This window comes from Carcharodon carcharias, chromosome 4, assembly GCF_017639515.1.
Source record: "Carcharodon carcharias isolate sCarCar2 chromosome 4, sCarCar2.pri, whole genome shotgun sequence".
Taxonomy (NCBI): domain Eukaryota; kingdom Metazoa; phylum Chordata; class Chondrichthyes; order Lamniformes; family Lamnidae; genus Carcharodon; species Carcharodon carcharias.
The window spans coordinates 15901537-16478252 of record NC_054470.1 but is presented as its reverse complement, the minus strand read 5'-3'; the positions used below and the strand labels follow the sequence as shown (position 1 = coordinate 16478252).

The 576716-nt window shown below is 44.0% G+C and overlaps 1 protein-coding gene and 2 pseudogenes across 10 annotated transcripts; all 3 read right to left on the bottom strand.

Moving 5' to 3' along the window:
- Positions 1–94106: 94106 nt before the first annotated feature.
- LOC121277261 lies at positions 94107–94360 on the bottom strand (annotated as a pseudogene).
- Positions 94361–259830: 165470 nt separating this feature from the next.
- LOC121276954 (casein kinase I) lies at positions 259831–543992 on the bottom strand. 10 transcript variants are annotated; one of them, XM_041185689.1, is made up of 15 exons: positions 543793–543992; positions 540833–540886; positions 538187–538598; positions 471384–471424; positions 460071–460140; positions 393943–394091; positions 371917–372151; positions 341866–341951; positions 341674–341758; positions 322172–322320; positions 319385–319483; positions 303784–303879; positions 291432–291538; positions 288893–288916; positions 259831–262061 (listed from the first exon to the last, which is right to left on the bottom strand). In XM_041185689.1, exons 3-15 carry the CDS (start codon positions 538341–538343, stop codon positions 262007–262009), a joined length of 1353 nt encoding a protein of 450 aa, XP_041041623.1. In that variant the 5' UTR covers positions 538344–538598; positions 540833–540886; positions 543793–543992; the 3' UTR covers positions 259831–262006. The 10 variants fall into 10 exon arrangements, with proteins under 10 accessions (XP_041041623.1, XP_041041624.1, XP_041041620.1 ...); XM_041185690.1 differs by lacking the exon at positions 543793–543992 and adding an exon at positions 542941–543181; XM_041185686.1 differs by lacking the exon at positions 540833–540886.
- LOC121276955 lies at positions 344129–344763 on the bottom strand (annotated as a pseudogene).
- Positions 543993–576716: the final 32724 nt, after the last annotated feature.

Here is a 576716-nt window from a genome sequence, read left to right as displayed (position 1 = left end):
TTACATCTCATGTTCTGGGTCCCGAAATTGAAATGCTTGCATTGTAAAGGGAAGTAAAATGCATTCATGCTATGTTAATATTACTTTCAATAATAATAAATGTTATAAGTTCCAGTAGTTCTGCTAATAATCTGCTGCATAAATACATAATCATTCAGAAGGTGAAGAGGGAACAAAGAATTGAGGACGAGGGGTAACCAATTACTTCTGTCACTCAGAGAATGAGAAGCGAAGTTAGGAGAAATTTCTTTAGATGGAAAACTGTTAGAACATGGATTGCTTTGACACTGGGAGTGATTGAGATACAACCATTGTATCTTTTAAGGGAAAAGCTAATAAATTTGAAACAGAGAAAAATCAATTGTCATGGGAAGAGAACAAGACAATGTAATTCATTTTGGATTGTTTTAGCAAAGAGCCAGCACAGACATGATAGGCTAAATGGCCTTCTTTGGTGTTCTAAACTTCTATGTTTTATTTGCAATACAAAGCTAAAATTTACCTTTAAGTGACTACATCCCTTTAATTTTCCCAGTAATTCTTAAGGTCAAGCTTAATATGGGTGGTGAACTAACTGCATATTTCAGTCCAGCTGACCATGAAAACTCCTGTGAGACTGGATGAAGTGCCAAGCAACAAGCACAAAGCTCCACTACTTTGAAGCTTTTTAGAATCACATGGAAAATTTATGTTTTAGGGAGAACCTCTTAAAACACCCTTAAAAGCACAATTTCTGTACTGATGTACAATTTAAAGAGCTAGTCAAAAGTTAGTGACCATTCCTTTACTCATAAATATTACCATACCATAACACATACTAAATACATGTACTTAGTCTAACTTGCAGAGCAATGTCATTACCTTGGTGGCTATAAGCATGAATAGCAATGTTAAGAGAATGTCAACCAAGCTGGAGTTGGTAATAAGAGAGGTAATACCATCAGCTCAAAAATAAATGGAGATATGAGAGAAAATGAATACATATAGGCAGGAAGTGAGAGTCCAATTTCACTAGATGAGTTCTATGCCTCCCCAGAGGGGTCATTCACGCTTTCTCTTGAAGTTCTTTCATTTTTACTGTGATTACATCACATGCATTTGTGCAATATTTTGTTTTTTGGTGAATTTTTTATGTGACAGTCAGTACTGGGGAACAGAACATCATTCAGATTTACACACACTGTTAGCTCCGATCACTGTTAGCATCGATCTCATTCATTTTACACAAGCAGATGCCGACTCTCTTTACTGTGACTGAATAGTATGTTTTATCTCCAACTTCAGAAAAGATCTCTCTCTGCATTAGTGTGAACATTTCCATTCAATATATCAACAGCTTTTGTTGTCTGATTGAGATGCTAATTAAATTAACTTATGGGCAGTTTATCCCCACACCATGAGGAACTGGATTGAGTTTGCTTCAATTTGGTCATTTCTAGCTATCAGCGAGAAGGGACTGTTATCACTTTAGTCTGGATTTTAGTTGGATTTCAACCGAGGTCCCAGAAGTCAAAAGTCAGTACTCTAATCTAACACTCAGAAATTGCAGTAGAAAACTAGAAACATTCTAGCGAGTACTCACTACTACACCGCAGGAATGCTTTTCAGTTCAGTTTGAGTCCTTTCATGATAATCCCCCAGAGAAGTTCAATGACTCAGTCAAGCATTATTTTCCAGTCCTAAAACCATATTGACCATTTTGGATTAGCACATGCTCCTCAAGATGCTCCCTTACATTATCCCTCATAATACTTCAAAACATTTTCCCACAAGTGGCAAAAAGGTCTATAATTAGATGGTTCATCTTGTGCCTTTTTTTTGAAGATGAGAGTTGCATTTGTCATTTTCCAATCCTCTGGGATATAGCCTGAGTCCAGTGATGTCTGAAAAAGGCTCACAATCAATTCCTTCAGAATCCAGGGATGAAAGTTATCAGAGCTTGGAGCCTTATCTATTAGAAATACAGCAACTTCCCCAATATGCCCTCTTGTTATTTAGAAAAAATATATTCTATGTTCAATTTAAACTGACTCCAATTATGGCTTTCTCCCTCATTTTTTCATTGAAAAGTAATGATCAAGTACGTCAGCACTTTCTCTACTTTCCCCTTCCATATTTTTATTTTTCGTGTGGGCCAACCCCTCTATGCATTCTTTGTTTACTTCTGTCATAGTTAAAGAATGCTTTACAATTCCTTTTCAAGTGTCCAGCTATATTTCCTTTGTGAACCGTCTTTGCTGGTCTTATCTGTTCCTTGGCATTCCTCAGCCTATCTTTATACGGTTATGAGGAATGCAGTAATATTATGGATGGGTGGGCTGGATGGACCAATGGCCTTTTCCTGCTTGAAACTATTACTATGTTCTGTGAAAATGCAAGAGGGAATTGGATTATTATCTGAAAAGGAAGAATGTGCAGGGTTACGGAGAGAAGGGAGTGGGATGGCATTAGATGCATTGCTCATTCAGAGAGCCAGCATAGATATGACTATCCAAATGGTCTCTTTCTGTGCTGTAACCATTCTTTGATTCTATGAAAATTAGCCTTCTTAATGGAACCATATCTTTCTGACACAGTTAGAATGAATGAGGATATTGTAGATCTTCCAACAAAGCTGGTTTTAAGGATTCTTCTCTATTTGAACATAGGATTGCCATTCAAGCTTGTTTAAATTAAATATCACAGTAGGAATATTATTCTCATCCTCTGCCCAACAATGCAGACTCTCTTTTTCTTTCCTCAAGATTAAAAGTCACCATTGACAAATAACCCTAACACTCAGTTATCTACACAAAATGATGATGATGATTTTACAATTTGAAAAACTTGACTGAAACAATTCCAACATATATTTAACACAGATTCTTTCTAATTAATAATTGTGTTACTTTGCAACCAGCAATGTTCATTAGCAAGTCACAAACTAGCCTCACTGCAGTTTAAATTTTTAAAGATGTCCCAGAGGTACAGCTGCTGAATGTCATTTTAAACAGACCACCAATCGTTTTCTAAGCTTAGTTATTATAGCCTCCTACAAATATCAAGTTTACCAGGGCAAAAATTTCTATTCCTGCCTCATCAAAGCAGCAGAAGTGAAAGTATAACACTCTGACTGCCTTCACACTCTTGAGTTGGGTGGAGGGACGACTGTTCAGAATTAGTGAAAGATAAAGTTAACATACTTTTAAATCTTCACCATGGTACATGGAATCATGTTCATAAGCAAATAATCTAGAATGAGATCTCTGCTGCCATTAAATTGTACTGGGAACATAATTTTGCGGACACTAAGCTGATTATTACACACAGTATAAGGGTGGATGGAATATCAAAATTATTCTTACAAAATGTGACAAATACTCTGTTCCAGACACAAAAGTGTCTATGTGGTTAGTCAGGACAGTGAACTGATTCTTCTTCTTGGTTCTGTATGTTCCACCTACTGTCTTTGTGTCAGATTATGACGAGAAGCTTCCAGATATCATGATCTTGCTCCCGTCTTCTCTAATTGATCGCCAAAGGGCTGGAGGAAGTTTGCCATCTGTACAAGAGCATTTGTCTGGTGACCTTTAGAGTGTTGCATGTTCATCAGGCCCCACACTGTCTTGGCTGGGCATTGCCTGGTTTCAATGATCAAGCCTGTATAATTGAGGACAAGGCCCTACTGCAGACTTTCGTCCACCTCCACAGCCACCAGCACCTCCACCATGGAAATATTTTGTTATGGTGGGACTTATTGAATGGCAACCCTTGTGCACTATGTCACAGACTGCTGTAAAGTAGGCGAATGGGGTTTTGAATGATGTAGAGGCACCACCCTCTATCTCACCCTACCCTAAACATCCTACTACTTACAGTCTGTGGGAAGGTAAGCAGTGGGGAGTATACAGAGAGGCTGCAATGAGATATAGTGAGGTTAAGTGAGTGCAAAACTAGATCTGCATATGGCAGATGAAGGATAATGTAGGGAAGTGTGAAGTTATTCAATTTGATCATACAAATAGAAAAACAGAATATTTTTTCAAAAGTATGGAACTAATAAGTATTGATGTTCAAAGGGTCTTTGGTGTGGAGCATAGGACGTTAAAATACAGGTGCAGCAAGCAATGAGGAAGACAAATGGCATGTTGGCCTTTATTGCAAGGAGATTGGAGCACAAGAATAAAGATGTCCTGCTACAGTTGTACAGGGTTTTGGTGAGACTATATCTGGAACAGTGTGTGCAATTTCGGTCTCCACATTTAAGAAAGGATATACTTGCATTCGAGGCGGTACAGTGAAGGTTCACTAAATTGGTCCCGAAGATGAGGGGATTGTTTTATAATGAGAAGCTGAATTAATTGGGCTTAAATTCTCTGGAGTTTAGAAGAATGGGACGTGATCTCAATGAAACCTGAAGGGGCTTGATAGGGTGGACACTGAGAGACTGTTTTTGCTGGTCAGGGAATCTAAAAAATGGGGCATAGTCTCAGGATAAGGAGCCTTTAGGGCCTGAGACGAGGAGAAATTGCTTCACTTAAAGGGTTGTGAGTCTTTGGAATGTCAGCAGGTAGTGGATAGCCAGATCAACCTCCAAATATGAAGGCTAACTGCAAAATAAGCAAAGAACACAAGAATGCAAAAAATAGGAGCAAGAGTAGACCATATGGCCCAACAAGTCTGCTCTGCCATTCAGTTTAATCATTGCTGAACAAGAGCTTCAACTCCATTTTCCCGCCTGGTCCGCATATCCCTTAATTGAGAGACCAAAATCTGTCTAGCCCAACCTTAAATTTATTCAACTTTGGAATATCCACAACCCTCTCTGGCAGCTGTACCATCACAGTCAAAGATCATGCTTCTCAGTGATGTTAATGCCGTGGTGGGGATCAACCATAAACTCTTTGGCCAAACACATTGGAAAGCATGGAGTTGGAACATCCAATTCCTTATCCTGTATGCTGAATGTGATCCTGTGGTCATGAATTGTTTTTTCTGCCAAATAAACCATTTCAAGACATCCTGGCAAAATCCAAGATTGAAACACTGGCACTTAATAAAAAATGTGATCATCAGGACCAGGAATTAAAATGATGTGCACATTGTACATGCCATGGTTACGGCTGATGAATGTTGGACATAGTAACTCATTTGCCTGTATTGGCGCTTGAGGTGGCCCCCAAAATGGACCAACAGCCATGACATATACAGAGAGAGTTCAAGGTTTCTAGTCTGTTAAACAATATCAAGCTCAAGGAATTTCAAGGACAAATCAATTGGAAACTACAGGAACAGGCGGTCACACCAGCAAGCAACATCCAAGATGATCAACAATCAATAAAATCCACCATCACTCATACATACCAAGAAATCCTCAGAAACACCAGTAAAAGACAGCAGAAAAAGACTTACTTGATGAGAGCAAAAAAGAAAGATGCAAACCCATCGATTGTAAATGGGCAGCATTCCAAACCTGACAACAGGATTCATATCCTACAGAAAAGAAGCTCACCCATCAGGCAGCCAAAGTTAAAGTTTAAAGAAGGACCCGCAATTTGAAGAACAAATGGACAGAGAAGGCTGAAGAAATTCAATTCCTTGCTGACATGCATGACACACATGCCTTTTTTGAGGCAACCAATGATACTTATATATATATAAAAACAAAAAAACTGCAGATGCTGGAAATCCAAAACAAAAACAAAAACAGAATTACCTGGAAAAACTCAGCAGGTCTGGCAGCATCGGCGGAGAAGAAAAGAGTTGACGTTTCAAGTCCTCATGACCCTTCGACAGAACTTGAGTTCGAGTCCAAGAAAGAGTTGAAATATAAGCTGGTTTAAGGTGTGTGTGTGGGGGGCGGAGAGAGAGCGAGAGAGAGAGAGAGAAGTGGAGGGGGTGGTGTGGTTGTAGGGACAAACAAGCAGTGATAGAAGCAGATCATCAAAAGATGTCACAGACAATAGAACAAAAGAACACATAGATGTTAAAATTAAAGTTGGTGATATTATCTAAACGAATGTGCTAATTAATAATGGATGGTAGGGCACTCAAGGTATAGCTCTAGTGGGGGTGGGGAGAGCATAAAAGATTTTTAAAAATTAAAAAAAAAATAATGGAAATAGGTGGGAAAAGGAAAATCTATATAATTTATTGGAAAACAAAAGGTACCTGTTGTGTATTGCGCTGAGTAAGATTAACAGATGCTCTACTGCAGGCAGCCATTATTGAACTAACATTATTGACACCTCCTCAACAGAGAGGGAAGCAGGCAGGACCATATAACAAAATGCACAGATCTTGCAATCTTTTTTAATTCTTTTATGGAATGTGGGTGTTGCTGGCTAGGCCAGCATTTATTGCGCATCCCTAATTGCCCTTAAGAAGATAGTGGTGAGCTACCTTCTTGAACCGCTGCATTCCCAATGGTGTAGGTACACCCACAGTGCTGTTAGGGAGGGAGTTCCAGGATTTTGACCCAGTGACAGTGAAGGAACAGCGATATATTTCCAGGTCAGGATGGTGAGTGCCTTGGAGGGGAACGTTCAGGTGGTGATGTTCCCATGTGCCTGCTGCCCTTGTCCTTCTAGATGGTAGTGGTTGTGGGTTTGGAAGCTGCTGCCTTAGAAGCCTTGGTGAATTCCTGCAGAACATTTTGTAGATGGTACACAATGCTGCTACTGTGGGTCAGTGGTGGAGGGAGTGAATGTTTGTGGAAGGGGTGCCAATCAAGCGGGCTGCTTTGTCCTGGATGGTGTTAAGCTTCTTGAATGTTCAAGGAGCTGCATTCATTCAGGCAAGTGGAGAGTATTCCATCACAATGTTGGCTTGTGCCCTGTTGATTTTATTTTATAGAGATAACTATTTATTAATCTGACACTGGAGTTTCAATGTCTTCTCTTAAAATACGGTTTCTGTGCACAACACATGTACTCAGCCCAGCAGTGTATGCTCCGCATGCATTTCTGATCACACTGCTGTACCTTCATTCACTTCCTTATTGATGGATTGGGCTTTCTCTGCAGCTGCTGCTTTCTGCAGCTGCTGCTTTCTGCTTCTGCCATTCGGCAGCATATAGTCAGAGATAGTTCAACAACTTCTTCCGCCTGTTGATTGCCATTAGCAGCGATGTTTGTTGGTTTTGCTGTTAAGATGGCGATTTGCAGTTCTGTGGAGCCAATGTCACTGGGAGTCCTCTGCACCTTCTCCATCAGCTGGCTAATTTTCAGCTTCAGTTTCGCTTTGTGCATCGCCATTGTGGACAGGCTTGGGGAGTCAGGAGGTGAGTTACTCACTACAAGATTTCTAGCCTCTGACTTGCTCTTGTAGCCACAGTATTTATATGGCTATTCCAGTTCAGTTTCTGGTTAATGGTAACGCCCAGGATGTTGATAGTGGGGGATTCAGTGATGGTAATGCAATTGATGGTCAAGGGGCAATGGTTAGATTCTCTCTTGTTGGAGATGATCATTACCTGACACTTGTGTGGCACGAATGTCACTTGCCACTTGTCAGCCCAAGCCTGGATATTGTCCAGTTCTTGTTGCATTTGGACATGTACCGCTTCAGTATCTGAGGAGTCGCGAATGGTGCTGAACATTGTGCAATCATCAGGGAGCATTCCCACTTCTGACCTTATGATGGAAGAAAGTTCATTAATGATGCGGCTGAAGATGGTTGGGCCAAGGACACTGCCCGCAGGAACTCCAGCAGTGAAGTCCTGGAACTGAGATGATTGACCTCCAACAACCACAACCATCTTCCTTTGTGTTAGGTATGACTCCAACCAGCAGAGAGTTTTCCCCCTGATTCCCATTGACTCCAGTTTACCTATGATCCTTGATGCTACACTTGTTCAAATACGGTCTTGATGTCAAGGGCAGTCACTCTCATCTCACCTCAGGAGTTCAGCTCTTTTATTCATCTTTGAACTGATGCTGTAATGAGGTCAGAAGCTGAGTGACCCTGGCGGAACCCAAGCTGAGTGTCAGTGAGCAGGTTATTGCTAAGAAAGTGCCGCTTGATAGCACTATTGATGACCCCTTCCATCACTTTAATGATGATCGAGAGTAGACTGATGGGGCGGTAATTGGCTGGGTTAGATTTGTCCTGCTTTTTGTGTGTAGGACATACATGGGAAATTTTCCGCATTGGCAGTAGGTGCCAGTATTGTAGCTGTACTGAAACAGCTTGGCTAGGGGCGTGGCAAGTTCTGGAGTATAAGTTTTCAGTACTATTGCCAGAATATTGTCAGGGCCCATAGCCTTTTCTTGATATCACATGCAGTTAATCGCATTGGCTGAAGACTGGCATCTGTGATGCTGGGGACCTCCGGAGGAGGCCAAGATGGACCATCCACTAGGTACTTCTGGCTGAAGATTGTAGCAAACGCTTCAGCCTTTTTTGCACTGTTGTGCTGGGCTGTATTAAGGCCATAGAGCAACAACATCAATGCTGTCCTGGAAGGACCTTGCACACCAAGTAGGAGGGCAAAAGAACAAACATGAGTATCCTCCAAGACACAGACATATCAAATGTAAAGTTGAGATGGGCAGGACATGTCGTCAGTCTGGGCTCTATACCAGGGAGCCCGTTCACACATTTCAAAGACAATCTCAAAACCTCCGTGAAGGTCTGCTCTATTTATATCAACACATAGGAAGCAGATGCCCAATCACAACCAAAATAGTGATTCAACATCAGAAATGGTGTCAAGAGCTCCCAATGAACAAAAGCAGCCACTGAGGGAAAAGAGCAAGAGAGATGAAAAGAGAGGGCAGATGCTCGAGCCAACTCTCCACCACTACATCTACAGCAGACAACTGATGTCCTCGCTGTGGGAAAGCCTACAAGGCTAAGCCTGGGCTCATCTACAAACTCACAGCCAACGCTGACATCTCACCAGCCATCCGCAAAAAACAATTATCACCAACATGAGGAATTGTCAATAGATATCAACATGCAAAATTCTCTTTAAAAGCTGATCATAATGCTTTCATTTATAAGATGTCTGTTGAAAGACTGAAGGCTCAAAGGGATTTATTTTAGCACTCTTCACAAAATAGAATAGAAACCAGTACTTAGCTAATCACAGACAGATGTTTTGGCTAGACTTAAGTATGAATTAAATTAATGAGCAATATTCCTACATTTATTGCAGGAAATTGGGGTGTGCTTGAACTCATTAATGTGATGGGTGCCAGTCCTAGAGAATGCCAATTAATGTCTTAGCAGTTTGTGCTGTGACCCATGTGGCTGATTCAAATTGAAGCGAGACTGTCACAAGTTGTTTCACCTATAAACTAGGGTGAGCATTGTTTGATCTCATCAGTCTGGATTGGATTTGAACCCAGGTCCCAGAGGTGAAAAAAAAGTTCTATCACACTACGTTATGCAATACTTTTAACTTATTCTGGATAGTAATTCTGCTTATTCAGCTTTGTTAACTTGCTGACAAGTTTTGGACCGATGGTTCAAATCTGTAGACTTGTTAGATCATGTTTTAGACATAAATTGCATGGTGCTTAGTTCCACTGAAAGAATAATTTGCAAGGATTGGCAGACATGCTAACACTCTCAAGCCCAAGATATCACAAAGAAATTCCCTCTCCACAATGCAATGACATTCCACCAGTTAAATAGGACTAGATTTTCCCCTTATTGGGGACAGTCCCTGAAAGGCTTCCAGGCTGGCTCCCATTCTGAAAATGCACTCGAGTGCAGCAGTAAACACCAGGCGGGAGGGCAGATTGGGTCGGCACTCGGCCCCCCCGCTTCTCTGATGAGCGTCTTGATGTAGTTGGCCAATGGGGTGAGCCTTGGCTGCTTGGACTGAGCGCCTTGCGGGTTGAGGGCCACAACTCGGATGTGCCCTGTGAGGTGCTCCTCAGCTGGGGTTGGCCAGGCTGCAATGGCGCTGCAGATAAAGAGTGGACTAATCAATGCTCCTCTGATCTTTCAGGAAAAGACAAGCCATACCCAAGCCAAGATGGCACATACAGGCAGAGGCCCGCCCAACCTGCTGATGTTCTCCGGGTTCGAGCAAGGTGCCCTGGAGCTGGAGAGCCAGCACGCTCCCCATGCAACTGGCATGGAGAGGTGGGTATGCCAGACGAAGGTAAGATTGCAGTGCACGGAGGTGAGACTTTCAGATTGTGCAACCATTCTAGTGCAGTCTCCTAATGGATGTGAGCCTCAAACCTGGAGTCCCCATTGATCATTGAAAGACAATGGCATCATGATGCTGATCTCCATTGTTTCACCAGGGTATCTGGCATGCGCAGTGACAGTGTGATGACCTTAACTAATGACATGTCCTTCTTCTCCCTTTTAGGTTCGCCCATGTCCTTCTACTATCTTTTAGATTCACCAGCAGGCAACCCATCTGCAGACCCCAAAGGACCACCCCTGACTCCGGAGCACCACCAGGTGTCACTGTCACCTCTGACACAACCACTCTTTGAAGCAAGCACCAGCGCAGGTACCAGCTCCTCAATGGGCATTAGATCAGTGGATAGTATCTCAGTGCACATTGGTGAGGGCACTTTTTTAGAAGGCCCAGGGCGTCGGCAGTCAGAGGACTGCTGGAGACCAGAACAATGCTCAGTCGAAGGCTGAAGATGAGCCTCCGGAGTCATCCATTAGGCAGCAGATGCTGGATGTCCAGCGGGATGTGCAGGAGGACCTGGCAGAAATCCATGAGTGTCAGCGTGCCAGGGTCTCCATGATGGATGAATCCATGCGGAGCATGAGCATACTGTTGAACCTCATGGTCGAGTGCACTGCCTCCTCCATTGAGATAGTGGTGACTCTCATGGAGAGGCAGCTCCAGGAACTGAATCAGGGGTTCCTGGGGTTGCGCTCGGACCTGCAAACCCTCACACAGGCCCTGACCTCAGGTAGTCAGTGCCAGTGTGGGAGATGGTTGAGGCACCCGGTATCCCAGCTAGGTGCCCGTCCATCAGTGGTGAGCAGGGAGGTCCACAACGACCTCACATCGGCGCATGAGCTGCTTGTTGTCTCTGCAGGCTCCTCTCAGGGCGCTCCAGATGATGTCAGCAGCTCCTCCGCCCCTCCGGCAGTGACTGTGGCTGCGGTGACTAGGGAGATGCCAGCCATGGCATTGGCCGCTCCCTCCCAGGTGGAGCCAATAAAGGCTCCACTGCCCAAAGGACAAAGGCCAAGGTCATCAAGGCCAACAAGACACCAGAGGGAGCAGGCTAGCTGTAAAACCGGTGTCAGCGAGGGGGAAGAATCTAGACATAGCGCTCACAAACATAAGTTAAAGGCAACATGAGCACAAGAAGGACAGCTCACGGGTGATTTTATGTTCATTTATGTTTACTTTATCTATACTGGTCTGGGAATGAAGACCAGAGAAGTTTATGTAAATAGTTTGGAATTGTTAAAGTGAGATCAGTTTTGTTCTTGTTGTCATGGCCTGAGTATGCTTCACCTTTTTATTTTATTGGTGCGGGGAAAACCTGTATGTAAGGCTGGATGTACGTGACTTTGAACTTTATCGCACAGGCACTGAGTGTTCTTTCTGTTCAAATGAAAGGGTCCTTTCAGACACCCGGGATGGAGGCAGCAGCCCTGGCATGTGGTTGAAGCTGACCTTTAGTAGCCTAGCTGAAGGAGCGTTGGATCAAGGCGTTCCTGGTGTCCCAACCTCCTTGGAGGTTACCGAGGTCTGCCTCCATGCCCTCAGCATTCTTCTCACCCTGCTCCTCTTCAGGCTCACTACTGGACTCATCCTGTGCAGCTGTGTCAAGATCCTCTTCCTCCAGTGGGTTCCCCCTTGCCAGTGCCAGAATGTGGAGAGTGCAGCATGCAACCACTATCAGTGACACCCGCTCCGGGGGGTATTGTAGTGCTTCCGCTGAACAGCCCAGGCATCAGAAGCACCTCTTGAGAAGACCTATGGTCCCTTCTACCACTGCCCCTGTTCTTGGGTGGCAGAGGGGCATCATGAGCCACCTTTTGAGGGGATAGCCCTTGTCACCCAGCAGCCATCCATCCAGCCGGGCTGGAGCACCGAACAGCCTCGGCACGTGGGAGTGTCTCAGGGTAAGTGTCATGGGAGCTGTCAGAGTACCTTGTATAACTTGCAGAATCTGCATCCTGTGGTTGCACACTATCTACATGTTCATGGAGTGGAAACCCTTCCTGTTGACAAAGGTACTTGGCTGATGCATTGGTGGCCACATGTGTGTAGGCAACGGCACCCTGGATGGGGGGGATCCCAGCAATCGCTGCAAAACCTCTGGCTCACTCAGCCTGGCTGGCCTCATCCATAGGGTAATGAATAAAGATCAGGACCTACCTGAACAGAACTTCTGTCACCAGTCTGACCCAACTGTGGACAGCTGATTGGGACACTCCACATAGATCCTCCACTGAGCCCTGGAAAGAGCCAGAGACATAGAAGTTGAGGGCCATTGTGACCTTCAGAGCCACTGACATGGGGTGTCCACCCACACAGTCGGAGCTGATCTCTGGCCCAATCATCTGGCAAATGGTGGTGAGTCTCCCTTGAGAGGCAGAGCCTCCTTTGGCATTGCACCTCAGACATTCTGAGGTAGCTGTATCATCACCTGTAAATGCTGGCAGCAGGATAATGGTGTTTTCTGCAGCCCCTTCAACCTCGGACTACCTGCTGGCCCAGCACTCCTGGTGTCTGCGGCTTTCCACCCACAGGTCCCTCCCCTGGAAGCTGCATAGGGACATCTGGCCTCCTCCCCCTTCTGGCCCTCTCTTCCTGTTCAGAGGAGGAGGTGCCACCAACGGAGACCACAATCACCATTACCAGGGTAAGGGAAGGCTGCCTGATACCTGGAAGGGCCCACATGGTCTGAATCCTCCAGGAGCCTGGCAGACAGCAACGAGTCCTGAAATGAGGCCTGGAAATGAAGCTCTGAACGGAGATGAAGCTGATAAATACCAATAAGCAACCAGCCGCTAACTGTCTCCAAAACAGCTCACTACTCACACTGGCAATGCTGCTGACCCTTTTTATCCCGCCCTTGGATGAGGTTTGTGAAAATGACGGGTGGCTGCCTGCCCGTTTTACCTGTGCGACGAGCAAAATATCGCGCTCGCCTGATGTCATCGCGCACTATTTTATTCCTGTTCGGTCGGGCGCATGCCCACCCACTGGACAAAAAGTTCTTCCCGTGATTCCTTGCACTGTTCTGCTTTCTGTTACCTTAATAATACTTTCACCTACATGTACATAAGATTATAGGCCTCAAAATTCACTTGAGTAGCATCCTCATTTTTGAAGCCACGGGTTCCTTTCCAGTACAGGTATTGGACCCCGTATCAGGCAAGCTCGGGAGCGGACGTATGCTGGATTTGGGGATTTTACGGCTTTTGCGTCCTAGGCCTAACATGTGCTAGCATAATACATAAAATAAAATATGAAAAATAAAAAAATAAAAGGATTTTATTTAAATTGCTACCCAGGCACCAGATTCGAATGTAGCTAGCTTTCGGGTCCTTCCAAACTTTGGGACACCGGATAAGGGATCCAGTACCTGCAGCAAAATAATATCCACGTTGTATGCATGTATTTCTGGGATGGGGCTCATCAGGCAATTTGGGCAGGCTGTGAGTGTGGCTTCCACAGAGGAGGTCAAACTGGTCAAGGAGGGAGAAATATATGGGGTAGAAGGGGTCTTAACCAGTCCCACACCTACCTTCCCTCCGTTATTGACCATCACCGTGTCTTCTTGGCCACAATGCAAAAATAAAAGCCATCACCCAAAACAAACAGTACAAACCAAATTTCCATGCAAACTATCAAATGTCCATGCAAAAGTCAACTAATCACGCTTCTGCCTGTCCTGTGTGTGCCTTGCTGGCTGGCTGCCAGGCAACAGCAAGGCCACTGGCCGGAGTGACAGTGCTGGGAGGATGAATTAAGACCATAAGACATAAGAGCAGAAATTAGGCCATTCGGCCCATTGAGTCTGCTCTGCCATTCAATCATGGCTGATAAGTTTCTCAACCCCATTCTCCCGCCTTCTCCCCATAACCTTTGATCCCCTTACCAATCAAGAACCTATCTATCTCGGTCTTAAATACACTCAATGACCTGGCCTCCACAGCCTTCTGTGACAACGAATTCCATAGATTCACCACGCTCTGGCTGAAGAAGTTTCTCCTCATCTCTGTTCTAAAAGGTCTTCCCTTTACTCTGAGGCTGTGCCCTTGGGTCCTAGTCTCTCCTACTAATGGAAACATCTTCCCCACGTCCACTCTATCCAGGCCTTTCAGTATTCTGTAAGTTTCAATCAGATCCCCCCTCATCCTTCTAAACTCCATCGAGTATAGACCCAGAGTCCTCAAACGTTCCTCATATGTTAAGTTTTCATTCCTGGCATCGTTCTCGTTAACCTCCTCTGGACCCTCTCCAGGGCCAGAACATCCTTCCTGAGATACGGGGCCCAGAATTGCTCACAATATTCTAAATGTGGTCTGACCAGAGCCTGATAAAGCCTCAGCAGCACATCCCTGCTTTTATATTCTCGTCCTCTCAAAATAAATGCCAACATTGCATTTGCCTTCCTAACTACCGACTCAACCTGCAAGTTAACCTTAAGAGAATCCTGGACTAGGACTCCCAAGTCCCTTTGCACTCCAGATTTCTGAATTCTCTCCCCATTTAGAAAATAGTCTATGCCTCTATTCTTCCTACCAAATTGCATGACCTCACACTTCCCCATGTTGTATTCCATCTGCCACTTCTTTGCTCATTCTCCTAACCTGTCCAAATCCTTCTGCAGCCTCCCTGCCTCCTCAATACAACCTGACCCTCCACCTATCTTTGTATCACCTGCAAACTTAGCCAGGATGCCCTCAGTTCCTTCATCTAGATCATTAATGTATAAAGTGAAGTTTGTGGTCCCAACACTGATTCCTGCAGAAGTCCAGTAGTCACCGGCCGCCATCCTGAGAAGGACGCCCTTATCCCCACTCTCTGCCTCCTGCCAGACAGCCAATCTTCTATCCATGCTAGTACCTTGCCTCTAACACCACGGGCTCTTATCTTACTGAGCAGCCTCCTGTGCGGCACCTTGTCAAAGGCCTTCTGGAAGTCCAAGTAGATAACATCCATTGGCTCTCCTTTGTCTAACCTACTCGTTACCTCCTCAAAGAATTCTAACAGATTTGTCAGGCATGACCTCCCCTTGATGAAACCATGCTGCCTTTGCCCTATTTTACCATGCACTTCCAAGTATTCTGAAATCTCATCCTTAATAATGGACTCTAAAATCTTTCCAATGACTGAGGTCAGGCTAATCGGACTGTAATTTCCTGTCTTTTGCCTCACTCCCTTCTTAAACAGGGGGGTTACATTAACCATTTTCCAGTCCTCTGGGACCCTCCCCAACTCCAGTGATTCCTGAAAGATCACCACTAACACCTCCACTCCGTCAGAACTCTGGGGTGTAATCCATCTGGTCCAGGTGATTTATCCACCTTCAGATCTTTCAGTTTTCCTAGCACCTTCTCCTTGGTAATGGCCACCATACTCACCTCTGCCCCCCTGACTCTCTTGAACTTTGGGGGTGTCACTCGTGTCTTCCAACGTGTAGACTGACACAAAGTACCTATTCAGTTCCTCCGCCATTTCTTTGTTCCCCACTACTACTTCTCCAGTGTCATTTTCCAGCGGCCCAATGTCCACTTTTGCCTCTCTCTTACCCTTTATATATCTCAAAAAACTCTTGCAATCTTCTTTTATATTACTGGCTAGTTTACCTTCATATTTAATCTTCTCCCTCCTTATTTCTTTTTTAGTTGTCCTCTGTGGTCTTCATAGGCTTCCCAATCCCCTGGTTTCCCACTGCTCTTCGCTGCATCGTATGCTTTCTCTTTAGCTTTTATGCTGTCCCTGACTTCCCTTGTCAGCCATGGTGCCTCGTCTTCCCTTTAGTATGCTTCTTCTTCCTAGGGATGAATTTTTGCTGTGTCTCCCAAATTACTCCCAGAAACTCCTGCCATTGCTGTCATCCTGAGGGAGGACAGCAGGTACATTCTCCTCAGACCCACTGCCACATCTGAGGGGTGGTGCCACAGTGACCTTGTTGGAGGACAGATTACTGGACAGCTTGACATCCTGCAAGTTCCTTTGAATGCTGGCAACAAGCTGAGCTTGCATGGCTTCAGTTGAAGATTCCACTGAAGCACTTAGGCATTGGCTAGCTTCTGCTTGAGCTGAAATGATATGTGAGACATCAGCCATCAGGTGCTGCTTCATAGTTGGGTTGTCAAGTGTGGTAATGTAGTTGGCCACCACTTCCACACTGAAAAGGGTGTGCTCCAAGCTCTGCACAAAGCCCTGTGTCATGTCAGTGCCAGACCCCTCCAAGCTCCTTGACATTGATCACAGGCTTTCTGGCAGATTTCCCAAAGCAGCAAGCATTTCATTTTGTATACACATCAGCATTTCTCTGTACGTCACCCCATTAAAGTCTATATCCGAGTTCTCTGCTGCAGATCATTGTGTGTGACCTTACCCTCTGGTGGGGCCACACCTGCGCTACACTTTCCCCTGTCCTGGTAGCAGGTCGCTCCTGCCTGGTGATCCATTACACGCAGATTCATCCTCTAAACTACCCTCTAAAGTACATGCAGCATCAATATCTGAGTTGGTGGCTGTGAGTGTGAAATTGAGTGATGATGTTTCATCATCAGTATCTTTTTCTCCCACATCTTCCTCCTGCACCACTGCCAGACTATGTTGTAGTTCTTGGGTATCTGAAAGGAGAAAGGCACTGTTGTATTTTATGTTACAGAGATATGCAGAGATGATACACCAGATTCTATGTGTAAGGTGCTTTTATTTACAATGCTTTAAAATGGCTGCTCTTGTGTTTACAGCAGCTAACCTTAGTTCAGTCTCTCTCTTTTTAAGTGACCACATTCAGGCTTGACTAACCTTACCCAGTGAGCAGTCAATAGACACAGAATCAAGCACTGAACAATTGAACGCCACAGGCACTCCAATAGGGTAGTGCTGAGGGAGGAGGGAAAGCCGGATGAGCATGTTTACACCATCTGCAGGTTTTGTAGAATGAGGGAGAAGTGAGATGTCAGGAAAACAATCAGGTGTGAGCAAAATGTTATCTTCAATGGTTTCAGTTTAGTTGCTGGCCATGGTCACGGCCACACCATCCTTTAATTGGCATCATTTTTGTTTACATATCACTGGCCCCATCATCATTTTATATTGTCAAGTTTAATATGCACATCATTTATAGAAAAAGTTACATCATATTGATTTCAGCGGACTAAACATTTCCAGGTTCTACAGTGGGCAGGTAGTTTACTCCACCAGGTAACTGCCCAAGTGGTGAAGCTTTAAATCAACCCCACCGTCTCTTCACCTAATTCTTCAAATTCATCCTGGTACTCTTCTCCCTCTCCCCTCAATTCAACCTGGCACCCTTCTTCCCTTCAACTCAGTTTATAGTGGTACTCATTGCTTTACGTTCAAGTTGACCATCTTTCTCCCTCAAATATCTTCAGATCAGGCTGCTGCCACCCCCCATCCCTGGGTTCTATTGTCACTCTCCATTCCTACTCCCTTCACTTCCTCCCCAGACAAAGCACTATTCCTAGCTTCTTCCCTCTTCCCCTCTCATTTTCATTGCTCTTTCATGGTTATCCAGTGATCCTTTTCCTTCTTTTCATTCTCCCCACCATTGGTACCAATTCCATTCCTGCATTCCTGTTCATTCCCCTCCTCCTACCTGAGTCCTGCTGCTAATGGACTGAACTGGAAATCCATTCTTCCCTGCAGTGCTTCTGCTGCTAATGGCAGTGATTTGGCCACTGTAGATGGGAGCTTCTGTTCTCATAATAATTCCCATCTATGGTATAAAGTGGCCAGAATCCCTTCCATTCATGGTATTAGAAAGAGAGGAAACTGGCTCTAGTTCATTAATGGCTGGATTTGCAAAGAAAAGGAGCAGTGGGGGTGATAGGAGACAAAGGGGAGCGATCAGCTGTTGCCGCCATTTTACGTGGGTGGGCCAATTAAGGCCTGCCCAGCATGCCGCAGGGCTGGAAGTGCTCTGCGCTGTCTGTGTAGGTGGGGAGAGGAGGGAGAGGAGGGGCATGCGCGCAAAAGAGCGCAGAAATCTCCCTGAGGCACGGAGCTTGAAACTTGGAAAAAAAAGTAAGATTATTCAGACACGTGCCCTCATGTGACAGTGTCACATGAGCTGGGACATGTTTATGAATTTTCATAAAAAATTTTATTCAATTAATGAAACCTTCATGAAACCTCAAGCCGCCTGCTGATGAGGTTTCATGATAAATGCAAAGGCCGCCTGGGCTCTTCACCTGCCTGCCGACCTTAAGGTTGGATGGGCAGCTTTCCCAATATGGTAAATTAATTTATTAATGGCCTTAACAGGCCTTTGACAGGTCGGCAGGTGTGCAGCCGACTCCGGTGCATGCCCACCGAATGGAAGATCAGAATGACTCGCGGTGATGTTGGGACACATGCCCAACATCACCGCACTTCATTCTATGCACCGGCGTGCAGGGCTCACCCCCACACACCGAACAGAAGATTCTGGCCATAAGTATTGCCCTGGACTAAAACAGATTATGTAGTCAATATCATATTGATCTTTGTGGGACTTTACTATGTGTGAATTGGCTGCCATGCCTCCTACATTACAACAGTAACTACATTTCAAACACACTTCATTCGCTGTAAAGCACTTTTAGGTGTCTTTAGCTCATGAAAGGCACTGTATAAATGTACTTAAGGCTTTCTTTCTTTCCACTGAGGTGAGAAGGGATCGGTTTTCACTGTCTGAGCCCCAAAACCCAAACCTCAATGTGAAATGCCGATGATTGGAATGTATGTAACCTTTGGCCATTATTGCGTGTAGTCCTGACAGTTGAAAATTCTCATTTTGTTTGCTGTGTTAGGTGAGGAAGGGAATCCCTAACAACAGAGAGAAATTAGTTACGGGGGAGGATCCACAAACTTTAGACCTCTAACCCTGAATAAGAAGGAGATTCCCAAAATCCTGGGAAAGTAAGTTACGGTGGGTGCAGGAGATGGGGAATTTGATGACTTGTCATCATCTCAGCATTCAATATAAACTTCTGCTGCTTTTCCTTTTCATTCCGATTCTCTAATTCATTTACTGCCGGCAAAGAATAAACTGAAGTCCATTAATGTGTCACTCAGTCACTCATTCCGCTGAAAGCTATAAGCGAAGGTTGTTCATGAAGGCACCATTGTAACCTATCTTTCTTAAGTGCCGGTCTTGGGAACCTATACTTCAGCTCATAAGAATGCCATCTTATATAACCTGTCTTTTTAAAGTGTTAGCTTTGGCCTAATGGTAGCACTCTCATATCTAAGTCAGTAGCTTGTGGGATTAAGCCCCATTCCTGAGACTTGAGCTCATTATCTCGTACTGAGGAGTGTTGTCTCAGAGGTGCTTCCTTTTTGGAATATACATTAAACCAAGGCCTACCTACCTAGTCAGGTGGATATAAAAGTTCAGATGCCACTACTAGAAGAACAGGAAAGTTCTTCCAGCATTTTGACCGATATGCATTCCCCCAACCAACATGACTGAAATTGAGGCCCAGAATTATCAACAATATAAATTCTATTGTTGTTGCCCATTCAAAAAGGTAAGATTAAAAATGTGAAAGTGGCAAACTAATCCTATTTTAATGCTTCCAGTCTATGAGGAAATGGCCGAAGTTATAGCACCGTTACTCTCATTATAACACATGTAGCTGATTCAGTACTTTCAGTATTGCTACAGTCCAAGGTTACACTGGCTGTAGTGAGAGATGTTGGTACTGTGGTGAGATTTAATAAGTGTCCATAGAAAGGAGCCTGTCACTCACCATACAGAAAGCTCGCTCAGGCTCAGAGAGTGCGCATCAGTGCTTGTGGACACATGGGGCAGAATTTTACGTTCCCGCACCTGTGGATTTTTAGGCGGTACAATTCTTCGGATGGCCTTCCCACCAGGCAATTTTACGATAGGGCAGGCGAGGCCAAGGCCAGCCCACCCACCCTTGCCCCAGTTGAGTACCTCTTGAGGGCTTGTTTCCCATCCAACCTCAATTTTCAGGCTGGCAGAGAAGTTCAGGGGCAGGGGGGAAGCCTGCAAAGTGACCCTGCTCAGGCCTCAGGTGGGAAGGGGGAGCACATTCATCAACAGCCTCCTTTCAACTTTGCCCCCAACCCCTGCCCCCATGGTCCGACCCTTGCGGACCCTCCCCCCTCCTCCCCCCCCAACCGGCCTCTCTACCAACATCGCTCTACTCACCCCCACCCCTGACCCCAAGTCTTACCTCACCTCCCTGCCCTGAGAGCCCCATGCTTACCTGGTCCAAGTCTCCTGGGACTTCACCTCAGGGGACTGCGAGTAGCCCCAGTCCAGCCCACTACAGCTTCTGGCACTGCTGGGACTAGAGAGCTGCTGGCCAATCAAATTGGCCGGCAACTGTCTGAGGTAGGACTTCCTCACGAGTGAGGGGCAGAAGTCATGCTGCAGCAAAGTTTAAGGTTGATAATTATTTACAATTAGTTTGCAGTTTGGTTACATGTAGTAATCAAATGATCGAAGTATGGCAACCCAATATGATTTGAGGCTGAATTCAGGGACATCAGCACATCACATGCGGGCGCGATCAGCATGACAGGGGTGGCTGGTGAATGAACCGCTGCCTGCGATCAGCCCCTGACCACGATTTCACACGGGCTGTGCCAATTAACGGACAGCCAACATAAAACGCGGGCTGAAATGCTCAGCGCTGCCAGGGTGGGGGGGCGGACGCTGATGTAAGCGCGGGCACGGGGGTGGGGGCACGGAATGAAAGCTCCCTGAAGGCAGAGAGCTGCCTCTGGGAGCTGAAGAATTTAAAAGCAATCAATAAAGATTTTAATATCCAGAAAAAAATGTCCATGCGCCAGAATCAGTCACCTGAAAATATACATGATGAAAATTTTATCCGTACATGTTTTAAAAATTTAATAACGGAAACCTCATCCCACCCTTGGATGAGGCTTCATCAAAAATGCCAAGTCCGCCTAGCAGATTCGCCTGTCTGCCAACCGTAAGGTTGGATGGACCATGGAAAATCAGGGACAGTTGGAACTTTCCTGGGCTTAGTTGCCCTCTTAATTGTCGGTGGGCGCACCTCCGACTTCCGTGTGCACCTGACTACTGAAAGATCACTCAAGCACAGGATGATGTCGCAATCCTTGCCTGATGTCATCACGCACTATATTACGCTCGAGCGGGTCAGGCGTGCCCTTGCATTCCGAGCTAAAAATTCTGCCCTTGGTCTTTGTTAGCATCTCACTCAGACTTGACAAGAGAGAAAAACCATATGGCGCAAGATATAAGATATCAAGGTTGAACAGTTCTTGTCTGGGACCATCAACATCCCTAGCAATTAAAAGTTATCAGTTATATTTCCCCTAGGATTAAAAAACCTATTGTGCAAAGAAAAACAGGTGTTAAAACATTCAGCTGTGTACATTAAATTAGTGTAGTTTAACTTGTGATGTTTTATCAGAAGAAGCAGTCACTTTCCTTCACAGTATGTAACCATCTTTGATTCTGTAAGTTTAGAATTAAGATCTGTAATTAGCTCTTTTAGCAATGTAGTTCTCTTGACTTTTATCGCTTAGGAATGTGGTATGCTAAATTTTTAAGTGAATCTTGCTGCCTTAACTTTAGCAAACCAATCACTTTAAAGCACTGATTTTAGATGTATTTTACATAGACTTTATGCAATTTCAGTAATGTTGTAATTTTTGTAAGGCAATGCACCATTCTGTATTTTTGATTGACTTATACCAAGCATTGGCAGAAACAACAATAACATACAATGGCAAAACAGTTCTTTCAACCAAAACACACTGATAAGCGCCTGTCATAATGAGACTTCTACAGTACATATAATATTAACACCTATAGATTAATTTGACATCAGGACCGATAAGTCCAGTATTAATAGACATTACATGCTCTCTTAATTCAAGTAAGCAGACATCAAAACCATCATAAGGCCCTTATTATCTTGGAAGAAAGTTGTAAAATTTAATGAAATGACAAGAAAGGCTATAATGAAAGGGATGGTCCCACGAGTAATTGACACCTTAGAGGGCCTATCAGGGTACAGTCGGAAATGACATAAATAGATGACAATCGCCCTCAAGAAACCAATCAAAACTTGATCATGCACCCCTTAAACCAATCAGGGCCTGATCACACACTGCACAAGACAATCAGGAATCAGTAACATCACTGATCATGCACGTGGGGTGTGGTTTGGAAAGAGTTAAAAAGGACCAGAAGACTCCAGAGAGAGAGTCGCATTGAGCCAGTGGCTTTGTTAAGTATAACTTTTGTTGATAATAGTCTTTCCTGAGTTACATCACTAAATTGTTTCCTATTACCTGAATGGTTAAAGTCTCAGAAAAACAAATTAATATTGAGTAAATGGATTTGGAGGTTAAATACCAGCCCCCCCAAAAAAAATCTAACAACGCCTCCGGCCAGTTAATGCTCCTTGGAGGATACATAAGCTGTGGGGCAGCCAATACTGGCAGTGATGCATTGGCCACCAATTCTTTAGGTGGCAGGGAGGGAAACCTCACCATCCTAAAAATCCTGGCCACAAGGTTTATAGCCCATGTATTTGAGCACAGTTAAAGCAGAAACCACATGCCAAACAATCACAAGTATGGTGTATAATTTAAGTGCTGGTAAAGTAAGCTGTCAGCTTTGACAGCAATTGCATTTGCATCTGCTTCTTGTTTTCTGGATTAGTATTGTGCATTTTCTGATTATCTCCCAATATTATTAAAGTCCACGCTTTCTGTTGCTTGGCAACAGCAGATTCAGTATTTTCTTGTCACACTTGTGGTCATTCAGATCAAACCACTGGCAAGCTTCCTTGCAATTATCTTCAGATGCCAAACCCATATGAAATACAACTATTACAACGCCTTTTCTTGCACATTTTGGGAAATGGCTGTGCTTAGTTCTAACTACGGTCATTCAATTTCCTACTGCATGTGTCAGAGACTACAATTAGTTCCAATGTTTAATGCAGAAGATAAAAGCAAAATCCTGCGGATGCTAGAAATCTGAAACAAAAACAAAAACAGCTGGAAGAACTCAGCAGGTCTGACAGCATCTGTGGAGAGGAACACAGTTAACGTTTCGAGTCTGAATGACTCTTCATCAGAGTCAATGCAGAAGTTTTATTTTACATATCAAAGTTCATATCATTTAGTTTTATATAACCCAGTCATTGCATATCCTTTCAATATTATGGTTAATGATGTCACAGCTGTAGGAAATCTAACTAAACCACAGCAGGATCCAGGGATCATAATATACAATCCTTGCTTTGTGTACTGACTACTAAAACCTTGCATGCCTGTCCATGTGAATTCTTCTCTCATTACAGAAGGCAGACCGAAAAGCACTCATTGTGATGAGGCACAACTATTAACTTGAACTGAGGGCCAAAGGCCTATAAATTAGCGGAGTTCTCTTTTCAAGCAAAACAGGAATTATTATTATTATTATTATTGGCATCCAACTATCTTGGGAGACAATGGACTGCACCCATGGTGTGTGTCACTTCGGTATTGAACATCATCTATTGTGGCTGTAGGGGCCAATTTTTGAGTGACAGTCCCTTTTGCAGCTGGCGCAGATGAATAGCATTGGCCTAGGTCTACTGACTTTTTTTCCTTCTGGTGAGCTCTCTTTACTGCCACCTTGTCATTGCTTTTCCTACCTGGGAGTGGAGCAAAGACAGGTCAGGAGCTGCGAGCATTTCAGCTTCTGAGGAGAAGAACAAATGTGACATCTCAGGAAAGCAGTAAGTTGATTGGCTGATCAGTGTTTGGTGTAAGGGACAGTGTGTCAAAGCCAGCTTAGGACACAGAAGTTAAGATAGTTCTATAAGTAACAAGAAGTAAAACTTTAAAATAAAAAAAATAAAATAATTAAACTAAAATAATTAAAATAAAAACCTAATGCACATATCTGTGTAATTAAGAAACATAACTTTTAGTTGTAATCGTGGGTGATACTAACATTTAATAAACACAGTAATTTTTAGTATACATAGGAATTATTCTAAAGATAATAATTAATACAAATTAGCAAATTAAAATAAGTTAGTAAATAAATACTGTATTAAACGCTTTATATAAAGTTTAAGGTATGTCAGTGCAGTTTGGCTATGTGCAATGTGCATCTTGTGGAATGTGGGAAGTTGTGCAGGCACAAGGTGCCCTCGATGACTACATCTGCAGGAGGTGTTGTCAGTTGCAGAAACTTGAGCTCCAAGTTGTGGAGCTTGAGTGGTGGCTGGAGTCACTGGTACATCCACAAGGCTGAGGATTACGTAAATCACACGTTTAGAGAGGTGGTCACACCACAGCTAAGAATTACACAGGCAGAGAGGGAATGGGTGACCACCAGACATATAGTGCAGGGATCCCCTGAGGCTATCTCGCTGTCTAACCACTTTTGCTTTTTTGGATACTGGTGAGCGAGATGGTTCATCAGAAGATTGTAGCAACAGCCAAGCTCATGGCACCATGGGTGACTCAACTGTACAGCAGGGGAGGTAGAAGAGTGGAAGTGCTATAGTAGTAGGGGATTCCATAGTTAGGGGACCAGACAGGTGTTTCTGTGGCCGTAGATGTGAATCAAGGATGGTATGTTGCCTCCCTGGTGCTAGGGTCAAGGATGTCACATAGCTGCTGCAGGACATTCTTTTGGGGGAGGGTGAACAGCCAAAGGTCGTGGTCCATATTGGGACCAATGACATAGGTAAGAAAAAGGATGAAGTCCTGAAACAGGTTTTAGGGAGTACAGAGGAAAGTCACAAGAACGATTCCAGGGATAAAAAACTGTAGCTATGAGGATGTATTGGAGATTTAGCATGGAGAACAAAAGGCTGAAAGGAGACTTGATAGAGGTATTCAAGATCCTGAGGGGTATGTATTGAGTAAATAGTGAGAAACTGTTCCCACTCAACAGAACATCAAGAACTAGGGGGCACAGATTCAACCAATTGGCAAAAGGAGATGTGAGGAAAAACGTTTTCACTCAAAGGGTGGTTGGAGTCTGGAACAAACTTCCTGAAAGGGTGGTGGAGGCAGGTTCAGTTGGAGTATTCAAAAGGAATTGGATTGCTACATGAAAAGAAAGAAGGTGCAAGATTATGGGGATAAGGCAGAGGAGTGGGACTAGGTGGAATGATCTTTCAGAGAGCCAGTGCAGACTCAATGGGCTGAATGGACTTGAATCCACAACATTCTGATTCATAGAGGTGAAAATCCCACCAACTGAGCCATGTCTAACACTTTTTATAAAATCAATTTGAGATAAGCATGTCAGGAGTCCCTGATCCCAGTAAACCCTCTCTTATTCCTTAAGACTAGGGAACCCTAATTTCTTTGGGTTCATGGGTATGAAAATTGGACAAACTAATGTTTGTAACAAATAATAGCTAATGCTTTTTCTTTAAATCTGATACTTTGCTGTAAGAAAGAAGGTACTTATATTTACATAGTGCAAATCTGGGCCAATTCCGCACTAAGTGTGGGAAAAACATCTTTCTACCCATTAGTCGCAATGGTTGGTATTTACTCTGTATCATCCCAATCCCGCCTCATTAATCATGCATTCCTGGGTAACACGCCATTTTGTTGGTGGGCAGCCTCCGATTCACCCGCCATGCTGTCACTTTGCCACTTCCTCACACCGGGTGCCATATTTAAAGTGCAGCCGTGTGCACACCTCTCGGTGCTTCCAGCTCAGGACAGCTGCACAGAAGACATGGCCCTGAAAGACAAGAAGACTGCAGCCCCCTGATTCAGTGATCCATTCCTGGGATTCCCTCTGGACACCGTTGGACCCCGTCGCAATGTCCTCTAGCCCCACTCTGGCCGCAGGAGGCCCATCAGTGTCACCACTCCAGTTTGGGAGGCAGTGGCAGTGCTGGTCAGTACCAACGCTGCACAGAAGAGGTTCGCCATCTAGTGCAGAAAGAGGATGAATGATCTAATCATTGCAGCCAGGGTAAGGCAACCATCTCATCACTCTAAACTCACACACTCACGAGCCCATCACACATTCACTGGCATCTCATTCACTGCCAGCTCAAGGGACATTACCACTCATTCTCTCACACACACACCCAAATCTCCATTTGGCCTCATCTCCTCTGGAGACTGCCTCCTCAGCCCTCACCACCTTGAGGCCACTTATACAGATCAACATGTGTCCACACAACGCATTCGGGGCACACCAACCCCCTTCCCCAATAATGCACTGGCCCTCCAGCTTCTTCCATTGCCTGAGACCACTTCTCCTCCTTCCCCAATCAAGCCATAGCCCTACATCCATTGAAAAGCCTTAAAAGTCTTATGGCCGGTCTCATAAGTAGAGACTACTCATGAGGCCCTCTAAAAGTGATGTGGTGCTGCCTGTGAAGCCTGGCACTGATGACTGCAAGTGCTGCCCAAAGTAAGGTAGGCAAACTTTCCTCGAAGTCCCGAGTGAAGTGCAGCTTCGAGTCCAGCTGTGCAGTCACGCCAACATGCTCAGACAATCTACTGTGTGAGGATATGAGAGTGGATGTTATTTTTTCAATATTTTGGGAGAATATTGTGTTATTCTGTAAAGAAGGCTGTGTGTGTGTGTGTGTGTGTGTGTGGGGCGAGGGGGTGGGGGGAGTGGGGGTTTGGAACCATGAAAAAGATAAAGGTGTTAAGTTTGAGATATAAGTAACTAGGTTTGATCTAACATTTGCATTTTTTGATAAGTTGAGAGTTTGGTTGAATATCAAAGGGGACTCGGGTAACAAGGAAAATGTTTGCATCTTGCAGGGGTTCCATAGGTAAACTAATAGCGGGGATATGATATTTTATTGACCCAAAAGCAAAGACAAGATGGAAACATGAAAGATCTTATATTTGGAAGGGTTTGAGTTTCAAAGAGATGTGTGAGAACAATGGATCAAAGATGAAAAGGAAAAAAGCTATATTAGAGTTAGTGTGGATGGCAGTTAAACAGGAGAGAGAACTAGAAATGGCTGGAGATAGCTGGAGCTGTTTGAGCTGTTGAGATAGCTGGAGGTCTGGGCTGGTGGAGGATGCAGTTTGAATCACCTGGTCAATCCAGTAAAGTCTTTGTCTGCAGCAAGCAGTTTTATTCTGAAGTGAATTCCACTGTAAGAGTAAAGCTCATGTGGTGCACCTTTATTGAAGCTACAGCAGTTTGTCTTGTGTAATATCACTGGGTTTCTTTTACAGTTGACATCTATAAGGGAATGTTACCTGTAAAAAAAAACAAAAACAGAATTACCTGAAAAAACTCAGCAGGTCTGGCAGCATCGGCGGAGAAGAAAAGAGTTGACGTTTCGAGTCCTCATGACCCTTCAACAGAACTTGAGTTCGAGTCCAAGAAAGAGTTGAAATAATATAATAATAATATAAAAATATTTCAACTCTTTCTTGGACTCGAACTCAAGTTCTGTCGAAGGGTCATGAGGACTCGAAACGTCAACTCTTTTCTTCTCCGCCGATGCTGCCAGACCTGCTGAGTTTTTCCAGGTAATTCTGTTTTTGTTTTTCTTTTTGGATTTCCAGCATCTGCAGTTTTTTTGTTTTTATCTAATGTTACCTGTAAAGTGTTTCCTTGTGGGTTTGACCAGTTGGAGAGTTTTTGGGGGAATGTTTTGTAAAACTAACCTTAATGGTGTAATTATAATCATGTGTGCTAAAGTTTTCTTCTAGTTTAAATAAAACTTTTACTTTTAATTTTTAAAAAACAAAAGTATTACTGGACCTCTTATTGCTGAGATCAGTACATCATCTTCTTGGTTTCAGAACACAAAACAAAGGTTACAGCCCGTAAGCCAACTTTCCCTCTGGGATTTGGTTTGCGCAGCAATTAACATTGGCTGTGGTCATAACAGAGGATGATTCCGGTGAGCAGGGCTTATAATGACATACAGATATATTAAAATTAAGTTCCCAACATCTGATGGCAGGGAACAGAGCAGCCATTGATGGGCCAAGCGGATGATCGCAAGCTGGTTTCATAATATCGTGAAAACGAATTTTGTCCTTCCCGTCATATTGCCTGCTCATGCCCACCATGACACCCGATGCCAACGGGCACAGAAAATTCAATCCTTAGTGTCTTATCATGCCCTCGGGATGTCACGAATATAATTAATAATTTTGAAGCGTTGTCACTGTTGTGATGTAGGCAAATGTGGTAGCCAACTTGTAAAATGAGTGCATCTTGGATTGCTAAGGGAGAATGATCACACCCGCCAAAACAGAAAGGAAGCCACTTTTCCTTGTGTGAACACAGACCTTCACTGAAATGGAGAACTGGATCTTGCAGTCCCAGTAGTGATGAACACTGAGACTTTCACCACTGCTGAGAGCTGCAAGGGCACTACAAATTGTGGGGAGCGAACTGTGCTCAAATCCAAAACTTGCAATGGGGATCTCTTGGACTCATGCTGATGGTCCTACTGGGACCTGTCAGCGCGGAAACTTGGGCTGATTGCACTGTACTGACTCAGTCTTTACACTGATTTATTTAGGACTGCTCCAGCAGACATAAAGCCTGCTCCAAGAGCGAAGCTCTTGAAATCAGTAGGGTTGTCAAATCACTCCTGTATCCCCAGCACCCATTGCACTGCTCAGCCCTGGCTCTGCCCACGCCCACGTCCTCAACTCCAGCTCTGCTCAAACACCTACCGCACCCCCAGTTCTGCTCCACACCCCCAAATCCCTTGCTCTGTGCATTGCATCTTCCTCACCTCCAGCTCCTCACACCCCTGCAACCCCCCAGCACACCCAGGTCCACTCAGCAGCGACCCCTACCCTCCCCGCCCCTCTCCAGAGCCCCAGCTCCACTCAATCCCTTGCCTGGCAGCCCTCCACTCCCACACTCCGTACTACATTCACCTCCTCCCCTCCCATGCTTTATGAACATATGAAATGGGAACAGAAGTAGACTATTCGGCCCCTCGAGCCGGCTCCACCGTTCGATAAGATCATGGCTGATGTGTTTATGTTTGGAGTTCCACATTCCCATCTACCCCCAATAACCTTAGATTCTTGTTAGGCAAGGGAATCAATCTGCCTCTGCCTTAAAACTATACAGGGTCCCCGCTTCCACTGTCTTCTGCGGCAGAGAGTTCCAAAGTCACACAACCCTCTGAGAGAAAAATAATCTCCTCATCTCTGTCCTATAAGGGTGGACTTTGCGGGGTCAACAGGGCTGAGTTTGCCATTATTGTATCCAGTGCCTAGGTCAATGCAGGTGGTCTATCGTTTTTATTGTTTTTTGAGTTTGTAATTGTTTGATACAAGTGAGTGGCTTGCTAGAGCTTTTCAGAGTACATTTCTGAGTCAACTACATTGTTGTGGGTTCAGGGTCGCATGTGGGCCAAACCAGGTAAGGATGACATATTCCATTCCCTAAAGGACATTAGTGAGCCAGGTGGGTTTTTAAGACAACCTACAATGGTTTCATGGTCATCATTACTGTGAGTAGCTTTCACTTCCAAATTTATTCATTGAATTTAAATTCCACCAGCTGCCATGGTGGAATTCGAACCCATGTGCCCCGGAGCAGTAGCCTAGGCCTCTGGACTATTCATCTAATAACATTACCACCATGCCACCACAAGGGAGGGGTGTCCACAGCACAATCTGTGCTTGAACCCTGACCACAACTTCAGTACTTCCGCGTTAACCTGCAGATGCCCAACATCCTGAAGTTGCAGTTGGTTTACGAGTGCTATTGACAGTGAACACTGACCAAAGTTTCTTGTAAGCTGCGGAGCCACATAGCTAGCCAGAAATCCCGACACATGCCACACACCAGTAAGCCTCTTTAAGTTACCATGCTTGCACAGTTGTGCAAACAAATTTTAAAGGAGCCATGAATTGAAAATAAATCACCTTCCCACTTCAAAATAGAGGGAAGGTGATTTATTGCTGACAGTTCTCCATTAATCTCCGCCTCCTCGCCCCCATCCTGCAAAACCCGGCCCAATGGTTTTAATAGCAAGACTAACAACATAGAATTGGAAGTCTTTGCCAAATCATGACTTCAAGGAAGGTTTGCAGTCTGTAGGAATCCCTACAGCAACATAACCAATGGCCGAGCATACACTTATTGACAGTTATTTCTGAACTTCTGCATTATTCTGCACATATTTGAAGTTGCTGTTAGTTTCAGTGGAGCAACAACAGTGAATGTTTGGCTGGCGTTACCACACCAAAATCCCAGTCATGTGGAAATGCTGCAAAAGCATTGACATTTGAGATGTTAATATATATTTTCCAATATTCAATATTTTTAAGTTGCCTCCTTTTGAACAGAAGGAAGTGAGAGCAGAATTATAAAGCATAGTGAAGTATGCATCTCACAACTGTTCCATAAATAAGTTATATTGGTTTTCCTTGGGGCTCAGTTGGTAAAAGCATCATGTAATTCAACCACAGAGATCAGAACTGTTTCCCAGTTAGTATTGAGTTAGCTGATTGCAGTAAGATGACAATAGGGGCATAGGCCTCAATCATCCTGACCTGAGGCCAGGGTCGGGAGGGTCTGGGGGTGCGGGGAAGTCAGCCAGTCAGTGCTCCTACATTTCACTGGAGGGTTGCCAGTGTACATGGACCTGTGGAGGTTAATACATTCCAGAGTTGATGGAAAGGAAAGAACTGGCAAATAAAAGGGCATCGTGATTCTTTAGATGCCACATCGTGATTCTTTAGATGCCACAACCATTTTACCCACTAGAGTGGAACAGCTGTGTATTGAAATGAAAAACAATTTTTAATCTGTATGCAATCCTGCTACACATAAAGACCAGGACAAATCTTCCCCTACCATATTAGCACTGTCCACTCATCCAGTCTGCTATTTTTCAATGATAGAGTTGTTACCTTTTTTTTTTGCTGCCAAGTGCCATTAACCATAATACTGAATCAATTCTGGTGGCAGTCTAATACTCTGCCACATTTTATCCACACAATTGAGATATTACAGCTGTCATCAGTCTCAATTACAGGCAGAATGAATACACCCGCAGAGAAACAAGACCATGTCGTACAAGAAGTGTTCATTAAAACACAGTGCTGGCTGCAAACAACCAAAGAGACGTGCCAATGCAATGCAATTGGCGATTATATCGAACAGCATGTCCCTTTGACAGTGCATAATAGGCAGAGTACTGACCATACTCAACCAGCCCTTGCTTGCAAAACTCAGAACAATGATGTCTAATGTTAGATGGAATTCCACAATTGGACAGCACTTGCTGAACAATCCCAAGTGTGCTAGGAATTACACTAACAACCAATTTAAGATTATCGGTCGGGCTCACAATGTGGCAAACTTACAATTCTAGAAGTTATTTATATTCATCTGCAGGCAAAAGAAACACATCCTGGCATTGGGCCCTTTCGAATTAAAAGCATAAAGGTCAATAGTTCCCTGATGCATCCTCCTTGGCAATGACTCAACCAATCATAGCCATCTAGCCAACCAATCAGCACCCTTTCCTCATGTAGCATAAATTGTTGCTCCCTTTGAAATTTGGCATTCTTGCATCTGTCCTGATGAACGCAAGATAAATAGCATCAATATCATGTCTCTTTTTTTAGTAATACTCAAGTGCCGTACTCCCCAGTAACTATTTATATAAATAAATTTACACTTTATTCCATCATGATGGGAAGAACTCAACAAAATAATTTTCTAAAACTAAATTGGAAAGATCTAAAAAAAATAAACTGATGTACTGTTTAATAAAAATAAATCAGGAATAAAACTGCTGGACAAAATATTGTTCTGGATAAATAGGATGATTGCAACTTAATTTAGAGTTTTGAGTGCTTCTTAAACAAGCTACAATCAAAGAAGAATCCAATCAATGGGAACAACAGAATATAGAAAGGCAGTAAATATCCTGGAGCCTACAGTCCAGTATTCAACAAATTCGACCTGATTTTATATCTGTGGTCACAGCAGTGGTCAACACTCACATTGACTTCACCACATGTAATAAGCCAGTTCCGCTTTGGATTGGAAAGGACAGTGCTTCATTTCTTTTAAAAACCTACACTTCATCCCTCGGATCTGTGCATTCTGCCAACAGATCCATAAAAGCAACAAAGAGTCTGAAGAGCAGTGAGATCTTAATCCTTGCTTTGCTTACCAGAGGAATATCTGTGAGAAATGGAAACTGAAGAGGAAAGCGTGGACATACTAAAACAGTCAGTTCTGTGTGTGTGAATATGAAACTATTGAAACCCAACACTGCCATTTATAATGTGCAAATTTTAGCATCACTGTTGTTTCAGAGACCTCAATGCAAACAAGTTAATCTAATTCACAAGGACTTATAGTGAAGATATCATCTCAGTTTAATTTAATGAGGTAATGTAAACTTGCTACGTGATGTCACCCCAAATATCTTTGAAATTATGGTATATTATCGCAACAAATTGAGTTTATATAATACAATTCCCTTTTGACTCAAATGAATCTAAATGGATTCATTTTGGATCAGGGCAATTCAAATTCAGGGAGGCAGTATTCAGTTCAAGTCAAGACGACTCAAGCTGAAAGCAATTCACTCAGGATTTGTGAAAGGGCTATCCCCAGGTCTATTCGTGTGCTGAGGCGTATTAAATTACCTTCTTGATGTATGTGCTGTTTGACTAATAGCTGAAATCCACAGGAGATTCATGTCAGTTGTTTACTGTAGCCTTGTGAGATTCTCTTGAATCTCAGTTCCAGTCAGAATTGCTCTTGTTTATAGATGTAATTCTGTTCTGTGGTGGTTGGAAATATATAAATTTATAACCAGAGTGTGAGTGAAGTATCCAAATCCAATTTATTGCTCAGACCACATGTTGTAGCTATCAGATGATAAAAAGTGAAATGTTATGTGCTCAGGCCCAGAGTAATATTTTAACATTTGAACGAGACCTTTATTTAATACAATTTAATTACTTAATCATTACAATGTAGAAAAACATTAGCTCCTAGGAGGAAGAGGTGCTTTTCTCTAACCTTATACAATTTATGAAATAATCACTTTTAATGGTTATCATAGAATGGAATGCACCAGCAGCATATCTAACAATTCATTGACAGATATGGACTGTTAACTGCATCTGTTACATTTCCTTCAAACCCCACAGTTGACCCAACAAGCTAAACTTTTTACATATCTCACAATCAGGTACAACACCGCTGCTCCTCAATCTTCATTCTCCAAACTGCCCCCCACCGCCACCCCCCTCCCCGCCCACCTCCCCAATCCTACAGTCTTGGGGCCCACCCACCACCTGCCCGTGATCTTCGACACACGCCCGTGCTCTCCGACACCCCGCCCTGCAATCTTCGACTCCCCCACCCCCTTGATCTCCAACTCCCACACCCCGCATTCTCCATCCCCCATCACATAATCTCTGATTCCACTACCCCCTGCTTTCTCCACTTCCCACCCTGCGATCTCCGACTCCCCCACCCCTCCGATTTCCGACTCTCCCATCCCACAACCTCTGACTCTCCACCCCGGCAATTTCAGCCTCCCCACCCCCTGCATTCTCCACCTCCCACACCATGATCTCCAACTCCCCCACCCCCACGATCTGTGACTCACCCCTGCAATCTCCGACTCTCGCACTTCAGTGATCCCCAACTGCCCCATCCCCGTGATCTCAGATTCCCCCACCCCCACGATTTTCAACTCCCTATCCCCATGATCATCGACTGCCCCACCTCAAGAGATCTCAGACTCCCCCACGCCCCCGCAATCGCTGACTATGCAACGCCACGATCTCTGACTCTTCCACCCGCCATATCTGGCCCCCACATCTACACAATCTTTGACTCCCCCACCCCTTGAATCTCTGATTTCCTCTAACCCACAATCTCCTTTTCCCTCACCCCTGAATCTTCGACTCTCTCACCTCTGCGATCTCCAACTCCCTCACCCCCTCATGATCTCTGACTCCCCAACACCGCAATCTCTGAGTTCCCCAGCTCTGCAATCTCAGATTCCCTCATCCTGCGATTTCTAACTCCTCCAATCCATACAAACTCCGATTCCCCATCCTGCGATCTCAGATCACCAAGCTCTCTGATCTCAGACTATACCAGCCTCCCCACAATCCCTGATTTACCCCCCCACCCATCTCCCATGATCTCCAACTTCCATCATTGCAATCTTCAACTACCCCTCCTACAATCTCAGACTCAAGCACCCAATATTTACTCAGCCCTTCTCCAGCATCACACCTTGCACATCCACAACCTCGCTCTGAATACCACAATTTCCAACTTTATGAACGCCCCCACCCCCCACGATCACCTCACCCTCCACAATCACCCCAACCTTCACAACCAACCCTTGGTCTGCAACTGAAGAGCCCAACCTCAGTTTCACTCACTCCCACCCACACCCCCCACCACCCCCACCAACCATCTGATGCCTCTCTCTCTCTCTCCCTTCCTCCTGTCTACTCTCCAGCTGTGCTCTTGTGCTGCAGGCTTTTGTTTCTGCTGACTGCCAGGCAGGAAAGCAGACAAAAATATATGATAGACTTTCAGCAGGACACGCCCTGGAAAGCCATACCTCTGGGTCTCCTGTACAAAAATCTTAACTCACCCCACCGAAACCTACCTACCCCCACCCCAACCCTACCACCAATGATTTCCACAGTTTTGAGTAAATGCCCTAGAAGCTAGTCCACGTAATGAAACTGTTCATAATTCATCATAAATTGCCACTAAAAGTGCAACCTCACTTCTGCAAGTCGTATGTTAACTAATACAGGAAACCAAAAGAGCAGAGGGTTATAGTTAGGGGAGAGACAGCTCTTCCGAGATGGATTCAGTGTATAGAGTTCAGCTAAAGGATAAATAGTTTTATGTCTATTCAGTGCTATACCTGAGCTTTTGACAACAGCTTGTCCAGAATAGAGACATTTATGTTGCAGCTTTAAAAAGCACAAAAACATTCAAATATATTTAAAACTTAAATACACACTGTGCAAATACACAACTGTGAAATTCTCCTCACTCTTGGTCACTGGCCGAGAGTTAATACATAGATTTGGGATATGCTTGTGCTGTGAAAAGATGTCCCATTTGAGAAAGTTGAGACAATAAGATTTTTCCATTCGTCATCAGCTGCTATAAGCTTTGACTGTCTCATCCTCCTGACAAAGAGAACCATTCCACCGTATAAAAACATTACCAACATAAAGGACAAGCTTGGCAATTTTTGACTCCGACACAGAACACAAATTCCAATCTTATTCAGTCCTCTTACCTCAGAAAATGTGGTTTGCTTGCTGCCTATCCCAGGTACCACCTTGTCCTGAAGGAGCTACACGATTGAAATCAAAACAGAAGATGTTGGAAATACTCAGCAGGCCAGGCAACATCTGTGGAGAGAGAAACAAAGTTATTGGGCGGAACTTTATGCTGGCGGGATTTTAGGGTCCCACCAAAGTCAATGGTCTTTTGGATGGCACGCCTCATTTTACAGCCCACCCACCCCCCCCCCCCCCCCCCCGGCCACTGCCACCCTCCGCCACGACGGGGCCATGAAATTCCACTCAACTTTTCATGTTGACAGCCTTTCATCAGTATTGCTAGATGGGCTGAGTACTTCCAACATTTTCTATTTTGATTTCAGGTTGCCATCATTCGCTGTGTTTTGTTTTTGTAGGTATGCTAATGATGAGATCTAGATAGGGAGAATGAATTGTTATTTGTTATTGCTCAAATTCATTCAAAAACTAATATTTTCACTGCCTTTGGGATTTCCTATATAACATTGTGATTCTCCGGTAAAATAGCATGACTCTTGACCCCTTCATCCTTCCAAACTACTAATTCATCTCCAACCTCTCTCTCATCTCCAAAGTCCTTGAATGTGGGATCAGCTTCCAAACCTATGTGTCTTTCCTGGAATTCTTTCTGATCAGGTTTCTGCCTTTATCATAGGACTGAAACAGCTCTTATCAAAGTCACAGATTGCATCCTCTGTGACTGTGACAAAGGCAAACTACTCCTCCTTCGTAACCTGCCTACATTGATTACATCACTGTCCTTCAATGTGGCTCCACTGTCATCCAGCTGGGTAGAACTGCACTCACCTGGTTCCATTCTTATCTATCTAATCATAGCCAGAGAATCATTTGCAATGGCTTCACTTCCTGCTCCCGCGCCATGACCTCTCATGTCCCTTTGGAATCTATCCTTGGACACCGCCCCACCGCCCCCCCACCATATTTCTCATACAGGATGCCCCTTGATGATGTCACATGAAAACATCAGTTTTCACATGGATGCTGATGATGTCCATCTCTACCTCAGCAGCCCCTTTCTTGACCCCTCCAGTGTTTCAGGCTGCTTTTCCCACATTCAGCATTGGATGAGCAGAAATTTCCTCCCATTAAACTTTGGCAAGAGTGAAGACAATGGCCCAGATCTCCCAGTCTCTGGATCATCGGAGACTGGATGTACGATCTAAAATGAACGTCGGGACCCCATCGAAGAGCTGATGCTCTGAACTCCGTGGGAATTACCTGGGAAGTTTAAACTTCCAACAAGCAATTCCCCTGCTCCCCAGGACGCTCTGCAAAGTCTCTAACTCTGAGTTAGAGCCGGAGACTTTGGACAGTTCTGGTGTACTTACCTGGAGAATTAATCAGGAAATGTTAGGCAAAAGAATAGCTAGTCTAATTCCAAACAGAACTGACCCTTCCAATCACTGACACTGACCCACTGCCCCCACCGAAACCCTTCAAACCACCCCACCCCTGATTCTCTGACTACCTCAGATTCCCTGACTACCCCCTGATGCCTCGATCCCACCCAACTACCCCCATCACCCAACTACCCTACCACCACCCAACTACACCTTGACCCGACCTGACCACCCCATGACCCAACCACCCCCAACCCACCTACCCATTTACCCACCTGCTGCTCTACTCACCTGCCATCCTACCCATTTACCTCATCCAGCCACCCATCCTACCCATTCACTCATTCATCCACTCACCCGTTCATCTATTCACCCATTTACTAACATACAGCTAGTGCCATAACAAAGGGGAGTGCCCAGTCTCGCCTCCTACATTAATCCACTGTGATGTCGTTCTCTGGTGGGTTGTATGCTCTGATTTCTGGAGAAGGCTGGCTTGGAAGACCTGGCCAGAAATGTGGGGCTGCATCAGGATGCAAAAAATTACGGTCAGAGTGGCAATTCAATGGTGATTGCAGTCAATGTCTTCAATCTTCGCAACAAACTCCAGCTCTCTCCCTGGCAACCGTCTGAGGCTGACTGTTCGCAATCTTTATATCCCACCAATCCGATGCTGATAGGGTGGTAAAATGGCTGTCAGTTGGCCAACTAATCTCCAGTTGTTGGGTGGCTGAAAACTCTGCCTTTCACTCCAGTTGGAATACCCTGGCATTGGGACCTTCCCTCCTGATGCCTTCCCTGCCACTTAATCACCCCTCCCGCCACCCAGCCTGTCTTCAAAGGTCAGGTAAAATTTCGGCTATCTGGTCCTGTGGCCTTTATAGACCAGTTCCCTGCGGGACTATAAGCTAAACTTATCAATCAGGGGAACTGATCGGTGATGTCACACGTATGCAGGTGTTATGACCAGTTTCCAGGTGAGGTTCCCCCAAATTGTTATGCTCCCAGGTGAGGAGGGATGAGTTGACTGCCCTTGGTTATTCAACCCCCTCGGTTGGTCGCAACAAGATTAATTTAAAAAGGATCGCCAACCTTGTGGATACCTTTCCCAGTCCAAATGTATTTATGTTTTAAAAGGAGCCAATTTAACTAGGCTGTCTTGTGTCAAAGAAAGGGTGAGTTTATTAGCTACTAAAATGCGAGAAAAAAATCATAAAAATGCAATACACATAAACACAGATTAGAAATAAGAAGTGAATCCAAAACTAAAAGTTAAAAGGGATATACGAATCAGTCTTTGGCTTGTCCATGAGGAATAGATGGTGAAATGCTATGGCCGTTAAGTTGGGTGATTCCAGTAGAACTGACTTTGGCAGTTGAGCAGTTGGTTTGGAGATTCTTGGTTCTACAGGTTAGCTGAAAGGAGTTGTCCTGTTTCCTTCTCGACTATGGCTTTGCTGATCTGTGTCTTGCTTCCAGCAATCAGAGAGACTTTTTTTACGTGCAAGTGCAGGGATGCCAAGTTTATGTCCTTCAGCTCTGACATTCACAGCACACACTAGCACTGTAGAATTAGAACACAAGGCCAGCACACCGGACTAAGGTTGCAGTTGGCTTTTTAACCCCTTTTCTTGTGTATTCCTGGAAGGGAAAAACAAACATGTCTTTCAGCCAGAAACTACTTTCTTTCAACTCAGATCATGTCCACAGTCTGGGATATAACTCAACAGGAAATAGTTTCTGCTGAGATGGTAATCAGCTTTTTGCATTGCATCTCTTCTTTTGAAGTTCCTCTGTCTGAAGTTGGCCTTGACACCATTTTAGGTATGACGTTCCATTCTCTCTGGACTAGTTAGTCGAATGTAATCCACATAGGAATTTTCCAGCAAGTGGTTACTTTACAGTCTCAGCCAGCTTTTGCTTGCAGGTCCTTTTTTTTTTAAAAAAAGCACACGTCTTACTTAAAAGTCCAAATGTCCAAAAGTAATCTGGGGCTATGATCCGCAATGATGACACAGTGTGTGGGGGAATCCTTACTCCCACACCTGGTCCCAGTGGGTCAGGAAAGGAAAACTTCAGCTCAATATGTCACAGGCTACAAGAATGATAAATAAAAATTCAGGTTCATTGTCGTCCTGATGGAAGAACACTGCACTCTAGGGTATAATGAAGGTTGTTGAGGAACTCTTGCATGTCTGATTGGTACTGACAATCTAGGTTTCAAAGAAATTATAGCAACTGCATGATTGATTGCATGTTTCCTAACTCTGGTACATGTAAACAGATTGCTTACATTTTAGTGTGATGCTTTCAAAGGTCACTGATCAACAGTATCACTTTTACCATCTTTCAGTTACCTGCATTCCTTCCTTATGATAACTCAAGGAAGATATATATATACGACAAAATATGTCAGGTATATATGTCAGGTATATATGACAATACATGTCAGGTCCCATTAGATGTGATCCATTAAATTTTAGGTCAGATCTCTTTGCTAAATAACTATCATATCCAATGGGCCCCAGATCTATTTTCTGTTTCTGTCATGGATATAAACAACAATTACAAATTTTAAAGAAAGGAGAATGAGCAAATTTTAGAAAGAATGCAGGCAAAGTTACCATGGATACAGTGATGCGATGAGTAAGTTATGTCAATAATATAGAAGATGTCAAAAATGTAATGGTTATGAATTTAGGATGTACTTAATACCTTCATTCGTGTCAATGCAATTGCTAAGCGAACAGATTTTTTTTAACCATTTACATGATTTTTTTTGTGTATGATGAGTAGACATCATTCCCTCACCTCTCTCTGTCACTTCCTTATACACAAGGGCTCCATACATATCCACAATTTGGTATGGAGTCCAGATGCTGGAGTTTTCCACAGCAATGTATTAAAAAAAGAGATACACATTACCTTTACAGCATGTACAGCTTCTGATTTTTTATAAAATCAAATGATAGACATTATTCCCTTGAAATGGATATACCTATTGGCTGAAATAAAAATACAAATACAACCTCCTTAAGAAACAGCTTATTACAATATGGATAACATGGACTGCAAAAGTAAAAATTTCCAAACTCCGAGCATGCGGAGAAGCTGGTCAGAAATATCGCTTCCCTGCAGACAATAAATGCTTTAGTGGTTCTCCAGTGAGTTCCTTAGTGTTTGTGTTTCTCAGGACTCATTTCCTTACAACTGTAAACACCACACAAGTAAATCACTTAACAGCATTTTTAAAAATAGCTTTGGATTATAGTCACATATTTATGATGCACAATATTACATTTGAGTTAAAAATAATTCAATAATTTTGTTAGGTTTATAATCCTCTGAGGTACTGGAAACATTTTTCCATTATGATCAAACCTGTGACTGAGATGTCATGTAAATCTATCTGGAAAATAGAAGTTTAACCTTTTCCCCTATTAATCATTTTTTACAACATCCGACATTTCTCTACAAATCAACTTTTCCAAGATACAAAGGATATTGCAATGCAAATGAAGTGACCAATGGATAGATTAATGACATTGGCATTCTGCGTTTCCTATAAGCATCACAACACATGGGTTATATTTTCCATTATTTCCAGTAACATCAGACTATAAACTATTCTGCAAACTACGGTTAAAGGTTTTGAACAGCACAAGGGTAATGGAACTTACTGGCAAGTTGTGGGTGAGAATTAACATCAGCCACATTCAGTCTGTATTCATGCATATTTAGTGGTTTCAGAACTTTTACAAAAAAAAATTATACCGCAGAAAATTTGTGAAACAATGATAAATCATTATCTATTATATTTTTGCTGTAAACATTTTTGGCAGTGGAAGTCACATAACAAAGTTTGAAATCATCAACAATTCAAAATTATACAGCAGTTTAAAGCCAGACAATATGTTGGATCAGGTCTTGGTTCAGTGGTAGCATTCACATCTGGGTCAGAAGGTGATGAATTTGATAAAAACAAAAAAACTGCGGATGCTGGAAATCCAAAACAAAAACAGAATTACCTGGAAAAACTCAGCAGGTCTGGCAGCATCGGCGGAGAAGAAAAGAGTTGACATTTCGAGTCCTCATGACCCTTCGACAGAACTTGAGTTCGAGTCCAAGAAAGAGTTGAAATATAAGCTGGTTTAAAGTCTGTTCCTCTCTGCGACAAGATTTCTGTATCTCTACATCTTTTGATGATCTGCTTCTATCACTGCTTGTTTGTCCCTACAACCACACCCCCCACCCACCTCTCTCTCTCTCTCTCTATCTCTCCGCCCCCCACACACACACCTTAAACCAGCTTATATTTCAACTCTTTCTTGGACTCGAACTCAAGTTCTGTCGAAGGGTCATGAGGACTCGAAACGTCAACTCTTTTCTTCTCCGCCGATGCTGCCAGACCTGCTGAGTTTTTCCAGGTAATTCTGTTTTTGTTTTGGATTTCCAGCATCCGCAGTTTTTTTGTTTTTATCTCTGTGTTTAATTGACTGCCACTGCTCTTCAAGAAATGCCTACCTCCTTGAAGAAGTTCTGTTCCTCTCTGCGACAAGATTTCCGTATCTCTACATCTTTTGATGATCTGCTTCTATCACTGCTTGTTTGTCCCTACAACTACACCCCCCGCCCACCTCTCTCTCTCTCTCTCTATCTCTCCGCCCCCCACACACCCACCTTAAACCAGCTTATATTTCAACTCTTTCTTGGACTCGAACTCAAGTTCTGTCGAAGGGTCATGAGGACTCGAAACGTCAACTCTTTTCTTCTCCGCCGATGCTGCCAGACCTGCTGAGTTTTTCCAGGTAATTCTGGTGATGAATTTGAGTCCTATTCCATGTAGCTCCACCCAATGGAGACTACAGCACGGGCCATGGAGGTGATGCCACCCCTGGCTGTAAGATCAAGGGCAATTCTGCCTCTGTAGGCCAGGGAGCCAAAACCTGATTTTACGGTTGCTGGTCTGTTAAGATGCTAAGGTCGTGGCTTCCGCCCCCATCTGGGAGGCAGGTCTCCAGTTTGAGCAACATTACTAAGAGTACTGACCACTGCTGGAACTGCGGCCAGCCCACCACGATGAACAGTGATGGAGGCCGAATCCCAAAGTAAATCAGGTTGGCATCACTGGGGTCAATCAGGCAGGCCCCAGCGAAGGATGTGGGTGGTGGAGCAGAGGGAGGGAGGTGCAATCATGAGGTTGGGTGTGGTGGAGGGGGGAAAGACAAACAGATGTTCGATCACTATTGTGAGGGGGGGGGGGTGCGGTCCAAGTGAGGAAACCCACCCATGTGAGCCCGCAGGTTTACCTAGCCATTGGTACATTGGACACCCATGCCATTGGGAAAACACCAAAGGTGATGGGTTGCCTTTAATTGGCCACTTATTGGCCTAAGGGCAGGGGAACCATCCAACTACCAATCCGCTGGAAAAATATCCAATTTTGTGTCACCCCCAACTGCCTGCCCACTCCTGGGTGTTGGTGTAAAATTTTGACCATGATCTTTTGGTGTTGAATTCACATCCAGTGAGGCATTTGCATTTGGATGCAGTGATCACATGTTCAATGGTAGTATTTCCACCTTTGAATGAGAAGGGCAAGGTTTGAGCCCCCCCCTCCAAACAGCACTGCAAGTAGAGACCAAGATTACCAACTTTGAAGAGCGCATTGACATCTAGCAGGGTGCTGTGAGTTTAGAGTGATGAGATGGTTGCCATACCCTAGCTGCACGGGTGAGATAATTCATCCTCTATTTGCACTGGCTGGCCAACCTGTTCTGTGCTGTATTGGCACTGATCACCACTGCCACCGCCTGCCATGCTGGATTGGTGACGCTGCTGCCTGCCCCCCAACCAAGGCGGGGGTAGAGAACATCATATAAGGCTTCCACGGCATTCAAATGGCTTTCCACTGATGTGTCATTAAACCTGGGGGGTGGCTGCAGTCTTTTTGCCTTTCATGGACATCTTCCTTTCAGCAGCCGTAGGCTGGAAGTATTGAGATGTGTGCACACGACTGGACTATAAATGTGGCGCCCAGCGTGGTGAAGCGTTGAGGTGATGGTGGGCAGGTAATTGAGAGCCTGCCTTTCATGGAAACGGTGTGTTTCCTGGGAATGCATGAGTAATGCGGTGGGTTTGGGATGATACAGACTGAAAACCCAACATCACAGCCAGTGGGTAAAATGTCGTTTTACCCCTTCGCTAACACACTTAGTGCAAATTTTGCCCCTAAACTCCTCCAACTGGTCAGGAAGGGCAGACAGAATGATACATCCATTCTGCTGAAGGAAGGATTTCTAATTATAGGGACCACAAAATGGGTAACAAGGGCTCACCAGCACTTGGATCTTTGAGGCTGCAGCAGCCGCAGGAGTGAAGAGGAGACCTGAAAAGGCTGCCTTCTCTTACTTGGAGGTCCTGCTGTGAGATCTGAGCGGCTGCAGTGAGGTGAGCTCTCCTTAGAATGGGAGGAAGTGGACAACATCTCCCTGTAGGTAGTAGTGGGTAGAAGAGCCTGAGGAGTAAGAGTGTGGTCCCCCCAACCTGGAGACAGTGTACCAGCAGGATCTAGGACTTCAGGAGGGCATGAAGGAATATCTCCTTCAGGTGCCAAGCCCCACATTCTGACTTGCCCAGCATTCTCTTGCACAGCACACCTCAGGTCAACACTCCTTGCAGTTCCATTCATACCTCCCATGTCCCTCAAACATCTCACGTCCCCATTGCACTGTCAACACTCACATGCATCCTCATCCTATTGCCCTCTGGTACCCATGCTTCACAATCACCTCCACAAATGTCGTCCTTCCCTCCTCTCTTCATAATCCCTAATGAACACTCATACATCTCTGCTTTCAGAGAGATGGAGACTGCTGGGAGAACAGCACTCCATTGACAAGTACCTTATCGGGCACTGGCAGTGTGTACCCATATCCCATTGCTCCTGTTCCAGGAGGCTACCTGGCAAGAGGCCCACAGTCTCCTGAGGAACTGCTGCTCTGACATGGCAAGAGAGCTGATCCTATGCCTGTAGACCCTGTTTTAGGGGTTGTGGTTTCCTCCCAGTTGGATCTCAGTGTTCATTCCCTCTGCCCTGTGGAGGGCCAGGTGACTGAGTAGAAGACACCTGGTGCATCTGCTGGTGTTTCTCCTTATGCTGCTGGAGCTGATGGCATGTCCTCTGCTCTTGCCCCTCATCAGAGATGAAAGGTGCTCACATGCCACATTGAAGATCGGCAGCAGGGGTGTGCATTTAAAGGTGAGTGCAGCGCGAGATAGGTGAAGCATCTTCCAAGCAGTTGACACCTGTCTAGCAGAGATAGCACTCTCTGAAAGGAGAAATGCTTTAAACATTTCTCAGTGGTCATGGCTGGAACTCTTCAGATTCACTGATCAAAACCTTCTGAGCTCATCAGTTTCACTGAAGAAATAATTCCCAATGTGCATTGGCCTGGGTGACCCTAGTGAGTTACTGACAGAGCAGGAAATAAGTCCCCTGGCTGGGAAATCCAGGATTCGGGGTTAAAATAGGTCTTAAGTGCCTCCTGAATGGCCACAATTACTTCCTAATTACTTACCTGGCAGATCCAAGGGGGTTCCTCACCCATCTTCAATCCCCATCCTCCCTACCCCATGGGCAAAGGCCACAGGAGAGAGGGTGGGATGATGTTGGAATCCCAACCCAATGTCAATTTCCTGGACTTACCCAAACCACGTGCACTTGAACCGGCCCCCACCGAGCTGGGAAAATTCTATCCAATGTGCCAGATATCTTTACTTCATTAAGGAGGTTCTCACTGAAATCTGCCACTGGCTGCAACAACATCAGAACAGGCTAGAAAGGTATTGCCAGTGTCTATGAAGGTGACCATGGCCATGAACTTTTATGCAACTGGTTCCTTGCTGGCTGGAATTGGCAAAATTTGCAACATCTCCCAGTGCAATATCCACTGATGCATATGGAAGGCATTGGGTTTCTGTATTCCATGAGAGCTGAATACATTTCATTCTGTCTTAACAGACAGCAGCATGAGGAGTGAGCATCCAGCTTTGCAAGGATTGCAGGATTCCCAGTGGTCCAGGGTGACATTGACTGCGCGCATGTCGCTTTGTGGGTGCTGAATGTCAACTCTGAGATGTACCTCAACCAAGAGAGATTCCACTCCATGGCACCATGGTACAGGAAACCATTCAAGTTTGGGGTAGTTAATAGGGATATAATGGTAGTAGGGGACGGTATAGTCAGGATGATTGACAGAGTTCTCTGCAGCTGAGAGGGTGAGCCCAGACGACTGCGTTGCCTGCCCAGTGCCAGAGTTCAGAACATCTGCTCAGGAGGAACTTGCAGTGGGAGTGGGATGATTCAGCTGTTGTGATCCACGTTGGTACCAATGACATAGGTAGGACTAGGAAAGGGGTTCTGCTTAGGAATTAAGAGCAGCTAGGGGCTAAATTAAGGAGCAGAACCTCAAAGGTAATAAGCTCTGTATTATTACCTGAGCCATGAACAAATTGTTGCAGGGTAAATAACATTAAAGAGATGAATGCATGGCTCAAAGACTGGTGTGGGGGAAATGGGTTTCAATTCATGGGGCACGGACCCCAGTACTGGTTCGCCTGAACCACATTGGGAATAGTGGTCTGGCAGATCATATAACTAAGGTGGTGGAGAGGGCTTTAAACTAAATAATGGGAGGGAGGTATCATGTGAAAGGAGATATAGTAAATCAAAGGGTAACAACAAGGTATTACAGCAGGGTAGCAATTTGGGTAAAAATAGCCAGAGTGTGGCAGGAAGAAACAGAGAGTAAAAACTTAGGAGTGCACCAGCAAATAAGGCCAGAGATTGCAAAAATGGTAAAAAGAGAGAATTAAAGGCTTTGTATCTGAACGTGCGCAACATTCGTAATGAATTAATGAACAGCACAGATTGAAAGTAAGATGTATGACCTAATAGCCATCATGGAGACATGGTTGCAGGGTGACCAAAGCCTGGACCTGAATATTGAAGGGTATTTGACATTTTGAAAAGATAGGAAGCTAGGAGAAGGTGGTGGGGTAGCTCTGTTAATTAAGGATGTCATTAGTACAATAGTGAGAGATGACCTTAGCTTAAAAAAGCAAGATGTAGAATCAGTTTGGGTACAGATAAGAAATAGGAAAGGTAAGAGGTCACTTGTGGGAGTAGTTTATAAACTCCATAACAGTCATTACACTGTAGGGCACAGATTACAGGAAGAAATAAATGGCCCATGTAAGAAAGGTAACACAATAGTCATGGATGACTTTAATCTACATATAGATTGGATGAATCAGATTGGCAAAGGTAACCTAGAAAACGAGTTCAGAGTGTATGTGGGACCATTTCTTAAAGCATTATGCTCCAGAGTCAACCAGGGAGAAAGCTATTCTCAACATGGCAATGAGCAATAAGATAGTGTTAATCAAAAATCTCATGGTAAAGGAGCTTTTAGGTGACAGCAACCATAACATGACAGAATTTCACGTTCAGTTTGGAGGGGTAAAGTGTGGGTCTAAGATTTTTTAAAGCTGAACAAAGGTAATTATAAGGGTATGAAATCAAACTAGCTAAATTGAACTGGGAAACTAGGTTATAAGGTAAGACAGTGGAGACGGAGTGGCAGACTTTTAAGCAGATTTTAATAACTCTCAGCAAAGATTTATCCTAGTAAGAAGGAAAGGCTTTTTGAGAAGGATACATCATCTATGGCTGAATAAAGAAGTTAAGGATTGTATCAAGTTGAAAGAAACACAGTACAAATCTGAAAACATTAGTGGTAGGTCAGAAGATTGGTCAGGTTTTAAGAGCTAGCAAAGAATGACTACAGCAATAATAAAGAGGGAGAAAGTTAAGTATGAAAGAAAGCTAGCTAGAAAACAGATGGTAAGAGTTTCAACAAGTATTTAAATAGGAGAAGAGTAATGAAAGCTAGTGTTGGTCTTTTAAAGAGTGAGTCTGGGGAACTGATAATGGAAACAAGGAAATGGTGAAGGCATTGAATGGGTATTTCGTATCTGCCTTCGCTGTAGATGACTTAGAAGACTTTCCAAAGATACTTGAAAATCAAAACGTGAAGGGGAGAGAGGAACTTAAGACAATCACTGTCACTAAAGAAAAGGTGCTGGGGAAAACTATTAGACCTAAAGGCTGACAGGTCCCCAGAACCCGGTGGCCTGCAACCTAGGATCTTAAAATAGTGGCTGCAGAGATATTATTTTCTTCCAAAATTGCTTTGATTCTGGGAGGGGGGAGGGTCTCAGTGGATTGGAAAATAGCTAATGTAACACCTTTATTCAAGAAAGGAGAGAGATAGAAAGCAGGAAACTACAGGTCAGTTAACCTAACATCTGTCATCGGGAAATTGCTAGAATCCACTATTAAGAAGGTTAAAGCAGGATGCCAAGAAAATCATAATGTGCTCAAGCAGAGTCAACATGGCTTTGTGAAAGGGAAATTGCATTTAACTAATCTATTAAAGTTTTGAGGAAGTTACAAGCAAAGTGTGTAAACGGGAACCTGTGGATGTGGTGTATGTGGATTTGGTAAGGTGTCACATCAAAGGTCACTACACAAGATATAGTATATAAGAGAACATGGTGGAGAGGGTAACATATTAGCATGGATAAAGGGTTAGTTAGTTAATAGGAAGCAGAAAGTAGGGATAAATGGGAATTTTTCAGGTTGGCAACCTGTAACTGATGGAGTGCCATAGGGACCAGCGCTGGGCAAAAACTTGGCAGATTGAGGATAATGTGTTAAAACATGAACTTGTCCATCTTGGCAGGAAGAATGAAAAGCAGTATATTATTTCAATGCAGAGAGATTGCAGAACTCAGTGGTACAGAGGGATCTGGGTGTCCTGGTGCATGAATCTTTAAAAGTCAGCATGCAGGTACAGAAAGTGATCAGGAAGGCAAATGGAATGTTGGGATTTATTGTCATGGGAACAGAATATAAAAGAAGGGAAGTTTTACTGCACATGTATAGGGTATTGGTAAGACCATATCTGGAATACTGGGAGGATGTTTTCACTGGTGGGGAGACTAGAATGAGGGGACACAGATTAAGGATAAGAGGTCTCTCCTTTAAGACAGAGATGAGGAGACATTTTTCTCTCAGGGGGTCATTACTATGTGGAATGCTCTTCCCAGGGAGTAGTGGAGGCTGGGTCATTAAATGTATTCAAGGCAGACTTACTTAGACAGATTTTTGATAGCCAATGGAGTCAAGGTTTATGGGGATAGGCAGGGAAGTGGGATTGAGAGCACAACGAGATCAGCCATTATCCTATTGAATGATGGAGCAAGCTTGAGGGGCTGAATGGCCTACTCGGGCTCCTAAGTGCTATGTTTCTATGTTCCGGTCAAACTCTCTCAAAATTTTATATGTTTCGATAAGATCACCTCTCATTCTTCTAAACTCCAATGGATACAGGCCCAACCTGCTCAACCTTTCCTCATAAGACAATCCCTTCATCTCAGGAATCAACCTAGCGAATCTTCTCTGAAATGCTTGCAATATAAGGTCATCCCTTCTTAGGTGAGGAAACCAAAACTGGACACAGCATTTCAGGTGCTGTCTCACCAAAACTGGACACAGCATTTCAGGTGCTGTCTCACCAAAACTGGACACAGCATTTCAGGTGCTGTCTCACTAATGCTCTGTACAGCTGGAGCAAGACTTCCCCACTTCTATATTCCATCCCTTTTTCAATAAAGGCCAGTATTTCATTTGCCTTCTCAATCATTTGCTGTATCTGCATGCTAACTTTTAACGATTCATGCACAAGGACATCCAGATCCCTCTGTGCTGCAGCTTTCTGTAGTTTGTCTGTATTTAAATAATATTCTGCTTTTTTTATTCTCCTGCCAAACTGGACAACCTCAAACGTTCCTGCATTATACTCTATTTGACAATTTTTTGCCCATTCATTTTACCTATCCATACCCCTTTGCATACTCTTTGTATCCTCACAACTTGCTTTCTTACCTGTCCTTCCATTTAGTTAAAGAGGAGCCAGTGGCATAGTGGTTGTGTCACTGGGCTAGTATTCCAGAGACCCAGGGTAATGCTCTAAGGACCCCGGTTCGAATCCCATCCATGGCAGATGGTGAAATTTGAATTCAATAAGAACCTGGAATGAAAAGTGTGATGATGACCACAAAACCATTGCTGATTATAAAAACCCATCTGGTTCACTAATGCCCTTTAGGGAATGATGTGATGCCCATATCCAATGAATGAATAAGCAAATTTGCCTGCAATACAGGCTCTCCCTTGATCAAAGTCATTAATGTAGATCACAATTGGCTGAGGTCCCAGCACTGATCCATGCAGCACTCCACTAGTTACAGCTTGCCAACCTGAAAATGACCCATTTGCCTCAAATTTCTGTTGGCTGTTTGTTAGTCCATGCTAATATATCACCATGAGTTCTTTTCTCATGCAGTAACCTTCTACATGGCGCCTTATTGAATACCTTTTGGAAATCCAAATACGCTACATCTACTGGTTCCTTTTTATCCACCCTGCTTGTTAGACACTCAAAGAACTCCAATAAACTTGTCATACACGATTTCCCTTTCACAAAACTACATTGACTCTGCCTGATTATATTATGATTTTCTAAATTCCTGCTATTACCTCCTTAATAATGGATTCGAGCATTTTCCCAATGACTATTGGGAAATTTGCCTATTGTTTTTTTGCTTACTATCTCTTTCCTTCCTTGAATAGGGGTGTTACATTTACAGTTTTCCAATCAGCTGGGATCTTACCAGATTCTAGGGGCAGGATAATATGTCCCACAGGCGGGCGTGTGCCTGACCCAACCTGGCGTAAAATCACGGGCAATGACGTCGGGCGAGCAACCTGACATCATCACACACTCTGGCGATCTTTCGGTCAGCAGGCGAGCGCGAGAGTCAGCCAATTAAGAGGGCTAGTAAGACCATTAAAGTTTCAATTAACCACCATTTTTAACTGCCCGCTCAACTATTCCATTGGCGGGCAGGCAAATCGGCCAGGTGCCCTTTGCATTTTGTACGAAACCTCATCCACGGGTGGGATGAGCCTTCCAATGGCGAATAAAAAAAGCAAGAAAAAATATTTCAACTTCATTTCAAACATGCCCCTCTTCCCGTGACTGAGTCACATATGGAGACATGTTTATATCACCTTTTAAATCTTTGTTTTGTTTTTCCGATTCTTCAGCTCCCTGAGGCAGCTCTGTACTCTCAGGGAGCTTTCAACAGACGCTTCCACTTGCTGAAGGACAGCACTCGCTCTCCTCCCACCCCCCAACCCAGCAGCGCTGAGCTATGCAGTGCGCACTTCACGCTGGCTGTCTGTAATTGGTCAGCCAGTGTGAATTTGTGGTCGGGGGGGTGCCAATCACGGGCAGCGGAGCTTTTCCCGGCTGCTCCCGGATCTGCCACAAACGGAAAATCCTGCCCAAGGGAATTTGGGAGGATTAAAACCAATACACCACAGACTTTGCAGTCATTTCTTTTCAGACCTGAGGATGTAGACCATCAGGTCCAGGGGACTTGTCAGCCTTTAGTCTCATTAGTTTTCTTAGTACTTGTTTTCTAATGAGAAGTGATTGTTTTAAGTTCCCCACCCACCCCGCTTTTTGCCCCTTGATTTTCTAATATTCTTCAAATGCTTCTTCCACCATCTACAATGAATACAGATATAAAATACTATCCAAAGTCTCTGCCATTCCCTTGTTTTCCTTTACTAATTCCCAGTCTCATCCTCGAAGGAACAAATATTTACTTTAACGTTTAGACACTCAAAGATCTCTAACAAACTTGTCATACACGATTTTCCTTTCACAAAACTACATTGACTCTGCCTGATTAAATTATGATTTTCTAAATTCCTGCTATTACCTTCTTAATAATGGATTCGAGCATTTTCCCAAAGACAGACTAATTTGCCGATTGTTTTTTTGCTTACTATCTCTTTCCTTCCTTGAATAGGGGTGTTACATTTACAGTTTTCCAATCAGCTGGGATCTTACCAGATTCTAAGGGAAGGATATCATGTCCCACGGGCGGGCGTGTGCCTGACCTAATCTGGCATTAGAACGTCTTCCTTTGTAAATACTTATCACAGCTCTTACTGTCTGTTTTTATATTCCTTGCTAGTTTGCTATCATATTTCAATTTCTGCCTCTTTTTCTTTTAGTCCTCCTTTGAGCATTTCTAAACTTTCCCCAATTGTCTGTCCTATGACTAATCTTCACATTTACACCTTTTCTTTTCATTTGATACCATCCTAAACTTCCTTAGCCACAGATGGTGCAATCTTCTTGGAGTATTTCATTCTGAATGGAATATACCTTTGTTGAGAATCATAAAATATCTCCCTAAATGTCTTCCGCTGCTTATTTTTTACCATCTTACCTTTAGGTCTATGTCCCCAGTTCATTGTAGCCAAGTCTGTCTTTATACCTTTGTAATTGTCTTTATTACATTAAGTTTGAGACTTTAATTTCAAATCCAAGTTTCTTACCCTCAACCGGAATGTGAAATTCGACCATGTAATGATCATGCTTACGGAATTCATTCTTTACCATGGGATCATTAATCAGTCCCGTCTTATTACACATTTCCAGGTCTAAAATAGCCTGTTTCCTGGTTGGTGCTAGAATATATATTACTCCAAGAAAGTATCCCTAATTCACTCTATGAGCTCATCCTCATGGCTACCTTTGCTAATTTGATTCACCCAACCTACAGGAAAATTAAAATTGCCCATGATTATTTGCAACATCTTTCCTACGAGCTACCACAGCTGCAACCCCCCTACACCTGCAACCCACCCCTTGGGTGGAATTTCCCGAGCCCGCTAGCGGCGGGTGTGATAGGTGGAGTGCGCAGAAAATATGGCGTGACCTGCTCCAGGACAGCTTGAAGGCAGGTCGCGATCATCTGCTCAGCCCGCCAATGGCAGGCCACATTTCCTACCATTGGTCAATGGGGAGCTAATTTTAATACATTAGTATATAATTAGAAGGCCATCCCGCCAGGCTCTAGTATTGTCTGTCCACATCAACGAGAGAGCACGGTGACGTGTTTCACAACAACACACAGGCAACATGCACTTGGTGGCCTTCACTTTGGGGGAACTGAGGTGAGTGAGCAGCAGCGTTCTCCACAGCTCGCCCATTGTTTACAGGGCTCAGGGGCACCGGGGGTTGAAGGGGGGAGGGAGGGCAACTGATGCCTGGCCCCGGACACAACTGCTGAGGTTGGGGGGGGTGGGGTGGGTTGTCCAGAGGCAAGTGCTGGCCAGCCTCGGAGGCGACTATTGTCGGTGATGGGGGACGGGGTCGAGTGCTGCCCTGGCGTTGCATCCCGCGCACAGCAAATCGAGGTGAGGGTAAGTGAGGGAAGTGGCCACACATTAGGGACACCTGTATAAACTGACCAGGCCTCTGCAACCGAGACAGGTCAGGAGCAGCCACAGTGATATGATTGGGGTCAGGCTCCTAGCCTGCCCACCCATGCAAAAAACACAAAGGCACCAAAGGCCCACCAAGCGCTCCATAATTTACCTCCCCCACACAGACTTCCAGTCTGCCACCACTTTATTGAACTGCGGAGCAGTTGGGCTGCACAGGTTGTACAATCTCCTCGCCAACACTGGCCATGTAGCAGTCACTAATAGATGTGCTCACAGCCCCTTACAAAGCTCAACATCCCGGTTTGGACCAGTGTCCCCCATGATGCAGGTTGACAGAGCAGCCATGCAGTGTCCTCATCTATGGCCATCCGAGGGGTGACCAGCAATATCCAGGAAGCATTAAGGGGCAGTCACACAGGGCCAGGAAAGGTGCTAAGTGCAGCCACGATAACCACGTCTCTCTCTCTCTCTCATGCTGCAGGAGGCCCACATCAGGATCATGGATCCTGGTGACCTAGCTGTGTGCCTGATGGCCTAAAGAAACCATTAAAGACTGAGGAGAATGACTGAGGCTCCTGGCTGTGCAAGGTAGGAGCAGCAACCTCATGAAGAAGGGGCAGCAGGCGCACCCACACACTCTGCCCAGGAGCGAGAGCGATCCGTGTCTGGTCAGCGCCTAGCGATATCCAGGATCTATAGACACTGCCTGCCACTCCTGCAGATGTGAGAGCCAGCATCACCGACAACTGCGCATGTCTAGAGACCTGGTGGCTCACATCTGTCATTTACTGCCCAGGGACATGGAGGGCATCCACTGCCAGTGGCTGTGAAAGTAACTGTGGTGCTCAATTTCTACACCAGTGGCTCCTTTTACGGCTCCACAGGTGATCCCTGTGGGACCTCACAAGCCGCCACCCACAAATGTATCCATGAGGTCACAGATGCCATCTTCTCCATGGCACACAACTTTGTGCATTTCACCCGGGACCGGGACAGCCAGGATGCAAGGGTCATTGGATTTGCCCTGATCTCAGGATTCCCATAGGTGCAGGGTGTGATTGACTGCGCTCATGTGCTGCTCAGGTCTCCATCGCTACACTCAGTGGACTTCATCAACTGCAGTCGCTTCCAATCACTGAACGTGCAGCTGGTATACGACCACCAGAAACACATTCTGCAGGAGTGCGCAGTTTCCAGGGAGTGTGCACGACGTCTACACCCTGAGTCATTTCCAGATCCCTGCAGTCTTTCAGAGTCCACAGTTGTTATTCCCAGGGCTAAACCCATAATCTAGACTAACACTTTAATGTAGTATTGAGAGGATATATGAGTTATGTCTATAAAGCAACAGTGAGTACACTTCCAAAGTAATTAACTGTGAAGAGCACGACGGGGAGGCGGTGGCATAGTGGTATTGTCACTGGGCTGGTATTCCCAGGGTAATGCTCTGGGGACCTGGGTATGAATCCCACCACAGCCGATGGTGAAATTTGAATTTAATAAAAGTCTGGAATTAATATGATGACCATGAAACCCATCACAATGTCCTGGCCTACATGTGACTCCAGACCCACAGCAATGTGGTTGACTCCTAAATGCCCTCTGAACAAGGGCAATTAGGCAAGGGCAATAAATGCTGGCCGTGCCAGCGACGTCCACATCCCATGAAAGAATTTTAAAAATGTAAATGTGTTATTTTTTTTCCTTCAAAAGCACTTCAATGGCTGTAAAGCACTTTGGAATATCCGGACAACCTGAATGGTCCTGAATAAATGAGACCTCTTCTTTTCTTCCTAATAAACAAAAGGAAAACCATGAGAATTACTTTTAGTACAGACTTGGCAAACTTTCACTAAATTGATTTTGCTAATTGTAACTTATAGAGTTCACATAAAATATATACTGCATAATAACACTTGAGAAGGAACAAGAAAAGTCATTTATCCCACCCGTCTCAGCAATTATTGAGAAGCGTTTTGAGTTCTTTCCTGTCTTGGTACACCTGTTACCATTATCGGTTGTAAATACAATTTCTCTAAGAAGTAGAGGTCAGTCTCTCATGTTATCGTTCACAAGTCATCCAGTTCACTCTCACATGGCCAGTGATACAATCAGTCCTAATAAGTTCTTCCTATACAGCGCCAGTGAGATTTGAATTATCAGGTTCCATGTCTTTTATTGAATAAGTACATTCTTAATGATAGAAAGAGGCAATAAGTTTAGCACGAAGCATAATAGAAAACTTAAATCATTAAGTAGGAATTAGAATCTAGACCCTGAACACTGGATTAAAGACAAATTGGATTGCTTTTGAGGATTAGTGCAATGTAAAGCCGCACAAGACAGAGATGAGAAGTTTTTTTTCTCTCAGAGGGTCGTGAGTCTTTGAATCTCTCTTCCTCAAAAGGCAGTGGAAACAGGGTATTGAATAGTTTTAAGGCAAAGCTAGAAAGAACCTTGATTGACGGAGGGGTGAAAGTTTATCGGGGATGGACGGAAGGTTCAATCAGATTAGCCATGATCTTATTGAATAGTGGAGCAGGCTGGAATGGCCAAGTGTCCTACTCCAACCCTTGGTTTGTATGTCCATAAAGAATTAAAAAGACTGGAAGTTCTGGCTTGGTGTTTGACTAACTAATTTACCAATACCTGGAATATCATTAACAACACTTATCAGAGGGGAAAATGCAATCAGCTATGTGGGTGTCAGACAGATCGGAATTGATAACATGGCTGGTAATTTGTGCATAAAGAACTGATTGGGGCTAACAGAACAACTGGCTGAGAGTAATTTAGCTAAAAGATGATAATGCTGGTAAGTATCTGAATAAACATCTAGCTAGGATGGATAGTGTGGTAGTGCAACTTCGAGGCTTTGTGCTTAGATCTAGTTAAAAATCAGCCAATAAATCAAGGTTAGGTTGCTCATGGATTAGCACAATAATATCCCATAACTACAGGATCACAAAACTAAAAGATAACACTTGTGGGAAACTACCATTACCATACTATGGTTATTTAGCAACAAGACTGCATTGTTTATTTACACAGACATGGATGTGATGGCTGTCACTTTAAGATCAGTTTGACTGAATAGGGGGTCACGCGTAGCTAGCACGGGGAAAATAAATTCTAGAGCAGGAGTTCCCTAGAAAATGGTTGTAAGAGGGGCTGGCTGGATACAGGCAGCCACAGAAGCTCTCAGGTAAATAAAGTTTGTTTTGTTTGACTAAGAAACCTTCCAGAGCGTGTTCCTACATTTGGCAACCAGGAAAAATTATCCTGGCACTGTCTCCCGCCTGCATCTGTGAATATCGTGTTTAATCGACGACTGTGAATAGGAAATTATATTACTCACTGAGATGCCTCTTTTTGGCTGGATAGATCCATTCGAATTCTCTGCAGAGGAATGGGGTCAATATGTCCAGCGCCTTGGATTCTACTGTCAGGCAAATGAAATAAGGGATGAGGGAAAGCGTAAGGTGATCCTCCTGAGCCTTTGTGGAAGTCAGACTTACAAGCGCAATGATTCCAAATCATTCAGTGAGTTAGTGGATGTACTTAAGGGTCATTTCCAACCGAAAGCTTCAGCCATAATGCAACGTTTTCAGTTTAATTTGCGAGTGAGAGCCCCGGGGGAATTGACCACAATGTACATTGTGAAACTTAATTATCAGAGCATTGCAATTTTGGTACAACCCTAAGTGATATGCTGCATGATAAATTAGCCTGTGGTGCATGTAACGATGCCATACAACGTTGGTTGTTAGCGGAAGTTGATTTCAAATGCGCGATGGAGATTGCACTCGTTATGGAAAGCACTGAGGCAGATGTATTAGAACTGCAGGGCGCACAAAGTGGCAGCATGCACCAGTTAGGGCAGGAACTGGCAGCCAGCCACAGCGCCAAATCGGCCACTGGAGAAAGGGAAGCAGTTCTAGTAAGCTACAGAGTTAAAATATACAGTGGAGGCAGTCAGGCAGTGATTCCTAAGGTCCAATGTTATCAACGTGGGAGTAACTACGCTCCTGAATCTTGTCAATTTAAGGACGTTGAGCACCATTATTGTGGAAAAAAGGATACCTGAGGAGGAAATGCAGGGCTAGGTCCAGGTATCTGAATAGCCAATCCAACAAGATGTTACAAGCCCAGTGTAGAAGACCCTGGTACCAGTAAGTCTGATATTTACTCTCTTTTCAACTTCAAGGATGTTAAGCCAGACCCAATCACCATAACAGTCTGTGTAAATAGGAAGCCTCTAAATATGGAAGTAGATGCAGGTGCATCAGTCACTGTGGTGGGCAAGCACACATTCCAGTATTTGGGAGGGGGTGCCAAACTTCAAATTTAGAGAGCACGTTGCCGAGCTGAAAACATACACTGGAGAAGAAGTAAAGGTGAGGGGTACCACCACTGTACCTGGAAGCAATGGACAGCAGTCTGCCCAGCTACCTATCAGAGTCGTAATGGGTGAAGGACCAAGCCTTCTGGGCCGTGACTGGCTCAAGGAAATAAAGCCAAATTGGGCTGACATTTTCCAGGCAAGGACAGGGGGGGATTGTGAGAATCGTTAAGAAAATATGACAGTGTCTCCGGGACCAGTTAGGCAAAATTAGGAGCTTACAAGCCAAAGTCGACGTGGGTCTGGAAGCCACTCCTCGATTTTTCAGAGCTAGACTAGTACCATATGCCCTGATTGAGAAAGTGGATGCTGAACTAAAGAGGTTAGGAGAACCAGCTATAATCCAGCCAGTTCAGTTTTAGGAACAGGCTGCATCCATCGTCCCCATCTTGAAGCCCAACAAGACTATCTGCATTTGCAGTGATTACAAACAAACCGGCAATCAGACTGCAAAGCTGGACAAGTATCCTCTTCCACAAATCGGAGATCTTTACGCAAAACCGGTCAGGAACCAATCACATACCAAGCTGGACCTGAATCAAGCCGACCAACAGCTTGAGTTGAATAAAAGTAAAATACTGCGGATGCTGGAAATTTGAAACAAAAACAAAAATAGCTGGAAAAACTCAGCAGCTCTGACAGCATCGGCGGAGAGGAACACAGTTAACATTTTGAGTCTGTATCACTCTTCATCAGAACGGACTTGAAACGTTAACTGTGTTCCTCTCTGCAGATGCTGTCAGACCTGCTGAGTTTTTCCAGCTATTTTAGCTTGAGTTGGATGACGGTTCCCGAGGATATGTCACGATAAACACCCACAAGGGGCTTTTTCAGTACATGCATCTTCATTTTGGTGTCTTGTCAGCATGTGCAATATTCCAATACACAATGGAGAGCCTACTACAGGGCTAGCCGCATTTTGTGGTATGCCTCAGTGATGTACTGCTCAATGGGGACCATGGAGGCTGAACATCTGGCAAATTTAGAAGAGGTGCTGAAAAGATTTCTGGAGGCTGGAGACCGCCTCGAGAAAGAAAGGTGCACTTTTCAAGCCAAGGAAGTGATTTACCTGGGACAGAGGACCAATGCTTAAGATTTACACTTTGTTGAGGAGAAAGTCAGGGCCATTAAAGAAGCGCCTTCTCCACAAATGTGTCTGAACTTAAATCGTTTCTCGGAATAGTCAATTATTATGGGTGTTTTTTTTTGCCAAGTCTATCCACTGTGCTGACCCCCTTACACACCCTACTAAAGCAGCACCCCCACTGGTCTTGGAGAGCTCTTCAGGAAACGACTTTCAACAAGGTGAAGCAATTGCTGCAAGCCTACTTGTACACTTCGACCCATTGAAGGAACTGATGCGTGACACTTTTCCATATGGTCTTGGGCAGTGTTGTCCCATGAGATGGCTGACAACTCAGAAAGACCAATAGGATATGTGTCAAGAACAATATCAGTAGCTGAAAGAGCCTATTCACAAATAGAAAAAGGTCTATCAATAATATTTGGCGTCAAAAAGTTCCACCAATATCTACATGGGAGACATTTCACTTTTGTTTCAGACCACAAGCCACTGATGGGCCTTTTTAAGGAGGACAAGGTTATTCCACCAGTAGCCTTTGTGAGGATTCAGAGACGGACATTGATCCTGGCCACTTATGAATACACCTTCAAACATCGACCCGGGGTACATATTGCAAATGCAGATGCTCTGAATCACCTGCCCTTAAGGGAAAGTATTATATGTCCACCTATTCCTCAAGAAATTGCCTTGGCCTTAAACCTTTTGGATACGCTACCAGTGTGAAACAAATCAAAACCTGGACCAGTCGGGATCCACTGTTATCCGGAGTGTGGGATAAAATCTTTATGGGATGAGGAAATGGGCAGTTTCAGAGGACATCCTAATCCATCCGTAAACATGAACTTAATTGTCAAGATGGTATTGTGCTATGGGGAGTTATTCCTGTGCCAGGCAAGGAGCGACTCCTGATGGAACTACACGGTGGTCACCCTGGTATCTTGAAAATGAAAATGCTAGCCAGGTGTTATGTATGGTGGCCTGGAATTGACACTGATATCGAAAACCTGCTAAGGCACTGCCAACAGTGCCAGTTGCAGCAAAACCTGCCAGCCACAGCTCACTACACACTTGGGACTGGCCTAGCTGGCCATGGGTCCGCACCCATGTCGATTATGTAGGATCATTTATGGGTACGATGTTTCTCCTTGTGAGTGATGTGCACTCTTGAGTGGATAGAAATTTTTGAGGTAAAGACACCGACATCGATGGTGACCATCAAAAAGCTGCGGCACTCTTTTGCAACTCATGGTTTGCCTGAAGTAATCGTGTCCGATAATGGGACAGTGTTCATGAGTACGGAGTTTCAAACCTTCACCGCTCTCCAATGGTGTAAAATACATAGCGCCCTACCACACAGCATCTCGGCCTAACTGAGAGATCCGCCCAAACTTTTAAATCTGGCATGAAAAAATCTATCGGGTGGACCTTTAGCAACAAGAGTCTCTCGTTTTCTGCTGAGTTACCATACCACCCCACATGCAACGACAGGTGTTCCTCCTGCTGAACTGTTAGTGAAACATCGCCTCAGGACAAAGTTATGTTTTGTGTTTCCAAATTTGCAGAGGAGGGTAGAGCCAAGTCAGTGCAACCAGAAGACAAGTCATGATTTTCACAGGAGAGCTAGGAAGCTCTCGGCTAATGAAAATATGTACGTGAAAAGCTTCGGTAGTGGTCCTAGGTGGATTCCTGGAAGGGTAGTCTTTGAGACCAGACCTCTTGTCATATCAAGTAAGGATAGAGGGATGGATCATTCAGATGTACATTGACCACTTGAGGGGTAGAGGGGCACTCCCATAGTCAGTGTTACCACCGGGCGCTGGCAAACCTGTGCGCACCGAAGATTCTGGTCAACCTATAATAAACATCAAGGACATCCCTGTGGAAGTTAATGGTAATGAATTGTCTGTACCAAAGGGATATCCATTAGCACAGTTCAGGAAAATGTCGATCCAGTAGAAAGCTCACAACCTACGCTGCTCGACACGAATTCGAAAACCACCCCAAAGACTTAATTTATAACTATTGTATGTATTGCGTAATTGAAGTCCAGGCTAACGACATGCTTAACTATTTCTAGAATTCAGAAAATTGTTGGTTCAATTGTATAAAACAATTGTCAACTGAAAAGATGTACAAAAGAGTTAAGGGGGGCAGGGATGTGATGATTGCCACTTTAAGATCAGTTCAACTGAGTAGGCATCACATGATTTCTTTAACCAATATATAGAAAGTATGGGGGAAATAAATTCTAGGGGAGGAATTCCCATGAAAAAGGTTGTATGAGGGGCTGGCTAGATACAAGCAGCTACAGAAGATCTTGTGTAATTAAAGTTTATTTTGTTTGATGAAGAAGCCTCACAGAGCGTGTTTCTACAATGGAGAACAGCTAAAAAGAGGCTGCCAAAACTATGACATTGTGTGCAAATGATGAACCTTGCATGCATGCATTACTGTGCCTGAGTGTTTGGCAAACATATTTTTCCACAGAATGCTACTTTCAATATGATTTTAGTTTGCTATACAGTATGACATAGCGTTCTATTTCAAATACCGCAGAATCCACCCTACTAACCTGCAGTTTATTTTATTTTCTAGCCCCGCACCATCGCAGTATCAGGGAGAATTCCACATTGATGGGCAGCACAAAGCCACCTGTGCGGACAGGCTGAACACTGAGTCTGCTAGCAAGCTGAACAAAAATGGTAGAATGCAGCATCTAGCTGTGCTGTCCCATTTCTAATGCAGAGAAATCCCATCTCTTGCAGTGGTATTAAATGCTATCTGAGGCATTACTTGCAGCTTATTTACATTACCATAGTGCAACTATAGCCAAGGATGTTGCCAGAAATAGAACCGTAAGGAGAGTACAACATAAAGTTACAGTATCCCTTTCCCAAACCTTTCAGTGCCTTCATTAAAAGTTAAAGAAAACTTTGTCTCTAAACTTCATTCCTTTCTTTAAGTTCAGATACAACCTACAGTCTATGTTATTGCGAACAACATGTCCAAAATTTGTACAGCATATGCTGATAAAGTTCAGATTTTCTGACAGCTAATGATTTGCAAAGTATGAATTTGAGTAGTGCTGAGAAAAGAAGTATACTATCGAAGCTTTTGGTCAACCACTCATCAGGACAGATCCGCAAGAATACAAATTTCAAAAGGAACAACAATTTATACTGCAAGAGAAGAGAGTGCTGATTGATTGGCAGATGGACTCGGATTGGTGAAGGCATTGCCATTGGGAATGCACCAAGGAACAGTTAACTGCCAAGTTTTTGTTTATATTCAAACCAGGCAGGTTGACTTTAATTGGTCAAGGCATTGACAAGGGGAATGAACCAGGGGAATTGCTGTCCCCCAAGCTTTTGTTTAGTTGAAAAAAGAGCAAAGTGTGGGTGTGTTCTTTCTGTTGGCAAAGCACAGGGCCCTGTAGCTTCCAGCATGTACAAATTAGCCACACTGACAGCCTGACTAATAATATTAAATTGGTCCTCAGTGTAATTTTTAGCACAATCAGGATTCTTCAGCAAGTGTTGTCCAATCGCAGAATCACAACTAATGTTGGACACTATGTTCTGAATTTTGCAGCATGGCCTTGTTGAGTACGGTCAGCAATTTGCCTGTTGCAAACATCTGAAGGGTGTCCTGTTTAATACAATCCAAACATAAATTGCAAAAAAGCTGAGCTTCTTAAAATATCTAATCCATCGGAGAGGAAATAGAAACATGACTACTCAAACACTAGATTAAACAAGGGAATTATATCATTTTCAGGAAAATGCTGAAGTTTCTGAACAAAGCCTCAGTTTGACCAATAAGAGGAGAAAAAAAACAGCTCGTTCATGAATTAAACAATTGCCTGGCTCACAAACAGATGATTCACATGAAAGCCACCTCAAAGAGAATAAAGCCACTTAAGAGCTGCATGATTTCCATAGCAACAAAGGAACCTAGTAAGGAAAACTCAAAGCCAGCTCATATGTTGCATGAGACCATTTGCTTTTAATGACCCAGCTGGGGAGAGAGATGGAAATTCATAAAATAATATACATTTGTAAATAAGCTTGAAAAATTAAAACAATTATGTTACTATGGTTTGCCAAATGCTGACAGGTGTGTTATTCCTCCCAGTTGTTTTGACAGAAAGCCAAAAAACTACAGTTGAATAACCAGAGCCCTGTTCAGAAAGGAAAGAGAAACAGCTGCTGTTGTTGGATAAAGATATGAAGAACCTTTAACAACACAACTTATTCTTTCATATGTTACATTTGCATGACTTTTCCCAATTTACCACATGCATATGTGGATTAAGAAAACATGCCAAAGGCTGTATCATTTGGACGCATTTTCACATAATAGCTCTCAAAGTTGTTGGATACATAAAGCAAACAACAAATTGAAACTAGACGTTTTCAAAGTGAGTAAAAAGTTGTCATAAAAGCACAAGAAATATGTTACATAACGCAGAACATGTGGTAACTATTTTCAGATTGCCAGAGCAGAATGAGGATCATTAATACTTCACTCCTTATAATGGACAGAGATGTTTGTGATTAATAAAAATTGGTTGAATACAAATTGCTTCCTCATTCAGAATGATGAAGTGGGCTTTCCTTATACATGGCAAGTTGATCTTTCTCAAGTCATAGTCCCATATAGTGACTAAACACTCCTTTCTAAAGTGTACCAGATGTAACAGCCACACATGCTGTATTCCAAAGCTTCAATCATACAGCGAATAGCATACCACGGTCACGTAACTTGTTTGTCAAGAATATTTCTCTTCAGTCAGGCATTTTATAAAGTGCTGAAAAAATATCAGAGTTTGCACAACTTTGTACCACAGCCCACTTAGTAATTCATTCAATAATTCAAATTGAGACCAAAGTTAACAGAAAACACTAAACAGGAACATATTTTTTACAGCAGTGCTTCAGGGTTTAAAATCTGCTGCTATTCTCTAAATTGGACCAGTTTCAAAATGGCCAACATTAAAAACGGTACTATTGTAGAAAATGATACATTAACATCAAGATTCTCTATTTTTGACTTAAGTTTTGAGTTTCATTTTAATACAAGAAGAATGATTAGCAAATAATTTGGTACAACTGATTCTAACCGTAGACCAGGTGAAGCATTACCTGAATTTACCAAATCCTGTGATTACAAAGTAGGCTTCCCATTCCCCTCCCCCAAAAATGCTCTTAAATGAAAACAAGATGTTGCAAGCGCTCAATATGATTTACAATAACATGCATTTTAGTGGTGTGAAAATGCCTGAAAATGCAACATTGGGCAAGGCTCGTGCTTGTGTCCAAATGAAAAATGTCTAATAACAAAAGAAAATCAAAGCCAGAATTGGTTTGTAAATGGTAAATTATTAACAGAAAATAGACTTAAATCTATTCTGTAACCCTTCGCTCCGATCTCTAAATTCAATGGGCTGGAAAAAAGACTGGAGAAAAGAGAAGAGGGCAGTTGAGGGAAAATAATTGTGAATTCCATGTGTATAGTTCTTTTCTACATTACAGCTTTTAAAAGTTTTACCATATAGAGAAATGAATGGTGTTAAAAATACGTATTTTTAAACTGCAAAAATATCCACTGAGACGCAGAACGCAAATTGTACAAATGAGCTCTGGGAATCCCAAATGTATTCACAAGAGAGTCAAAGATCAGGTTTTTGTCAGGACAGCAGTGGCCCAGATGATGGTCCTGGGGGAACAGTTCAGGAGGTGAGGGTGGCGGAGGGGAAAACAGCAGAGAGGGTGGAGACTGTAATGCCCATCGCATTCCCACTGCCACGGCAATTTGCCAGTGGCATGGAAGGTTGCAGATGGCCCTCCCCTCCAAAGGCCAACTGAACCACTTAAATGGCCAATGAATGCTCACATCCTGTCATCACTAGCATTTTACCAGTGGTTACTAGACCCTTGGCCCTGTGGGGAGACTGCCTGTTGAATCCTGGTGGCCTCTCTGTGGGCAAAGGGGCCATCCTGATCAGGCACCTTGTGGCCCACTGTGAGCCCCAGTAATGGCTGTTCCCAATGGCAACACCTTCGTCCTCAGCAACCACTTGCCCTCGCTGAGGCCTGCCTGCCTGACCCCAGTGACCCCTGACCCCAATTATCTTGTTCTAAGAGTAGCGCCCTTGCTGCCTTGGGGAGCCCAACCAGCATTCATGTCTATCAGGCAGCTGGTGAGCTGCCATCAAGGCTCTTGTCCTTTAAGGGATGAAATCATGCCTCCAAGAGCAGTCAGCCAATCAACTGGCCGGCAACCCTTCGTAATCAATAACTCTATCACGATGCACTTGCTTAGCAATAACCTGCTCACTCATGCTCAGTTTGGGTTCCGCCAGGGTCACTCAGCTTCTGACCTCGTTACAGCCTTGGTTCAAACATGGACAAAAAAGCTGAACTCCAGAGGTGAGGTGTGAATAACTGCCCTTGACATCAAGGCAGCATTTGACCGGGTGTGGCATCAAGGAGTCCTGGCAAAACTGGAGTCAATGGGAATCAGAGGAAAAACTCTTCGCTAGTTGAAATGATACCTAGCACAAAGGAACTTGGTTGTGGTTGTTGGAGATCAATCATCTCAGTTCCAGGACATGACTGCAGGAGTTCCTCAGGGTAGTGTCCTAGGTCCAATCATCTTAGTGCTTCATCAATGACCTTCCTTCCATCTAAAGGTCAGAAGTGGGAATTTTTGCGGATGATTGCACAATGTTCAGCACCATTCACAAATCCTCAGATGCTGAAGCAGTCTATGTCCAAATGCAGCAAGGCCTGGATAATAGCTAGGCTTGGGCTGACAAGTGGAAAGTAACATTTGTGCCACATAAGTGCCAGGCAATGACCATCTCCAACAAGAGAGAATTTAACCATTGCCTCTCGACAATCAAAGGCATTATCATCGCTGAATCCCCCACTATCAACATCCTTGGAGGTTACCATTGACCGGAGACTGAACCAGACTAGTCATATAAATACTATGGCTACAAGAGCAGGTTAGAGGCGAGGACTCCTGTGGCAAGTCACTCACCTCCTGACTCTCCAAAGACTGTCCACCTTTTACGAGGCACAAGTCAGGAGTGTGATGGAATACTCTCCACTTGCCTGAATGAGTGCAGCTACAATAACATTCAAGAAACTTGACACTGTCCAGGACAAAGCAGCCCATTGGATTTGCACCCCTTCCACAAACATTGATGCCCTCCACCACCGATGAACGATGACAGCACTATGTGCCATCTACAAAATGCTCAGCAGAAATTCACAAAGGCTCCTTAGGCAGCACCTTCCAAACCCACAACCACTACGATCTAGAAGGACAAGGTCAGCAGATGGATGGGAACACCGCCACCTGTAAGTTCCCCTCCAAGCCATCCACCATCCTGACTTGGAAATATATCGCCGTTCCTTCACTGTCGCTGGGTCAAAATCCTGGAACTCCCTCTCTAACAGCACTGTGGGTGTACCTACACCACATGGATTGCAGCGGTTCAAGAAGGCAGTTCACCACCACCTTCTCAAAGGCAATTAGGGTGAGCAATAAATGCTGGCCCAGCCAGCGATACCCACATTCGGTAAATAATTTTTTTTAAAAGTGCCAGCAGCACCAGGGGTGATGGCCAGTACAGGAACCAAGAAAAGTAGCCTGGACGATGCACCTGGAACAAGGTACGTGGGATCGGGCATTGCTGGTGCCTGCCTGGCCCCAGCAAGAGGAGGGTATAGATGAGCACCATTGCCAATGGGCAGAGTGCTTGGTGTTGCCCAGAATGCCTGATCAGGATGGCCTCCCGTGCCCACAGGGAAGACATCGGGGTCACCAGATGGTCTCTCCCATCTGGCTGAGGGCCCAGCCACTACTGGTAAAGGGCCATTGGTGCCGGTCAGAGGCTCATATTGGTCACCTAAGTGACTCAAATGGCCTTTGAGCGGAGGGCACCTGTCACCTTCCTCACTGCTGCCAAATTGGCATGTCAGCAGGATGGCATTGGACACACTACCCCCCTTTCTCCCCCCACAATTTCTTCTGCAATTCAAGGGGAACTCGGAGATGACTGGACAGTATCATTGCGCAGTGCTCCTGAGGGTCGTCTGTTGGACTTCAAGGTTGAGCTGCATTGGGGGTGGGGGGTGGGGGGCAAGGGCTGTCCTGTGGTTGAGGCGACTTGGAACCGGGGCAAGGGCTACACTGCAGTTGATGGTAGTGCACAAGCACGTGCGGGGTGGAGGACAGGGAAGCAGCCACGCATTAGGGAAGCCTTGTATAAAGTGACCATTCCACTGCAACTGAGACAGTTCAAGTGCAGCCACATTGACATGCTTGCAGTCGGGCCTCTAGCTAATCTGCCCACTCAAGTAATGCAGGGGCATGGAAGATCCACCAAGTGCTCCAGAGCATTGCACCCCTCAGGCACAGACTGCAAACTGCTGAGTGTTTTAGCGAACTACAGATCTGGACTGCTCAGATCTCCATAACAACAAGCGTTCAACTATGTCAAACACAGTGGGTTCCATTCGCTTAATGTTCAGCCAATGTGCAGCTGCCACAAATGCATCCTGTAGGTCTGGGCAGGGTTTCCAGGGAGCGTCCATAACTCCTACATTCTCAGTCAGTCACAGATCCCTGACATCTTCCAGGGTCCACAGAGGCTGCAGGGATGGCTCCTCGGGGACAAGAGCTACCCGCAGAGGCTGTGGCTGATGACACCCATGCAGCGGCCTCAGACTGCACCAGAGCAAAGGTATAACGAGACTCATGCTGCAACTCGCAATTTGGTGGAGCAGACCATCGGGATTCTGAAAATGAGGTTTCAGTGCCTGGACCAGCCTGGTGGAGCCCTGCAATACAGTCCGCAGAGGGTGTCACACATCGTCGTCGCCTGCTGCACCCGTTACAACCTAGCGCCGCAATGGGGTGAGGAGCTGGCTAATAAGGAGATGGAGGAGTTGGAGGTCTCCTCCGATGAGGAGGATGCCGACAGTGATGAGGGTGAGGAGGTTCTGGAAGGTGATGATGATGGGGTTGAGGCCATCGTACTGGTCAGATGAGACAGGTGCACTCAGGAGGCCCCCCTAGCTGCCAGATTTGTGGAGGATGATGATGACATGCAGTGAGGAGACACCATAGATCCTCACATTGCGCCTGTGCACACTTGACTCCGTCTGGCTGACAGCAGTGCACATACCCTCTGTGATAATGCTGCTGTCAAGGAGACTCAGCCGGGGCTCTAATAGTCGCTCAATTCCAGGAGAATGATGATGACATGCAGTGAGGACACTACATAAATCGTCACATAGCCTCTGTGCCTGAATCCTGTCTGTTGGAGGGCAGCTTGCTTGTGCTCTGTAATCAGGGTCATATCATGGAGACGCAGCCATGAAACTTTAAATGCACCTGAACCTTTGTCAGCCTTCATCACCTGACCCCTTCAGGAGCTGGAGCACAGCATCACTGGTCACAGATGCTGAAGAGATAGGGACCAGACCCCCTTAAAGGTGCTGAGAGCACACAGAGAGAATGACGGAACTCTGTGACACCTGCCCAAGACATTCTGGCAGCAATGACAAGCACCATCAAGCTGCAGGCATCAGTAATGTGTCCAATGAGTGTGAAGTCACACCATCACTTTGGTCTGAAGGCTGCATAAAGCACAGGGAAGAGGCCCTGGACTGAGACACCTGTGTTTATCTTGTGCAGGAACCAAGGTTTCACATTTGAATGATAAGAACACTGCTCATCAGAACAAGGAGCCACGGGCAGGGAGACATTCTTGGGAGTTTATTTACAATAGTGAACATTATGTACAAGTGATTAACACCCGTGCCCAGGCTGTGCAACGACATCTTCTTAACCTTCTTAACCCTGCCGCTACGTCTTGGTGCTCCTCTGACATCCACAGCAGAGGTGGAAGCTGCCTACTGACTGCTACACCTTGTCTGTGATGATCTGGGTGGGTGTTCTCTGGAGGGCCGAGACCTGGAGGGCCCCGGTCTGCTTTGGGTGGCCTGCTGTGTGCCAGCTGCACTTGCCTCGGCCTCTTGAGCTGGAGCTGCAGGGATCACAAGAAGAGGGGATTTGGATCGGCCGGACATTCCCGGAGTCACCTGGGTGGATGGTCCTGTGGTGTGGACCTGTTGATCCTCCTCCCTATAGGTGCCTGAGAGCCGCTGGCAGACTCCTTGAGGAGAAGGAGCAGCTGGTGTGAGATTGAGATGCCCAGCGCCTCTCTTGTGTTGACACTATTGGAAGCCAACTATGGCCTCAGCAATAGCAGCCGCCATCCTACCAGTGTTAGCCTCGGTGCATTGCAGTGCCAGCACTATTATCTCAGCCTGAAGGCGGATGGAGTCCTCCATCGTGCCTTCCAATCTGAGGAGTGCAGCAGACATCCTTTCCTGATGTTCCCGAACTTGCTGAGTTCAGAGGTTCATCATCTGACGCGGACTCAGCAAATTTCTGATCTCCAGCAGTCCTCAGAGTGCCAGAAGCCTGAGAAGTCCCTGTCACCGCCTGCTGTGCATCAGACAGTGTGATATGCTCACCAGAGCGTGATCCCGAGGCTACTCTAGAACTAGGTCCCACCGAGATGTGTGTCTCTGAGCTGGTGTGGGTGAGCGCTGTGATGGATCTACAATGAGGGTACCATCAGATTCCTCTTCTGAAGTTTCTTTGGGGCTTGATTGAGGTCTTGGGTCGGTTGTTTGGCAGATGTGCCTGCAGATGCAAGGAGAGATAATTAGTGCATGGCAGTGGCCTGTAAGACAGGACACATCACTCATGGCATGGTTATCTGATGAATGTTGCACTGCGGGACCCTCACTTGGCAGAGCAGTGCTGACCTCACCATCAGCACAGGACTGGTCCAGGTCATTGCTGGCCAGCTGGATAGCACTGTTTTCAAAGTCATTCCTCCACCAGTCTGTGACCTCTCCCTCTTGTTGTGTTCCAGCTTGTCCTGCATGAATAGAGATGGAGAGAGCATAAGCTGGATGCCTGCCAGGCCAGATGATAAGTATGCCTGACATGTGTTGGTTGTGAGTGGTCCCATGGATGGGGTGAGGGCAATGAATGTGTGTGTGAGAGAGTGAATGGTGATGTCCCTTGAACTGGCAGTGAGTGAGGGCCCTGTGGATGTGTGATGAGTTTGAGAGTTTATGAGTTCAGTGTGATAAGAAGAGTGACTTACCCTGGCAGAACGGAGATCAGTCAGCCTATTTTGGCACTGGGTGGCTGACCTTATAGGACGTTGGCGCTGACCACTGCTGCCACTGCCTCCCATGCTGGATTAATGATCTTGCTGCCCCTCCTGCGGCCAGAGTGGGGTAGAGGACATCACGGTGAGCCTCGATACTCAAGGAACATGTCATTTAACCAAAGTGCAGTCTTCTTGCCTTTTGGGGCCATGTCTTCTGTGCAGCAGTCCTGGGATGGAAGCACTGAGAGGTGTGCGTGTGGCTGCACTTTAAATATGGCGCCCAGCGTGATAAAACGGCATGGTGATGGAGTGGAGGGCAAATGAGAGCTCACCCGCTCTCGAAACGGCGTGTCTCCTGGGAATGCATGATTAATGAGGCAGGATTGGGACGATACGATGTGAAAAGCCACTGTTGCAGCTGGCTGGTAGAGTATCCTTTCTCCCGCCCTCTACTGCACTTAATGCGAATCTGGGACGATTCTGACCTCAGACTATAATTTTTTTAAATTTATTCATGAGATGTGGGCATCACTGTCTAAGCCAACATTTATTGCCCACCCTAATTGCCCTTGAGAAGGTGGTGGTGAGCTGCCTTCTTGAACCGCTGCAGTGCATGAGGTGTAGGTACACCCACAGTGCTGTTAGGAAGTTCCAATAGCAGTGCAGGAATGGCAATATATCTCCAAGTCAGGCTGGTGAGTGGCTTGAAGGGGAACTTGCAGGCGGTGGTGTTCCCATGTGTCTGCTATCCTTGTCCCTCTACACAGTTGTGGTCATGGGTTTGGAAGGTGCTGTCTATGAAGCCTTGATGAGTTCTTGTACTGAATCTTGCAGATAGTACACACTGCTGTCACTGTGCGCAGTGGTGTAGGGAGTGAATGTTTGTGGAAGGGGGTGCCAATTAAGTGGGCTGCTTTGTCCTGGATCATGTTGAGCATCTTCAGTGTTGCTGGAGCTGCACTCATCCAAGCAACTGAGAGTATTCCATCACACTCCTGACATGTGCCTTGTAAATGGTGGACAGGCTTTGGGGAGTCAGGAGGTGAGTTATTCACCACAGAATTCCAAGCCTCTGACCTTCTCATAAGGCAACAATATTTATATGGCTAGTCCAGTTCAGTTTTTGGTCAGTGGCAACCCCCCAGGATGTTGAATGTGAGGAGTTCAGTGATGGTAATGCCATTGAATGTTGAGGCATGATGGTTGGATTCTCTCTTGTTGGAGATGGTAATTGCCTGGCTCTTGTGTGGCGCGAATGTTACTTGCCACTTGCCAGCCCAAGCCTGGATATTATCCAGGTCTTGCTGCATTTGAATATTGACTGCTTCAGTATCTGAGGAGTCGCAAATGATGCTGAACACTGTGCAATCATCAGCGAACACCCCACCCCTGCCCTTATGATGGAAGGAAGGTCATTGATGAAGCAGCTAAAGATGGTTGGGCCTAGGACACTACCCTGAGGAACTCCTACAGTGATGTCCTGCAACTAAGATGATTGACCTCCAACAACGACAACCATCTTTTTTAGTGCTAGGTATGACTCTAACCAGTGGAGAGTTTTCCCACTAATTCACATTGACTCCATTTTTGCCAGGGCTCCTTGATGCCACACTTGGTCAAATATTGCCTTGATGTCAAGTGTAGTCACTCACGCCTCACCTCGGGAGTTCAGCTCTTTTGTTTGAACCAAGGCTGTAATGGGGTCAGGAGCTGAGTTACCCTGACGGAGAGCAAACACAGTGTCAGTGAGCAGGCTGTTGCTAAGAAGTGCCGCTTGATAGCACTGTTGATGACCCCTTCCATCACTTTACTAATGATCGAGAGTGGTAGTAATTGGCCAGGTTGGATTTGTCCTGCTTTTTGTGTACAGGACATACCTGGGCAATTTTCCACATTGCCGGGTAGTTATCTGTGTTGTAGCTGTACTGGGACAGCTTTGCTAGAGCCCTGGCAAGTTCTGGAACACATGTCTTCAGTACTATTCCTAGAATATTGTCAGAGCCCTTAGTCTTTGCAGTATCCAGTGCCTTCAACCGTTTCTTGAAATCACGTGGAATGAATCAAATTGGCTGAAGACTGGTATTTGAGTTATGGCACAATAGATGGTAAATGCTGAACTGCTCAAATCCCAGAGAGAAACTTGAACCAGCTGCCACAACTGATTTTGCAATTTGTATTTTTATTTCAATATGTGTGCCTTGAATTCAGTAGTAATAAGTCCACTGAGTCTTAGAGGATTTTTACAAAACTAAATTAAACATTTATTAATAAAAGAAATGATTGTAAGCACATACATAGGTCTACAAATTACTAATATGATAATTCCTAAATCCCCTAATTAATTGAACTCCCAGTTATACCTCCATTAAGCCAATGGTAAAACAACATAGATTTCAACAGACCCAGGCAAAGCGCACAATACCCTGGACAGTGATATTTAAAATTAATTATCTTAGCTTTAGTTCCTGGAGACAGCAGCTTGGTACATACAGGCCAGAAGCTTTTCACACTTGTTGGATCTTAGAATGCCTTCTTACACATAACCTCATCTCCTTTATACTGGTTTCTCCATTTTTAATGTAAATCCCATTGTCCCAATATGTCTTTGCAACTTTACTTTTTCCATAATATAAATCTTTCATAGCGCTCATATTATCAGTAATCTTTGGGAAAAATAAACACACTATTTGGCTTAGCCTCTGTTGGCTGGGTGTAACACCTCACGATCTCTGAAATTCACTACTCGGGTTTATCTAAAAATGCAAATGTTCCCCACACCTCACATTCTAAAACTTCAAGCATGTTTATGTATTTAGCATTTCAAACCTAGTTTCCCTTCTGATACACCAAAGCACCCAGACCAGCTGTCTGCAATTCAATTAAAACCTACACACAGGGAAGCTAATCCAAACCCCACTATTAACCTACCTTTACAATAAATTACAATAGTATTATTAAACTTATTATATTTTCATGACAATCTGTGATGCTAGGGACCTCCAGATGAGGCTGAGATGGATCATCCACCTGGTACCTCTGGCTGAAGGTTGTGGCAAATGCTTCAGCCTTATCTTTTTCATTGATGAGGATGGAGATACATGATGACCATGAAACCATTGTTGTAAAAACCCATCCGGTGAGTTGTTTAATTGTCCACCACCATTCATGACTTTGAGGGGTCCAGAGTCAATGTTGAGGACTCCCAGGGCAACTCCCTCCCCACTGTATACCACTATGCCATCACCTCTGTCCAGTTGGTGGGACAGGGCATACCCAGGGATGGTGATGGTGGTGTCTGGGACATTATCTCTAAGCCATGTTTCTGTGAGGATGACTATGTCAGGCTGTTGCTTGGCTAGTCTGTGGGACTGCTATCCCAATTTTATCATAAGCTCCCAGATGTTAGTAAGGAGGCCTTTGCAGGGTCAATATATCTGACATTTCTGGTGCCTAGATCAATACCAGTTTCCTTCCTTATTGACTTTCTAGTGTCTAGTATTTCTAGTATCTTTTTTTGATACAGCTGAGTGGTTTGCTAGGCCATTTCAGAGGGCAATTAAGCATTGCTGTGTAGCTGCAGTCACATGTAGGCCACACCAAGTAAGGATAGCGGATATCCTTCCCTAAAGGGCATTAGTGAACTGGATGAGTTTTTACAACAATGGTTTCATGATCATCATTAGACTTTTAATTCCAGATTTTTATTGATTGAATTGGAATTCCACAATTTGCTATGGTGGGAATTGAACCCGAGCCCCCTAGGTCTTCTAACCCAGTAACAATATTCCACCACCACATCCTCCCCCAGGAGACTTACTAATACAAACCAGGCTGTCTATGAGAATATTCTTCTGCTTACAACAAGTAGCCAGAGGATAATGGAATGAAATTTGTTTCACAGAGATAAGTAAAGCTGAGTAACGCCATTTGGCCCATCTAGCCCATATAACTATAGTAATCCACTAAACCCTTTCTTAACACTTAATCTCATCCAGCTGAGCACACAGTCAGCTGCAGGAAAGGTCCCGTAGGCACTATTTAAAGGTTAGTTGCTATTTGATTTCTTCTGGCTGAAGCTTAGATTCTCCACTTACTTGGTGCTTTCTATAGTTGCTTAAAGGTATTAAAGTCTGGAGGCTGTGTTGCGGAAGATCCTGTAGGGATTGTTGCTGATTTCAAGGTTTCTTCACAAACCAGGTGCTCCCAGGCATGCACACTTGTAAGCTTTTACCTTGGAATACATGGAGAATGAGCAGAGGTCACACAGAGAAGGACACACAGGTGAAAGAGGGAGGAGGAGGAGAGGGGAGAAGAGCTTTCAACAGGACACTGTACCTATCTAGGGTGTTCAGTGAGCAATTCTCCTACCTGAACCTTAGCAAGGAACTGTGTGTGCAATGTCTGCCCTTTAGTAAGGAGGTACTCACTGAAATTGCTCTCCTGTTGCAGTCACAGAGGAAGGCATGGACAGCATTGTCAGCAGTTGAGAAGGTGAACATAGCAATGAGTTTTTATGCGCCTGGCTATTTTCATGCTGGAGTTGGATATATTTGTAACATCTCGCTGTTTCTGGTCCACAGTTGTATGAGGGAAGTTACCAACGCTCTCTGTTCATTGATAGCTAAAAATATTTCACTCCCTCTTGTCAGAGAGAAGCAAGTGGAGTGAGCATGCAAGCTCCCCTCTCAACCTCCCCCCAGGCACTGGGTGTCATTTACTGTACACACATTATATTGCGGGTCCTGGATGTCAACTCTGTCTTGTACTCCAACTAATTCCATTTCAGAGCTGGAGTGTGACCAAAGGCAGAGAATCCTGCAGGTCAATGCACAGTATCCTGGCAGGAGCCATGATGCCTTCATTCTGCAGCAGTGCACTGTGCCAGCTGCTTTTGAGCCAACACAGAAAAGCAAAGGGTGGCTATTGGCTCACAAGGACTATCCGCTGATCACATGCCTGATGACACCAGTGCAAAACAACACACACACACACACACACACACACACACACACACACACACACACACACACGCAAGAGCAAGGGGAGGAGGAGGAAAAGGAAACAAGGACGCAACCTAGTCAGCCTTTTTCTGGTCAGGCTGTCAGTGAAGACCTCATCTCAGTGCAGTCCAAGTAATTGCAATGCCAATTCCTGATCACCAACAGTCCCACACCTTACCTTCCCTCTGTTATTGAGCATCACAGCATCCCCTCAGTCATGATGCAAAAATAAAAGTCACCACAAAATAAACATTCAAAAACCAAATTTCTAAATCAAATCATGAACTAATCACCTTTATGAATTCCCTTAGTGCCTGTCTTCTATATGCCTTTGCCATTCCAGTGCTCCAATACAGGGCTACTCCAGTGGCTGCAGCTTGGCTGGTGGAAGGCTGTTCATTTTAAGGGCTACATAAGGGCCCTTGGTCTGGGCAGAGGTAGGAAGGCAACAGGCTCCCCAGCTGGCACCCTCCCTCCTGCTTAAATGCCCCACACCTCCAAACTCATCCAGCATATGCAGATCCTGCCCCTTTGTTATCCTCTAAATTACGCACAGTCTCAGGATCTGATCTGGTGGCTGCAAGTATAAAATGGAATGACAGCGCTGTGTCTTCACATTCTCTGTCGCCCTGCTATTCCTGCACTGCCTGATCAGGTTGCACTCCTTTGATATCTGAAAGGAGAATGGCACAAGGGTAAGGTTGTGGTATTGGGTGTGGGAGAAAGTAAGAAGTGCATGTTTACACCATCTGCAGCTTGGAAATCAAAAGAGAGTATCAAATGACGAGGAGGTGAGATGTGAGGGGGAGGATCAGGCCTGAGGGTACTATCATCTTTGATGACTTCAGGACAAATTAGTCAAGGCCTCAGCAATACGTGCCGCAATAATGGTCTGTACCATCTCCTTCATTAGGGTAAGGATATGTAGGTGTGCGGGTCCCATTCCAGTTTACTCCTGTTGCCTCCAGTTTTGTGCCAGCTTGTCCTGCAAGAGATAGGCAAGTGTGCCAGTTAGTGCTGTGCACTCTGTTTGGCTGATATGGCTGTCATGTTTGAATGGCTGTGAGCAAACTGTGAGGTGTTGGTGTGAGGGTTGTAGCAGTGCTAAGTGGGTGAGGGTAAGATGCAGCTTATGAATGTCAGGTAGGAGTCCTGAGTGATAGATTGTGTTGGTAGGTCAGTGATGAGGCTGCAGTTAATTGAGCAGTGTTTGAGATTCATGGTGCACTTGGTAGGATAAGGCATTTGAAGGTGCAGCACTGACCTTCTTGTGACACTGCAATCATGTTCTTGGGCTTGATTCTTGACATTGATCTGTATGGCTATCTTTTCCCACCGCCTTCTCAGCTTTGTGTCTTTCAGGCCTCCTGGCTCTCTGCAGATACAGGACATCTGTCTTACATTGTACTTCATCTGCCAAGGTCTTCCATGCAGCATTCAAAAACCTTAGAGACAACGCTCTCCAATGTTTTGACTTCTTCTGTCTTTCCCAGATTACATCCAGCTCCCACAAGACCACAATACTTGCCCCTTTAAAAAGTACAGGCTAGTTTTAAGCAGTGCAAGCTAGCCACTGATAATATTGACCCACTGCTCAGTTGTCTAGCCTATCATCAACATGGTTAATGTTGGCTGGATACTGAATCATTTAAAACAGTAGACAGCATGAATTTGGTGTGCTACAGTCAATTGACATGGGTTAATCACACATCACAATCCCTACTCCCGGTTTTGAGGTATACCAAATTTAACCCCATTCATTACTCCCACGAATATTCCCAGCGTTTTTGCTTTTAACAATTTCATTTGTATGTGAAGGGATGTGCCATTCTGAACTGTGAATATTTCCTTCTTTGTGTCACTTAACTGCATCTCCTATCCTGGATTCTTAAGGCCAGATCAAATTGAGTTCTGTATCAGACAATTTTTGTTAAAACCGTACTGTTTCTGCATCACTGCACCCTAAAGAATCCACTTCACATTCACAATACCAATTCTGTTCAAATTCCAGCAGGAGCAAGCCAAAATAACAATTTCGGGAATGTTAAAATATTGAGTCGAGTAAAACTGCCCTGATTATTTATGCAGACAATATTGTTCTTACTAAATGGTATACTGTGTTGACTATGTAGAAGATGAGAATGAAAAAAATCTTACTGAGACTCAGAGCCCAATAGACAGATATTATTTTAGTCTAGAAAACATAGCTCATCCATTAGAAATGTTTCTTTTGGATTGGAATAACTAAAATAGACATAAGGCATGCAAAGGATGATTTCTGTAAAAATTCATTTCCATATCCCCGCGAGGGCTCCTTTCATCTGGTAAATGTGCAGATATGTGACATAATTGTTAACATAGCTGGCTACCAGATGAAGTGAATTTTACTAAACTGCTTAGGCCTCTTATTTTCCAATCTAGCTAAATATTCATTTAACACGGAAGCTGCTGGTGACCTGTGATTCACAGTCCAGAGACCTCATGTAATAATGTTCAGATGGACAAGAGGGAGGCTAAGTGAAAACAAAAGTGCAAGTTCCTTTAATTAAATCAAACAAGCCTCAGGACCCCCAGGCACTGTAGAGTGGGATCTATAAACAAAACTAGACACGTTCTAACAAACTGGGATATCTTGTAACTGGAAAGTAATACCTCACAAAAGAAATTTCAAGGGAACAAGACACAGCAAAACAGGCAAAAATTCTAATCTTTGCATTTTTTCCTAAACTTTAAGTCCATACACATCAAAAAGTAAAACATAATTTTCTGTACAATAATTGCCATATCTGAGCCACAAATGTCAACTTTGTTCAGAAGAGGAACAAAAAGGTAATACAGAATTGAAAGGCAACTCAGGAGTTGCCCAATTGATATAGCACACTGTCCAGATTACTACTGAGCACTACAGACCTTGCAGGTCCTGGCTTCCAACCTTGGTGTTTGAGTTAACTCACCTTAGCCAGGGTAGCAGTGGAGGTGTTAGATTTAGCCCCAGTACCCTGGAACTAGGGTTACTGTGTGAATATTGGGCCATAGCGTCCCATGGGAGAATAGCTTATGCAATGCCATGGAAATAATCTCTGCATTCTTCAAATCTTTCAAGAAAGGATGGGAAAAACACAAAAGAAAATACAAATAAACTGTAACTCCACCAAGTTAATAGAGGAAAACCTGCTGAGCAAGTAGGAAAAGAAATCTGTACTTTCTTGGCCAAGAGTTTTTAAACTTTCGTCCTGTAATGAAAATACCATAGTTATGATTATCTTTCAAGCCATCTGTTGATGTTGGCCTTGGTAAGCTAACATCTGCTTTCAGCTGGAAAATGAATGAACAGTGTTGACACACTCAGTGCTATAGACTGGAGGGTCCTACGGGCTGCTAGAGGTAGAAAAAGTTCATTTGCAGAGTGGTGGCAAGGACAGAATCTTAACTCAAGGTATTTGTTCCCAGTGGATATGTTGTTCCGAATATTATAACAGCAATTGCACTTTCAAAAAAACTTAATTGGCCATATTGAGATATCCTGAGGTTGTGAAAGGCACCATTTAAGTATAAGTCTTTCCTTCTTAACACTTGGTTCTATTTCAGTTAAAGTGAGTAAGGCACAAAAGGGCATAAAAGGAAAGAGGGGAATAACATTGTTTTCTGAAAACATTCTACACTGACGATGAAAACTTGCATTTATATAGCACCTATAGCAAAACATCTTGAGGTACTAAACAAGTGTGTTATCAATAAAAACATTTTTGACACCACACCACAGGTATTAGGGCAGGTAACCAAAGACTTAGTCAAAGAGGCAGATTTTAAGCAGCATCTTAAAGGAGGAGAGAGAGGTAGTGAGGCAGAAAAGTTTATGGAGGGAATTTCAGAACTTAGGATCAAGGCAGCTGAAATCACAGCCACAAATGGTGGGGAAACTAATGCTTGGGATGCTCAAGAGGCCAGAATTGGCCAAGTGTAGAAATTTCACAAGCTTGGAAGAAGTTACAGGAATATGAAGTGGCAAGGGATGGAGGGATTTGAAAACAAGGATGAAGATTTTAAATTTGAGCCATTGTCAGACTGAGATCAAATGTAGGTCATCTGCAGATGGGTGATTGGTGGAAAAGATCTGGTGTGAGATAAGATTTGCACAGCTGAGTTAGCACAAGTTAATGTATGGTCGACGATTGGAGGCAGCCAGGGAAGCATAGAAATGCTGGGATCCAGAGGTGGCAAAGGCCTGGATAAGGGCTTTGTGAGCAGATGAACTGAGGTAACATTACAGAGGTGGACAGTAGCTTGTTGGAGCAAATATGTGGACAGAAGATCAACTCAGGGTCAAACACAAAACCAGGTTTGCAAACAGTCTGATTCAAATGCAGACATTTTCCATGATGGAAATGGGGATCAGGGAACCAAGTTTGTGGCAGGGACCAAAGGCAATAGAATCAGAATTTCCAATATTTAGTTATTCTGTTACGCATGCATCTTGTTTGCATCTTTAAATGTCCATGGCAATGACATGCACACAGGATTAATTTAAACTGCACAACAAGCAACAAGTTGATACAAATGTATAAATAAGTGATCTGAGCATCTTATGTTTCAGAATTTGCGCATGTCACATAATTTCTAACTATAGTGTAACCTAGACATGTAACAACAGCATCCACTTGCAATCTGAAATGGATATTTGTGTCTTTCATTTGTTGGTTTCTTGAAACTTTCCAAAGGCAGACCATGTGAATACTTGGAGAAATTAAGCCAGTTACACCTTGTTAAGCTGCTTTATTGCACAGTACTTGAACATCAGAGGAACAGTTATGATTCAATTCCCATGCTTCCACCACAACGTGTTCATATACAATAATACAAAATAATGAACTTGTTTGGATTCGCTATATCAGTGGGTCGGCTTTAACCGAATAATTCCTCATTACTGCCTGCACTCTACCTCCTTAGGCTTCACCTTCTCACACCATTTTATTTGAAAAACCTGCCAGCTTGTGTTACAATCTCTGTATTTTATCTTCATCTGCTCAGAGCCAAAAAATGCCTTCCAAATGCTTCCTGCCAAGTGCTAAGGACCAGAGAGTTGTCAACACAGAGTTGTTTGTAGATTACAGAGACAAGGTAACAAATTGCTCATTGTTTACACTCCTTTGGGAGAATCCTGTCCATCAGCATATTAAGCACCCTTCACTGGTAACTTGTTCCTAAACATGTGTGAATGCACTTTGCTTTTTAAATAAAACTAAAGTAACTTTTTTTCCCAAACAGTTTTGATGGAGAAATTGTATTAGGAGGCCAAAATATGTACCTGTTAAACCTGTACGTGGCCTTTTCCGACTTCACAAAAACCTGTGACTCTGTCAACCATAAAGACTTTTGGAGTATCCTTCACAAATTCGGCTGCCCTCAGGAACTTGTCACCATCTTCTGCCTACTCCACATTAGCAAGCCATGATCCTCACCAAAGGAACCACCACAAGCCCTATCTCAGTGAAAACTGGGATCAAAGAAGTCTGTGTCATTGCACAAACTCTCTTCTCCATTTTCCAAGCTTCAATACTGCATCTCACATCCAGGAAAATACCCACAGGCATGGAAATAATCTACAGAACAGATGGAAAACTGTAACCTATGCCACCTTCAATCCAAAACTAAAACCACTCCAACCTCAGTCATAGACTTACAGTATGAAGATAACGCTTGTGCACACTCACTCAGAAATTGAGCTCCAGGTCATTGTCGGCTCTCCAAAGCATATGAGAAAATGGGCCTTTCATTAAACGGCCGGGCTAAAACTAAACTAAGGTCTTCTTCCATCTACTCCCACAGCAAAACACCTCCCCCTGTCAATTAAAATCAGCAGCAAGATCCAGGAAAATGTGGACCATTTTCCATATCTTTGGAGCCTCCTCTCAATGAAGGGAACATAAGTGACCAAATTCATCATCATCTCCAATGTGTCGGCTAAGCCTTTGGCTGACTGAGGAAAAGAGGATTTGAAGACCAGGATCTGAAGCCAGGGACTAAAGTCATGGTTTACCGAGCAGCAGTGATCCCTGTGCTCCAGTGTGCTTCACAGGCTTGGACAGCCTACAGCAGGTACCAAAAAGCACTGTAGAAGTACCACCAGCAGTGTCTTCTCAAGATCCTCCAAATGCAATGGCAACAAAGGCAGTCCAGCAACATCGTCTTCGCCCAAGCTAACTTGCCCAGCATCGAATCGCTAATCATTCAAAACCAGCTCCGCTGGGTGGGACAGGTAGCTCGTGTACCTGACAACAGACTCCCAAAGCAACTGTTCTAGTCAGAAGTCGCTTGCGACAGAAGACTCCAAGGAGGACAATGGAAATGCTTTAGGGATGTCCTCAAAACATCCCTGAAGTGGTCAAACATATCCACTGACTCAAGGAACATCCCGCCTTGTGATCGACCAAAATAGAGAAGGCTCATTCATGAAGGCATCAAACACATGCAGAAATGGCGGGAACATGCAGAGGCGAAGTCGAGGCATCAGAGAGAGTGCACAAACTTCCAAATAACCACTCTACACAACCCTTCACACACCACGGATCCTGCCTGTGATAGAGTCTGCAGATCGCACATTGGACTCATCAGCCATTTTAGAACCCATTGAACTGGAGTGAAAGCAAATCATCCTTGATCCTAAGGGAGTGCCTAAGAAGGAAAAAGGCAATCTGTGATGAGCTTCAAAACTAACATTCTACTCACCACAATGGTATTAGCCAGCAGCGGTGATCCATATATGCAGATCAATTTGCCCAAGCTTGCAGGCCAGGAGAACATGGGCCATAATTTGAATATTTCTATCCTTCACAAATTTGGCTGCCCTCAGGAACACGTTATCATTTTCTGCCTATTCCACACTAAGCAAGCCATGATCCTCACCAAAGGAACCACCACAAATCCAGTGAAAACTGAGATCAAAGAAAGCTGTGTCATAGTTTGAATATTTCTATCTTGATGGATAGAAGTGTCACATGCTAGGTTCAATTTCCACCCCTTGTTTAAAATTGCAGTTCAAGGCCAAAGTGTAACCAAAATAATTTTAGTTCAACCCACTCAGTGGATACTTAGCAACCAGGCAATGAAAAGTCACCTGGGGAAATCACCCACCAACAGTTACTTTACTTCCCACACACTTCAGTCCCTCTAATTGGGGGCTGACTGACAGGGGAAGTAGTTGTAGCATTCTCGCTGGGTAAAGCTAGTGGGAAGAGAACCCAGAGCCAGAGGAGGTCCAAGGAGCTAAGCCATTTTAAGTTGTTTCTACTTTCATTGTGGAGGCAGAGAAGCAGCATTGAGTCAAACAATTTGCGGAAGTTTTTTGATGCTTGTAGTTCACGTGAAACTTAAGCCTACAGAAATCTACATTTAAGGGATAACTTTCTGACCACATTCTTAGTGGGACGTAGGAAGTCAGAAAATTACCCCATTAACACAAATATAAGAACAAAGCCTATGAGTTCTGAAATTAGAAAGCAAATCCAAATTATCAGTAATACTAGGACATTTTATTCTCCAGAAAAAGGAAAATTCAATAGGACATGAAATCTGACATTTTAGATTTCCAATTCTTTTTGCCTTTATATTGCTATACAAGGGGGAGGCGATGGTGTAGTGGTATTGTCACTGGACTAGTAATCCAGAGACACAGGGTAATGCTCTGAGGACCTGGGTTCAAATCCTGCCACGGCAGATGTTGAATTCGAATTCAAATTCAAATTCAGGAGGGAGTTGTCCTGGGAGTCCTCGACATTGGCTCTGCACCCCATGAAGTTTCATAGCATCTGCCAGAACATGGGCAAGGAAACCTCCTGCTGATTACCACTTACCATCCTCCCTCAGCTGATCAATCAGTGCTCCTCCATATTGAACATTACTTGGAAGAAGCAAGGGTGAAGCATGTATTCTGGGTGGAGGACTTCAATGTCCATCACCAAGAGTGGCTCGGTAGCACCACTACTGACCAAGCTTGCCAAGCCCTAAAGGACATAGCTGCTATACCGTGTCTGCGGCAGGTGATGAGGGAACCAACAAGAGGGAAAAACATACTTGACCTCATCCTCACCAATCTGCCTGCCGGAGATGCATCTGTCCATGATAGTATCGGTAGGATTGACCACTGCACAGTCGTGGTGGAGACAAAGTCCTGCCTTCACGTTGAGAATACCCTCCACCGTGTTGTGTGGAACTACCACCATGCTAAATAGGATAGATTTTTAACAGATCTAGCAGCTCAAGACTGGGCATCCATGAGGAGCTGTGGGCCATCAGCAGCAGCAGAATTGTACTCAACTACAATCTGTAACCTCATGGCCCGGCTTATCCCCCACTCTACCATCAGGCCAGGGGATCAACCCTGGTTCAATGAACAGTGCAGGAGGGCATGACAGGAGTAGCAATAGGTATGCCTAAAAATGAGGTGTCAACCTGGTGAAGCCGTAACACAGGACTACTTGCATGCCAAACAGCATAAGCAGCAAGTGATAGACAGAGCTAAGTGATCCCACAACCAACGGATCAGATCTAAGCTCTGTAGTCCTGCCATATCCAATCGTGAATGGTGGTGGACAATTAAACAACCCACTGGAGGGGGAGCTCCACAAATATCCCCATCCTCAATGATGGAGGAGCCCAGCACAGCAGTGCAAAAGATAAGACTGAAGCATTTGCTACAATCTTCAGCCAGAAATGCCGAGTGGATGATACATCTCGGCCTCCTCCGGAGGTCCCTAGCATCATAGATGCCAGTCTTCAGCCAATTTGATTCACTCCACATAATATCAAGGAATGGCTAAAGGCACTGGATACTGCAAAGGCTACAAGCCCTGACAATACTCCAGCAATACTACTGAACACTTGTGCTCCAGAACTTGCAACACCCCTAGACAAGCTGTTCTAGTACAGGTACAATACTGGCATCTACCCGGCTATGTGGAAAATTGCCCAGGTATGTCCTGTACACAAAAAGCAGGACAAATCCAAGCCGGTCAATTACCACCCCATCAGTCTACTCTCCATCATCAATAAAATAATGGATGGGGTCATCAAAAGTGCTATCAAGCGGCACTTGCTTAGCAATAACCTGCTCACTGACGCCCAGTTTGGGTTCCACCAGGGCCACTCAGCTCCTGACCTCGTTACAGCCTTGGTTCAAACATGGACAAAAGAGCTGAACTCCCAAGGTGAGGTGAGAGTGACTGCCTTTGACATCAAGGCTGCATTTAACAGTGTGGCATCAAGGAGCCCTAGCAAAACTGGAGTCAATGGGAATCAGGGGTAAACTCTCCACTGGTTGGAGTCATACCTAGCACAAAGGAATATGGTTGTTGGAGGTCAGTCATCTCAGCTTCAGGACATCACTGCAGGAGTTCCTCAGTGTAGTGTCCTCGGCCCAACCATCTTCAGCTGTTTCATCATTGACCTTCCTTCTATCATAAGGTCAGAAGTGGGGATGCACAATGTTCAGCACCATTCGTGACTCCTCAGATACTGAAGCAGTCCATGTCCAAATGCAGAAAGACCTGGACAAGTGGCAAGTAACTTTTGTGCCACACAAGTGTCAGGCAATGACCATCTCCAACAACAGAGAATCTAACCATCGCCCCTTGACGTTCAATGGCATTACCATCACTAAATCCCCCACCATCAACATCCTGGGGTTACCATTGACCAGAAACTGAACTGGACTAGCCATATAAATACTGTGGCTACAAGAGCAGGTCAGAGGCTAGGAATCATGTGATGAGTAACCCACCCCCTGACTCCCCAAAGTCTGTCCGCCATCTACAAGGCACAAGTCAAGAGTGTGATGGAATACTCCCCACTTGCCTGGAGGAGTGCAGATTCCACAACAATCAAGAAGCTTGAAACCACCTAGGACAAAGCAGCCCGCTCGACTGGCACCACATCCATAAACATTCACTCCCTCCACCACTGATGCACAGTAGCATCAGTGTGCACCATCTACAAGATGCACTGCAGGAATTCTCTAAGGCTCCTTCGACAGTACCTTCCAAACACATGGCCACTACCATCAAGAAGGACAAGGGCAGCAGATACATGGGAACCCCACCACCTGGAAGTTCCCCTCCAAGTCACTCACCACGCTGACTTGGAAATATATCGCCATTCCTTCATTGTCGCTGGGTCAAAATCCTGGAACTCCCTTCCTAACAGCACTGTGGGTGTGCCTACACCACATGGACTGCAGTGGTTCAAGAAGGCAGCTCACCTTCACCTTTTTAAGGGAAATTAGGGATGGGCAATAAATGCTGGCCCAGCCAGTGAAGCCCACATCCCATGAATGAATAAAAAAATTACATGATCCCATGGAATAGAATCACCTAGATACATACAATTCCCCAAGAGAAAGGACCCATGAGGTGGATTTTTATCAACTCCCAGGTGGCTGTCTAGGAGGCAGGGTGCCAGTAAAATACCAGAAGCCATGTCAGGGCAGCTCCGCGATATAGTCCACCCACCACGCCTATTTCCCAAGAAGGAAAAAAATGGTAAAAACTGGGAAATAGGAATACTGGTCTGAACTGTTTCTTCCTTCTGTGAGGGACAATTAATTTATTGAAGGCCATTTTGCCAGGTATTTTGGCATCGGAATGGCACCCCACCATGTGGGAAGTCCACCAGCTACAATATGGTGGTCTCCCAGTAGCTTCCAGGTGGGGGCAAGGGCCCCCTCCCTTTCCAGAGGCTTCATAGCCCAAGAAGAGGCTCCCTGGTGACAATGGCTGCCCTTACAACCTTGAAGCCACCACTTGAGGGTTCACCCCTCCAATTGCTGGGGACTTTCTACCTGGCCCCAGCACATCGTACCAGCCCTTTGAGGGCACCGCAAGATGGAGGCACCCTCTCCTTCTCCTTCTCCTTGCAGCCTCAGCAATGACCACCTCCCTCCGTGGCATTGGCGAAGCTGCAGCAATGCCAGCCTTTTGATTGGACGCTGGGCCTTTGGCGGCCACTTAAATTGGCTGCTGTGGTCACACTATCAGTCTGCACAGGCTTGGGACCTACATTTAGTTAATACTTCAGGACTCACCCTGTTACTGGCAAGATCCTGGACAAGGTCTTGGTCCCTCAAAAAAGCTCCACAGGCTGCAGAATGGAAACTCCTTGCTTGTGTTTTCTATGTATTTCTTAGTCATGGTTGTGTGTGTGTGTGTATACACGTGTGGGCTTGTGCACATGTGCGCATACATGTGTGCATGCTGAATTACATAATGGCTAATCATAATAAAATATTGGAAAGTGCTTCTGGTACAGTTATTTTGGAGGCACAATAACTATTCTTATGTGGGAAAATGTGACAGTGATTTTGCATTAGCAACCTCCCATATAAAATCATTAGATGACCAACTAATCTTTATTCACCTAATTTTCTTCAAATTTTGCCTTTGAAGCACTGAACAGATAGGATCTCAATTTCACTTTGTGCCAATGAACCACACCCTGACACTGATCACAGCCAGAACAGAGCATTCACCCTCCAGTTCAGCCCGATAATGGTAACTGAACTACTACATACATCATAAGATCCTGACTTGGATGCAAATTGAGACTACTGCCTTACTTGGGAGCCATCCAATTGCTCAACAGTTGGCCCAGGAGATATATTGTTGTAGCCACTGTTGCAATGGGGCAGTTAGTCATTGCCCGCCAGTTTTAGTGGTGCGACCACACTGTTTCCACTAGGCAGGAAGGCTGAAGCTAAATTTTCCCACAAGACCACAATGTCCTGGGACCATACCTTCACACACTACCCACTATAATGAAATGAATACAGGTTTATTCTGAAAGGCAATATCACATCCACAAATTGTTATGCGATTCTTGCAAGGAGGCAGCTCCTTCAGTGAGAAAGCAATCATTCTTGGCAGGGAAGCAGATGGCAGCTCGCCTTGAGAGCATAATTGGCTACAAGAATTTAAAATAACCACATATTTAGAAGTTTAAAATTATTGTTGGAGACACAACCCCATTTTAAAGGAAAACTTCAAATTCCCATGGTGGCTTATTTGGTTAATGCACCTCTCAGTAAGGAATTGAGCCATAAGAGAAACATTTCAGGTTCAATCACCATTTGTGTTCTGTTAGTTGAGCCGAGCCAGGTTAGCAGTAGCAGAGTTGGATTGACCTAAGTGCTCCCTAGACTAGGGAGGAGGAGGAAATTACCTGGGATACCCACTCTTGCTCACAAGCCAGTGATTCTGGCTGGTAAGTGCTTGTGAATAAATGTCACGCAAGGTCAGAATCAGCCTCAGCTGTGTAACCCCCAGTTGAGCAGCCTGTCAACACTCACTGCCTACGCTCACGCATGAGGAACAACCACTTGGGCATTTACAGAAGGCCAGTCAATAGCTGTAAAAGGATTATGGACTTTCAGGAGAGGAGCGGAGAGATTTGATAAAAGGAATTAAGCTCCCTCATGCACAAGAATTTGAACTCTATTATAAGAAAAGGGTGCTTTGATAGATGACAAGCAGTTTGATGCAGTGGTACTCTTGAAAATTGTCAAGTTTATGATGGCACATAAAAGAGGCTAAATGGTAATGAAAAGTTTCCTCATGAATGGAATCACCTCCACATCTAACTGCAAATCATTAGGTGCTCTTTTCATTGTGTTTTTAAACATAAACTGGTTTACATTTTATTAAGCAACTGTAGAAGGTCATCAGTAGTTCAGATGCACTTCATGGAATGGGGCCTCTTCCATGCTCCCTTTTGCTGACTCGAGTGAATAATAGACATGAATGTTCTTCTGTTTAAAACATCAGATATATTGCATATGTTGTTCATTTCCACATCTTCATCAGTCATTCAACTCGAGTTCATATCCTCTGAAAAATTCTAAACATCAAACTGATAGTATCAGCAATAAAGTATCAAATCAAATATCTCAAACTCCACTATAGACACCAGGCAGCCTGGGTTGGATCTGTCCAATTTTACTTCAACCATTGAGTAAACATTTGACTATCATTGATCTGTATATTATAGACTTAACACAGCAGTAAACAACTGCTAAAAACATCCACTCAGCCCAGTGTTAGATAGAGGTGGATCATATTAACTTAATGCTGCAAATCTACATCTTTGAAAAGGCCTTCAAAAACAGCCCTATGAGTCAGATTTAGACCAAGCTTGAACAGCATAAGGAGATTTAGGAGATATGTCACATATTGGGCCCAAATTTTCCGGTCCCCGGATTGTCGGAGGATGGACATACAACTGAAGATTCACGTCGGGACCCTGTGAAAGTCCTACCACAGGTCTACATGGGAATTGCCTGGAAAGTTTCAACTTCTGATGGGCAATCCCCATGCTGCCCAGGACCCAGCTTGAATGTTTCCAACTCTGAGCTACAGTCGGAGATTTCAGTTCCGATGCACACCTGGGGCAGAATTTTCTGCCCATCGGGCAGGCGGTGCGGGAGTGGGCAAGGATCTGATCACCGCCTGTGATGGGGTCTGCGCCGCCATTTTATGTGGGCGGGACAATTAAGGCCCGCCCAGTGTGAATTGTGGCTCCGGAGAACAGAGGGAGTGGGCAGGCGGTGGTGGGACTGCAATGACCACTGGGTCCAATGGCGACCAGGCGGCCTGTTTGAAAAAGCTCCTGCAGCCTTTCAAAGGCTGAGAATCACGGCCAGCGGAAGGACTCCCCAGAGCGCGGCTGGTGAGCAGGCCAGGCAGGAGGGTAGGGCAGGAGGGCACTGTGCCCCTCGTTTCCCTGACGATTGCCTTGCTGCCCTCCTCAAGGAGGTGGCACCATGGTGGAAGGTCCTCGTACCCCAGGACGAGAGGAGGAGGCTCCCCCCAGATGACCAAACGTGCCTGGGAGGAGGTGGCGGAGGTGGTGAGCTCCCGTGATGTAGTGCGACGTACCTGGATCCAATGTCACAAGCGCTTCCGCTTCAACGATCTGTTATGCTTGGGAAGGGTGAGTATCATTTTGGCACTGGTCACTTAACCCAGCAGGTAGGCTTTCCCCCCTGGTGCCACCTCAAGTCTGAGTGTAATAATTGCATTGAATCATTGACGGTATGTGTCCTTCACTGGGTGAGCCAGCAGATGTTGCCCATGCCGAGGGTGGTGAAGAGATGGGTTCTGCACCCACCGCATGTGGTACAGTGACACCCACATGACTGTTTAGGGGGCAACCTGGAGGAGCTGCACCTAGGCGCAGTGCTGGAACTGCAAAACATGTCCAAGTCAGGGTGATGACATGCTGGGAGGAGAGCTTCAAGGTGGTGTGGCACCGATCGATCTGCTGCCCTCTGCGCTCCACGTGCTTGCACCTCCTTGCTATGGAAGGTAGACCGTGTGGTGCCTAATGCATTGTAGGCAGCATTTGGCCAAGGGGGAGGGGTGCGGGATGGGGGGACAGGCCTAGCATCTTTGTGCTAGTGTTCAGCAGCAGTGGGGTGAGGAGGCTCTGGAGCCCTGTAATGCCCCACTCTAGTTGGGGAAGGCAATGAAGAGAATCCAGGCACAAGTAGCACTAATCAATGCTCTTCCTTCCTTTTCAGGAGAAGAATGCACATGATGCCGCCGAGCAGGTGGGACTGGCGGAGGTCCAGCCCAGTTGGCCACTCACAGCTGCTTTGAACAGCAGGCCCTAGATTTGGAGAGGCACCAAGTGCCCAGGTCCACTGGTGTCAGTGAGGCTGGGGTGCCACGGGCAGGTATGTTTGCCCAGCAGTGAGGTCACCATTGTTCTCCCAACAGCCATGGCAGTGCTGAATGTTCAGCGATTGAAGTTTGCAACATGGCTTGACCATTGCTTATGGAAGGATGAGCGCATAATGATCCGGGGGACAGGGATGCACATTGTCCTTGTCTCCACGTTAACTGATCAAATGTCCTTGTTCTTCCTTTCAGCATCAGCGGAGCTGGGCCGGGAGCAGAAGCAGCAAGGGTCCCCTCTCACACCTGAAGGCCCTGAAGTCTCGGACTCACCAGTGTCACACCATCTCTGCCAGGCAGGCACCAGCGCAGATATTAGCACCTCAGTGGGAATTAGAACATCAGCTAGTGTCCCAAGGCACAGCGCTGAGGGCACTTTGCAGCTGGAGGAGCTGGTAGAGACAGAGAGTGCCCATGGCATCAGCAGTCAGAGGACAGCAAGGTACCAAGCACATGCTCAGTCAGTGGCTGATGATGTGCCTCTGGAGCCGTCCGCGACGCAGCAAACACAGGAAATGCGGCCAGGTGTGTGGAAGCATCTGGGGGAGAAACATGAGGCTAAGCTTAGCTTGGTGTCCATGGTGGAGGAGTCTACGTGGACCATCGCTGAAGCTATGAGCTTCATGGCCGAGCGCCAAGACTCCTCCATGGAGAGAGTGGCGACTCTCATGGAGAGGCTCCTCCAGGGAACCAATAAAGGCTTCCTGGGGATGCTCTGGGAGCACCAAGCCCTCACATCGGCATTGACCTCAGCTGGTCAGTGCCAGTGTGGGAGGCGGTCTGGGCATCAAGTTTCCCAGCTTGGTGCCCATCCATCCATGGTAAGCAGGGAGGTCCAAAGCGATCTCATGTTGGCGGAGCAGCTGCCTGTCGTCCCTGCGGGCTCCTCTCAGGGCGCTCCGGATGAGGGCGGCAGCTCCTCCGCCCCTCTGCCAGTAACAGTTGCATTCGATGAGGCTGCAACGACTGGGGAGATGCCAGCTGTGGAACTGGCAGCTCCCTCCCAGGCGGGGCCAGCACAGGCTCCACTGGGCAGAGGACGGCCGCCAAGGTCATCGAGGCCAACAGGACAGCAGAGTCAGCAGGCTGGCTCCGATACCACTCCCAGTGAGGGGGCAGCACCAAGACATAACACCCCAAAAAGTAAACATAAGGCACCTTAGGGACACCACGGCTTTATCACTGATGCTTTTGTGTTGGCCTGAGATGAGGTCTTTATGAATTGGTGTGATGTTTAACTCTTCTGTCATTTTGTTTTCTTAAGATCCTTTTGTTTTAATATTAAATTCAGACTTGTCACCAAGGCTGAGGGTGCCTCTTTTCTTCTGCAGGTGGATGATTACCAATAATGTAATGAGTGTATTGTGGGACATTCACCTTTATTAACAAGGCCCTTGATCAATGTTCCTAACCTGGCAGGTTTTGCACTCCGGAATCAAGTGTGGACCCTGCAGCCCAGGCTTGTCCTGGAGGTCTGTATGTGGTGTGCTAGCTGAAGGGTCATTGGATTAAAGCCTCCGGGTGTCTCAGCCTCCCTGGAGTATGCCCAGGTAAGTGTCTATCCCCTCAGCATTTCCCTGTGCGTGCTCATCCTCGGACTCACTGCTGGATTCATCGTGTGCAGCCGCAGCCACTGTGCCTAATTCACCTTCATCCACTGCGTCCCCGCTTTCCAGCGCAAGATTGTGGAGAGCGCAGCATGCTACCACTATCAGCGACACACAATCTGGGGGGTACTGGAGTGCACCCCCTGAGTGGTCCAAGCAATGAAAGTGCATCTTGAGAAGGCCGATGGCTCTCTCCACCACAGCCCTTGTGGTGCCGCTGCTCAGCTTCTGTTCTTGGATGGTGGAGAGGTGTCATGAGCCACCTTCTGAGGGGATAGCCCTTGTCACCCAGCAGCTATCCATCAAGCCGGGCTGAAGCAATGAAGAACCCCGGCACCTGGGAGTGTCTGGGGATGTAGGCATCGTGGAAGCTGCCTGGGTACCTTGCACAGACTTGTAGAATCAGCATCCTGTGATCACACACTATCTACATGTTCATGGAGTGGAAGCCCTTCCTGTTGACGAAGGCATCAGGCTCACCTGCTGGCGCCTTGATGGCCACATGTGTACAGTCTATAGCACCCTGGACACGGGGGAAGCCAGCAACGGCTGCGAAGCCTCTGGCTCACTGTGTCCGGCTTGCCTGGTCCCAGTGGAAGTGGATGAAGGTCAATGCCCATCTGACAGAGCATCTGTCACTTGACACAAGTGTGGACAGCTGATTGGGAGACACCGCAAAGATAACCCATCGAGCCCTGGAAGGAGCCAGAGGCACAGAAGTTGAGGGCAGCTGTGACCTTCAGAGCCACTGGCATGGGGTGTCCATCCACACAGTTCGTGGAGATCTCCGGCCCAATCATCTGACAGATATAGTTGACTGCCTTCCTTGAGAGACGGAGCCTCCTTCGGCACTGCACCTCAGACATATTGAGGTAGCTGCTTCGCTGCCTGTATACCCTGGCAGCAGGATAATGGCATCTTCTGCGGCTCCTTTTGCCTTGGACTACCTCTTTGCTCTGCAACCCTTGTGCCTGTGCCTGTCCTCCCAAAGGTGGCTCCCCTGGAGGCTGATTGTCCACTCCTGGCCTCCCAATGGTGGCTGATTGTCCACTCCTGGCTTCCTCCCCCTTCTAGCACCCCCCTTCCTCCTCAGAGGAGCTGCCTCCAGTGGAGAGTTCAGCTCCCATTCCTAGGCCAAGGGAAGGCTTCCTGAAACCTGAAGGCCCAAAAAAGATTCTTCACTGCCGAGTGCTGACCTGAAGGGAGTGAGTCCAGTCCAACTAGCTGGTTTGCATTTTGAAGAACTGCAGATCACCCAGGCAAGTATCAGTAACTTTGAAAAATCAATATTTGACAGAGCACACTCGCAACCCCAGTGATCCCTCTTATCCCACCCATGGATGAGGTTTATACAAATGTGTCCTACCCGCCTACCCTTTGTGGCCGTGCGACAACCCAAAGATCGCACGGGAACCTCAAGGGCCGTAAGTGGCCCATTAATTAATGCCAGGTGCGCATCAGATATCATCACGCACCCACCCAATGAAATATCCTGCTCGCCCGAGGTCACTGCATGTCACTTTATGCGTCGGCATGTGGGTCCTGCCCCCACACGTCAAAGGTAAAATTCTGCCCCTGCAGAGTTATCAGGGAAATGGTAGACAGGTTAAATCTATCACCTGAATAACTCCAAAGCCAACCCTCACTACCACCTATGACTCCCCCATCACCACCCCTCCTGACCACCTGGCTTTCCCCCCAACCAACCCCCCCCAAACCAGTTACCACCCTGACCAAATCACCCTCCCAACCACCCCATTACCCCAACCCAACTTGACTACCCTCCTGACCCAACTACCCACTGAGCATCCAACCACCCCCCAACCATCCAACCACCCCCCAACCCCAACCCGACTAGTCACCTGACCCAACCACCCTCCCCCAATCTGACCCAAATGCACCCCCCCCCCCCCCCCCACCCACACCTCACCCATCCCGGCCACTCGACTACCCCTCCTGACTGGACCACCCTCCACACTCAACCCAAATATTCACTCCCCACCACCACCACCACCCCCAACCTGCCACTTCACTGACTTGCCACCTCATCTACCCTACGCATCTCACCCACCTGCCAAACCACTCACCTGCCACCCTACCCGCCCGCAAACCAACCTATCACCTCACCCACCAACCCCCACCCCCCCCCATCTACTTTATCCACTTGCCTACCACACCCACTACCCATTCACTCATTCACCCATCCACTAATCTTCATCCAATAATCTTCATTCATTAACATTCGAACTGGACCTTTAAACTTACCATACAGCAGCGAGTGCTGTTTAAAAAAAAGGGGGGGCGCGGGGTGCGTCCTGTCTTCCCCTGACTGTCCGACGTTGCTTCGACTGAGCGCTCCGACGGAGACTGCGCTGTGCGTTTCTGTAGAAACTTAGCCTGGTAGAAACGTGCAGGGGAATTTTCATGGTGGCAGCGATCCAATGATCATTGCCACTGCTGGGAAGATCCCAAGCCATTGAATCATAGCATCTGACAGAATCTGCAATTTAAAACGAGTGTTTAGACATGGGGAAAGCTTGAAAGTGCAACTTAAAAGTGGAGAAAAGTATTTTTTGGTTATAAGCCAAAGACTTTGAACAAGATTACATTAATGATAGCCAAATCCAAACAATAAATTACATCAGATGTGGCATAAATATGCAGAAATTGCCAGAGTTGCAGTGAAAAGGATTTGATGGAGAGAACAGGGTTGTAAATGTTCCATTGGTGATGAAACCGGAATCAAAAACTGGAAAAAACTGAAAACTAGGCTGGACAAAAAAGTTACAGAAATAAAACTACAATTTTTAGTCAAAGGAATGAGAAACATTATGCGCGATACAATTATTTCCACGTGCTACGTAAACTTATGGTTAACTTCACTGCATTACCCGGTAAAACAAACTATGAAAAACAGTAGAAATAACGCAGGGGGGAGCTTCTCAAAACCGGCAAACCTCGGAACCGGGGTCTGTGCCGGATTTTGGATCTTGCAAGTTTTCACGTCGGGCGGTTCGGGCCGAATCCAGGCTTGCTCGGACCACTGGGAGTGCAGGAAAAGGCTGGTGCGCTAAGCCAGTAAAAGAGCGTGCCGCTATGCCAATGCAGCACCTATTTCCCCACCCCTCCCCCCCCCCCCCAAAAAAAGCCAGTAAGTTATTTTACTCATCTAATAATAATTAAAATTCACGCATGGCAGCTTAAAAACATGTACAATTTTCGGCCAGTGTTGGTTTTCGGATAGCTGGATTTGAGACACCATACCTGTATGTCATTATATTGTGCATCATTTTACCATTCCCTGGTAACTATTTTCAAAACTAATAAAGACATGAAATCTAAACAATGCACTCCACTTTAATGCTATTTGTGTCCTAAATGAATTCAATACCTGGTCAGCTTGAAGACTTTGAAGAATCCATGACTTGGAAAATCAGGGGTCCAGATAAAGCAAAACTGGTCATTGGTTTCCCAAATCCCTCTACAAACTGATTCTTCAAAAGAACAAGGGGCTCAAAAAATCGATAGCTCCTTAAGACAAGTGAGGGAATTGTGATGCACAATTAATCCGTATCCGTTTTAAGTAATGGAGTTTTTTTTTACGTTATGTCATTTTATTTGACAATTCTAATAAATAACTCAATACCAGCAAGAAGGGCCCAAAAACAAAAAGCTCATCTGAATCAGATGGGCAAGGCTTCGGGACACTGACGCACTCCGCCCTTCCCCCAGTTACACCTCTGCCATACTGCTGTCCAAATCCCAAGGAAACGGATCAGTATCCTGCAGCCAGACTCCAGAAGCCCAGCTGTGTGTAGTCTCACCCATCCTCAAATGCCAATTTTCATTTTTAACGCTGCTTTCTTCTGAAGGAACAGCCTTCTGCTAACCTGGCCTTTCCACCGGTGGGCTGGCAAAGTACAGTGGGGCATCCGACACAAGCACCATAGTCTGTGCGCGGCTGAACACTAGTTATTTTGTAGCAACCGGGGCACTTGACATCCAAGAAGTAGGAGTTGGGACTTTGCACAAGACACTTTTATGTTTCCTCTTCTCCTCCTCGGGAGATGGAAGCAACAAATATTTAGCCAGAGCCATCTTTAGCATGGACTCACTAGCGTTGAAAAGCTATTTGAACCCAGGTCCCCAGGGTATTACCCTGTGTCTCTGGATTACTGGTCCAGCAACAATACCACTACACCATCGCCTCCCCATGCAGTTAGTACATAACTTTGTGTTGCTCGCTAATTTAAATGATAGTGGCATGCATGCAGGAGACTCACGTTCATCTGAGGCTAGTGATTGTTAAAGCCAATCTGTGCCTCTTCAAGGGGGGGGGGGGTGCATTTTGGCTACAGTAGGTACTGAGAGTGGTTGTAGAAGAGTGTCTGAACTACAGGAAGAGTGAAGCAGGAGCAACAGGGCAGAGAATGGGCTGCCAGATTTTCAGATGCTGTACTCAAAGCCCTGGTGCAGGAGGTGGAGAGGAGGAGAGAGGTATTCACAGGGACCCAGGAGGTCCTCCAGACAAGCTTAGAAGGAAATGGGAGCAGATAGGCATAGAGTTCAATGTAAACAGTGTCACCTCAAGGACGCTCAGGCCAAGAGATCCAGAAGGTTTGGTGCCATAGCTAGATTCCCCAAAGTACAGGAGTCATCAACTACACATATGTGGCCATAAAGACTCCCATGGGCCAGCCAGGGCATTAGTGAACCATAAGGGATTTCACTGTTTGAATGTTCAACTTGTATGTAACCAGCACTAGAGTATCCTTCAGATTGTGCCTGGAACCCTGGAAGTAACTATGACACCAATATCTTTAGGCACTCCCAGGTGCCACAGCTACTTCCAGCACCAGCTCAATTGGAGAGATGGATATTTGGCAATAGAGAATGTCTGCTAAAGTGATGGCTGTTGATTCCTGTAAGGAATCTGCGTTTAGAGTCTGAGCACTGATACTGTGTGAGTCATGCATCCATCAGATCCACTATTGAGCAGATCATTGCTCTACTCAAAAAGAGATTCTGATGCCTGGACCAGCATTGGTGGCACACTCCAGCATGCACCGGCTCAGGTCTCCCTTATTGTTAAAGCCTGATGCACCGGCTCAGGTCTCCCTTATTGTTAAAGCCTGATGCACCTTTCACGACCTGGCACTCTAAAAGAGAAGGCCATGGCAAAGGATGATCTCATTGAGCAGCATGCATCTTCCTGGATGGACTCTTCCACTGTCCATGCATAACCTGCTGAAAGCTCCACCAAATCTTCATGCCCGTCCTACTGTATGCCCACCATTTGCCGACTTATGGATGACTTCAGTGGCTTGTTATAAGCCTTGGGCTTAGCATGGCCTGCATTCCCACACTCCTCCAAGTCAGAGACCTGGACTGTCCAAGCCTCCGATTGGGCTGGTGCTTGTGTGGTGCTCAAGCCCATTTGTGCTACTGTATTGGCCAACAAATCATACCCACCAAAATGCTCGTATCTGAGCTGGTCGATGCCTGTCTCTCAGGGATGATGATTGCTGGGGCTGATGACTGACCTGATTGAGAAGACAGAAAGATGAGCACTGCTCAACATTGCAGATGAAGGCAGAAATGAGATTGTAGTCTCAGACAGACACCTTCACCATGTAACTAACCCAGGAGACAGAGTGATGTCACCCAGCCTTTTACCTACTCATATCCATCCCATCTACTTTCACACAGCAACTCCCACCAGACTGAGTGAGTGTCCATTAGATTCTTACCCCCAGCAACAAACTCCAGCCTTTCTGTGGCCAATGGGTCTGTACCCATGGCGACTGGCCAGCTGCAGGATGTCCTCTTCCATCTCCATCATAACTGCAAAGTTGGGCACTTCCCCCACTGATCCTCACCCCCTCCTGGGCTTTATGGGCCTTCCTCTCCTGCGAAGTCAATGGGAGAATGATGATTTCCATATCTGGAGAGATCAAGCCTTCAGCGTGGGGCCCACAACCTACAGTGCCAGGCTCCCCTGTGTGGCAGTGTTCCTCACACGCCACCCTTCCCTTCTAACCCCTGCCCCCAGGCTGCCTACATTCCTTGAGTATGCATTCCCGCCACATGCCACTCATTCCTCCATTTCTTTGGCACCCACTTTCCACACACATCACCCATATGCCCTCCCATAAGTAAGTGTCCACATTGAGAGTTAGGTCTGTCAATCAGTTAGGCTTGTCAGAACGGAGATGGTCATTCACCCACTTGCGACACTTCAGCCAGGTCATCTGGATGACCCCATGGCTACTGACTTCCTCTGCCACCTCCATCCATGCTTGTCTGGTCTGGCAGGGAGGTCTCCTCTCCCCATCCTGTGGTAAGAGAACCTCCCACTGTTCATTCACAGGCTGGAGGAGGACACACCGGGAGTCATCATCAAACCATGGTCAGGTAGGTGTCTGAAACCTGAAGTGTGCAGATTAGACCTGGTGGGAACAGATCTGAACCTTTTGGATTTGTTTGGATAGCCAGCATACCCTTTTGGAAAGATAAGGTACCCCCTTGGGTAGAGTCCTGGGGCCAAGCATGAGGCTTGGTTGAGATCCCAGAAATTCATTACTCTTGTTGAAACAGCTGCGCCCCAGAGAAAACATTGCTTGATGGACACCTCCAGCTCGTCAATCTCTGTGATCAATTTCACAATGTTTATTAACACGAGGTTAAGTGGTTTCAAGAGTTTGTGGTTTCCATTATTGATATTTTAAAGATTTAGATGATTGACACTTTTATTGCCTTGTAGTGAAATGATTTTTTTTTCACATAGTAGAAAGTAATGAATGAATTATATTTTTAAGGCTTTCTTTATACATCTTACTGTCACCATAAGGCTCATTGGTTCTCTACAGTATATAATGGGTCAATCGGCATGCAAGTGCCATAGCTTGGCATAGAGCATGAGGGGCCATTTGGGGTGGTGGGGGGGCATAGCATGACACTGGGGGCATGAAGGACCATGGGAGGTTGAGCAAAGTGCCTTGGCTTGGCATGGGGGTACGGGGGCCATAGGCGTGGGTGGAGTGCCATAGCTTGGCATAGAAGCCATGGAGGACCATGGGGATGGCTGGAGCCCCATAGCTTGTCATAGGGGTGGGAGGGACCATGGGGTATCGGTGGAGGTGCATACCCTGGCATAGGGACATGAGGGTCATAGAGGGATAGGGGCATGGGGTAGTGTGTGGGGAGTGAGGGGAGAGAGCTAGAGGGCCTTTGTGTATTTAATTTAACTAGGATGAAGTCCCACAGCACCGAGATGGGTCTTTTAAACAGCCCAACCTGGCGTCCGGCAGTCTCTGTGGCTGCCTCCAAACCTCTTCACCAACCCCAGTCTGCACCCGCCACCCAGTAATGAAGATCCTGCCTTTGCAGATACTTTCTCCAGAGGGGGACAAGCCGATTTCCCTGACTCCCGCTAACTGCTTCAAGGATAAAAATTCAGGCCTATATTGCATCTGCCATGTTCTTGCCCACTCACTTAGCCTGTACAAGTCCCATTGAAGCTTCTTTGCATCCTACTCACAACTCATACTCCCATTTTGTTTTGTGTCACCAGCAAGCTTAGAAATATTTCATTTGGCGTCCACATCCAGATCATTGATATAGATTGTGAATAGCTGGGGCTCAAGTACTTGATCCTTGCACTCATCAAAGCTTGACAACCCGAGCAAGATCTGTTTATTCCTACTCTCTATTTTCTGCCTGTTAACCAATTTTCAATTCATGCCAGTATATTGCCCCTAATCCCACGTGCTCAAATTTTGCTTAATAACTAACCTCTTGTTTGGGGCCTTATCAAAAGCCTTCTGAAAATCCAAATACACCACATCCACTGTTTCCCCTTATTTATTCTGCTCGTTACATCCTCAAAAAAACTAACAGATTTGTCAAACATGATTTCTCTTTCATAAATCCATGTTGACCCTGCTCAGTCCTACTATTATTTTCTAAGTGTCCAGTTATCATATCCTTTATAATAAATTCTAGCATTTTTCCTACTGCTGATGTCAGGTTAACAGGTCTGTATTTCCCTGTTTTCTCTCTCCCTTGTTTCTTAAATAGTGGGGTTACATTTTTTACTTTCCAATCTGCAGGAACCGTTCCAGAATCTATAGGATTTTGGAAGATGACAGCCAACACATGCTCTGTCTCTGCAGCCACATCTTTCAACACTCTGGGATGTAGTTCGGGGATTTTATCAACCTTCAGTCCCATTAATTTCTCCAGCACTACATTTTACTGATACTAATTTCTTTCAGTTCCTCATTCTCGCCAGTTTCTTAGTTCTCTAGCATTCCCAGGAGGTTTTTTTGTATCTTCTTCCATGAAAACAGATACAAAGTATTTGTAGCTCCCTCCCCCATCCCCACCCCCTTTCTGTTTCCCCCTTCCTTTTTTTTTCCAATAAGTTATAAAGATTTTCCTTTTCCCACCTATTTCCATTATAAAAAAAACCCCACTAGAGCTATACCTTGAGTGCCCTACCATCCATTCTTAATTAGCACATTCGTTTAGATAATATCACCAACTTTAACTTTAACACCTATGTGTTCTATTGTACTATTGTCGTTGACATCTTTTGATGATCTGCTTCTATCACTGCTTGTTTGTCCCTACAACCACACCCACCGTCCCCCCCCTCCACCTCTCTGTCTCTCTATCTCTCCGCCCCCCACACACACACCTTAAACCAGCTTATATTTCAGCTCTTTCTTGGACTCGAACTCAAGTTCTGTCGAAGGGTCATGAGGACTCGAAACGTCAACTCTTTTCTTCTCCGCCGATGCTGCCAGACCTGTTGAGTTTTTCCAGGTAATTCTGTTTTTGTTTTTGATTTCCAGAATCTGCAGTTTTTTTGTTTTTATCTCTGTGTTTAATTGACTGCCACTGCTCTTCAAGAAATGCCTACCTCCTTGAAGAAGTTCTGTTCCTCTCTGCGACAAGATTTCCGTATCTCTCTGTTGTCTTGCTCACCTTCCTTGCTTTCCATTTCCCTCCTAGTGTTTGACAAGGTGTTTACTAAAACCCGCTTTCACAGCCATATCTCCTTTCTCAGTGACTGTCTCCGTCTCCGACTTACCCCACGTGGATTTCAACTGAAATTCCACCCCTCATGTTTCGAACCCACCCAGGATTACAGGTATCTCCGGGACATAAAACGTTTCTCGGACTGCTGTTCCCATCACATTCTGAAATCCACACTCAGTGCCATGCGCCGCCATATGAACACACTCGACCTCTCCCTCCAGCAGCACCGCCATACCCTTTTTCAAAGCTGCGCGCGCCCCCAGTTTCATTTTATCCTTCGGCTCATCCGACGCCTCAACAAGAAACTTTTTCTCTTTCTCTCAAGTGCTAAGGAACGCAAGCTCCAACAACTCATCGACGCCAACACCCATCTAGGACCCTCCACCCCTGCCTGTCCCTCCATCCCCACCCCATCTTCCAATCCCAGCCCCAGCCGTGTATTCACTATACCCCCTGACCTTCCCCTCTCCGATGCTGAACGTTCAGTGCTCAGCAAAGGACTTAGTTTCATACCCTTACGCCCTCACCTCAATGAATTTCGGGCTCGGCATGATACTGAACTCTTCTTCCGCCGTCTTTGTCTCCGGGCTCACTTCTTTGGGCAGGAGTCCTCTCCCAGTTCAACGAATCCTTTTACCCATCTCCAATATTCTCCCTCCACCTGGACCCCTCCCTCTGGATTCTTACCTTCTCTCGATCTTTTCATTGAGAACTGTCGGCGCGACATTAGTCGTCTCAATTTCTCTGCTCCTCTCACCCATTCTAACCTGTCTCTCTCTGAACTTACTGCACTCCATTCTCTCAGGTCCAACCCTGACATTGTCATCAAACCCGCTGACAAGGGTGATGCTGTTGTTGTCTGGCGCACTGACCTCTACCTCGCGGAGGCTGAGCGTCAACTCGCAGACACTTCCTCCTACCTCTCCCTGGACTATGACCCCACCACTGAACATGAAGCCATTGTTTCCAGGACTGTCACTGACCTCATCTCCTCTGGGGATCTCCCTCCCACAGCTTCCAACCTGATAGTCGCCCAACCTCGGACGGCCCACTTCTATCTCCTACCCAAAATCCACAAACAGAACTGCCCCGGTAGACCGATCGTCTCAGCTTGCTCCTGCCCCACAGAACTCATTTCTCGTTATCTTGACTCCCTTCTCTCTCCCCTTGTCCAGTCCCTTCCCACCTACATCCGTGATTCCTCTGACACCTTACGTCACATCAACAATTTCCAGTTCCCTGGCCCCAACCGCTTCCTCTTCACCATGGACATCCAATCTCTCTACACCTCCATCCCCCACCAGGATGGTCTGAGGGCCCTTAGCTTCTTCCTCGAACAGAGGCCCGAACAATCCCCATCCACCACTACTCTCCTCCGTCTGGCTGAACTTGTTCTCACGCTGAACAATTTCTCCTTCAACTCCTCTCACTTCCTCCAAATAAAAGGTGTGGCTATGGGTACCCGCATGGGCCCCAGCTATGCCTGTCTCTTTATGGGGTATGTGGAACATTCCTTGTTGCAGTCCTACTCCGGCCCCCTTCCACAACTCTTTCTCCGGTACATCGATGATTACTTCGGTGCCGCTTCATGCTCTCGTCGGGACTTGGAAAAATTTATTAATTTTGCTTCCAATCTCCACCCCTCCATCATTTTCACGTGGTCCATCTCTGACACTTCCCTTCCCTTCCTTGACCTCTCTGTCTCAATCTCTGGTGATAGACTGTCCACCAATATCCATTACAAACCCACCGACTCCCACAACTATCTCGACTACAGCTCCTCACACCCCGCTTCCTGTAAGGACTCCATCCCATTCTCTCAGTTCCTTCGCCTCCGTCGTATCTGTTCCGATGATGCTACCTTCAAAAGCAGTTCCTCTGACATGTCCTCCTTCTTCCTTAACCGAGGTTTTCCACCCACGGTCGTTGACAGGGTCCTCAACCGTGTCCGGCCCATCTCCCGCGCATCCGCCCTCACGCCTTCTCCTCCCTCCCAGAAACATGATAGGGTCCCCCTTGTCCTCACTTATCACCCCACCAGCCTCCGCATTCAAAGGATCATCCTCCGCCATTTCCGCCAACTCCAGAATGATGCCACCACCAAACACATCTTCCCTTCACCCCCCCTTATCGGCATTCCGTAGGGATCGCTCCCTCCGGGACACCCTGGTCCACTCCTCCATCACCCCCTACTCCTCAACCCCCTCCTATGGCACCACCCCATGCCCACGCAAAAGATGCAACACCTGCCCCTTCACTTCCTCTCTCCTCACCGTCCAAGGACCCAAACACTCCTTTCAAGTGAAGCAGCATTTCACTTGCATTTCCCCCAACTTAGTCTACTGCATTCGTTGCTCCCAATGTGGTCTCCTCTACATTGGAGAGACCAAACGTAAACTGGGCAACCGCTTTGCAGAACACCTGCGGTCTGTCTGCAAGAATGACCCAAACCTCCCTGTCGCTTGCCATTTTAACACTCCACCCTGCTCTCTTGCCCACATGTCTGTCCTTGGCTTGCTGCATTGTTCCAGTGAAGCCCAACGCAAACTGGAGGAACAACACCTCATCTTCCGACTAGGGACTTTACAACCTTCCGGACTGAATATTGAATTCAACAACTTTAGGTCGTGAGCTCCCTCCCCCATCCCCACCCCCTTTCTGTTTCCCCCTTCCTTTTTTTTTTCCAATAAATTATAAAGATTTTCCTTTTCCCACCTATTTCCATTATAAAAAAAAAACCCCACTAGAGCTATACCTTGAGTGCCCTACCATCCATTCTTAATTAGCACATTCGTTTAGATAATATCACCAACTTTAACTTTAACACCTATGTGTTCTATTGTACTATTGTCATTGACATCTTTTGATGATCTGCTTCTATCACTGCTTGTTTGTCCCTACAACCACACCCACCGTCCCCCCCCCTCCACCTCTCTGTCTCTCTATCTCTCCGCCCCCCACACACACACCTTAAACCAGCTTATATTTCAGCTCTTTCTTGGACTCGAACTCAAGTTCTGTCGAAGGGTCATGAGGACTCGAAACGTCAACTCTTTTCTTCTCCGCCGATGCTGCCAGACCTGCTGAGTTTTTCCAGGTAATTCTGTTTTTGTTTTTGATTTCCAGCATCTGCAGTTTTTTTGTTTTTATACCAAGTATTTGTTGGTTTCTCTGCTGTTTCCTTATTCCCCATTATAAATTCTCCTGTCCCTGCCTATGTAGTGGGCCCACATTTCTCTTTGTTAATCTTTTTCTTTTGACATACTTATAGAAGATATTATAGTCCTTTTTAAGTTTCTCACTAGTTTACTTTCATATTTTGTTTTCACTTTCTTTCTCAGTTTCTTGGTTCACCTTTGCTGAATTCTAAAACACTCCCAGTCATCAGACTTACAACTTTTTTTATGCAACTCAATAAGCCTCTTCCATTGATCTAATACAATCTATAATTTCTTTTGTTAGCTGTGGTTGCATCACCTTTCCTGCTGGGTTTTTGTGCCTCAAAACAAAGTAAATTTGTTGTAAATGATATTTCTATTCTTTAAATGCCGGCCATTGCCTACCTAATATCATAACTTTTGCTGTAGTTTCTCAGTCTACCACAGCCAATTTGCCCTCCATACCTTTGTCATTTCTTTTCTTTAGATTTAAGACCTAAGTTTCGGACTGAACTACGTCACTTTCAAACTTAATATAAAATCCTTGCATATTATGATTACTCTTCCCTAGATGCTCCTTTACAACAAGATTATTAATTAACCCTTTCTCATTGCATAATACTAGATCAGAAATAGCCATTTTTCTAGCTGGTTCTTCAACATACTGTTCCAGGAAACCATCTCATATAAATTCAACAAACTTGTCCTCCACAGCATTAGTGCTAATTAGATTTATCCAGTAGGCAGAAATTTTCGCTCGGTGGGCGGGTGCGCACCTGACTCATTTAAGCGTGAAATGAGCAGGATGAGGTTTCCAAAAGCAAATAAATATAAAATAAAAACTTTGATTTTTCATTAATAACATGTCCCTGCTCATGTGACAGAGTCACATGAGGGGACATGGTTTATTACATTTAAAATAATCTTTCGTTATATCTCTTCATCTCCATGCCTCAGGGAGATTATGCAGTGCTCACTCGCGCACATGTGCGAAGTTCGTGCTCAGCTGGCTCGTAGTCCCCACCACCCTCCCGCACAGGCAGCGCTCAGCATTGCCACTTGCGTTTCATGCTGGGTGAGCATTAATTGGCCTACAACGTGAAATCGCGGTACAGTGCTGATCGTGGGTGACGTTCGGCTTCCCCATCATCCCCCACCTGCCCCCACTGAGCATGCCCGCCAAGCGCAAAATTCTGCCCAGTGTATATGTAGATTGAAGACACCCATGAATACTGTATTACCATTATTACATGCACCTCTAATTTCCTGATCTGTATCATGTCCTACATTACGACTACTGTTTCATGATCTATAAACAACATCTATCAATGTTTGCTGCCCTTTACAGTTTCTCAGTTCCACCCAAACTGATTGTGCATCTTTATCTTCTAATTAAGATGATCTCTCACTAATGTACTGATCTCATCCTTTGTTAACAGCGCTACCCCACCTCTAGTTTTTGTTTTGCCTATCCTTCCTTAAAGTTGAATACCCTTGAATATTTAATTCCTAGCCTTTGTCACCCTGCAGCCATATCTCCTTAATGGCAATTAGATCATACCTGCTTACTTCCATTTGTGCCATCAATTCATCTACCTTCTTGTAATGCATTCAGATAGAGTGTCTTTAATTCTGTCTTTTTATTATTTTCACAGTTTCTAGCCTTTCCTGCTGGCTCACTCTTCAATTTGTACGCTCGATCCTTTCCTGCCACATGCAGATTACCAATTGCCTTATTGCTACCTTACAATTTTGCCTTGTCCTCTCTCTTTAACTTATCTCATCTTCCCTCAGCTGATCCCCTCACCCCTGCTATTTAGTTTAAATCCCTCTCTTAGTTTGAAGACCAGCTAGATTTTATTTTTTATAAACAAGGTTGCAAAGGTACAGAAAAAGTATATTCCATTAAGAAGAAGGAAACTGCTGATGGCTTTAGGATGCCATTGATAAAGAGGCTGGAGATCAATTAAAATGGAAGAGGAAAGCCTGTGAGAAGTGTAGGAATAATATTAGTGATAAAATCACAAGAGAATAAGAGAAAATAAGAAAATAGGTTGGGACCAGGATAGGAAAAGGTAAGAGGGAGTATGATGAAAAAATTTCAAGAAACATCAGAAGGAATGATGAAGTATTGTATGGTATATCAGTAAAATAAAATTGTTGAAAGTGAATTGGGACCCCTCTGAGAGGAGAGGCTTATCAATCTGTAGATAACAATCTTTGGTCGTTTACTAAAGCAAAGGACATCAGAGGGGAGGTGAATTTTGAAGTGGTTATGAATTGGATGAGCAATATAATGATGGATGAAAGGAAAATGATAGATAACTTAGGTTAAATAAAGAGGAAGAGTCTTCCTAATCTTAATCCCACATCCTAATAACACCCTAAAATGTTGAGATAAATATAGGAGGAACCTAAAGAACATTGAATGGTTACAGTACAGGAGGCAGCAATTTGGCCTGTCATATCTGTACCAGCTATCTACAAGAACAGCTCAGCTAGTCGAATTCCCCCACCTTTTCCCCAGAGCCCTGCATTTTTTTTTCTCTTCAGGTACTTATCCAATTCCCTTTGAAAGTCTTGATTGAACTTGCCTCCCTCCACAACAATCTCAGGCAGTGCACTCCAGATTCTAACCACTCACTGCAGAAAAATGCATTTCCTTATGTCGCCTTAGGGTTTTTTGATATTCACCTTAAATCAATGTCCTCTGGTTTGAGTACTTTGGAACAGTTCTTGACAAGGAAAAATATACTCTCTGTTTATAATGAAAGAGTAGGTAGTTAAGACACCAAATGGGCTATGAATTGATAAAGAGGATTTATTAGAAAGGCTAGTTGTGCATAAAGTTGATAGATTGCCAGAATTGGATTAGGTGCATCCAAGGAAACTGAAGGAAGAAAGAGTGGAAACTGCAGTGGTACTAGCTATAATCTTCCAATCCTTCTTAAAAAGTGTGCACCTAGTGACCTGAACTTCAAGGGGAACCCAGAGGTGAGTCCACACAACCTTTCACAGCACTTGTGAGTATCACCCGTGGGACATCCAGCAAGTGGTGTCAGAGGACTGGAGAGTTGCAAAAATTACACCCTTGTTCAAAATAAGGTGTAAGGATAAGTCCAGCAGGTCCAGCAGGCCAGTCAGTTTAACCTTAGTGATGAGAAAGTTTTTAGTAATGATAATCTGGGACAAAATTAAGTCACTTGGAAAATTGTGAATTAATTAAGGAAAGCCGGATTAGATTTGTTAAAAGCAAATCATGTTTAACAATCTTGCTTGAGCTTTTGATCGGGTAGCAATCTGCCAATGAGAACGGATTCTCCAAAACTATTCTGCCCAGACCCCTCATGATTTTAAGCACCTCTATCAAATTTCTGCTCAACCTTCTCCTCCCTAAGGAAAACAATCCCAGTTTCTTCGATCTATCCACGCAACTGAAGTCTCTCAACCCCGGAAATATTCTTGCAAATCTTTTTTTCACCCTTTCTAATGCATTCACATCCTGCTGAAAGTCTGCCACCCAGAATTGGACACAATACTCCTGTTGAGGATGGACCAATATTTCATAAATGTTCACCATAACTTCTTGATGTCTTTATATATATTAAGCCCAGGATCCTGTGTGTTTTTTTTAATCACTTTCTCAACTTGCCCTGCTACCTTCAATGACTTGTGCACATATATCCCTCTCCTTCTGTTTCTGGATCCTCTTTGGAATAGCACCCTTTATTCTATACTGTCTCTATTCATTCTTCCTACCAAAATGTATCACTTCACAGTTTGCTTCATAACATTTTATCTGCCATGCATTGGCCTATTCCACAGCCTGTCCAGGGCCTCTTGAAGCCTCCCACTATCTTCCCCATAGTTCACACTACTTCCAAATTTTCTGTCATCCACAAATTTTAAAAAATGTGCCTTGCACACCCACATCAAGGTCATTAATGTAGATCAGGAAAAGCAGTGGCCTAGTACCAAAGGCTGGGGAGCTCCACTATGGGCAGGATTTTATGTCCCGCGGGTGGGTGTACGCCCGACACGATTGGGAGTAAAATAGTGGATGATGAGGTTGGGCGAGCGTCCCGATGTCACTGCGCACTCATGCACTATTTCAGTCGGTGGGCGTGTGCCAGAGTGGGCAACGCGCCCACCAACAATTAAGAGGCCTGTTAGGGCCATTAAACTAGCAATTAATTGATATTTATGGATGCCCATCCAACCTTACAGTTGGGTGAGTGAATAGGCCAGGTGGCCTTTGCAGTTTTTAGGAAACCTCATCCGCGGGCGAATGAGGTTTCCAAAAGTAATAAAATTAAAAAAATGTTAGGTATCATTTTTAATATGTCCCTGTTCGTGTGACTGAGTCACATGTGGGGACACGTTTCCCTTCGTTTTAAAATCTTTATTTTCCATTGTAAAATTCTTCAGCTCCCTGAGGCAGCTCTTTGCCTTCAGAGAGCTCTCAGTGTGCGCTCGCCTGCGCATGCGCCGGCTTCACCGCTCGCGCTTTTCCCACTCTGGCCGCGTTGATGTTCTCAGTGTGCGTTCCTCACTGGCTGGCCATCAGTTAGCCAGACAGCAAGAAACCGCAGTCAGGGGCGCGATCGGGGAAGGTGGTCCGTTTCACGGTCGCTCCGGGGCCCGCACAGCGCGCTCCCGCCTGACAAAGGGAAAGTCTGGCCCTGTGCCTTCCCGCAATCCGAAAATTAGATTGGAACTTTCCGGCCCTATTGGCATTGGGCATCATGGCAGGCGGGGGTGAGGGGATCGATATGGGGGGAAGGCTAAAAATCGGTTTTGCGCCATCATGAAACCTGTTTGCAATCATCTGCTTCCCCCTGTCAATAACGGGATGCATTCCCTGCCCCCCACCCCCCCCACCCCCCACACCCCCAACTGCACGTCGGAAACCTAATTTCAACGCTTTAGCATCTCATTATAAGCCCTGCTCGCCGGAACCATCCCCCCACGTCGGCGTGACTCCAGAACGGCGTGCTTCATGACCACCTTTAAAAGGTGTTCACCTGGCGACCTGAACTTCAAGGGGAACCCAGAGGTGAGTCCACACAACCTTTCACAGCACTTGTGAGCATCACTCGTAGGACATCCAGCAAGAGGCGCCGCACATTCGCGGGGGCGCAGGCAAGTCGCTTTTTCCCGGCTGGCTTTCTGTGTGGTGCCGGGCAAGGGTCCCGGTGTGGGTCAGACCAGGGGGAGATTGGTGGGCAGCAAGACAGTACAGACTGAAGGAAATACTCAAGCACATTCTCAGGGTGTGTGGGGAGGTGGGGGTGGGATGGGGGGGTTGGGGGGCGGGGAGCTGGTGAGGGAAGCAGCCACGGGCTTGGAAAGGCTTGTCAAAAGTGACCATTCTTCCGCAGATGAGGCTGTTCAGCTGCAGCTCCATTGACATGCTTGGAGTCGGGCCTCTGAAGCTTTTCTGTCCCCTCAAACAACGCAAAAGCATGAAAGTGCCACTAAATATTCCAGACCCTTTCACCTCTCGGGCACAGCCTGCAAATTAATGTGCATTTTAAAGGGCAGCAGAACAATTGGCTGACTGGGCATATTGTACAACTCCTTGCAAAAAGTGGCCATGGAGCAGTCACTGGTGGAGGCGCTCATAGCTCCGTGCAATGTCATCATTCAGGTTTGGATCAGTCTCCCCCATGGTTCAAGCTAACAGTGCAGCCTTGCAGTGCGGGTTAGGAGAATGCCTGCGCCTGAGCTGAGAGCACAGCCTGCAGTCCAGTGGGCAAAGCTGCCGCCCATCGGTCAGGTGGAGTGGGGCGGAAGTGGGTGAGGCTTTGGACAGCCAGTGAGCGCACTACCCATTGGCTATCCAAGTGGTGGTCAGCACTCTCCTGAATATGTGAAGGGGCCTTTAGACTTAACCAAGAGAGGTTCTTCAGACACAGATGCTAACCCACACATCTCTCTCCTTGATCCTGCAGGAGGAGAACAACAGGATCATAGAGCCTGATGATTTAGCGGTGTGCCTCATAGCTTACAGGGGGCAGAGAAGAAGATGAAGAAGCGAACGACCTGGCTCAGTAAAGGGAGGAGCACCACCCTCAAGATGAAGGGGTGGCAGGGCCTTCAGCTGAAGATCCAGAGTGAGACGTCATTTGTAGGCATCTCGCTAGGCTCAGGGTCTATAGACAGCGCTTGTCATTCCTGCTGATGACCGAGAACCTGTGTCGCCAAAGACTGCGCATGTCCAGGGAACTTGTGTCACCTGCTGCAGGATTTGATGCCACGGGGACAAGGTGAGCATCCACTGCCAGTGACCATGAAAGTGACTGCGGTACTCAATTTTTACGCCTGTGGCTCCTTCCAGGGCCCAACAGGTGACCTGTATTGGATCTTGCAAGCCTCCATGCACCAGTGTATCCAGGAAGTCATGCACACCATCTTTGCAATGGAAAAGAACTTCATTTTGCCCAGGATCAGGAAAGCCAGGAAGCAAGAGCGCTGGGATTTGCTGAGGTTTCCCACAGGTGCAGGGTGCCATCGACTGCTCTCATGTGGCGCTCAGATTCCCATGGCAACAAGCAGCCAACTATGTCAGCCACAAGAACTTTCACTCAATAAATGTTCAGCTGGTGTGCAACCACCACAAATGCATCCTACAGGTCTGTGCACGATTCCCGGGGAGCGTCCATGACTCCTATATCCTTAGCAAGTCTCGGATCCCTGACATCTTCCAGGGCCCACAGAAGATACGGGGTTGGCTCCTTGTGGACAAGGGTTACCCACAGAGGATGTGGCTGATGACACCCTTGTGGAGGCCTCAGACTGCAGCAGAGTGATGGTATAACGAGGCTCAAGCTGTGATCCGGACTTTGGTGGAGCAAACAATAAGCATTTTGAAAATGAGGTTCTGGTGCTGCGAAAGGTCCAGTGGGACACTGCAATACAGTCCCCGGAGGATGTCGCACATCAACGTAGCTTGCTGGACACTCCACAGTCTGGTGCTGCAAGAAAGGGAGGACCTGGCTGAGGAGGAGATGGAAGATCTGCACATCTCCTCTCATGAGAAGACATCAAAAGGGGTGATGGTGATGAGGTCCACACCATCACTGGACACAGATGCTGAAGAGATAGGGGGGGCCAGCCCCATCTCAAAGGTGCTGAGAGCACACAGAGAGAATGATGGTAATCTGTAATGCCTGCCCATAACATTCTGGCAGTAATGATAACTACCATCAAGGTGCAGATATCACTAATGTATCCAGTGAGTGTGAAGTTGGACCATCACTTTGGTCTGAAGGTCACACACTGCACAGGGAAGAGGCTCTGGACTGAGACACCTGCCTTTATCTTGTGCAGGAACCAAGGTTTCACATCTGAGTGACTCCAACGCTGCTTATTGGAACAAGGAGCCATAGGTAAGGAGATATTTGTGGGAGTTTATTTACAATAGTGAACAGTATGTACAAGTGATTAACACCTGTGCCTAGATTGTGCAACTACATCTTAACTTTCCTTGGTTTTACAGCTGTCCTGATTTAGGGGCTGTGCTTGATTTATCCTTTATTATGTTAATTTAGTATAATTGGTTTAACTCCAAAAGAGTTACATCTTAACTTTCCTAACACTACCGCTACATCTTGGTGCTCCACGGACACCCACAGCGGAGGTGGAGGCAGCCTGCTGACTGCTATCTCTTGCCTGTAATGACCATGATCGTACTCTGGAGGGCCAAGACCCGGGGGCCCCGGCCTTCTTTCGGGGTCCTGCTGTGTGGCCCCTAAGCCTTTTGAGCTGGAGCTGCAGGGGTCACAAGAAGACAATATTTGGATCAGCCGGACACTCCTTGAGTCACCAGGGTGGATGGGCCCGGGGTGTCGAACTGCCTATGGGTGCCCAATGACCCCTGGCTGACCCCTTGAGGAGAAAGGGAAGCTGGATCGAGCGGCCCAGCACCCCTTTCGCATTAACACTGTTGGAAGCCAACTGTGACATCAGCGATGGAGTTCAACCTACACAGCAGGGCAGGACTAATGTCTCCATGGCTGCCGCCATCCTATCAGTGTTGGCCTCAGTGCATTGGTATGCCAGCGCTATCTCCTCAGGCTAAGGCAGATGGACTCCTCCATTGTGATTTGCAATTTGAGTGCAGCGGACATCCCTTCCTGATGTTCCCGAGCTTGCCTTTGCAGCTCCAGCAACTGAGGTATGACCGAGTCCAGAGGCTCCTCATCTGAACCGGACTCAGCAGATTTCTGGCTTCCATCAGTCCTCCAAGTGCTGGAAGCCTGGGAGGTCCTTGCCTCTGTCTGCTGTAGATCAAACAGTGCGATTGCTCACCAAATTGTGACCCCGAGTCTATTCTAGGGCTAGGTCCCACCAAGGTGTGTGTCTCTGCGCTGGTGGAGGGTGTGGGTAAGTACTGTGATGGGTCTTCAATTAGGGTGCCAGATTCCTCTTCCAAGGTGCCTTCGGGACTGGAGTCAAGGACCTGACTCATGGATTCCCTTGGCTGCTTCCCAGATGTGGCTGTGAAAGCAAGGAGAGATCATTAGTGCTTGTCAGGAGACTGCAGAACAGGAGAACTCACTCACAGAATGGTTGGCTGATGCATGTTACACTGCTGGATCCTCACTTGGTTGAGCACCACCGACATCACTGTCAACACAGGAACGGTCCAGATTGTTGCCAGCCAGCTGATTGGCTCTATTTTCAAAGTCTGTAAGGACCTTGATGTCGGGCATTCCTCCACCAGTCTGCAACCCCTCCCTTTTGTTTTGTGCCAGCTTTGCTGCAGGAAGACAGATGGAGAGATGTAAGCAGGATGCCTGCCAGGCCAGGTGAGAAGGATGCTTGGCATGTGTGGGTGATGAGTGGTGCCATGTATGGGATGAGGACATGATTCATAGAGCAGATGAAGGTGTGTAAGTGAGTGAATGGTGATGTCCCTTGAACTGACAGTGATTGAGGGCCATCTGGATGTGTGATGGATTTGCAAATGTATGAGTTGAGAGTGAAGAGAAGAGTGACTTACCTTTGCAGAACAGAGGAGACCTTTCATCCTCTTTCGGCACTGGGTGGCAGGGCTTTGGCGCTGACCACTGCTGCCACCGCCTCCCATGCTGGATTGGTGACCTTGCTTAGTAATTATGGTTTTATTGTGTGTAATGTACCTTTAAGAATAATACTTGTTAAGGAAGATCACATGATCTATAGTAACCAATTGGAGGGTAGGGCGGGCTACCTCTGCAGTCAATGTAGAGATGGAGTGGGAGTTGAAAGCACATGTGTAGTTGCTACTGAGTACATTGGAAATAAATTTAATGTTTCCACCCAAAATGTGTCTGTAGTTCAACTCTATCACTAATAGTACAACTTGATCACCATACAACAAACTGGTGATGAGGATAAAACAGGATTGAACAGAAGAAATCATATTAGAAAGGAATCGTCACTGTACCTCACCCAGTGATTGCAAGTAGCAAGCTCAGTTAGAATTGAAGAGTTATCCTCTCTCAAAATGCCACAATATAGGAGAATTGGTCTTTATCAACCAGCCACTGATGGTTAGTCTCATTACATAGAACCCCGAACTTTTTTTAAGTGAATGAGATTACAGGGGAAGAGAAGAGGCGAGCAATCCTCCTGAGTGCTTGTGGCAGCAAAACCTACAACTTGATACAAAGTTTGATGGCACCCAGTGCCCCAGATTCGAAGAATTTCGATGAATTGGTGGACCTCATGAAGGATCATTTTCAACCCAAGCCCTCAGTCATGATGCAGAGGTTCAGGTTTAATTCATGAAATAGAGCCCCAGTTGAGACAATTGCATGCTAAGTGGCAAATTTGAAGCAACTAATGGAACAACTAGTGGCACAACTCTGAAGGACATGCTCAGAGATCGTTTAGTGTGTAGTATGAAAGAGGACACTATTCAGAAATGATTATTGTCCCAAGTGAATCTGGATTTCATTAAGGCAGTAGAGATAGCCCTGGCCATAGAAAACACAGTAAGAGATTCAAAAGCAATACAGGGTGCACAAAATGGCACTGTCCTCCACATCGAGCAGGAAGCCTCAGCTGAAAATGGTGTGAGAAAGCAAGACTCTGCCGAGAAGCGGGAAACAGCCTCCGCCAGCCAAAGAATAAAGAAAAATAACTTAGCAGCGAAATTGATGAATAAATTTAATAGAGTTGGAAATAATCTGGGACGATTCCGCCCATAACCACTTCTCTCCATTTCTTGTCACTTTGCCAACTTTGTATCCATGCTGCCACTGATTATTTTATTCCATGAGTTTTAACTTTGCTGACAAACCTGCTGTGTGGCACTTCATTAAAAGCCTTTTAGCAGTCTATGTACAGCATATCAAACCTCTCTGTTACTGCATCAAAAAATTCAATCAAGAGAGTTAAACATGATTTGCCTTTAACAAATCTATCCTGGCTTTCCTTAATTAATTCACATTTTTCCAAGTGACTTTTAATTTTGTCGCAGATTTTCATTTCTAAAAACTTTTCTATCGCCAAGGTTAAACTGACCGGCCTGCCGCTGCTGGGCTTATCCTTACACTCTTTTCTGAACAAGTGTGTAGCATCTGTAATTCTCCAGTCCTCTGGCTCCACCCCTATATCTAAGAAGGGACAGAAGATTACAGTTAGTGCCGCTGCAGTTTCCACTCTTACTTCCTTCAGTATCCTTGGAACTGATCTAATCCCGGTGATTTATCAACTTTCAGCACAACCTGCCTTTCTAATAACTCCCGTTTATCAATTTTTAGTCCATTTGGTGCCTTAACTATCTCCTCTTTCATTACAACATGGCAGTATCTTCTTCCTTGTCAAGGACAGTTCCAAAGTATTCAAATTGTACCTCAGGCATGGCCTCTGCCTCCAAGCACAAGTCCTCTTGGGGAGGGCCTCGAAATTATATTTCAGGTCTCTGCTGAGCAAGAGGGTGTGCCAGAGAATTGGAGATTAGTAAATATAGTATATATTTTTTAATAAGAGACAAAAATCTAACCTGGGTAATTACTGGCCCAATTAGGTTCACTGCTTAGAAAATGTAGGATAGCCGTTGTGACTACATCAATTAAGAGATTATTTGAAATGTTTAAAGGGCATGGATTAAGCGAGAGGAGAGCAAACTGGATTAAAAATTGATTAGAAGCAGGAGTTCGGGACTCTTAGAGTGATTGGAAATGGGCGGTGGTGTTCCTCAGGGTTCAGTTCAGTTGTCATTCTCTTCACTGGTGAAATTTGCAGATGATAACTAAATAGGAGGTATTGTTAATTCTTCAAAAGATCAAAGGAAACTGTAAAGGTGTGTTGATAAATAAGCAATTGGGCTAAAAGTGACAGGTGGAATTCAATGTCAGTTCATGCATGGTGCTGCATTTTAGTAATGATACTCTGAATGGAAGTAGATTCAGTGGAAGAGCAGGGGTCCTTGAACTTTTTAGTTCTATGTAGCCTCTGACTCACTGTGAGCAACCACAGATGATACACAGAAAATAAGAAAATATATAGCAGTGACAGCATGGAAACAGTTCACTTGAACATGTGACTTTTCACTGTAAAACATGCAATATTCTATCAGAGATAACGTCCACTGCCCCCACCAGTTGTTGACAAGGCCTTTGACCATGTCCATTCCATTTCCTACACTTCTTCTCTCATCTCCTCCTTCGATTCCCTCTCCCAGAACCATGATAGCAAAGTTCAAGGCCCTCTGCTCTTCCACTGAGTCTACTTCCTCTTATCCTAACTTTGTACCCCACCAGCTTCCACATTCAACAGATTACCTTCCACCAATTCTCCCACCTCCAGCATGACACCACCAGCAACTGCATTTACCATCTCCTTTTAGCATTCTAATGGGACCATTCCATCCATGACACTTTAGTCCATGCCTCAATGACCCCCAACATTCACTCCCCTTCTAACCCCACCTTCCCATGCAAGCGTAGAAGATGCAACAACTTTCCTTTTACCTTCCTCCTTCTCATGGCCCAAAGTCCCAACACACCAATTTACCTGCACTTCTTTCAAGTTAATGTACTGTATTCACTGGGCTGGATGCAGCCTCCTCTACACTGGGGAGTCCAAACATGGATTGGATGACTGCTTTGTAGAACACCTCTGATCAGTCCACAAGCATCAATATGACCTTCTGGTAGTCTGCCATTTTAATTCTCTCCCCTAGACAACTTTCACCTCATGGTTTTTTTTCTCCACATTGTTTCAATCCAGCTCAATAGAAGCATGTTCAATTAGGCACTTTTATAGCCCTCTGGACTCAACAGTCAGATCATCAATTGCAGATTATAACCAAGGCCTCTTTTTTAATTTTTTACAGATGGCAGTGGTTGGTGATGATTTTTAAAAATTCATTCACTGGATGTGGGCTTCACTGGCTGGGCCAGCATTTATTGCCCATCCCTAATTGCCCTTGAGAAGGTGCTGATGAGCTTCCTTCTTGAACTACTGCAGTCCATGTGGTGTAGGTACACCCACAGTGCTGTTAGGGAGGGAGTTCCAGGATTTTGACCCAGGGACAGTGAAGGAACAGTGATATATTTCCAAGTCAGGATGGTGAGTGACTTGGAGGGGAACTTCCAGGTGGTGGTGTTCCCACCTATCTGCTATCCTAGTCCTTCCAGGTGGTAGTGGTCATAGGTTTGGAAGGTGCTGTCAAAGGAGCCTTGGTGAATTCTTGTAGTGCATCTTGTGGATGGTACACATGATTCTGCATTTTCCCACGTATGCCTCCTCTAGACACATCTTTTGTTTCTTCTCTTGTCCCATTACTATCTCCTATTGCCTAGCACTTTCATCTCTATTGTCATTTAATCTCTCCTGCCACCCATCCTATCACAGACCTTCTCCATTGTCCTTTCTCCCCCTCCCCCATATCCTTGCATCTATACTTAAAATTTAATACACCCCTAACTGTTTCCAGTTCTGAAGAAAGGTCATTGACCTGAAATATTAATGCTGCCTGACCTGCTGAGCAATTCCAGCATTTTCTGTTTTTATTTCAGATCGCCAGAATCCTCACTATTTTGCATTGTTTTATGGTGATTGAATAATTTGTGTTTTCATTAAATATTATTATAGGATTTTTAGTGATAGTTCCAAACCCAAGTTCCATGATTGTTGACAGTTGGCCTTACAAGGTGGTTCAGAGTCTTCTATGGTTGAATAGTGTTTATTGATAACACATAACTATGTACATATATATAGGGTATAGCCCAAGCAATGAGCGAACTTTATGCTTGCTTCTACACAGGTCCATGTCCAGTCCACAACTGACTCCAGTCCTAGGTCATGTATCTCTTTACATCATACTTGGTGCAGTACTGTTTCCCAGTGTCACATTAATCCTTGCAATGCCAGATGCCCTTATACTCCACCTCCCCTAAGTCTTTACCTAACGTAATTACATTACAAGCATGCTACACTTTCTCCCCCCCATCATGTCTCTGACTTTATAAATTCAGACGGTCTGGAGGCCTCTTCCTGATGCGGTACCTCAATCTCATGGATTGTCTTGGGATCCTCTGCCTGTCTAGGTGTCTTATCTTTGCATAGCTCCCTGAAGTGTACCAGGCAGTTGCAATTGAAGTACTACACTGAGATTGCTGGGCATTGCTCTTGCCTGTGAGGTTGTTTGGCTCCACAATGCTGACACACCCTCTTGTGGTTTGTTTGGGTATGGCCTTCCTTGGCTTGGAGTCCCTGTCCCTCTGTTGATTTGCAAGCGGGACAGTTGGGGTTGCTCTGTACCATGGCTTGTTTTCACCACATAAAATGGATCAGTGCTATTGGCAGATTTCAGACTGTCTGACTATTCGGACAGCCTTTTCTAGAGTCAGCTCTTCCTTGGCCTGTAGTATGTCTGAAAGGGCATCGTCAGCCACTCCAACAACAATTCTGTCCCTTGTGAATTCTAACTTAAGATCACCATAGTCACAGCCTTCAGCCAATCTGCATAATTTGTTTATAAAAGAGTCAACTGGTTCTCCAGGCTGTTAGACGCTTTTGTTGAATTTCACTCTCTCTAAAGTTGTGTTGCTTCTTAGATTAAAATGTGTATTGAATGATTTTAGAACTTCATTAGGTTTATCTCAGGATTTGTTTATTCCTTGCATTGCAATAACATCATCAGCTATCCAACCTATTGAATAAAGCAGTGTATCCACTTGTTCAGCTTCTGTCTTTTTAACTAATCCTGAAGCTATCATGTATCTTAAGAATCTTTTCTACCAAAGTCCCCAATCCTGTGTTTGGTGTGGCCCTTGGATCAGTCCAAATTGGCCTGGTAATGTTGATTTCTTGTCCATGATTGCTTTAAAGTTCAGGAGGGGACGGCTTTAAATGCTGTGGTTTGAAAGATGGTGCCACAGTAATCATTTTTTCAAAGAGTCTCTCCATTCATGATTAGTTTTGGCAGGTTCCCATGGCAATGGCAGTCCCCACCTCTTTGTCTTTAGTTTTGTGCAGCAATTTACTCAGTCGACTATTCTGGACTTTCCTTGCGATATCGGAGGATTTTCATTTTACAATGGATTCCTGGCTTTGGCTCAGGTTTTTAAACCTTCCACTTGTATTTTTCTTACAATGAGCTCGACCGCCACATGGTATGGTGACAATTCTGAACCGGAGGTGGCTGCGGTGCTTTCGGAACCGAGCCGCCGATGTGGGCGGAGGGGGCTGAGTCCAGCGGGCTGGCCTTATAATGACATGCTGATGTATTACAATGACGTTCTTGATGTCCGATGGCGGGAAACGTGATCCACCAGGGACCAGCTGAGTGGATCAATTTCTGGCCTTCTCGCCATATTGTCCGCTCATGCCACTGAGCACATCCGACGTCGGCGGGTGTGGAAAATAGTGCCTATGTTTTGGGAGAAACAAGTGACTTTTTGCACTCAAAATGGCATATGTAGCACACATGCACACTTCCTGTGATGGTGGCCAGGGCTCTCAGAAGGCTATATTGACCCAGAATATTCAGAGAGCAATTCTACTACTTGAACCAGAACCAGGGACAGTATGCCAGACATCTCTGCATCATTCGGAGGCACTCGCTGAAATCTTCAGACCGCTGCTCAGAGCAGGGAGAGGACAGAATTGCCAGTGGCTATGAAGGTGGCCATAGTCATCAATTCTTATTCATCTGACTCCTTCTGGGTTGGAGTTATTTGCAACATCTCCCTGTTCACAGATCACAGTTGCACAAGGGAAGTCACTGAGGTCTTGTATTCCATGAGTACTGAATACATTTCATCCTCTCTTGCCAGGGAAAGCAGGTGAAGTGAGCAACTGCTTTGCCAGGATTGCAGGATTCCCAGTGGTGCAGGGAATGATTGTATGCATGTCGCTTTGCAGACGCTGCATGTCAGCTCCAAGGTGTACTGCAACCAAAAGAGATTTCATTCCCTCAATATTCGTATGATATGCAACCATACAAAGCATATCATGCAGGTCAGTGCCTGGTATCCTGGCACCAGTCATGATGCCTTCATTTGCGACTGTCTGCTGTACCATCTGCATTTGAGCCACCTCGATAAAGCTGTGTCTACTGATGACATGGCTAATGACTCTGGTGCACAATCCATGCATATACATGGGTAACACGCATATAATGAAACCATGGTATCACATGAGGTGTGATCAACCATACCATCAGGATGCTTAAACAACATTTGCTGGACCACTCTAATGGGAGCCCAGCAGTACTCAGCAGAGATTAATGGTGGGTGCACAACCTCACCCTCATGACAGCACAGCGCCTGCCACCAGCTATACACCAACCAGCTGAGGAGCAGGACGAGGAAGAGGAGAAAGAGGAGGAGGATTTGCAGCTTGCAAAACATAAGGGGTTGTAGAATGAAGGGCAAGTAGAATGTGAGGAGGAGGATTAGGTGAAGGGTGCAGTCAATGGTTTCAGTCCGTCTGTCGCTCATGGTCTTAGTCATAGCTTCACCAATGATAACGGCCACTGTCTCCTTCATGAGGATAAGGGCACCAGCCATGCCCATCCCCTGCTGGTTAGGTGCTGCTGACCTCCTGTTATGTGCCACCTGGTCCTGAACAAGAGAGAGAAGTGTGCAGTGTATGTGGTGCAGTGTATTTGCGTGATGTAGATGTCATTGTTGAATGGAAGTGCGTACAAGCTGTGAAATGTGGGTGTGAAGCTTGTAACTGTGTTAAGTGTATGATGGTGAGGAGAATCTATGAATGTTGGGTATGATTCGTGATTAATGCAGACTGTCGGCTGGTGAGTGATATGGGGTGAAGTGCAGTGAGCAATGTGTGAAGCTATCGGTGCAGTTGTTGTGATAAGATAATTCACTGATCTAGATCCCCTGTGAAGTCATTGAACTTCTTGTGGCACTGCATCCAGTTTCTCAGGGCTGGACTCTTGGCATTGACTGTAACAATTATCTGATCCACAGCCTCCCGGGAGTTTGTCTGGAGGGCTTTCTCTATGGACAGGTGACATCTCTCTTTTGTACCTGCTCAACCAAGGCTTTCAGTGTAGCCTTGGATAATCTTGGATAATTCTCTTCCCTGATGCACCATTCTGTGTCTTTCCCTAGGTAAATTCACTTTTACAATTGCTTCCAGTACCTGCTCCAGCCAAGATGCACCTCCTTTTTAAGAGCAGGCTAGCATGAACTCAGGTTTGTGGCCAGACAACGCAGCTTATCACTGGTTGAACGCTACAAGCAAAGGAAGCAAGGGCCACGGTTAATTGTGTATCATGATCCCTACACCTATTTTTGGTCATGTTGAATTTTCTGACCAGTTTTATTTCAACGGTATTTTATTGGAGTAGAACATCCTATATATATTGCAGACTTAATACATATATATAAACATACTAATTCGGTATCATTTCAATTCAAATCACATGATTTGTTCAAAAGACTCTACCATCAGTCACATATCTGGCATGATACCTGCTTGCTGTACAAAAGCAAATCAGTCACCCACTGTCAAAGAACGGAATAGCCCCAAACGTTACATTGCTGTAGTGTTTCCATCCCTCCCTCCTCCTCAAACCTTAAAAAAAGAGAGAAGAGGCAGTGCCTTCAGGAGTGCACCAGACCTGCGATGGACACTCTTCTGAAAGTGGATTTTAAAGAAAAAGCAGCCGATTGGTGAGTAAATCCTGGGAGCAGACTCGAAGGGAGGAGAACCGTAGTGGTGAGTATAAATCCAGCTTACCTTGGGGATTCGTGGCCTTGTCTCCAGCAAGCAGACTTGGAGGGAGAAGCACAGGAGCAGTGACCTCGGGGCACAGAGTAACTGAAGCCAAAACTGAAAAAGTAACATCACAGGAAAGCTGTGACCTGATTGGTTGGTAGGAAATCTGCACCAAATTTGAAAAAACACTGTAGAGCTAATTAAGTTAATTATCGAAGTTGAGATGGCTGGGCAGGTGATGTGCTGTAGCTGTATAATGTGGGAGCTGGCAGATCCCAATGCAAGTCGCAGTGACAACATCTGCAGCAAATATTGGTTGCTGAAGGAACTCCAGCTCAGAATTGATGAGCTGGAGTCCAAGCTCCAGACACTGCGGCACATCTTGGAGGGGGAGAGTTACCTGGATGCTTTGTTTCAGGAGGTGGTCACACCCAGTATATTAAGTACCTCAAGTTCGGTTAGTGGTCAGGGTCAGCAGGGTGTGACTGCAAGTGAGGCAGGTAGAGAGATCCTGTGTTCAGGAACAGAGGAGCCTCAGCTCTTGACCTTGTCCAACAGGTACGAGGTACTTGCTCCCTGTGTGGATGAGGAACAGGGCTGTAGGGAGGATGAGCCAGCTGACCACGGCACCGTGGCACAGGAGGCCATTCAAGAGGGGGGAGCAAAAAGACAAGTGGTAGTTGTAGGGGATTCTATAATTAGGGGAATTGATAGCTTCCTTTGTAAGCAGGATCAAGAATCACGCATGGTATGTTGCCTGCCCGGTGCCAGGGTGAGGGACACCTCTGACCGGCTTGGAAGGATATTGGAGAGGAGGGGGAGGATCCAGTTGTTGTGGTCCACGTCGGGACAAATAACATAGGTAAGACTAGGAAAGAAGATCTGTTTGGGGATTATCAGGAACTAGGAACTAAATTAAAGAACAGGTTCTCAAGGGTTATAATCTCCGGATTACTACCTGAGCCACATGCAAATTGGCATAGGGACGCGAGAATAAGGGAAGTAAACACGTGGCTAAAGGAGTGGTGCAGGAAAGAGGGGTTCCATTTCGTGGGGGCACTGGCATCAGTATTGGAACAGGAGGGATCTGTACTGTTAGGACAGTCTCCACCTGAACCGATCTGGGACCAATGCTCTAGCGAAAAGGGTAAATAGGGTGGTCAGCAGGACTTTAAACTAGAAAGTGGGGGAGGAGGGAAGGGTAAAACTCCAAGATGTATGACTAATGGGAAACAAAGCAGCAGGTTAGTGTGTGTGGGGGGTGGGGGTGGGGGGGGGGCAGGGCGGTGGTGGATTCAACTTCATAGAAAATTATGAAAAAACTGAAAAGAAAGGAGAGCCCAGGAGAGGCTATTAAAGTCTCCAGAACACAAAAAAGGACAGGGTGTTTGGAAAGGGCTAGGAATCTAACTTCAAGCACATCAGATAAAGGGACGACAATGAGAAAGGGGACTGGAAATACAGGACTGAAGGTGTTGTATCTGGATGCATGCAGTATACAAAATAAGGTAAATGAGCTTGTGGCACAGACTGAAATTGGCAGGTATGATGTGGTGGGCATCACGGAGACATGGCTGCAAGGGGATCAGGACTGGGAGCTAAATATCCAAGGATATACATCCTATTGAAAAGATAGGCAGGTTGGCAGAGGGGATGGGGTTGCTTTGTTAGTAAGAAATTAAATTAAATCGATAGCAAGAAATGACATTGGGTTAGATGATGTAGAATCTGTGTGGGTTGAGTTGAGGAACTGCAAAGGTAAAAAACCATAATGGGAGTTATGTACAGGCCGCCGAACAGTAGTCAGGATGTGGGGCACAAGATACACCAGGAGATAGAAAAGGCAGGTAAGAAAGGCAAGGTTACAGTGATCATGGGGGATTTCAATATGCAGGTAGACTGGGAAAATCAGGTTGGTAGTGGATCCCAAGAAAAGGAATTTGTGGAATGTCTACGAGATGGCTTTTTGGAGCAGCTTGTGGTGGAGCCCACTAGGGATCAGGCAATTCTAGATTTAGTGATGTGTAATGAGGCAGATTTGATAAGGAAGCTTAAGGTGAAGGAACCCTTAGGAGGAAGTGATCATAGTATGATAGAATTTACCCTGCAATTTGAGAGGAAAAAGCTGGAATCAGATGTAACGGTATTACAGTTAAATAAAGGCAACTACAGAGGCATGAGGGAGGAGCTGGCCAGAATTGACTGGGAGATGAGCCTAGCAGGAAAGACAGTGGAACAGCAATGGCAGGAGTTTCTGGGGGTAATTTGGGAGACACAGCAAAAATTCATCCCTAGGAAGAAGAAGCATACTAAAGGGAGGACGAGGCAACCATGGCTGACAAGGGAAGTCAGGGACAGCATAAAAGCTAAAGAGAAAGCATACAATGCGGCGAAGAGCAGTGGGAAACCAGGGGATTGGGAAGCCTACAAAGACCAACAGAGGACAACTAAAAAAGAAATAAGGAGGGAGAAGATTAAATATGAGGGTAAGCTGGCCAGTAATATAAAAGAAGATTGCAAGAGTTTTTTGAGATATATAGAGGGTAAGAAAGAGGCAAAAGTGGACATTGGGCCACTGGAAAATGACGCTGGAGAAGTAGTAGTGGGGAACAAAGAAATGGCAGAAGAAATGAATAGGTATTTTGCGTCAGTCTTCACGGCGGAAGACACGATAACATCCCCAAAGTTCAAGAGAGTCGGGGGGGCAGAGGTGAGTGTGGTGATCATTACCAAGGAGAAGGTGCTAGGAAAACTGAAAGGTCTGAAGGTGGATAAATCACCTGGATCAGATGGATTACACCCCAGAGTTCTGAAGGAGAGAGCTGAAGAGATAGTGGAGGCGTTAGTGGTGATCTTTCAGGAATCACTGGAGTCAGGGAGGGTCCCAGAGGACTGGAAAATCATTAATGTAACCCCCCTGTTTAAGAAGGGAGTGAGGCAAAAGACGGGAAATTACAGGACGATTAGCCTGACCTCGGTCGTTGGTAAGATTTTAGAGTCCATTATTAAAGATGAGATTTCAGAATACTTGGAAGTGCACGGTAAAATAGGGCAAAGTCAGCATGGTTTCATCAAGGGGAGGTCATGCCTGACAAATCTGTTAGAATTCTTTGAGGAGGTAACGAGTAGGTTAGGCAAAGGAGAGCCAATGCATGTTATCTACTTGGACTTCCAGAAGGCCTTTGACAAGGTGCCGCACAGGAGGCTGCTCAGTAAGATAAGAGCCCATGGTGTTAGAAGCAAGGTACTAGAATGGATAGAAGATTGGCTGTCTGGCAGGAGGCAGAGAGTGGTGATAAGGGGGTCCTTCTCAGGATGGCGGTTGGTGACAAGTGGAGTTCTGCAGGGATCAGTGTTGGGACCACAACTTTTCACTTTATACATTAATGATCTAGATGAAGGAACTGAGGGCATCCTGGCTAAGTTTGCAGATGATGCAAAGATAGGTGGAGGGACAGGTAGTATTGAGGAGGTGGGGAGGCTGCAGAAGGATTTGAACAGGTTAAGAGAATGGGCAAAGAAGTGGCACATGAAATACAATGTGGTCAACTGTGAGGTCATACACTTTGGTAGGAAGAATAGTGGTATAGACTATTTTCTAAGTGGGGAGCAAATTCAGAAATCTGGAGGGCAAAGGGGCTTGGGAGTCCTAGTCCAGGATTCTCTTAAGGTTAACTTGCAGGTTGAGTCGGTAGTTAGGAAGGCAAATGCAATGTTGGCATTTATTTTGAGAGGACGAGAATATAAAAGCAGGGATGTGCTGCTGAGGCTTTATAAGGCTCTGGTCAGACCACATTTAGAATATTGTAAGCAATTTTGGGCCCCGTATCTCAGGAAGGACGTTCTGGCCCTGGAGAGGGTCCAGAGGAGGTTAACGAGAACGATGCCAGGAATGAAAGGCTTAACATATTAGGAATGTTTCCGGACTCTGGGTCTATACTCGATGGAGTTTAGAAGGATGAGGGGGGATCTGATTGAAACTTACAGAATACTGAAAGGCCTGGATAGAGTGGACGTGGGGAAGATGTTTCCATTAGTAGGAGAGACTAGGACCCGAGGGCACAGCCTCAGAGTAAAGGGAAGACCTTTTAGAACAGAGATGAGGAGAAACCTCTTTAGCCAGAGAGTGGTGAATCCATAGAATTCATTACCACAGAAGGCTGTGGAGGCCAAGTCATTGAGTGTATTTAAGACCGAGATAGATACGTTCTTGATTGGTAAGGGGATCAAAGGTTACGGGGAGAAGGCGGGAGAATGGGGTTGAGAAACTTATCAGCTATGATTGAATGGCGGAGCAGACTCGATGGACCGAATGGCCTAATTTCTGTTCCTATGTCTTATGGTCTAGTTTTTGGATACCATTGTGGTCCCAGGACAACCACATCTGTGGTCAGTGAATTCAGTTCAATGATCTTCAGATTAAAGTGGTTGGGCTGAAGTCCAAGCTGCAGACATTGTGGAGCATCAGGGAGGGAGAGAGTTACCTGGACACTTTGGGTTGAATTTTCAATTGGCCGAGGGGGCAAGTTGGGTGCAGGCTTTTTCTGAAAATAGAGCACTTGGATGATGTGCCTCTGTGACGCATTGGAATTTTAAAAAGGAGGATGGGGGTGAGGGAGGGAGCTGGAAACTTGCACACCTCCAATTAGTTTGCTGTTAAACTCAATGACGAGCTTGTTAACAGGCTAGAGAAGGACAGAAACAAATTTTCACAGTTAATGATGGGAATAGCAAAACCTAGGACAGGTTAGAGCACATCTTTTGGCAACACAGCAGGAAACCATTATTGATTGTGGCTGCTAATGAAAAACGTTGTATTAAAATAGATAGTCAAACTGAAGCACTCATGCAGTGGCACAAAGGTGCCATCGCTTGAGCAGAGACTTGAGTACTTGAGGAGTGACCGTTCAGAGACTCTTGTGGACCTGAGGCTGCAGGACCTCTGCTCTCCTGTCTGTTTCATACCTCCAGGCAACAGCAATCCCAGTTTTGGCTGCCGTTTGTCTTTTAAAATCACCTTCCAGAACATGTTTCCGTGTTCCCCCTGCTCCCTCAGCCCCTAAGTCAGCAGTGAACCTGCCTCCAAGCCAATTAGGGCCTTTCCCTTTAAAAATTGTGTTGCATCAGTGACAGAGCCTGGAAATCATCCGGCCTCTGTGTTCTTGATTCCAAATTGAAAAACCAGCCTTTTGTTTCTGGAGGCAGTCCATCTGTCAAGGTACCTTCCCTTTGTCCAACAGGTAAGAGCTTCTTCAGAACAAGGACTGCAGGGTACATGGTGCATCATGGTGCAGGAGCCCATTCAAGTGGATGGAGTGAAAAGGAACATTTTCATGATGGGAGACAGCACAATCAGCTGAATAGATTCTGTTCTCTGCAGCCAAGATTGGGAATTCTGAAGATTGTGTTGCCTGCTCAGTGGTAGGATACTAGGATTCTGGATATCTCCTCATGGTTGGAGAAGAGCTTGGCGTGGGAGGAGAGGGTCCAGTTCTCATGGTCCATGTAGCAAGGCAGGTAGGACTTTGATATTAGGGAAAGAAAAGCTGAATTGTTTTTAAGAGGCATGAAACTTCTAAGTGTTGATGCTCAGAGAGATTTGTGTACTTGTACAATGAACACAAAAGGGCAGAATCATCCTAAATTTGCATAAAGTGCAATAATGGGTGGCAGTGGCAGCTTTTCACACTGCATCGTCCCAATCCCATCTCATTAATCTTGCATTCCCGGGAAACATGCTGTTTCGCTGGTGGGGTGACCTTTGATTGACCTGCCCTGCCATCACCTCAGGCCTTCAGTAAACCGGGTGCCATATTTAAAGGTCAGTCCTGCATTTGCTACCACTCTTTAAAGAATAGCAGCAAGCTGCGAGGAACTGATGGCTGCCAAAGAGAGGGAATGTGGGAGGTGAGGTGATGGCATAGTGGTATTATCATTGACTAGTATTCTAGAAACCCAGGGTAACGCTCTGGGGACCTGGGTTCAAATCCCACCACGGCAGATGGTGAAATTTGAATCCAATAAAAATCTGAAATTAAAGTTTGAAGATAATTGTTGTACAAACCCATCTGGTTCTCTAAGGAAATCCGCTGTCCCTAGTTTGACCTATACCTATATATGACTGATTGACTCTTAAATGCCCTCTGAACAAGGACAACTAGGGATGGGCAATAAATGCTGGCCAGCCAGTGATGCCCACATCCCATGAACAAATAAAAAACAAATGCTGCATCCCCAGATTTAATGATGCTTCCCTTGGTTGCTGCTGGACTCAGTGGAGCCCTGCCACAATGTCCTCTAACCCTGCTCTGGGTGAAAACCAGCATGGGAGGCTGTGGCAGTGGTGGTCAATGTCCTGCAAAAGCGAACAGCCATCTAGTGCAGGAAGAGGATGAATGGTATTATCCATTCTGCCTGGGTCACTCTTCTCATCACTCTTAATTCACACATTAACAAACCCATCACACATCCAAGGGGCAACACCACTAACATTCACACACGCTCTCACAGCTTGATAAAGCTCATATCCTCTGGAGGTGTCCTCATCCCATCCATGGCAACATTCATTCCACATAGTGCCATGTGTCCTGCTCTCTCACTCACATTTGTTTTCATGCAGCTGAAGTTGGCTCATATCAGCAGGGAGAGTTGGTGGAGTGGCCAACATTAGACCCCTCATTCACTTTGAAGAGTATTCCATCGTGGTGAATAGTGAGGAGGTGGGCTGTGCCTGCGGGGACGGTGAGGTCATTGGTGAACACTCATGAGGATCCTGCACTGCATCATCCCTCTCTCAAACAACTGTGAGTGCTGTCTGTCCGGTTTTGACTTTGCTGCCATGCACTAGTTATCTCTACTTTGGTTCATAGGAAGTTCTGCCGAGTGACTGACACCCTCAGCCAGCCAGTCCCTCAGCTCCATCCAGGTCTTCACCTCCAGCCAAGAGGACACCTCCTCCATTGAAGAGCTGGAAATAAGCAGCCTGGAAGACCTGTCACAGCGCTTACCCACACCCTGCACCAGTGCAGATACACACACCTCAGCGGGACCTAGATCTAGAGCATGCTTGGATTCACAATCTGGTGGACACTGCACGGACATGAGTCTGCAGCAGGAGGCAGGCAGGCTCAGCCGAGCTCCTGGGGAAGAGGCATCTATGAAGTCCGAGTCAGATGAAGAGACTCTGGATTCGGCCTTGCAGCTCATCATAGAGAGTCAGCAGAAGTGGGGGAGCATCACGCAGAGCTGTTGGAAGCCCTCAATGGCGTGGCATGTTTTGTCAGAGGAGTGTGTCTGCCTGCTGTGATGAAGTGGTGCCCACATGTGCATGAATGGAGGTCTCCATGGGAAGGATGGTGGACGCCATAGAGACCCTGGTCCGGCAGAACGCGGAGATGTGTGCAGACCTGCACTCCATCATGAGAACCATGGGTGAGTTCCTGCAGTGGCAACGTGAGAGGGAAATAGGGCACCTCGACATCCCTCCAGGTGCTCCTTCCCCTCAAGGAGTCAGGCCAGGGCCCTTGGGCACCCAAAAGGGAGGAGAAGCAGCAGCTGGACACCCCTGAGTCATTCACTCAGCAATCTCAGAGACTGGCCTCTCCCTCTGAGTCCCCTTTGCCTGTGACCCCCTCAACATTGTGCTCTGTCACCGCAAAGGGAACAGCTGGCCCACAGGAGGACAGCCAAAGCCAGCCAGGTACCTCAAGGCCTCGCCTCTCCAGAGGACCCACACCAAAGTCATCAGAGGCAACAGGGCCAACCATTGCTCAGGCTGTCTCCACCTCTGCTGCGGATGTCAGGGCAGCACCTAGAAGAAGTGGTAGGCCTAGAAAAGTTAAGAATTTCTGATCACAAATGGTTACATGGGTGAAAACACTTTGTCACTTTATAATCTGAAAATATGTTCACTTTCACGGAGTAATGTGTAATGGTGCCTTTCAGCTTCATAGGTTTCACAAGTGCTCTCCATGCATCCCTCAGCTCCACTAGCAGTTCAGCTGCACAGTCAGACCACAGGCGATTCTGGAGAGAGAGGTATGTGTGTGGCAGGGCCTTACGGATCCTCATATAAGCACTCTCCTACGCACACGGAGCCTTCCTCCATCACATTCATCTCAATGTCCTGAGCATTTTCAATGCTGCCTGCTAGAGTTCTCTTTCAGTTGTCCATCTGAGCTGACCTGCATCTCCGTCCACCCACTGATCACACTCCCATGCAGCACCTTCCTCCATCCTTAGTCTAAACTCAGCTTGAGGCTTCCTCACTTTTGATTTCAGAAGCATGGTGGTTAAGTACGTCTGCAGCTCCCCCCGTCTTTTCCCCACCCCCAGTTACCGATGTCCTTTTCCCCATCATTGTTGACACCCCCAGCATCACCATGCACCTCCCCACTGTCACCTACCAGCCAGAACCCTTGTTATTTCAGGATGTCCAGGTGAATGTGCACGTTCCTTATCTTCCTTAGAATCCCACCCCTATCCACATTGACCTCCCTGGCCTCCTCCTTCCCAGTCCCAAGTCTGTGTCTGCCTCAAGTCCCCACCAACCCCCCTCGCCATCCCTTCTACAACTGCCGTCGCAATGTCACCCTCCCACCCCACCGGCTCAATCTGTCCTCTATCATATTCAGCATTCCCTCATACTGCGCCCGCACTCAATTCGTTATCCTGGAGGCAGTCACTGACTCCAAAGACCCCTACCTTGCACGTTCACCTGGATACCCCCCTTACCCTTTCCTCCCTCCTCCACCCTTACTCCATCCTCCACCCTTAGTCTTTCCTACCCCTGAACTCCTTCCCCCCTGAGGAGCGTGATGGAATACTCCCCACTTGCCTGGATGACTGCAGCTCCAACAACACTCAAGAAGCTCAACACCATCCAGGACAAAGGAGCCCGCTTGATTGGCACCCCATCCACAAACATTCACTCCCTCAAACAGTGACAAACAGTGGCAGCAGTGTGTACCATCTACAAGCTGCACTGCAGGAACTTACCAAGACTCCTTAGGCAGCACCTTCCAAACCCATGACTGCTACCATCTGGAAGGACAAGGGCAGCAGATACATGGAACACCACTACCTGGAAGTTCCCCTCCAAGCCACTCACCATCCAGATTTGGAACTTTACTTCACTGTTGCTCTCACTGTCAAAATACTGGAGATCCCTCCCTAACAGCACTGTGGATGTATCTACACCACAGGGACCGCAGCGGTTCAAGAAGGCAGCTCATTGCCACCTTTTCAAGGACAATTCGGATCAGGCAATAAACGCTGGCCTAGCCTGCGATGTCCACATCCTGCAAATAAATTTTAAAAAGACACTGGTTTGGCCTCTGCTGGAGTATTGCACAAAAGATACACGAGAATAGTTTCTGGGATGAGGAACTTCAATTATGAAGGCACATTGGAGAAGTTAGTGCTGTTTTCCTTCAAGAAAAGAAGGTTGACCTGAGATTTGACAGAAGTATTCAACATCATGGGGGCTCTTAGCTGAGTAGGTAGGAAGAAACAGTTCCCACTCGTGAAAGGATCGAGTATGAGAGGGCATAGGTTTAAAGTAATTGGCAAAAGAAACAAATGTATTATGAGGAAAAACTTATTTTACACAGTGAGTGGTTAAGGTTTGGTGTGCGGTAGGTTCAATCGAAGCATTCAAAAGGGAATTAGACTGTTATCTGAAAAGGAAGAATGTACAGCATTATGGGGAGAAGGCGTGAGGATAGAACTAAGTGAATTGCTCAGAGAGCCAGTTGGCTGAATGGCCTTCTTCTGTGTTGTAACAAATCTGTGATTCTGAGATTCAATCAAACTGTGAACTCAGAACCCACTAAGATAATTGTAGCTTTTGATACTCAGCCAAGTATTTATAATGACACAATGATAGCCTGTGGCAAAATGTCAACACAGAGCTCTATTGAAGCCACCTGACCAGATGCTACTTTTTTCTAATCTGTTCCTGTCAACCAAAGCAGTTTTTTTTTCATTCTCATTGACAATTGCAGCTTTTTTTAAGTTTAAAGAGTGGGGCATTGAAAAAAGCTTTAGGTCATGACAGTTACACAGACTGCCCTTTAAGAGCATTTACATCTATTCCATCAGTTTGTGACCCATACACTGTGGGTTAAGGCCCTTGCAACAGACAAAATGGTGTCTGTTTGAACTCAGCACTAATTTTATATTTCCCTGCTAAGTTTGGTTTTCCCTCCCATGTAAATCGTAACCCGTCCCCTTCACCCTGCCAGAAAAAAATTGGATCTGTCCAAAATGGAGATGGGGCCTCCACATCCAGGTCCCACCTGCCATGTTTAAAGATCAACAGAGTCTTCCCAACGTCGGGAAAATCCAATCCTTCGTGTCTGAAAGAATGTTCTTATTTTTAGGTTTTTGAGTGTATTCGAATGCACATTCAACCAAGCAGCAGTAAAACTGAAGTCAGTAAAACAGTCGCCTTATTTTGTTAAGCAAACCAAAAACTATTCTGCCTGTGTACTTTTGAGAATTCACATACTGAGACAATGCCTTTACACTTTAATGAATGAAGGAAAGATAATAAGTGTTCCCTAGAAACTTTCAGCCAGATGAGAGATAATGGTAATAGGTATGATAAGCACAAACACACAGATCTTTATGAATCTTAATAGACAATCTTTCTTGTTTATTTTTCTCCTTGGTGACATATTTACCTTGTTGCTGTGCATTTTGAACAAGATAATGGGTGTTATTGTCCCTCTCCAGTTACCGTTTTCTCACAATAGCCCCATGTTGTTTCCAGCAGACTTCTCTCGATGCTGGTTGGCAGACTCCTGCCTGCCCGATCTTCAGCAGGAAGGCTGCCATTGATCTCAATGAGCTGACAATTAGACATGCTGTATAATGGGCAGGTGATCTGCTTTGCCAGTTGGTGGTAAAGGTGAAAGTCACTCCCATTGCCTCGGTTTGAATTTGACCATGAGATATCACATTCGACTGACTTGTCTGTCCAGCTTTAATAAGCATCATCAAGAGTGCCTGACCTGTAGGAAGACTGAATATGTCACGAGAGGACAGGGAATGTGCTCTGAGTTTCTCTGACACAGCACTGGAGGCCGCAGTGGTTGAGGTGAACAGGAGGAGTGACATCCCCTTTCCACAGAGAGCCAGCATAGTCTCCAGGCAGTGGGGGCAGTTGGCCATCAGTCAATGCCAAGCATCTAGCTTCGTGGAATTGAATGCAGTGCCATGAAAAGTTCAATGGCCACACGCGAGTGATCACGATCAGTGAGTGCATCTTCAAATCCATTTCCTATCAACTACACCTATAGAATTATGGGCCTGAATTTTTTGAATGGCGGGGTCTTGCTTCCTGCTATCCAAAGAGATGGCGAGAACACTTACCCACCAACGCTGAATGCCCCTCAGTCACTTCATGCTCGAATGAGCATTAAGTGGCTGCAGGCGGGACTTCTGCCCCTCACTCAGAAGGAAGTCCTGATTGGCCGGCAGCTCTCCAATCCCTGTCCCTGCAGTGCTGAAGTGGACAGACGTAGTAGTTCAGGAGCTCGGCGGAGCCTAAGTCTGGGAAGCAGAGGCCCGGGTAAGTTCAAGGGGTCCCAGGGTGGGAGGTTAGGAAAGGCCTGGTGGGAGGAGGGGGGGTGGGCATGAAGGGGCAATCGGGGTCTCGGGGAGATGCCGGTGGGGGGAGAGGCATCTGGAGGTCATCGGACCTTAAGAACGTCTGACTTCAGAAGGGGGTTTCTGATGGAGGCACTCCCATCCCCACCTGCCCAAGTAAATCAATTCTTTCTCAGGCTTCCTCCACAGAAGTCCAGTTCTCCCACCAGCCTACAAATTGAGGCTGGGTGGGAAACGGCCCTTAAGTGGCCAATAATTTATCACTTAAGGGCTTCAACTGGGTCAAGGGCTGGTGTCCTGTCTGAGGCTCTGCCCACCCCAGCGTAAAATCAATGTGTGGTCGGTGTGGGCAGGAACATGGAGGGAATCCCGTCCCTTCAGTTTCATGCTCCCTCTTGCCCCATCCAAAAACCCACCAGTGGGGGAGTGTGAAATTCTGGCCATAGAGATATTAGAATATTACAGCACGGAAAAGATGCCATTTGGCCCATCCTGTCTGTGCTGGCCATCTGAAGGAGCAATTCACCTAGTGCCGCTATTGCCTTTTCCCCATGACAATTCCCCTGCATTCTTTTCCTTTTCAGATAACGATTCAGTTCCCTTTTAAGAGCCTCAGTTGAACCAGCCTCCACCGCACTCTCAGGCAGTATTCCAGACCCCAACCACTCTCTGCGTGAAAAGGTCGCCATTGCTTCTATTGCAATTATCTTACATCTGTGCCCTCTGGTTCTCAATCCCTCCACTAAAGGGAACAATTTCACCTTGTCTACCTTGTCCAGAACCCATCGTGATTTTGAAAAGCTCTATTAAATCTCCTCTCAGCCTTCCCTTCTCCAACTTCTCCAATGTAACCTCATAACTGAAGTTCCTCATCCCTGGAACCATTCTCATAACAATTCTTTGCAACCTATCAATGTGTCAACAATCTCTATTAACCACGACTCATCCAACTGGCACCCAAACACGTACCACTGCTGGCTGCCTCGTACCCACATCTCACAATCTGCACAAACTTTCAGCTACTCAACCATGTCAGGCACATCTCCCTAAGGTATTGCACCAAGCTCACAGATACACTTTCCTCTCCTTTGCAGGACAAGATGGTGCACAATGAGAGGCACTAGCACCTGACCAGCAGAGGACAGGCACTGCTGCATGTCTTCACCATGATGGAAGAAACAGTGCTGCCCATCACTGGAGTAGCCACAATTGAGGCTGTGCCCACTGACAGGGCTGAAACCATTGAAGGTGACAATATGTTCCTAACTGATGTACCTCTCATATCCCACTTCCCCCTTATCACATAATCTCTTTCATTTATAGGCTACAAATATTATAACCACGCACCAATCTCTTGTTTTCCCTCTCTCCCCTCACTACAAAGGTACTCTTGTGCTTTTCACCTTTCAGATTCCCAAGCGCTACTGCCTTAACAGGCAGTTGTGCAGGAATATGAATGGTAAAAGGGGCAGGATGAGACACCATCACTTAATTTCCCACTTGCAGCCAGCAGCTCTGATACTGGCACAATATGTGCTTTAGAGGGTAGCACAAAGACAGGATCTGCACATGGTGAGTCACCCGACATGAGTGGCCGGTAGCCAGGGCAGGGGGGGGGGAGGGTAGTTTAGGTACCAGCTTCCCAGGGGGTGAGATCACACAAGAGTTCTGCTGCAGAGGACTAGATGAAAACTTTGATGGAACAGCGTACAAAAAGAAGGTTGATGGATATGCATAACAAAATACTTGGTGAAAATCTATTGTTTCTCTCAAGCATGGAGGAGTCTGGCACCAACTTGGCACAGGGCTTTTGCCAAGCTTGGAATCCACCCTTTCCAGGTGGAAGTGGTAACCAACTCCATGAGTACGCTGGCCGACCCACCCTGATCCATGGTTTGATGGTCGATGTCTCTGTGTCCATTGCAACACAAACTGAAACCAATATCTGAGTGTTGCAGTGGAAGCTTAGACTGAATTTATGTAATCTCAGATTGTTGCCATTTGAGGTCAGCTTGGTGGCACGCAGGCTCAGGCTGCTGCCAATATAGCCGTGTATACCAGTTTTCCAAAGGGCTTGCAGGCTCTCACAGCAGTCCAGCAATCTACCTACCTGGGGTACCAGCTCCGTGGAGCATAAACCTGCTGTCTTCTCTCAGGATGACAGCATTTGTTCTCTCACAATTGCCACTCCACCTTGCTGCTGCCGGTCACTCAGCCAACCTAGACTCATGCCACCCAGGCTGAGACGGTGCAGACCAAAGCTGGTCCTTCTAGGCCCAAAGCTGCTCAAGATCGTCCTTCAAGTTTGCAGTCTCTTCCAGTGGAAGTCAGCAGCCTTCCACCAACTATGCTGCAGCACTTTGATAGCACTGCCTAGAAGGAACAGGCTGGGCAAAAGCACTTACAAAGCAGACACTAAGGGAACCCACAGTGTGCTAAAGTCAACTTTTGTATAGGATATTGGAATAATTTGTTTGATTAAGTTGCTCTGGAATGATTGTTTTGTGGTGACTTTTATTTCAGCACCATAGCCAAGAGAATGCTGCAATGGTCAGTGACAGAGGGAAGATAAGGTGTGGGTTTGTTGTGGAATGGGGAATTCGGGTTTTTTTCTTCAGTACTGCAGTTGGATGATGCAATAATAGACAGCCCAGTTGGAGATATGTTGGTTGCCTCCTCCCTTCCCATTCTTCTCCTCCTCCTCTTCAGCTGCTCAGTATATCTGGTTGTGTAGGGAACAGCAGATCGTGAATAATCATGACACACACATTTTAGGGATCACTGCAGGGATCACCCAGGGTCCAGGCTGGTGTCATGAAACTATCATATTGTTCATAATATTATTGCAGTTTATTGTAAAGTAGGCTTATGAGTGTGAGCATGTACAGTTCTGTCTGTGTGACTTAATTGATTTGGAGTCAGATAGACTGCAAGTTTGCAATTATCAAAAGAGGTTAGGGGTAAAAGGCATTTGAAATGCTAATGACCAAACATGAATGAGGTCTCACCATGTAGGATGTGAAGGAAATTTGCACTTTTAGATAAATGAAGGGGTTGTTTAGGTTTCAAAGGAATGATAGGATGTTTACAATTAATAAGATAAGCAAGTCCAAGCAGTGTGTTTAATTTTCCCAAAGGTACTGACCATATTGGCAACATGAAAGATTTTTATATTATGGGAAAAGTACATTTCCAAAGACATAAAGAACAATAGAATTTACAGATTAAAGAATCTTCCAGAAGCAGAGACAGCTGGACCTGCCAGGGACATCTCTACTCAGACAGCAGATAAATAGAGGGCAAGGCTCGGGGCCTTCACTCATCTCCCGGGAGCAGAGACACTCGGACCTACAAGGGACACCTCTACTCGGGCAGCAGGCTGAGTTTGAAAAAAAAATCTATGAGTGACTTCACAGGAAACTGTAAGTTCATTGGTTGGTGAGAAGCTGCTGTTAGGGATTGTGTTTAAAAAGCTTAAAACTAGAAAAAAACATATCATTTATGAAGGAGAACCTACACGGATTTCAGTGAGGAACACTAGCAATAGGGAAGTAAAGTTAAATCAAGTCAAAGTGAAATAAAATAATAAAGTAAACCAAAGTAAGATAAAGTTAGCGTAAGTGTAGGAAAGTTAAGTTACTAGTAATTTATTCTACTCATTCTCCTTACTCTAAGGGGAGAATTTTCTCCCCGCCGGGGGGCGGAGTTGGGTGGGAGCGGATGTGGGCAGGCGCGCAGATTGCCGCCAGTAATCGGCGGTGCGCTGCCATTTTGCGTAGGTGGGCCAATTGAGACCCGCCCAGCATGACACACACCCAGATGTGCGTTAAAGAGCGCAGAAATCTCTGAGGCACAGGGAAATAAGTGTGATTTTTTAAAAAATTTTAATAAAAATAATTTAAAGACATGTCTCCTCTTGTGACAGTGTCACATGAGCTGTGACATGTCAATGAACTTTAATTAAAAAAAATGTATTTAATTTATAAACCCTTGGTGAAACCTCATCCCGCCCCTGGATAAGGTTCCATGATAAATGCGAAGGCCGCCTAGACTCTTCGCCTGCCGCCAGCCTTAAGGTTGGACGGACAGCTCAGTTAAGAACTTTAATTAGTTTTAAATGATGTTAATAAGCCTTTGACAGTTCGGCAGGCGTACAGCCGACTCCACTGCGCACCCGCCGAACTGAGGATCAGAATGACGTGCGGTGATGTTGGGACGCATGCCCGATGTCATCACGCATCATTTTATGCGTTGGTGAGTAGCCTCGCCCCCCGCTCACCGACCTGAAGATTCTGGCCTAAGTGTAATAATTAGTCTTTAGAGTTACAGGATGACAGTTCAGCTCAGCTAAGTGGATTGTACACCCTGCAATATGTGTGAAGTCGTGCACGCACCAAGTGTCCCAGACAAACACATCTGTAGGAAGCGTCACCAGCTGCACAAGGCTCAAGCTCCGGGTTTTGGAACTCGAGCAGTGGCTGGAGTCACTGTGGTGCATCGTGAGGCAGAGGACCACGTGGACAGCACATTTAGGGAGGTGGTCACACCGCAGGTCAGAAACCTACAGCCACAGAGGGAAAGGGTCTAAGAGAACCAGGTAGATGGTGCCCGAGTCAATCCTGCTTGCTCATCGACTTTCCATTTTGGATGCCGGTGAGGGCGATGGTTCCTCAGGGGAGTGCAACCACAGCTAAGTCTGTGGCTCCACAAGCAGCTCAGCTGTACAGCGGGGGGAGGAAGAAGAATGGAAGGGCAATTGTGATAGGGGATTCCATAGTCAGGGGATCAGACGGGCATTTCCGCAGCAGTAAACGTGACTTCAGGATGGTGTGTTCCCTCCCTGGTGCCAGGGTCAAGGATGCCACGGAACGACTGCCAGGACATCCTTCGGAGGGAGGGGGGGGATCAGTCAGAAGTCGTGGTCCACATCGGTACCAATGACATAGGTAGGAAGAGGGATGAGGTCCTGAAAGCAGATTTCAGGGAGTTAGGAAGGAAATTAAAAAGCAGGACCTCGAGCAGCAACCTCAGGGTTACTCCCAGTGCCACATGGTTAGTGAACATAGGAATAGGAGATAAAAACAAAAAAAAACTGCGGATGCTGGAAATCCAAAACAAAAACAGAATTACCTGGAAAAACTCAGCAGGTCTGGCAGCATCGGCGGAGAAGAAAAGAGTTGACGTTTCGAGTCCTCATGACCCTTCGGTCATGAGGACTCGAAACGTCAACTCTTTTCTTCTCCGCCGATGCTGCCAGACCTGCTGAGTTTTTCCAGGTAATTCTGTTTTTGTATAGGAATAGGAGGATTGATCGATTAAATAAGCGGTTAGACAATTAGGTGTAGGAGGGAGGGCATCAGATTTCTGAAGGAATTGGGACCAGTTCTGGGGCAGGTGAGACCTGTACAAGCTGGACGGGTTACATCTTAACAGGACTAGGACTGATATACTTGCAGGGAGATTTGCTAATGCTGTTGAGGTGGGTTTAAACTAGTTTATCGGGGAAGGGGGGGACCTGAGGGGTGGCCCAAATTGGAAGGAAGTAAAGTTGATAACAAGAAGTAGTAGTGACACCAGAAGGCAGGAGAAACAAAGCAGAGCAAATGCAGCATGGTGTCAAAAATACACAGTTAAGGGCATTTGACCTGAATGTGCGCAGCAATCGCAATAAGGTAGATGGTCTAAAGGAACAAATAGAGAGGTAAATGGTTATGATATAAATGTCATTACAGAAACATGGCTGCATGGTGACCAGGGCCAGAATTTTTAGCTTGTCGGGCGGGCACACTCCTGACTCGGCCGGGCATAGATTGACGGGCAATGACGTCTGGCAAGCATCTCAACATCATCGCGCACTCCCATGATATTTTGGTCGGCAGACGTGTGCGCCTACAATTAAAAGGCCAATTAAGGCCATTGAAAAGGTAATTGAAATAAATTTTTCGCTGCCAGTCCAACCTGACGGTTGACGGGCAGGTGAAAAGGCCAAGCAGCCTTTGCATTTTTTTAGGAAACCTCATCCATGGGTGGGATAGGGTTTCCAACAGCAAATAAAAATAAAATTAAAATTTTAACATTTCATTTATAATATGGCCCTGCTCATATGACGGATTCACCTGAGGGGACATGTTTTATGATGTTTTTAAAGTCTTTATTTATAATGTTTTAAACTGTTCATCGCCCTGAGGCAGCTCTGCGCCTCCGGGAACTTTTCCAATACGCATCCACGCGCATGTGCCATGCACATTTCACATTGGGCAGGCCTTACTTGGCCTGCCAGCGTGAAATCATGGTCCAGCCCCAGTCGCGGGTGGTGGGTTGGCTTCCTGACCGACCCCGCCGAGCCCACCCAATGAGGGAGAAATCCTCCCCCAGGACTGGAAACTGAATACTCAAGGATATCCGACTTTTAGGAAGGACAAACATGAAGGGCAAGGAGGTGGAGTTGTGCTGATAAGAAGAGATGGGATCAGTGCATTAGTAAGGGTGGATCTCAGATTGGAAGAACAATGTGTGGAATCTGTTTGGGTGGAGTTAAGAAACAGCAAAGGGCAGCAGACATTGGTTGGAGTTGTTTATAGGCCACCAAATAGTAATGGTGATATGTGGCATGGTATTACTCAGGAGATGAGAGAAGCATGTAGCATGGGCAATACAGTAATCATGGGTGACGTCATTATGCACATAGACTGGGTAAACCAATTAAGCACTAATGTTGTGGAAATGAGTTTCTGGAATGTCTTAGCGATTTTTTTTTAGAGCTGTATGTTGAGAAGCTGATTAGAGGACAGGCTATTTTAAACCTAATATTAAATAATGAAATAGGGCTAATTAATAATCTTGGTATAAAAGAACCTTTCGGGCTGAGTGACCATAATATGATAGAATTTCACATTATGTTTGAAAGTGAGTTAATTCAGTCTGAAGCAAGGGTGTTAAAGTGAATAAAGGAAATTATGAAGGCATGAGGGACAAATTGGCTGAGGTGGATTGGGAAAATACCTTAAAAGGCAAGACTGTACATATGCAATGGATAATCTTCAAAGAACTATTACATAGCTTACAGCACCTATACATTCCTTTAAGTGCAAAAAGCCCAAAAATGTCAATCAACTATGGCTGACAAAGGAAGTTAAGAATTGTATAAGATTAAAAGTAAAGGCTTATAAAGTTGCCAGAAGTATTGGTAAACCTGAGGATTGGGAGATTTTTAGGATACAGCTATTATGACACAGCAGTTGGTAAAGGCTGAGTTGTTTATATACCAGAGGGAAACTTGAACAACTGTCATAACCTATATTTTCAGTTGGTATGTTTGAGATGCAGCTCTGAATTCAGGAATAAACCCACCAAGCCTCAAGAGGTTTTTTTATATAAAACTAAATTAAACATTTATTAATTTACAAAAAATTAAATACATACACATGTAGACAAATTACTATCATAATAACTTTTAAACAAATCCCCAAATTAATCAGTCCCGGGTAAATCATCAGCAAGGCAACAAAACCCCATAGACTTTAAACAGACATCAGGCAAAGCATATTTGACCTTATGAATTCAAAATAAGGTCCCTTGCAATTTGGTTCCTTTTCAGACACAGTTGTAGGCTTACAGGCGGGCTGGATCTTAAGTGCCTCTGACTCACACACACAAACTCCTTTCAGGTTATACCTAGCTTCCCCTGTAAATTTTCCATTGTTTTTTAATTTTACCTCTCCTAACAATAATCCTTTCATTCCACCAATTGTATTAGTAAAATAAACACATTGCTTACTTGGCCTCTCCTAGCTAGGTGCAAGATTTTACCGATTCTTTTGAATGGTTTATTCAACAAATGCAAATCTACACTTTACCTTCTACTCCTTAAGTTTATCTAATCAGCATCTCAAAACTACTATATATCAAAGCATGCATACCAGCTGGTTTTAGTCCAATTAAGCCACACACATAGACACACACTAGGCCAGAATCTTTGGGTCGGCAAGCTTGGGCGGGCCTTGCTTGCCGAAGCATAAAATGACATGTGGTGACATCGGGCGTGTGTCCCAATGTCACCGCGTGTCATTCAGATCCTCAGTTCAGAGTCGGAGTCGGAGCAGAGTCAGAGTGGAGTTGGCTGCACGTCCGCCGAATTGTCAAAGGCCTATTAAGGCCATTTAAAGTCCAATTAAAATCACTAATGGTGCTGCCCATCTAACCTTAAGGTTAGCGGGCAGACAAAGAGCCCAGGCAGCCTTCGCATTTATCATGAAACCTCATCCACGGGCAGGATGAGGTTTCATTAAAGTTTTTAAAGTTTAATAAAAATTTATAATAAAATTCATTGACGTGTCTCAGCTCCTGTGATACTGTCACATGAGGGACATTTTTTTTCTTTATTAAAATGTGATAAATGGATACTTGGATAATCATGATCTGATTGGGCATAGTCAGCATTGATTCGCAAATGGGAAATCATGTCTTACGAACTTGTTTGAGTTTTTTTGAGGATGTTACTAACAAAATTGATGAAGGAGAGTTGGTGGGCCTAGTATACTCGGATTTTCAGAAGGCTTTTGATAAAGTCCCCCACAGGAGGTTGATTAGCAAATTAAAAGCACATGGGATAGGAGACAATATATAGGCATGGATTAAGGATTGGCTAACAGGCAGAAAACAGAGTAGCAATAAACAGGTCATTCTCACATCGGCAGGTTTGACTAGTGGGGTACCTCAAGGATCAGTACTTGGGGCCCCAGCTGTTCACAACATATATCAATGATTTGGATGTGGGGACCAAATGTAATATTTCCAAGTTCACGGATGATACAAAGGTAAGCAGGAATTTGTGTTGTGAGGAAGATGTAAAGCGGCTGCAGGAGAATTTGGATAGACTTAGTTAGTGGGAGGGAACATGGCAGCTGAAATATAATGTGGAAAAATGTGAAGTTATCCATTTTGATAGAAGGAACAGATGCACAGAGTATTTCCTGAATGGTAAGAGATTGGAAAGTGTAGATATACAAAGGGACCTGGGTGTCCTTGTCAATAAGTCACTGAAAGCTAACATGCAGGTGCAGCAAGCAATTAGGAAGGCTAATGGAATGTTAGCCTTTATCGCAAGCGGATTTGAGCACAAGTGTAGTGAAGCCTTGCTTCAATTGTATAGAAGCTTGGTTAGACCATACCTGTACAGTTTTGGCCCCCTTACCTCAAAGGATTTAATTGCCATAGAGGGAGTGCAACGAAGGCTCACCAGACTAGTTCCGGGGATGGCGGGACTGTCTTACAAAGGGAGATTGGGTGAACTGGGGGCCTGTATTCTCTAGAGTTTCAAAGACTGAGAGGTGATCTCATTGAAACCTACAAAATACTTAAAGGAATAGACAGGATAGATGCAGGTAAGATGTTTCCACTGGTTGGGGAGTCTAGAACCAGCGGACACAATTTCAGAATAAGGGGGAAACCACTTAGGACCGAGATGAGGAGAAATTTCTTTACTCAGAGGGCTGTGAATCTTTGGAATTCTCTACCCCAGAGGGCTGTGGAAGCTCAGTCATTAAGTATGTTTAAGGTAGCAATTGGTAGATTTCTGATTAACAATAAAGTAAAGGGTTATGGGGATAGTGTGGGTAAAAGGCATTAAAGTGTTCAATCAGCCATGATTGTATTGAATGGCGGAGCAAGCTCAATGGGCTGAATAGTCTTCCCCTGTTCCTATGTGCCTATAAAGAGGGATGGAAGACTATGTAGAGATCTGGCCTTTTAAAATTCTGAACAGTACACCATGTGACAGACCTGGAGGAAGTCTCTAGCCACTTTTGCAGAAGTCTGCTGTGTCCAGTAACTAAAGTTGTGTTAAAAGGCCTTTGGAATTCCACTGTCGAGTGGGTGCTGTGGTAATCTTGCTGGAGTGCCTATCTAAATTTAAAATCTATTTTGAACTGTTACCTTAAAGAGGGTGTATAGTTGGGAGTCAGGTTAATTAGGACTTTTGGGATTTGTTAGAGTAGTAAATATCTGTAATCTTATGTATGTGCCTGAAATCTTTTCTTTTGTTAATAAATGTTTTAATTTAATTTTTAAAATCTCTAAAGGTTTTAGTGGGCTCATTACTTCTGAATTCAGTGCACAAATTTTCTTGTAAGAAATACAAACTGCAAAACCATTGTGATAGTATGGCTAAGTTTCCCTTGTGGATTTGGTCCCCGTGGTACATATCACCTGCCACATCATAACACTGGTGAACCATTGTTTTGAGCATTCCAGTAGTCTTCTCAATTATGTTTTGTGTGGCATAATGGCAGTCATTATATGTTTGTTACCCACATAAGGTTGGTTGCATACCAACGTTGGAATCAGGTAATCAGCAGATAACCTGAGAGTTCAGTCTCTCTTCTCTACCTTCATCCCTTTTTTAATCCCCTTTTTAAAATTTATTTTTATCCACTTATTTTCATTTTTATTCATATATTCATTGTTTTATCCCCTTTTTATCCTTTTTCCCATCCTTTTTCCCCAACCACCACCCCCTCCCCCACCCCACCAACAAAAGAGCCATCTTGTTACTTGTTCTACGATGTTCTTTCACAGAGTGCCGACCCTTGTTCTGCTATTAACACATTCTGCTTTCTTACCTTTATGCCACAATCAGCACGTCCGTTAGCCCTTACCACTATCATTAACACTCCCTTTGTCATTTTGGCAATGACATCTTTGTCAATCGCTCCTTTCCCCCCACCTATCACAGGCCTTCTATCCAGCTTCACCTGCTCCATCCCCCTTAAACAGTATAAATGTCATCACATTTCTACTTCTCTTTAGCTCTGAAGAAGGGTCATACGGACTTGAAACGTTAACTTTTCTCTTCAGACCTGCTGGGTTTTTCCAGCATTTTCTGTTTTTATTTCAGATTTCTAACATCTGCAGTATTTTGCTTTTATAATCAGCAGATCACCCATGCCACCCAGTAGCCACCCTCTGGAATGAGGTGGTGGCTCTAATACTGAAGGAGCAGTGAGCAGGTGCAGGATAAAGGCATCAGAGCTACTGCCCGGATACTGGGCATTCACCTGCAATGTGTGCTGAGCATGGCTGCACATCAACTGCACATTTAGAGGTATGGGGTCCTTTCTGGTTGTGTTAAATCTCTGCCTTTAGATGTAGCACGCACAAAGCCATGTGTGTGCAGTCAGTGGCACCCTGCACCGTGGGGAAGCTCACTAACCTAGCAAAACCATGTGCATATTCTGCCTGCTTCTATCTCATGAGCAAGAACAGAATGCACTCCCCACTCATGGCATTCAGAACATCATTCCCTTCCCTCATACGGCAGTGGATAGAAAAGTGGGAGATGTTAGAGATGCCATCGTTCAGCCTGGGAGGATCCCAATGCAAAGAACTTCATGGCCATGGTCCACCTGCACAGCCGCTGGCACTGCTGTCCTCACTCTGCCCTGAGGTTGCAGGTCTTCCTGGTGGCAGATTTTAATGAGTATCGTCATGGGGCAGAATTTTTTGTCCCACGGGCGGGTGAGCGGGCACATGCCTGACCAGAAACTGGAATAAAATAGTGCATGATGATGTGGGGTGAGCGTCCCGATGTCATCGCACACTTTCACGATATTTTACTTGGGCGCGTGCGGGTCCCGTAGAGGTGTCTGCCATTAATTAAGCATCCACTTAAGGCCCTTAACACTCCAATCGACTGTGATTTTTCCTTACCTGTGCGATTTTCTGCTCGTCGCACAGGCAAAACAGACAGGCGGCCAGCCGACATTTTCATAAACCTCATCCAAGGGTGGGATAAAAAGGATCAGCCACATTGCCAGTGTGAGCAGTGAGGAGTTTTGGAGATAGTTTGCAGCTGGTTGCTTATTGGTACGTGACAGCTTCATCTCTGTTTGAGGTTTCATTCTTAGCATTTCCGGGCTTAATTTCAGGACTCGTTGCTGTCTGCCAGGTTACTGGAGGATTCAAATAGTGTGGACCCTTCCAAGTCTCACACGGCCCTCCCTTATCCTAATAATGGGGATTGTGGTCTCCACTGGAGGCACCTCCTCTGAGGAGGAAGAGAGGGGCAGAAGGGATAGGAGGCCAGGTGTCCCTATGCAGCTTCTAGGGGAGGAACCTGCAGGAGGAGAGGTGCAGGTACAAGGGGTGCAGGGCCAACAGGAAGTCCAAGGTGGAAGGGGCCTCAGAAGACGCTACTTTCCCGCTGCCAGGGTTTACAGGCGGCGATGCAGCTACCTCAATATGTCTGAGGTGCAATGCCAAAGGAGGCTCCGCTTCTAAAGGCACACACCGTGACCTCCATTTGTCAGATGATTGGCCTGAGATCAGCTCCGATTGTGTGGGTGGACACCCCATGCTAGTGGTGCTGAAGGTCACAGTGGCCCTCAACTTCTGTGCCTCTGGTTCTTTCCAGGGCTCAGCAGGGGATCTGTGTGGAGTCTCCCAATCAGCTGTCCACAGTTGCATCAAGCTGATGACAGAAGCTCTGTTCAGGCGGGGACTAACCTTTATTCTTTAATGCATGGATGAGGCCTGCCAGTCTGAGCGAGCCAGAGGCTTTGCAGCAATTGTTGTGTTGCCCCGTGTCCAGAGAGCCATCGACTGCACACATGTGGCCATCAGGTCACCAGCGGGTCAGCCGGATCCCTTCATCAACAGGAAGGGATTTAACTCCATGAACGTGCAGATAGTGTGTGACCACAGGATGCACAATCTTCAAGACTGTGCAAGGTACCCTGGCATCTTCCATGACACTTACACCCGGAGACACTCACAGGTGCCGAGGCTCTTCAGTGCTCAAGATTGGATGGACGGATAGCTGCTGGGTGACATTGGCTATCCGTTGAAGAGGTAGCTAATGACACCTCTCCACCACCCAAGAACAGAGGCAGAGCAGTGTAGCAATATGAGTGATGCCTCCACAAGAGCAGTGGTAGAGAGGACCATAGGTCTTCTGAAGATGCGCTTCCAGTGCCTGCATTGTTCAGTGGGGAGACGACAATACTCCCCAGAGCGGGTCTCACTGATTGTAGTTGCATGCTACACTCTCCACAATCTGACACTGGCAAGGGAGGACCCACTGGAGGAAGAGGATCTTGATGCTGCTGCACAGGCCACAGATGATGAGTCCAGTAGCGAGTCCGAAGAGGAGCACAGTGAGTAGAACGCTGAGGGCATGGAACCAGACTTCGGTAATGTGCAGGGGGGCAGGAACACCAGGGACACCTTGTTCAACGCTCCTTCAGCTAGATTACCAAAGATCAGCTTCAAACACGTGCCACCTCCACCCCAGATGTCTGAAAGAACCCTTTCATTTGAACACACAGAATGCTCAGTGCCCGTGCAATAAAGATCAGAGCCACCTACGTCCAGTACGACATACTGGCATTCCCCACACCAACAAAATAAAAAGGTGAAGCATACTCAGGCCATGAAGGGAAAACACAATTTGTGTCATTCTGACAACTAAATAATGTTAACAGAAACGTTTCTGGTGTTCAACATTGGACCAGTATACATAAAGTAAAAATAAATGAACATAAAATGACCCGTGACCTGCCCCTCTTGTGCTCATGGTGCCTCTAACTTACATTTGCGAGTGCTACCTCTAGGTGTGCCGCCCCTCATTGGCACCATTATTGCAGACAGACTCTGCTGTCTTGTTGGCCTTGATGACCTTGGCACTCGTCCTCTGGCCAGTGGAGCCTGTGCTGGCCCCACCTGGGAGGGAGAGGCCAGTTCCATGGCTGGCATTTCCCACATCATCACAGCCTCATCAGATGCCACAGTCACTGGTGGAGGGGGGGAGGAGCTGCTACAGTCATCTAGAGCGCCTTGAGAGATGATAAACAGCTCATGCGCCAACGTGAGGCCACTCTGGACCTCCCTGCACACCATTGATGGATGGGCACCTAGCACCTAGCTGGGATACTGGGTACCTCATCGATCTCCCACACTGACACTGACCACCTGAGGGTTTGCAGGTCCAAGCGCAACCCCAGGTACCCCTGACTCTGTCCCTGGAGCTGCTTCTCCATGAGAGTCACCACTCTCTCAATGGAGGAGGCAGTGCGCTCGTTTATGAGGGTCAACACAGTGCTTATGCTCCGCATGGACTCCTCCATCACAGAGACCATGGCACACATATCCTCGTGGATCTCCGCCAGATCCTCCCACACATCTCGCTGGGCATCCAGTGTCTGCCGCCTAATGGACGACTCCAGAGGCTCATCACCAGCCTTCGACTGGGCATCGCCGTGTTCCCCAGCAGTCCTGGGAATGCCAGTGCCCTGGGTATTCTCTACCTCCGCCTGCACCTCAAGCACGTGTGAAGTGAGCTCACCGATGTGCGCCAATATACTGGCCGCCGCTTTAATGCCCACTAAGGTGCTGGTATCTGCACTGGTGCCTGCTTCCAAGAGTGGGTGTGACGCAGGTGCAAACGAGCCACACTCGAATCCAGTGCAAGAGTACAGGAGACATCCTCCGTGGCAGCCTTCCCGGCGGTGGGTCACCGTGGAAACCCGGCGGCCGACAGGTCCCCACCCACGCTCGGCACTTCCCGGCCAGCGCGGAGCCGCATTTCATGCTAGGCGGGTCTTAATTGCTCCCCGCCAGGGTTAAATCGCGGTCAGGGCACGATCGCCGGCAGCGGGCTGTTTCGTGGCCACTCCCAGGCCCGCCCGCACAACGAAGGGAACATCCTTCCCCGTAAAACAGAGATGTCACACAAACCATTCCTGGCCTAGATTAAAAGAGAAATGCACCTTCGGACCCTGGGGGAATAAGACCACCTTCCGAGAGCCCATTTCCTCCAACTCCTTCTTGCTCTTTGAGCGGCTTGTGCTCCTCCGTGTAACCTCTGTTCAATCTCCCAATAAAGCAGGAGGCCAAGGGGGATGGTAACTACAGCGCTCATGGCTGGGTGCGGTGGTCTTAGCAGAAGCCTTGAAGTCAAAGCCAATGGTCAGGATTTTCCGCTCCTGTTTGTGGCAGGTTACGTAGCGGGCAGCAGCAGCAGCAGAAACTATCGGGCGATTGCAAAAATCGGTTTCACCGCATCGTGAAGCCAGTTTGTGACTGTGCGCTCCACCCGTCAATGGGGGGATGCATTCTCCCCCTCCCACCCCCCACTGCACGTCGGGAACCTAATTTTAACACTTTAGCATCTCATTATACGCCCTGCTCACCAGAACCATCGCCCTCCCACCCCACCCCACACACTGGATCATGGGCCTGAATTTTTCGGTTATCGGGCGCGCACGATCGGCAGGCCTGGGAACCGCCGGAAACGGACCCCTGACAGCGATCGCCCCCCCCACCCACCCCCCCAAGCACGATTGCACGCTGGCTGGCCAATTAACGGCATGAAACGCGCACCGAAAAGCTCAGCGCTGCTGAGGAGGGGGCAGGAAGAGGGGAGCGACGATATCACCGCGGGTGTGACTGATCACTGCGAGGAGAGCTCCCCGAAGGCAGACGGCTGCCTCAGGGGGTTGCTGACCTGCCAATAAAGCGGCAAGAAAAATGTCCATGCATCACAATCAAGCTCCTGAAGGCGTACCTCATAAAAACGGATATTCATTTTCATTTTACTTTCCCACGGAAATTTCGTCTCGCCCTTGGATGAGGTTTGGTGATTTGTGCCTTGTAGATGGTGGACAGGCTTTGGAGAGTCAGGAGGTGAGTTACTCGCCACAGGATTCCCAGCCTCTGAACTGCTCTTGTAACCACAGCATTTATTTGGCTAGTCCAGTTCAGTTTGTGATCAATGGCAACCCCTCCCACCCCCCCAGGATGTTGATAGTGGGGGCTTCAGCAGTGGTAATGCCATTGAATGACAAGAGGCAATGGTTGGATTTTCTCTTGTTGGAGATGGTATTGCCTGGCACTTGTGTGGCACGAATGTTACTTGCCACTTGTCAGCCCAAGCCTGGATATTGTCCAGGTCTTGCTGCATTTGGACATGGACTGCTTCAGTATCTGAGGAGTCACGAATAGTGCTGAACATTGTGCAATCATCAGCGTACACCCCCACTTCTGACCTAATAATGGAAGGAAGGTCATTGATGAAGCAGCTGAAGATGGTTGGGCTCAGGATAATACCGTGAGGAACTCCTGCAGTGATGTGCTGGAACTGAGATGATTGACCTCCAACATCCACAACCATCTTCTGTTGTGCTAGGTATGACTCCAACCAGTGGAGAATTTTCCCCCCGATTCCCATTGACCCCAGTTTTGCTCGGGCTCCTTGATGCCACACTTGGTCAAATGCTGCCTTGATGTCAAGGGCAGTCACTCTCACCTCACCTCGGGAGTTCAGCTCTTTTGTCCATGATTGAACCAAGGCTGTCATGAGGTCAGGGCCATGTCTTCACTGGAGCAGTCCTAGGCTGCCAGCTTTGCGAACTGCAGCTTAGATATGGCACTTGGAGTTAGGACACAGTGAGGTAATGACATGGAAGGCGATTCAGAGGCTGCCTGCCAGTGAAATAGGGTTAAAAACAAAAAAACTGCGGATGCTGGAAATCCAAAACAAAAACAGAATTACCTGGAAAAACTCAGCAGGTCTGGCAGCATCGGCGGAGAAGAAAAGAGTTGACGTTTCGAGTCCTCATGACCCTTCGACAGTTCTGTCGAAGGGTCATGAGGACTCGAAACGTCAACTCTTTTCTTCTCCGCCGATGCTGCCAGACCTGCTGAGTTTTTCCAGTGAAATAGGGTGTTTTTTTGTGGCTGCACGATTAACGTGCTGGGAAGCAGACAATGTGTCGCAAAAATCCGCCCTTGTGGCCGGCAGGAAAAACGTCTTTTTTCACGCCTGCCACCCCACTTAGTGCAATTCAGGTAAAATTCCACCTAATGTCTTGACTACACGTAACACCAGTACCCCTGTTTATTTTACCGATTTTAACCAACACCAGAAAACTCACAACACTTCTACAAACTCAAACAGAGCTAGTAGAAACCAGTCAACGACTAATCTGAAATTAGTTGATGATCCCTCTAAGTAGCACTGGGGAGGGCCCCTTCCTGTTGCTAAATGCAGGTGTGTATCTAAAAAAAAAGTATTAGTTGAAGCAGTGAAGTTGAAAATGGCAGTGTTGGCATCAAATCAGTGTTACATGCTCGCTGAAGGAAACGATCTGCAAACTCTGCATACTTGCTGTGTGTGCCCCTGAGGTCGCACTTAGTGCCCTCGCCAAAATGGTGTCTGATGTGGTCAGTGCTGTAATTGTGCATGCATGGCGGAGACACCATTTTGATACCAAAACAGTGCCCATAACGCCAAAACTGCAGGTGCTGTGGAGACAAATTTTACATCATCTGCCTCAGCAGTTGCAGCACATAGCTATAAGGTAATTTAAACTATATAATTCTAATATTATTGCTTCCAAACTTTTCTGTAGAAAAACGATCCAAAAACATGACATTACGTCAAGATTGTGAGGCCAAATAACTCAGGTATGTGCAAGGGAACAACATAGTGGTTGCTTCATACCAAGATATTTTTATTCCAGTCAAATGTCAGAAGATTTAAAAGTTATCCTGTTGCAGGGACTAGGCAGTTAAAGTTTCATCTGACTGAAATACAAAATCAATTGGTAACACATTTACATGCCAACCATCAAAGATCTGCTTTGATCCAATGGGGATGAAGGTGGAGAACGTTCTTCCAGGAAGTTCGTCTCTTCTTCAAAAGAAGGTAAGGCATCTATCCAGGTTTTAGCTCAAAGATGTTTAATTCATTCAGTAGTTGTGCCACCTACATAAATGACCATCAAAGACCTCAGTGCCAGGACTCAGATTCTGGAGAGCTTTGGTATTTTCATGCCAAGAACAAAATTAAATGTGGATTTAATATTGTTCTACAACATTCATTTTTATTTCTTTCTAATTACTCGTCTTTTAATAAGTTCAACTGACAACCTAGCCTGAAATACGTCGTAACTCATACAAGTTACAACATGGAAGACAGGATATTCAGTCCAACCAATGCAGCATTTGCCCGCCTATGAACAAATAGCCCTAATCACATTTATCTACCCTGCTCCCATATCCTTTCTTCCCTGTTTTCTTAATCTACCAATCCAATCTGATTTTGAATATTGACATAGGGCTGAATTTTGTCAGGGATTAATAATGGGACTTTAAAGGCCGCTGGGACCGAAAGCAGGAGTGAATGGTGGGACCTCAGGGTGACCAACTAAGAGCTTGCCACCAGGACCACCGTCCAATTTAGGATGGGGACCTGTCATTAATGGAGCAGCCAGTAAGGAAATTCCCACCCAACCCCTTTTCCCTCCCAGCGAACCCTTGGGAGGTCACCAGGGTTTACCTGGTGGTCTCCAAACACAGCATTGGTGCATCCCGATGCAGGCAAAATGCCAGGAATGGGAAGTTGCCCTTACTTGGGCACTTCATTGACCATTTAGCGGGCAGCTGCACATCTGAGGTTCCTGCTGCTGGTAATATGCCATGGTGAAAGGATGCCATCAGGCTTGCCCCAACACCTTCCCCTGCCATAATACCAGCCCTTCTACTTTCCAGTTGGTTGCTATAGGTTTGGGGAAATTCAACCCATAGTTTCTGTCACAACCACTAACCGTAGATTAACTCCATGACCTCATCACTCAGAAGTAGTTTCTCTTACCATCTGTTCTAAATCTCTTAGATTTAATCTGTATCTACATCCCAGCAGTTACTGGGAATATTCTGCATCTATGTCGTCTGATAGTTCTCTTCCCATCAAAAGGGCAGAAGTGCACAGTGAGCTGCTGACATGGAATTCTGGTGCACAGTAGTTGAGTAAGTGAATGATTGTCAATTCTATGGCATGCTAACCCATTCTCTCCACTCGTAACGAGACAGGTTTTGGCTCATAGAAAGCTCAGATCTGCCTACTCTTGTTGCCTTATATGGTGACTGTGAAAGAGTCTTTCAAGAAAGTCCGAACCATAACACCCTTGTTAAATGGGATACTAAAAGTCCATTAGCAATCTGAACTAGAAGCTGTGACAGAAAATATCAAAGCGGCTTAGTAAACTAAAGTACATTGAGCATGAGCCAGATGTTTTGCCAATCATGGCTTAAAGGTCTCCAATATCTTGGGGACTACCCCAAGGACCACTAATCCACAAGTACATAAGACAGAAAAAACTATAAATGCTAAACTGATATATCAGCTGCAAAGGGTAGGACATCTGCAAACTGAAAATCTTAGAAAGGCAACAAAGGTTAAAATTATATTCAAAATCTGCACTCAATATGAAATATAGAAGCATGTAGACTCAAAAAAATTGAATGAGTACATTAAAAAAAAAAATCACCAGAATCCTCCCTCTGAAACTATCCACGTTCCGGGCCTGTACAGCTTGGAAACAGCACTGTACAATTCTTCCCCATGATTATTTATAACATTTCAGTGCAAAATGCTCTTTTTTTCAAATGTAACGTGTACACAAATTTAGAAATTCTTCTGAGAACATGAAGATGGTGATGGTGGAATGATATACTCATTATTATTTTTTTTCTCTTCACAAACACACAGTGCAACCCAGCTGCAGGGCAAGCATCACTATCACTCTACCTGAAACACAAGTTGCAAACACCAGCATTGATATAATTTCACCTTCAGCATGGACACTGGTTAGAGCCCAGAATATGTCATTGCCAATGAATTGGAGAGGTCAATTTCAGGGCACAAGGGCTACTGGGAGCTGACAATATCCAGGGATCAGGAATGCCCTTCCAAACTAAAAAGACTTGCATTTATGTAGCACCTCAGGATATCCCAAAACACTTTACAGCCAGTGAAACCCTTTTGACTGGTTTCAACCACCTGAAGGCTCTCCTGCCAATGAAACAAATCCCCAGAGTGCAGAAATGTAACAAGGGGATTCATGCAAGAAGTGACTCTTAAGGAACAACTCGAGCTTTATATTCACAGCCACAAAATAAGCAGACATGGTTCCAGATATCCCTTGCCTTGTTGCCAATATATCCATTATTCTCGCTGTTCCCATGCTATTCTTACACCCACGTGAGGAGGTGAAATGACTCTGCTATACTACCACTCCAGGTCAGGAATAGGGCTTTTTTTGTGAACTTAGAGAGCATATGCTTTCCAATACTGCAGGAGTTCCATTGCTTATGCTTCCAGAATGTGAAGAATTAGTCAGACAGCTTTTCCTAGGTTAAACAAAGAACAAGATAAATTTATCGAAACTATTTCCCGAACTAAAATAAAACTAGGTAAACCATAACCACCGTTCACACATCACACACATTTGCTTGGGTTCACACACACAATAGTACAGATGGCGGAATAAGAGGATAGTGTAAGGATTTTTTTTACAGTTTGTGAAGAAGGATAAACAAAGTATATGGTTAACTGTTCTTTGGTTGGTTTCAATGCAGTGGCTTGTAAATCTGGGCACATCCAAGATAGAGAGAGGGGGGGGGGTGGGGGGCGGGGGGGGGGGGGGGTGGGGGGGGCGCAGAGATAAAACAGCTTTTGCAGTATGTTTTAGTACAATGTTTTAATCTCTTTCTGCTTGGTAACACAGTCCCTTAAAGTACCCTGCTGGCTGTATGTTCCAGAGAAATTCTATTAGTCCATGACTGCTGCAGTCGCTGTTTCAGAACAGGCATTTTGATGTCTCTTCTCAGAAACATTTTCAAAGTTTCAGGATAGTGTAAACCCAACAGGAGACGGCATCTTTCTCGCTCCCCAGGGATTTGAGAGTCTTTTTTTTTATCCCACTTGGTGGAATGCAAGCTGTATAGTGTAACCATATGGCAGTCTCCATTGTCTTTTAGAGGGTTTCAGTTTTCTTTTAAATCCAGCCAGAAAAAATAAAAATTAGAAAATGTATTTTTTTTTTTAAAAGCGCATCCTCGTAACACTATAAATTGAGCATCAGTATTCAGTTCCATTCAGAACTCCTCAGATACTGAAGCAGTCCATGTCCATATGCAGAAAGACCTGAACAACATTCAGGCTTGGGCTGATGAGTGGCATATGACATTTACAAATACAGTTGCTACAAGAGCAGATCAAATGTTGGGTATTCTATGGTCAGTAACTCAGCTCCCCAAAGTCTGTCCAACATTTACATGACACAAGTCAGAAGTGTAATGGAATACGGTCCACTTACCTGGATGACTACAGCTCTCCAATAATTCTCAAGAAGCTTGATATCATCCAGGACAAGCAGCTGCTTCATTAGAGCTTCATTCAACACTTAAGCATTCATTCCCTCCACCACTAATGCACAGTGGCTGCAGAGTTTACCAATCACAAAATCCACTGCAGCAACTGGCCAAGCTTTCTTCAACAGCACCCTTCATAGCTGCAACCTCTTCTGCCTCAAAGAACCGTAGAAGAAGGGCATAGAAGCACCGCCACCTGCAAGTCATGCAACATCTTGACTTAGAAATATATCGCTGTCCCTTCATTGTGTTATGATGTGGCAAATGTTGTGTGCCATTTGGACCAAATACACAAAGGAAACTTGGACACACTATAACAACAATTTTGCAATTTGCATATATTACAAGATGTGTGCATGGAATTCAGAGGCAATGAGTCATTTAAGACTTTTAGAGATGTTAAAATTAAATTCAAATATTTATTAACAAAATAAAAGATTTCAAGGACATACATAAGATTACAATTACTTAATGTTATCCCAGAGGGTGGTGACAGTCTGGAATGCACTGCTTGGGAGGGTGGTGGAGGCGGGTTGCCTCACGTCCTTTAAAAAGTACCTGGATGAGCACTTGGCATGTCATAACATTCAAGGCTATGGGCCAAGTGCTGGTAAATGGGATTAGGTAGGTAGGTCAGGTGTTTCTCACGTGTCGGTGCAGACTCGATGGGCTGAAGGGCCTCTTCTGAACTGTGATTCTGTGACATAACAACTCCTAAAATTCTTACTTAATCTGACTCTCAGTTACACACCCCCTTTAAGGCAACAGTCCAAAATAGATTTTAGATTTTTTTAAAATCCAGCAAGTTAACACAGTACCCACTCGACAGTGGAATTCCAAATGGCTTTTTCCAACTTTATTTACTGGACACAACAGATTTATGCACAAATGCTGGAGACTTCCCCAAGGCTGTTTCACACACTCCTGTTAGGCCTTACATGGCCCCCAACATAGCCTGTCATTCTCCTTTATATGTGTTTCTCTCTCCTTAATATGTAAATTCCATTGTTTCATAGGTCTTTGGAACTGTACGTTTCCCATAATATAGAAACTTTAATGTTGCCAATATTGTCAGTAACCTTTGGGAAAAATGAACGCACTCTTTAGTCTTGCTTCTCAGGTTAGATGTAAACAGACGAACATCCTTTTGAAATCCAAACAATCCCTAAACTTAACTAAAAATGCAAATTCCCTTCACACCTTACATGCTAAGACAGCATCAATGTTTACTCATTAGCATTTCAAGTACATTTCTACACCTAGCTTCTTTTGATAATTTCAAGCTTATAGCCCACCTGATTCCAAGGCCAGAATCTTCTGTTTTGTAAAACGATGCATGGTGACATTGGGTGTATGTCCCTACGTCACCGTGCGTCATTGCAATCTTCAGTTCGGCGGGGGTGCACCGGAGTCAGCTGCACGCCCGCCGAACTGTCAAAGGCCTGTTAAGGCCGTTAATAATCTAATTGCAGTAATTGTCAGGGCTGCCCATCCATCCTTAAGGTTGGCAGGCAGGTGAAGAGCCCAGGCGGCCTTCCCATTTTTCATGGAACCTCATCCATGGGCAGGATGAGGTTTCATGAAGGGTTTGTTAATTCAATAAAATGTTTCAAGAAAATTCATAAACATGTCCCAGTCATGGCTGAAGCACCGCCACCTGCAAGTCATGCAACATCTTGACTTAGAAATATATCGCTGTCCCTTCATTGTGTTATGATGTGGCAAATGTTGTGTGCCATTTGGACCAAATACACAAAGGAAACTTGGACATGCTATAACAACAGTTTTGCAATTTGCATATATTACAAGATGTGTGCACGGGGACATGTCTGAATAATTTTTTTTTCAATTTTTGATAATGAAATTAATCTCCCTGAGGCAGCTCTGTGCCTCAGAGAGATTTCTGCACTCTTTTGTGTGCATGCACGAAAGAGCGCAGGTCCTGGCTCTCCCTCCTCCCCACCGCCTGCACTGGTAGCGCTGAGTGTTTCCAGATACCTGTCACACTGGGCGGGCTGATTAAGGCCTGCCCATGTAAAATGGCAGCGCGCAGCCGATCGCAGGCAGCAATCGGCTCTGCGCCTGCCCACACCCGTTCGCAACCAGCCCGCCCAACTGGGAGAAAATTCTCCCCCAGATGTAATTAAATCACACAGACAGAACCATCTATACTCACACTACAACAAACCTTTCAACAAACCGGAGAAATATTATGAAAATGATTATACTTTCGCAACAATTGCCAATAGGTCAAAATTCTGGAACTCCCTTCCTGACAGCAGTGTGTGAAAACCTTCCCAAAATGAACTGCAGTGATGCAAGAAGGTAGCTGATAACCCACTTCTCAAGGACGTTCAGGGGTGGCCAATAACTGCTGGTCTTGCTCTGAGCAATTTCTAAAATCTTTCAGATCTTGTGTATGTTGCATTAAGATTAGATGGAAATATGTATGGGATTAAAACACATTTCTCATATTCCTTGCTACAGAATGCAAGGAAAAACAACCACCCCTGTCTTGCAATCCCTATTAATAGGACGCCAGATTTGTGCACCAATCTGAATGTCAGTTTTGTAACAATTCTGTAAAACTTCTTAAAATCTGATTTGGATTAGACCTAATCCCACGCAGAGTGATGTCCCAAAGTCAAATCTTTTCACCAAAATGACATTTCCTTTCAGAGTTTCACACTTACCTTGCCTACTCTATAGAGTTTGAAGAAACTGGAGGTAAAATTAAAAGTGCTGCATATATATAAATAGATACATAGGGTGAGATCCTCCCAAAATGAAACTAAGTGCGGCGCCAGGCAGTTTCGGCAGTGCTCTGCTCGCCATCCACAATGGCTGCAACTCGCTCCCAATTCTGCACTTAAGAGCCTTATTAATTATGCAGAGGCACGTTTTGCCCTGAATCACCTGGTGGGTTGGGAGTTGTTTTGTCCGCCCGCCATCAGCTGGTGGGTTTGAAGGTCCAGGCGATGTATTTAAATGCCAGTCCAACACACAATCTCAATCTCCCCAGCCCACCAGAGATGCCTGCAGCCTCAGGACAAAGTCGCACCCCACTTCACCCACCAGGCCTTGGCCAGAGGGGTTGCAGGAACAATGACATGTGCTCTACCCCACAGATGGCTGCAGGAAGCACAGCAGCTTCACCTCTCGGGCCTGGGACAGTGTAGTGGAGCATGTCAGTGCAGCTGACATCCGCGCCCGAAATGCCACTCTGTGCAGGAAGAGGATGAATGATCTCACCCACTCTGCCAGGCTAAGTCATCCTTCACCACCCTCCAATATCAAACTCTCATCATGGCATCATGCACTCAAACAGCTGCTCTCTTCAAGGGTTTCACACAACCATTAATGGGGGACACATATCAACACCTGTTCTCTCACTGAGACTTTCACATCACCACCATCTCATCTATCATGTTGCTCACACTCCATCCTTTGGCCCTTCTGGGGAGGGCTCACTGCACAGAGGGGACATGTGTCTCACCCAACTCCTGCTCCAGCCGTTCTCATCATAGCCTTTCTTCTTCATACAGGCCCAGCTGGTGCACAACAGATGTGAGAGATCACAGACCGGGGGAGTGATGTCCAACATCCTCACCCTCAGTGAGTTTGAGGAGGCTGCAGCTCAGCTGGCTGGATTCAACAGGGATCGCTCCTGTGGGGAAGGGGTGATCAACATCTCCAACCAACCTAGTACGGATCATAGTTCCATCACTTCATCAAATCCTGACAGAGTGAGTCACGTGCCATCTTAACTAGCTCATGTTCATAACTGAAACTCTCTTCTATTTTCTAGGCACAAGCACATCGAGGCCCTGAAGCCATTCCAGCACCACCAGTGTGAGCCCCTGGACCTCATCCGAGGATGGAAGCTCCAGAAGAGCCATCAAGGCGCTCACACACACCCTCCAACAGCTCAGAGATACACTGTTGATGGTGCACAGATGGAGATTAGGCTCCGGCTCATTTTCTGGGGAACACCTCACTGACATGTCCCTGCAGCAGGCAGAGGCAGTGACAGCCCAGGTCCCCGGCACTCGGAGGGCTGCTGGAGACCACCACTCGCTCGGTCTGAGTCAGATGAAGAGCCTCTGGAAGCAGCTGCTGGAGATGCAACAGGTGGCAGAACATCAGGCACAGATTTGACAGTCACTCAGCAGGCTAGAGTGAATGATGGAAGAGTCCGTCCTTGTTCTGTCTGATGTCGGGGCTCCGACATGCAAGTACTTCAGGGTCACCATGGGAAGGCTGGCAACCACCATCTAGACTTTGGTCCAGCAGGTCTTGCCAGATTTGTGCTTGGTCCTGCACTCAATGGCCACACACCCTTGTGGGCACCATCAGGATGTAGGCGACATGGGGACGAGGCACCTTGACCTCCCTCCGGCTGTACCATCTCCTGCAGGAGTCAGGGCGGGGCCCTCGGGCACCCACAGGGAGGGTGAGCATCAGCCTGGCACCCCGGGGGCCTCCTCTCAGGACACTCCAAGGCTGCGCATCTGCTCACAGTCCCCTCTGCCTGTGATCCCAGTTACCGTAGCTTCTCACTGAGAGCACTTCTGCTCCTGAGCAGGTGAGCCTTATCAGGCCGGGCAGGCCTTGGGCCACTAGAGGACGTCCACCAAGGTCATCACAGACGTAGCGGTCAGCAGGCTGCCTCCACCTCTGCTGTGGATGTCGGGACTGAACCCAGGTGCAGTGGTAGAGTTGGTAAAGTTAAGAAAAAATTGATGTCATTTTTGGGTCACAGGTGTGCTAGACATATAACCAAATTGCATTTTTGTTAATGCATTCGATGGTTATGTGAATGTTCCTGTCAACTGAAGGCATTGTGATTTTGTACTTTGGAATCCTCTTACTTCAAGGTTTAGCCTTCCTACCACTCAGTGACAGTGTCCCACTGTGAATTCACATTCCTGTGATGTCAACCTGTTGAACTAGTCTCTGCACCGCTTGTGGGATGTCAGGGAGATGTGTTTAAATCTTTATTGGAAGTGTGTGATGTAAGTGTTTCTCATCCTTCTTCCTCAAAGGGCACCATTAACCGAGGGCAGCTCATTAGCATTGATAATCTACTAGGGCAGCTCATTAGCATTGATAATCTAGCAGCATATATATGTCTCCTCAGTGGTAGTGGCTGAAGAAAAGATATGCACGAGGAGGACGGAGGAGGAGATCCCATGGCAGATCCACATCTCAGTCACAGCAGTGCTTGCATCATTAGATGGTGGCAAAGGCTTCAAGTCTCCTCTCGCATCAGTTTTGTCCCTAAGTGGGCTCTCAGTCCCCAGAGTGAGCTCACTCACATGGACCAAAGCAAAGATCATGGCCCGGTGATTCATGAGGCAATTGTGAATGCAGGCCTTGTTCTCGCTGCAAGTGGGTGGACCCTGAGTTGAAAGAAGATGGCACTGAGGGCTAGGAGAGATGTGGCCATATTCCCTCACTTGACTTTACTCTTCCTGGAACCCGTCAGTGATTAACATAATCACAGACACGTCTCCCTCCATGGCGTGATCGCTCTCATACTGACCCTCAGCAGCTTCTTGAGGTTCCTGGGCCTCCAAATCTTCATCCTCTGAAGAGCTCTCATCCTCCCCCAGATCATCCTCTGGCAGGAGGTCACCTCTTTGCATCGCCAGATTGTGAAGGGCGCAACACACTGCAGTGATGTGGGAAACCCTGTCGGGAGTGTATTGGAGTGAGACACTTGAGCGGTCCAAGCATCTGAAACGCATCTTCAGAAGCACTATGGTCTGCTGTATAAGGGAGTTTATAGAGCTGTGAGCAGTGCTGTACCTCTCATCAGAATGACTCTGAGGGCAAGCACGGTGTCAACTGCCAGCGTTTCAGTGGGTACCCCTTATCCCCAAGCAGCCATCGCTGCAGATGTAATGGCTCCTCAAAAATCTCAGGCATCTTGGAGTGACTCAGGATGTAGGAGTCATGGCAACTCCAGAGTACCATGCACAAACGTGCAGAATGTGCTTTTGGTGCTCACACACCAGTTGTACATTGATGGAATGATAGCCCTTGTGGTTTATAAACACTAGGGCCTGCTGCCATGGAGCCTGTATAGCCACATGGGTGCAACCTATTGCACCCTTCACTCTTGGGAAGCCTGAGACGGCAGCGAAGCTGGTGAATTTTGCAGCCTCGCTCTCTTCATTCAGAGCGAACCTGACATAATGATGGGCCTTCCTGTAAAGGACATCTGAGACCTCCTTTATGCACCGATGTATTGCGGACTGAGAGATGCTGCACAGGTCGCCTGTTGATCCTTGGAAACAACCAGAGGCCAAGAAATTGAATGCAGTGGTCACCTTCAAAGCCCCTGGCAGGGGATAGCCTCCAACTCCACATGGTGTCAGGTTTTCACAAAGAATGTGGCTTATGTGATGTACCAGATCTCCAGACAACTGCTGACATGCACAGCATTGCCTCTCACCCATTTGTAAATAGGGCATTCATGGATGATGAATCCTAGGTTGGTGAGTCATCCTCCTTGCACCACCGCCCCCCACCCCCCCCAACCCCCCCAATGTCTGGGTCTCTCCTTCTGAACCTCCTGTTCATGCTGTGGCTCCGCTTGACCATATCCCTCCTGATGGAATTGCGCACGGAGTCGTCTCTCCCTCCTTCGCCCCCTCCATTGCATTAGGAGCTTGACAAAGGCAACATTGAGTTCTGAATCCATATGTTCTTTTGCCTTCTCCCTGAAAGGAAACATTGAAGACATTAATGATTCAAGGGGCAAGAAAGTGAAGCTCAGAGGATGACACGTTTGGAGACTGTAAGGGTCCATAGTTTTTCCTGCCCTACTTGCATGGTGGCTGATACCACCTTATCCCTGAGACACTAACACACACATCGAGGTGACCAAGATAGCAATGCAGATGTAACATCTCAAGCACTGCATGGGATACTAAAATTAAATGAGATGATTGAGCCAACCTAGCTCTGTGCTCCAGTCTCTGATGTGACATATTAATGACCAATCAGTTGCTCATGGTCAATGAGTGGATGTCCCATGAGGAGTGTCACATCTGATAAACATATGACAGGCCTTCACTGATGGAATGCCATATATGTCTCCCTCACTGTTGCCTGCATGCCCAAATTCTACATTCCTATGTGTTGTTCTTGAGATGCAGCAACTGTGATGTGTAGCCACTGAGTTCTGAGTAGCCCTTTAACTGTGCTAATGAAGCCATTGGCTTTAAGTGGCTTTCTTTGCAAGGAGGTCTTCCCCTTCTTTCTAAGCAGACGCCTGCTCACTCTGGCGGCAAAAACGCTTAGAGGGCAACCCCAGAAAGACCCCCCCTCATGTTCACCCTTCCCCCGACTGCCATTCCACAGCCTTCCCTCCCCGTTGACCCCCTTGTGTCTGTCAGCCTAACCCCTCACATCGCAGCGCACTGTCAGGAAGATATAATAATTTTCATAATGTTATTGGAATTTATTGTAAAGTAATAGTGTGGTCTGTGTTTGTGTGTGTGTGTGTGTGTGTGTGTGTGTGACTTAATTGAATTAAAGACAGCTTATCTGAAGGCTTTGATGTATCAGATGATAAGCTAGGTTTGAAATGTTAAGTAGGAAAACATGGGGGATGTTTTAGAATGTAAAGTGTAATGGGAACATTTGCATTCTTAAATAAACCAGACTAGCTTGAAGTCTAAAGAGGAAGTGAAATGTTACACCTAGCCAGAAGTTAAAAAACAGTGTGTTTATTCTTCCGAAAGATTACTGGTAAAATTGGTACTGTGATAGATTTTATCATTAGCAAGGTAAAGTCCAAAGACGTGGTGAAATAATGGGAATTTCCATTCAAAGGGGAAAATATGCGTAAAGGAGCGAAGGTTGTATGTAAGGGCAGGTATTCTGAGATCCAACACAAGTGTGAAAAGCCTCCAGCTTCTAAGCCTCAAACTGTTGTCTACAAGGAACTGAAGCTGAGAAAAACTCACTTTGAATTTGACTGTTCAGGGTATTGTGTGTTATTTTGCCTGGGTTTTTAAAATGTGTGTCTTACTGTTGCCTGAATGGAGGTGTAACTGGGGTTCAGATTAATAAGGAGATTTAGAAGTTATCATAGCAGTAATTTGTAGATCCACGTATGTGTGCAAAATCATTTATTCTATTAATAAAGGTTTCATTTAGTCGTGTAAGAAACCTATAAGACTTGATGGCCTGTTCACTGAATTCAAAGCCCGCATCTCGAAATAGGCTCAAATTACAAATACTTGTGGCAGCTGCTTCAAGTTTCCCTCTGGGATTTGGGCAGCTTGGCATTTACCATCCGCCCGCCATAACACCCACCCCCGGTTGAAGTGCTAGTCTCTGAAAGTGGGGGCCTGCACGAGCACCACAGCACAGTGGTGTCCCTCAGAAAAATGAAAGCAAAGAGAAGGAGCATTCCAACCATTACCACGCCAGCAGAGTGATGTTTATTGCAATTAGACCGGTGCAGCACAATGGCAGGTATGTTCCACTGACCTTGAAGTTACCAGCAAACTGAGGTCCGACATCACCCCTTTCCAAATTGGTTTGACGCTGCCCTAGTTTCCCGCTGGCGTGACAGGAATTTGGAAGGCACGGCAAGATTCCAGTGAGTAGCTGTTTAATAGGCATTCATGGCATGCTAATGAATGCAGATGGTGTTTGGCAGGATAACCAACCCGCCATGAAAACACTATTGGGAAATGTTGCCACCTGTTTTTACGACAGTGGGTTTCTGATTTTTTTTGCCTCTGCTGGATTCACCCCACCCACCATCTACAAAACCTGCCGCGGTGTGGGGGGTGGGGGGGGGGGGGAATGGGAAAATTCCACCCATAGAATCTGAGGCCTATCACCAGTACTGTTGGCGAACTGCAACTTCTTTTGTATAAATGGTTGAATATTTTCCTCGTGATGGGCAGGTTTTCCGGTCGGCGAGCAGGGGCGGAGCTACTCGCTGATGTGTCACATGACGCGGGGATGCATCAGGCATGACATCACCCCGCGTCACTTAGACTGTCAGTTCAGCGGCCTATTAAGGCCATCAAAATACTGATTAACTTGAGTGATGGACCTGCCAGTCCAAGTCCAGCCTTAAGGTCGGTGGGCAGGCCGGGAGCTCAGGCGGGCCTCGGAAAATGCATGAAACCTCATCCACGAGCGGGACGAGGGTTTCATGAGGGCTTTTGAATGTTTATCAAATGTTTAAATAAAAGCTAAGGGCATGTCCCAGCTCATTGGATAGTGACACATTGAGGGGACAGGTCAGGGAAATTTTTTTTAATTACCTTTCTGTCAATTTTTGAATTGGAGCCAAGCTCCCTGAGGCAGCCCCTTGTCTCAGGGAGACCTGTGCACCCCTTAGCGTGCATGCGTGAAAGAGCGCACTCCCTGCTGAGGGAATCGCCCCCTGCCTGCACAGGGAGGGTATAGCGCTTCCTGGCGGACATCGCGTCACATAAAATGCACCCCCCCCCCCCCCAACCCGCCACTACCACCCCGACAAGGGGAAAATGTTCCCCTATGCTTCTGCAAGGAAAAGTAAACCTTTTAGATATTGTAAAATTCCACTAAATACTAAAAAATGGCGAGTTAGGTCACAAATTCTGAAGGCACCACAATAGTGAGTGCACAGTGGGCTGGATTTTATGGTGGCGGCGTTGGGGCTGAAATTGCTGGTGATGGGGGGTGGGTGCGACCCCACTTCAGCGGTCAGTAGGACCCAAGCCCACATCTTGTCAATGGCTGCTGTCCCTATTAAGGCGGTTGCTCACCCCAAAGAGCACCAGCTGCCACCTTCCTGTACCATCTAGCCAGCATTCTCACCCCCCAGCCTGTTCCCAAAGGGCCGCTAACGTCCACCCAGTGATTACAATCTTATATGAGAAATTGAACATAATGGCGTCAATCCTAATGCTGTACGACAGCTTCAAATGGAACCATGAATAATAATAACGCTTCCATATCTTAGAGAAAATATTGATTGTGGAATCGCTGTCTCTATTAAATGGAAGAGAGAAGATTGCAGTCTGAATTAGGTATCCACGTATGTTAAAGAAAATTGTAAGTTATCAAAGAAAAGAGATTGTGCGTGAACCATATGGAACAATTTGTAAAAACATTATACATTTAAGAATGAGAGTGCTAAATGGAAGACAGCTCATAAAAGATTCAAGGGAGAATCAAGTCCAAACAAAATAAAAAAGAAAATTTTGCAGTAGTACACAGACACCAATGAATGGAACGTCAAAAATCAGACTATCTCCGAAGCATCTTCAGTTTACAAGTGGCAAACAAGCTTTTAAAGAAAGGGCAGGGCCAAACTGCAGGGATGAGTTGGCAAAATTCCCTCCCCTTCCCTAGCAACAATCAAACCACCACTGGGAAAAAAAAAACCTCTGGTCAGTAGCCTCCCTATTACTGCTGCTGCTGCCAACATCCATCTGGTAACCTGCACACCTCCAGATTGCTGGTGCTTCTCCCTCCATCAAGGTTTGAGCATGAAATCGTCTCCATACTGAACTGGAAATTGGGTCTTGGTTTTGAAATGTTTACCACTCTCCTCCAGTTGACCTTGCTGAAACCCCCTTCAAATTAAAATCAGCCTGGTGAAATGAGCAGCATTTGCTCATATGGAATGGAGGCATACAGAAGCAAAATCCTGTGGATTCTGGAAACCTGAAACGAAAACAGAAAATGCTGGAAATACCTCAGCAGGTCTAAACAAAGCGCCTACTTTTAGATGTGATTCTGCAACTGGGCAGCAATTGTTGAACAATCCCAAGTGTGCTACTAGCCACATTAACAACCAATTTAAGATAACCAATTGAGCTCATAACATGGCTCTTTTACGCTTGCTGCAAGTGACATACATTCATACACAGGGGTCCATTCACTGCAAACAAAAGGAATATGTTCAAGCCTTGTGTTTTTGAATTACCCAGGAGCCTATCATTTCTGCTGCTTTCTCCATGGAAATGCCTCGGCCAATCAGACCAAACATGCCAAGCAATCAGCACTTTTTTCCTCCTGTAGTATAAATTGTAGTGATCATTTGAAATTTGGCATTGTTGTGCTTGTCCTGATGAATGCAAGACAAAAAGCTTTGGCAACATATGTCTCTCTTCAGCAATATTCAAATTCTGTACTACCAAAAGACTGTTTATACAGTTGTGCAATAGAAACTCATTATGAAAGCTTGATTGAGTGTGAAACCCCAATAATGGATTGAACTTAGCAGGGTTTTTTTTACACAGATGTAAATGGATCTGAGAGCTTTGTTTTACAGTTTTATGAGCAGTTAACATAATTAAAGTGCTTTGAATGGCTATTTGTTTATTTTGACAAATATATGAGCACTTGAGAAGAGAGTTTTTTCAAGGGGAGTTTGAATGGCATTGTGTTTAATTGACAGTTTTATGATCTTCTAAGAGGACCATTTTTTTCAACTAGGGTTTTAATGGATGAATGTTTTTTTTAAACTTTGTGAGCATTCCCCACCATCATAAAAACAGGATCATGAGTCTGTCTACATTAGATAGGTAATGAGTGGGTATGGAGGATGCGTTTGGGTAAGCAGAATGGCACAAAAGCATGGACAGGGTATGGAGAGGGCACAGGTAAATGGTGGGACTTGGGAGATGAGGGCGTATGGAGGGGGGATGGGGTTGGTGGGTGGTTGAAGGCTGAGGCCCTGACAGGAGTCCATAGAACTGGCTGACATTCCAGTGAACAGAGGTGGGCTTCCTAATCTGCCAAACTCGACATCCAGCCACCATCATTCCCATTTTGGGCCCACTTCAAGAGGCGACAGCCCACACTCCCCAGGGTGAAAGTTACACGTGCATCCTGGTTCATTCAGAACTCGGGGATGCGAAGTGGGGAAATGGCCCAACTAGGGATTCCCGAGGCATTAACAGAAATCATGCCTTTAGTCTGGAGTTTTATGGTCATCATTACCAAGACCATTATGAAAAAAACCATCTACCTCATAGTGTTCTTTAGGGGAGGGAACCTGCTCTCCTTATCCAGTTTGGCCTACATGTACCTCCAGACCCACAGCAATGTAGCTGGCTCTTAACTGCCCCTTGAAATTACCTAGCAAGCTGCTCAGTTGTACCAAACCACTATGTCAAAATATAATAAAAACACCCATATTAGCCTAGACATTGAACTCGGACATGACAAAGGCACACCCTGCCAAGTGGGCATTGTAACAACCTCACTAACACCTAGGGATTTTTGTGTTAAAATCAGGAGAAATATCCCAAAACACCAAACCGGCATGTTTACATTATAGCTTTAGCCAACACTCCAAACTCCTCCAACACCATTCCTGCCAGTCGGATAAGACAGGTCCATAAAAGATGGAGGACATTGAAATACAGTTGGGAGGGAATAGACCTGTGGATCCACAACATTGGATCCAGATTCCATGGAGTCCCATGGCATCCGGTCAAACACAGGCAAAGAAATTTGCCAAAAACGACCAACTGCGCACCACCCCCCACACAGCTGATGAATCAGTACTCCAGCAACTTGAACCCAACCTGAAATAAACACTGAGGGTAGCATGACCTCTCTGATTGGTTATGGCTCATCTTCTCCTGAAAGGACACTTGCTAAGCAGGTGCCGCTTAATAGCACTGTTGATGACCCCTTCCATTGCTTTACTGATGATTGACTGATGGGGCAGTAATTGTCCAGGTTAGATTTGTCCTGCTTTTTGTGTGAAGACATACCTGGGCAATTTTCCACATAGCCGGATAGGTGCCAGTGTTGTAGCTGTACTGGAACAGCTTGGCTATGGGCGTAGCAAGTTCTGGAGCACAAGCCTTCAGTACAATTGCCGTACTATTGTCAGGGCCCATCACCTATGCAGTATCCAGTGCCTTCAGCCGTTTCTTCATATCACGTGGAGTGAATCAAATTGGCTGAAGACTGGCATCTGTGATACTCGGGACCTCCGGAGGAGGCCGAGATGGATCATCCACTCTGCGGAAGATTGTTATGAATGCTTCAGTCTTATCTTTTGCACTGCTGTGCTGGGCTCCTCCATCATTGAGGAGGGAGATATTTGTGGAGCCGCCTCCTCCAGTGAGTTGTTTAATTGTCCATCACCATTCACAACTCGATGTGGCAGGACTGCAGAGCTTAGATCTGACCCGTTGGTTGTGGGATTGCTTAGCTCTGTTTATCACTTGCTGCTTATGCTGTTTGGCACACAAGTAGTCCTGTGTTATAGCTTCACCAGGTTGACACCTCATTTTTAGGTATACCTGGTGTTGCTCCTGGCATATCCTCCTGCACCTCTTCATTATACCAGGGTTGATCCCCTGGCTTGATGGTATTGGCAGAGTGGGGGATAAGCCGGGCCGTGAGGTTACAGATTGCTGTTGAGCACAATTCTGCTGCTGCCGATGGCCCACAGCACCTCATGGATGCCCAGTCTTGAGCTGCTAGATCTGTTCAAAATCTATCCCATTTAGCACGGTGGAAGTGCCATACAACACAATGGAGGGTATCCTCAATGTAAAGTCAGGACTTTGTCTCCTCAATGATTGTGCGGTGGTTACTCCTATCAATACTGTCATGAACAGATGCATCTGCAGCAGGCAGGATGGTGAGGATGAGGTCAAGTATATTTTTCTCTCTTGTTGGTTCCCTCACCATCTGCTGCAGACCCAGTCTAGCAGCTATGTCCTTTAGGGCTCAGAGGGCTCGGTCAATAATGGTGCTACTGAGCCACTCTTGGTGACGGACATTGAAGTCCCCCACCCAGAGTACATTCTGTGCCCTTGCCACCCTTAGTGCTTCCTCCAAGTGATGTTCAACATAGAGGAGCACTGATTCATCAGCTGAGCGAGGGCGGTAGGTGGTAATCAGCAGGAGATTTCCTTGCCCATGTTTGACCTGATGCCATGAGACTTCATGGGGCCCAGAGTTGATGTTGAGGACTTCCAGGGCACCTCCTTCCCCGACTGTATACCACTGTGCCACCACCTCTGCTGTCCTGCCGATGGGACAGGACATATCCAGGGATGGTGATGGTGGAGTCTGGGACATTATCTGTAAGATGTGATTCCATGAGAATGACTATGTCAGAATCAGGCTGTTGCTTGACTAGTCTGTGAGACAGCTCTCCTAATTTTGGCACTAACCCCCAGATGTTAGTAAGGAGGACTTTGCAGGGTTGACAGGGCTGCGATTGCCATTGTCACTTCCTGTGCCTAGGTCGATGCTAGGTGGCCCATCTGGTTTCATTCCTTTTTTGTGTCTTTGTAGCAGTTTGTTACAATGGAGCAGCTTGCTAGGCCATTTCAGAGGGCATTTAAGAGTCAAACCACATTGCTGTGGGTCTGGAGTCACATGTAGTCCAGACCAGGACGACAGATTTCCTTCCCGAAAGAACATTAGTGAATCAGATTGGTTTTTACAACAATCGACGATGGTTTCATGGTCATCGTTAGACTTTTAATTCCAGGGTTTTTATTGAATTCAAATTCCACCATTCGAACCCGGGTCCCCAGCGCATTACCCTGGATCTCTGGATTACTAGTCCAGCGACAATACCACTATGCCATCGTCTCCCTTGCATCACCCTCCTACTTATTGGTGTCTCCAAGGCAGATGGTGTGGATCCTTCCAGGTATCAGTCTTCCCTTACCCAGGTAATGGGGATTGTGGTCTCTGCTGATGGCACCTCCTCTGAGGAGGAAGAGAGGGGCAGAAGTGAAAGGAGACCTGATGTCCCAATGCAGCTTAAAGGGGAGGGAACTGTGGGAGGAGAGGCGCAGCCACAAGGGGTGCAAGACCAGCAGGAAGTCTAAGGCAGAAAGGGATGCAGAAGATGCCAATATCCTGCTGCCAGGGTTTATAGGGGCTGATGCAGCTACCTCAATATGTCTGAGGTACAATGCCGAAGGAAGCTCCACCTCTCAAGGGAGTGTGTGACCTCCATTTGTCAGGTGATTGGCCCTGAGATCAGCTCCAACTGTGTGGGTGGACACCCCATGCCGGTGGTTCTGAAGGTCACAGTGGCCCTTAGATTTTATGCCTCCGACTCTTTCCAGGGCTCAGTGGGATCTGTGTGGAGTCTCCTAATCAGCTGCCCACAGTTGCATCAAGCTGGTGACAGAAGCTCTGTTCAGGTGGGTACGGCCTTTATGTCTTACCATAAGGACAAGGCCAGCCAGGCTGAATGAGCCAGAGGCTTTGCAGTGTTTGCTGGTTTCCATCCAGGGAGCCATCGATTGCACACATGGGGCCATCAAGGCACCAGCGGGTCAGATGTATGCTTTCATCAACAGGAAGGGCTTCCACTCCATGAACGTGTAGATAGTGTGTGATCACAGGATGCTGATGCTGCGAGTCTGTGCAAGGTACCCAGGCAGCTCCCATGACACTTACATCCTGAGACACTCACAGGTGCCGAGGCTCTTCAGTGCTCCAGCCCGGCTGCTGGGTGACAAGGGCTATCCCTTGAAAAGGTGGCTCATGACGCCTCTCCGCCATCCAAGAACAGAGGCAGAGAAGTGTTATAATATGAGTCATGCCTCCACAAGGGTGGTGGTAGAGAGGACCATAGGTCCTCTCACGATGTGCTTCCGATGCCTGGACTGTTCAGGGGAAGGACTACAATACCCCTCAGAGCGGGTGTCACTGATAGTGGTTGCATGCTGCACTCTCCACAATCTGGCACTGGCAAGGGGGAACCCACTGGAGGAAGAGGACCTTGAAGCAGCTGCACAGGCCACAGATGATGAGTCCAGTAGTGAGTCAGAAGAGGAGCCTGGTGTGGAGAATGCTGAGGGCGTGGAGCCAGACCTCGGTAACCTCCAGGGAGGCAGGGACACCTTGATCCAACGCTGCTTCAGCGGGGCTGCCAGAGATCTGCTTCCACCTCATGCCAGGGCTGCTGCCTCCATCCTGGATGTCTGAAATGACCCTTTCATTTGCACCCAAAGTCCACTCAATGCCTGTGCAATAAAATGTCGAGCCACTCACATCCAGCATTACAAACTGGCATACCCTGCACCAAAAAGAGAAAAGATGAAGCATACTCAGGCCATCAGAATCAAAGCAAATTTAATGCTATTGTTACATTGAAAGCATAATGACATTACCATCACTGATGTTGATGTCCACACCAGCAGATATATAAACCAAACATAAATTAACAGAAAATCATCCGTGAACTGTCCCTCTTGTGCTCAAGGTGCCTTTAACTTATATTTCCGAGTGCTACGTCTTGGTTGGGCAGGCTTCCACCTGTACATGTCCTCTCTGGTTGACTATGGCTTGTTTTCTCCTGAAGGATCAGAGGAGCTATGATCAGTCCACTCTGTAACTGCAGCGCCATTGCAGTCTGGGCCAACCCCAGCTAAGGAACGCCTCCCAGTCCGAGTCACGGCCCAAGAGCCACAAGACACTCAGTCCAAGCAGCCAGGGCTCACAGTCCCTTGGCCAGCTCAGGCATCACAGACAGTTGGCACTCAGACTCTAGCTCCCCTGAGGTCCACAGGGGAACGGCCACACCTTAACACTTCTGCGCACTGGCCCTTGCCAACACAGTACTCACCCTTCCTGAGTGCAGCAGGTCATTGAACCTCTTAAGGCACAGCACCCACGTGCACCGCACCACGCCACAGCTGCTAAGCTGCGCTGTCACCTGCTCCTATGCCCTCTTTGTGAGGTGCGGTGGCCTCCTACTCCCATCTCTGGGGACAAAGGTGTCCCTTCTGGCAGCCACCTCCTCTAGGAGGACTGCGTGGCACTCATTCAAAAAGTCGGGGGGGGAGGGGGGCGAGTGCCCTCCCGCCTGGCGTCTCCAGCTGCATTCGACTCCATCACATTAGGTAATGAGAGACACACAGAATTCCATGCATGCCAAACAGTGAAAACAGCACAGGTAGCTAAAGTAACCTCACAACAAACAGATTAGATCCAAGTTCTGCAGTCCTGCCACGTGGCAGTCAACAATTAGCCAACTAAAGGGAGGATGAAGCTCCACAAACATCCCCATCTTCAGTGATGGCAGAGCCCAGCATGTGAATGCAAGGCCAGAATCATCGGGTCAACGAGCAGGGGCGGGGCCTGCTCGCCGGCACCTAAAATGAGACACGGTGACATCGAGCGAGCAAACCGACGTCACCGCGCGTCGTTCAGATCGAGTTTGGCGGGCACGCACCGGATTCGGCTGCCCTCTTAAGGCCATTTAAATAGTAATTAAACTAATTAACTGAGCTGCCCATCCAACCTTAAGGTTGGCAGGCAGACGAAGATCTACAGGCGGGATGAGGTTTCATGAAGGTTTTTATAGTTTAATAAAAATTTTTAATAAAGTTCATTGAGATGTCCCAGCTCATGTGACACTGTCACATGAGGGGACATGAATTAATTTATTTTTCTCTTTATTAAAATTTTCAATAATCAAACTAATCTCCCTGAAGCAGCTCTGTGCCTCAGGGAGATTTCTGCGCTCTTTCACACGCACGTACAAAAGAGCGCAGGCCCCGACTCAGCCTACTCCCCCCACCCCCCCCACCGCCCCCCCCCCACATAGGCAGTGCTCAGCGCTTCCTGGTGCATGTCACACTGGGTGGGTCTTAATTGGCCCGCCCATGTAAAATGGCGGCACGCAGCCAATCGCAGGCGGCAATCGGCTATGCACCCACCCGCGCTTGCTCCCGTCCACCAACCCCCCCCCAAGGAGAAAATTCTCCCATACATAAGTCAAGGCTGAAGTGTTTACAACCATTTTTAGGCAGAAATGCCAAGTGGATGATCCATCTCAGCCTCTTCCTGAGGTCCCTACCATTATGGAAGCTAGTCTTCAGCCTTTTCGATTCAGACCAGGGACATCAGGAAACACAGCACACTGAATACATGAAAGGCTATAGGCCTCAACAACATCCCAACTGCACTGCCTAAACTTGTGTTCCAGACCTCGCCACACCTCTAGTCAAGATGTTCAAGTATAGTGTAGCTACAATGCCTATACCTACCCAACAAAGTGTAACAGTGAACTAAAAACAGAACATTTTGGAAATATTCGGTAGGTCAGGCAACATCTGTGGGGAGAGAAATAGAATTAACGGGCAGCATTTTCCCAACCCTGTGGACATGGAGTTGGAGTTATGGTGCAAGCCACATCAGGATGGCTCCCTGATATATCCCTGCCAACAGGGAGGTTTCTCAGCATGGATGAGTGCATATCCAACTGTACTTAAGAATCTCAACACCATCTAGGACAAACAGCATTCTTGACTGGCACCCCATCTAACACCTTAAACCTTTACTCCCTTAACCACCAGCACACCATGGCAGCAATGTGTATGTACCATCTACAAAAGGCACTGCAGCAACTCATCAAGGCCTCTTCAGCAGTACCTTCCAACCTGTGACCTCTACTGCCTAGAAGGACAAGGGCAGTGGGTGCATGGGAACAACATATTTTAAGTCATACCCCATCTTAACTAGGAACTATATAGTCTTTACCTCATTGAAGCTGGGTCAAAATCCTGGAACTCCCTTCACCACACAGACTGCAATTGGATTAAGGGTTAAGAAAAATATGTTTCTTTTCATTTCTCCTGTTCACACATCACTACTAATGGAAGGTAAAAATCCATTTTTAAAATATGATGTATTTTGATCATGACTTCATCAATCTCCAGAGAATTATCTGGAGCTGTGAACTGCGCCATGTTCTAAACTCATTTCTGGCTGATCCTTTCTCTGCTATAATTTAATCATGTGAGTAACGTACAAAAATAGATCATTATTGATATTGGCTGGAGGATATCAAGTTTGTTATAATTTGTCTTATCCTTTAATTGTTTTGAAGATGATGGGTAAGGAGGGTGAAAGACTGGGACAAATAGTTTCACTTAACATGAATAATTTAATTAACAATTTATCTTGCGTCTACTTGTGGTTAATGGGTATGTCTCACGCTCACAATCCATATCTCCACTTGCTCATATTGTCATCTTTTATCCCACAGCTGCTGCTGTGGCTCAAATCAAACAAAAACCTGCAGCAGTTTTTTAATGGCAGCTCGTCCATGTGTTTCAGAAATTCGAGAAGGTTAAAGTTCATAAGGAGCATGAATCAAAAGTGGTGTAAAGTCCAAGAGTTGATTGCCAGCTTTAACAACTATTCTTACACTAACATATATGTACACACTAGACAATCTCACGTGGCATGGCACATATGTAAGCCAGAGCATAAGGCTACTCAATTACTGGCCTTTTTGGTGATCATTATCACTGTTTCCTTCTTGTCCTCCCTTTCTCTGATAATCTTAAAATGGTTGTCAGCATAATTCTTAGCACACCGAGGATTATTTAGCAAATGTTGTCGGGTTCGCGGTGTGGCATATTTGCGTGTGCTGGAAGCTACATGTATTAATGCACAGGGCCCTGTTCTTTGCAGGCGGAAAGAACATGTCCACACATTGCACCTATTTCAGCTAAATGTAAATTGTGACAGCCATTCACTGACTCAATCCTCAGGGCAATGCCTTGACCAATCAGGGCCATGCTTGGCAGTTAACAGCCAGTCACCATCACTGGTGCATTCTCCATGGCAACGCCTCTACCAGTCAAAGTCCACACCAACCAATCAGCACTCTCATACAGTATAAATTGTTGTTTTCCCCTTATATTGGTATCCTCGTGAAGTGTCCTGATAAGGGCAAAATGAAACACTTCAACGTGTCTCTCTTTTCAGCAATACTCAAGGTGCATACTACGAAATGACTAGTTTTGAAAGAGCTGGAAAGCATGAATTACCCTGACACTCTAATTCACCCATCCTGGCATCCAATTTTATCTTGAATCTTCCTGTTGTCTTTAACTTTTCTACCTTATGAGGATGAATTATTCCGAATATTTATCATCCTTTGAAGGATAAAATATTGTAATGTCTACTTTAGACTTGCTTTACGCAAGTTTAAATTTATAGCTTCTGTTCAATAACCATTTAATTTTCTTTTGTTAATACTTTACCTCTGTTGATGAGATATATCCTTAACCTTCTTGTCTTCAGACTTAAGTTGATACATTTCTCTAATCTGTACAGTACTTACGTTTCATCCCCTTTAGACTCATTTAATTCTTCACTACATCCTCTCCAATGCATACATATCCTTTTGAAGATTGTGATCAGAATAGCATATTTAATGTGTGCTTTGACAAGTATATTAAAAACCCTCAGCATAATCTCTTTATATTTATATTGCACTGTTCTGAATATGTGTCACTATTTTATTTTTAAATTGTTCATTTGCTTTTAATCTACTCAATTGTGTAACTAATCTAAATCCTCTGCAAATCATTAGCTGCATTCTTCATTTCTTACTGCTGTCACTATATTGGGGTTACTCGAAAACCTTATGAGCTAACTGTTGGCTTTTGTATTCAGGTAATTGTGGTCAATAACAAACAAGAGGCTAAGCTCACAGTTGTATAAAAAAAAATTGCCCAAACAAATTTGAACCAAAGGATCTCTTCTCACAAAAATTTAATTTTGCACCAGAAGTTGAATGCAGGCTTTGTGAATTCTTATAAAATATTCTTCCTAGTTCTATTACAGTAAATGTGAGGTCTCAGGTACTAAGATTACCATGAAATGATCACTTAGAGAAATCTGAACAAATGTTATCTGACCACAGAACCTTGGAAGTGTGTTAAAAATGTCGGAGTCAAATCATAACTGTCAAATTGCAAACTGGAGCTGTATCAAACTGTCACTGGCTATGGCATTGGTCTTTAACTATTCCTCGAGAGATGTCATTACCACTCAATAGAACAGGTTTACTTGTCCTCCTGTGAGAGTAGAATATTTAAACTTTTAATATTTGCTACTTTCACTTTTTCACTGTGTCATGGACAGGTAGAGAGAGATAAACCGAAATCCCCAATTCCCTTTCCCTTCCATTTGTAATCAGTACAGTTAAATTTTGATAAAGGTGCTGTGTTTTCCCATACCTCCCGTTTGTGCAGCCAATTTAAAAGGCACCCGAAACAGACTTTCATGGATTTAAACAAGGTGAATTATTTATGCACACACACTCACTCACCCCAGAAGGTCTATTGCTACATCAACCACACAACACACAAGCCCAAGAAAGATACAATTAAAGACAGTAGTATACATCTATAGATATTAAATCCAAACAGAATAGTTAGCAGCTCACTTATCTTTGATCGTCCAGTGAAGGAGGGAGCTTTTCTCACTCTGGAATTGAAGTTCACATAAATTCAGATGGCTTAGATCAAACCCAGATTAACTGCAGGTTTCAAAAACTGTTCAGCAGGTCATGTAGACAGGTCCTGATGGCTACTGTAACCAGAGGTCCAATTTCTTACAGGTGAACTCAGAATTGTTCAAAGCAGGTTGGAAAAGGTTTTTAAATGCCTTTAAGCCTCGTATGTTTTGAAAAGGCAAGATGACACAGCCTTTCTTTTGTAGCTGTGTTGTTGCTGCTGGTGTTCTGCAGACTACCTGGTCTCACTCTCAGTTTTTGGATAAAAGGATTTCAAAATCAGAGGGAAGTTTTGATTACATGATGAATGGCCATTGATACATGATAGATGGTCTTTCATAGTGGAAAAGGAGTTTCAGTCACATGGTCAAAAGCAACTGATATACAATAGAAAGTAGATCATGGTCTTTGGCATTTCATTGTAGGCGCTCAGTCTTGAGAGCCCTCCTTTGTTACATGGCAGACACGGAGCCAGAGAGTCTGGGGCCAGAATATAACGCTTATCAGGTGGGTGCGCACCCAGCCTGACCAAGCATTAAATGACGCGTGATGACATCGGGCGAGTGTCCCGACATCATCACACACTCTCACAATATTTCAGTCGGCGCACCTGCCAACAATTAAAAGACCTATTAAAACCATTAAAAAGGTAACTGAATGCAACAGTTTGCTGCCCTTCCAACCTTATGGTTGGCAGGTAGGCGACAAGGCCAAGCGGCCTTTGTACATTTTAGGAAACCACATCCACGGGTGGGATGAGATTTCCAACAGCTATTAAAAATTAAATAAAAAATAAAACATTTCATTAATAACATGTCCCTGCTCATTTGACAAGAGTCACATTAGGGGACATGTTTTATAACATTTTAGAAATCTTTATTTTTAATGGTTTAAGCCCTTCATCTCCCTGAGACAGCTCAGTGAGATTTCCCCAGTGCGTGAACTTGCGCGCTCACCTTCCTCCCCCACCCCACATAGGCAGCATTGAGCGCTGCCATGTGCATTTCACGCTGGACAGGCCTTAATTGGCCCACCAGGGCGAAATCGCAGTCCGGTCCCGATCGCGGGGTGGGGGGGTGGGGTCGGGAATCTGCCAAGCCCACCCAACGGGGGAAGAATCCCTCCCCTGGGAATTTATTGTCCCTGTGATCTTAAGTAAGTCTTGTCAATAATAGGGCGTGAAACTCCACTGAAGAGTGTTGTTTAGGCATGTCTATTCAAGAGACACCCCTGCTCATTATAACCTGATTTAGAACCTTCCAGAAAGCTGGCTGGGCTGTTGAAGTTGCAAAAGTCGGGTGGCTCCTTGGCAGGATCCATTTTATAAGAAATACAGACTTTTCTTTTTAAATTTCAATATTTTCATGCATGCACTAGCATGACACCCATCCATCCCTTGGAGAAAAAAATTGATTTTTTTTTTTACATGGTTTCCTAGTGAAGCAAAAGGAAAAAGCTATACACACACTCTTCCATTCACCTACTGCTTTTCTGCGCAGCAACTGTTTTCCCCCCTTTCGGGTGCACCCCGCCCCCGACAGGCTTATACTCAGGATAGGGCGTCAAGAATGACACTAATCTAAAGATTACCCACATTGCAGGAAAGAATAAAGGGCTGTCGGAACAAGTTCCAGCAGAACAACCTGGCATGGGCCTCCTTGAATCTTTCTGGAATATTCAAGGAGTTATGGTCTGTGGCTAGAATGGGTCTCTTGGTATCCATTGCTAACATAGGCCTTTAAATACTGGAATGCTAACGAGAGGCCTAAGGTTTCCTTCTCAATTGAGGAGTACACCTTCTCATGTTCAGCTGGCTTCTTTTGAAAAATAGCCAATCGGGCACTTCATTCAGGAATCATCTTCCTGGGATAGAATGGCTCCAACCCAGGGATCACTGGCATCGATAGCCACCCTCAAGAGTTTACTGAAGCTTGGGGCAGCTAGCATGGCTTCATGTATCAAGGTGGCTTTTAATATCTCAGAAGCCTTTTGACAAGCCTCTGTCCACATTACCTTAGAGGCTTTCTTTAGTAAGTCTTTTAGGGTGCTAAAGTTTGGGACAAACTTGCAATAGAACCTGCACATTCCCAGAAACTGCAGGATTTCTCTCTTGGTTTAGGGGATAGGAAAATCGACTAGGGCATATATTTTTCCTTCCCTGGGAAGCACTTTCCCTTATCCCACCACATGCCACAGGTAAGACACCTTTACCTTAGCAAACTCGCATTTAGCCAAGTTCACTACATGGTTAGTCCTTTACAGGCCCTGTTACACAGCCTCCAGGTGGTCTAAATGGAATGCAGTTGTCATTCCAAGTAGCACTGTAAATTAACAGGTCGTCCAGGTATACCGCACAATTGGGTAATCCAGCTACTACCTGGTTTGTCAACTTCTGAAAGGTTGCTGGGGTATTTTTAAGGCTAAAGGGCATGACCTTACTCTGGTGTCTAGGGTGACAAAAACCAAGATTTCTTTCGCTCTGGGCGTCATGGGAACTTGCCAGTACCGTTTTAAGAGGTCAATTTTACTGAGGTAGGCAGAACCCTTGTCTATGCAGTCCTTGATGTGAGGGATTGGATAGGAGTTGGTCCTGGTCACTGCATCGACCTTCTGATAGTTAATGCAGAAACAGTTTCGAACTGCTCTGGATGGCTCAATTATATTGTTGCCTAGCACGTATATGATTTCTTGTCTGACCTGAGCCAGTTAGTCAGGGCTCGGGATTTTGCTTTATGGGTGGGGTGTCCCCTACGTACATGGTCGTGGTTTGTCAGTGGGGTGCGCCCCAGCTGGTCACGACAGATTTCCTTAAATTTCCTGAGCAAAGTAGTGATATCCTTCTGCTGCTCTCCTGTCAAGTGTGTTCAAAGGGCATTCAAATCATCCAGAATTTATGTTTGCCAGCCTAACCATTGGGGGTTCATCCAGGAATCTGCCAGTCCCCCCAACCCCCTCCTCATCTGACTCTTCCTGGCTGCCCTCGGTTATTTCCACCCTCTGGTTGACCAGATTGTCGCCAGTAGTATTCCTTTAGCATGTTAAGGTGACATAACTGGTGTTTTTTCCTCCCATCAGGGAGGTGGATCAAATACAAAAACAGAATTACCTGGAAAAACTCAGCAGGTCCGGCAGCATCGGCGGAGAAGAAAAAAGTTGACTTTTCGAGTCCTCATGACCCTTCCACAGAACTGAGCGAATATAAGGAGGGGTGAAATATAAGCTGGTTTAATGTGGGTTGGTGGGGGGGGGGGGGGGGGGGGGGGGGGGGTGGGGGGCTGCGGTGGTGGAGAGAGAAGTTGGGGGGGTGGTGTGGTTGTAGGGACAAGCAAGCAGTGATAGGAGCAGATCATCAAAGCCTTGCTGAAGTCCAAGTAGATTATGTCAAATGCATTGCCCTCAGCTACACACCTGGTCACCTCTTTGAAAAATTCAATCAAATTGGTCAGACATGACCTTCCCTTAACAGAACCACGCTGACTGTCCTTGATTAATCCCTGCCTCTCCAAGTATAGATTAATTCTGTCCCTCAACAGTTTCCTCACCAGTGAGGTTAGACTGACTGGCCTGTAGTTCTCTGGTTTATCCCTTCTTGAATAACGGTGCCACATTGGCTGTCCTCCAGTCCTCTGGCACCTCTCCTGTGGCCAGAGAGGTATTGAAAATTATTGCCAGCGCCCCTGCTATTTCCTCCCTTGTCTCACTCAACATCCTGGGATACATTTCTTCCAGGCTCAGAGATTTACCTACTTTTAAGCTTGCTAGATCATTTAGAACCTCCTCCCTTTCTATGCTAATTTCTTTAATTATATCACAGTCCTTCTGCCTGGTTTCCATACCCACGTCGTCCCTCTCACTTGTGAACACCGACACAAAGTATTCATTTAAAACCCTACCTACGTCTTCCGGCTCCACACACAAATTACCACTATTGTCCTTGGTGGGCCCTACTCTTTCCCTAGTTATCCTCTTACTCTTAATGTACTTGTAAAATAACTTTGGATTTTCCTTTATTTTACCTGCTAATGTTTTTTCAATCCTGTTTATCCCATAACATCCAGGGTTCCCTGAATCTGTTGGTCCCAACTTTTGTCTTTACTGGACTATGTTAGCCATGTACTCTCCCTATTTCCTTCTTGAATGAGTCCCACTGCTCTGATGCAGATTTATCTAAAAGTAGCTGCTCCAAGTCCACTCTGGTCAAATAATATCCGATCTTATTAAAATCGGCCTTCCCCCAATTTAGAACTCTGATTGCTGGCCCATCCTTGTGCTTTTCCATAACAACCTTGAATCTAACGGAGCTATGATCACTATCTGCAAAATGCTCCCCCACTGATACCTCTACCACTTGCCCGGCTTCATTCCCTAAAATTAAATCCAGGACTGCCCCCTTTCTTGTAGGACCTTCTACGTACTGGCTTAAAAAGCTCTCCTGGAGGCATTTTAAGAATTCCACTCCCTCTAAACCTATCACACTATGACTGAACCAGTTAACACTGGGGAAGTTGAAATCCCCCACTATTACTACCCTATTATTTTTACACTTCTCTGAAATTTGCCTACATATCTGGTCTTCTATTTCTCTCTGACTGTTTGGGGACCTATAGTACAGTCCCAGCAATGTGATTGCTCCTTTTATGTTTTTCAGTTCTACCCATACGGCTTCATTTGAGAAGCCTTCTAAGATGTCACCCCTCCTTACTGCTGTAATTGATTCCTTGATCAATATTGTGATACTGTCATGACAGATGCATCTGCACCTGGCGGGTTGCTAAGGACAAGGTCAAGTATGTTTTTCCCTCACCACCTACCACAGACCCAGTCTAGCAGCTATGACCTTTAGAATTCAGCCAACTCAGCCATTAGTGGTGCTACTGAGCCACTCTTGGTGATGGACATTAAAGTCCCTCACCTAGAGTATATTCTGTGCCCTTGCCACCCTCAGTGCTTCATCCAAATGGTGTTCAACATGGAGAAGTACTAATTCATCAGCTGAGCGGACGGCATGGTGGGGCAGAACTTAGTTATCAGCTGTACGTTTCCTTGCCCATGTTTATTCTGATGCCATGAGACACAGGGAGTCCAGAGTCCATGTTGAGGGTGCCCAGGGCAACTCCCTCCCGACTGTTCATCGTATTGAACACTAAGGAATAATATTCTATTTATTGAAACTTTGGCAAGCCTAAAATTTAAAGTTTGGTTAGGTTTTGCAGCTAACATCATACTCATGGATTATCAAGAATCAAGCATGGGTTCATTATTAAAACTAAATTAACATAAATTAAACTCTTTTACACTAGATGCAGACAAAAATGCAAATGTCAGGTGTTCATAAACAACTGAACTACTTTGTAGATTAGAAAACATCAAGGTGTATTTACACAGTGTCTTTAATGTAATAAAACATCTCGAAAAGCTCCTCTGAGCAGCATAAAGCAAAGAATGACACTGAGCCAGACAAATGACATTAGGACAGCCAGGTTTGCTCAAAGTGATAGGTTTTAACAAGTATCTGAAAGGAGGAAAGTGAAGTAGAGAGACAGAGGTTTAGGGAGTGAATTCCAGAGCTTGGTGCCTACCTAGGCAGGCTGAAGGCACGGTCACCAATAGTGGACTAACTAAAATTGGGAAGGTTCAAGAGGCCACAATCAAAGGAGCCCAGATGTCTCAGAGCGGGTGCAGGGCTGCAGGAGATAATGAAATTAGGGAGCGACAAGGCTGTGGAGTGTTTGAAAACAAGGATGAAAATTCTAAATTCGAGCCGTTGTTTAACCAGGAGCCAGTGTAGGTCAAAGAGCACAGGGGTGGAGGTCGAATGGGATTTACTGAGAGTTGGGACATAGATAGCAAATGTATAGGAGAGTAGAATGTGGGAGGCCAGTGAAAAGTGTTTTTGAATAGTCAAGTGTACAGGTAGCAAAGACAATTTGTGGGTTTTAGCAGCAGGTGAGTTGAGGCAAAGACAAATAGGATGATGTTAAGGAAGTGGAAATAGGCAGACTTGGTGATAATGTAAATGTATTCGCAACTTCATCTCGGGGTCAGATATAGCACCAAGATTGTGAACAGTTGGCTCAACCTCAGACAGTTGCAAGGAGATGGTGGCCAGGGATCAAAGTTTGTGGCGGGACTGAAGACAATGGCTTTGGTCTTCCCAATATTTAATTTGAGGACATATTTTACTCATCCATTATTGGATGTCAGACAAATAGTCTGACAGCTTGCAGACAATGGCTGAGGGAAGTGGTGGTGGGATAGAGCTGTGTGTTATCAGCGTACATATGAAAACTGATGCTATGTTTTCAGATAATCTCACTGAGGAGCAGCATGTGGATGGGAAATAGGAAGGGGCCAGAGACAAAACCTTGGAAGACACCAGAAGTAACTATGCAATAACAGGAAGAGAAGACATTGCAGGTGGCTACAGTAAGATAAATAATGGAACCAGATGATGCTGTCGCACCCACATGCACGATGGTGGAGAAGCATTAGAGGAGGATGGTCTGATCAACCATATCAAAGGCTGCAGATAGGTCGAGAAGGACTTGGGGGATAGTTTACCTTTGTCAAAGTCACATAGAATGTCATTTGGGATTTTGATAAGAGCCATTTCAGTAATGTGGCAGGGGTGAAAATCTGATTGGAGGGATTCAAACAGAATGTTCCAAGAAATTGGGGCCCAAGTCTGAGAGGCCTCAGCAAGTTCAAGATAGAGAAGAAAGGAAGGTGGGTTGATAGCTTCTGAGGACAGATGGAGCAAGGTTTGGCTATTTTCAGAGGGGTTATAATGGCTAAATTAAAGGAGAGGGAGACAATACTGGAGGAGAAAGAGCAATATCAGCTGACACAGAGACCAGGAAGGGAAATTGAGTAGTCAGTAGCTTAGCAGGAATAAGGGCAAGAGAGCAGAAGGGTAATCTCATGGAGAGTTTAGAGAGGACATGAAGCGAGGTAGGAGAGGAATTAAAGAAGGATACATTTTTATGGCTGGCTGAGGGTTGTCTTAGAGGAAGTTGTCCAGGTGAGCTAGAAAAGGGAAAGAAGTAGCAGAGACAGATGATTGGATGGTTTCAATCTTGGTAACAATGAAATTCATTAGCCCTGTGCACTTGTTGGAGGTGAAGGTGCAGGAGACAGGGAAGAAGGGTTTAAGAAGACTGTTTGCAATAAAGAAAAGCAGCCAGGGGATATATTTGTTCCAGGATTATCCTGGAATAATGAGCAGTTTTTGCAGGTGACTTGAGGACCCATAGTGTGTTATTTGGTCTAGCCAGATCTAGCGATAAATAGCTAAATCAGTTGTCCACCATATCCATTCAAGCCTGTATCCTTTGGTCTTAAGGAACCGAAGATGAGGGCCATACCTGGACGGAAGATTAATGGTTTTAATGGGGATATTGGCTTCAAAGGTGAAGGTTAGGGTGTTGCTAAGCAAATTGGGAGCTGCAGAAGCATCAGGGCAAATGGAGGGCCAAAGGTTAGAAGTTGGGATGAAAAGTAAGGAGATACTATGTAAGTTGTACATGATAGGCCACAGCTGATGCATCATGCTCAACTTTGGGCAATGTGTTTTCAGAGCAATATAAAAATACCTGTGATAGGAAATAGGCAGAGTAGGATGTTGCCATGGGTGACACGTTATACTTGCGACAAGAGACTTAAAATTTAGGGTTTCTTCTTAACATTGCCTTGAACAGTTGGCTGTTAACCTCCACATTTCATAACTTTTATTTATCTTCTATAGACAATTCATGTTGTGATGATTTCATTTAATTTACAAATTATATTTATATTTAAATATTTAATTTACAATATCAAAATTAACCAATGATGATAGTTCAAACAAGAAATTAGCTGATTAACATCTTCATCACCTCTTAAACACTAAATAAATGGATCAGTATACCTGGGTCATATTCTCTCCATGTCTAAAAGCCCTTCTACCCATAATGTTTTACAGTAACACAGCTCCAGATCAATTAACTAAAATCAACTTTAGGACAGAAGGTGTCACAACTTTCAAACAGAACAAGCTTATCATTATTTGCTGGGGGAGACGATGGCGTAGTGGTAATGTCACTGGCCTAGCTCTGGGGACATGGGTTCAAATCCCACCATAGCTGGTGGAATTTAAATTTAATTAATAAATCTGGAATTGAAAGCTAGCCTCAGTAATTGTGACCATTACAACCATCATCAATTGTTATAAAGACCCACCTGGTTCACTAATGCCCTTTAGGGAGGGAAATCCTTACCCAGCCTGCCAGGTCCACAGCAAAGTGGTTGACTTCTAACTGCCCTCTGAAATGGTCTAACAACCCACTCAGTTCAAGGGCAATTAAGGATGGGCAACAAATGTTGGCCTTGCCAGTGATGGCCACATCGCACAAAAAAAAATTACTTAGTAGTGCTGAGCTGATAAAGTTAATTGTGTAAAACAAAAACAGAATTACCTGTAAAAACTCAGCAGGTCTGGCAGCATCAGCGGAGAAGTAAAGAGTTGACGTTTCGAGTCCTCATGACCCTTCGACAGAACTTAATTGTGTTCCTATCTAAATGTCTAGCAAAGAGCATTGCAAAAAGGAAAAATAAAATGTTTGCAGCAGTAAACATTTGTGGTCTGATTCATAAATATCCTATTTTAAATCTTGATATTATTCACCTTCCTTCCTCATTAGTAGAGCATGTTTTCAAAACCATTGAAAGGTAGAGCACAAAAAATGGATTGCTGACAAAGTAATTGGTCCATTATGTTTTAGACAAAAACAATATTCGCTATTTTGCTGTTTCTATTGAAATTATTAGAGTGTCATGAAGTCATATGCTAAAATTCAAAAGTGCTCATGAAGGTCTTAATTGGATGAGGTCACAATGGGACCAGCAGCTGCTTTTCTTGTTACAATGAATCCAATAGTCTCAGGTACCATTCTAACAACTCTAACAAAATGTAGACAAGGAGCTATAGAAGTAGAAGTGTTATAGTAGTACCAGTTCAGGCAAAGTATATATCTACTGCCATCAGAACCTGAGAGAATACCTTAAAATAGACAAGCTAGTACATGGGTTATTTGCTTAAAATTAGGGCTAATATTGCTATGGGTTAACAGTTATTGCTTAAAATTAGGATTGAAACCACACCTAAAATTTACAAAGAGCACCAATCCAATCTCTTTAGATCACTGTTAATGTAGGGTATCAAGAACTTTTCAAAACACCCCAATCTCTAAACAGCAAGAGGCTCCCAGTGCTCAACTGTACCAACAACCTCAATATAATTATTCTTCAGTAGGAACTGTGGTACAACTGTACAGCAAGTTCACAGAAAATTATGTATGCATTAAGATAATAGTCCAATAAAGTCAATAGATATTCTGTTATTGCTTGTTTATCTCAGGGCTTATTGGTTTCTTACTCTAGAAGAGATCTTGCACAGAGGAAATGGTCTTTTGTTCAAAGACATTTATTTAATGCGATTTACAAAGGTTAAATAAGACCAAGACATAGCTGGAGCTACTCTGAGATGCTTTACATTCATCTCTTCTCAATGAGTGATATCACTGTGACATAGCTCCTTACACACATGCTCAGTAGCTATCAATGGAGTTAACCACCCCCCCCCCACCCCACCCTTAATCCAATACTATTATACACACATCCTCCTCTGCCTCCCCATTACAGTCTCTTGTGCTGGAGACATCAATCTCTGATTATATCTTTGGCTCTCTTTGAAGACATATAGAACATATGCTCTCCAGAATCTTCTCCTTGGAAGGCGCCAACCTCCTCAAGCAGATTTCTGCTTCTGGTCCAAATTATAAAGTCAATAAGCAGAGATTTTCCTTTTCTTCTCTTTTTCTTTCCCTTCTTCTTAGTACTTTGGAGAAAGGTTGCTCTTGCTTGAGAGAATGAAAGCTCCTGTGAAGATTTGTGCAGTCATAGAGGGTCTACAAACTTCTACCACTGCAATGAACGAAGTATTATGTAATGCTTCATCCAGGAGCAAATCAAACGGACGAAGAGAAGGGTGAAGAATATTCCAAAGAAAAGATGATGATTGTCCTGTGAATACTGAATTTCTGTGCACACACTCTTCAATATGAGCTTGCTCCTCATTGGGCCTGAATATCTCTGGAACCTCATCAAAATGTACGCTGTCTTTAAAGAGTAAACCAAGGTTCAGGATCTCCTCCTGTGACAAATCATCGATATCACTGGCATCTTGGTTATTATGCCCTTCCACTCTTTCCCGAAAGTGCAAATTAAGGTCTAGAAGGTCATCTTGCAGTTGGTGACCTTCATTCTCTGTGCACCTGTCTCCCATTTCATCTAGCCTCACCTCGAAGAGAAATGAAAGATTTCTCCTTCTGTCTGGTAAATACAGGTTTCCAGGAATGGCAGACCACTTTAAAATGCCTTCACTTGCCACACCCATAGCGCTGCGCAATTTTGGGCGAGGCATTCTTCTCACCACAGCGGGGTCATTGGAGAATGGCAATTGGTGCCTTTTCAGGGTGTTTCGCTGGTTGCTGCTTTGTTATACTTTCAGTTTTAAAGCCCACAAATTGAACGACTTCATCGGGCTGTTCTTGGGAAATGTCCCTCACATCTCTGACAAAAGCCTTATTCTGCCTCTGCTCTTCAGCCTTCTGGCCAGTTGTACAGCTTTCTTAAATTTAAATCTACCCAAGATTGTAAGAAGTCAGAGGGATTTTCACCTAAAACAGCAATGACTATTCCATCTCCGATTAGGCCGCCTTTTAATGTTCCATACTCACAACTTTACGCTAGGCAGAACAATTTATTGATGACTGAGTCAATCCCTTCACTTTGCTTTTGACTGTGTCGATTAAACTTCAACTTCTCTATAACAATGTTTTTATGAAGACTGAAGTTGAGTCAAAGGCTCTGATGACATCCTTGTAGGAGGCTGCCTCTTCACTCACCTGGTCTGGCCAGCATGTTGTCCGGTATGCTCCCAACAGCATATAACAAAGTATTAACCTGATCTTTGTTCTCTCTACTCGAAAGACCTGAGGCGTTGCAGTATCAGGTAAAATGTCTTCACCAATTTTGCCATTGCTCATCCTGACTGAGGCCCTCGACATTTTAAAATGATTCTGGTAGGGACAAAGGTAGCCATTTCTCACCCTTGTTCGAGACTGTCTGTTGCCCCACTGCTTGCCTTGCCAATCACTGGGCTGCCCTTGTTACTTGGTCATCTCCAGTGTGGTTGCTGGGTTGGCTTCGATGTCCTTCACCTGCTCCTCTGCACTGTTGCTGGATTTCACTTGAGGCTTTTCCTGTCATTTTCTACTGTTCCTCTGTGGGCGTAGTCACTGCTGCCAGCATCTGTTATTGTGGGTTTATCTTAGGATTTGTTGGCTTCTTACTATAGAAGAGATCTTGCTCGGAGGCAATGCTGCTTTTTACAAAAACATTTATTTACATGCTAACTATTGGCAAAGATTAAATAAGACTAAGACATAGCTGGAGCTACTCTCGGAGATGCTTCACACTCACCTCCTCCATAAGTGACATAACTGTGACAAATAGCTCCTTATACATATGCTGAGTAGCTACTAAAGTTACAGATATAAAGCCAAAGAAAAATAAAAAAAATCAGGAATACAACAGAGGCTCAAATCCTCCAGTCTCCGGATCATTGGAGGCCGGACATACGACTGAGATGCATGTCCGAACCCTGTGGAAGTACCGATGCGCTGATCGACATGGGAACTGCCCAGAAAGTTTTGACTTCCAATAGACAACTCGTCTGCTCCCCAGAATCCACCTCAAATGTCTCCAACTCAGAGTTAGGGTTGGAGACCTCAAACAGTCCCGGTGTATCTACCTGGATAGTTACCCAGGAAAAGTTAGACAGATTAAAACCTCGTCTAACTCCTAGTAACCACACAACTGACCCCAAATCACTCTCACTAACCCCCCCAGCTCCCAATCCCAGCCAGCCGACCCAACCCAGCCACCCATCCGGCCTGAGCCAACTAATCTCCAAACTGACCACCCTCCCAACCCGACCCAACTAACTCCACGACCCGACAACCCCCTGACCTGACTACCACCTCATGCATCTGCCCACCTTACCTTACCCACCTGCCACATCACCCATTTACCCAACCTACCCACGCACTAACATTCCAGCTAGACCTTTACACTTAGCATACAGCAGCTAGTGCCTTTGAAAGGGAGCATTCCCTGTCTCCTCCTTGGCTCTACTCCACTGTGATGGAGCTTTTTGATGAACGATGCATTGTTTCAACTGTTCCATTTACAACTGCATTTCCGGGAAAACCGGGCTCAGAAGATCCTGGAAGAAATGCAGAGCAGCTTCAAGTCAGGGGAGTGGCAATCCGATGATGATTGTCACTCCTCAGAAGATCTGAGCATTGATTTAACCTGTATTCTAAGCAGATATTCTAAGCCCATGGCAGTGAAGATGACTTTCATGCTTCTGACTTCTTCTAGGCTGGAGATTAAGATATGAGCGACATTCGCTGGTTTGTCAGCCGTTATTGCATAAGGGAGGTCACTGAGACACACTACAAAAAAAAAACGAACAGACGGAAATTTCCGTTCTGCTGGCATCCAGCGTGTTCAGGGGTGTGAGCGGACAATATGGCAAGACGGCCAAAAATCAGTTTCACAACGTTGTGAAACCAGTTTGCAGTCGTCTGCCCTGCCCATCAAAGGTGGGATGCGTTTCCCGCCATTGGACATCAGGAAGGTCGTCGCAATACATATGGATATCAGTATAAGGTCTGCCCGTCAGAATCACCCCCTCATGTTGCATCATCCGAGCACGTCGGTGTGATTGCATGCCAATGCGTTTCACAACAGCATATATAAGGTGTGCACTTTGAGGGGAACTCAGAAGTGGGTACATAGAAAGGTTGCGCAGTGCTCATGAGGGTCGCCTGTTGGACTTCAAGGTTGAAGTGAGTTTGGGGGTGCAAGGGCTGCCCTGCAATTGAGGCGACTTGAGAGGGGCAGGGGGGGAGGTGGCACAAGCTCTGCCCTGCAATTGAGGTGACTTGGGTGGTTGGGCAAGGGCCGCCGTGCAGTTGGTTGTAGTGCAAAAGCACGTGCGGGGTTGGGGGAGGGAAGGCGCCACACATTCGGGAAACCTTGTATAAAGTGAACACTCCTCCACAGCTGAGACAGTTCAGGCGCAGCCACATTGACATGCTTGGAGATGTGGCCTCTAGCTTGTCCGCCCACTCAAAGCAACGCAGAGGTGTGGATGTGCCACCAAATGCTCCAGAGCTTTTCACCCCTCGGGCACAGACTGCAAACTAATGAGCGTTTTAGTGGACTGCAGAACAGTTGAGCAACTGGGCACGTTGTACAATCTCCTTGTTAAAGCTGGCCATGGAGCAGTCACTGGTGGAGGTGCTTACAGCCCCTTGCAATGTCGGTTTGGACCAGTCTCCCCCATGGTTCAAGCTAACAGTGCAGCCTTGCAGTGTGGTTTAAGAGAATGCCTGTGCCTGAACTGAGAGCACAGCATGCAGTCCAATGGGCAAAGCTGCCACCGGTTGGTCAGGTGGAGTGGAGTGGAGGAGGGTGGAGTTTTGGGAAGCCATGAAGTGCACTAAACTCTGGCCATCCAAGTGGAGGCCAACACTCTCCGGGATGCCTTAAGGGGCCTTCAGACTTAACCAAGAGAGGTTCTCAGTACACCCAAGCTAACCCATGCATCTCTTCATCTTGCCTGAGTATTACATCAGGAGTACGGAGCCTGGCGATCTAGCTGTATGCCTTGTGGCGTACAAAGAGTGGGGATGAAGGAGAAGAGAGCGATGGAAGTGCCTGACTGGACAGAGGGAGGAGCAGCACCCTCAAAAAGAAGGGGCAGCTGAAGCTCATGCACATGCCACAGAAGAGCCACAGTGAGACATCGCTAGTCGGAGCCTAGCTAGACTCAGGGTCTATAGATGCCGCCTTTCTTTCCTGCAGATGACCAAGAACCAGTGTCGCTGAAGACTGTGCATGTCCAGGGAACTGGTCAGTCACATCTGCCTGCTGCTGCAGGATTTGGTGCCACAGGGACATGGAGAGCATCCACTGCCATTGGCCCTGAAATTGAGCGTGGTGCTCAATTTCTACACCAGTGGCTCCTTTCAGGGCTGCACAATTAGACCTCTGTGGGATATTGCAAGCCTCCACCCACAAATGCATCTATGAGGTCACGGATACCACCTTTGCGAAGGCACACAGCTTCGTGCATTTTGCCCAGGATCGGGAAAGCCAGGGTGCAAGAGCGATTGGATTCACTCAGATCTCGGGTTTCCCATACTTGCAGGATGCCATTGATTGCGTTCACATGGCACTCAGATCTCTGACGCAACAAGGGGTCAACTATGTCAACCGCAAGGGCTTCCATTCGCTGAATGTTCAGCTGTTATGTGACCACTAGAAATGCATCCTGATGTCTTCCAGAGCCCAGACAGGCTACAGGGTTCACTCCTCAGAGACAAGGGCTATGCACAGAGGATATGGCTGATGACACGTACAGTGGCCTCAGACTGCAGCAAAGCGAAGGTATAACAAGGCACATGCTGCAACTTACTTGGTGAAGCAAACAATTGGGATGTTGAAAGTGAGTTTCCGGTGCCTGGACCGGTCTGGTGGAGCCCTGCAGAACAGTCCGCAGAGGGTGTCTCACATCATTGTCGCCTGCTGCGCCCTTTACAACCTGGCGCTGCAATGGGGAGAGGAGCTGGCTGAGGAGGAGATGGAGGAGCTGGAGGTCTCCTCCAATGAGGAGGACGTCCACAGGGACAAGGGTGAGGAGGTCCGCAAAGGCAATGATGATAGGGACGAGGCCCTCGCACAGGCCAGATGAGGCAGGCATGCTCGGGAGGCCCTCATAGCTGCTACATTTGTGGAGGATGTTGACGACATGCAGTGAGGTGACCCAATAGGTCCTCACATTGCATCTGTGAACATTTGACTCCAGTCTGGCTGATGGCCGTGCACATACCCTCTGTGATAATGCTCCTGTCATGGAGACACAGTGGAGACCCTAATAGTCGCTAGATTCCAGGAAGATGGTAAGAAAATGCAATTAGGATACTCATAGATCTTCACACAGCCTCTGTGAATGTCTGACTCCTGTCTGCCAGAGGGCAGCTCGCTTGTGATCTGTAATCAGGGTCATTTCATGGAGTCACAGCCATGAAACTTTAAATGCACCTGATCTTTTGTCAGCCTTCAGCATCTGACCCCTTCAGGAGCATAGCGTCACTAGTCACAGATGCTGATGAGATGGGGGCCAACCCCACCCAAAAGGTGTTGAGGGCACAGAGATGGAACTCAGTGACACCTGCACAGGACATTCTGGCAGAAATGAAAAGCATCATTGAGGTGCAGGCATCAGTAATGTGTCCAGTGAGTGTGAGGCCAGTGTGTGTGTCTGTGCGCTGGTAGGGGTTGTGGGTGAGCGCTATGACATGTCTTCGATGAAGGTGCCTTCAGATTCCTCTTCAGAGGTTTCTTTGGGGCTTGATTGGAGGCCCTGCGTCATGGACCCCGTAAGCTGTTTCCCAGATATGCCTGCAAAAGCAAGGAGAGATAATTAGTACATAGCAGTGGCCTGTGAAACAGAACACATCACTCACAGGGCAGGAACTGTCCAGAGCGCCAGCCAGCTGGATAGCTCTATTTGCAAAGTCCATGAGGACCTTGATTTCAGGCATTCCTCCACCGGCCTGCGACCTCTCCCTCTTGTTGCGTGCCAGCTTGTCCTGCAGGAATAGAGACGGAGAGGCTAGGCAGGGCACCTGCCAGACCAGATGATAAGCTTGCCTGGCATATGCAGATGTGACTAGTTCCATGGATGGGATGAGGAGAATGAAGGTGTATGTGAAAGAGTGAATGGCAATGTCCCTTGAACTGGCAGTGAGTGAGATGTGTAATGGGTTTGAGAGTGTGTGAGTTGATTGTAATGAGAAGAGTGACTTACCCTGGTGGAACGGAGATCATCATTCATTCTTTTTTGGCATTGGGTGGCTGTCCTCTTTTGTGGTGCATGGGTGCTGACCACCGCTGCCACTGCCTCACATGCCCAATTGGTGATGTTGCTGCCCATCCTGTGGCTATAGCAGAGGTAGAAGACAACACGGGGGGCCTCCATGGCATCCAAAAGGTGCTCAAGAGGTGCGTCATTAAACCGGAGGCCTGCAGTCTTCTTGCCTGTCGGGGCCATGTCTTCTGTGCAGCCGTTGTGGGTTGGAAGCACTGAGAGGTGTGTGTGCAGCTGCACTTTTAAATATGGTGTCTGGCATGAAGAAGTGGCGAGGTGATGGTCTGACGGGTGAATGAGCTCCCACCCACCATCAAAACTGCATGTTTCCCGGGAATGCATAATTAATGTGGTGGGATTGGGAAGATACAACGTGAGAAGCCACCATTGTGTCCAGCAGGTAGTTCAAATCTGGGATGATTCCGCCCTTCATTTCATTTTTTCCTGCCAGAGATAAACAGGCAATACAAGGAAAGGGTTTACCAGGACTGCAGTCTTCCCCGTGGTTCAGCGCATCATTGATTCCATGCCATTGCTCTGCAGAAGCTACGTCATCACTGCCGCACATTAGAACCAAAGGGTTGAGCTGGTGTGTTTCCATAGGCAATGTATCATGTAGCTCAATGCCTGACATTTGGGTAACAGTTATGATGCCTTCATTCTGTGCAGTCCACTGTGTCAGCTGCATCTCTTTCACCATGGCAAACCAAGGGCTATCCACTGGCAAGATGGCTCATGATTCTGGTGCACAACCCAAGCACATGGGTGCAGCATGCATACTATGAGAGCTATTCTTCGACAAGAAATATGACAGAGCAGGCCATTGGTATCCTGAAGTAATTGTTCCGCTGCCTGGACCGATCTGGAAGAGCCCTTCAGCACTCGGCTGAATGGGTCTCAAGAATCGCGTTGGCATGCTGCATCTTACAGCTCTTGCCACCAGCTATCAGACGAGAAGCAGAGGAGCAAGAGGAGGAGGAGAAAGTGGAGGAGAAGCAGAAACCTACACAGCCTCTTATGGCTCTTGCGGTATATGAAGAACTCTTTCAAGTATGCAAGCCCAATTCCCCATTCACCAACAGTGCCACACTTGTCACCTTCTCTCTATCACTGACCATCACATCATCCTCTTCATAGAGTCATTGGAATTTACAGCACAGGGGGCAGCCCATTAACCCATTGTGCCCATACCAGCCAACATGTTGCCATTCAACCTAATCCCGCTTTCTAGCTCTTGTCTAGTGCTTATCCAAGTACTTTTTATACACTACGACGGCTTCTTCCTCCATCATTTCAGGCACTGATTTTCTGATCCACGACACCCTCTGGGTAAAAATGTTTCTCCTCGAACCACCTCTAAACCTCCTACCTCTCAGCCTAAATCCACACCTCCTGGTTATAACTCCTCAATCAAGGGGATTAGGTATTTTCTAAACACTCTATCTAGATCCCTTATAACTTTATTCACTTCAATTATCCTCAGCTGCCTTTGTTCTAAGGAAAACAACCCTAGTCTGTCCAATCTTTCCTCAATTATAATTCTTCAGTCTAGACAACATCCATGTAAATCTCCTCTGTTTCCTATCTAGTGCAATCACATCCTTCTGATTGTGAGATGCCCAGAACTGCACGTGGTACTCCAGCTATAGACAAACTAATGTTTTATACAATTCCGGCATAACCTCCCAGCTCTTATATTCTAAGCCTCGCTTAATAAAATAGAGCATCCGTATGCCTTCTTGACTATCTATCCAGCCACTTCCAGGAATCTGTGGACATGCACTCCAAGGCCCCTCTGTTCCTCTACACCTCTCAGTATCCTACTATTTATTGTATACTCTCTTCCCTTGTTAGCTTTCCCCAAATGCATCGTTTCACACTAATCCAGATTGAAATTTATTTGCCAGTGTTCAGCCAAAATGACTTGTCCACTGATATCTTCCCACAGTCTATAGCTTTCTTCTCCATTGTCTACCACATGGCCAATTTTTGTATCATCTGCAAACTCCATCTTACCTTCTAATTCAAGCCCAAATCATTGATATAAACCACAAAAAACAAGGGGCCTAATAATGAGCCTTGCAATGCCCCACTTGAAACAGCCTTCCACTCACAAAAACACCCATTGACCATTACCCTTTGCTTCCTGCCTAAGTCAATTTTGGATCCAACCTGCTACTTTGCATTGGATCCCATGGGCTTTTACTTTTGTGACCAGTCTGCCACGTGGGGCCTTTTCAAAACCCTTGCTAAAATCTGTATAGACTATATCAAATATGCTCCCCTCATCGACCCTTCCTGTTACCTCCTCAAAAAATTCAATCATTAGTCAGACACGACCTTCTCTTAAAATCCCTGCAGAATGTCTCTAATGATCCATATCTTTCTAAATGATGATTTATCCTGTCCCTCAGAACTATTTCTAATAATTTTCCCACCACCGAGGTTAGGTTGACTAACTTGAAATTACTTGGTCTCTTTCTCCCTTTTTAAACAATGGTACAACATTAGCTGCACTCCAGTCCTCTGGCACCACACATGCACCCAGAGAGGATTGGAAAATGATGGTCAGAGCCTCTGCGATTTCTTCTCTTACTTACCTTAGCAGTCCAGTATACATTTCACCCAGGCCTGGGGATTTATCCAATTTCAAGGGTGTTAAACCTCTTAATACTACTTCTCTCACTAAGTTAATTTTAGTTAGTATTCCATGCTTCGCCTCCCGATTGCAATGTCTGTATCATCCCTCTCCTTTGTGAAAACTGACACAAAGTATTCATTAAGAAATACCAACGACCTCTGTCTCCAGCCACAGGTTGCCTTTATGATCCCTAATAGGCCCTACTTTTTCTTTAATTATCCTCTTACTCTTTATTCACTTATAATAAAAACTTTGGGTTTTGGATTTTCCTTGATTTTACTTGATAATGTTTTTCATACCTTTTTCTTGCTTTCCTAATTTCCTTTTACTTTCACCCCTAAGCTTTTTATACTCCTCTAGATTTGCTGGAGCATCTGTCAAGCGCTTCCCTTTTTAATTAATCATCTTCTTTAAGTCCGTTGGCTCTGGGTTTGTTGGTCCCTCCTTTTTTCTTTATGGGAAAATACTGCTCTGAACCCTCACTATCTTTTCCTTGGACATCTTCCATTGATCTGACCTTTAAGTAGCTGTTTCCAATCCACTTTAGCTAAATCACATCTCAGCTTAGTAAAATTGGCTTTTCCCCAATTGAGAACTTTTATTCCTGAACAAAAACAGAATTACCTGGAAAAACTCAGCAGGTCTGGCAGCATCAGTGGAGAAGAAAAGAGTTGACGTTTTGAGTCCTCATGACCCTTCGACAGAACTGATGCTGCCAGACCTGCTGAGTTTTTCCAGGTAATTCTGTTTTTGTTTTGGATTTCCAGCATCTGCAGTTTTTTTACTTTTATTCCTGGTCTTTGTCATTTCCCATAACTACTGTAAATTTTACTGAATTATGATCACTTCCACCAAACTGCGCCCCATTAATATCCTTTCCACTTGCCCAACTCCATTCCCTAAAACTGTCCAGAACTGCCACCTCTCATTGTTACATTGTTATATTATTCCAGCATGAAGTAGGAACTATGGATGGAATCCTGTTGATGTGTCGGGGGTCTCGCCTGCTGGAGAACTGGCGAGAGACCTGCACTGTCTCATTTCAGGAAGGCCTGACGAACCACAAGCCACTCATGTGGTGGCAAGGCCAGTGGCAGGCCTTCCCCTGGAATCAAGACCCTGGGGGGGGGCGGTGGAGGTCTCGCCTAGCAAGAGCTACTGGCCAATCAGAGGCCAGCAGTTCTTGTGCTCTCTAGTGACACCGGGGAGGCTGCTACTGGAAGGACAGGCACTGGAGTCCCAGGATCCATGGACCGACCCAGGCCACATGTAGGTAATGTGTGGGGTGAGGGTGGGGATGTCATAGAAGAGATGCTTGAGGGGGATGGGGGGGTCAGCAGCAAAGGAATTGGGTAACTCTTGGCTGGTTCCCCCATTCCCAATGTTGAATCCCTTAATTAGGCACTGAGTGTCTTTGATTGAGAGACCCCAGCCCCAGAGGTGACAACTTACCCATTGTCCTGCACGCTGCATGGCAATGCACCCGCCTGCAGTTGGGTTAATAACTGTGGTGGTGGGACAAGCGCTTAAGTAGTCATTAATTGGCAACTTAAGAGCCTCATAGGAGGCAGGGTGGGAAGGTTGACCATGGGCCTTCCTACCCAGAACTTAATTTTGGCAAATGAGGTAGGGTTTCAGTATGCCACCATCCATTACCTGCCCTTCCCACCACCAAGCTCGCCACCAGCGAGTGCATTTGATTCCGCCCACATCTATATGCATTTCCACTCAGGACAGCTCTACAGGGTACTGAGCAACAATGTATCCACAGTACATGTTGTGATCTGAGAAATATACTCCATGGAACTCCAACATTTTAGCCTAAAAATGTGATTATTTCAAACTTCTGGGAACCACAAGACATAACAAACTTGTTATGTACTGGCTAAAAAAGTTCTCCTGAATGTATTTTAAGAGATTTTGCTCCTTCTGTATCTTTCACACTAATTCTATCCCAGTTAATATTAGGGTAGTTGAAATTCCCCACTATTAATGCCCTTTTTCTTTTGCACTTGAGATTTGTCTATAAACTTGCTCTTCTATACCCCTCTGACTGTTTTGAGGTCTATAGTCCACTCCCAGTAGTGTAATTGAACATTTCTTGTTCTTCAGTTCAACTCGTATGGCCCCATTTGATGATCCTTCTACCATATCTAGCCTTAATTGTTCCTTTAACCAATACTGCAACCACCCCCCACACCCCCCCCCCCCTCCTTTTTATCCCACTCTATCACACTGGAAAACACTGTAAATCAGGAATGTTCAGTTGCTATTCCTACCCTTCTTTCAGCCATGTCTCAGTAAAAGCTAAAATATCATATTCCCCTGTACCAATCTGTGCTTTCAGCTCAACTGCCTTCATCCCTAGACTTTCTGCATTCAAGTATATACCATTTAGCACTGCCAAACTCTTGTTTATTTTTTAGCCGTTTTCCCTCCACTTTCCAAACACGCTAATTTTCTGCCATCCATTTCCAACGTTTTGTTTCTCCTTTCTGAATCTACTCTCAGGTTCCTATCCCCCTGCAAAGCTAGTTTAAACCCTCACAGTAGCACTAGCAAAACTCACTGCGAGGCTATTGGTCCCAGTCCTATGGAGGTGCAACCCATCCAGCTTGTACAGGTCACACCTCCCACAGAAGTGCCCACAATGCCTCAGGAATCAAAAGCCCTCCTTCCCACACATCTCTCCAGCCACATGGTCATTAGTTCCAGCTTCCGATTTCTCTACTGATTGGCAGATGGCCCTGGGAGTGATCAGAGATTACTACCTTTCAGATCTTGCTTTTCAACTTCTTTCCTAGCTCCCTAAACTCTGACTGCAGGACCTCATTCTGCCTGGATCATTGGTGCTAATAGGACCACAACCTTTGGCTGTCCACCCTCCCCCCTCAGAATGTCCTGTAGCTGTTCAGTGGCATCCTTGCCCCAGGCACCAAGAAAGCACCACATCATCTTGGATTCATGTCCCTGGTCACAAAATCACCTGTCTGTTCCCCTCATGGTTGAATCCCCTACCACTATTGCTCTTCTTCCCTCACCCACAATGTAGCTGTGGACTTGGCTGTACCTGAACTTCCGAGAGGGACCCTCTCTGTCACCAGTATTCAGAGCTCTTGGCTACAATACAAAAATAAAAGCCATCAAAAAAATACATATTCTACACCAAATGTTTAATTAAATCATGCTATATTGCATGCAAACGTCTAATAATCACCTTTGTGTATTCCATTGGTGCCTGTCTTCCATATGCCTTTGACTTCTTAGTGCTTTTAGACAGTGCCACCCCACTGGCTGCAGTATGACCGGTGCAAGGCTACAGATGATCTTGGAGGATGACCTTGAGCTGCTCTGGGCCAAGAAGGCTGACTGACAAAAAACTGCAAGGGCGCTGGTAGAGGGCAAGGTGGGAGCACAAATGCTGTCATCCTCAGAGAGGACAGCAGGTTCATGCACCATTTATCCACTACCACACCCCTATCTCAATAATCCTAGTAATCAATTGGAGGAAGGATTGTTGGACTGCTGTGAGAGCTTGTAAGCCCCTTTGAACACTTAGCCAGATAGTAGGCTGACTTGGTGGAACTTCAGTCTGAGCTTTCGCTGCAGCACTCAGATTTTTGGTAGAAACTGAGACATCAGCCATTTGGCACTGCATCGTCAGGGACCATAAGTAAACTAATAGAGCTGGCCACCACATCCATGCTGGCAAGCACAGACTCCAAGTTCTGCAAAAAGCCCTATGTCAAATTGGTGCCAGTATCCGCCATACTCCTTGACATTCTGGCTTCCTGGTAAGCTTCCCTAGCTTTTTATTTTGTATAGCCATCAGCCTATTTCTATCGTCTGGCCCATCCAAATCCTCATCTGAGTCCTCGGATACCAATGTGTTCCTTGCCCTGGCTGCAGCACACATGCCTGCTCTCTCAGTATGTGCAGATCCACCTCTAACCTATCCTCCAAGATGAGCGCAGTGTCAGTATCTGAGCTGGCGGTTGAGATTGTGAAATCAAGTGACATTGCTGTGTCTTCATTATCCATGCTTTCTTGCTGTTCCTCCACTATCTGGCCAGGTTGCACTTCTTGGATATCTGAAGGGAAAAAGGCTCAAGGTTACGGCTGTGATAAGGAATGGGTTGGGGCAGTGAATGGTAGTTGGAGGGAAGAAGGATATGCACACTTACATCATCTGCAGTTTGTAAGCCAGAAGGGATGAGGAGAAAGCAAGAGAAGAATTAGGTGTGAGTATTCTGTCACCATCAATGCTTTCTGCTCCAACACTAGTCACAGCCTCAGCAATAACTGTTCTGATAATCCCCAGCACCATCCCCACCATGGAGCTTAAAGAAGGTAAACAGGTTACTCCCCTTCCGATTAGTTCCTGCTGCCTTCGATTGTGTGCAACCTTGTCTTGCAAAACAGAGGGAAGTGTGTCAGTGGGTGATTTAGTTGTTGTAGTTGAATAGCAGCAGTGCGTACATCTGTCAGGGATGGGTGCAAGTCTTGCAACAGTGCTAAGTGTGTGAGGCTGAGGTGAAGCATATGTATTGTACTTACGAGTCTTGATTAATAGAGATTGCTGGTGGGTGAGTGATGGGGATGTGGTGATTTGAGTAGCTGAGGCTAGCTGTGCAGCTGATAAGATATGGCATTAAAAAATGCACTCACTGACCTTGGCCATTCATGTGAATCTATTAAATATGCAACACTGCATTCCACTCTGACTTCTGGAGTTGACCTCCAAGGCTATCTCCGCCCTTTTCACTGTTGCTGGAGGCAGGGCCAGGGAGAGAAATCATGGGGCCTGGTGCTTCTCCTCTCTATGGACCCACCACTTAACCCTCCTCCTCAATCGTGCATGAAATGTTTCCCCCTTTCAAAGTTCACCCATCAATTCACTGATCACAGGAAAATCCTAGTAAAATGATAACACTCAATATTGACATCCGGTTACAAATATCATCCAAGTATATGTGCAGCATTGGTCACTACTATTAAGAGCAGCAACGATATAATGCAGTGTTAGTTTGTGTGTGTGTCCTATAGGTGATCCCACAGTGACTATTAAACAAACCAGAGAGTATAAATTTTACTTTATCAACATTGTGCAATATTGTTAACTTGAGAGAAAAATATCCTATTAGTTATTTATAACACTGTGCAGACGATAACACTGATTTTGGTGACTGCCTCAGCCCTCATTAACATGCTCTGTAGATTGCACCATATGAACACAATGACAGTAAATTAATATTTGGGGAAAAGATTCAATACTTGCAACCCAGATAAACTGCACAAGATCTTTTCCATGCTGTAGAAGAATTAAACGACTTTCTCCTGTTTGTGTGCATGATATTATTCTATATAACTATTTCCCAGAAGGGGTGTAACTGGATTCTATTTTATTAGTAATATCACAGAGTAGAAAATGTGAGGCTGAAGTGAAGCATATGATTCCTGAGCAACAAAGTGAACAACATAGGTCTGCGCTGTTAGTGAGAAGCATTGGAGTCCTCAGGTGTCTCTGCACGACACAACCTTGAAGAGACCAGAGGACAAAGACTAAGTAGTTCACAATTGTATCTGCGTTTTCTTGATCAGCAAGTCTGAAGACTTTGCTGATTGCTGCTTCTCAGTACAATATATTTCCAATATCTATAATGCAACACAGCTAATCACGATATTTCATTCCTCAATAAAACTCATAAAAGCACCAAGTTAGAGTGGGATAATGGGTAAGTAGACAACAGGACAAGATTTAAGTCAATGGAAAAGACTCTTGAGAATCATGTGCAGGATAAAACAGGTTACTGATTCACCGTGAGCCCATTACACACTCCTGTCCTGGTAATTTCACCTCACAAAGCCAGCTCAAACTAAACTTCCATTAGCAACAAAATAAACAGACCTCTAGCCATGATTCCACCCTCTGTTTGCAAGATAATTATGGATGACAAAGGCCATCTAGCCCAGTTCATCTCATCCATCCAGAATGACATACAAACTTTTGTTTTGGGAGTGGGATTTCCGATTTTTTTTAGAAAAAAGTTAGTCTTTCAGGTCTGAAGCTCTGCCTCTGGCTGCTCAAGTTGGGGGACAGCAATAAACTCCAGGCGGAATCATCCCAGGTTTACATTAAGTGTGGTCGCAGGCAGGAAAAAGGGTGTTTTACCCGCCGGCCGAAATGGCGGCTTTTCACGTCGTATCGTCCGCTTCCTGCCTCATTAATTATGCAGCCTCATTAATTGATTACTAGGATTATTGAGATAGGGGTGTGGCAGTGGATACATGGTGCATGAACCTGCTGTCCTCTCTGAGGATGACACCACCTTGAGGCCACTTGAACAGATCAACATGTGCCCCCAGACACACCCTGGGATATCCCACTTCCCCAATACAGAAAACACACTATGTCACTGATGGACGGCCTCTGAATTGCCCGCCCACTGTTACCTCACCATTTCCTCACTCCGGGTGACATATCTAACCTGTAGCCACGCACACAGTTCTCAATGCTTGCAGCCCAGGACTGCTCCAGTGAAGACATGGCCCTGAAAGCCAAGAAGACTTCAGTGACCCATCACTGGAATGCCTTTTGGAGGACTGCCATAATGTCCTCTACACCCATTCTGGCTGCAGGAGGTACAGCAATCTGACCACTCTGGTCTGGGAGGCGGTGACAGTGCCAATGCTGCACAGAGCAGGTTGGCCATCCTGTGCAGAAAGAGGATGTATGTTCTCATCCATGCCTCCAGGGTAGGCCAACCATCTCATCGCTCTAAATTCGCACACTTACAAAGCTATCACACGTTCACTGGCAGCTCAAGGGATATTACCACTCACTCTCTCACATACACCCTCACATCTCCATCTGGCCTCATCTCCTCTGGACACTGCCTCACCATCTTGAGGCCACTTGAACAGATCAACATGTGTCCCCAGACTCACCCTGGGATATCCCACTTCCCCAGTACAGCCCTCACCCTGCAGTCTCTTCCCTTGCCTGAGGCCTCTTCTCCCCCCCACCCTCCCCAAGCAAACGCTAGCCCTGCAGCCATTGAAAAGCTACCCTCACCTTATGGCTGGTCTGGTAGGTAGAGGCCTGCCCATGATCACCCCCTAAAAGTGATGTGTTGTTGCCTGTGAAGCCTGGCACTGATGACCACGAGTGCTGCTCGAAGCAAGATAGCCAAACAAACCTTAAAGTCTCGAGTGAAGTGCAGTTCGCCGGGGGCACATCACTTATATACGGTTGTGAAACACATCGACGTGATGTCTGGATGATCCAGCTTGGGGGGGATGATTCTGGAAAGAAGAACTTATACTGATATCCGGATATATGAAAATGAAGTTCCTGACATTCGGCGGCAGGAAATGAGGCGCGCAATTGACGGGCGGAGCAGACGATTGCAAATCGGCTTCACAATGGGATGAAACCGACTTTTGGCCTTCCTGGCATTGTGTCCGCTTATGCCCAGCATGACACTTTATGCCAACGGGCACGGAAAATTCCAGCCTTCATTTCGAGTAACGAGCCCCTGGGCCCCAGCGTTTGGCACCGTCTGCACCCCCTCTCCTGGGCCCTGGGTGGAGGGCCCTCCAGTAACTTGCGGATGCAATCCCCGATCTTTTCCACTTCCCTCCACCAATGCCTTCAGTGAAAGTGATAAACCTGGGTGCTTTGCTTTCTCCCATGCTCAGCCATTCTTCCATCTTTCCCAGGTCAGGTTCAGTTTCCACAGGTCTCCCAAACTATTCAGTCACATGGCATCTTCTCTTTAGGTGGTGGGGTTTAGCTCTAAGCACTTATAGCAAGTGTTAATTTTGAACCCCGTGATGATGCATGCGGTGCATTTAATGCTGGCTGCCTACAACAATCATGTAAAAGAGCAGGCATGAAGATAACATGCTGTGCTTTAAATCCAGCAGGAGCAGGGTAATCATGCATCGCAATCTTAACTCTGTTCTCAGGGGTTATTGCATTTAGCCCCATTGCCCTTTGCAGATAAATATAGTATTCACCTAAATGGAAGTGATAACTGATAACATTGTTTTGATACTACTCTTCTCATCCACTTTGATACTGCAGGTGCTGTTACATTCTACAAACATCTGGAGATTACGTTTATTGAGAGCTCTGTAATTATATTGTGATATGAACTTATTCTTCGAAGATCAAAACTTTGAAACAGGGAACACCCATAATAATTTGTCAATATTCGTGTAAGTTAATGTTGGTAGTATACAGAACCTGGCGAGAGAACATGGAAACAGAGGAATGCATAGTAATCAAGAAATCTTTGAATCTGCTCTGACAGCACAAATGACAAGCTGAATTCCTTTGATCACAAATTAATTATGACAACTCTTTCTTTGGGTCTGGTGAGCCTGTATATGGATAGAGTTATTTGAAATGCATTGTGACATTATGACAATGCTGATTCTCAAATATGTGCTGTTCATAGTGCCTTTATCATGTTTTTCTTTGTACAAAAGATATTGGCAGCCTGCAAGGCATTTAGAAAATGATCTATGATGAACTTAAAATACTTCAAAGCAAGAGAAGAAAGAGGGTAGGTTAGCACAATGTATATATTTCAAAACTACTGTATTTGTAAGGTCCTTTCTTGATTGTGTACCAATTCCATTATGCCAGCTGTAACCACATGTGATACAAGCATCAGAAAAAAGTGTAACAATGGGCAAAACTAAATACAAAGTGCCACAAATCACATAATTAGCAGAAGATTTAAATATTAAAGTGGCGCATAACTGAGCCACTTTAAAAGACGGCAAGTGAGCTGAAAAAAGCATCATTTGCAATGGAGAATAAATTTTAATTACCTTGACTGTTTGCAGCCATTCAATAAGTTAACTTAATCACATTAAGACTTTCATCAGTCAGCATTGGTGTTGTGACAGGAAGCAGTGATGGTTGTAAAGCAGCATTCTAAATTTGTTTATGATAGTCATTTGGGGGTTGCCTTACATGTGTATAAAACAATATTCAGTGACATCTGTTTTGTGTGTTTCTTACATAATTTATCACACATATATATATCACATAGATGCCAACGGCATCTAAACTAAAAGGTACCTGCACTATGTTGTTGATAAGCTAACATGGCACACGGTTCCTCACTGATTTTTTTCAATTTTTAATGAATACAGCAATTTAATGCATTACAGATAGGAAAGCTGTGACAACTAATAGAGCGTAACCCCAAAAATGTCTACCACCATACACCGGTTATTCGCCTAGGAGCAGATTCACGGCTTCTGGATTGGTGCACTTTGTCACTCACGGATGAGAACATTAATATCTGAATTTATCCAGTTGTTGCCGACTCACAGTTGCTACCTCACAGGGGAAGTTTCAATATTTATATCTAATTTTGCCTTGCACTCCCTTTTGATCTAAACATTACCTTTCACAAAATTATCAGAGGTTCTATTCTGAAAAGAAAACCCAATACAATAGAAGGAATTCCCTATTTACTCTACTTTAGTCCCATCAACCTATGAAAATGCCCTCCAGCAGAAAGACCTCAGCGAAAACAGAGCCTCCATTTCTCCAGTTGGTGCATGCATCATCTCAGGATCAATAAAAAGCCCCCAACTCATCAGATATAAAACCTGTCAACCTCTATATTGGAGAAACTGCCAGAAGTCTTGGAACGATGAAGACTGATGATGTCTCCAGACCTATCGTCTCCCGTTTCACTTCTTCACCCAACCAAGCTTTTCACTATCTGTCTCTCTAGATTTACAAGGAGTGGGAGGTGGAGGGAGGGCGCTCACCATCAGATTTCAGCTACAACAGTAAAAGCATTATCCACTTAACAACCCACTGCACCCAATGTTTTAAACGATCATGAATAATGTCACCAGCAGCTTTCATTTCCCAATATTCATTCTCTCTTCACCTAAACATGATGGATCTGCACACACTAAAATTCTTTCCTTCAATTCTTCAGGAAGAATTTTCCCAGATTTGCACTAAGTACGATAGCGGGAGGGTAAAACGACTGAGGGTGTAGGCGTCGTGCACACTCCCTGGAAACCATGTGCACACCGGCAGGATGTGCTTCTGGTGGTTGCACACCAGCTGCACATTGAGCAAATGGAACCCCTGCTGGTTGATGTAGTCCACTGTGCGTTGTGACAGAGATCTGAGCGCCACATGGGTGCAGTCGATCGCACCCTGCACCTGTGGCGAACCCAAGATCTGGGCGAATCCAATCGCTCTTGTATCTTGGCTGTCCTGGTCCCAGGCGAAATGGACAAAGTTGTGTGCCCTCGCAAAGATGGCATCCGTGACCTCATGGGTGTTTTCCTTGGCGGAGGCTTGTGAGATCCCACAGAGGTCACCTGTGGAGCCCTGAAAGGAGCCACTGGTGTAGAAATTGAGCACCACGGTCACTTTCACGGCCACTCCATGTCCCCATGGTGCCAAATTCAGCAGTAGCTGGCAGATGTGACCGACCAGTTCCTTAGCCATGTGCCGTTTTTGGCGAAACTGGATCTCGGTCATCTGCAGGAATGAAAGGTGGCATCTATAGACCTTGGGTGTCGCTAGGCACCGACCAGTGACAGCTCACTGTGGCTCTTCGGCAGTGTATGCAGCAGCCCCTGCCCCTCTTATTCCAGAGGGTGCTGCTCCCATCTTGTGCAGCTAGGAGCCTCAGTCACTCTCTCCTCTGTCGTCTTTGCGCTTTGTAGGCCATCAGACCTACAACTAGTTCACCAGGCTCCATGGTCCAGAGGTACTCCTGCTGCAGGATGAAAGAGAAAGACACGTGGTTAGCTTGGGTGTACTGAGAACCTGTCCTGGTTAAGCGAGAAGACCCCTTAATGCTTCCCAGAGAGCTGGCCACCACTGGAATGGCCAGAGCTTAGTGCGCTGCATGGCTGCCTGAAACCCCACCACTTCTGCCCCATTCCACCTGGCCAATTGACAGCAGCTTTGCCCATTGGACTGCAGGTTGTGCTCTCAGCTCAGGCGCAGGTATTCTCCTAACCCACACTGCAAGGCTGCACTGTTAGCTTGAACCATGGGGGAGACTGGTCCAGACCGGAATGATGACATTGCTAAGAGCTGTGAGCGCTTCCACCAGTGACTGCTCCATGGCCAGATTTAGCAACGAGATTGTACAAAGTGTGCAGTCGTCTTACTGTTCTGCAGCCCACTAAAGTGCTTGTTACCTTGCAGTCTGTGCCCAAGGGGTAAAAATCTCTGGAGCACTGGGTGGCAACTTGATGTCTCTGCGTTACTTGAGTGGGCAGAGGAGCTAGAGGCCCGACTCCAACCATATCAATGGCTGCACGTGAGCTGTCTCAGTTGTGGAGCAATAGTCACCTTTTATAGGTTTCCCTAATACGTGGCCAATTCCCTTGCCCACCCTACCCCCAACCCCAAATTCATGTGCACTATATTCAACGGCAGGCCTTTGGCACACCCCCGCCCCCCCCCCGCCCCCCGCAAGATGCCTCAACGGCAGGGCTGCACTTGCGCACCCCACCCGCCCACCACGCCTCACAAGTGGCCTCAATGACTGGGCGGCCCTTGACCCCCCCTGATGACCCTCAAGATTGAAGTCCAACAGGTGACCCTGGCGAGCTTTGCACAATGTTAGTGTGCGTTTACCTCAGAGTTGCCCTCATAGTGCAGGCCACCAAATGCATGTTGCTTACGTGCTGTTGTAAAACACATCAGCGTGTTTTCCCGCCAACTTGGACAGACGATTCCAGTGGGCTGGCCTGATAATGATATGCTGATGTGCTACAATGAGGTTCCCAATGTCTAATGGTGGGAAATGCAGCCCACCGTTGGCGAGCTGAGCTGACAATTGCAAACTGGTTTCCTGCTGTCGTAAAACCAATCATCCCATATTGTCCGCTCGTGCTATTGAACACATTTGACACCGGCAGGCAAAGAATATTCCGTCCTTCATGCCTTGTTCAGTCAGTTATCTTACCTACAACCTCCTTATTTCACCTATTGTATGACTATCCCATAATCATAACTTTTTTTTTAAAAAGACGGTAACTAAAACTTATCTCATGGTCAAAATATTATGGCTACACCCCTCGCCCTCTCTAAGCCCAATTTGATCCTGTTGATAATCAGCATACAACATGCAGGAAACAATCCTGTATCTATCCAAATTGACCAATCATGTGTCAGCCTAAAAAGTGAGTGCTGGAAGGCTATTTGCACATAAGTAATACAATTGGATTCTAATCATATGCATACATGCATCAGGACACATGCACAACACATGCACTTTCCAGTGACCATCACTGTAAAGTAAACAGAAGCTGATTTATTTTCTCTCCCAGAGAAACATCTACTATGATACTGGCTGAGATCAGTCATTTCAGGACAGACAAGGTATCAAACCTGATATAGAACCATAGAACATAGAAAAGTTACTATGTAGAAAGAGGCCACTCTGCCCATTGCATCTGCACAGGCCATAAAAAGAGAATAAAAGCAGCTAGCCACTCATTCCTAATCCCATTTTCCAGCACCTGGTCCACTATGGTTGCAGATTACAGCACTTCAGGTGCATATCCAGGTACCTTTTAAATGAGTTGAGCATTTCAGCCTCAACCACCAACTTAGGCAGTGAATTCTAGATGCCCACCACCCTTTGGGCAAACAAGTTTTTCTTCATGTCCTCTCTAATCCTTTTACCAATCACCTTAAATCTATGACCCCTGGTAATTGACCCCCCAGCTAAGGGAAACAGGTCTTTCCTGTCTAGCCTTTCTGGGCCCTTCATAATCTTGTACACCTCAATTAGGTCACCTCTCAGGCTCCTCTGTTCTAAGGAAATCAACCCTAGCCTATTCAATCTTTCTTCATAGCTGCAATTATCAAGCTCTGGTAACATTCTTGTAAATCAAGCCTGTAGTCTCTCAAAAGCAGATATGTCCATCCTGTAATGTATACAATGTCCTGTAATGTCCAGATCTGTACACAAAATTCCAGCTGTGGCCTAACCAGTTTTTTATACAGTTCCAGCATTACATCGCTACTTTTGTATTCGATACCTCATCCAGTAAAGGAAATCATTCCAAATGCTTTCTTTACCACCTTATCCACCTGTCCTGCCACCTTCAGGGGCATGTGGACATGCACTCCAAGGTCTCTCACTTCCTCAACTCCTCTCAATATCGTCCCATTTATTGAGTATTCCCTTGCTTTGTTTGAGCTCCCCAAATTACATCACATTTCTCTGGATTGAATTCCATTTGCCATCCGCCCACTCAACCAAACCATTGATATCTTTCTGGAGACAACAGCCATGCTCCTCACTATCAACTATGTGGCCAATTTTTGTGTCATCTGCAAATTTCCCAGTCACGTCTCCCACATTTAAGTCCAAATCATTAATATATATGAAAAACAACAAGTGTACGAAGCCCTGTGAAATGCCACAGAAAACCACTTTCCACTTGCAAAAACATCCATTGGCCATTTCCCTTTATTTCCTGTTAGAGCCAATTTTGGGTCCAACTTGCCACCTTCCCCTGTATCCCATGGGATCTCATTTTTATGACCAGTCTGCCATGTGGGACCTTGTCAAATGCCTTATTAAAAATCCATGAAAATAACATCCACTGCACTACTTTCATCAATCCTCCTTATTACTCCCTCAAAAAATTCTATTAAATTAGTAAGACACAATCTTCCCCTAACAAAACTATGCTGATGGTCCCTGATCAATCAGTGCCTTTATAAGTGACAGTTTATCCTGATCTCAGAATTGATTCCAATAATTTGCTCACCACCGAAGTCAGACTGACTGGCTGTTAATTTTCTGGCCTGTCCCTTGCAACCTTTTTAAATAATGGTACAGTGTTTGCAGGCCTCCAGTCCTCTGATACTTCGCCTGTATCTAGTGAGCATTGGAAAATGATACTCAGAGAATCCATTATTTCCTTCCTTTAACATCCTGGAATACAATCCATCCGGCCCTGATGATGTATCCACCTTCAAGGATTCCGGTCCCTCCAGAGCTTCCTCTTTCATTATGCTTATTGTATCTAATGTTTCACACTCTTGCTCTTTAACTAGAATTTCTGCATCATTCCTCTCCATAGTGAAGACAGAGACAAAGTACTAATTGCCCACATCTTCAGCACCATGCACAAGTTACCATGTATACCTCTGATAGGCCCTACCCTTTCCTTAGTTATTCTCTTGCTCTTAACGTACTGATAAAACATCTTTGGGTTTTTTAAAAGTTTTACCTGCCAATATTGTTTCGTATTCTCTCTTTGCCTTCCTAATTTCCTTTTTTACATTGACCCTGTACTTTCTATACTCCTCCAGGCTTTCTACAGTACTAAACTTTTTTGTGACTGCCATAAGCTTTCTTTTTTCTGCTTTATCTCACCCAGTATGCTTCTGGATAACCAGGGGTCTCTAGATTTGGCAATACCACCCTTTTTCTTTGTGGGGACGCGTCTACACTGTGCCCGTAGAATCTTCCTTTTGAATGACTCCCACCGATTAGACATCATTTGGGTGGAATATTATGGACCGTTGTGGTGGGGTGGGGGCAGTAAAATGTGGTGAGCCATTCAAAAGCCTATTGACTTCGGCAGGGCTGTAAAATCTCGCCGGCATAAAATTCCACCTTTTGACACCATCGTCCCGGTCTACACAGCTCAGCAACATAGCAAATAACTGGTTTATCCAGCAAGTCAGTGAAGGAGCTGTTTAAAGTATACATGATTTCTAATGTTTTTCTTTTGCATTTAAACTCTGCTACAAGGTATATTACCTTTCAGAGCCAATATTATTCAGATTGTTTTCCAATTTTAAGTATTTACTGGTGCTGCTTCAGTTTTACTACTCGTGTTACATTTTGAATGAAATGAGAAAACAGCTTTTCAATGCTTCTTGAAGGTAGGAGCTAGGTTCTCATGATGTGCTATTTTGCACTTTTGTGTGTAGTATGTTGAAGATTGAACAGAGCGTGTTACAAAGATGCTTGGTTCCCAATGTGCAGCATAATTTAGATGAAGAGGAGCTGATGAGGGCCAACAAATGCGGGTATGACTGAAGCATTCTGGTCAAAGCTGTCATCACTGTACGATCTGAATTTATTGACCACCAACAACCACCCCCCCCCACCGCCAACCCCCGCCTCCAGATGTAGGATGAGTTCTATCTTTACCACTTCCACTTCACAAGAAAACTTGCCACAGAATTGCACAATCTGCTGCAGAATGACCCACTGACAACATCTGGATTAAGGATGATTGTTCCTGTAGAGAACTACAGGTTTTCTACTACTAGATTCTTTCAAGTCATCCAGAGAGACACCTGCCACAACAGGTAGTCTGCAGTGCACACATTTGTTAACTAATTAGTTTGGAAATGGGCAACAACTTCATCACATTCCTGTGGAAAGGAATTATGCACTGGACAGGAAACAGCTTTTACTGAGGAGGCAGGAATCCCTCAAATGCAGAGCTGCACTCTGCACCTATGTGGGCATAAGGCTCTTGAATTGACCCCATAGTCTTAGTGAGCAAAAATTGTTCATACTCGCTGTTTGAGTGGTATCTTGCCACAGTGGCATGATCATGCATGCTTAGGTAACGACAATGATGCCTTCATTGTGTGGTAGCCCATGAAAGAAAATAAACACTTGCTGGCGGGATCTTAGAAGAACAGGATATACAACTATCCTTTTCTTCCATTGCTGATGATTTAGCTCAAAACCCCTGATAGCAGAAGGGCACAATGAGCTACCAATCATACCTTCAAGAGAAGTACGTTGTGCAACTTTGGAACAACGAAAATGTGTTTGTAAAAGAACATTAGTCTGCAGAATGCCTCAAATTCTACCTCCTACGGGTTGAGGGAGTTCCAACTTGGGCTTGCGACGTGATTGATATGGATATAACTAGATGCAAAAGTGAGGAACTGATTTATAATTACCTTTCTCCTAATCCCGGCAGGCATTCCTCTCATTTGCAACCAGGTATGAACGTTTTGGATAGCGCATTGACTTGGTCAACAGCTTCCAACCATTCAGCAGAAATCCCTGTCTTCACTGGAAGTTGGCCTTTAAGCCCAAGTAGTACCATCCTCTTTTGCTGCACTTCCAGCAGGACCTTTAAATCTTTAGCAAAGGGAGCTGTGCTGCTCACATGGCTCCACTGTGCTAGAGTGAAAATTCACCTTTCTGCTGCTACCACATCATCCCCTTTTATGGTAAGCTGCAGGCAGACCTTTTACGAGTTGCTGCCTCCTTAAATTGTGCCACAAGCCAAGTTCTCTAGTTTCTTTCTATGCTAGCAACCTTTTCAAATTAGGGGCGGTGGGCAGACTCTCGTTGCAAAACTTGATGTGGTTTGCCCCACGAAGCAACCGAGTGGATGTATCTGTAATGTGGGTCAGCATAATCCTACCTTGGCGCCCCCCTCACAAAATAGGAGTTATAGTTTTTGGTATATTAAAAATTTTAAATCTTGGTGGAAGCGCCGTGTATAAATGTAGGCAGCAGTTTGAATAAGATTGCAAGTTGTAGCATATTTAGTACCCTAGGGACTGACTACAATCAGTCTAGAGTGTAAAAGTACCAAATTGTACATGATATGACATGAATGTCAATAATTAGGCATATTATCTTCATAGAGAATCTTGAAGCCTGAATGGTAATTTACTCATGTTGCTCAATATTTTGTAAGGATGTGATTCAGACCTGCTAAAGGTGGATTGTCCCCTGAGGACAGTGTTTTAATTAATATTTAAATTTATGATAATAGCACATCAATTTACCTACAGCATCAAACAGATGCTGCCATTGCTGGATCATCCCAATACCTAATTTTCGTGTCAACTGCATCCAACAAGGTGGATTTGTAAGGGGAAAAAAAACATTATTTAGCTGTTTGTCAATTTTTGATTCCCTCTGCCCAATATTTCATGCACTGGATTTAGCTTACGCTCCGTTTAAAAAGCTCTCTTGCCAGCGGATTATGCAATCTGAAAACAAAAGAAATCACAGCCATCACTAAATTTGCCCACTCAAAAAGCATGTTAAAAGAAAAATGAAATTTCCAAGCCATTGTCTGTGAAAATGAGTTCTGCCAGTTCTTACAGGAATAGCTGGCAATTGCTTTTGGAAAGAAAATAATTTATCTGAGAACAATACTAACTATGAGGGAGATGTTTCTATTTTAAAAGAGTAGAGTTAGATTTTCTGTATGGCTTGATGACTTTTAACCTCATCAACAATTTTGAGCAAACAAAGGTAAAATAAAAATTAAATATTTCAGAAGGAGTGTGTTACATTTTTAAATTTGTTCCACTTCCAGTTTAAAGACTATATGATAGGATAATATCTTGCTTATAAAAAAATGTCAGATGTTGACATTAGATTCTGTTGTTATGGCAATGGCCCATATGAAGCCTAATTGGAATTAATGCACAAAGCAGTTTTAATTTTTTTTAACATAGAGAGAAAATAACGCTTATTGTTTTCTATATAAATGCATCATAATTCTGCTCGACAAGCTTTCTTAATCCATAGGATAACATCAGATCTTTCAAACTGTATGGTACATAGTGTCACAACAATAATGTTAAGAAATAAAAAAAACATCTGACGGTAAATGAAACATAAAAAAGATTTAGAAAGAAAAAGAAGCAAATGATTAACCAAAAACAAAATACTATCAGAATCAGCCAAATTTAAAAAGGAGTTAAACTCCAGTGGTACAAGCAAGTTCCTCTCACTGCATAACTCATATTTCCCTCATCTCTCCTTCCAATTTATATATTTTTAATATTTTATTGCTGATTCTTGAACTGTTAGGAAGCATAAGAACTTACTAACTTTATTTTTTTCTATTTCTTCATGGGACATAGGTGCCGCAAGCAAGGCCACCATTTGTTGCCCATCCCTAATTGCCCTTGAACTGAGTGGCTGCCGAGGTCATTTCAGATAGCAGTTGAGAGTCAACAACATTACTGTGGGTCTGGAGTCACATAAAGGCCAGACCAGATAAGGACAGCAGATTTCATTAGTAAATGAGATGGATCTGACAACCATTACAGAGACATGGCATAGATTGGGGCCTGAATATTGAAGGGTGCGTGACATTTAGGAAGGACGGGAAGTTAGGAAAAGTTGGATGTGTGGATCTGTTAATTATTGATGGTATTAGCACATGAGAGAGGGAGACCTAAGTTCAGGAAACCAAGAAGTCACTTGTGGGAGTGATGTACAGGCCCCCTAATTGTAACTACATGGTAAGACAGAGTATAAAAGAAGAGATAAAGGGAGCTTGTCAGAAAGGTATCATGAGGGATTTTAATCTATATATAGACTGGGAAAATCAGATGGGTAAAGGTAGCATAGATAAGGAGTTCATGGAATGTTTTCAGGATAGTTTCTTAGAACAGAACATTGTGGAACCAACCAGAGAGCAGATTATATGAGACTTGGTATTGAGCAACAAGATAGGATTAAATGATATCATAGTGAAGGCAGTGATCATAATATGATTGAATTTTACATTCATTTTGAGGGGGAAATGCGTGTGTCCAAGACTAGTATTTTAGACTTAAATAAGGGCAATTATGAGGGCATGAAAACAGAGCAAGCGAAAGTGAACTGGCAAATGAGGGTAAGGAATAGGTCAAAAGAGATTCAGTGGCAGATATATTAAGCAATATTTCAGAATACACAGAATGTATACATTCCAGTGGGAAAGGAAAATTCCAAGGGAGAGCCGACCATTTGTGGTTAGCTTAAAAAGTTAAATACAGTATCAAACTTAAAGAAAAAGCATATAATTATGCAAAGACAGGTAGCAGGTCAGAAGATTGGAAAGAATATAAAGAACAGCAAAGAACGACAAGAAGATTAATAAGGAGGGAAAATTAGAGTACGAGAGGAAGCTAGCTAGTAATATAAAGGTGGATAGTAAGAGTTACTATAGCTATTTAAATAAGAAAAGAGTTAAGAATGTGAGCATTGGTCCTTTAGGAAGTGGGTCTGCGGAATTGATATTGGAAGTAGGAAGGTGGTGGATGAACTAAGGTACTTTGCTTCGGTCTTCACTATAGAGGAGAAAAATAACATCCTGGAAATAGCTGGAAATTAGGGAATGTAAAGGAGGGAGGAACTTGGAAAAATTACAATCACCAGAGAAGTGGTATAGAGCAAATTGTTGGGGCTGCGGACTAACAAATCCCCAGGTCCAGATGGACTTCACCCTAAGGTCTTGAAAGCAGTGGTTAGTGAGCTAGTTGATGCATTGGTTTTAATTTTCCAGAAGTCCCTCGATTCAGGGAAGGTTGCATTAGATTGGAAAATAGCAAATGTGACTCCATTATTCAAAAAGGGAAGGGGCAGAAATCAGGAAACTACAGGCCAGTTAGCTTAACATCTGTCATAGGGGCAATGTTAGAAACCATTATTAAAGATGTTATAGCAGGCAGGGCACTTAGAAAAATTCAAAGCAATCAGGCAGAGTCAACTTGGTTTTGTGAAAGGGAAATCATGTTTAACTAATTTATTTGAATTCTTTGAAGGAGTCACATGTGCTGTGGATAAAGGGGAACCGGTGGATGTACTGTACTTATATTTCCAGAAGGCATTTGATAAAGTGCCACATCAACGGTTATTGTGGAAAATAAAAGCTCATGGTGTTGGGGTAACATACTGGCATGGAAAGAAGATTGGTTAGCTAACAGGAAGCAGAGAGTTGGCATAAATGGGTGTTTTTCTGGTTGGCAGTGGTGTGCCACAAAGATCAGTGCTGGGGCCTCAACATTTTACATTCATATAAATGACTTGAATGAAGGGACTGAAGGAATGGTTGCTAAATTTTTTGATGGCACAAAGATAGGTAGGAAACTAAATTGTGAAGCGGACATAGGAGGCTACAAAGTGACATAGATAGGTTAAGTAAGTGGGCAAAGACCTGACAAATGGAGTATAATGTAGGCAAATGTGAAATCGTCCATTTTAGCAGGAAGAATAAAAAGAAGCTTATTATCTAAATGGTGAGAGATTGTAAAGCTCTGAGGTTCAGAGGGATCTGGGTGTCCTAGTGCACGAATCACAAAATGCTAGTATGCAGGTACAGCAATTAATTAGGAAAACTAATAGAATGTTGTCATTTATTGTGAGGGTAATAGATTACAAAAGTAGAGAGCTTATGCTTCAGTTGTATAGGGCACTAGTGAGACCACATTTGGAGTATTGTGTACAGTACTGGTCTTATTTAAGGAAAGATGTAAATATGTTAGAAGCAGTTCAGAGAAAGTTTACTAGACTAATACCTAGAATGGGCAGGTTGTCTTATTAAGAAAGGTTGGACACGTTAGGTTTGTATCCACTGGAATTTAGAAGAGTGAGAGACAACTTGATTGAAACCTTTAAGATCCTGAGGGGTTAAGATAGGTTGGATGTGGAGAGGATGTTTCATCTTGTGGGATAATCTAGAGCTGGAAGGTTACTGTTTAAAAATAAGGTGTTGCTCATTTAAGACAGAGATGAGGAGAATTTTTCTCTCTCAAGAGGGTAGTAAGTCTTTGGAATTCTCTTCCTCAAAAGGCAGTGAAAGCAGAATCTTTGAATATTGTTAAGGCAGAGCTAGATAGATTCTTGATTAACAAGGGAGTGAAAAGTTATCATGGGTAGGCAGGAATGTGGGGTTGAAGTTATAATTAGATCAGCCATGATCTTATTGAATGGTGGACCAGGCTCAAGGGGCCGAGTCTCCTCTCCTAATTCATGTTCTTACAACAATCTATGATAGTTGTCATGGTCACTATCACTCACCATCACTGAGACTAGCTTTCAATTCCAGGTTTATTAATTGAATGTTAATTCCACCAGCTCCCGTGGTGGGTTTTGAACCCACGTCCCCCGAGCATTAGCCTGGGCTTCTGGATTACTAATCCAGTGACATTACCATTACGCCATCGTATCACTGGCATTTCCAGTATCAGTGGTCAGTGACATCATACCTAACTAAAAACCATCAACCAAGTTACGACTAACTGCCTGAAGAAAAATGAACTGAGAATCATGAATTGTTGGTAACGAGGTAAGACAATCAAAGTGGGTGAATGCAAGCCTCGGGTGCCTGTCGATGGAACACTCTTACGTTGCTTGGATGAGTTCTGTTAGTTCTCAGTTGGACTGTAAGATAAAACACAATATGGTTTTTGGATTTAGATGTTAAAAAGTATCAATAGCTTTGACTGAAAAAAAAGATAAATAGGAATAAAAAGATTTTAAAAGTGCTAAAAACACAGCACGGATTTTTATTTTGCTATCTCTCCCACTATGAACAGAGGCTAAGGGAATCATTTTTCTGACCTAATTTTACTGCGACAGAGCCAATCCCACCAATAGCGCATGTTGGAAATTCCGGTGCTCACTGGACACAATTCCTTGCTTTGTGTTACTGGTAGGCAAGGCTCCCAATGGAAGTGTGGTCAGAAAATTATTCCTAAAATTTGAAGATTATGGCTGCATATTTTTCTCACATATACAGGGCATAAACTTAAGTATGGAATTGTTGGCAGGCTGACTGTGGACTCTCATTCAATGCATATGAAATACATTGCATCCTATAAATAAATATTTTTCAACTAAAACTCAAATATTTGTTGCATATTCGTCATATTGGGGAAACATCTTATTGAGTACTTACTTTTGAAGTAGTCTGAAAATCTGACGCATTTCATTCATGCAGTTAATATACTGTGACTACAATCAGTTTCAGAAACAATGATGGATGGGCCATTGCATGCAGTCCTTTCAGGGCTTGCTAAGAATATCTTTGAAAATAATGGATGTTTAATGAGCACATGCATTAATAAAAATCTTCAGTGGCACAGAACGCTTTGTTAGGGCAAGATCTATTTCTAAATTCAATGCCGGAACCACATTACATCAAACCTGACTCAGCATTCCGTTCACTTTTAAACTCATTTTCACACAGTGAAGCATAATCTGACAAATAGCGCTGAAAGTTCATTTATATTAAAAACCTAGTGTATAACATGCACATCCAGTCACACATTTACTTCTATCACGCCTGCTGGTTGGGGTGGGGGTGGGGGTCAATTCAAACTGCACCGATTTTTCTCTTACACCCTGTCTTGAACTAGTTTAAATAATAAGCGGTGTTGTATTTTTTCCAACCCCTCGGTTTTCGTTTGATCCAATTTTACTGATAATCCACAGCAAACTGAAGTTGGGATTCATTCAGAAGGTTAGTTTATTTCACACATTCAAAATCCTCGTAAAAGGAGTGTTAGTAATGTCTAACTCCACGTTCCCAGAATTAGTTTGGACGGGGGTGGGGGGGTGGGTGGTGGTAATAGAGAAAAGGAGACTTACAGTACAAGCACCACAGAAAAACTGAACATTGGTTCACCAGTTCCAGCATCCCTAAATCAGATTCCAATGAGAAATTCTTTCATGTAGGCATTTCAAGTTCGGATGGCTGGAGCCCGGTGTTGTAATATTTATTTTTCAGGTAGTGTTGATGTCGCAAGATGAAGTAGGCACGCAGAGATCAAGTTGGTTCTGTAGACGATGGTACAAAATCTTCCAGCAGAATCAAGTTAGATGGGCCAGTTGTCCTCCCTGGACAGAGGTAGCTTCTTTGTGCCTCACCAGTTGGATGGTAAAACATCAAACAGGGTGTGCAGCCCAGAAATGTAATACTAAACTGTTCCAAGGGCCAGAGTCTTGGGTCATTTGAATTTCTTTCTCTACAATGACTTCCAAAAGAGATGTTTATCCAACATCTGGAATTGGCATTATTTTCAGAACTGATAACGTCTCAGCCATTGTGGGTTGAAAGGGGTTCCATTTATGTTGAGGATCTGGCATTTGGGAAGCCATTGCCTCACACTGGAGGACAGCCAATGTGGTACCATTATTCAAGAAGGGAGGAAGGGATAAACAGGGAACTACAGGCTAGTCGGTCTAACTTTAGTGGTGGGAAAACTATTGGAAGTAATTCTGAGGGACAGAATTCATCTACACTTGGAGAGGCAGGGATTAATCAAGGACAGTCAGCATGGTTTTGTTAAGGGGAGGTCATGTCTGGCCAAATTGATTGAATTTTTTTGAAGAAGTGACCAGGTGTGTAGATGAGGGCAATGCATTTGACGTAGTCTACTTGGACTTCAGCAAGGCTTTTGATAAGGTCCTGCATGGGAGACTGATAACGAAGGTAAGAGATCCATGGCAATTTGGCAAATTGGATCCAGAATTGGCTGAGTGGCAGAAAGCAGAGGTCAAGGGGTGTTTTTGTGACTGGATACCTGTGATCACTGGGGTTCCACAGGGATCAATGTTGGATCCCTTGCTGTTTGTGGTATATATAAATATATATATGTAGGAGGGTTGATCAGTAAGTTCGCAGATGACACGAAAATTGGTGGGGTGGTAATAGTGAGGAGGATAGCCTTAGATTACAGGAGGATTTAGGCGGGCTGGTCAGATGGGCTGATCAGTGGCAAATGGAATTTAATCTGGATAAGTGTGAGGTGATGCACTTGGGGAGGACAAACAAGGCACGGGAATGCACGATGAATGGTAGGACCCTGGGAAGTACCGAGGATCAGAGGGACCTTGGTGTGCATGTCCACAGGTCCCTTAAGGTAGCTGGACAGGTAGATAAGGTGGTTAAGGCAACATATGGGCCACTTGCCTTTATTAGCCAAGGCATAGAATATAAGAACAGGGAGGTTATGCTGTAAGTGTATAAAACACTGGTTAGGCCACAGCTAGAGTATTCCGTGCAGTTCTGGAATCCGCATTATAGGAAGGATGTGATTGCACTAGAGAGAGTGCAGAGATTTACCAGGATGTTGCCTGGGCTGGAGAGTTTTGGTTATGAGGAGAGATTGGATAGACTGGGGTTATTTTCCCTGGAGCAGAGGAGATTGAGGGGGTCATGATTGAGGTGTGTAAAATTATGAGAGGCATAGATAGAGCAGACAGGTAGGAACTTTTCCCCTTGGCGGAGGGATCAATAACCAGGGAGCATAGATTTAAGGTAAGGGGCAGGAGGTATAGAAGGGACTTGAGGAAGAATTTTGGTGGGAATCTGGAGCTCACTGCCTGAAAGGGTGGTAGAGGCAGATACCCTCATAACAACATTTGGATGTGCACTTGCGATGCAATGACATACAAGGCTATGGGCCTAGTGCTGGAAAAAAGGATTAGAATAGTTACGTACTTGTTTGACTGGTGCAGACTTGATGGGCCAAAGGGCCTTTTTCTGTGCTGTAGACCTCTATGACCCACTGATTCCGCTAGCAAGATTGGTTTATCAAATGCAAATGATCCTCCTATAGCTCCCTTTGAAATTGGTCTGACCAGTACCAGTTTGTCTATTAGTAGCTCCTTAGGCATAACGAGGTGTGACATTCTGGAAACTGAGAGGAGAAGCTTTTTGGTCTGGAGACTGCTGGGGATAACTGCCAGACAGACTGAGGGTCTACCATCCTAATTGTCTTTGTTCAGCAGAAAAGTCCGGTTTAAAAATAATAGAATTTTTAACTATATATAATGTTGGGTTTCGGTTCCATGTCAGCAGAACCCAACACCTGCCCAATATAGTTTAAATTTAATGTGCATTATCGATAACTCCCATAGCGTCCTCCCAATTACATCCTTAAAGCAGGTGGCATTGTTTATCAGTGCAATTTGTTTTTGGCCTTGATTAAATAGAACAAGTTACCTAATGGTCATCCTGACCGCTCACCCTCCCCATCATCACCCTGAACCAACAACTCTGAGTAAATGAGCAAAAAGTGCTTTAATAACTGAAAAGCCACTTCAAACATAGCTGGGAACATGGTTTTGCTATAAACTGGGCAGGACCTCCTCGAGGGTTTCCACAGAACAGAGTGCAAAGGAAACATCTTGTTATGTGAAGTGCAATTAAAGGTTCACACCTAACTCAGAGGAAGCAGGTTGTGAAAGTCCTTGCTGAACAAGGGCACTGTTTCAGGAATTCCTCAGGAATGTACTTTTGATTCAACCATTTTTAAAAACATAATTATTGACCTTCTCTCCTTCGTAATATCAGTAATTCAGCTGTTGGCTGATGATTCTAATGCTCAGCTCCTTTTACACCTCCTCCAATAACAAAGCAGACTGACAACTTTCAGGCTTGGGCTAAGTAGCAGATAAATTTTGCACCATGTAAGTGCTGGATTATGACCATCTCAGAACAAGACAAAGTCCAATAGCACCACCATCTCTAAATCTCACCATGATCTTTGGGTGTCACCAAAAACCAAATGTTTAACTGGACCAGTTGGATGAATGTTATGACTCCATGAGCAGAGCAGAGAGTGGGTACCTTGTGATGAGCGGCTTACATCCAGAGCTCTCAAATTCTTTCCACTGTTTACAAGGCTCAAGTCAGGAGTGTGACAAACTATACACTACTTGTCTTCGTGTGTGCAACATTACTCAAGAGGCCAAAAACGATCCAGTGGAGAACCACTTGATTGATGGCCTTGACACTGGGCTCAAAATCAACCCACTCCATCACTCACGTACTGCGTGAGCAACATGTCCAATCTATTAATGTGCAACACAGCAACTCATCAAGATCACTTTGACAGTAACTTCTACAACTAAGAATAAGAATAGCGATAAATTTGGCCTTCCAGCCTTCCCTATGTCCCAAAGGGTAAATATAAAGAAATTAGTTCTTCCACACTAATTGACTGATGTCTGCAATGTAAGCCCAGTTGTTGATCCAAGTTTAAGGACAACATCAAATTTGGTGCAAAAAAAATTGTGTAGATGTGAGCAGGAAGTTACGCATGGATGTGGACAGATTCAGTCAGTGGGCAAAACTATGGTAATTCAGCGCGGGGATGTATGAGGTTATCCACTTTGGACTGAGTAAACACATATTGCAATACTTTCTCAATAGCAAGACACCGGGAGCCATTGAGCAGCAAGGCGATTTATGTGTACACAAAACACTAACAGCTAGTGCACAGGCACAAAAAGTAATTCTGGGCTTGAGAAAAACATTGTGACAAAACTGCATATTTTATCTCTCCTATAAGAGAAAAATCACCATGTAAAACATGAGGTGCTTTAATTTTTAAATAAACAGGGAGCTCAATGTAGTTCATTATTTTCAAAGGATCACTATAACTTTCCAGATGAATGCCAATCAGAACTGAGAACTTACACTAATTTGACACGGGCCATTTACGCTTGCTGGAGAACACTTAAATTTAGCTTGACACAGTCAAATGTTCTGTATACGCAGACCAGCAGTTTCTGTATTTGCTGCAAATTGACTGGTGATAAGCCGTGTGATGGAGCAATAGCAACAATACTAGTTTGTTAGTAGATTATTTTTACATACTATTCAGTTGAGAGAAATCCAGTGCCTTGCAGTGTAATGAAGAGCACATGATCTTGATGCCTGGCAACCAGAAGCATTGTACATTCACCTATGTTATTTGGATCATGTTTTGGCAATAATCACAATTTTATGCTAGCCCAAAACTGAACAACTTAATCCTCACGTTACAGTCTTGGAACAGAATTAAATTGCAATAGCTATTGCATCAACAGCAACTTGCATTTATATAGCACCTTTAATGTAACAAAACATCCCAAGGTGCTTCATAAGAACCTTTCCAGACAAAACCACATAAGGAGGTATCAGGGCAGATGACTAAAAGTTTAGCCAAAGAGATAGGAACTGTGTTAAATGAGGAAAGAGGCAGGGAGATTTAAAGTAGCTGAAGGCATAACTGTTAGTAGTGATTAAAACTGGAAATACTCGAGGACAGAACTGAAAGAGTTGATATCTTGGATGGTTAGGGGACTGGAGGCAACTGATAAAATGAGGGGTGACATCACGGTGGGATTTGAAAGCAAGAATGAGAACTTTACAAGTTAAGGAATTGTTTAACAGGGACCCAATGTAAGTCAGCGAGCATAGAGGTGATAGGTGAATGAAGTTTGGTGCCAGTGATGAGGACACGGGCAAGGTTTTGACTAAACTAAAGAAAGGGTAGAACATGGGATGGTCAGCCATCTGTGTTGGAACAATCAAAGCTAGAGTAACAATGGCAAGGATGGTTTCAGCAGCAAATAAGCTGAGACAGGCAAGGAATCAGCCGATAGGATGGATGTAGAAATAAGCTGGCTTACTGATGCCACTGATATGTGGTTGGAAGCTCCTCTTGTAGTCAAATGTGACACTGTAGTTGGGAACAGTCTTGATCAGCCTTAGGCATTTGACAGTGAGAGAATGGAATCAGGAACTACGGACCAGAGTTTGTGGTGACAACTGAAGACGATGGCTTTGGTCTTCCCAATGTTTAACTGGAGGAAATTTCTGCTCATCCAAGACTGGATGTCAGTAGGTAATCTGATAATTTAGAGATAGTGGAGGCGTTGGTTAGGTAAAACTGGGTGTTGTCAGCGTACTGACATGTTTTTGGATGTCATCACCAAGGGGCAACATGCAGATGAGAAATAGGAGGGGGCTTAGGATAGATCCTTGGGGGGACAATGGGGGTAACATTGTGGGTGTAGGAAGAAAAGCCATTGCAGTGATTCTCTGGCTACAACTGGGTAGATAATATTGGAATCAGGTGAAAGCAATCCCACATAGCTAGATGACAGTGGAGACGTGTTAACTGTGTCAGAAGTGGTAGACAGGCCAAGAAGAAGGATGAGGAGTGAACTTTTACCTTTATCACAGTCACATGGGATATAATTTGTGACTTTGACAAGAGCCATTTCAGTACAGTGGCAGGGATGCAAACCTGACTGGAGGAATTAAAACATGGAGTTCTGGGATAGACTGGCAGGGATTTGGGAGGCAACAACACATTCAAGGACTTTGAAGAGGAAAGGGAAGTTGGGGGTGGGTCGGTAGTTTACAAGAATGGAGGAGCAAAGGTTTGTTTTTTTGAGGAGAGGTGTAATTGATGGCAGACTTGAAGGAGAGGGAGATATTACCTGAGGAGAACAGTATCAATGTCAGTTAACATGGAGGCCTGGGTGGATAATTGGATGATCAACATTTTAATGTGGTCAACATATTCATGTGAAAGGAGCAGGACATGGATCTTATAGATAAGATGCAGTCAGAGAGGGCATGAGGGGAGATAGGAGATAAACTAGAGAAATTTGAGAATTTAGGCCTAGGCCTAATAAGTTCCAGGATAAGACTTCAAATTAAATGTTTTACCAGCCTCCACATTACAAAAAATCATATGTCTTTTGCAGCCAAGCTGTCTGAGATTTCAAAATCACTCTTAAGGTGAGAAGACTCCACAAAGCAATATTACGAAAAGAAATGTGTTTGTGCTTATGTAAATTATCAAAAGTTGCAGCCATTTTAAAAGTCTAACCTATGGCACCAATTGCAAACAGACCTTGAATAGCAAATGTGCAAATATGTACCAAGCTAAGTTAACGGTATATTGCACATGAAATACATATAAAAGATTCACACTGTAGTATACTTATATTCCTATAATTTAATCAGAACCAACTCTTTCAATTGAAAATCATCTTCTTAGGCATCCCCTCAGGATTGAGGATGACTTGTTTCCATTCCGATTTGATGGGTTCCGAAATACCTGCTGTTCTGAGGTGTGCCCTTCCACCTTGGACTCTAGGTACGGGACTTTGGCCTTAGATAGTCTGTAGGCCTACTCTGGTATCTGCTTAACATTTGTTTATTAGTACTACACCTAAACAGGTTACAGAGTAGGCATAATTCCAACCTCTTTCTCAAGAGTCTAGCGCACGAATGACTGATGTTAGTAGTGCATCATCATCTACATCATACATTAGCATATCCAATCTGTTAACCTTTTATACTATAGCTGTCAGGCCCAATGGGTGATCTGCAAGCTCTGCCACATACAGGACAGATGGTACCTGAAGGGGTGGGTAGGCAAGTTGTTTGGAAGCTTGCGGGCTCGCTCCAATACCTTGACTTCGTCCTGTGTGTTCCCGACGCAGCCTCTTCACGGGTGTGGTGCCTTCCAAAATGAATCATTCCTATTTTGGTGGTCCCAGGCCAGGGACTCCCATGGTTCGGGGAGGATGTTTGATCTCTTCAGGGATGTTTTGAGGGCATCCCTCAAGCGTTTCCACTGTCCTCCTGGGAGTCTCCTGCCACAAGCGAGTTTCAAGTAGAACAGTTGCTTTGGGAGTCTGGTGTCAGGCATATGAACACGCCCTGCCCAGTGGAGCTGGTTTTGAGTGGATAGCACCCTCAATGCTGGGCAAATTGGGTCGGGAAAAGACGTTGCTGTTGGACCACCTTTCTTGTCACTGGAGTTGGAGGATCTCACAAACACACCACTGGTGGTACTTCTCCAGTGCTTGGAAATACAAAGCAGGTCAGCAGCAGCTGTGGAGAAACAGAGGTCAGTCAGTTGATACTTAAGTCTGAGTTCCTTCTTTAGGATTCCCCTGAATGCTGAGCAGGGTCTTAGGCCTGAAATGTCAACTGACTGACCTGTATTTCCTCGCAGATGCTGCCTGACCTGAACATATCCAGGTTTTTCTACCTCTGCTTTCAAAAGTTTCCAGCTTCTGCAGTTTGGTGCTTTTTCCCTACCTTTTCAATTCCTTTGCGTGTCTGTCAAGTTATGTTAAAAGCATAACTGAGATCGGTTGAAAATAATCAGTAGAAATCTGTCCTCTTATTAGTTTTGTGTGTGCTGTATAAAATATTCTGGGGGGGGAGAAACCAAGTTTAAAAAAAAAAATTGTGGCTGTTATGATCCAGGGAGAAAAGGTGAACCAGCTCCACTTTATTCAACCTCCTCAAGTTGGCCACAAAGGATTAAGTCTCTTCTTCACAAGCCTTTTCCAAATCAGAATGTATTTAACCGGTGCAGATGCAATAGGCTGAATATCCTTCTTCTGCCCTGTAACAATTCTGTGATAACTGTTTAAGCTGCGAGCAAAAAGGAGTCAATCAAACAAGGTTTTCTTGAGTCAAAGGAAGAGCAAATTTATTAAACACTAAACCCAAGGGGGAAAAAAAAACAAGTGTCTCTCTCTCTCACACGAACAAACACTTTGGAAATAAGGGATGTTAGAGTCCAAATAAAAGAAGTTAAGATTATATGGTTAAGTGTCTTTTGATTGTCCTTGTGATTTTTCATTGTTGCAGTCGCTTTGGATTAGCTGGTTTTGTGAATGCAATCAGATGTAGAGAATATTGCAATTATTACAGGATCTCAGTTTGCTGGTAGATTTCTGGTAGTGTTGGCTTCTGAACCGGGTTATACTCTTGTTTCAAAATGGAGAGAGGGAGTGAACCCAGCTTTCAGCCTGTTTCCTTTGCTGAAAACTTTCTTGAAATTTCTCTCTGTAGTGGCTGTCTTGCCCTGAAATACTCAACTCACTGTATATTTCCAAGAGGGTCTGGTTGCGTCTGCCTGTGGCAGCCATTTTTTTCCAATATCCAGTACTTTTGCTTTTTAATGTTTCTGCCTTAGTGATGGGGTTCAATGGGTCTCCAAATTATAGGAACCATCTCTCTCTTCACAGTCCCGAGGGGGTATTGTTTCTTTTTCAGCTTCACCTTGGAAGGTGGCCTTGCATTTTTGAGCAGCTTGTTCTGTCTCATTTTAAATTGCGAAATTTCCAGTCAGTGGAAAGTTGAAAAATCACATTTTCAAAAACAATAGGGGCACAGCCTCATGACATGGAACAAAGGGTCCTGTCATTTTAATCAAAAAACTGACATCAGCATGTTTTTCATTGTTTCCACTGTACAGCAGCTCAAAAATCCGAGTACCACCACCAGTAAAAGCTTGAATATTTAAACACCTGCTGTATTTTTGTGGCTGGTTATGCCTTTCATCGATATGAATATGTATAAGTTAAATGGATTAGCAATTACTGATAACAAAGGAATTAAGTTTGCTAACGAAATTCAAAGAGGTCATGACACCACCTGGGGATAGAACAATAACAATCAGCACGGCTGTATAGGCACTGAACCTTACCCTGTTGCTTAAGTAATGTGACGGATGCAAAGGAAGGCACTGACACAATGTGGATCAAGAAATCAATATTATAGCTGCAGCATCACATGGATCAAATTATTCCTACAAGCATCAAGTTATGAGTTATTATGCAATATCAAACAATGCTGTGGTTTCATAATCAAATCTTAAAGAATCAGTGCCTGCATTTTTCAGCATTGTTTAAGTAGATCAGTAATTTAATACAATTTAGTAGACTTGAGCACCCGAGCCACTATGGTATCACATTGATTAAAGGTCACAACCCTATACTACTATGTCAACAAATCCATTCCGAAAATAAATTTTATTACAAAATTAGAACAAATTGTTCTAGCAATATTCAGCTGTTTAAACATATCAGAAGGTGAGTGATAATATTGGGGGTGTGTATAACAATAATGACTAAATGAAATCTCATTAAAGAACACCTTTCACTTTATATTATGGGACGTGTGTACTTACCGTGATGGAGTGCTATAATTCAGTTGTAATTTTAGAACATTTCCATTTAAATAGCTGCAGAATCTTATTATTTAATCTCTTTTTAAAAGCACACTTGTTTATGATACAATAATCTTTATGCATACAAATAGTTATTTTGTTCCTAATTCATATTTCAAAATAGAATGAGTCATAACAATATTACAGAATACCAGAAACATCAAGAAAATTTGCATTTTCCAACATGGTATACAGAAAAATGCCACGGCTCCCAAAAAGGTCAAGTTGCATCTCTGTCGCCCACATTACAGTTAGCTGCTGTCAGTTCAGCCACGCTTATTTTCAGCCAGAGATTGCTCATCCTCTGATCAATACTGAGGCTAATTGGGGTGATAGGTGGCCATATTCAGCAGTTATAAGCAGATTTTGCACGTTATCAATCTTTTACATTAACACAGCTGTAATGAAGTCAAGAAATTCAGGTGGAAATGGACTCACCCACATATTACAGTCAAGACGTTTAACAGTGGTAAGTTAACTAAAAGACAGTGAACACTGCCCTCCAGAGGTTTTTTTAAAAAAAACTACTAATCTTGCTTCAAATGACTTACATATAAACTCATCTTACTACATCATTAACAAAATTGTATGTGCCACATTAGTGTTGATTTTGGATGAAATAATGTGCTCAACCTTGGTTATCAGCCAGTACCCATCCCTCACATCTGAAGGATTCATAAATGCTCAATTTTGAATAATGTATACCAGAAAATAGGATATGTTCATTTGCAACTATGTCAAACGGCAAATCCAAACTGTCAGCAAGGGCCTCCAGAAACACTTTGACACCAAAATAAGGCAAGAGCAGCAAGCCATTTGCACAGTGGTACACATATAGGGTGCTTAGCCAGATGATATACAGATGGATGTGGTATTTATTCTGTTTTTAAGAATGATAGCAAAGCATAGTTTGTACGCTAAAGTGCTTCAATCCAAGCATTACAATGACACAGAATTTTCTGGAGCAAATGTACATAAGTACTTTTACATAACAATCCCATTGAGTCTACATTACCAAAACAGTCCATTCAGCCCTGGAAGGTAGATTTTTTTCACTCCAACTTAAGCTCAAAATATTTTTGCGCCTCAAAGTGTTGGAATGCGGGTTAATAAAGGCATGTCAAGGGCAACTTGGGACCTTGACAAATAATGGGGCCAACAGTCTATCCCCTTAACATTGAGATTTGAGGATAAAGAGAGCAACAGCTGAATGATGGAAAAGGGAATATGGCAAATCAGTATCAAGTCATATGCAGAAGGAGACACCAAGGGGGAAATCATCTCCTCTTAGAAGATTCTCAAGCACTGAGAGCATATGAGGATCTTGATCCTGAAGGTGTCCGAGTCAGGCCTTCCTGCAAAAAGAAAAATAGTTGATTGTTTTAAGTCCTTCACTGGTATCTGTATCTGAGGCAGAATTTTTCCACAGTGGTCTTGAAATTCCAGTGGAGTTGAGGCTGATGCAAACTGCAATTTCTGGACACAGTCTCTTTTAAACCATAATCCTTCTTTTCCAAAAGTTTGATGTACCTGAGATTTCTTTTGATGGAATTCACAAAAACAGATTATCTGGTCATTATCACATAGCTCTTCGTGGGAGTTTGCTGTTTGCAAGTTGGCTGCGGTGTTTGCTACATTAAAACAGTGACTACACTTCAAAAGTACTTTATTGGTTGTAAGGTGCTTTGGGATGTGATTGTGAAAAGCGCTATGTAAATGCAAGTCTCTTGGATTGACACCCAGCATAGCATATAGATTCCTATGGAGGGTGATGTACTCTCCAATTTCTGGGCTGTAACGCTGCATATGCACACAGCTGCAAAATACCTATACAACTCATCAGTGATTTAAACACTGGAGCAGTTCAGCAGACATTTCACTCATCCAGTCTGGTATTCCTGAAATTAATCTTCACAACAGTTAGGAGTTTCTACCCAATTAAGGACAGCATGGCAAAGTAACTACTTGCAGATTTATTTGAAAGGTCCAACACTAGCACAATCCACTAGTCTAGATGAAAAAAGAAAAATCTTTTTGCAAACATACAGGAGGGCAAAATATCTGTGCAAGAACAAATTATTTTTCGCATAAAAGAGTGACTTTCAGCCTGATAGGTAGTGCAGTAGAAGTGGTAACCTGATTCAGCATATTTGGATCTTGGGTGAGGATTTTTTGAACATCACTGTCACCATATCAAACAACCTGGTATATTAGTCTTGGTACAGAAGAAACCTTATCGGAACCCAGCAGTATGGGACCATGCCTTCAGTGGTGGAGATGCCTTCCATCTCATGTTTCTAGCCTTATAACTGTAATATCATAATCAAACTATTTAAGAGCACAAAGTGCAAGATGAATTAGAGATCACATTTTTGTTGAACTGTATTCCGAAGAGTGAATATATAGAAACAAAAACCAACAATCTTGTGTCTCATCTCACCCCCAAAATTTTAGATTTAGCAGGCCTGCTAATAGGGACTCCCACGGCCTGATGTAAAAACTGTGTCTCCTTTATTTTGAAAAAGATCTAACAGTTAGGCTGGGGTCAGCCTTACAGAGGCAAGTACCACACTGAGTCAAGCCCAAGCAGATTTCCAATGCACTGCACTTAAAGCCATTGTAATTAATGCAGTTAATTAGAGCAGGAAGAGGAAAAATGGTTAACTATGACATTCCACGTCTGATTATATATTTAGTAAGTATTTTGCTCTTTTTTTTAATCTGGCGTGTCACAGATTAAGATGGGAATGATACAGACCTTGCAGTGTCATTCTCTTTTAATGAGTTGCTCCTGATTGCATTCAGATCGGCCAGACTTTGCAACAATTTGATCCCTCTACTGTAACTGCTATAATAGCACCACCTACAGGCCAGAGCAGTGAATGGGGTCAGAGAAACACTGTAAAACTACATTAACACATTCAATTAAAATGAGGTCTAGTTCAACACAATGGTATTACTTCAAGGGATAAAAACAAAAAACAAAAAACTGCGGTTGCTGGAAATACAAAACAAAAACAGAATTACCTGGAAAAACAAGGGACCCCATCACCCAAGGTGAAGCTACTTGGTGCTTTATTACATCTGGCAGAAGCATCTCAAAGTGCTTCATGGGCAATGAAGCTGATTTTAGCTCGCCTAATGAGAAATTGCAAGGGACAGGTTGAGATGAGGACGACTACTTAAGGCTACAGGATTCCCACCCAGTGGCTCTCAGCCAGGAGTTTCTGCTAAGGCGCTTTGGTTTTTTTTCAGTGCAGTTCGTCCGACATTGACCAAACCAGGTCCAAATATTGAGGTGCTTCCAATCCAAGTTCTGGTCGGTGAAAGTCAAGCTTCCGTGACCTTTTGTGCAAGTTTTAAACACAACTTGCTAGAAGCAGGCTCCACCCACAAAACTGGCCACACCCGATTGAATTAATCACCGTGGCAAGTTTCCACTAAGAACAAAAAAACTGCAGATGCTGGAAATCCAAAACAAAAACAGAATTACCTGGAAAAACTCAGCAGGTCTGGCAGCATCGGCGGAGAAGAAAAGAGTTGACGTTTCGAGTCCTCATGACCCTTCGACAGAAGTTCTGTCGAAGGGTCGTGAGGACTCGAAACGTCAACTCTTTTCTTCTCCGCCGATGCTGCCAGACCTGCTGAGTTTTTCCAGGTAATTCTGTTTCCACTAATTGCACTCATTTGCAGATCTTCAAGAAGGCTCTGAAAATTAAGGCACAAGGACACCAATAGGTACATTTTGGAAAACCCTTAAATATTGACTTTTAATTTATTAAGGAACTGCCTAACATTGCACAACATTTATTAATAAATTGTTCTGGATAGTTTTAAATCATTTTCAGCTGTTTAAAGTCAGTTTACTTGTAGGTGGTGGACTAAAAATTCAATTTTGAGCATAATTTACAGCGAGATTGCTGATTGGGACCAAAGGCTCTTGGTCCTTATCTTCATCAGCTTTGAAGTTGGTCCAGGTTCCTGCTGCAGGCAGACGGGGACTTTATTTCAATTTTAAGTTCTTGTCCAGTGATGTCACCAGTGCTGCGATGTGATTTTTACTAGGAATCAGGGTTAGCTCACATACCAAACCCAACAGAGACACCCTGGCAGGATGCAGCACTGCAGCAAGTAAGAGTTTTTTTATTCTTTGGTAGTTATCCTTGGGAGCCAGGAGGAGCAGGAAGAAATGCTCGAGCCTCATCCCCTGCCCCACGACTCCCTCTCCCTCCCCCTCCCCACACCCTCCACTGCCCCAGAACTTCTCATACTGGGGCCAAATCTCTCAGATCCTCAGGGACAGCTGACTCTCACCTCGATTCACACTTGCACCCACTAGTCAGCCATAACATCCTTCCTGCCAATTTTGAGCAGGGCGATTTCAAATATTCAACTTCTGTTCCTCACTATCAGCCATCTTCTTAAAAACCTTCTCCACTGCCTTCACCATGAAGTACAAGGGGCTCATGGACTTTGTTATCATTAAGGTTGAGACAATCGATTCAGTTTTCCTCTGCCACATCACTACATTCCCTTTCTCCGCCATTCGAAGCTTCCTCCGAGGTTCCTTCCTGCCTTAGCCCCGCATCCACATCTTTCTTTCAGTTTCTCTCCACCTCCGAATGCGCCTTCTCCAAGCTCATCTTGTCCACGAGTCTCATCTCCTGCTCTCTAGGCCATTAAGGCTTGGTAAAATGTAACTGGTTTGAAAAATTAACAGGGTGGGGGGGAGGGGGGAGCTCGGCATCCAATTAAGGACGGTGGGCAAGCTCTTGAAGCTGGAGGGTCTGCAGCAGTAGGATGCCAAGGGAAGTAAATGAGAGAGACTGCACCCCAAGATGGAGGTACCCTCTCTCAACTTACTAAAATCTTAAATAAAGAAGGCCTGAGCAGCCACGATTGAGGGGCATGAAGCCAGGGAACTAACATACCTGCTGGCGACACAAAATTCCGTATATGCCTGAATATTCAGCCGCCTGCCAGGTGTGGTGCTGCAGCGCCATCACTGGGGGAAGGTGGCAATTACAGCACAAATTCTTATGCTTTTATGCTTTCATTCATAACGAAAAAAGCATGCGGATGTATGATTTGCAATAGATTGCTAGTCAATCCCATGTGTATTGTACATAAAGTATAAAATTAAGTTTGGTCTTCAGGTGAAGCAGTATCACAGAGCAGAGAATAACAGGATCAAGGCTGATGGTGAATTGATGGAGGCCAGAGTGCAAACGTTGATTATTAGGTAAAGAGGAAGGTAGAGTCAGAATCAATGCCAAGGTGTGAAAACATAAGGAGCATTAAAGGCTGAGAGGTGGATGCAAGGAGTTAGAGACCGGGGAGAGGAGGAATGTACAGCAAGATTACAATCCCAGTAGAATTCAATGCGTTTGGACTGAGAATGAGGTGGTAAAGAGTGTCCATGCGATGCATGGTTAAGGATGCATTATTGGGGGGGTGGGGGGGGGGGGGGGGGGGGGGGGGGGTGGGTGGGGGGGGGGAGAGATGGGGGATTGTTCAGTGTACTGGGAATGCAGGGGGAAGAACTGTTGGGGAGGGATGGGGGATTGTTCAGTGTACTGGGAATGCAGGGGAAGAACTGTTGGGGAGGGATGGGGGATTGTTCAGTGTACTGGGAATGCAGGGGGAAGGACTGTTGGGGAGGGATGGGGGATTGTTCAGTGTACTGGGAATGCAGGGGGAAGGACTGTTGGGGAGGGATGGGGGATTGTTCAGTGTACTGGGAATGCAGGGGAAGAACTGTTGGGGAGGGATGGGGGATTGTTCAGTGTACTGGGAATGCAGGGGGAAGGACTGTTGGGGAGGGATGGGGGATTGTTCAGTGTACTGGGAATGCAGGGGGAAGGACTGTTGGGGAGGGATGGGGGATTGTTCAGTGTACTGGGAATGCAGGGGGAAGGACTGTTGGGGAGGGATGGGGGATTGTTCAGTGTACTGGGAATGCAGGGGGAAGAACTGTTGGGGAGGGATGGGGGATTGTTCAGTGTACTGGGAATGCAGGGGAAGGACTGTTGGGGAGGGATGGGGGATTGTTCAGTGTACTGGGAATGCAGGGGAAGGACTGTTGGGGAGGGATGGGGGATTGTTCAGTGTACTGGGAATGCAGGGGGAAGGACTGTTGGGGAGGGATGGGGGATTGTTCAATGTGCTGGGAATGCAGGGGGAAGGACTGTTGGGGAGGGATGGGGGATTGTTCAATGTGCTGGGAATGCAGGGGAAGGACTGTTGGGGAGGGATGGGGGATTGTTCAATGTGCTGGGAATGCAGGGGGAAGAACTATTGGGGAGGGATGGGGGATTGTTCAGTGTGCTGGGAATGCAGGGGGAAGACTGTTGCTCAATGTTATGTTGAAAGATGGATAAGTTAAGATCTGCACTCATCTTTGCTGATTGTGTTTGGTCCAATGTAGAAACTGTTTCAATAACCTAAGTATTAGAAATGATGCTCCTGGAGCTGGTGACCATCCTATATTCATCCTCAGCCCTCCCAACAGGACCTCCAGGGTAGAACCTAGGGGCTTGCTATGAACTCAGTGCACACTTCTCTGTAGTCAAATCAACCGTGCCAGTAAAGTGAACCCAGTTTTCCTTTAAGTGGTCCATTTCCATTTCAAATAGGCAAATTGGATGCTTGCCTTCCAAATCCTGACACAGTCAGGTGGCAAAGTCACCAACAAAATGTAAATGTGATCGTGAGCATTGGATCTGAAATTTCAACCAACAAGTACAACTTGGACCTGTCCTGCCGCCTGAAACCTGCTGCAGGTTAAAATTATGTTTCATACCCACAGCCTCTGATCTGTTGTCGGTAAATTAGAAAACGTGTTCGCAATTAACTTAAAAACCTCCAGAACCATGATTGCTGAAGGAATTCTGAATCACTTATGAACATTTATCTCTGTTAAGACAGATCAGTAATTTGAACAGGAATTTGATCTGAACATTACTAACTATTCTCAGGATGATATGGATAATCTTGTTGTGTCCAATGGATTAGGATATGGTCAGTATATCGAAAAATGAACCATTAGAATGGGCCACCAACTAGTGCAACTTTGAACTGCAAGTTATCAGAAACCAGAGTTCTGAATCTCAGCTGTGTTGTCACCAGAGACAAAAGGGAATGATGGAGTGGAGGCTCGTATTTACCCATATAACAGAAAAATCCGGAAGTCACCCTGAATCATGCAATATTTTCCAATGGCCGGGGTCTGGTGATACTTACAGAAGGAAAACAAAAAAGGAAAACACTGCTATAGCTTGTCAATAAGTAAGCAAGCATCAGAGTAATACAAGTATTAGGTGAGAAAAGTGAACCATTCCACATCACAAATACCATAGGTCTTTGGCAGTTTTCCCACTTGAATCAGTGGATGGCTTTTCTATAAGGAAAATACAAATCATGGAGCAAAGTAATGACAAAACAACATTTCTGTAGATTATGATCTTCAGAATGTATTTACTTTATCTCAATCACATGCTGGAATGTTTTAAAAAATAACCTTTTAACACCGATGATCCTTAAAATGAACCAAGTATTTTAGAGCATTTGAATTAACGAATAACTCTTGGGGCTCTACCCTGCCAGGGTTTGATTACTTGAAAGATAACAAAAAAAAAGTTAAGACTATAATTTATTTTACATGGTGATGATGCAATTCAGTGATCATCATTAACTTAATATGTTTACTCAAAAATTATGCAATATATTCTCAGGGAAAAACAATCAGGAGGGGAAAAAATTAAATAAAAGGGATTGACTTGGCTCCTGCAATGACAGATATCGTAAATCTAAAAGGTGGTGGAAATTTAAACAAACAGCTTCAGAACAAAAGAATAAAATGGAAAGGTTAATACAATTCAGATATATTGTATTGCATTTTTTTGGTTGCAGGCCCAAAACTAATTTAGTTAGTGGTGAATACTGCAAAACACCAAGCTTATGCAAAATGGGTTCCTGCTGCTTCAGCTGTCAATCAGTGGCAGGTTGTAAACTGATAAATTGGCTTATGATGTCCATGAATAGATACAAAAAAAACTGCACAAATGTACAATGCATTGCAACTTCGATGATAGGGTATGGGTTCACTCACGCTTATCATAAAAGGAGAACCTGGATTTTATACAGTGCCTTTCACATCCTCAGGATTCCGATTTCACATTCTCAAGAGAATAGTTGAGCCAGCATTAGCTCCCAGAAGAATAATAAATACAACACACACTATATACACAAACACATTCTACCAAAGACTGGTTCAGTATTAGATTGCATGGGACCTTTTATTGCCTTCCTGCTCAGGATTGAGATAGAAAGACTATTATATACCAACGCGTTATGTATACACTTAGTTGGAAAACTCATTTCAGCTAATAGCCAAGCCCACGGATTTGGTGGGAGGGAATTGGAATGGGGGGGTGGAACGGGAATGGGATTTTCTCTCAGCTATTTCCTGAATGTCTCCAGGTTGCTTCCTCATTGCCTCTCCCAGGATATATAGGAAGGAATGATGGGGATATAGAGATGACTCCAGTAAGAAGTGAGGTAAGCATGTAGTAGCCTGATCTCTTCTTATTTAGATGACAGAACATAAAATATGCAATCAAGATATTGTGTTAACACTATTTGTCCATGAAAATCATCACTTTTTTTTCTGTCATTACCCAAAATCCACATATTACACTTTCCAGGAGCACTGGTCTTGCCACAGCCATGAGAGCAATGCAGCCAATTTTAGCACCCTAACTGCTGACTTAGTTGGCAATTTAATTCTTATGGAGGATTAAACCTGGAACATTCTGATCTGTATAGTTTAGCATGGCATGAACCATGCCATGCAATTACCAACTCAACCAGCAGGGGGTTAGGTTGTTTTCTCTGCTGCTGCTGCTTTCTGTTTGGATGATGATGAGAGCGTGTCAGAACTCATGCACCTTAAACGCAGTACAGCTATGAAACCTGTTTTATATATATGTTGTGTACACAAAGTAACAAAAGCTGAACCATTTTCTCTTCTGGTCGAGGTATTGATCATTCCCCTTGGCAATACCTTCCATTATTGTGGTGCTCCTCATTGGTCGCAAGTGGATGATATACTAAATTTGTCTTGAGTTATCTTTTTTAAGTGAACACTCAATATGATTCTTGTTCCTGAGCAGAAAAATACTCAGGGCTCCATCACAATATGAGGTACCAGACTCATTTCTAACTTTCCTCCAGGAAAGTTAACTTGCGCAAACAATCCCAAATTTCCTAATTACTCAGGTTTCACGGATAGATGCTGCAGCCCTCCTGCATCTAGATCTAGCCAGTAGAAATGGAGGTCTTGTGGCTCAGCAGATGGCACCCCTGTCTCTGGGCCAGAAGCTCCAGGTGCCAGCCCCACTCCAGGACTTGTTGGGCGAGGGAATCAAGAGGGAAAACCCTACCGGACCTCATCTTCACCGATCTACCTGTCACAGATGCATCTGTCCATGACAGTATTGATTGGAGTGACCATCTCACAATCCTCATGGAGACAATGTCCCATCTTCAGCTTGAGGGTACCCTCCATGGTGTTGTGGGGCACTACTACTGTATTAAATGGGATACATTAGAACAGATCTAACAGTTCATAACTGGGCATCCATCAGACACTGTGGGGTACCATCAGCAGCAGCAGAATTGCATTCTATCATAATCTGTAACCTCATGGCCGGGCCTATCCTCCACTCTATCATTACCATCAAGCCAGGGGAGCAACCCTGGTGCAGTGAAGAGCTCAGGAGGGCATGCCAGAAGCAGCACCAGGCATACCTAAAAATGTCAACTGCGTGAAGCTACAACACAGAACTACTTGCATATCAAACAGCGGAAGCAGCATGCAATAGACACGGCTAAGCGATCCCACTACTGACCTATCTGGCTGAGATATAAAGGATATATTTGCCAGACTGGGTCTTCGGCAAGCGGTGAGGGAACCAATAAGAGGGAAAATCCGAGTTGACCTAATCCTCACCGATCTACCTGGGGAGAATTTTCTCCCCCTTGGAGGGGCTGGGCAGGAGCGGGTGCAGGCGGGCGCGCAGCCGATCGCTGCCCCCGATTGGCTGCACGCCGCCATTTTACATGGGCGGGCCAATTAAGGCGTGACAAGCACCCGGAAACGCTGAGCGCTCCCTGTGCGGGCGGGGGGGGTGTGGGTAGGAGGCTGAGTCGGGGCCTGTGCTGCCTCAGGGAGATTGGCTTGATTATAAAAAATTTTAATAAATAAAAAGAAAATTTTGTAAGACATGCCCCCTCATGTGGCAGTGTCACATGAGCTGGACTTGTCAATGCACTTTAATAAAAAAATTTATTTGAATTATAAATCCTTCATGAAACATCCCGCCCGTGGATGATAAATGCGATTGCCGCCTGGGCTCTTCACCTGCCTGCCAACCTTCAGGTTGGACGGGCAGCTCAGTTAATTACTGTAATTAGTTTTTAAATGGCCTTAATAGGCCTTTGACAGTTTGGCGGGCGTGCAGCCAACTCCCCTGCGTGTCCACCAAACTGAAGATCTGAATGACGCGCGGTGACTTCAGGACACACGCCCGATGTCACCGCGCATTATTTTACTGGTCGGCAAGTGGGGCCCACCCCCACACGCTGACCCGAAGATTCTGGCCCCTGTTGCAGATGCATCTGTCCATGACATTGTCAGTAGGAGTGACCACCGCACAGTCCTCATGGAGGCAAAGTCTCATCTTCACATTGAGGATACCCTCCATCGTGTTGTGGGGCAATTGGATAGATTTTGAACAAATCAATCAACTCAGAACCAGGCATCCTTGAGGCACTATGGCCAATCAGCAGCAGAATTGTATACAACCACAACCTCTAACCTCATGGCCTGGCATATCCCCCACTTTACCATTGCTATCAAGCTGGTTCAATGAAGAGTGCAGGAGGGCATACCAGGAGCAGCACCAGGCGTATCTCAAAATGAGGTGTCAAATGTGGTGAGAGGACAACACAGGACTACTTGCATGCCAAACAGCAGAAGCAGCCAAGCGATCCCACAACCAGCGAATCAGGTCTGAGCTCCGTGGTCCTGCCACATCGAGTCATGAATGGTGGTGGACAATTAAACAACTCACTAGAGGTGGCAGCTCCACAAATATCCCCATCCTCAATGATGGAGGAGCCCAGCACATCACTGCAAAAGATAAGGCTGAAGTATTTGCAACTATCTTCAGCCAGAAATGCCAAATGGATGATCCAGCTAGGCCTCCTCCTGAGGCCCCCAGCATTACAGATACCAGTCTTGAGCTAATTCACATCAGTCCACGTGATATCAGGAAACTGATGAGGCAATGGAATTCACCAATGCTCCTTCGACAGCATCTTCCAAACCCATGACTGCTACCATCTAGAAGGACAAGGGAAACAGATAGATGGGATCACCACAATCTGGAAGTTGCCCACCATCCTGACTTAGAACTATATTGCTGTTCCTTCACTGTCGCTGGGTCAAAATCCTGGAACTCCCTTCCTAACTGCACTGTGGGTGTACCTATACCATATGGACTGCAGCAGTTCAAGAAGGCAGCTCACCACCACCTTCTCAAGGGCAGTTAGGGATGGGCAATAAATGCTGGCCCAGCCAGCAAAGCCCACATCCCGTGAATGAATAATAAAAAACTCTCCGTTGGTTGGAGTCATACTTAGGACAAAGGAAAATGGTTGCGATTGTTGGAGGTCAGTCACCTCACTGCTGGGACATCACTGCAGGAGTTCCTATGACCAACCATCTTCAGCTGCTGCATCAATGACCTTCCTTCTATCATAAGGTCAGAAGTTCGCTGATGATTGCACAATGTTCAGCACCATTCGTGACTCCTCAGACACTGGAGCAGTCGTTACCCAAATACAGCATGGTCTGGACAATATTCAGGTTTGGGCTGATAAGCGGCAAGTAACATTGGTGGCAGACAAGTGCCAGGTAATGATCATCTCCAATTAGAGACAATCCAACCATCGCCCCTTGACGTTCAATGCCATTACCATCATTGAATCCCCCTCCATCAACGTCCTGGGGGTTACCACTGGCCAGAAACTGAACTGGACTAGCCATCTAAATACTGTAGCTACAAAAGCAGGTCAGAGGCTAGCGATTTTGCAAAGAGTAACCCACATCCTGACTCCCCAAAGTCTGTTCACCAGCTACAAGGCACAAGTCAAGACTGTAATAGAATGCTGTCCATTTGCCTGAATGAACATAGCTCCAGGTTTGGCAAATAATCACCAAGACCCTGTCATTGGGCAGAGAATTCGAGAAGCAGTAGCAGCTTCTAGTCTTCCACAATCAAGGAAATGTTCTGTTTTATTTCTTTCTCAGATCCATAGTGGATAACATGACACTTCGCCATGTTGAACTCTGCAATAGCTTTGCCCATTCACTTTGCAACTTTTCACATCCATTCACACAACTTCCTGTGCCCCATAGCTTAGTGCCATTAGCAGACTTGGATATACAACTCTGTATTCATTCACATGAGTCATTAGTAAATATGGCAAAGGCTGGTACCCTAATTCCAATCCCTGTGGAACATCACAGCCTAGAAATTATATGGGGCACCACATCTGTTTTTGAGCACTAAATGGAGACCTTATCTTCCAATATTCAGGGCAGGAAGCACACGATATATAAATCTGAAGTTGGCTGCTCACAATTGGTGCAGGTAAGCAAAGAGGTTCCCAAGGTCCAAATCTGTAGCTGGCATTAGACCCTTTGCATATCCAAATAAAGGATCCAACAATGCTTTGAGCCGCCCCCCCCCATCTATTATTGGGTTGTCCTGAATGCAGCTGACGCCACATCAGCTGCTTTCAGGGAAACCAGGTCTAATATGTGGCCTAACAGCTGGAGACCTGAGAGTCAACTGCAGGCCACAATTAACAAGGTAAGTGTTTAAAATATACTGAACTCCACATTCAATCCCCACAGTCTGCTGCCAGCCTCCACCCTCCATCGGAACCTCATCTCCACCCCCCCCCAGTCTGTTGATCAAAAATTTAACCAGATTAATCCGATGTGACTTGCACTTCACAATCCGTGCTAAAACTCTTTGACCAACTGACCCCTGTCCATGTGCTCCATTACTCTGTTTCTTATGATAAGATTCCGAAAGCTTCCTCAGAATTGATATTAAACTGCCAGATTGGTATTTACTTGGTTTCTTCTTCCCCTCCTTCTCAAGTAATGTAGTTATAAATTCGTAACGTCTGTAAGTAGAGGTTTTCAAAAATTATGACCAAGGCAGCTTCAATTTCCTCACTTATTTTAAAAGCCAGGAAATCACCAGATCTTGGAGAGTTCTCCAATGTGACGTCATTTTATTTTTTTCCATTACCCTTTGTTTAAAAAAAACTAACATTAGATGTACTAACCCCTTTAACTATTTTTAGTTCCCTGGCATATTTACTACTTCCACCACTGTGAGAACAGATAGGAAGTAAGAATTCAACAAGGTTGCCATCTCTTTATTGTTCATTATAGTCTTGCCCATGTCTATCTTTAATGGTCCCATGTTCACTTTTACCACCGTCTTTCTCTATTATCAATACTTAAAACACTCCTTATGGTCTATCTTCTTGACCAAATTTTTTGTCACCTGTCTTAAAAGGCCGATTTTAACTCGCTCAAAACCCATTCACTTACAAAGAGTTAAAATTAGACCCAATACATATTTTTTTGGCTAGGTCTGATCATGCTTCTATGAAGCACCTTGAAACATTTTACTACATTAACAGGTGCTAAATAAATCCAAGTCATTGTTGCTGTTGTTGCTATGCTATGTGAATTCATATACCCTTTATCTGGGTACCTTTCCATGCTGTGGTTGTATGTTCTACTGCTTTTGTCCTAAAAGAAAATAAATGGTGACCGAGTATGGATCTTCCCAATCTGAAAATTAAAATTCTTTTGATTTATGAATGATAAAGGATTAAGATCATTTCAATGTTACTTCAGTCTCATGGCTTGGAAAACATGTTTATGCTTCTCAAAAGAGTTCTAAAGGCTCTCAGTATTACTTATGTCTTGAGTACTAGGCTAATCATGTCTCATCATGACCCTGCATTTAGAAATTTGTGGGGCGGGGTCTATTGAAGAAGCCACAGACATTGTCACCGTAAACCATTTAAAAATACAAAGCTGCACAAACAAAAGTTTAAACTTTCCTTTATTCGTTCGTAGGACGTGATCATCACTTCTTGCACATCCCCAGTTGCCCTTGAAGAGGTGGTGGAGAGACACCTTCATGGTCCTCTGGAATCAGTGTTGTTAGGTACAGCCACAGTGCTGTTAGGGAGGGAGTTCCAGGATTTTGACCTGGCAACAGTGAAGGAACAACAATGTAGTTCCAAGTCAGGGTGTGTGTAGCTTACATAGAAACATAGAAAATAGGAGCAGGAGTAGGCCATTCGGCCCTTCGAGCCTGTTCCGCCATTCATTATGATCATGGCTGATCCTCCAACTCGATAGCCTGCTCCTGCTTTCTCCCCATATCCTTTGACCCCTTTCACCCCAAGAGCTATATCTAACTCCTTCTTGAAAACATACAATGTATTGGCCTCAACTACTTTCTGTGGTATCGAATTCCACAGGCTCACCACTTTCTGGGTGAAGAAGTTTCTTCTTATCTCAGTCCCAAATGGTCTACCCCATATCCTCAGACTGTGAACCCTGGTTCTGCACTCCCCCCACCATCGGGAACATCCTTCCTTCATCTACCCTGTCTGGTTCTGTTAGAGTTTTATAGGTTTCTATGAGATTCCCCCCTCATTCTTCTGAACGCCAGCGAATATAATCCTAACCGACTCAATCTCTCCTCATATGTCAGTCCCGCCATTCCAGGAATAAGTCGGGTAAACCTTTGCTGCATCCCTCTATAGCAAGAGCATCCTTCCTCAGGTAAGGAGACCAAAACTGCACAAAATGAGACCAGGTGTGGTCTCACGTAGGCCCTGTGTAATTGCAGCAAGACATCCCTGTGTCGAATCCTCTCACTATGAAGGCCAATATACCATTTGCCTTCTTTACCGCCTGCTGCACCTGCATGCTTACCTTCAGCAACTGGTGTACGAGGACACTCAGGTCTCGTTGCACATTCCCCTCTCTCCATTTATAGCCAGATAATAATCAGCCTTCCTGTTTTTACTACCAAAGTGGATAACCTCACATTTATCCACATTATACTGCATCTGCCATGCATTTGCCCACTCACTCGCCTTGTCCAAATCACCCTGAAGCATCTCTGCATCCTCCTCCCAGCTCACCCTCCCACCCAGCTTTGTGTCATCTGAAAATCTGGAAGTATTACATTAGAGTTCCCTCATCTAAATCATTAATATATATTGTGAATAACTGGGGTCCCAGCACCGATCCCTGCGGTACCCCACTACTCACTGCCTGCCATTCGGAAAAAGACCTGTTTATTCCTACTCTTTGTTTCCTGTCTGCCAACCAGTTTTCTATCCATCTCAATAAACTAACCCCAATCCCATGTGCTTTAATTTTACATGCTAATCTCTTATGTGGGACTTTGTCGAAAGCCTTCTGAAAGTCCAAATAAACCACATCCACTGGCTCCATCTCATCAACCCTACTAGTTTCATCCTCGAAAAATTCCAGTAGACTTGTCAAGCATGATTTCCCTTTCGTAAATCCATGTTGACTCTGTCCGATTCTGACACTGTTTTCCAAGTGCTCAGCTATTAAATTTTTTATAATGGACTCTAGAATTTTTCCCACTACTGATGTCTGGCTGAGTGGTTTATAATTCCCTGTTTTCTCTCTACCTCCCTTTTTAAATAGTGGGGTTACATTAGCTACCCTCCAATCTGTAGGAACTCTTCCAGAATCTATAGAATCTCAGAATATGACCATCAATGCATCCACTATTTCCAGGGCCACTTCCTTAAGTACTCTGGAATGTAGATTATCAGGCCCTGGGGATTTATCAGCTTTCAATTCCATCAATTTCTCCAACATCATTTCCCTACTAATAGTGATTTCTTTCAGTTCCTCCCTCTCACTAAACGCTGTGTTCCCCATCATTTCTGGTATGTTATTTGTGACCTCCTTTGTGAAGACAGAACCAAAGTATGTATTTAAAAGCAAAAAACTGCGGATGCTGGAAATCCAAAACACAAACAAAAATAAAAATACCTGGAAAAACTCAGCAGGTCTGACAGCATCTGCGGAAAGGAACACAGTCAACGTTGAGTCCGTATGACTCTTCAACAGAACTAAGGAAAAATAGAAGAGAGGTGAAATATAAGCTGGTTTTGGGGGGGGGGGGGTGGACAGGTAGAGCTGGATAGAGGGCCAGTGATAGGTGGAGATTGCCAAAAGATGTCATAGACAAAAGGACAAAGAGGTGTTGAAGGTGGTGATATTACCTAAGAAATGTGCTAATAGGTGACATTAAGGGTAGAAAGCAGGACGAGCAAGGAACAGATAGCCCTAGTGGGGTGGGGTGGTCTCAATTTCTGGTGATAGACTGTCCACTAATATTCATTACCAGCTTACTGACACCCACAGCTACCTTGACTACAGCTCCTCACACCCTGCTTCCTGTAAGGACTCCATCCCATTCTCTCAGTTCCTTCGCCTCCGTCGCATCTGTTCTGATGATGCCACTTTCAAAAACAGTTCTTCTGACATGTCCTCCTTCTTCCTTAACCGAGGTTTTCCACCCACGATGGTTAACAGGGCCCTCAACCGTGTCTGGCCCATCTCCCGCGCATCCGCCCTCACGCCTTCTCCTCCCTCCCAGAAACATGATAGGGTCCCCCTTGTCCTCACTTATCACCCCACCAGCCTCCGTATTCAAAGGATCATCCTCCGCCATTTCCGCCAACTCCAGCATGATGCCACTACCAAACACATCTTCCCTTCACCCCCCCCGGTGGCATTCCGCAGTGATCGTTCCCTCCGAAACACCCTGGTCCACTCCATCACCCCCTACACCTCAAACCCCTCCCACGGCACCTTCCCATGCAACCGCAGAATGTGCAACACCTGCCCCTTTACTTTACCCCTCCTCACTGTTCAAGGGCCCACTCAGTTCAAGTGAAGCAGCATTTCACTTGCACTTCCCTCAATTTAGTCTCCTGCATTCGCTGCTCCCAATATGGTTTCCTCTACATTGGAGAGACCAGACTGGGTGACCGTTTTGCAAAATACCTTCGGTCTGTCCGCAAGCTTGACCCAGACCTCCCTGTGGCTTGCCATTTCAACACTCCACCCTGCTCTCATGCCCACATGTCCATCCTTGGCCTACTGCAATGTTCCAGTGAAGCTCAACGCAAACTGGAGGAATAGCACCTCATCTTCCGACTAGGCACTTTACAGCCTTCCAGACTGAATATTGAGTTTAACAACTTTAGATCATGAACTCTCTCCTCTATCCCCACCCCCTTTCCGATCCCCCTTTTTTCCGATAATTTATATAGATTTGTCTTTTCCCACCTATTTCCATTATTTTTAAATGTATTTCAATCCATTGTTTTATCTCTACCTTTTAACCTATTTTGATCCCTTCCCCCCACCCCACCCCCACTGGGTTATCTGTACCTTGCTCGTTCTGCTTTCTACCCTTAATGTCCCCATTAGCACATTCCTTAGATAATATCACTACCTTCAACAACTCTTTGTCCTTTTGTCTATGACATCTTTTGGTTATCTCCATCTATCACTGGCCCTCTATCCAGCTGTACCTGTCCCACCCCCCCCTTAAACCTGCTTATATTTCACCTCTCTTCTATTTTTCCTTAGTTCTGTTGAAGAGTCATACGGACTCGAAACATTGACTGTGTTCCTCTCTGCAGATGCTGTCGGACCTGCTGAGTTTTTCCAGGTATTTTTATTTTTGCAAAGTGTGTATTTAGCTGGTCAGCCATTTCTTTGTTCCCCATTATAAATTCCCCTGCTTCTGAATGTAAGGGACCTACATCTGTCTTCACCAACCCTTTTCTCTTCACATACATATAGAAACTTTTACTTTTGGAAGGGAACTTGCAGGTGTTGGTGCTCCCATGCACCTGCTGCCCTTGTCCTTCTGGGTGGTAGAGGTTGCGGGTTTGGAAGGTGCTGTTGAAAGCTTCAGCAAGTTCATGTTGTGCATCTTGTAGATCATACACACTGCTGCCAGTGTGTGCCGGTTGTGGAGGGAGTGAAGATTTAAGGTGGTGGTTGGGGTGCCGATCAGGCAGAGAGTTTTGCTCTAGATGGTGTTGAGCTTCTTGAGTGTTGTGGGAGTTGCACTCATCCAGACAAGTGGGGAGTATTCCATCACACTCCTTGTAGATGGTGGACAGGCTTTGAGGAGTCAGGTGATGAGTTACTCGCCACAGGATTCCTAGCCTCTGACCTGCTCTTGTAGCCACAATATTTATATGGCTGGTCCAATTCAGCTTCTGTTCAATGGTAAACCCCAGGATGTTGATAGTGGAGTAATCAGCGAGGGTAATGCCTTTCAACATCAAGGGGAAATGGTTAGATTCTCTTTTGTTCTGGATGGTTATTGCCTGTCACTTGTGGCACGAATATTACTTGCCACTTTTCAGTCAAAGCCTGAATGTTGTCCAGGTCTTGCTGCGTATGGACAAAGAATCACAGGATTGTTACAGCATAGGAGACCATTCAGTCCATCCTGTCTGTGCTGGCTCTCCAAATGAGCAGTTCACTTGATTACATTTCCCCTCACCCCAACGCCCTTCTCCCCATAACCCTACATATTCTTCCTTTTCAGATAACAATCTGATTCCCTTTTGAATGCTTCAGTTGGACCTGCCTCCACCACAGGCAGTGCATTCCAGACCTTAACCACTCGCTGCATGAAAAAGTTTTTCTTCATGTCGCTTTTGCTTATTTTACCAATTACTTTAAGTCTGTGCCTCTCATTCTCGATCCTTTTATGTGTGGAAAGATTCTCCCTATCTACTTTGTCATGATTTTGGATACTTCTCTCAAATCTCCTCTCAGCCTTCTTTTTTTCCAAGGAGAACAGTCCTAAACTTCTCCAATCTATTTTCATAACTTAAGTTCCTCATCTCTGGAGCCATTCTCATGAATATTTCTGCACTCTCTCCAATGCCTCCACATCCTTCCTTAAGTGCGGTGCCCAGAACTGGACACAATGCTCCAGCTAAGGCTCAACTAATGTCCTATACAAGTTCAACATGACCTCCTTGCTTTTGTACTCTATGCCTGATTAATAAAGCCCAGGATACTGTATGCCTTATTAAACTCTCTCAAACTATCCTGCCACCTTCAATGATTATGCACTGAACACCCAGGTCACTCTGCTCCTGCACCCCCATTAAAAATGTACCCTTTATTTTGTATTACCTTTCCATGTTCTTCCTCCCAAAATGAATTGCTTGTAAGGGGTGTAAGACTCCCTTGTGGAGTCTCACTTTGGTTTGGAGCCATACTCTGGATGCAACAGGAATGAATGACAATGCCAAACAATGTGCTATAACAACAATTTTGCTGAATAATGTTAATTATAATTATATGAAATTATAATTGATAACATAGAAAGAAATAATTAAGATAGATAACTTTATTGAAAGGACAAAGCACTTTATATATTCAAAGAAAGGAAAAAAGACAACTCTACTTACATTCTATACAATATTACAGATATATAGTATATCACAAACGTTAACTCCAAATTGTTCTGTTCATGACTGCTCCCCAAAATGAATAACCCCAAATTAGTCTGTTCCACAACAGGAACCTAATTTGGTAAAATTCCCCTTGGCATGTACATTATCAAGTCTCTGAATAATGATACAACGGGTGGGCGCCACGGTCAGTCACTCTGTCCCTGGCTCTTCCTCCTGTAGTCTTCAGTGACTGACTACCCCACTCTCTGGCTACAGGCCTGAGCCCTGGAAGCAGTGTTCCTTTAAACAAAATTTCTGGCTCCATTCCAGCCTTTCGAGGCCTGGTTCAGACATCCTCAAAACAAGTCTCAGTCTTTATCCATTCTCCTCACAGGCCCCGCAATATCCAAGTTGTCTACACACCTTTTGAGGCTGTCTTCCCATCTGCCATCTATCTTGTTATGTCCATCTCCTGATGATCAGTGGGTACCTGTGTTTCCCCCAGCCCACATGCTTAAAAATTGAAGGACGTAAATGAGTGAGACAGCTATTGTGAGCTGAGGAATTGATGAAAATTAAGGAAGAAGGAGAATGACTTTGTCGTTTAGGTACAGGGGAGGACCCAAGGTCCTGTGGCCCAGTGGGTAGCATCCCTGTCTCGAAACCAGAAACTCCAGGTTCAAGTCCCACCCAAGGACTTGATAGTCACAGAAAATGTGTTCTAAACATGATCAAATAGGTTGATTATCAACCTACAAGTCCTTCCAAAACATCTATGGCAGATGGCAAAGAGCAGGAGGTGCTCCTGGTCAGCCATGTTTGTATAGAGTGGTGTCCCTCAAATCCTCTGGCTTCAGGCTAGTAATCTGCTTCAGGAAAACTTGCTACGGAAAACAGAATTAAGCATGTGCTCTTTGTGCCTCATGCAATATGGGAAGTCTTTAAGTATAAAGGTGGGGGGGGGAGAAGAGGAAACTTCTAATTTTAATTTAAACTGCAAATGTTAATGTCCTCCAAAATTATTTCAGCAGTGATGGGATCAAAAAGGATGAATTCTCCACTAAAGTGCTGGAAGGTAGATAGAATTCTGAGGGAAGTTTTTGAGTTTTCTTCAATCTTTCATTTAATTAATCTTTCAGACTTTTCCCAATTTTTATTCTCCAGTCTCGCTTCACACAATAACTGTTCTCCCGCTATTTTGCTGCAATATATTTAAACCCTGACTCAAGTCTCAGTTAATAGATTCATCCACAATGCGGTTTCCCTTCATGTCAAATAGGATGCAAAGCTCAGTTCACAACTCATTAAGGTAACACAAATCTGAAATTAGCACTATTTTTCTAACCCTCCGATTTCTGCTGTTTGCTAGTGAAATATTAAACAATTGAAAACAGTGCAACAATTACCACAAATCAGCCCAGATTTCATGCAAATATTTGCAGAAAGCTTGTGGGCTGATTTTCCTCAAAGGTTATCTCTTGCCTCACGATTTCTAGAAAGTGGCACGAGCAGAATAGGTTCCATTGTACTGCTACAGGAAGTTGATATACTTAGCATTGGTTGATATGTCTGTGCCTGACTATGCCTAAATTAAACTTTCAATCAAAGCCAAGTCCCAGGCTTTTAAAAGGCTTTGTATATAAAACCTTCATTTCTACTGAATAAATCATAGGCTTTCAGTCAAAGTTAGAATAATTAATGATTCTTCATTTGTCATATTAACAGTGTAGAAATGAACAGTTATCACAGGTTATCAAGACAGGCTAACAGAAAGCATCAGATTGATAAGAGTTTTTAAAAAATATTTAATAGGTTAACCTTATCAGCAAAAACATATGAAGAACACTTCTGTAAGCTTAAATCTACTGTTGTGATTGGTTCATCTATTATTAATTGAGATTTTCAATAGTATAGGCTGTTTTAGATTGACATTCAAACTGACCTTTTTACAAGCTCCCATGAGAGACTCCAAAGTTAAGCTATTGTGATGAATGCTTTAATCACAGAAAATGGTTCACCTTCAAGGACTTGGAACATTCTGTCCCATAAAGGGTTAATGCAAGAACTCTGCTTTTCTTGGAAGAGACGTCCATTTACAAGAAAAGGTAATTAAGCAGTTAAAGAAGCTGGAAACCCCTTGACCCTGGTGGACTGTGTACAAAAGGGGTCACATGGTAGTTTACCGCTCTTGGGAAACAAAACATGCCTGGATCTGTGTTTAAAAGTTGGTTTTGGTTTTACTTTGAGAAGGAGGAGGACTAACTGCTTGTGAAGGAAGACAGCAGCCTTTTTGTAGTCCAGAGCCAGTCCAAAGCCGGAAGTGAATATTAGCTATTTCCAAGTTGCTCTAGTGCTGGAATTGAGTACCTGCAGGTGTTGGAACAAAGAAAAGTACAGCACAGGAACAGGCCCTTCAGCCCTCCAAGCCTGCGCTGATCATATTGCCTGTCAAATAAACATTTTGCACTTCCGGGGTCCGTATCCCTCTATTCCCATCCTATTCATGTATTTGTCAAGCTGCCTCTTAAACACCACTATTGTACCTGCTTCCACCACCTCCTCTGGCAACGAATTCCAGACACTCACTACCCTCTGCGTAAAAAATTTGCCCTGCAGATCTCCTCTAAAGTCTTCTCCTCTCACCTTAAATCTACGTCCCCTAGTAATTGACTCTTCCACCCTGGGAAAAAGCTTCTGACTATCTACACTGTCCATGCCACTCATAATTTTGTAAACTTCTATCAAGTCACCCCTCAATCTCTGTTGATCTAGTGAGAACAATCCAAGTTTCTCCAACCTCTCCTCATAGCTAATAACCTCCAGACCAGGCAGCATCCTGGTAAACCTCCTCTGCACCCTCTCCAATGTATCCATATCCTTCTGGTAATGTGGCGACCAGAATTGCATGCAATATTCCAAGTGTGGTCCAACCAAGGTTCTATACAGCTGCAGCATGACTTCCCAGCTATTAAACTCAATACCCCTGCCGATGAAGGCAAGTATGTCATATGCCTTCCTGACTACCTTATCCACTGCATTGTCACTTTCAGTGACCTGTGGACCTGTACACCCAGATCCCTCTGCACTTAAAGGTTTTGCCATTTACTTTATAATTCCTACCTGTATTAGACCTTCCAAAATGCATTACCTCGCATTTGTCCGGATTAAACTCCATCTGCCATTTCTTCGCCCAAGTCTGCAACCGATCTAAATTCTGTTGTATCCTTTGACAATCCCCTTCATTATCCTCAACTCCTCCAACCTTAGTGTCGTCTGCAAACTTACTAATTAGTCCAGTTACATTTTCCTCCAAATCATTTACGTATACTGCACATAGCAAAGGTCCCAGCACTGATCTCTGCGGAACACCACTAGTCATAGCTCTCCATTCAGAAAAAGCACCCTTTCACTGCTATCCTCTGTCTTCTATGACCAAACCAATTCTGTATCCATCTTGCCAGCTCATCTCTGATCCCATGCGACTTTACCTTCTGTACCAGTCTGCCATGAGGGACCTTGTCAAAGGCCTTACTACAATCCTTGTAGATAACATCCACTCCCCTTCCATAGTCAATGACCTTTCTCACTTCCTCGAAAAACTCGACCAAGTTAGTGAGACACGACCTCCCCTTCACAAAATCATGCTGCCTCTCATTAATACGCCCATTTGTTGCCAAATGGTAGTAAATCCTGTTATGAAGAAGCTTCTCCAATAATTTCCCTACCACTGACATAAGGCTCACCGGCCTGTAATTTCCTGGATTATCCCTGCTACTCTTCTTAAACAATGGAACAACATTGGCCATCTCCAGTCCTCTGGGCCAGTGAGGATACAAAGATTTCTGTCAAGGCCCCAGCAATCTCCTCTCTTGCCTCCCTCAGTACTCTGGGGTAGATCCCATCTGGCTCTGGAGACTTATCTACCTTAATATTCTTCAAGATGCCTAACATCTCTTTTTTAATCTCAACATGATCCAGGCGCTCTATACACTATTCCCTAGACAAATCAACCGCTAAGTTCTTCTCTTTGGTGAATACTGATGAGAAGTACTCATTTAGTATCTCTCCCGTGTTCCTAGAGTCCACCTGAAAAGCAGTGCAAGAGTCATCGATTGTTTTGCAGATCAGCCCTGAGAGACTAACCGCATAACCTGGATGCCATTTCAAGGACTCCATCATCTTTCCTTTTCCTTTGAACCATTGACTTTTAAATTCCTCTATTTTTATTTTATTATTTTTTTGGGGGTATGTGTGTGAGAGAGAGTGAGTGAGTGAGTGAGTGAGTGAGAGAGAGGCAGAGACAGAGACTTAGGGCAAGACTGATTTTATAATAAACTAATAAGTTTGTTGTTTATCGAAAAAAGCCTGGTTAAACTCTTTTATTCTGGGTAACTGTAGCAAAGGTAAACAATTGGCCATTTTGGTGAGTGAATCAAACCTTTAAAATAATGCAGCGACCTGTGGAGTAGTGTGGCTAGTCAAACTGTGTACTCCTCCCATCCCAGTCATAACACGACTACCTCCCAACAAAATGCTGTAGGTCAGAATCTGTCGTTTCAAATGAAAGTACAATAGAATCTGTAATCAGAAGCATTTGTAGTGACCATAAAATTTATATTTAACTAATTGTGAATTCAATGAATTTCTAACATGTACTCCATCAATTTAACATTGCCTTCAATATTATAAAATTTTATGTACAAAATGACAATTTATCTATGACTTTTATTGACCCTCTAAAGATTTTCAACAGCCACCAGAGGCCCTTGTCCATGTTTGTTGAACTCCACAGAAGCAAATTAAAATCTAATGGAAAATGGTCCAAGGGTTCAGGAGTGTTTCAAGGAAAGAGTCAAGTACAAAATGTTTTACAGCAGTATACAAAAGATTGTCATAAAAACTCCAGCCACTTTTATTGTAATGATGCCAAATAAAAATACCTGGTATTCCATTTTTCTTTGAAGTTGCCTTTCCTAAACTTTTGTGTTCATGTAGCCTAAACACACACACCCTGATTTTATATCTCCTATTATTAGGGGCAATTTATACTCTGGGGTTTACATTTTAGTTTATGTTTTAGAATTTTTTATTGGACCTTTATACTGCCTTCAAAACAATTATTGTAAATTTATTTGTTTTTAATTCATTCGTGGGATCTGGGCCTCACTGGCTCAGCCAGCCTTTATTGTCCATCCTCAACTGCCCTTGTTCAGAGGGCATTTAAGAGTCAACCACGTTACTGTGGGTCTGGAGTTACATGTGGGTAGACCAGGTAAGAGCAGCAGATTTCCTTTCCTAATGGACATTAGTGAGCCAGATGGGTTTTTATGACAATCAGCAATGGTTTCATGGTCATCATTAGACTTTTTTAACTCCAGATTTTTGTTGGATTCCAATTCCACAATCTGCTGTGGTAGGATTTAAACCTGGGACCCCAGAGGATTACTGGGTTTCTGGATTACCAGTCCAGTAACAAGTCCATTACGCTATTGCCTCCCCCAAATGCTCCAAACAACCATTATTATATTGCTGAAAAAGAGAGGCATGCTAATTTATTCATCTACCACTCACCAGATTTGCAAAAATACCAATTGCAAAGGGAACAACAAATCATACTGCATGAGAAGAGGGTGCTGATTGGCATAGAAGTTGCTATAGAGAATGCACCAGAGTTCAGTTAACTGTCAAGCTTTTGTTCAAATTCAAACAAGGCAGGTCAACTTGGATTGCCAAAGGCATTGTCATGGGGAATGAACCAGTGAATAGAAAATAGGAACAACAGTAGATCATTCGGCCCTTTGAGCCTGCTCTGCCATTAAACATGGTCATGGCTGGTGCTTCATCTTAACGCCATACTCCCACTCTCTCCCCATACCCCTTGGCACCTTGACAGTCTAGAAATCTATTTCCTTCTTAAGGCCTCCACAGCCTTCTGTGGTAGAGAATTCCACAGGTTCACCACCCTGTGAGTGAAGAAATTTCTCCTCATCTCAGTCCTAAATAGCCGACCACATATCCTGAGACTGTGACCCCTTGCTCTAGAACCACACCAACCAGGGGAAACATCATCCCTGCAGCCTGTCCAGCCTTGTCAGAATTTTATCCATTTGTGAGGTTCTCTCTCATTCTTCTAAACTCCAGCGAGTAGAGGCCTAGTCGACCCAATCTCTCCTCATACAACAATCCTGCCATCCCAGATCAGTCTGGTGAACCTTCTCTGCACTCCCTCTGTGTATATCCTTTCTTAGGTAAGTAGAACAAAACTGCACACAATACTCGAGTTGTGGTCTCATCAAGATCCTGTACAGCTGCAGAAAGACATCCTTGCTCCTGTACTCAAATCCTCCAACATACCTTTAGCCCTCTTAACTGCTTGCAGCACCTGCATGCTTGCTTTCAGTGATTGGTGTACAAGGACACCAGGTCCCTTTGCACATCAACATTTTCCAATCTATCGCCATTTAAATAATATTCTGCCCTTCTGTTTTTCCTACCAAAGTGGATAACTTCATACTTATCCACATTAGACTGCATCCCATGTATTTGCCCACTCATTCAACATGAAGCCTATTTACATCTTCTTCACCACTCACATTCCCATCTAGTTTTATGTCAACAGCAAACTTGGAAATATTACATTTGGTTCTCTCATCCAAATCATTGATATATATTGAGAATACCTGGGGCCCAAGTACTGATCCCTGCAGTACCCCACTAGTCACCACCACCTGTCACTCTGAAAAAGACCCCATTTATTCCTACACTGTTTCGTGTCTGTTAACCAATTCTCAATCCATGCCAATTTATTACCCCAATCCCATGTGCTTTAATTTGCACACTTACCTCTTATGTGGGGCTTTATCAAAGGCTTTCTGAAAATCCAAATACACTATATCCACTGGTTCTCCCTTATCTCTTCTGCTAGTCAAATCCTCAAAAAAACTCCAATAGGTTTGTCAAACATGAGTGCCCTTTCATAAATTCATGTTGACTTTGTTTAATCCTGTTGATACTTTTTAAGTGTCCTGTTATCACATCCTTTATACTAGACTCTAGCATCTTCCCTACTACAAATGTTAGGCTAACTGGTCTGTAATTCTGTTTTCTCCCTTCCTCCTTTTTTAAATAGTGGGGTTACATTTCCCACCCTCCAATCTGCCGGGGCTGTTACAGAATCTACAGGGTTTTGGAAGATGACAACCAATGCATCCACTATTTCCATGGCTACTTCCTTTAGTACAGTACCCTAGAATGTAGATTATCAAGCCCTGGTGATTTATCAGCTTTCAGTCCCATTAATTTCCACCGCATTATTTTTTACTCATACTAATTTCCTTCAGTTCCTCCTGCTCACTAGACTTTTGGCTCCCTAGCATTTCTGGGAAGTTATTTGCCTTCTTCTATGAAGATGGAACTAAAGTAGTTGTTTAACTGCTCTGCCATTTCCTTGTTCTCTTTGATAAATTCTCCCGTTTTAGACTGTAAGGGACCTACATTTGTCTTCGCTAATCTTTTTTCTTTTTACATACTTACAATAGCTTTTACAGTTTGCTTTATATTTCTTGCAAGTTTACTCTCATACTCTGTTTTTCCCCTCTTAATCAATCTCTTGGTCCTCCTTTGCCCAATTCTAAACTGTTCCTAATCCTCAGACTTGCTACTTTTTGTAGCAACTTTATATGACACCTCTTTGTATCTAATACTATCCTTAATTGCTTTTGTTGGCCATGGATAGGCTGCTTTTCCTGTTGTGTTTTTGCGCCAGAAAGGAACATATAACTGTTGCAATGCATACATTTGTTCCCTGAATATTAGCCATTACTTATCCAATGAAGTTACCCAATCCAGCATAGCCAACTCACCCCTCATGCCTTTGTAGTTTCCTTTGTTTAGATTTAGGACTGTAGTTTCAGATTGGATTACTTCACATTCCATCCTAATGAAGAATTCTACTATGTTATGGTCACTGTTCCATAAAGGGCCCCGCACAACAAGATTAATTAACCCCTTCTCATTGCACAATACCAAATGTACGATAGTCTATTCCCTAATTAGTTCTTTGACGTACTGCTCTAAAAAGCCATCTTGTACACACTCCAGGAATTCATCTGCTACAGTATTATTGCTAATCTGGTTTGCCCAGTCCATATGTAGATTGAAGTCACCCATGATTACTGTAGCACCCTTGTTCTATGCACCTCTAATTTCTTGTTTAGTGCCATCCCCTACCTTACCACTAATGTTTGGAGGTCCATAGACAACTCCCATTAATGTTTTCTGCCTCTTGTTGCTTCTTAGCTCCACCCAGACTGATTTTACATCTAGCTTTTCTGAGCCAATATCCTCTCTCACTACTGCACTGATTTCATTCTTAACGAACAACGTCACCCCACCACTTTTTCCTTTTTGCCTGTCCTTAAATAAATAAAGTACCCTAGGATATTCAGTTCCCAGCCTTGGTCACCCTGCAGCCAGGTCTCCGTAAATGCAATCATAACGTACCCTTTAACATCTATTTGTGTCCCCAAGCATTCGTTTAGCTGGAAAAGGTGCAATGCGTGGACATGCTCCTTCTGTCTGCAAAGGACAGGGTCCTGTGTCTGAATATATGTAGCTTCTAGTAAGCACAAATGAGCCACACTGCAAACCCAACTGATAATCTTAACTGGTTATCATTGAAGTTCTTAGCATAATCTGGATTTTTTTAGCAAGTGCTGTCCAATGTGGAATCACACCTAACGTTGGGCATTGTGCTTTGAGTTTTGCAGCCGGGCTAGTTAGATACAGTCAGCACTTTGCCTGTTGCAAACAGTCGAAAGGACTTGCTGTTTGATATGATCTGCCAGTTATTGGAATGTATAGCCTACATACCTGGCATCACACCGGCACTGAAATTCGTATACCACGTTACTAACTACTATGGATTTTCTTCCAGGTAAACTCATCAGAAGAGGATCAGAAGCAAAGATGCCATTCAAGGTAAATTTTTCACTCTCCTCTGAGGTCAGAATGAGTAGAAGAACTGCTCAAGACTGCACAGGGGAAGGTTAAGCTTCTCTTGCCTTGGACTCCCACTTTAATTCTGTTAGATCCCTTTAGAATGTCAGTTCCCATACTTAACCAAGGGTCATCAGCTTGTCCCAAATTTCTACATGCCAGTACCTACTTCCCTCTTCCCATTATTTAAATACTAGCCTTCACAATGCTGAGACATTTCAAAATTATTCCAATAACCTCACACTCTGGCAGCCCTCCTCACCTCCTCTTAGACCCAACAACCACTCCTCCCTATTTACTCCAGAATAAGCAATCTCCCCTTAGTACTCCTGTGTCCCAGGACCCACACCTGTGTCACTCAGGGATCTCTTGCCCTCACTAGTTCCATACAAGACGTAGCTCTCAATTTTACTACCATTCTGTAGTGCTCACAAGAAACAAGATCCATTTCTCACAACCCCCTATCCCTAACTCAGAATACCTACTCCTATCCCGACCACCCCCTTTGCACTGCTCCCAAAGCGCAAGATCTACTTCCCAACGTTTAGTAAACAACACTGAAGCTCATTGTAGTATCGACTTTCACTCAGGAGCATCTTCCCTACAAGCTTCCTCCATGTTCTCTGCTTTTAAAAAGAAGTTGGAAATACATTTAGCCACTTGGACAAATAAACCAAAAATAATTTAAGAGTCAAGGCTACCAATTAGCAAAATTTGGTATAACCAATTAAAGCTGAAAATACCACTAATATCATAGTGATGTTGTATAACAAAAACATTTAATTTCATTTATTCATTATCATAAATCAGCTGCCCCGATAATATGTTACCTGCTACTTGGGATAAGCATTTCCACTAAATCACCACGAATATCACAGAAAATCCACTGGTATATTAAAGAAAGGTGTCATGCGCCTAATGCACATGTTGCAAGCAATACTTCAAAAAAAAAGTCCTCATCTCTGGAGCCTGAAAATGGCCACCGATTCCCTATTTTAACTGGCTGACTCACCAAACTAACAATAACGCTTCAAGTGATGGAAGGCTGTATTTAATTTGTGGCCTTTAAGGGCACAGGCTCATCTTAGTAGCAGAATAACATATTGTACGCTGCATGACAATATACTCTTATCATTTTAAATTGAGTACCATCTGATTTACCGCGTGCAATTTTCAAAAACACTGCTCTTTCAGGCAATTTGATTGCATTGGAGAAAACAGCAGACAATTCACAAATCAGAACGCCTATTATTTGCTATTATGTACTTACACATTCAGAGGGCGTGTCCCATATTCATTCACATTATGTGCGTCTTCAAGTTTCTCGAACATTGTTCAATGTAAATAAAACGAAACCCTTCAAAACAGAATATGACAATGTGAAAGCTGAATATCTTTGTTGTCTGATTAATGTAGCATAGTACCTCAAACTAATCAATGAAAACAATGTTCTACAATCCAGCTCATTTTACATTGAACCAGCATAGAAATTCATAGGCCTCAACCTTTGGTGGTGCTTATTTCTTAAATGAATTTATTAACACTTATTTATAATCTACACAGCTTTCTCTTTCTTCTGTAACTGTGATCTACTTTGGTAGTGCAATATAAATCCAGAACACAACAGCACAACACAAAATGTAGTCTCATGGAATATGGATTTAAAATAAAAAGATCTTCTAATAAATGTAACTCAGAGATATGAATTAATAGCAGAAATGTTTTGGTACTAAAGTAATTTTAAAACAATTTATTTTTGCCTGTAGAAACTTAGTCTAAATTTATAAACTAAAGGTTTACGTAAAAACACACAGGGCAGCATGTTCCCCCCATTGGGGGGGTTGTGCGGGTGCAGGCAGGCGGGTTCCCGATCGGCACGGCACCCCCGATCAGGAGTGTGTTGCCATTTTACATGGGTGGGCCAATTAAAGCCTGCCCAGCGTGACGTCTGCCCAGAAGCACTATGCGCTCCCTGTGCGTGCGCGGGGGAATTCCCTGAGGCACGTGTGTGCTCTTTCGTGCTTGCGTACAAAAGAGTGCACAGATCTCCCTGAGGCAAAGTGCTGCCTCAGGGAGTTTGGTTGAAGATTCAAACTTTCATTAAAAGGCAGAAAAAGAATATTCCTGACATGTCCCCTCATGTGACATGAGCTGGGACGTGTCAATTTCTTTTATTTAAACATTTTATACAAATTTTAAAACCTTCATGAAACCTCACCCTGCCCGTGGATGAGGTTTCATGTTTTTTCTGAAACCCGCCAAGGCTCCCGGCCTGCCCGCTCATCTTAAGGTTGGATAGGCAGGTCCGTTAATCATTTAAATTACTTTTTTAATGGCCTTAATAGGCCTTTGACAGTTTGGCGGGCATGCAGCCAAACTGAAAATCTAAACGATGCGGGGTGATGTTGGAACACACACCCAACGTCAACCCGCGTCATTCTACACATCAGCGAGCAGGCCCCGCCCCCATTCTACACATCGCGAGCAGGCCCCGCCCCCATTCTACACATCGGCGAGCAGGCCCCGCCCCCATTCTACACATCGGCGAGCAGGCCCCGCCCCCATTCTACACATCGGCGAGCAGGCCCCGCCCCCATTCTACACATCGGCGAGCAGGCCCCGCCCCCATTCTACACATCGGCGAGCAGGCCCCGCCCCCATTCTACACATCGGCGAGCAGGCCCCGCCCCCATTCTACACATCGGCGAGCAGGCCCCGCCCCCATTCTACACATCGGCGAGCAGGCCCCGCCCCCATTCTACACATCGGCGAGCAGGCCCCGCCCCCATTCTACACATCGGCGAGCAGGCCCCGCCCCCATTCTACACATCGGCGAGCAGGCCCCGCCCCCATTCTACACATCGGCGAGCAGGCCCCGCCCCCATTCTACACATCGGCGAGCAGGCCCCACCCCCCCGACTGGAAGATGCAGTCCATACTGAACAAACATCAAGAAAGAACTTCAACTGTGTTGCATCATCAGTTGCTGCTCAGGCTGATAGCCACATGGTAATAAACCATTGAATACAAAGCAACCTTTAACGTTTTGTAACAAATAAAATCTACTTATCTGGATGGCTACATTTTCCAATCTCTACCCAAAATAAATGTTCATTAAGATCAGGGCTCTGTAAGAGTTTAATTTACTGAGGTTTAAATGGACCTACTGCGCTCAACCCCTTTCTGTGCATCTTTGGGTGAATAATTAACTCCTTTATTACACAAAGAATGATTTTGAAAACATACCTCACAACACAAATGAACAGCTTTTTTAACCAATTTGTGTAACAAATTTCACAATGTGAACATACGAAATAGGAGCAGGGGTAGACCACTCATCCCCCTGAGCATGCTCCGCCATTCAATAAAATCATGGCTGATCTGATTGTAACTTCAATCCCACATTCCTGCCTACCCTCAACAACCTTTCTCCTTCTTGTTAATCAAGAATCTATCGAGCTCTGTCTTAAAAATATTCAAAGAATCTACTTCCACTGACTTTTGGGGAAGACAGTTCCAAAGGCTCACAACACTCAAAAAAAATTCTCATTTCTGTCTTAAATAAGCAACCCCTTATTTTTAAACAGTGACCGTATTCTAGATTCTTCCACAAGAAGAAACGTCCTCTCCGCATCCAACCTCTCAAGACCCCTCAGGATCTTAAAGGTTTCAATTAAGTCGCCTCCTACTCTTCTAAATTCCAGTGGATACAAGCCTAACCTGTCCAACCTCATAAGACAACCTGTTCTTTCCTGGTATTAATCTAGTAAACCTTCTCTGAACTGCTTCTTACGCATTTACAGCCTTCCTTAAATAAAGAGACCAGTACTGTACCCAACATTCCAGAAGAAGTCTCACCAATACCCAAGTACATCTGAAGCATAACCTCCCTAGATTTTTAAACAATTCCCCTCACAATAAAAGACATTCTATTAGCTTTCCTAATTACCTGCTGTATCTTTATACTAACCTTTTGTGATTCATGCACTAAGACACCCAGATCCTGTTCAATTTCAGAGCTCCTCAATCTCTCACCATTTAGATAATAAGCTTTTTTATTCTTCCTGCCAAAATGAATGATTTCACATTTGGCCACATTATATTCCATTTGCCCACTCACTTAACCTATCTATGTCACTTTGTAGTCTCCTTACATTCTCTTCACAATTTACTTTCCTGCCTACCTTTGTGTTATAAGTAAATTTAGCAGCCATTCCTTCGGTCCTTTCATCCAAGTCATTTATATAAATTGTAAAGAGCACACCACTCATCACATGCTGCCATCCAGAAAAATTCCTATTTATACTTACTCTCTGCTTCCTGTTAGCCAGCCAATCTTCTTTCCATGTCAGTATGTTACCCCCTAAACTATGAGCTTTTATTTTCCACAATAACCTTTGATGTGGCACTTTATCAAATGCCTTCTGGAAATATAAGTACAGTACATCCACCGGTTGGTTCCCCTTTATCCACAGCACATGTGACTCCTTCAAAGAATAAATTGGTTAAACATTATTTACCTTTTACAAAACCATGTTGACTCTGCCTGATTGCTTTGAATTTTTCTAAGTGCCCTGCTATAACATCTTTAATAATAACGTCTAACATTTTCCCTATGACAGATGTTAGGCTAACTGGCCTATAGTTTCCTGCTTTGTGTCTCCCTCCCTTTTTGAATAAAGGCGTTATATTTGCTAATTAATTAAAATTAAAAGTTAAAATAATCAATGGAGGTATAAGCCAATAGTGGAAATGGTGCCACGCAAAATAGCATAACAAGAGCAGAAACTCCTGAACTTATTAACCAAGCAGTGAGTTAGGAACATTCAGTCTTGATTCTTCTGGCCTGAAATCTTAGACACTTACTGGCTTTCTTTCCAGCTACCCAGAAAGCTTCCTAACACTACATACCAAAAACATTGGGTCTAACAAACATTCAGCTTTCTGGTTTGAATACTGTAGCCTGCTACTTGCAAATTTTCTATCAACTCCTATTTTCATTTTAGCCCTCTGCTCATTCACAGAGTCACAGAATTATTATGGTGCAGAAAGCTGCTATTCGGCCCATCATGTCTGCATTGGCTTTTCAAATGAGCACTATGACTCAGTACCATTGTAATGCCTTTTCCTTATAATCCTGCACATTGTTTCTATTTAAATAATCATCTAATGCCCTCTTGAATGCCTCAATTGAACCTACCTCCACTGCACTTCCAGGCAGTGCATTCCAGACCTGAACCACTCACTGTGTGAAAAGGTTTCTTCTCACATTACATTTGCTTCTTTTGCAAATCACTTTAGTTCTGTGCCCTCTCATTCACAATCCTTTTATGAACAGGAACAGTTTCTCCCTGTCTAGTCTATCCAACATCCTCATGATTTTGAGCATCTCCATCAAATCTCCTTTTAGCCTTCTCTCTAAGGAGGACAGTCTCAACTTCACCAATCTATCTCCATAACTGAAGTTTTTATCCCTGGAACCACCTTCTATAAACCTCTTCTGCACTCTCTCCTAAGTATTCACATCCTTCCTAAAGTGTGGCACCCAGAACTGTATACAATACTCCAGCTGAGGCCTAATTAGTGTCCTATAAAAGTTCAATACAACCTCTTGCTCTTATACTGTACGCCCCTATTAATAAAATCCTAGGATACTGTATGCTTTATTAACTGCTCTCTCCACCTGTCCTGCCACCTTTTTGAGTTGTACCCCTTATTTTATATTTTCTTTCCAGATCCTTCCTACCGAAATGAATCACCTCACACTTCTCTGCATTGAACTTCATCTGTCACCTATATGCCCACTCCACCAACTTGTCTATGTCCTTTCGATGTTCTGCACTGTCCTCCTCAAAGTTTACAATGCTTCCAAATTTTGTATCATCCGCAAACTTTGCAATTGTTCCTTGCACACCAAGATCTAGATTAATATATATCAGGAAAAGCGAGGGTCCTATTTCCAACCCCTGGGGAACTCCACGACAAACCTTCCTCCAGCCCGAAAAATATCAATTAACCGTTGCTTGCTGTTTCCTGTCACTCAGCAAATTTTGTATCTGAGTTGCTACTGTCCCTTTTATTCCATGATCAATAACTTATCTTGCAAGTCTGTTGTGCAGCACTGTATGGAATGCCTTTTGCAAGTCCATGTACACCACATCAACAGCATTATCCTCAACAACTCTCTCTGCTATCTCTTCAAAACACTCCAGCAAGTTAGTTAAATGCGAGCTTCCCTTAGGAAATCCATGCTGGGCTTTCCTAATCAACCCACATTTTTCCATGTGCTTTTTAATTCTATCCTGAATAATTGTTTCTGGAAGCTTCCTACCACCAAAGCTAAACTGACTGGTCTGTAATTGCTGGGCTTATCTGTAAAACTTTTTCTGAACAAGGGCGTAATGTTCGCAATTCTCCAGTCCTCTGGCAGTGCCGAGTTTATGGAAGACTAAAAGATTATGAATGGCCAGTGCCCCTGGCAATTTCTGCTCTCGCTTCCTTCAATATCCTTGGGTGTATCTCATCGGGTCTCGGTACCTTGTCAATGTTAAGCACTGGGATTTTTCATTGCATCTTCTAAAAAAAAATCCCCCTTAGCCTTTAAATTTAATTCTGCTACATTTTATAGCCACTTGGTCTCTGATTTGTTGTTTTTCTGGTTCATTCCCTTCACACAATTTAAAGTAGTACTTAAAATTTCATTTTTAAGTTGCTTCTCACTTAACCTTCCCTAAACCCCAATAATGTCCTAAAAGTTTGTTTTCTAAAGTTTTGTTTTTAAATTTACTACTTCTGATGACAATATATCACACTAAACAATATCAAATATTATTTTACTTGTGCACAACAGCATCAGTTCAATGATTTTTATAGTTTGGCTTTCAAAAAAATACAACATATCGTACATGTATTAATTTTTATAAGACAGTTCACATGCAGAACAAATTAATTTTAAAAGAATGCTGCTGTTCATTTAACTAATATTTCAGTCAATCATAAAAACAGGAAGGAAGGTATTAACAAATTATAGTCAATTGAATTGTAGTCAATTCTGAACACGTACCTGTATATGGAATCAAAAAAACAGTAAAAATTTTTGAGCTTCTGACACGCATGGTCAGACAGAACAATAGTTAAGTGTTGGGATGAACAACATTGTAGACTAATTTTAAAAAAAACTACTTTTATTTTTTTCAGTTACATATTGGGAAACAGGGATGTATTACATCACTTGTACAGTCAGGCAGAGTTCACTTTATTAGTATTGACAGAAAAGCGGTGACTGCGTAAAATTGTTGGCCTAAAGTGAACACAGTTGCATTTTCCAACCACAACCAGCTTGTAGTATCGCCAGAAATAAACTTCTTCCCAGGCGTAAAATGCAGCACTAGAAATCTTGCCAATAAGCTTGTGTGGATGCACTGGTCTTCGTTGCAGCGAACGAAAGGTGATTGATTCATTTGTAAAGATTACAGTCCATAATTACATTAATATACAACACACTTTCTTTGCTATTTGTGACAACTTCATGTTGTACACACTGTACAAGCAAAAAAATACTAGCAATTAAAGTAAATCGAAAGTGATGTTCAAATTTATGGAGGTACAGAAATAACACTGTACTTATTTACACACATTATGTAATTGAAGAAAAAAGGATTTGGTCAAATACTGCAGACATAGTAGTGGTTCCCTGCCATTATGATTTGCAGTTTCATGTTAAAATATTCTGCCTTGTCTTCCAGTCTTTCTAATCCAAACGCGAAGAAGTTTGCATGCAACATATTATTTGAACTTAATACATTGCATCAGACATAATCCAGAACTCAACATTGCTGATCAAAAAAAAGTCAAGAATATCCAGCGCAAGATTGAAACTAAAAACAGTGTATAAAACAGTTGATAAACACTGCACAACATTGAATTTAAACATCTGTGGAAACAAACTGTTCAGCAGAGGATGGAAAACAGAATGAGATATTTTATAGAACAGCCGGTCTGTTCAAAATGCAGGCACTTCAAGGGTTTATTGGGAAAGTACCTGACCCATCTCCAGCATGAAGTCTTTGAACAGCTGTGATTACGATAAGAAAGGAATGTTTCACATACAACTGCACAGTTTGGGTACCACAGCTATTAAATGCAAAAGGCAATATTATCTGGCCTATTTCTTTCACATTCTTATTTTAGCTTTCATCAAAGGGCTACTTTATGGATTAGATACGGTGCATCCAAATCACCTGGCAGTACAGGATGCGTTGAAGTTAGCCAGGACTTGCCTAAAATCATTTTAGGTCTAATTAATTTCTTCAAGATGCACTTCTCTCTTTATCCACCATCACAGCTTTGCTCCATGTCTTACCACATAGTACACTTCAAGGCATGATCAGAACACCCTCTCACCTCCTTCATTCTAATAACTCTCAGAACATTCAGCATTAATCTGTCCAAACAATACATCAGGAAGCACAGTTTACATTTTACAAACATGTCATAATATCAGATAATAAGCACATGCTGCCCTTTCTACTACACTGCTTCTCCATTAGGAGTAAAAAAGCAAGTATTGTTTGTACACATGAATGTTTACAGCTGTCTCATGTTGTATATACTGTAATAGTGCAACAGCCATGAATTACCATCCATTGAATCAATCCCTTCCTTCCACAGTACCTCTAGACCATGACTTCCAAAAGACAGATAAAGGTAGCATAAAATTTAATACTGAAAATTCTGTGCGGATGTCTTCAACTAAGACAAATGAAGGGTGAATGTACAATTCAGAATTTGTTTTATGTTTTTTTTTCTCAAGTTTCTTCATTTCTCAGGACAGTGACAATGATGTCTTGGGTCCTCCAGTTTGCAGACAAAATACCTGGCTATGCAATTACTACAGATCTATTCAAAGCAGCTCCTGTGTTGACAAAATTCATTCTTGACTTGCAACTGTTCTGAGGTTATCACCACCAAGCACTATTCAATACTTCTGCCTTCCGCATGCTGGAACAAATCAACCCTTTCTTTTTAAAATCGCAGCTTGATTTGGTTGAAGTCAAGTGAACAGTTTTTGTTTCATACATTACCCTGACAAGAGGTCCCTCTTTCAATCTCAAAATATGAACACACAAATTTCTGATGAAGCATAGTTTCAAGATGAAGACTGATGAACTAAAAACAAAATACCCACATAAGACAACCACCCAAATCACTGGGCAAAAACATGAGGGAAAAAGTCCTTTGATAAAAGTCTGTTGTCACTGCAGAGATGATTGGTTTCTTGTTTTATGATGAGACAGCAGATGAACAAGTAAGTAACTCTCCATGATCAGACGATTTCCAGAGTCATTTGTGACGTTGAATAGTTTTCCTTTTTCTCCGTTTGAAGAAACAGCAGCACCTAGGATCGTTTGAAAGGAAAACAAAATTACATGAGGAAACGGAACAAAAAAGTGTAACTGATTTAACCGTAATTATAGTTTAGTCAAAACTCTCAAAATAGATTTGTGCATATACAGATGCTTTAAATTGCATTCACAAGACTTGATTTATATCTTGATTGTATATAGGTACACAACAGAGGGGGAGAACAAAAAGGAACCAGAAGGTAAACAGAATTAGAAACAGCTCCTCAAACAAAGTCCTGAGCCAGTGAGAAAAAGAGAGCTGAGCCTGAAAAATCCACTGATAAAGGGATAGGGAGAACAAGGATCAAGATCTGTGAACAAGGCAGAACATAGAGAAAGTGGTGTTGAGGAGGGTAGGGGGTGGCTGCAAAAGAACGACAGCAAAAGGATGAAAGTAGGAGATAGTAAGAGAGGATAAGGGAGCGAAAAAGCGAGGAGAGGCAGGAATGAGGACAATCAGGTGATTTAATGAGAAAGCACAAGGAAGGAGTGAGCATTTGTAGGAGACAGAGAGAATGGGAAGTGTGTGACAACAGGGAAGGAGTGAGGTAGTGTGAAGGAGAAGTACTAAGTATGATGAGCTAGATAGAGATCAGTGCTGGGGGTGGCACTGTTTCTGATTAAGAGCAACTGTTTGGATTCAGAAGCTTAATACAAATTGGTCAAAATTGCAAATTACCCCAAATTAGTGGTGGCAGAGACAAGAGGAAGCAAATCAGGTAATTACAGAATTATTTGAGCAAAATGTGTCAGTGGGCAGATAACACCACCTGGGGCAGAATATTGCGCATGGCTAGCGGGCGTGTGCCCGACTCGCCCGAGCGTAAAATGACGCGCGATGACATCAGGTGTGCATCTCAATGTCATCATGCAGTCACGCAGTCTTGCAATATTTCAATCAGCTGGCAAGCACCGGAATCGGCTGAGCGCCCGCTGATAATTAAGAGGCCTATTAAGGCCATTAACAATCTAATTAAATTCAAATTTATGCTGCCCATCCGACCTAATGGTTGGTGGGCAGGCAAAAAGGCCAAGCAGCAGTTACATTTTTTAGGAGACCTCATCCAGGAGCAGGATGAGGTTTCCTAAAGCAAATGAACATTAAATAAAAACTTTATTTTTGAATTAAAAACATGTCCCGGTTCATGTGACAGAGTCACATGAGGAGAAATGTTTTATTAAATTTTTATTGTCTTTATTATTATTTTTTAAGCAGTGCTTCATCTCCCTGAGACAGCTCTGTGCCTCAGGGAGACTGAAACGCTCTTTTTTGTGCAAGCATGAACTGTGCGCTAGGCCTGGCTCTCGCTCCTCCCCCCGCCTGCAAAGGCAGCGCTGCTGTTTGCATTCCACGCTGGGTGGGCCTTAATTGGCCCCCCTTGTGAAATTGCGGTGAGAGGTCGATTGCGGGCGGGGGTCGGCTTCCTGACCGCTCCCACCAAGCACCCTCACCAAGGGCAAAATCCTGTCCCTGAAACGTAATGCCAACAAATGGGAGGAGAGGGGAGAAGAAAAGAGAGGCCAGAAGGGAGGGAGAAAGGAGTGGGCTCATAGGGGGAAAGATAAAGGAAAGAGTAAAGGGAGAGAATGGCAAAGGCATAAATATTAATATCATACTTGGGCTCTACAACATTGCTATAATACTTCCTATAGAATTAGAAGTGGCGCAGTGTACTCAGGTAGCTCTCACCCCTATTATTAGAAACAATGTAACACATCATGCAACAGGTTGAAATAAGTACTTTCTGCACATGACATAGATTACAGGAGCAAAGAGAAATAGTTTATAGACTGGGAGAAAATCAAGTGTACAGAATAGAATGCTGCTTTCCATTCAAAATATGTAATTTTTTTTAAAAAGTAGAGGGGGGATTCGATAGAAAATGAATACTGTCCTCTTACTACCAAGAAAATTAATTTGAATTGAAATGTTCCTACACATGAACAGGCCATTCAGAATCCAACCATCTCCCCTTAACATTACCATTGCTGAATCCCCACCATCAACATCCTGGGGGTTGCCATTGACCAGAAACTGAACTGGACCAGCCATATAAATAATATGAGCGAAAGTAAAGGCTATCTCAATGAGGTTTCTGCCATAAATACACTCAAACCCCTTCGGAGCTGGGGTGAAGGTATATATAAATCTTGGTTATTTCTGACCCAAACCTTCAGCACCAACAGTAGACTGAAATGTAGAAATGTATTTTTTTTAAAATCAACATCCTGGGGGTTACCAGTGATCAAAAACTGAACTGGACCAACCATATAAGTACCGTGGTTATAAGAGCAGGTCAGAGGCTAGGAACGCTGTGCCGAGTAACTCACCTCCTGACTCCCCAAAGCCTGTCCACAATCCACAAGGCACAAGTCAGGAGTGTGATGGAATACTCTCCGCTTGCCTGGATGAGTGCAGCTCCAACAACACTCAAGCCTGACACCATTCAGGACAAAGCAGCCAACTTGATTGGCACCCCATCCACAAACATTCACTCCCTCCACCACCGATGCACAGTAGCAGGAGTGTGTACCATCTACAAGATGCGCTGCAGGAACTCGCCAAGTCTTGTTAGGCAGCACCTTCCAAACCCACAACCGCTACCATCTCGAAGGACAAGGGAACAGACACATAGGAAAGCCACCACCTGGAAGTACCCCTCCAAGCCACTCATCATCCTGACTTGGAAATGTATTGCCATTCCTTCACTGTCGCTGGGTCAAAATCCTGGAACTCCCTTCCTAACAGCACTGTGGGTGCACCTACACCACATGGACTGCAGTGGCTCAAGAAGCAGCTGACCGCCACCTTCTCAAGGATGGTCAGGGATGGGCAATAAATGTTGGCCTAGTCAACGGCACCCTTATCCCATAAATGAAGAAAGAAAGAAAAACATTTTTCTCCCCTTCACCATCTTTTCAACTTTCTAAACCTTGCTCAGATAGCTGCTTATGATCCCCTTGAGTAACTCTTCCAAAAGACTGTGATTAATATGAGTCTTAACTGCTTTCACATAATGCATCATGGCCAGGGCCAGAACTATTCTCATGAAATGTTGACAAGTGTACTCAAGCAGTTATCCTTCGATAGCTATTACAGTGGGAATAAAAACCAATGTCAAATGCCTAGCCTTTCCTGCAAGCATATTTAATATGTTAGGAAATAGAGATAGTTTAATTGAGTTATATCTGTGTTTTTTTGAGTATTAGGAATTAGTTTTAGCTTTAAATCTTAAGTTTGATTTGTATTTCTGTACCGGTGTGTTAAGAAAGGATAAATGGAGTTTTAGTTTCACTTTAAAAGGGTGCTTGCATTTCTAATGAGGGTAGAAGAACTGGACTGTTGCCCAGCAACAGGGGGCCAGAGAAGCAGGTCCCTCCCACAGACACACACACACACAGAGGAAGAGAAACAGTAGTTTTGATTTGGAAGCTGCTGGAGTTGTTAATTTGAAGATAGCTGTGAAGTAGAAGTAGCCTAGAAGGGACAGATAGCAAGTCGCAAATTAAAAAGACCCCAAAAATCCAGGGGAGTAGAAGAAGATAAAGTCCCAAGACGACCTTCTAGTTAAAGGAAGGACAGGAACGTGGGAAAAGTCCTGTTAAGTTAAAAACACAAATATAACTCAATTGAACTATCTCTATTTCCTAACATATTAAATATGCTTGCAGGAAAGACTAGGCATTTGAAATTGGTTTTTGTTCCCACTGTAACAGCTATCAAAGGATAACTGCTTGAGTGCACTTGTCAACGTTTCATGAGAATAGTTTGGCCCTGGCCATGATGCATTATGTGAAAGCAGTTAAGACTCATATTAATCACAATCTTTTGGAAGGTAAGAGCTGAGAGGTAGAGAGAAAGGCTTCAAGCTTCAAGATTTAAAGAGACAAAAGCTGCAGAAAGCAAATTTAAAGTGAGAACAGCTTGCAAGAGGCAAGAAGGTCCAAAGAGACAACTGAATGTCTGTAACTCTTTGCAATGGGCATGTGAAGCAGTAATGGTACTGTTTTCGATTGTGTTGGTGAGAGAGAGTGTGTGGAAGACAGTTGAATGCATGTGACCCAGGGGAGAAGAACATCGGAAGGAAAGTTCAAAACCGTGGAGGTAAACCCTTGCGGAAGGCGTCTGAGAGAAAACGTTGGTTTGGGAGAAGATTCCAAGGTGAGTTCTTGGAGAGTGGAGATTGGGAACCCTCAAGTGAAAGACGGAGTGAAGCGAGACTGGTTGGCTCACAATGTGACAAGTGTCTGGGGGGAGCTGGGGAGAAATGCATAGCATCTGGTTGAGGTGGCATCTGTCACTTGGTATCAGAGTGTGGTGTGTCTGACCGCAGGGTGTCCATTGAATTACATGGACTGTGTACTTACTGTGAACATTAAAGTATAAGATAGCTTTTGTAACTTGCGTTATCCTTACAAATCTGCACGTCTGTTGAAGGCATAGTTGTGGGTAAAGGAGTATTGTAGTTCATCTTTTCTTGTTTAATAAATGTTTTATTCTTTTGTTAAAAGTTCATCAGCTGTCTCCTGTGACTCTGGTCAGTAGCTACTCTCTATGTACCTAAACAAACAAATAAAATCCAGGATCTATCAAGCTGGGTTCCACCCTGGGATCAGGCTTGTCCAGGGGTAACCTCAGCTGGGGATCATAACAAATACATATATTGTGGAAAAATTCCTCATAACTATGTCCCTTGCTCTCGACTTCTACCTCGATAGTCGAAATTTTCAGCGTAATCAAAAATTTACCTGCATTCATTTATCAATTTCCTTAATAATCTTGATTATTCTTCTCATATCTCACCAATGTTGCCCATTTGTTATGTAGTAATCTAGACAGTGAGGTCCCACATACAATTTAATTACACTGCGTCACAGACATATCTGATCTTGGCTTTACCTAACCCGAGATCAAGTACTACTTATCAGCAATCAGGGGAGGCAATGGCATAGTAGTGTTGTTGTTGCTGGACTAGTGATCCAGAGACCCAGGGTAATGCTCTGGGCGCTCAGGTTCAAATCCCACCATGGCAGATGGTAGAATTTGAATTCAATAAAAATTTGGAATTAAAAGTCTAATGATGACCATGAAACCATTGTCGATTGTTGTAAAAACCCATCTGGTTCATTAATACCCTTTAGGGAAGGAAATCTGTCATCCTTACCTGGTCTGGCCTACATGTGCTTCCAGGCCCACAGCAATGCGGTTGACTCTTAAATGCCCTCTGAAATGGCCTAGCAAGCCACTTAGTTGTATCAAACTGCTACAAAGTTACAAAAAAGGAAAGAAACTGGATGGACCACCTGGCATCAACCTAGGTACCAGAAATGACAGCAGAGGCGACCACACAGTGGTATAAAGTCGGGAGTGAGTTGCCCTGGGAGCCGTCAACATGACTCTGGACCCCATGATGTCTCATGGCATCAGGTCAAACATGGGCAAGAAAACCTCCTGCTGATTACCATGTACCGCCCTCCCTCAGCTGATGAATCAGTGCTCCTCCATGTTGAACACCACTTGGTGGCAAGGGTGCAGAATGTATTCTGGGTGACGGACTTCAATGTCCATCATCAAGAGGGGCTCAGTAGCACCGCTACTGGCTGAGTCCTAAATGATATCGCTGCTAGACTGGGTCTGCAGGTGCTGAGGGAACCAACAAGAGGGAAAAACATACTTGACCTCATCTTCACCAAACTGCCTGCCGCAGATGCATCTATCCAAGACTGTGCGGTGGTCACTCCTACTGATACTGTCATTGTGGAGATGAAGTCTCATCTGTAACCCCATGGCCTGGCATATTCCCCACTCTACCATGACCATCAAGCCAGAGGATCAACCCTGGTTCAATGAATGATGCAGGAGGGCATGCCAGGAGCAGCACTGGCATACCTAAAAATGAGGTGTCAACCTGGTGAAGCCATAACACAGGACTGCCTAGCAGCATAAGTAGCAAGTGACAGACAGAGCCAAGTGATCCCACAATCAACGGATCAGATCTAAGCTCTGCAGTCATGCTACATCCAGTCGTGAATGGTGGTGGACAATTAAACAACACACTGGAGGAGGAGGCTCCACAAATATCCCCATCCTCAATGATGGAGGAGCCCAGCACATCAGTGCAAAAGATAAGGCTGAAGCATTTGCCACAACCTTCAACCAGAAGTGCCCATTAGGATGATCCATCTCGTCCTCCTCTGGAAGTCCCCAGCATCACAGATGCCAGTCTTCAGCCAATTTGATTCACTTCACGTGATGCCAAGAAACAGCTGAAGGCATTGGATACTGCAAAGGTTTTGGGCCCTGATAATATTCCGGGAAAAGTACTGATGACTTGTGCTCCAGAACTTGCCGCACACCTTGCCAAGCTGTTCCAGTACAGCTACAGCACTGACATCTACCTGGCTATGTGAAAAATTGCCCAGGTATGTCCTGTACACAAAAAGCAGGACAAATCCAACCCGGCCAATTACCGCCCCATCAGTCTGCTCTCCATCAGTGAAGTCATGGAAGGGGTCATCAACAGTGCTATCCAGCGGCACTTGCTTCACAATAACCAGCTTACTGATGCCCAGTTTGGGTACCGCCAGGGCCACTCAGCTCCTGCCCTCATTACAGCTTTGATTCAAACATGGACAAAAGAGCTGAACTCCCGAGGTGAGGTGAGAGTGACTGCCCTTGACATCAAGGCAGCATTTGACGGAGTGTGGCATCAAAGAGCCCTAGCAAAACTGGAGTCAATGGAAATCAGGGGGAAAACTCTCCGCTGGTTAGAGTTGTACCTAGCACAAAGGAAGATGGTTGCGGTTGTTGGAGGTCAGTCATCTCAGCTCCAGGACATCACCGCAGGAGTTCCTCAGGGTTGTGTGCTGGGCCCAACCATCTTCAGCTGCTTCATCAATGACCTTCCTTCCATCATAAAGTCAGAAGTGGGGATGTTTGCTGATGATTGCACAATGTTCAGCACCATTCGCAACTCCTCAGATACTGAAGCAATCCATGTCCAAATGCAGCAAGACCTGGACAATATCCAGGCCTGGACTAACAAGTGGCAACTAACAATCGCGCCACACAAATATCAGGCCATGATCCTTTCCGACAAGAGAGAATCCAACCATCGTCCACTGATGTTCAATGGCATTACCATCACTGAATCTCCCACTATCAACATCCTGGGGGCTACTGTTGACCAGAAACGGAACTGGACTAGCCATACAAATACTGTGGTTATAAGAGCAGGTCAGAGGCTAGGAATCGGGTGATGAGTAACCCACCTCCCAACTTCCCAAAGCCTGTCCAGCATCTACAAGGCACAAGTCAGGAGTGTGATGGAATACTCCCCATTTGCCTGGATGAGTGCAGCTCCCATAACACTCAAGAAGCTTGACACCGTCCAGGGCAAAGCAGCCCGCTTGATTGGCACCACATCCACAAACATTCACTTGCTCCACCACCGACTCACAGTAGCAGCAGTGTGTACTATCTAAAATTTGCACTGCAGGAATTCACCAAGGGCTCCTTCAACAACATCTTCCAAACCCACGACCACTACCATCTAGAAGGACAAGGGCAGCAGATAGACGGGAACACCACCACCTGGAAGTTCCCCTCCAAGTCACTCACCATCCCTGACTTGGAAATATATCGCTGTTCCTTCACTGTCGCTGGGTCAAAATCCTGGAACTCCCTTCCTGCATCACATGGACTGCTGCAGTTTGAGAAGGCAGCTCACCACCACCTTCTCAAGGGCAATTAGGGATGGGCAATAAATGCTGGCCCAGCCAGCAAAGCCCACATCCCATGTATGAATTCCTTCTTTAAATGGCACCACAGACACCAATTCATAGTCAATTTGCTAAGATCAGCTTATTCAACTCAGGGACTTGGGGCCTTCTGTATGACTCAATAATACACTCATGAAGCTAAGGGATGTGGGGGTAGGATCACATTTAACACTTTCTATTCTCAATAACTAACACCTCTTATCCCAATCAGGTAAAAACAACTATTATTCATATAACACCTTTATTGTAATGAAACATCCCAAGGTGCTTCTCAGGGAGATTATACAGTAAAATATGACACTGCCACGTAAGGAGATACTAAGTCAGATGAATAAAAGCTTGGTCAAGCATTAGGTTTTAAGAAGCTTCTTAAAGGAGGAAAGCAACGCAGGGAGGTACAGGGAGGGAATTCCAGAGCTTGGGACCTAGGCTACTGAAAGTATGGCCATGTATGGTGAAGCAATTATGATTAGGAATGCACAATAGTCCAAAAGTAGAAATCTGATACAGCAGGGACATTCATTAGAAAGCAGAAGTGTATACGCAACTTCCAAAAGCAGCGATGAAGTTAGCTTATCCATTAAAAAAAGAAAAAGAGTGAAAAACTAAAATTAAGTCAACTTCATTCGTGTACTAATTGATCTCAGGGCACCTGGGGTCGTTTGAAAGGCGAGTTTAAACATTAGGATGAGTTTTGCCTATTCTAGCCATTTTCTTATGTTCACGACACTGGGCATCAGTCCTGTGGATCCTTGTACAAATATTAAGAGGTTTTAATTCTTTCCTTAATGTTGTGTTTTTTTCAAATCCTAAAAGGAAGTCCATTGAAATGAGTGTGCAGAAAATCTATTTTCATTGTGAATATGACAACAATTACTTAAAAGGTAATTTTGTTTTCTTTACAAGATGACTACTTTTCCTTATTCCATTCCTGAAGGCACTGACATATGCTGATGAGGTTCCACAGATCTTTGCAGGCAAGTCATTAGAGTGGAAACTGACATCACAGCCATGAGTGCATCACAGTCGAGCCTACTTATGTTTTCATTTAGTTTCTGCTCATGCACATTCAAGTAAACATCAGTAAATAACACGACCTATAGTTTGACTGCGAGGCAGCAGGGGGTATGTCTGTGAAGGGGAAAGAGCCAGGAATCCTGGGAACATGGGGGCCCTGCTACTTTTAACAAAGTTTACTCCATGTTGTGCTACCATCGAAAAGTTGGCTGGCTGCCAGGGTGGAAAGCCAACAGCAGAAGACTGCAGCTAAAGGCCATTGAGGTCAGACCATCAATTGTGAGGAAGAAGGAACCTTGGAACCTGGTGTGTAGGTTCAGTGGAAACTCAAACCAGCAATCAGGGAGTGTGGGGTGGGGTGGTAGGGGGAGGAGAGAGAAGTAGAGAGAGGTTTTGGCGGTGGGGGGGGGAGGAAGGCGAGAGTCAATTGCGGCACGAGATTTGCTTGCATTTCCTGAGCACTGGGAAACGCTGTCTGCCAGTAAAGAAAGGAGTCTCATTCACAATTTGTAATTAAGGACCTGCTTCTCCAGGGCAGATTACTTGGAGTTCCCAAATCGTACTAAAATTAAAACGAACACACAGTGAGTTGGGGGTCAGGTTTTGTGGAGGGGGTTAAAACGGCAAATTTGTTCAATCGGGATATTAACAGCTGCCGCCCCCACCCCACACACTAGTCTTTATGTTCTAAACAAGCCCCCTCACAGCAGTGGATGCAAAATTCCACCCACCTCCCCAGCCCAAAACAATTTATCTCCCTCCACCTCAATTGTCTAGTACACAGAGCAAGTCAATCAATTCAACCAATGATTGAAACTGGAACCTTCCTCAGTGTCGGCTGTGGCTCAGTTAGTACCACTCTCACCTTCGAGTCTGAAGACTATGAGTTTAAGACCTACTCCTGAGACTTGAGCACAAAAACTAGACTGGCACTCCAATGCAATACTGAGGGTGGGCTACTCTGTCAGGGGTGCCATCATTCAGATAAGGCTTTAAAACAAGGTCTGTCCGTTCTCTCATATGGATGTAAAAGATCCCATTGCACTATTTTAAAGAGGAACAGGGGTATAATTTACAAAGCCCAGGTCAGTATTTATCCCTTAAATGACATCAAAAAAACAGATTATCCGGTCATTATCACATTGTTGTTTGTGAGAGCTTGCTGTGTGCAAATTAGCTGCTGTATTTCCTGCATTACTACAGTGACTACACTTCAAACTTACTTCATTGACTGTAAAGGGCTTTGGGGCATCCTGAGGTCACATAAGCTACTATCTAAATGTAAATCTGTCTTTCTTAGCTGATCCTCGCTTCAATATTTGAAGGTGAGGGTGAGAATCAGCCTGGAATCCTCTATCCAACAACTCTGCTGGAAAGCTTGAATGAGTATGTGTGGACCTGTAGTAATATAATTATTTAAATTTGCAAGATTTCTTTTCCTTTGAGTTTAAAGAAAAAAAAAACAATTTCAATATGTTAAGCATCTTTCAGTTTAATTGGATTATGTATTAGCGGTGCCCTTTAAAAAGAGCATTTGTGCTGACTTCTGGCAGTGACACTGCAGGCAACTTAGTGCCGTCCCTATTGGCCCACTTAAAATAGACCCACTGAGTTGCCCCTCCAGTATTTAAACTCAGTTTCCAACATATCCAGGGGTGTCTCGGTAAATCCTCCATTCTTCCTTTTTATTCGTTCAGGGATGGGGGTTGCTGGCGAGGCCAGCATTTATTGCCCATCTCTAATTGCCCTCGAGAACTGAGTAGCTTGCTAGGCCATTTCAGAGGGCATTTAAGAGTCAACCACATTGCTGTGGATCTGCAGTCACTTGTAGACCAGACCAGGTAAGGCGCAACAGATTTCCTTCCCTAAAGGACATTAGTGAACCAGATGGGTTTTTACAACAATTGACAATGGTCATCATTGGACTTTTAATTCCAGATTTTTTAATTGAATTCAAATTCCACCATCTGCCATTAATGGGATTTGAAACCAGTTTCTCCGAGCATTACCCTGGGGATCTGGATTATTCGTCTGGTGACAATACCATTGCCTCCCCTGTAAAGTTGTGGATTTGAGCTACATTCAGTTAGAAGATAAGTTGTGATGGAGTCCGTGATGGTGGAACAGGAGAAGGCTGTGTGCAGTGTCTGTGTCTCGGGGATCGACCTCAGTGCTGGCTGTGTGGACCCAGGCAGCGAGAGCATGGTGTTTATTGTTGATGCTGGCAGGGTTGTCTCCGGTGAGTTGGGGGGGGGTGGAGGGGGGAGAGGAGTATCCCTGCGCAGCAGAGAGCTGGGGATTGCAGAGCGGGCATTACAGGGGAACTGGCCCAGCTTCTGAAAGGGCAGGAAACAGGCACACATGACCCAAGGTTATGGTGGAAATGTGCCCATGTGACCAAGGTTTGGTTTTCTTGAGGAAGAGGTTGGGGTGCAGTTGATGAAAGGTGAACATGAAGATTGGATCTGGGAGCGGAGACAAGGAAAAATAAGGTTACTGCTGCTGCATTAGTTATTTTGTTTAAAAGAACCAGCCATGCAGTACACAGGGCCGTTACTGAGGGTTTGGATAAAAGCCATTCTGGTGGATCCACGTCGTTAAGACTGTTGTGGGTCAAGGAGGAGCTGCATTTCTGTGAAGACCTGTGCCCGTGGAACTTGGGTTGGTTGGGAGCTGCTGTCAAATGAGAATCAGTGGCTAACCCTTGAATAAAAAGAACAGGGAGTTCCACCTAAGGAAGTTCACAGTTTCAAAGGGCTTTGTGGCTGAGTGGACTGCTGAGTGAATCCAAGGGATCTATCTTTGTTGCATCCATTTAAGGTGTAATGTATAGTTTATATTGACTGCGATTTGCCTGTTAATTCATGTTTCATTAACAATCAAACTGAAATCAAAGTAAAAGTTAAAGTGATAAGAAGTGAAATCTTGACCATTGGTTTTTCCATTGGGGTTATTCAGTAAATTTGGTCCTTTTGATTTATTGATCTCCACGGGGATCATAACGATGTAGAGTGCAATCTGTGACATCTTCCTACAGATTGGAAGAAAAGCGTGATAGAATTTGTGTAATATCTAAAAGCCTAGGGGGCACTGATATAGATCTGGGAGCAGATCATTCACATGGTCTCTCGGCAGGAGACGGAGGAAGAAATGCCGCAATAACTTGTACAGGTCAATAAAAACTTAAAAGATCCAAATGGTAACTGAACCAGAAAAAGGTTTATTACTCAGCAATTTTGAGGGAAAGATGGATTAAATGGTCACTTTACCACCTTGTAAATGTTTTTATTACAGTTTAAGTAATGATGAGGATTATCGTTTATGTTTAGCTTTGATTTAAGTGGCAAGCTGAACTTTGATGTTGTTTCATAAATTAAGGATTGACATACAGACCTAAGTGGCATATGGTCACTTATTAATCTACAAACAAGCCCAAAACCAAAGAAGCCCCTGTTTTGGCTTCCACGGGATCTACTATTTTGTACAGTATGTGCAAATTCCCTCTTTTCCACACTTCTGTCCAAAAACAATTACAATAAACTTAAACAGGTGCAGCTTTTTTGGGTAGAATCTGGACATGTGCATCATTCAATACACTGAATCAGGAAGTATGGGATTACAGAAGACTGTGTAAATGTTCAACTGTAAAAGTGGTCAGTTTATTTTAAAAAATGAAGAACAACAAACAACAAACAACCTTGTTAAAGCTCTACAGGTATTTCCAAGTTAGAGGTGAACATTCAGCCATGGGGGAGGGGTTGGGGCGAGGCAACGAGAGAAGATATAGCTTCTGGCAGATTTAATAACACCCTCACTGTGGGTGTTTTTGAGCTAGCCAATGAGAGTGATTAGTGAAATGCTGGAGGGTTTGATGAGGGGTCAACTTCTTTGCTTTCGGTGATACATCTGGAGAAGAGAACTTGGAAGCAGTTTCCCAAGGAGCAGAGATCACATTCCACTTTGCGGAGAAGATGTGACAAGAGAGGAAAATTGTGATACTAGGAGAACTATGCTACTTCAACAGCAGTGGTAAGTAATTGAAACACTTCAGCAGAAGATGAAGAGAGCTAACTGTACAATGTATTTTTGGAAAGCCCAACTGATTCCACTTATGTTGCTGGGTCTGGTATGGCCATGAAAATTTCTGATACTGAGCTGATGAACTTCAGTTATTGTGCTGACACTTTATACACTGGGAATTTCCATCTATTTGGTCCAAAGAGGGCCTCCATCCCTGCTCTAACCTCCTGAAACTGTTCTTCATCATTTGAATTTATAAAGTAGGTGCTTTGTACCCCCTAGGAGGTCCCTCTGCCATTTAAAAAGTAAAAAAAAAAACAGGATTTTTCTAGTCACTGGCTCATTAAGTTGCTGTCACTTCTAAACCTTACAGCAGCATATTATTTCCAACAGCAGGGGCTTGTTTTAATGAGTCAAGTGACCCTGACTCGAGGAATTGCACTCGGGTCAGCTCATAACATGCATGCTAGCCTCCCCGGTCATTCCCATTCCACCACATAGGGATTGTATCCTGTTGAATTATCCAGGCCATGGAGCTTTTATCAACTTTTAAATCAGAAAATATTCACGACTTTAGCTAAATATCTTAAATTTCGTGTACCGCATAAGACTGAAGTATAGAAATACTCTCATGCACCAAAGGTAAAATATATCAATAATGTTTTCACCAAAGTGTTAGAAACAACACCATTAAGTAGCATTGTTCCTCCTAGTATCAGCTTTTCTCTCGTGTCACGCCTTCTAGGGAAAGTGAAATACCAGCTCTTGCCCTCAGGAAAGCACTCTAAGCTCTCTCTTTCTCCTCCAGGTGCTTCACAGTAAAAGAAGTTGGCCCCTCATTATTGAACAATGGTGGCAGGTTTTAGCTTTCACGAATCTCGCTCAATGGCTAGCTCATTAACATCCACCATGGGGATGTTAGAGAGTCAGAGGGGAGGGTCGAGGTGACACATCGACACAATGAGAAGGAAGAATGGGTAGAGGCACATGGTCAGGAATACATTGCTGACTGGGGAATTAGAATGAACACCTTGAATTTAAAAAGACCAAAGTTGGCAGAGAATCCATTATTGGTACAGGCATTGGCAATGCAAGTGGAAGAGTCAACCAGCAGCATGCGCAAACACTGAAAGATAGTTTAACAACATTTCAGTCCACTATGGAGCATTTAACAGCTGCAGGGACCTCTGCAGTAGTGACTCAGTTACAGAGGTGCTAAGGGCTGTCTGTTCTTTCTCTATCGATGGTTAGACAGCAGCTCTTGCTGCTCGAGGTGTCCCAAACCAAAAAAGGATTGTCTCTTCCATCTTCAATTTACCAGCTGGTTGCAGGGCTTCAATGACCTCTACTTTCCTGCAGGTCAGAGGCCGGGCAGAGCTAACTCTCAATATTAGTGTACTTGCACACGAGTAGGGGAGAGCCCTCATCCTGAGTGAGGTACAGCCAGAGTGAATGTGGGTATTGGCAATTTGGTGCACAGTGGGAATTCATTGCAGAGGGGAAGAGGTGCTCTTTGCATTTTTTCTTTGCTATTGAACTTCTTAAGTCTTCAGAGAGTAGAGGCTACAAGGGAGAGGAATGACTGGTAAGTAGTGGGGAAGGTCGGGTAAGTATTTACTACTTTTATTGCTTATAGTTTAAGGTCTTTTTGTGGTTTATATTTTGTATATTCTGTAGTAATGAGGATCAGGAAAGAAGGGCCTTAGAGTAATTGATTTAAAAGGTTTAATTTAAAGAGATAAGTCATGGCAAGAGAGCTCAAAGCCGTGATGTGCTCCTCGTGCTTCATGTGGGAAGCCAGGAACATTTCCAGTGCCCGGGACCAGCATGTGTGCAGGAAGTGTGTCCAGCTGCAGCTCCTGGAAGCTTGGGTTTCAGAGCGGGAACGGTAGCTGGGAACACTGTGGAGCATCCGCGAGTCTGAGAGCATCGTGGATAGCACGTTGAGAGAGGTGGTCAAACCGCAGCTGAAGGGACTTGAGGAAGGAAGGGAATGGGTGACCACCAGGCAGTCCAAGAGAAACAGGCTGATAGTTCAGGAGTCCCCTGGGGTCCCACTCGCAAATCGGTTTTCCATTTTGGAGGCTGATGTGGGTGCAGGTTCCTCCAGGGAGTGCAGACAGAGCCAAGCTTCTGGCACCACAAGCAGCCTGTCTGCACAGAAGGAGAGGAAGAGAAGAAGAGCAATAGTAATAGGGGATTCTATAGTCAGGGGAATAGACAGGCGCTACAGTGGCCGTCAACACGACTCCAGGATGGTGTGTTGCCTCCCTGGTACCAGGGTCCGGGATGTCACTGAACGGTTGCAGGGCATCCTGAAGGGGGAGGGTGATAAGGCAGAAGTCATGATACATGTTGGTACCAATGACATAGGTAGAAAGAGGGATGAGGTCTTGCATCAAGAATTCAGGGAGTTGGACAGTAGACTAAAATGCAGGACCTCTCGGGTTGTAATCTCTGGATTACTGCCAGCGAGCTCAGAAATAGGAGAATAATGCAGATAATTACATGGCTTAAGAGTTGGTGCAGGTGGGAGGGTTTTAGATTCCTGGATCACTGGGACCGTTTCTGGGGAAGGTGGGACCTGTACAAACGGGATGGTCTACATCTGAACCAGAGCGGGACTAACACCCTTGCGGGCAGGTTTGCTAGTGCTGCTGGGAGGAGTTTAAGCTAATTTGGCAGGGGGAGGGGTCACAGAATAGGGACACAACATAATACAGTAAAACAATCAAGTCAGAGAGAGTACAGCTGCAGTAAGTTTCAAGGGGGCAAGGCAAGGCTGGATGGCCTCTACTTTAATGTCAGGAGTATTACAGGTAAAATGGATGGGTTAAGGGGGAGGATTGACATGTGGAATTGTGATATAGTAGCCATCACAGAGACGTGGTTGAGGGAGGGACAGAAAGTGCAGGGTGGAGCTTAAGGGAGCAATTCTGAGAGCAAAGAGGGGATATGAGAAAGCTCTGGCTGGTAAAAGTAGAGAAAATCCCAAGATATTCTATAAATATATCAATGGCAAGAGGATAACCAGGGAAAGAGTAGGGCCCATTAGGGACCAAGGGGGAAATCCATGGCTGGAGCCAGAGGACATCGGTAGAGTGTTGAACGAATACTTCACATCCGTCTTCACCCAAGAGAATGAGAATAAAGGTATGGAACTCGGAGAGAGAGACTGCGAGGTTCTTAAGCAAATTGATATAGGGAAAGACAAGGTATTGGAGGTGTTGGCAGGCTTAAAAGTGGACAAATCTCCAGATCGGGATGATTTGTGTCCCAGACTGCTGAGGGAGGCAAGGGAGGAGATTGCAGGGGCCCTGACCCAAATTTTTTATTCCTCTCTGGCCACAGGGGAGGTGCCAGAGGACTGGAGAACAGCTAATGTGGTTCCGCTATTTAAGAAGGGTTGTAGAGATAAGCCAGGGAACTACAGACCAGTGACTCTCACGTCAGTGGTAGGGAAACTACTGGAGAAAACTCTGAAGGAGAGAATCTATCTCCACTTGGAGAGACAAGGTTTGATCAGGGATAATCACCATGGCTTTGTCAGAGGGAGGTCATGCCTAACAAATTTGATTGAATTTTTTGAGGAGGTGACCAGGTGTGTAGATGAGGGTGGTGCAGTTGATGTAGTTTATATGGATTTCAGCAAAGCCATTGAGAAGGTCCCACATGGGAGACTTATAAAGAAGGCAAATGCACTTGGGATACAGGGTAATTTGATAAGGTGGATTCAAAATTGGCTTAGTTGTAGGAGACAGAGGGTGATGACAGAAGGATGCTTTAGTAACTGGAAACCAGTGTCCAGTGGCGTACCACAGGGATCTGTGCTCGGTCCCCTATTATTTGGCATTTACATAAACGACATTGTCATCTATGTGGGGGTAGGATTAGTAAGTTTGCGGATGACACAAAGATTGGCCGGGTGGTTAACAGTGAGGTTGAGTGCCTTGGGCTACAGGAAGATATAGACGGGATGGTCAAATGGGCAAATAAGTGGCAGATGGAATTTAACCCTGAAAAGTGAGAGGTGATGCACTTTGGAAGGAGTAATTTGACAAGGAAGTACTCAATGAACGGCATGAACAAAGGGACCTTGGCATGTGGGTCCATCGATCTCTGAAGGCGGAGGGGCATGTTAGTGGGCATGGTAAAAAAGGCATATGGGACACTTGCCTTTATCAATCGAGGCATAGATTACAAAAGTAGGGAGGTCATGTTGGAGTTGTATAGAACCTTGGTAAGCTGGAGGGCTGTGTGCAGTTCTGGACGCCCCATTATAGGAAGGATGTGATTGCACTGGAGGGGGTGCAGAAGAGATTCACCAGGATGTTGCCTGGGATGAAACATTTCTGTTATGAAGAGAGGTTGGATAGACTTGGGTTGTTTTCTTTGGAGCAGAGAAGACTGAGGGGTGCCCTGATCAAGGTGTACAAGATTATGAGGGGCATGGACAGGGTGGATATGAAGCAGCTATTCCCCTTAGTTGAAGGGTCTGTCACGAAGGGACATAACTTCAAGGTGAGGGGCAAGAGGTTTAGGGGGATGTGAGGAAAAATGTTTTTACCCAGAGGGTGGTGATGGTCTAGAATGTGCTGCCTGGGAGGGTGGTGGAGGCGGGTTGCCTCACATCCTTTACAAAGTACCTGGATGAGCACTTGGCACATCATAACATTCAAGGCTATGGGCCAAGTGCTGGTAAATGGGATTAGGTAGGTAGGTCAGGTGTTTCTCACGTGTCGGTGCAGACTCGATAGGCCGAAGGGCCTCTTCTGCAGAGATTCTGTGATTAGTTGGATATGACAGAAATGTGTTATGATGCTGCTGTCCCTTAGGATAGCAGCATATGCATGGCCTCCCACCAACCCCTTCCGATGCTTGTATATGCAATAGAAGAACAAGGAATCAGGTTGCCATACAATAGCACAAGAGCTGTCGTCTTCAGAAGATCTCTCTCATGATTTATTATGCCGTGACAGTCCTAAAAAACTCCAACTTGATACTCATACACTCCTAGTGCTCAGCATCTAACGTAACCACTAGATTTGGGTTAATTCATACTTCATACCCTGGGACAAGAGGAAGCACAGTACTAAGAAACATCAGAAGCATACAAATACTCAGTACTCAAATTATGTAGATACTAAAATTGTTGTGTGTAGCAGTTACATTTAGAAATATGGGCAAGTTGTTTTTAGCATGAATGGAAGCTTAATGAGTTATTGACTACAGAGAAGGGATCCAGATAGTGGCACCTGAAGTGTGCCTTCCATATACAAATGCTATGTCCAATTATGATTCTGGTGGCAGAGGCCTCTTTGTATCAAGGTTCAGTTCATAAACTAGGAAGTCACAAAAGGCATCAACCCAGGACCCATCCAAATTAGTCTTAAAATGAATACATAACAGTTACATGGAACTCAGCACCCACTCAAATAGCGAAATGCTGGTCACGGACGATCTATAAATTGAGAGATTGGAATCCTCGTCTGGCAGCACTGATGAATTGCAAACATATTCCCATGTGGAGAATCGAGAACTTCTTGGATATTTTCGGAATCCTACTTAATAAACTGCAGAGTCCTATCATGATACTACTGACTATCCTTTGGGAAAGGGGAAAGATTGCTTGCTTGAGCAAACAGTGGAACGCAGTTCAGGTTGCAGCATAGAATTTAGAAGCAGGAGTAGCCTTTTTGACCCATGGCTGATCTGATTGTGGTCTCAACTCCATTTTCCAGTCTACCCACTATACCTTTGATTCCCTTCTCTATCAAAAATTAATCCAACTCAGCCTTGAAAAAATTCAATGACCCAGCCTCCACTGCTTTCTGGGGAAGAGAATTCACAGGCTAAGGACCCTCAGAAAAAAATTCCCCTGATCTCCATTTTAAAAGGGGGCCCCTTATTCTTAAACTGTGTCCTAGTTCTAGTCTCCTCCACAAGAGGAAACATCCTCCCGGTATCTATCCTGTCAAGGCTGCTCAGGATGTTATATGTTTCAATAAGATCACCTTTCTTCATAACATAAAATAAGCCTTCCATCCCAGGAATGAGTCAAGTGAGCCTTCTCTGAACTGCTTCTAACACATTTATATCCTTATTCAAATAAGTAGACCAAAACTCTACATAGTATTCCAGATGTGGTATCACCAAGGTCCTGTTCAACAGCAGTAAAGCTTCCCTTTTTCATATTCTATTCAGCTTGCAATAACATCAACATTCCATTTGCCGTCCCAAGTGTGCAACATGTGGCATGTAACCTAACTCAGTGATGGCTTTGCATACTGTTTCTGAGACAACTGGAGATAAGGCTAAAGCATTTGTAACAATCTTCAGCCAGAAGTGCCGAGTAGATGATCCATCTTGGCCTCCTCCGGAGGTTCCCAGCATCACAGATTGGTCTTCAGCCAATTCAATTCACTCCACGTGATATCAAGAAACAGCTGAACGCACTGGATACTGCAAAGGCTATGGGCCCTGACAGTATTCCGGCAATAGTATTGAAGACTTATGCTCCAGAACTTGCCACTCCCCTAGCCAAGCTGTTCCAGTACAGCTACAACACTGGCACCTACTGGCAATGTGGAATATTGCCCAGGTATACCCTGCATACAAAAGCAAGACAAATCCAACTCAGCCAATTACCGCTCCATCAGTCAACTCTCGATCATCAGTGAAGTGATGGAAGGGATCATCAACATTGCTATCAAGCAGCACTTGCTTAGCAATAACCAGCTCACTGACGCTCAGTTTGGGTGCCGCCAGGACCACTCAGCTCCTAACCTCTTTGCAGCCTTGGTTCAAATGTGGACAAAACAGTTCAACCCCAGAGGTGAGCTGAGTGTGACTGCCCTTGACATCAAGATAGCATTTGACCAAGGGTGGCATCAAGGAGCCCCAGCAAAACTGGAGTCGATAGGAATCAGGGTGAAAACTCTTTGCTGGTTGGAGTCATACCTGGCGCAAAGCAAGATGGTTGTGATGGTGGGAGGTCAAGCATCTCAACTCCAGGATATCACTGCAGGAGTTCCTCAGGGTAGTGTCCTCAGCCCAACAATCTTCAGCTGCTTCATTAGTGACATTCCTTCCATCAAAAAGTCAACAGTGAGGATGTTCGCTGATGATTGCACAATGTTCAGCTCCATTCGCGACTCCTCAGATACTGAAGCAGTCCATGTCCAAATGCAACAAGACCTGGAAAATATCCAGGCTTGGGCTGACAAGTGGCAAGTAACATTCATGCCACACAAGTGCCAGGCAATGACCATCTCCAACAAGAGAGAATCTAACATTCACAGGCTAATGATCCTCAGAAAAAAATTCCCCTGATCTCCATTTTAAAAGGGGGCCCCTTATTCTTAAACTGTGTCCTAGTTCTAGTCTCCTCCACAAGAGGAAACATCCTCCCGGTATCTATCCTGTCAAGGCTGCTCAGGATGTTATATGTTTCAATAAGATCACCTTTCTTCATAAAGTAAGCCTTCCATCCCAGGAATGAGTCAAGTGAGCCTTCTCTGAACTGCTTCTAACGCATTTATATCCTTATTCAAATAAGTAGACCAAAACTCTACATAGTATTCCAGATGTGGTATCACCAAGGTCCTGTTCAACAGCAGTAAAGCTTCCCTTTTTCATATTCTATTCAGCTTGCAATAATGTCAACATTCCATTTGCCTTCACAATCATGCAACATGTGGCATGTAACCTAACTCAGTGACTGCTTTGCATACTGTTTCTGAGACAACTGGAGATAAGGCTAAAGCATTTGTAACAAACTTCAGCCAGAAGTGCTGAGTAGATGATCCATCTTGGCCTCCTCCGGAGGTTCCCAGCATCACAGATTGGTCTTCAGCCAATTCAATTCACTCCACGTGATACCAAGAAACAGCTGAAGGCACTGGATACTGCAAAGGCTATGGGCCCTGACAGTATTTCGGCAATCGTATTGAAGACTTGTGCTCCAGAACATGCCACTCCCCTAGCCAAGCTGTTCCAGTACAGCTACAACACTGCACCTACTGGCAGTGTGGAAAATTGCCCAGGTATACCCTGCATACAAATGCAAGACAAATCCAACTCAGCCAATTACCGCTCCATCAGTCAACTCTCGATCATCAGTGAAGTGATGGAAGGGATCATCAACATTGCTATCAAGCGGCACTTGCTTAGCAATAACCAGCTCACTGACGCTCAGTTTGGGTTCCGCCAGGGCCACTCAGCTCCTAATCTGTTTGCAGCCTTGGTTCAAATGTGGACAAAACAGTTCAACCCCAGAGGTGAGCTGAGGGTGACTGCCCTTGACATCAAGATAGTATTTGACCAAGTGTGGCATCAAGGAGCCCCAGCAAAACTGGAGTCGATAGGAATCAGGGTGAAAACTCTTTGCTGGTTGGAGTCATACCTGGCGCAAAGCAAGATGGTTGTGGTGGTGGGAGGTCAAGCACCTCAGCTCCAGGACATCACTGCAGGAGTTCCTCAGGGTAGTGTCCTCAGCCCAACAATCTTCAGCTGCTTCATCAATGACCTTCCTTCCATCAAAAAGTCAGCAGTGAGGATGTTCAGCTCCATTTGCTACGCCTCTAACACTGAAGCAGTCCATGTCCAAATGCAACAAGACCTGGAAAATATCCAGGTTTGTGCTGACAAGTGGCAAGTAACATTCACGCCACACAAGTGTCAGGTAACGACCATCTCCAACAAGGGAGAATCTAACCATCGCCCCTTGACATTCAATGGCATTACCATCGCTGAATCCCCCATGATCATCATCCTGGGGTTACTATGGACGAGCCATATAAATACTGTGGCTACAAGAGCAGGTCAGAAGTTGGGAATCCTGCAGCAAGTAACTCACCTCCTGATTCCCCAAAGCTTGTCCACCATCTACAAGGCGCAAGTCAGGAGTTTGATGGAATAATCTCCAATTGCCTGGATGAGTGCAGCTCCCACAACACTCAAGAAGCTTGACACCATCCAGGACAAAGCATCCTGCTTGCTTGGCATCCCTTCCACAAATATTCACTCCCACCACTGTTGATGAACGGTGCAACCGTGTGTACCATCTACAAGATGCACTGCAGAAACTCAAGGCTCCTTAGGCAGCACCTGCCAAACCCATGACTGCTACCATCTAGAAGGATGAGGGCAGCTGACACATGGGAACACCACCACCTGCAAGTTCCCCTTCTAGCCACTCACCATCCTGACTTGGAAATGTATCGCCGTTCCTTCACTGTTGCCGGGTCAAAATCCAGGAACTCGCCCTCTAAAAGCACTATGGGTGTACCTACACCACAGGGGCAGCGCAGCAGCAGTTCAAGAAGACAGCTCACCATGACCTTCTCAAGGGCAATTAGGGATGGGCAAAAGGCTCACATCCCGCAAATGAATCAAAAAAAAAAAAATAGCAAGATAGCTAACAGCCTCTTTAAATTCACAGTCATTTTTTTCTATAGCCCAGCAACTCTGAACTTGGAGCCAGAAGACCAGCAGGACACCCAAAACTCCACTTCGAGGATGCTCGCAAGTTTGACATGAAGAGCCCCGGAATGGCTTTAATTGGCTACCCACTCCATGAGGCCGGGTTGCCACCTTGTCCCAACCTGCCTCCTTAAAAACAGCCCAGGGACAGGACCACACTGGCAAACCAGCAGGCTGGTGGCTGCTGGGAAATTCCAGGCAGAATTCTGCCCACAATGTCAGTATACCACATCACCTCATTTGTGAAGAGCAGCCCAAAAACAGAAATGCATTGGGCCCCCCCCACCCCACTTAACGTAATGATCCGGCAAAATGGGACGAGATTTGAACAGAACAGATCCCTGCGCAATCAATTTACATAGTAACACTGGGTAGGTGAGAAATTAAAATCAAAATTTGGATATGCATGGAACTAATTAAAAACAAGTAGCTTCAATTCATTAGCTTTTAAAGCAATTAAGGTTATTGTTCTACAGAGTATCAGTGTTTCTACTTTAATGCGTCCATTTACCAAAATCATGCCTTTCATCAGGTAATTTTCTGATAGATCAAACCTCACATTAGAGCTCCCAAAAGTAATTCATGCTTTATATTACTGAAATGTAGTTATTACATTCTTAGTATTGTCTTGCTTTTACAGAATGTAAAATTAATACCAACTGTAAAGCTACATTGATGGGAATTCACGGCCCAGTGCTTTCTTGTAACTGATCACAATTTACTGGGAGGTTGAATTTTTGTCAAGAGGCTTTCCAAATTATTTGCTGTAACTTTGAAAGGGCTTTTACAGAAAGCTCAAAAAATATAGCAATTATGCTGTTTCTCTGGAGTTTCCTCCATCACAGTTATGGCGGACAAATCAAGATGCTTCCTGTGTAATTGAATGGCCTATCGTTCTGCTTTGAGTTGTTCAACATGACACTTCACAGGTGCATCCTATGTTTTAAATTTTATCTTAATGGCACAAAATGGTCAAACTAATCATATATAATACATCCATATTAAATATTTATATTGATATACATATCACTACAGTACATACGCATACACGAATGCCTGTCAAAGTTTTACCTGAAATAGTGTGCTTCAGAACACCTGTGATTAAGTGGATGCATCAATACGTGACTGAATAGCCAAATCTCTTCGGTTAAAACAAACACCCAATTCTGACAAAGGATCTCCCCGTTAGCCTATTTTCTTTTTGATGCTGACCGATCCACTTATACTGCCAATATTTTTGTCTTGCATCTCAGATTTTCTATCACAACAGGAGGTCAATAATCAAATCCCCTTATACATCTATTCTGAGCGCATAAATATTGAAGGATGTTTGACATTTTGAAGTATTTTTCCAATTATTTAACTTTAGAAGCACACGGAAATAAAAGTTTGGGTAACTTCCATCCTGACTGACCAATCTGCAAACCCAGTTTTAGGGCGGAGGTTGAAAATCAGTCACACAGGTACTGAAAATGTTAACGTCTGGGACGTGACAGCTCACATTTCTCTCTCCCCGTCAGAAATAAATAAATCAGGTCCCCGTTTGTAAGGGGGCGAGGGCACTTTTAAATCTTTCCTTAGAAAAATGGGAGTCTTCCTCTTCAAGGGTCCAAGCCAGAAGCCCAAAATGATTCCCACAACACTGAGGCTCAGGGAACTATATTACATTCCAAACAAAGATCCAGGGGTAGGAATCCAGGTCCTAGTTAAGTTTGCTACCATTTCAGCAGATTTACCACAGGAATCTGACATGGATTTTTAGGGTCATAATATGTCTGAACGCTTCTTTTAATTTGTTCATATCTATCATTATTTCTACAGGATGAGGATTCCCAGTAGCTCCACTGAACCAGTCACTGCAATTGAGCAGATTGTGACTAGTTTTAGATGGAATATACATCATAAAAATAGGTAAACATTTTTTGACAAGTCAACTTTACAAATAACTTAAGCCAGTCTAATGTGGAAGAATTTAGCAAAATATTGGAAATAACAAGTGAAATTGATGAGGATTCATATTATTATTTTGAGAACTGCAACGATTGCATAATCTTTTAAAATTGCTTTGCAAAGCAGTACATTGATATGGGAAAGTGGGCAGTCATTCTCTATGCCCCTAATTGCCTCTGGAAGTTTGGGATAAGGTGAGAAAGCAGAGAACAGTAAATCCTGGCATATTATTCTCATAAGCTCCAAGTCAGTCAATTTGATTTACAGTGTCAAAAAAAAACTTGCCAGTTGCTTTGGCAGGGGAATGTTTCAAAAACATTCTCTTTAAAATCTATGTGCATTATCTAAAAACGTGCATAAGGATGTAACTCAATATGTATCAGTATCTTATCTTACTTTTAAGAGTCGACATTCATTTTTTGATAGTGAGGCACTAAAAAGAAACCTATAGTGCTATACTGGTAAACATATCATCAGTCTCCTTGGGCTAAAGTATTATTTCATATATAGCTCTCCATGCTTCTGGAATCATATAGAAACAGGTAATTATACAGATTGGAGTTGGATTTCAAAGAACAAATTTCCAGACATTATTTTCTCATTTTCACTCATGTACAAGACCAAAATGAGAAAAAAGTCTGTTTTGCCTGTTCCTCCTACAAAACATTAACCATTTTTGTTAGATATTACATCCATCAAAATGAGCTAATCACTCAAAGGAAGGTTCTGAAATGTTTGCAACTTTGTTCAAAGAAAATCATTTAAAAGTTGGATAAGCCAATAATAAAAATAAGGCTAACTTGTTAACTGATGATCTCACTGACATCAGTGAGCACTGACCATGCCTGAAAATTATTGAATTCTCATTTCCCCTTCTGTGTACCTTGTACCCAGACTACAGAAATCGACTGTAGCCAAATTTCTTCTGGTGTAACAAAATGGAACTTAAATATTACTGTACTTGTTTCTTTTTAAACAGTTACATACTGTACTTGCACTGGTGTAAAACCTTTAGCATACATAAATAATCCAAGCTCTATGGGAGTGTAATCGAAAAAAAATGAATAGAGCTAAAGAAAGAGATATCAGGAGTTGTGATCAAAAGCTTTGTCAAACACGTAGGCTTTTGGTCTTCAAAAAGGCCAAGAGGTTCAAAGGCAAGAAAGATTTACGAAGGGAATTGCAATGTCTGGGGCTTAGATGGCTAAAGGCACTGATTGCCAATGGTGGTGCAAAGGGAGGGGGTTGCACTAGACACCAGAATCTGAGGAATGGAGAGCTCTCGGGAGAAGATGTGGTGGTGGTGATGGGGCACAGGGCTGAAATGAGATTGAAAATATGTGGAAGGTTAAGGACCACAAGTAAAATAATACTTGGTATATTTGTTGAGATAATCAGCAAACGAATATGTCGGATCTATCCTTAACTCCTGTGGCTTCAGGGGTAGTCAGTGACGTAGCAGTAATGTCACTGGGCGAGTAATCCAGAGGCCCAGGCTAATGTTCTGGGGACATGGGTTCAAATCCCACCACAACGACTGGTGGAATTTAAATTAAATTAATAAATCTGGAATTGGAAGCTAGTCCCAGGAATGGTGACCATGAAACTATCATTGAGCCTATCTGGTTTATTAAAGCCCCCTTAGGTAAGGAAATCTGCCATCCTTACGTGACTCCAGACCCACAGCAACTGGCCTCTGAAATGGCTGAGCAAACCAAGGGCAATTATGGATGGGCAACAAATGCTGCCTTGCCCACATCCCATGTAAGAATTAAAAAAATATAAATGCTGCAAACAGTAAATCTGTGGAATTGAATACTGCCTGGCTACGATCAAACTTTTGCATTTTGAAGTGAGAAATTATAAAAAAGTGCCCTTAGAGAAACAGCCCTAAGAGAAAATTCAACCAGACATGCCATGTTTGGTCCATCTCCAAAAATGCTTCATTAGTCTAATGGGAAATAGGTGACTGATCAATACTCATTAAAAATAAGCTCACAACTAGCAACACAGGAGGGCAAGGCATCAAAAACTAGCAGATAGTAGGAAAGCAGCGCGAGTATTATCGATGCACTAAACCACCACAAGGTCAGGAGCTCCCAACTCTTCGCAATCTCAGGGGCCGAGGCTTCTCTTAATTTAAACCAATATAATTAGCATCTTCTCTGTGCGTGAAAGAGTTGAGAGCTCTAGGATGATGTAGTGCAGGAAAAGCACAAATTCATGAAAAGCAAGTTCAGCATCACATAGCTCTAGAGAATACATTAAAGCCTAAATCAAAATTCAAGGCAGAAAAAAGTTAAAAAGCAAGCAGAATAGTTCAACAACAAGGTGTCACAGGTCATTATGCTCCCAATTTGTATTGTTTAAAATCATATCCAAAGTATAAAAAGTCTTTAATCATCAATATGCTCAGAATTCTCAAAAGTGCTATTCTGAAAGCAATGTGTACATTTAATTTATGTACAACCATTGTATAATTGCCATACAACTTAGTGTTTTTAGGGAACAGACCGGGCAGCTCTCGTTAGCTGAACCTATTCCTGTCTGCCTGCAGACTAAAACCACTCACCACATGTTCAACACTTTCTGGCAGCTATACATAAAGGGAAGAAACAAACAGAAACAAAAAGGAATCAAAACCAGAGCCCATAGTGAGGAAACTGCTCTCAAAAATGTAAACCTAATAGCTTTCTTGTTCAGGCTTTAGAACTACACAAGCAACACACAACACACACCAAAGCAATTTGTTTTTAAAAATAACCAAAATTACAGTTCAGCAAGAATGATGGAGCCTATTTTTAACAGGATTCAGAGCCTTTTAGCAAGGAAAATCATCTGACACTTTTGCCTTCAGGTACTTCTGGTTTGCAAATGAGGAATTTAGTTCCACTTTCTGCTCAGAGCTTAGATTCAAAGCATTTGAATTTGAGAACCTGAGCAATTATACTGATATGACATCCAGGCATCTTTGTTTCTTACTTTGATCCATAAACTGAGAAATACTTAAAATGAGGTCCCTAAAAAAACCTGAAGGACAATTCTTAAAGCATTGTTGTGTGACAGGTACCTTTTTGAAGGTAAGATGGACCAGAGTTACACAGCTGACTTTTGTTTTACTCAACACAGGTATATTTTAATTTTAAATGTTAATATAAATCAATTCATGTCAAAAACAAATTTTTGGATATTCTGTCAATGTACCCATTTGCAGAGAGTTCAGTTTGGTTTATTTTGGAGCCAAGTGATGAGATAATCTATGCAGGTGGTGTTACAACCCATTACTAACAAAGCACCCCACATTGATGCAAACTGTAGTATAATTTCTCTTTTGACCACTCACTCCCTGCAAATAAAACTAATCACTATGGGAACTTGTATGGGTACTAACTAGGCTTGTCGTTCATGGATTAAGAGGGGCATTCTATGTTCCAGTCCCTTGCCTTATTTTTCTCCCAATTTATTAATCACTATTGGTGCTGCTTCCTGTTCTCACCACAAATTGGAAAATTTCATCAACTATGTTTCCGATACCCACTCTTTCATTGCCTTCACGTGATCCATCACTGACACTTCCCTCCCTGACTTCTCCATTTCCGTTTCTGGGGTTAGGCTGTCAACCAATATCTACTGCAAGCCAACTCCTACGACAACCTTGATTATACTTCCTCCCCATCCCAGTTTCTGTAAGGACTCCCTTCTATTCTCCCAGTTTCTCCGTCTCTGCTGATGATGCTTCCACTATGCTTTCCTATTTCCTAAACCAAGAACTCCCCTCCACCATGATTGACAGGACCATCGACCTTGTCACCCATTTCCCACACTTATGCCCTCACGTCACCTCCTCCCTGCCAGGATTAACAATAGAGTTCCCCTTATCATCACCTTCTACCCCACCCACCTCCACTTTTAACAGATCATCCTCTGCCATTTCCACCACCTCTGGCTTGATGCCACCACCAAATAGCTTTCCCTCCTTTTTCAGCATTGAGAAGGGACCATTCCATCCCCTGCTGCCTGCTCCACTCTTCTATCAGATCCCAAACCCACTCACTTTTCATTGGCTGCCTCTGGTGCAAGTGCAGATGTAACGCCTACCCTTTCACCTCTTCCCTTCCCACTGTACACAGCCTCAAATGCACCTGCCAGCTGAAACAGAGATTTACTTGTACTTCTTCCAATTCAGTACACTGTTATTTGCTTCCCACAATGCTGTCTCTCCTATACTGCAGAAATCAAAGGCAGATTGGGTGATCGCTTTTCTGAGCATCTGTTCATTCCACAAGCGTGACCCTGAGCATCCAGTCACTTGTGATTTTAATTCTCTGTCCTATTCCCTCTCTGACTTCATGTCCTCAGTGTCCTACACTATTCCAATGAAGCTCAATGGAATCTTGAGGAACAGTGCCTCATCTTTTGATTAGGCACTTGAAAATCTTCGAGAATCAACATTGATTTCGATAACTCCAGATTGTAATCTTCACACCTATTTTGTTTTTTAAGGGCAGCAGGTGCAGGTAATGGTTCTGTTTTTACCAATGATAGCTCCTCAATACACATCTTTTGTTTCTTTTTATGTCCCATTACCATCTCCTTTTCCCTTGCACCACCATCATTTAATCACTCCTACCTTCCACCCTATCCCTTTTAGTTTTCTCCCTCCCCTGTCCCTCCCCGCCTCTGTACTTGCTTAAAAGCTGTTACATCGCTAACTTCTTCCAGTTCTGACGAAAGGTCATCGACCGGAAACGTTAACTTTGTTTCTCTCTCCACAGATCCTGCCTGACCTGCTGAGTATTTCCAGCATTTTCTGTTTTTATTTCAGATTTCCAGAATCCGCAGAATTTTGCTTTTGTTGGAGTGCAAGTGGCCTAGAAGACAATTGAAAAATACAAGTTCCACAGAAATGGATGGATTTGTTGCATATTGACAAGCTACAACTTCAAAGACTAGGAGATATGACAGTTGTTTCAGAAGAGAGACTGGGAAGAAGTTTTATAAAAGATCTTTGGAATTCTTTTCATGGAATATTCCAATTTACAGAAGCAATGCTTAAGCAACTGTATTTTGCGAAAATACAGCAGTTGACATGAAGTAAAACATGTACATACTTTGATTCATCCATAACTTCCACTTCAGCTGGAGCTGTGATTGGTGCATTGGAGTGTCCTGCTGTTGGATCATCTGTATTCAGTTCCCCATTTGTTGAACTAACCACCTGAAAAGCAAGTAAAGCCAGCTGGAATGATCAAAATTGTACAGTCATTTACTTAGTCATCTTTTCTAAAATGAGCCCAATTTTAAACAGCCCTAAGCGTTAATATTTAATTTCTGACAAGCAATTTATCTCTTGAAACTCAATATCATAAAAAAAAACAACCGCTGACTTAATTTACTATCAAGTTTCTGTTGCTTTCTTCACTTTTTTAAATTCATCTGTTATACTGATGAGAGAAAGAGCAAGATCATGGAGCCTACTTCAAATCCTGACAGTCAATGGCACAACAGACTGAAAGAGAGGAACCACCAACATTTGGTACAAAAAAAAGGCAAGATAATTATTTAAACATTAATACTCGGTCTACATAGTGTGTTGTCCTTTAGAGGTTACTTAGCCAAGTCACACCCTGTTTGGAATTGCACCAGAGATTGATCCTGTCACATCAGACTTGAGATATTGTCATTAGATCAACTAGAAATTAAGTGGTTAAAATAATTTTTCTGGCTAAGCTGTTTAATGTTCCAAAATTGTAGATGCAAGCAGAAGGAACATAAAAAATTAGGGATTTTAATCTTGTCGGCGTCACACTGCAACAGCTGAAAACTAACAAACCCAGGGAAACAGGACTGTTGCTCAGTAGGATTTTATCTTTCCAATAAATGCCATATTAGTTGTCAGAATTTGCACATTATTGTTGCACAAAGTTGTATTAAGGAAAAAATAAAACATCTTGAGAAAAACTGAGATTGCATTTTATATGTCGTAGAGACTTGAGGTTTAAAAATTTGTTAGGAAAAAAACATTCCAATGCAAGACTCAGCTGCCACAAGTAAGAAAACACAACGGTTTTAAACCTAGTTATCAAATAAAATATAAACTGGCCCAAAGCCTCAACATCCAATTAATCATTTATAGATTGTTTCAAAAAATTTATGTTGAAATGGATTAAAACCTCCCCACTAGTCATCCCCTGTGAAATTCAATTCCCCACCAAGCTCCACAAAGGTCCTGTTCCTGTAGGTAACATTGGATATCACACTCCTTCCTCTCACCACCCTAACTATACAATTCTTTTGTTCAAGTCAATTTACCAGACATGTAAGGAAAAAGTAGAGGGGGAAATGGTAAAGTGCTATTTTCTGCTAATTATTTAATAAATCAGTCAATTGCGACCAGCTACTTTTTTAAAAATTAAAATATGCAGTTGTCAAATGGATTCAGAAAAACAAACAATTGGTGTGCAAGAAAAACTGTTGGCATTTACTGCTTATGTATAAAAACCAAGTCATAGTGGGGAGAGTTTTGACCATAAAAAGTAGTTTTCAAGTAAGAAAACTGTATTGACGGCAGGCAAAGTCATCTGACTTTTCTACATAGCTTAAAGTATTCACAGTACTCAGGTGGAGAAAGCGATAAGAGAGTGAGAAATCTAAAACAATTTACACAAGGGGGTCACTCAGTAGCAGCAATCATCAAATGAGCTTAAATACTGGGAAAAGGTTGCATTTTACTTCTAAAATTTAATCTAATCACCATTTTAGAGACATGGTTAAAAGGTGACCAAGGTTGGAAGATAAATATTTCAGGGTGCATAACATGTTGAAAGGCAAACAAATGGAAAAAGAGAAGGGGTAGACCTAATCAGAAAAGATGACATAAGGACCTTAATGAGAAAGGGTCTTGGCTCAGAAAATCAGGAAGTAGAATCAGTATGGGTGGGGATTAGGAACAGCAAGGGTTGGAAAATGCAGGTGGGAGTAATTTGTAGGCCCCCTAACAGTACAACATGGGGCAGAGCATTAAGGAAGAAATTATTGGGGCTTGTAACAAAGGCAATGTAATAGTTGTGGGAGATTTCATTCTTCATAATAGACTGGAACAATCAAATTGGCAAAGGTGATCTGGAAGGTGAGATGAGCAATATGTTGTGGAACTAACTAGGGATAAAGCGACTTTAGATCTAGTACTGCGCAAGGAGGCAGAGTTAATAAGTGACCTCAGTAAAAGATCCACTGGGAAATAATGATCATAACACAATTAAATTCCATATTAAATTTGAAATGACACACTTTAATCACGAACAAGAATCAAACTTAAACAATGCCAATTATACAGGTATGAAGGGAGAGCTGGGCAAGGTTGATTGGGTAAATAGACTAAAGGTATAGTGATACACAAACAAGTGGGAAACATGGAAAGAAACAATTCAAAATGTTCAACAAAAATCCATTCCACTGAAAAACAAAAACTCAGCAAGAAGGATTTATCTGTGGCTTATTCAACAGGGTAAGGATTAAAAGAAGTTTATATTGTTGCAAAAAAAATTAAATAAGCCAGAGCATTGGGAGCGTTTTAGAAACCAGCAGAGGGCCACCAAAAAGGTTGCTAAAAAGGAAAAAGAAATAGAATGAGATTAAACTAATCTGGAACATTAAAAACAGATTGTAAAAGGAAGAGGGTAGCTAAAGTAAATGTTGGTCCCTTAGAAGCAGGGAATAGGAGAAAGTACCATGGGGAACCGAGGAAACAAAAGACATTGGAAAAATACTGTGTGTCTGTCTTCACTCAAGTTATATCCCAGAAATAGAGGGTGACTTAGCTGCTAAAAAGTGAAGAAATGAAGGAGTTAATACCAGCAAGGCAAAAGTACTGGAGAAATTAAGGGGACTAAATGTTAACAAGTCCCCAGGACCTGATGGCCTATATACTAGGGTTCTAAAAGAGATAGTGCATCCAATATCTCTGCCCCTATGATTTCATGAAATTCCTTAGGTTCTGGGATGGTCCCAGCAGATTGAAAATGAGCAAATGTAACACAGCTATTCAAGAAAGGAGGGAGAGAGAAAACAGGGAACGACAGGCCAGTTATCCTGACACCAGTCACCGGTAAAGTGCTGAAATCTATTATTAAGGAAGTCTTAACAATGCACTTAGAAAAACAAAGTATTAGAACAAGTTAACATGGTTTTATGAAAGGGAAATCCTATTTAAAAAAGTTATTAGAATCTTTTTGAGGATGTAACAAAGTAGATTATATAAAGGGGAACTACTAGATGAAGTATACTTGGATTTCCAAAAGGCATTCGATAAGGTCCCCACAAAAGGTTAAGACACGAAATAAGGGTTTTGGGGTTGGGCGCTCAATTATTAGCGTGGACAGAGGATTGGTTAATGGACAAGAAGCAGTGAGTGGGGATAAATGGGTATTTTCAAGGTGGCGGCTGTGACTAGGGCCAGGATATTGAGGTCGGTGAGCTGGGAGGTGGGGGAGGGTGACCGCTCGCCGATTCATAAAATGACGCAGGATAATGTTGGGTGGAACACCTGTCACCCCGCCTCACTTCAATTTTCAGGGCGGCGGGGGTGCAGCCAAGTCAGCTGTGCACCCGCCGACCTATCAGCGGCCTATTGAAGCCATTTAAAAAGTAATTGAAATAATTAATGGACCTCCCCACAGGTGGGATGAGGTTTCATGTAGGTTTTTAAAAAATTTATTAAAAGTTTGAATGAAAGTGACGGACATGTCACATGAGGGGACATGTCAGGGAAATTTTAATTTTGTGCACTGATCATTTTTGAATTTGGTGCCGATCTCCCTGAGGCAGCACTTAGCCTCAGGGAGATGAGTGCGCTCTTTTGCGCACATGTGCATACATTAAAGAGTGCACTCCCGGCTGAGGGAGTCCCCTCCCCCTCCGCCACCTGCACAGAGAGTGCATAGCGCTTCCTGGCAGACGTCATGCTGGGCAGGCCTTAATTGGCCCACCCACATAAAATGGCGCCCCCCCCCCCCCCCCCCCCCCCCCCCCCACCCGATTGGGGGCACCAATCGGAGGTGCGCCTGCACGTGCTTGCTCCTGCACTCCCCCCTCTCCCAAGGGGGAGGGGGAAATTCTTCCCTAGGAGTTCCACAAAGGTCAGTGCTAGGTCTCAGCTATTTTCACTCAAGTCATGAATACAGATTGTAGAGGTAGAGAGTAATGTCTGAGTTTGCTGATGATGCAAAGCTAGTTGGAAATGCAAGCTGGGAGGAGAACACAAAGAGATTGCAAAGAGATATAGGCAGGTTAAGTGAGTGGGGGCAACAAGGCAGTAGATGGCATTTAATGCGGGGGATTGTGAGGTTATTCACTTTGGTTGTAAGAACAGAAAAACAGAATATTTTTCAAAAGGTGTGAAATTTGTAAATGTTGATGTTGAGAGAGACTTGGGTGTGCTTGTACGAAGGAATTTGTTTTTGTTTTAGTGCAGTTCTGTCTAACCCCCCCATGAGGACCCAGTCTCTGAGCCTCCCACCAGCATCTCATGAAAATGCCAGCTATATTTGACTTCTGCTATGTCACTCAGCTACTACATAATGAAAGACAGCTAATAAAAAAAAAACGGAGAAGTTATGTCATAAGGCAATGTGTTCAGATTCATGTATATCTGACCCTTAGTAGGGAATGGGAGTCAGCCATGACTCAGTGGGAGCACGCTTGCTATCGAGTCAGGAGGTCATAAGTTCAAGCCTCACTCTTGAGAATTGGGAACATTAGGTAGGCTGACACTTCAGTGCAGTACTGACTGAATGCTGCACTGTTAGAGATGTCACCTTTTGGATGACATATTGAGCTGTGGTCCAGCCTGCAGTGATGGGCATAAAGATCCCATGACACTATTCCAAGAAGAGCAGGAAAGGTGTACTGGCCACATGTATCCCTCAATTAATACGTAAAAAAAAAAAATGGACTGCTCATTTATTCTGTAGCTGTTTGTGGGATCTTGTACACAAATCAGTTACCAAAGGCATTGGAGGGAGTGCAGGAAAGATTCATGAGCATGGTCCCAGGGATGAGGAACTTCAGTTATGAAGATAGATTGGAGAAATTGGCACAGTTATTCTTGGAGAAAAGAAGGCTGAGAGGGAATTTGATAGAAATACTCAAAATGAGGGGACTGGACAGAGCAGATAGGGAGAAACCGTTCCCACTCATGAAAGGATAGAGTATGAGAGGCACAGGTTTAAGTGATTGGCAAAAGGAACAAACGCAATATGAGGAAAAGCTGGGGAATTCAGTGCCTGAGACTGTGGTGGAGGGAGGTACAATCGAAGCATTTAAAAGGGAACTGGACTGCTATCGGAAAAAGAAAAATGCCAAAGGTTACGGGGGGAAGGTGTGAGAATGGCACTAAGTGAATTGATCATATGGAGAACCAGTGCAGACACTATGGGCGAATGGTCTCTTTCTGCGCTGTAATAATTTTGAGAGCTTCCTGCAATACAAGTGCCACGTATTAAAAGTAAGTTATTGGCTGTAAAACACGTTGGGGCTCCTCTTCCTGTTAAACAATTCCTACGGTGCTCCTTGCTTCCTCTTGAGAATATCCCTGCTTGTGACAAGAACATAATGAGTTCATATCTTTTCCTTTAAGGGAATTGAATAAGTTATGCTAAACCACACCTTTTTGTTAAAATGTATTTATTCTTTCTTGGGATGTGAGTGTTGCAGGCAAGATCAGCATTTATTGCCAATCCCTAATTACCCTCGAGTAGGTACAGGAAAATGGGTTTTTGCAAACATCAATAAATTTCATATATATGCAAATGATGCTGGCGGGGGAGAGACAGAGAGATAGAGAGAGAGAGAGAAAGAAAGAGAGGAGGGCGAACGAGAGAGAGAGAGGAGGGCAAACGAGAGAGAGAGAGGAGGGCAAACGAGAGAGAGAGAGGAGGGCAAACGAGAGAGAGAGAGGAGGGCAAACGAGAGAGAGAGAGGAGGGCAAACGAGAGAGAGAGAGGAGGGCAAACGAGAGAGAGAGAGGAGGGCAAACGAGAGAGAGAGAGGAGGGCAAACGAGAGAGAGAGAGGAGGGCAAACGAGAGAGAGAGAGGAGGGCAAACGAGAGAGAGAGAGGAGGGCAAACGAGAGAGAGAGAGGAGGGCAAACGAGAGAGAGAGAGGAGGGCAAACGAGAGAGAGAGAGGAGGGCAAACGAGAGAGAGAGAGGAGGGCAAACGAGAGAGAGAGAGGAGGGCAAACGAGAGAGAGAGAGGAGGGCAAACGAGAGAGAGAGAGGAGGGCAAACGAGAAAGAGAGAGGAGGGCGAACGAGAGACAGAGAGGAGGGCGAACGAGAGACAGAGAGGAGGGCGAACGAGAGACAGAGAGGAGGGCAAACGAGAGACAGAGAGAGAGAGAGGAGGGCGAACGAGAGAGAGAGAGGAGGGTGAACAAGAGAGAGAGAGGAGGCTGCGGAACGACAGAGAGAGGGAGTGAATGAGAGAGAGAGAGGAGGCTGCGGAACGACAGAGAGAGGGAGTGAATGAGAGAGAGAGGAAAAGAGCGAGCGAGTGACAGAGAGTGCAAGAGAGGGAGTGACAGAGAGAGAGAGAGAGAAGAAGGGGTGACATAGAGGGAGCGAGGGAGGGAGAGTGGAGAATGATTGAGAGGGGAGATTGAATCAGAGAGAGGAAAGCGAGTGACAGAGAGAGAGAGAAAGAGAGCACGACTGAGTGACAGACAGCGTGAGGGAGAGAGCAAGGAGAGCGAGTGAATGATAGAGCAGGGGAAAGGAGAGCGAATGAGTGACAGAGAGCGAACGCAGAGTGAGTGAGTGAGAGAGAGAGAGAGAGAGGAGAGGGAGTGATAGAGAGGAGAGCGTATGACACACAGAGTGATAGGGAGAGAGAGGGGGAGAGGTGCTCAGAGGGAGGGGGACAGAAGAAGAGGAAAAGAGAAAGGGAGAGATTAAGAAAGACGGGGAGCAACAGATTGAGAGAGAAAGATTGAGAAAGAGACAGGGAGAGTGGGGGGAGCGAGAGAGGAGACCGAATGACCGGGAAGGGGGAGTGGGGGGGGGGGGGGGGGGGGGGGGAGGAGGGAGGGAGGGAGAGAGAGAGAGGAGAGTGAGTGAGAGATAGACAGAGCAAGACAGCACGCAAGAGAGAGTGAGCGACAGAGACAGAGGGCAAGAAAGCGAGGAGAGTAACAGAGAGAAGATAGGGACGGAGAGAGAGAGAGGAGAGCGAGGAGGGCAAATGAAGAGAGAGAGAGAGAGTGAGAGAGAGGGGGGTGGTGGGGGGGGGAGAGAGTGAATGACAGAAAGAGAACAAGCAAGAGAGGAGGTGAATGAGAGAGGAAAGTGAGTGACCGAGAGACACAGAGATAGGAAAGCAGGTGACCAACAGAGAGGGAGAGCGCGTGACCAAGGAGAGAGAGGGAGAGCGAGTGACCGAGGAGAGAGAGCGAGTGACTGAGGAGAGAGAGCGAGTGACCGAGGAGAGCGTGCGCACGTGACTGAGCAGAGAGGGATAGAGAGAGCGCGCCAGTGACCGAGGAGAGAGGGAGAGAGAGAGAGGGAGCGTGCATAACCGAGGAGAGAGGGATAGAGAGAGAGGGAGCGTGCATGACCGAGGAGAGAGGGAGAGAGAGAGAGAGCGCGCCAGTGACCGAGGAGAGAGGGAGAGAGAGAGAGAACGCGCACGTGTGACCAAGGAGAGAGGGATAGAGAGAGAGGGAGCACACGTGACTGAGGGGAGAGAGGGGGAGAGAGTGCGCGCATGACCAAGGGGAGAGTGAGAGAGCGAGAGAGAGAGCGCAAGTGACCGAGGAGAGAGAGAGAGAGAGAGAGCGAGCGCGCGCAAGTGACCGAGGAGAGAGAGAGAGAGAGAGAGGGAGAGAGGGAGAGAGAGCGCGAGTGACCGAGGAGAGTGAGAGAGCGCGAGTGACCGAGGAGAGAGCGAGTGACCAAGAGACAGACAGAGAGGGAGAGAGTGAGATGGAGTGAGTGAGTGAGAGAGAGAGAGAGAGAGGGTGAGAATGATGGAGTGACAGAGAGAGGAGGAGAGAGAGAGAGAGAGTGAGTGACAGAGAGAGGAGAGTGAGTGACAGAGAGAGGAGAGTGAGTGACAGAGAGAGGAGAGTGAGTGACAGAGAGAGGAGAGTGAGTGACAGAGAGAAGAGTGAGTGACAGAGAGAGAAGAGTGAGTGAGAGAGAGAGAAGAGTGAGTGACAGAGAGAGAAGAGTGAGTGAGAGAGAGAGAAGAGTGAGTGACAGAGAGAGAAGAGTGAGTGAGAGAGAGAGAAGAGTGAGTGACAGAGAGAGAAGAGTGAGTGACAGAGAGAGAAGAGTGAGTGACAGAGAGAAGAGTGAGTGACAGAGAGAAGAGTGAGTGACAGAGAGAGAAGAGTGAGTGAGAGAGAGAGAAGAGTGAGTGACAGAGAGAGAAGAGTGAGTGACAGAGAGAGAAGAGTGAGTGACAGAGAGAGAAGAGTGAGTGACAGAGAGAAGAGTGAGTGACAGAGAGAAGAGTGAGTGACAGAGAGAAGAGTGAGTGACAGAGAGAAGAGTGAGTGACAGAGAGAAGAGTGAGTGACAGAGAGAAGAGTGAGTGACAGAGAGAGAAGAGTGAGTGACAGAGAGAAGAGTGAGTGACAGAGAGAAGAGTGAGTGACAGAGAGAAGAGTGAGTGACAGAGAGAAGAGTGAGTGACAGAGAGAGAAGAGTGAGTGACAGAGAGAAGAGTGAGTGACAGAGAGAAGAGTGAGTGACAGAGAGGAGTGAGTGACAGAGAGAAGAGTGAGTGACAGAGAGACAGACAGAGAGACTGCACGAAAGGGAGAGAACGGGGACAGCAAGTGAGGGAACAAGCAAATAAAAGGAACACATCCTCTTTTGGGACGAGGGAACATAGTGGAGCCATTCTAAGATGCTCATACAACTTTCTAGATCCAAGACATGATCAATACACATTGCCAGATTGAAGAGACAATGGCAAAATCATCTAACTTCCAGGTTACATAATCCAATGCGAATGCAAATTTGGTCAAATTCAACCCCGCTCCAAGTCTCGTCACAAACGTAGAACATTCAAACGGAGAATAGGGTGGCAGTAATGAAAAGTGAAACACCTCACTACAGGGACTGGGTTATTATTGGGCACTAATACAGGCAACTTGAATCTGCAGCTGATCATATTCCATCTGATCTTGAAATGGAAAGTTGCCCGTTATATCACAATGACAAAAAACATGTAGGGCACAAAATGTGATCAAAAAGAAAAGGACTGTTTATCAAATTTAAACCATTCCAGATTCAATTCTGTAAATGTGCTGGAATATTGGAACGCTTGAAATAAGTAGCACAGGAGTAAACCTCCAACCCATGAAAAGGTTCTGTTCTAGGATAGAACAGATACTCATGAGAGCTCCATTCTTCATTCTGCTGAGAGGAAAATCCATTTGCCAGGGGAAAGAAAGGAAGTAAAGGGCGATATTGTCTCCTCACAGGCAACACAAGTCATATTTAATTTGATGGGTAACAAATTTAAATTGTCTTTACAAAGAAAGTAAATGCTAGGATAAGTATCTTGTCAGAATAGGTTATTAATAATGATCTATTGGATTTAAACTTCAAACCTTTTTCCTTGCACTGGCAAATTTACCTCAGCACATACCTGTATTTTATTTATACTATCATTTTCTTGAAAGATTAAAATGTATTATATACTCACTGGAAAAAAAAATACTTTGTTACCACAAGAAGGTAATGGGAATGGGTAACACCACAGGGAAAATTCATGAAAGACCATTAGTAGACCCATGACATATTGTGAAGTTACCACGCTTCACAGAAAATTTACAATTTGTGTTAAACCATGCTTCAATGCAGAAAAACGCCCCAAGGTGCCAGATACAAGTAAGATCATAGAAAAATTTATGCTGAGCTGAAGAGATAGCGAGAGAGATGATTAAAACGTTGGTGAAAGAATGGGTTTTAAGAAGGCTGTTAAAGGAGGAGGGGGTAATGGAGAGATAGGGTGCAGAGAACTGAAGGCACTGCTGTGAGTTCCCCAACCCCTCAGGTTTAAGGTTCTTATCCTAATATTTAAATTACTTCATGGCCTCATCTATGCAACCTCCTCCAGCCCTACACCCAAATCCTGGAGAACTCTAGTCCCTTGTGCATTTCCACCAGTCTTCACCCCATCATTAGCAGCGATGGCATTGGCCGCCTAGGCTTCATACTCTAGGATTCCCTGCCCAAGACTCTCCACCACCCCACTTTGTTCTCTTCATGTAAAACATGCTTCAAAAAATCCACCTCTTTGACCAAATTTTTGCTCAAAATTTCTTCATATTTCCTTTGGTTTAGTGACATATTTTGTATATGTCATTGTGAAATGCCATGGACCACCTTTCTATGTTAAAGGCACAATATAAATACAAATTATAATAGTTGGTGAATTAATCCTAGTGGATTAACCAGTAACTACAAAAGAAACAAACCACTGACCCATTAACATTTGCACTCATTGGCATTTAAACTTGTGAATATTCAAGTGTAAACTCTTTCACCATGCTAAGTGACGAGATATACTATTGTTGCTTATTTAAAATCTACAGAAGTGCAAAAAAGGACAACATTTCTCTTGATATATCACACAGATGCTGGAAATACTGTCTGTTTCCAAAGCTATACAAACAGTTGCAGTCAACAGCATTACATTTTAAAGCAATTTCAATCCCGTTCTTCATGAATTTGTGACACTAGTTAAAAACAGTATTGGGTAAAGCGACAGATCTGCAATGGTATACTGCCATGACTGTTTCTGCACTCCACACATAACAGATGCACGCAATCAATATGAAGGGGATGCATGCACGCACTAATCATTCCAGTGACATTCATGCTCAACACTAGCTCAGAAGAAAATATCCAGCAACTTCTCATGCACCTGGGAATTAATATTGGGTTCAGTGGTCCAGAAGTGGAAGTGCTGGGGTAATAGTAATTATTTTCTACCCCTATGTATCATTGACGCACTATATCTATTATGACAAAATTTATTAGATATCTCAGCGTCAGAACTTTTTAATTATTGTGTATTGACATATATAGTTGCATATATCAGATATGTAGATATGTATACATGCACACAAACAAACACATGTGGCATTGTATTTAGGTCTTAACGTCTCACTGAATAAAAATAAAATCTTCATACGCCCTCCGATTCTTTTGTTAATTATCTTAAATCCGTACCCTCTAGTAAGCGATCATCCTGGCAATGGAAACAGTTTCTCCTTATTTACTCTACCAAAGCCCAGTATGATTTTGAACACTACAATCTCAGCTTTTCCAGGCTCTATTCTCTCCACATAACTACAATTCCTCACCCTGGTACTGAGTGTTCCATATGAAATGGGTTAGAGAGCAAGAAGCTCTTTGGCCCAAGTACCCAGACCTAATGAAGTCTCAATGTTTTGCCTGCACTGGAAGGACCGTGCAATTACGTGACCAGTTTATATAGGGAGATTTCAATCCGAGTGCAGACAAGAAGATTGATATAGAAAAGTTGGATAAATGCATGAGACTGTAAGATTCATAAAAATTTGAAGTTGTTCTTTATTTTTGTCCCTGAAGTCATCCTGTGCTGTGTATCTTCTCCATGCAAGTCACCGTGAAGACCCCAGGTGTCTGATATTGCTGCCATATAATCAATAATATGAGCTCAAGGTGGCAACTCCTTCATGGTATGCAAACTACTAGACTTCACTCAACGCTTCATCACAACGGCATTGGCATCTCAACTTCTGGAAATCATCAAGCCTGAACAGACATTTTTCCATTCTATTGCACAGCACAGAGTTTAAATATATTGCACCATGCAAACCCTCATCTTAATTTTTGACAACTTGAATTCTGCCTGTTGCATATATTAAAAATGACAAATATCAATTGGATAATTAGATGCAAGGCTAACTGCATCATAGGAATCCTCCAAAACATTCGGTTAAACAACATTCAAAATTAAATTCTCTTTCTACAGCATGATAAAAACAAATCAAAGCCAATTTAATGCTGTCTGGTGCAATACATTTAAACAGGCTAAAAGTGACTGTAAATGCCTCTATATGCCTGATATGATTATTTCAGGTATCAGCACATACATTTGAACATAAAATAATGCTGTTGTGGATTTTACAGACAGGGTTGAAAAGCCTCAGACTGGTTTAACAAAGGTCTACTTTGTAACAGTTCAGAAATGAATGTTTTGATATTTAATGTCAGGGAGAGCGCAAATAAAAGTTGTTATAAGCTTTTGATATAAATATATGAAGACAGTAACATATGTTATACACACACCACACACAAAATGATTTTTTTTCGCTGCAGGTACAGAAGGATGCAACCATATGCAAGACTCCTGGATTAGTCATACCAGCATGCAGGGTGAGAGGGAAAGAAGCAGAAAATACCTGTACAGAACCACCATGTCTGTCAGCTGCCAGGTGAGCTCTCAAGTGATGGGGGTTGGTCTGCTGAGTGTCCCAAGCTCCCCTGTGGTCTGCTGACTGCCATTTTTATTTTACAAAGCATGCATGAAACAGGAGGAAGGAAAAAAACCCCAACAACTCATTAAAAACCTCATGCTGTGGGAAGATTGAAACAAACTTAAGACACTTAAAACTGTACAAAAAACCCCACAAAAATCAAAAACAGACAAACTGAAACAGAATGGTTGTATAGCTTAGCATAATACTAACATTCATGCATTATGAACTGATGATCACAATATTCAATAACTTCTGATTTTTGCTGTAATACCTGTAACTTAACATCCTAGTCACTTTACTGATTGGTCAAATACTAATTTAGTGTTCATTAAAATTAACTCTTACAACTGGGTGTAGCTCAAGACTGAGGGAAGTTATTGCAGATATTGGATAAGAACAGGGTCAGCCTTGATTCTGATGCTTTCCTGCTCTTTTTAAAGGCTGTAAACCTAATAACTATGAAACTTTCCAGCAACTGCAATTTCACCGTTTAACATTTGTCAGTGGTGGCTCATCAATGGAATTAAACTGTATCTGCTCATTTCCATAGTACAAACACCATCTGACTTGACAAACTGAAATTAATTGTACGGTCTCATCAACAATGGACAAAGAAAATGACAGATAAATTACCTGTCTCGGCTAAAACGGCATAATTAGAATTCACTGAAAAGTAGCCGGTATTTTCAGAGGAAAGCTTATCACAGTACTGAATCATAGTTTCCGTGGGTGTGATAAGGGGTTATTATCACCTTTTATAGGCCTGGGTGCAAAAGAACTGAAATCCATCACTGATGAGATATTTTATATTTGTCAGAAGGGAACATCATCCTGCACTCAAACTCCAGTAGGTGATAAGGAAGGGGGTGCATTCATATTGGTGAGGCACCTTAGCTATGCTCTTCTGGACTGGGAACCCACCAACAACAGACTGCTCCGAACACGATTTCAGGCATGTCACTTAAAATTGACATGTGAGCAAAGTGATGAAGTTAAAGATAGCTATTAAAATGTTCAGTTTGTCTTTATGCAATATCCAGGCTTCTTGTGACACTGGCATCATCAGTGATCACGAACTGTACGTTGATACTATGGAAACCAACTTTTAAGTTGATACAATGGAAACCAACTTCTAAATTTGAGAAAGAAGGTAGTACAGAGATCAAAAGGCAACATACATGCTGAAAAAAGACAGAATCAATGTTGTTAGATTCAAAAGACCCGGCTTCCAAAGTGGAATTGAAGTTGCAGCAGAGATGGACAATACATTTGGCAATATAGAAGGTGCTTGCACTTTCATTAAGAAATATCGTGATGGCTGAGCTGGTATTGTGATATGTGAAAGACCAAGAATGCTGAGTGGCTTAGTACTAACACATGGCATGCAAATACTGAAAGGGAAAGGCCAAGCTGAATCAGCACAACACATCTGATCGCAATGAGAGCAGGTGGAGGAAAGAAAAATGCTAAGACAAGCCAGTTAATTGCTCAATAGGTAAAGATAAAACAAACTGCATTGTCAAGCCAGCTGAAAAAGCAGAAAGGGTTGCAGTAAGGGGAAAAATGATGAGACGTTTCAGAATGGAAAGAAACTTGCAATAGATATTAAATACCACAGCGAAGGTCCTATCAGAAATAAGCGTGATTCTCTTATCACTTAGCTGGAAGATGTAAAAAAGCAAATGAAGAAAGAATTTTCACAAATTCCTCAACACATCACTTCAAGACAGTAGAATCAACTAATTCCATCGAACTGGATGCTAATTTTGATGAAATTAGATGCGCCATGGCTAACTTAAAGAACAAACCATCTGAAGTGGATCAGACTTATGCAGAATTAAGTGGAGATGGGAACTGGATTACCATCCTATGTTCATTTAATTTAGTATGGGGCACAAAGACGCAGCACCAAGAGTTTGGGCAAAAAGTCATCATTGGCGAGCTTCACAAGAAGGGGGACAGAAACAACAGCAACAACTGGTGTGGTGTCGCATTATTATCTGTCCTTGGTAAATTGTTTGGTACCATTACCCTCAATAGATTTAAGGTGGCAACTGATTGTAGGCTCCTGGAAAAGGAAGAACAGATTCTTGCATTGACCAGATCTTAACTCTGCATGGGTTGAGCAAAGCAAAGAACGGCAGTTATGGGTGGCACTGAATTTTGTTTACTTCATCATTCAATTGCACTGCCTGAACTTCAATATGGCAGTGTCATAATGAAAAGTCATTATCATCAAGACATTTTTATCAAGAAACATGGTGTACATTGAGAGCCAGTGTTACGTTATCCTGTCCTATCTTGGAAGGCTCCTCTTGACAAAGGCAGACACAGATGACGAAATTCATCATCGCTTCCAATGTGCCAATTCATCCTTTGGCTGACTGAGGAAAACAGTATTTGAGGATCAGGATCTCAAACCCGAGAACTAAGATCGTGGACTGGGCAGCAGTGATCCCTGGAATCCTATCTGCTTCAGAGACTTGGAAAACCTACAGTAGGCACCTCAAAGCACTGGAGAAGTCCCACCAGTGGTGCCTTCAGAAGGTCCTCTAATAGCCATGGGAACAAAGGCACTCCAACAGCAGCATCCACTCCCAAGCCAACTTGCTGATCATCGAGGCACTAATCACTAAAAACCAGCTCTGCTGGGCAGGACATGCAGTTCATATGCCTGACAGTGGACTCCCAAAGCAACTGCTCTACTCAAGAACTCTGTCGGGGCGAAGATTTCCATGAGGACAATTGAAACTCTTTAGGGATGTCCTCAAAACATCCCTGCAGAGGTCAAAAATACTTGCCACTTCATAGAGGGTCCCTGACTTGTGACCGACCAAAATTCATCTGGGAAGGCACCTAATGCACGAAGAGACAGCATGGGAAACATGCAGGGGTGAAGTTGAGGCATCGACGGGAATACACAAACCTCAAACAACCTATCTATCCAACCCTTCAAGCATCACCTGCCCCACATGTTACAGAGTCTGCAGATCGTGCATTGGATTCATCAGTTATCACAGAACCCAGTGAACCAGAGTGCAAGCAAGTCATTCTCAATCCAAAGGGACTGCCTAAGAAGAAGTTGAGTGTTGCTACCTGACAGATTTAATAAGAATTGGCGTCAACTAGGCTGCATCTTGCTTCTATACTTTTTGCAAATTGTTATTGATGTGGAGATTAAATCATTCACCTAGCGTCATGGATATACAAAGAAAGGCAAATGATCTATCAGGCACAACCAGACAAGCTAGGTTATACATTAAAGTTTCAAGAACCCAAGTTCTTATGAACATATAAATTTGGAATAGGAGTATGCCATTCAGCCCCTCGAGCCTGTTCTGCCATCTGATAAGATCACGGCTGATCTGATTGTGGCCCCAACTCCCTCTATACCCTTTGAGTCTGTTATTAATCAAGAATCTGCCTAACTCAATCCTAAAAATATTCAATGACCCTGTCTTCACTGCTCTTTGGGAGAAGAGAATTCCACAGACCAACATCTCTCAAAGAAATTCTCCTCAGCTCCATCTTAAATGGACACCCTTATTTTCAAAGGGTGTCTCCTTGTTCTAGTCTCTCCCACAAGGGAAAACATCCTCTTAGCATCCACCTTGTCAAGTCCCCTCAGGATCTTATGTGTTTCAATAAGATCACACCTCATTCTTCTAAAATCCAGTGGATAAAGGCCCAACCTGTCCAACCTTTCTCCATAATATAACACACCTCCCCCTCACACTTCATCTCAGTCATCAGTTGAGTAAACCTTCTCTAAACTGCTTCTAATGCAGTTATATCCTTTCTTAAGTAAGGAAACCAAAACTGTACACAGTACTCCAGATGTGGTCTCACCAACATGCTGTACAATTGTAGCAAAACTTCCCTACTTTTATATTCCATTTCCCTTGCAATAAACAACAACATTCCATTTGCCTTCCTAATCACTTGTACCTCCATTTTCACTTCGTGATTCACGTACCAGGACATCTAGATCCCTCCGCACCTCAGTTCTGCAATCTCTCCCCATCCAAATAATATACTGCTTTGCTATTCTTCCTGCCAAAGTGGACGAGTTCACATGTTCCCAGATTATACGCCGTTAGCCAACTTTTTGCCCACTCACTTAACCTATCGAAATCCCTTTACAGATTCTTTATGCTCTCATCACTGACTTTAATAATCAGGACACAAGATGGACATATATTGGCCACATTCTGAGAATGCCTGACACATCGATTCCTAAACTGACATGGAATTAGAAAGCACAAGGGAAAAGAGCTGAGAGGTCAGCCATCAGGAGGCTAGGTAATGTAATCAACACAGCTGCAGCACATTTATAACTACAGGAGCTGATGGTGGGCCCATCTTCCTTCTGTTATGTGCACCCTTTTAAAGGGAATTTTTGGGCTGAGGAGGGGGTCCGGGCTCCCTCTACAACTTGTAAGGGGATGCCATATCTTGGTTTCCTCTTCCATCTCCCTTTCCGTTTCGCAAAACAAATTCTTTTGAAGTGAAATTTGTGATAATTTTGAAATAATGATGAGACGAATTTGTTAGCTTTGATGAGTGTACTGTAATCAAGCCAATACCGTGCATATCTGGACCATACCAAAATTAAAAAAACAATAAAAAGCCTGACAGAATTACAGCATCATCAATTGGATACTCAACTGCACAGGAAAAATAATATATGATGTATGGATACATAGCCCCTTAAACAATTCTTCAGTGCATCTTTAAACAAACTCTGGAAACATTTATTTTGAACTCTTTCACACAATTTTGCTTTGACATTTTACTGCCTGTGAAGCTGTGAGCCGCAAGATCAATCAGAATATTCACAGAATAATTAGACTTATTGCATTTCTAATGGTCTTTTTACTTGTTAATTTGTGGTGTGTTGCTACAAGTCACCCACAGGTTTGCCATGCTGTTAAAAGCTTTGATAAGTTCAGGATGCAAAACTGCACAACTCCTCTGAAAACCTGGCTGTTCATAAATTTAAAAATATTCTTCTCAAATGTATAGTTAAAAAAACATTTCCTCCTGCTCTAGCAAATTTTGAAAAATGCAAAACACCAGTGAAATGCTATTTATGTAGAATTTTAACTTTAATTCTATTTTTATATATGCTGGCTCTCTGAAAGAGTTTTCCCACTTAGTGGTATTCCACATCCTTTCTTAGGTTTTTCTTTTTCAAATATTGAAAAGGTGCTATGGACTCAGTTTCCACCAGTGTTTCTGGGAGGGCATTCAATATCCTCACATCCAACAGTAAAAAGGCAAGGAAGGGCTCACCAACCTCAGTCACAGCCCAGTTCAGTGAAGTACAGAAAAATCAAAACCACGAGGAAGGCAATGGGAAAACACTTCAATAAAAACAAAAAACTGCGGATGCTGGAAATCCAAAACAAAAACAGAATTACCTGGAAAAACTCAGCAGGTCTGGCAGCATCGGCGGAGAAGAAAAGAGTTGACGTTTCGAGTTCTGTTGAAGGGTCATGAGGACTCGAAACGTCAACTCTTTTCTTCTCCGCCGATGCTGGGAAAACACTTCAGCCACTCTTCACTATTAAGTGGCTCAAGAATCTTATTTAAAAGTTTTAATATACAATACTTCCTCCAAAAACATATCAAACATTTCTCAGCCTTAAATGTCCAGCTGGCAATTATGTACCCAGCCTACTGACTTGTCTACGTCCTCTTGAAATCCTTTTCACAGTAAACTTTAATTTTGTATCACGTGCATATTTTAGATATTGCAGCCCTCACATCGGATTCCATGGCACTTCTATATATTGAGAGCAACTGTCTGAAAACTCAATCCAGAAAACATCCACTAACCCTTGCTTTCTGCTTCCTATTTAACCAACTTCCTATCCATATTATCGTTATCCCTTTAACACCTCCCGCCTCAATTTTGTGAATAATTCTTCTATGCAACATCTTATGAAATGTCCTTTTTAAAATCCATGTACACTTGGGTGAAATATTCCATTCTTTTCCCAAAGAACGACATTAACTTTGACACATACAGCTTGGCTTTTACTAACAGATGTACAAACACAGGGATTGAATTCAGACGTTGCATTCCATCATCATTTAATGTAATAGACTGCTCAGATTCTCAAGGTTTTCAAGAAAATGTGACAAACCCAGACCTCGAATTAATTCTGTTACTCAGCAGCAATGTTCCCTTTAATTTCTCTTTGATGTGCGTAGCCCATTTCTCCCCTGCATGATACAGTCCCAACTGCTGCGCAGCCACATACCAGTGCAGCTGAAAAAGAATGTTGCCTAGCAGGTAATATAATTAATAGCCAAGGCACCATGGGAATGTTACCATATTAACGGCCAATGCAGAGCTGTGAACATTGGAGAAACTGCCTTGACAGCAAGTGGAATCACTCTCACCTCACTTTTGGAAATCAGCTCTTCAATACATATTTAGGTGAAGGCTATAATGAGGTCTGGAGCCAAGGGGTCCTGCTGGAACAGAAAGCAAGCGGCAGTAAGCAAGTTATTGCTGTGGCTCTTGGAAATGAGGTGGGCCAAGTAGATCAAGTGTCAGTGGGGGAACATTTAGAAGACAGTGATCATTGTATCATACGGTTTAAGATAACGGTAGAAAAGGACAGAGTAAGAATAATTAACTGGGAGAGAGCTGACTTCAACGGGGCAAGAACGGAGCTGGGCCGGATAGACTGGAACCAAAGGTTGATGGGAAAAACTGTAGCCGAACAACGGGCTACCTTCAAAAGGAGAAATGATTCGGGCACAGTCAAGGTATATTGCCGCAAGAGGAAAGGTAGATCAAGTAAATCCAGAGCTCCTTGGATGAAAAAAAAAGATAGAAATCAAGGTAAAGAGGGAAAAGTGTGCTTATGACAGGTGTCAGGCAGAAAATACAATTGAGAACGAAGCTGAATACAGAAGGTTCAGAGGGGAGGTGAAGAAGCAAATAACAGAACTGAAGACAGATTAAGAAAAAAAGACTGGCAGCCAACAAAGGGGAATCCCAAAGTCTTCTACAGGCAAATTCAAATAGTAAAAAGGTGGTAAAAGGAGGAGTGGGGCTGATTAGCGACCAAAAAAGGGCATTTACACATGGAGGCAGGGGGCATGACTGAGGTGTTAAAAGAATAATTTGCATCTGTCTTTACCAAAGAAGCAGTTGTTACCCAATTCATGGTGATAGGGGAGGAAACTCTGTCATTAGAAGGGTTCAAAATTGTTAAGGAGTAGGCATTGGATAAACTGTCAGCACTTAAAAGTTGACAAGGCATCAGGACCGGATGAGATACATCCAAGGATATTGAAGGAAGTGAGAGTGGAAACTGCAGGGGCACTAGTCATAATATTTTAGTCTTCCCTAGACTCAGGGGAGGTGCCAGAGGACTGGGGAATTGCAAACATTACGCCCTTGTTCAAAAGGTTGTAAAGATAAGCCCAGCAATTACAGACCAGTTGACTTCAGTGGTGGGAAGCTTCCAGAAACAATTATTCAGGATAGAGTTAATAGTCACATGGAAAAATGTGGATTGATTAGGAAAGCCTTGCAAGGATTTCTTAAGGGAAAATCATGTTTAACTAACATGCTGGAGTCTTTTTGAAGAGTTAACGGAGAGGGTTGATGAGGGTAATGCTGTAGATGTGGTGTACATAGACTTGTAAAAGGCATTCGATACAATGCCGCACAACAGAGTTGTGAGAAAAGTTATAGCTCATGGAACAAAAAGGGACAGTAACAACATGGATACCAAATTGGCTGCGTAATAGAAAACAGCAAGTAATGGTTAGTGGATATTTTTCAGGCCGAAGGAAGGTTTGTAGTGGAGTTCCCCAGGGGTCGGTATTGGGACCACCGCTTTTCCTGATATATATTAATGATCTAGATCTTGGTCTGCAGGGGACAATTTCAAAGTTTGCAGATGATACATAACTTGGAAGCATTGTAAACTGTAAGGAGGACATTATAGAACTTCAAAATACATAGACAAGTTGGTGCAGTGGGCAGGTAGGTAGCAGATGAAGTTCCATGCGGAGAAGGGTGAGGTGATTCTTTTCGGTAGGAAGAATATGGAGCGACAATATAAAATAAGGGGTGCAACTCTAAAGGGTGTGCAGGAGCAGAGGGACCTGGGTATATATGTGCATAAGTCATTAAAGCTGGCAGGACAGGTGGACAGAGGAGTTAATAAAGCATACAGTGTCCCAGGTTTTATTAATAGGGGGATAGAGGACAAGAGCAAGGAGGTTATGCTGAACTTGTACAGGACACTAGTTAGCACTAGTTAGCCATCAGCTTGAGTGTTGTGTACAGTTCTGGGTGTCACACTTTAGGAAGGATGTGAATGCATCGGAGAGAGTGCAGAAGAGGTTTACAAAAATGGTACCAGGGATGAGAAACCTGAGTTATGAAGATAGATTGGAGAAGGTGGGACTGTTCTCCTTGCAGAGGAGAAGGTTAAGAGGAGATTTGATAGAGATGTTCAAAATCATGAGGGGGCTGGTCAGACTAGATAGGGAGAAACTGTTCCTGTTCATAAAAGGATGGAGAACGAGAGGCTCAGATTTAAAGTGATTTGAAAAATAAGCAAATGCAATGTGAGAGAAAATAAATTCACACAAGTGCTTTGGGTTTGCAATGTACTGCGTGGAAGTGTGGTGGAGGCAGGTTCAATTGAGGCCTTCAAGAGGGCATTAGAAACAACGTTATTTTATGGAGAAAAGGCAGAGAATGGCACTGATTCATAATGCTCATTTGGAGAGCCGGTGCAGACACGATGGGCCAAATGGTCTCCATCTGCACCATAACAATTCTGTGATTCTATAAGTGCAGCTTAATAGCTGTGTCAACGAAACCTTCAACTTTGCTGATGATTGCGAGTAGACCGAGGGCTGGTAATAAGATTCGGTTTGTCTTGCTTTTTGTGGACAGCACATAACTGGGTAATTTTCCACTTTGTTCAGCGGGTTCAGTGTTGTAGTTGCACTGGAATAGCTTGGCGGGAGGCACAGTATGATCTGCAGCATAAGGGTTCAGTACAGTGTTCAGTACAGGGTTCAGTGTTGTAGTTGCACTGGAATAGCTTGGCGGGAGGCACAGTATGATCTGCAGCATAAGGGTTCAGTACAGTGTTCAGTACAGGGTTCAGTGTTGTAGTTCAGTGTTCAGTACAGGGTTCAGTGTTGTAGTTGCACTGGAATAGCTTGGCGGGAGGCACAGTATGATCTGCAGCATAAGGGTTCAGTACAGTGTTCAGTACAGGGTTCAGTGTTGTACTTCAGTGTTCAGTACAGGGTTCAGTGTTGTAGTTGCACTGGAATAGCTTGGCGGGAGGCACAGTATGATCTGCAGCATAAGGGTTCAGTACAGTGTTCAGTACAGGGTTCAGTGTTGTAGTTCAGTGTTCAGTACAGGGTTCAGTGTTGTAGTTGCACTGGAATAGCTTGGCGGGAGGCACAGTATGATCTGCAGCATAAGGGTTCAGTACAGTGTTCAGTACAGGGTTCAGTGTTGTAGTTGCACTGGAATAGCTTGGCGGGAGGCACAGTATGATCTGCAGCATAAGGGTTCAGTACAGTGTTCAGTACAGGGTTCAGTGTTGTACTTCAGTGTTCAGTACAGGGTTCAGTGTTGTAGTTGCACTGGAATAGCTTGGCGGGAGGCACAGTATGATCTGCAGCATAAGGGTTCAGTACAGTGTTCAGTACAGGGTTCAGTGTTGTACTTCAGTGTTCAGTACAGGGTTCAGTGTTGTAGTTGCACTGGAATAGCTTGGCGGGAGGCACAGTATGATCTGCAGCATAAGGGTTCAGTACAGTGTTCAGTACAGGGTTCAGTGTTGTACTTCAGTGTTCAGTACAGGGTTCAGTGTTGTAGTTGCACTGGAATAGCTTGGCGGGAGGCACAGTATGATCTGCAGCATAAGGGTTCAGTACAGTGTTCAGTACAGGGTTCAGTGCTGTAGTTCAGTGTTCAGTACAGGGTTCAGTGTTGTAGTTGCACTGGAATAGCTTGGCGGGAGGCACAGTATGATCTGCAGCATAAGGGTTCAGTACAGCAGCCGGGCTGTTGACGAGGCCCCACTATCTTCCTGGTTGCTTAGCCATCTTTCATCTCATGTGAAATGTTCAAATTGGCTGAAAACTGGATTCTGTGAGGGTATAGACCTCAGGAGGAGGCTGAGATGGATCATTCGCTCGGCACCTCTGCTGACGGTGGCTGCAAACACTTCAGTGTCATCTTTTACACTTGTGCTGGGCTCAGGCATCTATCTTTGAGGATGGGATGGTCAGACTCTCCTCCCCCTGTTAGTTGTTTATCCTCCACCACCATGCACAATCGAATGTGGCTGGTAAATTTGCTGCTAATGGTAAAGTGAGGGATATGCCAGGCCATGGAGTTACAGATTTAACTGAGGTGCAATGCCGGTGATACAGATTACACACAGCGCCTAATGGATGACCAACTTTGAGCTGCTGGATCTGTTCCGAATCTATCCGATGCCACACAAGATGGGGAGTGCTCTTAGTGTGATGACAGGACTTCCAACAGAATGCTGGTAAATACGTACATTGAGAAAGCACTAGTCCAGTGTAAAGCAAAAAACACAAACACACACTGTCAATTTCATACAACACAATTTACTGAGTAGTGCTAGCTTGGAATGGTTGCTGGATTTGCCTATACAAGAACACAGCCAACGTACACCAAGTAGTGGTTAATTGGGGGTAAAGCAGCCTGCTACCTTCCTGCCTATTGCCAAACTGCCCCCCATACTGCGGTGGAGAGTGGGGGCATGGGTAAGGCAACAAGCAGCCTGCCTGACCTTAGGCCCTTAAGTGAACAATTATCAGCCAACTAAAGACCTCACATGCAGGAAAAAGTGAAGTGGGCAGCCTGGCATCTTTGACAGCACAGGCTGCTGTTAGGCAGAAGGAGGCATATCTCCTTTGGGGAATCCCCTGTGTACATCAGGGGCAACACCCCCAAAACGGTACCGCCACCCACCCCCCACCCCCACCCCCCACTTTGTCCCTCCCTCCCGACCTCTCTAACCTAACCCCTAACCCTTTCACCCACCACCATCACCACGACCACACCACCACCAGCCCCCTCCCACCCCTGCCTTACTGGGGACTCCCAGACATTCCCACTCAAAATCCCCGGGCTGAACTGAAGCCTGGGAGATAAAAGCAAAAAACTGCGGATGCTGGAAATCCAAAATAAAAACAAAAATACCTGGAAAAACTCAGCAGGTCCGACAGCATCTGCAGAGAGGAACACAGTTAACGTTTTGAGTCCGAAGGACCCTTCGACAGAACTAAGTATAAATAGAAGAGAAGTGAAATATAAGCTGGTTTAAGGGGGGGTGGGGGTGCGACAGGTAGAGCTGGATAGAGGGCCAGTGATAGGTGGAGATAATCAAAAGATGTCATAGACAAAAGGACAAAGAGGTGTTGAAGGTGGTGATATTATCTAAGGAATGTGCTAATTAAGGGTAGAAAGCAGGAAGAGCAAGGTACAGATAGCCCTAGTGGGGGTGGGATGGGGGGAAGGAATTGAAAAAGGCTAAAAGGTAGAGATAAAACAATGGATGGAAATACATTTAAAAATAATGGAAATAGGTGGGAAAAGAAAAATCCACATAAATTATTGGGAAAAAAAGGGGGGGAAATCGGAAAGGGGGTGGGGATGGAGGAGAGAGTTCATGATCTAAAATTGTAGAACTCAATATTAAGTCTGGAAGGCTGTAAAGTGCCTAGTCGGAAGATGAGGTGTTGTTCCTCCAGTTTGCGTTGAGCTTCACTGGAACATTGCAGCAGGCCAAGGACAGACATGTGGGCATGAGAGCAGGGTGGAGTGTTGAAATGGCAAGCGACAGGGAGGTCTGGGTCATGCTTGCGGACAGACCGAGGGTGTTCAGCAAAGCGGTCAACCAGTCTGCGTTTGGTGTCTCCAATGTAGAGGAAACAGCATTGGGAGCGACGAATGCAGTAGACTAAATTGAGGGAAGTGCAAGTGAAATGCTGCTTCACTTGAAAGGAGTGTTTGGGTCCTTGGACGGTGAGGAGAGGGGAAGTAAAGGGGCAGGTGTTGCACCTTCCGCGGTTGCATGGGAAGGTGCCATGGGAGGGGGTTGAGGTGTAGGGGGTGATGGAAGAGTGGACCAAGGTGTCCCGGAGGGAACGATCCCTGCAGAATGCCGCCAGGGAGATAACTTCACTTCTTCATGGGGACTGCTTGCAGTTCCAGCAATGACCACCAGAGCCTTCTGGCACTGCTGGGACGATAGAGCAGCTGGCCAAAGCGCCCCATTATGTGGAATGCTTAGAATTATTGCAGCCGTATATTCACGGCACAAGTGTAATTTTTAGTTGCGTGAATAAAAGTTTCAAGTTTCATTTGTAAAATTAAGAATTGGCCAGAATTTGTGGGGCCTTTGATATTGAACTGCGCTCGCTGTCATTACCCCTCTAAATCTGACCATAAATTTTTCTGGGTGAGGTGTGGAGGGTGGGCCCTGCACATCATTGCGTAACATGACGCGCGGTGATGTCGGGCGAATGTCCTGGGGTCACCGCGCGCCATTGCGATATTTCACTGGGTGGGCGGGCGGGCGATGAAGTTTGACATGCACCCGCCATTAATTAACAGGATAGTTAAGGCCCTTAATTCATCAATCAATGGCAATTTTCAGGCGCCTATATGATCTTCGAGTTGACACACACTATCTGCACGTTCATGGAGTGGGAGCCCTTCCTGTTGACAAAGGCACCGGGCTCACCTGCTGGTGTCTTGATGGCCACATGTGTACAGTCTATAGCACCCTGGACACAGGGGAAGCCAACAATGGCCGCAAAGCCTCTGGCTCACTGTGTCCGACTTGCCTGGTCCCAGTAAAAGTGGATGAAGGTCAATGCCCATCTGAAAAGAGCGTCTGTGACCTGCTTGACACAAGTATGGACAGCTGATTGGGAGATACTGCAAAGATCACCCACCGAGCCCTGGAAGGAGCCAGAGTCTTGGAAGTTGAGGGCAACTGTGACTTTCAGAGCTACTGGCATGGGGTGTCCACTCACACAGTTAGGGGAGATCTCAGGGCCAATCATCTGACAGATGTAGTGGACTGTCTCCCTTGACAGTTGGAGCCTCCTTCGGCACTGCAGCTCAGTCATACTGAGGTAGCTGCTTTGCCGCCTGTATATCTTGGCAGCAGGATAGTGGCATCTTCTGCGGCCCTTTCCACCTTGGACTACCTCTTGGCCCTGCGCCCCTTGTGCCTGCACCTGGCCTCCCAAAGGTGGCTCCCCTGGAGGCTGATTGTACACTCCTGGCCTCCTCCTTATTCTATCCCTCCCTTCCTCCTCAGAGTAGCTGCCTCCAGTGGACATGTCAGAGCCCATACCCAGGCCAAAGGGAGGCCTCCGGAAAGCTGCAGGCCCGATAAATATTCCTGACTGCAGGTTAAAAGTACACAGGAAGCTGCTGGAATTCGTTCTGAACTGCTGCAGATCACACAGGCAAGTTTAAAACACTTTCTGTAATAAATACCCCACAAAGCAGATTGACGACCCCACTGAGCCCTTTTATCCCGCCCGTGGATGAGATTCATGGAAAAGTCTCTTACCCGCCTGCCCGTTGCACCCGTGCGCCAACCCAAAGATCGCACAGGCGCCTGAAAATCGCCGTTGACTGACGAATTAAGGGCCTTAACTATCCCGTTAATTAATGGCGGGCGCGCGTCAAACTTCATTGCACGCCCGCCCAGCGGAATATCGCGATGGCACGCGGTGATGTCGGGATGCTCGCCCTTCCACACGTCAAACAGAAAATTCTGCCCATAGTGGTATCATGAATTAAATATGCGGGTGACTCACTAAGTCTGTTCATGGCAAAAGTAAAATCAAGTGTCAAGCTTTTCTCATTTGATTTTAATAAAAACTGAATTAAACCCAATCACTGAAATGTAAAGCAACGAACATGTCACAGAAATATAACCATTTCAAAGTTTGAAATTTCATCCACATTGCTGCAATTACTTTCTTTTGGATCCAGCTGAATATGTAACCACATAAATAACAACATATGTAGCAAAGCCATTAAAAAATTACGAGTCTAAAGATTAAAAGAAAATTAATTAACCTCCAAAACATTTCTCCTACACAGACTTGCCCTGGCTCTGAAGCTGAGGCTGGACTCCCAGTGTCCTTAAGTTAAAGAGACTCAACCAAATACTAGACTCAAGTAATGCATTCAAGTCAGTTTTTGCACGTCACACTGGTGATAATTAACTTCTGATCCAGTAGCAACAAATGTGAAACTTGGATAGACAATTCCTCCCAAAGTTCGGCTTAGGGGAACCTGGCTGCAATCAAATGCTGGGCATGGTTTCAAATGTACTCGGACAGCAAGATTGGTCCACTCCATGAAAAATACAAATCTACTAACTCTAAAGACATGTTCCAATTTACCGATGGGGCAAAGTTTTTCCTCCCACATGGAATCTTCTGTTTGGAAATTACATCCCAAAGCTTTCAACAGCTGCCACCACAGTTAATAAACAGGCACGTTCTACTTTCTACCAGGACCAGTACTTTACTGCATTCCTCAGACTTTCCCACTGCCCTGTTCCATCCCCCAGTCCCAAATGAGACTATATTAAATGTTACAACTATAATTATATATATCACATTTTTTTATATATTATATATATATGTAAATATATATTATATATATTATATATAAAATATATTATATATATATTTTATATGTGTGTGTATATATATATATACACACACACACACACACACAAACACACACACATTATATATATTATATAGACACAGACATTTTATATACTTGTATTACTTTGTATTTGCTGGATAATTAAAATCTAAAAATGCTCAAGGAGGGTAGGAAAAGTTATCAGAACTTAAGTTATAGTTCAGCATCAGCCAACATGACTGAACTGGTTTTCTTTCCAAAGAAAAATGCTGTAATATTTAGGTCTAGTATTTTATAACAATAAACTGTCTTTTCAGTCCATGGCTCATTGTCAGAGCGGTGGACCCAGTTCAGACTTTAGCTCAGAAACTCTTATCAGCTGATCTGAACCCCACATCAGTAAATGAGAACTTACATAATTTCTAAGATGACTGAAACATGCCAAATTTCATTCACTGACTTGTTTCTCTTTCAGTTTCAAACTTCTCCCTGTAACCTGTTCTTGTGGCATCAGCTCTTGACATGCAAATTTTGTGCAAACAGCAGCAACACAAACACAGCCATGCCAGGTTCCTTAAAGCCAGCAGCAGGAAAATATTTCTTTTGACTGTAACAAGTCCAGCAGGTTTACTTCAAAGTTGTTACCAGTTATTCTAGGCTGGAAGCCAACAATCCTGGCACACCACTAAATCTCATGTAAAAGCAGCATAAAAGCACCTTCATTTTCTGGGAGAGACTCAAATAACTCATTGCAAATAGTAGTCTAAATCACAATGACATTTTCAGACCTACCTGAGTTTTGTTTTGCTGTGTTCTATCCCTGTACTGATGACCATCTCTGTTCGTTGTTGTCAGAGCACTCTCTGTATGAATTGAACCAACTGGAGTGGGCTGTAATTAAAGAACACAGTCTTTACAATCTGAAATAAAGGTAATTGAAGTGCCGACGAGAACTGAATTGAAATACTTAGTCATGGAGTTTATTGTTCATTGGAAATACACAGTGCTGCCTTTTGCCTGCAAACATGAATCTACATCGCTCAGTTAACAATAAAATGAGCCTTAAAACTGCAGCATGCAACAAGTTCCCAGTCCGCATTCAATGAATATTTCCAGAATGCGACATTAAGCAGATGCGCATGAATACATAGCACCTATATTCCTTTCCATAGTAGCTGTATTTTCTTTGAAGTCAAATGGTTGTAGATTCATGTTCCACTCCAATGACTTGAGCACATTATCTGGGCATCTAGCTGAGGAGGAAAACACTTTTTGATGTTGAAGGGAAACTGTGATGCAAGAGCAATCGGGGAAAGAGTGACTGGAGCTGTTAATATGTGTGTTTTTCCATGCCACTTTTGTTCAATTCAGCTGTATATTATTTCCAGTTCTTGGCAAGGGTCTACAACTGAAAAGTTAGTGACCATTTCTCTCTTCAGATGCTGAGCAACCTGACACCTGTTTCTAGCATTTTGTTAACTATCTTGTGACCTTGCCCAAGAAAAGTTTCTTTCACCAGAGAAGATTGAGCTTTTTGCCTGAACAACTTCCTAGATTTCTTTTGCAGCTATACATATGTTTCTAGGTAACTGGTAAATTTTTTGCTGCAATACTGGCTATCGAGCGGACTGGTGGAAAGGTACAACTGGATCGCACTGGCATAAATATGATGGCTGTATCATGCCTTTTGATGATTTCACCAAAAGGCAACATGTGGAGGAGCCAAAGATGGATTCTTGGAAGCCCTCCAAGGATGGGGAGAGAAGTTATTGCTGATGATGTGCTGGCTATGTTCATACAAGTAGAAGTGGAACCACACAATGAAAATTCCAGAATTGAGAGATGGATGAAAAGGAATGGAGGAAAAGCATTGCTGGAGATATACAAGATGTAATCATTCAAACAGGTATTAGTGAAAACATATTGTGATCAGCCACAAAAGATGTATTTGTGCTGATCTAGGCATCTCTGACTTTCTCCGAAAGAGAATTGCTTTCCTAAATAATGAAGTTATCGATAATTAATTTCTTGCTGTCATAACCTTCAAAGCTCTTAAACTGTCCATGTATCCAGAAGTACCGTGCACTAAATAGGTCATGCTGCAGCACTGACCGCTCTTATAGCAACAAGAGCATTTGGCATTAATTTACATTCATTGCAAACTCAAATAAACATTAACCAAAGTACAGTAATGAATTGCACCATCTTTCATTATTGAATGGGCTTGCATTTATGAACCAGGAAACCAACCTACTTTTATAGCATTTAAAGCAGTACTAACAATGTGCAATTAAAATGCTCAGTGATGCATGGGCATTATAATGCATTGTAGAAACTTCATACAATTATAAGGGCGCTCTCAGGTTGAACTGGTTCTAAAAGGACACACCCAGTGTTGTAAGATTGTAATCGACTCAGCCTTCCATGTCCTATGCCTGAATGGTTCCATGCAGCTCTGCAGTGCTCAAAGAAGTATTGGTAATTAATCAGATAGCCTTGCTCATTAATGGCACTGGAAATATAATGGATCACTTGGGCCATTCAACTCCAGATAACTCGGTAAAACAATTCCCCGTTGTTTAAGGTGTTCCTTGTCAGATAAGCAACAGCATGTTTACCTGCGCTCTGTATTGGAAAACACTGCTTGGTTTTAGGTAGTTAAGCTACAGCAGTAATTCTGCATGCAGTAAAGATTCCTAATCGTTGGCACTTGCTAACCTTCACCTAAATTCATTGAACTAAGGTAAGGTGTGACCCTGCAGGAAGAGAGGGAGTGTATATATATTCCATTTAAGGCACACAAAAATCTACATGTGGATTCCTCAATAGCTTAGTTTGGAGATTCATCAGCAAGTGATCAAAAATAAACTATAGCATGATAATAGTCCATTATTTCTTGATTTCTTCTCTCAATTTTTTCCCTTCTCATTTGTTGAGTTATAAATCTATGGGTGCCCGGGGCCCTCAGGCAACTCATCGAAAGAATCATTTTTCTTGGTAGTGAATGCTGGCAGACAACTCAACTGCAGGAGACATCACAGAAAAGTCAAGCCCTGTACTTAGCAATCTCCATATCGACATTTTCAACAGGGGTCGCTGGGTAGCAATTAGGAGCATACAATCTCTAACTCAGCATTCTGAAACCTCTAGTTGTAGCTCCCCTACTGCTGTCTTGACTGAGATCAGCTATCATGGAACAGACTGAGAATCAAGCCTAGTACACGTATGAGCATCATGCCTCAGTTACATTTGCTAAGCCACTGTGGACACAAGAGAACAGTCAACAGTCTGACTTTTAGAAAACTGTGCAAAGGGGCCTGAATTTCATTTTCAAAGTTCTCCCTTGTTCAACATCATATGTGCATATCTAGTACCAGGTCTAGGTTCTCTTAAGCTTTACATTGCAAACTTCAAAATGTTACATCTTTTATCACAAATAAAGTTTCAGACAGAGGGCAACAACTTTGGCTAGATTTCCAATCCCATCCAGAAACATTTGAGGTGCTTATTGCATTTTGCTTTTGCAATCGCTATATTCACTTGCCAAAAAGAACATGTTTAAGTAAGTGAACGTCTTACAAGTTGTTTGCCAATCCAGTCATATTCATAATCGAACATGTAACCCTTCTTATCGAATAAATCTGTGAAGAGCTTCCTTAGGTAGTCATAGTCTGGTTTCTCAAAGAAGTCCAATCTTCTTACGTAACGCAAGTATGTAGCCATCTCTTCTGAAAACACAAAATGCCAGTTTCAACATTTCTCGGAGTCACTAAATATCGCCCCTTTCAAATGTGTGTGTGGGGAGCAGGAAGTAGCTAATACAGCTTTTAATACCATTCCTGTTTATTCTGGCTTTTTCATAAAGAACTTTATTTGCTAGAAGATTAGTTTTGATTTTCTCTATTCTTGGCAAATGTTTTTACCTATGCTGATTTCTTTCTGCCAAACATTTCCACGGAAACAATTTAAAAATTAAATTCAGTATACTGGGTGTGCAGTTGAAACTACTGTTAAAAACAGTAGTTTTTAAGAAAATGATTCATTAGTCCTCTTGTTAATGAATAACATAAGTCTAACACAAGACTATAAATCTTTTTGAGGTTCCTATTCAGGACAAGCGAGGAAGCAGCACCCATAAGATCAGGTAGCCAAACAAAATCTGTTTGAGCGCTAAGTAACCAAATTATGTTAAAAAGACAAGGGCATATAGAAACATCTCTGCGATTCTTTCAGCCTATTGCAAATACTCTCTATTTTAAAACTGAATTAAAAATGCACGTTAAAATGTACAACTAAAACAAATAGAGGAATTAAATAAAACCACAGCTGTACAAATCCTTCGCAGCATTATATAGTGTCTAACCACATCATAAATTATAAATGGTGTAATTAGATAAAGTTCCTATATTCCATATTGTAAACTGTTTATAGCAAACTCATTCTCCAAATTAAAAGGATTATCTTCATCCTTTTCCTCCTCAGGTTTAATTAGGAGGAAGTTCGTAAAGCCTTTCTATCTTAAACTTATTCTGTCATCAGGTGTCTCAATACTTTACATTGTTTTGAGAAGTTTGAGAATGTAGCATATGAAATATAAATATGAATTTTCCTCTTGTATTCTTTCAAATTTCCAAGCAATCCCAACAAGAATATGCACGACCGTTCATCTATTCCTGAGGGTGATTCACGGGAAATATGGAAGAGTCGTAATGGGAACTTCTTTGATATTTTATATCCCAAATGGTTCATAGATGACAAAAGGCAAGTTGCAAAGTCAGGCAAATATGATAGCTCTTAAGGCAGTTGTATTAATTACAGTGTCCAACAGTTTTCTGATATCTTTTGCATTCATACCATAGATAAAAAAGAAATAGATTAAACTTGAAGACCCAGATTACACCAGGAAATAAGAATAAAAGTGAGGCAAATTTACTAATGACTGGAATGATAAGAAATATAATTATATTCAAGGCCTTGAAAGCAACCAAAGTAAAATTGAACCGCTTATTTTTGTCATGGATATATTTTCAGGGACAATTTCAATTAGCTTGTACTTAATTAACCCTGTTGATTGGTGGCCATGTAGTGGCCACAAAGTCCTGAACTTTGAGGACAGGTTCCATCATGCTGCGCCACAGTATCATTGTGCTAAATGGAACAGATTCAGAACAGATCAAGCAGCTCAACATTTGGCATCCATGAATGTCTGTGGGCCATCAGCAGCAACAGAATTGTATTCAATCATAATCTGTAATGCCATGGCCCAGCATATCCCACACACTACCATTAGCATCACGCCAGGGGAATCAACCTTGGTTCAATAAGGAGTGGCGGAGAGCATGCAAGGCACAGTACTGAAAAATGAAAGGCCAACCTGGTGAAGCGACAACACAGGACTACGGCATGCTAAACAGTGGAAGCAGCAGGCAATTATGCAGAGCCAAGCCACAGATCAGATCAAAGCTCTGCTGTCCTGCCACATACAGTCATGAACGCCAGTGGGTAATCAAACAACTTACCAGAGGAGGAGGCTCCACAAACATCCTCAATGATGGACAAGCCCAGCATGCCAATGCAAAAGGACATGACTTAAACACCTCCAATTATCTTAAGCAAATGTGCTGAGTGGATGATCCATCTCGGCCTCATCCTGAGGTCTCCAGCATCACAATTGCAGTCTTCAGCCAGTTTGTTTCGATCCACATGATATCATGAAACAGCTGAAGGAACTGGATACCGCAAAGTCCATTGGCTCTGATAGCACCCAGTTGTAGGACTGAAGACTTGTGCTCCAGAACTAGCTAAGCCCCTAGCCAAGCTGTTTCAGTGCAGCTACAACACTGGCATGTTCCATGTGGAAAATTGCCCAGGTATGTCCTGTCCAGAAAAAAAATAGGACAAATCCAATCCGGCCAATTACTGTCCCATCAGTCTACTAATGATCATCAGCAAAGTGACAGAAGGTGTTGTCAACAGTGCCAACAAATGGTACTTACTGAGCAATAAGATGCTCACTCATAAGGAAGGCAGAGCAAACAAGGGCTAGCAGCAAATAGGGTCATAGTACCAAAAAAATGTGTAAAAATGTTAAAAAAGACAAGCCTAAAGGCACCGCATGGAGCATTCACAATAAGGTAGATGAATTAACAGCACAAATAGATGTAAATGGGTACAGTATGATTGTGATTATAGGAGACTTGGCTGCAGAGTGACCAAGGTTGGGAACTGAATATCCAAAGGTACCTGATATTTAGGAAGGACAGGCAAAAAAGAAAAGGAGGTGGGATAGCATTAGATAAGGATGAAAGCAAGGCAATAGTGGGAGAGGATATTGGCTCAGAAAATCTAGATGTAGAATCAGTCTAGGTGGAGCTAAGAGGCAACAAGAAGCTGAAAACATTAATGGATGTTGTCTCTAGGTTAGGGAGGAGACAACGTTAAACAAGAAATTAGAGATGCAAGTATCAAGGGTACTACAATTATCATGGGTGACTTTAATCTACATATAGACTGGGCAAACCGAATTAGCAATAATAATGTGACAGATGAGTTCCTGGAGTGCATATGAGATGGCATTTTAGACCAGTATGTTAAGGAACTAACGAGGGAACAGGCTGCCCCCGATTTAGTATTGTGCAATGAGGGGGAGTTAATTTAGAATCTTGTTGTGTGGGGTCCTTTAGGATACAGTGACCATAACATCATAGAATTCTTCATTAAGATGGAAAGTGAAGTTGTCTGATCTGAAACTTAGGTCCGAAATCTAAACAAAGGAAACTACGAAGATATGAGGCATGTGCTGGATATGATTGATTGGGTAACTTCCTTAAAAGACATGACAGTGGATAAGAAATGGCTAATATTTAAGGAACGGATGTATGCAGTGCAACATCTAATCTGATAGCAATTATGGAGACATGGCTGCAGGACGACAAAGATTGGGTCCTTAATATTGAGTGGTACATGACATTCAAGAAGGTGGAGGGGTAGCACCGTTAATCAAAATGGGCACTGATGCAATAATTTGAGATGACCTTGCTTCAGGAGATCAGGATATAGAATCAGTTTGGATGGAGATGAGGAATAGTAGGGGGAAAAATCCATTAGTGGGAGTGGTCTACACGTCCCCTAACAGTAGCCACAGTGTAGGACAAAGTATTCAAGAGAAAATATTGTGTGCTTGTGATAAAGGGACGAGAATAATCATGGCTGATTTTAATCTACAAATAAACTGGAAAAATCAGATTGGCAGTAGTTGTCTGGATGAGGAATTCTTACAATGCTTTTGAGATAGTTTCTTAGACCAGCATGTTATGGAACCAACCAAAGAGTAGGTTAAAAACAAAAAAACTGCGGATGCTGGAAATCCAAAACAAAAACAAAGACAGAATTACCTGGAAAAACTCAGCAGGTCTGGCAGCATCGGCGGAGAAGAAAAGAGTTGACGTTTCGAGTCCTCATGACCCTTCGACAGAACTTGAGTTCGAGTCCAAGAAAGAGTTGAAATATAAGCTGGTTTAAGGTGTGTGTGTGTGGGGGGGGGGCGGAGAGAGAGAGAGAGAGAGAGAAGTGGAGTGGGGGTGTGGTTGTAGGGACAAACAAGCAGTGATAGAAGCAGATCATCAAAAGATATCAACAACAATAGAACAAAAGAACACATACGTGTTGAAGTTAAAGTTGGTGATATTATCTAAACGAATGTGCTAATTAAGAATGGATGGCAGGGCACTCAAGGTATAGCTCTAGTGGGGGTGGGGAGAGCATAAAAGATTTTTAAAAATTTTTTTAAAAATAATGGAAATAGGTGGGAAAAGGAAAATCTATATAATTTATTGGGAAAAAAAAGGAAGGGGGAAGCAGAAAGGGGGTGGGGATGGGGGAGGTGGAGGGAGCTCACGACCTTAAGTTGTTGAATTCAATATTCAGTCCGGAAGGCTGTAAAGTGCCTAGTCAGAAGATGAGGTGTTGTTCCTCCAGTTTGCGTTGGGCTTCACTGGAACAATGCAGCAAGCCAAGGACAGACATGTGGGCAAGAGAGCAGGGTGGAGTGTTAAAATGGCAAGCGACAGGCAGGTTTGGGTCATTCTTGCGGACAGACAGCTGGTGTTCTGCAAAACGGTCGCCCAGTTTACGTTTGGTCTCTCCAATGTAGAGGAGACCACATTGGGAGCAACGAATGCAGTAGCATAAGTTGGGGGAAATGCAAGTGAAATGCTGCTTCATTTGAAAGGAGTGTTTGGGTCCTTGGACGGTGAGGAGAGAGGGAGTGAAGGGGCAGGTGTTGCATCTTTTGCGTGGGCATGGGGTGGTGCCATAGGAGGGGGTTGAGGAGTAGGGGGTGATGGAGGAGTGGACCAGGGTGTCCCGGAGGGAGCGATCCCTAAGGAATGCCGATAAGGGGGGTGAAGGGAAGATGTGTTTGGTGGTGGCATCATGCTGGAGTTGGCGGAAATGGCAGAGGATGATCCTTTGAATGCGGAGGCTGGTGGGGTGATAAGTGAGGACAAGGGGGACCCTATCATGTTTCTGGGAGGGAGGAGAAGGCGTGAGGGCGGATGCGCGGGAGATGGGCCGGACACGGTTGAGGGCCCTGTCAACAACCGTGGGTGGAAAACCTCGGTTAAGGAAAAAGGAGGACATGTCAGAGGAACTGTTTTTGAAGGTAGCATCATCGGAACAGATGCGATGGAGGTGAAGGAACTGAGAGAATGGGATGGAGTCCTTACAGGAAGCGGGGTGTGAGGAGCTGTAGTCGAGGTAGCTGTGGGAGTCGGTGGGTTTGTAATGGATATTGGTGGACAGTCTATCACCAGAGATTGAGACAGAGAGGTCAAGGAAGGGAAGGGAAGGGAAGTGTCAGAGATGAACCACGTGAAAATGATGGAGGGGTGGAGATTGGAAGCAAAATTAATAAATTTTTCCAAGTCCCGACGAGAGCATGAAGCGGCACCGAAGTAATCATCGATGTACCGGAGAAAGAGTTCTGGAAGGGGGCCGGAGTAGGACTGCAACAAGGAATGTTCCACATACCCCATAAAGAGACAGACATAGCTGGGGCCCATGCGGGTACCCATAGCCACACCTTTTATTTGGAGGAAGTGAGAGGAGTTGAAGGAGAAATTGTTCAGCGTGAGAACAAGTTCAGCCAGACCGAGGAGAGTAGTGGTGGATGGGGATTGTTCGGGCCTCTGTTCGAGGAAGAAGCTAAGGGCCCTCAGACCATCCTGGTGGGGGATGGAGGTGTAGAGGGATTGGACGTCCATGGTGAAGAGGAAGCAGTTGGGGCCAGGGAACTGGAAATTGTTGATGTGACGTAAGGTGTCAGAGGAATCACGGATGTAGGTGGGAAGGGACTGGACAAGGGGAGAGAGAAGGGAGTCAAGATAACGAGAAATGAGTTCTGTGGGGCAGGAGCAAGCTGAGATGATCGGTCTACCGGGGCAGTTCTGTTTGTGGATTTTGGGTAGGAGATAGAAGCGGGCCGTCCGAGGTTGGGCGACTATCAGGTTGGAAGCTGTGGGAGGGAGATCCCCAGAGGAGATGAGGTCAGTGACAGTCCTGGAAACAATGGCTTGATGTTCAGTGGTGGGGTCATGGTCCAGGGAGAGGTAGGAGCAAGTGTCTGCGAGTTGACGCTCAGCCTCCGCGAGGTAGAGGTCAGTGCGCCAGACAACAACAGCACCACCCTTGTCAGCAGGTTTGATGACAATGTCAGGGCTGGACCTGAGAGAATGGAGTGCAGTAAGTTCAGAGAGAGACAGGTTAGAATGGGTGAGAGGAGCAGAGAAATTGAGACGACTAATGTCGTGCCGACAGTTCTCAATGAAAAGATCAAGAGAAGGTAAGAATCCAGAGGGAGGGGTCCAGGTGGAGGGAGAATATTGGAGATGGGTAAAAGGATCCGTTGAACTGGGAGAGGACTCCTGCCCAAAGAAGTGAGCCCGGAGACGAAGACGGCGGAAGAAGAGTTCAGCATCATGCCGCAGGTTATATTAGATTTGGTATTGTATAACTGGACAGGGTTAATTAATGACCTCAGAGTAAAGGTACCCCTAGGTATCAGCGGCCACAATATAATTGAATTTTACATCCAGTTTGAATGGGAGACGGGTAGGTCTAAGACTAGTGCCTTAAACTCAAACAAGGACAACTATGTGGGGAAGAAAGCTGAGCTAGCTGAAGTAAACTGGGAAACTAGGCTAGAGGGTAGATCAATAGAGAAGCAATGGCAAACACTTAAGGGGATATTTCAGAATAAGTACATTCCTATTATAAAGAAAAATTCTAAGGGGAGGACCCATCATCCATGTTTAACTAAAGAAGTTAAGGAAAGCATCAAACTTAAGGAAAAAACATACAACTTCGCAAAAGTGAGTAGCAGGACAGATGATTGGATAGAATATAAAGAAAGGCAGAGAATGACTAAAAGGTTAACCAGGAGAAAGAAATTAGAGTATGAGGGGAAGCTAGCTAGAAATGTGAAAACGGATAGCAAGAGTTTCTATAGGTATTCAAAAAGAAAAAGCAGTGAGTAAAGTGAATGTTGGTCCTCTAGAAAGTGACAGTGGGAAGTTAATAGTAGATAATAAGGAAATAGCAGAAGAAATGAACAAGTGTTTTGCTTCTGTGTTCTCTATAGAGGATACAAAAAACATTCCAGTAATAGCTGCAAATCAGGAGGTGAAAGGGAGAGAGGAACTTGGTGAAATTGAAATCACTAGGGAAATGGTACTGAGCAAATTGATGGAGCTACGGGCTGGCAAGTCTCCGGTTCCCGACGGACTATATCCCAGGGTCTTAAAAGAGGCAGCTAATGAGGTAGTCGATGTGCTGGTGTTAATTTTCCAAAATTTGCTAGATTCTGGAAAGGTTCCATCAGACTGGAAAGTAGCAAACATAACCCCTCTATTCAAGAAAGGAGGGAGGCAGAAAACAGGAAACTATAGGCTAGTGAGCTTGGGGTCTGTTGCTGGGAAGTTGTTAGAATCAATTATTAAGGAGGTTATAGCTGAGCACTTAGAAGAGCTCAAGGCAATCGGAAAGAGCATGGTTTTGTGAAAGGAAAATCATGTATAACCAATATATTGGAGTTTTTTTTTGAAGGAGTAACATGCGCAGTGGATAAAGGAGAGCCTGTAGACATACTGTATTTGGATTTCCAGAAGGCATTTGATAAGGTAAAGGTTATTATGGAAAATAAAAGAGTGGTGTAGTAGGGTAACATATTAGCATGGATAGAAGATCCTTGGCCAGCAGAAAGTATGCATAAATGTGTCTTTTTCGGATTGGCAGGATGTGACGATTGAAGTCCCACAGGGGTCTGTGCTAGGGTCTCAACGTTTTAACGATTTACATCAATGACTTAGATGAAGGGAGTGAAGACGTACTAAATTTGCGGATGACACAAAGATAGGTAGGAAAGTATGTTGTGAAGAGGGCACAACGAGGTTGCAGATGGATATAGCCAGGTTGAGTGAGTGGGCACAGATCTGGCAAATGGAGTTTAATGTGGGAAAATGTGAATTTGTTCACTTTGGCAGGAAGAACAAAAAAGCAGAGTATTACTTAAATAGAGAAGTGCTGCATAATTCTGAGGTACAGCGGGATTTAGATGTTCTAGTACGAGTCACAAAAAGTTAGTATGCAGGTACAGCAAGTAATTAAGGCAGCTAATGGAATGCTATCCTTTATTACACGAGGGATTGAACATAAAAGTAAGGATGTTATGTTTCAGTTATACAGGGCATCAGTGAGACCGCATCTCGAATACTGTGTGCAGTTTTGGTCTCCTTATTTAAGGAAGGATGTAAATGCATTGAAGGCGGTCCAAAGGAGGTTTACTAGATTGATACCTGGAATGAGTGAGTTGTTTTATTATGAGGAAAGATTGGACAGACTGGGCTTGTTTCCACTGGAGTTTAGAAGAGTGAGGGGTGATTTGATTGAAGTATACAAGAGCCTGAACAGCTTTGACCAGGTGGATGTCGAAAGAATGTTTCCTCGGGCAACACCTTACCCCCCGTTGGGGAGGGAAGTCCGGGAGTGGCCGTGGGCTGTTGACCTTCGGGGGCTCCGCCATTTTGCGTGGGCGAGCCAATTAAGGCCCACGCAGCGTGACGTCCGCTAGGAAGCACTATGCCCTCCCTATGCGGGCAAGGGGGGGTTAACCTCAGCCAAGAGTGCGCTCCTTCGCACTTGCGCGCAAAACAGCGCACAGGGAGGTCGTCTCCGATTTGAAACTTTTAGTAAAGGTATGTTAAAAATTTCCCTGCCATGTCCCCTCATGTGACAATGTCGCATGAGTTGGGACATGTCCATAACTTCTATTGAAACCTTTAATAAAAATTTAAATACCGTCATGAAACCTCATCCCAGCCGCGGATGAGGTTTCATGCTTTTTCCGAGACCCGCCTGGGCTCCCGGCCTGCCCACCGACCTGAAGATTGGATAGGCAAGACCTTCATTAGATTAATTACTTTTCTAATGGCCTCAATAGGCCATTGACAGTTCGGTGGGCACACAGCTGATTTGGCTGAGCACCCGCCGAACTGAAAATCTAAATGACGCGGGGTGATGTCGGGACAAACCCTATGTAATCCCGCTCGCCGACTGGAAGATGTTGCCCCTCTTGTGGGTGAGTCCAGAACGAGGAGGCACCGATTTAAAATTAGGGTTCACCCTTTTAGGACAGAGATGAGGAGGATTTTCTCTCAGGGGGTGTGTGACTTTGGAACTCTCTGCCTCAGAAGGTGGTGGAGGCGGGGTCATTGAATATTTTTAAGGCAGAGGTAGATAGATTCTTGTTAGGCAAGGGAATCAAAGGTTATCAGGGTTAGATGGCAATGTAGAAATCGAAACACAAGATGATCAGCCATGATCTTATTGAATGGCAGAGCAGGCTCGAGGGGCCAAATGGTCTACTCCTGTTCCTATTTCTTTTGTTCTTATGTTCTAACAGTTATACATTCCTTTCTAGCACAAAAAACCCACAACATAACCATGGCTAATAAAAAAATTTAAGGAAAGTATCAGGTCTAAAGAGGAGTCATATAAAGTTGCTAGCAAGCCTGAGGATTGGGAGCAGTTTAAAATTCAGGAAAGGAGGACCATGAAGTTGATTAAAGGGAGGGGGAAAAAGAAGAGTACAAGAGCAAACTTGTAAGAAACATAATTTGGACTGAAAAAGTTTCTATATGAGTGTATGTAAAAAGAAAAAGATAAATATAGGTCCCTTAACATTCCGAAATGGGAAAATTTATAATAGAGAACAAGGAAATGGCAGAGAAATTAAACGACTTTAGTTCTGTCTTCATGGAGGAAGACACAAATAACTTCCCAGAAATACTAGGGAACCAAAGGTCTAGTGAGGAGGAGGAATTGAAGAAAATTAGTATGAGTAAAAAAAAAGTGCTGGAGAAATAATAAACAGGACTGAAAGCAGATAAATCCCCAGGGCCCGATAATCTCCATCCCAGGGCTAAAGGAAGTGGCCATGGAAATGGTGGTTGCATTGGTTGTCATCTTCCAAAATTCTGTAGATTCTGGAACAGTCCCAGGAGATTGGAGGGTGGAAAATGTAACCCCACCATTTAAAAAAGGAGGGAGGAAACAGTGAATTACAGACCGGTTAGCATAACATCAATGGGAGGGAAAATGCTAGATTCTATTATAAAGGATGTGATAACAGGGCACTTAGAAAATATCAAAGGATTGGACAAAGTCAACATGGATTTCTGAAAGAGAAATCATGTTTGACAAGCCTACCGGGGCTTTTTGAAGATGTAACCAGCAGAATAGATAAGGGATAGCCAGGAAATGTGGTGCACTTGGATTTTCAGAAAATTTTTGTTAAGTCCAACATAAGAGGTTAGTGCGCAAAATTAAAGCACATGGGATTGGCGGTAACATATTGGCATGGATTGAAAATGGTTAGCAGACAGGAAACAGAGTAGGAACAAATGGGTCTTTTTTGGAGTGGCAGGCAGTGACTAGTGGGGTACCGCAGGGATCAGTGCTTGGGCCCTCGCTATTCATAATATATATCAATGATTTGCACGTGGAAGCCAAATGTAATATTTCCAAGTTTGGTGGGAATGTGAGTGCTGAGGAGGATGTTAAGAGGCTTCAAGGAGATTTAGACAAGTTGAGTGAGTGGGCATATACATGGCAGATGCAGTATAGTGTGGATAAGTGTGAAGGTATGCACTTCTGTAGGAAAAACAGAATGGCAGAATGGTATTATTTAAATGGTAAAAACAAAAACAAAAACAAAAAAACTGCGGATGCTGGAAATCCAAAACAAAAACAGAATTACCTGGAAAAACTCAGCAGGTCTGGCAGCATCGGCGGAGAAGAAAAGAGTTGACGTTTCGAGTCCTCATGACCCTTCGACAGAACTAGAGTTCTGTCGAAGGGTCATGAGGACTCGAAACGTCAACTCTTTTCTTCTCCACCGATGCTGCCAGACCTGCTGAGTTTTTCCAGGTAATTCTGTTTTTATTTAAATGGTGATAGATTGGGAAATCTTGATGTACAAAAGGACCTGGGTGTCCTTGTACACCAACAGTAAGCATGCAAATGCAGCAAGCAATTAAGGTGGTAAATGGTACGCTGGCCTTCATTGCAAGAGGACTTGAGTACAGGGGTAATGATGTCTTAATGCAGCTGTACAGGGCCCCGGTGAGACCATACCTGGAATACTGTGTGAAGTTCTGGTCTCCTTACCTAAGATAGGATATACTTGCCACAGAGAGAATGCAGCAAAGGGTCACCAGAATGATTCCTGGGATGGCAGGATTGTTGTAGGAGGAGAGATTGGGTTGACTAGGCCTATATGCACTGGAGTTTAGAAGAATGGGGGGGGGCGGAATTTCATTGGCCAGAATTTTACGCACGCCTGACCTGAACGGAAATGAAATGGCACGAGATGACATCAGGCAAATGTCCCTACGACATCCCGCAAGTGAGCAATCTTCAAGTCAGTGGTCATGCACGGGTGTCAGATCCACACCCGCCACCAATTAAAGGGCTTCTTAATGCCATTAAACAGGCAACTGATCCTGATTTTAATTGCCCGTGTGATTTCGTGCTCACCGCATGGGCAAAATGGGCAGGCGGGCAGCCCACTTTTAACAAAATCTCATCCAAGGGTGGGATATAAAGGATCAGCAGCATTGCCATTGTGAGTAGTGAGGAGCTTAGGAGTTAATTTGCTGCTGGCTGTTTATCTAAAGTTGACAGTGTCATCTCTGTTCTAAGCTTCAGTCTTAGCATTTCTAGGATTCATTGGTGTCGCCAAGGCCCCCAGAGGATTTTGACCAGGTGGACTCTTCCAGACACCAGACTGCCTTCTGTAACCCTGGTAACGGGGATTGTGGTCTCCACTAGCGGCATCTACTCTGAGGAGGACGAGAGGAAGCCAGCAGTCCTTATGCAGCTTCCAGTGGAGCAACCTGTGGGAGGAGAGGCGCAGGCACAAGGGGAGAGTGCCAGCAGGTATTCCAAGGCAAAAGGGGCTGCAGAAGATGCCACTATCCTGCTGCCAGGGTTTACAGGCAGCGATGTAGCTATCTCAATATGTCCGAGGTGCTATGCCGAAGGAGGTTCCACCTCTCCAGGGAGACTGCAATCTCCATTTTTCAGATGATAGGGCCGGAGATCACCTCCAACTGTGTGGGTGCAAATCCTATGCCAGTGATTCTGAAGGTCACAGTGGCCCTCAACTTCTATACCTCCCCTGCTCTTTCCAGCGGTCAGTGGGGTTTGTGTGTGGAGTGTCCCAATCAGCTGTCCACAGTTGCATCAAGCTGATGACTGAGCTCTGTTCAGGCGGGTATTGACAGTTATTCATTTCCAGAGAAGTGGCACAGAGTAAATTGTTGGTGCTGCAGGCTAACATTCTTCCTTCTAAAGAGACTTCATCCTAGGGTCTTAAAAGAAGTGGCAAGTGAGATAGTTGATGCATTGGTTTTAATTTTACAAAACTCCCTAGAAGGTCCCATTAGATTGGAAGGTAGCAAATGTAACTCCATTATTCAAAAAGGGAGAGAGACAGAAAGCAGGAAACTATAGGCCAGTTAGCTTAACATCTGTCAAGGGAAAATGTTAGAAGCTATTATTAAAGAAGTTATAGCAGGGCACTTGAATAAGCTGAAGATCACCAGGCAGAATCAACATGGTTTGTGGATTTCCTGTACTTAGATTTCCATAAGGCATTTGATAAAGTGCCACATTAAAGGTTATTGCAGAAAATAAAAGCTCGTGGTATAGGGGGTAACATATTGACATGGATAGAAGATTAGCTGGCCAGCTGGAAGCAGAGAGAAGGCACAAATGGGTCTTTTTCAGGTTGGCAAGATGTAACAAGTGGTGTGCCACAGGGATTAGTGCTGGGACCTCAGCTGCTTACAATTTATATAAATGACTTGGATGAAGGAATGGATGGGGTGGTTACCAAGTTTGCTGATGACACAAAGATAGGTAGGAAAGTAAGTTGTGAAGAGGACATAGGAGGCTACAAACAGATATAGAGAGATTAAATGATTGGGAGAGATCTGGCAGATGGAGTATAATATGGGAAAATATGAAATTGTCCATTTTGGCAAGAAGAATAAAAGAGAAGCATATTATCTAAATGATGAGAGACTGCAGGGCTCTGAAGTGCAGAGGGATCTGGGTGTCCTAGAGCATGAATCACAAAAGGCTAGTATGCAAGTACAGCAAGTGACTAGGAAAGCTAATAGAACGTTTTCATTTATTGCAAGGGGAATTGAATACAAAAGTAGGGTGGTTATACTTTAGTTGTGCAGGGCTCCAGTGAGAAAACATTTGGAGTACTGTGTACAGTATTGGTCACCTTATTTAAGGATGGATGCAAATGCGTTGGAAGCAGTTCAGAGAAGGTTTACCAGATTAATACCTGGAATGGGTAGGTTGTTTTATGAGGAAAGGTTGGACAGATTAAGCTTGTATCCACTGGGGTTTAGAAGAGTAAGGGACGTCTTGATTGAAACATATAAGATCCTGAGGGGTTGTGACAGGGTGGATGTGGAAAGGATGTTTCCTCTTGTGGAAGGATCTAGAATTAGGGGTCACTGTTTAAAAATAAGGGGTTGCCCATTTAAAACAGAGATTTTTCACTCAGGGTAGTGAGTCTTTGGAACTCTCCTGAAAAGTTGGTGGAAGCAGAGTCTTTGAATATTTTTAAGCTAGAGGTGGATAGATTCTTGGTAGGCAAGGGGGTGATAGGTTATCAGCAGCAGCTGGGATGCAGATTTCAGGTTACTATAGATCAGCAATTATCTTATTAAATAGTGGAGGAGGCCTGAGGGGCTGAATGGCCTACTCCTGCTCCTTTTTCGTATGTTTATACAGACAAGGCCAGATAGGCTGAGCAAGCCAGAGGGTTTGCAGCGATTGCTGGGTTCCCTGCATCCAGGGTGCAATTGACTGCACATGCGGCCATGAAAGCGCCAGCGGGTCAGCCGGGTGCCTTTATCAACAGGCAGGGATTCCACTTGATAAACATTCAGATAATTTGTGACCACAAGATGCAGATTCTGCAAGCCAGAGTACCTTCTCTGGCAGCTCCCATGACACTTACATCCTCAGGCACTCACAAGGTGCCAAGGCTGTTCACTGCTCCAGTTCAACAGGGTGGGTGACTGCTGGCAGACAAGGTCTATCCATTGAAAAGTTTTCTTATGATGCCTCTCCACCGCCCAAGAATACAAAGGCAGAGCAGCGTTATAATAGATGTCATACCTTCACAAGCATGGTGACAGAGAGGACCATAGTTCTTCTGAAGGTGCACTTCTGATGCCTGGAATGTTCAGGGGGAGCACTATAATATCCCTCAGAGTGGGTCTCACTGATAGTGGTTACATGCTGCACTCTCCACAATCTGGCTCTGGCAAGGGGGGACCCACTGAAGGAAGAGAATCTTGAGGCAGCTGCACAGGCCAGAGAGGATGAATCCAGTGGTGAGTCAGAAGAGGAGCACGGCAAGGATGTGGAGGCAGACCTTTGGATCCTTCAGGGAGGCCTTGATCCAACGCTCCTTCAGCTGGGCTGCCAAAGATCTGCCTCCACCTCACACCAGGGCTGCCTCCTCCATCCAGGATGTCTGAAATGACCCTTTCATTTGAACCCAAAGTCCACTCAGTGCCTGTGCAATAAAGTTTAGAGCCACTCACATCCAGCATGAGATATTGGCAAGTCCTGCACTTACAAAACAAGTTAAGCACACACAGGCCATTAAGACAAAAGCAAAATTTATATAATATTCGCACTCTCATCAAATGAACGTAACAATATCTGGTGTTAACGGTCACACCAGTAAACATATTAACAAAACAGAAGCTCACCCATGAACAGTCCCTCTTATGCTCATGGTGCTTTAAACTTACGTTTGTGAGTGCTGTGTCTGTTGCCCCACTGCCCTCCCTGGCACCGGCATTGGAGGCAGCCTGCCCACCGTGCTGTCCTGTTGGCCTTGATGGTCGTCCTCTGGCCAATGGAGCCTGTGCTGGCCCTGCCTGGGAGGGAGCGGCCAGTGCCACGGTTGGCATTTCCCCAGTCATCGCAGCCTCATCAGATACCGCAGTCATTGGCAGAGGGGCAGAGGAGCTGATGCTGTCATCCAGAGTGCCCGGAGAGGAGCCCAGAGAGATGATAAGCAGCTCATGTGCCAATGTGAGGTCGCTCTGGACCTCCCTGCTCACCACTAATGGACCGGCACCTAGCTGGGCTACTGGGTGTCTCATCCATCTCCCACACTGACACTAACCACCTGAGGTCAGGGCCTGTGTGAGGGTTTGCAGGTCCAAGCGCAACCCTAGGAACCCCTGATTCAGTTCCTGGAGCTGCCTCTCCTTGAGGGTCACCACTCTCTCAATGGAGGAAGCAGTGCGCTCAGTGATGAGTGTCAATGCAGTGCTCATGCTCTGCATGGATTCCTCCATCACAGAGACCATGGCACGCATACCCTCCTGGATCTCCGCCAGATCTTCCCGCACATCCCGCTGGACATCCAGCATCTGCCGCCTAATGGACGATTCCAGAGGCTCATCACCTGCCTTCGAATCAGCATCGTCCTGGTCTCCAGCAGTCCTCCGACAGCCGGCGCCCTGGGCACTGTCTGCCCGTCTGATCCTCAAGTGAGTGTGAAGTGCTCGCACTGCGATGCACCAACATTTTAGCTGATGATCTAATGCCCACCGAGGTGCTGGTATCTGTGCTGGTGCCTGGTTCAGAGAGGGGGTGTGACGCAAGTGCATCTAAAGCCCAGTGTTCCTCTGGCATCAAGAGTAACTCTTCAAGGTTCAGCGTTCGAGGGCGAGCTGGTGATTCTAGGGGAGAACAATAACATGTCATTAGTTAAAGTCTTCGCGCTGTCACTGTGCATGCCAGGCACCCTGGTGAGACAATGGAGATCTGCATCATGGTGCCATCATCTTTCAATGATCAACGGGGACTCCAGTTTTGAGGGTCCCATTAATGATGAGACTACACAAGAACGTTTGCACAATCCAGCATTCTCACCTCTGTGCACGGCACTCTTACCTTCGTCAGAGACCCCTTGCCTCTCCATGACCGGCTGACCGAGGTGGGTGGCGGCACTCCAGCTCCAAGGCATCCAACTCGTGCCTCGTCAGAATGAGAAAGTTGGGGGGTGGGTCCTCCACCTGTCTTAGTTCTTCCATTGGCGTTATGACTTCTCTTCTCCTGAAATGACAAAGGAGCATTGATTTGTCCACTCTCTACATGCAGAGGCACTGCGTTGCAACCTCGCCAACACCACCCCTCTCCCCGGGACACCTTGCAGGGCACATCAGGGTTGTGGCCCACCACCCGCAAGGCACTCAGTCCAAGCAGCTCACGCCCTTGGCCAGCTCCGGTGTCAGTGACAGTTGGCACTCAGGCTCTAACACTCCTGAGCTTCCGGGGTGGACGGCCATCCCTTAACACTTCTCCACACTGATCCATGCCAACTTGGTACTCACCCTTGCCGAGCGCAGATCGTTAAACCTTTTGTGCCACTGCACCCATGTGCGCCGCACAACGTCATGGCCGCTGACCTCGGCTGCCACCTCCTCCTAGGCTTTTTTGGTGAGGTGCGGTGGCCTCGTCCTGCCACCTCTGGGTGGTAGAGTGTCTCAGCTGACACTGGCATCCTCCACAACGACTGTGAGGCACTCATCCAAGAAAAAGGGGGGAGGCAGAGCACCCACCCGACTTGCTGCCCGCCTGACGTTTCCAGGCGCTGGTGAGGCCATCGTCTGAGTGAAACGGTTTCCTGGGCAGACTCCAAAGATTCTCCCCAGGCAGCCTTCAGGGAGCTGCCTCTGCTGGTTTTAAAGCACCCGCTGGGTCACCATTTTACCCGGCATCCGATAGGCTCCTGCCCCCATCCTGCCCTTCCTGACCACTGAGGGGGCGCATTTCACGCCGAGCGGACCTTAATTGGCCATCCAGCATGAAATCTCGTTTTCTACGCAACCGCAGCCAGGAGCGGTTTCCAAGTCCGCTTCCGCCAACTTGGTGCACAGTCCAAGCATGAAATTCAGGCCATTGACGTGTACAAAATTCTGACAGGGCTGCACAGGCTGGAGGCAGGGATGAAGATTCCTCTGACTGGGACGTCTAGAACAAGGGGTCACAATCTCAGGGTACAGGGTAGGGCATTTAGGACCGAGATGAGGAGAAACTTCTCTCAGGGAGTGGTGAATCTGTGGAATTCCCTACCTCAGAAGGCTGTGGAGGCCAAGTCACTGAATATATTTAAGAAGGAAACAGATAGATTTCTAGACTCTAAAGGTATCAAGCGGTATGGGGAGAGTGCAGGAGTATGGCGCTGAGATACAGGATCAGCCGCGATCATATTTAATGGTGGAGCAGGGCTGAAGGTCCAAATGACCTACTCCTGTTCTTATTTTCTATGTTTCTATGCTCAGTTTGGGTTTCGCCAGGGGCACTTGGCTCCAGATTTCATCACAGCCTTGGCCCAAACATGGACAAAAGAACTGAGGTGAGAGTGACTTCCCTTGATATCAAGAGCATTTTGACTGACTATGGCATCAAGGAACCAAGTACAAACTAAGTCAATGGGAATCAGGGGGAAACTCCCGTTGGAGTCATACCTAACGTAAAGAAAGATTGCTGTGGCTGTTGAAGGCCACCTCTGTTCTGGGACACACTGCTGGAATTCCTGAGGGTAGTGTCCTGCCTCAACCATCTTCAGCTGCTTCATCAATGTCTCCATCAGAAGGTCAGAAGTGGGGATGTTTGCAGATGATTACACAATGTTCAGCACCATTTGCAATTCCTCAGATACTGAAGCAGTCCACGCACAAATGTAACAAGACCTGGACATTTAGGTTTGGGCTGATAAGTGGCAAGTGACATTTCCTGCCACACAAGTGGCCAAGCAATGAACATCCCCAAAAAGAGAGAATCTAACCATCTCCCCTTAACATTCAACAGAATTGCCATCACTGAATCTTCTACCATCAACGTCCATGGGTCACCATGGACCAGTCATATAAATACTGTGCCTACAAGAGCAGGTCAGAGGCTGGGAATTCTGCAGTGATCAACTCACATCCTGCCTCCCCAAAGCCTGTCAACCAGCTACAAGTCACAAGTCAGGAACGTGATGGAATATTCCCAACTTGCCTGGATGAGTGCAGCTCCAACAACACTCAAGAAGCTTGACACCATCCAGAACAAAGCAACCAACTTGACTGGCACCCCATCCACCAGCTTAAACATTCACCTTTACCACGAACACACAGAAGCAGCAGTGTATACCATCTACAAGATGGAATACAGCAATTCACCAAGCCTCCTTCAACAGTACCTTCCAAACCTGCGTCTTCTATCACCCAGAAGGACAAGGGCAGCAAATGAATGGGAACACCACCACCTGCAAGTTCCCCTCCAAGCCACACCACATCCTGACTTGGAACCAAATCTACAAGTATAAAAATATTCACACAGTCGCTGGGTCAAAAACCTGGATCACCCTTCCTAAAAGCACTATGGGTGCCCCCATGCCACATGGACTCCAGCGGTTCAAGAAACTGACTCACCACCAGCTTCTCGAGGGAAACTAGGACGGGCAATAAATACTGGCTTTGCCCACTACACTCACATCCCATGAATCAATGAAAAAATGCAAAATATGCATGCATTTAAAATGTTTTTCTACAGGGTATAGACAAAGGAGAAATAGTCATTGAAGTTTATAAATCCAGCAAGTTCTGTAATGCTCATGGAAGAAGCAGACATACGTCCATCAGGTCTAGTACCTCCACTCAAAACCTGGGCTCATATAGGAAGAATTGTGACAGGGGGTCCCCTCGCATCTATGGACATATATCCCAATATAAGTCACTGCTTTCAGAATTGGAAGAAGGAATAGAGGGAAATACAACTTAAAGTCATCATTTCATGAGCTGAATAATGCAAAACCCAATATATAAACAGAATTCTCCCCTCCTTTGCCCAAGGTTTTAAAACTTGGACAATTTCAGACTCCCACTCTTTATGCATCGTACCCTAGGTGTTGTCTTCACTCATTTTCTTATCAACAGCACTGCCAATCCCTTTGTAATCTTGCTCGAGCTGCATGCCTTGCTATACCACAAACGCAAAGAAGGCTGACAATTTGGACAGTCCTTTAGAGCCTTCAAAAAATCCATCACATTCAGCTTTGGATCCCATCAGCTGCATAAAATCCATGCATCTGTGGGTAATGACATCAGGTCAGCAGAAAACGTTCACCATGAATCTGGATCTCAACAACGAAGAAAAATCAGGTCGGAATGCGTTCTAACACTTGCTACGTACAAATACTAAAATTAAAATAGCATAGTCTGATTTCCCTCGCCTTTCTCTATATAGTGATGACACCCCATCAACACTACTAGTTATCAATCGGGAGCCTTGCAAACCTTGCAAATTGCAGTGGAACATTGACGTTTCATGGCAGAAATAAACAATGAAGTTAAGTGACAGAAATGGGTCTAAACATCTGGAAGCTTGAGGATCCCTGGGTCTGCCGAGTGACTGAAAATTACCTGGAAAGTTTTCACACAACACTTCGACTGGTGTTGCTCGCTTGGTGTCCCCAATCTTCTGATATCTTTCTTTTAATGTGTCCGCCTGGAAAAGAAAGTGAACTCAGCAATGACGTTACCAGGGCAGTGCTAATCGGTAATTAGCAGTTTGGATTTGAAAACCAAAGAGTCCGAGGGGAAAATAAAACTTGCCTTAAGGCCCTGCCAAGGAAGACTGCCACGAAGGAAATACATGAACATGTGACCTAATGCTTCTAAGTCATCTCTTCTGCTTTGTTCTGTCAAGGAATTAAAAAAAAAACTATTAAATATCTTTCCTTTTTAAATTTCCAGGACTTTAAAAAGTAGTCACGACATTATATTATAAATGTTGGACTTATTTTGCCATCATTTCATTTTCTTTTCTCATGCAAGGACATGTGAAAAATCTTTGTATTTATTTGGCTGCATACTAAGAGACCTTAAGAAGAATAGGCAGTTTTTCAACAAACTGAAGTTCAGCTAACAACAATTACACTGCACACATGTATAAATAAAACCATATACAAAGTAACTTCTATTTGAATGGGGTAGTAGAACGGTATATGGTGCTTGTTTTAAAATTAATCTTTGGGCTGAGGTTGGTTTTATTCTTAGGCTAATAGTTGATGCCATTCCTTAACCAAGACTAGGATCTTCTAACTAACGCTCTCCTCTGGAGAGAACCTGACCATTAACTGACAGAAGAATATCTTAGCTCCACTGCCCAGGTGAAACATGCCTGGATCAGATATGCCCTAGCGTTCATGTTATTCAGATCAGAGCTTTGAGTCCTGCACTGGCCTCAGCCATCTTCCTGCACAGCATGGGCACTGCTCTGCTCTGCATTTTAGTCCTCCTATGAACAGTAGCCATCTATTGCCTCACCCTTTAAGGTCCAAACATCTTGGAGGACCATGTAATGGAGAGCTCAGCACAATGTGCGAGACCCTTGGAGTGTACTGCAGAATTCCACCCGACCGGTTGAGGCACCAGAACTACATCTTCAGCAGCCCAATGGCCTCATCAATGCTAGTCTTTATGAGCAGATGGCTTCAGTCGTAGCGGCTGTGTCTCTATCCTGGTGTAAAGGGGTTGAGTAGCCATCTCTTCAAGAGATATCCCCTTATCCCTTAGAATCCGTCCAGAGAGATTCGGTGGTGACATGAAGAGCTGCAGCACTCTGGACTGTCGGAGGATGAAGGCATCAAGGCAGCTGCTAGGAAAGCAAGCAGACACATGGTCGCAGACCAGTTGAGCTTTGAGGGAGTGGAAGCTCCTCCTGTTGATGAATCTCATTGGTTGCTAGCTCGTTGTCCACATGCAGTTGGGGGAATCCAGTGATGGAGGCAAAACCCACTGCCCTTAATGCCCATGATGTCCCAGCGGTCTGTAATTACATGTACTGCCCAGCCCCGGTGACCTACGGAATGCAATATAGTGTGCTGCCACAAGCAAGAGACCACCGAGATTCAAAGCTGATCCATGGAATAAGCTAGAACTGACAATGTGCAAGGCCACAGTAACCTTAACAGCCACTGGCAGGGCATGTAGGGCAGTATTACGAGCTATGAAGTCTTCCTCAATGAGAGCACAAATGTCAGGTACCATCTGCCAAGATAGGCGCAGTCTCCTCCGATACTGATTCTGACATGTCCAAGTAGCTCCTTCTTCAGCAGTACACTCTGTGCTAAAGGCATGGCCTTTGTTGTCTTTCCGCCCCTCATACCTCCCCTCTTCTCTCCTCTCCTCATACCGGAGCTCTGCATTTGTACCCGAGGTGTTGACTTTCATCGCTACTCAACCCTGTCTCAAGGGTACCTTCATTCCATGTTGCCTTTATTGCTTTGCTTGCGTTCAGCTGCACTGAATCATTACTGCTCTCACCCCACCACACCAATCCCCCCCGCTGCTGAAATCTGAAGGGTCACAGCCTCCTCCAGTGATCAAACACTCATAGATCACTTGCTCCACTGACTCTGCTCACCCAATGACACCTGCGTGCCAATGACCCTCTCAATTGTGCACCCTTTTTATGGGCCCAACGAATTGAATGATACGACCATGACTAACTCCCCCTTGTGTTGCAATCAGCTTCTACATTGACCGTTCCAGATCCATTGTAAAGTCAGTGTCTCTTCACAAAAATAGCAAACTGGCCCTTAATGAACCAACAAAAAGCTAGTTTTTTTTTGACCAAGATACAAATATTCAGTTTTATTTTTCTAATATTACGGCATGGTTGGCTTTCATAAAAAGGGACAAGACTGTCCCATTCAAACATCCCCTTTAAACGCTAAGCAGCAGAAACAAGTGCTTCCATAGCACCTGATGGAACCCAGCAGGTGAATTTGGAAGCTGGAAGGCAGTGACCAATATTTTCCTCTGACCTCCCCTTCCCCCAAATTTCTCATCCCCTGTGCAGGAAAGAAGGACCTTATTTCCAGAGTTCTCCGATTAGGCTCCTCACCGGCTTTCTCTATGGTTTTCTGCACTTTAAATATTATCTCCTGGTGTAAATCTTAAATACTCTGAGAAGCATCTAATGTCTTCCAATCTAGGCTCCCATCTTTCACAGCTCTTCAATCTGTTGAAGCACGAGCTCCTGGAAGGCGAGATTTTCATACCACTCATTGCCAAAGCCCCCTCGCTTCATGGCTATCGAAGGGTTAAGATGAAGGAAGAGGGTTACATCAGTTTTTGGAATACCAATGTCTGGTTGTTTGCACCATTCCAGTGTGAAATCTGGTTTTGCACTTGTGAACGCAACTCCACAAAATGCATATCTATCCAGGATCAGAGTGACCCCCTTGCTGTAACTTCTCTTTAATCAGTGGCACTCGTTCCCATCTATTGGCAGCAAAGAGCAGATGCACACTGTGACCATCCAGGTTATTCTTCTTCTCCAGGTATGAGCCAATCAATCAGGCGGCCAACTTCGGACCCTCTGTCCAGGAGCCGCAGTACCTCGGCCCCCTGCTGCAGAGCCTCCTGCAGCTTCTGACATTGGGTGCTCTTCCTGGGCCAATCCATCCCCTCCAGCACGATCAGAGCTCCCCGCTTGGCTGCCATCAGTACCGCACAACCAGCTTAACTGCCTCTGACCCAAACTGGGCAGGTTGCTATGTCCTACCTTCTGCCCCTCCTGAGCAAAATCACCAACTGTCAGAATGGCGATGGCAAACCAACACAACAGCCAGAGCACAATTTTCCGTATCCACCTGCCTCTGTTCCTGCCCCCATATTGGGGCAAAAATTCTGCCCCATAGATCACGACACTCATTTGCCATTTGTAAGACTCACACGATCAAAACAAGTGTTGGTGGGAACTAAATTGGGTCTACCCATAGTTATTGCAGTACCTGAAACAATACTTGTATCAATTTCATAACACTGCAGTGATAGAGTTCAAAGTGAAACTTATCTTTATTTGCAATTTGTGATAATTCAGAGAAGTTAAATGTAAACAACTAAAGACAAACACACTTGCAAACCTTCCGCATTTCACAAAGAAAGTCAGGGTTTTTAGGAGGGTATTTGCTTGTCCACTTTGGAACGAGTTCCAGAAAGAGCAGATAGTTCAGAGGGTTTACTGTTGTTAATGCAGTCATTTTTAGAACAAACAAAAATCAAGTTACCTGGTACCAACACCAACTACAACTTGCATTCATTAAGCATATTTAACACAGCAAAATGTCCCAAAGTCCTTCACAGGAACTTCAAATAAAATTTGACATCGAGTCACATGAGGAGAAATTAGGACCACTTAGTCAAGTGGGTAGGCTTTGCAGAGTGTCTGAAGAAGACAAGAGGGAAATAGGGAGGCTGAGGGAGAGAATTCCAGACCTAGGGCCCAAGAGGCTAAAGACAGGGTCATCAATAGGATGCCCAAGAGGCCAGAATCGGAACGCAGAGATCTTGGAGGGTTGGCGGGCTGGAGGAATGTGCAGAGATAGGGAGGGGAAAAACCCTGGATTGATTTGGAAACAAGGATCAGAATTTTAAAATCAAGGCATTGTTGGGCTGAGAGCCAACATAAGGTAGCAAGCATAGGGGTGGCGGAAGAACAGGACTTGGTGTAAGTTATGATACTAGCAGCAGAGTTTTGGATGAGCTCAAGTTTACGAAGGGTGGAAGATGGGAGGCCAGTCAGCAGAGCATTGAAATATGCAAGTATCTAGATAGCAACTGGATGAGAGTTTCAGCACAAGGGAGCAATAGGGGCAGAGATGAGTGATGTTATGGAGGTGGAATTGAGCAGAATGGTAATGAGGTTGAAAGCTGATCACAGAGCAAAATAGGACCCCAAGGTTACAAACAGTCTGGTTCATCTCAAGCAGTGACTTCGGAGAGTGATGGAACTGCGTTTGTTGTCGGGACGAAAGGCAATGGCTTCCGTATTCTTAAAGTTTAGTTGGGAGAAAATCGCTGCTCAGCCAGGAGCGGATATCAGAGAAAAAGTGTAGCAAATCAGAGGTAGTGGAAGGTTTGAGAGAGGCAGATAATGAGGTGGGGCTAGACGTCATCAGCGTACAAGTGGAACTTGCTCTACTTTTGGATGGTATCCCCAAGAGGCAGCATGTAAATGAGAAACAGGAGTCAATCAAATTAAGCAACTTAATTAAAATAGCATTTATCTCATTTTCAGCCTGAACAATAGAAAGTATTAACCGATTATCTGTATATGTGAAAAGAATTGGACATGTCAGCTTTGTGGGAAATGTGCTTTAAAAGTCCATTGTATTTTATAATATAACTAGCATGAAGAGATTATTAAACTCATTTACGCTGGGTCTTAACTATCTGAACTTATCTTATAACATATTGTGAAAAATTCAATGCACGGAATCGTTCCAGATTTGCATTAAGTGCAGTAGCGAGCAGGAAGAACCACATTTTACCCACCAGCCACATCATCCCAACCCCGCCACATTAATCACACATTCCCAGAAAACACACCGTTTCAATGGCAGAAAGGCTCTCATTCGCCCGCCACGCTATTATCTCTCTGCTTCACGCCGGGCACCATATTTAAAAAGTGCAGCCACGCATCCACCTCGGTGCTTGCAGCCCAGGATTGCTGTGCGGAAGACACGGCCCCAAAAGGCAAAAACACTGCAGTCCCCAGGTTCAGTGATGCGTCTCTTGGACACAATGGAGGCCCGCCGTGATGTGCTCCACTCCAGCTCTGGCTGAAGGATGGTCAGCAACATCAAGCAATCCGGCTTGGGAGGTGGTGGCAGAGGTGGTCAGTGCCAACGCCCTGAAAAAGAGGACAACCACCCAGTGCCTCAAGAGGCTGAATGATCTCCTCCATTCTGCCAGGGTAAGTCACTCTTTTCATCTCTTACAACTCACACACTCACAAACCCATCACACATCCAAACGGGCCTCACTCACTGCCAGTTAAAGGGACATCACCATTCACTCTTTTATACACACCTTCATTGTCCACATCTCATCCATGGGACCACTCATCACCCAGACATAAGACCTGTATACCTGGCATCTGGCCTGGTAGGTGTCCTACTTACAATCTCTCCATCTCTACTCATGTAGGACAAGCTGGCACACAAGAGGGAGAGGTCGCAGACTGGTGGAGGAATGCCTGAAATAAGAGTCCTCACGGACTTTGAAAACAGCCATCCAGTTGACCGGCAAGGGTCTGGACCATTCTGTGCTGACGGTGAGGTTGGCGCCACTCTACCAAGCGAGGATCAAGCAATACAACATCCATCAGACAACCATGCTGCGAGTAATGTGTCCTCTTTCACAGACCACTGCCATGCGCTAATTATCTCTCCTTGCACATTTGGGAAACACCCAACGGAGTCCACAACCCAGGGTCCACAATCAAGCCCCAAGAAGTAGCCTCTGAAGAATAACCTGAAGGCACCCTCCTTGAAGTCCTGTTACAGCGCTCACCCACACCCTCCACCAGCACAGAGACACACACCTCGGTGAGACCTATCTTTGGAGTAGCCTCAGGATCACAATTTGGTGAACAAATTGCACTTCAGATCCACAGCAGGTGGAGGCAGGGACTTCCCAAGTCCCCAGCACTTGGAGGACTGCTGGAGGCTAGAAGTTTTCCGAGTTCAAGTCAGCTGACCAGTTTCTGGACTCGGTCATACCTCAGTTGCTAGGGCTGTAAAGGCAAACTCCAGAACATCAGGAAGGGATGCCTGCTGCACGCCTCAGATTGCAAGGCATGATGGAGTAGTCCGTCTGCTTTCAGATTGAGGTGCCAGCACCGGCATGCCAATGCACCAAGGTCAACACAGCCATCATGGCCCAGGACGTTCCTCCTACATTGGCCAGTACGAGGGCCTCATCGCAGTCATCAGTGCCTTAGAGAACCTCCTCACCTTCATCCCCGTTGGTGTCCTCCTCATCAGAGACCTCCTGCTCCTGCAACTCCTCTTCAGCCAGCTCCTCTTGCTGTTGCAGCACCAGGCTGTAAAGGGTGCATCAGACAACGAGTGTGATGCCCTCCATGGACTACATCGCAGGGCTCCACTAGACCGGTCCAGACACTGGAACCTCATGGTTTGCTCCACCAAGTTGCGAGTTGCAGCATGAGCCTCGTTGTAACGTTGCTCTGCTGTAGTTTGAGGCTGCCACACGAATGTCATCAGACATGACCTCTGTGGGTAGCCCTTGTGACAGGGGAGCCATCCCTGCAGCCTCGGTGAGGGCCCACAGGGTCAGAAGACTTCAGGGATCTGTGACCTACTGAGAATGTAGGAGTCTTGGACACTCCCTGGAAACTGCACAGACCTGCAGGATGTGTACGGCATAGTTGCACACCACTGCACATTGAGCAGATGGAAGCCCTGGCGGTTGACATATAGTTGACCGCTTATTGCAACGGAGATCTGAGCGCCACGTGAGTGCAGTCGATGGCACCCTGCACCTGTGGGAAGCCCGAGATCTGGGCAAATCCAATCGCTCTTGCTTCCTGGCTCTCCTGGTCCCAGGCAGAAATGCACAAAGTTGTGTGCCCTTGTGAAGATGGCATTCGTGACCTCACGGATACATTTGTGGGTGAAGGATTGTGATATCCCACAGAGGTCACCTGTGGAGCCTTGAAAGGAGCCACTGGCCTAAAAACTGAGCGCCCCAGTCAATTTCCCAGCCACTGGCAGTGGATGCCCTCCATGTCCCCGTGGTGCCAAATCCTGCAGTAGCTGACAGATGTAAACGACCAGTGCCCTAAACATGTGCAGTCTTCTGTGACACTGATTTCCGGTCATCTGCAGTAATGAAAGGCGGCATCGATAGACCCTGGTTCTGGCTAGGCGCGGACCAGCAACGGCTCGCTGTGGCTCTTTGGTGGTGTGTGTGGGGTCCCCAGCCACCCCTTCTCCGAGGGTGCTGCTCCTCCCTCAGCGCAGCCCAGCACCTGAGTCACTCTCTTCTCCGTCCTCTTCGCTCTCTGTACATACAGCTAGTTCACGAAGCTCCAAGATCCTGATGTACTCCTTCTGTAGAATAAAAGAGAAGCACATGGTTAGCTTGGGTGTTATAAGAACCTCCCTTGGTTAAGTGTGAAAGCATCTTAACACATCCTAGTGGGTGCTGGCCAGCACTTGGATGGCCAGAGTTTAGTGCGATGCTTGTGGCTGCCCAAGACCCCACCCACCTCCACCTGACCAATTGGCAACACCTTTCCCCATTGGACTGCAGGCTGTGCTCTCAGCTCAGGCGCAGGCATTCTCCTAACCCACACTGCCAGGCTGCCCTGTAGGCTTGAACCATGGGGGAGACTGGTCCAAACCTGAATGTCGACATTGCAAGGGGCTGAGAGAGCCTCCATGGCCAGTTTTAGCAAGGAGGTTGTACAACGTGCCCAGCTGTCCAACTGTTCTACAGTGCCATTAAAACGCTCATTAGTTTGCAGTCCGCGCCCATGGAATGAAAAGCTCTGGAGCACTTGGTGGCACTTTCAGGTGTCCACGTTGCTTGAGTGGGCAGATAAGCTAGAGACTCGACTCCACACATGTCAAAACAAAAAATAAAAAATACCTGGAAAAACTCAGCAGGTCTGGCAGCATCGGCGGAGAAGAGTACAGTTGACGTTTCGAGTCCTCATGACCCTTCAGCAGAACTCCTGGTAGCTGTGGCCGTTTTGCTGAGGAGAATATGGAGCCAGCGACACAGCTTGGAAGGTCGAATAGCATGCTCAGGATATGAGCAACTCGGTTTAACCTGAAACAATGACTAGCGAGGCAGCTGGAAATCAGTGGCAAGGGGACAAAGGCAATGGCTTCAGTCTTCCCAAGTTTAACTGGAGATAGTTGTGGCTCTTCGAGAGCTGGATTTCAGACAAGCAGCGTGACAACATGGAGGCAAAGGAGGGGTAAAGAAAAATAGTGGAGAAATAAAGCTGCGCGTCCTCAGAACACAAGTAGAACCTGATCATATATTTTGAGGTAATGTCACCAAAGGGCAGCATGCACACAGTGAAGAGGAAGGGACCAAGGAGAGATGCTTTGGGAACTTCAGAGCTAATTGTGTGGATGCAGGGTGACAAGCCATTGAGGGAGATACTCTAACTACAATTGGAGAGGCAAGTGCAAATTTAAGCGTGAGCAGTATCACTGAGCTGGAGAATGGGTCAAAAATCGTAGAGGCTGAGAAAGGATAGTAAACTGTGGTCCCAGTCAAAGGGTGTCTTTGTGACTTATTTTTCAGGTGGTATTCGTGCTGTGACATATACTGAAAACATGACTGAAGGAGTTCAAACATGAATGCACAGGAAAGACGGTCATGGATTTGGGTTGTGACATGTTCAAAGACTTTGGACAGAAAAGGTAAGTTGAAGATGGGGCGGTAGTTTACAAGGACTGAAAGATTGGGGATGGCTAAGCTGCTCACCAGATATATTCAAGCCTGCCCTCATTATATTTGAAGTAGCAAAGATCAGAGCCAAACCAGGGGAATCACCAGGGATTTCCGTAACAATTTTCCCAATTTCCGTGAAAGTATGGTCTCCTTGCTAGGGTGCAGTTCCACAGCCGGTGGTCAATCCTCAGCAACTGGTCTGAATGATCACTGGTTATGTATGTGAGTGAGTCCTGCTATTTGACTGCTGATGCATCATATGCAAGCCGTGTCCAAATACACCACTTGGACTGCGGCAGTTTAAGAGGCAGCTCACAGCTCACCACCACCTTCTCAAGGGCAATTAGGGATGGGCAATAAATGCTGGCCTAGCCAGCATCACCAACATCCCATGAACACATGAAGCTAAAGGAGGAAGTGGGTAATAATAAACAGAGCCCTGGTTGATGCTCACCTCCTTAACTTAAAGAGCATGAAGGCCAGTTTGTCATCAGCCCACTGCTGTTCCAGGTCAGATGTGAATTTGTCACCGACCAGGGAGTGAATATGGCACCTTCTTGCAATGCATCACTCAGGTGCTCACTGAATGGAATTGCTGATGTGCTCTTGGAGCACATTCTTCAATGCGATTTAGTGACTTTTGTACATTATATTGCAATCACAAAATTTCCAGTTGCATGAACCAATCCTTCAGTGAAAACTTTTCCCATCAATTTAAAGGCTTGCAGCCCTGCCAAATGCGGATCAGATTGGAGCATGAAAAGATTCATGTTCAGGCAGGTTAGAGTAATGAGAAGTAGCGTCAAAGTTCATTGACGAGGTAGATTAATATAGGTATAACAATCTTACTATCAAAACAAAGTAAGCCCAAGAGCAAATAGAAAACGACAGGACTATTTAAGAGGAAGAAACAAGGTGGACCTTAGTGCTTCCCCTTTCTACCTCAGGCTCATTGCCAAATGAAATGAAATCTGAAGACAGTTCTTACAAAGCAAACTACCTGACAGGGTCTCATCATAAATTAATAATGTCACAAAACACAAGAGTCCTTAAATAGTTAGCATTGTTAGACTGCTGACATTGTCAAAAAGTTGAATGCTGCTATCTAATCACATTAATATTACCTCAACACATACAAAACAAGTGCTGAACCTGTTTTGCAATGTGTATTCCATAAAAAGAATTCCGAGCACTAAGTACACAAAGTGTTGAAAGATATATCCACAACTTCAATTTTCTGTATTCAGGCCTTCCTTGAAGTCAAGGGAAGATCCATACTAAACAAAGTGGCCTAGAGCTTAATCAACCAGCAAGCAGGTAAAATGCTGGCATGTAGAACTCTTGGTATGGTGATTCTGGTTGCACAGGGAAAGACTACCAGAGAAGGTAGTGCCACCTCACCATTTTGAAGTTGTGACATGAAAGACTAGGCTGATTTTGCAGAACCTCTGTAATGCAATAAATGTGATCAAAAGGAGTGTCAAAAATCCCACTGAAAACCTATTCTTGCAGCTGTGTTTTTTGTTCAACTGCGATCAGTGGTTAAAACATAGCCAATATATGTTCAGGTTCCATAAATAAATAGTGAGTATATTGGGTTTTTTGAGCTCCAACAGTATGTATCCAGACAAAACAAAGTGCCAAAACATTAGCTACGCCAACAGTCCTAAATGCAAAGTACATATACAAGCTAGTCGAGAGATTTGTAAAACTAAATATCCTCCAATATTTCAGCACTTTACAATCTAATGGCACGGAGGTTTCTCCTATGATGGTTTGATTTCAGTACGCCCGAGCTTCAACTCAGTGATCTTGCTATGCATCTCTCTGCAAGGACAGGTTACCATAATGCTGCAAGGACTGGTAAGATTATCATGGAATATTACCAGTGAATCTGAGCAGTACCAACTTCTAATAAGGCCAAAGGTTTGTCAAACATATCGTCAATATTTTCCATTTGTCAAAGGGAAAATACCAACAGGAAGAGGATAAGAGAAGTATAATAGGAATAATCATGCCAGGCAGGATGAAGGTTGCACCCAGAACAGTAAGCAATTTTTCTCTTTCAGATATTGCATTTTGTGCTGCATGCTTATAATATGTTATCTTTTTAACAAACACCAGTCTTTTGTAGATTATGCATCCAAATTATCAGTGATGTTGATATAATTTGTATTTTATTATTTTTGATCCTTAATTTAATCTTTATCCTCATTTGGAAAGTAGCCAATTCTGCTTATAATTCAGTTTTAAATATCATGGGCAATATACCAAACCACAAAAAAGTAGCAACAACATCAAGAAATAATCCAACATAAAAATTAACCATTCAACGCATGGCTTCAGGTTACTTGTGGGTTTGCCTCGATTTCCCCTGGGGCCTTTGCTGTGCTATACCTACCTCTAGGATACAAATGATAAAAGGGCAGTCTAAAAAAAACCTGACAAACTTCTGCATTGCAGACCCGTCTCTTGGGAAAACACTGCAGCTGACTGCCCCGCCTGGAGACGAGCACTGAAATTTGGTTCAGCATGACTGAGGACCACCTATGCCAAACTCGCAATATCAGACATGCTCTCGAGAAGGCCAGATGTGGCGCAGCTGCAGAAGATTCCCCCACCCCCCCCAAAGCACCAACAACGACAATATGAACTGCCAGGTTTGTGGGTGTCCTGTGTTGATCCCGTGTCAGACTCTTCAGTCACAAGACGACTTACAGAAGGCGATGAAATAATTTACAGCTTGGGCATAATCGAGTGAGGAGTCTACCAAGAGATTGCTAGGCCTCCGTTTACAGGCTGTGTAAATGATGTCAGGACTGTGATTCACTGCTGTTCCCATGGGCGTGTTGTTACAAAACCAGTCTTTCTATATAGTCATACATTAAAGCAAACAGCACTATTGAAACAACAGAACCGCTATTTTTAACTTAACAGTTGCCCCAAGTTTCTTTCCCCACCACTGCCCTCTTGTGGGGAAGCGCTCGAGCCCCAGTGACAACTATCCACGATGAAATGATTAAAATCCACAGCTCACTTGTGTGGGAATCACTTGAGCCAACTCGTATTCAAAACACAGCCTCAGGAGTATGGTCCTCAATGAAGTATCAGTAAGTTTATCAGTTGCATTGGAAGTTCAAATCAAAACCATAAGATAAACTCATTTATATACTCATTTCTTAGACAGGGATTGAGCAGAAAATAAGTTTATCTTCCAAGAGAAAGTGAACATTTAAGGCAGTCATCCTAAGTTGCAGCATGAGCGGATGGATGGAAAAATCTTGAGCCTATCATCTCAGATGGGAAAGTTATGCACTGCAAGGCCAATATTGTCGTGCAGGAAAAGTATACAAAACAACAAGAAAATTAAAATATTTCTTTGATGTGACCACCTTCCTACCATAACTTTCACACATTGAAAAAGGCTGCTCAGTGATGATGCTGAAAGGGCCTCAACAAATACTCAACTAATCTGATAGGTGACTATTGATCCTTTGAGAGAGTAGGGTCAGTTTTAGTCTACTTAATATTAAAATCAGGCACTAATAGGGTGTCCAAGGTCAGGCCCAATAAGTCGCCTGATTCCCACTGGATTCAGTCTCTTCCAGGTTCCAGTAGCACCTGGGTTAAGCAACCAAAGCACCCATCTGAAGCATGAGCATGAGCAAAAAGGGGCAAGGGGGCAAGGAAGGGCACTGCGCCAAACACTGGTCCATAGGTGAGCTTGATGCCTCAGCAAACCTAATGAAATCCAAAAAGGTAAGGAGCCTCGGTCTGGCTTACAGGTAACTGTTTCAAGTACAAAGCTGTTTCCATCTGTTTCAGATGAAGTTACATTGTTTCATAGTTTGCCATTGTGAGATTTGAACTCTTGATCTTGGGGTTACAAACCCAATACCATAACCACTTGGCTATTTAGGCCAAGCTCTGGCTTACAGGTAGTAGAATCTTTAAAAGGCCTACATACTTAAAAGTAATTTGTAAATTGTTATCAGCTGGCACTTAGGCTTTCATTAGCTTTTGGATTCGGAGGAATGTCAGAATTTCTCCATCAGATGATGTGGCTGTTAAAATAATCCCAAAGCATAATTTTAACTAGAATTCACTATAACAGATGAAATTCTAATTTTTTAAACACTTATTTTGATTTCTTGTGCAACTTAATATTTCAATCGATTGGTATTTTTTGACTGAAAAAGATCAGCTCCAATTAGGAGAATGAAGAAACTATGGTCCAAATGAAAGATGCTGGTTTAGAAAAGGATGCCACTACCCTCCTTTAGAGGGGTGCACACGTCTCGAGTTTCTGTTACACGGGTCTTGTGCCAAGCAGCAACCTGTATGCGAGCGAGGTAGAAACAACGACAGCAATGACAACAACAACAACTTGCGCTTTTACATCATTGTTTAGAGGTAGCAAGAAGTCACAAATGTATTTAACATTAGAAGGTAACAGTGGATACCAGGAAGGAAAGGAAAAAAAAATGGAGGGGGTAAAGTGGGGGGGGGGGCGGGGGGGGCGCGCAAAGGTATAAATCTTAGGGAAGCATGTTGTAGTGTTTTTTGGAAGTAGCAAGGCTGTGACAAGGTGGGAAGGGATCGTCAAGTCATCAAAAGGACACAGTAGTTAAACAAGTGGTAACCAATAGTGGAACAAAGGCAAAGTATGATGTAAGAGGAGTGGGAAGGCACATTCAGGGCCATAAGGCCAGTGGGAAAATAATTAAGGAAAATCACTGGGACACAAAAGAGCTTCAAAAAGAATGGAATGCTCGGATATTGTGAAGGCGAAGTCACAGTTTGTTGGCAACTGTGTGGGCAGTTAGTCAGAGAAAATTAGGCAAATGAGTTTGAAGAAAGGGAACAGGTAGTGCCACAAGGCGCAAGTAGGTGAGGGAGCAGAGCAGCGCAAGGTCATCAGGTGGTGGGGAGGAAGGTGAAGGCGAAGGCATTGGGATCCCAGTTAACAGTTACAGTTTACACACAATGCATAGGAACAAGTAAAATTAGCTACGTTAGCTACTGCAAAAAAAATCAGATAGATGATAATGATGATGAGCTCCAGTATGAGTGGTCTTACAAAAAGGTACAGAGAATTAATGGCAATGATTATCTGCCAGAAACTGAGTTCCTGATTTTGAACATCAATTACTTTTGTTTCCCTCCCTCTCCCCTCTCCTCCACTCACTGCTCCCACCTTTGTTCTTCTCCATGCTCTCCTGACCTGTTTGCTCTTTCTCCCTTTCCTACTCTTCCCAATCACTCTAATTTCCTCCCTTCTTTCTCCCAGCTACTGTAATACCACTCCCACCATCTCTAGTCCCTCCTCTCCATTCCTCTCTCCTTTCATTCTTTTAATTAAAATTAAGGGAATGAAAATCTATACATAGCAAGCAATCCACTACACCAGATCACTGTCCTATCAGTGAAGACTAAAACTACCCCAATGGGTGCATTCTGGTTGGCTCCATAATCCCATGGGTCTTGACATCTGCCTCATTCCACAAGGTCAAGAGGCTATCAAAAAGGGAATTGGATCATTATCTGAAAAGGAGAAATGTGCAGGGCTAAGGGGAAAAGACGGGAACGGCACGACATGAATTGCTCCTTCAGAGAGCCAACATTAAACATGATGGGCTGAATGGTTTCCTTTTGTGCTGTAACCATTCTATGATTTTAAAACTAAAACGTTAGGTTTCCACATATTAAAACTAAAATATCATCCTCAGCTAGCTTGAAATTATAAAGGGATCAAGCTCGAGCAACTACTGCCGCGGTTAGGGTCAAAGGACAAAAATGGACAACGGTGCGGCCTCAGTTCTCACTTTCACCCTCTCCCTGGAGTTAAGGCTGGAACAGCAAATGTTGCTGACACACTCAAAGTTTGCAGAATCCTCCAGCTTACTTCTGTGTTACCCAGCTCTTCACAGTGCACAGGCAGAATGGTATGAGGCCCAGGGACAGTAGAGATGCCTGAAACTGCAGATAATGAGCTCAACCAGGAACACATGGATTGATTACCAACAGGTTAGTACGATAGTACTTGGTTACCAAATGTCAGCTTGTGCAAATGATCACAGATCATCAGTTCACTTCAAAGGGAGCCATCAATTTTTTTTTTTAAAAACAAGTACTTTCAACTTCTCAAAACATTGAGAAATTTAACACCAAAGCATCCACATACGTCCAATAAAATGTTTAGTATACTTCCTGCCCTGTGGCAGCCAAATTATGAGAGCTCTTTTAACTCACTATAGGCTAAATACTGCCTCGAAGATTTTTTTTTAAACAAGCTACGATTTTGAATGTCAATTTTTTCATAAGTTGCATCAACTTGAACTTCCGTCAAAAACATAACAAAATTAATATGCAAACAATATTTCCAACTTATTTTTTCAGTAATGTATCGTTTAGTAGACGGCTGAAGCTGTCAATAATGCATCCTGTACCCAGTAAATGACAACAGATGTCGTAACTGAAGTGAAATGGACAGGAAACTACTTGGACACTTTCCAGTTTTTGAGTATAGAGCTAAAAAATTAATGTTACAGTCGTGGTATCTTCTAGATGGTGAAATAGTTAAATAGCTATATATGGGAATTCCAAGTCAAAGGTTATTAATAACCAACTTTGATAGCTCTATGATATTTCCCTTCTATTTAGAGGAAGAAAATAAAAACTATTAGAAATCTGGGTTACCCAAAGCTCACTTGTGTAGATCCCAGCTTCAGGTCATACAAGAGCAGAGACTTAGGAGCCTATCCACTGACTGAACTTTTGGGAATAGAGATATAATAACAGCATATATATTAAAAACACAAAAATGCCTTTCATTCCTGCTGATCCTGCAACAAGACTTCAGCTGCTCAGTTGCCTAGCACTGTTGCATTACAAAAACTCCATGCATAGGAACAATACTTTGTGCTCGTCACTGTTTTGTGTGTACTATACAGTCAAATGACTGCAAAACATTTCTTTTTTTTTGAAAGAGACACAGACTGGCACAGAATTGGCAAAATGTTGTTTGCTTGCTCACTTCTATTCAAAACGCAGCCATAGTTTAAAATCCACTCCAAATCCCCCCGGCTTTCTGGCTCAGAATAACAGGATGTGCAGCATGTGATGGACTGCACTTAGATCCTGTGCCACTTAAATCACATACATGTTTAGGATAGAGATGCTGGGTAAAACACAAGTACGGGTCAAATTCTGTTGAAGTCACCAGCTTTGTGCAGAAGCCAAGGGGATTAACTGAAATAAAAGAAGCATTAATTTCTGGATCTGTTCATCGGCCAAAATAAATGGAGTCTTCTGACATACCAAGATGGTGTTGTCTTGCATGCTACAAACGTTGTGTTATATCAGAATGAAGAACATTCTACAATGAAGTTACATTTTTCCCTCAACTTCTCCTTTCCTTTCAACAGATGGACGACTAATATAGCCCAAACTACTGTTCAGTTTAAATTTAAACAGATTTTTCTTTTCAATTTACATTTCCAGATGGGTATGATATTACTTGGCAACATTGAGAAACATTTTTATAACCTGTACAAAATTTAATCAACTGTAACTGCCATATATATTTTACTTTGCTCAATACGAATTATGATCATAGCCTTCTATGGATTAAATTAACCTCCAAATTCACGTAGTCCTCAATTTCAGCAACTGTGACCCATTCATCCGAGCAGTAGCAATGACCCTCCGATTGCCGCTGCACTCATAAATTCTGACTTGATGCTGCTGCGCATTTCTTCTGGGATCTTCTGAGCCTGGCTTTCACAGAAATGCACAGCATCCATCAGGAAACTCCATCGGAGTGGAGCGGAGTCACGGGAAGACTGGACAAGCCTCCATTTTTACAGCACCAGCTACCATATGGTAAGTTTAAAGGTCCAGTTTGAATGTTGGTAAATGAGTGGGTGAGGTGGGTAAGTGAATGGGGGAAGGGGTGTAAGCAAGTCGGTGGGGGGGGGGGGGGGGTGGTTGGCGGCCAGGAGGGGTAGTCAGTCGGGTGGCCAGGACCGTAGTTGGGTCAGGGGCAGTAAGGTTGGATGGTCGGGGGTAGGCTGCAAAGGATTGGTCGGTTCAGGTCACAAGAGTAGTCAGGGTGGTGGGAGGGGTCATCAGGTGGTCAGGATGGTAGTCAAGCCGGGGGTGGGAAGTCGGATCGTTTCGGGGAGGGTAGTCAGGCGGCCCTGGGGGTAGTGGTGTTGTCAAGGGTCAGTTGTTAGACTAGGTTTTAATCTGTTTAACGTTTCCTGGGTACTTCAACTAAGTACTGTGGAACTGTCTGATGTCTCCAACTCTATCTCAGAGTTGGGGACATCCAAGGAGGGTCCTAGGAAGCAGGGGAATTGCCCTTCAAAAGTTGAAACTTCCTGGACAATTCCCAAGTAGGTCCACACGTTCAGGACCTCCACAGGGTCCTGACACACATCTTCAGCCGTATTTCTGACCTCCTAAGATCTGGAGAATGGAAGATTTGGCCCTATACCTCCAACAGTAATAACTTCAGGTTTAGTTTTCTGAAGCATATTTGCTTTTCACTCATACTCAATTGTATTAAAGAATTGTAAAGATCACAACACTATAAAACTTTCACAATATTTTTTTTTATTTGCTTTGTCTAATCACATACATCCACAAGGAACATTTTGCAAAAACTATAGAAATGATGTAAAGTACCAGCACGCACTTACTGTACATAGTATCACTACCCAAGAGTTATGATAACCCTTAACACCTGAAGAACGACTAAGACAATCCAAGTGTGGCTTTATAAATAGATGCAGTTTCATTTATTAGTCAGAAAAAGGGCCTTTATGCAACTATTAATTATTTTATGCACTGTTTAAGCTAAACATTTCTTTTTCAATATACTGAGCATTATTGTAATTATTCTGAATGGAAACCACTCATGGTTAGATGTGGACACTATATGATAACAGACAAAGGACAACACAGTCACTTGTCAAAGAACAATACCTTCTGCTAAGTAACAAATGAATTTTCTTTTTTATGTACTAACTTCATGGCTAACTCTGCCAGTCACCATTAAGTTATCCTTAACCCTGGCGCCAGGTAGGCAACACAACCTTCGGGACTCTTGATCCTGGCCACTGAGAACAGTATCTAACTCCCTAACTATACCATCCCCGATTACAACTACATTTCTTTTTTATCTCCCCAGTTGAATAGCTCCCTGTACCATGGTGCTATGGTCAGTTTGCTTATCCTCCCTACAGTTCTCGCTCATTCCACACAGGGGATTTTAAGCCTTCACTCAAAATATTCACGTACTGAGATAGTTCTACTTTTAGCAAAACCAAGGTCAAAACAACATTCTATCACTGCAACATTTACAGCCTAACTGCCAAGGATTCAAGCAAATCCTGGGGGGAGGCAGTGGTATTGTGGTATTGTCACTAGACTAGAGATCCAGAGACCCAAGGTAATGTTCCGGGTACCCAAGACAGGCAGATCTCACCACGGCAAATGGTAAAATTTGAATGCAATAAAAATCTAATACTGACCATGAAACCGTTGTCAATTGTTGTGAAAACCCATCTGGTTCACTAATATCCTTAAGGGAAGGAAATCTGCTGGCTTTATCTGACCTGGCCTAGATGTAAAGCCAGATCAACAGTGATATACTGAACTCTTAAATGCCCTCTGAAATGGCCCAGCAAGCCACTCAGTTGTATCAAACCACTAAAAAGTCTAAAAAAAAACAGGAGGGAACCAGACTGACCACCCGGTATCGACCTATGTACCAGAAACAACAAGGGAAAACTCAGCCTTGTCGATCCTGCAAAGTCCTCCTGACCAACGTCTGAGGAGAGTGCCAAAATTGGGAGAGCTGTCTCACAGACTAATCAAGCAACAGCCTAGTCATACTCAAGGAATCATGCCTCACAATGCCACAAATACCACCGTCACCATCCCTGGGTAGGTCCTGTTCCACTGGCAGGACAGACCCAACAAGAGGTGGCAGAACAATGGTAAAGAGTTGGAAAGGAGTTGCCCTGGGAGTTCTCAACACCAACACTAGGCCCCATGAAGTCTCATGGCATCAAGTCAAGCATGGGCAAGGAAACCTCCTTCTGATGATCAAATACCGCCCTCATCCATCGTCTCTCAGCCGAGAAATCAGTACTGCTCCATGTTGAACACCACTTGGAGGAAGCACTGAAGGTGGCAAGGGCGCTTAATGTATGGGTGGGGGACTTCAATGTCCATCACCAGGAGTGACTCAGTAGCACCAGAACAGACCGAGCTGGCCGAGTCCTAAAGGACATAGCTGCTAGACTGGGAATGCGGCAGGTGCTGAGGGAACCAACAAGAGGAAAAAACATATTTGACCTCATCCTCATCAACCTGCCTGCCGCAGATGCATCTGTCCACAACAGTACTGGTAGGAGTGACCACCGCACAGTCCTTGCAGAGACGAAGTTCCATCTTCATATTGAAGATACTCTCCATCATGCTGTGTGGCACTACCACCGTGCTAAATGAGATAGATTTTGAAAAGATCTAGCAACTCAAAACTTGGCACTGTGGGCCACAAGAAGCAGCAGCAGAACTGTAGTCAACCAGAAACTGTTGGCCTAGTATATCCCCCACTCTACCATTACCACCAAGCCAGGGGAATCAACCACGGTTCAATGAAGAGCGCAGGAGGGCATGCCAGGAGCAGCACCAGGCATGCCTAAAAATGAGGTGTCAACCTGGTGAAGCTATAACACAGGACTGCTTGCTGCTTTTCGCTGTTTGGCACGCAAGTGATAGACAGAGCTAAGCAATTCCACAAACAAGGGATGAGATTTAAGCTCTGCAGTCCTGCCACATCCAGTTGTGAATGGTGGTGGACAATTAATCAATTCACTGGAAGAGACAGCTCCACAAATATCCCCATCTTCATTGAAGGGGGAGCCCAGCACATCAGTGCAAAAGATAAGGCTGAAGCATTTGCAACAATCTTCAGCCAGAAGTGCAGAGTGGATCATCCATCTCAGCCTCCTCAAGAGGTCCCCATCATCACAGATGCCAGTCTTCAGCCAATTCGATTCACTCCACATGATATCATGAAATGGCTGAAGGCACTGGATACTGCAAAGGCTATGGGGCCTGACAATATTCCGGCAAGAGTACTGAAGACTTGTGCCCCAGAACTTGCCGCGTCCAGAGCCAAGCTGTGCCAGTAGAGATACGACACAGACATCTATCCAGCCATGTGGAAAATTGCCCAGGTGTGTCCTGTACGCAAAAAGCAAGACAAATCCAACCCGGCCAATTACTGCCCCATCAGTCTACTCTCCATCATCTGTAAAGTAATGGACGGGGTCATCAACAGTGCTATCAAGCGGCACTTGCTTAGCAATAACCTGCTCACTGATGCCCAGTTTGGGTTCTGCCAGGGCCACTCAGCTCCTGACCTCATTACAACCTTGGTTCAAACATGGACAAAAGAACTGAACTCCCGCAGTGGGGTGAGAGTGACTGCTCTTGGCGCCAAGGTAGCATATGACCACGAGTGCATCAAGGAGCCCTAGCAAGACCGGAGTCAATGGGAATCAGGGGGAAAACTCTCCACTGGTTGGAGTCATACCTAGCACAAAGGAAGATGTTTGTGGTTGTTGGAGGTCAGTCATCACAGTTCCAGAATGTCATTGCAGGAGTTCCTCAGGGTAGTGTCCATGGCCCAACCAGAAAACAGCGAGACTTCGGGAGAGAGGCGTTGAAACAGCAAGACCTCGGGACAGGGAGGTTAAAACAGCGAGACTCAAGTAGGAGTAAGGCTAAAATAAAAGCAAGGGTCCTTATTCAATTTAGTTAAGATATGACTGTGGGGGCTCAGTCCCGTGATTTGCACATCCTGCGCTCTGTGGGAAATCCTAGACTCTCCTGGCGGTCTGGATGACCATGTGTGCAGGAGGTGCCTCTGACCGGAGCTGCTGCTCGAGCTCTGGGTTTTGGAGCCTGAGCAGCAGCTTGGGGCACGATGGTGCACTCATGAGGCCAAGAGGTTTGTGGATAGCACATTTCAGGACGTGGTCACCCTGCAGCTTAAGTGCAAGCAGACAGGGAATGGGTGACTGCCAGACAGAAGAAAGGGACCAGGCAGGTAGTGAGGGAACCCCTCAAGTCCATCTTGCTCACAAAGCAATTTTTTGGCCTTGGTAAACACAGGAGTGATGGTTCCTGTATGGAGGCCAACCAGAGCCAAGGCCATGGCACTGTGGGTGGTCCAGCTCCTCAGGGGGAAGAGGAAGAAGCGTGGAAGGGCAATAGTGGTAGGGGATTCATTAGTGAGGGGAGTAGACAGGCACTTCTGCAGCCGTGGACTTGACTCCATGATGGTACGTTGCCTTCTGGGTGCCAGGGTCAAGGATGTCACAGAAGGGCTGCGGGGCATTCTGCAGGGGGAGGATAAACAACCAGAGGTCATAATCCACGTTGGGACCAATGAGATAGGAAGAAAGAGAAATGAGATCCTGCAAGCAGACTTTAGGGAGTTAGGAAGGAAATTGAAAAGCAGGACTTCAAAAGGTAGCAATCTCCGTACCACACAGTACTGAATATAGAAACAGAAGGAGACGGCAGATGAGGCTGGAGAAATAGTGCAGGAGGCAGGACTTTAGATTCTTGGGGCATTGGGACTGTTTCTGGGGGAGGTGGGACCTGTACAAGTTGGACGGGTTACATCTGAACAGGAATGGGACCAACATCCTCAACGTAATCTGTGGTTTGCTAATGCTGTTTGGGCAGATTTAAACTAAATTGGCAGGGGTGTGGGATCCTGAAAAATAGTTCAGAGGGGAGAGAAGCAGAGATGGAATTAGAAGTTAAAACGTTAGTGAGTGAGTCTGGAAAACAGAGGAAAGATAGGCTGGATAAGAAAGAAGTGAGTTTAGCAAGGCTAAATGGAATATATTTTAATGGAAGGAGCCTGAGGAATAAGACAGACGAGCTGAGGGCACAGGTAGGCACGTGGGAGTATGGTTTCATAGCTATGACTGAAACTTGGCTAAAAGGGCAGGATTGGCAGCTCGACATTCCTGGTTATAGGGTGGTCAGATGAGATAGAGAGGGGGATGAGGGTGGCGGTAGTGATATTGATCAAGGAATTAATTATAGCAGTGTGGAGGGATGATATCTTGGAATGATCACCAAATGAAGCTGTATGAGCAGAAGTAAAAAAAACACAGAAGGGGCAAACACGCTATTGGGTGTGTACTATAGGCCCCAAACACTCAGGAGAGATAGAGGATCAAATATGTAATCAAATTTCAGAGAAGTATAAGAATAATAAGGCAGTAGTAGTAGTGGATTTTAACTACCCAAATATTAACTGGGATAGTTTTAGTGCACAAGGTAGAGAGGGAGCAAAATTCTTAATGCATCCAAGAGACTTTTTTTTAAGCCAGTACATAGAAAGCCCAATAAGGGAGGGGGCGGTTCTAGACCTACCATTCGGAATTGAGCCTGGGCAGGTGGAAGACACATCAGTATAGGAGCATTTTGAAGATAGTGGCCGTAACTCAGTTAGATTTAGGATAGTTGTGGAGAAGGATACAGTTGGGCCAGGAATTAAACTTCTAAACTGGGGAAAGGCTAATTTTACTAAGATGAGATACAATTTGGCCCAAGTGGTCTGGGAGCAGATACTTGCAGATATAACACTTTCAGAGCAATGGGAGGCATTCAAGAGGAAATAGCAAGAGTACAGGGCAAATATGTTCCCATAAAGGCAATGGGAGGGAAGCCAAGTCTGGAGAACCCTGGCTGTCAAGGGACGTAAAGGTTAGGATTAAGCAAGAAAGAGAATCTTACGGCAGATACTGAGGGCTCAATGCGCAGAGTCCCTGGAGGAGTATAAAAGGTGCAAGGGGAACTTAAAAAGGAAATTAGGAAAGCTAAGAGAGTGCATGAGAAAGCATTGGTGGGTAGAACAAAGGAAACCCCAAAGGGGTTTTTTAAAAAAAAAAGCAAAAGAATGACTCGGGAAAGAGTAGGGCCAATTAGGGACCGTAGAGGTAATGTGTGTGTGGACCCAGAAGATGTGGGATCAGTGCTCAAGGCATACTTTGCATTGGTCTTCACAATGGAAAAGGGCGACGCAGGTATAGACATCAGGGTGGGGGACTGTGAAATATTAAAGGAAATTAACAGAGAGGGGGGAGGTACGAGCAGGTTTAATGGCCTTAAAAATGGATAAATCCAAAGGCCCAAATGAGATGTATCCCAGGCTGTTGAGAGAGGCAAGGGAAGAGATATCAGGGGCCTTGGGAGTTATTTTCAAATCCCTTCTGGCCACAATGTGAGGTGCCAGAGGACTGCAAATGTTGTCCCATTATTAAAAAAGGGAGGAAGGAGATAGACCAGGAAATTACAGGCCAGTCAGTCTACCCTCGGTGGTGGGAAGTTACTGGAAAGAATTCTGAGGGATAGAATATATTTGCACTCGGAGAGACATGAATTAATCAGGGATAGTCAGCATGGATTTGTTATGGGAATGTTGTATTTGACAAATTTGATCGAATTTTTTGAGGAGGTAACCAGGAGTGTTGATGTGGTCGATGTGGACTTTAGCAAAGCTTTTGATAAGGTCCCTCACGGCAGACTGGTTAAGAAATTAAGAGCCCTTGGATCCCACCAAGGCAAAGTGGCATGTTGCATCCAAAATTGGATGAGATGCAGAAAGCAGATGGTAATGGTAGAGGGATGTTTCTGTGACTGGAAGTCTGCTTCCAGTGGGGTTCCGCAGGGGCTCGGTGCTGAGGCCATTGCCGTTTGTGGTGGACATAAATGATTTGGACTGAAATGTAGAGGGTATAATCAAGAAGTTCACGGATGACACAAAAATTGTGGTAAATAGTGGGGAGGATATCCGTAAACTGCAGGAGGATATCAGTGGACTGGTCAGGTGGGCAGAGCAGTGGCAAATGGAATTCAACCTGGAAAAAAATGTGAGGTAATGCACTTTGAGAAGGCTAACAAGGCAAGGGATTACATCTTGAAGGGTAGGACCCTGCAAAGTACTGAAGATCAGAGAGACCTTAGTGTGCATATTCACAGATCCCTGTAAGTGGCAGGGCAGGTAGATAAGGTGGTTAAGGCGGCATATGGGACAGCTGCTATTATTAGTCAAGGCATAGAATACAAGGGCAGGGAGGTTATGCTGGAACTGTATAAAACGCTGGTTAGGCCATAACTGGAGTACTGCATGCAGCGCTGGTCACCACATTATAGGAAGGATGTGATTGCAATGGAGAGGGTGCAGAGGACATTTGCGAGGATGCTGCCTAGGCTGGAGAGTCTGAGCTATGAGGAAAGATTGGATAGGCTGGGATTGTTTTCCTTGGAGCAGCAAAGGTTACGAGGGGACCTGTTAGAGGTATGTAAGATTATGAGGGGCACAGACAGGGTGGATAAGAAAGCACTTTTTCCATTAGTCAACAACCAGGGAGCATAGATTTAAGGTAAGAGGTCAAAGGCTGAAAGGGAATTGAGGAGAAATTTTTTCACCCAGAGGGTGGTGGGAATCTGCAACTCACTGCCTTAAAGGGTGGTTGAGTCAGAAACTCTTGTAATGTTTATGAAATATTTAGATATTCACTTGCATTGCCATGGCCTCCAGGTCTATGGGCCAAGCACTGGAAAATGGGATTAGTGTAGTCAGATCTTTGCTGACTGGTGTGGACACAATGGGCCAAATGGCCTCCTTCTGTGCTGCAAACATCTTTGAGTCCATGAGTCTATCTTCGGTTGCTTCATCAATGACCTTCCTTCCATCATAAGTGGGGATGATCGCTGATGATTGCACAATGTTCACCATTTGCGACTCCTCAGATACTGAAGAGTTCTTGTCCAAATGCAGCAAGACCTGGACAGTATCCGGGCTTGAAATGATAAATGGCTGAATCTCCCACTATCAACATCCTGGCGTTACGATTGACCAGAAGCTGAACTGGACTGGCCATATAAATACTGTGGCTACAAGAGCAGATCAGAGGGTAGGAATCCTGTGGCAAGTAACATCTCCTGACTCCCCAAAGCCTGTCCACCATCTACAAGGCACAAGGTGGAATATTCCTCACTTGCCTGAATGAGTGCAGCTCCACCAACACTCACATAAAAGCAAAATACTGATGCTGGAAATCTGAAATAAGAACAGAAAATAGTGGAAAACCTCAGCAGGTCTGACAGCAAACGTGGAGAAAGAGAGAGAGAGAGAGAGAGAGAGAGTGTGAGTGTTAACGTTTCGAGTCTGTATGTCCCTTCTTTAGAGCTAAAGGAGAAATGTGATGAAATTTATACTGTTTAAGGGGGAGGGGGGTGGTGGAGCAGATAAAGCTGGATAGAAGGCCAGCGATAGGTGGGGGGGCTAAGGAGAGTTTGACAAAGATGTCACGAACAAAAAAGAACGTTAATGGTCGTGGTAAGGGCTAAAGAAGGTGCTGATAGTGGCATAAAAGGTAAGAAAATAGAATGTGTTAATAGAAGAACAAGGGTCAGCACTCTGTGAAAGAGCAACATGGAACATGGGGTGGGGCAGGGAGGAGGTGGTGGTTGAGGAAAAAGGATAAAAAAAAGCAATGAAGAAGGGGATTTTAAAAAGAGATAAAACAATTGATAAATACATAAAAATAAAAATTAAAATAAGCGGATAGAATATAAAAATAAATTTTTAAAAAGGGGGTTAAAAAGGGTGAAGATAGAGGGGAGAGTTCATGGTCTGAAGTTGTTGAACTCAATGTTAAGTCTGGAAAGCTGTAAAGTGCCTAGTCGGAAGATGAGCTGTTCCTCCAGTTTGCGTTGGGCTTCACTGGAACATTGCAGCAGGCCAAGGATGGACATGTGGGCATGAGAGCAGGATGGGGTGTTGAAATGGCAAGCGACAGGAAGGTCTGGGTCATGCTTGCGGACAGACCGAAGGTGTTCCACAAAGCGGTCACCCGGTCTGCGTTTGGTCTCTGCAATGTAGAGGGCACCGTATTGGGAGCGGCAAATGCAGTAGACTAAATTGAAGGAGGTGCAAGTGAAGCACTGCTTCACCTGAAAGGAGGGTTTGGGCCCTTGGACGGTGAGGAGGGAGGGGGTAAAGGGGCAGGTGTTCCAACAATACTCAAGTAGCATGACACCATCCAGGACAAAGCAGCCTGCTTGATTAGCACCACATAAACAAACATTCACTCCACCACTGACGCATAGTAGCAGCAGTGTGTACCATCTACAAGGTGCACTGCAAGATCTCACCAAGGTTCCTTGGATAGGACCTTCCAAACCCACAACTGCTACTATCCAAAAGGACAAGGGCAGGAGATGCATGGGAACACCACCATCTGGAAGTTCACCTCCAAGCCACTCATCATCCCAACTTGGAAATATATCGCCGTTCCTTCACTGTCGCTGGGTCAAAATTCTGGAACTCCCTCCCAGCAGCATTATGGGTGTAGCTACACCACATGGACTGCAGCAGTTCAAGAAGGCAGCTCACCACCACCTTCTCAAGGGTAATTAGAGATGTGCAATAACTGCTGGCCCAGCCAGCGGTGCCCACATCTCATGAATGAATAAAAATAAATCATAAAGTGAAAATGAGCCAGTCTTCTCCAGTATTCCCCAACTGTGGTATTGTTCAGTATGAAGCACACTTATACATACACAATGTTTTTATATAATACACACACACATATATAGAAATGAAAAATGTTCAAACTTTCCTTGTGATAAGATATTCAATTGCACAAGTGACTGGTGAACCCATGGTGTATAGTGTCACCAGCAGAGGGGCCCTTTTTAAAAATATCAGTTTCTTGGTCGGTTCACGTCTTTTTAATGTTTTGATATTTTTCCCATCTCCGTCCCTTACTATTCTCTTCTCCTCAGTTCATGCTGGAAAACTTCTCTTCCTTCTACCCCTGCCCATTCAAGTCACATTTTTCTCTCCCTTTTATTATTCATAGCAATGCTCTGCTTTTTCCCTCCAATTTCATACTGGCACTGTTTTGGTATTCTTTACCTCTACTTTCACACATTCTACTGCACTCAGTAGGGCTCCGAGCTCTTCTCCTCCCTTCCAAACACCACTTTTAAATTCCTTTCTCTATTTGGTTAACCGAAAAGGGAGAATATGCAGCTTTGTGGGGAGAAGGCAGGAGAATGGCACAAAGTGAAATGCTCAGAGGGCTAGAGCAGACATGATGGCCAAATGGCCTCCTCCTGTTCTGTAACAATTCTGTGATTCTCTGACTTCCATGAAATGCCATGGTTTTTTTTGTTTCTGTCATGGTAACGATAGATTAAAAGCTAGATTCACTCACAGAAAATAACCCAATTAATTTGATAGTTAATTACTCAGGTGCCATCTTGTTCCAGATGTTTAAAGGGAGGGGCCAACTTTCCCAATTCAAATGCAAACAGGTTGTAGGTTTTGTTTGAATCTGCATTGGATAGGTAGTTCTGAATTTGAAAAATACTTGATTTTCCTTTCTTCCAATTTATTTTTTTATGGGGAGCAGGGGAGAAAATACCTAGGGGAACCCATCTATATTTGCAGTATTCGTGCAAAGCAAAATCTCTTCTTAGTAATGCTAAAACTGTTGCAAATGATTTTCAAAATCCCAATTACTTACTAAGAGAATAAAGCCACAAGATTCCATGGTTTCAAAACAAACTGAAGAAATGTTCCTATACAAAAGTCAACAAAGCAAACGGTCAATATTATTTATCTTCTCCTCTAACATCCAGAATTAACATGAGGTAAACATGAATTAACAGGCAAAGTGTGGTCGAACATACCACAAACTGCACATTAAATGGCAGACACTACCAAGACAGGTCCCCTGAATTTCTCAGCAACCCAGCCAGACATCAGTCATCACAGTGAGTCACAAAAAGTCTTTAAAGCTTTGTCTTCCTCATGAGGAAGTTCAACTCCCCTCTTTCAAACAGCTAGTCTGACCCCCAGTCAGTAGCAGTTCTACTCCACCCGAGTTCCATAGGTACAATCCTCAACCAAAAGGCGCACTATTCCAGATCACTCTCAAATCTGCGCCAAGGTCTTGGTCTTGTTTTCCAGCTCAGCTGACCTACTACTGAGGCTGCATCCCCATGTTGACCAGGCTACACTCCAGGCATGGTTTCAGCTTCTCGGCTTCACTGCCTCCAGCCACTGCTTCTGAACTTCCCCGAACCCTGATTTCCCCGGCTGCATGAAGCAAATACTGCTTCTGGGCTTCCTGACCCCAGGTCTTAGCAGTGCAGAGCTACCCATGCCTCCCAGGGCTTCTCTGAGCCCCAGCCTCTCAGCAGCACGGAGCTAACGGCGGCACTTCAGCTGCTTGGAGCCAACTCTCCTGTCTGCTCCCGACGGGCCTGTCACATGGTCTCACTTTCACAATCTAAAACCCCAATCCCATGGTGGGATTTTGTGCCCACTCAGAGTAGATTATCCTGGTGAACGCGCAGCCGATCCCACTTTGCTGCTTGCGCCAGAACTCCGGGACATGATGGGAGTTTTAGTCCCGAAAACATACAGATTTCCTCTCACAATAACGGAACTTACTTTCAATTTAAATGACCATCTTATTTGATCACCAAAGCTTCAGTTTCACAGGAAAGTCAGAAAACATCAGAAACCGATTTTTAAATTAGAAAATCTAAATTCTGGATCAGTAATTTTCAAACGTTTCTGTGTCTGATGCCTCTGCAAATAGTTTCGTGTTCCCAGGGATCTCCTTATCTCATTGCACACAAATTTATTAGCCAACTCAGAAGTACAAAAGAGCTTACTTTTGTTAATTGCATATGGCTTTTCATCTGCAATTTGAGCTGTAAATTTAACATAAATAAATCCTTACCCTTGCAATCATACAGGCACAAATTCCAATCATATGATTTTGCTATTAATTTGCATTAGCAAAGTATTTCCTGAAGTTCGGCTAAAATCTTTTAAGTTTTATTTCCAAATTTACGAACTGCAGAGTAGATTTCCAAGTTTTTGCAATGCTCATTCCAAGCTGACCAAGTTCTAGATTGCAAATCTAGCCAGAAGTTAATTAAATCAGACAGCATACCCAGCTCAAGTATGGTGCATTGATAACACATGCTTCTGCTGTGACTTGGGAGACAAATAGCACTCAGTAGGTACTAAGGTTTAGGATTGCAAGAGGTCTCTGCCAGGTTTCAGCTTCTGGTTTGTAGGGGTTGGGAGGTCTGCTTTCTGGAAGAACAGTAAAACCACTAAGAGGGGGAACTCACCAAATACCCTTGATTAGTGACAGAGATACTGAGCCCTCACTTTTAAGCCATAAAAATCAAACTGGAATTATCTGAACATGCAGATCAGATTGTAAATGTGAACTTAAAACATGGTATCTGATAAACACACACACATACACACAGTTGCATTTAAGATTAGATATTATAATTTAAATTTAGCTACAGCTACCAATGCATTTCAATGACATGTGCTTAAACTTTGCACTTGAAATCTCTGAGACTATATTACCATAGATAATTTACAGCAGATTGCAGAAAGTCCCACAGCATACCACACATATACAAATGAATGTAGAGTCATTATATTTCAAGATGATTGGAATGGATCAGTGAAACTGTAATTTACTAATGACATCAGAAACCACAAATATGGGGAAAAATATTTTATATGACTTCCATTCTCATGAACATTTGGGTAAAATTGGTCTAAATTATAACTGAATTTTCATCTTCTGTGCCAGTTGATATCATAAATTGTAGCATATAAGTCAACCCAACATATAAGACCCCATTCTTCCAGCCCCCCCAAATTTTGTTTTTCCATGGCATTTAAGTCAACCCCACAGCCACAACATGCAATATACACATTAGTAGTCAGCCTCAAATATTCATTCCACAAATACATGTTTTATTTACCAGTACGTTATAACGGGGCACAAGGGATCAAACAAGCGATACAGATTGTGCTATGAAAAAGTTGAAGGTACGCTCACTCTTTGCGTCAGGTGATGACATTTCAAAAGGGCAACCACCACACCCACGCCGGTGGTTCACTCTTATACTCAATGTATAAATCGACCCCGATCTTGGAGGTTTTGAAGGTTGACTTATACGCCGACGTCTACAGTGCTTTGGATACCGGTCGGTCAGAATGTGCATTTGTCTTAACTGATTTTTTAAATAAAAGTATGAAATCCGAAAGGCAAGAAATAATTTATCTCATCTTAAATTCATGCTTTCATCAACCTAACACACACAATTCAAATTAAATCCATGTTACAACTTTAAAAGAACAACACATGTCAGTTATGAACCCATAAACAACTTCTGCAATTAAAGCCAGATAGTTTAATAGAAGTTACTTACCTTTTCCTAAATGTGTATTTATGCTCATGTATCTGGCCGTTCCAGTAAGGCTCTTGTGTTCTCTGTAAGGGATGTGCTTTTTTGTCTCTGGATCTATGTATTCTTTAGCAAGGCCAAAATCTATTATGTGAATTACATTCTGGTTTTTGCTTCCTGGTCGTCCCACTAAGAAGTTCTCTGGCTTTACATCTCTGTATATCAAGTTCTTTGAGTGAACATACTCCATTCGGGAAATCTTTTGATGCAGGAATAAGGAAAGAAGGGAAAATGTAAAATATAAAATTACCATATATCCTTAATAAAGCATATGTAAACAAAAGTATCAGTATCAAAAATATTCTCTTGTACAGGAAAAGAGTGCTGACACCAAAATATTTGGGACTCATTCAACAATGATTCCAAATGTGACTACAAGCACTCGTAACATCACAAATAGCATGGTACAGTTAATGGAATGAATTTATTGGTACCGGACCAACGCACTGTAGGTCATAAGTAGTGCTGTTACTGTCAATAACCAGGGACTAAATATTTGCAGGGAGTACATCCCTGTTAAAGTGCTCAGGGCTACCAATATTGACCCCATCAAGGTCATGGGGGTCAGAATGAGGAAGGTCAATTTAAGTGCATCACGATTAGGGTGCATCAAGGAATCCTTCCCACAGAAATCTGAAAATTAGCCATCTGTTGCAATCCAAGGTGGTAGAGGCCAGCAAAGTTATTTAAATATTAATATTCCAGTTTTTTTTTTAAAAGAAAGGAACCTTCATTTGCTCCCCACCATGAGTCCAGTCCACAATCCAGATTGAAATCACAAAATAGGGTCTATAAGCCTCAGCTGACAAGCCTAGAGCAGCAGGTATACAGCCACCAGTGATCTGACAGGCTGCTGTTTCATCCATTCAAGTCCAGAGCAAGACCAAGTCTCAGACCAGGTCTCACCCTAAATTACAGCCTTTCTACAACACACCAGAGTTACAATTATGAAAATAAAGACTTGTATTTATGTGTGCCTTACATGGCCCCGGGACATCCCAAAGCATACTGTGGCCAATAAAGTATGTTTTGAAGTGTGGTATGCATTTGTAATGCCAGAAAATGCCACAGTGTAAGCGATGTGGTAACATGACTGGATAATTTATTTTAGAGATATGAGTTGAAGAATAAATATTGGCCAAGAGACCAGGAGAACCTTTTCTGCTCTTCAAATAGTACCACAGAAGCTTTAATACCATTTAAAAGGGGGCCAGTGCCTTAGCTGAATACCTTAGCTGAAACTTTGCAACTCTAACAATGCCTAATTCCCTCAGTATTGCACTGGAGCTGGATTTTGCGCTCAAGTCGCTGGAGTGTGGTTTGAATCCTAGGCCTGAGTGAGAGTGCTACAACTGAGACACATTGCTCCTGAAAGGTCATAGAATTTGAACCCCAAATATTATACATGTCACCTCAGTCTAGCACTTTTAAAATACATAATCTAAGTAAGTTGCTCCTTATCTGTGGAATGCCATTTTTACATTTGTGGCATTATTGGGAGTGTGAGGAGCACATTCACAGGCTATCCAGAGCCTAGTTTCCTTACTGTAATATAACACAGAGAAAACATAAGTGAGCTCCCTATCTGGTCTAGTAATTTATCTGGGCAAAACAACAGCCAGAACAAAATGGAACACTAAATTCAAATTTAAAGAAACCGTTCACTCTGCAATGTCATATAGAAGGATGAGAGAAATTAAAGTTTAAATAAAATCTACTGATACTACTGCACAGTGTCACCATGAATTGCATGTGTTGTGTTCATGCTCTTAACAACAAACTGGTCTAACAAAAGCACACTTGCAAAAATGAGAAGAAACTCAATAACACCAAGGACAGTAGAAAACCAAGAGACAAAAGGGAAGGAGAAACTTAAAACAATCACTGCCACGAGAAGAGGAGTTTTGGGAAAAATAATGGAACTTAAGGCTGACAAATCACCTGGGGCTGATGGTCTGCATCCTAGGGTGTTTAAAGAGGTAGCTGTTGAGATAGTGTATGCATCGATTGTAATCTTCCAAAATTTCTGAGGTTCCAGGAAGGTCCCAGCCAACTGGAAAACTGCAAACACCCCTGTTCAAGAAAGGAGGGGGGACAGGAAGCAGGAAACTGTAGGCCAGTCAGTCTAACATCTGTCATTGGGAAAATGCTAGAATCCATTATCAAAGAGGTAGTAGCAGGACATTTAGAAAATCATAACACTACCAGGTGGAATCAACTTGGTTTTGTGAATTGTAATCGTGTTTGGCAGATTTATTAAAGCTCTTTGAGGACAAAGAACTGTAATAAAAGGACAAGATGAATAAAGGGGAAAGCAATGTGATGTATTTGGATTTCCAATAGGCATTTAAAAAGGTGCCACATAAGCTCTTATCTGTGTCATAACCTTTTATGTTGTTGGGGTGATATATTAGCATGGATAGAGGACTAGCCATAACTAACAGGAAAGAGGGTGTCAGGATAAATTGATCGTTTCCAGGATGGCAAACTAACTTAGAGTGCCACAGTGATCAGTGCAGGGGCCTCAACTACTTATGATTTATAATAACTAGGATGAAGGGACAAACGGTCCTGCAGCCAAATTTGATGATATGGAAATAGGTAGGAAAGCAAGTTATGAGGAGAATGCAAAGAGTCTGTGCAGGGATATAGATAGGTTAAGTAAGCGGGCAAAAATGTGGCAGACAGAGCATAACGTGGGAAAATGTGAGGTTGTCTACTTTGGCAGGAAGAGCAGAAATGCAGATTATTATTTAAATGGAGAACGCCTGCAGAAGTACAGAGGGATCTAGGTAACCTTGCACATGAATCACAAAAAGTCAACGTGCAGGTATGGAAAGTGTTGCAAGGAAGGTGGGTTATAAAAGGAGGGAAGTCTTTCTACAACAGTACAGGGAACTAGTGAGACCAAACCTAGAACAGAGGATCAATTTTGGTCACCTTACTTAAGGAGGGACATACTTGCATTGGATGCAGTTCAGGGAAGTGGGCTGATTCCTGGGGTGAGGCGCTTGTCTTAGGAGGAAAAGCTGAGCAAGTTGGGACCATACCCATTGAAACTTAGAAGAATGCATGATAATTTTATTGAAACACAAAATTTTAAAGGAGGTTGACAGGGTAAATGCTGAGCAATGCTTCTTCTTGTGAGGGAATCTAGAACTAGGGGGGCACAATTTAAAATTATGGGGTCACCTGTTTAAGACAGAGATGAGGAGGGGTTTCTTCTCTCAGAGGGTCGTTAGTGGTTAGAATTCTCTTCCCCAATGAACAGTGGAACTGGGTCATTGAACATATTGAAGACTGAGTTAGACAGAGTTTTGGAGTTGAGGGTTATGGGTGACAGTCAGGAAAGTGGAATTAAGGCCACAATCAGGTCAGTCTTGACCCTATTATTGAATGGTGGAACAGGCTAAAGGGGCTGAGTGGCCTACTGCTGCTCCTATTCCTTACGTTCTCATCTTTATATTGTCAAAGATCTCTGAAGCTGTTCCAATGAAACAGTATCACCTGTCCTAAGTTGTTCCATCATTTTCTCATTTTATTTCTACTAAAAAGTGACAATTTCCATGTGTGACTTGGCACAAGCCAAACTTCACTCAAATTATATTTTTACCTGGTCTGTATTTACCAATTTATCTGCAAATGAACGCCAAATCAATACTCAATGAAATGATATTCAGAGATCATTTAAAAAACAAAAAATATACACAAAGGCATTAGACGTGAAATATGGTAAAAGTCCTAAAATAGAAATACTTATGCTTGATTTTCTCAAAGTTTGATTTTCAGCTTCTGTTATGTTCCAGCGCAGAACGATGGGTTAGATACAGGTTTAAGCAATGCAGTTTTAAACAAAGAAGTTAAATTGAGCTCTGAGGTGACAATGACATAAACACAGATACACATGTTAACAATTTTAAATCATTAAATGTGAGAGAACAACACACTCAAAACGTGTCAGCTGTGGTTTAGTGGTAGCATTTTTGCATTTTGAGCTGGAAAATTGTGGGTTCAAGCTCCACTCCAGTGATTTGAGTGTATAACCTAGACCAATACTCCAGTATGCCATCTTTCAAACCGGGGCCCAGTCTGTCCTCTCAGGTAGATAGAAAAGATGCTACAGCACCATTTCAAAGCAGGGAAGTTCTAGCTCGTGTCATCGCCGATATTTATCCCTCAATCAACATCACTGAAACAGATCACCTGACATTTATCACTTTCTCTTGCTGGGTTTGCTTTACATAATTTAGCTGCTGTTCCCCTCCATTACTAAAATGATTTAACTTCAGAAGTACTTCATTGGCTGCAAAGCACTTCGGGGTTGCTGAGATTGTGAAAGGTGCTATATAAATACAAGTCTTTATTGTTATTGTATACTCCATGGGTTTCACTGCAAACCTGCGTGGAACATTTTCATAAGCAGCTGGAGGCAACTAAAAACAGATGCCTTTAAGTTTTTTTTCTCATTTCTGCTCATGGCTTTGAAAGGCCAATTTTATGAGCAAGAGTAATGCACACACAAAGTCAAGCAGCATCTGCACTGGGAGCAAGGTGTTAATTTCCAGATTCCAAAGAAGCTCAATATTTCAATGGTACAGAGAAACACTGCATACAAACATTCTGATTTTGGCAGCAAGTTGAGCTTTCCAATGCATTTCTAATTTCCCTAAATAATCAAGTATCGAGAAATTTGAAAAGAATAATCCTTAAGACCATGAAAAATTATATATTTCAGATGCTAAATAGTCCATGCACAATTTCAGATAAACAAATTTAATCTGTCTGTCTGTCTGTCTATCTATCTCTGCCTTAAAAATATTCAATTATCGGCTCCTGATGTCATTATCGCTTTGGTCCAAACATGGGCAAAAGAGCTGAATTTAAGAGGTGAGGTGAGAGCAACTGCCCTTGACATCAAGGCTTCACTTGGCCGAGTGTGGCATCAAAGAGCCCAGGCAAAACTGGAGTCAATGGAAATCAGGGGGAAAACTCTCCACTGGTTGGAGCCATACCTAGCACAAATGAAGATGGTTGCGGTGTTGGTAGTCAGTCATCTCAGCTCCAGGACATCACTGCAGGAGTTCCTCAGTGTAGTGTCCTAGGTCCAACCATCTTCAGCTGCTTCATCATAAGGTCAGAAGTGCAGATGTTCACTTACGATTGCACAATGCTCAGCACCATTTGCGACTCCTCAGATACTGAAGCAGTCCATGTCCAAATGCAGCAAGACCTGGACAATAACCAGGCTTGGGCTGACAAGTGGCAAGTGACCTTTGCGCCACACAGGTGTCAGATAATGACCATCCCCAACAAGAGAGAATCTAACCATCTCCCCTTGACATTCAATGGATGTTACCATTACTGAATCCCCCCACTATCAACAATCTGGGGGTTACCATTGACCAGAAACTGAACTGGACTAGCCATATAAATACTGTAGCTGCAAGAGCAGGTCAGGGGCTGAGAACTCTGTGGAGAGTAACTCACCTCCCGACTCCCCAAAGCCTGTCCACCATCTACAAGGCACAAGTCAGCAGTGTGATGGAATATTCTCCACCAACTTGAATGAGTGCAAGTCCAACACCCCTCAAAGTTCAACACCATCCAGGACAAAGAAGCCAGCTTACCCGGCACCCCATCCACCATCTTACATATCGATTCCCTTCAACACCAACGTACAATAGCAGTAGTGCGTACTATCTACAAGATGCACGACAAACAATTCACCAAGGCTAATATGACAGCACTTTCCAAACCCGCGAACTCTACCATCTAGAAGGACAAGAGCAACAGATGCATGGGAACACCATCACCTCCAAGTCACACACTATCCTGATTTGGAAATATACCACCATTCCTTCAGTGTCACTGGGTCAAAATCCTGGAATTCCTTCCGAACAGCACTGTGGGTGTCCCTCCAACACATGGACTACAGCGATTTAAGAAGGCAACTCACCTCCGCCTCAAGGGTAGTTAGGGATGGGCAACAAATGCTGGCTTAGACAGGAATGCCCACATCTCTTAAGTGAATAAAAAAAGGAAGGCCCTGCCTCCACTACTCTCGGGGAGTCTCAAACACTCATGACCTGCCGAGAAAAAATTGTCTTCTCAACTCCATCTTAAATGGGAGATCTCTTATTTTTAAACTGTGTCGCCGAGTCCTAGTCTCTCCTGTGAAGGGAAACATCCTTTCAACACCCTGTCATTTTGTATGTCAACAAGACCACCTCTCATTCTTCTAAACTCCAATGGATACAGGCCCAGCCCACAAGATAACAAACCCCCCCCAAACAAACCCAGGTATCAGTTAAGTTCTCTGCACTGCTTCTAATATATTTCTATCTTTTCTTAAGTAAGGAGACCAATACTTCAGATGTGGTCTCATCAACTGCACAACTGTAGCACAACTTCCCTACTTTTATATTCCATCTCCTTCGCAACAAAGGTCAACATTCCATTTGCCTTCCTAACCACTTGTTGCACCTGCATCCTAACTTCTTGTGATTCATGCACCAGGATCAATACAGGGACGGTGAAACAAAACAAACTGTTGAAGTTACAATATTTTTAATACACATTGCGAAGCTATTGGACAAAGCTTCATGCAGGTGTTTTAACAACTTGTTCCTTACCAAAAATCTGCCCCTGCTGAATAAAAGCTCAAATATGGATGTGCAACATAGAGCCTTTAATGGAAAATACTTCATTTGAAAGCAGTCACTCTGGTACTTCAAAAAATGACTAATTTAAACACTACATTTCCCCTTCCCTTCAGTGCTGTTTAATCATGATGAGTTTAAGAATGTTTATCTTAAATATGAGCTTTGCAGAAAGTGCATACAAATTATACTATCCAAAAGCACTGAATAGCTAAAATAAATATTATGCATATTGCTCAGTGAGCAGAAGCAGTGCTATCTTACGATTCCAGTGACCATGCATATGCATCATCCACACAGCCAACTAAGTTACATTTCAGAATATCCAAGTCTCTAAAGCACTATGTATTTGTATAGTGTAATGATAAGTGCTTGCAGACATTAGCTGCTCAACAGATCAGTGGTGTCTTAGCAACCAAGCAGAGCAGTCGCTTGCGAGAAAGCGAGAAAGGGAAACAGGGGTATAGTAATTTAACAGGCAGGAGGTAGACAAGGCAAGTATGGGAGAGGGGGAGTAGGGGTGAGGGGAAAAAGTGTTTTACTGAGGCTAAATTCTTCCCCTTTGTACTTCAGCAACTCCTGTCTTTGCTTGTTTCCTTACTTGCTTGATTTACTTCCAGGAAATTAAATGGGATAAATAACTGATACGAGTAGGAAAACAACCGGGATGTAGCGACTACATAGTTGGAATGTTTGTGAAAATAAGAAAGGATAACAAAAAAATAAGGCAGTTAAGATAGACAAAGAGCTAAGCACATAATATTAGAGGCATCAAGCCTAGATTAACTGGGAAGAAAAGTGAGAAAACAGGATGATAAAAGTAGGAAATTTAGGAAAATGAGTCAAAAAACAGAAAGAATAAAGACATTCCTATAGATAAAAAAGGGGGTGAATTAAAGGATAGGGATTGGACAAAGCTTCATGTAGGTGTTTTAACAAACCGAATTTTAGAGAGGTAGCAAGAAAATTCTGAGGAATAGAGTAAGTGTAGTGGGGAGATTTAAAGGGAGGGGCCCACTCAAGTCTCGGGGGGGAAAACAAATTTTGAGGAATGAAGTAACATCAGAGACATCAACTATTTTGCTTCAATTTAAACAAATGTTGTAAATAGGAATGTGAAACAATTATTAGTGATTATAGATAAGAATTTGGTTGGGAGAAAAAAAACAGAAATTAATTATCCAGGCTCCTCTGCAACTCTCCCTCATCTGAAGGTGCTGACATTTGCTGGGGTACAGTTCCACCTATCTTTAGAGATTGCCCAAGCAATTGAACCAATGAGTGTCAATGAGATATATGTATGCAAAAGGATCCTTGCCCAGTTGACTACATTTGTTGAGATGAGTAAAATGCTAAACTGTTAATGTAAGAACATTAGAAGCAGAAGGAATAGAAGCAGGAGAGGACCATAACTCTGGTCGAATCTGCTCCGCCATTCATAACAATCATGGCTGATCTTGGGCTTCAACTCCATTTTCCTGTTGGCTCCCTATACACTTTGAGTTTTTGAATCCCCAAACATCTGTCTATCTCAGCCTTAAATATATTCAATGATGGAGCATCCACAAGCCTCTAAGGCAGAAAATTTCAAAGAATCACAACCCATTCAGTGAAGAAATTTCTTCTCATCTCAGTTCTAAATAATCAGTCCCTTATCCTGATATAAGAAGAACGGTAGCCAGCAAGGAAGAGCAATTCCGTCAAACATCAGATGAGAGGCACCCTCTACGTGGTCATACACCTACACCCAGCCACCTAAAGTCGAGGAAGAGCTTCATTAACAGTGTTGTTCCATTACAATCAACCCCATCTGAAGCCCCATCGCCTTGTGGAAAGACCGGCTCGCCAGACTCGAACAACCCCCAGCGATGGAAATTCTACCGGATGAAAGCCTTCCCCCAGGAGCTAATTGCAGCTGGGCAACCTGGAAGTGCCCTAACAGACTTAGGACTGGTGTAGCTCATTCAAAGGTGTCACTAAGCAAATGGGGGTATACAACCAGCCCGGCAACTTGTGAATGTGGAACTGAGCCACAGACTATGCAACATCTCCTGCAACGCCTATAGCTAGAGGAACCCTGCACTGTTGCAGATCTTGCCGAATTCAACAACAAGGCGCAAAAAATGTGTCCAGTTCTGGCTGGGCCATGTTTGGACTGTCCGTGGACACGATAAGATAAGAGATCCTGAAAATGTGCCCCCGTGTTCTAGATTCCCCAGTCAGGCAAAACACCTCAGCATCCACCCTGTCAAGCCCCTTTGTAATCTTGAATGTTTCAATGAGATTACCTCTCATTCTTCTAAACTCTGGAGAATACAGACCCAATTTATTCAGTCTTTCATCTTAGGGACTAATCAAGTGAACCTTTGCTGTACTGCCTGCAATGCAAATATATCCTTTCTTAAATATGGAGACCAAAATCGCAGAGTATTCCACTTCAGCTTTCATCAAAGCCCCAGACGATTGTAGCAAGACCTCTTTATTCTTGTACTCCAATCCCCATGCAATAAAAACAAACATGCCATTTGCTTAAATAAAAATAAAGTGCTGGAGAAATTCCGGTTTGGCAGCTTTTGTGGAGACAGAAACAAAATTAATGTTTCGACTCTTATATGACTTCAGAACTGGAGAGAGATCGGAATGTGATGCGTCTTATGCTATTGATAAAGGGGGAGGGGTCAGATATAACAAAAGAGAAGGTCAGGCTTAGGTTAGAGGGCTGGGAGATTAAATACTAAGATGTCATAGAAACAAAAGGAAAAGGGAGTAGGTGCTAGTACCAGGTCAGTTCTGTCTGAAAACAAAAACATGAAAACAAAAGATGCCAACTGGTGGTTGAGGGTGAGGGGGCAAAGGGAATTAAAAATGGAGGACAGAGTTCATGGTCTGAAATTGTTTAACTCAATGGGCCACAACTTCTGAGCAACATAATAATTGAAAGATGCACTGGGGACCACCTCTCCCCACCCACCCACACCCCCTCACCCTTTCCCCCGGCCAAAAGATGTGTTTTAAAACCGCAAACTTTGAATGGTTCCGACTGTGTTACAGGAATAGTTAGCAAGGAAAAGCTAGAATAAACTAAACCACTTGTAACTATTGTACAGACACAACGCCCCAATGGGACTTCACCTGAACCCCCCAGGTCACCCTCTCGCCTCCACCCCCCCAAATCCACAGCTACCCCTCTCCAGGCCTGACCCAATGCACCCCCAACTCCCTGGCTGTCTGAACCATAACCATGCACCCCCCCCCACCCAACCAACCCATGGACTGCATGATCCCAGTGCTGTAAAAAAACAAAATAAGGGGTGTGTGGCCTACTTGTGTCTGATTGAAGTCCTCGACAAAGGCCCCAGGAGCACGCTGACTTGCACAGTTCTCGCCTGGCCTGAGTTGGACGGTCAGGTGAGATAAGATAGAAAGGATTTCGAGGTGGGAAAGTAGGAGCAATGGCAATCCGACTAAGATTGACACTTTGCGGAAGCTCAGGCAGAATTTTGAGGCCAGAGGGTTGTAAAATGCCTAATTCTTTTTTTTTTATTTGTTCATGGGCTGTGGGCATCGCAGGCTAGGCCGGTATTTATTGCTTGTTCCTAACGGGAAGGTGTTAGAATTGATCATTAAGGAGGTTATAGCTGGGTACTTAGAGAAACTCAAGGTAATCGGGAAGAGTCAACATGGTTTTGTGAAAGAGAAATCATGTAGTAATGTACAAGTATGATTAGTCAAGAAACAAGGTTCCTAGCTAACATAAATAAGGCCCCGAGCTAGCGTATTTTTTAAGGGAGTAACTAGCTTAATCGAGAGGGATGTCATGGCAGGAGAACTCAGACCGGTGGTATGCTCCTCCTGTAGGATGTGGAAAATGAGGGACCCTTCCAGCGTCCCTGGTGACCATGTGTGCGGAAGGTGTGTCCAAATGCAGCTTCTAGCTAACCGGATTTTGGGGCTGGAGCTGCAGCTGGACTCATTGTGGAGCATCCGCGATACTGAGCAAGTCATGGATAGCACGTTTAGTGCGGTGCTCACACCGCAGGTGAAGATTACACAGGCAGAAAGGGAATGGACGACCATCAGGAACAGTAAAAGACTCAGGAAGGTAGTGCAGGAGTCCCCTGTGGTCATCCCCCTCTCTAATAGATATACCGCTTTGGATACTGTTGGGGGGGGATGGCATTTCAGGGCAAAACAGCAACAGCCAAGCTCACGGCACCGTGGGTGGCTCTGCTGCTTAGAGGGGCGGGAGGAAAACAAGTGGCAGGGCTATAGTGATACGGGATTCAATAGTTAGGGGCACAAACAGACGCTTCTGTGGCTGCAAACGTGAATCAAGGATGGTATGTTGCCTCCCTGGTGCCAGGGTCCAGGATGTCACGGAGCGGCTGCAGGACATTCTGTGGAGGGAAGGTAAGCAGCCAGTGGTCGTGATACAAATTGGTACCAACGACATAGGTAAACTAAGGGATGAGGACCTGCAAGCTCAGTAAAGGAAGTTAGGAGATAAATTAAAATGTAGGACCTCAAACGTAGTAATCTCAGGATTAGCCCAGTTCCACATGCTAGTGAAAGCAGGAATAAGAGGATAGACCAAATGAACACGCGGCTGGAGAGATAGTGTAGCCGGGAGGGATTCAGATTCTTGAGGCACTGGACCAGTTCTGGGGAAGGTGGGACCTGTACAAACTGGATGGGCTACACAGAGGCAGAGCTGGGACCAGTGTCCTTGCAGGGGCTTTTGCTAGTTCTGTCGGGGAGTATTTAAACTAGTGTGGCAGGGGGATGGGATCCCAGGAGTAGGATAAGATAGGTCAGATTCAGATCAGAAAAATAGAGGTAGAACATTAGCTAGGGATGTTGTGATAGACATGGAGTTACAGGAGAAGCAAAGTTTACAAAGTGCCCAGCAAGGGAAATTGACGGGGTTAAACTGTTTATACTTCAATGCAAGGAGTATTACAAACAAGGTAGATGAGTTAAGGGCCCAGGTAGACATATGGCAGCAGAACGTCATTGCTATAACGGAGACCTGGCTAAAGGAGGGACAAAGCAGGCAACTTAATATCCCTGGTTATTAATTCCAATCTTCACTAGATATAGGGGAGGTACTGGAGGACTGGAGAAATGCAAACGTAGTTCCATTGTTTAAAAAGGGATCAAAGGAAATGCAAAACAACTATAGGCCAGTTAGTCTTACATCGGTGGTGAGCAAATTAGTAGAATCAATCCTGAGAGATAGGATTAACTGTCATGTGGAAAGGCATGGACTAGTCAGGGATGGTCAGCATGGATGTGTTAAAAGAAGTTCTTGCCTCTCAAATTTGATTGAATTCTTTGACGAAGTGTCAAGAAGGGTTGATGAAGGTAGTGCAGTGGATGTTGTGTACATGGATTTTAGCAAGGCATTTGACAAGGTCCCACATGGCAGATTGGTCAGGAAAGTAAAAGCCCATGGGATTCAGGGTAATGTGGCAAACTGGATAAAAGCTTGGCTTTGCAACAGGAAACAAAGGGTAATGGTCGATGGATGCTCATGCAAATGGAAAGTTGTCTCAAGAGATGTTCCACAGGGCTCAGTGTTGGGGCCCTTGCTGTTTGTGTTATATATTAACGATTTGGACATAAATGTGGGGGGCACGATTGGGAAATTTGCAGATGACACAAAGATTGGCCGAGTAGTGGATAGTGTAGAGGATAGCCATAATCTCCAAAACGATATAGATGGGTTGGTGGAGTGGGCAGTAAAGTGGCAGATGGATTTTAACATAGAGAAGTGTGAGGTCATATATTTAGGGAGGTCAAACAGTTACAGGGATTACACAAAAAAATGGGAATATACTAAGAGGGGTAGATGAAGTGAGAGATCTTGGCATACAAGTACACAGGCCCCTGAAGACAGCAGTTCAAGCAGACAAGGTTCTAAAGAAGGCATATGGAATACTCTCCTTCACTGGCAGAGGTATAGAATATAAAAGTAAGGATATAATGCTGGAATTGTATAAAACACTGGTGAGGCCACAACTGGAGTATTGTATGCAGTTCTGGTCACCACATTACAGGAAAGACGAAATAGCTCTGGAGAGAGTGCAGAGGAGGTCTACAAGAATGTTGCCAGGGTTAGAAAAGTGTAGCTACGAGGAGAGATCGGATAGGTTGGGGTTGCTTTCCTTAGAACAAAGAAGGCTGAGAGGTGACTTGATTGAGGTGTACAAAATTATGAAGGGAATAGATAGAGTGGACAGGATTAAATTGTTTCCCTTGGTAGAGAATTCAAGAACCAGGGGACATAGATTCAAGACAAGTGGCAGAAGGTGTAGGGGGTACATGACGAAGAACTTTTTTTACGCAGAGGGTCGTGGGTGTCTGCCCAAGTTGGTGGTAGAGGCAGAAACTCTAAACTCTTTTAAAAAGTACCTGGATCTGCACCTTAAGTGTTGTAAACTGCAGGGCTGTGGGTTGGGTGCAGGAAGTTGGGGTTAGAAAGGGCACCTGGGTGTCCTCGGGCTGGCATGGACATCATGGGCCGAATGGTCTCCTTCTGTGCTGTAACTTTTCTATGGTTTCTCTGATTCTAACTGACTTTCCCTCCATTGTAAGGTCAAAAGTGGGGATGTTCGCTGATGATTGCACACTGTTCAGCACTATTCGCAACTCCTCGGATACTGAAGCAGTCTGTGCCCACATGCAATAAAACTTGGACAACATTCAAGCTTGGGCTTATAAGTGGCAAATAACAAGTATCAGGCAATAACCATCTCCAACAAGAGAGAATCCAATCATCTCCCCTTGACATTCAAAAGCGTTACCATTGCTCAATTTCCCACTAACATCATCCTGGGAGTTACCATTGACCAGAAACTGAACTGGGCTAGCTATATAAATCCTGTGGCTACAAAAGCAGGACAGAGTCAGAAAACGGTGAGTAACTCACCTCCTGACCCCCCAAAGTCCATCCACCATCCAAATGGTACAAGTCAGGAATGTGATTGAATACTCTCCACTTGGATGAATGCAGCCCCATCAACACTCAAGAAGCTTGACACCTTCCAGGACATGGCAGCCCGGTTGATTGGCACCACATCCACCGCCTTAAACATTCACTCCCTCCACCACCAAAGCACAGTGGCAGCAGTGTGTACCATCTACAAGATACTCATCAAGCCTCCATCAACAGCACCTTCCAAACCCACAACCTCTATCACCTAGAAGGACAAGGGCAGCAGATGAATGGGAATACCAACACCTACAAGTTCCCCTCCAAGCCATACACCATCCTGACTTGGAAGTATATCGCCGTTCCTTCACTGTCACTGGGTCAAAATCCTAGAATTCCCTCCCTAACAGCACTGTGGGTGTACCTACACCACATGGACTGTAGCAGTTCAAGTTGGTGGCTCACCCCACCTTCTCACAGTCAACTGGCAACGCACAATAAAAGTCACTAGGCCATGATGGCTCAGTATATTGAAGAAAGGCAGAGAAGAGGCAGAAGACGTTATTTCCACAATTTTTCAATTCTCCTTAGCAATAACAACTTGTGTTTATATAGCACCTTTAACATCATGAAATGTCCCAGGGCACGGCGAAAGAGCATTATAAAGCCAACGTGGACACAGCCCTAAAAAAGATGATTTTTGGTAAGATGACCAAAAGTTGGTCAACGAGGTAGTTTAAGGAGTGTCTTAAAGAAAAAAAAAAGTTTAGAGAGGGTCTTCCAGAGCTTGGGGCGCAGCCTATTCCAGAGCCTAGGCAACCGCTCAAGAGGCTTGAATAAGAGGAGTGTAGATATCTCAAAGGACTATGGGGCTGGAGGAAATTACAGGGGTAGGGAGAAGTTAGAGATTTGAAAACAAGGATGAGAATTTTAAAATCAAGATGTTACTCAAGAGGGAGCCACTGTGGTCACTGAGGACAAGGGTGATAGGGGAACAGAATTTGTTGCAATTTACATGGGCAGGAGAGTTTTGGATGACCTGACGTTTACAGGAGTGCGTTGGAAGAGTTGAGTCTAGAAGTAACGAAGGCATGAATGAGGGCTTCAGCAGCGGATGAGCTGAGACGGGACAAATAAAACTTACAATATAGTACTAGAGGACAGCCAGATATAACAACCTGTTTGAGGAGAAGAATTTGGAAACAAAACACCACTTTAAAGATCAGTCGTGTGGATTCCAAGGATTTACCTACAGGATAAAATAATTGAGTATTGAGAAATCGTTGGAATTATTGCTGACAGCACAGACTTACTAAAAATATTTGACTTTAAAGTAACTGATGGAATAGATAAAAGGAAATGCAGATTGTGTATATGGACTTTAATGATGCCTTCGATAAGGTTTGCGGCAAAAAATTCAGCGAATGCAGCAATGTGGATGGAAAGTTGGCTGATTGACAAGAAGCAAATGGTTAGGATTAATGGTTCGGCTTAGGTTGGAGTCGGGTTCGGTTAGTGAAAAGCAAGAAGAACTGTAAAATATCGCAGGAGCACAAACATGCAATTTGATGTGAAGCTATGCTAAGTGGATCATTTTGTGAAGAAAACAGAAAATTGGAATACAGGGGTATACACTTAATGAGAAAATATTGAAAGATATGGCATGACAGAGGGACCCAGGAGCTCTCATGCAAAATTGTTTGAAATTTGAAGGTAGATAAGGCTATAATAAAGGCCAACAATGCACTTTGGAATTTATAAACAAAGGCACAAAGCATAAGACGACAAGACTGTGATACATTTGTACAAGGCGGTGGTTAGACCAAAGTACCACATACAGGATAGATTCTCGCCCCAACATCATTCCAGTGAAAGTATAATTAAGAGAAGAGTCTGGAGATGCTGTGACTAATTACACCGAAGCAGAAAAGTGAGATTTAACAGAGGTTTTTTAAAATTATGATAGATTTTCATTCTTTTCACTATTCATTGCATTTCCTTTGGTTGGTGGGACGGTGACCAGGAAGCATCAATTTAAAAGCAGTGCATTCCAGACCCTAACCACTTGCTGTGAAAACATTTCTTCTCCTATCGCTTCTGCTTCTTTTGCCAATTATTTTAAATCTGTGCCCTCTGGTTCTCGATGCTATCACAAGTGGGAACGGTTTCTCCCTCTCTTCCTGTCCAGGCCCCCTCATGATTTTGGATACTTCTATCAAGTCTCCTCTCAGCCTTTTTTCCCTCCAAGGCAAAGAGTCCCAATTTCTCCGATCTTACTTCATAACCAAAGTTTAGCATCTCTGGAACCATTCTCAAACATCTTCAGCACTCTCTCCAATGCCTTCAGACACTTCTGTTATGAGGAACGATTGGAAAAGTTGGGACTATTGTCCTTGAACAGGAGAAGGCTAAGAAGAGACTTGATAGAAGTTTTCAAAATCGTAAGGGCCTGGACAGAATAAATAAGGAGAAACTGTTCCTGCTCATAAACAGATTGAAAACCAGAGGGCACAGTCTTAAAGTGTTTTGCAAAAGAAGCAAAGGCGAGGTGAGAAAAAACTTTTTCACACAGCAAGTAGTTGGGGTTTGGAATGCACTGCCTGGAAGTGTGATGGAGGCAAGTTCAACTGAGGAATTCAAGAGGGCATTGGATGATTATTTAAATTAAAATAACGTGCAGGGTTTCGAGGAAAAAGCAGGAGATTGCCACTGAGCTAAAGTGTTCAGAGAGCCGGTGCAGACACAATGGGCTGAATGGCCTCCTTCTACACCGTAACAATGTGATTCTATGAAATCCTCCCTAAAATGCAGCACCCAGAACTGTATAATAATCCAGCTGAGACCGAACCAGTGTCATATCCAAGTTCAACATAACCTCCTTGCTCTTGTACTCTGTGCCCCTATTAATAAAGCCTAGGAGGCTGCATGTTTTATTAACTGCTCTCTCCACTTGTCCTGCCACCTTTAATGGCTTGCACACGTAGGTCCCTCTGCACCTGGACGTGCTTTAGACTAATACTCGTTATTTTATACTGTCGCTCCATGTTCTTCCTCCCAAAATGTATCACCTCACATTTCTCCACATTGAACTTCAGCAGCCACCTATCCATCAATTCCACCAACTGGTCTATGCCCTTTTGAAGTTCAATACTATCCTCCTCACAGTTTACAATGCTTCCAAGTCTTGTATCGTTCGCACGTTTTGAAATTGTTCCTTGTACACCATGGTTTAGATCATTCATATATATCAGGAAAAGCAGTGGTCCCAGTACTGACCCCTGAGGACCTCCACTACAAACGTTCCTCCATCCAGAGAAATATCCATTAACCATTATAAAAATAAAAATATCTGAAAAAACCCAGCAGGTCTGGCAGCATCTGCGGAGAGGAATATAGTTAGCGTTTCGAGTCCATATGACTCTTCAACAGAACTAATTAAAAATAGAAAAGAGGTGAAATATAAGATGGTTTAAGAGGGGGGTGGGACAGGTAGAGCTGGATGGAGGGCCAATGATAGGTGGAGATAACCAAAATATGTCATAGACAAAAGGACAAAGAGGTGTTGAAGGTAGTATATTATCTAAGGAATGTGTGAATTAAGGGTAGAAAGCAGGACAAGCAAGGTGGTCCCAGTACTTGGGGTGGGGTGAGGGGAAGGGAAGGGATTGAAATAGGCTAAAAGGCAGAGATAAAACAATGGATGGAAATACATTTAAAAATAATGGAAATAGGTGGGAAAAGACAAATCTATATAAATTATTGGAAAAAAAAAGGGGGTGAATCGGAAAGGGGGTGGGGATGCAGGAGATAGTTCATGATCTAAAATTGTAGAACTCAGTATTAAGTCTGGAAGGCTGTAAAGTGCCTGGTCGGAAGATGAGGTGCTGTTCCTCCAGTTTGTGTTGAGCTTCACTGGAACATTGCAGCAGGCCAAGGACGGACATGTGGGCATGAGAGCAGGGTGGAGTGTTGAAATGGCAAGCAACAGGGAGGTCTGGGTCATGCTTGCGGACAGACCGAAGGTGTTCTGCAAAGCGGTCACCCAGTCTGCGTTTGGTCTCTCCAATGTAGAGGAAACCACATTGGGAGCGGCAAATGCAGTAGATTAAACTGAACGAAGTGCAAGTGAAATGCTGCTTTACTTGAAAGGAGTGTTTGGGCCCTTGGACGGTGAGGAGAGGGGAAGTAAAGGGGCAGGTGTTGCAACTTCTGCGGTTGCATGGGAAGGTGCCGTGGGAGGGGGTTGAGGTGTAGGGGGTGAAGGAGGAGTGAGCCAGGGTGTCCCGGAGGGAACGACCCCTGCGGAATGCCACCGGGGGGTGGGGGGGGGGGGGGGTGAAGGGAAGATGCGTTTGGTGGTGGTATCATGCTGGAGTTGGCGGAAATGGCGGAGGATGATCCTTTGAATGCGGAGGCTGGTGGGGTGATAAGTGTGGACAAGGGGGACCCTATCATGTTTCTGGGAGGGAGGAGAAGGCGTGAGGGCGGATGCGTGGGAGATGGGCCGGACACAGTTGAGGGCCCTGTCAACCACCATGGGTGGAAAACCTCGGTTAAGGAAGACATGTCAGAGGAACTGTTTTTGAAAGTGGCATCATCAGAACAGATGCAACGGAGGCGAAGGAACTGAGAGAATGGGATGGAGTCCTTACAGGAAACGGGGTGTGAGGAGATGTAGTCGAGGTACCTGTGGGAGTCGGTAGGCTTGTAATGAATATTGGTGGACAGTCTATCACTGGAATTGAGACAGAGAGGTCAAGGAAGGGAAGGGAAGTGTCAGTGATGGACCATGTGAAAATGATGGAGGGGTTGAGATTGGAAGCAAAATTAATAAACTTTTCCAGGTCCAGACAAGAGCATGAAGCAGCACCGAAGCAATCATCGATGTACCAGAGAAAGAGTTGTGGGAGGGGGCCAGAGTAGGACTGGAACAAGGAATGTTCCACATACCCTATAAAGAGACAGGCATAACTGGTGCCCATGCGGGTACCCATAGCCACACCTTTTATTTGGAGGAAGTGAGAGGAGTTAAAGGAGAAACTGTTCAGTGAGAGAACAAGTTCAGCCAGACGGAGGAGAGTAGTGGTGGATGGGGATAGTTTGGGCCTCTGTTCGAGGAAGAAGCAAGAGCCATCAGACCATCCTGGTGGGGGATGGAGGTGTGGAGGGATTGAACGTCCATGGTGAAGCGGTGGCGGTTGGGGCCAGGGAACTGGAAATTGTTGATATGATGTAGGGTGTCAGAGGAATCATGGATGTAGGTGGGAAGGGACTGGACAAGGGGAGAGAGAATGGAGTCAAGATAGCAAGAAATGAGTTCTGTGGGGCAGGAACACGATTGAACTGCCAGGACAGTCCTGTTTGCGGACTTTGGGTAGGAGGTAGAAGCGTGCCGTCCGAGGTTGGGGGACAATGAGGTTGGAAGCTGTGGAAGGAAGATCTCCAGAGGAGATGAGGTCAGTGACAGTCCTGGAAACAATGGCTTGATGTTCAGTGGTGGGGTCATGGTCCAGGGAGAGGTAGGAGGAAGTGTCTGCGAGTTGACGCTCAGCCTCCGCGAGGTAGTGGTCAGTGCGCCAGACAACAACAGCACCACCCTTGTCAGCAGGTTTGATGACAATGTCAGGGTTGGACCTGAGAGAACGAAGGGCAACAAGTTCAGAAAGAGACAGATTAGAGTGGGTAATAGGAGCAGAGAAATTGAGACGACTAATGTCACGCCAAGTTCTCAATGAAAAGATCAAGAGAAGGTAAGAATCCAGAGGGAGGGGTCCAGGTGGAGGGAGAATATTGGATGTGAGTAAAAGGATCCATTGAACAGGGAGAGGACTCCTGCCCAAAGAAGTGAGCCCGGAGACGAAGAGACGAAGAAGAGTTCAGCATCGTGCCGAGCCCAAAATTCATTGAGATGAGGGCATAAGGGTATGAAACTAAGTCTTTTGCTGAGCACTTTTTGCTTTTATCCATTAACTGTTACTTTGTTTCCTGTCACTCAGCCAATTTTGTACTCATGGACAGAATTTAGCCCTTGTTGGGCAGGCTCAGCAGGGGTTGCCAGGAAGCCAGGTCACTGCTGATTCACACGTGTGCCTGCCGACCAAATAATTGCGTGAGTGCGCGTTGATGTTGGAGTGCTCACCCAACATCAACGCGAGTCATTTCACACTCGAGCGTGCACCAACCCGCTGAGGTGAAAATTCTGCCTCATGTTGCTACTGTCCCTTTTATAGCTTTGCTCACAAGTCTGTTGGGCGACACTGTTTTGGATGCCCATGTACACCACCAACTGCATTGCCCTCATCAACCCTCTCTGATACCTCTTCAAAAAACTCCAGAGAGGTTGGTTAAACACCGTTTTCCCTTTAGAAATGCACGCTGGCTTTCTGAAATTAACCACATTTGTCCGTGCGGCTATTAATTCTGTCCCGAATTATAGTTTCTAGACGTTTCCCCATCACCGAAGTTAAAATGACTGGTCTGTGGTGGCTGAGCTTATCCTTACACCCATTTTTGAACAAGGACGTAATGTTTGCAATTCTCCAGTCCTCTGGCACCGCCCGAGTCTAAGGAAGACTGAAAAGTTATGGCCAGTGCCTCTGCAATTTCCATTCTCACCACCCTCAGTATGCATCTTATCCGCTCCCAGTGCCTTGTCAACTTTCAATGCAGACAGCCTATCTAATACTTACTCTGTATCAATTTTAAGCCCTTCTAGTGGCTAAATTTCCTCTGCTTTCACCATGGCCTGGGTAGCATCTGCTTTCTTTGTAAAGAGAGATGCAAAGTATTCTTTTCATACCTCAGCCATGCCCCCTGCTTCCATGTGTAAATCCTCTTTTTGGTGCCTAATTGGCCTTACTTCTACTTCTGCCATCCTTTTACTAAGAATATGCCTATAGGGATTCCCTTTTATGTTAGCTGGCAGTCTCTTTTCATATTCCTTTCTGCTTCTCTTATTTGCTTCTTCACCTCGCCTCTGAACCTTCTGTATTCAGCCTGATTCTCAATTGTCTTTTCTACTTGATAGTCATGAGCTTTGCTTTTTCTATCTTAATTTTTACCTCCTTCGTCATCCAGGGAATTCTGGATTTGTTTGCCCTAGCTTTCCCTTTTGAGGGAATATACCTTGACTGTGGCCAAACCATCTCTTCTTTGAAAGCAGCTCATTGTTCAGCTACAGTTTTTCCTGCCAACCTTTGGCTTCAATTTATTCAGCCCAGACCCGTTCTTAGCCCATTGAAATGGGCTCTCTCCCAGTTAATTATTCTCACTCTGGGTTGTTCATTGTCCTTTTCCGCAGTCATCTTAAACCTTATCACACGATGATCACTGTCCCCTAAATGTTCTCCCACTGACACTTGATCTACTTGGCCCACCTCATTCCCAAGAACCAGGTCTAGCAGTGCCTCCTTTCTTATTGGACCGGACACATGCTGCTGTGCAAAATTCTCCTGAACACACTCTAGAAACTCTTACTCATCTCTGCCCTTTACACTACCACTACCCCAGACTATATTCAACTAATTAAAGTCCCCCATTATAACTACTCTAATTTCTGCACCTCTCTGCAATCTCCTTACAGCTTTTTCCTCTACATCCTTCCCACTGGTTGGTGGCCTATAGCCCACACCGAGCAATGTATTTGCATCTTTTTTTGCTCCTTAGCTCTGTTCTGTCCTTGGCCCCTCTGAGACATCCTTTTTCTCCAGCACTGCAATGCTCTCCTTAATCAATACTGTCAGTAGGTTAGGGGAATTAAAGTTTAAAACTTGCCTAATTGATGCCTGAATGGACCATTGTTAAGTTTGCCAAGCATTCTCTGATGACAATTTTGTACACAAAAAGCTTTCAGCAGATTTATTTGATCGCCGAGAATTTCTGCGGGACCAGGAAATCCCAACCATAGTAACATTTTACTATTCTATGTGTATTTTTGTTTCGGTTAACTCCAATTACTACTTTACTCTGCAGACTCTGTAGACATCATATTACACTGCAGGATGTCTGGTTTAGAATTCAGTCTTGGTGTTTATTCAGAAGGATACCAAGATTCCATTAATATTCTAGGGTAATATTAAATTACCAGCTTCATATGATTCTTTCCAGCAGAGTATTATCATCAGGTGTTAGCCCTGTCTCTTGTGAATCTCTTAATTGATATCAAAATCAACTTTGAAGTCAGGAGGATTGCAATTTTACTCTAGAATGTGACTTGTAAATGCCTTTGCGAGAAAGCAACATAAGGCTGCAACATCATAGAAAAATCAGCAAAAGCAATACTCATGAGTTAATGTGCACTTTAACATAAAACAGGAAATTTAGAAGCAAATTTGTAAGTCTATTGATAACAGATTAATGCTGCCTTTGTCAGTGAAAATTGAGAATTGGAATACTTACTAGCTGTATAGCTATCATAAGCACTGTCTTAAGGGTAAAGGTTCTGTCACAAAGGTCAAATAAATCTTCCAAGCTAGGTCCCAGTAATTCAAGCACCATAGCATTGTATTTTCCACATGGACCAAAGTAGTAAACCTGAGGAATTCCATCTGTAGATAAAAAGCAAAAAAAAAAAATCAGTATTCCATCTACATTTCTACATTCTGTAGCATTATGTTCCTACTGTAATTTGTAATTTAGATTACAAATCAAATTTTTCAGAATTATAAAAGCATGACCATTTTAACACATATTCACGTAAAGTTAACTGACTCAATTCTTGATTTTGATATATACATGCCTGTTGCTTGGCTCTGTCAGAACAGTTTGAGGAGAGTTTTCAAACATTTGCCAAAGGGAGAACAGAATTACTAAAATAAATTACTGGAGAACCGAATGCCACAATGGGTTGGCTTTTGACATTTTGGGCCTGGGTGGTAAACCAGCCTAGAATAATAAAATGAAAACTCATCTTCCTGTCAGATCAAAGAGTTCTATGTGAAATTGGTATGACAACTCAGCCCTCTTGATTTGGGATAGAAATTCACAAAGAAGCCTGTAATTCAACATAATCCAACCAGCTCATTCACAGCAGAAGTAACAAGATGTCAATTCAGAAAATGCATGTTTCGCAAAGGCTCCTTCCTTGCAAGATTAATCTAAGCAAAGAGGGGCCTTTACTCTGCAAATGATTCATAGTATACCTGATAGGGGAGTACTCAACAGCAACATGTAATGAGATATGTGAAACCACTATCACCACTGGCTGACTTAACCTTAACGAGCACAAAACTGTCTCAATATATTAATCTTGTAAATTATTCAAGTAGATTTATATATTCAGTCCTATGAAATACCATACTTTTAAAATGTGCTTGATGAATTTCCTGAAGGGAGAAATAAATGTGCACAGTATATGCCTCACGATTATCATGACACAATCTACAGCGTATAGATGGTGAGGTTGGTGAATTTCTAACTGTGCATGACAATTTTCATAGCTCATTGGAACACAATCGATACAAAGTATTTGGCACTGAGCCTTGCCAGCAAGCTTGAAAAAGCATGAATCAAAAATCAATTACAGACACTACAAATAGAGGCTTACAAAATACCGACAGAGGATAAAGGGCAAGAATGGGTAAAGGGTGGGTTTACAACAATTCCAGTTTCAAAGCATCTTTAACAAATGCAATTTAATTATTGTTGGGAGATATAGAAAAATGTGCTTTCTCTCCCTCAATCCAATCTTTTTTTCTCTCCAATTATCTTCTGAAACCTGGTTGACAAGGAAGTCACCATTCTCACTTACTACATACTTTGTGCTGTTCACTTCACAATTCTTCCATCTGTTTGGTTAAGGAGATACACTAGCCCTGTTCAAACAAGTGCCAGGTGCTCTCTAGAGGATGCCATACCATTTCTCTAATTTCCAGGAAAAATGCAGATATCATGGAGATTAAACAGGAAAGGGAATTTCTAACTAATGCCATTCCTCAACAGGTTACATGAAATCTTGGGCCGTTATCTTACAATGGAGGTGACCATCAGCCACAGAATGAGCAGAGTGAATCAGCGTCATAGCATACAGTTTACCATACTTTGATGAATGGAACTTGGCCAGTAATTTCAATGTGTATTTTGAACAGTCCCATGTTGAGTTAGTCATCAGAGGTGTGAAACATTTGTTTGCATTTGTTCGTTATCTGGCCATTCAGCAAGGTATCCAATACCTGGATGTTGACAAATTCCTTTGATATCTGGGTCAAAGGGAGAGAGGCTTTTAAAACAACACACTTGCACACTCAAAAGTCAGTCAGGTACCAGCAAGCTGCAAGATAAGAACCTCTGCTCTGGCCAAGATAAAATTATGCTTTTATGTTAAGTGAAGGGTCTACTTATGCCTGCACAGATCCTCTATTTAATAATACATGAACAGGAGTTACACTGATTATGTCAACTGTCTTGCACCAAAACATGCTCATCCAGTTTTTGGAAAAAAGCAGTCTTGCTGACTGCTCATGTCACAACTGAAGGAGTGTGTATGTGTGAAACACAGCAAACTGATCCTGATAATGTTAGGAAAAAGAGATAGTTTAAGTAAGTTCTATTGGTATTTGTGGGTGTTAGGAATGAGTTTTAACTTTAATGTTTAAGTTTGATTTATATTTCTATATTTGTGTGTTAAGGAAAGGTCAAGTTGAGTCTTAGTTTCACTTTAAAAGGTGTCTGCATTTCTAATGAGTTTTACGACTGTAAGAGAAGTTAAGCAAACACAAGAGTAGAAAAACTGGGCTGTTGCATAGCAACAGGGGTTCAGAGAGGCAGGTCCCTCCCACAGACAGAAGAAACTAGAAACAGCAGTTTGATGTGGAAGCTGTTTGAATTCGGTTGGTTTTTGAAGACAGTTGCCAAGCAGAAGCAACCTAGAAGGGACAGATAGCCATTTCCAAGCTAAAGTTAGTTGAAAGTAACTGCCTGAGAGATAATGAAGCAAAGGGGAGAGATAGCAAGTCCCAAGCTAAAGAAGAAAGTCCACAAGAAATCCAGGGGAGTGGAACAGAAGAAAGTCTCAAGTAGACCTTCAAGTCAAAGGAAGAACAGAAACCTGGGAAAGGTCCTGTTCTGTGGAAGTAAAAGTAAGCAGAAGAGAGGAAGGCTCCAAGCTTAAAGAAAACAGCTTTAAAGCAAGAGGCCAGCAGGTCCAAAGAGACAACTGAAGGTCTGAATCTCTTTGCTTTGGACATGTGAAACAGTGATGTACTGTTGACAGCTGAGTCGATGAGAGGAAAGCTTCAATGCATGTGGGATTCAGGGGAGAGTTTGAAACCCTGGAGGTGAACCCTTGCAGAAGGCGTCTGAGAGAAAGCATCTGTTTGGGAGAAGATTCCAAGACGAGTTCTTGGAAAGTGGAGATTGGAAACCCTTGTGTGAAAGACGGAGTGCGGTGAGACCGGTTGTCTCACGGTGTGGCAAGCATCTAGGGGGAGTTGAGGAGAGATCCACAGCATCTGTCACTTGGTTTTAGGGTGTGGTGTGCCTGACCACAGGCGGCCTATTGGTATATGGACTCTGTACTTACTGTGAACCTTAGAGTATTCGATAACTTTTGTAACTTCTGCTATCCTTACAAATCTGTACTTATCTGTAAAGATATGGTTGTAGATGAAGGAGTATTGTAATATAGTTCATCTTTACTTGTTTAATAAATGTTTTATGCTTTTGTTAACAGTTCATTAGCTGACTCCAGTAAAAGTTAGGATCTATCAAACTGGATTCCACCCTGGATCAGGCTTGTTCAGTGGTAACCTCAGCTGGGGATCATAAAAATAATTGAGGGGGGGGTGCAGAGACGTTCCACCCCTGCGCCCTACTATTACTGCACCCTACCATCTGATTAGTCGACAATGGGCAGTGCTGTTCAACTGACTTAAGAAACAGACTATTTAAAGGGAGCAGCCAGTACCAGTGAACCGGAGGAAATATTTGCCGCATAAATTCAAATTCTGCATCCATACAGTGCACCGCAACGGCAACAGTGTCAGACAGTGGGAATTGGGAGGGCAAGAGGCAGCCATATTTCAGACAAGGGACAACCACAGAAATGAGCAGCACTTACTCTGTAATTAGAGAGGGGAAAAGGAAAATCGTACAACTTGCATTTAACAGGGCCAAATCACTAGATTAGCAATATTATCACTAATAATTTATCATGACAGGACTATTCCTTTAGAGGTGATGTTTTCCTGACAACCTATATTTTTGGTGTCATTAATTTGTTACAGCTCTGTTCTTGTTATTGAATTAGGATACCTCAAAATTTATAATTGAAAATTATAAATCACAGATTTAGTAAGTCTTGATGCATATATTAAGGCCTGCATGTCCAAAATGCTGAGAAACTGGGCCTTATTCAGAATATTGACCCAAGTACAGCTGCAGGCTAGTACTGTAAATCAAACCTGCTGTTGAGTGGCTTTTAGACATCATAAAAATTTTATTTTGAAAGAGAAAATGAATTCACATGGGGGCATTTCTCAGCTACTTTAAATGATGGCACTAAGCCCGATGCAAGCTTTTCAACTGGTTGCTCGTATAGTTCAGATTTATTGACTTTTATAGTTTCATCTCTGCTCGTGCAATACACTGACATTTTTCTTAGTTGTCACTTCTCAGAAACAAGTTGCAGCACTTGACTTTTAAATAGAGGTAAGAAAAAAATGTAAAATTTAAAAACCAAAACGTGAGCAAAAAATATTTTAAACATAAAGGGCTTTCCAAGGAAAGGTCTGGGCTTAAAATATTAACCAGCGTCTTCTCTCACCTGAAGCTGATAAAGCTGTTGTGTATTTTCAACATTTTATTTTTGCAACATTTCATTCCCTGGATCGAAATTGTCATTTTTGAGGTAAATAAATATAATAGCCGGGTATTATGCACTCAAACTTTAAACTTTTCAAGTTAAGGCACTACAATGTTTAAAATGAAAGCAGATCCTCAAACGTCGATTGCAGTCATCAATCTACATCAATACAATGAAAGACGCAAGTGTAAAATTATAATGTTTGGTACAATTTTAAAAGGGGCACGCACAAGAGCAGACAAGGCTGTGGGATTACATGCACAAGTCTCAAAGGTGGTAGGTCAAGGTCAGGAGGCTGTTAAAAAGGCACTAGATTTATAAATAAAGGTACAGAGCACAAAAGCAAGGAAGTTATGCTAAAAACACGAGTTAGGCCACAGAGTGAGTACTGCGGTAAATTCTGGGCAGAACACTTCAGGAAGGATGTCAAAGCTTTGGAGAGGATGCAGAGGAGGTTTATTAGAACGGCACCAGGGATACACGTGGAGAGACGAGAGAAATTGGCATTGTTCTGCTTAGAGGGGAGAAGGTTATGGAGGGATTTGATAGAGGTGTTCAAAATCATGAATGGTTTTGATAGTTGTACTGTTTCCAGTGGAAAAAGAGTCAGTAACCAAATGAGACAGATTTAAAGTAACTGTCAAACGAACCAGAGGCGAGATAAGGAAGAAAGATTTACACAGCGGGTGGAGCACACTGTCCAAAAGGACAGTGGAAGCAGATTCAATAATTGCTTTCAAAGGGCAACAACAAATACTGGAAGGAAAAAAACATACAGGGCAATGGAGAAACAGCAGAGATCTGGATGATTGGAAAGGTGAATAGTTTTTTTTATAAAGAGCCAGCAGAGATATGATGGGCTGAATGGCCTTCATTTATGCTTCATCATTCTATTTGTGTTTGATTCAGAAACACAAATGAAGATCAGATTACATAGCTTTACAAAAACAAAGTTTTGGAACAGATTCTCGGTACTTTTAGGGCTGAATTGTTACTTACCTGACTTGCTAGGAGGGGGTTGGGTCAGAAAGTCATGAGAAATCAGAGAATCCGGATTGATTTGCCTGCTGTGAAGTTTTAACCTACGGTTAACATCAGTGATCAGTTACCTGCCCGGAAACCAACACGAATGATAGGCTGACTTCCAGTCAAGCCAGCATCTGCCCAATAGTGAAGGCCATAGGGCTAACCAAAGGGCGGGGAGAAGGGAGGGTGGATGTCGATCAGGTGGGGAGGGGGAGAAAAAGGCACTTGAGTGGGTTGCCAACACTGGGGTCCTGGAGAGGAAGGGAGGGGAGTTTAGGAGTTTGGAAGTAGAGGGGAACAAAGGCCTTGTAACAGGGGTGGGGGTGGAGGGGAAGAGGTCATGTGATTGATGGGAGGTCACGGGTTGGATAAAGTGATCAATCGAGAATTCCTGATCATAGAAGCTTCTCAGGCAGGCACCTGGATTCAGGAATAAATGCAAAACCATCAAGTCCTCAGCCTGGATGAAGCCATTGGGCTTCCCAGCTTTCGGGAAACTTGGTGGATCATTATAGTCAAAGCTGAAAACTTGTTTGCAACCTCAATATCATATTTAATATTCCAACCTGCCTGCTTGAAGCAGACTGGTTGCCCACGCACCTCTCAGTCTCTGTTGAAGCAAAAATGGAAGTGGGTTTGAGTCAGGAAACGGGTTTTTTTTAGACTTGAACCTGATCCAAACCCACCATTTTTTCTTTAAAAAAAAGATACGGTTAAAACTCCTCTCAGCTCCCAGAATATAAAACTCTGTAAAATGCACAGTTAATCAAATCAGTACCCAAAAAAAAAACCACAGGTCTACTGTTACAACATTCTTCTGGTGGAATTAGATTTTACCCCTTCAGTAATTTCTGTTTTATACTTCAGATTTTCCACTTTCCCTTTCTTTTTACTTCTACTGAGCCATACTGAAGCTCTGTGCAGAGATTGTGCATTAGAACAATGTTGATAGCAGCAGCTTCTGCAAGTATAGCATAAAGGAAAAGATGGGTGTTGATGATTAGTGCCTCTTGCACTGCTGCGCAGTCCAGTCATAACGTTGAAGGGTGCCGAAGGTTTAGTGACAGAAGTTAAAGCAATTCTTTGAAGTTGAAAAGGGATTTTGATTGGATGAACATTGGAACCCATTTTCAAGGAACTTTGCCAATCAAAAGCCAGGAAACATAACAATTAAACTGATTGTTATTTTATGCATCAGTACAGAAAGGGGCTGCCAACAAATGAGTGCATCACCAACTCTCAAAAAAAAAAGTATACTTAGACAAGGAAATTAATCCACGGCTCACTAGGAGTTGAAAATGTATCCACAGTTTTCTGTTCTCCAGCCTGCTGGTGAATGAGTCACATGTCAGTCAGCACATCACTGCAGAAGTACTTTAACCAGAAGGCAGCTCCAACAGAATAGCAGCACAAGATCTCTCAACCTCCACAACCCACCAATTTTCTTCCCTTCTTTTCCAAGAGCATTGTCTAGTGCCAGGATATAATTCTGTACGTGCCAGCAACCCTACACCACCTCACCTAAGAAGCCTGCTCATCATGTTTAAGCTAGACAATGAGAACCTGCAAGCTTCAACAGTTTCGTCCTCACATCCACACATAGGGATGCTCTAAAAGAGTAAAAATCATGGCTGCAGCCAATGATTCCCAAACCGAGGGTAGAAGCCAGCCTTGGGAAACTCTTCCACCTCCTTCCCTGACACCCCCCTCACCCTATGGCCTGCACTCTGGGCCCAGTTAATCTCTGTTCGCTACTCCTGTTTGGATACTGCATTTGGTCTTGATTTGCTTTTTTCCATGGAGATTGGTAGTGGTGTTGTTTGTGTGCTTACACACGAGGAAGAAAACAATAGCCATTGCCATGCACACAGGGATTTGTTCTGCTATTTACAGCCCCAGATTAACCTGTCGCCTGAGTGCAGCCACTTTGAGCATGTGGTGACAAAACATGCAAATAAAATAATTTTGCCACAGCGCATCAAGATCTTGCTCAAAACAAATGATCTCAGCTCACCACTGCCTTCACTGCAGTGAAATATCAATGTTACTAACTCAGCTGGGTGATTTTTCTCAGCCAGATGGAATAAATGTCAAGCATTCAAATGGCATTCAGTATTTTTTTTTGTAAATATTACCCCTACATTTTTCTCCCACCTTAAATTCTCCACTATTATTCCCAGCTCCCTACACCAACTCTGAGGACCAACTCTCAGCTAAAGTAGCCTTTCATTTAATAAAAATAAACTTTGCTTGATAGAGAAGTGTAAATACTGCCCAACATCTGCTTCAACCCAGAAAGTACCACCTCCTCCCTTTTAAAAACAAATCAGTTCCCCTTCCAGCCACCATAAAGAGGAGCAAACTATGCACCTGGCATGTCACATTTACATTTCAAATCACAAGTAGCTTTTCCTTTAATGTAGTGATCTCAGGGTATTCTGGCCATCTTCCAAAGTGAGAGGGCAGGAAAGCAGAACACTTATACTGTAACAAAACCTCAGTTTATACTGATCATAATTTAACTTGTCTAAGTATTAGGATAATGTGCTGCACACGTTAAGCACATTAAATGACCATTAAAGATGATAACATAGATTCAAACTAAACTCAGTGATCTGTACGACGTAAATCGGAAGAAGTGTGGGTGTCAGTTCCTGGCATTGTATACAAACAAAGATTTTGTAGTTAAGCTTTCAATTTATAGCACAGTTAAACTGAAAGAACTATTTACTCTAGAATTCGGCAACACATATGGTATTAGGAGACAGAAGGACAGAGGATAGAAGGGAAAAACAGAAAGATAATTGGTCAAATGTAACACTAGTAACTAGCATTAAACCAAACCCTTAGTAACTTGTAATCACACAATAGTTTGAAAGGTTAGACAAGGACATAGGGCTCTTCGCAACCTGCATAAACAGGCCTACAACTGTGCAGCAGCTGCAGTGCTCCATACTCCCATCAAGTGTCAGGGTATTAGCCATAAATCTTCTGCAAATTATTTACTCCAAAATAAAGCTGGCAAACAATTCCCATTTAAATTGGGATTCCACACTAGCATCTCAGAATGGATTTAAAATTTTCTTTACAGTAAGAATAAATTTTACCATTTACTTCAGTTTTCCATATAAATACTCAGTATCATTCACATGTAGTATAAGGCAAGGATAAGGTATAGAACACGATGAGTACGTGTCCCTGGGATAGAGTATTTGAAGAGGGCTGTGTTAACGTAAAGATTCACATCTCATTATGCTGTGACATCTTTAGGCAGTGTCTTAAAAATTATAGAATGGGAAAATGGAACAAAATAGTAACAAAAGAGGCAAAAATGAACAGAATTGAGCTATCCTGAATAAGAAAGCCCAATTTATAATGAATTAGTTGCTCTCACCTAGGATAACAGTGGATCTACAATGGCTAAACCAGAACACAACAAGAGTCAACATGTTCAAGGAGGAAGGGGCAGGAGAAATGATCCTATCGAAAACTCTCGTATTATTTTTATCACACTTAAACTTGGGATCAGTGGTAGCATTCTTCTCCAAGCCAAAAGGACAAGGGTTCAAACTACACTCTAGTGCTTGAAACTTAATCCAGTGTAGTACCCAAGGACTGTTACACCTTCCGCTTTCAGATGAAGTCTTAATCCAAGGTGGCATCTGCCTGTTCACATGGACATAGAGGTGGCCCTATTTGAAGGAGATGTAGCAAAGTTCTTCCATTGCTCCAATCACCATTCACACCTCAACTAAAGGTGGAGTAACTAGTCATTAGTTTTCACTGCTGTGGGTGAGCCGAAATGGCTGCTGTGCTTACTGACAAAACAGAGGCTACACTTCAAAAGTAATTCACTGCCTGTGAAACATTTCTGGACACCCTCAGCAACTGAAAAGGTTTTATCCGAGAGTTCTTTCTTAAACAATTGATTTTTTTTATATAACAGTTTGATTTTGAACAAAGACGTGATGTATAGAGTTCACTGTGAAGTGCACTTTTTCAAACCACTCCAATTTTATTAGCTGTACTACTTGGAGTATTGAAAAAAACACAATTATGCTTTTGTAGTTAACATGTTCAATAAACAAATACAGATACATGCAAACAAGTGTTACAAATTACACAAAAAGGGAAAAATGATAGGCAACACAAGCGCTCTATTTATAGCATTGAAATATCTACAAATGAGGTTGAAAGAACACACGGTTATCTTAGTGGCCTCAAACAGTCTAACCAAAGCAGGGCAGCAATCAGCAAAAACGATAAAATGTTGAAACACACAGCTAAAACAGGAGACTAAGGGACTAGGGCAGAGTGCTCTGGTTAGACTGCTTTTGGGTACTGTGTCCAGTTCTGGTCACCAAGAGAAAAAAGGGAGACACATGAGCAGGAGAGGCAGAGCAGGGAAGAGCCACCAGAGCTGAGCCCATGTGTCAATGACCTGAGTTATGGGGAAAATTTTTATACTTGAGCTTTTCCGCCTGGAAAAGAGGCGTCCAACAGGTGATCTTATACATGTAAGAGATAATAAATGAAGTGTGAAAGGTTAACTCGCAATACTACTTTTAATTAAAATAGCAATACGAACAGGTTCAAATTAGTAAAAGGTAACTTCAGGATTGATGTTAGGAAGGTGTCTTCACACAAAGATCAACATTTACAGTGAGCAAACTAGTGGAGGTAAAAATCACTGTAATCATTTAAGAAACAATAACATGCAATAATGAATGAGTGTAGGGTGGTTTTGGAGTGTTGAATTAAGGGGGGCCGAATAGCCTCATTCATCCATACATCTCTTGTGGTGTTTCCTCTATAGTTTGATAACTAAGTACAGAGAAACAACATCTGCTCCCACTCCCAATGGAGCTGGGCATGACCTTGAGACATTTAATTTTTCTTAGCCATAGATCTATTTATATCCTCCCTTCTCCCAAGAGAACTATCTCCTTGCAATACTTACATTATCGCACAAGTGAAACATTTGCAAAATTAAGTTTGCAAAAAGTGTCAGGAAGGTGCCATTAATTTCACATGAAAAGTGGCCAGTTATAGCCTTTTCACTATGGAAGGTCCAATCCTCAATTTTATCAAGTGTGAAAATTCACAATAACATTCAGATCTCCTGACTTAATCCCTGTCTCAGCTCACATGCTGCTGAAATCCACATTCATGCCTTTGTTATCTCTAGACTGAGTTACTCTGACACACTCCTGATTGGTCTGCCACATTCTACCCTCCATAAACTTAAGGTAATCTAAAACTCTGCTACCCATGTCTTAACTCACCGCAAGTCCCATTGCCCTATTACCCTTGCGGACACTGGCCATATTTCTTGACTGGGTGCCAATGTCTTGATTTTAAAATTCTCATCCTTGTTCTAAAATCCCTTTTTGACCTTCCCCATCTTTATCAACTCCTCCAACCCCAAAACATCCTCCGCGATATCTGCATTCCTCTAATTCTGGCCTCTTATACATTGTCAATCAAAATTGCTCCACTATTGGTGACTGTGTCTTCACTTATCTAGGCCCCAAGCACTGGGGTTCCCTCCCAACCCCCGTCCAACTTGCTTTCCTCTTTAAAACATATCTCTTGGACCAAGCTTTTGGTCATCCAACCCAAGATCTCCTTATGTGGCTTGGTGCCATTCTTTGTTTCGTAATACTCCTGTGAAGCACCTTGGCACGTTTCATCACCTTAAAGGTGCTATACAAGAATTGTTCTTCCTTAAATACACAACATTGGAGGAAATTAGCTAAACATACAAAAATAAAGCTGTATTTCTTTTTCAAATGCTCCCATCACATACATACAAACAAGGTCACTCCTAGAATCCTGTTTCTCTCCAACACATCCCGCATCCTGAGTTTTACTGCTGTTCCTGAAACTGTGGATGAAAGGCAACAATAAAATCCAATCCAGAGAAAACAAGGAAGTGGGCAGGAAATATTGAAATTATGGAGCAGGATCTATTTATGGGGTGATGACCATCGGTTTAAAATAAACCAGGGAGAGGATTTAACTTCCTGCAACATCATGTACCATCCCAAATCAAACAGGTGATGCATAAGAAATCCAACACCACATGTTCCAAAACTACCATTTAACTCGACAGCCACAAACAGCAGTCCGGAATCATGCTTCACTTCCTCCTCTTAATGTTGGCATGCATTTCAGTGTCATTCAGATCAGTCCCTTTATGAATGTAAAAATACTCACGACCTGACTTTAGCAATGGGGAATGCACAGTTACCATATTATCCACATACAGCTACACAAACACAAACCACTCCGACACACCTTCAGTGCCCTGTGAATATCATGAATTAATAACTGTTCTGCCTTATTCATAAAAGCTGAACTTGAGTGGCATTGTTTCCTGTGTCAATACATTAGCATACACATTCTCCACTCCATGAATTACACAGGAAGCAAATCAACAGCTCTCACAGGTCAAATTCTCCATCTCACCAAGGTTGTTAGATAAAATCTGATTAAGGGTTGTTTTAAAGGAGGACAAAGGGGTAGAGGCAAGAGGAATTTACAAGGGGAAAAGAAAGAAGAAAAAGTGAGCAGGGGAGAGGGAAATAAGAGTGATCGGCTTGGATCTACAGTGACAGCTAAACGCACATGCAAATGGACACAAGGAAACCCAAATTACATATTCACAAGAGAGCTTATTTTGCTGTGCCTATCTTGGGAATACCTGCTTGATAATCACATACTAGGACTACAAGATTGCTAGGTCATGGGTTTGACATTAAGCTCGCTGTTCCTGTGAAGACAAATGCAGTAAGAGCTTACTATGTGCACAAATAACTATCAACTTGCTTTTTGCACGGGTCTATTTTCAGCTGCTATGTTTGTAATGCAGTTAAGCTGGCGTCCAGGGACACCACTGCAACTGATGGAGTCGCTAGTACCTCCAGCAATATGAAGACACAACTCCGGAAGCTGGTTTCCCTACATTACTGGGTTGGGGGGGGGGGGGGGGGGGGGGGGGGGGGTCAGAAATTGAGAAAAATGGTCACTGCTGCCAGGGGATACGTGATAGTTGAGGCCATCCATGAAAATTCGCAATACAGCATGTACATTGCTGACCTATTTGGACTTTCCTCTATCAGGAAAATCATTTCACTTCCAATACTGATTTTTAAAAGAAAAATGTATTCTAATGAATTTAGAAAAGGCGGCAACCAGACAAAGCATGGTTAATATACTAAACAGAAGTTGCAAATAAATTGTTCCTCTATAAGAGGAATAAACTTCTCTGAGTAACTGCAAAACACATCTCACCCACTGGGCTGGATTTTACTAGCCCTCTAGGGATGGACTGGGAAAGCCAGGGGTCTGTAAATGTTGAGGGTGGCGGGTGGGGGTGGGGGGGGTTGCAGTGGCTATCAGCTTCCTGCTGCCAGAGAACTTAACCAGTGGAAGACAGCCCATTTCACACTTTCGCAGGCTCTTTACCAGCAGCGGTAGGGCTCTCTGTGTGGGGAGACTGCCTGTTGAACCCTGCTGGCCTCGGGGGTGGAGGGGACAGATGGCAGCCTTCTCTTCGGGCGCTCTGTGGCCAACTCCCAGCGGCAGTGGCACTACCTCCAATTGGCAGACAGCTCTGAATGGTGGGTCCTTTAAAGGGATGGGAGCCCCAACTGCAACTAATAGCCCAGTCAACAAAATTCTGACCATTGCATTGGAAAACCATTTAATTTGTGTGTGACATAGGAAATGGAAGAGAGACAGAGACACAACAACCCGAATTTATATACATACAGGCTTCGTCGAGGAGTGCAGGTAGTCTCTGTGGTCATCACAGTTAAACTGACTGCAATCCTGTCATGACCCAGTACCAACATAAAATGCAAAACAAAATATCACGTGACCCATCAAGTCTACACCACATTTTAGCCACCCCGTCTCATGCATTCCGCTCTATTATTCTCCTTTTTCAAGCAGGAAATGTAACATTTTTAACTTTCCCTTTAATTACGTATGCAACCTTGTCAAATCTGGACTGCAACTTTTCATTGTTTTTATATTATTCCTATATTTGTGTACCCAAAGCTCCATTTAATACTTCAGCAATGCTCAAAGTAAGACCTCGCACAAGTTTATTACCTCAACAACACAAATGCAAAAGCAAAATACCGCTGATGCTGGAAATCTGGGAAAAAAAAACAAACTGCTGGAAGTACTCAGCAGGTCCAGCAGCATCTGTGGAGAGGACCTGAAACGTTAAGTGTTTCTCGATCTGCAGATGCTGCCTGACTAGCTGGGTATTTCCAGCTTTTTCTGTTTTTATTTTCAACATCCATCCCCCCACCCCCAGCTTTCATATTCTAAACCTCGAGACACATGAACAAGAGTCATCTTGCCTTCTTTATGGTATTATGTATTTGACAGAACGTGCATTTCCACTAAGGATCATTGGAATTACGAGTGGGAATCTTAGTTGAATTCTTTGCCTCTTTCTATAGTCTATGGAGGCATCTGACAAGGCATTTCAGAGTGTTAGGAACAATGTAAAACTTTAGTTTATACTTTGTATTTGGGTGTTAAAGTAAAATCTGGTTTAGTTTCATTTAGAGGGTTTTGTGAACTGGGTGCCAGGAAGTCTGGGGTCCTGTTTGTATACATGTATTTTTAATGAGGTTCTACAACCCTTGAAGTGAAGAGGTGGATTACCAAAGGGTTAGTAGTTTCGTGAAGTTTAAAAAAATGAAAAAAATGGTGCTGTTGCCTAGCAACAGGGGTTCAGAGACAGACAGAGAAACAGGGGCAGTCAGTTAGTGTGTTTTTACCAGAGAGCACAGGCAGGAGGTCTAATCTCTCCAATAAACAATCCTGCAAATCTGCTGGCGAACTGAGTTTATCCAACTCATGTTTGCTCTGATGTTGAAGTAATGGTGAGTTTAGATTACAGTTTTGGGGGGTGTGTCAGGAAGACATACCAGCTGAAGAAAAACATCTAGTGAATGCTCAGAAGATCACAAAAATAAAACTGAAAATTGAACTAACCCAAGCAAGAAACCTTGGTGTTGAGGCAGTGATAAATTTTCACTAGGGTTTAGTTTCTGTAAGGCTTGCTGGGATAAATGCTGGAATAGTGCGAGTTTGAATCATTTTCTGGTATCTGTATTGAAATCTTTCCAACCTTTCTGTCTAGTGTAATATGGTTCTTTTTTTCTTCTTGTTCAATAAACGTTTTATTCTGTGTGTTAACACTATACTGGCAGACTCTTGTAAATATGTTCAATAACTGACCTCCACAGTTTCTGTATACAAAAAGTTAGGATCTACCAAGCCAGGTTTCACTCTGGGATCTGACTTGCCCAGTATTAACATCAGTGAGGATCATAAGAAGAGACATATGAAAAACAATTACTGAGACAAGTAATCTTTAGAAGGGGAGGTCAAATTGATAAGCGTGCGGAACATAAGTGAGTGGATATCCAAGTTTCATAAATACAAGCACTCAATACAAAATGGGAAAGCTAAACCTATAAAATTCATCAAATTAGCTCACATTTACAAAAAGGTTGGTACAATTCTACTATAGAAAAGAATCAAGGCAATTATCAAGAGTCACTAAAATGACGCGAGGCTTTAGTTATGAGATGAAACTCAAAACCCTTACCATTACAACAGGTTTAAAAAGCTGATATGATAAAGGTGTTCAAAATTCTAAACAGTTTTGATGAGCAGCTTGCTTTTATACAGTACCTCAAAAAAAGTAAAATATCCTGAGGCATTTCACAGATGCAGTATAAAACAAAACTTGACATGTCTGCATATGGAAATATTAAGAGCATTTCAGAAGTAGAGAGAGGCAGACAGGCTCAGGAGAGGAACTCCAGAGCCTATGGCTGAGGCAGCTGAAGACACGACCATTAAAATCAGGGATGCGCGACTGGCCAGTATTGAAAGAGCTCAAATATCTGGGAGGGTTGTGGGGCTGGAGGAAGTTACACAGAAAGGGAGGGGTGAGGCTATGGAGGGATTTGAAAACAAGAATGAAAGTTTGAGCAATAAATATGGAAAAGCCATTTAGTTAGTGTTAAAGAGTCACATATTGGAGGACATAAATATATCACCACCAAAAAAATAAAAGTAAGAGGTTGATAATTGTTTTCCACAGATGGTTAATAGGGCATCGAATGCCCTAACAGAAACAGCAGTGAAAACAGAACCCATGATAAAAGCAAAATACTGCCGATGTTGGAAATCTGAAACAGAAACAGAAAATGCTGGAAAAACTCAGCAGGTCTAGCAGCACCTGTGGAGAAACAGAGTTAACATTTTGAGTCCGTCTGACCTTTCTTCAGAACAGAAGGGTCTGAAGAAGAGTCATATGGACTTGAAACGTTAACTCTTGGTTTCTCTCTCCACAGATGCTGCTAGACCTGCTGAGTTTTTCCAGCATTTTCTGGTTTTGTTAAAACAGAATCCAAAGTAGTTTTAAAAAAAAAATGAATAAAAATTTGAAAAGCCAAAATGAAAAATAATAGAAAGGGTCCATGAATGGAACCATCATGAAAGTATAATAATTTTCATAATATTTTTCTGGTTTATTGCAAAGTAGGTTTATGGGGATAAGTATAGTTGGAGCTGTCTACATGTGATTTAATTACATTTGGAGTCAAGTAGACTGCAAGCTTTAACTCATCAAAAGAAGCTAGTTGCTTGATATGCTAATGAGTAAACATGGATGCTGGCTTAGCATGTAAGGTGTGAGGGAATTTGCATTTTTAGATAAATGAAGGGAGATTTAGATGTCAAAGGGATCTCAGTCTGTTTACAACTAGCCAGATAAGCAAGGCTAAGGAATGTGTTGATTTTTCCCAGGGGTTACTGACAATACATAGTGACAACATGAAAGTCTTGTTATGAGGGGGATACAGTTTCAAAGGAATATGAAACAAAAGAATTTATATATTAAAGAGCGAAACATACATAAAGGAGTATGAGGCCATGTGTCAGGAGAAGGCTGCGTGAGATCTAACAGAAGTGTGTGAAATAGCCTTAATGAAGCCTCCAGTATTTGTGCTCAAGTCTGCTGTCGAAACTGAAGCTGGAGAAAAGCCATTTGGAATGCCACTGTTCAGGGTATTATGTTAACTTGCTGGATCTGTCTAAAATCTAAAATCTATTTTTGGACCGTTGCATTAAAGGGGCTGTAACTGGGAGTCAGGTTAATTAGGAATTTTAGGAATTATTATAGTAGTAATTGTAGTCTTATGTATGTGCTTAACATCTTTTATTTTGTAATAAATATTTTAATTTTTTTTTTTAATTCTCTCAAAGTCTTGCTGGACTTATTACTTCTGAATTCAGTGCACACATCTCGAAATAAATACAAATTGCAAAACCGTTGTGATAGCGGGAGCAAGTTTCCCTCGTGGCTTTGGTCTGTTTGGCACATAATCATCTGTTGTGTTATAACAGGGACTGAATGGATTAGTCTTTCAAAGCTGGCACAGATAATAATTGCCTGAATAGCTTGCTTTCTGTGCTGTAGAGATTCCAAGGGAAGGGTTAAGAGGATTGACAGCAAGTTTTGTCATTAAGGAGGTTTTCCAAGCATGAAAGATAAGTGGAGATGCCAAGAGTACAACCAATATAACCCTCGCTTCCCTTCTCCCTCATGTGCCTCCCCTTAGATGCATCCATACTATTCACTTCAATGCCTCCCTGGGCAGAATTTTGCCCTTGATTGGCGGGCGGGCCGATCGCTGCCACCGAAACAGGCCCCGCCGCCATTTCAAGTGGGCAGGCCAATTAAGGCCCACCCAGCAGGCCACCTGACAGGAAGCGCTATGTGCTTGCTGTGAGAGGTGGGTGGGGGGGGGAGGGGGGGGGAGATTCCCCAACTGTCAGAGTGCGCTCTTTTGCACACACGTGTGAAAGAGCACACATCTCCCTGGGGCAAAGTGCTGTCAAATATAAAAAATAGAACAATAAAAAATTCATTAACATGTCCCCCTCATGTGAAAATGTCACACGTGATGGGACATGTTAATGAAGTAAACAAAAACTTTATTAAACATTTTTAAAACCGCTCTCAAACCTCATCCTGCCACTGGATGAGGTTTGTAAAGAAATCACCTACCTGCCTGCTTGTTGGGCCCGTGCGCCGAGCCCAAGTGCGCACGGGCCCCTCAAAATCGTGACAGTTGGCAAGTTAAGGGCCTTAACGAGGCCTTTTAATTAATGGTGGGCAGGCATCCCACTGCATAGCGCGCCCGCTGACCGAAATATCGCGATGCTGCGCGCTGATGTCGGGACGCTCGTGCGACATCTTAAGCGCTGGCATGCAGGCTCCACCACCCACACGTCAGCCGGAAGATTCTGCCCCCTGCGGTAGACAGTTCTGCATTCTCACCACTCACTGGGTAAAAAAAGTTTCTTCTGAATTTTATAATTGATTTCTTGGTGACTCTCTCATATCGATGTCTTCCAAGTTTGCTTTTTCCCCAAAGGAAACACTGTCTGGACTCTTCAAACCTTTCATAATTGTGAAGGCCTCTCTAGGTTACTGAAAGGAAAAGAGACCCAGCCTATTCAACCTTTCCTCAGAACTACAACTCTTAGCTCTGAAATTATCCTCATAAATATTTGCTGCACCCCAGAGCCTTTACAACGTGGCAATTAACAAATAACATGTGTCCCGCAAGTACCAGGCAATGATCATGTCCAACGAGAGAGAATTAAACCATCTCCCCATGACATTAAAATGGCATTACCACCACTAAATCCTCTGCTATCAACATTCTGGGGGCTTACCATTGACCAGAAACCGAACTGGACCAGCCATACAAATACTGTGGCTACAAGAGCAGGTCAGAGACTGGGAATTCTGCGGCGAGTAACTCACTTCCTTATTTCCCCAACTACCCATCAACTACACTGTGGAAGTCAGGAATGTGGTAGAATACTCTCCACTCGCCTGGATGGCTGCAGCTCCAACATCACTTAAGAAGCTTGACACCATCTAGAACAAAACAGCCCACTTGATCAGCGTGCCATCCACCACCTTAAACATTCACTCCATCCATCACAATGGCTGCACCATTTATAAGGAGCAATTGCAGTAACTTGCCAGGGGTCCTTTGCCAGCATCTTCCAAACCTATGACCTCTATCAACTAAAAGGGCAAGGACAAGGGCAGCAGACACATGGGAACATCATCATCTTCAAGTTCCCCTCCAAGCCACATACCATCATCACTTCTTCACTTCTGCTGGGTTAAAATCCTACAATTCCCTCCCTAATACCATCATGGGTGTACTTACACCACATGGGCTGCAGTGGTTCATAAAGCAGCTAACCATGACCTTCTTAAGTGTAAGGGGCTGATGGTGGCATAGTGGTAATCTTACTGCATCAGTAATCCAGAGGCCCAGGCTAATGTCCTGAGTCCGTGGGTTCAAGTCCCAAAACAGTGGAACTGGAATTCAGTTAATAAATCTGGAATATAAAGCTAGCCTCAATAACAATGATCATGGACAGCTATGTTATTAAAAGCCCATCTGGTTCACTAAAGTCCTTTAGGGAAGGAAGTCTGCCATCCTTACCTGACTTTGCCTACATGCGATTCCAGATCCACAGCAATGACTCTTAATCGCTCTCTGAAGTGGCCTAACAAGCCACACGGTTCAAGGGCATCTATGGATGGGAAATAAATACTGGCCTTGCAAGCGATGACTACATCCCAAGAAAATAGAAAACATTTTTTTTTAATAATGTGGGTGCTAGACTCTGGACAGTATTAAGTGTGGCCTTATCAAAGTCCAATACAAGTTTAACATAACTTCTCTGCTTTTTTAATTCTATCCTGCTAGAGGTAAACCTTTGAGTATTTGAATTCCCTCTGTTTCTTTACCTAATTTGCATTACAGATTTTCAAGTAATATAACCTCCTTATTTTTCTTACCAAAATGTAAGACCTTCTACTATGTTAAAACTTAGTTGCCATTTGGATGCTTATTCTGCAAGTTTATTATTGTACTCTTGTAATATATTGCAGTCCTCCTCAGGAATGACTATCCACCTCATTTTGTCATCATCCTCAAGCACTGAAATTGTGTTTTTGATTCCAAAATACTAGAGAGTTAACAAATTGTGAACAGCAGTGGTTCCAACGCTGATCCTTGTGGGAACTCACTTTTCACCCTCTGCCACTCTGAATGGCTACTCCATACATTGCTTTCTGTCTTGCAGCCAGTTAGCTATCTATTCTGCTACATGTCCTCCGTCTGCATATGTTCTGACCTTAATATTAAGTAGTGCTTTTATCAAAAGGCCTTTTCAAAATCTAGATATATTACATCTACTACATTATCATGGTCTCCTCTGTTACCTCTTCAAAGAATTCAATGAGGTTGTTCAAGCATTCTGACTATTCATGATCATATTTTTGGTTTCGAGGTATTTTCCTGTAGTCTATTTCAATAGATATTCCATGACCTTTCATACCACCAAAAATAAGCTGACCGATTCATAGTTTCCTGGACATCTCCCACCACCCTTCTTAAATACAAATATAATGTTAGCAATCGGCCAGTCCTCTAGCACTAGTTATTAATTATGCAAAATAGTGCCTCTAGCATCTCTTCCTAGAATCTTTAAAAATCCACAGATCCAATCAGCCCTGATGAAGCATTTAATCTTCTGAGTTTGATTAGTTTACTTAATATTTCTCCTCCATGGTGTGCTTACATCATTTCTAATTTCACCTCACGATGTCTCATTTACCTGATGTCTCCGTGGCAAATACTGAGACAAAATAATCATTGTCATTTCGCTCTTGCTGCCGATGATTTAATCCTGTTCATCCCTTAGGGCCCTAAACCCATACTAACTCCCCTTTTTAATTTGCATGTGTGAAGAATATTTTACTTTTTTGTTTTATGATCCTTGATTGTTTAAGTTCATAGCTTCTCTCTTTACCCTCCTAATTGTTTTTTTTTCACTTCCCTCCCAATATCTTCATATTGTCCCCTGACATGGTCTCACCTGTTGACCGTGTACTTAGTGCATCTCTCTTTTTTGTTAATTATTCGCTCAGGGGCTGGGGTTTCGCTGGCTAGGCCAGCATTTATTGCCCCTCCCTAATTGCCCTTGAGAACTGAGTGGCTTGCTAGGCCATTTCAGGGGGCACTTAAGAGTCAACCACATTGCTGTGGGTCTGGAGTCAGTCTGGGAAGAGTGTCCACTGCAGTCATGGTCACCAGGAAGCAGATTGGGAAGAATATCCTCTGCAGTCAACGTCGCCAAGTAAAAAAAAGAGTGACATCACAGGAAAACCGTAAGTTCATTGGTTGGTAAGTAACTGCTAGTTTGAACTACCTATTCTAAGTTGATTTCAGGTTAAAGGTGGCAACTGGGGCCCAGGATCGGAGGCCTAACAATTCAGCTTCAACTCAGCAGAGAGAGCGAGTTCCAGTTGATTTTTAAAAGTGTATTTTGAATCTCTACTCTAACTTGCTTTCAGATTAAAGGTAAATAGGAAAAATATTTTACAGATTGATAAACTAAAGACCAGTAGGAAATTTAAAAACAAATTGAAAAGCTAATTAAATAAAATAGAGATGCAGGGCCAGGCGATGTGTTGTAGCTGCAAGATGTGGGAGCTGGTGGACCCCATTGTGGTTCCTAGTGACCACATCTGTAGCAAATGTTGGTTGCTCGAGGAATTCCAGCTCAGAGTTGATGAGCTGGAGTCTGAGCTTAGGACACTGCGACACATCAGGGAGGGGGAGATTTACCTGGACACTATGTTTCAGGAGACAGTCACACCCCTTAGATTAACTAGCTTAAATTCGGCCAATGGTCTGGGACAGGAGGGTGTGACTATGAGTGAGGCAGGAAGAGGGATCTAGGAAGTAGCACTGCAGGAGCTTCAGCCCTTGCCCTTATCCAACAGGTCTGAGATTCTTGCTCCCTGTGTGGACTAGAGCTTGGACTGTAAGGAGGATGAGCAAATTGACCATGGCACCATGGTACAGGGAGCCATTCAAATGGGGGGAGAAAAGAGAAGTGTAGCTGTAATCGGGGATAGTGTAGTTAGGGGAATAGATACTGTTCTCTGTAGCCAGGATCCAGAGTCCCGAAGGCAATATTGCCTATCTGGTGCCAGGGTTAAGGATATTTCATCTGGGCTGCAGAGGAACTTGGCGTGGGAAGGGAAAGATCCAGTTGTCGTGGTCCATGTAGGTACCAACGATATAAGTAGAACGAGGAAAGAGGTTCTGCTGAGGGAACACGAGCAGCTCCGGACTAAATATAAAAGCAGAACAAGAAAGGTAATAATCTCCAGATTACTACCTAAACCACGAGCTAATTGGCATAGGGTCAATAAGATTGAAGAGGTAAATGCATGGCTCAAAGATTGGTGTGGGAGAAGTGGGTTTGAATACATGGGATATTGGCACCAGTACTGGGAAAAGGGGGAGCTATTCCGTTCAGACGGTCTCCACTTCAATCAGGCTAGGATCAGTGTCCTGGTGAATCGCATAACTAGCGTTGTAGATGGGACTTTAAAGTAAATAGTGGCGGGGAGGGTTCAATTGCATGGAAATATTAAAAAATCAAAGTTTAAGGAGAGGGTAAAAGTGCAGGTTAGTGATGAGGCTGATTGTTAACAAAAAGTGAAAGAAAGGGACAGAGTGTGTGAACACCATATTGCATCAAAGAATCATATAAGAGTAGGGAAAATTAACAATAGGGAAAACTTAAAGGCTTTGTATCTGAATGCGCATGGCATTTGGAATAAAACTGATGAGTTAACAACGCAAATAGAGATAAATAGGAATGATTTGGTGGCAAAAACAGAATTACCTGGAAAAACTCAGCAGGTCTGTCAGCATCGGCGGAGAAGAAAAGAGTTGACGTTTCGAGTCCTCATGACCCTTCGACCGAACTGGTCGAAGGGTCATGAGGACTCGAAACATCAACTCTTTTCTTCTCCACCGATGCTGCCAGACCTGCTGAGTTTTTCCAGGTAATTCTGTTTTTGTTTTGGATTTCCAGCATCCGCAGTTTATTTGTTTTTGTTTTTATTTCAATGATTTGGTGGCGATTACTGAGACATGGTTACAGGGAGAACAGGTTTGGGAGTTGAATACCTAAGGGTACTCAGTGTTTCAGAAGGATAGACAGGGAGGAAAAGGTGGTAGTGTAGCTTTGTTAGTAAAGGAAGCGATCAGCACTATAGTGAGGAATGATATAGGCACTGGAGAGCAAGGCATAGAGTCAGTCTGGGTAGAAATAAGAAATAGCAAGGGAAAGTCGTCCCTGGGAGTAATCTATAGGTCCCCAAACAGTAGGTAAGCAGTAGGGCACAGTATAAACCAGGAAATACTGGGAGCATGTAAGAAAGACACGGCAATAATCAAAGGTGATTTTAATATACATATAGACTGGACTAATCAAATTGGCAACGCTAGCCTCGAGACAGAGTTCATAGAGTGTGTTAGCGATTGTTTCTTGGAGCAATATGTTGTGGAACCAACCAGGGAGGAGGCTATTCTTGATTTGGTTTTGTGTAATGAGATGGGATTAATTAATGATCTCATAGTAAAGGATCCTCTAGGGAAGAGTGATCATAGCATGATGGAATTTCAAATTCTGTTTGAGAGCAAGAAACTTGAGTCCCACACTAGTGTTCTGGAGTTAAACAAAGGTAACTACATAGGCATGAGGGCAGATTTGGCCCTAGTGGACTGGGCAGGAAGACTACAAGGTAGGACAGTTGATGAACAGTGGCAGATATTTAAGGAGATATTCAATTCCTCCCAAGTAAAATATATTCCAAAGAGGAAGAAAGATGGTAAGAGGCAGAAAAAGCATCCATGGCTAAGCAAGGAAGTTAAGGATAACATAAAGGCAAAAACTAAGGAATACCAAATTGCAAAGGTCAGTGGCAGGCTGGAAGATTGGGCAACTTTTAAAGATCAACAAAGGGTTACTAAAAAAAATAAAAAGAACAAAGGTAAATTATGAAAGAAAGCTGGCGCAAAATGTAAAAACTGATTGCAAAAGCTTCTACAAGTATATAAAAGGAATGAAAGTAGCTTAAGTGAATGTTGGTCCCTTGAAGGATGAGACTAGGGAGTTAATAGTGGGGAACGCAGAAATGGCAGAGACGCTTAATCAATATTTTGCCTCAGTTTTCACAGTGGAGGATACTAGTATCACCCCAATAGTAACAGGTAGAGCAGAGGGTATAGCGAAGGAGGAGCTTAGAACAATCACCATCACTAGAGAAAAAGTACTGAGCAAACTATTGGGATTAAAGGGTGACAAGTCCCCAGGACCTGATGGCCTACATTCCAGGGTCTTAAAGGAAGTGGCAGCGGAGATAGTGGATGCATTGGCTATAATATTCCAAAATTCTCTGGATTCTGGAAAGGTTCCAGTGGATTGGAAAAATATTAATATAACACCCTTATTTAAAAAGGGTGGGGGGAGGCAGAAAGTAAGAAACTAAAGACCAGTTAATTTAACGGCTGTCATTGGGAAATTGTTGGAATCCATTATTAAGGAAGTAGTAATGGGGCATTTGGAAAGTCAAAATGCAATCCATCAGAGTCAGCATGGTTTTATGAAGAGTAAATCATGTCTGAGTAATTTGCTGGAGTTCTTTGAAGATGTGACAAGCAAAGTGGATAATGGGGATCCTGTAGATGCAGTATATCTAGACTCCAGAAGGCCTTTGATAAGATGCCGCACAAAAGATTAATACACAAGATAAGATCACACGGAGTTAGGGGTAATATACTAGCTTGGATAGAGGATTGGCTAACCAACAGAAAGCAGAGAATTGGGATAAATGGGTCTTTTTCTGGATGGTAAGCTGTAACTAGTGGGGTGCCACAGGGTTCGATCCTTGGGCCCCAACTATTTACAATCTATATTAATGACTTGGATTCAGGGATAGAAGGTACTATAGCTAAATTTGCAGATAACACCAAAATAGGTGGGAAAGTAAATTGCAATGAAGAAATAAGAAATTTACAAATGGATATGGACAGGTTAGGTGAATGGGCCAAAATCTGGCAGATGGAGTTTAACGTGGATAAGTGTGAGGTTATCCATTTTGGTCGGAAGAATAAAAAGGCGACTTATTATTTAAATGGAAAGAAACTTCAGAATGTCTCAGTGCAGAGGGATTTGGGTGTCCTTGTGCATGAATTGCTGAAAGCTAGGATGCAGGTACAGCAGGTAATAAGGAAGGCAGATGGAATTTTGGCATTTATTGCTAAAGGAATGGAATATAAAAATAGGGAAGTGTTGTTGCAACTGTACAAGGCATTGGTGAGACCGCACCTGGAGTACTGTGCACAGTTTTGGTCCCCTTACTTGAAGAAGGATGTGGTTGCATTGGAGGCGGTTCAGAGGAGGTTCAATAGATTGATTCTAGAGATGTGGGGCTTGTCTTATGAGGAGGGATTGAGCAATTTAGGCCTATACTCGCTAGAGTTTAGAGGATTGGAGGAGATTTAATTGATGTATAAGATGCCAAAGGGGATAGACAAAGTAGACGTGGAGTGGATGTTTCCCCTTGTGGGGAAAGGACATAGTTTTAGGCTAAGGGGTGGTAGATTTAAATCAGAGTTGAGAAGGAATTACTTTTCTCAAAGGGTCGCAAATCTGTGGAATTCACTACCTCAGAGTACAGTGGATGCCGGAACGCTGAATAAATTCAAGGAGGAGATAGACAGGTTTTTAATTAGTAACGGGTTGAAAGGTTATGGGGAGAGGGCAGGAAATTGGACTTGAGGCCGAAATGAGATCAGCCACGATCGTATTGAATGGCGGGGCAGGCTCGAGGGGCTGAATTGCTTACTCCTGCTCCTAGTTCTTATGTTCTTAAGGAGTGGGTCTGGAGTCACTTGTCGGCCAGAGAAGGTAGGACGGCAACTTTCCTTCCCTAAAGGACATTAGCGAACCAGACAGGTTTTTACGACAATCGACAATGGTTCCATGGTCATCATTAGGTTCTTAATTCCAGATTGTTTATTGAATTCAAATTTTACCATCTGCCCTGGTGGGATTTGAACCCAGATCGCCAGAACATTACCCTGGGTCTCTGGATTACCAGTCCATGGCACCGCCTCCCCGATTCTTGGGTGTCTCACTAGCATTTAGTTTTCTCTCATCTTTTAGTAGGATCTATTTTTTCTGGACTCTGCTGGAAATGGTCTTAAATGTTTTCCATTGCTGTTCTACATCATTGCTTGAAAATACTGTCCATTTCATTTTTCCAAATTCTATTCTCAGCCCCTCAAAATCAGCTTTTCTCCAAACTCTTATCCTGTTTTTTGTCATGTTTATGATCTTCTCAATCATCACCTTAAACCATGTTATATTATGGTCACTATTGGCTAGATGTTCCCCTCTTTTGACTCTGTTTTTCTGCTCTGGTTCATTCCCCATTACCAGTAGCAAATCTTTCCCTTATTGGCATTCTTACATACTGGGTTAGAATAGAATCCCGTATACATTGTAGGAACTCCACTCCCTTATTCCCTTTATGTACCTCTGTCAGCTGACTAATTTCATGGTAGTTGAAATCCCCCAGGATTATCACGTACTTTCATATATTTCCCTAATCCCTCTGCATATTTCTTCCTCCACCTCCCTTCCACTAATAGGCAATCTGTACATTACCCCAAGTATGATTCATTCTTTATTGTATTTGACCTCCATCCACATGGATTCTGTTTCTGTTCTTAACAATGGCTGTCTCGCCTATTTGTTATTACAAATAAGAGCAGCAACTCTACCACTTCACCGCCCCACTCCCCCCCACCACCAACAACTCTTCTTCCTCTATCTTTTCTAAAGATGTTATACCCTGCAATGTTTAATTCTTAGTCCTAATTTAGCAGCAGCCAGGACTCGATAGTCCTAACTGGTTCCTCTCACCGTATTATTGCCTCCAGTTACCCCGTCTTTAGTATGGACACAGTGGGTAGACCGTTTAATTCATTTTTAATAGCAGTTGCTCTCATTTTATCTTAAACAATCGTTTCACGCTCCTATTCTATAACTATTTATTCACTTGCTATTTATGTCCTCCCTTAGTTTAAGTCGCTTCTATGCTCTCCTTATTGTTTCTATTCAGGCTGGTTTTGTTTCATGTCGATGCCTTCCCAGAACCCACCGCCCCAGTTTCATTTCGAGCAAAGCCTTTACTTTCTCCCCATTTACCTTTCCATTCAGGCACTGGTTCCTACTTGCTCTTACCAGGCCTAACCTACACATTTCAGGCTTCACACTCTTGGGCTACCAAAGTCCCACTTCACTGGAGACAGACGATGATTTAAATTGCCAGCTGTCTACGTAACCACGCACATGCTAAATGCGAACTGCGCCCCCCCCAGCCATGAAAATGGGAGGGACTGTGTTTGGGGGGAGGGACTTACGATTTTAAGGTTTCACCATTTTCAACATGATGGAGAGGCTCTCCATCAGGGTAAAAATCCGGGCCATACTCTACAATGCTCTTTCCAGTCTTTCATTTATTTGCTTATTGATAGCTTGAATAAAAATTAGGTAAACTGCTTTTGTTAAATATCAAATTACTTATTCTTTATTTACTCTTAAAATTCCTCCTCCTCCTGGTCGCCGTGATCTTACAAAATTCTAAGAATTCTCTGGTGTTTGTGCTAAGTTGGCTCTTCCCTTGGTGGTCCATGCAGACTGGCAATTCTCTCATTCACTTCCACTGTAAATACAACCGGTCCCACCCTAGGGTGAAACAATTGTTTCTTTCTTCAGCATCAAACTATGATCAGTGACTCCCGCTTAGTCACAGGCAACTTTCTTAGGTTTATCTTTTCTGTATCTTGTGCTGGATAATTTGAGAAATGTGGAGCAGCTGCTCCCAATGGGCTTGCTTTGTGAATCAAAGTTTCAAGTTATGGCATCGTGTTTAGAAGGCAACAATCACGAGTGAATGATAGCATTTTACACAGCATGTGAAGCCTCTGGCAGGCGGTTTGACCCAATATTGAAGCCAGTTTGCATGTTTTGATGCAAACAATGGGCAGAATTTAATGCCCCCCCCCCCCACTCCGCCAAACCCAGGAGTGGGAAACAGAGGTTGGGGTGCATATAATCAGGTGGTAAAGATGGCAGAGGAACACCCTCCTGCTCGGAAGCCAATTCAGGCCCTTCAGTGGCCAATTAATGGTATACCGTATCCCTGCAGGCACGCTCCTGATTGAACACCCAGTACCCGAGGATGTCACCCCTGCCTGCCACAATGATCGTCCCCCTCCCTCGCCACGGCCTGCCTGACTGGCCCTAGCGAGTGCCCCAATTCAGCTCTCTCTGTGTCCTTCAATTATACTGCCGGCTAGGGTCTCCTACAATCCCAGCAGTGACTACCACTCCAAGTGGCATTGCTGGTTCTGAAGAGCTGCCAACCCTCTGAATGACCCACAGTTCTTGGAAGCGGGCTCTTCGCCTTTAAACACATGCAAGCCCCAATGGCAAGCATTAACTGCTTGATTGGATTGAATCCTATTGCAGCTCCTGGAAACGGCTGCAGTGGGGATGTCAGTGGCTTTCTAGCCAATAGACAAAGCCCCTGCCATAGTCATTACATTTTTAGCCCCTACTTTGCTAATTGCCCATGTTTATTCTTGCCCACTTTTCTCTTCCTCATACCGCCATCAAGGGAACATAGTGTTTGTCGCTGATGTGACTATGATAACCTTTTGTAAAGCGTAATTTTTCTTTGTGCTTGTCTTGTGAAGCACGTCCAGGATGGTGCTTTCTGGAAGTTTGATTCCAATGTTAAGCCTGAATGCAAGAAAAAAAGTTTGGACAGACCAGGTAAACTGAAGTCATACCCAATTAATTTGTTGAGTTTTTTTTTTAAAAAGAGATCACCAATAAAATAGACAATGGAATGTCCACAGTGTTGGCAAAAATGATGCCACACAAAATTGAAAGTAGCCTTTTGCTTTGGGTTGCAAATTAGTTTTGAGAGTGAGGTAAAAGGCATGTACTCAGATTGGCAGGATATGATAATAGGTCTTCTCCAGGGTCTGTTCTGGAGCCTCAACCTCTCAATATTTATTAATGGTTTAGATGAAGGAATAGAGATTTGCATATCAAATTTTGCAAATGACACTAAATTAGGACAGACAGTAAGTAGTGCAGATGGGAGGAGGAAGTTTCAAAAAGGCAGTTTAAATGAGCCGGCAAAACTATGATAGATGGGGTTTAACATTGGCAAGTGTATGGTCACCCATTGTGGACCTAAGATTTATCAGAATATTTTCTAAATGGTGGGAAACTAAGAATAGTAGAGGAGCAAAAAGATTTAAAGTCCAAATTCTTAGATCAGTCAATGCTAGTAAACAGATACAAAAAAAATCAAAAAGACAAAGTAAAGTTGGCCTTTATCTAAATGGGCTGGAATGCAAAGGATGATTTATGTTTCAGTTGTACAGTGTCTTGGTCAGAGCTCATCTGCATTACATTCAGTTTAGGGAACTACACCTGGCGTTGGAAGGGATGCAGCACAGATTCATTGAACTAACTGGACTAAGGCACAGGGGAACAGATTGCATTAACCTGGTTTGTATTCCCCAGAATATAGAAGGTTGGGGTGTTTAAAATATTGAAGGGATTTTGATAGGATAGGTGCAGAGAAACTATTCCCTCTGATGAGGGAACTGAGGAAGGTGCCGGGGTGGGGAGGCTAGCAGCAATGATGTAACCCTAAAGTACGAATTAGGCCATTTGAGGAGGAAAGTCAGGAGCACTTTTTCTAAACAAAGGATGATAAAAAAAATCTTGAATTCTCACTGCCAAAGTCTGCAGATGTTGGGACAATTGGAGCTCAGCAAATTGGAGTTTTTACGTACAAGATCAATAGGTTTTTGGTGAGCAAGGGTGTCTAGGAATAAGGAGCCACAGTAGGTATGGAGCTGAGGCACAAATCAATCATGATATAACTGAATGGCAGAGCAGGCTCAAGGGGCTGAATGTTTGTTTCCAGGAAAGAATTGTCAGCTATTGAAAGAACAAAGATCAGGTTACTTGACCTTGACCTGCAGGGGACACTTCCGAAGAAACTGCAAAATCATGTTGTGGTTACCTGTCCAGCTGAAATGGAGTTTAGGTGAGACCCTGCTGAAAGTAGTCATGTGGCAATTCTTTTACCACAACTGCATTACTCTTGGGCATCACCACCAGTGAATAACGAGACTGTCACAACTACCTTGATTTTCCACAAACACTGATGGACACGATCAGCAGATCAAACAGATTGCATATTTTGATCAGCTAGTAAAGGCAGTCATGTGCATAATAATCATTACCTTGGTTTAATCTTGGTCAGCTGCCACAATTAAAGGTGATATTATATAGTACATGAAATGCAGTAAAACGTTGTATTTACAAGAGTAGGCATGTTTTTATGGAAGTAAACTTTCTTGCATTTATTAGTTCCAGCATACTTGTCTTAATATAAAAAGTACTGATTGTTTTTGTATTTGTATGCAAGGTGTTCAATTTCCTTTCCTTAAGCCCCATCCATAGGATTGTTCTTCTATTTACTAATTGGCTGATTATTTTCTACTTTCCGAATGTTCCAATTTACAATCACTATTACATAACCAAAATGATGAGCAACCACTCAATCTATGAAATCAAATTACAGAAATAGGACAGTAACAGACTAAACAGGATTACCGACCACTAATGCTTTTGAAACTGTGACTGCGGCTGATCTCAGAAACAGGAAGCTGAGCTCTGTTTCACAACCATTCTGCCCGTTAGGCCCTTCTCTACTTCCCACCTTCATACTGATAAAGCAACCACTTGTAAATATATAGTGCTTTTAACAAGGTGCTTCTCAAGAGCATTATCAAACAAACCAATACCAAACCATATAAGACGACATTAAGGCTGATGACTAAAAGCTTTATCAAGAGGCAAGTTAAGAAGCACCTGAAATAAGCAGAGAGGGAGAAAGGGTTAGGGAGAGAATTTGAGGCCTTAGGGTTTTGGTAGCTGAAGTCACAGCCACCGAGTTAAAATCAGGGATACACACCAAGCCTAAATTGGATCAGCGCAGATATCTCAAGGGGGCCACAGGGTTGGAAGAGATGACAGGGATAGCGAGGGGTGGAGGAGGGGTGCAGGGATTTGGAAATTAGAACAAGAATTTTTAAATCAACGTGTTGCTGGACTGGGGGGCAGAGTAGGTCAACGAGCACAGAGGCAACAGGTGGATAGGAATTGGTGCAAGTTGGGTTAGGGGCAGCAGTGTTTGGATAAGTGCAAGTTAACGGAGGATGTAGGATGCCAGGTCAGACAGGAGCGCATGAGAATAATCAAGTTTAGGGGTAACAGAGGCATAGATTAGGCTTTCAACAGCAGATCATCTGAAGCGTGGTGACATAGGCAATGCTATGGAGGTGGAAATAGGTGATGTTGGTGATGGAGTAGATATGTGATCGGAACCTCACTTCAGTCAAATAGGGCAACAAGATCTGGTCTATTGAAGCCTCAGGCAGTAACCAGGGCAGGGATGGAGTCAGTGGAGAATAGGCTATGTAGCGAGGTCCCAAGACAACAGCTTCAGTCTTCCCAATATTTGGATTGAGCAAACTTCTGCTGATCCAGGACTGGATATCAGACCAGCAGTGTGGCAAATCAGGCACAGTAAGGGGTCAAGGGTGGTGGTGGTGATGGTGATGGTGATGGTGGTGATGGTGATGGTGGTGATGGTGATGGTGGTGATGGTGGTGGTGATGGTGATGGTGGTGATGGTGGTGGTGGTGGTGGTGATGGTGGTGATGGTGGTGGTGAGGTAGATCCGAGTCAGTGTACACTTAGTACTCAGGTGTATTTTCAGATGACGTCCCCAGGGGCAGAACATAGATGAGAAAGCAGAGTGGACCAAGGATAGGCCCTTGGGAGACTCCAGAGCTATTGATATGAGTTCAGGAAGAGAAGCTACTGTAGGCGATTCTCCAGCCACGAATGGATAAGAATGGAGCAGGTGAGGGCAGCCACATCCGGCTGGACAGAGAAATGGCAAAGTGAGCGGTTAATGGGGTATTCAATGGGATTGGACAAAGGTGATGGGGTCATGGGACTGAAGGGGTAGCGATCAGAAGGGTGAGGAAACACAGCGGCACAAAATAAGAAGTGAGAAGGAAGGCGGCAAAGGTTAAAGACATGAGAATTGATATTAGGAATGGAAAAATGTAGCAACTATGGGAGAACAGAAACATCAAGATGAAGGCAAGGAGACATCATCTGAAAATAACTGAGTACTAAGTGTACAGTGACCCGGATCTACCTCACCACCACCACCATCACCACCACCACCATCACCACCACCACCATCACCACCACCACCACCATCACCACCATCACCACCACCATCACCACCACCATCACCACCACCATCACCACCACCATCACCACCACCATCACCATCACCACCACCATCACCACCACCCTTGACCCCTTACTGTGCCTGATTTGCCACACTGCTGGTCTGATATCCAGTCCTGGATCAGCAGAAGTTTGCTCGATCCAAATATTGGGAAGACTGAAGCTGTTGGCTTGGGACCTCGCTACATAGCCTATTCTCCACTGACTCCATCCCTGCCCTGGTTACTGCCTGAGGCTTCAATAGACCAGATCTTGTTGCCCTATTTGACTGAAGTGAGGTTCCAATCACATATCTACTCCATCACCAACATCACCTATTTCCACCTCCATAGCATTGCCTATGTCTCCACGCTTCAGATGATCTGCTGTTGAAAGTCTAATCCATGCCTCTGTTACCCCTAAACTTGATTATTCTCATGCGCTCCTATCTGGCCTTGCATCCTACATCCTCCGTTAACTTGCACTTATCCAAATTCTGCTGCCCCTATAGTAGAGAGTGCATGCAGAGGAACGTGGGGGGGGGGGCACAAATGGAATCTGTAACAGAATGTAGTAACAGCAATTGAACCTTGTAGCTACCTGCAACTTCTCCAGCCTGTCACACCATCCACCTGAAGAACTGAAGTCATGGAAGTAAAAACAGAAGAGAGGGAGAAAGAGAGCGAGAACACTAGCAATACAGCATGTGCATGACACTGTGCACAAGAGCAAGTGGGAGAACTTGAGATTGTGTTTGAGTGCATGCAAGCACAAAAGAGAAAGCACAAACGATAGCCAGTGAGAAAGCAAACACAAAAGTGCAAGCGAGGTATGGAAGAGAGCACCTAGAAGTGGCAGAGCACTCAGACAGAGAAGGTGAGAGACAGCACAACATACAGCACAATAGTAAAAGGCAGCCCAAGAGAAAAACAAGACTGTGGACACATGTCTGTCAGTAAGACAGCATTAGAAATTTAAAACGTCACAAACAGGCTTGCCAAGTTAAAGCCCATGGAAAAAAGGGGCAGTAGCAACATGGGATACGAAGTTGGATAAGTAACAGGAAACAAGTGGTAAACAATTACTTTTTGGACTGGAAGAAGGTATACAGTGGGGCTCCCTGGGGTCGGTACTGAGACCACTGCTTTTTTTGAGCTATATTAATGACCTTCACTTGTGTGTGGTGGGTACAATTTCAAAATCTGCAGATAACACAAAACTTGGAAGTATTACAAAAGCGTGAAAGAAAATAATTTTAGACTTTGAGGACCGAAACAGGCTGGTGGACTGGGTGAACATGTAGCAGATGAAATGTGACGCAGGGAGATGTGGGGAATAGAAAATAAAAGGGTAAAATTCTTAAAGTGGAGGAGCATAGATATCTAGAAGCATATATGCACAAATCATTGAAGACAGTAGGGAAGGCTGAGAAAGCAGTCAATAAGGGATACAGGATCCTGGGCTTTATTAATAGCACAGAGAGTAGAAAAGCAAGGAATTTATGGTGAACCTTTATAAGCTACTTCGGCCTCAACCAGAGTAGTGTGTCCAGCTCTGGGGAACAAACTTTAGGAAGGATGTGAAAGCATTAGGAGAGGGTGCAGCAAAGATGCACAAGAATGGTTCTGGAAATGAGGGGCTTCAGTTGTATAGGAGAAACTGGGGCTGCTCTACCTGGAGATGTGTTAAAAATCATGAGGGGCTTGAAGAGTAGATAGGAAGTGTTCAATTTTTTTTCAATTTATTCTTTCACAGGTTGTGGATGTCGCTGTCTAGGCCAGCATTTAATGCCCACCCCTAATTGCCCTTGAGAAGATGGTGGTGAGCCGCCTTCTTGAGCCACTGCAGGCCATGTGGTGTAGGTACACCCACGCTGCTGTTAGGAAGAGTTCCAGCATTTTGACCCAGCAATGGTGAAAGAGGGGCGATATAGTTCCAAGTCAGAATGGTGTGTAACTTGGAGGGGAACTTGCAGGTGGTGGTGCTCCCATGGATCTGCTGCCCTTGTCCTTTGAGGCAGTAGAGACCATGAGTTTGGAAGGTGCTGTCTAAGGAGCCTTGGTGAGTTGCTGTAGTGTATCTTGTATATGGTACACATTGCTGCTGCCACTGTGTGTCGGTGGTGGAGGGAGCGAATGTTTAAGGTGGTGAGTGGGATTCCAGTCAAACAGGCTGCTTTGTCATGGATGGTGTCGAGCTTCTTGAGTGTTGTTGGAGCTGCATTAATCCAGGTAAGTGGAGAGTATTCCATCATACTCCTGAGTTGAGCTGACTTGAACAGATCAGCCATGATCTTATTGAATGCTGGGGCAGGCTAGAAAGGCTGAATGGCCCAATCCTGCTTCTATTTCTTATGTTCTTATGTTGTGGATGGTGAACAGGGTTTGGGGAATCAGGGGCTGAGTTACTCACTACAGAATTCCCAGTCTCTGACCTTCTCTTGTAGTCACAGTATTTATATGGCTAGTCCATTGTTGGAAGTATCAAGAGCCAGATGACACCAATTTTCGATGAATGCTATAAGGACGAAAAAGAGCAAAATGTTTTCACACAGCAAGTGGTTTGGATCTGGAATTCACTGCCCGAGAATGTGGTGGAGGCAGATTCAATTATGGCTTTCAAAATGGAATTGAATAATTGCTGGGAGAGAGAAAATTTGCAGGGCTATGGGCAAAGGCAAGCTGAGTTGCTCTCATTGAGTTGATGGACACGCCAGGCCAAATGGTCCCCTTCTGTGATAACCATTCTATGATAAGAAAGGGCGAGAATGTGCAGGAAGTGAGGGAATGCAAGAGAGGAAAAATAGGGGAAATGAACAAAACAATGCACCAGAATGAGCAAGAGAGACAGCAAACATGAGAGAAATTCTGAATGCATGAGCAACAATGCAAGGAAAAACACAGGAGCGCACAGCAGAGGCAAGAGCATGAGAGAATGCAAGACAGTGTAAGCACACAAGAGAAATCACATACATTTACTGTAACACTCTCCCCATCATGCATTGTTGATAGTACACCCATTTTTACATAACAGTGCAGCTACTCACTATGGACAATACCATAGATCATCTGCGAAAATATGCATCATGCAAACAAGATTGAAGAAAGGCCACAGTTGTCATGGATATAACCTTGTGGTCTTGTAACACATTAAAAATAGTCTCAAAAATCATGCCATAAAGCATTTCTACATTGGAGGAGTGCAACTGACAGCACACATGCAGTTCTTCCACTTCTGATTACACTCCTAAGTATAAATGATTAATCCTATCGGGAGAACTGCTCTTCCATCTAATTTAAACCAAACAAAAATCAGTACTGCAGTTATATCAAACTGAACCCAACTTAGAGTTGCACCATCTTATTGAAACGGCAAATTTAAGAGTGCTGTTCTATTATCAGAGAGCAATTGTGGTGAGATCTGGTCCTCTCTTCATTGGATCTAGCGCCAAAGGCACAAAAAAACTGAGCATGTAAATGTGCCATTGGATTAAGGGAAACAGTTTCATGCAACTAAAAATAAGGGAACTGTTGCTGCAGTTCCCCTGATTTGATACTCAGGTGTCTGCATTCTTCAGCAGAGCCCAGTCCCAATGAGTACCAAATGCCAAATTCCAAAAGAGAATGATATGCAAAAAAAAAACACAAAAAATGTAAGGGACATAAATGTAAACATACAATGCAAAAGAAAATGACATACCATCAACATTTGGACTTAAAGTTTAGTTTGCCAATTGTATTGAAGACACTTAATTTCAAATGAGCATTACAATGAGAAAAAACTACCCTCTCCCCATAAAATATCTACTACAATTTTTGTTTTGTAAAAATAAATTATATCAATGGTTATAAGTAATTCTTCACTTTATCCCAGCAAATTTAATTTACATTACATTTACATTAATTGACCGATACCCTGCGCTGCTGCCAACAGAAACATTCAGGCTCGAGCTCAGCATGTGGAAGCCAGATATTTTCTATATAGTATGAACCCAGTTTTAGACTATTTTTACTGTACATTTATCAATAATGGTGCACTTGAAAAACAAGCCCAATTATAGATCTTAGGCTTGGCTCTTACAGAAAACACTTCAGGTCCAGTTAGATCCATACCTGAATAGAACAATGGCTGTTGATTTATAGCATGCTACTACAGATCAGTGTTTGATGAGCTCTTTCCAAGTATATGGCAGAGAGATGTCATGGCGCATTTTATCGGAACAAGCCTATTCTGATCAATGTACCAGGGCAAAAAAAGTTAATTTGTATATCCGACAACTGTTCCTTGGCTACACAAGTCAGTCCTGTGCATTTCTCACTTGTGCAATAATATAGTTGTTTATATGGCTTTGTAGTCATATATTGAATCCCTATCATGAAGCAAGTTGCTGTTGGAATCTCATTTAGGCAGCCAATTTCAGGTGCCACACTGAAATTAACTATCAATGAAATTCAGTTGAAACTGACCAACAGTAGGCTACTGGTCCAGTTAAGTGACACTTCAAACATAAATTACATGTTTACCCAGCAGGCTGTTGGCTAAAGAGGTTTTTGCTTCTCTACAGTCCCATTCACAGCCAACAAGCAGACTTTTTGCTGAATATCTAAATCAGGATCCAGCTGAATTAGAATAGAATTCAAATGCTCAATCTCCTGTGCTGAGGTCTAAACTTGTGTTCTGAGTGATTGGACTGGTAGCAGGGAGCGACGGAACCAATGACAGATTATATTTATATAGCGCTTTTAACGTGGCAAATCCTCTGAGGCACTTGACATTAGAAATTAGAACAGATGGCCAAAAGCTTGGTCACAGGGAGGTTTCAAGGAGCATCTTAAAAGGAGAGGTAAAGAGGCAGAGAGGTTTAGGGAGGGAATTATGCACCTTAAAAGATCAAGACAGCAGAGAGCACAGAATCAATGGCCGAGTGCTTAAACTCAGGGATGCGCAAGAGGCCAGAATTGGAGGAGCTCAAGAGACCTCAGAAGCATGCAGAGGTTAGAGGACTAGGAACGGAACAACCTACTTGACCTCATCATCACAAATCTACCTATTGCAAATGTGTCTATCAATAACAACACTGCGAGAATTGACCTCCACACAGTTCTTATGGAGACTAAGCCCCATCTTTGAATTGAGGAGATCTTCTCTTGTTTTGTCCCAGATGGCCAACCCTGGTTCAATGAGAGGTGTACAAGAGCATGTCAGGAGCAGTACCAGACATCCCTGAGATGAGCTGTCAAACTGCTAAAACTACAACACAGGACTACATGAATGTTAAACAACAAAATCAACATGCAATAGACAGAAATAAGGACCACAACCAAATGGATCAGATTAAAGCTCGGTAGTCCTGCCACATCCTGTTGTGAATGATGGTGGATAATTAAATAACTAATTGGAGGAGACTTCATGAACATCCCCTTTCTCATTGATGGCAGAGCCCAGCACACGAGTGCAGAACACAAGGTTGAAGTATTTTGCAATTATTTTTAGTCAGAAGTACCAAATGGAGGATGCTTCTCAACCTCCTCCTAACATATCCTTAGAAATGATAGGTTACAAAATCCCATTATATCGCACAAGAATCGATATAGTGGGTTAACTAGGCACACAGCTCACAATAAGAGAATCTCATTGGGGGTTTTTCTTTTGTGTTAAAAACATTTTAACAAATGAAGCAACAAAAGATTGAAGATGTAGGAGACAGATGCTGCACACCTGCAACAAAAACAGAAAAAGAAACAAAATTATAACAGCCAAATGGTTTGAACACTTTACTCCAAATTGCAACCCTGTATTTCACCACCTGCCTCCGCCTTTGTTTTCTTTTGACCAATTAAAATGACAAAATATAATAATGGGCCATTGACAAATAACACCCTGCAGCTGCCTCTGCTTGAAGAAATTAATTTCACAATCTGGCATGCAATCATTTCAGTCCCACTTAGCCACAGTAGACTCACCCAAAATTGTCAAGAGGGGAATGTTTTGAAAACAAATGTCAGTCTGACTCCACAATCATTGGAGACGTTGAATATCAGTGCAATAGACAAAGGGATAAGGGGACTCTTTATGCCAAAATGAAGGCAACAGCTGTGTGTGAAGGGCCTTTTTAAGTAACCACATGATCCAGCTGCAACATAATTCTTGTGTTATGATACTCAGTTTGTAAAGAAGGTACTTTGTATCTTTAACACAAATTAACATAAACACCATTTGGTGTTTGGAGACTTTGCTTTCCATCAGAATTTATTAGACTGGTTTCTCATTTTCACAAGATCTCATCGAACCAGGACAGCAAAGGGGAAAACACAAATAAAGGCAAGCTGGCAAGAAGAGTTTACATGTAGTCCTGACAAGCTGTAAGGGTTTACCATATCTGTGTACATAAACTTGCATCAGCATTCAATAGTTTTAGACATATTACGATTAGTAAATATGCAAGCACATGTACTCTTAAAGACCCATTCAGAGGCAACAGTCACACTATTAATGACTGGATGCACACATTAATCCTAACAGTGCATTGCTAACTATATCAAACAGCATCTAGTAAAACTAAGATAAAAACAAAAAACTGTGGATGCTGGAAATCCAAAACAAAAACAATTACCTGGAAAAACTCAGCAGGTCTGGCAGCATCGGCGGAGAAGAAGAGTTGACGTTTCGAGTCCTCATGATCCTTCAACAGAACTAGGTGAATCCAAGGAAAATCCTTTCCTTGGATTCACCTAGTTCTGTTGAAGGGTCATGAGGACTCGAAACGTCAACTCTTTTCTAGTAAAACTACCCCACCCCAGGCTTGCCACCTAACTGTGAAATAGCTAGCCCCATGACGGGAATCCAAACTTGTACAGTTGTTGGACATTTGCATCAAGGTTGTTGTATAAAGTCACAAGAATGCACCGTCACAGCATTAAACTGCAATAACTTGGAGTCCATTTACTTTTTCCCCTCAAGAGAGCATCAACACAATCAAACATACTGTACCCCTGGGAAATAATCCTCCCAAGTTAGGCTTCTCAGAACCACCACAGAAGTATGATCTACTGTTGTATGGCTCTTAGAAATTTTGAGTTTAAAAAACCAAGCACATTTGCTGGGGTTGCTCCACAGCACAGCACGAAAGGAAGAATTTTACTACAAATCAGACAAGCGACCAAAGCTGCTTGTCAGAGGAACCTGACCGTTTTCTTTTTACCGTTCGATGGCAACAGCTCAGAGCTGCTAACAAGGCAACAGTTACTGTTCTCCATCTTAACAGAAATACTATCATGCATTGCTGGCCCCAAATTAATCCCACCCTTCTACTCAAGAATTGAATGTAGTAAATTAGTTAATTCAAATGAAAAGCTTCGTCAAAATATCCAAGTTATTATAGTTTATGATAATAAACATTTGACAAAGGTTGAGATCAGTGTAGGCTTGGCTGTATTTCCTGCTCCTGATGCTTTCATCTTGTCTGCTGAAGGTAGGTGCTCAAGAAAAGGTAGAGTAAGCCAAAGCAAGATTTACAGCCTGTAGAGAAAAAAAACCATTCACACCAACCATGGACTTATCAGCCCTCCAGTATGTGACAAAATCATTCTTCATGAGCAAGCTTCAATTGTTAGAATCTAGCCCAGTACCGACACACTGTGGAATTTCTAACAGGTTTTGCTAAAGAGTAGTCAGAAGAATAAATTGAAATTGATTTATTTCCCCTTGATCTGCTCTGGACTAGAGGCCAACGTATACCCTGCCTAAGATCAGTTAGCTCACCACAGATCAAGAATTAAACCAGATTTTTATGGTTTGCAGGCCGCTTGGTCTACTCAGCCATTGAACTATCCAGAAGCCCACGCTGCTCGCTCCCTTGACAAACAACATTGAGGATATGTTCTACACTTAGACACTCTAGGTTTTCATTTTCCCAAGAGGAATGCAAGATTTATTTTTCAGGGTGTGGGTGTCACTGACGAGACTGGCTCCACTTGCCCAGCAGTGGCTGACTGAGCCATTGGAGAGACGAATTAAGGCTCAACCACACTGGTGTTGGACTAGAGTCACACTTGGGCCAGACATGGGAAGGAAGTCCACTTTCCTTCCCTAAAAAGACATTAGAGGAGCAGCTGGCTTTTTACTTAGACAAAGTTTCTGACAAAGTTTTTTGATCACTTTTACTGGTATCTTTGTTTTTTGTTATTACTGCCACATCATTATTCAAACTAAATTTAAGTTGCCAAAGAACCATAGTGGGATTTGGATCCGCCTTCTTTAGATTATTAATCCAATCCTCATTAATATAACCACCGGGTTATTGCGGCCCATTACATAGGATACCTGCAAAGACCTATGCCCGACACCAATGGAAAGAATAGCATACAGAGACCACTCTCCAAAGATAATTTCTTTATCCCAGTCAAGCAGAACATCTATTAGTTCAAGAGTAACTTCCTGAACCCATAAGCATTTTCAGCACTCAAAGCACTAAAGTTGTTATGCTTCCATTTATTGGTCATGAAGAATGAGTTTCTCAAATCATCATAGATTAGAGTTTCAAAAAAATGAAAGAGATACATTAAAGCCAAATGCAAGCTCTACACAGCAAGATAAGGTTCAATGGAGGGTTGTCAGTCATCTACTATCATCATTGATGCAAGGAGATCTTGAAAAAAGATCTTTACTTTTGCTTTGAGCTAACGATTGTAATCCTCTCAGATTTTGCAAAGCATTCACGGGTCTTAAAAAGTACATGAAATCAAACTGTTCAAAACATTCACTTCTGTGTTTTTGAAGGGGAAGGTGGCAGCAGCCAAAGGAATCAGTTTATCTTTAAAATCAGCTGCAAATGGTCACTCATGCATCCGGTGTAGTACAGTATTTCACAGCTTTCTGTGGAACGTTAAAATATTGTGATGCAACCTTAATCTATATATACTGACTGATACTATAGCCTCATGAGCCTTTGGTAATGTAACCTTTATATTATTAAAGGGTTTATTAATGCACTTAGTCCCTCACAATTACAGAGGTGGACTTCAATACATTAATATAGATGTGAAGAAAAAGACATTGCTGAGTCCTGAAGTTGTAAAGAGGGAGGAGAGTAGCACAGGTTCATTTAAGGAGAAGCTACATAACTACTTGAGGGGGAAAGGATGTTGATTCGCTGAGATGAAGAGGGGAAACTAGGAGCCCATGTGGAGCATAAAAACAACTATGGGTCTCTACCTTGCACAGGCTGAGTGCCAACTCTCAGGCACTTCTTCCTCCCTCCTCTTGGACCATGACCCCCAGCACTGAACATGAAACCAATGTTTCCTGCAATGCCACCCACCTCATCACCTCTGGGGATCTTCCTTCCACAGTATCCCACCTCAGTCCCCCAACATCGAACAGCTGCTTCTACCTACTTCCCAAAATCCAGCAATAGGACTGTCCTGATATACGCAGCGTTTCAGCCTGTTCCTGCCCCACTGAACTTATTTCTTCCTATCTTGACTCATATTTTACCCCCTGGTCTAGTCTCTTCCCCACCTATATTGGTGATTCTTCTAGAACTCAATGTCATTTCAACAATTTCCAGTTTCCTGGCCCTAACTGCCTCCTCTTCACCAGGGACATCCACACCTTCATCCCCCACCAGGCCAGTCTGAAGGCTCTCCACTTATTCCTTGAACAGAGGTCCAGACAGTTCCCACCCACCATGACCCTCTTCTGTCTGTCTGAACTGTTCTCTCATTGAACAATTTCTCCTTTAACTTGTCTCACTTCTGCCAAATAAAAAGGTGTGGCTCTGGGTACCAAAAGGGTCTTCATTATACCTATCTTTTTGTGGGGTATGTGGAACATTCCTTGATCCAGTCCTACTCAGGCCCCCTCCGCCAACTCTTTTTCCAGCACATTGATTATTGTATCGGTGCCACTTCTTGCTCTCGTCCAGAACTGGAAACATTCATAAATTTTGCTTCCAATTTCCACCCTTCTCTCACCTTCAAATGGCTCATCCCCGACACTTTCCTACCCTTCCCAGACTTCTGTCTCCCCACTTCTGGGGATAGGCTGCCTACTAATAATCATTATAAGTCCACTAACACCAACAGCTACCTAGACTACACTTCCTTACACCCTGCTTCTTGCAAGGAATCCATTCCATTCTCCCAATTTCTGTCACATCTGTTCTGATTGTACCTTCCATAACAGCACTTCTGAATGTCATCTTTTTTCCTCACTTTCCACCCCACCAGCCTCAACATTCAAAGGATCATCCTCTGCCCTTTTCACCACCACCAGCGTGATACTATCAATAAACACATATTCCCCTCCCAGCATTCTGGAGGGACCGTTCCCTCCATAATACATTGATTCACTCCTCCATCACCCTAACACCTTATTCCCAACCCAGGGCACTTTTCCAAGCAATTGCAGGAGGTGTAACACCTGTCCTTTTACTTCCTCCCTCCTCATTGTTCAGGGGCCCAAATACTCCTTGCAGGTGAAGCAGTGAATTACTTGTATTGCTTTCAATTTAGCATACAGTATTTGCTGCTCACAGTGTGGAGGCCAAACACAGACTGGACGACCGCTTTGCAGAACACATCCACTCAGTCCGCAAACATGATCCCGACCTTCGGGTTGCTTGCCATTTTAATTCATCACCTTGCTCTCACGCACGTTCCTGTTCTCAACCTGCTGCAGTGTTCCAGTGAAGCTCAACGCAAGCTTGAAGAATAGCACCTCATCTTCCAATTAGGCACTTTGCAGCCTTCTGGATTAACATTGATGCAATAACTTCAGACCATGAACTGCGTCCTCCATTTTGATTTTCTTTGCCAAGGCCTATCAGCATTTTGTTTTCTCATGTCTTGCTTTCAGACAATGCTTTTCATTATCCTACCATTAACACTTACTCCATATCAATGTTTTGTTTCTTTCCTACAACCATTTCCACTCCCTTTTCCTTTTGTCCCATGACAGTTTTGTTACTTAATCTCTCCGGCCCTCTACCTTATCCCAGTCCTTCCCCTTTGTTCCACATCTGCCTCCCCGCATCACATCTCTATCTCCCTTCAGTTCTGAAGAGTAAAATTTGACTCAAAATATTAACTCTGTTCCTCTCTTCACAGATACTACTATGCCAGAGTTCTTCCAGCACTTATTTTTATTCCTGTATTTTTTTTTGATTCATTCATGGGAATATGAGTGTCGCTTTCTAGGCCAGCATTTACTGCTCATCCCTAATTGCCCTTGAGGTGGTGGTGAGCTGCCTTCTTGAACCACTGCAGTGTATGTAGTGTATATACACCCACAGTGCTGTTAGGAAGAGAGTTCCAGGAATTTGACCCAGCAACAATGAAGGAACAGCAACATATTTCCAAATCTGGATGGTGAGTGACCTGGTGGGAAACTTCCAGATGGTGGTGTTCCCATGTGTCTTCTGTCTTTGTCTTTCTAGACGGTAGTGATCATGGGTTTAGAAAGTGCTGTCTAAGGAGCCTTGATGAGTTCCGACAGTGCATCTTTTGGATGGTACACACTGCTGCCACTGTGCGTTGGTGGTGGAGGGAGTGAATGTTTGTGGATGGGGTGCCAATCATGCAGGCTGCTTTGTCATGTATGGTGCCAAGCTTCTTGAGTGCTGTTGGAGCCACACTCATCCAGGCAAGTGGAGAGTATTCCATCACAATCCTGACCAGTTGGGCCAAATGGCCTGTTTCTAAGCTGTAAATTGTGATGGCCCATGTGCTTTTGGCGAGAAAAAAATCTATATTTTGTGAGGAATGTTGGTCCCTTTAAGAATTAGGTTTCTGCTTAAAAGAATGCAGCTGGCTTCCAGTAAATGATCTGTGGTCAAGTTGCCTGGGAGATGAACAATAGGAAAATAGGTAAAAACAAAAAAACTGCAGATGCTGGAAATCCAAAACAAAAGCAGAATTACCTGGAAAAACTCAGCAGGTCTGGCAGCATCGGCGGAGAAGAAAAGAGTTGACGTTTCGAGTCCTCGTGACCCTTCAACCAGTTCTGTTGAAGGGTCACGAGGACTCGAAACGTCAACTCTTTTCTTCTCTGCCGATGCTGCCAGACCTGCTGAGTTTTTCCAGGTAATTCTGTTTTTGAATAGGAAAATAGGGATCAGCAAGTTAATTTGAGGTGAGTAGGTTCCTGGATGTGATTCTGTGTTCAAGCAGTTTAGTTTTAGGTTTAGAGTAAGCAGGCAATAGAAAACAGAATTCATTTGAAATTGTGCGCACTGGCTAAAAGTTTAAAATGTATGTGTGCGTTCGCATATCAGAGAGACCATGAAAAGGTTTTAGATGCAAAACTCCAGAATTAAAGAACGTTAGAATCAGGAGAAGAAAAGCAAAATCATGCAGATGAAATGAAAACAGGAAATGTTGGAAAAACTCAGCAGGTCTGGCAGCATCTGTGGAGAGAGAAACAGAGATAGCATTCCGAGTCCATATGACTCTTCTTCAGCGCTAAAGAGATAGGAATGTGATGGATTTTGCACTGTTTAAGAGGGGGGTGGAGCAGGGGGAACAAAATGGAAGGTCAGGAACACATGGGAGCTGATGAGAGATTGACAAAGATGTCATGGACACAAGATGACGGGGGTGTTAAAGGCTAAAGAAGGTGCTGATGGTGGCATAAAGGAAAGATAGCAGCATGAGTTAATAGCAGAACAAGGGTCAGCGCTCTGTGAAAGCAAAAGTGATGGATGGCCCTATGGAGGGATGGAGGGAAAAAAAATGGATTAAAAAGGGGGGCAATATGGAGGAGAAAGTTCATGGTCTGAAGTTGTTGATCTCAATGTTAAGTCCAGAAGGCTGTAAAGTGCCCCATTGGAAAGCGAGGTGCTGTTCCTCCGGTGTGCGTTGGGCTTCACCAGAACATCGCAGCGGGCTAAGGATGGACATGTGGGCATGAGAGCAAGATGGTGAGTTGAAATACTATTACCTAACAGAGGGGAGGCAGTGGCATAGTGGTATTGTCACTGGGGTAGTGTTCTAGAGGCCCAGGATAATGCTCTGGCAGATGGTGAAATTTAAATTCAATAAAAATCTGGAATTAAAAGTCTAACGATGACCATGAAATCAATGTCAATGGTCATTAAAACCCCATCTGATTCACTAATGTCCTATTCTTTAAGTACCATAACTGAAATTGATAAATATTGTGGGTTTATAAATGTATTTCCCCTCAATCCTGACCATCAGATTATCCACCTCAGTTATGATACAAAAAATTCCCACATGCAATCACTACCACAGTTAACCTATCAAGGACTTTGGTTCAAAATGTAACCCATATAACACTGACAAATCTCAACCAATAAGCAAAAGAACTCTAAATGCTAGGCAAGACAGAGATTCACAAACTTTGTTCAGAGGAAAACTGACACCCTAGGAAACTAACATCTTGCTTGATCTCTAATATTAAGGATTCCAAACATTTTATGGCTGAGCAAAAAAAAAAATTACAGAGGCTTACAGAAGCACAAATGCAAATGATTTTATACAGCTAGCAATTTATTTACTCTACTCTCCTCTTTAGGAATCAGCTTGTAGCCTATATATATGAGATTGAAGGGAAAGGATAATACAGATTTGATTCTTTTAATTAATCCTCAATTTAAAACTTAAAAGCAGAGCCAGGAATAGATACTGAGCTGGCCCAATACGTCATGCATTCAGCATCATAATGCAATTTTATAACACAAGCTCAGCATACTGATGCACTGAATTGGGTCAATCTGTCCAACAGGCCAGTAATGGAAGTCTTCGTTCCGACAGCAGACTGGAAGACCCATAAAAAATGGTTCCCAACTCCCATAAGCCAGCAGAGGCCAGTGAGTGCATGTGTGTGTCTTGTGCAGAGGTGTTGGCACCCGAATAAATTTTTTTAAAAAATCTAAATGAAATCGAGTCAAGAAAAGAGAAAGGAACAAGAACTGAGGAAATATTTTACAGCTGCTCTGACCTATCAAAACATCCTCCAGCTTACATGCGCGCACACATGCCCGTAATATTACATTAATTAAAGTTGAGAAACATACTATTTTAAAAGCAATTCATTGTTTTGACATTTTCTTGCAGTGTGCACATGCATGCATTCAAGAAAATGTTTTTAAAAACCACAAATATAAAGAAACTGTAAATAGCAACTGCAATGCTAGAAAAACAACAACATTCGAAGCATTAATGTCAAGGCATCTAAAAAAAACAATACAGCAACATGTTCTGGGATTCAAAACAGCAAGATGTTCCATTGAGAGCATGGGAACACCAATGCTCAAATTAGCTCAACACCCCTGAATACATTTTGAAGTATAAATAAGCATAAAACATGACCAATATATAATGCATTGGCATATAAAACAAGAGCTGAAATAAAATATAAAAGTAACAAAGGAAAATGAGATAAAAACTATAATGGCTTGTCCTAAAGGTTAAGACATCAGAGATAGGCATCCACAATGCTAGGCTTTTTTACTAATACAGACTGACTAATTGTTATGGTTGGTTGACATATGATGTGTCATTTTCTCCTATAAAGCAGTCAGTGAAGAAGATGACCTCGGTTAGAACAATTATAAAATACTGTCTACAACAACAGGAAGCAAGCTCAAGTCTGACACATTGGCCTTGATATTTATGGAGAGGTGGGGAGAAACAGGGGAAGCAGTGGTGTGGGCGGGAATTTAATGGAACGCAGTAGCGAGGAGAAGCAACAATTAGCAGCATATTTGTTTGAAGGGCCGGAGCAGAGCAATCCGAATGGGCAAGCGGTGCAATAAAAAGCGCCTACCTGCTCGATCTTGCTGCACCAGTTTCTATTCTGCTGTTGGGTTTCTTGCGGTCTGATGTAGCCAGTGCAAAAGTAAATCAGGCTCCTAGCTGCACTGTGGGGCTAACTCAAATATTAGAATAAACGGTCCCACCCAATGTGAGCAGGACACAGGCACACCATGCAACCTGCTGCTATAATGATGGTGCAGGCAGGTGTGCAGAGGTTGGGGTTGCATTTCGCAGTTTTTCATTTTTAACCCCGAACACACTCCTGTCCGTTATGAGGGGTGCGTGGAATTAATCTCAACCCCACTGTGTATGCCATTATAGATTGGTTACTTGTTGCACAACAAGAATTTATACTTTTATAGTGCCTTTAACATATCATGAAGCAACGACTGAGGGAAGATAGCAAATGCATTTGGTTAGAATATATTTTTGCTCTGTGGATGCACCGAATTTGAATTTTCTTCCCTACTAGCTGGTCTCCCATAGTGCAGGTCATGTACAATTAAAGGAAAATTTCTCTGTTGCTCTGCAACCATCTGTCAGTCATTCTGTAATATTGTTCCCTGCTTCAGCAATGGATGAAGGACAAATGAAATAGCGTTCCTAATTCTTTTAGGATCAAGTTAGGTAGCTGTTTGAAAACAAGGAATATTGAAGGGTATGAGGACAAGAGGTGCCAGTTGTGTAGTAGGAAGGTTTTGTATAGTGATGCTTCAAGATGCAGATAAAATCAGCATAGAGAGTGTGGCATCAAAGGAATAAAGAAGGAGTAGCAGGCATACTGAACTGTATCGCCTAAAAAATCTGTACGACTATCAAACCACTCATATCTACCAACTGATTGTTTCATTACTTAGCTCAAGTACTAATGGAGCATCTTGCTGTTTTGAATCCCAGAATGTGTTGCTATTTTGTTTTTTTTTTGATGCCTTGACATAAATGTTTTGAATATTGATTTTTCTAGCCTTGCAGTTGCTGTTTGCAGTTTCCCTATATTTGCAGTTTTCAAAAATATTTCCTTAAATGTATGCATGTACACACTGCAAGAAAATGTCAAAAGAATGAATTGCTTTTAAAATAGTAATTAATGTAATATTACGGGCATGTGTGCATGCGTGTCTGTGTGCGCGTGGGCCCAAAAGCTGGAGGATGTTTTGATAGGTCAAAACAACTATAAAATATTTCCTCTCAGTTCTTGTTCCTTTCCCTTTTCTTGACGTGATTTCATTTCGTTTTTTTTTAAAAACTTCATCACCATGTTAGCAAGCAGACAATTTGGCACCACTTCTTTCCAGTGTGTCATGAAAATATAATAAGTTTCATAATACTATTGTGGCTTATGGGCATGAGTGTAGATGGTTCCGTGTGTGATTTAATTAAATGAGAGTCAGATAGGCTGCAAGCTTGAAATTATCAAAAGAAATTAAGTGTAAATGGCGTTCAAAATGCTAATTAGTAAACATGGGTGAGGTCTCACCATGTGGGGTGTGAAAGAAATTTGTATTTTTAGATAAGTGAAGTTGTTTGGGTTTCTAAGGGATGATAGGATGTTTACAACTAACAAGATAAGAAAGGCCAAGCAGTGTGTTAATTTTTCCCAAAGGTACTGACCATATCAGCAACATGAAAGATTGTTATTTTATGGGAAAAGTAAATGTCCAAAGATACATAGAACAATGGACTTTACAGATTAAAGAGGGAGAAAAACATGTATAAAGAGAATGGAAGGTTATGTTGTGGGGCCATTTCAGGCCTAAGAGGACCATACAAAACAGCCTTGGGGAAGTCTCCAGCCACTTTTGCAGACGTCTGCTGTGTCCAGCAACTAATGGAATTCCACTGCCGAGTGGGTGCTGGGGTAAACTTGCTGGCTTGCTATTTAAATTTAAAATCTGTTTTGGACTGTTGGCTTAAAGGGAGTGTGTATTTGGGAGTCAGGTTAATTAGGAATTTTGGGATTTGTTATAGTATTAAGTAACTGTAATCTTATGTCTGTGCCTGAAATCTTTTCCTTTGTTAATAAATGTTTTAATTTAGTTTTTAAAATCTCTAAAGGTCTTAGTGGACTCATTACTTCTGAATTCAGTGCACAAATGTTCTCATAATAAATACAAACGTTATTGCGATAGTGTTACCAAGTTTCCCTTGTGGATTTGATCCGTTTAGCACACATCACCTGCCACGTCATCAGTGTCAGATTTTAAGAAGTTAAATATATGTTTGGCCTCAGCCCTCCCCATCTCCTCCAGCCCCACAACCCTCCACGATATCTGCGCTCCTATAATTCTGGCCTCTTGTGCATTCCTGGCTTTAATTGCCCCACCATCAGTGACTATTCCATCAGTTGCCTAGGCTTTAAGCTCCAGGCTGCCCTCCCTAAATTTTCCAGCTGGCTTTCCTCCCTTGAAAATACTCCTTAAAAACCTACCTCTTTGACATGCCTTTGGTCATATGACTTAATCTCTGCTTATATGGCTCAGAGTCATACTTTGTTTTATAAAGTTCCTTTGTGGTGCCTAGGGACGTTTTCTTACATTAAAGGCACCGCACAACTTGTTGGTCGTTTGTTTTGTTAAAATTAAGAGCAGGGAAGTGAAAAAAGTACTGGATTGTGAAAATGAGATTGGGGTGATGGAAAGAAGAGAAATTGTACAGAAGTGAGGCCTGACCTTTCCAATGCATTTCTGCTAAGACCAGGAATGCTCTGAGTGCAATCTCTTACTGTTAATCTGGTGCAAGTTGTTTGCGACTCATTCATTTGAATTTTTTGATCTGACTTTGGAAAAATACCACAACCATCTATGAGTTAATTTGAAAGCAAACAAAACCTCTATGATCCTGGTCTTAACTACTTGGCATCCCTAATTACAAGCATCCTTTTCAATACACTGATTCACAATAATAGTCTTGTTACCTTCTATGCTTTATCTTCCAAAGAAACAACTCTGGCAATTTTAGCAACATGTTATTTACAAGAACTTTAGTGCCAGGCATCAAAAATAAGAAAAATCTGCAACTCAACCAACAAAATGAAGTATTTTCATTGAAGAAGGATATGCCAGTCATTACATGCACTTAAACATAATATTCACCACCGTCTCACTGTCCAATGCTAAGCATTGGTAGCAGATCATTTATGGACGGATTTAAGAATTTAACTCACCTTAAACCAAACTGCAATTGGTCACAATTATTCAAGAACTTAGACAAGTTTTCTCATGTTTTGTACTCCCTGTGATGAAAATTGCACCACATTTGCACTAGCAAGCTATAATGTTTAACGTACATTTTTAGACACATTCAGCATCTCGAAGAGACAAGAAACATCTTACAACTTTTAAATTAGACAAGGTTTCATGTTATCGGTGTCATATTGTGATTGTGATCATGTAAATGCATTCAGGTAAGGATCTGATACACCAAGTCATTTAAGGGGACCCCAACTTTCTTCAGCATTCACAGTCTACTGAGGCAGGAGTCATTTATCCTGTGCAGGAACTCCCCAGGAAGAAATGGGAAATTTAAGTCATGGAAGAAGAGGTGAGATGACATCATCTGTCAGAACTCTCCCCACCCCCCCCCCCACACCCCCTCAATGTCTTTCTTCAGCTGTACCCACTGGCATTGTTTTCCAGGAGCTAGACAATGCCATAATTTCCAACCATGTCAGCCCACTTTGTTTAAATTGCATAGTTGTTAAAGGCTGAGCAAGTCCCTCTCTGCTATAGTGGCAGAGATCACAGATTTTCACCCCAAAGATCTCTCAAGTTTGAGATTTTGAAATTATTGAGGATGGACATTTAAAGTACATCATGTTTGTAGATGTAGAATCCCATGTCGATGACACCAAATGGGTCCATTTTCAAAAAGAAATGCAAATGATTGGAGGAAATCATTTGTCAAATTTGATAATGCTTCACAGTTCATGCAGACACAGGGAGACATTTTCATTCTGAATACCTAGATATTGAACAGCACCACAACCGAGCACAGAGAGAAAAATCAGACAGGAGAATGATTATAGGAGTGCAATACAAAGAAAAAATGAATAGGTTCCATCACAGGTCCTAAATATATGATTTTCCTTTCTGTGCTTTGCCCAAATGACGTTTAATGCTCAGACATGAAAACTGGTACACTGATACACACAAATAGTTAAATGTAGTGTTAAAATGAACCTATCTACAAAATCCCAAGTTGTTTGGAAATTGCTTTTGAACTTTATTTCCAACCATCATACCTTCTCCAATGGCTGTCGAAAGCCCATGTGGGCAAATCAGAGAATGCAACAATTCATTCTTCACAGGCAATATACTTCTCTCCTGTTTCTCGATATGTGATTAAAAATGCAAATGAAATAAATTCAACAACGAAGAGCAAGTGCACATGCTAAGAACATAACTCGAAAGATGCTAAAGACAATAATTCCCTTCAGTCCACGTCATGTTTTGATTTGACAATGAATTCAGAAGTGTAAAGGGAGCTCTCTCATCTACTCAGAACTCATACCTTGGCCTTAGTCCAACAACAGTGCAACTACTGTATGCAAAATTTTGTTAAGTATTTGCTGCTAAAAGCAGCTCTTTTGATGTGCGTGTGTCGGACCTTTCTTAGCAACAGCACACTAAACAGGAACCATGTAAGAATGCTTTCACAAACAGATTAACAAGACTTCAGTTACATTGCTAACAGCAATGCAGAAATATTTGACAACTATCTTTGAACAACACTGGAATTTAGAATCCAGTTAAACAAGTTAGTCTGTTATATCCTCAAGCTTTGGACGATTTAAGTCAGTCAATTTTAAAAAAAACACTGAGGGCTACTCCAAAGGAGTACAACTATCCCATTTCTTTGAGCACTTCTAATGTGTTCATAAAAAATGATGTGCTAAATGAAAATCACTTTCCCATAAGCAAACATGCAAAAAGTGTAGATGACATTCATGATCCGCAATTTTTACATTAAAAACCTATTAGCTGCCTTGAACCTAATTGGCTCAAAAATCCACTAATTAACTCTGGCTAGCTAACTAACTAACTCAGGTTAATTTACAGTACTAACTCCTTCAACTTAATTCCTGCTCACCGCTTCACACCTCCAGCTCACTGGCTCTCCAGCTCGCCATCTCTCCCGCTTGCCCTCACTCATCACAACCTCTCCTTGAAGTGAGCAGGGACTTGGGAAAGGGGCAACAAGAGGGAGCGAGCAAGGAAGCAATAGGAGCTGCGAGTGGGAGGGATGGTGCGGAGAGGACAGAGAGAGGGGGGGGAAGGCACAAAACAGAAGGGTCAGGTAGGGAAGCAGCGAGTGGGAAAGGCAGTGAGTCAGGGGAGGCGGCGAGTCGAGGGGGTCTGGGAGGGAGGCAGTGAGCAGCAGTTTGTTCCTAAAAAGACTCAGTAACCACTCTATTGTGGAAGCCCCTAATATACCAACCGTGCTAAAAACAAAAATGCCCTATTAGATCACACTTTAGACAGGGGACGCCTTAACACAAAAAGATCAGTTCTACTTTTCTCCTTGGAACATGGTCAAGTCGCTCTTTGCCAACTGTTCACCCAAAAGGAAAATCAAAATCATTTTTTTTTTTTTTACAGAGAGTGCAGTATGCTGGAATCCAAGTTACATATGCTCCTTCACTTCATTGTAGCCCAGTAAAAACAGCGCTGCCAGATTGATGTCAAATCACACCACACTTTCACAATGCAAGTGTTGCATGTCCCACGTAGATTAAAGAAAAAAAAACAGGAAGAGTAAAAGCTCTCTGAAAATTTTACTTGTTCCCTTTATTTTCCTTTAAAGTGGGTGAATTTGAGCTTTACCAATTGATAAGGGATCGCCTCTCAACTCCATAAGCCAGCTGCATTTTTTTGACTTTCTACACAAATAATGAAATTAAAAATCCAGTTAAGAAATGATCTGTATCATGCAAGAGCAAAAGGCAAGATAAGCACCTGTGAAAATTCTTTGCTCACTCGGAGACCAGCTTACCCATCAAGATCTTTTCAGTGGAGAAAGTTGCTTATGCAATTCGAAAGAATTCAAAGCGAACATGGTAAATCAGTGTGCAAGTGAACTGGAGGATCTACAGTCATAATGTCAAAACAAACTGGCCTGTCTGAAAACTGCCTATAATCAGAACTATCTGGATTTTGAAGAATGAAGCTTACAGCCTGCCAGATCTTTGAATTTGAAAAGGCATCTTACACACTCTGCTCCCATCACTCCAAAAACTGTCATCCTTCTGATTGCCTGCAAAAGTATTTTTTTTTATATATATGAGATAAAATAGTGTGCTCATGTTGAAGCCATACTAAAGGCAGCAAGGTTGCATAAGAAAGCAGTGTGCTTGGGTGAAACGACAAACACAACACATGAAATTCAAAAGTGCCTTGTGATCAGATTAATTTTCTTGTGAACTTGAAAGTCAAATCAGCAAACAAAACCAGTTAGTTTCCAGTACCCGCAAAAAAGACAATATTTTGACCAATACCAAAGAGATGGAGAGCTCCACTTGAGTTATATGTGCTGAATGCAAGATATTCTGACATGTAAATAAAGATGCTTGGGTGCCCAAGATTTAATCATAAAGCAGTGATTTATTTTGTACTCAACGGGATTATTAAAAATTCTTAATACAATGGAGTCTAACATTTTCCCAGTTCTGGCAGCCAATTTCACCATTGAAGCATTCCCATCACAGGAGCATACTTTTAAACCTTAGCACAACATTTCTGTCAAATTTAAGCGCAAAGTTCCCCACTTCCACACCAGTCATTTTTACAGTTGCTTTAAATAAAACTGCCAGTTATTATTCAAAATAAAACATTTTAAGGCTTCCCAGAGCCTTGAGCTTTTCTTCATCCCCACCCTGCTGACCCAAACCCTTGCCACACTCCGCCCCGCCTCACTCCACCCAAGGATGGGCCTGCCAAGCTTGACAATGAAAAAAAAAAATAGGTTGCGACCATAAGGTTCCAGATACATTTCTGGTTCTATACAAAGAAATTTGTGATCCTTTTAATTTTTGTCTTTTCTCACTCTCCTTCACCCAGATACTTTTCACAAACCAATGATTAAAAATCCAACATCATCATGCTGGCTGCTTTCCGACATTAATTTTCGCAAAGGGTCTGTTAACAAAACATGACAATTACGTCAACTCTTTTCTTCTCCGCCGATGCTGCCAGACCTGCTGAGTTTTTCCAGGTAATTCTGTTTTTGTTTTATGACAACTACATATTTCAGTTAGCAGCTTTTTTTTGTGTGTCACCCTGTTTTTCCCGGTTATTTTCTTATTAAGTTTGGATTTCCTGCATAAAATTTCTCAATTTTCAAATACAGTGCATTACTTATTTTATCTTGGAGTTTCAAACTCCAATGTGCACAGAAGCAACCACAACCCATTCCCCACCAGCAGACATTGAAGCGCTGTCAAGGTAAACTGGTGAGATTGTGTCAATCATACATAGTGCAAGCACGAGTGGTAGTGGTGGCCAGAGTGAATATTAATTCCAGTAATAAGATCAAGTGAATTTTTCAATCCTGAATGGTGTCAAGCTGAGTGTTGTCGTGGTTGCACTCATCCAGAATAGAGGAGTGTTCTCCATTGCACTCCCAACTTTCATCTTGCATTTTTTTTTTATTCATTCATGGGATATGGGCCCAACGATTATTACCCATCCCTAATTGCCCTTAAGAATGTGCTGGTGAACCGCCTTCCTGAACGACTGCAGTCTATACGGTGTAGGTACTCCTGCAATGCTGTCAGGGAGGTCCAGCATTTTAACCCAGCAACAGTGAAGGAACGGCGATACAGTTCAGAGTCAGGATGGTGTGCGACTTGTGGTGGTGCTCCCATGCATCTGCTGGCCTTGTCATTCTAGCAGATATAATTCACGGGTTTGCAAGGTGCTTTCAAAAGGAGCCTTGGTGAGTTGCTGCAGTGCATTTTGTGTGTGGTACACAGTGCTTGCCACTGTGCAGTAGTGGATGGAGTGAATTTTTAAGGTGGTGGATGGGGTACCAGTCAAGCAGGCTGTTTTGTCCTGGATGGTGTCAAGCTTCTTGAGTATTGTTGGAGCTGCACTGATCCAAGCAAGTGGAGAGTATTCCATCACACTCCTGACCTGTGCCTTGTAAATCGCAAAAAGTTTTGAGAAGTCAGCTGAGTCACTTGTAGAATTTCCAGCCTCTGACCTACTCTTGTAGTCCAGTATTAATATGGCTGGTCCAGTTCAATTTCTGATCAATAACTCCCAGAATGTTGTCAGTGAGGTATTCAGCAATGTTAATGCCACTGACTGTCAAAGGGAGATGGTTAGATTCTCTCTTGGAGATGGTCATTGCCTGGCACTTCTGTGGTGTGAATGTTACTTGCCACTTATCAGGCCAAACCTGAATGCTACATCTAGACACAGACTGCTTCAGTATCTGAGGAGTCGTGAATGGTGCTGAACATTATGCAATCGTCACCTAATATTGCTACTTCTGACCTTCTGATGGAGAGGTGGTCATTGATGAAGCAGTTGAAGCTGGTTGGGCCTAGGAGATTACCCTGAGGAACTCCTGCAGTGATGCCCTGGAACTGAGATGACTGACCTCCAACAACCACAACCATCTTCATTTGTGCTGAATATCCTTGACAGAAATCTTTGTATCCTCACTGGTCCTTGACAGAAATCTTTGTATCCTCGCTGGCTACGGGTGAGGTCCCAGAGGACTGGAGAATGGCCAATGTTGTTCCATTTTTAAGGTTAGCAGGGATAATCCAGTAAATTACAGGCCGGTGATCCTTATGTCAGTGGTAGGGAAATTATTGGAGAAGATTCTTCATGACAGGATTTACTACCATTTTGAAGCAAATGGACGTATTAGTGAGACGCAGCATGGCTTTGTGAAGGGGAGGTCGTGTCTCACTAACTTAATCGAGTTTTTCGAGGAAGTGACAAAAGATGATCGACGATGGAAGGGCAGTGGATGTTATGTACATGGATTTCAGTAAGGCTTTTGACAAGGAACCTCATGGCAGACTGGTACAGAAGGTAAAGTCACACAGGATCAGAGGTGAGCTGGCAAGATGGATACAGAATTGGCTTGGTCATAGAAGACAGAGGGTAGCAGTGGAAGGGTGCTTTTCTGAATGGAGAGCTGTGACTAGTGGAGTTCCGCAGGGATCAGTGCTGGGACCTTTGCTGTTTGTAGTATACATAAATGATTTGGAGGAAAATGTAACTGGGCTAATTAGTAAGTTTGCAGACGACTCTAAGGTTGGATAGTGAAGAGGATTGTCAAAGGATACAACGGGATATAGATCGGTTGGAGACTTGGGCGGAGAAATGGCAGATGGAGTTTAATCCGGATAGATGTGAGGTAATGCATTTTGGAAGGTCTAATACAGGCAGGAGTTATACAGTAAATGGCAAAGCCCTTAAATGCATCGATGGGCAGAGGGATCTGGGTGTACAGGTCCACAGGTCACTGAAAGTGGCAACGCAGGTGGATAAGGTAGTCAGGAAGGCATATGGCATGCTTGCCTTCATTGGCAGGGATATTGAGTATAAAAGTTGGGAAGTCATGCTGCAGCTGTACAGAACCTTGGTTAGGCCACACTTGGAATATTGCGTGCAATTCTGGTCACCACATTACCAGAAGGATATGGAGACATTGGAGAGGGTGCAGAGGAGGTTTACCAGGACGCTCCTGGTCTGGAGGTTATTAGCTATGAGGAGAGGTTGGAGAAACTCGGATTGTTCTCACTAGAGCGACGGAGATTGAAGGGCGACTTGACAGAAGTTTACAAAATTATGAGTGGCATGGACAGAGTAGATAGTCAGAAGCTTTTTCCCAGGTTGGAAGAGTCAATTACCAGGGGATATAGATTTAAGGTGAGAGGAGAAAACTATAGAGGAGATATGCAGGGCAAGTTTTTTAAGCAGAGGGTGGAGAGTGTCTGGAATTCGCTGCCAGAGGAGGTGGTGGAAGTAGGTACGATAGTGGTGTTTAAGAGGCAGCTTGACAAATACATGAATGGGATGGGAATAGAGGGATACGGACCCAGAAAGTGCAAAATGTTTTAGTTGACAGGCAATATGATTGGCGCAGGCTTGGAGGGCCGAAGGGCCTGTTCCTGTGCTGTACTTTTCTTTGTTCTTTATATGACTCCAACCAGCAGAGAGTTATCCCTTGGATTCCCATTGACCCCAATTTTGCTAGGGCTCCTTGATGTCACACTCAGTCAAATGTTGCCTTGATGTCAAGGGCAGTCACTCTCACCTCACCTCAAGTTCAGTTCTTTTGTCCGTGTTTGAACCAATCCTGTAATGAGATACAGATCCAGGTGGTCCCCACAAAACCACAACTAAGCTGTGTAAGTACCACTTGATAGTACTGTCGACAATACCTTCCACTTTGCTGATGGAGAGTAGACCGATGGGGCAGTAATTGGTTGGCTTGGATTTGTCTGGCTTTTTATGGACAGGACATACCTGGGCAATCTTCTACATTGGTCAGGTAAATGCCAGTGTCTCAGCTCTATTGGAACAACTTGGCACGGGGCGGGCTCATTCTGGACCAAAAGTCTTGAATACTATTGCTGTAATGTTGTCAGGGTCCATAGCTTTTGCTGTATCCAGCGCCTTCAGCTGTTACTTGATATCATGTGGAGTGAATCAAACTGGTTGAAGACCGACATCTGCAATGCTGGAGACCTCGGGAGAAGGCTGAGATGGGTCATCCACTCGGCACTTCTGGCTGAAGACGGTCGCAAATGCTTCAGCCTTCTCTTTTGCGCTGATGTGCTAGGCTCCCTTATTATTGAGGATGGGGAGTTTTGTGAGCTTCCTCTTCCGGTTAGTTGTTCATTGGTCCACCACCATTCATGACTGAATGCGACAGGATTGCAGACCTTAGATCTGATCTGTTGACTGTGGGATTGCTTAACTCTGTCTATCACATGCTGCTTCTGCTGTTTGACATGCAAGTAATCTTTCACCAGGTCAACACCTCATTTTAAGATGTGTCTGGTGTTGCTCCTGGCATGCCCTTCTACAGTCCTCATTGAACTTCATTAATGATGGAGGAACTTTGAGTCATTAGGGGATGAGCCAAGCAACACCGAGTACCTGTACCTTCCTTGACCTTGCAAACATGGTGTTGATACAGCTGTTTTAGTTAGGTTTTATGTAAATGCTGATCTTCAAGATACTGATAGTGAAGGTTTGGAGTGGTATCGCCTCCAAAGATCAGGGGGCAAGGCTGTTTTTTATTGTTTGAAATGTCTTTACCTGCGACACAGATGCTATCTGCTACTTGTTACCCAATCTAGATGTTATTCAGATTCTGCTGTAGGCTAGCATAAGCTGCATAATTATCAGAATAGCTGTGAATGAAGTTAGAAATGTTTATATCATCAGCCAATATAGTCAGTCTTTCCTAACGCTATGATGGAAAGAACAGAACTGGTGAAGCAGAAAAAGATAGCTGGGCCAAGGAAGCTTCCCCAAGGAATTCCTGTCATGAGGTATTGAGATGACAATAAACAGCCTTTGAACAACCACAATCTTCTATTGTGTCAGGGTTATATCAAGCATTGGAGGGCATCCCTTTTCCCATTGACTATTGTTATGGTTCCTTGTTGCTATCCGCAGTTGAATGCTACCTTGGTGTCAAGGCTAGTTACTAACATTACTACAGTACTAAGAGATGACCTTAGTTCAGAAGTTCAAGACATAGAATCAGTTTGGGTAGAGCTAAGAAATGGCAAAGTTAAGAAGTCACTTCTGGGAGTCATTTATAGGCCCCCTAACAATACCTCTCTAGGGCAGAGTATACAGGAATAAATAACGGGGACTTGTAAGAATGGTACTACAATAATCATGGGCGATTTTAATCTTTATATAGATTGGATGAATCAGGTTGGTAAAGGCAGGCTGTTAGTTGAGTTCACAGAGAATATTCAGGCCAATTTCTTTGAACTGTGCGTTCTGGTGCCAACCAGGGAGCAGAATATTTTAGATCAGGTAACGTGCAATGAGACAGTACTAATTAATGACCTTATAGTTCGGATGCCTTTATGCGACAATGATCATAGCATGTTGTAATTTCACATTCAGTTTAAGGGTGAGAAGCATGGTTCTAAGATGAGTGTCTTAAACAAAAATAAAGACAATTACAGGGATATAACAACAGATTTGGCTAAAGTGAACTTGGAAAATAAAGGTAGGATAGTAGAGGAACAGTGGCAGACCTTAAGGAGATATTTCAGAAATCTTAGCAACGGTATAGTCCATTGAGAAAGAAAAGTCAAGAGAAGAATGCACCATCTATGGCTAATTCAGGGAGTTAGGATAGTCCCAAATTGAAAGGAAAAGCATACAAAAGTGCAAAGGTTAGTGGTAGGTCAGAAGATAGGATAGATTGTCGGAATCAGCAAAGGGTGAGTAAAATAATAATGAGTGAAAGATTTGTGTATGAAAGCTAGCTATAAATATAAAAACAGACAGTAAGAGTTTCTACAAGTATTTGAAAAGGAAAAGAGTGACTAAAGTGAGCATTGGTCCTTCAGAGGAAGAGGCTGGGGAATTAGTAATGGGAAATAAGGAAATGGCAGAAGCATTGAACAGGTATTATGTGTCTGTCTTCACTGTAAAAGACACAAAACACATCCCATGAACACTTGAAAATCAAGAGGTAAAAGGGAGTGAGGAACTTAAAACAAATCACAATTAATAAGGAAAAAAGGTACTGGGAAAACTATTAGAACTAAAGGACCTAATGGCCTGCATCCTAGGGTCTTAAAAGAAATGACTGCAGTGATAGATGCATTGGTTGTGATCTTCCAAAATTAACATTCTCTAGGATCTGGGAAGGTCCCAGAAGATTGGAAAATCGCTAATGCAATACCTTTATTCAAGAAAGGGGGGAGACAGAATGCGTTTGACATTCAATGGCATTAGCAACACCAAATCCCCCACTATCAACATCCTAGGGGTTACCATTGACTAGAAACCAAACTGGACTAGCCATATAAATACTGTGGCTACATGAGCAAGTCAGAGGCTCAGAACTACTCCATCTATCTCCCTGGCAACAGACTGAGATTAAGCCAACCTGTTTGCGACCTTGGTGTCACATTTGATCCCACGGTGAGCTTCCAGCCTCATATTCATGTCATCATGAAGACCGTCTAATTCCACCTCGACAACTTGTATGACTTCACCACTGTCTCAGCTCATCTTCTGTAGAAACCCTCATTCATGTCTTTGTTACCTCTAGACTCGACTATTGTAATGCACTCCAAGCTGGTCTCCCACGTTCTACCCTCTGTAAACATGAAGTCATGCAGAATGCTGCCACCCACTTAACTCACAGCAAGTTCCATTCCCCTATCACTCCTGGGCTCGCTGACCTACAAAGGCACCTGATCAAGCAATGGCTCTATTTCAAAATTCTCATCCTTGTTTTCATATTCCACCGTAGCCTATTTCTGAACTCCCCCCAGCCCCACAACCCTCCAAGATATTGGAGCTAATCTAATTCAGGCATTCTGTCCATCCCTAATTTTAACTGCAACACTATTGGTGGCCATGCCTTTAGCTGCCTAGGCCAAGCTCTGGAATGCCCTCCATATACCTCTGACCTCACGTTCCACCTTTACGACACTCCTCAAAGCCTACCTCTTTTGGTCATCTCACCTAACATCTCCTTATGCAGCTCGGTTTCCTATTTTGTTTTATAATGCTCCTGCGAAGTGCTTTGGGACGTCTCATTACATTAAAGGCACTATATAAATTTAAGAGGCTGTTGATATCTATAAACGGGAAGGATTGCCTATCAGCACTTTAAGCTGAATATACCTTCAAACATTAGCCTCAGCTCTTGTATTCATGTGCTTGCACCATGATTGAGGGGGGGATGTGGTTAGCCTGCCACACTTGATGTTTCATTTGTGCAGCATCAGCTACAACAGATAAATGTCTCTAAGGTATGCTTGGTGCTACTCAGCACACCTGCACCCCCTATTAGATCAGGATTGGTCTCCAGGGTGGCTGATGAACAGAGTGAGATACCCATCAGGTTACAGATTGTGGTGTTGTTGTTGCTGACTCAGAGCCTAATGTATACTCAGTTTTGATTGCTAGATCTGTCATAGTCTGCACTATTTGGCATGGTAGTCATGCTACAATATATCACTTTGAAGAAGACTGTGCATATGCAAGGACTGTGCAATGATCACTGCTCACAAAGTTACCACAGTAAGTTGTCTCTCCAGAAGGTAGGCTAGTGAGGGCAAACACAAGAAAGTTGCTGGCACAGTCTGGCAGCAACTTGGCCAGCTACCAAGCCCACTCTTGATGGTGAGAATTGAAGTCCCCTACACAATGTACTCTTGCTTCCCTCAGTGTTTTCTCCAAACGTTCTCAACATGGAGGGGTACAGATTCATCAGCTGAGGGGGGATAGTAGCTGTAATCAGCAGGCGGCTTTCTTAACTACTTTTGACCTAAAGTCTGAGACTTCATGGGTTCAGATTCAAGGCTGAGGATTCATATCGACACTCCCACCTGCCTTGAAAACACCGAGCCTCTGTTTCACACTTCTGGTTGAATCTTTCTTTAAGAAAAACCCCATGTATTGAAATTCAAACAACATACTTGTATCAGAAAACCAAATGTATGAATCAACATTTCATGTAATATTCTAGAGAAAGTAATTAACTCCCAGTGCCTAATGTAAACTTAAAACTTATGAAATGCAATTTTTCAAGGCATTTCTTGCATCACAAAGGATGTAACAGCACTTCAGCTACTCACCCAATCTTTAAGATTGTCCTTTCTGATGCACACATTTACTACTTCTTAAACAAATAAGACTTTTGTATTTTCATAAAGCACAGAAAACTTAACCAACAGTGACTGGATAGAATATGTAATCAACTGGAAGAACTAGTAGTGTCAAAATTCATTCACTTTGTCTGATCTGCAACTGGATGAATCTGTTCACCTACAGATGGCAAGCATTCAGTGGTAGGGAGAGTTTCCAAAGAGGGCCGGCAAGTAACAGTGGAAGCTGAGAATGTATCTTTTGTGTTAGGACAGAGTTATCCCAATAGAGAAAATGTTTGCCTGCCAGACTAAAACTGCTAGAGGAAAGCTCATCACTTCTCATTTGGCTCTGAAATATTTTGTTTTTTTCCCCCCTCTGGGGTGACGATGGGAAACTAAGAAAACTCCATGAAATGGCAAGAGTGGGAGTGTCACAGAAGTATTTTTTTTTGAAGATCTTTCCCTGGCCCAGAAAAAATCCATGTTGATTGAATGAGGTCCATGTCTTAAGTTTACAGTTCCCCTTCAGTTTTTTTTAAAACAATTAGTTCATGACTATTACTTCAAGAGCTATCTGTACCCAATTTCTACTGCACCTCTGGTTGACCAAAGTAAGTGGTTTGCTCTGTGCAAGTATGTGATACAGGGATCAACTCCTGTGTCCCATCAGCATAAGATTTAAGTCTAGATCTGGCAGTGGAATTCACCTGAAGAAATAAAGACTACTTGTGTTTACAGTTAGCAATACTGATGCAGTCCACTTTCAGTTCATGGCAAAGAAAAATCTAACAGCTAAATCTTGGGACCAAACTGAATCTGTTTTAAATAAAAGCAAAATACTGCAGATGCTGGAGATCTGAAATAAAAACAGGAAGCACTGGAAAAATTCAGCATCCGTGAAGGGAGTAATGGAGTTAACGTTTTCAGTCCGATATAACTCTTCAGAACTGTTTTAAGCCTGTGTCGTTAATGTGCTATACAGCGTTGTCTTTAAAATAGAAGTAAAATTCTAAGTTTTGCAAAGCAGTGGTGCATAGCTACAATTTCGCTGTGCTGACCAATTTCACCGTGCTGACCAATATGTCCAGGACTGTTATCAGTTACTTCCTAGCTTTGGATTTTCTCTTGACCAATAGATAGCTATGTATGGATCAGACAGGAAATTTGTCAATGCTTAAAACAGTGATCATACTAATTCCATTGGCTTTGAAAATGCACAAATACAGAAATGGTCTCTCTTCCTGAAACTCTCTTCTTCTGTCCCACTCATAATTGCAGATCAGTCTCCACATCTTATTTGGCTTTCTTATTGCCTTTGGATGGCTTTCACACATTGTCATCTTTCTGCGAGTTTCTAAATGTCACCTCTAAATATTGGTGTCTAGATCATTAATGCCAAACCGGGGAGCGCGAGCGAGCCACAGGCAGAGGGGGGGGAGCACGAGCGAGCCACAGGCAGAGAGGGGGGGGGGGGGGGGGAGCGCGAGCCACCCACAGGCAGAGAGGGGGGGAGGAGCGCGAGTGAGCCACAGGCAGGGAGCGAGGGAGCGCGAGCGAGCCACAGGCAGAGGGGGGAGCAAGCCACAGAGACACAGGCAGAGGGGGGAGTGAGACACAGAGACACAGACAGAGGGGGGAGCAAGACACAGAGACACAGACAGAGGGGGGAGCAAGACACAGAGACACAGGCAGAGGGGGAGTGAGAGACAGAGACACAGACAGAGGGGGGAGCGAGACACAGAGACACAGGCAGAGGGGGAGTGAGAGACAGAGACACAGAGCAGGAGAGAGAGACCGAGACAGACATAGACACAGAGAGACAGTGAGGGAGAGAAGGAGAGGGTGAGTGAGACTGTGAGAGAGAAAGAAAGACAGGAAAGGAGAGAGTAAATGCGTGAGGGACACACACACACAGCTCTCCGCGCTTTCAAAGAAGTAACATTTGGGCCTCGCAGAGCACCTGTGTTGCCTGCTTGGAAATTTTGTGGGGATTGGAACGCAAATTTCATTCCCTGATGGCTGTTCTCAAACACACTTCAATCGTCAATGAATAGACAAGGAAGCAATGCATTTTTAAATGAATCCAGCTGATTATTAAACTGGGGTGTATGGGCCTTTACTTCAGTTTAGTTTTCTGCCAGAAGTCGGTCCAGACTTCAATAAATTAAGTTAAAGATTCTCATGTTTAATTCAGCCTATCCAACGAATGAAAGCTACAAAGAGACATTTCATTGGCTGATACAGGATATGAAGCCCAAAAGAACCTTCTGAACTTGATCTGTTTTGAAAGTTCTCTCTCACCAATTCACTCAGAAAGCAATCACTGATATAATATTGCTCGTTGAAAAAGTGGAAAAATTTAGAAATTACAATACTTTTTTGAAAACAATCCTCAGACACTAGGACAAAAACGAAAAAGTACACACCGATCGCTGTTTGGCAAGAGTTGTCAATTAGCAGCCAGTCCAGCAACTCTCCAAGTAAACGCCCGCAGCAGCTAAATCCCAACACTTCACAGCCCTCTCGTGAGATCACAAAGGAGGCCCAATCTCTCAGAAATCTTATCACTTGCGATCAATACACAAAAGTTGGCATGTCTGCTCTATGCAGGTTAAACTTCCTTTCCTGATTCACTGAAATTGCAACTTCCTTTTACAAGATTTAAGCAAGATAAAAATCAAAACGAAGCTGGTCGAATGGAGTGATCCAGGCTGGTCACTCCCAAGCAGTCAAGGTGCTAGAACACGTACTGGTTATAAGAAAATCTGGGCTCTGGGAGGAGAACAGCAGGTTCTGATCTAAAAAAAAACAGCACACAGCTGACAAATACTGCACATTGCAGAACTTTAACAGTTCAGAGCAGATAAACCCGATGCTCAGAATTGGGTGGGAGCTGGGGCCTTAGAGGAAGGGCCTAAGGGAATAAGTTGGGTATAAAGCTGCAAAGGTAAAAGCACATAGCAGATCTCACTGAGTGAAGTTGAGGTTGGGGGGTAGGGGGGGGTAAGTGATAAGCATAAAAGGGTTTGAGACCCAGAGGTGAAAAATGAATCAATAAGATGAGAGTGATGCTGGCATCTGTATTTGAGGTGGTGCAAGTTTGCAAGCCTGTGAATAGGCGACACAATGTCACAGCTGTAAGGGCAGCATGTGTTTAACATGCACGCACATAGTCAGCGTCTTGACTGGCAGATCAGGTGGTTCCCTGAGCACTCTTCCTGTTGCTTCACAGTTTCAATCATTGCCTACAAGCAGGAGCAGTTGTCAGCAAAATCAGCTGATCTACTCATCCCGGAGTGGAGAAGACCTGGAGTATCTCTGAACTCTTTACTCCAGGTCTACAGCAAACGTGTCACTACCCCTTACACAAGTGGAATAAATAGGAACCTGGCAGGTGTAGGAAAGCTCCCAAAATTAATGCGAGGGAGAAGAGAGAGGAATAGATGGGCCCAGGCAGGCCTTCAGCAGAGTAAGGGGCAAGTGTGGAGCACAGCTGCAGCCTGAAGCTTTGGTCTCAAAAAGGAAAGTGATGGAGAGGAGCTAAACCAACCAAAATAGGCCCAAGAGGGAATGGAACAAAAGCCCAAACTGGTTAAAAAGAAGTGCAGATGGAAAAGAGTGGGCAAAATACTTGAGGATTGGGAAAGGAAAGCCATCCTGGCAACCAAAAACTCTCTGAATTTTCTGCCGTCAGCAACCTGGTCAATGGCATTTTGGATTTAACTCGGGCATATTGCGTTCTGATGAGCCCACCCCATCACAGGCTAGGCCATGCATTGTTATCTGCTCAATCACATACCACTTAAACCACCCACATTTCAATCAGGAAAATAGAGCCTAACCAATTTCCATTACCAGCAACATCATCATCATCAATTAGAAAATCATTCCTTACAGCTTTTAAACATGTCAAAAATTTCAGGCAGAACGGGTGTCCAGTAAGCAGTTTGCGGTTAGTTAAGGCATACTTACAAACTGTCCAGCTAAAGCAACACCAACCATCTTTTTTTAATCATAGACAGTTGTTCAATTTTTGGTATTAGTTTGCCATCTGTTATTCATACTAAGCTTCAATGGACTTTAAGTTCCTCTGCTCCTGCTAATGCCTCCACCATTCTTATACAGGCAACCATTGAGAAAGAAGTTAGTTTTGGTGAACAAGCGAAAGAGATTAAGTCAGAGTTTGCACTTTCTATCCCAAGTGACAAACAGTATTATGCGGAGGGTTTATTTTGCCCACTTCAAGGTTTAATTAGGGTCAGAACTTATTGATCATGTAAATTGTTCCATGTGAGCAAACCATATTTGTACCTACACACCAACAGAGACCAAAACGTTACTATATTACATATACTTTGAAAACTGTTTTCTAAACATGATCAAACTGGATCTGCAACATTTCACCAAATCAAACAGGAAAGATCACACTTGTACAAAACAATTTATAACATTCATTCTTGGTCTGCATGAAGAACCTTTAAAAACAAAATTGCAACTGCAGTTCTACAAAACTATTGCTCTTCAAGCATAATTCAGATGAGAACAAACTGTTAATTGCTTCTCATCAAACCACACAAACAGTATTCACCAAAACTTCCAAAAAATTAAATGTCAGAGGCTCTTCACAAACATTCGTTAACAAATTAGAAATATTGTGTGAAGATTAGATGTCTACATTTACCTCCAGATCCCAGCTGTTTGTAGAACCTATATTCCAAGTGAAGTTGCGGTGCTCTGGACTTCATAGGTTCCTAAATTTAAAAAAAAATGTTCGTTTTAAACACGCAAGAATGTAAACCCCATAATATTTGCATTTATTTTGCACTTTTGCATCGATTAATCTCAGATCATTTCACACAATGAAATGCAGCAACTGAGTAAAATGTTGCAAACACTGTTAATTTATATGTTAAAGGCACTATATAAATGCAAGGTGTTGTTGTTGTCTCAGTAACTGCTGTTATGCTCAACCAAATAGGTGCAAGACTGTTTAAGCTTCCCTGCTATTCAATTAACATTAATAGTACCAGCAACTATCTGCAGATAGTAGGGTACCAAACAAGAAACAACAAAACTCGGACAATAACTGATGGACATTCCAATGACCAGAATGCAGGGTCTTTTCTTAATAAAAATAATCAAGCAACATTACTGCATTGAGAATAGATATTTTGGCAGAGCAGATTATACATAACAGTTTAACTGTGTATATATAAACTAGACCCAACAGGAATTAAGAGCCTCCCATATTTAAGAGAGCAGTCAGCTGCTACCTCATTGTCCTTCACATTGTGCAGGTTAATGCTCTTATCCCTGTAACAGGTACAGTTTGCACACTATATTATGCAATATTGAACTACGGAAATTTGTATTTTCATTCAGGTTATGTGACTGATTTTGGAATATCCAAACTATGCCAGGAGATCCAATTAGAACTGGACTTTTTGTCCACTTTATCAAAAATTAGTGCATCGGACAAATTGTTTAGAAGGAGGTTCACGCGTTTATAAAGTGTGGTGGAAAAAAAACATTGGCCAGGATCTTTAGGTCAGCGAGTGAGAGGCGGGGCCTGCTCACAGATGCAGAATGACATGGGGAGGAAAAGTCCCGACATCATTTCAATGTTCAGGTCGGCGGGGGTGCAGCCGAATCAGCTGTGCACCTGCCGACCTGTCAACAGCTAATTGAGACCATTTAAAAGGTAATTGAGATACTTAATGGACCTGCCCGTCCAACCTTAAGGTTGGTGGGCAGGCCGGGAGCCCTGGCGGGCTTCAGAAAAAGCCTGAAACCTCATCCACGGGAGGGGTGGGGTTTCATGAGGGTTTTTAAATTTTAATATAAGTTTAACTAAAAGTGATGGACATGTCCCGGCTCATGTGACAGTGTCACATGAGGGGACATGTCAGGGAAATTTTATTTTTGCCCCTTCATTTTTAAATTTGGCGCCGATCTCCCTGAGGCAGCACTTAGCCACAGGCAGTTGAGTGTACTCTTTTGCGCGCATGAGGGAAAGTGCGCACTCTCGACTGAGGGAGTACCACCCCCCCCCCAACCCCCACACAGGGAGTGCATAGCACTTCCTGGCAGATGTCACGCTGAGTGGGCCTTAATTGGCTCGCTCACGTAAAATGGCAGTGTGCCCCCGATTGGGGGCACCCACCCCTGCACTCCGCACCGCCCCCCCGCTCAAAATTCATCCCATTTAAAACTTAGTTCAGCACCACCGAAAAAATGTCCTTAGTTCGGTATAACATACTAAGACTTTAACCTGGCACCAGTCAATAAAGGCATGATTTGAAACGGATCTATGACCAGGTATAACATTGTAAACATGCAGACAAGTACGAGGAAGCACCTTAAGGCTGATCACAAGCAGAACAGATAACTAATATTCCTCGTACTTGTTCATGGAGATGGCGGGGGTAGGGGGGCAGACATTGAAGGTGGCTTTAAGGAGACAGTCTGCAGTTCGAAGTGAAAAGCCATGAGTTATCTTTACATTCCAGGTTGACTGGGAGAGTGAGTGGGCAATCTTAGCAGAGCAGAGCCTGATAAGTGTTTCATGTAGTCCAGCCAGATCTGGTGGTGAATGACTAAACCAGTTGGAGAAACTTGAAATAAGTCCAATCAGTCAAACAAGCAAACAAATTGATAAAATTGCATCTGAGCAATTAATTAAATGAAACAAATACTTCAAATTTTGCTGCAACTAGTCGAGATAGACATACATCAGCCATGCAGTGTCAATTTACCATTTTCCATGTACCAGCAGTGCCCTATGTTAAATGTAAACCATCAACACGAACAGTCAATAAATAGCACAAGAAACTTAATGATATCCAGATTAACGAGGACATTACTACAAGGTAGGAGAAATCTTGTCATTTAACACTTCACAGTGAGGAATTCTGGAAAAAGTAAATCAAAATTTTCTCTCCTATTCCTTAGGAAATACTAATTCTAAAGGGGATGTTGCATTCAGGCACCATTGATATCAAGACTTGGGGAATTATTCACTAACCCAGTAAACCAGGCTAACTGGGCAGAGTGGTTTGGCACATCGCTATACTGGGTCTACAAGTTGATCTTTCCAAATTGGCCTCTGTTAGGATGTTCAATATCAAAAGTGCATAAATCCCAGTGAAACTACTTCTTGACTTCTTCATCATTGACGTTAAAACATAAAAAGATTTATGGCACTGAAGGCCTTTCGGCACAACATGTTTATGCCAGCTGAAAAAGTGTTATCCAATCTAATCCATCTTCCAGCTCTTGGTCCATAGCCTTGTAGTTCACAGCATCTCACGTAAATATTCGCGAGCTTTTTTAAATAGAATGAGGGTTGCTGCCTCTAACGCCCTTTCAGGCAGTGACTTCAAGACCCCCACCACCCTCTGAAGGAAAACATTACACCTCATCCCCTCTAACTCTTCTGCCAATTACTTTAAATCTACGTCCTCTGGTTATTGACCTCCCTGCTAACAGAAATACTTTCTCTTTATCCACTCTCTCGGCCCCTTCATTTTATACACCTCAATTAAATCTTTCCTCAGCTTCCACTGTTCCAAAAAAAACAAACCCAGCCTGTCCACCTTTCCTTTCCTCAAAGCTAAAATCCACCATTCCTGGCAACATCATCCCAAATCTCTTCTGCAGTTTCTTTGTGATCACGTCCTTCCTATAATGCAGTGACCAGGAATAAACAATATTCTAGTTGCGGTACAACTAGTGTTTTATACAATTTGAGCATAACCTCTCTGCTCTTGTACTCTGGGCCTCAGCCAGTAAAAGAAAGGATCCTGAATGCCTTCTTGACCACCTTATCTACCTGTCCTGTTACCTTTAAGTGTAAACATACACTTGTTGGTCCCTCTGTTCCTCTACACTTCCCTAAATCCTACCATCTATTGTACTTTCCCTTGCCGTGTTTACCCTCCTCAAGTGCATTACTTCATACTTCTCTGGAGTGAATTCCATTTGCTACTTGGCTGCCCACTTGACCAGTTGATTGATGTCTTCCAGTAGTCTACAGCTTTCTTCCGCATTGTCGACCACACAGCCTGTTTTCGTAACATCTATAAACTTCTTAAATAAAGTCCTCTACATTTAAGTCTAAATCATTGGTAAATTTGATTAACTTCAACGGATCTAGTACTGAGCCCCACGGGAAACAGCCTTCCGGTCACAAAAATACCTATCGACTATTACCCTTTACTTCCTGCTGCTGAGCCAATTTTGGATCCAGCTTGCCACTTTCTCTTGCATCTCATGAGTTTTTATTTTTCTGACCAGTTTGCCACGTGAGGCTTTGTCAAAAATCCTTTGGTAAAATATATATAGACCACATCCAAAATTCTACCCTCGTAATCCTTCTTGCCACCTGCTCAAAACAATTTCATCAAAATAGTCAGACACTGCCTTCCATGCAAATCCATGCTGACTGTCCTCGATTAACCCATGCCTCTCAATGACAATTTTCACTGTTTTCCAGAATTTTTCCCAATAATTTTCCCACTTCCGAGGTTAGGCTGACAGGCCAGCGTTGTGGCACAGCTGATGGCGAATGCTGAAATATTCAAATCCCAAAGGGAAACGGGAAACAACTGCCACAACTTGTTTTGCAATCGGTATAAATTTCAAGATGTGTGCCTTGAATTCGGTTGTAATAAGACCACCAAGTCCTATAGGTTAAAAACTAGATTAAACATTTATTAAAAGAAGAAAAGACCTTAAATACATGCATAGATCTACAAATTACTACTATGATAACTTCTAAATCCTCTACTTAATCTGACTCCCCAGTTACACTTTCGTTATGGCAACAGTAAAACACATCTTTTCAAAAGACCCAGGCAAAGTAAACGATACCCTGAACAGTCAAATTCAAAGTAAGTTCTCCTAACTTCAGCCTCTGAAGACAGCAGTTTGGTAGATACAGGCTGAAGGCATTTCACACTTATTGAATCTTTGAATCCCCTCTGAACACAAATACCCATTGTTTCACTATGTCTTTGGACTTTACCCTCCTGATAAAAATCTCTCATAGCACTACGTTTTACAAGCAATCTTTGGGAAAAATAAATAAACACACTATTTCTTACTACGCCTGCTGACTAGATAAACATTACACCCCCACTTTTGAATTCAAGCCACAACTAGTTTGCTTAAAAAATGCAAATTTCCTCCTTTACACTTCACATTCCAAAACTTCCCCATGTTTACCTAATTTAACATTTCAAATCTAACTTCTCTTCTGACATCAAAACATGCAGCCTAGCTGCCTGTAATTCAATTAACACACAAACACAATTTTACAATAAATTCCAATAACATTATGGACATTATTATATCTTCCTGACATCCCCTCCTTATTAAAAAATGAACCGTCATAACTTAAAAAGATTGCTTCATTTTTATTAACCCATCTTATATTGCTATCTCCTACACTTATGTAAATACTTACACTATTACATTACCAGATGCATGCATTAACATAATATATATGCAAATCCTTTGTATCAACAGAAATCATTCCCGTTCAGTGTCCAGGCTTTAAACGTCCAAAACAAAAAATAAAAAATACCTGGAAAAACTCAGCATATCTGGCAGCATCGGCAGAGAAGAGTACAGTTGACGTTTCGAGTCCTCATGACCCTTCAACAGAACAGTTCTGTACTCTTCTCCGCCGATGCTGCCAGACCTGCTGAGTTTTTCCAGGTATTTTTTTATTTTGGATTTCCAGCATCCGCAGTTTTTTGTTTTTAAACATCCAATTTTCCCTTTAAACTTCAAACTCTTGATAAAGCATGTGCAATCAGATTTTCTCATCCAGCAACATGTACAATCTGTAGATTAAATGGTTGCAGTAATAAACTTCATCTGAATAGCCTTGCACTTGTCTTGAAATTTGTCCAGAAACTTTAGAGGATTGTGGTCTGTATAAACAATTGTTTCTGACCAATTGTTTGCAACATAACTTTCAAAATGCTGCAATGCTAACACCAAACCCAAAGTTTTCTTTTCAATCATTGAATATCTTCTCTGTTGTACAATCAGCTTCAGTAAAAAAAATACCCGGTCAGTTTTTCAACTCCATTTTCATCTTCTTGTAACAGCACGGCCCCCAATGATTATATCGTTTGCGTCAATGGCCAGTTTAAATTGCCTGGCGCAATTGGGTACTGCCAAAACTGGTGTCGTAGTTACTACAGTTTTCAAACTATCGAATGGCTTCCGACACTCTTGAGTCCATTGAAACTTCTTGTTCTTTTTAATATTCAGTCAGTGGAGCAACCGCACTGCTTAAATTTGGTACAAATGTCTGATAAAACCCACTCATGCACAGAAATCTCAAAACTTCGCATTTTGTGAAATCCACGATAGCCTTGACTTTCACATCTCTCAGGGCCACCTTACCATGTCCAATGGTATGGCCTAGATACGTAACTTGCGCTTTTGCAAATTCACTTTCAGCCAAATTAATCACCGAAAATAGCTTCTTGTAAATCGAAGAAGAAATTCTTCCAGATGCTGTAAATGCTCCTCCCACGTGGCACTGAAAACTATCAAGTTGTCAATATAAACAGCACAATTGCTCAGACCTGCAATTGCTTTGTCAGTCATTGAAATGTTGCAGATGCATTCTTCATACCAAATGGCATGACTTTAAACTGGTACAGTCCACTTGGCATTACAAAAGCCGATATCTCCTTTGCTCTCTCCGATAATGGTACTTGCCAATATCCTTTTAGCAAGTCAAGCATTGTGATAAATTTTGAATGTCCCACTTTCTCAATGCAATCTTCCAACCTTCGTTTGGGATATGAATCTGCTTTTATCACCGCATTCACGTTTCAATAGTCCACACATAGTCTTTGTGTTCCATCCGGCTTTGGTACCAGTACAACAGGCGAACTCCAGTTACTGCAACTAAACTCAATGATATCATTTTGAAGCATGAAGTCAATTTCTTTCTGTACTTATGATAACTTTGCCGGAATTAATCTATAAGAATGTTGCCTTATTGAAGATGAAACTTCTACAGAAACATCATGTATAGCCAAATCTGTCCTCCCCAACTTAGTTCCACAAATATCTTTGTGTGACTGCAATAGCTTTTCCAAATCACTTTTACACTTGTCTGGAAGGTAATTTAACATTACATTTAAATTTTCAAGTAGTCCCTCCATTATCCAATTTGATTAGAGGAAAATCAATTTCAGAATCCTGTATTTCTATTTCTTTCTGATTACCTACCACCACTAACACCTCCTTTTGGTCCTCTTCCCTGTCAAAGTACTGTTTAAGCATATTTACATGACATACCCTCTGCTTCTTCTTCTTTCTTCAATCTGGAGTATTGATTAAATATTTTACTTCACTCAGTTTCTTTTCAATCCTCTAAGGCCCACTAAACATTGACTTTAATGAGTCACCCAGTACTGGTAATAGAACTAGCACTTTCTCTCCGGCAACAAAATTCCGAACCTCAGCTTTCCCGTCTGCTTTCATTTTTCTCATATGCTGTGATATCTTTAAATGTTCCCTAGCCAAATCATATGCTCTGTCCAATCTCTCTCTGAAGTTTGATACGTAATCCAGGAGATTAGCTTCTGAATTTTGACCCACCAATTTGTCACAAATCAATTTCAATGGTTCCATATCTTGTGATCACAGGCTAGTTCGAAAGGACCAAAATCAGTCGATGCATTAGGAGCGTCCCTAATAGCAGATAACAAGAATGGAGTTCCTCTGTCTTAATCCTGTGCATAATCCTGGCCATATGTTCTCATCATAGTTTAGGGTTTGATGCCATTGTTCCAAAACCCCGTGTGACTCTGGATGATAAGCTGTTGACTTAAATGGTTTTATCCCCAAACTGTTCATTACTTCCTTAACCATCTGTAACATAAACTTTGAACCCTGATCTGATTGTATTTACTTAGGTAAACCATACCTTGTAAACATTTTTGTTAACTCTTCCACAATCTTCTTTGTTGCAATACTTCTCAAAGGCATCGCATTAGGAAACTTGATAAACACATCCATTATTGTCAGTAAATACTGATTTCCACTTATAGTCTTAAGGTAGGGTCCTACACAATCAATTATGGCCCTAGTAAAAGGTTCTTTAAATGCTGGAATTGGAATTATAGGTGCTGGCTTAATCACTGCTTGTGATTTCCCTATCACCTAACATGTGCTACATGTTCTATGGAATTTGACTACACCTCTATGCAATCCAGGCCAAAAAATGTTATTGTACTTTCACCTGCGTCCTTCTAATTCCTAAATGTCCCCCTCATTGGAATTTCATGAGCTATTCTCAGAACCTCATTTCATGGTATTACAATCTGATGTACCTCCCTCCAGCTTCATTTGCTGCAACATAATAAGGCCTCCATTTTCTCATTAAAATGTATTTTGGAATATATTTTGCCTCTGTTTCTGAATAAGTTGTTCAATATAAATGTTGTATTTGCAAATCAGTTTTCTGCAACTCCACCAACTGCCTTGAGTTAAACACTTCAGCTGAAATGTTTTCCAGTCTTTCTTCCGGAACAACGTTATTACAGTGTCAGCTAATTGGATTTCCATACCTTCCCCTTGCCTTTGAACTTCCTGTTCTTGTTTCAACCTATGAGCCTGTGATCTCGTTATCACACAATCTAGAAACAATCCAGGATGCTCTCTCTGCAGCAATTCTGTTGAAAACACTTATACAGGCTGCTCAACTACCACAGACATCATCCACGTTTGTGATCCAGCTCTATCATTACCCAAGGTAAATTGAGCTCCTGCAATGGGCAATTTTTCCACCACTCCAACAATCACTTCACCTGTTTTCCACTTACTCTTCAAATTTACCTTCCACAATGGAGTAGGTTTAGCATCTCCATGAGCCCCACTTATCATTTGTTCCTGCAGAACAACAAGTACCACCATCTTATAACATTAAGTATTGACTGGCCCCGTGTCTCTTAAAATTTTAAGAGCTTTACACACTCCACCCTACACACATGGGAAGACTTTCCTGTCATATACAAAATCTTTAAACATCTCTGCAACCTGCTCTTTATAATTCTCTTGGGTAAATTGTGAACATGTTCCCACTTCTTTACCTATCACTGATTTTTCCTGTTTTACCTGTACACAAACCACTGTTTTTTCCTATGCCTGAACCTCAAAACCCACAGTACTTTTACTTCCAGAACTTTTCTGCACCCATATAATTCTAACAGATTTTCCCTGCAATTTCGAGCACACTGACTTCGTATGCCCTACTTTATCATAACGGAGACACCTCAATTTTTGAATGTCACTTCTACCCTCAGCACCTTTCTTCTTAGTCGGAGAAGGAGCTTCCTGCAAATTTCCACCTCCTCCTCTTTCCTAACTACCTTCCTTTCACCTTCCCACTTTCTATCCTTTTCTGATTTAAAAGGGTGATGAAAGAAAGGCTTAGCTCTATGCACTAACATTATCAACCATCTCTGCTGCTTGTCCTACCATTTGAACCCCCTGTTCCTCCACGAGTTCTCACTACCAAAGGGATTTAATCTTTAAATTCTTCCAAAAGAATTACCTAAGAGCTGCATATGTTGTTTCTATCTTTAATGCCCGTACCCACCGGTCAAAATTAGCTTTGTTTTACTCTTTCAAACTCAATGTAAGTTTGCCCAGGCTGTTTTCTCATTACTAAATTTCTGCCTCTATGCCTCAGGAGCCAACTCATATGCATTCAAAATACCCTTTTTTACCACATCATAATTCACCAAAATTTCTTCTGACAGTGAAGCATAAACTTCATGTGCTCTACCCACCAACCGTGATTGTAACAACAAGGTCCAGTTTTTCTGTGACCATTTCATCTGTTTAGCTATCTTCTCAAATGAAATAAAGAATGCCTCAACATCTATTTCCTCATACATTGGAAATGCTTGTACAAACTTAAACATCTCCCCACTGGGTTTTAGGTTAAAGGGTTTTTCCCTCATCAAAACTTTCCTCAGAATCTGAGGTCTCTTTCTTAACTTCCAGCCTTTTAAGCTGGTATGCCTTTTCTCTTTCCTCCTCTCTTTCCCTTGCCTCTTTTTTTTTTTTAATCCTCTCTTGCCTGGAATTCCAGTTCCAGTTTCCTTTCTTTCTTCTGCCGTTCTACTTGCTCCCTTTGAAATGTCATTTCCTTTTCGGCTCTAGTTCCAATTTTCAATTTCAAGATCAAGCTTCTCCATTTCTAACTGAAGTCTCACTACCTCCAGCTGTGACTCACTAGTGTCAGGTATCAATTCCAACTTTAAATGCTGTTTAAATGATATCTTCAATTATATCTGCTTTCTTAACCCCTGCAGGTAACCCCAACTGTAATTTATCTGCCAATTCCATTAACTTAACTTTAGTTGCTTTTTGTAAACCAGCCAAAGTTATAACTTCAACCCCCAGACAAGTCTGAGCAACTACCAAAGCCATATTGCAGTCTCACCACTTTTAAAAAAAACCTCACACCAACTCCTGAATTCAAAGTGCTTCTCGTACTCATAACCTTAAGGTTCACCAGCCCCAACCCAATCAAGGAATTTCAAATATAGCCCGCAAAGAGCCCCCAACTACGTTATGGCACAGCCGATGGTAAATGCTAAGCTGCTCAAATCCAATTGGAAACAACTGCCACAACCTGTTTTGCAATTTGTATTATTTTAAGATGTGTGCCTTGAATTCAGCAGCAATAAGGTCACCAAGTCTTACAGGTTTTTACAAAACTACATTAAACATTTATTCATAGAAGAAATGACTTTAAATACATACACAGATCTAAAAATTGCTGCTATGATAACTTCTAGATCCCCTACTTAATCTGACCTCCCCAGTTACACTTTCATTATAGCAACAGTAAGACACATATTTTTAAAAGAACCAGGCAAAGTAAATGATACACTGAACAGTCAAAGTGAGTTCTCTTAACTTCAGTTTGGTACATTCAGGCTGAAGACATTTCACACCTGTTGAATCTTAAAATGCCTTCTCTTACACACAGCCTTCACTCCCTTATACCTATTTTCCCTTTTGAATGCAAAACCCCATTGTTTCATTATTTCTTTGGACTTTACCTTCCTGATAATAAAACTCTCTCAGAGCATTAAGTTTTACCAGTAACCTTTGGGAAAAATAAATGAACACCATTTCTTACTACTTCTGCTGGCTAGGTATACATTACACCCCCACTTTTGAATTCAAGCCACTGTATTTTGTTTAAAATGCAAATTGCTCCCTTTACAATTCTCTTCTTACATCAAAGCATCCAGACTAGCTGCCTCTAATTCAATTAAGTCGCTCACACACAAACATACACCCACATATAGGCACAAAGACACATTTTATAATAAATTCTAATAACACTATGGACATTATTATCTCTTCGTAACACCTGTAACTACTTGGGCTCTTCTTTTCTCCTTTTTTAAACAATGGTATGATGTCAACAGTCCACATTTTGCTTCTCCACAAACAAAATATATACTTTGGTCACTAATTGGTCCTAGTCTTTCTTTAGTTATCCTCTTGCTCTTTATGCAATGATAAAACATCACCAGGATGGCTACCAAAAGTTTGGAGACTTAAAATTTAACAGAGACACAAATCTGTTGTCAGAGCGTGCAGGAAATTTGTCAGAAAACCAAGCTTTGAGCATCGGGATGGGGGTGGTGGAAACTGCTTCATATTGAAACTATTTCCACATGAACATAAATGCTTCCCTTAAAACAATTCTGAGTAAATATTAAAAGCAAAACCCCTGAAGGTTTCACTGAAACATCACCTAGATATCTTTTGAATACTGTAAGCTAAAATGTTAATGTTTTGTCTATTAAACATAGCCACGACAAATGCTTGTGCAACTTGCACATTACTGAAAGAAATCCAATGGTCAAATAGGAATTACTGTGGATCCATTCACGACAGCAGCTAAAGACAGTAACAATAATTACTGACTTACCAGTTTAATTGCCACATATTCATTTGTGTACAAGTTTTTACCTTGAAGAAAAAAAAGAAAAACAATTAGACTCCTTCAATATTTTGTTGGTTTGTTGACAGTGCAGTAATTTGAACACAATTATTTTGCCAATCAAAAACTCTACATTCTTCAATGTTGCTACTAAACAACTGCAGCCATTTTAAAAGGGCACCGACAAAATAATTCAAAATTAGTGCGTTTATGAAACATTGTGCAATGTTTTGCTAAAATGTCTAACAGGTTCTGTGAATGAGATCTGAAAAGATATTGATCCAGTTCGGTTACACAGAAAAGATGGAGCGGCTGATTCCAGAACTTCCAGTGAAGCCAGAAGTAAAGCGAAACTTTAACCTCCCTATTGCCCCTTCAGGTGCATCTACACAAGAGAAAGAAATGGTATCACAAACATTTCTGGCATACTTTCACTCTAAGTGTGGTCAGATAAAAACAGAAAACAGGCTCCCCAGTCAGCAAGGAGCAGAGATAGGGAGGAAACAGAGACAATGACAGACAGGGAGAAAATGATTGGAAAGAAAAATTTGCAAGGCTACGGAGAAAAAGTAGGGGAGTGGGACTAGCTGAATAATTGCTGGAGACCCTAAACAGGCATGGAGGACCAAAAGGCCTCCTCCTGCGTTGCTGCCACTATAAAGATAAGCAAGCATAAAGCAGACTGCGTGAAAGGAAGAGCAAGCGACGAAGACAACCAGACATCCAAGAGACGGCAATTTGCATTTAAGTGATATATTTAACGCAAGACCTCAAGACATCTCATAGATAGGCGAGGGAAAAAACTTGGACACAATACCAAAGGAGACCAAAATCTTGAGGTCAAATGGAGCTTTAACAACCAGCTTAAAAGGAGCAGAGATAGAGAGAAGGATGTATTTGTTGAAGGGGGGGTGGGGGGAAGAAGGAGCTCAACAGCACGGGTTCTCGACAGCTGCGTGTAGAATAACCAATGGTGGAGCTAAGGGATGGGAGGTACACAAATAAGTGGGCTGGGGGGAGGGACGAGAGGGTGCACAAGAGTAGAGAAGCAGGCACAAGACAAAAAGAAATTTGGAAAGGAGGGCAGAAAAAAACAAAGAGAAATATCCTTTCAAGAATATTTTTCATGAACAAAATAATTGGTGATTAACTAATATTTGTTTAAGCATACACTCCTACAATCATCTGTTGTGTCAATCTATGACTCACCAAGTCCCATTCACCCATGACCCCAGTGCTCGCTGGCCTACATTAGCTCCCTTTTAAGCAATACCTCAATACTAAAATTCTTAATCAAAAAGCAGAATACCGTGGATGCTGGAAATCTGAAATAAAACCAGAAAATCCTTGAAATACTCAACAAATCAGGCAGCAACTCTGGAGAGAGAGAAACAGTCAACATTTCAGGTCTATGACCTTTTATCAGAACAAGATAAAATGAGAGATTTAATAGTTTCTAAGCAAGGGGTGGGTGGAACAAGGACAAAAGAAGTGTCTGTGATAGGGTGAAAGACATGAGAGATTGAATGATAGAGGAGTTATAGAGTCATAGAGGTCTACAGCACAAAATGGGCCATTGAGTCTCTACCAGCCAAACAAGTACCTAACTATTCTAATCCCATTTTCCAGCACTAGGCCCATAGCTTTGTATGTCCTGCACTTCTTAAATGTTATGAGGGTTTCTGCCTCTACCGCCCTTTCAAGCAGTGAGTTCCAGATTCCCACCACCTTCTGGGTGAAAAAATTCTTCCTCATATCCCCTCTAAACTCCTGCCCCTCACCTTAAATCTATGCCCCCTGGTTACTGATCCCTCCACCAAGTGGAAAAGTTCCTTGTCTACCCTATCTATGCCCCTCATAATTTTATACACCTCAATCATGTCCTCCGTCAATCTCCTCTGCTTCCAGGAAAATAACCCCAGTCTATCCAATCTCTCCTCATAATTAAAACACTCCAGCTCAGGTAACATCCTGGTAAATCTCCTCTGCACTCTCTCTAGTGCAAACACATCCTTCCTATAATGTGGATTCCAGAACTGCACGCAATACTCTAGCTGTGGCCTAACCAGCATTTTATACAGTTCCAGCATAACCTCCTTGCTCTTATATTCTATAGTTCGTGTAATAAAAGCAAGTATCCCATATTCCTTCTTAACCACCTTATCTACCTGTCCCACTACCTTAAGGGACCAGTGGACATGCACACCAAGGTCCCTCTGCCCTCGGTACTTCCCAGGATCCTATCATTCATTGTGTCTTCCCGTGCCTTGTTTGTCCTGCCCAAGTGCATCACCTCACATTTATCTGGAATAAATTTCATTTGCCACTGATCAGCCCATCCATATCCTCCTTTAATCTAAGGCTATCCTCCTCACTATTTACCATTCCACCAATTTTCGTGTCATCCACAAACTTACTAATCAACCCTCCTACATTCAAGTCTAAATCATTTATATATACCACAAAGAGCAAGGGACCCAACACCAATCCCTGTGGAACCCCACTGGACACAGGCACCCAGTCACAAAAACACCCCTCGACCATCACCCTCTGCTTCCTGCCACTCAGCCAATTCTGGATCCAATTTGCCAAATTGCCTTGAGTCCCATGGGCTCTTGCCTTCCCATGTGGGACCTTATCAAAAGCCTTGCTGAAGTCCAAGTTGACTACATCAAATGCATTGCCCTCATCTACACACCTGGTCACCTCTTCGAAAAATTCAATCAAATACCTCCCCTTAACAGAACCAAGCTTACTGTCCTTGATTAATCCCTGCCTCTCCAAGTGTAGATTAATTCTGTTGCTCAGAATTGCTTCCAATATCTTCCCCACCACTGAGGTTAGACTGACTGGCCTGTAGTTCCCTGGTTTATCCCTTCCTCTCTTCTTGAATAATGGTACCACATTGGCTGTCCTCCAGTCCTCTGGCACATCTCCTGTGGCCAGAGAGGTACTGAAAATTGGAAAGTGCTTTTTTTTTAAATTCATTCATGGAATGTGGGTGTCACTGGCTAGGCCATCATTTATTGCCCATCCCTAATTGTCCTTGTGCAGGCTGCATTTAAGAGTCAACCACATTGCTGTGGGTCAAGAGTCACATGTAGGCCAGACCAGGTAAGGACAGCAGATTTCATTAGTGAACCAGAGGGATTTTTACAACAGTCGACAATGGTTTCATGGTCATCATTAGACTTTTAATTTCCAGATTTTTATTGAATTCAAATCCCATCACCTCACGTGACGGGATTCGAACTCAGAGCCCCAGAGTTTCTGGATTACTTGTCCAGCAACAATACCACTACGCCATTGCCTCGCCCATTTCTCCTTTTTTAAGCAAACTCCCGCTTCCAGCAATCTTTTTAATACCTCCTCTAAATTTGTTAAATACTTGGCCTCTGTTGATCCAGTTATGAGGACATCATCAAGGTATGTCACAACCTGAGGTAGTCCCTGTGGCAGACTTTCCATCATCCTTTAAAATATCACATATGCTGAATACACATCTCCCTTTTGGCGTGTCTACTGGAATAGGTGTTTATTGTGACATACCCCCAGGATATGTTATCGAACTCGAGTTGCTGGTAACTCATATCCAACTTAGTGTAGGATTGACCTCATCAGCTTTGCATACAAATCTTCAATTTATTGAAATCGGATATTTATCCAACTTGACAGACCGATTAACTGTTAGCTTATAAATGCCATAAATGCGGAGGATCTTATCCAGTTTCAGTACAGGGACGATGGGTGCTGCCCATTCCAAAAATTGAACCGGCTGTATGATGTCTAGTTCCTCCAACCTGTTTAACTCAGCATCCACTTTTTCTCTTAAGGCATATGGTACCGGTCTCGCCTTAAAAAAAAAAATCAGGGAGTTGCCTCTGGATCAACATAAATCTTGGCTTGCAAACCTTTGATTTTTTTCCTAATTTGTTGCGAAAGATGCAGTCATATTCTTTCAACAAATTTAGCTGTCCTCCTGCCTGCACTTGAAAAATCTCAGACCAACTTAACTTTATTTCTTTTAACCAATCCGGCCCAGAAGGCTTGATCCTTCCTGTTATTACTGGGAGCGAGGCTGACTGCTGCTCACAGGTACTAAGGCAGTGCCTTTTACTTTTATTGCTTCTCCCATGTCTTCAACTGGGCAGAAGTTCTCTCCAGGCTCAAGGTTTGGGTACCTTCTCTCAGGTACTGAAACATGCGCTCACCCATCACTGTGGCTGAGGCCCCTGTACCTACCTGTTTGGCAGAGCCTTCCTGTTCATGTGGAGTGTGACAGTAATAGGGTCTGCTTTGACTTCTTTAAGATTAAAAAGAAAGAGAGTGAATGTCAGAATTAGTTACTTCAGGCTCTTTCACGTTATATATTTCCAACATCTTTGCTGGCTGGTCACTTGGCAGTCTGGGCTTAGCTCTGTACTGCTTTATCAAACGTCCTCTTTTGCGACAGTAATAGCACTTGGCCTCCTTAAACCTAACTGTTTCAGGAGTGTGGTTACCCCCACATCGGCAACATTTCAACTTCAGGATCATTGTCTGATTGCCTCTGGTATATGTTTTTGATTTCTGGGTGATTGGGATTGATTCCTGCTTCACGGCTGCTTCAGTGGTTTTAGTACCATGCCTGCCTGCAGGTTCCTGCCCTGACCGGTAAACGCTGCCGTTCTGCAAACTCTGTAGCTCCTGTGAATCTTTTTCAGTGCCTTCCATGTCCTGCATTATCTTCATTGCTCGTTTAAAAGTTCCATCGGCTTCTGCAAGCAATCGACGCTGAATGGTGCCATTGCACACATCACACACTAACCAATCCTGTAGCATGTTGTTCAAGATCACTCCAAAATCACAATGCTCTGACAATTTGCTTCAACTTAGCAATGCAAATCGCAATCAGTTTGCCTGTGGCCCTCACCCTCTTATTAAATTTGAATCTTTGCAAAATGGTTTGAGCTGAAATTGGCCCTTCACTACATCCATGAGCTCACCGAACAATGTGGAGTCAGGCATGCTAGGGGCTGTGAGACTGCGAATAAGGTTGTAGGTTTGACTTCCACGGATGCACAGGAGAATTGCTTTGTGCTTTGCCTCTTCCCTTGTTTCACTGGCCTGGAAATAAAACCCGAGGCGCTCAATGTATTGACTCCAGTCCATCGTGGAGGTGTCAAATGGGTCGATCCTCCAGAAAACAGGCATCCTGCTGAGTGTATTTTTATTTCTTTCCTTCTCTAAAACAAGATACTCAGTTGTAGGGTGAGGGGTAGTTCCAGGAATCACTTATCCTCGTCGCCTGATGTAGAGATGAACCACCGAGAGGCTTCTTTAGTTGAACAACAAACTTTATTTACAGGGCTGTTGGATTAGCTGCCTGCTTCTAGCAAGGTTAAAATACACTCCCCTCAGGCTAGGAAAACTCCACCCCCTCACATGAGGACTCGAAACATCAACTCTTTTCTTCTCCGCCAATGCTGCCAGACCTGCTGAGTTTTTCCAGGTAATTCTGTTAATGCTTGATCTAAGTTGATCTTAGTTTGTTACAGTAAATGTCTGAAAACGTGAGATTTTACCTTTAGGTTTATTTCCAATCGCTGGGAAATTCATTGCTTTTTTAAAAAATGCTATGGTTTCTATGGGGATCATAACGAACATGATGGTTAAATAGGCAAGTGATGCAAGTATTTAAACTGGGAGTAGAGGGTTGGGAAAATTGGATCAGCTCACTCTGAAGGGAGAAAAGGATAAAATAATAGCCTATTTAGCGATAGAGATTGAGCGGCGGGGGAGCGGTCAACAGCGTGTCATGTTCCAGCATGACGGGACGTGTGCACCCCTTCTCTCTTGCTTTTCCCCCCCCATTTCCCACGAGCTTAAATTTTAATTTAAAGTTCTGGCAGCATGCAAAGGAAACATCTACAATACTCAGCAGGGGATGCTTTTCAGTTGACCATGCTGCACTTTTGGGTGGGCTGTAAAAGAGCCTCTGTGTCAAAGTAGGGGGGGGGGATCTGCATCATGGCAGAAACTTTCCTACCCAACTCCATTGCCATTAACAAAAGGCTTGACAGCACAAAGGAGGTGTGGGTGTTCTTCAAAATTAAATTTCACTTATGAATATGGTAGTGAAACCACTGTACGTAAAATATTTACATGCACATCATCACTATTGTTTAGTCAGAGAGCTAAATATACGGGCATACCACATGGTTGACAAGCATTGATGATTGCAGGGTAATTAAGGACATTTCCTTTATTGCGAAAGAAACCATGTTGTGTTTTTGAGTTCACTCTTTATTGAATGTTCACGTCAGCATCCAGTGTTGTACTCGCCATTCTACTGGGCATGGCTTAGTCCTTCTATGCATTGCAAAAAACATTGTCCAAGATCACTCGCAGCGGGAATAATTGAAATGTTGGGAGGTGAACCCAGAGCCAGCCAACACAGAGAAAGACCCACGTTGGAATAGCACTGACTCCATCCCTTTAGGCCCCTCATTTTCTTACCTGGACTGACTGTCCCCACCATCCCTCCTCCCATCACACCCAGGAAACCAGGCCCTTCCCACTTCACTCCTCCACATCCCTGACCGCACTCCACGCACCAACCAACACCCCCAATCCGTAACTCACCCTTGCAGGTCCCAAGCCTCCATGCAAGTTGCTCTCCTCTCTTGTGCCTGAGAGTTAATAGACAAAAACCGCTGACCTAACATACAACTGCACAAAGCTGACTGGTGCACACCAAACAAACATGAACCAGGTGCAGCTGACTTAATCTTAAAGGCAGAACGCAATTTAAAAATGTTTTATACTGAATATTCAAGCCATGCAAACGTATTACAAGTCGGAACATGTCACAGGATGGCATGAGGCTCAGCACGCCACAAATATGCTGCTGACTATCTCTGCATCTCAACCCACCATTGGGAAATCGAGATTTCGCATCCTGTCCAATTAAGTCACCCCGCACGCCATGTTTCCCGCTCATGCGGACTCTAAAATACTACACCGACCCCCTCCGCCCCATGAAAAAGAATAAAACCAGCTGGGCTTTCTATAAACAAGGAAAAAATAGTAGTACAGGTTAAGAGGAATAAAAGTAGATTAAAATGCCGCTATTACAATGCGCTAATTGCAGGAAATAAAGTGGAGAGCTGAAAGCAATCCTTTTGCAGAAGAATCTAAAATTAATAGCATTAACAAACTAAACCAGACAAGAATGGAAAATTAAATATACTGTATCCCAATATATTAAGAATGATAAAAACATATGAAAGGAGTTGGCAATATTACTGCAGAGAGGGGTTCTGTAGACAAGTAAGTCATATGGTTGGACCTCAAAGATTTTTTTTTAAAGTTTGTTATAATAGTAGGTGCAGATAACAGATCATTAAGTTGTGGGTAGAAAATCTGCCATCAGATGAGAGGGAAAAGTAGGAGTAGCTAAATTTTTGCTTTGGGAGATTTTAATCATCAACTCATGGAGGGAGCAAATGAAGAAAAGGGAATGGAATTCCTAAAATGTCAACCCTTCCTCAAGCAGTTTGTTAGCATATCTTACAACAGTCAAGGTATTGTTGGCTTTGGTTGTGAGTAATAAGATAGACCAGGTAGACACGTTTGATGTAACTAAGTATCTTGGAAGCAATGACCACAATGCAAGATTTAAGATTCAACTAAAACAGAAAACAGTCAGTACAAAAACTAGAAAACCAGATTACTTTAGGGGAGATTTGAAGGCGATGAGGAGTGAGCTGGACAAAGTGAACTGAAAGGAGAAATGGTATATAGGACCACCAAGCAAGGGTAAATGACACATTTTCTTTAAAAAAGGATTGCCAATGTGCAGAATAAGTATATTCCATCAAAAATATTAATTTCAGGATGTTTTGGGTAATTAAGCCACTTTGAAAAGTTAAAATGAAAGAGGAGGATTATAATAAATATGAAAATACAAGAGGTGAAGAGCAGGATGAGGAAAGTTGATGTGGAGTATGAAGGAAAAATTTCAAGATCAAAAGGCACAGCAAAATATTTCACAAGCATGTCGGTAAAGAGGACAGTTCAATGCAAACTGGGACCCATGAGGAGAAAATTGTTCAATTTGCCAGATCATGATCAGAAAATGATGCAGAGAACTAATTATTGCTTCCTATCAGTCTTTCCTAAGGAGAAAAATATCAAAGAATTGATGAACCCAAAAGTGGTGCAGAGCGAGGTGAGCAATGTTATGATGGACAGAAGGAAACTTCTGGACAAGTTAGTTAGGTTAATTGAAGGCCAACCACCAGGCCCGATGAATTATGTCCTCAGATCCAGAGGTTGATAAAGGGAGGAAATTGCCGAGGCCCAAGAAATTATATTTCAACGTTCTGCCTTGGGACATTTAACTGCATTAAAAATACTATGTAAATTCAAGTTATCGTTGTTCAAATGAGCATGGAAATGTGCCAGAAGGCCACATTGTCAGCATTTTGACAAATAAAGATGGCTCTAACCTGGGTAATTAGCTTAACATCTGTGTTAGGGAGTACTTTACTGTCTTTAATTCAGAATGAAATTAATATCTAGATAATGAGAAATTAATTAGGTGTAAACAACATGGATTTGAAAAGGAATGATCACAGTTGATAAATCTCAATTCTTCAGGTGGTAACATACGTGAGGAAAGTACAGCTGATGTAATGTCCATGGACTTTAGGGAAGTTTTAGGCAAGGTATCACATGGAAGAATATGAAGTGGTATGGAATTAGGGAGAGGACAGTAAAGTGAATGAAACATTTGTTTTAGGGGAGAAAACGAAGATTTACCCAGAGTAGCTGGACGTAGGTAGCAGCGTCCCATAAAATTCATATCTGGAGGCATTAGTTCATTGTGCGTAAAAAAATCGCTGATACAGGACTAGAGGGAGTGATGTCAACATTTGCAAACCACAACAAAATAGAAAGTATTGTTGATTCATTCGATAATGAAATAAAACTGCAAAGAAAGATTGACAAAGTGGGGGAATGAGAAAACAAAGCAAAAGCTGAAGTACTGAGTCAGGCAATACATTCTGGTAAAAAAAAAACACCAATTACTATATGCTGAACACATTTGCTTTGGAATAACGGAGAGGTTTTGAGATACAGGTTCACAGAACATTGAAGGCAGCAATTCAGCTTTCCTTGACATTTTATCATGAGGTTTAGAATATAAAAGTCAAGAGGCAATGATGAGCCGATATAAAAGTCTTAACAAGACCTCAGTTCGAGTTGTGTGCATTACACTGGACTCCATACATGAGTGAAAAATAAACAGATGCTCAATGCAGATTTGAGGATTCCAAGATACTGTCTGGCATGAAGAAATACACACACAAAAGTAAGTAATAAGAACACAGATTATGGGGCAATATGACAGAAGGGTTTAAAATTAAGAATGAAACCGGTCAGCATATACATGATGGGCCAAATGGCCTCCTTCTGTGCTGTAGATTTTCCATTTCTAAGCCAATTGTATCCAACAGCTTTAAGATCAAGGACAAGGGGCCATAGATTCAAGATTAAATGCAAGTGATTTAGACCAAAAAGCAAGAGGAACTTATTTAGAGAGTTGTGAAGCTTCCTTTCTGGAAAGTGGAAGGTTCATAAGCTATGTAAAAAAAAATCAACTCAAATTTGAAGTAATTTGAGTTTTAAAACTGCTCCTTTCATACCATTTTCCACATTTAAGCAGTCACAATTGATCCCAACTAATGAATCAGAAACTAAAGTGGCCATTGACTAAGGGACGTGCCCAATAAAAGCATTTATAGTGTTGACATTCTGCTTATCTTACTAAAAATATTAATCGGTTTTCAGCCCCACTGTCACTAAACTGATGAACGAGAATTTAGCAGCAGTATAAATGTACAATATAAACAACAAAATCACACACTGAAACCAATATGCTGTTGTATAATATACCTCTTGTGCAATGCTTTTTTAATTCATCACCTTAAATTACTGCCACCCGTTGCCACCTCCAGCAACCGCCTTTTCATTTCTGGCAATTTATTCTCATGTGTTGCTCAAAATTCTCTCTCCACATTTGGAAAGCCACAATTTGTCAGTCTGTAACTCTACAGTTGGGTCTCTCCCACTTCCCCTCGATTCAACTATGTAGCGGCATGAAAATTTCACTTGCTCACTCTTACACTTTGTCCAAAGCATCATAATGTGATGTATTCTTTGCTCCATTAACATCAAAAATAAATTTTGATGTTACTATTAGCTTTTGCACGGTTTTAAATATCTTTTGATCCAGAGTCATTATTATCATTTTATTTAAATCATTTGAAACGCTCAGACAACAATAACTCTGTTTGTAAGTGCATGCACAGTGTAAGTGCCATCACTGGTGTATATTTCTTACAGAATTAAACCCTGGCATTAATCAACATTTTGCTGCTTTCATTTTTAATTGGTCTCTGGTGGCATATATCCAGAGTCAACTGGTTTGATGCAGGCTTTGATGCCAGTTGAGGATCTCCTTCAGAACATCCATTGCACAGAATGGGAAACCCCATGTTGTTGTTTTGATCGCTTTCTTATATTCCACTGACAGAAGGTAGCACCTCCTCTGCCTCCAATAACTTACCTCTGCAGGCCTTGTTTTCCATTGAGGCCGACAAGGCTGCAGCTCCATTAGACTGAGCAAGAAGGAAAAGGAGACTGACAGATAAAAAGGCAGCATTTGAATCAATTGTTTTTGCAATATTGAGTTGCTCAATATTTGCTCTGAGATATTAATTACCCAGCTGCTGTTATTCCATGCCTTTGTCTCATCATACTTCCTAGTCACAGATTCACTCTCCTGGGTCAAAGTGCACTTCTCTGTTACTTCTGGATCTTCTGGTGACCCCCAGCTTGGCTTTTTGTTTTTCTAACCCCGCAACCAGTTCTCTACACCTCTTGGATCTTCACTCCCACAGAAATATCTCTCATCAGTGCATCCTCCAATACTCTACCCCTCAAATAGCTTCCAACCTTAATCTCCCTTCACTTATCTCCAATCCTGGACAACAGTTTGTCAATGCTCCATGCCGACTCCACCCAATCTACCTAACTTTATCCCACCAAGGGACCTCTGACTAACTCTGGACTTCCTCCTATTGTCTCCTATTTATCCCTATTTACAAATATACAAACATACAAAATAGAAGTAGGCCATTCAGCCCCTCGAGCCTGCTCTGCCATTCAATACGATCATGGTGATCTGTTTGTGTTTCGAGCTCCACATTCACATCTATCCCCAATAACCTTTGATATCCTTGCCTAACAAGAATCTATCTACCTCTGCCTTAAAATACTCGGTGGACCCCACCTTCTGAGGCAGAGAGTTCCAAAGATGCATAACCCTTAGAAAATATTTCTCGTCTCTGTCCTATAAGGGCGGCCCCTAATTTTAAAACAGTGCCCCCTAGTTCTGGACTCATCCACAAGCGGAAACATCCTTTCCACATCCACCTTGTCAAGACCATTCAGGATCTTATATACTTCAATCAAGTCACCCTTCACTTTTCTAAACTCTAGCGGAAACAAGCCCAGTTTGTCTAACAACCCACTCATTCCAGGTATCAATCTAGTAAACCTCTTCTGAACTGCCTCCAATGCACTCACACCCTTCCCTTAATAAGGAGACCAAAACTGCACACACTACTTCAGGTGCGGTCTCACCAATGCCCTGTACATCCGAAGCATAACATCTTTACTTTTATGTTCAATTCCTCTCATAATAATGGATAGCATTCCACTAACCTTCTTGATGACATGCTGTATCTGCATACTAACTTTGTGACTCATGTACTACAACACCTAGATTCCTCTGCACCCCAGAATTCTGCAGTCATTCTCCATAAGTAATACTCTTTTTTTTATTCTTCCTGCCAAAGTGAACAACTTCACATTTTCCCACATTATACTCCATCTGCCAGGTTTTTGCCCACTCACTCAACTTATCTATATCCATCTACAAACTCATGTCTTTTTCACAACGTACTTTCCTGCCTACCTTTGTGTTGTCTGCAAATTTACCATCCCTTGCTCCTCTCATCTAAGTCGTTGATGTAAATTATAAAAAGTTGATTGAGGCCCCAGCACAGACCCCTGCAGGACTCTACTCAGCACACCCTGCCAATCAGACAAAGACTCATTTATGTACACTGGCTGGCTGGCAGGAAGCTGTTATCCAGGCTCAAAAGTTTGCCCCTACACGATGAGCTTTTATTTTCTGCAATAACCTCTGATGTGACAACTTATCAAATGCTTTCAGGAAATTCAAGTGCAGTACGTCAACAGGCTCCCCTCTATACACAATACATATTAGTCCAATAAATCAGTTAAACATGATTTCCCTTTCACAAAACCATGCTGACTCTTCTCGATTACCTTGACTTTCCCAAAGTGCCCAGCTATAAGTTCTCTAATGATCAATTCTAACACCATGCCCACAACAGACATCAAACTAACTGGCCTATAGTTTCCTGTTTTCGGCCTCCCTCCCTTCTTGAATAGAGGATATATTTTATATTTGCTGCTTTTCAGTCTGACAGAACCTTTCCAGAATCTATAGAATTTTGGAAAATTAACACCAAAGCATCTACTCCCTCATTAGCCACCTCTTTTAAGACCCTAGATGAAGCCCGTCAGGACCCGAAGACTTGTCAGCCTGCAGCTCCATCAGTTTGCTCAGTACCTCTTCCCTAATGATTGTAATTTCACCAAGTTCCCCTCTCCCTTTCACCTTCTGATTTACAGCTATTACTGGAATGTTTTTTTTGTGTCTTCTATAGTGAAGACAGAAGCACAATATTTGTTTATTTCATCCACCATTTCCTTATTATCTACTATAACTCCTCACTGCCACTCTCTAGAGGCCCAACACTCACTTTACTCACTCTTTTCCTGTTTCAACATCTGTTGAAACTCTTGCTATCCATTTTTACATTTCTAGCTGGCTTTCTCTCATAAACTAATTTTTTTCTCCTGGTTGACCTTTTAGTCACTCTCTGCCGTTCTTTATATTCTGACCAATCATCTGACCAGCCACTCATCTTTGCGTAGTTATATGCTTTTTCTTAAAGTTTGATGCTTTCTGTAACTTTTTAACTAACCACAGATGCTGGGTCCTCCCTTTAGAATTTTTCTTGAAAATAGGAAGATACTTATGCTGAGTGTTCCGAAATATCCGCTTAAATGTCTGATTTACTACCAGGATATAAGTATCCTAATTACTACATAACCAAGCCAAAGGAGGTCTTGTGACCTAGTAGGTAGTTTCCCTGCATCTGAGTCAGAAGCTCCAGGTTCAAGCCCCACCCCAGAACTTGATGGCCAAGAAAGATGTGTTCCCCTTGTGGCCAAAAACAGGGTGATTATCAACCTATGACTTGTTCCAACATGCCAAAAGCAGGCGGTTAAGAGTGGGAGAGATCCCTGGTCAATCACGTGATGGGAAGAAAGTTGAAGCGTCTCCCATTACTATCCATAGCTCGAGACGACAACATGCTTGTAAAAGTGCATGCTGCCACAGTAACTCTGAGTCAGTGATCTGTAACACACCACCACAAACCAGGACTATGTAATTTGCAATTTTCATGTCCAACCACGTGTGTTTTGGCTGCTGCTCCAAACTCCACCAAACGCTTCTATTCCTATTCTATTCTACCCTATTTTCTTCTTTTCTCTCCTGTTTTCCCTCCTTTCATTTCTCCTCTCGAGTACCCTGCCCTCCTAAATCCCTACGCTAACCATCAAGTGCTTCACGACCTTCTCGCTCTCTTGCCAGCCTCCCGGGCTCAACATTCTCTTAATTAAGCAAACAACATCTCTCTGTTCCTCTTGTGATATCTTCCAAAGGGCCCATCGAGGCACTTGTCACTCCTTCCTCATGAGCAGCAATCCTAACTGCTTTCATCCTCCTCTCTTACTGACCTTCCAATCCAGCGTGACTGCTGAGGCCTCAACTCACAAATTTCCTCCCCGTCCAATTCACCCTTCTCTGCACTGACCTCATGGACTCCGAGGTTGATCAGCTATAACTGTCCCTCACCGCCTCTCCAGAATGTCCATTTGCTTGTGAAAAAGGTGCTTGTTATCCATGAATTCATTGAGAATGACTGTATCAACATCATGGCCTGACAGAAACCAAGCTGAACAATAATGATACCTTCCTCCTGAGTGAAATCACCCTGCCTACCTTTACCAGCCACGACTTGCCCTGCCCAGACCATTGAGAGGGTGGTACTGCTCCTATCAAATTACACACTATTCTGTTCCACAACTCCCCTGGCAGGACTGTACTCGCCTTGTTCCATTCTTTTCAATCCATTCTTAGCTAGAAAATTATCTGCAATATCTTCCCTTCCCACTCCCATATCATCTCTGGTGTCCCCCAAGGATTCGTCCTGTCCCCCCTCCCCCTCCTGTTTCTCATCTATATGCTGCCTCTAGGTGACATCTTCCAAAAACACAGCATCAGTTTCTGCATGACACACAGCTCTACCTCACCACCACTACCTCACAACTTCTCCACAGTCTCTATCAAACTGCCAGTCCAACATCTAATACTGTATGAACAGAATTTCCTCTAGCTAAATACTGGCAAGACTAAAGCCATCAGCTTTGGTCTTTGACTACAATTGACTCTACTCGTCCCCTGGCAACTGCTCGAGGCTGAACCAGAAGGTTCACAACGTAGGTGTCATATTTGATCCAGAAATAGGTTTCAGACTATACTGCCATAGCAATGACTCCACCTCCACCCTTGCCTCAGCTCACCTTCCACTGAAACCCTCATCTATGCCTTTGTTAATTCAGGCTTGACTATTCCAACACACCCCTCAGTAGCCACCAACTTCTGACCCTGCCCCCCCAAAAAACATATCCTAATTCACACCAAATCCCATTCACCCATCACCCCTCTGCACACTGACATCTGGTCAAGCAATACCTTAGTTTTAAAATTCTCATCCTAGTTTTCAAATCCCTCCATGGTCTCATCACTCCCTTTCTCTACAATCTCCTCCAGTTGCATAATCGTCAGAGGTATCTGCACTCCTCCAATTCAGGCCTCTTCAGCATCCCCCAGTTTTAATTGTTCTTCTATTGGTGGCGTGCCTTCAGCTGCCAAGGTCTCAAGCTCTAGAATTCCCTCCCTAACCCTTTCCCGTACCTTCATCTCTAACATCTTTTAAGACACTCCTTAAAACCTACATCTTTGACCAAGCTATTAGTCATCTATCCTGATATTTCTTTATATGGATCCATGTCAAATTTTGTTTGCTAACACTCGTCTGAAGCAGCTTGGGGCATTTTACTATATTAAAGATGTTAAATAAATACAAGTTGTTGTTGGTGCACTAATTAATTTTCCAATGGGAAATGCACATTTATGAGAGCATGTTCACAGAGGAAGAAGAGCACCACAGAAGGCAAGTAGGTCAAGCTGCAACAAAATGGGTTTTCTGTTCACCCACCAGTTTTCTCATTCTTGCATTTATAAGGAGCTGTGCACATACCCTACCTTAGGCAGATGATTAGTATGTCTGAAATTGCTAACGCCCAAAATAGATTAGGACAGGAAGCCTGATTGCATGGACATATGAATGGCACAGGTATGTGAAAGCCTAGCTACTGAATGGTTTCTCAGAGGCATCCCAATCCCAGTGGTGTGTCATACTTTGCATGGTGCTGCATGAAAGGAGGCATTCGCCTCATTGACCACCATTGACATCCCAAAATGCCACCAGCTATACCTGAAGCTAGTGTCACACCTACCTGGTAAGGACTATAAGGAACCATCTGTAAATTCCACATTGACAGACATTAGCAGAATCAAATACAACGCTGTTAACATGTATTGTAAAGCTGACATAGCCAGTGCTTATTCTGGACATTCTAGTGTTAACTTATGGAATTGGAGCTGTGGAATGGCCAATTCACTTCAGCAGAAGTTAAACAAGGGATCAGGTTACAAAAACAGAAACAGAAATACCTGGAAAAACTCAGCAGGTCTGGCAGCATTGGCGGAGAAGAGCACAATTGACATTTCGAGTCCTCATGACCCTTCAATAAAACTAAGTAAAATTAGGAAGGGGGTGAAATATAAGCTGATTTAAGGTGGGGGGGGGTTTGTTGGGACAAACAGCCAGTGATAGGTGGAGATAACCAAAAGCTGTCACAGACAAAAGAACAAAGAGGTGTCGAAGGTGGTGATATTATCTAAAGGAATGTGCTAATTAAGAATGGATAGCAGGACAAGCAAGGTACAGATAGCTCTAGCGGGGGTGGGGGAATACTAAAAGGTAGAAATAAACAATGGTGGAAATACATTTAAAAATAATGGAAATAGGTGGGAAAAGAAAAAATATATAAATAAATAATTGGAAAAAAACAAAAGGAAGTGGGTGGGGATGGAGGAGGGAGTTCAAGATCTAAAGTTGTTGAATTCAATATTCAGTCCGGAAGGCTGTAAAGTGCCTAGTCGGAAGATGAGGTGCTGTTCCTCCAGTTTGCATTGAGCTTCACTGGAACGTTGGAGCAGGCCAAGGACAGACATGTGGGCATGAGAGCAAGGTGGAGTGTTCAAATGGCAAGCGACAGGGAGGTCTGGGTAATGCTTGCGGACAGACCGAAGGTGTTCTTCAAAACAGTCACCCAGTCTGCGTTTGGTCTCTCCAATGTAGAGGGAACCGCATTGGGAACAATGAATGCAGTAGACTAAATTGAGGGAAGTGCAAGTGAAATGCTGCTTCACTTGAAAGGAGTGTTTGGGCCCTTGGACAGTGAGGAGAGAGGAAGTGAAGGGGCAGGTGTTACATCTTCTGCGTGGGCATGGGGAGGTGCCGTGGGAGGAGGAATAGGGGCTGATGGAGGAGTGGACCAGGGTGTCACGGAGGGAACGATCCCTAGGGAATGCCGCCGGGAGGTGAAGGGAAGATATGTTTGGTAGTGGCATCATGCTGGAGTTGGCGGAAATGGCGGAGGATGATCCTTTGAATGCGGAGGCTGGTGGGGTGATAAGTGAGGACAAGGGAGACCCTATCATGTTTCTGGGAGGGAGGAGAAGGCGTGAGGGCGGATGCACGGGAGATGGGCCGGACACAGTTGAGGGCCCTGTCAACTACCGTGGGTGGAAAACCTCGGTTAAGGAAGGAGGAGGACATGTCAGAGAACTGTTTTTGAAAGTAGCATCATCGGAACAGATGCGACGGAGGCGAAGGAACTGAGAGAATGGGATGGAGTCCTTACAGGAAGCAGGGTGTGAGGAGCTGTAGTCGAGGTAGCTGTGGGAGTCGGTAGGCTTGTAATGGATATTGGTGGACAGTCTATCAACAGAAATTGAGACAGAGAGGTCAAAGAAGGGAAGGGAAGTATCAGAGATGGACCATGTGAAAATGATGGAGGAGTGGAGATTGGAAGCAAAATTAATAAATTTTTCCAGGTCCTGACGAGAGCATGAAGCAGCACCAAAGTAATCATCGACGTACCAGAGAAAGAGTTGTGGGAGGGGGCCGGAGTAGGACTGGAACAAGGAATGTTCCACATACCCCATAAAGAGACAGGCACAGCTGGAGCCCATGCCTCGAAACGTCAAATGTAGTCTTCTCTGCTGATGCTGCCAGACCTGCTGAGTTTTTCCAGGTATTTCTGTTTCTGTTTTTGTTTTGGATTTCCAGCATCCACAGTTTTTTGTTTTTATCAAGGGGTCAGGTTAGACTGTTTCAGCTCTTATCTCAAATTTCAGGTTTCAGTTCCCTTAATTTTTGTCTGTTAGTTTTTCACTCTTTCCTACTCTATATTAGTAAAGGCTAGCAATGGATTGTGATACCTTTTGAGCTATCCTAAGTCTGAAATAATTTTTATTCCTTACTCGGTCTCTTCCCTTTAATTTTCTGCATCTATTTAAATTTTATCTACATGCAATTTCCTCTGCCAATACAGCTATACTCTGCTTTTAGTCCCAGTTCGCATAATTTTGTTATTACATAGCTAGAATTTACTACCAACGTATCAGTTTTGCATACTGCTTCCCCAGTCAAAAAATAGCTGGCCAAAATAATCAAAAACTGTGAACGCAGTTAAAGCTGATGCTGCACACATCTGGTGCTCGAAAAGGTGTGCAACCGCAGTGGCAATATTCAGTGTATGTCCAGGGAGTTCTCCGGAAGGTACAAAACTAGCAGGTTTCTGTACATGTGTATGCAGAATGGAACAAAGCCCTCGATACACCATTCAACACATACACGGGGTGCTCCAGGAGTTGTACAACTCACAAAATTGTCCAAGGTGTGTTAGCTGGTGTTGCTTTACTTTGCTTCTTAATTTTACCCATTAATACATGAGTAGTCTGCAGGATGGCTAGCAAAGGTACATTAAGTGACAAGGACTCCACTACTCTCAGTAGGTGAGCAGGCAGCAGCTATAGCGAGTTCACTTGAGCTTCCACTAATGACGTTGTACACCATCAAAAAGAACAATGCTAAGATTATGGTTAGTGGGCAAAGTGCCACGAAGATCACCTATACAAGATGGAGTGCATTAGATAACATGGAGCAACTACCGATTGTATGGATCAAAAACCAGAGCCAAAGGAACGTGCCCAATAATAGTGGCTATCCAAGAAAAGGGTAAGGGCTTGTTTAATGACCTGAAATAGTTAGAAGATGAGAGCTCTACTGCTGAAACTTTCATTGCATGTCATAGCTTGTTTGATACGCTCAAGAGACATAGCATTCATAACATCAGGATGAATGGTGAAGCTGCGAGTGCACACAATGTAGCAGCCAGTAATTACACCAACGAGTTGAAGGCCATCATTGACAAGGAAGGCTACACACTGCTACAAATCTTCAGTGTGGATGAGGCAGGCCTTTTATGGAAGAGAATACTTAACAGGACATTTATTTCAACTGAAGAGAAAACTGTACCAGAATTCAAGCCAGTTTACCTTAAGCTAAGCTACCACCTTAAACATTCACTCTCTGCATCACCAACATACAGTGGCAGCAGTGTGTATCATATATAAGATACACTGCAGCAACTCTTCGAGCCTCAATCGACAGCACCTTTCAAACCTGCAACCTCTACCACCTAGATGAACAAGGGCAGCAGATGCATGAGCACACCTGCTAGTTCCCCTCCAAGCCTCATGCCATTCTGACTAATTGGAACTTCCCATGGGTCAAGGTTCAAGGTTCACTATCCACGTGGGACCTTGCACAATTCAAAAAGACAAGAGTGATGGAAAACTGATGATACACGAGCTCTGGCATGGCTACAACATTGTTCAGGCAATTAACAACAATGCAAATGCTTGGGGAAGAGGTAAACAGTGAACCATGAATAGTTTATGACTCAACATCTTCCCTGAAGCCATTCACGACTTCAGTGCACTGGGAAATAGAGATAGTTTAAGTTAAATTTGTATTTGGGTGCGTTGGGAATAAGGTATTTTTAAGTTTAAGCTTTAAGTTAAGTTTAATTTGTATTTCTGTATGTGCGTGTTAAAAAAAGAAGTTGGAACAACTGAAGGTCTGGAACTCTTTACTTTGGGCATGTGAAGCAGCAGTGTTTTGTTGGCAAGGCTAAGTCAGTGAGAGGAAGGTTGAATGCACATGGCAATCCACAGAAAGGAGAGCTCAAAACCCTTGAGGTGGACCCTTGTGCAAGGCGTCCGAGAGAAAGCATTGTTTGGGAGAAGATTCCAGAACGAGTTCTTTGAGAGTGGGGATTGGAAACACACGTGTGACAGACAAAGATCACCGAGACCAGTTGGCTTATGGTGGAACAAGCATCGGGGGGGGGAGGGGGGGCGGTGGAGGGGTAGTTGAAGAGAGATCCGTAGCATCTGTTTGGGGTGGCAACTGTCACCTGGTTTCTGAGTGTGGTGTGTCTGACCACAGGTCACCTATTGGTTTACAGGGACTGTGTACTTACTGTAGACATTAAAGAATAAGAGAGCTTTTGTAACTTGTGTTATCCTTAAAAATCTGTATACATCTGTGAAGGTATATTCGTGGCTCAAGGAGTATTGTAATATAATTCATCTTTTCTTTCTTAATAAATGTTTTATTCTTTTGTTAAAAGTTCATCAACTGACTCCAGTGACTCAGTTCAGTAGCCAGTCTCTGCGCATCTAAACAAAAAATAAAAGTTATGATCTATCAAGCCAGGTTCCAGCCTGGGATTTGGCTTATCCAGTAATAACATCAGCTGGGATCATAGCAAGTAAGACAATTGAATCTAATGACAAAGACATAGTAACTATGGATTTTCTGAAGTGGGCCTTGATGACGATGAAAAAATGCTGGAGTCCCATGGTGAAGCACTGACCAACAAGCAACTGATGCAGTTTTAGCAAGGAGGAATAATAGACTGATTATAGATAGAAAGATATTCGGCCCCTCGTGTCTGTGCTAGCCCTCTGAAGCAGTTCACCTAGTGCCACTCCCCTGCCTTTTCCTCATAGCCCTGCAAATTTTTCCTCTTCAGATAATGATCCCATTCCCTTTTAAAAGCCTCAACTGATCCTGTCTCCATTACACTCTGAGGTGTGCATTCCAGATCCTAACCATTCTGCATATAAAAAATTCATGTCACCATTGCTTCTTTTGCCAATTATCTTAAATCCGTGCCCTCTAGTTCTTGATCCATCCACTCTTGGGAACAGTTAGTTGGTTGCTGGGTTGAAAATGAAAAAAATTATGACAACTGCCTGGATACTATGCATTCATGCGTGATTAGATGATTAGCACCCACACCATTGAGTGAATCATATTTTCTCCTGTTCACAAAGCTAATAGCATTGTCGAGTGGAGCAGGAGTGATGAAGGCAAACAAAACTATGTAGCGCCAGAAGTAATGCTGCTGCTTTCAGCTTGATGGGGAGAGAACAGTACCAAAATAATAAATAAGGATTTATACAAAAAATATTGATGTCAGAATTTTGAAATAAAAACAGAAAATATTGGGACAACTTAATTGGTCAGCAGGCAGCCTGTGGAGAGAGAAGCATACAGACATAGAAGGAGTAGGCCATTCAGCCTATCGAGTCTGCTCCGCCATTCAATACAATCATGGCTGATCATCCACTTCAATTACGTTTTGCCATACTGTCCCCATATCCCTTTATGTCACTGGTGTTTAGAAATCTTCAATCTCTGCTTTAACCATACTCAACGACTGAGCTTTCACAGCCCTCTGTGCTAGAGAATTCCAAAGATTCATAACCTGAGTCAAAACGTTTCTCCTCAATTCAGTCCTAAGTGGCTTCCCCCTTATTTTGAAATCATGTTCCCTGGATCTCGACTCCCCAGCCAGGGGAAACATCTCATCTGCATCTACCCTGTCTATTCCTTGAAGTATTTAGTAGGTTTCAATGAGATCACCTCCCATTCTTCGAAACTCTAAAGAATACAGGCCCAATTTCCCCAATCTCTCTTCCCACCCCACCCCAATCCCGCAAACAAGTTTGGTGAACCTTCATTACAATCCAAGGCAATAATATCCTTTCTGAAGTAAGGAGACTGCACATGGCACTCCAGGTGCGGTCTAACCAAGTTCCTAACAATTGAAGCAAGACTTCACTGCTCCTGCACTCAAATTCTCTTTGCGATAAAGGCTAACACACCATTAGTCTTCCTAATTGCTTGCTGCACCTGCATGTCAGCTTTCAGTGACTTATTGACCAGGAGACCCAGGTCCCTTTATACAACTGCACTTTCTGATCTCTCACCATTTAAGAAATACTCTGCACATCTGTTCCTCCTACCAAAGTGGAAAACTGCCAGGTTCTTGCCCACTCATTAAGACTATCCAAATCCCTTTGGAAGCCACTTTGCATCTTCCTCACAACACTTTCCCACCTAGCTCTACATCATCCGCAAACTTGTAAATAGTACATTTGGTCCCCACATCCGAATCATTGATATATATTTTGAACAGTTGGGGCCCAAATACTGATCCCTGCAGTACCCCACTAGTCACAGCCTGCCAATGAGAATGACTCATTTATTTCTACTGTTTTCCACCAGTTAAACAATCCTTAATCCATGCCAGTATATTATCTCCTATCCCATGTGCTTTAATTTTGCTAATCAACTTCCAGTGGGGACCTTTATTACTACATCCACCGACTCCCCTTTATCAATTCTGTTAGTAACAGCCTCAAAAAATTCCAACCATTTTGTCAAACATGATTTCTCATTCATAAATCCATGTTGACTATGCCCAATCAGATCATTATTATCCAAGTGTCCATTTATCACATCTTTTAGAATAGATTTCAGCATTTTCCCTATTACTGATGTAAGGCTAACAGGTTTCTAGTTCCCTGTCCCTTCTCTCCCTCCCTTCTTATATAGTGAAGTGACATTTTCTACCTTCCAATCTGCAGGAACCGTTCCAGAATCTACAGAATTTTGGAAGATGACCACCACATCCACCATCTCCACACCCTGGGGTGTAGAATAAGTTCCCAAGGACTTATCAACCTTCAGTCCCATTAATTTGTCCAATACAACCTTCTTACTGATACTAATTTCCTTTAATTCCTCATTCACCTTTGAGTCTCTAATCCTGGGAGATTTCCTGTACTTCCTCAGTGAAGACAGACAAAGTAATCATTTAGCTTCTTTGTCATTTCTCTATTCCCCATTATGAATTCTCCCGAATCTGCCCGTAATGGACCCACATTTGTCTTAGCCAAACCTTTCCTTTTTACGTACCTATAGAAGCTTTTACAGTCCATTTTTGTATTTTGTTAGTTTATGTTCATATTCTATTCTCCCTTTATCAGTTTCTTAGTCCTCCTTTGCTGTATTCTAAAACCCTCCCAATCCTCAGGTTTACTACTATTTACTTACAGGCCTTTTCTTTTAATCTTATACAATTCTGAACTTCCTTTGTTAGCCACGGTTGACTGACTTTTCTTTTTGGGTTTTTGAGACTTGAAGCATCACAAAACAAGCAACTAACATTGCAACACATGTCAGAGACTTTAAAGCTCATTGAGGAAGCATTGACATTTTTAATGATTATGATCCTTCTTTGGAATTAAAAGTCAGCGGAGGGATTAAAAGCATCATCGGCCATTACAGGGAGTTGTACCAAGAAAAGTAAAAGCATAAGGTGCAACAATCCATTCAAGCATTCTTCAAAACTGTGGTTTACCAAGCTGTTCAGTTACCAAAAAGTGAGACAACGGAAAAAAGTCACTTCATTGATGTTGTGAACAATTTTTTTTTGCAAATTGTGCGCTGTTTGAATTGTGTTGTGCTCATTTTTGGCTTATAATGAATGTGTATTTCATGTTTGTCATGTTTTATGGACAAAAGTCCTGGATTGGGAATGCACCTCCTGATTTTATGTACGGTTAAATGGGAAAACTTGCTTCAGTATAAGTGGTTTTGAGTTAAGTTGTGGTTTCCAGGAATGGGTCAACTACTTAAAACATCCTCTGCATCTGGTTAAATCTGCACTGAGATCTACAAATATTTGTGCAAATAGATAAATTCTCAATGGTTCAGTGACATTAGTACACAGCGTTCTAGCAAAATTTTCATCTTTTCTTAAACATTTAGAACTGACATGAAAATGAGCCTCACTTCCAGCAAAACACAACTTCCAAACAGCCTTGAATAAAAAAAAATAATAAATGTTGGGTTCTGCAAACAAGGAACAGAAAGCCAACATTGTATATATTTAAAAACTCATATATATATATGTATATATATATATATATATTGCTATTTCTTATTTTTAAACTGGACTTTTCTGCTGAACAAGGACAATTAAGATGGAAGTTATCCCCAGCAGTCTCCAGAACAAAAGAATTCTCTCTTGTACTCTCATTCATGCCCATATGTCCAGCCTTGGTCTGCTGCAATGTTCCAGTGAAGCCCAACGCATTAGGCACTTTACAGCCTTCTGGATTTAACACTGAGTTCAACAACTTCAGACCATGAACTCATTCCTCCATCTTTATCCCTTTTTTAATCCAATGACTTTTTTTTTTATTTGTTTATTCATTTTTTAAAAATCCTTTTTCCTGAACCCCAATAGGGCCATCTGTCACGTGTTTTCATGTTTGCTTGGACAGCGTGCTGACTCTTGTTCTGCTATTACCACATTCTATCTTACTTTTGTGCCACCATCAGCATCTTCTTTAGTCTTCGAACACTACCATTAACACTCCCTTTGTCTTGTGTCCAAGACATCTTTGTCAAATTTCTCCTTAACTCCCACCTATCCCTGATCTTTGCTCCACCCCCTCTTAAACAGTATAAAATCCATCACATTTCTACTTCTCTTTAGCTCTGAAGAGTCAGACGGACTTGAAACGTTAACTGTTTCTCTCTCCACAAATGCTGCCAAGCCTGCTGAGATTTTCCAGCATTTTCTCATTTTATAAAAAAAGAGTTCTCCCTCTCAGTTTCGAGAATGTCACACCTCGTTATGCCGAAGGAACCACTAACAGACAACCTGGTACTGGTCAGACCAATTTCAAAGGGAGCTACAGCAAGGCAGTTTGCATTTGATAAGCTAATCTTGCTAGCTGAGTCAGTGGGTCTACTGAGGCAATGGCTTCCCAAACGTTAGACCCTCAAAATAAATGGCACCTTTCAACTCATAACAGCTGAGGCATTATCAGTCCTGAAAACAAAGCCAATTCCAGGTGTTGGATAAACATCCCTTTTTGAAGTCATTGTGGAGAAGGAAGGTCACATGTCCCGAGGCTCTGGCCCTTAAAACAGTTTAATATGACATTTCTGGGCTGCATACGCAGCTTCTGTTTAACCAACTGGCGAGCTACAAAGAAGCTGGCTCTCTCCAGGGAGGACAACGAGCCCATCTAACCTGATTCTGCTGGAAAATTTTGTACCATCACCTATGGTACCAACACAACTCCGCGTGCCTACTTCAACTCGCGACATCTGAAAAGTGAATCTTATGACACCAGTCCATAGCCAGCTGAACTCAAAACACCCAACGTGTAAGAATTCCTCATTGAACTGAGACTTTGGGACTCTGGTACTCACTTCGGTGAACTAATGTTCAGTTTTTCTGTGGTCCTTGTACTGTCAACCTCCTTTTCTCTATCTTCCCTTTACTGTGTTGCACAGTGGGATGTTGGGAAACTCCTTTTACAGACTGTGTGTGTGTGTGTGTGTGTGTGTGTGTGTGTGTGTGTGTGTGTGTGTGTGTGTGTGTGTGTGTGTGTGTGTGTGAGAGAGAGAGAGAGAGAGAGAGAGAGAGAGAAATAATCTAACCTTCTGAGCTAATCCTAACTAGAGCTCGCTGTGGATTATTAGTAAAACTGGATTACACATAAATCGAGGAGTTGGGAAAAATAAGCCACCGCCTATTCATTAAAACAAACTAATTCAAAACATCTTCTGTTTACGGACAGGTGGCGAGAGGAAAACAGTGCTGCTTGAACTGACCTCCTCCTGTCCATAACAGATATCTATTGAGCAGAGTACCCTGGGCTTAGCGCTGAACACTTCTACTCCTCGCTTGCATATATAACCTACAACAGAAAGGTTGAGGAGGCAATAAACTGATGATATATACTTAAAGTCTTACAAAGAGTGTATGACAGGGTTTACACCTCTGCTGATCTGTGGAAAGTGAAGTGCAAGGCATTTCATTTGAAGTTAAAAAAGACAGCATGCGTCTTCCTTGGGTGAGATTGAACTCGATAGTTAACAAGGTTTTAGGTGATTTATCCATAGCCATCTCTAACATATGAGGGAAGCACTATTAAGAACTGAATGGGCATTAAACTTTGGAAAAAGATAATAAACACAAAACAATACTTTCAAAAGCACCACCACAGCAAAACACATGGGTACAGGTTCAGGGTTGGAAGGGAAAATTTAGAACAAGCATTAAGGATAATTATCAGCTGAAATGGGTGGTTGAAGCTCCTGTACTCATTAGACACAGCTAGAATATGAATAAACAATAGGATTATAATTCTTGGAAGATTATCAAATGGCTCTCCAACATAACTTGAGATACTGATATTGTTTTCACTGCAGCTGAGCAGATAATTCTTAGGAGAGATTTTAAAATAATGAGGAATTTTGATAGGGAGTGTAGGGAAAGGAAATTGCATCCTTTGAGGGATCCATGTCGAGGGTAATCAATTTAATATCAAGGTTAGGATAAATTTCTTTAAATGGAAATTTTTGGGGCACAAAATGAGTTGCCACAAGGCATGGTTGAGGCAAAAGCTTACTGCGTCTTTTAAAAAGGTAAGCAGGATAGCTATTTGAAACAGAACATACAGGTTTATGGAGACAGCAAGGCAATAGGATTAGTTTTTGGATTTCTCTGGCAAAAAGCAAGCACAGGCACGACCAGTCAAACAGCTTCATTCTGTTCCATCATCACCTAGAATTGACCCAATTTTGCAACAATTTAACACACTTAATCTGAAATTTAGTTTAAGTTAAAACAAAATTCTAATGGTTACCAAGTTCCAACAGACTTGCCAAACATCATGATCTTGAAAATGATTTGAAAATGTTTCTCTATGATCAGTCCAAGATCCAATACCCATAAAGCAATGACTTTATTGCACTAGAATTCACATTCCACATTTCCACTGTTATTGGTTAAAGAAAGGTAATAAATCCCTGGTGTAGTCACCAAATTCAAAGCATCCTGAACCGTGTTGACTCCAAGTTCTAATTAAGATCGTGAATCAAAAGTGGAGCAGTCAGCTTTAGTCCAACATTTATAGTCAACAGTACCCAGCAACATAGTGCACAACAAGAAAAGATCAAGTCCACTGCAACCAAGACTATTAGATTTCTACAACCCAGAAAAGTGATACTTGGCTCATGACATCTGTGCATCATTTGTACGACCAATCCAACTTGGATGCATTTTCCCTCCTTTCATTACTCTCAAGATCAAACCTTTTATACCTCCTGGAGTGACCTTTGCCTTCAAGTCAGCAGCTGGTTTCAACCAGCTTAGCGCTGAGAACACTTGCTGCTTGGATTGTTCAAAAAACTCAGAATCACCACAATGCCTGTACAGACAAGTACAAGATGCAAGTCTGTACATGCCCACATTTGCAGCTTTCTTTACAACAGCTATAAAGGTTAACAAGTTCTTGGAGGAAAGATGCAGATCATCGCCAACAAACTTACTGGTAATGAATTTCTGCCAATTTGAAACAAATTGTTTCAGACAATGGTAATTCCAGGTGCAAATCAACCTTCCGTAAAATCGCAGAAGGGGAATCAAGAACAGTAAGGTATTCAGGATAAGCATTGGTTAGAGGGTAAAGAGAGCACAAGCAGTGGGGCAAGAGAAAAACAAAATGGGAAAGAGCCAGAGAGAGAGGGAGTAAAAAAAAAGCGTGCACAAGAAAGATGAGGGGAAGAGGGAGAAAGAGATTTGGGGTGTGGGGTGGTGGTGGTGGTGGTGGTGGTGGTGGTGGTGGGGGGGGGGGGGGGGGGGTGGAGAGAGGTGGTAAAGAGAGGGAAAGAACAAAATTGCCAACCCTGCAGGATTGGATTGGTGTCTCCAGGAATTTCATCTCCAGGATGCTATTACAAGCAAGTTGGAGAAACGTCTTAGGGCAATAATTTTCATTTTCTTTGAACGCTTCTGTTTATTCATTTTAAAAAATTGAGAGATGAACAAAAAGGCTGTTCAACTGACTGTCAAGAATCAGCCAGTTGGATAATAAAGAATCTTTTCTGTTTCCGACTGTCTTGGGAAGGAGGTGCAATGGGAGGAGAATGGGCATGGTCAATCAATGGCAAGAGGATGGCAGCAGAGCAGCTGGAGGCAAAGGTCATGTAATGAAACCTCCCAGATATATTCAGAGTTGGCAACCCTGGAAGAGATGGAGAAAAGGAAAAGTGGGGAAAGAACGTACTGCTTGCTTCTCAGCTGTACTCTGCTGCTGCATTGGGTCCCAAACAAAACTCCTGTTTCTCCTTTCCAAAATTTAATTTTTCCGTTGGCCTCTGGGTTTTACTGGGACTTCTAACCTCATTGCCTTCGACTGACCTTCCCCTGCATGCTCAATTTCTGCTTATTCTTTGGAACTTTTCACTATGTTAAGCCTGCTCTGAGCCAATCCTGCTGGTTCCCAAGCTGCTGAATGATTCCTGTTTTGTCATTACCACCTGATTCCCATGATTGTTAACTTCATTTGTGCAACAGAACTAACTCCCCTCACTGGACAAGATGGCACTAACTGCTCAAATGCCCCCTGCTTCTTGTCAAATCCTCACCTCCCTACAGCTGTACATCAGATCAGCTGCCTCACCTACACTAGTTGTAAAGCATTTTAGGACGTCCTAAGATCATGAAAGCTGATACATTAATGCAAGTTCTTTCTTTCCTTGACCAACACTGTGGATTTAGTTACACTTCATCGAGATAGACTGTTTGTATCTGTGTTGCAAGTTTAATCTATGTCAGCAACACACAAAGCAAAGATTATGCATCACAGTTGCCCACAATCGGCTCATATCCCTTCTAGCCAATCTCACCTTAAAGGAGTGAAGGGGTTTAAGGAGGGAATTGCAAAGTGTGGACAGCTGGAGGTACAGACACCTATGGTTGGATGGGAGGGTGGGGTCCACAGAGGCCAGTGTCAGAGAAGAATGCTTGCGGTCTAGGAGTTCTCTGCCCAAAGTTGACATGATATGAGAAAGGGCAAGGTTATGAAAGGATTTAAGCACAATGGTGAGATTTTTAAATTGGAGACATTGTGGGCACTGGGAGTCAAGGAGGAGGGATGGATGAAAGGGACTTGGGTGCAGGGTAGGATGATGTTAACAGAGTTTTGGATGAGCTTGAAATTTACAGAGTACAGTTGAATCTGGAAGGGACAAAAGTATAAATAAAGCAGTTAAGTCTACATCAGGATGGCGAGTTTGAGCCTTAACAAAGACGACCATCTGAATTTCATGTGGCAGGTGCTTTACAATTATAAATGCCAATCACAGAGCCAACTACAGGTGAAATGGGTACTAAAAATAAAATGTTGACACTTGTGTACGTTTCCCTCTGAGATGGTACGACACTGACTTTTTAAAACACATGTTATAATGGAATGGGTGGACCCACTGAACAATATTATAGAAACTGAGTTTGCTCAAGCATTTGGTGAGAATTCCCACCGCCTCCCTCTCCTTTCAAAAGCATTTATTTTAAATCCACTAAGACCAATGATCACTTTGCTGCACAGCATTTAAAATTCCTCAACAGCCACGTTGACAGATTCTCTGTGGCTGGATTCCTTTTGGGTGTGGGTCAGGAACTGAGTACATGATGTTGCCACTCAGACATCCTGTGAAGGAAGCAAAGCAGAATGCCACCTTCAAGTGGAAATCTTGAATGAATCTCATCTTTTACAGAACAGGTTATATCTGTATGATTGTTAAAAATAATATACTTTGAGACTATAACAGAGACTCCAACTTCCGGAGACATAACTAATGCTGAAACTATGTTGCAAACATGTAGTGTTAATCAAGTCACACTGTCACTGTGGGAAACACTCACACAAAGCTTCTCTGAGAACCGGGCACAGCCTCTCACAGTGACACCAGAAGAATATCAGCTTACCACCAGTAATGGGAACGTGGCTAGGGGTCTATGTGCCTCAAAGCACCCACATGGGTTAGCAATGCTATTATGAGTTCACTTGCCCCATTTTCCAGCCACTGGGGAAGGATCCATCACCAGCTAGTCATGAGCCAACAATAAATTAAAAGCTACTGTGTTTTAGCTATACACATTTAACCCAGTCAGTCCTTTAAGGCCACAAAGTCCAACCATATAATTGTTTGCTTGTACAGAACTGGACTATTGCTGAAAAAAAGACATTTTTGTGTCAAAGCTTTTCATCTTGCACTCATCAGGACAATGATGAGTCCAAGTCAAAAAGCTTCAACAAAAATACGCCTCCTCTTTTTCCGCAATACTGACGTCTAACCAGTTATACATAAGCATAAATTTAAGGTCAATTATACTTGCATTGCTGTTTTTATTCTTTCAGAGGATGCGAGTGTCACTGGCTAGGCCAGCATATGAGGTCCATCCCAAATTGCCCTCGAGAAGCTGGTGGTGAGCCACTACTTTGAACCACTGCAGTCCACATGCTGAACGTACATCCCAGCATGTTACTAGGAAGAGTTACTAAGGAAAGCTAACAGCTTGGAAAGCACTTAAGTTTTTGGCTCTGGGTCCGACAAAGACAACATGCAGTTGAAGAGTGTTGAACTGAACATTAGAATACAAGTCAGAGGAAGTGATAACTTGTCATGAAGCTAATATAATAATAATATTAATTAATAATATTTTGGAAAATATTCTTCTTTAAAATAGAGGTTTAGTCTTAATTGGATTAAAGCCAGCTAATCTGGGTCCTTTGATATGTACTAGTTTTGATATGTAAGAGAGGTGGAGTGCATTTGGATTTTTTTGGATAGAACATTCAAAGAGGGGGGATGAAAACTGACACCTTCCTAGCAGCTATCAAGCATATTGTTTATATTACTAATAAAATTAGTACTATGAAATGAGTTTCATTGTTAAAAAGATGAAGCTCAAGAGGGCTGGTGAGACAATGAGAATTTGAATTCAGCGGTGGTAGGTATAACTTCAGTAGTTTTCGGGTGTGCAGAGCAGAGGCAATGTAAGGCCAAAAGACAGCTGCAAGCCTCCAACAGGCTCCACAGTGAAAAGAATCTCATTTTGAATGTGTACGGTGAAAATGCTTTGCCTGGTGTTTGGTTAAGTCTATGGGCTTGCTGTTGCCTTAATGGAGGTTAGTTTAGTTTGGGAATTTGGTATAAGTTATGATAGTAGTAATTTGTAGCCATGTGTACATATATTTTAACCTGTGTAAATTAATAAAATGTTTCGTTTAGTTTAACGTAAAACCTCGGGAACTAGTAGTCTGATTCCTGAGTTTAGAGTCGCATCTCAAACATAACACTTAACATTATTGGTTATAACAGTTGTTTAAAGTTTCCCTCTGGGATTTTTTTTTTAAATAACTCCGCTTTACCAACTGCGTCGGTCATAACAAACTAAACTGTCCAGGTCTACACCAAGACCACATCTTAAACAGTGTCCAGTTCTGATGACCAGGACACGACACTGGCTATTCTTTGCAGTGCCTCCAGTGCTTCACACAATTGACACCCAGTCTTAGGAGGTCTCAGTTATAAGCAAAAAATGGAAAAACTTTAACTCTTCAACCGTGATAACAGAGATGCCCAATCTCAGAGGTGCACTAGATCGCAAACGGCCCAAGTCAGATAAATCTGGAAAACTATTTTAAATTCAACTATGAAAGTAGAACAGTCAAAGATTTAAATTCATGGAAGTGGCAACTGCAAGTCCTTCTTCACTTGGAGGACTGGACTCCCAGAGAGAATAGTAGAAACAAATACCCAGGAATCATTTAATTAATCGTATCAGAGAGATTTATCAAGGGGAGGTCAAGCCCAATGAAGCTAGCTGTATTTTTGAAGAGGTAACTCATATGGTACATTATAAATAACATGTGTAGACACCCCATTATTGACTTCCAGAAGTTATTCCATCAGGTTCCACATAAACGACAGCTGACAAAAATGGGAATACAGAATTGGAGGCAACCTATTGACATGTGTGGACAATTGGTGGTAGACAGGATAAAGTGTGTACTCCAATTGGTGGCAGATGACTAAGTGTGGCCCTCGGGGATCTGCACTGGGGCTCAGCTTTTCTCTATATTTATAAAGGGCTTTGATAAAGGCGTATGGGGCCATATATCCAACCTTGCCAACAGCATCAGCATCCTGAAAATTACCACCAGCCAGAAACAGAACTGGATCGGCCAATTAAATGCTGTGGATACAATAGCAGGCTGGGAACTCTGCAGACAGCAACCCCTCCTGACTCCCGAAGGTCTGCTCACCATCTGCAAGTCATAAGTAAGGATTGTGCGGCAATACTCTCCACTCGTCTGGATGAGCTCCAAAAACGCCCAAGGAACTTTGACACCATCAAGGTCAAAGCAGACTCCTTGATCAGCCCCCAATCCACCACTTAAAACATTCATTCCCCTCCACCAACAACACAACTGAAGCCGTTTGTACCATGTCCAAGATGCACTGCAGCAACTTTCGAAGTCTCCTTCAACAGCACCTTCCAAACCTGCGACCTCCATACCACCTAGAAGGACAAGGGCAGCATGTGCATGGACCACCACCTGCCAGTTCCCCTCCAATCCACACCCTATCTGGACTTGGCACTATATCGCCATTCCTTCACGGCTGCTGGGTCAAAAAACCTGAAGCCTAAATGCACTGTGGACGTAGCCACCCCACATGGACTGCAGTGGTTCAAGAAGGCAGTTCAACACCACCTTCGAGGGCAATTAAGGATGGGCAACAAACATTGGCCTCACCAGCAATGCTCACATCCCATGGAAGAATTTTTAGGTGGCACGATAAATATTGTAGCTGGTAAGCAGCAAGTTGTGGAGGGTTACCAATAACCTAAGTGAGTTGGCAAAACTGTGTCAGATGGAGTTCAATGTGGAGGGGGGAATTTTAGCTCATCCACAATGGACCCAAGAAATGAATAGATTCAACCAGATTATTTTCTAAATGGTAAACAGTGGAGGAGCAGAGATACAAAGTTTCAAATATCGAAATCACTAACATTAATTAAAAAGGCTAATGGAATGTTAGCCTTTAACGCAAGGGGCTTGGAAAGAAACGGATGGAATAGCTGTTAGGCTCTAACCAGAGGTATAACTATTTAGAGTACTACGCTCAGTTCTAGGCACTCCTTCTCAGAAGGGATATATTAGCCTGCGTCAGGTGCAGTGCAGACTCTCTAGAATGATACCGAGTTAAAAAGGGCTAAATTATGAAGACAGAATACTTGTTTTCATTCAACACTTGTATTCCCTTAAGTTTAGAAGATTAAGGGGTGGCCTAATTGAGGTGCTTGTGATGATCCGTTTTTCTCTCTCCACAGACGTTGCAGATCCACTGAATATTTGCAGCATTTTCAGTTTGGATTTCAAATTTTCATTATCAATAGTGTTTTGCTTTCAACAGATTTTTGTCAGACAAGGATATGAAGGGTTACGAAACCAAAGAGGGTATATGGAATTAAGATACAGAGCAATCACCATCGAACCGAATGGCAAAAGAGACTGAAGAAACTGAATGGTCGACTCCTGCTCCAGTGCAGCGTTAGGGCCTCTCTGAATAATGAGCCAAGGTGCTTGGGAGGAGGCGACTGTCATCACTGATGCAGAATTATCTTTGACTTCATCCTGTGTGAAGCACCTTACAATTCAACATTGGCAGTAGCTTATAAACTTTCAACTTCAGCAGAAAATGTCTGTTCCATTTTCTTCTTTCATGTTATATAATTCTAATATTTTAAATTGTGACAAATGGAGTGCAGCCAACTGCTACATGAATAGATTCAACATACTGCACTAATTTAAGCATAAATGGTCTTTTTATAGCATTTTTTTTTCCAAATCAACGGCTAACCTCCACAGCAATTCAAGCAATCTTTAAGCAGTGCAAGATACTGTGCGTGATGTTATTAGGACAGCGATTTTCTCAAGCTGCATGCATATGGTAGTTACCAGTCAGGGACAGAAGTTGGGCAAGACCTTCAGATTTATACTGTAACTTCAGTGTCATTGTGAAAGAGCATCGCTATGGAATGGTTTCTAAGTTACAGTATAATGCGCCCCAAGAATAAAGCTCTTAAAATGGCTTAAAGATCACAACAGTATTCACAAACGAAAGAAGGCAGATTCTTCAACAGGCTTCATGAGCGATCTGTTCCATTACAGATTCCACCCAATCCATTTAATTTACAAAGGAAATAGCCTGTGGAGTTTCTGAAAGTAATGCAAAAAATGTTACTTAATGGCTGTCTAACTTTATATCATACTTCACTTCCTCAGATGCCTTTTGACATATTTTCATAGCTACAGCAACTGATTAATAATAGAAACGTCAACTCTTTTCTTCTCCGCCGATGCTGCCAGACCTGCTGAGTTTTTCCAGGTAATTCTGTTTTTGTTTTCGTTTGTGATTAATAATAGTGTTGCACACAGCATTTGATTATCTCTTTTATGTAGTTATCCTTATAATCCTCATTCTTCTCATAAATACTGGTCCAGCATTATTGGCTTCAGCTGAGAGCTTCACATTGTTGGAGAAAAATAAATTCTTCCAATCTCATTTATTAAAAATGACTCACATCTATATAGCGCTTTTCACTACCACCAGCCATCTTAAAGTGCTTTACAGCCAAATGAAGAGCTGTGACTGTTGTAATGTAGGAAAGTATTGTACAAGTTTTATATTTTTTTATATGTTTAATTATAGTTGATATTTTAAATGCTGATGATAACCTTTAGAAGCCAAAATATTTTACACACTGGGATTTGCCCTCAGTTCTAGTTTTCGTTTTGGTAGGAAAACAGAGAAAGGACACAGAATAGTTACTGAATGAACATTTGTGCCCTATCTGATTAACCAACCCACTCCAACGTACAGTACGAGACACAAATCATTTGTCCCAAAATAAAGAGCAACCACTTGATTTATAAATAAAAACAAGATACTGGAAATGCATTTTAATCTCATTTTTTTAAAAAGGAGAACATTTTGCATGTTTCAGGGTTAATCCTTCATTCAAACTTGAGGTCATGAGAAGCATTAACCAACTTGTTATTCTTTTCAGGTGCTCAGCTACCTATTTTGATTTAGACTTCCAGCAGTCACCACTTGCCTTTTTAAACACACTCTAGTCTCTTGCATTTAGCTAAACTATATTTAGTGAAAATTTAAGTAAACAATAAAAAAAACACACAAGAAACAAGAGGAAGTAATTCTACCCATCTAGCTCTCCAACCTATTTTCTTACAGACCCCACAACTATTATTCTATAGCTTTCTCCTTCTTGATGCTAAGTCCATATCCTGAATAAAAGTCCAACCAGAGATGCTTTAACTGCCAATCCTCCCCTTTCAATACGTATTTCTGGCTGACCAACTGTGAGATCTGTTATGGAACATATTCATGCAAAAAAGTTATCAAGCTTTTCTCACCCATTTAGTACAATTTAGCAAACAATTCATTGACATTTGCAGATAAACAGATTACATATATAGTCATGAACAGTCATGAACTAATTAAGACAGAACTTATTTTAATTTGGATGGAAAATAATCAGGATAAATTCTGTATTCTAGTTCCCCATGAAATAACTTTGGCGGTTGTTTATGATGTTCAAGACCCCATGAAGCATAATTTAACTTTCTATTTAAACCATTCTCTGGAATATAATCCAAGATTTTCAGCTGTCCTATCAGCATTTTATAAGGAACATAAGGTGTTGCAGCTTGGCATCCTCTCTATCAGATTCCAGATGGCACTGAGAGTTCCAGTGATTATACTTCTTCCTTAAAAAATGTTAACTAGACTGCAACTTGAATGAAGCACTGAGCATTTTGGAACCGCTTACTAACAGGAACAGAACAGATGCCAAGCCCTGCAACAGTGTTTATACAGCACTAGAACAAAGCTGAATATGTGCGCTGAAACTTCAAACCCAGCGACAGAAAAGGATCTTGCAGATTTTTGTATATTAAAACTGCAAATAAAGGATGAAGATCTCCAGTTATTGCACATTATCCCCAAAATCCCCAAAACGTCCAAAAACAGAAGTTCAGTTTATAACTTTGAAGTTAATTTAAAAAGTTTCAGCTACTTACACTGAAAATATTGTGAACAATTAGCAATTCTTCCAAAAAGGTTTAAGAAGGTGAAGAAGCCAAGAGAATGCAAACACCTTCCAGTCACAAAAGGCTAAGGAGCAAAAACAAAGTACAGCTGAGGCTGCTAATCCATGGAAAGACAAGAGCAATTGAACCAGAGGCGTACTGGTATATAAGGATAAGCATGCGTAATCACTCAAGTTACTGTGGCTGGGCACCTGAAATTATACCACAGAATAAAGCTTTCTAAAATCAGAGCTGAATTCATCATGCAGCATTTCACCAGCCGTTCCCACAATATTGTAATGCATGGTGTCTTTTTCTGATGAAATACAAAAGGACACATTATTATGTAGGTGTCATTTCCTACCACTTAATTCCTGCTGCAGGAGGAGTTGGATTGATACAAGGCATCTCTCCACAAAGGGGAGGAAAAGAAATAAGCACGGCACAATGAGATGGTATCCACCAATCTGCTCTCACACACCCTCTAGCAAACAGTCATGAGTGGCTTTTCTGACACTCAGCGAAGTGCATTCCAAGGAGAAATTAGGAGTCAAAAGCAAGTTGACTGGTGCACCACAGATGTCTCAGTCACAAACTAAGCAGCCAGAGAAAGGGCACATTGCTAAGCAAGTCAAAGCAACAATTACTTGCACCTTGTTAAAAAAACAATCCCAAGGCCTTTCAAGGAGACATAATGAGACAAAAAATAAAACAATGGGTGAAAGTGATAATTTTAAAGGGGGAGGGTGTGATAGAGCAGCATAGGGAGGAAATTGCAGAGCGTAGAAATCGACGGTTGAAGGCACGCTGCCTATGGTGAAGTAAAGGAAAGGGGTTGGGGGGGTGGGGGGGAGATGTGATGCCAGAATCAGAGGAATGCAGCATTTTGGGAGGCTGGTGGAAGGTTCCAAAGATGAGAATTTTGAATTGGAGGCATTGAGGGACTGATAGCCAATCCAGCTGGACAATGAAGGAGAAGCATTGGAGCGGCATGAAATAATCAAACATGTCAAAAGCTGCAGGAGTCAAGAGGGGATTCTATACCATAATCAGTCACTGCCAATATCATTTATGACTTTAATAAGGGCCATTTCAGAGCGCAACGAAAGATTCAAACCTCCATCTTGCATAACATTAGAGGGGAGGGTGGAAACAGCAGGGCAGAATGGTTTGAGGAAAGTTGGTAATGATGGAAAAAGCTAGGGGGTCATGTTTGCGCTCCAGGTAGGCCCCAGAGCATTGAACAGTTTTGGCAGAGAGCAAAGCTCAGTGGCAACTGAAGTGGTCTTGCTATATTTGGTGATCCATGGCTAGAGCGGGTGTGCACCAAATACACTCAGGTTTGCAGCCTTTGGGGATCAACCTGTTAAAATGGGGGGGGTCGTGCCAGGAGAAACAACCAGGATTAGAGATAAAGGTTTCACTGGGACAGGGGCAACAAAAGTGGAAGAAAGTGAGCGGTTAAGCAGATTAACAGCTGCAAAGCTGCCATGCTAGGTGCAGGGCCAAAGGCTAGGCAGTTCAAAACTGAAATTGCAAGTGACTTGCAGAGAAAAATCTTCATCAGTCAGAAGGAACTGGGATTGGAAACATAAAGGAAGCTGTGAAGGATAAAAGACAACTGGTTTTTCCTCAAGGAAAAAGCTTAGGAGTAGAAAGGCCATGAAAGATGTCAAGATGGAGGGGTGGCTGTGAATATGGATGAGTGTTTATATGGAGGGGGAGATTTAGGAAGGGCAGGGATGCAGTGAAATTAGTGGTTCGGGGGTGGGGGGAGGGCGTTGGTGGGGGTCAGGTCCATTGGGATGGAGACTGATATCAAAAACAAAAAATATGTCTTGTACACAAAGCAGGGACAGGAAGGAAAAGAAACAGAATATATATCGATTGGTGAGAATCTCAAAATGGCACTTGGGAGAAAATTAGAATTTTAATTATTAATCCAGGGAACAGGGACTTCAGTGACATGGATAGATCGGAGAAACCGGGGCTGTTCTCCTTGGAGAAGAGGAGATGAAGAGGAGATTTGATAAAAGTGTTCAAAATCATAATGGGTCTGGACAGAGTAAATAGGTGATACTATTCCCATCGGCTGAAAGATTGACAATTAGCAGACACCAATTTAAGGTGATTGGCAAAAGAAGCAATGGCAACATGAGCAAAATCTTTGTTCAAACGTGGCAGTGGTTAGGATCTGGAATGCACTGCCTGAGGAGTGTGGTGGAGGCAGATTCTGTGTGGTTTGCAAAAGAAAATTGATCAATTATCTGAAAAGATTTGCAGGGCTCCAGGAAAACTGAGGGGGAGAACAAGGGCAGACACAACAGGAAGAAAGGCCTCCTTCTGCCCCATAACTGTTCTATGATTCTATGAAGGTACCAGAAAAGTAGGACGAGACAACAAAGCTATGATGTGATTTGGTGATTAGGCCCACCCAGCCATCATTGTGATTTGGCTTGGGTAGGTGGTGGGCAGGAAGGTTACAGGTAGAAGCAAGGTGATGCCACCAGTAAGCAAAGCTTCTGTCAAAGGAAGACTTCAATGCGCTTAACCTCAATTTAAATCATGGATTGCAAGGACCCTATTCACAAGGGAATGGGCAGTCTAACATGAAACAGAAATGGACGGTGACTTGATCTACTGGTGCAGTCCAAGGAAGCAGTGGTTGGTGTTGTGGGTAGGATGAAAAGCAGGTTGGTGAATTATTCTCCAATGGGCACGCTGGCACAAAGTTAGTGAGGGATAAGACAGAGCAATTATAGTTTCTGCTTATAAGGACCCAGCCGCAGGGTCCTCAATAGGCCCTTTGGGCAGTGCCAAAATAAAGAGAGTAGCTGTGAACTTATCGAAGAGGTATGTCAGTCTGGGGCAGCGGCAGCAGAGAGCAAGTTCAGACATGAATGAGGAGAAGATTTATTAGCAACATTTACCCACATCGCAATAGCACTACAGTTTTAAACTGCTTAATGACTGAAAAGCACTGGGGGCAGCCTGAGCTTGTGAAAAGGTGTGGTGTAAATGCAGCTCTGCTCTTTCTTTTAATTCACAAAATAACTTACTGCTCTACCCTGATATGTGCCTCACATGCCATTTCTTAATGAAATGCCTTCAGACCAGCAAATAGATTCAAAAAAAAAGCTTTGCAGTTCAATGACTTCATTTGGTGAGATTAGAGTTACTGCCCTTGACAACAAGGCAACGTTTGACAGTGTAGTATCAAGGAGCTCAGTAAAATTTAAGTTAATGGAAATTGGGGGGAAACTCTCCACTGGTTAGAGTCATTCCGATCACAAAGAAGATGGTTGTAGTTGTTGGAGGTCGTACAGGGACATCGTGCAGGAGTTCCTCAGGGTTAGTGTCCTAGGCCCAAGCATCATCTTTAGCTGCTTCATCAATGACCTTCCCTCCATTATTAGGTCAGAAGAGGTTCACTGCTGATTGCACAGTGTTCAGTTCTATTTGCAACTTCTCATATATATGAAGCAATCCATCCCTGCAAGCAGTCAGACCTGGACAATATTCAGGCTTAAGCTGATAAATGACAAGTGACATTAATGCAACACACGTGCCAAGTAATGACCATCTATAACAAGAGAGAGAGCCCAGCCATGAACCCTTGACAGCCAAAGTGATTACCATTGCTGAATCCCCCCATCGATATCCTGGGGGTTACTAATGACCAGAAACTTTGCTGGACTAGCCATATAAATAGTGTGGCTACAAGAGCATGTCAGAGGCTGGGAATTCTGCTGAGAGTAACTCACGTCCTTGCTCCCTAAAGCCTATCTACCATCTACAAGACATAAGTCAGGAGTATGATGTAATACTCTCCACTGGCATGGATGAGTGCAGTTCCAACAACATTCAAGAAGCTCGACACACCCCATTTAAATATTCGCTCCCTTCACCACCAGTGCACAATGGCTGCAGCGTATTTCTTCTACAAGATGCAGTGTGGCAACCGTTCAAGGCTCCTTCAACAGCACCTTCCAAACCCACAGCCTCTATCACCTAGAAGGACAAGGGCAGCAGACACATGAGAACACCCGCAAGTTCCCCTCCTACCCACGCATCATCCAGACTTTGAAACATATTGCCATTCCTTCACTGTCACTGGATTAAAAACCTGGAACTCCTTACCCAACAGCACATTGCACTCCATGTTATGTAGGTGTGAGGTTCAAAGTGGCAGCTCACCACCACATTCTCAAGGGCAAAAATGATGGCATTGCCAGTGAAACCAACACCCTATGAATGAATTTTTTAAATTGTCTAGTACGCTTACGTAAAAGGACTTCTAATAGTGCTCAACAACTTACATTTATATAGCACCTTTAACATAAGACAACATACCAAGGCGCTTCATAGGTGGGTTATCGAAAACAAATCTGACACTGAGCCAAACAGAGATATTCAGATAGATTTTTTTTGTTCATTCACAGGATGTGGGCTTCGCTGGCTGGGCCAGCATTTATTGCCCATCCCTAGCTGCCCTTGAGAAGATGGTGGTGAACTGCCTTCTTGAACTGCTGCAGTCCATGTGGTGTAGGTACACCTACAGTGCTGTTAGGAAGGGAGTTCCAGGATTTTGACCCAGCGACAGTGAAGAAACGACGATGCATTTCCAAATCAGGATGATGAGTGACTTAGATGGGGACACCACCACCGGCAAGTTCCCCTCCATCTGCTGCCCTTGTCTTTCTAGATGGTAGCAGTTGTGGGTTTGGAGGCTGCTGTCTCAGGTGCCTTGGTGAATTCCTGCAGTGCATCTTGTAGATGGTACACACTGCTACTATTATGCGTCAGTGGTGGGGGGAGTGAATGTTTGTGGATGTGGTGCCAATTAAGCGAGCTGCTTTGTCCTGGATGGTGTCAAGCTTCTTGTGTTGTGGGAGCTGCACTCATCCAGGCAAGTGGGGAGTATTGCATCACACTCCTGATATGAGCCTTACAGACAATGGCAGGCTTTGGGGAGTCCGGAGGTGAGGTACTCATTGCACGATTCCAAGCCTCTGACCTGCTCTTGTAGCCAGAGTATTTATATGGCTAGTCCATTTCAGTTTCTGATAAATGGTAGCTCCCAGAATGTTGATAGTGAGGGATTCGGTGATGGTAATGCCATTGAACATCAAGGGGTAATGTTTGGATTCTCTCTGGTTGGAGATGGTCACTGCCTGGCACAAATGTTACTTGCCACTTGTCAGCCTAAGCCTGGATATTGTCCAGGTCTTGCTGCATTTGGAAATGGACTACTTCATGATCTAAGGCGTCACGAAAGGTGAACATTGTGCAATCATCAGCGAACATACGTACTTCTGACCTTATAATGGAAGGGAAGGTCATTGAAGCAGCTGATGATGATGGTTGGGCCAAGGACACTACCCTGAGGAACTCCTGCAGTGATATCCTGGAGCTGAGATGACTGACCAACAACCACAGCCATCTTCCTTTGTGCTAGGTACGATTCCAACCAGCAGAAAGTTTACCCCGTTTCCCATTAACTCTTTTGCTAGGGGTCCTTGAAGCCACACTCGGTCAAATGCTGCCATGATGTCAAGGGCAGTCACTCTCACTTCACCTCAGGAGTTCAGCTCTTTTGTCCATGTTAAACCAAGGCTCTAATGAGATCAGGTGCTAAGCAGCCCTGGCAGAACCCAAACTGGGCATCAGGTTATTGGTAAGCAAATGCCGCTTGATAGCACTGTTGATGACCATTACTTTACTGATGATTGAGAGGAGACTGATGGGACGGTAATTGGCCGGGTTGGATTTGTCCTGCTTTTTGTGTACAGGTCATACCTGGGCAATTTTCCACATAGCCCCGGAGGTGCCAGTGCTGTAGCTGTACTGGGACAGCTTGACTAGGGGCAGAGCAAGTTCTGGGGCACAAGTCTTCAGTACTACTGCCGGAATATCGTGAGGGCCCATAGCCTTTGCAGTATCCAGTGCCTTCAGCTGTTTCTTGATAACACATGGAGTGAATCGAATTTGCTGAAAACTGGCATCTGTGATGCTGGGGACATCTGGAGGAGGCCAAGATGAATCATCCACTCGGCACTTCTGGCTGAAGATTGTAGCAAATGCTTCAGCCTTATCTTTTGCACTGATGTGCTGGGCTCCTCCATCATTGAGGATGGGGATATTTGTGGAGCCTCCTCTTCCAGTGAGTTGTTTAATTGTCCACCACCATTCAGGACTGGATGTGGCAGGACTGCAGAGCTTAGATCTGATCCGTTGGTTGTGGGATCGCTTAGCTCTGCCTATCACTTGCTGCTTATGCTGTTTGGCACACGGTAGTCCTGTGTCATAACTTCACCAGGTTGACGCCTCATTTTTAGGTATGCCTGGTGCTGCTCCTGGAATGCCCTCCTGCACTCTTCATTGAACCGTGGTTGATCCCCTGGCTTGATAATAATGCTAGAGTGGGGGATATGCCAGGCCATGAGGTTGCAGATTGTGTTGAGTACAATTCTGCTGCTGCTGATGGCCCACAGTGTCTCATGGATGCCCATAAGTTGCTAGATCTATTCAAAATCTATCCCATTTAGCACGGTGGTAGTGCCACACAACACGATGGATGGTATCCTCAATGTGAAGGCGGGACTTTGTCTTCAAATGACTATGCGGTGGTCACTCCTACTGATACTGTCATGGACAGATGCATCTGTGGCAGATAGGTTGGTGAGGATGAGGTCAAGTAGGTTTTTCCTTCTTGTTGGTTCCCTCACCACCAGCCGCAGACCCAGTCTAGCAGCCATGTCATTTAGGACTCGGCTAGCTTGGCCAGTAGTGGTGCTACCGAGCCACTCTTGATGGATATTGAAGTCCCCCACCCAGAGTACATTCTGCACCCTTGCCACCCTCAAGTGCTTCCTCCAAGTGGTGTTCAACAAGGAGGAGCACTGGTTCATCAGCTGAGGGAGGCCAGTACATGGTAATCAGCAAGAGGTTTCCTTGCCCATGTTTGACCTGATGCCATGAGACTTCATGAGGTCCTGAGGCGATGTTGAGGATTCCCAGAACAACTCCATCCCAACTGTATACCACTGTGCTGCCACCTTTGCAGGACATACCCAGGGATGGTTATGGTGGTGTCTGGGACATTATCAGTAAGATGTTTCCACGAGGATGATTCTGCTGCTGCTTGACTAGTCTATGAGACAGCTCTCCCAATTTTGCCCCTAGCCCCCTGATGTTATTCAAGGGGACTTTACAGAGTCTTCACTGCGATTGCCACTATCATAATCTGTCAATGCCAGGTGTCAATCCTGTTCTTTTTTTTTGTAGCAGCGTGTTACAACTGAGTGGCTGGTTAGGCCACTTCAGAGGGCATTTAGTCACCCTCCATTTAGTCACATATAGGTCAGGCCAGGTAAGGACAGATTTCCTTCCCTAAAAGACATTAGTGAACCAGATGGGTTTTTACAACAACAGATTCATGGCCATCATTAGACTTTTTTTTTAAATTCCAGGTTTAATTGCCATGGTATTAACATCTGCCATGGTGGGATTCAAACCCAGGTCCCCAGAGCATTATTCTGAGTCTCTGGATTACTGGCCCAGCAACAATACAACTATGCCATTGCCTCCGCAATGGCTTTAAGGAGCATCTTAAAACATGCAAGAGGCAAAGGTTTATGGGCGCAATGACTGCTGAGGCAAAGCTGTAGAGCAAATTAAAATCAAGGATGCTCAAGGGGGCAGAATTAGAGGAGTGCAGATAACTCAGACAGCTATAGGGCTGGAAGAAGTTACAGAGATATGGAAGAGTGAGGCCATAGAGGGATTTGGAAACAAGGGGAAGTATGCTGACAAGCACATTATGGGGACTGGACCAAAACACGCACAGAGATGAGTCTTTCGAGGAAAGAGAGATTTAGCCAAGATCACTGATTTTGGGACAGTAAAGAGTCACATTTGTGTAGCACATTTCATGACTTCGAAGTACTTTATGGACAATTAAATACTTCCAAAATTAATTTTGATGAAGCCTCCGTAGGGTAGGGCATAGATATTTTTTTTAAAAAGACAAGGATGAAGCCCAGAGGAAACAATCTAAGGAATATAGTAGCTGTTTGGTGACAGAATCAGGAGCAGAAAAGTACAATGCCATCAGTATGGAACACGGAGGAAAGGCAGTAAAGGAGAAGAATCATCAACAGTGTTGGAGGAGGGATAGAAAGCAAAGCCAAGAATAAACAGTAGTCAGAGTCAAGAACACAAGAAATAGGAGCAGGAGTAGACCATACGGCCAGTCAAGCCGCTCCGCCATTCAGTACGATCATGGCTAATCTTGGGCTTCAACTCCATTTTCCCACCTGCTCCCCATATCCCTTAAATTCCCTGCGATACCAAAAATCTGTCTATCCCCAGCTTTAAATGCATTCAATGATGGAGCATCCACAACCCTCTGGGGTAGAGAATTCCAAAGATTCACAACCCTTTTAGTGAAGTAATTTCTCATCTCAGTCCTAAATGATCGGCCCCTGATCCTGAGACTGTGCCCGGGTTTTAGATTCCCAGACCAGCGGAAACAATCTCTCAGCATCTACCCTATCAAGCCCCTTCAAAATTTTGCAAGTTTCAATAAGATCACCTCTCATTCTTCTGAACTCCAGAGAATTTAAGCCTCATTTACTTAGCCTTTCATCAGAGCACAAGCCCCTCAACCCAGTGGCCAATCTAGTGAACCTTCAGTGCACTGCCTCCAATGCAAAAATGTCCTTTCTAAATGTGAAGGCCAAACCAGCACACACTATTCCAGATGTGGTCTCGCCAAAAACCTGTACACTGTAACAAGACTTCTTTATTCTTGCACTCCAGTCTCCTTGCAATAAAGGCCAACATGCCATTTGCCTTCCTAACTGCATGCAGCATGCTAACTTTGTGTTTCTTGTATAAGCACATCCAAGTCCCTTTGAACATCAACACTTACAAGTTTCACACCTTTTGTAAAATATTCTGTTTTTCTATTCTTACAACCAAAGTGAATAACTTAACACTTCCCTACATTATACTCCATCTGCCATCACCTAACCTGTCTGTATCTCTTTGCAGCCTCTCGTGTGTCCTTCCCATAGCTTACCCTCCCAACTAGCTTGGTATCACCAGCAAACTTTGATACTCTGTCTCTTCATCTAAGTCATTAATATAGACTATAAGTAGCTAAGGCTCCAGAACTGATCCTTGCAGCGCTCTCCTATTCACTGCCTGCCAACTTGAAAAAGCTCTGTTTATGCCCACTCTCTGCTTTATATCAGTTAACCAATCCTCCATCCATGCTAAAAATACTACCCGACCTCCCTGAGTCCTTATCTTGCCTATTAACCTTTTGTGCAGTACCTTATCGAATGCCATTTGGAAATCCAGCTACACTACATCCACTGGTTCCCCTTTATCCACCCGATTAGTTACGTCCTCAAAAAGCTAATAAATTTGTCAAACAGGATTTCTCCTGAGTAAAACCATGTTGACTTGTTGTGATCATACTATGCTTTCCAAGTGCATTGTTAAGGCTTCCTTAATAACAGATTCCCGCATTTACCCAAAAACTGATGTTTGGCTAACTGGCCTGTAGGTTACTGTTTTCTCTCTCCCTCCTTTCTTGAAAGTCACATACAACCAGAGTTAACCATGGTAATCTGTGGCACAGGCAGATTGAAAACTTGACTGGAGGGCTTGAAAAGGGAATGCTGTGAGGAATGCAGAGATGGCAAGATATCTTCAGGAAATATGGAAAAAGGAGGATGGACAGAGCAGTAGCTCAAACATAAATAAAAGGCCTTGTTTTTTTCTCCTCTTAAAAAAAAAATCAGTGGACTAATGCAGTTAGTTTGAACAGGACAAAGACTATTCTAGAGGTTAGGGAAAGAATAATAATATCAGCAAGGAGGGAGTTAAAAAGGAGGTGGATGGTCAGGAGCTTGCTCAGAAAGCAGCTGACGTAATAGGTTTCAAAAAGAGGACTGTGGTAATGTATGACTAGCTATGTGCTCCGAGAACATAGTGCAATTGACAAATGACATGGTTAAAACACCGGGAAAGTCGAAGTTAAGCAAATTCAGCCCTACTCAGGAGCCATTTCAGTGATATCCGACTTTTAGGCAAGGTCCAGTTCCAGAATTCCATGCCCTGCAATGTAATAAGTGCCTCTGCACGTTTCACAATCAGGCTCATCCGGTACACAGGGTCGGTGCACAATTCACTAATGCACAGATAAAGACCATCTGATCAGATTAGTCATGCCAAAAAAACATTATGGACTGGATTTTCATTCAGGGCTGGTTGTGGAGTTGAGAAGTTTGCTGGCTCAGCATGCCTGCCTCAGGGGAAGGAGCTCGCAAAGACAGGGTTTTTATTCCTGGTGGGCGGAGGGGGGGAAAGTGAGCGCTGACAGGAGTCGTGCCCACCACCTCCGTAAGGCGTATGGATGCAGCCACATAGGCTGCCAGGTGAGGAGGAAAGCTGTTTAAAAGGCCTTGGATGCTTTGGGACTTTATCCCTGTTCTAATTAAAACAGGCCCTCTAGCCCTCACACATACACTCCCCATGCCCCATCCATGCCTTCTCATGCTCTCCACCCACCCACCCCGCCCCATACCCTCCATTCCATATATAATGGCAATAGGATGCGTTAAAAAGCTCTTTAAAAGAGTAATTCATAATAAAAATTGTTTTCGCTACATCCCAATAAAAGTGTCAATCATCCAGGCCCTTTAAAGTATCAATAGCAGAAACTGCAAGCACTTGAAATCTTTTTACCTGGTGCAAATAAACATTGTGAAATTGACAGAAGGGATCACAAAGCAAGAGTTGTCAATCAAGCATGTTTTGCATGGGCCACAGCTGTTTCAATACTCTAATGGATGTCTGGACTCTCTGCCAAGCCTCATTACGCACATCCTATTGTCACTATAGGGTTCATTGCCTCTATACAGAGTGAACAATGAATGAATGTGCAAGAAGTTCCATAGCTTGGCATGGGGGGTATGAGAGGCCACAGCAGGGGGGGGGCACAGCTATGCATGGCTAAGACCTTTTGAATTTGCCTTTCAAAAAAGGTTTCCTCATCCAGGCTATGCTTCATGATTAGCGTGAACCACGACTCTTTGAAAAGCTGCCCGATGCCATGAAAATCACAGACAACTAAGAGATGCCTATCCCTGCAATGGAGCTGGCCAGGTGGGGAGTTCAGAGTGCAGGCTCATGACCCGACCTAACCCACACCCTTAAACTTCACTGCTGAAAATCGGAAACCCCAGACATGGGGTCGGGAATCCCAGAATCTGGTCTCGGCCACCATTTTCACCCTTCCATGGAGTCTCTCTGATCCATGAAAATCCAGACCTTTGTTTCAATGCCATTTGCTTCTTGTTTGAAAGAAGTACTCGAATTTATTCAAATTTCAATTAGAATAAATGATGGCAATACCAATTTGACACAGATGTGTATTACACACACACCTTAATTTTACAATGCATTCCATGCCCAACCCACAATAAGCGAGTACAAAGAGCTTTCATGAGAAGCATTCTCAAGGGAAAACCACCTACATTTATCTACGGTTCCATTGATAAATGTGTTGTCACTGTGGAACTGGTATATACTTGATCCACGCTAACAAAATGCTAACTCAATTTCAACCAGAGCTATGATTGATCTCCGCAATCTGGGGCAGAGAAAAGTCAAAATCCTGCCAGTATTTGTAGACGAGGTACCGGCTCAACTTGATGCCACCCACTGCTGAATGACCTGCCAACTCACTTACTTGCTCACACATACAAAAGAACAATTAGTTGAACAAGCTCAACTTGTTCAATTATTACTTCAAATAAACCATGGAATTAAACGTAAGAAAGGAGGTGATAAAGCTGGAGTGTGGGGGGAACGGGTGAAGTTCACCGGACTTGAAAAGCAAAAATCAAATTAAATAAACGGGTTTGAAGAGGTGACTTCACCACTTAGTTACAAGACTAACCCCTTCTAAATGCCAGGCTGAATTAATGGACAGCACTGAGGACCAAGCTCTCACCTGACGTACACTTCTTACCATAAAACAACAAAATCCAAAACTGTGCCAATATTCACTGTGACATGTTCATTGACTTGGCTGCAATGTCTGATATATTTTTGGTGACACAGTAAGGGAATGTTTCCAAACAAAAGCACATTCCAAACATTCACTTTTCAGACACAAAGTGCAAATTGGTTTACAGGAGGAAATTTACTTAACTGTGTTTGCAATAACCACTCCTTTTCTACAAAGTGGACAGCACTTAGTGAGTACAGCTCAATTTACAAGATTTTCCAACATCTTAACCAATCTCTTGAAGGCAAGATTTCACCTCATGAAAAATACTAACACGTGATGTTACACAGAACCAGGTGTGCCGATGCATGTTCGTTGCCTATTCTCACCTCTGTAACATCACAAGTTCCTGCACCTGCCTTTGTTTAGCTGCTGCTGAAACCCTCATGCAGGATTTTAATTACCGCCAGGCTCAGCCATTCCAATGCTTTCCTGGATGGCCTATCAATCACCCTCCATAAACATCAGCTCATCCAAAAATCTGCTGTTCATATCCTAACGCACATCAAGACACTTTCACCCACCACCAGTGTGCTGGCTGGGCCTACATAGGCTCCCAATCCAGCAATGCCTCACATTTTAAATTCTCAACTTAGTGGCGTTCAAACTCCTCCATATCTCGGGAAACCCCTTCAGCCCTACAACCCTCAGAGATCTCCACACTTCTTCAATTTTGCCCCTTAAGAGGCTGTACTGGGCTGCCCAAGCCCAGGGTTCTTCAGCCTGCAGCCCCAAAGCCTCATGCAGCTCTAACAACTCATTTGTATTTTTTTCCCCCAGTTGGATTGCATTGCTACGTGTTTTTATTGTAGGACTAAAGGGCTAATCATTATGCTGCCCTTTACGATTTCAAGTAATTATTTAAATGAAAAGTCATCATGCTCCAAATAAACCTGTGCGAGTGATGCAGCGACACCAGTTATAAATAATGGCTTTGGTTCGAGGAACAGGTTTTATAGTTGTAAGCATTGTGTCTGAAAACAGCTAGTAAATTATTCTGAATGTCCAATTAGAAGCTTTGTGAAAAAAAAACTCAAGAATCAATAGCTGAAGAAATTGTTTCAATTCTATGGATCTTAAGTTAAAGTTTGTCTGAAAGCTGGCTCTACCTGAAGTCAAAAAACATGATAATTCAGAGTTAAGTCTATTTTAATTTTGATTGCTTTTCTAATGAAATGTAAATTCAATACATGCAATTTATTTATTTATTAAGTGTGAAAATTATGCTTTTTCACCACAGACACTGGCACCTTATCAAGTATTTGGTTTAGAAATGCTGTATTTTCACCTTGCAACTCCAATAGTTTTTATTTCAGGCAAATATTTGTAACAAGGCTCTTCAGGTAAAAGTTGAAGACCCCTGGCCTCACGTCTTCATTCCCCTCCTACCTCCCCAACTCATCTCATTGCAAGAATAGACAGTTTCTTCTAGGCAGTGGCTTGAAGCAGTACAAAGTCAATAGTCTTTCCTTTATTTGCAAATGTTTGTGGGTTTTGTTTGTATTTTTATTAAGAGATTATAGTACTAGGATAGTTTGTCATACTTCAAGTGCTGTTGCTATGGTCTGCATTAACTATTCTTTGCCCCTTACTACTCTTTTCTTTTGTGTGTGTGTGTGTGTGTGTGTGTGTGTGTGTGTGTGTGTGTGTGTGTGTGTGTGGGGGGGGGGGGGGTGCGCGGTGTGAGAGGAAGGAACATAAGCCAAAATCAGAGCTGAAGCGAAATAGCAGCTTGTGCCTGATTTGAACTTCTATTGGCACACCTTACTCTGTGAAGTATCAGATTTATTACCTGTTTTGATTAAAAATGCAGCTTACACACTTTATTTCATTTGCATCACGCAATACGAGAAGATTCACCAAACTATCCTGTGCTTAAATTGCCTTCTTCAACCAGTAACCCATAAGCTTCAACCAACACACAAGGCTTTCACAACAAATAATGTAAACTTAAGATATTTTGTTTTATGATGTTTTAATTAGTTTCTAGAAATTCCAAACTCAGAAATTTAAGTTGAAATTCTAACAAGATAATGAAACATTTTAACAATGCAAACATCTTCATTCTTCCTTCACAAAAACATCAAAAAGTTATTAACTACTACATGTATTTATAGTGTCTTTAACATAGAAAAGTGGCCAAGGTACTGCACAGAAGTAGAAGGAAAAACAGACAGCAAGCCAAAGAGAAAGAGATTGCTCAAGCCCTTTGCCATACATCAATGAGGTGGAGCTTAAAGGAAGACAGCAAGGTGGAGAAGCAGAGGAGTTTGGGGCCTTGTAGGAACTGAAAGCACAACCATTAACGACAGCACAAACGGTTAAGAGGGATAGATGAGGTTGACATCAGGGGAAGAATGTTTGAGAAGTGTTGTAGTACAAGATGTGGTTACAGAAGTAGGAAGGAGAGGGGTCATGAAGAGAGTTAAAGGGCCTTGGGTTTTAACTTGGATAACTGTAAGGCTAGCAAGTTTGATGCTTGTTGTGGTAATGTGTGGCCAAGACCATTTGAACTTCAAGTCCTTTTTTAAATAGACAAGGCCCAAATCCCACCTAAACCCAGAACTAATGCTGCCAGGCTTGTAGATGGCCATAGGGGGCCGAACGAGTGCTCAAGAGTTTGCAGCACTCAAGAAATAGTGGAGCAGAGGAGCAGGAAATTCTTCCTTCCGGCTGACAATAAACCTTTTATAAAAAAACGGCCATCAGCCCTATTTTAAGCCTGCTACACCTTTATAACTGGTGCTCCTCACAAAGCTAGAACTGGGGAGATCAAACACAGATGCTGACTGTTAATTTGTCAGGGGGTCTCGATGACATCGGATCCTGACCTTTGACTGGCAAGTGTGCTTAGCTGGATGGGGATAGAGCGTCAGGCCTGAAAAAAATGGTGACAGGCACAAAGGCAATGCAAGTGAGGTGCATAATTGCTACTAACCCCATTTTTATCTGATGCAGAGTTGAAAATCGGAGAGAGAGAAGGTGGATGACGAAGACAAAGTTGTTTAAGGGAACAAGGCGAAGAACAGGGGCAGAGGATCCTTGCCTTTGTGAGAAAAACAATGAAATCTTTGCGATCAGCTATAGAAGCATCAGTAGAGGGCCTGGAAAAGAGTTCTCTGGCATCTGGAATCATTCTTGCACTCCAGAATAATCCTAGAATTAGTGGGTTGTTTTGGCCACAGCAGGCATGGCCAAAGTTGATCAGGTTTGCTGAACTTGCATTTAGTTTGTAAAAATGGGGGCTGTGCTGGGGTGAGGTTAGGAAATCAGGAACGATGAGAGAAAACACATGTTTTTCAAGGCATTGCAAGTAGTTAGGCAATAGTTAGGCAAATCAGTTTTCAGTTGAGATGTGAAGAGGGTGGAGGGTTTAAAGTTATAAGGTGCAGTTTTAAATGAGTTGTGATGGGGTTTGGTCAGGGTCTTTCCCAAGCTCAGTTGGGGGAAGTGGGGTCGAAGGAGAGAAGGTAAATATGATAACAAGGATATAGGGAAGAAGTCAGAAATGATCCTGTCAGAGAAGGGGACCACATACTTCAACTCCTGTGCACCAATCTCCTTCCCATCCCATGAATCACATCCACTTCTACCCACCCCGACCCTTCACCTTGTATCCCACCAGAGGATCACAGCCCTTACCACAATTTCTTCTAGAATGGCTGTTCACTCATGAATAAGCTGCTCAAGCTTATTGAGTAACTGTTGACTGAACCTTGGCTCCTGTACGGTAAGATCCAGCCCCTTACTGAAGCCACCACACCTGGATATAGATTCCTCACTTTCCCCTTCCAAACCATCAGTTGTGTTGTGATCCATATTAACTGATCACAGCTCAGTCTCTTCCCCACACCTCCTGCACGTTATCACCTTCTTTTTACCAGTTCTCACACCTTTGTTGGTTGTGGATAATGAACATTTTAAAGCAAAGCTCCATCTCGCGTTTCTTACAAAGATACCCTCCCTCACCCTTTGTGCTGTACAACTCTATCTTCAATTTCAATTCTCATCCCAGTTCATCTCACAATCTTCCCCGATTTTATTTACCTCTATGCCCTTGGTAAACCTCTCTAACTTCATAAGCTCTCAGATCCATATTTACAGCAACCTTGTCACCTGTCACGGCATCTCTACCACAGACAAGTCATCTACAGCCATATATCTGTACTTTTCATCACCCACATTCCCCTTCCTCCCTCCATTCCAATTTCCTTCTACATCTGCCCTTGGAAAAAAACTCTCCCTCAAGATATTAACAACTACAATTTCAAACTGCCCATCTTTATCATTCCATTCTTCTGGATACTTGAGCCTACCTAGCACATGGTTGAGCCATCCATCACCAGATCTCGCAATACCATATCAGGTATCATCGAGACTCACTCCCCACTCCTCTCCATTCATAACTCTGTTTCTTTACTCCACTATCAAGCGTATCCTTAAATCTATCTATCTCCTCTTGCCCCCTCCACCCTCACCTCCAAAAACCATGAAGAGCTCATGGACTTTCCGGTGACCAAGGTTGCAGCGAGCCAACTGCTTACTTCCTACTTCCTTCGTTAGCTTGGTCAACAACTTAACAAAATCTCCCCCTGCCTTAGCCCCAAATCTGCATCGCAACCCCTCTCCTCTCATGCTCTCTCAAGGGCTTGTCGCATCCAGGAGATGTACTGTCTGCTCCTTTGATGACATTCCCAATAAAACATTCATCACCCAACTATCCCTCCTAGCCTTTGTGCTAGCTGAATTGTACATGGTCTCATCAGGTACTGTCCCTCAACCATTGAAATCCATCATCTTCTCAGAATCAGAAACGTATGATGGCATGTACATCATTGGAAACTACTGTCCCATCTGGAATCTCCCTTCCTTCTCCAAAGTCTGAGAACATTTTTTCACTACCCAAACTCCAGTTAGATTTGCGTCTTTGCCAAACTAGTCCCAATCAAAGTCACAAATTCCAATGCAGTTTTTTGGCCTCTCAGCTGACTCTTGACAATCAACCATACCATCACCCTCGAACCCCTATTCTCTGTTGCTAAATCAGAAGGACAGCCTTCGCTTAGTTTCATTCTTAGCTATTTGATATAGGCAGAGCATTTCCAGCAGTAGCTTCTCATATTACCACCAAACTTTTACCTCCAGGGTCCCACAATCACCTGTTTTTGGTCCCCTGATCTTCCTCATCTGCATAAATGCGTCTTGACAACATCATCTGAGTCCTAAGGTCACCTTCCACATTCACCTTGCTCTAAATTCGCTATCATTTCTCTCGATCCTTCCATTGCACCCCTTTTGTCAGACTACTCATCCAACATCCAGCCCTGGATAATCCACAATTCATTCCAGTTAAACATTGGGAAGACAGTGGCCATCATCTTTAACACCTGCCACAGACTCCGTGCCGTTGCGCCCAATTCCATACCCTTCGTCAGTCACTACCTCAGGCCAAACCAGACTGTTAGCAACATGGGCACCCTATTCGCCCTGAACTGTGTTTCTGCTCCTACTTCCTCTCCATTTTCTTCACTACAAATCTACGAAGCACCTCAAGACACTTTTTATTTTGAGGATGCGATATAAATACAAATTCTTGTTGTTGTAATAGTGATTGGACGGATTATAATAGACTGAACAGGAAAATAAACTTCACCACACTTCAGGAGAGCAAAGATCCATTTTACTGACGAGGCTAAGGCAAATGTTTAATTTTCTCTTAAGGTTTCAAGAACACTTGAAGCATACTACTTCCTAGCATAGATTGCGGATACCATCAAGCACTTCTGCTCCAACCATCGCCTTTTCTAAAATAGTAATGAACTATCTCATGTTAGACGTGTGCCTTTTTTTTTATACACACACCTGCTGAAATTTGATGTGAACAACATTACTCTACACAGGACATGTACAACAACATGCATTTATCAAAAGTTTTGTGTAATAGAAAGTTCTAGTTGCTTCACAGGAGCATTATGACACCAAGCCACAAAAGAAGATATTAGGAATGGTGACCAAAAGCTTGGCCAAAAAGATGGGTTTTAAGGATGGTCTTAGAGGAGTAAAGAGGGCCGAAAGGGAATTCCATAGCTTACGGCCATGGCACTGAAGGCAGAGCCACCAATAGTGGAGTAATTAAGATCAGGGAAGCACAAACAGCTAGAATTGGAGGAGCTCGGGTATCTCAGAGGATTGTAAAGCTAAGAGATTATGGAGATAACAAATGGGTAAGGCTAGGGAGGGATTTGAAAACAAGGGTGAAAATTTTTTTTAAAACTTGGTGTGCTTGGTGTGCTTAACCAAGGTCAGCGAGCACAGGTGACAAGTGAGCAAGGCACGAGCACAGTTTTGAATAATTTCAAGTTGATGGAGGCTAAAATGTGGGCGATCAGCCAGGAACGCATTGGAATAGTCCAAAAGTTAACAAAGCCATCAATGAGGGTTTCAGCAGCAGATGAGTTGAGGTAGGGGTGGAATCAGACAATGTTATGACAGGGGAAATAGACAGTATTAGTGATAACACAGATGTGGTTGAAAGCTTATCTCAAGGTCAAATATGGCACCAAGTTTGCAAACAGCCTGGTTCAGCCTCAGGCAGTTGCCAAAGAGAGAAACAGAGCTGGTGGTTAGGAAACACAGCTTGTGATGACAACCAAAATCAATGGCTTTAGTCTTCCCAGTATTTCGTTGGAGGAAATGTCTGCTGATTCAGCATTGGATGTTGGATAAGCAGTCTGATCATTTAAAACCAGTGGAGCAGTAAAGAGGCAGTGGTGAGGCAGAGTTGGGTTTCATCAGCATACATGTGAAAACTAACGCTGTGTTTTCAGTTGATGTCGCTGAGGGGCAGTATGTAGACGAGAAATAGGAGGGGTTCAAAGATAAATTCTTGGGGAACCCCAGAGGTAATAGTATTCAAGTGGGAAGAGAAGCCACTTCTGGTGATTGGCTATATTTTGATAGATAATAATTAAACCAAGCAAATGCAGTCTCACTCAGCCAAACGATGCTGGAGAGGCTTTGGAGGAGGATGGTTAGGACCACCAAAGAGACCGTTAACTTTTAAAAAGAAATCCAAGTTCCCGACAAGATGACAAGTCTTAAAACTTAGTTTGCTTGTTACAAACAAAGCAACATTGGCTAAATAGTATTGCGTGGGCACCTTATATGTTAAACTACAGGAAAGTACTTTCCCCACTAACTTTTACTATAAACGAAAATCCCACACTGTGGTTATACTTCACACTAAGTAGGCCCTCTATTCCACTGGAACGAGTCCAAAGTGATTCTTAACACCCAAGGGTTTACTTCTGTTCTTTTCCTTTCCCAGCCTGGTGACTTTTAAACCCAGAACTGTCTTTCATGGCGAGGGTTCTCCTGGAGATTCATTCTCTAGCTCAAGCTAGTTGAATCTTCCAGCCTCGTTTTAAATTCTCACAAATTTGGTCTTTTCAATCAGAGTGTGAACTCCCACATTCCTGAGGGGTGAACCATAGAGACTTGCTGCCTCTAGCTGGTCTCTCTTTCTATCCCAGCAGAATGACCTGTGAAATTCAAGGATATTTTTTTTAAGAGAATTAGAACTCCACTGGCCCTTTATCCAGCTCTACTTGTCCCACCACCCCCCCCCCCACCACCCCCCTTAAACTAGCTTATATTTCACCTCTCTTCTATTTTTACTTAGTTCTGTTGAAGAGTCATACGGCGTTGAAACGTTAACTGTGTTCCTCTCCGCGGATGCTGTCAGACCTGCTGAGTTTTTCCAGGTATTTTTGTTTTTATCATTTAAGAGAACCGTGTAAACCGATCTTAAATGGTTTAGAAATATAGAAACACAAAAAATAGCAGCAGGAGTAGGTCATTTGGCCCTTTGGGCCTGCTCTACCATTCAATATGACCAAGGCTGATCCTCTATCTTAACGCCATACTCCCGCTCTTTACCCATTCCCATTGACACCTTTAGAGTCCAGAAATCTCTCTATTTCCTTCTTAAATATATTCAGTGACTTGGCCTCCATAGCCTTCTGTGGTAGAGAATTCCACAAGTTCATCACCCTCTGAGTGAAGAATATTCTCAGCCCTGTATCCTTAGACTGTGACCCCTTGTTCTAGAACCCCGCCCCCCACCACCCCAGCAATAGGAAACATCAGCCCTGCATCCAGTCTGTCCATCACTGTCAGAATTTTATATGTTTCAACGAGATCCCCTCCCATTCTTCTAAACTCCAGTGAATACAGGCCTAGTCGACCCACTCTCTCCTCATACGACAATCCTACCTTCCCAGGAATCAGCCTGGAGAACCTTCGTTGCACTCCCTCCATGGCAAGTACATCCTTTCTTCGTTGAGAACAAAACTGCACATAATACTCGAGGTATAGGCTCACCAAGGCCCTGTACAGCTGCAGTAAGACATCCTTGTTCCTGTACTCAAGTCTTCTCGCAATAAAGGTCCACATAGCATTTGCCTTCTTAACTGCTTGCTGCACCTACATGCTTGCTTGTTTTCAGTGACTGGTGTACAAGGACACCAGGTCCCTTTGTACATCAACATTTCCCAATCTGTCACCATTTAAATAATACTCTGCCATTCCGTTTTTCCTACTGAAGTGGATAACTTCACACTTATCCACGTTATACTGCATCTGTCTAAATCACCATGAAGCCTCTTAATAGCCTTCTCACCTCTCATATGCGCAGCAAGTTGTATGTTGTCAGCAAACTTGGAAATATTACATTTGGTTCCCTCATCCAAATCATTGATATATATTGAGAATAGCTGGGGCCCAAGCACTGATTCCTGCGGTACCCACTAGTCACTGCCTGCCTCTCCAAAAAAAAACCTGTTTATTCTTACTGTTTCCTGTCTGCTAACCAATTCTCAATCTATGCCAATATATTACCCCAATCCCGTGTGCCTTAAATTTGCACACTAATCTCTTAGGTAGGACTTTATCAAAAGCTTTCCAAAAATCCAAATACACCACATTCACTGGTTCTCCCTTATCTATTCCACAAGTTACATCCTCAAAAAACTCCAGTAGGTTTGTCAAACATGATCTCTCTTTCATAAATCCATGTTGACTTTGTCTAATCACATTGACATTTTCTAAGTGTCCTGTTATCACACCTTTTATAATAGGCTCTAGCATTTTCCCTATTACTGATGTTAGGCTAACCGGCCTGTTATTCCCTGTTTTCTCCCCCAATTCTTTTTTAAATAGCGGGGTTATATTTTCCACCCTCCAATCTGCTGGGACTGTTCCAGAATCTACAGAATTTTGGAAGGTGACAGCCAATGCATCCACTATTTCCACGGCCACCTCCTTTAGCACCTTGGGATGTAGATTATCAGGCCCTGGGGATTTATCAGCTTTCAGTCCCATTCACCTTTCTAGCACTATTATTTCAGTAACACTAATTTCCTTCAATTCCTCCTTCTCTCTGGACCCTCGGTTCCCTAGCATTTCCGGGGAGTCTTTTGTGTCTTCCTCCTGAGGACAGAACTAAAGTAGTTGTTTAATTACTCTGCCATTTCCTTGTTCTCTATTATAAATGCTTCTGTTTTGCACTGTAAGGGACCTACATTCATCTCCAGTAATCTTTTTCTTTATACGTACTTATTGAAGCTTTTACGGTCTGCTTTTATATTCCTTGCAAGTTTACTCTCATACTCTATTTTTCCCCTCTTAATCTCTTGGCCCTCCTTTGCTCAATTCTAAACTGCTCCCAATCCTCAGACTTGCGACTTTTTCTAACAACTTTATTTGACTCCTCTTGGGATCTGATACTATCCTTAGTTTCTTTTGTTGGCCATGGTTGGGCTGCTTTTCCGATAGTGTTTTTTGCACTGGAAAGGAATGCATAACTGTTGCAACACATGCATTCATTCCTTAAATATTAACCATTGCTTCCTATGCACTTCTCCCCCCCTCTCAAAGCCCATTTCCATGGCAACGGGGATCGCATGGGCTTTGTATTCCAGTAGAAATGATGACTAGCTATCCTACAGACCCCAACTTCATTCCATCATAAAATTAAGTAAACAGACAGGTTAAAATATAGCCATTAATAAAACCTGACATTTTTAACCTTCCAGGGATCTTGGAAATTAACAGTCTATCACAGCCAGCTTCTGCCATTGTTTACAAGTGTGAACGTCTTGCACCTTTTTCCCAGTTTAACAATCTGCCCCCGCTTTAATCTTTAACAATCAATCAAACCACCCTGATTTGCTGCCAGCTGAACTCAGAATAAGTCAAATGACCCTCTTCATTACTCCATTTTACCCTACCTTAAAACTCAGTCCCAAAATATAACAGTCTTATAACACCTCACATTTGAAAGGGGGTAGCGTGTCAGGAAGGATGAGGAGGGATAGATTATCATAGTGTTACAATCGTTGGCCAGACCCTGGGACACTGGGGAAGATCCAGTTAGGAACCAATAATGTTTTGTTTAAAGCAGATAAAAGTTGAGATTCAAGACATCTGCTTCTGGAATAAAGCCACAAGATTCCACTGGTTTCGAACAAATAAAAACAAAATTTACCATTCAAGTTCAGAAACTGAAACATTTTACAATGTGTATCTTATACTATAACATTCAGATTAAGTGTGAGGTACGTGTGAATTAACGAATGAACTGTGGTCAAGCATATCACACTACAGAGTAAATGACAGATGCAACCAAGACAGAGCCCATAGATTTCTCAAGAACCCACCCAGGCATTAATAAGCACAAGGTCAAACAATATCAGGACAGGATTACAGTTATCTCCAGGACATAAAACGTTTCTCGGACTGCTGTTCCCATCACATTCTGAAATCCACACTCAGTGCCATGCGCCGCCATATGAACACACTCGACCTCTCCCTCCAGCAGCATCGCCGTACCCTTTTTCAAAGCTGCGCGTGCCCCCAGTTTCATTTTATTCTTCGGCTCATCCGACGCCTCAACAAGAAACTTTTTCTCTTTCTCTCAAGTGCTAAGGAACGCAAGCTCCAACAACTCATCGACACCAACACCCATCTAGGACCCTCCACCCCTGCCTGTCCCTCTGTCCCCACCCTTTCTTCCAATCCCAACCCCAGCCGTGTATTCACTATACCCCCTGACCTTCCCCTCTCCGATGCTGAACGTTCTGTGCTCAGCAAAGGACTTAGTTTCATACCCTTACGCTCTCACCTCAATGAATTTCGGGCTCGGCATGATACTAAACTCTTCTTCCGCCGTCTTCGTCTCTGGGCTCACTTCTTTGGGCAGGAGTCCTCTCCCAGTTCAACGGATCCTTTTACCCATCTCCAATATTCTCCCTCCACCTGGACCCCTCCCTCTGGATTCTTACCTTCTCTTGATCTTTTCATTGAGAACTGTCGGCGCGACATTAGTCGTCTCAATTTCTCTGCTCCCCTCACCCATTCTAACCTGTCTCTCTCTGAACTTACTGCACTCCATTCTCTCAGGTCCAACCCTGACATTGTCATCAAACCTGCTGACAAGGGTGGTGCTGTTGTTGTCTGGCGCACTGACCTCTACCTCGCGGAGGCTGAGCGTCAACTCGCAGATACTTCCTCCTACCTCTCCCTGGACCATGACCCCACCACTGAACATCAAGCCATTGTTTCCAGGACTGTCACTGACCTCATCTCCTCTGGGGATCTTCCTCCCACAGCTTCCAACCTGCTAGTCTCCCAACCTCGGACGGCCCGCTTCTATCTCCTACCCAAAATCCACAAACAGAACTGCCCCGGTAGACCGATCGTCTCAGCTTGCTCCTGCCCCACAGAAATCATTTCTCGTTATCTTGATTCCCTTCTCTCTCCCCTTGTCCAGTCCCTTCCCACCTACATCCGTGATTCCTCTGACACCTTACGTCACATCAACAATTTCCAGTTCCCCGGCCTCAACCGCTTCCTCTTCACCATGGACGTCCAATCCGTCTACACCTCCATCCCCCACCAGGATGGTCTGAGGGCCCTTAGCTTCTTCCTCGAACAGAGGCCCGAACAATCCCCATCTACCAGTACTCTCCTCCGTCTGGCTGAACTTGTTCTCACGCTGAACAATTTCTCCTTCAACTCCTCTCACTTCCTCCAAATAAAAGGTGTGGCTATGGGTACCCGCATGGGCCCCAGCTATGCCTGTCTCTTTATGGGGTATGTGGAACACTCCTTGTTCCAGTCCTACTCCGGCCCCCTTCCACAACTCTTTCTCCGGTACATCGATGATTACTTCGGTGCCGCTTCATGCTCTCGTCAGGACTTGGAAAAATTTATTAATTTTGCTTCCAATCTCCACCCCTCCATCATTTTCACGTGGTCCATCTCTGACACTTCCCTTCCCTTCCTTGACCTCTCTGTCTCAATCTCTGGTGATAGACTGTCCACCAATATCCATTACAAACCCACCGACTCCCACAGCTACCTCGACTACAGCTCCTCACACCCCGCTTCCTGTAAGGACTCCATCCCATTCTCTCAGTTCCTTCGCCTCCGTCGCATCTGTTCCGATGATGCTACCTTCAAAAACAGTTCCTCTGACATGTCCTCCTTTTTCCTTAACCGAGGTTTTCCACCCACGGTCGTTGACAGGGCCCTCAACCGTGTCCGGCCCATCTCCCGCGCATCCGCCCTCACATCTTTTCCTCCCTCCCAGAAACATGATAGGGTCCCCCTTGTCCTCACTTATCATCCCACCAGCCTCCGTATTCAAAGGATCATCCTCCGCCATTTCCGCCAACTCCAGAATGATGCCACCACCAAACACATCTTCCCTTCACCCCCCTTATCGGCATTCCGTAGGGATCGCTCCCTCCGGGACACCCTGGTCCACTCCTCCATCACCCCCTACTCCTCAACCCCTCCTATGGCACCACCCCATGCCCACGCAAAAGATGCAACACCTGCCCCTTCACTTCCTCTCTCCTCACCGTCCAAGGACCCAAACACTCCTTTCAAGTGAAGCAGCATTTCACTTGCATTTCCCCCAACTTAGTCTACTGCATTCGTTGCTCCCAATGTGGTCTCCTCTACATTGGAGAGACCAAACGTAAACTGGGCGACCGCTTTGCAGAACACCTGCGGTCTGTCCGCAAGAATGACCCAAGCCTCCCTGTCGCTTGTCATTTTAACACTTCACCCTGCTCTCTTGCCCACATGTCTGTCCTTGGCTTGCTGCATTGTTCCAGTGAAGCCCAACGCAAACTGGAGGAACAACACCTCATCTTCCGACTAGGCACTTTACAGCCTTCCGGACTGAATATTGAGTTCAACAACTTTAGGTCTTGAGCTCCCTCCCCCATCCCCACCCCCTTTCTGTTTCCCCCTTCCTTTTTTTTCCAATAAATTATATAGATTTTTCTTTTCCCACCTATTTCCATTATTAAATATTTTAAAATCTTTTATGCTCTCCCCACCCCCACTAGAGCTATACCTTGAGTGCCCTAACATCCATTCTTAATTAGCACATTCGTTTAGATAATATCACCAACTTTAACACCTATGTGTTCTTTTGTTCTATTGTTGTTGACATCTTTTGATGATCTGCTTCTATCACTGCTTGTTTTTCCCTACAACCACACCAACCCCCTCCACTTCTCTCTCTCTCTCTCTCCGCACCCCCCACACACCTTAAACCAGCTTATATTTCAACTCTTTCTTGGACTCGAACTCAAGTTCTGTCGAAGGGTCATGAGGACTCGAAACGTCAACTCTTTTCTTCTCCGCTGATGCTGCCAGACCTGCTGAGTTTTTCCAGGTAATTCTGTTTTTGTTTTGGATTTCACCATCCGCAGTTTTTTTGTTTTTATTAATATCACTGAAACACTGCTTCACAAAGGATTCCCAGTTTCACCTTCAAAGATCACTCCTTGGAATTCTCTCCAAAAGTCACTCCCACTCGGACAGCTTTAACAATGGCCCACTTCTCAGGGTTTCAATCTCGCCTTTCAAGATTCCTTCTTCCTGGATTCCCAAGTACACTCAAACATAAGTTTACAAACACACATTCAGGTCTATGGCTATGACAAGCAGAACACCACTGCTCTAAAGGAGTACCTCTGCCCCAGTGGCCCTCTTTACTTAAAAAATCTTACCTCCGCAGCCCTTTCTTTAGCTTAACTGGGACCTGTCCCTGTCTCTGTGACACTTCCAGGCTGACTTCCCGAAACTGACTGCCTTAAGAGGAGTTGTTCACTGACCCTTGGACTGATCTGGTGACCTATCCAAAGACTCCCAGGGGGTCCTACCCTTTTTACTAGGCAGGGACCAATGTAACAAGCATTGGAAGATCCTGTACCTTAAGTGTTATAATCTCCATCGTCTGCTGATTTAACAACCAGGGACACAACAATCAATGGTTTCGTGACAACAGTCACAAAGAATCTCTTTGGAACCCTGAAAAATGTGAGGTAATACACTTTGGAAGGAGTAGTTTGACAAGTAAGTATTCAATGAATGGCATGACACTAGGAAGTTCTGAGGAACAAAGGGATCTTGGCGTGTGTGTCCGTAGATCTCTGAAGGCAGAGGGGCATGTTAGTGGGGGTGGTGAAAAAGGCATTTGGGACACTTGTCTTTATCAATCGAGGCATAGATTATAAAAGTAGGGAGGTCATATTGGAGATGTATAGAACCTTGGTGAGGTCACAGCTGGAGTACTGCGTGCAGTTCTGGTCACCACATTATAGGAAGGATGTGATTGCACTGGAGGGGGTGCAGAGGAGATTCACCAGGATATTGCCTGGGATGAAACATTTAAGTTATGAAGTGAGGTTGGATAGACTTGGGTTGTTTTCGTTGGAGCAGAGAAGACTGAGGGGCGACCTGTTCGAGGTGTACAAGATTATGAGGGGCATGGATAGGGAGTGGCTGTTCCCCTTAGTTGAAGGGTCAGTCACGAGGGGACACAAGTTCAAGGTGAGGGGCAGGAGATTTAGGCAGGATGTGAGGAAAAACTTTTTTACCCAGAGGGTGGTGACAGTCTGGAATGCGCTGCCTGGGAGGGTGGTGGAAACAGGTTGCTTCACATCCTTTAAAAAGTACCTGGATGAGCACTTGGCACATCATAACATTCAAGGTCATGGGCCAAGTGCTGGTACATGAGATTAGGTAGGTAGGTCAGGTGTTTCTCACATGTCGGTGCAGACTCGATGAGCCGAAGGGCCTCTTCTGCACTGTGAGATTCTGTGAACTCCGAACAGAGCCATTTCAGCACTATAGTGGGATAACAACCTGATTGTGATTGAAGGGATTCAACCAGGATGGAATTGCAGGAAAATTGGGCATGGATTTGGGAGGCAATATCAGATTCAGGTATTAAAAAAAAGTTATGGGAAGTGTAGAAAAGGGGACATTTTCTCTACTAATTTAAAAACGCCTTACTTGCATTTGAAACATAAGTATTAAAATTTGGCATTAAATTTGAGGCTAGGATTTTCAGAATCATAAAAAGCATGTTATTCAAAGCACACACTAGATCAGCCTTTCAATACTGCATTAGTTCAAATCTTCACATAAATAGAATCATCACAGCAAGGGTATGCTACCATTTATACCCACTAAAATTAGATTTTGTAATCAACAAGAGACCATTATAAAACTTACGACCATATCTTTGCAAAATTTAATCTATGGTTGAAATAGCTGGAAATAAATCTAGCATACCTAGCTTCATATACCTTACTCAGGAACCCACTTTGCAGAGACAAGAACAAGAGAATTTCATGGGATCTAAACTACTAACAGATCATAAATTCCACTTTAAGAAGAAAATTGCAAATGTAAAATATATGAACCAAAATTCTCAATTTTCCTATGCACTTAATAAATTTTTCTAAATTCATGAGTTTGGCAGTCAGTAAAATCACTTTTGGCCTCATGAAATATTGTAGAAAATTAAATGCTCCAACAAATAAAGAGAGGTACTTTTTGAAAGGCATCAGTATGAAAAAATTAAAAGAGTACATATTTGGTAGTAACACAAATAAGGGATTCAGAGGAAGCCAGACCACAAAAGAGAAGTTTAAGCAGTTTAAAAACTGCATCATAAGTCAAATGTCAACTCCCAGATGGAGCACAAGTTAAGATGCAATGAAAATTTCCCGAGTACACCAGCCTATTCTTACAGGTGAAGTCTTACAGACATCACCAGCATAATTATTTTCTAATTTCCACTCCAGTTGTTGTTGTGGCCCCCAAGATTGGGGCTGTGAGCCCGGAGCCACAAGTGACAAGGTCGACTTGCTAACATTAATTGCCATGGCTCTGTCTGCTGTTGAGGAGCAGTGTAGGCCAGGTTGAAAAAAAATTATGCTCTGGGAGGTTAATGAATCATGTGTTACCCGATATGCCATCTCCTTTAAACTCCGGCCCCCAACAATTACTTCTCAAAGGAATGGGGGTTGGGGGCAGGGAACTAAATCCATGGTATCACTCATTTAGTATTTCCGGGAATGCATTCCCCCTAAGCTTTCCAAAACCACGTCTCCAATCTCAATCTACCGTCACACTGCTGCAACATGCAAAATGTTAACATTAACATCAACATTTCTGTAAATCAGGAGTTCCTCAGCTTTTTGTCTTAATGGCTCACTTAATTGCACACCATGGAACATGATTAATTTTACATTTAAGGCAGCCAATGCTCCAAATACTTTGTATTTATCCGAAACTGGGTATATTAACAGATCTTGGTATTCTACTTTAGGATTTATTCAACAATAAAGCAGCAGTGTGGACTGCTTCTTGCAAATTCCAAAGACGCAAAATTTAAACACAATAAATTAACCCAGTAAGAGATATAATCACAAAACGAACTGAAGTGCTTCAACCTGATGTCCAGATTGCCAGAGCTGCTGAGCCAAATACAGCCCAGGAGACAGTCTTGGCTCAGTGGTAATATACTCGTGTTCGGAGATAGAAAGTTGTGGGTTCAAATCCCACTAAAGAGGCTGGAATACAAAGTCTAGGCTGACACTCCAACGCAGTATTGAGGGAATGCTGCACCATTGAAGGTGCTCCCTTTTGAAAGAGCTGTTTTCCTTTTCATTTATCCTTTCGTGGGAGTGAGTGATGCTGGCAAGGCCAGCATTTGTTGCCTAGCCCTAATTTCCCTTGAACGGAGTGGTTTGCTAGGCCATTTCAGAGGGCAATTAAGAGTCAACGACATTCGTGTGGATCTGGAGTCGCACGTAGACTGGACCAGGTAAGGATGACATTTCTTCCTCTCTAAGGGATGTTAAACCGAGGCTCCATCTGCTTCAAATGGACAGAAAAGATCGAATGATACTGTTTCAAAGAAGAGCTGTAATGTTTTCCTCCATTATCTTGGGCAATATTTATCCCTGAACCCACATCCAGCCAAAATCACATTGCTGTTTCTAGAATTTTGCTGTCTGCAAATTGGCTGCCACATTTCCTACATTACAACAAGGATTACACTTCACAAGTACCTCAATAACTTCACTGCATTTTAGGGCACAGGACGTCATGAAAGGCACTCTATTAATCCACATCTTTCTTTCAGACACTCCTTTCTTTTTTTTTAAAAAAGAAAAAACAATCAGTGCTAACAAGAGATAATCTGAGATAATTTCATGTTTGCTGAGCTGGATGAAGACTGCTCAGATTTGACTTGCTTCAAGCCCTTGAAAACCAGAAAGCAACATTTTACTAATCCAGTTTGCACAGATGAATTTACTAACTCACGAATCACATTGCATTCAATTTTCCTTTGACTAATTCTTGTCTAATTGTTTCCCCTGCTTCAGCTTTTGATCTACCTCACTGGATCTCCTAACTGCAAAGAAAGAGTTCACCTTTTACCAAAGCAGAAAACATATTTTGTCACTGATGCACATGCAAGCCTATAAATATCCTTTAACACACTTAGTTTAAGTCATAAAATCAGAAAGAATAACACAATAAAAACCCAATTTTGCCTGAAAGAAGGCACTAATATATTTTTTAATCAAACTACATTAGCAGATCAGGTATTATAATTATAACCATGGTCAGAATTTTATGCCCCCCATCCCCACTAAATCCACACATGCCCACACCACATCACAGGCTGGCAAGGGAGCACCTAAAAATCAGATGGCGTTGGGGGGGGGGGGGTGCCACAGTGCCCATCACCTACTAGCCTCAGCTGGAATTTTACCATTAGCGAGGTAGATACTGGGCAGTCCACCCACGTTTGGTCCAACTGAGGCCCTTAAATGACCAATTAATGGCATATTACTGGGGGGTGGGGGGGATGTGTGTGTACATGTGAGTAATTGACATGTGGCAGGGCCGCCAGGTAAATTCTGCACTCAAAAGGCAGCAACACCCCACCCCCAAATGGTAACTGCCACCCCTACTTGTCAACCCACGCCCTTCCTGATCGGAGGCCCCCCACCTTCCCAGGGACTGGCCGACTGGACCGAGCAAAGCCAATCTGAAGAACATGGGGGTCCAGCCCCCCCCATTGCTGTTCATCGTAAGGGACTGCTGGAGTCCCAGCAATGGTCACCACTCCAAGTGGTGCTGCTGGGACTAGAAAGCAGCCAGCCAACAGCTTAGCCGGCAGGGCTGGGAGCTGGGAAATCCACATGGGGGCAGAAGCCACGACCTCAGGCAGGCAGTTAATAGCCTGTCAACCATAAAATTTAGTTGTGGCTTCCTGGCACAGCAGAGGTAGGCTCGCCACTGACCTGTTTAAAAAAAAAAAGGGGTGGGGGGCAGGGTCACTGCCTCCGTGAAAAATTCCACCCCAGCTTTCAAGTTTAAAAATAAATAATCTAGAAAACCAGAAGTCCAAGTAATTGCAACATTTCAATAACTGCTCGAAATTCAAATGTTATAAATGAAGTCAAACAATTGTGCATTTTAAGACCGTCTTACCTAATCTAAGTTCTCCAAAGTTACCACATCCTATCTTTTTTCCAACCCTGAAGTTGGGTCCAACCATTAAAACACCAGAACTGTGGGCACTTCGTCCACCACTCCTGCCCATTCTAGATCTTTCATCCACTTTATCTTTATCTTTAGTTTTCTCCATAATGAGTTCCTGCTTAGAGCAATTTTCTGTATGTACTCGGTTATGCACTTTCAGACTGTATAGTTCCACAGCGGAAGCATCATTTGGAATAAAATCAGTGTAGCAGCACTGGTGTTCAATCACAGGTAGAGTATTCAAAAATCATTATTTTCATCCCATTCGCAAAGGCTTCCTTGGTAACAACAAAAATGAACAAATTCCACCATTTGTACAGGATATTCGTCCCAACTAACGGTACACCCAATTGTTGAGGACCTGAAAAATAAAATAAAAATTAATTATTAAATCAAACAGTGTTATCACTTTGATATATAAAAGTGGGAAGAAAACAGGCTTCGTAGTACACACCAGCCATGAACATCTACACCATCAACAACTCACTTCAGGCAAAGCACCACATACTTTTCCCAACAGTATAAAGAGACGCACAACTTGTCAAAGGTCAAAACTAATAAGGCAGTTGATGCCCTCAAAGAACAAAGCGTTCTACATGCACCCTGCCTTCAGCAAAATGCCAAGTTAGTGGAGCTGGGTAACTAATATTCTTGCTGAAGCAGGCAAAAACATTGCCCATGCACACACAAAAACAAAAATTGTAATGTTGCACATTTTTACTAATGTTGCAATAAAGTAAATAGAAACGAATTCATAAACAAATTTGGATTTTAAAAAAAAATCAGTTTTGTCGAATTCCTCACGGACTAGTCTACAGAGTGACTAAATAGTTCAGACTCCAAAAACGCAAGCACACCCTCGCAAGTAAATTTTAACAACTCCAAGAACTGCCCAATTTCATTGAGAAGTTAAAATGTGTTTTTTTTTAAAAAAAGGTTTCCCAGTAAAAGGTCCTTTCTAAAGATCCTCTGAATGTGCTAAGCAGAGCTGCAGGATGTTGCTCTACTGGAAATGAGTAGACATCTAAAGCCTGTCAAAATGTCAGCCAAACATGCCCACTAAACAAGCTTGCTTGGTGTCTTCACTCACTGAGGCGGCAGTGACAATTTCAGAAGAGATCTAATTCCTTACAAAGAGCTTGCAGTAATTTATTGATAGATCAACTTTTATTGTGGTGTACACTGGTGTTTCCAAACATATGATTAAATTCCCAGAACTCCTCAGTTTGATTGGGATCAAAAGTGCTTAAACAATTAACCTTCATACTGTAATAGTATTGGACTACAAGCCTTTGAGAAAAAAGTCAGATTCGGAATTAAAACAAACTTTGCAGGCTCTTAGGTATTGTCAAACTTCTTGTTGGAATTTGAATGATTTTAATTAAGTGGATATTTTAAGATTATAGGTTTAATTCAGACCAGGAACTTTTTTTTTGATAAAAATGAAGCTCAATGCATAAGCTCTCCTGTTCCACTGTCAGAAAATCTGCATTCTCATCAATAATGTTCTTCTCTTTTCTGAATCAATTCTATCTCCAAAGTAAAATCTTCACAGTTCAAAACTGGAGCTTTTCTACCTCTTATACCTTAGTCCCAAGGTAATTCCCATCACTGAATTAGATATGAAACACAAAGATTTTTCCGACTGATGAAACGGTTAAGCAAATATGTTAAAGCAAAAAAGGTGGGCAACACAGTAGCTACTGCGATTTTGTCACTTGTCATTTTCAAATTTAATTGGGTTACATTTGAAAATTATGCGCAATACTGGGAAATCATAACCTTAGATATAACTAGTTTTGAAGCTAAAAGTTCTGTTGGGATTCACCATCTATTATTTCCCCAACTTGGCATGCAAAATCAGCGTTTAAAATTTGGTAGGAACTCCAAATAGTTGCCACACCAGAAAAGTTACACATGGAACAAATGCAAAGGGAGGAGAAGAAGCAGGGGCTACTGCCAGTCTATAGAAAACTGTGGATCCTCTTTACTTCTTCATTTGGTCTTTAATTGCATGTATAACTGTGGCTCTATACTCACTTCCTTGTTGCCAGTGTCATGTTACCTGTCAAAAACAAACTCATTCTCTCACAGAGACAAAATCATAACCCACCAGCACAGCAACAAATACATCAGCTCAAGTGCAGCACCCTACTGTGGCGCCTCCTCTACCACTGCTGCCTCCATCACTGCTACAGCAATTCAGAAAGAAATTGCTTGGAATCCACAAAAGATCAGATTTATTTTGCTTTATTGTAGGTGGAAGAAAGTTTTTAAATATTTTCGTATCCTACGATTTGATCTGCCCCATCAATTTTCTTATCCAATGACTTTTAAATCACCTTGAAAAATAAGCAGAGGAAATAGAACAAATGAAAGGCAGGTATTACATCCAATATTTTAATTGCTCATCGAGTACAGGTTTAAGCAATAAGAGCCCCATTGTGAAGTAGCAACACGTGGCAGTGCGATTTAGGTCAATAACACCAAACACTGCCGATGAATGTTGTGGAAGAAACACAGAAGAATCAAGTCACTCGCTCATACTCAGCCTGTTTACAGAGGAAACCCCTGGTGGCTCAGAAAAAAATGCACCTTCATGTGTGATATTGAGCCAGGCTGGGAATGTTCCAACTTGCTTCAGTGCACCTGGGGTAGGAGAAACAAAACTACTTAGGGACTGGAAAGTACACGTCAACATAGAATATGCTCAACTGTGATGTTCTTCATGATTTAATCGTTTATCAACACGGATTGTCCCAAGCTCCCGATAAAGAATGACCACTGTAACCAGTAAGCAGAGAACCATCAGCATCCATAGAAATATTTCCTCATATGATTCAATTTCTACAGGAGAAGAAAGAAAACTGGATGGAAAACGATAATTCAAAGGCCTGGCAGCCAATAGCCATCAACTGCAGCCAAGTAAGTATGTTTAACTAAGGGGGAAAAGGGCAAGTTGGGAATCTACAGCCCACCCCAAAAATCACTTTGAAGTATCCATATGTGCATGTAACTCAGCCTACAATTTTAGCACAGCAGACTTATTTAACTTAATATAAAATGTGTGTTCACTCCTTTTCACATTAATAGCACCACATCTAGTTTTGTACTAAATAAGTCAGAAAATATTGGTATGCAAAATGGTCTGAAGCCAATATAGTTAGAAGTAAGGTCAAGAACCCATTATACTTACTTGTAGAAAAGACAAGCTAATTCATCTGTGGTCAGTTTGTTACATAATTTACTTGGTAAACCAAAACATGGCATTGTCCAACATGCTGTGGCATGTGGTGCAAAGTCACAAACTCCTGCTTGTCTATCTTGCACTAAATATTTCCTTATAAAAAGAGGCAAAGCAAAACTACCACTCATTCTCATATGCCAACAGGCTTATTTTCCTCTGCACGCTATTTCTAATGAACTGGTTAACACCTAACTACTGTTTTAACAAACATTAATCCAATAAACTTAAACATCTGATCACGTTCTACTTCATAAATAGTCACGAGATAGAAAGAACAGAAAATGGAAAAGGATGCATCAATAATCCTCTCTCAAACAGCAACAGCTTTATAACAAACAATTCAAGCCTTTGTTCCTGGCCCAAATTCTCAACTTCAATAAATACTCCATAAACTTTCAAGACTTAAACACGGAACAACATTCTCATTAAAGAGAATCAAATACAGAAGCATAACTTAAAAATACACTGTACTTTTACATTTTGATAACCTTAATCTTTGTTCACAGCTCATTAACTAATATGCAGTCTGCAAATGATATATTCAATTTAGATTATTTCTGAACTATCACTTGCTTGACGCACTAATTTACAAGAACCACACAATGTACCAGTGTACACCTACTGATGGCTGCCTTTCAAGCTATCCTTCCTTCTACCAATGTATAACCTTCAATCAATCCTCACGACAACATCCATTTCTTTAAGGTTGTTCTTACTGTAACATAAGGATGGAAACGTGGAATCTTTTGCCCTTTGTTCCAGAACACACCATGAAGACACTGACCTCACCAAGTGCCCTTAAATCAGTTACTTTATATTGAGAAAGCAGGGTGCCCACAGAATAGGATCATAAAAATAATTCATTGCATATGTTAGTTTTGGAGGTCAGATAAACCATCAGCGACTCAGGTCTGCAGAACTGCCTTCATGAATTGCAGAGCATATGTTAGAAAAATATTGATACACAAGAGTCGTTACAAGGTATTAATTCCTTCTTACTGCCTACAATATGAACCCTTCAATGAGATTACAGTCTCATAACCAACTGCTTGTTATTCTCCATTTAATATATGTGGTCTGAAAAGAACAGGCCGTGGCCGGTCACAAAACAGGTTTTGTATCCAATGTGAGAGGCAGGCCCAAGTCAACAGCAGCTCACTTGTTGAACAGAATAAATTACATTTCACAGTTGGCCAGGCATCATTCTATATGCTCTTTACTTTTACAACTCGCAGGGCTTGGCTTTGGTTAGCCAGTGCTAGCGAAATCAGGCCCATGTAAACTAAAACATGCAACACATGGAAATTCCAGCAACCCGAGAGAGCCAACATCCCCCACACGAACGGCCAGGAAAAGATGGGAAAGCACTGGCGAGACCCTGCAGGCCTCAGTGGGGAAGCGCTGCCGCAAACCACCCTGTAACTCCCGACACCAGATAAAGGCTGAACTGTTTTACCCTGTCTGCCTGCCACCAAACGCGATCGGGCTGCTTGCTCTCCTTCCGAAACTGTATTGACAAACATTGCGACATCACAGGGTTCGGAAACTGCGAGTTCACCGGGAAGCGTCGGGAGGCTTGCTCTTCCTCATTGGAAGCTGGGAACAAAGTGCTCCTGCACATTGCTCGGGCGAGCTTTCTCCTCACCTAGTCTGCAATAATGAAGCGAAAGGCAGCGAGCGCTGTAGCGGTAGCCAGCACAGCACCCAGAGCAGTGACATCCTGCAGCCATGGCAGGCGGAGTACCCACTGCACAAAGCATTCAGAGACACCACATCCAAGTAATTCCCAACCCAATGATACATTGTCTCATCTGTTGAACAACGAACACTTATTTTTATAACCGGTTATTAAATAAACAAAGAAACACTGATGTAGCGAATTCCAGCAAAGGCCGGTCCATCCTTCCCAGCGGCCTTACATCTTGTTAAAAAAGTTACAATGTCTCAAGCTACAATGTCTCAAGCTACAAATAAAATTAGATTCTAACTCTTTGCCTCGCCTAGCGTGACACCAATTCAATTCGATAACCTTCCCTGCCAACACCATTCCTCCCCCCACCCCCCCCAAAACGGAGGCTGGGATTCAAATCGGAGGGACATAGAAGCTGCTCCCCCATTCCCCAGGAGAAACTTCCCCCCCCCCCCAAAAAACACACATACAGCCGGACACCACTCCAGAAAAGGATGGGGACATGCAGGGGGTATTATATAAATACAGCCCCAGGTTGCATGCGCGCACACCCAGGTTCACAGCTATGGAAACGCACACCCAAGTTCACACACTGAATAAACACAAATGCACACAGACCTGCTCGGGGGATTTTTTTTCTCTTTTTTTTGCAGTTATTTGAATATAAAGTGCGTCGGTTTAAAGCGATAGTCCGGCTATCCGTGTGCTAAGAGAGGGTTTACTGGGAGGTTTAAATGCAGCGACAGCAGCAGCTCCTAGTTACTGCTGTGAGCTGAGGCCCCGCAGCCCCGGCTCCTCCAGTCTCAGCTTCTCCGCTTTTTGTTACAAAATGTTCCGAGTCACCGAGCTCCAGCGGAAATCCCGGGAAAGCCCGTGAGTGACAGGGCGCTGACCAATCGGCGCTAAGGAATGCCCCAGAGCGGCAGAGCGCTGACCAATCGGCGCTAAGGAAGTGCCCCTGAGTGACAGCGCGTTGACCGACCAGCGCCCGGGAAAAAAAAACACCGGGTGATAGCGAACTAACCAATCAGCACCCGGAAAAGCCTCTGAGTGACAGCGCCGTTGACCAACCAGCGCCCAGCAAACCGGCCTGCAGCCAGCACCGAGTTGAGGCACTCGGTACTCGAGCGTCAGAGGACACGCAACATGATGCGTGCTTTTCAAAAGTAAGGTAGACAGTCTGCGTGTAGCTACCCCCTTTACCTCCAAAAATTCTCAGTGAGTTTAGATAATACAAAATAAATCACTGGCACCCTGACTGAAAAACAGTAAAACTTGAAAATGATGAGTACCAGTAAAACTTGCTCGAACTGTTCTTGTATGCGTTGAAATGGAACTCCAATATTACCTCAGTGTCAGTGTTACTGAGTTTTACTGGGATTTGAAAGTTTTGAATGAGTTTTTCCTTCTACTTGGCTTCATTGTTTTCTATCGATGGAAGTACTCCCCGGAAATTAAGTTACATTCTAATTGCTGCATTCTGATAAATTTAGCACGTATCACGGGGATTGCACTATTCCTCGCTGAACTTAAGTTTTTCTCCTTTTATCAAGTCTCAGAACAAATAAATCCATTTGTATTTATCTAAAAATTAGACTCTCAAAAATCAATGCAGAGAGACTGTAGCAGATTTAGGGAGTAGTTGAAGGGCTTCCTAGAAATTCGCCACAAATGCGCAGGTCATTTACCATTAAATAAGGATTTGCAAGATCCTGTATTTACGTAAAAGTGCATTTTAGTCAACTTCGATCAGGGCCAACATTGCACAGAATATGAACCTATTATAACAATTCGGGAAAGTGTTGTAGGATGAAGGAGAGAGTATAATGTGCAATATAATCCACTAAAATGCTTAAGAGGTACTAGATAGTTTATTACAGAACATTACAGTATAGAAACAAACTGTTTCCGCCAACAAATTTGTATCAGTCCTTTTCCCTACATGAGCCATTCAGTCCAATCTCTCTGTCCTGTTTACTCCCCACACCCTGCAACATTCTCTAATCTCAAGCAGCCCTCCATTAGTTTCCCATTAAAGACTTTGCCCAGGGCAAAGATGCATCCAGTCTATCTCTTAATTCCCATCATGAATATCATGATAGCCTGTGCACTCTCGCCACTGTCCCACTAAACTGTGAAAGCAATTCACCCCACCAAAGCCTTCACTGCATTGAAGACCTCGACCTGATCACTTCCCCATCTCTAAAGATCCAAGCTCCAACAAAAAAAACACAGCCTCTCAAGATTCTCCCAACAGCTGCAAAGTCCCTAACACCACAGAAAATGCACCTCCATCATTATCCACACATCTCTCCCACCCATGAGTGCCCAAAACTGCATTAAACACTGCAAGTGAAACCCAACCAAGGTATCACACAAGCTCAACACCATTTCCATGTCCTTGTACCCCTCACCTACAGACAAAAGACAAAGGTTACGACCATAAATCAAGCCTGCACGAGTAGCATGAGAACTGCCATGGAATATATTTGGTTTGTCTCAGTCCAGCCCCTAATGATAATGGGGCTACACCACATAACCACACCAAATTGGCGCTAAATTAGCGATCTCACTCAGAACAGCCCATGTGGCGAATTAAAGAAATGCCAGACTGATACATAAAGGGCTGCTTTTCCAAAGTAGATGCTGCAGCACATTGTGCCCACAGAGTAGAAGTAGCTTTATTCTGCATCAACTTGTGCTACCGCTGGAAATATATGGTACTGACAATAGGCGAAAAACATTCCACAGCTTGATAAATACAAAATTCACACATAAACAATGGTTAAAAACAACCCCTAATTTGGCTCCACTTGATACTACGTTGGCAACTCAGGGAGACTATAGGGTGGGAAATGAAAACTGTGACATTGCTGCTGCTACCTATCCAAGGTTAGTGGTGAAATGCATAGTTGGGCAGAGTAATATGAATTTTGCTCTGTGTCTAACCATGCTACAACTGCTACAACAGTGCTTGGTGCTGGCTCTGCTGGCTCCAAAATGTTACCTAACAGGACCAATTTCCCTCACTTTAATAAGTACAAAATAAACACAAGAAACGTGTCATTAAAAAAAGTCCTTGGCAATAATTATCAAAGTCATGGGCTTTCTCAAAAAAACATTATTACTGAGGTTTTATTATTCTACAGTACTGTAAAATTGTGTTTGTGCTGTCACTCACTCTCCTGCATTGGCAGTGTCCTGTGTTACATCATGTATGTATGAAATTAGGTTAAAAAAAATGCATGTGCTGGCTGAAGTGGCACCATCACAATTTTAAGAATACTTAAAAGTCAACTTATCTGTCATCCTGGAACAACATTGATTTCATATTGCTACCATTTCTACAAATCCTATTTAATAACTAGCCAATTTCCTATAGCAAGTGCAGTCTTCCATTGAAATGGAGTTAGAGACCAATGGATAATTGGACCATGGTGTATAGATGTAAATGTTGACAGGAAGTGTGCACTGACATGGATCTATTACAGATACAGATTTGAAATGTTCCAGTCACTGATTTTAGTTTGGGAAGCTATCAATCATTTTATTACTGGTGCTTTCCTTAAAGAACAGTTCTTGCACTTATCCTGAGAATGCCCCAAATTAGCAGCCTGTACGAAGCAGCAAACAATCCAAAAGACAGGCTAGCTAACATTGGGAAAGCTATTTTTATTAGTATTAGTCAAATGCCTGTGAAATTGTACTTGAGTCAAAATCAAGAGTAGTGTTCAAGTAGTGTGAGGTTATAAGCCAGAGGATATTTGGGCCATGGTGTGCAGATATAATTCAGTGTCCATTTTCAAGTCATTATAATACACATCATTGTACCTATTGCAACCACCAGATGCCCCAAAGCACTTCACAGCCTATGAACTACTTTTGAAGTGTAGTCACTGTAGGAATGTCAGAAACGTCGGAGCTAATTTATACACAGCAAGATCCCACAAACAGCAATGTGATAATGACCAGATATTCTGTTTCTCTTATATTGATTGAAGGGTAAATATTGGCCAGGACACTGGGAATAACTCTACTGTTTTACTTTGAAAAAGCGCCATGGGATCTTTTATATCCACCTGAGAAAGCAAGACCTCAGTTTAACGACTCATCTGAAAGATGGTATGTCTAACAGTGCAGCATTCCCTCATTACTGCACTGGAGTAACAGCCTAGATTTTTGTGATTAATATAAAAGCAAAATACCGCAGATGCTGGAAATCTAAAATAAAAACAGAAAATGCTGGTAAAACTCAGCAGCTCTGGCAGCATCTGTGGAGAGAGAGAAACAGGGTTAACCTTTCGAGTCCATATGACTCTTCTTCAGAGCTGCAGAGCTTTAGCTTTAGTTTCTCTCTCCTCAGATGCTGCCAGACCTGCTGAGTTTTACCAGCATTTTCTGTTTTTATTTTTGTGATTAAGTCCTGCAGTGGGACTTGAACTCAGAACCTTGTGATTCAGAGCAAATTGATTCACAGCTGACACGGAGGAGGAAGAGCTTGCATTTCAAGGGTTCTTTTTTAATGTGGGGATATCCCAAAGTACTTTATAGCCAATTAACTACATTTGAAGTGTAGTCACCATCATAGTGTAAGGGATTGATGTCCTTGTACTGTTCATAATTGTATTTCTCGGAAAGTGCCTGAGTAAAGCGTAGGACCACAGGGTGTGACAAGGCTTGAGTGCAACAAGATATGAGTGCTAACCTGGGAATTTGGTGCAGGTGGGAATTCGGTGCAGAGAGGGAAGGAGGTGTTGCCTTTTAACAGAAGTTGATGAGTGTTCAAGGTTTAATTAAGTGAGCAGGTAGGTGATAGTTTGATGAATTTTTAAGATTTTATTCGTCTAGACATGGGCAATAGTTTAGACTGATACTGGGGAGATATAAGTATTGCATTAAAATTTTTGGCTTAACTTGTTAAACTATTTGATATAAGTACAGTTTGGTGATATTTCTAAACTTGAAACCAAATTACTTAAATTAACCACAATAGTGATGGAAGGGCTGGTAATGTATTGCAGCTGTAACATGTGGGGCCTGTGGACACCACGACAACCATATCTGCAGTAGGTGTCTGCATCTCAAAGAACTTCAGCTCAGTGTTGATGGACTGGAGTCCAAGCTTTGGAGACTGTGATGCATGAGGGGGAAAGTTACCTGGACACTTAGTTCCAGGAGGCAGCCACAGCCATTAGGTTAGGTGCTTCAGATTTGGTCTGTGGTCAGGGCAGGATGGTGTGACTACAAGTGAAGCAGATATGGGGATCCAGAAGGTACCATTGGAGGTGCCTTAGCCCTTGCAATTGTCCAACAGCTTCTAAGTTCTTGCAACTAGGAACTGCAGGGAGGATGAGAAAACTAACCAAAGCACTGTGGTGCTGGGAGCCATTCAAGTGGGCATAGTAAAAAGGAATGTCGTTGTAACAGGGGGATAGATATCATTCTCTGCAGCCGAGTGTGTGAGTCCCAAACACTGTTTTGCCTGCCCAATGCCAGACTTAAGGACATTTCCTCAGGGCTGGAGAGGAACTTGGATTGGGAGAGGAAGGATTCATTTGTCATGGTGCTGTGGGTACCAATGACATAGGAAGGATTAAGAAAGAAGTTCTGCTGAGGGAGTATGAGCAGCTAGGCACTAAATTAAAAAGCAGGACCACAAAGGTAATATTTCTGTGTTACTGCCTGAGCCACAAGCAAATTGACATAGGGTAAATAAAATTAGACAGTTGAATGCATCACTCAAAGGTCGGTGTGGGAGAAATGGGTTTTGGTTCATGGGACGCAGGCACCTGTACTGGGAAAGTAGGAGTTGTGTCATTAGGGCAGCCTTCACCTGAACTGTGCTGGGGCTAATGCACTAGCGAATTGTATAACTGGGGCTATATCGAGGGCTTTAAACTCAATAGTTGAGGTTGGGGAGGAGGGTTCATGTGAGGGAAGATTTGAAAAGTTAAAGATAAAGGACAAGGCAATAGTGTAGGGTAATGATCCAGGTAATGATAACCAGAGAAATTACAGGACATGACAGGAAAGAACAGAGCGCACAAACATTAGAATGCACCAGCAAATTAGGTCAGAGTAGGGAAAAATGGTATCAAGGCAGAATTAGAGGCTCTTTATTTGAAAGCACACAGCATTTGTAACAAGATGGATGAATTGATAGCAGAAATAGAAATAAATGAGTAGGATAGTCATTACAAAGACATGGTTGCAAAGTAACCACTCCTGGGACCTGAATATTCAGGAGTATGTGACATTTTGCAAAGACAAGGAGAAAGGAAAAGGGGGTTGGGTAGCTCTGTTAATCAAGGATGAGATCGATACTGTAGTGAGAAATTATATTGGTTCAGAGGATCAAAATGTAGAAACAGTTTGGGTGGAAATAGAAAATAGCAAAGGAAAGAAGGCACTGGTGGGAGTGGTTTATTGGCCACTTAATAGTAGCTATGTTGTAGGACAAAGCATACATAGGAAATAATGGGGGCTTGTGAGCAAGGTATTGCAATAATCATGGGGGATTAGACAATACAAATTGGCAAAAGTAGTCAAGAAGATGAGTTCATAGAGTGTATCTAGGACAGTTTATTAGAACAGTACATCCTGGAACAGACAATTTTACACCTGGTAATGTGTAATGAGACAGGACTAATTAATGGCCTTGTAGTAAAGGATCAACAATGTAAGAGTGATCATAACATGATAGAATCTCACATTCAGTTTGAGGGTAAGAAATTTGGGTCTGAACATAGTGTCTTTAACTTAAATAAATACAATTATAAGGGTATGAAGACAGAATTAGCTAATGTAGACTGGGAAAATAGCTTAAATGTATGATGGTGGAGAAGCGGTGACAGGAATTTAATGAGATATTTCATAACTCTCAACAACAAAGATATATTCCACTGAGAAAGAAAAATGCTGTGAAAAGGATTCACCATCCAAGGCCAACTAAATAAGAAAAGGATGGCGTAATGATGGATGAAAGAAAAGATGTACAATGCTACAAAGTCTAGTGGTAGCCCAGAAGATTGGGAACATTTTCGAAAACCACAAAGGATAACTAAAAAAAAGGAAGAAATTGGAGTAGAAGAGAAAACTAGCAAAACATGTAAGTAAATGCATCTACAGATATATAAAAAGGAAGGGATTAGCTTATGTAAGCATTGATCCCTTAGAGGATGACATTGGGGAATTAATAATAGGAAACAGGGAAATGGCAGAGACTTTGAACAAGTATTTTGTATCTGTCTTCACAATAGAAGACATAGAAAACATTTCAAGAATAGTAAAAAATCGGGAGGCAAAATGGAGAGAGAAACTTAAAACAACCATGACTGCTAGAGACTCAAGTACCAGGCAAACTAATCAGACTAAAGGCTCACAAGTCCATGGACCTGACAGCCTGCATCCTAGGGTCTTAAAGGAAGTGGCTGCATAGATAATGGTTGCACTGGTTGTAATCTTCCAAAATTCCCTAGATTCTGGGCACATTCCAGCAGACTGGAAAGCCACAATGTAATACCACTAGAAAGAAGGGAGGCAGAAAGCAGGAAACTATAGGCCAGTTAGCCTAACTTTTGTCATTGGGAAAAATCTAGAATCCATTATTAAAGAGGTAGTAGCAAGACATTTTAGAAAATCATAATACAATCAGGCAGGGTCAACATGGTTTTGTGAAAGGTAAATCATGTGTGAGAAATTTATTAGAGTTCTTTGATGATTAACATGCAGGGTGGGTAATGGCGAACAAGTGGATATAGTGCATTTGGATTTCCAAAAGGCATTCGATAAGGTGCCGCATAAAATGTTCTACAGAAAATAAGAGCTCGTGGTGCTGAGAGTGATATATTATATTAACATGCATGGAGGTTTGGCTAACTAACAGAAAACAGAGAGTTGGGATCAATGTGTCATTTTCAAGTTGGCAAACTGTAACTAGTGGAGTGCTGCAGGGATCAGTGCTGGAGCCTCAACTACTTACAATCTATACTAATGACTTCGATGACGGGACCGACTGTATTTTAGCCAAATTTGCTGACGATACAAAGATAGGTAGGAAAGCAACTTGTGAGAAGGATAAAAAGAGTCTGCAAAAGATTGAATGGGTAAAAAATTTGACAAATGGAGTATAATGTGGGAATTTGTGAGGTTGTCCACTTTGGCAGGAAGAAGAGAAAAGCAGAATATTATTTAAAAGGAGCAACAATGCATAATACTGCAATACAGAGGGATCATAAAATGTTAGCATGCAGGTACAGCGAGTAATTAGGAAGAGAAATAGAATGTTGGCCTTTATTGCAAGGGGGGTGGAGTAAAAAGGTAGGGAAGTCTTGTTACATCTGCAGAGGGCATTGGTGAGATCACACCTGAGTATTATGTACAGTTTTGGTCTCCTTATTTAAGGAGGGAAATGCTTGGAAGCAGTTCAGAGAAGTTTCAACTGGCTGATCCCTGGGATGAAAGGGTTGTCTAATGAGGAAAGGTTGAGCAGGTTGGGCCTACAGTCATTGGAGTTTAGAAGAATGAGAGGTGATCTAGTTGAAACATATAAGATTCTGAGGGGACTGGACAAGATAGATGCTGAGAGGATGTTTCCCCTTGTTGGGGAACTTAGAACCAGAGGACACAATTTAAAAATAAGGGGTCTCCAATTTAAGACGGAGATGAGGAGAAATTTCCTCTCTCAGAGGATCGTTAGTGTTTGGAATTCACTTATCCAATGAACCGTGGAGGCTGGGTCATTGAATATATTCAAGCCTAAGTTAGATAGATTTTTGATTAATAAGGGAGTCAAGGGTTATGGAGGACAGGCAGTAAAGTAGTCACAATCAGATCATACATGATTTTATTGAATGGCAGACCAGTCTCAGTGGCCCAGAAAGACTACTCCTGCTCTTATTTCTTATGATCTTATGGATAAAGCTGATGCACTGCAGTTATACACATTCTTGCCAGTGGTGACAATGCTATAGCTTCTCTGAGAGGAGGATTGATGTTATTTTGGAATTACCAGGGAATGAATCTGAACTGGGAGCAGATGCTTCCACAGAGCATATGCTGCTTGAGGCTTTCTGCAACCATTGGGCACTTGCATGGATTGGAGAAAGCATTGGATACAAAGAATCACCTGCTTAATAACTGGTCCAATAAAAGTGTAGAAACAAATGCTGAAAAAAGAAACATGGTTGCTGAAAGAAATTTTTGGCAAATACAGTCACAAAAAAGGGTTAAGGGAGACCACACAGTGCTGAAGAAGATAAAAATTGTAGAATCAACAACTTAAAACAATTTGCTCTTCAGTGCTTTTACAGTAATACAACATCTCAGAGCAACTCAGAAGCAAAAATAACTAGAAATTAAACAGCAAGGGGAAAAGCATTGAAGAAGGTGGTTAAAGAGAAAATTAAAGAGGTAAGTTTTGAGGAGGCTATTATTGAAAGGGAGGAAGAGAGGTAGGTGGAGGGACTTAAAGAGAGCATTCCATATATTTGTGGTTGGAGGTATGCCAGAAGGGTTCTGACTGCATAATGCCAGGAGCACATCACTTCTACAAATCATCTTAGATTTACTCCGGTCCCCTGGAGTTGAGAATCTTTAGTTGTGGCCCATCCCAGCAGCTGTTGTGTGAGAAGCTCCATGAATCAAGAAGCCACTGGTGAACGGGCGAAAGGGGGGGGACAGGGGAAATCATTCTCTCCACCTCTCCCATTCCTAGCCCCCATTTCCCACTCCTTGAACCCCATTCTCCAGTCTCCAAATCCCAACACCCCCACTCCTGATATTGCCCTGATGGGTTGCAGCTCGCCTCAGGGGTTGACTCTGAGCAGCTACGCGCCGAGCTCCAGAGAAAATGCTTATTTAAAAGAAATAAATGTGGTTTAACCTGGCTTCAACTCCGGATGCCAGGCTAACAGTTAGTCATTGTCTCCGGGACCTCACAGGAGTATCTGTTTCCCATGTGGGCTCACTGCCCAGGAAACTTAAATCACTCATCTCCCGGAATACCGCGGGCAGTTCCGCGAATCTCCGGCTCGTTTCAGGAAGATTAAGGATCCCTGGTCAGAAAAGCTGAAGGTTCGGCAACTGGAGACATAGCAAAGAGGGGAACCAAAGGAGGGTTGGTCAGCAGAGATGAGGGAATAAACAGAAACAAAGGGCTTTGGGCCAAGTGCTGGTAAACGGGATTAGGCAGGTAGGTCAGGTGTTTCTCACGTGGTGGTACAGACACGATGGGCTGAAGGGCCTCTTCTGAACTGTGATTGTGATTCAGAGATAAAGAACGAAGGCATGGTCAAACCGGAAGAGAGGATAGAGTGAGGAAATGGACGGATCTGCAGAGAGAGAGAGTGAGGGAATGGACTGATCTGCAGAGAGAGAGAGAGTGAGGGAATGGACTGATCTGCAGAGAGAGAGAGTGAGGGAATGGACTGATCTGCGGAGAGAGAGAGTGAGGGAATGGACTGATCTGCAGGGAAGAGAGAGTGAGGGAATTGACAGATCTGCAGAGAGAGATAGTGAGGGAATGGACTGATCTGCAGAGAGGAGAGAACGAGGGAATGGACAGATCTGCAAAGAGAGAGAGTGAGGGAATGGACTGATCTGCGGAGAGAGAGAGTGAGGGAATGGACTGATCTGAAGAGAGGAGAGAGCGAGGGAATGGACAGATCTGCAGAGAGAGATAGTGAGGGAATGGACTGATCTGCAGAGAGAGAGAGAGTGAGGGAATGGATAGATCTGCAGAGAGAGGAGAGAGTGAGGGAGTGGAGAGATCTGCAGAGAAAGAGTGTGAGGGAATGGACAGATCTGCAGGGAGGAGAGAGTGAGGGAATGGACTGATCTGCAGAGAGAGAGAGTGAGGGAATGGACAGATCTGCAGGGAGGAGAGAGTGAGGGAATGGACAGATCTGCGGAAAGAGAGAGTGAGGGAATGGACAGATCTGCAGAGAGAGAGAGTGAGGGAATGGACAGATCTGCAGAGAGGAGAGAACGAGGGAATGGACAGATCTGCAGAGAGAGAGTGAGGGAATGAACAGATCTGCAGAGAGAGAGTGAGGGAATGGACAGATCTGAGGAGAGAGAGAGTGAGGGAATGGACAGATCTGCAGAAAGAGAGAGTGAGGGAATGGACAGATCTGCAGAGAGAGATAGTGAGGGAATGGACAGATCTGAGGAGAGGAGAGAGTGAGGGAATGGACAGATCTGCAGAGAGGAGAGAACGAGGGAATGGACAGATCTGCAGAGAGAGAGAGTGAGGGAATGGACAGATCTGTAGAGAGAGAGAGTGAGGGAATGGACAGATCTGAGAAGAGGAGAGAGTGAGGGAATGGACAGATCTGCAGAGAGAGAGAGTGAGGGAATGGACTGATCTGCAGAAAGAGAGAGTGAGGGAATGGACAGATCTGCAGAGAGAGAGGGAGTGAGGGAATGGACTGATCTGAGGAGAGGAGAGAGTGAGGGAATGGACTGATCTGCAGAGAGAGAGAGTGAGGGAATGGACAGATCTGCAGAGAGAGAGAGTGAGGGAATGGACAGATCTGCAGGGAGAGGAGAGAGAGAGGGAATGAACAGATCTGCAGGGAGGAGAGAGTGAGGGAACGGACAGATCTGCGGAGAGAGAGGGAGTGAGGGAATGGACTGATCTGAGGAGAGGAGAGAGTGAGGGAATGGACTGATCTGCAGAGAGAGAGAGTGAGGGAATGGACAGATCTGCAGAGAGAGAGAGTGAGGGAATGGACAGATCTGCAGGGAGAGGAGAGAGAGAGGGAATGAACAGATCTGCAGGGAGGAGAGAGTGAGGGAACGGACAGATCTGCGGAGAGAGAGAGTGAGGGAATGGACAGATCTGCGGAGAGAGAGAGTGAGGGAATGGACTGATCTGCAGAGAGGAGGGAATAAGGGAATGGACAGATCTGCAGAGAGAGAGTGAGGGAATGAACAGATCTGCAGAGAGAGAGAGTGAGGGAATGGACAGATCTGCAGAAAGAGAGAGTGAGGGAATGGACAGATCTGCAGAGAGAGAGAGTGAGGGAATGGACAGATCTGAGGAGAGGAGAGAGTGAGGGAATGGACAGATCTGCAGAGAGGAGAGAACGAGGGAATGGACAGATCTGCAGAGAGAGAGAGTGAGGGAATGGACAGATCTGTAGAGAGAGAGAGTGAGGGAATGGACAGATCTGAGAAGAGGAGAGAGTGAGGGAATGGACAGATCTGCAGAGAGAGAGAGTGAGCGAATGGACAGATCTGCAGAGAGTAGAGAATGAGGGAATGGACAGAGCTGCAAAGAGAGAGAGTGAGGGAATGGACAGATCTGCAGAGAGGAGAGAACGAGGGAATGGACAGATCTGCAGTGAGAGAGAGTGAGGGAATGGACTGATCTGCAGAAAGAGAGAGTGAGGGAATGGACAGATCTGAGGAGAGGAGAGAGTGAAGGAATGGACTGATCTGCAGAGAGAGAGAGTGAGGGAATGGACAGATCTGCGGAGAGAGAGAGAGTGAGGGAATGGACTGATCTGAGGAGAGGAGAGAGTGAGGGAATGGACTGATCTGCAGAGAGAGAGAGTGAGGGAATGGACAGATCTGCAGAGAGAGAGAGTGAGGGAATGGACAGATCTGCAGGGAGAGGAGAGAGAGAGGGAATGAACAGATCTGCAGGGAGGAGAGAGTGAGGGAACGGACAGATCTGCGGAGAGAGAGAATGAGGGAATGGACAGATCTGCGGAGAGAGAGAGTGAGGGAATGGATTGATCTGCAGAGAGGAGGGAATAAGGGAATGGACAGATCTGCAGAGAGAGAGTGAGGGAATGAACAGATCTGCAGAGAGAGAGAGTGAGGGAATGGACAAATCTGAGGAGTGAGAGAGTGAGGGAATGGACAGATCTGCAGAAAGAGAGAGTGAGGGAATGGACAGATCTGCAGAGAGAGAGAGTGAGGGAATGGACAGATCTGAGGAGAGGAGAGAGTGAAGGAATGGACAGATCTGCAGAGAGGAGAGAACGAGGGAATGGACAGATCTGCAGAGAGAGAGAGTGAGGGAATGGACAGATGTGTAGAGAGAGAGAGTGAGGGAATGGACAGATCTGAGAAGAGGAGAGAGTGAGGGAATGGACAGATCTGCAAAGAGAGAGAGTGAGGGAATGGACTGATCTGCGGAGAGAGAGAGTGAGGGAATGGACTGATCTGCGGAGAGAGAGATTGAGGGAATGGACTGATCTGCAGAGAGGAGAGAGTGAGGGAATGGACAGATCTGCAGAGAGAGATAGTGAGGGAATGGACAGATCTGCAGAGAGAGAGAGTGAGGGAATGGACTGATCTGCAGAGAGGAGAGAACGAGGGAATGGACAGATCTGCAAAGAGAGGAGAGAGTGAGGGAATGGACAGATCTGTGGAGAGGAAGAGTGAGGGAATGGACAGATCTGCAGAGAGGAGAGAGTGAGGGAATGGACAGATGTGCAGAGAGAGAGAGTGAGGGAATGGACAGATCTGAGAGGAGAGAGTGAGGGAATGGACGGATCTGCAGAGAGGAGAGAACGAGGGAATGGACAGAATGGCAGAGAGAGAGAGTGAGGGAATGGACAGATCTGTAGAGAGATAGAGTGAGGGAATGGACAGATCTGCAAAGAGGAGAGAATGAGGGAATGGACAGATCTGCAAAGAGAGAGTGAGGGAATGGACTGATCTGCAGAGAGAGAGAGTGAGGGAATGGACAGATCTGCAGACAGTAGAGAATGAGGGAATGGACAGATCTGCAAGAGAGAGAGTGAGGGAATGGACTGATCTGCGGAGAGAGAGAGTGAGGGAATGGACTGATCCGCAGAGAGAGGAGAGAGTGAGGGAATGGACAGATCTGAGGAGAGGAGAGAGTGAGGGAATGGACTGATCTGCAGAGAGAGGAGAGAGTGAGGGAATGGACAGATCTGCAGAGAGAGAGAGTGAGGGAATGGACAGATCTGCAGAGAGGAGAGAATGAGGGAATGGACAGATCTGCAGAGAGAGAGAGTGAGGGAATGGACTGATCTGCAGAAAGAGAGAGTGAGGGAATGGACAGATCTGAGGAGAGGAGAGATTGAAGGAATGGACTGATCTGCAGAGAGAGAGAGTGAGGGAATGGACAGATCTGCGGAGAGAGAGAGAGTGAGGGAATGGACTGATCTGAGGAGAGGAGAGAGTGAGGGAATGGACTGATCTGCAGAGAGAGAGAGTGAGGGAATGGACAGATCTGCAGAGAGAGAGAATGAGGGAATGGACAGATCTGCAGGGAGAGGAGAGAGAGAGGGAATGAACAGATCTGCAGGGAGGAGAGAGTGAGGGAACGGACAGATCTGCGGAGAGAGAGAGTGAGGGAATGGACAGATCTGCGGAGAGAGAGAGTGAGGGAATGGACTGATCTGCAGAGAGGAGGGAATAAGGGAATGGACAGATCTGCAGAGAGAGAGTGAGGGAATGAACAGATCTGCAGAGAGAGAGAGTGAGGGAATGGACAGATCTGAGGAGAGAGAGAGTGAGGGAATGGACAGATCTGCAGAAAGAGAGAGTGAGGGAATGGACAGATCTGCAGAGAGAGAGAGTGAGGGAATGGACAGATCTGAGGAGAGGAGAGAGTGAGGGAATGGACAGATCTGCAGAGAGGAGAGAACGAGGGAATGGACAGATCTGCAGAGAGAGAGAGTGAGGGAATGGACAGATCTGTAGAGAGAGAGAGTGAGGGAATGGACAGATCTGAGAAGAGGAGAGAGTGAGGGAATGGACAGATCTGCAGAGAGAGAGAGTGAGGGAATGGACAGATCTGCAGAGAGTTGAGAATGAGGGAATGGACAGATCTGAAAAGAGAGAGAGTGAGGGAATGGACTGATCTGCGGAGAGAGAGATTGAGGGAATGGACTGATCTGCAGAGAGGAGAGAGTGAGGGAATGGACAGATCTGCAGAGAGAGATAGTGAGGGAATGGACAGATCTGCAGAGTGAGATAGTGAGGGAATCGACAGATCTGCAGAGAGAGAGTGAGGGAATGGACAGATCTGCAGAGAGAGGAGAGAGTGAGGGAATGGACAGATCTGAGGAGAGGAGAGAGTGAGGGAATGGACTGATCTGCAGAGAGAGGAGAGAGTGAGGGAATGGACAGATCTGCAGAGAGAGAGAGTGAGGGAATGGACAGATCTGCAGAGAGGAGAGAACGAGGGAATGGACAGATCTGCAGTGAGAGAGAGTGAGGGAATGGACTGATCTGCAGAAAGAGAGAGTGAGGGAATGGACAGATCTGCAGGGAGAGGAGAGAGAGAGGGAATGAACAGATCTGCAGGGAGGAGAGAGTGAGGGAACGGACAGATCTGCGGAGAGAGAGAATGAGGGAATGGACAGATCTGCGGAGAGAGAGAGTGAGGGAATGGACTGATCTGCAGAGAGGAAGAAATAAGGGAATGGACAGATCTGCAGAGAGAGAGTGAGGGAATGAACAGATCTGCAGAGAGAGAGAGTGAGGGAATGGACAGATCTGAGGAGAGAGAGAGTGAGGGAATGGACAGATCTGCAGAAAGAGAGAGTGAGGCAATGGACAGATCTGCAGAGAGAGAGAGTGAGGGAATGGACAGATCTGAGGAGAGGAGAGAGTGAGGGAATGGACTGATCTGCAGAGAGAGGAGAGAGTGAGTGAATGGACAGATCTGCAGAGAGGAGAGAACGAGGGAATGGACAGATCTGCAGAGAGAGAGAGTGAGGGAATGCACAGTTCTGCAGAGAGAGGAGAGAGTGAGGGAATGGACAGATCTGCAGGGAGGAGAGAGTGAGGGAATGGACAGATCTGTGGAGAGGGAGAGTGAGGGAATGGACAGATCTGCAGAGAGAGAGAGTGAGGGAATGGACAGATCTGAGAGGAGAGAGTGAGGGAATGGACAGATCTGCAGAGAGGAGAGAACAAGGGAATAGACAGATCTGAGAAGAGGAGAGAGTGAGCGAATGGACAGATCTGCAGAGAGAGAGAGTGAGGGAATGGACAGATCTGCAAAGAGGAGAGAATGAGGGAATGGACAGATCTGCAAAGAGAGAGTAAGGGAATGGACTGATCTGCGGAGAGAGAGAGTGAGGGAATGGACTGATCTGCGGAGAGAGAGATTGAGGGAATGGACTGATCTGCAGAGAGGAGAGAGTGAAGGAATGGACAGATCTGCAGAGAGAGATAGTGAGGGAATGGACAGATCTGCAGAGAGAGAGAGTGAGGGAATGGACTGATCTGCAGAGAGGAGAGAACGAGGGAATGGACAGATCTGCAAAGAGAGGAGAGAGTGAGGGAATGGACAGATCTGTGGAGAGGGAGAGTGAGGGAATGGACAGATCTGCGGAGAGGAGAGAGTGAGGGAATGGACAGATCTGTGGAGAGGGAGAGTGATGGAATGGACAGATCTGCAGAGAGAGAGAGTGAGGGAATGGACAGATCTGAGAGGAGAGAGTGAGGGAATGGACAGAACTGCAGAGAGAGAGAGTGAGGGAATGGACAGATCTGTAGAGAGATAGAGTGAGGGAATGGACAGATCTGCAAAGAGGAGAGAATGAGGGAATGGACAGATCTGCAAAGAGAGAGTGAGGGAATGGACTGATCTGCGGAGAGAGAGAGTGAGGGAATGGACTGATCTGCGGAGAGAGAGATTGAGGGAATGGACTGATCTGCAGAGAGGAGAGAGTGAGGGAATGGACAGAACTGCAGAGAGAGATAGTGAGGGAATGGACAGATCTGCAGAGAGAGAGTGAGGGAATGGACAGATCTGCAGAGAGAGGAGAGAGTGAGGGAATGGACAGACCTGAGGAGAGGAGAGAGTGAGGGAATGGACTGATCTGCAGAGAGAGGAGAGAGTGAGGGAATGGACAGATCTGCAGAGAGAGAGAGTGAGGGAATGGACAGATCTGTGGAGAGGAATAGTGGGAGAATGGACCGATCTGCAGAGAGGAGAGAGCGGGGGAATGGACAGATCTGCAAAGAGAGAGAGTGAGGGAATGGACAGATCTGCGGAGAGAGAGATTGAGGGAATGGACAGATCTGCAGAGAGAGAGGGTGAGGGAATGGACAGATCTGCAGAGAGAGGAGAGAGTGAGGGAATGGACAGATCTGAGGAGAGGAGAGAGTGAGGGAATGGACAGATCTGTGGAGAGGGAGAGTGAGGGAATGGACAGATCTGCAGAGAGGAGAGAATGAGGGAATGGACAGATCTGAGGAGAGAGAGAGTGAGGGAATGGAAAGATCTGCAGAAAGAGAGAGTGAGGGAATGGACAGATCTGCAGAGAGAGAGAGTGAGGGAATGGACAGATCTGAGGAGAGGAGAGAGTGAGGGAATGGACAGATCTGCAGAGAGGAGAGAACGAGGGAATGGACAGATCTGCAGAGAGAGAGAGTGAGGGAATGGACAGACCTGTAGAGAGAGAGAGTGAGGGAATGGACAGATCTGAGAAGAGGAGAGAGCGAGGCAATGGACAGATCTGCAGAGAGAGTGAGGGAATGGACAGATCTGCAGAGAGTAGAGAATGAGGGAATGGACAGATCTGCAAAGAGAGAGAGTGAGGGAATGGACTGATCTGTGGAGAGAGAGAGTGAGGGAATGGACTGATCTGTGGAGAGAGAGATTGAGGGAATGGACTGATCTGCAGAGAGGAGAGAGTGAGGGAATGGACAGATCTGCAGAGAGAGATAGTGAGGGAATGGACAGATCTGCAGAGAGAGAGTGAGGGAATGGACAGATCTGCAGAGAGAGGAGAGAGTGAGGGAATGGACAGATCTGAGGAGAGGAGTGAGTGAGGGAATGGACTGATCTGCAGAGAGAGGAGAGAGTGAGTGAATGGACAGATCTGCAGAGAGGAGAGAACGAGGGAATGGACAGATCTGCAAAGAGAGAGAGTGAGGGAATGGACAGATCTGCAGAGAGAGAGTGAGGGAATGGTCAGATCTGCGGAGAGAGAGAGTGAGGGAATGGACTGATCTGCAGAGAGGAGAGAATGAGGGAATGGACAGATCTGCAGAGAGAGAGAGTGAGGGAATGCACAGTTCTGCAGAGAGAGGAGAGAGTGAGGGAATGGACAGATCTGCAGGGAGGAGAGAGTGAGGGAATGGACAGATCTGTGGAGAGGGAGAGTGAGGGAATGGACAGATCTGCAGAGAGAGAGAGTGAGGGAATGGAGAGATCTGAGAGGAGAGAGTGAGGGAATGGACAGATCTGCAGAGAGGAGAGAACGAGGGAATGGACAGATCTGCAGAGAGAGAGAGTGAGGGAATGGACAGATCTGTAGAGAGAGAGAGTGAGGGAATGGACAGATCTGAGAAGAGGAGAGAGTGAGCGAATGGACAGATCTGCAGAGAGAGAGAGTGAGGGAATGGACAGATCTGCAAAGAGGAGAGAATGAGGGAATGGACAGATCTGCAAAGAGAGAGAGTGAGTGAATGGACTGATCTGCGGAGAGAGAGAGTGAGGGAATGGACTGATCTGCGGAGAGAGAGATTGAGGGAATGGACTGATCTGCAGAGAGGAGAGAGTGAGGGAATAGACAGATCTGCAGAGAGATATAGTGAGGGAATGGACAGATCTGCAGAGAGAGAGTGAGGAAATGGACAGATCTGTGGAGAGGGAGAGTGGGAGAATGGACCGATCTGCAGAGAGGAGAGAGCGGGGGAATGGACAGATCTGCAAAGAGAGAGAGTGAGGGAATGGACAGATCTGCGGAGAGAGAGAGTGAGGGAATGGACAGATCTGTAGAGAGAGAGAGTGAGGGAATGGACAGATCTGCGAAGAGGAGAGAGTGAGGGAATGGACAGATCTGCAGAGAGAGAGAGTGAGGGAATGGACAGATCTGCAGAGAGTAGAGAATGAGGGAATGGACAGATCTGCAAAGAGAGAGAGTGAGGGAATGGACTGATCTGCGGAGAGAGAGAGTGAGGGAATGGACAGATCATCAGAGAGAGAGAGTGAGGGAATGGACTGATCTGCCGAGAGGAGAGAACGAGGGAATGGACAGATCTGCAAAGAGAGGAGAGAGTGAGGGAATGGACAGATCTGTGGAGAGGGAGAGTGAGGGAATGGACAGATCTGCAGAGAGGAGAGAGTGAGGGAATGGACAGATCTGTGGAGAGGGAGAGTGATGGAATGGACAGATCTTCAGAGAGAGAGAGTGTGGGAATGGACAGATCTGAGAGGAGAGAGTGAGGGAATGGACAGATCTGCAGAGAGGAGAGAACGAGGGAATGGACAGAACTGCAGAGAGAGAGAGTGTGGGAATGGACAGATCTGAGAGGAGAGAGTGAGGGAATGGACAGATCTGCAGAGAGGAGAGAACGAGGGAATGGACTGATCTGCAGAGAGAGGAGAGAGTGAGTGAATGGACAGATCTGCAGAGAGGAGAGAACGAGGGAATGGACAGATCTGCAAAGAGAGAGAGTGAGGGAATGGACAGATCTGCAGAGAGAGAGTGAGGGAATGGTCAGATCTGCAGAGAGGAGAGAATGAGGGAATGGACAGATCGGCAAAGAGAGAGAGTGAGGGAATGGACAGATCTGCGGAGAGAGAGAGTGAGGGAATGGACTGATCTGCAGAGAGGAGAGAATGAGGGAATGGACAGATCTGCAGAGAGAGAGCGTGAGGGAATGCACAGTTCTGCAGAGAGAGGAGAGAGTGAGGGAATGGACAGATCTGCAGGGAGGAGAGAGTGAGGGAATGGACAGATCTGTGGAGAGGGAGAGTGAGGGAATGGACAGATCTGCAGAGAGAGAGAGTGAGGGAATGGACAGATCTGAGAGGAGAGAGTGAGGGAATGGACAGATCTGCAGAGAGGAGAGAACGAGGGAATGGACAGATCTGCAGAGAGAGAGAGTGAGGGAATGGACAGATCTGTAGAGAGAGAGAGTGAGGGAATGGACAGATCTGAGAAGAGGAGAGAGTGAGCGAATGGAGAGATCTGCAGAGAGAGAGAGTGAGGGAATGGACAGATCTGCAAAGAGGAGAGAATGAGGGAATGGACAGATCTGCAAAGAGAGAGAGTGAGTGAATGGACTGATCTGCGGAGAGAGAGAGTGAGGGAATGGACTGATCTGCGGAGAGAGAGATTGAGGGAATGGACTGATCTGCAGAGAGGAGAGAGTGAGGGAATAGACAGATCTGCAGAGAGATATAGTGAGGGAATGGACAGATCTGCAGAGAGAGAGTGAGGAAATGGACAGATCTGTGGAGAGGGAGAGTGGGAGAATGGACCGATCTGCAGAGAGGAGAGAGCGGGGGAATGGACAGATCTGCAAAGAGAGAGAGTGAGGGAATGGACAGATCTGCGGAGAGAGAGAGTGAGGGAATGGACAGATCTGTAGAGAGAGAGAGTGAGGGAATGGACAGATCTGCGAAGAGGAGAGAGTGAGGGAATGGACAGATCTGCAGAGAGAGAGAGTGAGGGAATGGACAGATCTGCAGAGAGTAGAGAATGAGGGAATGGACAGATCTGCAAAGAGAGAGAGTGAGGGAATGGACTGATCTGCGGAGAGAGAGAGTGAGGGAATGGACAGATCTGCAGAGAGAGAGAGTGAGGGAATGGACTGATCTGCAGAGAGGAGAGAACGAGGGAATGGACAGATCTGCAAAGAGAGGAGAGAGTGAGGGAATGGACAGATCTGTGGAGAGGGAGAGTGAGGGAATGGACAGATCTTCAGAGAGAGAGAGTGTGGGAATGGACAGATCTGAGAGGAGAGAGTGAGGGAATGGACAGATCTGCAGAGAGGAGAGAACGAGGGAATGGACAGAACTGCAGAGAGAGAGAGTGAGGGAATGGACAGATGTGTAGAGAGATAGAGTGAGGGAATGGACAGATCTGCAAAGAGGAGAGAATGAGGGAATGGACAGATCTGCAAATAGAGAGTGAGGGAATGGACTGATCTGCGGAGAGAGAGAGTGAGGGAATGGACTGATCTGCGGAGAGAGAGATTGAGGGAATGGACTGATCTGCAGAGAGGAGAGAGTGAGGGAATGGACAGATTTGCAGAGAGAGATAGTGAGGGAATGGACAGATCTGCAGAGAGAGAGTGAGGGAATGGACAGATCTGCAGAGAGAGGAGAGAGTGAGGGAATGGACAGACCTGAGGAGAGGAGAGACTGAGGGAATGGACTGATCTGCAGAGAGAGGAGAGAGTGAGGGAATGGACAGATCTGCAGAGAGAGAGAGTGAGGGATTGGACAGATCTGTGGAGAGGGAGAGTGGGAGAATGGACCGATCTGCAGAGAGGAGAGAGCGGGGGAATGGACAGATCTGCAAAGAGAGAGAGTGAGGGAATGGACAGATCTGCGGAGAGAGAGATTGAGGGAATGGACAGATCTGCAGAGAGAGAGGGTGAGGGAATGGACAGATCTGCAGAGAGAGGAGAGAGTGAGGGAATGGACAGATCTGAGGAGAGGAGAGAGTGAGGGAATGGACAGATCTGTGGAGAGGGAGAGTGAGGGAATGCACAGATCTGCAGAGAGGAGCGAATGAGGGAATGGACAGATCTGAGGAGAGAGAGAGTGAGGGAATGGACAGATCTGCAGAAAGAGAGAGTGAGGGAATGGACAGATCTGCAGAGAGAGAGAGTGAGGGAATGGACAGATCTGAGGAGAGGAGAGAGTGAGGGAATGGACAGATCTGCAGAGAGGAGAGAACGAGGGAATGGACAGATCTGCAGAGAGAGAGAGTGAGGGAATGGACAGATCTGTAGAGAGAGAGAGTGAGGGAATGGAGAGATCTGAGAAGAGGAGAGAGCGAGGGAATGGACAGATCTGCAGAGAGAGAGAGTGAGGGAATGGACAGATCTGCAGAGAGTAGAGAATGAGGGAATGGACAGATCTGCAAAGAGAGAGAGTGAGGGAATGGACTGATCTGTCGAGAGAGAGAGTGAGGGAATGGACTGATCTGTGGAGAGAGAGATTGAGGGAATGGACTGATCTGCAGAGAGGAGGGAGTGAGGGAATGGACAGATCTGCAGAGAGAGATAGTGAGGGAATGGACAGATCTGCAGAGAGAGAGTGAGGGAATGGACAGATCTGCAGAGAGAGGAGAGAGTGAGGAAATGGACAGATCTGAGGAGAGGAGAGAGTGAGGGAATGGACTGATCTGCAGAGAGAGGAGAGAGTGAGTGAATGGACAGATCTGCAGAGAGGAGAGAACGAGGGAATGGACAGATCTGCAAAGAGAGAGAGTGAGGGAATGGACAGATCTGCAGAGAGAGAGTGAGGGAATGGACAGATCTGTGGAGAGGGAGAGTGAGGGAATGGACAGATCTGCAGAGAGGAGAGAATGAGGGAATGGAGAGATCGGCAAAGAGAGAGAGTGAGGGAATGGACAGATCTGCGGAGAGAGAGATTGAGGGAATGGACAGATCTGCAGAGAGAGAGGGTGAGGGAATGGACAGATCTGCAGAGAGAGGAGAGAGTGAGGGAATGGACAGATCTGAGGAGAGGAGAGAGTGAGGGAATGGACAGATCTGTGGAGAGGGAGAGTGAGGGAATGGACAGATCTGCAGAGAGGAGAGAATGAGGGAATGGACAGATCTGAGGAGAGAGAGAGTGAGGGAATGGACAGATCTGCAGAAAGAGAGAGTGAGGGAATGGACAGATCTGCAGAGAGAGAGAGTGAGGGAATGGACAGATCTGAGGAGAGGAGAGAGTGAGGGAATGGACAGATCTGCAGAGAGGAGAGAACGAGGGAATGGACAGATCTGCAGAGAGAGAGAGTGAGGGAATGGACAGATCTGTAGAGAGAGAGAGTGAGGGAATGGAGAGATCTGAGAAGAGGAGAGAGCGAGGGAATGGACAGATCTGCAGAGAGAGAGAGTGAGGGAATGGACAGATCTGCAGAGAGTACAGAATCAGGGAATGGACAGATCTGCAAAGAGAGAGAGTGAGGGAATGGACTGATCTGTGGAGAGAGAGAGTGAGGGAATGGACTGATCTGTGGAGAGAGAGATTGAGGGAATGGACTGATCTGCAGAGAGGAGGGAGTGAGGGAATGGACAGATCTGCAGAGAGAGATAGTGAGGGAATGGACAGATCTGCAGAGAGAGAGTGAGGGAATGGACAGATCTGCAGATAGAGGAGAGAGTGAGGAAATGGACAGATCTGAGGAGAGGAGAGAGTGAGGGAATGGACTGATCTGCAGAGAGAGGAGAGAGTGAGTGAATGGACAGATCTGCAGAGAGGAGAGAACGAGGGAATGGACAGATCTGTGGAGAGGGAGAGTGAGGGAATGGACAAATCTGAGAGGAGAGAGTGAGGGAATGGACAGATCTGCAGAGAGGAGAGAACGAGGGAATGGACAGATCTGCAGAGAGAGTGAGGGAATGGACAGATCTGTAGAGAGAGAGAGTGAGGGAATGGACAGATCTGAGAAGAGGAGAGAGTGAGCGAATGGACAGATCTGCAGAGAGAGAGAGTGAGGGAATGGACAGATCTGCAAAGAGGAGAGAATGAGGGAATGGACAGATCGGCAAAGAGAGAGAGTGAGGGAATGGACAGATCTGCGGAGAGAGAGAGTGAGGGAATGGACTGATCTGCAGAGAGGAGAGAATGAGGGAATGGACAGATCTGCGGAGAGAGAGAGTGAGGGAATGCACAGTTCTGAAGAGAGAGGATAGAGTGAGGGAATGGACAGATCTGCAGGGAGGAGAGAGTGAGGGAATGGGCAGATCTGTGGAGAGGGAGAGTGAGGGAATGGACAGATCTGCAGAGAGAGAGTGTGAGGGAATGCACAGTTCTGCAGAGAGAGGAGAGAGTGAGGGAATGGACCGATCTGCAGGGAGGAGAGAGTGAGGGAATGGACAGATCTGTGGAGAGGGAGAGTTAGGGAATGGACAGATCTGAGAGGAGAGAGTGAGGGAATGGACAGATCTGCAGAGAGGAGAGAACGAGGGAATGGACAGATCTGCAGAGAGAGAGAGTGAGGGAATGGACAGACCTGTAGAGAGAGAGAGTGAGGGAATGGACAGATCTGAGAAGAGGAGAGAGCGAGGCAATGGACAGATCTGCAGAGAGAGTGAGGGAATGGACAGATCTGCAGAGAGTAGAGAATGAGGGAATGGACAGATCTGCAAAGAGAGAGAGTGAGGGAATGGACAGATCTGCAGAGAGGAGAGAACGAGGGAATGGACAGATCTGCAGAGAGAGAGAGTGAGGGAATGGACAGATCTGTAGAGAGAGAGAGTGAGGGAATGGACAGATCTGAGAAGAGGAGAGAGTGAGCGAATGGACAGATCTGCAGAGAGAGAGAGTGAGGGAATGGACAGATCTGCAAAGTGGAGAGAATGAGGGAATGGACAGATCTGCAAAGAGAGAGAGTGAGGGAATGGACTGATCTGCGGAGAGAGAGAGTGAGGGAATGGACTGATCTGCGGAGAGAGAGATTGAGGGAATGGACTGATCTGCAGAGAGGAGAGAGTGAGGGAATGGACAGATCTGCAGAGAGAGATAGTGAGGGAATGGACAGATCTGCAGAGAGAGAGTGAGGGAATGGACAGATCTGCAGAGAGAGGAGAGAGTTAGGGAATGGCAGACCTGAGGAGAGGAGAGAGTGATGGAATGGACTGATCTGCAGAGAGAGGAGAGAGTGAGGGAATGGACAGATCTGCAGGGAGGAGAGATTGAGGGAATGGGCAGATCTGTGGAGAGGGAGAGTGAGGGAATGGACAGATCTGCAGAGAGAGAGTGTGAGGGAATGCACAGTTCTGCAGAGAGAGGAGAGAGTGAGGGAATGGACCGATCTGCAGGGAGGAGAGAGTGAGGGAATGGACAGATCTGTGGAGAGGGAGAGTTAGGGAATGGACAGATCTGAGAGGAGAGAGTGAGGGAATGGACAGATCTGCAGAGAGGAGAGAACGAGGGAATGGACAGATCTGCAGAGAGAGAGAGTGAGGGAATGGACAGATCTGTAGAGAGAGAGAGTGAGGGAATGGACAGATCTGAGAAGAGGAGAGAGTGAGCGAATGGACAGATCTGCAGAGAGAGAGAGTGAGGGAATGGACAGATCTGCAAAGTGGAGAGAATGAGGGAATGGACAGATCTGCAAAGAGAGAGAGTGAGGGAATGGACTGATCTGCGGAGAGAGAGAGTGAGGGAATGGACTGATCTGCGGAGAGAGAGATTGAGGGAATGGACTGATCTGCAGAGAGGAGAGAGTGAGGGAATGGACAGATCTGCAGAGAGAGATAGTGAGGGAATGGACAGATCTGCAGAGAGAGAGTGAGGGAATGGACAGATCTGCAGAGAGAGGAGAGAGTTAGGGAATGGCAGACCTGAGGAGAGGAGAGAGTGATGGAATGGACTGATCTGCAGAGAGAGGAGAGAGTGAGGGAATGGACAGATCTGCAGAGAGAGAGAGTGAGGAAATGGACAGATCTGTGGAGAGGGAGAGTGGGAGAATGGACCGATCTGCAGAGAGGAGAGAGCGGGGGAATGGACAGATCTGCAGAGAGGATAGAATGAGGGAATGGACAGATCTGCAGAGAGAGAGAGTGAGGGAATGGACAGATCTGCAGAGAGAGGAGAGTGTGAGGGAATGGACAGATGTGAGTAGAGGAGAGAGTGAGGGAATGGACAGATCTGCAGAGAGAGGAGAGAGTGAGGGAATGGACAGATCTGCAGAGAGGGGAGAGAGTGAGGGAATGGACAGATCTGCAGGGAGGAGAGAGTGAGCGAATGGACAGATCTGTGGAGAGGGAGAGTAGGGAATGGACAGATCTGCCGAGAGGAGAGAACGAGGGAATGGACAGATATGCAAAGAGAGATAGTGAGGGAATGGACAGATCTGCGGAGAGAGAGAGTGAGGGAATGGACTGATCTGCAGAGAGGAGAGAATGAGGGAATGGACAGATCTGCAGAGAGAGAGTGAGGGAACGGACAGATCTGCAGAGAGAGATAGTGAAGGAATGGACAGATCTGCAGAGAGAGAGAGTGAGACAATGGACAGATCTGAGGAGAGGAGAGAGTGAGGGAATGGACACATCTGAAGAGAGAGAGAGTGAGGGAATGGACAGATCTGAGGAGAGGAGAGAATGAGGGAATGGACAGATCTTCAGAGAGAGATAGTGAGGGAATGGACTGATCTGCGGAGAGAAAGAGTGAGGGAATGGACTGATCTGCAGAGAGGAGAGAGTGAGGTAATGGACAGATCTTCAGAGAGAGATAGTGAGGGAATGGACTGATCTGCTGAGAGAGAGAGTGAGGGAATGGACAGATCTGAGGAGAGGAGAGAGTGAGGGAATGGACAGATCTGCAGAGAGAGATAGTGAGGGAATGGACAGATCTGAGGAGAGAGAGAGTGAGGGAATGGACTGATCTGCAGAGAGGAGAGAACGAGGGAATGGACAGATCTGCAGAGAGGAGAGAGAGTGAGGGAATGGACAGATCGGAGGAGCGGAGAGAGTGTCAAAATGGACTGATCTGCAGAGAGTAGAGAATACGGGAATGGACAGATCTGCAAAGAGAGAGAGTTAGCGAATTGACTGATCTGAGGAGAGAAAGAGTGAGGGAATGGACTGATCTGCAGAGAGGAGAGAGTGAGGGAATGGACAGATCTTCAGAGAGAGATAGTGAAGGAATGGACTGATCTGCAGAGAGAGAGAGTGAGGGAATGGACAGATCTGAGGAGAGGAGAGAGTGAGGGAATGGACTGATCTGCAGAGAGGAGAGAACGAGGGAATGGACAGATCTGCAAATAGAGAGTGAGGGAATGGACTGATCTGCGGAGAGAGAGATTGAGGGAATGGACTGATCTGCAGAGAGGAGAGAGTGAGGGAATGGACAGATCTGCAGAGAGAGATAGTGAGGGAATGGACAGATCTGCAGAGAGAGAGTGAGGGAATGGACAGATCTGCAGAGAGAGGAGAGAGTGAGGGAATGGACAGATCTGAGGAGAGGAGAGAGTGAGGGAATGGACTGATCTGCAGAGAGAGGAGAGAGTGAGGGAATGGACAGATCTGCAGAGAGAGACAGTGAGGGAATGGACAGATCTGCAGAGAGGAGAGAACGAGGGAATGGACAGATCTGCAGTGAGAGAGAGTGAGGGAATGGACTGATCTGCAGAAAGAGAGAGTGAGGGAATGGACAGATCTGAGGAGAGGAGAGAGTGAAGGAATGGACTGATCTGCAGAGAGAGAGAGTGAGGGAATGGACAGATCTGCGGAGAGAGAGAGTGAGGGAATTAGAGAGAGAGTGAGGGAATGGACAGATCTGCGGAGAGAGAGAGAGTGAGGGAATGGACTGATCTGAGGAGAGGAGAGAGTGAGGGAATGGACTGATCTGCAGAGAGAGAGAGTGAGGGAATGGACAGATCTGCAGGGAGAGGAGAGAGAGAGGGAATGAACAGATCTGCAGGGAGGAGAGAGTGAGGGAACGGACAGATCTGCGGAGAGAGAGAGTGAGGGAATGGACAGATCTGCGGAGAGAGCGAGTGAGGGAATGGACTGATCTGCAGAGAGGAGGGAATAAGGGAATGGACAGATCTGCAGAGAGAGAGTGAGGGAATGAACAGATCTGCAGAGAGAGAGAGTGAGGGAATGGACAGATCTGAGGAGAGAGAGAGTGAGGGAATGGACAGATCTGCAGAAAGAGAGAGTGAGGGAATGGACAGATCTGCAGAGAGAGAGAGTGAGGGAATGGACGGATCTGAGGAGAGGAGAGAGTGAGTGAATGGACTGATCTGCAGAGAGAGGAGAGAGTGAGTGAATGGACAGATCTGCAGAGAGGAGAGAACGAGGGAATGGACAGATCTGCAAAGAGAGCGAGTGAGGGAATGGACAGATCTGCAGAGAGAGAGTGAGGGAATGGACAGATCTGTGGAGAGGGAGAGTGAGGGAATGGACAGATCTGCAGAGAGGAGAGAATGAGGGAATGGACAGATCGGCAAAGAGAGAGAGTGAGGGAATGGACAGATCTGCGGAGAGAGAGAGTGAGGGAATGGACTGATCTGCAGAGAGGAGAGAATGAGGGAATGGACAGATCTGCAGAGAGAGAGAGTGAGGGAATGCACAGTTCTGCAGAGAGAGGAGAGAGTGAGGGAATGGACAGATCTGCAGGGAGGAGAGAGTGAGGGAATGGACAGATCTGTGGAGAGGGAGAGTGAGGGAATGGACAGATCTGCAGAGAGAGAGAGTGAGGGAATCGACAGATCTGAGAGGAGAGAGTGAGGGAATGGACAGATCTGCAAAGAGGAGAGAATGAGGGAATGGACAGATCTGCAAAGAGAGAGAGTGAGGGAATGGACTGATCTGCGGAGAGAGAGAGTGAGGGAATGGACTGATCTGCGGAGAGAGAGATTGAGGGAATGGACTGATCTGCAGAGAGGAGAGAGTGAGGGAATGGACAGATCTGCAGAGAGAGATAGTGAGGGAATGGACAGATCTGCAGAGAGAGAGAGTGAGGGAATGGACTGATCTGCAGAGAGGAGAGAACGAGGGAATGGACAGATCTGCAAAGAGAGGAGAGAGTGAGGGAATGGACAGATCTGTGGAGAGGGAGAGTGAGGGAATGGACAGATCTCCGGAGAGGAGAGAGTGAGGGAATGGACAGATCTGTGGAGAGGGAGAGTGATGGAATGGACAGATCTGCAGAGAGAGAGAGTGAGGGAATGGACAGATCTGAGAGGAGAGAGTGAGGGAATGGACAGATCTGCAGAGAGGAGAGAACGAGGGAATGGACAGAACTGCAGAGAGAGAGAGTGAGGGAATGCACAGATCTGTAGAGAGATAGAGTGAGGGAATGGACAGATCTGCAAAGAGGAGAGAATGAGGGAATGGACTGATCTGCAGAGAGGAGAGAACGAGGGAATGGACAGATCTGCAAAGAGAGGAGAGAGTGAGGGAATGGACAGATCTGTGGAGAGGGAGAGTGAGGGAATGGACAGATCTGCAGAGAGGAGAGAGTGAGGGAATGGACAGATCTGTGGAGAGGGAGAGTGATGGAATGGACAGATCTTCAGAGAGAGAGAGTGTGGGAATGGACAGATCTGAGAGGAGAGAGTGAGGGAATGGACAGATCTGCAGAGAGGAGAGAACGAGGGAATGGACAGAACTGCAGAGAGAGAGAGTGAGGGAATGGACAGATCTGTAGAGAGATAGAGTGAGGGAATGGACAGATCTGCAAAGAGGAGAGAATGAGGGAATGGACAGATCTGCAAATAGAGAGTGAGGGAATGGACTGATCTGCGGAGAGAGAGAGTGAGGGAATGGACTGATCTGCGGAGAGAGAGATTGAGGGAATGGACTGATCTGCAGAGAGGAGAGAGTGAGGGAATGGACAGATTTGCAGAGAGAGATAGTGAGGGAATGGACAGATCTGCAGAGAGAGAGTGAGGGAATGGACAGATCTGCAGAGAGAGGAGAGAGTGAGGGAATGGACAGACCTGAGGAGAGGAGAGACTGAGGGAATGGACTGATCTGCAGAGAGAGGAGAGAGTGAGGGAATGGACAGATCTGCAGAGAGAGAGAGTGAGGGAATGGACAGATCTGTGGAGAGGGAGAGTGGGAGAATGGACCGATCTGCAGAGAGGAGAGAGCGGGGGAATGGACAGATCTGCAAAGAGAGAGAGTGAGGGAATTGACAGATCTGCGGAGAGAGAGATTGAGGGAATGGACAGATCTGCAGAGAGAGAGGGTGAGGGAATGGACAGATCTGCAGAGAGAGGAGAGAGTGAGGGAATGGACAGATCTGAGGAGAGGAGAGAGTGAGGGAATGGACAGATCTGTGGAGAGGGAGAGTGAGGGAATGGACAGATCTGCAGAGAGGAGAGAATGAGGGAATGGACAGATCTGAGGAGAGAGAGAGTGAGGGAATGGACAGATCTGCAGAAAGAGAGAGTGAGGGAATGGACAGATCTGCAGAGAGAGAGAGTGAGGGAATGGACAGATCTGAGGAGAGAGAGAGTGAGGGAATGGACAGATCTGCAGAAAGAGAGAGTGAGGGAATGGACAGATCTGCAGAGAGAGAGAGTGAGGGAATGGACGGATCTGAGGAGAGGAGAGAGTGAGTGAATGGACTGATCTGCAGAGAGAGGAGAGAGTGAGTGAATGGACAGATCTGCAGAGAGGAGAGAACGAGGGAATGGACAGATCTGCAAAGAGAGCGAGTGAGGGAATGGACAGATCTGCAGAGAGAGAGTGAGGGAATGGACAGATCTGTGGAGAGGGAGAGTGAGGGAATGGACAGATCTGCAGAGAGGAGAGAATGAGGGAATGGACAGATCGGCAAAGAGAGAGAGTGAGGGAATGGACAGATCTGCGGAGAGAGAGAGTGAGGGAATGGACTGATCTGCAGAGAGGAGAGAATGAGGGAATGGACAGATCTGCAGAGAGAGAGAGTGAGGGAATGCACAGTTCTGCAGAGAGAGGAGAGAGTGAGGGAATGGACAGATCTGCAGGGAGGAGAGAGTGAGGGAATGGACAGATCTGTGGAGAGGGAGAGTGAGGGAATGGACAGATCTGCAGAGAGAGAGAGTGAGGGAATCGACAGATCTGAGAGGAGAGAGTGAGGGAATGGACAGATCTGCAGAGAGGATAGAACGAGGGAATGGAGAGATCTGCAGAGAGAGAGAGTGAGGGAATGGACAGATCTGTAGATAGAGAGAGTGAGGGAATGGACAGATCTGAGAAGAGGAGAGAGTGAGCGAATGGACAGATCTGCAGAGAGAGAGAGTGAGGGAATGGACAGATCTGCAAAGAGGAGAGAATGAGGGAATGGACAGATCTGCAAAGAGAGAGAGTGAGGGAATGGACTGATCTGCGGAGAGAGAGAGTGAGGGAATGGACTGATCTGCAGAGAGAGAGATTGAGGGAATGGACTGATCTGCAGAGAGGAGAGAGTGAGGGAATGGACAGATCTGCAGAGAGAGATAGTGAGGGAATGGACAGATCTGCAGAGAGAGAGAGTGAGGGAATGGACTGATCTGCAGAGAGGAGAGAACGAGGGAATGGAAAGATCTGCAAAGAGAGGAGAGAGTGAGGGAATGGACAGATCTGTGGAGAGGGAGAGTGAGGGAATGGACAGATCTCCGGAGAGGAGAGAGTGAGGGAATGGACAGATCTGTGGAGAGGGAGAGTGATGGAATGGACAGATCTGCAGAGAGAGAGAGTGAGGGAATGGACAGATCTGAGAGGAGAGAGTGAGGGAATGGACAGATCTGCAGAGAGGAGAGAACGAGGGAATGGACAGAACTGCAGAGAGAGAGAGTGAGGGAATGCACAGATCTGTAGAGAGATAGAGTGAGGGAATGGACAGATCTGCAAAGAGGAGAGAATGAGGGAATGGACTGATCTGCAGAGAGGAGAGAACGAGGGAATGGACAGATCGGCAAAGAGAGGAGAGAGTGAGGGAATGGACAGATCTGTGGAGAGGGAGAGTGAGGGAATGGACAGATCTGCAGAGAGGAGAGAGTGAGGGAATGGACAGATCTGTGGAGAGGGAGAGTGATGGAATGGACAGATCTTCAGAGAGAGAGAGTGTGGGAATGGACAGATCTGAGAGGAGAGAGTGAGGGAATGGACAGATCTGCAGAGAGGAGAGAAACGAGGGAATGGACAGAACTGCAGAGAGAGAGAGTGAGGGAATGGACAGATCTGTAGAGAGATAGAGTGAGGGAATGGACAGATCTGCAAAGAGGAGAGAATGAGGGAATGGACAGATCTGCAAATAGAGAGTGAGGGAATGGACTGATCTGCGGAGAGAGAGAGTGAGGGAATGGACTGATCTGCGGAGAGAGAGATTGAGGGAATGGACTGATCTGCAGAGAGGAGAGAGTGAGGGAATGGACAGATTTGCAGAGAGAGATAGTGAGGGAATGGACAGATCTGCAGAGAGAGAGTGAGGGAATGGACAGATCTGCAGAGAGAGGAGAGAGTGAGGGAATGGACAGACCTGAGGAGAGGAGAGACTGAGGGAATGGACTGATCTGCAGAGAGAGGAGAGAGTGAGGGAATGGACAGATCTGCAGAGAGAGAGAGTGAGGGAATGGACAGATCTGTGGAGAGGGAGAGTGGGAGAATGGACCGATCTGCAGAGAGGAGAGAGCGGGGGAATGGACAGATCTGCAAAGAGAGAGAGTGAGGGAATTGACAGATCTGCGGAGAGAGAGATTGAGGGAATGGACAGATCTGCAGAGAGAGAGGGTGAGGGAATGGACAGATCTGCAGAGAGAGGAGAGAGTGAGGGAATGGACAGATCTGAGGAGAGGAGAGAGTGAGGGAATGGACAGATCTGTGGAGAGGGAGAGTGAGGGAATGGACAGATCTGCAGAGAGGAGAGAATGAGGGAATGGACAGATCTGAGGAGAGAGAGAGTGAGGGAATGGACAGATCTGCAGAAAGAGAGAGTGAGGGAATGGACAGATCTGCAGAGAGAGAGAGTGAGGGAATGGACAGATCTGAGGAGAGGAGAGAGTGAGGGAATGGACAGATCTGCAGAGAGGAGAGAACGAGGGAATGGACAGATCTGCAGAGAGAGAGAGTGAGGGAATGGACAGATCTGTAGAGAGAGAGAGTGAGGGAATGGAGAGATCTGAGAAGAGGAGAGAGCGAGGGAATGGACAGATCTGCAGAGAGAGAGAGTGAGGGAATGGACAGATCTGCAGAGAGTAGAGAATCAGGGAATGGACAGATCTGCAAAGAGAGAGAGTGAGGGAATGGACTGATCTGTGGAGAGAGAGAGTGAGGGAATGGACTGATCTGTGGAGAGAGAGATTGAGGGAATGGACTGATCTGCAGAGAGGAGGGAGTGAGGGAATGGACAGATCTGCAGAGAGAGATAGTGAGGGAATGGACAGATCTGCAGAGAGAGAGTGAGGGAATGGACAGATCTGCAGAGAGAGGAGAGAGTGAGGAAATGGACAGATCTGAGGAGAGGAGAGAGTGAGGGAATGGACTGATCTGCAGAGAGAGGAGAGAGTGAGTGAATGGACAGATCTGCAGAGAGGAGAGAACGAGGGAATGGACAGATCTGTGGAGAGGGAGAGTGAGGGAATGGACAAATCTGAGAGGAGAGAGTGAGGGAATGGACAGATCTGCAGAGAGGAGAGAACGAGGGAATGGACAGATCTGCAGAGAGAGTGAGGGAATGGACAGATCTGTAGAGAGAGAGAGTGAGGGAATGGACAGATCTGAGAAGAGGAGAGAGTGAGCGAATGGACAGATCTGCAGAGAGAGAGAGTGAGGGAATGGACAGATCTGCAAAGAGGAGAGAATGAGGGAATGGACAGATCTGCAAAGAGAGAGAGTGAGGGAATGGACTGATCTGCGGAGAGAGAGAGTGAGGGAATGGACTGATTTGCGGAGAGAGAGATTGAGGGAATGGACAGATCGGCAAAGAGAGAGAGTGAGGGAATGGACAGATCTGCGGAGAGAGAGAGTGAGGGAATGGACTGATCTGCAGAGAGGAGAGAATGAGGGAATGGACAGATCTGCGGAGAGAGAGAGTTAGGGAATGCACAGTTCTGAAGAGAGAGGATAGAGTGAGGGAATGGACAGATCTGCAGGGAGGAGAGAGTGAGGGAATGGGCAGATCTGTGGAGAGGGAGAGTGAGGGAATG

Bases quoted from the DNA above. Each gene is read 5' to 3' on its own strand.
- LOC121276954 (XM_041185689.1), bottom strand. From the start codon at position 538,343: ATGGAGAAAACTAAAGATAAAGATAAAGTGGATGAAAGATCTAGAATG. The intron at 341,952-371,916 runs GTAAGTAACTTC...ATTCCTTGACAG, and splicing joins AAATACACATTTAGGAAAAG to AACAAAGCAGAAGAGATGAC. The intron at 322,321-341,673 runs GTAATTTTCAGT...TTGTGTTTTCAG, and splicing joins GTTGTGTGAAAACTTTCCAG to AAGAGATGGCTACATACTTG.